This window comes from Acinonyx jubatus, chromosome B3 (assembly GCF_027475565.1).
Source record: "Acinonyx jubatus isolate Ajub_Pintada_27869175 chromosome B3, VMU_Ajub_asm_v1.0, whole genome shotgun sequence".
In the NCBI taxonomy this organism is placed as follows: domain Eukaryota; kingdom Metazoa; phylum Chordata; class Mammalia; order Carnivora; family Felidae; genus Acinonyx; species Acinonyx jubatus.
This window is the reverse complement of record NC_069386.1, coordinates 4,844,413-5,328,085: the sequence shown is the minus strand read 5'-3', so window position 1 is coordinate 5,328,085 and position 483,673 is coordinate 4,844,413. Positions and strand designations below refer to the sequence as shown.

The 483,673-nt window shown below is 47.1% G+C and overlaps 6 protein-coding genes, 2 long non-coding RNA genes and 2 pseudogenes across 18 annotated transcripts; 3 read left to right on the top strand and 7 right to left on the bottom strand.

Annotated features, from left to right (window-relative positions):
• Nucleotides 1-7,968: 7,968 nt before the first annotated feature.
• Nucleotides 7,969-18,707, bottom strand: FES (FES proto-oncogene, tyrosine kinase). 2 transcript variants are annotated; one of them, XM_027068134.2, is made up of 19 exons: nt 18,405-18,705; nt 17,717-17,932; nt 17,350-17,523; nt 15,854-15,950; nt 15,542-15,725; nt 14,003-14,140; nt 13,809-13,928; nt 13,533-13,655; nt 13,233-13,419; nt 13,028-13,111; nt 12,024-12,233; nt 11,634-11,756; nt 11,212-11,265; nt 10,414-10,532; nt 9,999-10,093; nt 9,795-9,918; nt 9,393-9,550; nt 9,171-9,293; nt 7,969-8,327 (listed from the first exon to the last, which is right to left on the bottom strand). In XM_027068134.2, exons 2-19 carry the CDS (start codon nt 17,921-17,923, stop codon nt 8,185-8,187), a joined length of 2,463 nt encoding a protein of 820 aa, XP_026923935.2. In that variant the 5' UTR covers nt 17,924-17,932; nt 18,405-18,705; the 3' UTR covers nt 7,969-8,184. The 2 variants fall into 2 exon arrangements, with proteins under 2 accessions (XP_026923935.2, XP_026923936.2); XM_027068135.2 differs by lacking the exon at nt 11,634-11,756 and having other exon boundaries at nt 18,405-18,707.
• Nucleotides 18,708-19,417: 710 nt separating this feature from the next.
• FURIN (furin, paired basic amino acid cleaving enzyme) lies at nt 19,418-31,982 on the bottom strand. Of its 3 annotated transcripts, none has more exons than XM_053223520.1 (16): nt 31,892-31,982; nt 27,095-27,434; nt 26,607-26,705; nt 26,396-26,491; nt 25,917-26,045; nt 25,731-25,807; nt 25,371-25,459; nt 24,682-24,854; nt 23,781-23,993; nt 23,280-23,380; nt 23,056-23,159; nt 22,850-22,967; nt 22,582-22,761; nt 22,025-22,149; nt 21,794-21,904; nt 19,418-21,580 (listed from the first exon to the last, which is right to left on the bottom strand). In XM_053223520.1, the coding sequence occupies exons 1-16, from the start codon at nt 31,978-31,980 to the stop codon at nt 20,991-20,993; spliced, it is 2,634 nt and encodes an 877-aa protein (XP_053079495.1). In that variant the 5' UTR covers nt 31,981-31,982; the 3' UTR covers nt 19,418-20,990. The 3 variants fall into 3 exon arrangements, with proteins under 3 accessions (XP_053079495.1, XP_026923937.1, XP_053079496.1); XM_027068136.2 differs by lacking the exon at nt 31,892-31,982 and adding an exon at nt 31,044-31,311; XM_053223521.1 differs by lacking the exon at nt 31,892-31,982 and adding an exon at nt 30,470-30,866.
• Nucleotides 31,983-73,836: 41,854 nt separating this feature from the next.
• BLM (BLM RecQ like helicase) lies at nt 73,837-161,595 on the bottom strand. 5 transcript variants are annotated; one of them, XM_027068137.2, is made up of 22 exons: nt 161,441-161,594; nt 133,117-133,218; nt 131,253-131,953; nt 130,027-130,183; nt 127,043-127,164; nt 122,639-122,771; nt 121,611-122,314; nt 119,686-119,877; nt 117,480-117,598; nt 116,486-116,599; nt 114,880-114,978; nt 114,531-114,679; nt 105,148-105,254; nt 103,609-103,769; nt 96,346-96,541; nt 93,911-94,101; nt 89,763-89,910; nt 83,169-83,368; nt 82,533-82,725; nt 79,730-79,852; nt 77,229-77,430; nt 73,837-74,199 (listed from the first exon to the last, which is right to left on the bottom strand). In XM_027068137.2, exons 2-22 carry the CDS (start codon nt 133,212-133,214, stop codon nt 74,022-74,024), a joined length of 4,287 nt encoding a protein of 1,428 aa, XP_026923938.1. In that variant the 5' UTR covers nt 133,215-133,218; nt 161,441-161,594; the 3' UTR covers nt 73,837-74,021. The 5 variants fall into 5 exon arrangements, with proteins under 5 accessions (XP_026923938.1, XP_026923939.1, XP_053079493.1 ...); XM_027068138.2 differs by lacking the exon at nt 161,441-161,594 and adding an exon at nt 143,990-144,092; XM_053223517.1 differs by lacking the exon at nt 73,837-74,199 and having other exon boundaries at nt 77,360-77,494.
• LOC106965888 (thioredoxin-like protein 4B) lies at nt 96,747-98,257 on the bottom strand (annotated as a pseudogene).
• A 1,957-nt stretch (nt 161,596-163,552) lies between the features above and the next one.
• CRTC3 (CREB regulated transcription coactivator 3) lies at nt 163,553-316,191 on the bottom strand. Of its 3 annotated transcripts, XR_008298944.1 has the most exons (25): nt 315,881-316,191; nt 305,235-305,333; nt 262,034-262,153; nt 254,480-254,541; nt 252,795-252,857; nt 250,618-250,718; nt 244,844-244,879; nt 242,858-242,943; nt 240,734-240,783; nt 235,072-235,289; nt 231,617-231,915; nt 224,899-225,099; nt 224,735-224,815; nt 222,443-222,542; nt 221,128-222,009; nt 216,085-216,222; nt 215,289-215,422; nt 212,693-214,159; nt 205,831-205,999; nt 202,622-202,807; nt 196,114-196,239; nt 170,780-170,926; nt 169,653-170,022; nt 166,629-166,762; nt 163,553-164,327 (listed from the first exon to the last, which is right to left on the bottom strand). XR_008298944.1 is itself a non-coding variant. In XM_053223519.1 (15 exons), the coding sequence occupies exons 1-15, from the start codon at nt 316,010-316,012 to the stop codon at nt 221,801-221,803; spliced, it is 1,857 nt and encodes a 618-aa protein (XP_053079494.1). In that variant the 5' UTR covers nt 316,013-316,191; the 3' UTR covers nt 218,604-221,800. The 3 variants fall into 3 exon arrangements, 1 of the variants encoding a protein (XP_053079494.1); XR_008298945.1 differs by lacking the exons at nt 163,553-164,327; nt 166,629-166,762; nt 169,653-170,022; ... (2 more) ...; nt 202,622-202,807; nt 205,831-205,999 and having other exon boundaries at nt 210,730-212,815; nt 213,840-214,159; XM_053223519.1 differs by lacking the exons at nt 163,553-164,327; nt 166,629-166,762; nt 169,653-170,022; ... (5 more) ...; nt 215,289-215,422; nt 216,085-216,222 and having other exon boundaries at nt 218,604-222,009.
• Nucleotides 164,057-165,850, top strand: LOC106965889 (60S ribosomal protein L31-like; annotated as a pseudogene).
• Nucleotides 172,454-179,537, top strand: LOC113601959 (uncharacterized). Its single transcript, XR_003423323.2, has 3 exons — nt 172,454-172,755; nt 177,528-177,651; nt 179,409-179,537. It is a non-coding gene; the product is annotated as an uncharacterized LOC113601959 (long non-coding RNA).
• On the top strand, nt 182,106-196,255 carry LOC128315852 (uncharacterized). The gene is made up of 3 exons (XR_008298947.1): nt 182,106-182,517; nt 184,415-184,483; nt 196,030-196,255. It is a non-coding gene; the product is annotated as an uncharacterized LOC128315852 (long non-coding RNA).
• Nucleotides 316,192-336,285: 20,094 nt separating the features above from the next.
• On the bottom strand, nt 336,286-436,417 carry IQGAP1 (IQ motif containing GTPase activating protein 1). The gene is made up of 38 exons (XM_027068142.2): nt 436,255-436,417; nt 434,420-434,519; nt 406,857-407,013; nt 405,298-405,375; nt 400,923-400,999; nt 394,758-394,825; nt 393,523-393,636; nt 392,599-392,777; nt 391,785-391,869; nt 387,410-387,573; nt 385,666-385,750; nt 384,737-384,900; nt 384,361-384,521; nt 382,546-382,670; nt 380,775-380,938; nt 368,703-368,793; nt 368,346-368,513; nt 367,476-367,618; nt 362,606-362,776; nt 361,828-361,911; nt 361,662-361,733; nt 361,498-361,567; nt 360,932-361,140; nt 359,282-359,437; nt 358,894-359,057; nt 357,710-357,934; nt 354,293-354,433; nt 354,118-354,202; nt 352,790-353,022; nt 352,052-352,184; nt 350,934-351,036; nt 350,062-350,197; nt 349,585-349,672; nt 346,932-347,144; nt 345,808-345,974; nt 344,169-344,291; nt 340,516-340,624; nt 336,286-338,592 (listed from the first exon to the last, which is right to left on the bottom strand). Exons 1-38 carry the CDS (start codon nt 436,307-436,309, stop codon nt 338,479-338,481), a joined length of 4,974 nt encoding a protein of 1,657 aa, XP_026923943.2. The 5' UTR covers nt 436,310-436,417; the 3' UTR covers nt 336,286-338,478.
• A 23,706-nt stretch (nt 436,418-460,123) lies between these two features.
• On the bottom strand, nt 460,124-469,328 carry ZNF774 (zinc finger protein 774). Of its 2 annotated transcripts, XM_027068145.2 has the most exons (5): nt 468,412-469,328; nt 467,835-467,896; nt 466,744-466,866; nt 464,109-464,215; nt 460,124-462,493 (listed from the first exon to the last, which is right to left on the bottom strand). In XM_027068145.2, exons 3-5 carry the CDS (start codon nt 466,848-466,850, stop codon nt 461,253-461,255), a joined length of 1,455 nt encoding a protein of 484 aa, XP_026923946.1. In that variant the 5' UTR covers nt 466,851-466,866; nt 467,835-467,896; nt 468,412-469,328; the 3' UTR covers nt 460,124-461,252. The 2 variants fall into 2 exon arrangements, with proteins under 2 accessions (XP_026923946.1, XP_026923945.1); XM_027068144.2 differs by lacking the exon at nt 467,835-467,896 and having other exon boundaries at nt 468,412-469,322.
• Nucleotides 469,329-483,673: the final 14,345 nt, after the last annotated feature.

The following is a 483,673-nucleotide window of genomic DNA, read 5'->3' as shown; positions in this document are numbered from 1 at the left end:
ACCCATCTAGTCTATCTGTCATGACCAGGCAGGTTTGGTGCCCCAGGATACATGCCCCAGAGTTCTGTCACTCTCCTGGGTAGCTTGCAGTCCAGGCACATAAGCCAGGCCGTGGGTCACAGATGGCCTGCCATGTCCTGTGTGATAATGGATCCAGTTGACTATAGTTCTTACCTGGGTGGTACAGTTCTAAACAGCTTGTGGGTTCCACTGCTGTCCATGATCAAAGGGTCCTTTCCCATAGATAGCCTGAGTTAGTCAAGATTCTCCAAAGAAGAACCAACAGGATGTATGGATGTGTGTGTATTTGTTTGTTTGTTTGTTTATTTAAAGAAATAAACTCACGTGATAATGGAAGCTGGCAGGTCCAAAAAAAAAAAAAAAAAAAAAAAATCTCAAAGGTAGACCAGCAGGCTGGAGACCCAGGGAAGAGCCAAAGTTGTGGGTCAAGTCCAAAGGCCATCTGCTACAGAATTCTCTCTTGCGTGGGGGAGGTCAGTCTTTTGTTCTCTTCCGGCTGATTGGAGGACGTCTACCCACATTATGGAGGGAAATTTGCTTTTACTCAGAGTCCATCCATTTCAGTGTTAACCGCAAACAAAAAAGCCTTCATAGAAACATCCAGAATAATGTTTGACCATGTATTTGGGCACCATGGCTGGGCCAAGTTGACACATAAGATAACCATTATGATTTCCACGTGTTGTGAACAGGGGACACACGTTCCACGCAACCTGTGGCCATAACGCTCTCCCGACAGGAGTTGGGACTGGTGGTGAACCACAGGGGCACTCAGGTAGTCCTGTGGCATCGCTGTTAGGGCGTACTGTAACCCCAGCCAATGAAGGCAAGATGATTTTCATCCTCCGGATGTAATGGGATGCTAAAAAGGCATTAGCAAGCAATGTCCACCACCCCCATGACAGGGGTCTTCAATCTGTGCAGTGAGCTCCGTGACAGGTAATAATCTGTGAGTCACCACAGCAAGTGGCCCTTTTTAGTGGCCACGTAGGGCTGTTAGAAGGAGATATCATTTCCTTGAGCATCCTTAAATCTACTAGTGCCCCTCCTCATCCCCCTATTCTGCTCTGCTTCAAGGTAACCACTTGGCCACATTAGAAGAGGTGACCACTTGTCCCTGCCCTATTACCACCATCCTAAGTGTGACATTTCCCACCTGGACCATATCTTACGATCAAGAGAAGTAACACACATACCCGAAACCTCTACCCCCACGATACATTCAACAGTGTTAGTTACAACCACTTGGGTGTGTGTTGGCTCAAAAGGGCCGACTCCAAAACGATGTCAACCCACCGTCCAACTGGAGAGCTGTTTCCAAACCTAGTAAAGGTAAGCTTTTCAGCCATGCCTGCAGGAATGTCCTGATATCACAATGGCCGGGCCACAGTGTCCAGGAGGGCCGGGCAGGTTTGGGGATTTCAGTTGCTGTCAGTTCTCTAATTCACCTTGACCTGCATAGGGCCTCTGGTCTCCCCTGCGGATGAAAGGACCTTGGCCCCCAACCTAGTCCAGTTTGTCTGTGATGGGGGTCAGGGATAGTGCTGAAAGTGTTGGGTCAAACTAGTCCAAATAGCCAAAAACTCAGTGGGGAGGTCGAGGCTTTCTTGGTATTCCTCCTGTCTGCCTACAGGAAACACCAAAGCTGGCTCAGTGAAAAAAGCTGGCCCAAATCTTTAAGTCCCATGGCCATCCCAGAGCCTAATCATGAGAGAGAATTTTTTGTCACAGGAAGATTATCACCTTCCTCTTCAGGGACCTCCTGGCACAATAACCAGGTCCAAATGGCCTGGTCTTTCCTTCTCCTACCTTGGCCTAAGGTGCATCCTCTTGGCTTTTGCCAAGGCTTCCATTCTAGAAAAATGGTTGCACAGTAGCCGACTAGTTTCCTGGAGACATCTCCAGAGAGAGAAGACCCCATTTCTCCTGTAGCCTGGTGGGAGTCACGCAAATGTTCAGTCTGACTCTGGGTGACTTTTTTGTTATCTGACCATTCACAATCTCCATTATGAATCCAGGCCAAGGGTACAGTGGACTAAAAGGAAGGGACAGCCTCTCCCGACACTGTCTGAGGGTGCTTATCCGATGACAGGAATTCATTTTGGATAGGCCACCATTTTGTCGTAGCTGTAAAGGCCCATTGCAGCAAGCCCTGACTTATCTTTATATTTTCCTTCTCCACATCCATAGCTTTGGCCTCAACGGTTGTGGCCAGGGTGGCTTGGAGCATGGGGTCAGTTGTTAAGCACCCAAATGACTTCCGTTCCTTATAAGCCTGTGGAACTTATAGCACCCTCATTTGCTAGTCAGATGAGTCATGCTTCTATGGTTTCCCTGGACTTCGCCCAAATCTCTGATTTCCCTCCTTTCTCACTCATTGTAAGAGTGGATCTCGGCGCATTTCTGAGTGACTGCCCTTGATTCCCGGTAGTGTTCCATCTGTAGTCACAGTAAGAGGGGGAGCAAGAACCACCGTGTGCTTTCTTCAGCTCTGCAAAGAACTTTCCCTTTGGTTTCAAACTCTAAACACCAATGGAGCTTATCCGGGATCGGGGATGATGGTCAAAGACCACTTGTCTCTGGTGTCACCAAACACCTCAGCACGAAGTGGACCCTAGGTCCACCATAATTCTTCTCCCATACTTGACCTGACAGTCCACGGAGGCCTGTCTCTTCTCTAAAGAGAGACTGTGACCTTATCAGCCCCACATTAAGTGCCAAATTGGCCAAGTGGTCACGCAGTCCGTAAGTGCAGGGCCACAAGGGCCACGACTGCAGCCACGTGGCTCAAAGACCACCACACTTCCATAGACTCACACAGTAAGGAAATGACAAGCTCCAAGGGATCCAGACAGCTTTTTACTCACACGATAAAAGAAAGACCAGCGTGGTGCCAGCTTCTCACATCCCTAGTTCCACAGAACGGCACCGGGACACGCAGTATGGTGGTAGGTCACTCTGGGCTAAGGAGCCAACTCTAAACTACAGCCAAACAGTTGTTTTTAAATACTTTTTTTAAATGTTTATTTATTTTTGAGAAAGCGAGAGAGAGAAAGACAGGGCGTGAGTGGGGGAGGGATGGGGGGGCGGTGGGAGACACAGAATCCAAAGCAGGCCCCAGCCTCCGAGCTGTCAGCACAGAGCCCGACATGGGGCTCGAACTCACGAGCTGTGAGATCACGACCTGAGCCTAAGCCGGACGCTTAACTGCTTAACCGACCGAGCCACCCAGGTGCTTCTCCGGCCAAGCAGTTGTGCGGCCTACACTCTACGGGAGGAGGGGGCCCGGTGGCAAGCCCTGTACTCGACTGAAACTAGAAAGATGGGAAGGGGAATAGCCTCATGGTAGCCCCCCACACGGGAGCTGGGGAGGTTCCTCGCCCGGCTGCTTCTGTCCCCTTGCTCCAGGAGGAATCGGGCTCAAGTTTGACTCAAGTCAAACTCCTCAAGTTTCACCTACAAAACTTACGTGGAGATGTGTAAAGTCGTAAAGGCTACCAGGGCGGGGCTGTTCCCCTCCACTCCCGCCCCTTTTTGTCAGTACCCCTCAGACATGAGCTTGAGTCTGACTGCCCTCTAGCTTAGTTTTGCCTCTTCTTGGACTTGATAAAGTGGAATCCTAAGAATGCCCCCTTTCACATCTGCCTTCTTTACCCAACAGGTCTTTGAGATTTATCGATGTTGGTACATGCATCAGTGGTCTGCTTTTATTGCTAGAGACACATTTGGGTCATTTCCAGTTTATTCTGGTCCTAACCGCTCTCTCCTTCTGTAACTTCCATCACTCATATACTGGAATCTCATGTTTCTTAGCCTGTTTTCTCCATTCTTTTTTCCTCTATATATCTCAGTTTAGACACCTTCTATTAATCTATCTTTGAGTTCATGAATTCTGTCTTCTGGTGTGTCCAATCCCTATGGTTGTGATTTTATCCTGCAGTCCTAGGAGTCTCTGTGAAACCCATCCAAGGAGCATGTAATCTCAGAGATGACAGTATTTGGTTCTACCTGCTCCTTGGGTTCTTTTTTTTTTAATTAAAAAAAATTTTTTTAGAGTTTATTTATTTTGAAAGAAACAGAAAGAGAGAGAGAGAGAGAGGCACAGAGCGAGCAGGGGAGGGGCAGAGAGGGAGAGAGAGAATCCCAAGCAGAGAGAATCTGAACTGTGACATCATGACCTGAGCCAAAACCGAGAGTCAGATGCTTGACTGACTGAGCCACCCAGGCACCCCAATTCTTTTTTTTTTTTTTTAAAGTAGGCTCCACACCGCCACACCAAGCATGGAGGCCAATGCTGGGGCTTGAAATCATGACCCTGAGATCAAGACCTGAACTGAGATCAAGAGTCACATGCGTAACTGACTGAGCCACCAAGGCATCCGTCCTTCAATTCTTTTTTTTTTTTTTTTTAAGTTTATGTTGAGAGAGAGAGAGACAGAGACAGAGACAGAGAGACAGAGCACGAGTGGGGCAGGGGCAGAGAAAGGGAAACACAGACTCTGAAGCAGGCTCCAGGCCCTGAGCTGTCAGTACAGAGTCTGATGTGGGGCTCAAACTCACAAACTGTGAGATCATGACCTAAGCCGAATTCAGACACTTAACCGACTGAGCCAGCCGGGCGCCCCTCTTAAATAGATTCAACCCTGCTAAAATTCTTTATATTTGTGGCTATTTGCCTCTTTATCCAATTAACATATTAATCATAGTTGTTTTTAAATTCTCGTCTGCCAAATCCAGTATCTGTATCATCTGTGGGTCTGCTTCTACTGTTTACTTTTTCTCCTGTTTCTTGGTCCCATTTTCTACCCCCTTTTTTGCATGTTTCAAACTTTTTGATTGTACGTTACATGTTGGGTATAGAAGAAGGGTAGACTGATGAACACTGAGTAATATATAGAATTGTTGAATCACTATATTGTACACCTGAAACTACTTTAATGCTGCATGTTAACTATACTGGAATTAATTTTTTTTTAATGTTTATTCATTTTTGAGAGACAGAGAGAGAGAGAGCACAAGCAGGGGTGGGGGCAGAGAAAGAGGGAGACATAGAATCCGAAGCAGGTTCCAGGCTCCAGGCTGTCAGCACAGAGCCCGACGCGGGGCTCAAACTCACGAACCATGAGATCATGACCTGAGCCGAAATCAGATACCCAAGCAACTGAGCCACCCAGGTGCCCCTATACTGGAATTAAAATAAAAAATACAGGGGCGCCTGGGTGGCTCGGTCGGTTAAGCGTCCGACTTCGGCTCAGGTCATGATCTCATGGTTTGTGAGTTCGAGCCCCGCGTCGGGCTCTGTGCTGACAGCTCAGAGCCTGGAGCCTGTTTCAGATTCTGTGTCTCCCTCTCTCTCTGACCCTCCCCCGTTCATGCTCTGTCTCTCTCTGTCTCAAAAATAAATAAACATAAAAAAAAATAAAATAAAATAAAAAAATAAATAAATGTTAAAAAAATTTTAAAAAAATAAAATAAAAAATACATACCCTTAAAAAAATAAAAAAAGGGTAGGGACTTCAGACTATGTTATTTCTTTCCCCCACCCCAGGGGAGTCAGTCCCCTTGATGGAATCAAGCATTGAGCAGAGTTAGGGCACAGCTACAGTTCTGGTAAAACTCAATCCTCCTCTGGGCTGTCCCTGTCCCTTAGGAGTTGTCCTCTTGGATCTGGCGTTGAAAGCCTGGCCAGCCTGTATCTCTCTAGTCCCTTGAATTCTCTTCAGAGATTTTGAGGTTAGCTCTTCAGTCTTCCAAACCACCCAGGCTCACAATCTGGCCAGTCTTGAGCGGGGAGGCGGTTAATATTTCAGCCCCCCCTCCCTCTAAGCACCGCGAGACTGTGGGGCCTGCCTTTCCAGCCCCCCAGGCCCCTCTCAGCTGCCCGAAGTGCTCCAGACCTCAGCAAACGTTCCGTGGGGGAAAACTGACTTTGCATTCCAGGCTCTTCCAGCGCCCAACCCAGGGCACAGTCCTTACAAGTACCAGAAACGGTTCATTCCTCTTTCCCCAGTAGAGTCTCCCTGTTCAGGGCAATGCTGATCCTCAGAGAGGCCCCACATCAACGAGGCCCTCGGAGAAGAAAGCGACCGCCATCATCAGTTCCCCTTGGAGGGGCTCTTTCGTCCTTGATATTTTGCTCATGTGGTTCTGACTCCTTCCACCACGCCTCAGTCTCCCACAAGTGATGATTCTCATCTCACTTCCTCCTAGCTGTTGCAACGGGAACAGCGGCCTGCGGAGACCTACCACATCCTACCCAGGAGCAGAAATGCCTCGGTTCTGCTTTCTATCGCTTCCCATGGATAGAGTTTGACTTCTTAGTATTTTTCGTAATCACATCCTCCCCTGATTTCCTCTGGTTTACACAAGTTACCGTGCTTTCCTCACCTTTGAAAACCGAGGTCAACGCCTTTCTCACTTTCTGGAGGGTTGGCCGTTTTACCTCCAAGTTCTTGTTGCTTTGTTCTTTGGTGCTAGAGACCTTTCCTGGTTACTGTTTTTCAGTTTGTACTTTTTTGTCTTTTTTTTTTTTAATTACTATTAAAAAAAATTCTTTTAATGTTTATTTTTGAGAGAGACAGAGACCAAGTGTGAGCAGGAGAGGGGCAGAGAGAGAGGGAGACACAGAATGTGAAGCAGGCTCCAGGCTCCGAGCTGTCAGCACAGAGCCCGACGCGGGGCTCACGAAGTTTCAGATGATTTTATAGATTTCCCGGGGGACTTTCTAGCATTAGAGGAGGAGGTGAGGGCTCCCGCTCTGCTACCTCGTCGCTCAGTAGAGTCGTCTTAGTAGATGAACTCCCTGGGAAGCATTTTCTTTCTCTTCAGTCACCCCAGTCTCCTTTCAGGGAAATTCACTTTGCCTGACTCCCCTGCACGCATCACAGTGTCAGCTCCTTCCTAACATCAACTGATGACTTTCAAACGTCAGTTGCCAGCCTCTGCTGCCATCTGGGCTTCTAGACTTCTATGTCACACCCACATCCCTGAGGAGGGAGCATGAGGCAAGCTGAGGGCAAAATACGGGCTGGCACTCGTCCCCCGCCAGGTGGAGGGTGGAGTAGGTGATATTCCTCAAACACTCCCAGCTACCGAAGACCAAAGGAAAGGGGCTTAAGTGCTTGCCATGGTGATGTGGGAAACTAAGGAAAATGAGAAACGAAATTCCCTTACTGCCTACAGCCCATTGACAAGTCCTTGAAACCGGCAGAGTGACCTCCCTCTAGGAGCTCAGCTGTCTCCATGATGACACTTTGCTGGGGGCAAAAGAGAATGTGAGTTTAACATTCAACCTCAGTCAGGGATCCTGTTAAGTCTACTTCCTTTATCTCAACCGCCCCAGGATATATGTTGGCAATCCTACTCCAAGCTTAAGGCCCCCAATATACATCTGAAGGGTCTCAGGACTCAGGTTTTATTAAATGATAATAAATGGCGTTTCCCTAGCAACAGCTAGCCCCTCAAGGCCCTGGAAACCTTGCTTCCAAAATTCCTTAGACTTACTCTATCCCTGACCCCCTCCCAGCCAGTGCAGCTCTTCCTGCTCACGGGTCCTGTCCCTGTGCTTTAATAAAATCACCTATTTGCACCAAAGACATCTTCAGGAGTTCCTTGTTGGCCGTCGGCTCCGGACCCCATGAACCCCAATCACCCCAAAACTTCATCATCCCCACAGGCCCCGCAAATGCAACGTCTCCAAACTACCCATTCTTTCCGCAGCTCTGCTCCTCTGTCTGTGACTCTGTTTCAGGCAAGACGCTGCCCTGTGCCAGAAGCCCGTGCATCACCTGATCTCTCTCCCCGTTCCCCGTGTCTCACATCCAGTGGCGACCAGACCACGTCAGTTCTGCCTCGAAACCCTGCCGGTGCTCCGCCTTCCCCACGGCCACAGCAGAGGCCAGCTACTCCTAAGACCTGCCCTCCAGAGGAGCGCACATGCCGCGAGCATTCAATGGGCACAGGTGGTTTTATTATTTCCATCTGGAGAGGGAGCCCCGGGCAGGAGCGAGACTGCACAGCCCAGCGAACTACATGCATTCCCGCAGCATGGACGCCAGTGGCTCGGTCCAGGGCTGCGAGGAGCCATCCGGCAGTGTGGGCTGGACTGGGGAGGAGGTACGATCCTGCCTGTCGAGGCCGCCGGCTTGAGAAGCAGGGCCGGTCTCACCGATGCCGCTTTCGGATGCTCTGCAGCTCCTGGCAGATGGCGCTGAAGCTGGGCCGCTGCCCGGGCTCGTAGGCCCAGCACTGCTCCATGAGCCTGAACACAGCGTCAGGGCACAGCTCGGGGCAGGGCAGGCGGCCACCTGTGGGGACAGGCACAGCACACGGGGTGCGAGGAACAGGCGTGAGGACACCAGCAGCCCCCGGGGACACACCTTGAGCAATGGGAGTGGCCTAAGACGCATGGTTCTCGAGGCACCTGGGAGGCTCAGTTGGCTCGGATCATGATCTCACGATTCGTGAGTTCGAGCCCCGCATGGGGCTCACTGCTGTGAGCGCAGAACCCAGTTCTGATCCTCTGTCCCCCTCTCTCGCTGTCCCTCCCCCACTCATGCTCTCTCTCTCAAAAATAAATTAAAAAACATAAAAAAAAAAATGCACTGTTCTTGAGTTTCCACTCTTCAAAGGCTCCAAGGACAGAGGGTCTAACCTCAGTCCCACTGTGTGCCAGTTGTGTGACCTCTGCAAGCCAGTTTTCTTTTTTTTTCTTTTTACTTATTTATTTATTTTTTAAGTTTTATTCATTTATTTTGAGAGACAGACCGTGCGAGTGGGGAAGGGGGAGAGAGAGAGGGAGACGGTATCCCCAGCAGGCTCAGCACTGTCAGTGCAGAGCCAACGCAGGGCTGGAACCCAAGAAACCATGACATCATGACCTGGGCCGAAACTGAGAGGTGCTTAACTGACTGAGCCACCCAGGCGCCCCCGCAAGCCTGTGTTTTTGTCTGTAAGAGGGACACATTAAGCCCTCCCGCCCATGTTATGAAGAGTAAATTAGACAGTGCTGGTCCCGCACACACGTGGCAGCCACAGGGTGATTCTCGCTCTGCCCCAGTGGGTGGCCCGGGGACCTGGAGGAACCCAGCCGCGGCCCGGAGAAGAAGAGGGCGTGGCTCTGGAGCTGCCATCCCGCAGGGACGTCTTACCTTTTTCCACAAACTCGCGGGTCTGCTGATTGCTGAGGTTGGGGTAGGGGGAGGCGCCCAGGCTGAAGGTCTCCCACAGCAAGATGCCGAAGCTCCACACGTCGCTCTCAGAGGAGTAGCGGCCTGTGGGGAGGCGAGGCGTGGGTGGGCCGGCCACGTCTGCTCGCCAGAATGAGGCCCCCTCCAGTCTAGGCCCCTGCCCCCGGCCGGAGGCCCAGATACCGTAGTTAAGAGCCTCGGGTGCCGTCCACTTCACCGGAACTTGTCTGAGGCCCCCTGAGGCCGCGTAGATCCCATCGGCTTCCTCCCGCGACATCCCGAAGTCACTGATCTTCAGGACGTTCTTCTCCGTCACCAGGCAGTTCCGAGCAGCTAGGTCCCTGGGCGAGGCAGGGCAGGGCCACTGAGCCGGGGCCCCGGCGGCACCTGCCCCCGTGCCCGGCCCCGCTCTAGGCACAGCCGTGAACCAAGCTGCTCCTCGCCCCGCGGCTCCTGCTCCACGAGGACGAGCCGACTCCACGCCTGGGACAGGGGCCTGCCGTGAGGGGAGCTGCAGGGTGACAGCACGGCCTGCGCCAGGCGGGGGGGGGGGGGGGAGGGCGGCGGGGGGCGCCCCTCACCCACCGGTGGATGCAGCACTTGCTCTCCAGGTACTCCATGCCCGCGGCCGCGTCGCCCACCATCTGCAGCAGCGTCTTCATCCGCAGGCGGGCTCCCTCCGTCCTCAGGAAGGTCAGGAAGTCGCCCCCTGGCGGTGGGCAGGGGAAGCGTGGGTGAGCCTCCGGCAGCCCCCCTCCTTGCGCGTCCACCCCAGCTTCCTCGGCTCACCCTGCACGAGCTCCATGACGATGTAGATGGGCTGCTTCTGGGTGCAGACGCCGATGAGACGCACGATGTTGGGGTGGCTGTACTGCTTCAGGATCCTGGGGGGCACTGCCGCTTAGGAGCCCGCCTCGGGGCCTGGCACGTTCACTTCCCCGACCGCGGGAGCCCCCGAGCCCCAGGGAGACTGAGGGAGGGCGGGAGAGGGCAGCGGAATTGGAGAGCTTGGCCGCTGAGGCCAGCAGGCCTGGAGGTGTGACCTCGGGTGGTCACGGACACTGTGTGTGTGTGTGGGGGGGGGGTCCCATCTGCATGGGGGCGTGAGGATTAAACACTCCCATCGAAGTCCAAGTTTACCCCGTGCCATGCCCAGACGAACCCACTGCGTGCGGAGTTATGGGATCGTTCTTTTACCACCTACTTTGCTTCCTGAAGAAACTTGGCCTTGATGTCAGGTGGGAGTGTCTCGCGACAAGATTTCACGGCCACCAGAGTGTTGTCGGCCCTCAGGCGTCCACTGAACACTTCGCCAAAGTTCCCCTGAAACGGTCTCGAGTTCCTATCAGTCTTCCCTGGACCATCAGTCTTCCTCTTCCTCACTCCCGGGGACCTGTCCTCACCTAGTCCCCACCCACCCTGCACTCGCTGTCCCCATGCTCAAGACCGCTCAGTCGTGCTCTCTAGGAGTTCTCCGCCTGGGTGGGGAACCCAGATGGCACACAGGGGACAGGCAGAGAAGGTTACCTCTGACTCGCCACATTCACCTAGCAGTGACCCAGAAAACCCAAAAATCACTTCCCGCTTGGGTTGAAAAAACATTCTGAGTTTTAAGAAAGTGACTTTTTTCCTTAGCGTGTATTTTACAGCCCCATGAACAAAGTATGTCTCCCCATGCACATAAGAGCGAGCTGAAGAGACAAGGGCCTGGGGGTGATGGGAGGAGTTGAGGGTTGGAGGGTTCTGGTGGAAGGAACCCCCCCCCAACCCCCCAGGGAAGTTTCCAGGGTAGGTACTTTTCCCTCTGTTTCCTGTGGGATGGTGTGTGGCGATGGCCAGGTGGAGAATCAGGGGTCCAAGCTGGCACTCAGACTGAGGCAGGAAGACAGAAAGGTTCTCTGAGGCCAGGGTTTAGGGCTGACCTGGCCCGAGGTCCAGGAGAAAGCGATGCTAGAGGAGGGAGACACCAGACAACAGGAAGCTGGTAGAACACTCAACTCACCTGCCCGATCTGCTCACCCAACACCAGGTCCTCGTGGTTTAGCACCCACTTGTCCTGGGGGAGGGAGGAGTTGGGGGGGGGGGCGAAGTCAGTGAGGGGAATGCGTGCTGGGCCCTGCAAGGGACCGGACATCATCCCCCACCAACACAATGTCTTTCGTTTCTTGGCACCTCAGTTTGTTGGTCTGAAAAATGGGGGCTGGGTGGTATTAGGATCACACTCAGATGACTCGGGAGATGAGGTGGGTGCCCTGACTAGGGGAACGTCAGCTGTGTGTGTCCCCCATGGAACGGAAGGGGCCTTGAGATTCCAAGCCTAGAGGGCGGCTGGCCCCCTGGCGAGTGCGGAATCACTTGGCACCGTGTCTGCAGATAGGACCCCGGGGAGCCCTTCGTGCTCTGACGCTGGTGGCACGGGCTCACCTTGGGCACAGCCCTGTTGAGGACAATACCGCTCTTCTTGGTGAGGGGCTGCTGGGAGCGCAGCAGGTGGTCGACGAGCAAGGGGATGCTCGCAAAGCCGTCTCCTTCCAGTCGGTAGAGGTTCTGTGGGGCGGGGGGGGGTGGGGCGGCAGGGTCAACAGCCCCCACTGCTGAGGGGGCCTGAGCCCTGGGAGAGGAGGGAGGGATGGGAGGCAGGGCCGCCAGAAAAGGTGCTCTCTGATGCTGCGCCACAGGCCCGCAGCCCCTCCTTAGAGGATTTATGTGTCTGGCTTCTCGCAGGGACTGGGCGCGGTCGGTGGGGGGGGGGGGAGGGGGGGCGGCGGAGAGGGGTAGCGAGGCAGGGAAGGCTGGAGTCCAGGCCCCACTCACGTCAGCGGACTGGATGATGAAGTGGCGGGGCTGGCCGTCCCACAGCACCGACAACACATATTCCTGCTTGCCCTGGCTCTCGCGCACCAGAAAGTCCCCAGAGTGTGTCAACAGCTCAGCCACCTCTGCCCGTGGGAGGGCCCCGTGGTACCACAGCTGCTCGTGCAGGGGCTTCTGCACCTCTGGTACGAGCTGCAGGGGTGGAGGGAGCTGGCAGGGGCAGGGGAGGAACGAGGAAGGGTCACTCAGCCAGATTGTCAGGGGAGGCCGCCAGGACAGACAGGGGTCAGCCGGGGGTTGGGGGGGTCTCTCTCTCGTATATGCCCCTCATCCTCATGAACCACCTGTTGGCATTAGAGCCCCCGAAGCAAGCAAATGACTTTGGAGGCAGAGCCGGGAGGGGACGCCCACGCTGGCTGATCTCACAGCAGGCTTCTGCCTTTTCCTCCAGGCCCCAGCTGTTCAACTTGTCCCAGTGCAGGGAGAGCCGGAGGGGGGGTGGGGGGGGGGGGAGACAAGGCTGAAGCACACAGGGGGGTGGAGGAGAAGGAGGTGCAGGCCGGCAAGATCTGGGGACGTATGCAGCCCAGATTCTCGGGGAAGACAGGGACTCCCCGATAAAAGCAGCCTCCTCTTGGGGCGCCTGGGTGGCTCAGTCGGTTGAGCATCCGACTTTAGTTCAGGTCATGATCTCGCCATTTGTGGGTTCAAGCCCCGCGGCCGGCTCTGTGCTGACGGCTCCGAGCCTGGAGCTGCTTCCGATTCTGTGTCTCCCTCTCTCTCTGTCCCTCTCCCCCTCACGCTCTCTTTCTCTCAAAAACAAATAACGTTAAAAAAAAAAAAAAAAAAAAAAAAAAGCAGCCTCCTCTGGGCAGAGCCTCCTGTCTAGGGCAACCCAGCGACTAACCCCAAACACCCTGGTGGAAGAGGCTTAGGAAGTACATGCCTGAGACCCCTGGCCCGGCCCGGCCCACCCCGTGGAGAGGGGCAGAGGCTCCACTCACCGAGAACTTGGGGCGGAAGATTCCTGAGATGTGGCTCTTAAGGATCTCCAAGGTGGGTGTCCTTCCCCCTTCTCGCTCCTGCTCCTGGGGCCAGGGACAGACGTCAGCGGGTGGCCGGGCTTGGGGAGGGGGAGGGCAAACATGAGGAGCGCGCCCCGGGCGGGCAGGCGTGGCTGGCGGCGGCGGATGGCGGCGGGCGGCTCACCGAGGACGACGTGGAGTGGCGGTCATCCTGCAGGAGCAGGACGGGCGGGGGCTCGCCAGGGCCCAGCTGCTCCAGCTTGGCCTGCAGCAGCTCCCGCTGGGCCTGCAGCTTGGCCTGGCTGCACAATGCCACCTGCAGCGCCTGCAGCGCCTCTTGCAACACCTGCCTCTTGGCCAGCAGCTGCACCCTGTGGGCGGGGCCAGGTGGGAGGCGGGAGAGAGGGGGCGGGGCTCAGCCTCTAGCCCAAGGACAGGGGGGTGGAGGCGGGGGTGGGGAGGCTGCGTGGGCGAACCCACTCACCGCTCCCGGGGGTGGGTGTTCTGCTCCTCGTTCTGGAGCTCGCGCTGCAGCTGAGCGACCGCTTCCTGCCGGCTGAGCACCGTCTGGGTGGCCACGGTCAGCTCATCCGTCACCGAGGTCAGCCTGTGCCCGGAGGAAGGGCCGTGTGAGAGCCGTGCCCCGTGCCCCACGGAGGCATCCCCGCAGAGCCAAGCAAGGCTGGCTGCGGCTCCGCGGAGACGGCGTCCGCCCCTGGCCACCCCGGCCAGCCCAGCCCGGTGCCGGGCCACCACCCACGTGTGCTGCACGCTCTCCACGGTCAGCTCGTTCAGCTGCAGCTCCCCGGGCTCCAGAGGTTCTCCCTCCTCGAGAAGTGACTCATCAAAGGTGACGCAGGGTGGGACGTCAGGTGTGGACCTTCAGGGGGACAGCGCCCCGTCAGTGAACGGGCCAGCGGCCCTGGTGCCCGGCGGAAGGAAGGAGGGGCTTACCCATACTGTCGCAGGAAGCCTTGGTACTCGGCCTCGGGCTGGATGCGGGCGACAGCTGCAGCCATCTCCAGGTGAATGGCCACCACCTCGTCCTGCACCAGGCTGCTGATCTCCAGGTACTCCTGCAGGATTTCCTTCCTGTCCCCAAACAGGAGCGCTGGTCAGTGCGGCCTCAGGCTGGGTGAGGCCGGAAAGCTCACCTGCCACACTGGGTTTAGAGTAGTCAGCCCTGGGGTTGACCCCTCCCTCCATCATTTACCAGCCAAATGACCACACACAAATTACTCAACGTCTCTCTTATCTTCGCCTCCCGATGTGGACACTGGGGACGCTGGGCGTTGTGACCCAACGAGAGCGCATGTGCACAGAGGGCGGTATACCGAAGCGCTCAGTGAATGCGAGCACAATCATGTCTGTCCTGGGCAGCCAGCCCAACAGCTGCGGCTCTGGGGCTCCGGTACATGCACAGGCCGTTGACGTGCCGCTGACCCGACATCTCCGTGTCTAGTTCCGGGACCTCCCCAGGGCTCTAGCCGCACGCAGCCATCCACCTGCCCGAACGTCTCGTTTGACATCTCTTAGACACCCAAACTCCGTGAGTTGAAACACGAACTCCTATTCTTATCTCCTCTTCTCCCCTCCCTGTCCACGTAAGGTGGCGGAAACTCCATCTTCCAAGAGTCATCCTGCAGTCACCCTCGACTCACACCTCACTTCCAGTCCACCTTCAGGGTGCACCCGGGAACTCAGGGCTTCTCCCTTCCATCACTACTGCCCTGGCCCAGCGGCCACAGTCCGTGGTCTGCATGACCACAGCAGCCTCCGTCTCATCGCCCTGGCCCTGTTCAGGCGCCCCAAAGCCTATCCTTAAGACAGCAGAGCCAAAGTGCTCAAAACGGCCTGCTGGACCCCGTGTCACCCAGTAGCCTCCCAACCCCTGGACCCATCTGGGCTGGCGTCCGGCTCTGCCCTCCCCTCACTCTGCCTAGGATGCGCTGGCTTCCTTGCTGTTCCTGGATTCCAGGAACTCTCCCACCTCGGGGCCTATGCACCTGCTCTTCCCTCTTTCTGGAATGGTCTTTCTCCAAACATCCCCCTGGTTCACTCCAGTACCGGAGGCTTTTCCAAAGCACTCTATTGAAAGCTGTCCGTCTTCCCAGCCCCCCAAATTCCTCTCCTTGTTTTATTTTTCTCCATAGCACTTATTGCCTCCACACACTATCCATTGTAGTGACTTTCTTTTCTCTCTCCAGTAACATGAATGATCCCAGAGGACAGACGTTTTTGGTCTCCGTTGGTCTCTGCTGTACCCCAGAGCCCAGAGCAGGGCTCCATAAATTTAACCAAACCTTGCAATAAGGGATCCTGGAATAACGGCATCCGGATACGAGCTGACGGGCTCCAAACCTCAGCCCAGGGCCCACTCTCCTGTGGTGACGCGGCCACTGTCACCGGACGCGTTTCTGGACCCTGCCTCCGGGCCTGGCGGCAGGGCTTTCGGGCTGTGAAGGGGGCGGGCGGGCTGGGGTGTGGGCTTACAGGATGCATGCCATCTCCTGGTGCAGGTCCTGTAGCGACTGCAGCAGGCCGGGGAGCATGAGCTGGTGGTGGTGGTGGTGGTGTAGCTGCGCGGCCCGCACGCCCAGCACGTAGCGGTTGTGGTGAGCAAAGAGCTTCCACAGGCTGCGCACATACTTGTCCTTGGCCTTGTCGCGGTCTTTGTCTGCCGGGTGAGGAGAGGGGTTGTGGGTGATGGCCCAGAGGCCTGGGGACGCCCCACTCCCTGGGCACCTGTGGATAGGTCAGGGCTGGCTCGGGGATCCCTCTCTTCCGCGAAGGGAAGCCGCGCACCTTTGCTGGCCTCCTGGTACTTGCGCCGGGCCTGGGCGCTGTCCCGTGCCAGGGCTCGGTACTGGCTCTTCAGCTTCTCGATGTCCTGGTTGTGGGTCTGGGGAGAGAGGAGAGGCCAGTGTGGGGTGGCAGGTCCCCAGGGCACAGGAGATTCCTGCTGGAGGTGAAGCCCCGCACGGGCCCTGCAGTCTAGGCAGGAAGCACATCCAAGTCCTTCCTCTGGGAGGGGCCGGGAAGCTTCTGGAGCCCAGCCTCTGCCGCTGACATTAGGATGAGAGCACCTGGGTTAAGGACAGGCCCCTGGGGGAGGCAGAGACGTGGGCCTGGCAGATTCCACCTGTCCCTCCTTGACCTAGAGGGGTGTCTGGGGGCAGGCAGGACCCGGCTGTGGGCACGTGTGGCCTGAGGAGTCACGGCACAGAACTCCACCCTCAGAAGGGCCCTGTGCTGGGTCTGATGCTCTGTTGATGCTATCTCGAAATTCTTACTAATTTTTCCACAAGAAGCCCCGCGTTTCATTTTCATTTTGCACCGAGTCCAATAAATCACGTTCCTGGTGGCAGGAACAACGGATGGCCAAGACCAAAGTTCTTATCCCCAGCTCCCCTGTGTACGCACTGGGATCCTCTGGGTAAGTTCTATCCCTTTCCTCTAAACCTTAGTTTCCCCGCCTGTAACAGCTTAAGGTCAAGACCAGATGAACCTTTTTCTTTAAGCAGTCTCTGTTGAAATCACTCAGCTCTGCCACTGGAGCCCTGTAACAGCCATAGGTAATGTGAAAACAAACAATCGGGCACGGCTGTGTTCCAGTAAAAGTACCTACACAAATGTGCAGACTGCTGAATTCAGTGTGCTTCTGGGGAGACGGTAGGTGGACACTGGCCACCAGGGGCCGCTGTGGGTCCACGGTAAGGCTGGGTTTGGCGCAGGTGGAAGGGGTGTGGCACCGCAGTGCTGACCAGCACACTGAATCAGGAGGCTGAAGCACCCACACAAAGAGCTGCAATCACACAGCCTCCAGACCAGGAGCCTCCAGACCAGGGTTCAAATGCTGACAGGCCGACTCTGCGGCCCTGGTCTTTAACCGCTGTGTCAGGGGGCCACCCTGCTCCCTGTGGTGTCTCTGGTGCCTTGGGAGGAGCCCACCTAGGCCAAGGGCAGACAGATTAGCCCCGATTCCCCTTGCTGTCTCTCAGACCCCAGAGCCAGCCGGCGCAGGGCAAGAGGTGGGTCACAGATCCCGTGTGCCTGGGAGGTGGTGGCTGGACGGCCCACCCTTACTCCCGGCCCTTTGCTCGGGCATGTGGTCAGGTAACAGAAAATGCAGAGAGGCCTTGCTGCAGGCCAGCCCAAATGCAGGGAGGAGGGACGGAAGCTGGGGTAGGCCTGTGGTCAGGGACTTCCACTTCCCCAGTGAATCCAGGGCGTCCTGTGTGCAAAACCGGCCCTTGTGGCCTCAAACTCTGGGCGGTGCACACTCAGGGCCACGCACGCACCTTGGTGAGCTCCTGCTGGAGCTGCTGCCACTGCTCGCTGTAGGTCTTGCGCAGCTGCTGCCGCTCCCGGATCAGCAGGCCCAGCTTACTCAGGGGCCCCGAGTTCAGATCCTCCGCGTGCTGCCTCAGCAACCGGCTCAGGCCCTCCGTCTGGCTGGTGATCTCGGCCCAGGACTAGAACACGGGATGGGCGAGACAGGGAGCAAGGGGACAATGGCTCCCAAGCCTGGGCCTGCCCGATTCTCCAACCCTCCCCAGTGGGCTCGGGGAAAGGAAGGGGGCGGGCAGACATAAGGGACACCCGTGGGGATTTCTCCGTCGAAGGCAGGAAGGGGGTGAGGAGAACTAGGGTCCCACGGAACCCCACCTGGCTGATGGGGCTATAGGGGCCCGTGCCCCGGCCTCCGCCGTCCTGCAGCGACATGTGGTGCAGTAGCCCTGCATATTCCCTGTCACTCTTGACCCGCTGGGCCATCCACTTTCTCATGCCCTCCAGCAACCGCAGCTCAGCCTCCTGCATCTGCTGTACTGCCCCATGGCCTTGGGGGCTGCACAGCTCGGAAGAGAAGCCCATAGTGCCGTCCTGGGGACAGAGAGAGGAGAGGGCCCACCACGGGGTAAGGCAGCCGCTGGAGATGGAGGGGTGGGGCGGAGGGGCTGGGGGCTGCTGGGGGAAGAGGAGCTGCAGACACACAGGAGGTGGGGTGCTCTCCAGCTGAAATGCAGCCATAGGTACAAAATGGCAACTTGGCCTGAGACCGGCCCTCATTGCTTCCTGTGTCTCGGGCCAAGGCCTGGCGCCAGGGGTCCCCTCCCTCCCCAGGCCCTTCTACCCAGCGCCCTTCCCAGGGGCTCGGTGAGCTGGGGGAGGGGGGCATCAGGGGTGGGGGTGGAGGAGCTTCAGGCAGCCACGGTCTGAGCCCTGCCGGTACCCCTGCCCCTCTGCCAGGTCCCACCCGGTCCGGCGTCCCCCGTCCCCGAACCCCTGGCTGGGCCCTGCCCCACCACCCCAACACCCACCCCCCCCCCACCCCGAGCCTCAGGGCAGGAGTTACCGCGCGGGCAGCTGCTCCGGGGCTGCCGAGGACGCCTCAGGGGGACGACTCCGGGCCCGGGCGACCCTGGCCAGTTCCTGATTCGGCTTCCTCCTGCCGCGGTTTCAGTCGGCCGGCCGGGGCGGGCCCGCGAGGGGAAGGGGCGGGCGGGAGGGCCGGCGCCCCCGACGCCTGCCGGCCCCCCTGCCCAGCGCGCCACTGCGGCCGCGGAAACGGAAGGGAGGAGGGGGCCGGGGAAGAATGGCCGCGGAGAGCCTCCTGCCGGCGCCCTCGGGGCCTGGGCAGCGCCCGGGAGCCCGGGGAAGCGGCCGGTGCGCGGTGGGGGCCTGGCGCGCGGCCAGGGCGGCCCAGAGGGGAAGGGGGAGGCCTGGGCCGCGCCTCCCCACCCCATCGGATTCCCCAAGGAGAGTTCAGGCGCCAGCCTCCATTTGAATAAAATTTCCAAGTAAATATCCCCGAGGAGAGGCCTCCTTTTCGGTGCACAGGTCCTGGTGAAACCACTCCCCTAGCCCAGAGAGGGGGGCAGGGGTCTTGTCCCCAGGGGAGCGTGGCGGGGGTCGGGGGGTGGGGGGGTAGGTGGGGGGGGGGTGGGGAGGTTGCCAGGGGTTGCTCCACTGGAGCTGGAGAGTGGACAGGTATGGAGCTTCCTGAGCCCGACAGGGGCCAGCAGAAGCAATCTATCTGGGTTCAGTCAGGCCCCACCGGAGACCTCCGCCCTACAGCTAAGTGGGAACCTGAGCAAGGGGGCCACACGGGAATTAACTCTCCTCCCTGCTGGAGACCAGGCCCCCAGGGGCTGGAAGGGCTGGCTTGTCTTCCTCTTAGGGCTCACTCCCCCCATGCCCTGGGGCTGGTCTCCAGCTGCTGCCTCCTTTCACAGCCCACTGCTGCCCAAAAGGGGCCCTAGAGCTAGGAGGCCCGTGGGACATCTAACTGGCCCCACTCTCCATCCCCATCCCAGATGCAGTCTCAGGATCCTAGGAAGAACAACATCACCACGCTGGAGACCGGGCCTGGTTTGCATAGTCTGCACGTTTAATCACTTTAAAACCTCTAACATTATCTCGTGTCCATTAAATAGAACCAACAACGCTGGGCCTGTTTAAATTACAAGAAAAAAAAATCACTGGGCACCAACCCAGTATCTTACAAAATTAGCCAGGCTGGCCACAAGGGTGGGGGGATGAGAGACGAGGGGACACCCCTGGGCAGGTGGGTAGGTGCCAGGAAAGGCTGGGGGAGAGAAAGAAAAGGGGGCTCCCAGATGGGAGGGGACTGATTGTCCTAATGGGAGGGGTGCAAAAGGCACGTCAGAAGAGGGGGACTTAAGGGGGCAGAACAGGTCAGTGCTTTCTCCACAAGGGCACAGTGTTGGAGGGGGCTCAGTGCCACCGCCTGCCCACCCCTGGCACTTGGAGAACCAGTGACCCATGAGCCCTTGGCACAATGAGCCCCACCTGAAACACGGATGACAGCCTGCTCCTCCCACCATGACCCCCTTTCCTAGGGCCCACCTGGCTTGTCCACCTGCCTCTTCAGAACTTGGGGGCTTGACTACTCCTCACTCCTCAGCAACATGCTGCAGCCCCCCACACCTTGGGGCCAGGGTAGCCGGGGGAACAGCAGAGTGGACAGTGGGTGTGGGAAGGTGGGTGGTCCAGCTGCTACCCCCGTTAAAAATACAAAAAAAAAAAAAAATCAGCATCTAAAGTGAAATAATCACAAAGTGAAAATATATCCTCAAACAGCCCCTGAGATCCCCACAGGGGAAAGCAGCATTGGGTGGGAGGCGGGAGAGGCCGGCTGGGCCACCGTCCCCCCACCACCACCCACCCAGGGGCTCCGGGACTGTGAGTGCCAACAGCCCAGGCAGCCCCCCGGGCTCAGAAAACAGGGACTTGGGCCCTGGCGGGAGGGGAGGGGGCCCCGAGAAGGTAGGGTGGTCAGGATGCTGGCTCGGGGGCCTGGTCGGGCCAGCCACGCTCGGTGGGCAGCCAGCTGTGGTGGAGGTGGGCACAGGGACACAACCTCTCGTGCACGCATGCTCGCCCTGGAAGCACCTGCCTTCCTTGGTCCCTTCCTTTGATCACCGCTTCCTCAAGAGGCTCACCAGACGTGGGGGACAGGGTCGGGGATACAAAAGCCCTTGGAGAGGTGGCCTCCTCCTTCAAATACCCCCTAGGCCAGCCTCCCTGCTGCCTGGATGGGGACCATTATTGCTTTAGAGGAACAGGGAAGGGATGAGAGCTGCAGCCCAGGTCAGGAAGCCCGAACGGGCTGACCCGCTTCGCTCCGCAGGGACTCCGACTGGGGCCTGGACCTTGGAAAGCTGCCCTAAACGTTCCACTCCTTCCTCCACACGGAAGAGGTGCTGGAGGTGGGGTGAGGCCCTCCCCTGACTCCCAGCTGGTCCTGGGGCCCCACCTCAGGCAGCCAGGTGGCCCGAAGGTAGGGCGGGAAGCAGTCTCTGCCCCTCCTGCCTCCCAGCTGGGGTCCAAACCCAGTCCCATGATAAAAAAATACTTTGGTGAATTAAAAAGTGCCCAAGGAGGGGATGGGCTTGAAGGGGCAGGCAGTGGGCGCTCGTCAAAGGGCGCTCTGGTCTTTGATAAAGGCGGTCCTCTCGCCCCGACCCTCGTCCTCTTCCGAGTCCGACGGGCCCTCTTCCTGCCAGGCTTCGGGGGGCAGCCCCTTGTAGGAGATGAGGCCACGGTCCATGGTGTACACCTTCACCCCCCGGAAGCTGAAGCCCGAGCGCAGCTGCAGGACCAGGAAGACGGTGACGAAGACCAGCACGATGAAGGCGCAGCTGAGGCCGGCCACCACCTCGGGCAGGTGTGAGGGCAGCAGCTCTGCCCTGGCTCGGGGCTCGGCCTCCACCTCCGGGGGTGGCCGGGGCGGCTGCTGCTCCGGTGACTCGCGGCTGCTCTGGCTCTGCCGGGAGCAGGTCTGCTCCACGGGGTCCAGGGAGGCATGGCTGGGGCAGCTGAGGCAGTCCGTGGGGGCCAGCCCCTGGCAGGTGGCACACGAGGCGTGGCAGGGGGCGCAGACGCTGGCCCGGATGATCTCCACGTCGTTCTCGGTGCTATAGTGTGTATCGAGGACTTGGGGGGTGAAGCCTGGCGGGCAGTGCTGGACACAGCTCTTCTGGTGCAGGGAGAAGCCTTCCTCACACACTGCCGGCAGGGGGCGGAAGGGGGGCGTCAGCTAAGCAGACACGGCTGCCCCGAGCAGTCACTGTGGGCCCCCGGGAGCTTCCAGCCCTGGAACCATACTCATGCCCGGGTATCTCCAAACCCCCTTTCCTCCTAGCGCTGGGCTTCAGGACAGGTACCCTCTGCCCCCCCCAAGCCCCAGGCCCCCAAACCCCAACGGCATCCACTACTGACCCACACAGGCCTGGCTGGACGTGAGGGTCTTGCAGCCGCTGCTTTCGGGAGGCGCGTGCAGCCCCTCAGGGGCCGTGCCGTATAGCACGAGGGTGAACTTGGTCAGTGTCCCTAGTCCAGGGTTGGCGGGGAGGCAAGAGTTAGGGGGCACCAGCACGGCACCTGGAATCCCAGAGCCCACCAGCTCTCCTCCCCGTCCCCCTCCCCTGAGCCCTCCAATATCCCCAATACCGTAGTTGTTGGCTTCACTAGTGTTTTCAATCTCCAGGACCCACTCGCCGGAGGGGTCCTCATCCCAGGAGTGGGTTGTCATGAAGGCCCAGTCATTAAACCCATCTGCGGAGTAGTCGTGTGGCCTGGGGGAGAAGGGTGCCCACGGCTGTCTCAGAGGCCCCGGGGAGACCCAGCCAGGGGGCGCCAAACTCACAACACATGGCCCGTACACGACACGCGGACCCCACGGGGCTGGAAATGCCTGTAGGGGCCGTAGGGGCTGTTTCTCAGTGGGCCAGATGCCCTCCACCAGAAGATTCTGGAAACGTGCAAGGGTGCTTGCTACACGTGGGAAGGCACACTCCCGGCATGGAATGGGTAGAAGCCAGGGATTCCTGCAATGTGGGGACAGCCCCACAGGACAAAACCGGGCCTCCTAAAATGCCAACAGCGCCCCCACTGAGAACGTGGTGGCCACTAAGACTGTGTGACAAGTCAGGAAGGGTGTAAACGCGTGAAGGAACGCATGTGAGTGTGAGAGAAAGGACAAGCTGGGCAGGGGAGGGAGCAAGCACCTGGCAGCCAGCAGGGTGGAGCGGGTGCCCATGGGGCTGACCAGGTGGATGGCCAGGTCACCGCGGCGATTGTAGGACAGGGTGAGGCGGGCCTGTGCGTGCTCCAGCCGCGTGATATGGCTAGGCTCCCCCAGGCAGGCAGTCACCATCTTCCGCACCTCCAGCCGCTTCCCGATGTCCCTGTGCAGAGAGCAGGGAGGGTCTGCACCCCCTGTGACCCCTGGGCCCCACCCCCACCCACCCCTCCCAGCCAGGATCCAACCCTCACTTGGGTTCAGTGAGGATGTCGATGATGCACTTCCTCTGGGGGGCCACGGTCGTCCAGTTCTGGGCCAGGGTCACCATGGCACCTGCGTCCAGCAGCCCGTAGCCGTACGAATGGCTCACTGCGGGGCAGGGAAGGTGGGGTCAGCTGGGAGGCGGCGCTCCCCCGACCTTCCCCCAGTCTGGAGCACTGGGCCACCCTGTCCTCACCTTTCCGGCCCACGCCGTTGGTGGCCCAATCGTTAGCATTGAGGTGGGCTGGCTTTGAGGTCTGTACCACCAGGTGCTGCATGTCCCGCCAGGTGAGGTTCTTACTGCAAAGGCGGGAGGGACAGGCCAGGGCTCAGCCTCTTCAGAGAGAAGTTGCAGACCAAGGGCTGCCCTGCAGGGGGCGCTGGTGGGGACAGGGTTGCTCCTCGGCCCGACCCACTTACTTGGCTTCCAGGGTGAGGGCGATGATGCCGGCTGCCAAGGGGGCAGAGGCCGAGGTGCCCGTGTGAGACTCCGTGCACTTTTGCCGCAAGTCCGTGGTCACCTACCAGGAGGACAATGTAATGGGTGGAGGGACTAAGAGGGGCCATCTGCCTGCCCTCCCTCTGCCCACAGGCTCTGGGAACTAACACCCGGTCCCAGCTGCTGCCTTGCTAACTTGCTGTGAACAGGCCAATGCCCGGCCCTTTCTGGGCCTCGTTTTCCCAAGGAACAAGGGGTGGAGCTGGAGGTTGGGGACCAGTAAGAGCAATGCATACCTTTGGGGAGAGGCTACACTTCTCAGGGGCTTCAGACAGACCCATGGCCCAGTCTCAGAGAGCCCGCCAGCTCCCGTTCCATGATACCCCCGCCACAATCACCCGGCCGCACAAGTTCTGGAAAGCGGGCCCCGGGGCAGAGCAGGCAAGCATTTTCCCAGGGTCCCCACCCAGGGCGAGACTCACGATCTGCTTCTCGTTCTGGTTGCCGCTGCTGTAGGTGGTGGCCAGCGTGGACGAGCAGGCCTCGCTGTACCAGGGCACGTTGCCGAGCTGCGTGGCGCTGCTGATGGACAGCGTGTAGATGCTGTTGGTGTAGCCGTCACAGTTGCAGCTGTCATGCTCCCGGCCCCCGTTCCCTGAGGCCCAGACAAAGATGGAGCCCAGACCCCCGCGGCCCTGTGAACAGAGCGGGCCAGGGTCACTCGGAGACAGGCCCTGGGGGGGGAGGCCTGGTGGGAAGGTGCTGCCAGAGACTGGGGAGGCTGGGGCTTCATTCTCAAGGGCCTGTCTCTGCACACGCCCAACACCGTCCCGCAGCCTGGGAGATCCCTGGCGGATCAGATACATATACAAGTATGTCGCCTGTGTGCAGAAAAACAGACCCAGGTTACGACTCAAAGTGCCCGGAGCGGTGATTCCAGAGGCTGGAGCGATGGGTCATCTTTACTCATTTTCCCCTTTTCTGCCCTTCTAGTCCTTCACCGTTGTAATAAATATGCTTTGTATAAGATTAAAATTGGGGGTGCCTGGGTGGCTCAGTCAGTTAACCGTCCATCTTCAGCTCAGGTCACGATCTCATGTTTCGTGGGTTTGAGCCCCACATCGGGCTCTGTGCTGACTGCTCAGAGCCTGGATCCTGCTTCGGATTCTGTGTCTTCCCGCCCCCTCTCTCTGCCCCTCCCCTGCTCATGCGTTTTCTCCCTCTCTTTCTCAAAAATAAATGAACGTTAAAAAACACTTTTTAAAAAATGACAATTTGACACAAGAATAAGCAAACAGGAACCAAAAAACACAGGAAGAAAGCTATGGAAAAGACAGCGCCCGGCTTGCCCCCGAGAGGCTGGGCCTGGCCTCCCCACCTCACCTGGCTGACCCCCCGGAAGAAGGCCTCCTCAGCCAGGCGGGCAGGCCCATCCACGGTTTTGCCATCGTCCTCGGGGCCCCAGCTGGCACTGTAGATGTGGATGTGGTTGGGGTTCAGGCCCAGCGAACGCGCCTCCACCGCGTCCGTCACCTCGCCATCCAGCATGCGCACCCCTGGCCGCAGAGGGGGGTGGGGAGAGGGATGCTGCGTGGGTCTAGCTGCCAGGGGCACCCCCTGGAGCACCCCCAGCCCTGTACCCACAGGACAGGCAGGGGGAGGGCAGAGGCTGGTGCTGGGAAACCCCAAGCCCCTAACCCCCTGAACTGCCTCTCTGCCTCTCCTAGACGAGACCCGGAAGGGAAAAAAACAAAAAGAGTGCACCCTGCCCTCGACCACACACCCTGGCTTAAAACGAGCCTCTGGGTTCCCGGAGAAGTGTGGTGACCAAGGCCTGCCATGTAAGGATTCAGAGGGGGTGGAAAGGATTTAGGGAGGCCCCGGCCGAGAAACATTCATCCTGTCCCACGGCTCGGCTCTCTGAGCTGTCGAGAACCCTCTAAGGAACAGCCACGTGGCCGAAAGGATCCACAGGCGGAAGGCGACGGGCACTGGTCAGATGGGAAGTGGGTGGAGAAAGTCCCACCCGAAGGGCCCTCCCAAAGGACAGGGTGGCCAAGGCCCACACCCACCTCCAATGCGGGCGTTGTAGGCCACGCCTACGCCACAGACGCCGTTGTTGGCTACCGCGGCTACCTCGCCCGCACACCGTGTGCCGTGCCTGTCAGGGGCCAAGAGCAGGATGTTAGCAGTCGACGGAGCAGGTGAGGCCTCAGGAACGGGACGGGTCGGCCCACCCCTCTGGCCAAGAGCGCCGTCCTGCCTGTGTGCACGGTCCCCTCCCACATTCTCCACTCTGTGGCCACCTCGGCTTTGAGCAAAACAGAAACTTCAGCCTCTTCGGAGGGGGTGTCTTAACCCAGGCCCGGCCCTGCCTCCTCAGTGCCAGAGAGGAGAACAGAGGCGGAGGCCAGGGACCTGCTGTTTCTTACCGGTTGTCATTCATCTGTGTGTACCGAGGCTGGGGGTCAGGGTCCTGGTCATTGACATCGAAGCTGGCCCCGGGATCCTGGAGATGACATGGCCGTCATCAGGAACGGTCTGACCGCACTGGCACAGCGGGACAGCCCCGAGACACCCCTCAACAGGGGTCACTTCCTCCCCCCCCACCTCCTCACATAATTGCCTGCCAAATCTGGGTGGTTCTTCTCGATGCCATCGTCCAGGATGGAGACCACAATGCCGTGCCCCGTGTAGCCCTGAGCCCAGGCCTCCTTCACGTTCAGGTCCCGCTGGGTGACGCCAGACTGCAGGGACACCCACCCCCGTCACCCCGGCACTTAGAAGACGCGGCTGGCCGTGTGAGCTTAGGGGTACCCCGAAGAATCCCTTCACCACCCCCAAAAACTCTTTCTCCACCCGCCCCCTGCTCCTGAAACACTGCCACTGGCTGTCTGGGCTCCATGGGAGCATAAAAAACTCTGGAAGGGCAACCTCCAGGCTCAGCAGGAAGCGCTAGGGAGACAGTGCTCCGTAGAGAGGAGGAGGAAGAATGAGGGGAGGCTTCAAAGTCAGCCTTGCCCTCCCAGGAGACCCTTCGGGGGCTGGATGGATGCAGTGGGGAGAGGAGGACCCAGGCCCCGAGGAGGCAATGTACCAGGTACCACTGCTGGGGAAACTTGGGGTCCGTGGGCTCCTGGTACACATCCCGTTTGGTCCTTCGCTTTGCCACCTGCTGCTCCAGCCACTGTACCTGTGAGGGAGGGAGGGAGGGAGGGAGGGAGGGATGGTGTGGGCGGAGGACTGGAGCGGCTCCAGAGAGCAGGAAGGGAAGGGTGGCAGGCAAGCAGGGCTGGGGCCGCACTCACTTGAGGCTCCCTCTGCAGCCGGCTGTGCCGCGGGCGGTGAGGCGACAGGGACCGCTTTGTCACCGCTCGATGCCAGAAGTGGTAATAGTCGCCGAAGATCTGCAACAGAGCAGGGAGACTGAGCTGGGCTTTCCATCTGTCAGTCCCCCGGGGAGGGAGCGGATGGGGGTGGACGACCGGCTGCTCACGGGAGGCTCACGGCGGCAGGGGCTGGTAGGGCATCTGCTGCCTGCCCAGGACCCGGCAAGGAGGTGCAAGGAACAGAGAAGGACTCTATCTCCCTGGGATACCCCGGCTCTCCAAACAACCTATGTCGGAAGCCCAAGGGCAGGATGAGCCACCGCTCCCATCCCCCTCGCCACCCAGAACACGCCTGCTACCCAGGTAAGCCCCACAGTTCCTGGTCCCGGTGCCTGAACCCCTGCCCTCACTGACCCCACCCCCGGCAGTGTCATATGCCCAGGCCAGCGGGCAGTGAGGGCGCCTACCTGGCCCAAGTTGAGGAAGCCATGCTTTCGTGCCAGGCTGTCAGCCACGGCTGGGCCTCCGGGAATGTGCACAGCCCAGGTGTTGGTGTAGACCTTCTGGCCGCAGGCATCGGCCGCCAGCAGGACCAAGGCTCCCGCTGCTGCTACCACCCATAGCAACCAGGGCCTCAGCTCCATGGGGGGGACAGGTGGCCGGGACCCCGGAGCCCCCGTCTCCTTGGCCTGGTCACAGGGCCTCGGCTCCCGCGTGCCTGCTTGCTGCCTGTGGCCCGGGGCTGACTGGCGGGGGCATGGGGCCGAGCAGGGCAGGGCTGTGGGCAGGGGAGGAGGGCTGCCGGCCCTGAGGGGGGACAAGGGAGGAAGAGGGGAAGACCGTCAGTGCCTCCCCAGCCATGTGCTAAAGCTGCCTTCCCACCCCATGGCACAATCTAGGCTTGAAAAGGGGCCCAGGGGAGAGGGGTGAAAATCCAGTCCCCCAAGGTCGGTGAGCCAGCCAGCCAGACGGGCCCCCCATACACACACACACACACACACACACACACACACACACGCACACACACACACACACACGCACACCTCCTCAGCCTCTCTCCACACAAGAATATGGAAGTGGGATGAAGTGTATCAAGCTTGAGTCACTCAGAATCAGAAACAACAACTGAATGTTCACCACAATCAAAGCGAAAAGGATGGGTTATGAAGCAGTACGCACACATGACCCCATTTTGTTTTTAAATAACTATTTATACGCGTATATTTATATAGAACCACAAAACAAAATCTGGAAGGGCTGCATGCAAAAACGTTAACAATGATTCTCTCAAGATGGTGACGGTTACAAGTAATTGTTATTTTCTTCTTTGTATCATTGTAGATTTTCCAAATTACCTAGGTACATTGTACAAAGAAATAAAATGTTGGCTTTTCAAACTTTTTGAATGGGGGGGGGGGGTGTCTACCCGGCTCACCAGGGTTTCTTGGTTCAGCAAAGCAGACCCAGCGACAAAGAATTACCTGCAAAGCCCCACAGCCCCTGGGAAGAAACAGTGGGCGACCATAGGAGGGATGTGGCTTTGGGGGCTGAGCACAGGGGATCCCAGTGGCTTCACCTCCCTCCACCGACAGACTCCAGACTGGTGGCCATCAGCAAACCCGGGGACCCAGACTCCTTTCAGGCTGTTTCCTGGGGAACGCTGGGGCCGCCCAGGCCTGGGCGGGGCAGAGGCCCCCCAGCAGCCCCCTCGAACTCCACGCCCACCAGCCTTGCGTAATCCGAGCCCAGGCAGCCAGGGCAAACACTGGCTGCTGAGCCAGGAGCGCCAAGGTGAGGCTGAATCAATAGTCTGCGTGTTGTTTTTCCTCCTTCAGCAAACAGACAGCGGGACCTCTCTGCCCGGGGCCACATAACTGTCCCCACATAGGGCCCCTGACTAGCCAGAAGCCAAGCCCCCGGGGTGGGGAGAAGCTGGGGGAGGCCCCAGCAGGGCTGCTGGGGGTATCCTGTCTCAGCGCCAAGCTCAGAGAGCAGAGAGCCTGCCCACAGGGTCCCGGATGCCCCCACCACTCCCAGCCCCAAAGGAGGCCACTCTTGCCAGGCGGCAAAAGGGAAGCTCCCACAGCTCCCCCAGGCCGTGGGAGGCGGGGCAGGCTCGCTCACCACCCTCACCACCGGGAAGCCTCAGTTCTCCAGGGGCTGGCTACCCTCAGCCACAACTGGCCTCCCTGGCTGGTCCCCCTGCAGTCCCACCCTGAAGGCTGGGAGGGACTCAACACACAATTCCCAGGGTATTTTCAGTTTACACAAAAATAACCTGACAGCTGATGGCAGGGGGCACTCACAACGCAGCCCCTCCTCAACCCGGGCAGAGTCCATGGGGCTCCAGGACAGGCCTGGAAGCCACAGACCCACGATGCCTTGGAGTTCCAAGTTCCACAAAGCCAGTCTTAGCAATGGTGGGGTGGCCTAACATAGGCCCCAGCATGTGAAGGGATCCCAAGCCCCTCGTTTAACAGAGGAGGGGGGGGGGGGCGGGGGGCAGAGCCAGATAGAAACAAGGCCTCTTTTCCCCCTTCTTGCCGTTGCAAGAGCTGCCTCTTGGGTCCAGATGGCAAGTGGAGCTGCCCCCGACCACAGTGCCGTGAGCCCTGCTGAAGCCCCCAAACCAAGACCCAGCTTCCAGCACACGGTGAATGGGGCTGCAGCTGGCTGACGTTAGAGGTGATTAACCAACTATTTAATTACCCTGCAGCACCCAAAAAGAAAGCAGGCTTCAGGCACAACCAAACAATCTCCCAGGAAAGGGCCTGCCTCCCTCTGCACAGCATCCCTCGCCACGGGGTGGATGGATATAGCTCCCCGTGGAGCCCCCAAGCCCCTAGACAGCCCTAGCTCAGCATCCTGGATGAGGGGAAGATCCCCCCTCCCCAAACAGCAGGCGCTGAGAACAATGAATGAATGGGCTTCTCCCCACCCCCATCCCAGACTCTGACTCACCCTATGAGTCCCAGTTCAACTTCAACCCAGAGGCTTGCAGTATTTCTAGCCTCCCGTGATGCCCTCTCACATGGGACTCGGCTCTGGGCTGTGGCCACAGACAGAGATGGGAGTGCTCTTTCTGGCTGTGGTCTCAGGCAAAGCCCTTTCTCTGGTCCCAGGAACCTCTGACACAGACAGCCAGTCTGAAGCATCAAACTGAGCCTACCCCCCAGGCAGGGTTGCTGGTGCTCAGGCACTGAGGCTCTGGTGTGGACAGGGGCTGTCTGGGAAACCCGAACCAGTCTCTCTTTTCCAGCAGAGACCCCAAGCCAGGGCCTGTTACAGGCAACTTGAAAGGCTCTCTTGAAATTCTGGTTTCCAGTCCCTGCTCAACGACTCATTTGCTGTGTGATCTCAAGCAAGTCACTTTCTCTCTCCGTTTCCTTGGTGGGCCTCAGTTTCCTTGGTGGTAAAAACTGCTAGATCCGAGGTTTACAAACTTTTTTTTTTTTAAAGCCATATAATCCATTTTAGAAAATCGAATTTTATGTGGAAACCCAATATAGGAAACAGTCCAATATGGGCTGCTCTGCTCTGCTCTGAGCCGCGGCCAGCTTTGGCTACCTTCCTATGCTGTTGTCCACACCTGGCCCGCAGCTGCCCAGCCCTCACTAGGCCACAGCACCTGGGTTCTCCTCACACTTCCCAAATCAAACACAGAATCCCAACACCCTCCCGCGGACGAGGATCTGCACCCCCAGGGGCTCGGGGACAGCAGGTACTGACCAGTGACCGCTGTCGGACCTGTCTGGCAAGCGGGCGGCCCCGCAGTCCAGCCACCCCACGGGGGCAGCAGGGGCCTGGGCCAGGCCTCGGCGGGAGGGAGCCCCGGAACCTACCTGAGCCGGCCTCCCGGAGCCCGCGGAACCCGCACCTGAGTCTCCATCGCCCAGGTGCGCGGGCGGCGGCGGGGCCGGGCCGGGAACGGTCCCCGCGGCCCCGGCTGTTCGTTCCTCCCCTCCCGGGCCGCGGAGTGGGCGAGCCGGCGGCGGCCCCCGGCGGCCGGCGGGGAGGCGGGAGCACCCGGCGCCTCTGGAATTCTCTCCCCATCCCGCCCCCAGCGGGGGCCCCCGCAGACGCTTCCTGAGGTCAGAGGGCTCGCCCCGGCCCCAAGCGGAAAAGTACCGGCACGGGCAGGGGGCCGGGGGCCGAGCCGGGCCCGGCGCGCTCAGGTGGGCTGCGCGGCGCCCTTCCTGCTCCCCGCGGCTCCACCCTCGGGCCGGCCCCCGAGCCAGTTCCGAAAGCCGGGCGGGCGGCCGGGGCCTGGGGGCCCGGGTCAGGGCGGCCCCGACCCTCCCCGGCCGGGGCCGCGGAGCCCGCTCCGCGCGCACAGCGGCCCAGGCCGGCCAGCTCCCTCCGGGCCCCGGCCGCCCCGGCGCGCCGCCTCCCCGGGCCCCGCGCCCTCCTGCTTACCCGAGGGAGCCCGGGCGGGTAACTTTTCCAGGCGAGCGCCGCGGCGGCTCGGGCGCCCCTCGGCCGAGCGGAGAGCCCGGCGGCGGGGGCCTGGGCTCGGCGCCGTCCCCGCGCCCAGCAGCAGCGTCACCGCGCGGAGGCGGGGAGGCGCGGCGGGCGGCCTCGGCCCGGCCGGCGACCAGGGCAGGGCTCGGCCTGGGCTCGGGCTCCGGCTCGGGCGGGGGCAGCGGCCGGGCCGCGGCGGCGCGGCTTGTTTACTCCGGCGGCTGTCAGCGGCTGCGGCGGCCCGGGCTCCTCCTCCTCCGCCGCCGCGCCCCTCCCCCTCGCGGCGCCACCTCCGCGCTCCCGGGCCGCCGCCGCCGCCGCCGGCGGCCCGCCGCGCCGCCCATGCCGCCCGCGCCCCGGCCCGCGTGCGGAGCGCCGGCGCCGCGCGCCCAGGGCGCCGGGCCCCGGGCCCCGAGCCCAGGCCCTGCGGCCTTCTGGGGCGGCCGCTGCCTCCTGCGCCCGGTAGGGGCAGGTAGGAAGTGGAGCCGGCGATCCCAAAGCCCTGGCGGCCGCCGGGCGCGTCCCCCGCCACCCCCAACCCCGGCCCCGCCGCCCGCGCTCCCGCCGCCGGGCTCGGCTCTGCGCGCCACGAGCTCCCGGGGCAGGCGCAGGCGGCCGCGGAGACCCGAACTCGGAACCCTGGGCGCGGGCTGCCGCGGGCTTGAGGAGGCACGCGGAGCTCGGTCTCGGCTGGATTGTGGGGGAGCTGGCCCTCTCCCCACCCCCCACGCCACGACTGCCTCATTCCTGAGCCACGAATTGAATTTGGGCATGACCCGGTTAAGTGTCCTGCGGTGACCCACCTGGGGTAGCTCCCCCTAAGGTCAGACTTCACCGAGATGGGGCACACCTTCCCAAGGCCTACTGTGAGAAGAGTCACGACTGTTTGCATCTATATAGACAGGTGGATAAGCTGAACCAGTCAGCCCACGCCTTTTAATTTTTTTTAACTTTTTTTTTTTTTCAAACACCAACCGCCTGCCAGACACCAGGACAGTCACTTTACATTATTATCTCCTTCCGTACAGCATTTAATCTACATAATGCTTCCAGGCCGACATTGGTAATCCCATTTTACAGATAAGGAAACTGAGGAGCACAGAGTTTAAATAATTTGCCCCCAACTGGCAGGCCCCAGAGCCTGGAGGAGATCTGGGGCTTTGGCGGAGCCTGAAACTGAGCTACTTTGCAATATACCAACCGGCTTCTCTCCCTCCCTGGGTCCCTGCCCTAGAAAACGTCTGTGCTACTTGGCTGAGGCCGCCACTGCTTGAGCTGAGAAAGAAAAGAGGGGAAATGTGGCCAAGAGCTCCCCAGGCTGGGTTATTTCAAGGTCGAAGAGCAGCCTCTGCCCATCCATTCCTGCTGAGATTACCTGGCAGCTCAGTGTCACCCCATGGCCTCCTGAACACGGTGGGGGGTGCGTGGGGGGGAGGGGGCGGGTAATGACGAAAAGATACACCACCAAGCGCTTACTGTGAGCCCGGTGCTATTCTCGGCTCTTTCCATGTGTTAACTTACTTCTTCCTCACCACCAACCCCACCAGGTGGGCACAATACATCTTCCTTTGGCACCTTTTATGTAGCGCTGTCTACGTTTTACAGAAGAGGAAACTGAGGCCCAGAGAGGTCAAGTAATATCCCTAAGGTAACTACGTGGCATGTCAGCCTGGGTCCAGATCCCTGAGGCACTATTTTTTTTTTTTAAGTTTTTGTTTATTTATTTTGAGAGACAGAGAAAGTGCAGGTGGGGGAGGGGCAGAGAGCGAGGGGACAGAGAATCCAAAGCACGCTCCTCGCTCAGAGCACAGAGCCCGATGTGGGGCTCGAACCCATAAACGTGAGATCATGACCGGAGCCGAAGTCAGAAGCTGGGCCAACTGCGCCACCCAGGCGCCCCACCACCGCCCCCCCCCCCCCAAGCAGTCATTTTATGCCACGCCACCTTAGACGAGTTCCTTAATTCTCAGAGCCTCCATTTACTGGGATGGATGTACTGTGCTACCGGGTAATCTCACAGGGAGCAGGGAAGGATGGGCAGAACACTGCTCCTCGACCTCCGTAGGATGGAGATGATATTCAGTTCACGCGCGAAGGCGCCACTCGGCTACCCTAGCAAACGCTGCCAAAACCGGACACTCGGGTTAGAACGTGAGGTCCCAGAAGTCGGGCCGGGAGCTGTCTGGCTGGCTCCCTCTCGGAGTGGGAACTTCCCTCCCCAAAAGCTGAGATTGATCCGGGCCACCCTGGGGTAGCCCCACCAGCACCAGCCACGTTTGGGAGAACAATACTTGTGCAGTCAGACTGAGGCAGGAAGTGAGTCATGATTCTTCCTCAGTCTGTGAGCAAGAGAACCCTGTTGAGGGGAAACAGGGACAGGGCTGGCCCCGGGTAGCCTGGAGCCTCTGAGGTCCCCCAGTGTGGTGCCCTTTTTTTTCCTACTTGTCCTCCTGCCTAGAAGAAAGGTCAAGCCAGAAACCAAGCAACGCCAGCCGCCTCTGGGTGCCCCACCCATCCTGGAGGCTGGCCCCAGGGGAGCAGCAGGGGGGTGGGGGGGAGGAGGGGCTGGCCCCGGACCCAGACGGCTGCAGAGCCCGCCTCTCCTACCCTGCCTGGGCCTTGAGGTATTGCTCAGAGGTGCATCACTTGGGGGCGGAGGGAGGACTGAGCCAGTGAGCACCTGTTCTTACTTCGCCCCCAGCATCTTTACCTTAGTCCCTCTCGCATTTGGGAGTTTCACGTACAACTGTCCTCTCGCTAAAAAGAAGCCACTCTCCTTGAGTGAGAGCCCTCTGGGAGAGAATCCCACCTTGTCTCAGCTGGTGACTGTTAGCCCACTTCTCCCTTTATCTCCCCGAAACAAGTTTCTGGGGGCAAGTATTGTTCTCTTTATCACACCCAACCATTTCTCTGAGGCCTCGAGGCCTGAGGGAGGTAAACTGCGCCTTGAAGCCCAAGTCCCCCTTAGGGCCTTAAGAGCCCAAGGGCCTCTGGGTCACAGTTTATCAGTTTATACACCTGGTAGCACCATGTGACCGGCAGTCCGGAGCAGGAAGGCCTGGGAGGGGTGGGGGAGGGGGCGGGAGGGGGAACAGGGCCTGACGGGTAAGGCCTGAGCGAGGAAGGGGCTTGTGAAGGGGTTCGCACCTTCCGGGGTGGGGGGGGGGGGCAGGCAGCCGGGCCTCTCTTCATCTTTCAACTGGGGCTAATCTGCCAGGCTCCTGGAGGGCAACCTCAGTCCTGTGGCTGCACCCACCCAGGCTCGCCCATGTCCCCTTGGAGTGCTCTGGGGGTCCCCCCCTCTCAAAACCCCCTCCCCACTCTCAGGCACCTCAAAGCCTTCGACAGCAGCACCCACACCTGGTTTTAATCAAGATGTCCACACCGCATTCTTAGAATGCACGGAAGGGCACACGACAAAATTTAATTGGTATTTTCTCTGAAAGGGCGGGATTTGAGAGCTTTCTGTTTTCTTCCTTTCTGCTTACCTGCGTTTTTCAGAAATGTCTACAGTAACTTCTTATAATGAAATAATTAAACCTTTAAGTCATGCAAAATTGAATAAAGCATGCCCATACTTCACCATCTAGCGCCAGAACACCTGGGGTCCATCTCGAATGCTGCCAGGGCAACGGCCAGGCTCCTCCTATCTGGTCACAGGGCAGGGCCTATCCGGTTCTGGCTAAACCACTTTGGGAAAACCTCCTTTATATGACGGGTGGCAAACAGGGTGTCTGTGGGTGGGGGGAGGAGCTGGAAATGATTTGTTGGTGACATATCTGGTCACGCTGGGACAGGATCACAGCATGGCCGGCCCTTCTCATTTTCCCAGTTATTGGGGTGGGTCTGCGCTTACCTTTGCCGGTGTGGCTCTGCCATGTCCCGAAGTCACTTACCGGTTTAATAGCTTCCCTTTGCCTACTTTGTGTCTTCTTCCTTGTCTTCAGTGCCCAGCCGATGCTACCCACAATTGGGCACCCAATATGTGCTTTGGATGCAGTCTAGTCTGGCAGACATTCATTGAGCACCTGCTGAATGCAGGGCCCTGGTGCCTTGCACCTGAGTCCCTTAGAGCTTGTCCTCAGGAAGCCAGTGACATCTGCGAGGGTTAGAAGGAGGTGCCTGAGGGCACCAGCATCTTCAAGAATCTACATCCTGCCCCCCAACCGTGGCTTTGCAGTCGCCACCAATCCCTGCCCTTCCTTCTCCCTCTTGGTCCAGAAAAATAAAACAATTAACTAACTAGAAATTAAATAAATGTTTGAGGGAGCCTAGGTGGCTCAGTTGGTTGGGCATCCGACTTTTTGATTTTGGCTCGGGTCATGATCCCAGGATCATGGGATCAAACCCCCCCGAGTCAGGCTCGGTGCTGAGCCTGCTTGTGATTCTCTCTCTCTCTCTCTCTCTCTCTCTCTCTCTGCCCCTCTCCCCCATGCACTCTCTTGAAAAAACAAAAAAGTTTGTTTTTGTTGGGGTGGCTCCGTTAATTGTCCAACTTTGGTTCAGGGTGTAATCTCGCAGTTCATGAGTTCGAGCCCCAAGGTGGGCTCGGTGCTGACAGCTCAGAGCCTGGAGCCTGCTTCAGATTCTGTGTTTCCCTCTCTCTCTGCCCCTCCGCACCTCTCTCAAAAATGAATAAACATTTTCTTAAAAAGTTAAAAAAATTTTTTTAAATAAAAATTTGAAAAAAAAAAAAACCAACAAACAATTTTCATGACTTGTTGAATTTTCCAATTAGTTTGTCATCCAGAATCGGGTTTGTCAACCTCAGCACTATTTCCACCTGGGGCCACCGGATCGTTCCTTTTTTTGCGGGGACTGTCCTGTGTATTGTAGGATGTTTGGCAATATCCCTGGTCTCTAAACACTAGGTGCCAGGAGCACCACCACCCCATCATGACAACCCAAAAAGCATCCCCAGACCTGGCCCAAGGTCACCTGAGGGGCAGAGTCACCCCCCAGCAGAGAGCCACCGATCCAGAGCTAGGAACGAGCTGGCACGGGAGCCGGCTGGTGTTCCAGGGGCAAGGCAGCGGGACTTGTCCGCGGGTATTACACCCCGAGACAGCAGGCAGCAAGGGAGAAAACTGCCAAACCCTGAACCGTCCGGCGTGGAATGCATCAATGGGGTGATTTCGTGCTCAGGAGCAGTCCCAGGTATTTCTGCACCGTCGCTTTCAGGAACGTTAGTGATAACGCCGGGCAGGGAAAGCAACAATGTCGATCGCACTGTTTACTAAGGTGGGGAACTGGGGTGGGGGAGACAGCTTTGCGTTCAATGTGTGTTTAGAAAGCAGATCGGTAGCTGCTTGGGGAAGAGGGGCAGGGAGGGGAGAGAGGAAGTTTGGGAGTGATGGACAGATCTGTTCACTACCTTGATCGCGTTGATGGTTTCATGGGTGTACCCAGACGTCAAAACGGATCAAGTTGTACACTTTAAATACGTGCAGTTTATCGTGTGCCAATCATATGTCAATTAATCTGCTTCTAAAATGTATTTCATTGTTTAAAGTTTCAGGGCTTGAAAGGCATTATTTTGGAAAACTGAGTAATGTGCAGTAGCCCGTTCCTTGACTGTGCCAGATAAACTGGGGGGTACTTAAAAGAGCAATGCAGCTCTTGAGAAGAAAACAGAGAAAAAGGAGAAAACAATCGCGGGCCTCAAGGTTGGCCTAAGGAAGGAGGGAGAGCCGGCGTGAAGTCAGCTAGAGCTTGTCCCCTGGCTCAGAGGAGGCACTGGTTTTTCCGTTGACGATGCTCTCAAACCAACATGTCTGGAACCGTATTATCAGGGGCTTGGGAAATAAAATAACAAACTTAGCGCTGGCTGCCAGGAAGGCAGCAGATGAGGCTCCTCCACTAACTTTAATCCCTAAAGCAAACACTGGCTCCAGAAAAAGTCAGTTAATACCTGCAGGAGGGTGGGTGCTATCCCTCCCTGGGGCACACGGTACACCCAGGGAGCCGAGAGCTGTTATGGGGGGCGGCTGCACATGAAAGGCACCAGGGCTCATGCCCGAGGGGATGCATTTGGCCGGGTAAGGTGCTGGAGATGCCCAGGAGGGAGAGCCGTGGGGAGCAAACAATGAGGGGCCTCTGGCTGACAGTTTGAGAGACTTTTTAGCTGACGGAGACCTCCAAGCAAGGTTCTCAAGAGCCTGTGAGAGAGGCCAGGGAGCGAGGAGAGGGCTTGGGGTGGGGATAAGTTCTTGGGACTGTAAAGACCTGTGTCTGGAGGGTTGATTGTGCACCAGGCGTTTCATTCAGTTATCCTTCAGATGGTGACTGTGGACGTGCTGGGTGCAGGACCTCCTCCAGGGCTCCAGTTGTGGTGAGGGAGGCAGACAGCAGGTAAGTAAGCACTTACAAGAGAAGTTCAGAGCAGCATAAACTCTGGAACACAAGTAATGAAAAGGGTAATGCGGTAGTGCCTGGGGGAGGGGGTGGTCTGCTGTCCCTGGGGTAGTCAGGGAAGGCTTCTTGGAGGAGGTGATATTTGAGTCGAGGCTCAAGAAAGACACAGTGATGTAGAGATCTGGAGAGAGGGCATCCCAGGCCAAGGAAACCAGGAGGTGACAGGCCTGGACATGAGCTCGTGCGCTTGGAAAGCAGACACTTCTTGGTGCAGTGGGAGCAGTCAGAGTAGAAGAGATGAGAAGGGAGGGGAGGCCAGGCTGGGTCGTGGAGCCCGGTGGTGGGCTAGTCAGGGTATTGAATTGAATTCTCAGAGCACGGGACAGATTTTGGAGAATTTTGCTAATTTACCCTTTTGAAAGGTTCTCTATGGTGGGGAGAGAAGCCACATAGGGGTTCAGAGGGGGAGCCCCACAACAGCCCAGCCCAGGAGGCACTGTCCGTGACCCTCCCACGTTACCTGTGAGGTCGGGGACTGCCTTGGGGAATTTGAGCGACTTTCGTAACTCAGTAAGCGGGTTTGTGGGCTCCGGTGCAAGCCTGGGAAAGACGGGGTGTCTGTCACTCATCACCTTGAGAAACCAGCACTTAGGCAAGTTGGCCAGGGTTGTTAGGCCTGGGGTCCCACTGCCCACCTACTTGGGTGGGTTCAGGTACCGCTTCCTAAACCATACCTACGTGGGCATCCTAGCAGGTGACTTGGCAACAAGAGTTTCTTTGGGAAAGGGCGCCTGGGTGGCTCAGTTGGTTACGGGTCTGACATCGGCTCAGGTCATGATCTCGCAGTTCCTGTGTTTGAACCCCGCGTCGGGCTCTGTGCTGACAGCTCGGAGCCTGGAGCCTGCTTCGGATTCTGTGTCTCCCTCTCTCTCTGCCCCTCCCCTGCTCATGCTTTGTCTCTGTCTCAAAAATAAACATTTTTTTTTTTAAAAAGATATTTTTAAAAAATTATGAAAAAAAAGAAAAGTTTCTTTGGGTTAACACTGGAAAGTTACAGAGCACTCATTTGCTGATTCTCTAAGTGCTTTATGCTAATTGCTTCATTTACTGCTCAGAACGACCCTGAGGCAGGCTATTATTATCCCCATTTTACAGGTTAGGAAACAGGCCTAGACAGCTTGCTGGCAGTCACAGTGAAAAAGAGGGAGACCCAGGATTTGAAGCTGGGGACCCGTAACGGAAAGCCCCCACACTTAAACCACTCAGCTATCTGTCTCTAGAAGAGGGTGAACCATGGCTGAATCAGACGCTGGTTCCCTCGAGCGTGGTGGTGCGGGCTGCTCAGCTGTGATTCACATTTGACTCTTTCTTGGATGAGGCCCGTTTGCCTGTATCCTGCCCGTAGTACCTGTGGCTCTTTCTGGAATGTGTGTACCGCTACTGAGCTGCCCTCCCCCCTACACACAAACATTGCAGGAGACCTTCCAAGTGTGCTGATTACCCGTCCAAATCCTGCTCTGAACGCCCCCCGGGCAAATTACGCAACCTTCTGGGTCCCCAGTGTCCTCATCTGTGAAATGGGACAAAAATCTACCCAGCTCATCAGGTGACGCCTGCAGAGTGCTCTGCACAGCATCTGGCCAGATGCACTGGCTGCTGGGATTAAGCGGCCTCCTTTTTCCTTCCGAGGCAGGAATGCTTTTCCAACGTTTATTTATTTTTGAGACAGAGAGGGACAGAGCGCGAGTGGGGGAGGGGCAGAGAGAGAGGGAGACCCAGAATCCGAAACAGGCTCCAGGCTCTGAGCCGTCAGCCCAGAGCCCGACGCGGGGCTCGAACTCACGGACCGTGGGATCGTGACCCCAGCCGAAGTCAGACGCTTAACCGCCTGAGCCACCAGGTGCCCCAGGAATGCTTTCCTGATGCTTCCACATGGGCCTCAAACCAGGCTTTTGGGGATGAAATCTCTGCCCTCACCCCAGCTCTTCTTTGGGAGCTCACAGATGACCTTTTCCTCCCCTAGCCAGGAGAGCTGCTAGCCTCCTCACACTGCTGTCTGTGCTCAAAGCAGCCTTTGGTGTGGTCTGGTCCCCGGCTGGCTCACAAGGTGCCTTGTACCCATTTTACAAGCCACCTACTCCTTTGACCTCTTGCCTCCAAGGCCAGAGATCAGCGGATAGTGAGGCAGTGCTTCTGGACCGCAGAATATGTGGGCAGCCCACTGGGGCGAATGGACCAGCTGAGGGAGGCCGGCGGGCCTTGCTGGCAGGTGCCACTCCACCCCCTGATGCCTGCTGGGGGGCTGGGGGCTGTAGAGGCCGTTTCAGGCACACTAGCGGGCACTGCTCTCCAGGGGGCACCTGGCAATCTGGCCACACGGGGGCCAGACCACTAGCTGCCCCTCAGAGACCATGTGCCCGCACCGGCCGCAGCATCGTGCTTTCTAGGCTTTCTCATCAGAGTCCTGCCGGGGCTGATCTTCCTGACCTGCGAGTTGTTGAGAGAGAAGAAATACTTCCAGATAGGATTCTAGGAAGATCGTTCTCTTGGGAAGCAACGGGGATCTTTATCACTGACATCGCGCCTCCCATCTGAACCCTTGCACATTGCCTTCCTGGGACAGACACTCCTGCAGCCTCCCCAGTGGTGATTGAGATAAATTATTTTTGTTATATTAGGTACACATTCCTTTTTCCAGTTCTTTTTTTGGGGTGGGGGAAGTGGGGAGAGAGAGAGAGAGAGAGAGAATAAGTGAGGGGGGGCAGAGGGAGAGTGAGACACAGAATCCCAGGCAGGCTCCAGGTTCCGAGTCATCCGCACAGAGCCTGACATGGGGCTCGAACCCACGAGCTGTGAGGTCCTGATGTGAGCCAAAGTCCAGTGCTTAACCGACTGAGCTACCCAGGCACCCCCCCCCCCTTTTCCCAGTTCTTATGCAACCATCAATCCAAAATGATTCAAAGGTCAAGACTGTACAGAAAAATACACATAAAGCAACCCTACCTCTGCCCCTACTGTGTAGTCCCCCTCCACACCCGAGTACCAATTTTGACTAGATCCGATTTATCCTTCCAGTGTTTTCTTCCTGAAAAAAAAAAAAAAAATACATACACATTTATCACTCTCTCCATATGTATGCTTGTACTCTTTTTTTTTTTTTTAATCAAAAGGTAGCATCTAACAATTTGTTTTCTATCTAGCGATATACGCTCTGGAGAAATTCACATGATAAACATAAACAAGTCTACAAACCCAATACAATTCAGAATGAACATCAGTCTAAAGGGAAGGATGATGTCGTTGTTCCAAAACCAATGGCCGCTTGCAGGGACGTGGGACGGACCAATGAGAGCGGGCCTCCTCGCGGCTGTGACACGCCTACGGGACGCCGCCTTGTGCTGGGCGTGACTCAGTGCTCCCACTACTTTTCTCTATTTGAATTGCTGCAGTGGTTCTGTTTACACAGCGGGCTGTTACATCATTTGGCCCTCACTTGGCTTCAACGCATCATTGACGCATTAAATCCGCCTCTGTTCTTTTCTTGTTAGCCAGCAGCAATTAAAAAGGACTGCTGGATGCCAATACAATCATAACACAAATACAAACTCGGGCAGTGAAATCCCGTGTCAAAAGGAGATTGTAAGGTGGTCAGGCCGACAGTAATGATGATGAAAATAATCATAATGGCCAACGTGTACTGAGTACTTGCTATGTGCTGGCCCTGTGCTACATGCTGGACAAAGTCTTGCGTAACCCTCCAAAAACCCCATCAAGAAGGCGCTACCCATTTTACAGATGAGAACATTCGGCCTTGGAGGGATTAAATCACTTGCTCCAGGTCACGTGTACAGGAAGTGTGGAGTCAGAAGTTTGAACCCGTGTCAGGCTGACCCCAGTGACCACTCTAAGGGCTGGTGGCTGGCGCAGGGGGCTTCCTAAGCTCTTTGCCATCAGATCCTGGGCATAATTGCTCACCTTGGCCAGGTCCTGCTGGGCTGGGTGAAGCAGGATATACGGGGGTCTGGAGCAGAGGGCAAAAGGGGAATGTGGGGGTCACAGTCCCTGACGGGACCTAGACTCCCAAGGGACCGTCTCCCTGAAGTTCTGCGCACCGAGCCTGTTACGTGACCCTGCCTCCCCTCTCTCGGTATCAGAGCGAATGAACACACACACAGATGCCAAAAATACCATTTGGAAGAAAACGATCTATGTCCGTGACTGTAACAATGACACTTTGTCAGGTCCTGGCGAAGGAACGGATTGAGAGTTCTAAATGTGCCTTAGAGTCCCCGGCCGGCTCTGCTGGGCTGGGGCCGGGCAGGGCCCAGGCAGTGCCCAAGATAAGACGCAGACTCTGTGGCCGTCACCTCCCGGTGGCCTTCCATTTCCCCCTCCTCTTGCCCCGACTTGCCTCCCCTCCCAACCCCCGCCCCTCCTGCCGCTGCGTGTTTGTTCTCTCCCTGTCCCGGCCCGACCTTGTTCCCCGCAGCTCCCAGTCCAGGAGAGAGGGCGCTCAGGTAGGCCCAGAGGGAGCCTCCCCCCCCCCCCCCCCCACGCTTGGGTACCAGGTCACGGAGCAGGTCTGAGCTTCACGGCTTGCTGGCGACAGGCACGGACAGCTTGCTGATGAAGACGACGAGCCACTGGAGTCCCCCTCAACGGCTGTCCCAGGCTGGGGATTCGGTTCCCAAGGATCAGGACAGTCAGGCTGCTGGGGCTGACTCACTCTGAGGTTCACATAACGAATGCCTGGGTCCTCTCCGTGTCTGGACACTCCCACCCTCTGCCAAAAACTCTTCCTTGAGAGGCACTCACAGGCCCGAGGCAGCTGGCTTGGGGGTGGGTGGGGGTGGGTGGGGGGTAGCATTCCATGCCCGCCTGTGCACCCTTCCTCAGACCCAGGCCTGAGAACACTGATACCTTCTCCCTCCCCCCAGCTAGGCCCATCGAAGCCCAGCCCTTTCTGTGAAGCCTCTTACCAAATCACACAGTCATTTGCTTTCCATTTGCCCTACATCAATACACTTGCTCGTAAAACCAAGTTGCCCCATCTCTTCGGCTCCAGGTGATGATGGGCCAGGCACCATGTGACTTCCAGAAATGCTGGCCCCATCGTGCGGCTCCCAGTGCGGTCTTCACTTGGCTCGCCAGGATTGGATCAAGGCATTCTTTTCATCTGGGTTTGAGCTTCTATTAGAACCCCACCAACCCTTTCCTATTTAAAAAAGTTGGCTTCTTGCGTCACCAAAGACATCCCTGTGCCTTCCCGAGGTCCCAACTCCCAGTTCTCCACCTGGCTCATTTGGCTTCAGCGCACTGGCCTCCCTGCTACTTCTCGGTCCCTCCAACATCACTCCCACCCCAGGGCCTTTGCACTGGCCATTCCAGCTAGACTTCTCCTGCACAATGCTCATCTCTCTCAGGACTTTGCTCGATCATTGCCTTCACTGCCTACAGTATGTTAACATGCAAATGCGTGCTCCCATCCCCCTCTCCTTGCTTCATTTTTCTCCAATGCACTTTTCACCACTGGACATACTCTATATTCTCCTTACGGGTTGATGTATTGCCTTTCTTCCCTCACTAGATTGTCAGCTCTATGTGGGCGGGGGCTTTGTCTGTTTTGTTCACTGCTTATCCCCAGGGGCTACAACAGTGCCTGGCACACAGTAGGCCCTCCATAAATATTTGGTGAATGAGGGGCGCCTGGGTGGCTCAGTCGGTTGAGCGTCTGACTTCGGCTCAGGTCATGATCTCACCGCTAGTGGGTTCGAGCCCCGCATCGGGCTCTGTGCTGACAGCTCAAGAGCCTGGAGCCTGCTTCGGATTCTGTGTCTCCCTCTCTCTCTCTCTCTGCCCCTCCCCCACTGGCGCGCGCGCGCGCGCTCTCTCTCTCTCTCTCTCTCTCAAAAATAAATAAAATATTAATATTTGGTGAATGAATGGTTTCATTCATCGTGGTAGAAAACCTGAATCTACATAAAGGCACAAAGAAGAAAGAGAAGATGCTTTAGAATTTCCAATCCTTTCCAATGAGCTCCCCATCTCTGGAGGCGTCTCAGTGCAAACTAAGCACCAGTTCCCGGACGAGTTGCGGGACGGTGCGCGCTGCGTGGAGGTGAGATTCCTACGCTCTGCAAAATGCTCTCTGCCACTCAGAGGCGTCCTCTGCAATTTAGAGCCACTGACCAGCACAGGACTTTCCCTTTGGTGCCCAGCACCGGGTGGGGAGCCCTCTGACCCAGAAGGCTTGGGAAACAGGGTGGAGCGGAGCCACCTATCGGAGCCAAACAAGACTGCCCCAGGAGGAAATACAAGAGACCTGCAAACGGTGACAAAGGTGGACGGAAGCCGGTCCAGACGCTCACCGGCTGGACTGATTTGAGATAGGTCAGGCCATCGTCCTGTCACCAGCCACGTCCCAGCCACCAGCCATGATGTCTGGAGCGCCGGCACTGGAGAGACCACGTGAGCCACAGAAACCAAGCCCAAGTTTGCGTGTCGGCCCTGAACGGGTCATGGGGGGACGGCGAGATTTGGTAATGGGGGCATTTATTTATTTATTTTTTTTAACGTTTATTTATTTTTGAGACAGACAGAGACAGAGCGTGAACGGGGGAGGGTCAGAGAGAGAGGGAGACACGGAATCTGAAACAGGCTCCAGGCTCTGAGCCGTCAGCCCAGAGCCCGACGCGGGGCTCGAACTCACGGACCGTGAGATCGTGACCTGAGCTGAAGTGGTAATGGGGGCATTTAGAAGCAGGGGCACTGCCAGGAAAGGAGGCGGCCCAAAAGCCCTGTTCTCCATGACAGGAGTCCCCAGCGTCGAAGAGATCAAAGGGAGCGTGACTTCACGGATACACCCCGGCGCAGGTACTGGAGAGCCAGTTATCTGGGACAGGAAGTGGCTACGAGAAACATGCACCAAGGCAAAATCCCCTCTCAAGAGCTGCGTAATCTCTCCAAGGAGTCCATCTGCACAGAAACGGGGTTACTGGGGCACGTCACCCGTGGGGCGCGTTCGGGGAACTCCTTGAGGGTTCACTTGGGACACTTGGGGGATCACAGGTACGGCAAACACACAGCACACGCACCCCCTGCGTCTGTGTCCTCGCTCGTGGCAGACCCAGCTAATCCATCGCCCCAAGGCCGTGGGATCCTTCTCTCTACCATGTTCCGGTCACCGCTAACCCACCGGAGCCCGCACGCGGAATGAAAACGTAGCGGCTCTCCGCTGGCGGAAGGGTCGTCCCTGAGGGAGGAACCGAAGAACGGTCTTCACCTCGCCTGCCCTGCGACAATCACGGGGTTAGGATGCCTCAGATGAGGAAACCGAGGCTCAGAGAGGGAGTGAGACCCGGCCAAGGTCACGCTGGACGCTGGTGGGGAGAAGTGGGTCCGGAGCGCTGGTCTTCTCCCTGCTCACCCAGAAGCTGTCACCTGTGACGGGACAGTTGGTGCGGGAGACACGGCACACGTGTATGTCCCCGTGTCCCCGTGCCCGGTGGAAGAAAGCATTCCGGGTCTATCTGCCACCAAGTGCAGAATGTGAAGTCCCAGGGTGCTTGGGTTGGCCTTATAAAATTTGGACTTTCTGGGCTCCCTGGGTCAGCAGGGCTGCGGTGGGCAGGTGTTGGGGAGGTTCAGTGCCCAGAACATGGCTGCTGGCTGGACGTGTCCTTTTCAACCTTAGTCCCTGGCCTGTGTCCAGGGCCAACTGCCCAGGACCCTCAGACAGAGGCAGCCTGGCCCAGTCCAGGGGACAGGGCTTGCTTTAGGGTGGTGCCCATCCTGGGCAGGCCGTCTCTGCTCTCTTGGCCTCACATGCCTGATCCGTCGATGAGGAAGCTGACCTATGACTTAACTTTGCTGAGCCTCAGTTTCTTCATCCATTAAATGGGGATAATGATACCTCCCTGCCGAGATGTCACAAGAACGGGATGGACTAATTCTATAAAATGCTTGGCACAATGCCCCGCACATGGCAGGTGCTGAAAGAAGGCAGCTGGAATTACCTGAGGACTTGTCCAGCTGTGAGAGCCCAGCCTGTGACCCACACCGTCCTGTGGGAAACAGGCCACCTGACAACTGGCTCTCTAGTCACTGGAACTGATATACCTTGGCCAAGCTTGGAGGGTGAGAAAATGGATTTCTCTTGGATTTGCAGAGCGGCCCAGAAGTCCCCAGACGGCTGCCCCTGGTGCCCACGGTCTGTGGCGAGAGCTGCAGACAAAGGGCCCCTTACATTCGTGGAGGGAACTCCCCCTGTGGCCGGCTGGCTGGGGACCGGGCAGGTAGGTCAGAGAATCTCCTGCTTGGAAGCAGGTTCTGGCAAGGAGAGGCCTGTGACTCTCCTTACCTCTGGCTTCCCAAGGGCCCTTCCTCAGTGACCTCAGCTCCTTTGTACCCACCCACGTCACACGGGCAATGCTGGGATGGGAACTCTGGTGGCACTGAGTGGGAGAAGGATGAGCAGGCTGTGCCTTTTGTCTGTATCGTGTTTTCAAAACAACAATATGGCTCATGCTGTAATTTTATTTTCTTAAAAAATTTTGTTTAATGTTTATTTTTTGAGAGAGAGAGACAGAGAGAGACAGAGTGCAAAAGGGGACAGGCAGGGAGAGAGGGAGACACAGAATTGGAAGCAGGCTCCAGGCTCTGAGCTGTCAGCACAGAGCCCAATGCGGGGGCTCAAACCCATGAACCGCGTGATCATGACCTGAGCTGAACTCAAACACTTAACCGACGGGAGCCACCCGGGCGCCCCTGGCCCATACTGTATTTTTAAAAGAAAAAAAAAAAAAGGAACTGGTTATAAAATAGTACATATAAATGAAGTTCATATACATGCACCGAAAAAGAACTAGAAGGAAATACACCGACAGGCTGAGGGCAATTGTCCTGGGTGACGGGCTTGAGGCTGGATTTTTATTTTCTTCCCCGCGCCTTTCAACCTTTTCAACTGTGAACATGATTTGCTTTTACCATCAGGGTAGCAACAACAAAACCTGCTACCTTTAAACAGTGTCCACGGAGGGGCGCCTGGGTGGCTCAGTCGGTTGAGCGTCCGACTTCGGCTCAGGTCACGATCTCGCGGCCCGTGAGTTCGAGCCCTGCGTCGGGCTCTGGGCTGACGGCTTGGAGCCTGGAGCCTGCTTCAGATTCTGTGTCTCCCTCTCTCTCTGCCCCTCCCCTGCTCATGCTCTGTCTCTCTCTGTCTCAAAAATAAATAAATGTTAAAAAAAAATAAAATAAAAAAATAAACAGTGTCCACGGGGCCCGGCTGTTTAGGCCCCAGCTCTGAGCAGGGGGCAGACTTTGTCAACGCACCCGCCCTCCGCCCAGGGCTGGGGACCCTCAGGCAGGAGTGGGGCCGGGTCCACTCCTCCAAAGGGTGAGATCTGGTTCTCCGTCCCTCAGGCTGGGGAGACACCTCCTCCGTCTGGCTCAGGGATCAGAGCCAGCCCTCTGATCCCGAAGGTGACAGAGGTCCTGGCAGCCACCAAGCCGGCCCGCTGGCGGAGCCATAGTTTGGGCTCCCCCGCCACCCCGGGGAGGGGGGTGGCGACTCCCTGCCTGCCGGGAACTGGGCCAGGCGGAAGGACATGGTAACGGTGACGTTTCCCCCACTTCCTTTTACCTGCCCCACTGTGTCTGCTGCTGAGTCAGGGTCCCTTTGGGGACTGACCGGAGGATGTGGCATGACACAGCAGGATGTGGTGACGCTTTGGGCGGCCCCCTGAGGGCCATGCAAGAAGTTCCAAGGAAAACGAGAGCATGAGCGGAGACATCGTGTGTCCCCGCACACATCACCTCTTGGTCCTACAGCTGGTTCTCTCTCTGCCTTGGCCGCGGGCCCGCTCTCCAGATGCTAACATCTGCGTGTGCGTCGGTCTGAGCACTTACCCGTGCCCCTAGCAGCAGCCTGTGAGGGGAGGGTGGCCGCAGACACCCCTGGGCTGGCCGACTGGCCCACATTTCCAGCCCTTTCTGTTCCATTGCTTCCACTCTGGACACCACAAGAGCTTCGGAGTTGAAAATGCTCGTGGCCTTTCCGGGGGAACGTTCTTCAGCTATAATTGTTCCATGTGCTGCGGTGTCCCACCCCGACTCCACTAAAGGACCGACCACTGTGACAACCTGAAACGTCCCTCCCACATTTCCAAACACCCTGTTGAGCTGCAGTTCTGGCCCTTGGTTGAGAACCTGTGAGCTAACCCTCCGGTCTTCATCCTCACTGACGGTGGACTGCTCACGTGACCCCACTAGGGGCAATGAGATCAAGGGGAGGTCTTCAGCTGAAGAGATTTTCTTTTCTTTTTTAGATGTTTATTTACTTATTTTGTGAGAGAGAGAGAGTGTGCCGGCACTAACAGGGGAGGGGCAGAGAGAGGGGAAGAGAGAGAGAATCCCAAGCAGGCTCCACGCTAACAGCACAGAGTGTGACGCGGGCCTTGAACCCCCAAACCGTGAGATCACGACCTGAGCTGAAACCAAGAGTCAGATGCTCAACCGACTGAGACACTCAGGTGCATCTGAAGCCGGATGCTTCAACGGCGGAGCTGGCTCTTTATGCCTGTGCCCGGGTGCACTTTTTGTCCCCCGAGGGGAGCATTCCATTCCTTCCACCAGATTCTCAAAGGGTCCGCAACAGAACAGGAGCCCTCCTGCCTTCATGTTTTCATCTCATTCACGTTGTAGGTAATACAGGTAAGCCCCAAGGAGGACAGTGACTTGCGGCACTGCTGACCGAGCTGAAGTGATCAGCGGCCTCACCTGCAGTTCTGTCCCCTCCTCTTAACCGGCAGCCCCTCCTCACAAAGGCCTGGCCTCGTGCGGCAGCCTCCTCGCAGCCTCCCTGCCTCTGGTTCCCCTGAGAGGCCTTCAGGGTGCTGTGATTCTGCCCCAACTCAGTCCCGGCTCTAAATACTAGGGTTTTCCTAGGTCTACCATCTAAAAGTGGCCACAGGAATCTCTTCAGTCCCACGTGGCCTGAAACCTCGCCCACGGGAAGTGGAGTCAGTCCCTCTTCTCCTTGAAACTGAGCAGGCCTTTGCGGCTGCCTTGATGAATAAACTGTGGCGGGAGCGATGGTGTGTGGCCTCCACAGCGAGGTCGTAAAGATAATAAGGATTCAGCCTCTCTCTCCCCAAGTCTCTCCTGACCTTTGAACCCGTTGCCACGGTGCCAGGGAGGCCCTGGCAGGGCCTCTTGGAGGCTCTGGCCAATGCCAGGCCAAGGTCTCTGCTGATCAATCACCTCATAGGAGTGAAGGGCTTTCAGGATTCCAGCCTCTGCTTTCAAGTCTTCCAGCTGAGGTCCCAGGTGTGGCAGACAGACACAGTTATCCCCTCTGGGCCCTGTCCCAATTCTTGGCCCACAGACTCTATGAGGCCAGTTAACAGTTGTTCCCTTGAACGGGAGACCCCTACGAGCTTGGGCTCAGAGGTCAGGAGCCACGGGGGCTGCCGGATGCTTTGTAGCAAAGGAGCGTAGTGACCACGGGGCTAAGAGAGGAGGGGGCCTTCCCGATCTCCTCCTCCTGAGGCTGGGGTCCACATTTGGTAGCAGCAGTTTTTTGCTTGTTCCTTTTGCTTTTTTTAAAGTTTATTTATTTATTTATTTATTTTAATGTTTATTTTTTGAGAGAGAGAGAGAGAGAGAGAGAATGTGTGTGTTCAAGCAGGGGAGGGGCAGAGAGAGAGAGAGAGAGAGAGAGAGAGAGAGGGAGACACAGAATCGGAAGCAGGTTCCAGGCTCTGAGCTGTCAGCACAGAGCCCGACGCGGGGCTCGAACTCACAGACCGCGAGATCATGACCTGAGCTGCGGTGGGATGCTTAACCCACTGAGCCACCCAGGAGCCCCTTATTTATTTATTTTGAGAGACAGCATCGCATGGGGAGGGAAAGGGCAGAGAGAGGGGGAGAGAGAGAACCCCAAGCAGGGAGTCGATGTATGGGGCTCGACCTCACAAAACGTGAGATCACGACCTGAGCCGACATCAAGTCTGACGCTTAACCGACTGAGCCACCCAGGCGCCCCTTGTTTGTTTTCTTTTAAGTTTTGCCAATCTGATGGGGGAGACAGAATGTCTTGCTATTGTTGTAATCTGCATTTCTCTGATATCAGTAAGGAACAGAATCCCTTCTCCTGTGGTTGGCCTTAGGGACTTTTTTTTTTCTGTGAGGTGTTTGCTCACAACTTTTGCTGACTCTTCGGCTGGGTTGGTTGTCTGTGTTTTCTGATTTGCAGAAGTCATTTACATGTCCTGGAAACTAATCTCCTGTCGGCTGTATGTATTATAAACATCTCCTCCCAGATTGTGGGCCTATCTTATCGTGTTGGTTGTGGTATGTTTTTGTGTCGAACTGAAGATTTGAATGTAAATGTTATCAGACTCATTTAATATTTTCCTTTATGGCTGATACTTTTTGTACCCAGGATAGTCTTCCTTATCGAGAGGCATGAGGGGACTTTCCAGGTTGCTGGCTGTGTCCTATTTTCACGGCCTGAGTGCTGGGTACAAAGCTGGGTTCATTTTGTGAAATTTTATCACGCCGCACACTTATGACATGCACTTTTCTTTATGCATGTTGTTAATTAACAAAAAATTTATTTAAAAAAGAAATCGGGGGTTCCCGGGTGGCTCAGTCAGTTAAGTGTGTGACTCCTGATTTTGACTCAGGTCATGATCTCTGGATTGTGAGTTCCAGCCCCGTCTTGGGCTCTGCTCTGACAGAGCGGAGCCTGCTTGGGAGTCTCTCTCTCCCTCTCTCTCTGCCCCTCCCCTCTCTCAAAATAAGTAAACATTTAGAAAGTAAAAATAAATAAAAAAGAAATAGTTACTTCCCCTGACGTCATAAAAGGATTCTCCTAAAGCAATACCTATCAAAACAACACCAGCATTCTTCACAGAGCTAGAACAAACAGTCCTAAAATTTGTATGGAACAAGAAAAGACCCCGAATAGCCGAAGTAATCTTGACAAAGAAAACTAAAGCAGGAGGCATCACAATCCCAGACTTCAAGCTGTATTATAAAGCTGTAATCATCAAGACAGTATGGTACTGACACAAGAACAGACACTCAGATCAACGGAACAGAATAGAGAATCCAGAAATGGACCCACAAACGAACGGCCAACTAATCTTTAACAAAGCAGGAAAGACTATCCAATGGAGGGGTGCCTGGGTGGCTCAGTGGGTTAAGTGTCTGACTTCGGCTCAGGTCATGATCTCACGGTTCGTGGGTTCAAGCCCTGTTTCAGGCTCTGTGCTGACAGCTCAGAGCCTGGATCCTGCTTCAGATTCTGTGTCTCCCTCTCTCTCTGCCCTTCCCCTGCTCGTTCTCTGTGTCTCTCTGCCTCTCAAAAGTAAAAATAAAGATTAAAAAAAATTAAAAAAAAAAAAAAAGAATATCCAATGGAATAAAGACAGTCTCCAGCAAATGGTGCTGGGAAAACTGGACAGCGACATGCAGAAGAATGAACCTGGACCACTTTGTTACATCAGACACAAAAATAAACTCAAAATGGATGAAAGACCTAAACGTAAGACAGAAGCCATCAAAATCCTCGAGGAGAAAGCAGGCAAAAGCCTCTTTGACCTTGGCCGCAGAAACTTCTTACTCCACACATCCCCAGAGGCAAAGGAAACAAAAGCAAAAATGAACTATTGGGATCTCATCAAGATAAAAAAACTTCTTTTTTCTTTTTTTTATTAAGTTTATTTATTTATTTTGAGAGAGAGAGCGCACAAGCAGGGGAGGGACAGAGAGAGGGAGAGACAGAATCCCAAGCAGGCTCTGCACCGTCAGCACAGAGCCTGATGCGGGGCTTAAACTCACCAACTGTGAGATCATGACCTGGGCCAAGATCAAGAGTCGGATGGTTAACCAGCTGCACCACCCAGGCACCCCAAGATAAAAAAAACTTCTTCATGGTGAAGGAAACAATCAGCGAAACTAAAAGGCAACCAACAGAATGGGAGAAGTTATTTGCAAACAACATATCAGATAAAGGGTTAGTATCCAAAATCTATGAAGAACCACCCAAAAAGCAAATAATCCAGTGAAGAAATGGGCAAAAGACATGAACAGACACTTCTCCAAGGAAGACATCCAGATGGCCAACCGACACATGAAAAAATGCCCCACATCACTCATCATCAGGGAAATAGAAATCAAAACCACAATGAGATACCACCTCACACCTGTCAGAATGGCTCACATTAACAACTCAGGCAACAACAGACGTTGGCGAGGATGCGGAGAAAGAGGTTCTCTTTTGTACTGCTGGTGGGAATGCAAGCTGGTGTAGCCACTCTGGAAAACCGTATGGAGGTTCCGCAAAAAATTAAAACTAGAACTATCCTACGACCCAGCAATTGCACTACTAGGCATTTATCCATGGTATACAAGTGTGCTGTTTTGAAGGGACACACGCACCCCCATGTTTATAGCAGCACTATCCACAATAGCCAAAGTACAGAAAGAGCCCATGTCCATTGAGGGATGAATGGATAAAGAAGATGTGGTATATATACAATGGAGTATTACTCGGCAGTCAAAAAGAAGGAAATCTTGCCATTTGCAACTACGTGGATGGAACTGGAGGGTATTGTGCTAAGTGAAATTAGTCAGTCAGAGAAAGACAAATATCATAGGACTTCACTCATATGAGGAACTTAAGAGACAAAACAGATGAACATAAGGGAAGGGAAGCAAAAATAATATAAAAACAGGGAGGGGGACAAAACAGAAGAGACTCATAAATATGGAGAACAAACAGAGGGTTACTGGAAGGGGTGTGGGAGGGGGGATGGGCTAAATGGGTCAGGGGCACTAAGGAATCCACTCCTGAAGTCATTGTTGCACTAGATGCTAACTTGGATGTACATTTTAAAAAGAAAATGAATGAATTAATTTAAAAAATATTCTCCTGGAGTTTCTTCTAAACGTATTAAACTTTTGTTACTCACAGGTAAGCCTTGAGTCCACCTGGAGTGTGTGTGTGGCTTGAGGTGGGGATCTAATTTTACTTTTTTTCCATATGGATCACAACTGTCTCAACACCATGTATGAGTCTTTTCCCCACCCGTTGGTGGTGTCTCTCCATCACAAGCACATGTTCTCCTTCATGCATGGTTGTGCCTCTGAGCTCTCCTCCTGTTCAGTTCATCTCTTCATAGCCTGATGCCAAAGCTGCTGTGCTCAGTTTCTTTAAAAAGCTTGAATAGCTGACAGGATCTGGTGGAGGCCAAAGAAGGCCGGTGGGGTGTGGGTGGGGCCTCAGAAAGATGGTTGGCACCGTCGTGCCGATGAGTGGAGAACGGATTTTAGAGGCCAAGGCTGAGGGGTCAGGAGGTGACCCCAGCGAGGCAGGGTGGCTGTCCAAGTCGTGAGAGGCGAGCAGCTTGGGCGTGGGTGGCGGCGGCCAAGTGGCTGGAGGTAAGGTGGACGGGACTTGCCGTGGGTTGGAAAAGTTAGGATCGAAGAGGACTGCTTGGCTTTCGGGCAGAGGATGGTATGGGTAAGCCCGGGGTATGGCTGACAGGTAGGCCTCCCAAAGTGCCCTGAGGGACGGAAGGAAGAGCGGGGGTAGGGGCAGGGTGAATGAGCAGGCCGTGCTGTCTCACCTCTGGCAGCTCTAGAATCCTCCGGGAGGATTGAGCACCGCCCTCTTTGTTTCACACCGTTTGCCGTTCTAGGGCACCTGTGTCACACCCCCCCAGCGGCACTGTCCTTGTGGGAGGCGAGGTACACTTTCCCTGCCCTGCGAACTCCAGCTCAGGGCTGGGCCTCCCAGAGTTCTGGTCCCAGGACCCTGGCTCATGGACGGCTTCCGGTCCCACAGGAGGCCCCGGGGCATCCGGGAAGGACAGAAGCAGGCGTCTAGGCCACGGGTCTGGCTCTGTCACTCGCTTCCCTCCTGGGTTACAGATGCGGCTGGGCGCGTCTCCACGTTATTTTGGGAGTCTGTGCTGCTTGCCAGGACGAGCCCAGGGGCCCGTGGCCCCACCTGGGCGTGAAGGAAGCACCGCTGTGGGGAAGCTGACAACCTCGGAGGCCCTGCTTGTGGGCGGGGGCTCGGACCTGGGCGTTTCAACCAGATCATTGCTCTGTTTACAGCCTGCTGCTGGCTCATCACCCCCAGTTGTTATGAAAACACCTTTAGTTCATAAAACGTGGACAGGGCATCTGAGCACTCGGGCTGAGTCATTTCTCTGAGCAAGCCGTCAGCTGGGGCGACAGTTTTGGCCGGGCCTGGCGTGGGGCCCTGTGTGGGTCTGTGTGGCGCCCGTGGACGGCCCCAGGTGGCCTGGCAGGGCCACTCAAGCCCAGGCCACGGGCTTCATGCACTGAATCAAGGCCGATTTTGAGCTCCTCCTTTGTTTTATCACCAGGGTGGCTGAGGAGAACAGAGGGACTCCCGGGGTCCTCGAGTCACCAGATAACTGAGCGGGCACACAGAGGCGGGGGGCGTGGCGAGGAGGAGGAGAAGAAGAAATGGAAGGGGGCACCTCAGCTGGTGGGGGAGAAGGCCAGGCGCGGCCTGGGGCTCTGTCTGTCCTATCACAGCCCTGGCCAGAGGTGACCTCCTGACTGGGGGCCCAGATGGCTGTTGGAAGGGAAGGAGGAAGGAATAGAAGAAACCAGTCTTTACTAAGCACCTACTTCGTGCCAAGCCCTTGGCTGGCTCGTTCTTCGGGCTTCATGCCTGGTCGGAGAACCTTGGCCCCCTGCCAGCTGCAGGGCCTTGTGGGCCTGTGAGTTCACCTCCCGAGCGTGCTGTCCTCGTTGGCCTTATCTTCCTCATCTGGTCTCAGCTGAAGTGAGGGTCAAGCAAGATGATACAAAGACAAGTCAATAAATGGCACCTCGTGTTTTTATAAGTAATAGTGACACAGTTACCACTGACTGAGGACAGACTGTGCCAGGCTCTATGTTGCAAGTCTTCCTCCCAGAAATTCATTTAACCTCCTCCCCGCCCCCCGCCAGCCACTTTGAGGCGATTTCTCTTTCTGGTCCTGTTTTGGTTTGTTTTTTTAATGTTTATTTATTTTTGAGAGAGAGACAGAGCACAAGCGGGGGAGGGGCAGAGAGAAGGGGGAGACAGCACCCAAAGCAGCTCCAGGCTCTGAGCTGTCCGCACAGACAGCCTGACACGGGGCTCCAACTCACAAGCCGGGAGATCATGACCTGAGCCGAAGTCGGAGGCTTAACCGACTGAGACACCCAGGTGCCCCTTTAGTCCCGTTTTATGGATGGAGCCATTGAGGTGTGGAGACGTTAAGGAACTTGTCGAAAGCCACACAGGAGCTCTAACGCTGGGGCTGGCACTCTGACACAGGCAGTAATGACGTCTGCACCACTCCATAAATCAGGAGGGTTGGATTAAATTGGTCTTTCTCATTGTGAATTTTCCAGAACCCTCATCTTTCCTTCATTTTTAAAGAGCTGCTTCGCCATCAGATAAGCACGGAAGACGCCGGGATGTTGCCTGCTCCTTCTGAGACATTCACGGGGGACTTCGATACGGCCAAGGCTGTCGGAAGTGCTGTGGTGAAAGGGGAGAAGCAAACAACCCGTTCGTGTTTAACCTAGTACTTCTGAGCTTGTTTGCTCTCGGGGCTGTATTATCCGAGGGGCCCTTAGTAAGATCAATCTCGAAACCAACACACTTCCGCAACCTGCAGGTCTTTGCCTGTCTTACAACGGTGCTCCACGACCCCCTGGTTTTAGGCCGTTACCCCTTTGTTCTCTCATTAATTCATCTATTCAACCATCTACTCAACCTCGAGTGCTCCCTCACAATCAGAGGTAGACACAAGTGGTAATTTTAAGCATCTTACAAGACCGATGGGGGAGACAGAACAGTGTGATAAGGAGTTCAAGGGACTGGGGCACCCAGGTAGCTTAGTCAGTTGAGCATGTGACTCTTGATTTCGGGTCAGGTCACGATCCTAGGATCGTAGGGTGGAGCCTGATGTCAGACTCCGAGCTCAGCAAGGAGTCTGCTTAGGATTCTCTCCCTTTCTGCCTCTCCCCTTCCCAAAAAAAAAAAAGAAAGAAAGAAAGAAGGAAGGAAAGAAAGAGAAAAAAAAGAAAGAAAGAAAAAGAAAGAAGGAGGGAAAGAAAGAAAGAAAGAAAAAAGAAAGAAAGAAAGAAAAAGAAAGAGGTGTTTGGGTGGCTTAGTCTGTTGAGTATCTGACTCTTGATTTCAGCTCAAGTCATGGTCACACGGTTCAGGAGATCAAACCCCAAGTTAGGCTCTGTGCTGAGCATGGAGTCTGCTTAGGATTCTCTCTCTCCCTCTGTCCCTCTCCCCTGAGTGTGTGTGTGTGTGTGTGTGTGTACTCTCTCTCTCTCTCAAAGTAAACAAACATTAAAAAAAAAAAGTTCAAGGGACTGAACATTAAAAAAAAAAAAAGTTCAAGGAGTCCAGTGGATGGCACCATCCACGCTGGGAGCCAGGGGGGCCTCCTGGACAAGATGGGGTTCAGTGGCCAGGTGGTCGGGATTGCAGGGAAGTATTTGTACACCTGTGGAAAAGCGATGCATTATCTTGACTCTTGGGGAACACCTCTTGGATTATCTGATTCCATTCTATGAGGACTATTTTACAACTCTGCAAATTATAGATAAGTAATGCAAAATTATTCTTGTTACAGACCTGTGGACTCTGGCCCGTCTCATAGAACACCAACTGACTTCCCTCCCCAGTGTTGCCTTCATTTGCGTGTTCATTTCAATATTCCTGATCGATAATTGTGCCTGTTCTTCAGATTCTCTTGTGAACTGGTAATAACATGTGCCTGGTTCCCCCATTGATTTAGGAGTTTAATAAACTTTAACACATGTTCAGTTTTATATGACAGTCATGAGTCTGTGTCTTTTTTTAAGGGCTGATAATAAGAGGTTCCCTGGGCAGAGAGACACATGTGCAAAGACCTGGAGGCTTGTTCTCAGCACCAGGCAGTGAGTAACAGGTAGCCTGACCCGGATCCTTATCAGCCCAGACCATCAGGAGCTGCTGAAATGGGCGAATTTTTCAGCCCCGACTCATGAGAGGTGGGGGCAGCTGGAGTCAAATGAAAACATGCTGGTGATCAATTGTCAGGTGTTGATGTGCATATAACCGGGGACGGCATGGCTCGGTGTCACCTTGATTGGTGTGTGTGCAGGGGAACTAAATGCACTTCTGTGGTGGAATCCATCACATCCGACACTGCCGTTGAGGCAGGCATCCTTCACTCGTCGGGGAGCACAGGCCACTTTGTGTAATGAGCTCATTCTGTGCACAAATGCAGGCAAGACTCACCAAGAACAGAGGCGAGCAGGGACACAACAGCCTTGTGTCTGAAACCTGGGGGAATTCCACAAATGCTTATCAGAATTGCCAATCCTAGGTGCAAGAGGCCTTAAATCAATTTGCTAAAAGAGGCCTGAAATGTTCAAAAGAAGGCAAAAGAGGGGCGCCTGGGTGGCTCAGCCGGTTAAGCATCCGACTCTTGATTTTGGCTCAGGTCATGATCTCAGGGTTCGTGGGTTTGAGCCCTCCGTGGGGCTCTGTGCTGACCGTGTGGAGCCTGCTTGGGATTCTCTCCCACTTCCTGTCCCCTACTCATGTGCTCCCTCACACACATGCTCTCTCTTTCAAAAAAAATAAATAAACGTAAAAAAAAAAAAAAGCAAAGAAACTGGCATCTCCAATTTGGAACCCTATGAGATGGATGCAGCATCTGAAGGAGACTGGCTTGGGCTCCTCCGGCCTCACCTGGACTAGCCTGCAGGCCCTGGTTAGCTTGAGGCTCTGGGGTGGGCGCCCTCTCGTTGATTTTTGCCGGCAGCTCTGGCTAGGAACCCTGTTTCTCGTCATTCCCACGGACAGGCCCTGCCGGGGGTGGGGGTGGGGGGCCCTCAGCCAGCCAGGCACCAGCAGCTCCCGGCCAGTGTGACTTGGTCAGGATGTTCAGTGACAGGCAGCACTGGGCAGCTGCCACCTGCTGGGCCCCTGTGACCCACTCTGCTGTCCCGGAACTCACAGTTAAGGAGACAGTGTCACGCTGAGGGATCGGGGCTGGGATGGGCGCCCCGGGAGCTGTAGGCACCAAGAAGGCCCCACTGGACGTTCCTACATCACTGGTGGGCACTGTGGTGCGCAACCGGGATGCCAGCCTGGGCCCAGGGGAAGGAAACGGCCGTCCTATTATAGTATCGGTCCATACTGGACTCTGAGCTCAACACAGACACCCTGTAGGGACCTCTAGGAACACAGGGGATAGAACGGAGGGGCCAGGGCCATGGCAGGACCCATTCCCCTGGGAGTGGGTGGTCCGTGGGCCCTTTCCTGAACCCCTCAGGCCTCCTGCAGGGAGAGGGGATGCGCCTAGTTCAGCTTCTTCCCTGGCAGGGAGCCCAGAGCCAACCCTTCTGCTCCCCTGAGCCCTACTTCCTTGTTTGATTTGCATAACCACCTGCCCAGACCAGCTCTGTACCTTCTGCAGTTAGGGCTGGAGCCCAGCACTGCCCCCCACCCCCGCCCCCGGCCAAAACAACGACAAGGACAACCACAACAACGGATCCACCTGTAAAAGGAACACCTGTTGGGGTTCCTGAGCAGTCTCTCTCTGGAGGGAGTATCTCGGTCGGTCCCTGGTGAGGGGCCCTCCTCGAAAATCTGCATCCTCCGGCATCTCACCTGTGGGACCTTGCAGAGCCCATGGAGGATTTATTCTCCACACACCGCCGTGCAAAGGGATGTCCTCACAGCACTGCTCGGCTTTGCAGAAGGCTGGAAATAACCTGCATGTGCCACAGCAGGGGGTTGGTGATCCTGAGTGTCTGTTCAGCAGAGTCCTCAAGAGCCCTTAAAAAGATCAAGGTTGGGACATCTGGTGGCTCAGTCAGTTAGGCCTCTGACTCGACTCCATCTAGGCTCAGGTCATGACGTCACCGTTTGTGAGACCGAGCCCTGTGTTGGGCTCTGCGCTGACAGAGTGGAGTCTGCTTGGGATGCTCTCTCCCTGCCCCCCCCCACCCATGCTCTCTCTCTCTCAAAATAAATAAACTTAAAAAAAATGGTGAATATGGGGCGCCTGGGTGGCTCAGTCAATTAAGCGTCCAACTTCAACTCGGGTCCTGATCTCTCGATTCCTGAGTTGGAGCCCCACATTGGGCTGTCTGCCTTCAGCAAGGAGCCTGCTTTGGATCCTGACTCCTTGTCTCTCTGCCCCTCCCCCGCTCATTCTCTCTCTCTCTCTCTCTCTCTCTAATAAATAAGCATTTAACAAAGTTAAATTTTGCCTAGTGGGAAAGACAGGGGTGCAGACAGGGGCAGGGCCGGGCTCAGGGAGGCGCCACGAGTCGTCTGCTGGCAGGAGATGTGCCCTGCCTGTCACGTGCTCTGTGTGAGTGTTTCGGGTGTTGGGCTGGGCTCCCCAGGTCGCCCCCACAGCAGACGACACGCCCCTGAGAGGAAGAGTTCACGCCACTACTTCTGAGGGCGGAGGAGGCACGTCAGGCCACACGGTGGTGACAGCCACAGCCCTCATCCTTGCCTGCCCTGAGGTCCCCCCCAGCACTGCTAGCGGTGGGGTGACCTCAGTTCACCACTGGTGCTGGGACTTGCCCTGGAGACGTGCTCACTTGCCCTGCGAGCACAGCGTGATCTGGGGGGCTCTGTGGGAACGGTGGACACTGGGTGGCGGTGCCTCCCGAGGCCCTGGGGGGTGTGGGGGGCCGAGAGGGCAGCTCCCGCTGGGACTCAGCCCTGTCTGACCCTGCAGCCCCCACAGACCTTCAGCTGGCTCCAGGAAAGTGAGACCTTTCTCCCCATTTCCTATTACTTCCCTTCCCTTACTGACTTGATGATTCCCCCTTTCACTTCCCCCTCCTCCTTCACACTCGTCATTCTTTTAACAAACCTTAAAATAGAAATGTGCACTTTTTACTCCTTTCAACGACCTCAAGAGGACGACTTGACCGTGACCCTATGTGGTCACTAGGCCACAGGAACGAGTAGAGCCATGCTTGCTGGCCTGTGGGGAGCTCATAGCCGGTGGCGGGTGCCTGCCCTCTGGGCTTGGGAGTATGTCAGGAAGGCTTCCAGGGGAGAGACCTGGGATCTGGGGCAAGGGAAGGCAGGTGGGAAAGGGATTCTGATGGAGGAGAAAGCATGTGCAAAGGCCCGGGGGTGTGGGGAAGGGGAGCTTAGGCCAGTGGGGCTAAAGTAAGGGTGCAAATGGAAAAGGGCAGGAGTCAGGGCTCCACCCAAGAAGTGAGAGCAGATGAGGGTACTGGAGTCAGATGGGGCTCCCAAGTCGGGAAGGAGGAGAGCCTTGGCTGTCAGGCTTGTCCCAGACACTCGTCAAGGCTGGGCTGGGCCCCCAGCTGCCTGGGTCCAGTGTCAGCTAGAACACGCATCTGTTTCACTGGCTTAGGATCCTAGGACAGGGACAGGAACCCCTGGCAAGGGGGGCTTGGGAGACCAGCTCAATGGTTCTTCCAGGCCAGAGAGGCTGAATTCCTCGGGGAGCAGCTCACCTCTTCAGCTTTTCCCAGGATTTAGCTGCTTGGGTTGGGACCTGCAGAGCCTCTTGGTCCTCACACTGTCTTCCTGAAAACGTAATTCACACTAGAGTGTCAATGGCTCAAATGAAATGTAGCAGTCCTCAACTCTGGCTGTCTGGAAGAATCATCTGAAGTGTGTGTGTGTGAAGGTAATGGCCGCTGCTTTTATAAAAATAATACATGCTCGTTCTCAAACAAAACAAGCAATACAGAAAAGCACAAAGAAGGAAGCAACGCCCCCCAGCCCCACTAGAAGGCCAGCTTCCTGATGGCAGGGTCTTTACCTGTTCTGTTCTCTGCTGTATTCCCATCACCTAGAACTTCCCCCCCACACAAAGCAGATGATTAATATGGCTCATCATCCAGTGTTGACATCTGGGGAAATGTCATCTACAGAGAACTTTGGAGACATAAAGAAGTTAGGTAGACAGGTAAATAGGTCCAAATAATTAAACAGAAATTAATGTTTACTTATTTTGAGAGATAGAGAAAGAGAGAGGGAGGGAGGGAGGGAGAGGGAGGGAGAGAGAGAGAGAGAGAGAGAGAAAACGTGAGTGGGGGAGGGGCAGAGAGAGAGGGAGACACAGAATCTGAAGCAGGCTCCAGGCTCTGAGCTGTCAGCACAGAGCCCGATGTGGCACTTGAACCCACGAACCGTGAGATCATGACCTGAGCCCAAGTCAGACCCTCAACCCACTGAGCCACCCAGGAGCTCCTGGTCTAAATAATTTTAAAAGATGGGATTGTACCATACATGTTAGATTTAAACTAAAAGCAATTTTACTTGAGTTGAGCAGAAAAAAAAAAAAAGCTAAAAAATTGCTGAATCTTAGATAAGTTTTTACTTTCCACAGAGATATTGGTTCATAATGAACTTCTCTCCTGTTAAGAGAAAAGATTATGAAATTCATCAAGAGATTGGAGTCTTGGGGAAAAAATAATAAATGCTTCACTTGGGCAGGCTCAATCATTCCTTGGGATGCAAAAGGCGATCACTTCCCTTACGCATCTTGCCTGGGTTCCTGACTTTGATCCTAATATTTTCCTTTTGTCAAGGTTTCTAACACTTAAATTCTGTTCTGCAACCATAATTCTCCTAGTATTTCATCTCAGTCCTGTATTTCAATAGATTCCTTTCCTTTTTTTTTTTTTTTTAAAGCATATTATGTCCCTGGATTTTGCACCTGGAGTCATCTCTTAGTTGTACCAAGAGAAATTGAGAGAGACTTTGAAAGCCACTCACCCCCGGGGGTCCTGTATTTCGTCACCTCTGAGCAAATCTAGGTGGTAGAAAATGCAAATCATTCTGGTTCCTAGAAACGCAAATGCATTTTGTCTGGAGGAATGCAATTGATTGATGCCCTGTGGCTACTGATCAGTTTTGCACCCGTCTGTAAATTCATTTCGGGGGTGTTCTAATTTTCCTTTAAACCAGTTGGAACATATTGCTTGTTCCCTAATTATTTAATGAGTTAAATACAATTTTTGACAGGTGCTCATTTTATACTGTATCAGAGGCATGATTTTGCCTTCAAAAACATTGACCCTTTTAACTCTCAGCTAGATTTCATTGCTGAGTAATTTTTTTTTTTTCCAAAGGCAGCCCGAGGGTGCTGTTTTCCCCTGATCCTTTCCGTGTTGCCTATAAATCTGAACAACCTCACTCGGCGTAATATTCTCGGCACCCCCTCGCCCCACACACACACCTTTGAAGACTAAGTTCCCCTGTCTTCTCGTATTGAATGTTGCTGTGGAAAAATGTGAGGCCAGCTTGACTTTTTTCTCCCCTTGTTCGTGACCTGGTTTTTCCTTCTGGGCACCTGAACAGTCGTTTCCTTTATCCTTAGAGTCCATTAACTCGGCCCGAGTCAGCACGTTCCTGATGCTGATCATACCGCATCCCTCTTGTGTCCCCTCAATGTCTAAACATTCTTCTGCATTGCTGTTGGATAATCCACTTCAAGGACCCCGATCCCTCTATGCTGGAAGGTCTGGGCTCCAATCTCTAATTGTTGGGGTTCGTCCTTTTTCTCTGACTTCACTGTGATGATCTTGACTTTTTCTCCATGCTGTTAGTTTGCTTTTCAGATGTGCGTGCTACGTCATGACTTGGTTTCTAGATGTGCAGGGGTCCTGTTCAGGCTCTCCATGTCGGTCGGTCTTCTGGTCTTGAGCTTGCTTTGCAAGCCCTGATGTTGTTCCTTGACTGTCTGTTCTTCCATCTGATTCATATGCTCATGCACTTTCCTCCATCCTGGGGCTATTGGCTTCGTGGCAGCTGCCTTTGATCCTGGGCCCCTGCTCCCTCTCGGCTTTTGCACCCTCATGTGATTTCCTTCCCTTTCCTGGCAGTTGGCAGGGTGGCCTTGCAAGTTCTTTTCATCTGCATGGTTAACTAGAGCAAGTCCCAAGTCCTGTGTCCTACGGGAACCAGCCTGCGTCCCCACTGGGACGGCCGCGAGGGCTTCGTGGCCTTCGTGGTGTTCAGCCACCTTCTGGGTAGCCCGAGTGTGCAGGCAGGGGCTGGTCTTTCCTGCCGCCCTCCCAACACTCTGCACCCAGCCGGGGGGGGGGGGGGGGGGCCCTTCTCCCGCCGTGGAAGGTCCTGGAGGCGGCGGCCGGAGACTCTTCTTGGTTTGTGGGTCATTGTTTTCATAAACTGTCATTGTTAGTTGTCCGTATGGGGGAGGGGAGCCCAAGCTCTCCCCTCAGCCTGCCCTCCTGGGCCGCCTCCTAAACATGCCAGGCTCCAGGTCCTGCTGCCGAGGCTTAGAGAAGCTGATTCCGTGGGTCTGGGTGGGACCTCTCCCTCCCCAGGCAGAGGGATGAAGGTGTCTAGGCCTGGGGGTAAGACCTGCTGAGTCATCTACCAGAGCCATTTGCATTTTGGTCAAATTAAAGGAAGACGGCTCTGATTATGTGAAATCACGTGGGTCTGAATGTTTCCCGGTTTTAGAATGTCGAAGTGGGTGGGCAAATTGGATCACTTGTTCTATTGCTGAGGCCTCTGAGGCCCAGAGAGGGGAAGTGACTTGCCCAAGGTCATACAGCAAGTTAGCAACAGGCAGGTTTGAAGAAGTAGAAATGCCAACCCCAGACCTGGAGCCTGGGGATCAGGTAGCCCACCTCTGAGGGCAGGAAGGCCTTTGTCCGTGGCAGGAGGAACCCCCTTCTCATCTCCTGGCCTCAAAGAGAGGAAATGATCGTGGCCCTGCTCTGGGAAACTTTGGCCATGAGTTTCCCTGGAGGTGGGTGGTCGCCCCAGGAGGCACACTATCAAATCCCAACCCTCCCAGAAGGAGTGGCCCCACTTCCTCTCATGCCTGCCCCCGCCATCCACCCACTGCTCTGGCAGCTGAGCTGAGGGCCCGGTGATGACCTAGGGCCAGGCAGCAGGTGCAGCGGGCCTGGTGAAGAAGCAGCAACAGAAAAGGCGGGGAATCTGGGACTAGTGCTGGAGAGGGCTCGGGTCAGGCCTTTCTGAGAGGGTTCCTCCATCTGCCAGGGGAAGGGGCTGCCAGAGCAGCTAGGGCCATGACTGGGCAGTGTGGCTTCACCCTCCGGCCAGAGGGCCAGGGCAGCTGGGGTGAGCCACTCGGCAAATACTGGGTATGGTTGGCCCCCGGCTCTGTTCTCATCAGGCCCCACCAGCCTGGTGACATCAGGCAGCCTGAGGAGAATCCCGGGGCCACCCCCTTACTCCTTCCACGGCCCTTCACGACTCAGCTGGCTTGGGAAAAGAACAGGACGCTCTCCATGGGCTTGTGGCAAGGATTAATTCCTGCAAAGGCACACCGGAAGCAAGGCGCTCGGGTAACGGAGCCACTGAGCCCAAAATAGATCTATTCCACAAGGTAACAAGAAATACTTCATTGGAGTTCTTCGGTGAGGTGATGAGGAAAAGGAATCTCACCGTTCACCACAGGGCTGCAATTTCGTTTCTCTCTGGGGGCGCTTCTGATCTTTTCCTGCTCAATTCCCCTCCCCCTCTCCCACCCCCCACCGTTGCCACCGTCCCTTCTACTGCTCAGTCCCAGCCCCCTCACCAGAAGGGGGCCGACAGCGGCCCCCAGGTGCGTCCCGGGCAGTGTGTGAATCAGCGCTGAGGGTGTACACGGCAGGGGACACAGGGGAACCCTGGGAGGGAGGGCCGGCTCTGGATTCAAACTCAGGGGCCCCGGGCCGAACACATCACCCCCATTCGTGGGCTTCCTGACTCTTCACAGCAACCCCAAGAGGAAGATGGGCCAGGCAGCTACCACTGGGATTCTGGCCCCCAGGAAACGAGAAGTTAAGGGCTCGTGTGGCTGACGACTGCAGGGCCCGGACCCAGCCCATTCAGAAACTCCTCCAACCACTTTTGTCTGAGCTTCGGCCCAGACTCCCATCATCCCTCCACGTCCGGCTGGCTCCGAGGCTGCCCGGCCATCCCACTGTGCTATTCATCTGCCGGGTCTGTGACGGGGCCCCGCCTCCTGGACAAGGCCGCACATGCCTCTTGTGACCCCCAGCCATCGTCCCCCAGTTTTGCCTGGGATTTTACACTCCGAATTTCCTCTCACCATCTTACTGTGGTGAGTGAGCCCTCCTCCCCCTTTGGAGAAAGCCTGACTCTCTAGGAAGGAGAGGCTGGGCCGAGCTGCTCCCATCTCTGCCCCGGGGCCTTGATCCCTGTGTGTCCCGAGGAGTGGCTATCCTGTCCAGGCAAGGAGGGTGGGAGGTGGGGTGCTGGCAAGGACTTCAGCCTCTCTGAAGCGGGTCTCTTAACCAATCAGGGGTGCTGGCCCCTTTGACAACCTGATGAAAGTTGTGGCCTCTTTCCCAGAAATCTGCACCGACTTACAAACGTAAACCTGACCATTTGGGAGGGGCGCCTGGGTGGCTCAGTTGGTTAAATGACCAACTCTTGGTTTTGGCTCAGGTCATGATCTCACAGTTCGTGAGTTCAAGTCCCAAGTCGGGCTCTGCGCTGATAGTGCGGAGCCTGTTGGGATTCTCTCTCCCTCGCTCTCTGCCCCTGCCCCACTTGCATGTGCCTGCACACTCTCTCTTTCTCTAAATAAATAAATAAATAAATAAATACATACATACATACATAAATGAATATTTAAAAAAACAAAACAAAGCCCTCTTATAATTTAGGAGATTATACACCCTCTGACCTCTCCTTGGGTTCTCCAGGGGTTCCTGGTCTGGATTAAGGCCTCCTATGTTACGGGGTGCTGTCTGCCAATCTCCAGGACCCCAGAATCTGGATGCTTCTGATGGCTGGATAGCTGGGTGAGGCCATACTTCAAGGAGGCAGCTTGGTTTGAAAGAACGATTTTATGAAAGGATCAGGTTGAAAATGGCCGAGCCCACTGAGTGAGAATGATGTCTGGATTATTCTGCAGTCAACTTTGGCACAAATATACACCACAGACGACAAATACGCAGAGCGGGTCTACACCAGGGTGACGACGCCCATGTTCAGTGGGTGCCAGGCACCGTGCTGCGGGTGGCTCATGCATTATCTTGTGAAGTCCTTCTCACGCTCAGTCCCACAGGGTTATGCTATTAGGAGCTCTCTGAGGCGAAGGAAAGCTAAGTAAATGACTCAAGGTCACACAATAAGTTGACCTGACTGGCCTCTCTGACCTCAAGTACTCTGACCCAGCAGCCATTTGACAGTCTTCCTTCCCACGGGCTGATGAGACTCACCACCAGGGGAGGCCGGGCCCCATTCTGTTCTGAGCCTATTTTGTTTCCAGCTCGGCTGGATCCTGTTGGGTTTGGGCAGAGAGCAGGCTTCAAGTCAACACCGAAATGGTGTTTTTCTGGAAGGCCTCTGTAACACACTGGTGCCCCAGCTCCCTTGTCTGAGTCCCCAGTGGACCGTATCATGAAGTGGCATTTGCCTGGCCTGGCCGGGAGACAGAACTCCACTCTCAGGCAATTTTGGGTGGTAACGTGATTCCATTTGACCCCACAGGCTGGCAAGGCCTGGGAAATGTCAGCTCACACTTGTTTCCACAATTTCTAAGGGGGTTTCCTTTGCCCTCAGTATACCCTGCAAAGTGCCTACAGGGAATGGCCGTCCTGCTTCCTTGCTGCCGAGTCACTCTTTAGGGTGTCCCTCGTGCCAGAAGGGGCGGTAGAGCCTTGGCTCCTGTGACACCAGACCCCTGTCTACAAAGGGCTCCCACCAAACAAGGCTGTTCCACTGTCACCTTTTTAAAAAATTTTTTTTAATGTTTATTTATTTTTGAGAGAGAGAGACAGAGCATGAGTGGGGGAGGAACAGAGAGAGAGGAAGACACAGAACCTGAAGCAGGCTATAGGCTCCGAGCTCAGCACAGAGCCTGACACGGGGCTCGAACTCATGGACTGTGAGATCATGACTTGAGCCAAAGTTGGACACTCTACTGACGGAGCCACCCAGGCACCCCTCCACTGCCACCTTCTTAAACACCCTCCAGACGGTTCTGACCCACCCAACAAGCACGTCCAACAACATGGATGGAGGTAGCCTAGCCATCACGGGAAACCAAGAGAGAAAGAGAGGAGAATGCCTTGCCCAAGGCCCAGAGCTAAAATTCCCAGCAGCTGAGGTCTGTATCCACCCTGAGGGCTGACCTCAGGGCCCTGTCTCCTCTACCTGAGGCCAGTGGTTCTCAAAATGTGGGCTGGGGGGTGACTGGCAACATTGGCCTTACGGTGGGGAGCTTGAAAGGACTGCAGACCCTCGGACCCCAGATCTTCTGAATGAGAAACAGATTTAACTGGCCCTCCAATGATGCTGGAGCTGTTGAGAACCACTGGCCTAAGCCTCTGCCTTCTCAGCTGGAAGGTGGAGCCTGACACCAGTAGGAATGACTGAAATTTGAATTCCAACCCCTCTATGCATCTTGGTCGTTCCCTGAAGCCTGCCCCACACGTGAGTGACACCAGATACACAGGGGGCTAGAAACAGACACTGGTGATCGTACAAATCTTAGCACATGGTGAATGATGCATCGCCAAATCAATAAATGGGGAAATCGGCTAGCTCTTTGAGAATAACACACTAACAACCAAAAACGTCAGTAAACACACACAAAAGGGAACCTAAGTGAAAACCAAAGCCAGCTTCCACTTGTCTTGGTGAATCCAGAAGTGGTGAGGGAAGAAGCCTTTAGGGACTGGTCTGCCACTGTGCTCCACACGCCCGGAACTGCCAACTGGACTGTGGGAGTCTAAGGTTCAGCAAGCCCTAGGCCCCTGTCCCCACTCTCCTACCCTATCCTCCCATGAAGAGGGCCGTCTAGGCAGGTGACTTTACAGTGGCCCTCTTCATCCATCCTTCTATCTACCCATAACCCATCCATCCGTCTACTCATCATCTAACCATCCATCCATCCACCCACCTATCTACCCATCACCCATCCATCTATCCATCTACCTATTACCCATTCATTCATCCACCCATGACCCATCCATCCATCCATCCATCCACCTCCTGTCCAACAAATGTTATTAGGCAACTGCTGTCTGCCAGGTCCTCTGGCCAAAACCCCTGTCTGGGGCCAAGCACAAAGCTAAGCTAAGGACTATGTTGGAAGTGATGGGGACTTGTGTGGCGGGGGTCCTTGCAGGCTGACAAGGGCCCCCTCCCCCATCCCCTGTGCAGCACCTGCTCCTTGAGTGGGAGTTCCTGCTGTGGTCCTTGAGGTCACCTAAGCAGGTGACCCAGCCCTGGGCACTTGTCCCCTTGAAGTCAGGTGGCAAAGTGTCACTTTCTGCTTAGGAGTGGGTTCCTGGGGGGGGGGGGGGGCTCTTTGGCCCTGTCACCCTTCCCAGAAGGTGAGGAAGAGAGCAGAGGAGGGGGTACAGGGAACCCGCGTGGGGCTGCAAGAGCCTGGGACCCGTGACCTGGAGGCTAGGTGGCCACTCCAGCCTCCACCCCATGCAAGTCCCACACCACTGGCGCGAGCAGGCCTGGCTTGGCCCTGGGAGGGGGTGGCTGCTCATGGCCCCAGAGCCTGTTCTTAATCCATGGGGGGTCCTCCCCCATAGCCCTTCTGGAGCAAAGCTGAACCCCACGGTGGCTGAGCGGCTGTCTCCTTGTTTTATGTGATTATAAAAATGATACAGAGCTTGTTGTAAAAGTCAATCAAGTCAGAAAAGTAAAAATCACCTCAATCTGGCCACTCTTACTATTTGATGAGCAACTTTTTACACACACGCACCCCTCTTTAGCCTGTGCTGCTCTGTAGCCTACTTTCAAGGAAAAAAGAGCTATTGTTTCCAAGGCGAGGACTTCTGAGCCCCCTGCGCTGGTGTGGCCCTGTGGCCCCAGGCCGGGCAGTGTGACGGGAGGGACTCCCCGTGAGGCGGTGGCCCCATCTGTTCCCCAACAACCACTGTGGGTGACTCTCCAGGCCAATGCCCAGGGCATTCACCACATGCTCTTCGATAAAACATAAATTAGCACAGAGCTGGATTTCTTCCTGTGGGGGGGTGTGGCCTTTGAAGGATTACTTGCCAAGCTTGGGGGAGGCAGCGTGGGAGAGAGAACGTGCACATGCACACCCCACACATGGTGGGAGATCTGGAGCCCAGGGGGCTGAGGTGGGGCCTGCTCCAGGGGCCTCCAGTTGGCCCTTCGGGCAACAGAGTGACCTCTAGCCTGGAGGCGGTAGGTACTGTTGATGTCACCGTACAGACGCACCATCTCGCCGGGATGTCATCAGAGCACGTCGGCAACCCCTCTCCCTGCCCATTTCCCCTGCTTGGCCAGTGGGATCGCTCCTGTGACCTGTGACCCTGGAAGCTGCCATAGTCTCTCCCTGGAGCCAGAGCCTTACTGTGCGTCTGCTGGCGTCCAGCGCACCTGCTCCGGGCTCTCCCGACCCTGTGGTCAGCTCAGATCCTAGCCCTCCCCTTGTGCCTTCCCTGGGCACAAGGCCATGCCCCTCGGTGGCAACCATCCGGGCTGGCTTCTCCGCTTCCCTCAGCCTGTCCTGAGCCTGGGCAGGTCCCCTGTCAGGTTACACTCTGTCACACCTCCAAGCTCTTTCGCCAGGGGCCTCCTTCTCCTGTTCTGAATTCCTACTCTTTTTCAGGGCTTGAGCCTCACTTCTTGTGTCCCCTGGACTGGACTAGGCCTCACCTGGGGGGGCTCCCCCAGCTGCCCCAATACTGCTTCTGTTCTCCTCCTCCTGGGCTGTGAGAGCATCTGTCCCTCACTGACTGAACCCTGCTGAGGGCCGGGGCCACGCTTGAGTCTCTGTGTTCCCGCCAGCAGGTGTTTGTGGAGTATCTGACCACAGGGGTGCCCACCACCACCTTAGGACGCAGGGACCAGGTAGGCGGTCCCTTTCTTTCTTGTGTAGGTGAGAAACTGAGGCTCAGAGAAGCCACGGGGCTTGCAAAGGTCACTCACCTAGCGTGGAAGGAGCAGGGCTGCTCAGCCGGGCGCGGAGGAGCCGGCGGTGACAGATGGACCACAGTCCCCGTTCTTGCCTTGCACACGTGCAGACAGTGAGGCTCGCGTGGGCGACTTCTCTCTGGCACTAACTGTCAAACCACAGCTGCCGCAGACACTCACGCTTCTGACTTGAGGTTAGCTGGGTTACAGCCTCCCGAGGGTCACGAGAGGCTCTGGGTCCCTCGCTGGGGAGGCCCCAAGGTGCTGGGACCGGGCAGGGCTCCAGCCAGAGGCCTCGGCTCCTCAGACACACTTCCTTCCCGGCTGGGATTCAGTCTGAGGCAGGCTCTTTGGACCCTTCGTAAATCAGCGAAGGTCTGCTGGGTCAGGGTTCGCAGCTACCCCCCTACCTTCTACTTTGGGGTTCGCTGCTCTGGGTTCTGCCCAATGGAGGGAGTTTTCCCGTGGGAGGCAGGGACCTGCGTGCACCACTCTGACCCAGAGCTGGGCAAAGGCCAGGGCCTGACCTTTGTGGGGCCTCAAGGCTCCTGGCAGTGACTGAGGACACGGGGCCAGGACAGGCTGACGCTTGCAGCCTGTGCGTGTGCCAGGCTCTGTGTGGGACCCAAAGGGGCAGAGGCCCACTGGGGTGAACTCCAGCATCCTGAGTAGGTCTGGGTCTTCTGAGTCACCGATGGTCACTGACAGCCACCGAACCCTCTGTGGGATGGTGGAACCACGCAGTCAGGCTGTGAGGACACCAAAGGCCCAGCCTCAGGCTCTCATCCCTGCCTGGGGGATGCTTCCCCTTCCCAGCATTCTGTGGATTCAAGTTTGGACTTCTGTCTACCCCCTTATCCCGTCCTCTGTCCTCCCCCAACAACCAGGAGGACAGGGGCCCAGAAGCCACCCCAACCACTGTGGGGTTTGGTTTCCTCGCCTTTCTTTCCAGCCAGCAGGAAGCACGGGCCTGGCTGAGGAAGGCCAGTGGGGGGGGGGGGGGGGGCGGGGGGCAGGCGGAAAGAACAGGACAATGAGTGCGCAGCTGCAGACGTCGAGGCCTTGCCTCACCGTGAGAGGGCTGAGCCCGCGGACTGAAGCGCCGAGCGGGGTCTGGTCAGGGCTGGGTTCCCCTGAGCGCGTCCCAACAGCTGGCTTGTTCCGACCGTCTGGGAGGCCATGTGGGGGCCGTGGCAGCTGCACTGAGGGAGAAGTGGCTGCCGGAGCCTCTTGGGGACTCCACCCTATGCTCACAAGGGGCCCAGAGGCCACTGTCTCTCGCCCAGATGCCTCTGCCAGGATGGGAGCCCAAGGTTGGATGAGACCCGTCCGTGGCTGCTGCCCGCTTTGGCAGCTGCTCAGAGGAGAGACACGGGGTAGGTGGGCCTTGGGGGCTCGGAGCAGCTCCAAGTCGCAGGAAACGCAGGAGACACCGTTTCTTCGGAAGAGCCAGGGGGCCTGGAGCACGGCCTCTGCTTCCTCTTCTCGCTTCTGGAGAAAAACCGCAGGTCAGCTGTGCTGGCTGATAATTCTGCAGCTCCATGCCCGCAGGCTCCCCCAGGGGCCTGGTGTCCTAGCAGGTGGTGGCAGGTGGCCCTCGGGGCTTTGGGTGGAAAATCGGGGTTGGGAGAGGAGGCTGGATTGTCCAGGGAAAAGGGCACAGACCTGGATTCCTTACGGTTTATGGTCTAAACTGGAGCACTTTCCAGAATGAAAGTGAGCGGTCTTTACACCAGGACAGCAAATGTAAACTGGGACTCTTCAGGGCAAACCAGGGTGCATGTTACCCTACTTATCGGCCACTTCCTAGCTGTGTGGATTCGGGCAATTATATAACCTCTCTGAATTCTGGTTTCTGCATACAAAAAGCTCTAATATCATGTGCTTGCCTCTCAGGGCTGTCGGAGGGATTAAAGGAAAGAATTAAATTACGTGAAGATTCCTGGAACAGCCTTTGGCATAGAGTGGGCTTTGCTGGTCTGTTCTCCTCCTGTGAAGAAGTGGGGTTCCCGTCCTTAAAAGTAAGCAAGGACCTGTCAGCTCTTCGGGGTCCTCATGGCGGGAGAGCCTAGCGAGGGTGTGTATACAGCTGGAGTCGGATTCCAATCCTTGTGTCCTCCAGAGGGCTGACGGCGGCAGGTGGTAGAGCCCAGACTCCGGCCCTGCCCTCACAACTTCCTGTATCTGAGCAGGGTGGGACTCTGGCGGACTTGTCCCCTACCTTCCTTCCAGGCCGTGGTGGCTTCTGTGCACGTGGAGCCCCACCAGGGCCCAGGAGCTTTGCGGACAGCGGCTCTTTGGCCGCCAGGAGCACAAAAAAGCCTGTGTGCTCCTGTCGTCCTGAGATTGCCCCCGTGTGGAAGCAGCCGCCTTCCCCGCAGGGGATCCGGGAAGGCTGGAGGCAGAAAAGGAGGACGCTGCTTGCATTTTCTGTGCCCGTTCCTGGGGCCGGAGTTAGCGAAGGAGCCTGTTCCAACCCAGAATTTTTAAAGGGCTGGGTGCAGGGTGCCGCTCTGCCATAGGACCCTGGGCTGGTCACACGTCTCCAGGCCTCAGGTTCCTGCTGGGAGGTGGGGGTCAGGGTCGGCTCTGTCCGCCTCAGCTCCCCGCTCCTGCGGCTGTGTCCATCGCTCTGGGAACCTCCGGAGATAGGGGCGCTCCCTCAGACACCTCGGTCTCCTGTGTCTGTCTGGGCAGAAGCAGCCTCAGCGAAGGAACGAATGCGTGAGGTCGGAACCAGGAAGTGAGCCGCCGTTTGTGGCGTTGGCGCTGTGCAGAGGCGGCCCCCCACTCCCCAAAGCCGAAGCTGCTACAGGTGGAAGGGTGTGATCCGCCAGACGCCCTCGTGCGTCGCCCACACTCCAAGGTGGCCTTATGCGGGGAACACTGTCCCAGCAGCCTCGGCCACTGGCTCCTTTGTCCTCGGTTTCCTTTCTTCACCCCGAGAAGGTTCTGCTGGCTACTGGAGTCAGTGCTTGCTGGAAAGACGGTTTCTCTGAAAATGTCAGCTCCGGGGAGGTCTTGAGAATAGGGTACGGCCCTCAGCAGACTCCTGCCTGGCCAGTCTCCTCCATGAAACGTGCAGCCAGAGCCCCAGGTGGAGGACAAGGAAACAGGAAGTAGGTGTGCAGCCCAGGGTTGCCTCTCAGGGTGGGTGCAGAGTCCACCTCAGTGCTGAGCCAGCAGGTGGAGGCCACATGGCTACCAGCCAACTCCAACTTCAAAACCTTCGTCCCAGGCAAGAAGGCCTCCTCACCCCCAACCCTCCGGAGATCAAGGAGAGAAACTGGGACACCAAACAGGTCACCAAGGTTACTTACAGCTAAGAAACAAGAGGTTTCCAAAAATGAGGTACTAAAGCTCCAAAGAGGAGCTAAAATCCCACTTTAAGACTTGCTGACCAGGAGCACCTGGGTGGCTCAGTTGGTTTAAGCGTCCCGACTTCTGTTCAGGTCATGATCTCGCCGTCTGTGGGTTTGAGCCCCACGTTGGGCTCTGTGCTGACAGCTCAGAGCTTGGAGCCTGCTTCAGATTCTGGGTCTCAAAATAAAACAAAAATAAACATTAAAAAAACCCCAAAAAACCCAACTGTCAGCCTATCAATGGAAGGTCTTGAAAAGTCAAGTCTCCCTACTATTGAACATAAACAGCTCCTATATTCTTACCAAGAGAATGTTTGACCATTCTCAACAATCCCAAAAAACCACTTTTTGTGCCAGGGGAAAAAAAAAAGGTGATTCTCTTTGTTTTTTGGTACAAAGAGGTGATTTTACTAAAGCACAGGGACAGGACCTATAGGCAGAAAACAGCTGCCAAAAAATGTCCATTCTCTTGTTGACCCCAGATTTGGGGATCTTCTCCACTGTTGGCAATGTAACTTATATGTTTTGAAATTTTATTTATTTACTTTCATTTGAAGGGGTGGGCAGAGGGAGAGAATCTCAAGCAGGCTCCACGTTCAGTGCAGACGCCGATGTGGGGCTCGATCCCAAGACCTGGGATCATGACTTGAGCCGAAATCAAGAGCTGGGGCGCTCAACCGAGCCACACAGGTGCCCCAGTTTTAATTTGTATTTTTAACTGGGGAGATTAGGTGTTTTCCCCATATTTGTGGGCTACTGTATTTCCTCTGGGAACAGCCTACTCACATCCTTTGTTCATTTTTTTCTACCGACTCTTTTTTTCTTCTTAATGATTTATAGGCACTCTGTATTATTGACATTGTCATATATTTTTTTCCTATTTTCTCTGTCATTTGTCTTTTAATTTTGTTTATGTCTCCTTCTGCAGTTTCACACTTTCACAGTGTCCCACGCGTGTCTCTTCCTGCGGCCTCAGTTTTTCATGTCGTGCTCAGAATCTCTCTGAGATGATTCAGCTGCTGCTTCAGACGTTCTGAGAAACAACGGCCACAAGGCTTGCCGTGGCGGCAAATCATGCTTATTCAAAAGAAAACGTTTATTTTAAAAATAAGAACTGTCACCCCAAGCATTTATTTAAATATTAATAGCTACGGGTAAAAATTACAAATGGTACAACAAAACTAACAGCTTTACGTTCACAGATGGTAAGACGCTGACAAACGAGAAAGGAGATCTATGTACATGGAGATTTGGTTGTTATGAAAATGCATACGAAGGCTTAAGAAACGGTCTATTTATAGGCTTTGGTGGAGCCATAATCCCCAATTTTCTACTGGCTCCTGGTGCTGCTTGGGGACCAGGCAAAGGCGAACGGGGTCCAAATATGTTGGAGGATTTACTTTTAGCAGATATCCTTCTGCACGTGGTGGACCCCCTAAAATGTGACAAAGAAAAGAAAACGAAAATGTTAAATAAAACCAAAAGCGAACAGTCTTCTTGCTCTTAACCTGTGCGGACCTATATAATCAGTCCATGATTTTCCTTGGTCTTCCGTGTCTGTGCATTTGCTGCCCGCAGGGGCCCCTGTAAGGAAGTTTCTGTTACAGTTCGAGGAATGAAGGATTACTGCCCTTCACACACTTTTGCCTTGAATTTGTCTTAGACGTTTCTTAATTCTGTGACTTGAGATGGACAGACCTCCTGTGCCTGCCCCCACCCACCCCTTTCACCGCTGATCGTCAAACCTTCCCTCTGGACGACACGGCCCAGATCCATATTCCTTAATCTATTCTGACCAAGTGAAGGAAGCGAGAATACTTCGGCTTAAGGTCCCAAATGCCCGGACAACAGACACTCTGGAATGACTGTGACTGCCCAGAAAGGTAGCTGCGTGGGCGAGTGCCTGCCCGCAGGGCTGTGACCAGAGCACAGAGGGGCCTCCTCCTGGCCGGACCCGCAAGGGGGAGGCTGCAGATGTGGCTCCCCGGGGAGGCGCTTGGGTCTGCGTGCGTGTCAGGGCCACGTCACCGGCAGCCGGCTCTCAAGCCCACTCTCACCTCCTGCTTGCTGCCTTTCGAACCAGGCAGGAGCCCTGCCCCAGCCGATTATAGAGTCCTTCCCGCACCTCACTTCCCTCACTGACCCGAAGATATCAGCTTTTCTTTTTCTCCCCACAAAGAAACCAAAGGAAAGGGTCAGGGAGCCAGCATTCTACTAGGATAACAGCAGAAGCCTCTCCCTGTGCGGGCATTTTCCATGGCTTGTAACCACGCTGAATCCATGCCCAGAGGTAATTCCATGGCATGGGGTATCCAAGTGGCCTCCTATCTCTGAATTTGGGGGCCAGGGTCTAAGGACATTCTGGTAGGGCTGGGTGAAGAGTGGTTTTTCCACATTTTTAAACTCTTGCTGGAGGGAGGTTTTACTGCAGAACTGGCAAAGATCTGCTCCACCGGCAGAGAAGCAGCCTTAAATTTCCCTACGCTGATTTCCTGCTGAGAAATTAAGCCCTGAGCGAAAACCTGCTGTTTATGTTGATTTACAGAATGAATCTGCCAACAGCAGTTTCCATTTCACCCGGGCCATCCATTTTACTCCCACTCAGAGGGCCCGGAACACAACCGGTTCATTGTGTGTTATTCTGGAGATGTAAAACTCTGAGGGCGGGGTGGGGACTTAAGGTCTCTGGCAAAGAGCCACTTGTATTCTGTTGCTGCACAGACTCCCAGCCAGGTGAGCAGACTAGAGACTGGGGAACCATCACAGCAGTTTAGTGCAAACGAAGAAGAGAATGAAGCACACGTTCGAGGCTGCTACAAGGGCGGAAAAAAAAAAAAGTTACAAAACTCCGTGGTTTTGGCCAGTAGGGATTAGAAAAGACTCCCATTGTAAACACGCAGGCTAATTAACAACCAGCATCAAAATTGGTACTGGCTTTTGGGTAAGTGTGTTTTACGGCTTCTTCTTAGATTAGCTCTAACCCACAGGGCAAAGTGCTTCACTCTTATAAACAGAAGTCAGGAAAACTGGAAAGGGAGCCAAGGGCAACGAACACTGAAATATGGGGTGTTCTGTCCGAACAAGTAAGAATGGTCAGATCATAATCATGTGTGAGGGATCTCCGTGGGCGACGTGCAGAAATGAGGGTGCTCGGGGCAGGCGTGGGCCAGCCAGAGTGCAGTCCTACCTGGGACCTGGAGCCCCGGGGCTGGGGAGAGGCTCACGCAAGCCTCCCCCCTGTCATAAACCCCAGGGGTCTAGACCAGATGCCTTTTACATTCTCCTTCTACTCCATGAGCTCCTGAGGAAATGGCTATTTCCCCAAATGGAGGAGTAAATGAGGAAAGTACGAAAACGTCCCCACCAAAGAACATCTGCTGGTCACTTGCGCACTAAAAGCCACAAAATTAAAGTAATATTTACTAATGCCTTTAACTTCTGTACCCTGGCAGAAGGATTAGCATGTACAAGATGCTTGTTTATGGACTTAACAGGAAAATGACAATTTGTTAACATTTGCCTTCCTTCCTCTTCCCCTAGCCCAGTTTTGTTTTTTATTACCCAGAAGGAAAGGAGGTAGAAAAACTGCAAAGAAAAACACAACAGCTTGTAAAAGTTTACTGAGGACTTGTTCCCTCTTTTCTGTAAGCCCTTTGTGTTAGAATGTGCAGGTAGCTGGGGGCCGGGTTCTCCAGACTGATGGGAAGGTCACGGTCCTGCCAGACCTTACTTACCCACAAGGCAAAGGCAGAGGCTGTCAGAAGAAGGCGCTGTCAGGACCAGTGCAATTACCAAGAATAAGGACACTGCACAGATCGTCACCCAGGACCCGACTCCCTGCTGGCGTGCAGACAGCGCCCCAAAGTCACCGCATCCCAGCCCAGGGGCCAGGCAAGTGTGGGGGAGGGGAGACACAGCCCTTAGAGGCCTGGCTTACATGACCTTTGGGTTCACCAGCTGTGGCCTCTTCTCTGCTACCCTGCAAAGGTGGGGAGACTGGCTCTCCCCAGGTATAACCAAACTGGGAGCGTGGAGGACTGCCAGGTGGAGGCCCGCACGTTCTGTAGCAGTAAAAGTGGCATAGCAGGTACTGATGGTCATAAAAAACAAAACCCTTTGTTTACTCAGCCAGTATATGATTTATAATATTTTAGGTGGAAAAGTCCCTTAAGAAGAGCACTGATAAAAAAAAATCCCCCCCGCCAGGGTAACGTCAAAACGGGAGATGTTCATGCAGACTAGAAAACCGAGGCGATAATCAATTTAGGAGTAGAGATTAAAAAAAATCTGAAACAAATGTTTCTGTGTTGGCTCAAACCTTAATCATCACCCCATTAACTGGAGAGGCGACGTTTAACGACAGTCTGTTTTAATAAGAGCTTCAAAGCGAACCGGGGCCGCTCCGCTTCTGGCCACTCCTCCCTGACCTGCCACCCCACAGACCGCAACGCAGGACGGACGTACCCTTTTGTGTTGGAGCCACCGAAACCAGTCTTCCTCCTCTTAGACCTCTGGGAGGCTGGCATCCTTTTCCTCTTTCTTTCATTTCTGGTTTTATTTGCAAAGTAGTGAGAAGATACGGGCATTTCCTCATCGGACTCCACAGGGGCATTTCTTCTGGTGCCTCTGCTGCTGCCCAGACTCACCCGGGGGGACCCGTCATCGGCTGCAAGCAGACAAGGCAGACGTTTACACGCGACGCTGTGCTGGCCCGGGTGCGCTGATGGTCCCTGTGGACACAACACAGGGGTGCGGTCTGGCGGACACCCAGCTGCTTCCCGGGTGTCCTCCTGCCACACACGGGTTCAACAATTCTGCAAGAACTGAACATTTCTCTTTCATGTCACAGAGCCCCAAAGTCCTCAGTGGAAGTTTACTTTTAAAGCAAAAAGATCAGAATTCATTAAAAAAGCTTGAGATACCTTTTTTTTTTTTTAAAGTAAACTCTACGCCCAATGTGGGACTTGAACTCACAACCCTGAGATCAAGGGTCACTTGCTCTCCTGACTGAGCCAGCCGGGAGCCCCAGAAGTTTGTGACGCTCCTGAACTTAACTAGAGACGTCAGGTGTAGCTCATACTCTGTTGTGTATGGCCTTCGTCCCTGTGATCCTTCGGGCAGCTAATCCCGTTAAGCTCTTCGAAAAGTGGGGAGTGCCACATAAGACCAATTTACCATTTTACACGTGCTGGAAAAAGCGCCCAATGGAAGAGAAACATAACCAACTATGTTCTGCACCTCATCTTTGAACGGTTACTCAGTGAACGAGTGTCAGAAAACCCTGGGCCCCATTTATATTCTTTAAAGTCACAAACCACTTCTTTACGTGATAGTTGTAAACATTTCATATACTATGCGGGAAATGGGTCTGCATGAAAGTGCCAGTTTGCAAAAAAGGTGGCTATTTCCACAAGCACTGGCATCCTAAGGCACCTAAAAAGCATAAAACCTCTCTGTAGGTCAACAGGGATCCCAGCTACATTTCCTTTCCTTTCCTTCCCCTTCCTTCCTCTTCCTCCCTCCCTTTCCCTTTCTCCTTTCCTCCCTCCCTTTCTTCCTCTTTCTTTCAGTTTTAACTAGGCCCCATGCCCAACGTGAGGCTTGACTGAATTCACAACCCTGAGGTTAAGAGTGTGAGGTTAAGAGTCACAGCCTCTACCGACTGAGCCCACCAGGTGCCCCCCAGCTCCATTTTCTGAAGGAAGGTATTTCCTGGCCACTCCAGCCACCCTCCTGCCTGGCAGGAAGGGCCCTAATCCCCGGACCTCCTCATCCGTCCAACACTGGTTCACACGGGGAGGCAGCGAGGCTCTGGCAAAGCTGTCGTCCCGTCATCCTAGCTGTGGGACTTGGACATAAAAAGGCTGTGAAATGGGCGTAGTTCTGAGGATCGAATGATACAAAACAGGCAAAGCTCTTGGCACAGCGCCTGTCCCTCAGTAAGTGGGAGCGATCGTCACCACACTGTGGGCTGTTTCCACAGAGCAGCCCGTCTTATGTGGGCAAGAATCCCCTTCCAGACAAGTTACTACACTAAACAAATGTTAAGTTCCTACCAATATTCAAAGCAAGGCTCTTAATGGAATAATTACCATGCAGAGGAATTTTTTAAAAATCCTACTTTTCAGCATTTTGTTAATGGATAAAAACGAATGAGGAGAGACAGAACTTGAAACACAGGCTCACTCATTTCTCATCCTGCTAATCTTTTCCATTAGCCTTGAGAAGAACCCCCAGCCATTTGTTACAGAAACAGGAAAAACACTGAACTTGGCTTGTCTTTTGTGTCTCACTGCATGGCAATATGCTGGAGGAGGGCAGAGGAACCGGCATCTCCTATAACAAAACCTTCCTCGTGCCGATCTTCTCCTAGTTAATCCTGTCTGGTAGCTCAGTGATGAGGTTCACAAGGAGAGGGGCGACGTGACAGGCCACATCCTCGGGATCGTCTGCTAACAACAAGCTCACTTGGGCAGATTCTTTCCAGTAATGATGAGATTATCTAGCATTCCAATTACACGTTCATTTTCCCCAAACATTTAAACTCCTGAATTTTATCTTTCCACGTGTTTGTCAGATAACGTGTGCCTTCCGCAGATAAGGAAACCAAGCACAACGAGGTTATTGTGGCCTGCCAGGGATAGCAGAGTGCGATGGTGGCAGATTTGGATTTCCTTGGGCACTTGCCTTTAATAGAACAGGAACTCCTGGGCCCAAAGGTCCTCCTCTGGGCCCTATTCCCAGGCCCAAGGACTGGCACTCCCCGGGGGGCTCACCAGTGTCCCCTAAGAGGTGCCTGGCACATCATAAACACCGGGGGCTGCTCTGGGCACTTGAGCGTCAGTGTGACAGGGTGTAGGAGGCACTGACACAACCCAGAAACCACAAAATTCTAATTCAGTGACATGCGGTGCTTCACGTTAAAACAGGCTTTTAGAAAACACGTATTTAGCTATATACTGCACCTGGCAATGTCCACTCCGAGTATTTCTGCAATATTGGAATCACTTCTGCGCCGTATTTTTCCAGTTTGTCTTCAGTAACGCCATCAATTTGAAGCAAAACCTCAGGATCGGAAGATAAAGATTCTGTGCATGGGCATAAAATTAGGAATTTAAATGACCACCCGTGGAAAAGCCACTGAATTTGTGCTCATTCGCTCATTCAGCGCATGTCTGTCAAGTGCCAGCTAACTGCAGGGCACCAGGCACCCGGGCCAATTTTCTGAGAGGCAGTTAGTGCCAACAGAGGCGGCAGACAGGCCCAGAGGACAGGAGCCCATCATGCAATTCCAGCAGCAAAGGTGCATGAATCTGGGCAGACGGTGGAGGACAGCACAGGACACGGGGCGGGGGAAACGGGAGGTGGGCACCTGTGCAGCGGGTCTCAGAGCTGAAGCACACTTTGCTGTCGTCCACTGTTCTCACAACAAAGACTTGTCTAGCTGCAACACTGATGCTCCCTGTTTCGGAGGACGCCCACATTTCCATTTCCGGCTCTGACTTCTCCCCTGCACTTTAGACACGCATATCCAACCTGAGGCCGTCACTGAATTCTTACTCCATCCCCAACCCAAACCCGTTCTTCCTCCAGTCCGTCCGCAGGTGGGGTGAAGCAAGTATTTGGACTGGAACAAGCAGGCCATTAAGAGTCCTCTGCAGACAGATGGCACATCAGCCTTGTAGCTGGACAAGCCCGTCATTTTAAAGATCGCTCTGGCTGCTGCATGGAAAATGAATTGTGGGGGAAAGAGTGGAACCTGGGAGCCTGGAGGAAGCCACCGCAGGGTCAGGCAAGGGCGCAGGGAGCCACAGTGTGGCGGTGCACTCGGACGGAAGAGGGGGATCCAGGGACACTGCAGAGGCTAGGTCTGCAGGATTTATAGATGCACGGGGCTAGGGAAGGGAGGAGGAGATCATTCCTACTATTCAACTTGAGCAAAGGAAAGAAAGGGCAGATCTCAAATCTGTGATTTTCACATCATTCCTATGTCGAGAGGAGAAGGGGCAGACCAGCAGGATCACGGAGGGTTAACAGAAGACGAGGTTGGACCGGCAAGCAGAAATGCAGACCCTTGAAAGAATCTGTACCTTTTCTAGAAAGATGGAGTTATCGGCCGACTTTGTGGAAGATTAAAATGTGCAGAATGTTCACCTCTGGAGTTAAGGGGGCCAGGGAGGAAGCTACGCTAAGAGCCTACCAACAAAATGCTGTATTCCATCAACTCTGAGGCACACACTTTTCCACGCTGTGGCGTTCCTGAGGTCAAGGTGCAGCTTACAAGTGCTGACGGCCAGATGCCTACTGCCGCCTGCACACATGCGGCCTGGTCATGGCTGTCCGGGCTGTCAGCATGTGCGCAGTTCACCTGCCCCACGAGATGTCCACCAGACAGCACAGGACAAGTGACTGTGGATGCAGAGAAGCTCCGGGTAACGGGGAACAGATTTGCCACTAATAAAACAAGTATCTGTCTTTGAGGAAATGGCCACGATTCTGTACCTTCTTGCAAGCAACAGCCAAGCGCTTCGCATGCCCTACAGAAGGGCCCCCAGAGCAGACAGAGCAGGGTCACATCCGTGCTTCTGAGATGTGCCTCCGCCCGCTGATGCTCTCTGGCATCATCAGGGAAACGCCACCATCAAATCAGTGTGGGTGACACGGGTTTTGATTAAAATACTGGTGAAAAGAGTGGACCATGCTAAAAAAGACCGCGTCACTAACATTCTCAATGACACGAGGGCAAACAAAAGACATGGACGACTGAGTCAGAAACTGATTCCGAAGAGTCAGGCTTTGAATATGAACTTTTACAAGTACCTAAATCAACTTGCTTTGATTCTATGCATTTTTCATATATGTAGAGAATTGTATAATGATAAAAATGTATATTTAAATAAGTAAAAAACAATTCTTTCAATAAAAGCACCATGTCACCACTTAGTTAGCACATTTTTTTCTTCCTTAATTGTCTATAAAATAGCAGTGTCTTAACATAGACGGTGGCTCAGAGTTGATGAAATGCTGTCATGACCTACAGTGGCAGGAACAGGAATGGAAACGAGAGAAGGTGTTGATCATGGGATTTTATGAAGGAAGCGTCCAGAAGGTAATGTACACTCATCAGTCAACTATGTGGACGCCTAATTTTACAGGAGCAATCCTATTAGGATCTGAAGCTATGGAAATAACTCAGGTCAGCACGTTTTTTTCAACTAAAGACCAGCAGTGTGCTAGGGCCAGGTTCGAAGAAGCATAAAACATAATGCCTTTTCATAAGGAACTTAGCTCCTCATGGCAAAGGCATTTGTACATAACACGGCCAAACATCATAAAGTGGGCAGATAATGGACACACAATCAACGAGTGACAGCTGGTGGTAGAGATTATAAATATCCACATCCTAACGTCTGGCATTAGAGGAAAAAGTATAAAATTAAAATTATACTGTATGTCTGAATAACAAAGTATTATATGTACCTTAAAGGCTGTATTTCATCCTACATTTGTTTTTCTGAGCTACTTATCTATCTATCTATCTATCTATCTATCCATCCTTAGTCTGATCTCTATTATTTAGAGTCTCTCTCTTTTTTTTTCAATATATGAAATTTATTATCAAATTGGTTTCCATACCTGCGCTTTCGATTTAGAGATTAAATAATGAAAATAAACGGAGCTATATCGGTGCACTTAAAAAGTTCCATAGCAGGATTAACTTCTGGCCTATTAATTTACGCACATAGGAGAAGACTCACACATACCCACCTGCAAGCTTCTTGAGAGTGACAGTGTTAAAGATATTAAAGTAATGGACGCCAAAAGCTTTTCCCAGGGATTTGCAGACTTCCGTCAGTTCTCCAAGACATTTCTTAACTGTCTCTTCCCTCTGGGACGTCTTTGCCACCAAAGCTTTCTGCTTCTTCACGCTGCTGGAGTTTTCCGTTTCCATAAAGTCTACCTTTGTGAGAAAGAAAGTGATCATAGGAGTGGGCACACGTGCGCTTGCATCCGAATATAGGCTTCGTTCAATCCTTAACTGCATGTTTTGGCCTCGGTTTTTTGTACTTTGGTTATGCCAAGGAGCCACTGGAGGCCCCTTCTCCTGGGTCCATCTCCAGTACCTAGCACAGAACGGCTTCTTAGTGAGTGCTTACCTAACGAATACAGGATGATGCAGAGATCGGACAGCCCATCGAATTCACTTTGACAGGTACTACATTACTGGGGTTCAATTTTAAGATCTCTTTCCAAGTTAAGAGGAACAGAATACGTTCACATAGGACAACACATAGAAATCTAGTATCCATAAGCTTTGGAAAAGATGTTTTAATTTGCGGGAATATATTTTCTGCCCACTCACTGTAAGGTAATAAAGTAAAATAAACATTTAAAATACCATACCTTTAAATGCCCATTTAGTACAGTTTCGGCTCTACTTCCTGGCACCATATAGGCAATTGGTTGGTCATTGGCATTGATATATAAGTCTTCATCCAAAATCTTGTCAAGTATCAACTTTTTAAAAAGTCTTTCGGCATTGTGTCGTGAATAAGCAGATCCCTTTCCAAATATCCCCGACTGAATCTTTGCACTCTTACTCCCTGGTAAGGAAGGCCCGAGAAGTTAGATTAGTAAATATAGGTACGTCAGAAGCCTCCAGTAGGAGAGGCTGAGAAAGTCATTTATGTGACAGTCTGGATAAATGAGGTAGGTCATCTCTTCCACAGGAAAACCCACGGCACAAATAGACACCCGTTTCCATAAAATGGGAATATTTGAGTAGAACTCTAAAATTTCAATGGTTGTATGTACTTTTCCTCATCTTTTTATGATCTGCATTGGCCAAAACCAGCAGCAAAATAAAGCTTATCGTTTTAGGCTGTGGCATTTATAGCTTATAACATTACATTAGAGCAAAGAAATCAGAGAGAGTTTATATAAACTTTAAGCACTTTGTATCACTGTGCTACATCAGGATAACTGTGCATTACTGATCCAGTTACAAAAAAATGTGGACAATCGTTTTTATAAATACTATCTCTGGTCTTGTCCTGAAAGCACTTCTCACTTACAATCCCAGTATTTAAGTCTCTATTTTTTGTGACCCTCACAGAGGAAGCCTTCCCAAACTGTAAAACAAAAGCACAGCAGGGCACGAGACTACACCCTTCCCTCCTCCTCCTTCTGGCTGAGAGCACTGCACTGGGCTGGGTCCTGGGTTTCGAATCCAATCTGCTGTAATTATTAATGTCTTCATTGTAAACACAACTTTATTACAACAATCTACTTAAGAAGTCTTGTGACACTGATTATAATCAGAATTAACAGTTACTTTGTAAAGCTTTAGCTCTACTTTAAGAGTTTCAAATAATTACATTGTAAATGTCAGATGGCTTCTGGTCATATATACTCAATGATTCAAGTTTTTCTTTCTTCAGGTGATTTTGTATCCCTGAAATGTCGCACTGCAGATCAGACCACCGCTCTGGTATCGGTGGGCTGGGTGACACGGGCAAGCCCTAGTGCTGGGGATAGCTAAGAAGCAGGAAAAATAAGTAAGCTTTGAAAGGGGGGAAGGGAGGAAAGCACCTGGCTGGCTCAGTTGGAAAAGCATGTGACTCTTGATCTCAGGGTTGTGAGTTTGAGCCCTACACCAGGTGTAGAGGTTATTAAAAAAATAAATAAATTTAAAGAAAAAAAAAAAAAGAAAGCAAAGTGAAACACAACTTTCTTAATAACATGTAAGAGCTAATGAGAAATTGAGTATGTCAGAAAAATGTTTGATTTAGTAATCTAGGAATTTACATGGAAAGTGCAGAGATATAGCTGAAGCTGTATTTAAAACACCATTTATTGCATCCTTAAGTACAACAGAAAAAGATGTCCTTAAATAAGACTACTTAAAAAAATACATTTTATCAATATGACAACATATATATTACTAAAAACTATTTTAAAAGAAAAATTAAGAAATGCTTATATATCTGATACAGAAGTGATATAAATTATATGTACAGTATGATAAGTAAGTGGTTGTACACAAACATGTTAAAATATTAGCAGTTAGGGGGCACCTGGGTGGCTCAGTCGTTTAAGCATCTGACTTTGGCTCAGGACATGATCTTGTGGGTCTGTCAGTTTGAGCCCCGAGACAGGTTCTGTGCTGACAGCTCGGAGCCCTGAGCCTGCTTCAGGTTCTGTCTCCCTCTCTCTGCCCCTCCCGGCTTGCACTCTGTTTCTGTCTCTCTCAAAAATAAATAAACATTAAAAAAATCAGTTATTTTATCTTCAACTCCTTGTTCTTCCTGACCCACCGAAAGAGGCCCAAACTAGAAGGCAAGAATCCACAAAGGGAAGATCAGCCTGAAAAGCAGCTTTGGTCCTGAGGAACAAGCACGTTCAGAAGGAACAAATGAGGAAATGAGAAAACCACCTTCCTATAGGCTAGTAATGTCTTCCTGTCTTCCTTCCTCCCTTCCTTCCTCTCTTCCTTCCTCCCTCTCTCCCTCCCTTCCTTCCTTCCTTCCTTCCTTCCTTCCTCCCTCCCTCCCTCCCTCCCTCTCTCCCTCCCTCCCTCCCTCCCTTCCTTTCCTTCCTCCCTCCCTTTCTGGCATGTGTGCACACTCGTGAGTCAGTGAGGGGCAGAGGGAGAGGGAGGGAGAGAATCCCAAGCAGGCTCCCTGCTGTCAGCAGCACAGAGCCCGAGGTGGGGCCCGATTCCACAAACCGCAAGATCGTGACCTGAGCCGAGATGGAGCTGGACGCTAAACTCGCTGAGCCACCCAGGCGCCCCTCAGCTATTAATGCTTTAAAAAATAAATACACCTATTAATTGCTTTATCCGGTTTTTGAATTAAAGTAAGGCACACATGTGGGAAAAATAAAATATAGTACAGAAAGGTTTAGAATGAAGACCAGCATTCCTCTGTCCCACCCTCTTCTCTTCTGGAAGGCAATCATGTTTTGTGTTGTTCTTTTTTTTCTTTCCTTTCCCTTTCCTCTTTCTTTTCTTCTCCTCTCCTCTCCTCTCCTCTCCTCTCCTCTCCTCTCCTCTCCTCTCCTCTCCTCTCCTCTCCTCTCCTCTCCTCTCCTCTCCTCTCCCCTCCCCTCCCTCTCCCTCTCCCTCTCCCTCTCCCTCTCTCTTTCTTTTTAGTAATCTCTACCCCCAGTGTGGGGCTTCAACTCACAACCCCGATTTGGAGCTCTTTGGACTGAGCCACCCAGGCGCCCCAGGCAGTCATGTTTTAAGTAGCTTTTGCTTTTAGCTCTTCTGGTGGCAACCTCCACAGGCAACCCTCACTCTTGCTGTCATCCCACCAGCCAGAGCCACTGCCTGACAATTTAGCTGCTGACCCCCACTGTGAAAGATAAAGCTTTATCTCATTTTTACCTCTCACTTTCCCTTGCCCCAGATTTGGCTAGTTATACATTAATATTGGTTCATGTATTGATTATTTTCTAACTTTATTAAAAAACATTTTTTTAATTTTTTTTATTTTTGAGACAGAGAGAGGCAGAGCATGAGCGGAGGAGGGGTAGAGGGAGAGGGAGACCCAGAATCCGAAGCAGGTTCCAAGTTCTGAGCTGTTGGCACAGAGCCCAACGCAGGGCTCCAACTCACAGACTGTGAGATCATGACCTGAGTTGAAGTCGGACTCTGCTCAACCGAATGAGCCAGCTAGGCGCCCCTATTTTCTAACTTTAGATAGAACTTCTGGCTACTCCCTCTACCTTCTACCTCGGAGGTTATTAATACCTCGAGTATTCCAAGTACTTTCTTTTATTTACTGTACTTATATTTTTATATCATCAAGATTAACACATCCTGTCCTGCGCCCCACACGTTGAAGTCTGTACATTGCCTCTAACCGTTGTAGGTTGTCAGCAAAGTTTCTGTCCCTACTAAGAAAGTCCTGACTCCTGCGTAACCCTCCGGAGAATGTTTACTGCATCCAGACAAATGGATCATTTTTTTGGTACATTTTATCAATGACTCAAAATCGTGTGACAATTTCCTTTGTTTTATATTTGACCTTGGCTCTCTTTCCATAATCTTTCCCATGGAATTTCTAAGTGCCTTTCTCTTTCTGTTGAGAAATAATATGCGTCCTTCACTGTTCTCAAAAATTTTCATTTCTTATTCCTTCTCTACACTGCTTGGGACCTGTTTTTCTTGACTTTCTGTTACAATCTGCACCGACTGTTCACTGGACCTGCTTCACAGCTGTGGATCTGGGCCTTCTTCTCCCCGGACCCATGGGTCAGCTTCCCTGTTTACGGTATCACTTCTTTGCCTTCTAGTCTCTAGGGTTGCTGATATTAATCTGATGCCAGTTTGGCTTTGGTTTCTTTCTTTCCAGTATATGCCACTGTGGCATATGCCAGAAGGGGTTCCAGAATATGCCACTGCGGCATAAAAATTACCTTGAGCAGAAGGCATCTGAGTTCCTGAAATCTCTTATCTGTAAAAAGCAGAGACCTCCCCCCAAAACTCCAATGTCATAAATTCTCTCCCTGGGAGTAACCAGAGAAGACCAGTTTTTATCACTGGAGATGAGAAGCCTCCATACCACTCCTAAACATCGTCACAAAACTATCTTATCTCCCTCTCTTCTATTCTAAGGGCCCATTCATCTTTCCAAAAACACCCCCAACATTTGTTTTCCTTTAAGTGTCCTTTCCCCTCTTCCCCTTCCCCTATTAAGATGGTATATAAGCTCCAATTTTTAAAAAATGATTATATATTTCTGAGAGAGAGAGAGTGTGAAAGCAGGGGAGGGGCAGAGAGAGGGGGACAGAGGATCTGAAGTGGGATCCAGGCTGACTGCTGACAGCAGTGAGCCTGATGTGGGGCTCGAACTCACAAACCCTGAGATGGTGACCTGAGCCAAAGTCAGATGCTCAACCAACTGAGCCACCCAGGCACCCCTAAGCCCCAATGTTAATAGGCCCTTTGAGCCACATTTTGATTAAATCTGTCTTTTGTCAGTTTAATTCACAGGCCCCCAAACATTAAATCTAACAGGGTGGAGGAAAAGTTTTTCTTCCCCAACATCACTTTATTCTTGGTATTTTTTATCTTTTTTTTTTTTTTTTTTAAATAAGATTTGTTTTATTTTTAGAGGGTGAGTAAGCTGGGGAGAGAGGGGCAGAGGGAGGGAAAGAGAGAGAAAGAGAGGGAGAGGGAGAGGAGGAGACGGAAGAGAGGGAGAGACAGAGAATCCCAAGCAGGCCCCATACACAGCGTAGAGTCCAATGCTGGACTCGATCCCATGACCCTAGGATCCTAATCTGAGCTGAAATCAAGAGTCAGATGCTCAACCAATTAAGCCACTCAGGTGCCCCATACTCTTGGTATCCTTAAATCTCATAAAGCATCTCCTTTGGCATTCAGTGGACATTTTAATCTGAAAGCTTTTTATTTTTTACTCTTTCATTCAGGGAAATTTGATAATTCCTTCTAATTCTATTTCAAAAATTTTGTCAGACTTCACATCTCCTAAGAAGTGATCTATATTTTTTCTCATATTTTCCATGTATCTTTTTGCTCAAGTCTTAAAAGATTTTCTTGACTTTACCTTCCAACATTTCCACTAAATTTACTATGTCAATCACTTAGAATTTTTAACAGCTCTTTCTCATTCTTTGTTTCTTTCCCATAACATTCTATTATTACTTAAGTCTTTGTGAAGAAACTAAATTATGAGTTTGCCCTCCCTTCTCCCTAAAGCTACTACTTATTTTGTAAATTGTCTCTATACTCAGGGTCAAACACTTACTTGGTTTCTCCTTTGACTGTCCAGTTGTAGTTAACCTTCAGGGATCAGGTTAAACTTCTGAAGTGGTTTGCCCCCCGTTATTTTGTATCTGTTTCCCCCTAAATCCCTCCAGTGAACAGAGATATCCAGTTTGCAGGTTTGCTTTAGGCTGGGTGGTCCCCAAATGCCGCTTGGGGGCTCTGGCCCCTAACTCAGCTGCCTTTCTATTCCTCGGGCACTTGATTTTTGTTTTGGAATCAATTCCAGGCTGGCATTTGATGGAGTTCTTTCGTGGGCCGACTTTAACTGCCCCCTCCTGTTTGTGGCTCCTCTGCTTACACTCCCACCCCCAGGACCTGGAGACTCAGTCTGAGGCCTCCTGATAATGGGAGTTCTGCCTGGTTGAGAGCCCTCCTCGTCTAAGACTCTCTCCTTCATTAATTTTGCACGGTGGCTTACTGTATTTCATTCCGCTCGTCAACATGCTTCCATTCGTTCCCTAAAAGATTTGAAAAATCTTGAATGTGATGATGGGCTCTCTCTGGTTACCGATGCCCTTGTGAATCAAATCCCCATTTTATTTCCACACTATTATTTTGACAGGGCCTCAAAACAAACAAAAAAAAGAAGACAGCTACTTCTGCCCAGGCTGCCGTCCGGAAATGGAAGTCACTCAACAGGTGACTCTCCAAGCAAGTTATAGTCCATTCATTCAGATGAGGTTGTATATGCGTTAATATTTTCTTTGTATCTGTTTTTATTATTCCTATTGTTTTTATTAGTGTATCGTTGACATACAACGTTATATCAGTTTTGGGGGTACAACATGGTGATTCAACAACTATACACATTATGCTCCGCCCGCCATGACACCGACTGACACCACACGACGTTCTTACAACAGTATCGCCTACATTTCCTGTGCTGTGCTTCTCGTTCCCGTGACATCTGCATTTTCTAACTGTAAGTTTGTACCTCTTAATCCCCTATACCCACTTTGCCCTATTACTTGCTTCTCTGAATGTGAAAACCTCACCTTAGTAACATATAAATTCTACACAAATAATTGTTATCATTCATAAAAGCTGATTTTCTTTTGTTACTCAAGAAGTTTTATTCTGAAATCCTTAAGTTCTACAAGACAGACAAAAGAGATTTTTTTCCACGTACTTGAGATGATTTCTGTAGATGTTCAATTTCAACTGCTGTAACTGCAACTATAAAACAGAGAACTTACCCAAGAAAATGTCGACCAGCATATTCATAGTAAATCTCCCAGAAGGACCTGCAGGGGGTTTGTTTCGTGTTCCTTGTGCTGAACTATGTTCTTGAACAAATCTTACAATATCTTTTACATCATCAGTCACATCTCTTGTCTTACAATCCTATGAATAAAAAGAGATTACTTACGGTGTAATTAAGATGATAACCTAGACTGCTAGGGTTTAATAGTAACAACGGTAGTCTCACAACAAACCGTTTCCACACCAAAACCAAGACCAAAACCCAAGTTCCAAGTGTTCTTTCTTTTCTAAGTTCTTACACTGACCCTGTGTCTAGAACAATTAGCACTCCACTATGTATGTTTTATTGCTGTGTCACAGACATACCTCTCATCTTTCAATTACCCGATAGCATGCTGTGGGTGGGACTGTTGTCTCCTTCTTTTCAAACCCCTCATACCTTCTAGAACAGTGCTCTGGCATTTACTTGGATGGTGACCTCTGATCACTTTTGGGGCTTTGATGGCACAGTCAACTCTTTTAATGGTCTCGTCAGTTTGCTCTCTCCTTCTCCTCACTGGTCTCCCAATGTGGCCTACTTTTTTAAGCCCCCATTACCACAGGACCTGTCTGCTTTCATTTATCCTGGCTCTGTAAACTCACAGTACTAACCACCTGCTGTTCTCAAAAGTGGCATCATGCTCCTGGCCTCTGTCTATGCAGCCCCCTTACCTTCTAACCCTTGTTCATCTGCTGCAGTCTAACAACCTCAAGACAAACAGGTTTCTTGTCTTATTCTAAAAATTGGTGGTGATTCTGAGGCTCTGTCTGGGACCGTCATGAAAGAGGGCCCTGTCCTCCCCTCCCACACCATGCCTGCCTTGATTCTTGGTGACTCAGCAGACAGATGATCCCCCACACCTTGGCCTCTGGCATCCTGATCTCCTCTGCCCTAGTGACCCTGTCCTCTGTGAATGCCAGCTGCTCACGTCCATGGTCATGCCCACCACCTTGGCCTCACTAATAACGGCAACCCCTTCCTTCTACGACTGCCACCTCACGCCATCTAGTACATTCTGAGCCTAACAATCCACCGGGCCTGCCCATCCACGGGTTCCCATCAGATGATCTCTTGACTCAGCCTAAATTCCACAGCGGTCATTACAATACTACCTGTCCACATAACTTCAACTCCCTGGCCCTTCCGCCACCTCATCACATTCACTGCTTGACACACAGTAGATCCAATTCTTCACCACTCCGTGCCTGTACCTCAGTAGCTGAACTTGGCTGGAGAAACACATGCAACCACGCTGAATGTCTGCGCTTTCAGCAAATGGCCACAGACCTCAGGGGGACCCTGACCGCGGCCAGGTGATCATCATACATCCCCAGTCTATCACTCCTCCGCTCTCTTAGAGCAGGAGTCGGCATACTGTGGCCTACGAGCTGGATGCCGGTTTCTATAAATCAAATTTTACCGGAACATAGCCATGGAAAATCGATGTATTTATTGTTTATGTCTGCTTTGGGGCTAAGAGAGCAGAGCTGGGCACCTGTGACAGAGACCCTGATACCGAGGCGCACAAAGCCTGACGGATTTCCTCTGGCCCTTTTAAGATAAAGTTTGCCGAACTGTCCTAGCCGGCCACTTCCCATTCTGCTTGCTCTTCAATCACTCTCTTATCCTGGCCGCTGCCGACCTTGCCTGCTTCTTCACTGAGAAAACTGAAGCAGCCGGAAGAGAGCTTTTGCAGATTCCTTCACAACATCGATCACCGGCGCCAGTCCTGCACGGCCTTCTCTTTCCTCCTGCTATTCCAGATGAACTCTCTAGGTTCCTGCCTAAAGCCAATCTCTCGACTTGCACATTAGACACGCCGCCCCCCCCCCCCCCCCGTCTATTCAAGGACACTGCTCCAGCGGCTCTCTCCTCTCTCCTCACGTGTCAACGTTTCATCCTGGACAAGTGCATTCCTATCAGTGCAGCCACGGGCTGCTTCCCCTGCCAGCTGCTGCTTCGTTTCTCTGCTCATCCTTGAAGCACAACTGGTAAGAGTTCTCTATATTCACCGTCTCCAGTTTTGCCCCCATCTACCGAAACTGGTCAAACAAATGCAAGCCGCCTCGATTCCCGTGGAGCTAAATCCAGTGGCGTCTTCCTGGTCCCTTCCCCGCTTAGCTTAGCGGCAGGGTTTGAGTGGCTCGCACACCCTCCTTTCTGAACCACTTTCTGGGCATATTTTTGGTTTTCCTATGACCTTGCTACCTCTCTTTCTTGGTCGCCTTTCCTTGCTCCTCCTCTTCTCCTTAACCTCTTAATGTCCCAGGGCTCAGAGGTTTGGTTTTCTTCTCTTCGGTCTAAACTTAAATCCTGGAAGACTTCATCTGCGCACGTGGCTTCGAATACCACCTATATGCCCAAATCCCTATGTATCACAAGCCTCTTTGCAGAATTTCTCAATTAACAGACACACCTAACTCAATACACCATAAACCTAACTGATCCATCCTGCCAAACGTCCTCCCCCAAACATCCTGGTTGGGGTGGGGGGGAGGGTCACACCACGCCTCGAGTTACTCAGCCCTCCATTCGCTGCTCTGGCCTGCCTTTTCCTTTCCCCTTGACTCTTGGCCCTGCTCAGCTACACAGGCTCCCCCACTATCCCCCCAATGCACAGGTATGCCCCCCCGCCCCACCTTGGGGCCAAGAATGCCCACATCCAGGGAACTGCATCTTTGCAATAAGACTTCCCTGGGCCACCTTACCCAATACCGCATTGTGCCCCCCACCCGCCACTCCTGACTCCTTATACTGCTGTGCTTGACACGCACTTATGCTTTTGTATTCAGCTTCCCTCTGCTAGAACGTAAGCCCCACAAGGGCAAGGATGCTTATATCCTGTTCAGTGATGCATCCCAAACTCCTAGAACAGCGCCTGACACAGAGCAGGCACTCAACAAATATTTGCTAAACGAGAAGTGATTGGCAGCATCTACAGGGGAGGGCTGGGGGCAGGCTGAGGCAGGGGCGGTGGGGGGTGGGGGGCGTGGGGGGGTGGGGGATGGCTGCCGATCCACGATTCCACCCTAAGGGAGGGTATATCACCCTCTGCTCTGGCCAGCACTGCAGATCTTTGTAACTACTTTATTCTTCACATGGTATCACGATTATGTGAATCTACGTCTGTCTGTCCCCCTCCAGTCTATGAACTGGCCCACACCATGTTCATCTGGGAATCCCTAGCACCTTGCAGACGTTTCTTTTTTTTTTTTTTTAATTTTTTTAACGTTTATTCATTTTTGAGAGACAGAGACAGAGCATAAGTGAGGGGAGGGGCAGAGAGAGAGGGAGACACAGAATCCCAAGCAGGCTCCAGCCTCCGAGCTGTCAGCACAGAGCCCGATGCGGGGCTGGCTCTCGTGAACCACGAGATCATGACCTGAACCGAAGTTGGACGCTCAACCGACTGAGCCACCCGGGAGCCCACCAACATTTCAAATAATGTGAAAATGCTCTGTTAAGTACAGAGACATTAAAACACAGAATCACCATGATAGGTAAAATAAAGTACCTGATGAATGAATTTAACAACTTCTCACAGTTATTTTTAGGACAGACAATAGCAAACTCATCTAGAAGCTACTGCTATTCATTCTTTATAGGTTTTAAATAACCAATTTATAGAATAACGTAATTGACCTGATTCAAATGCACGGTCCACTAGTTAGTATAACTCTTTTGAAAAAGAGTTCTTCCAATATAAATTGGAATTTGATATAAATATTCTACCTGTACATGTCAGATCTTTTTGGGTTATCTACAGATTAACGGTATTTCTAAAATATTCTGTAACCTTTGGTACACATCTATAACCTTAGCATTTTGGACAGGTCCAGTAAACTTTTCATAGGCTTCTAATTTGAAAACTATTCCACAGAATTACTACTAAATGTTTCTATTCCAAATTACTATGGGGAAGAAGCCACCTTCCCCAGTTCAGTCCCCAAGGGCCCACGTATGGTAACCTAACTTGGCTAAATTAAGAAAGAAAAAACAAAACAAAACAAAACAAAACAAAAAAAAAAAAAAAAAAGAAAGAAAAAACAAAGTCCTAGCAATTTCCTGAATTACAAAGAATTTAAAACTTTCTCATTTTACCTTGGTTTTACAGCAATTATCACAAGAAACATCTGGGTATTTCTTACAAAAATCAGGATTAAATCCATTTTCACCAAAGTAAGCTAAAAGCTGTATTCTCCTGCATTCTGTTATATTTTCACAGTAGTGCACCATACTATACAAATTGTTGAAGTGAGTCTCTCTTGTATGACGGTTTCCATCCTTCTCCACTGAAAGAGGTGAAGCACATAGTAAAGACACTTCTTAAAGTAGAAAAATAGAAGAAAACACTACCAAAATGTTTAGAATAGATTAATATAATTTTAAATCTTAAATGAAATAAATTACTAGTAGCCATTATATATCAACATAACATCATTCTATATTATAATCAACTGAATATGTTTATCCCTCAAATTTTTAGTTTTATAGGAATAAATGAAGATTGTCATCAAGCGTGGCTGAACAATTTTTTTTAAATCTTCGTTGTTCCCAACAATGAAAATCTGACTGAACTTTACTGTACTTATCAGACACTCATGTACTTGACTGCACGTCCAAAGTCAGCAGAGCATGGATGGAACTATGGTAGCGGGCCGCACGCCTCCCTGGGCATCTGGGATGGAAGCAGTTAAGCCAGTGGCTCCAGAACCGTGCTGAGGAGCCCCAGGATGCTGCGGTGAATACTGCGGGGTATTTTAAATGTCAGGGAAACACAGAAGTACCTAACATCTCCTGGCACCCCACAAAATGCTAGTCTGCAGGGCCGCTCCATGTTCATCTCTGTGAAACTGAAGTGTTGGAGGCTGTTGGGATAAAAACAAGTACCTCCAGAAAACCCGTGTGAAACAGGAAGTAAGGGTAGCAACATCTAATCTAATTTCAAGGTTTGAGAATGACGCACACATACTTACCATTGGCAAGCAACTGCGGTTAGTTAAGAAAGAAAATAAAATTTGTTTTTCCAGTTTACGAGTACTATTTTTTTCCAAAATGTTGCTAAGTGTTTAAGACTTTAAATGCTTATTAAACTGTTTGGACCTAACTTAATACAGGTTCTGTTTAAAAACACACATGGACACACTGAGTTTAAAAGTTTCATTTTTTCACTGAGAATCGTCTTGTTACATAGAGTGCAAGGGGCGTGGGCTTTGGGGGTCAGGCAGACCTGGGCCCCGACAGGGCGCTGCCGCTTACCGGCTCGCATCTCACGTCCTCGTCCGTGAAATGAGGGGAGAAATGGCAGCACCTGTCAGGCTTGTCGTGCAGCCTGAGTGAAGGGATATAATCAAGCAGTGAAGGTGGCAGTGAAGGGGTGCCAAGCGATGCCCTCTGTCAGTATCGCTACCACTGTCCTTCCACTTGCCCCCCATCCTACTGCTGCTGCTGCTCATGGGGGCTGCCGGGGGCAAGTTACAAAACCTTAATGAAGCTCCCTTTTTTGATCGGACAAACTCTGCCTCAAAAGCCAGGGACTATGAGCAAAAAAGGTGATACAATATTTGGCACGGTGCCTGGTAAGTGTCACATCCCATATGTAGTATCTCTGGCGGGGTCCGTTCAAAAGCAGTCTCAAAATGAAAACTTACTTAGGAAATACATTTAACTAGCACAACGTAATAGAAAAATGGGCAAAGGGCATAACAAAACTCTAAAATACGTATCCGCTTTGACCTGGCAAGTCTAAGTCTGGAAACGTATCCTATGTACACAAGCGCACAAACGCCCAAAGATACCCGTACAAAAATGCTCGATGTTGCACTGCTGATAACGTGAAAACCAAGAAATAATCTAGGTCTCTATTCAAAGAGGACTGGTTAAGTAGACCTGGAATAAACCGTACTAGGGAATTCTAGGTAGTCAAACCACACGTGGCTACATCTTAGCGTAGAATGAAAACAGTAAGGTCACTGTACGTCTACGTAGGACAGGCACATCCCACTCACATTGCAAAATACATGCATTTGGCAGGGGTAAACAGCAAATACAAAATACTGCTTATCTCTGATGGGGGGTGGGTGGGGGGTTGAGATAGGAGAGGGACATACGGGGGGTTTTATTTCTTAACCTGGTGGTACATGAGCGTTCGTTACTCCTTCCATTCTACCATTCTGCGTGTTTGAAATATGTGTTACATGCAAGGACGCATGCAGAGATTGAATCTGGAAGGACAAAGGAAACCAACAGCTGGGGTTCTTTCCTAGAGTAGAACTGTATACAAGCATGCTTTGGAAATTTTCTGCCTCATGCACGTCCATATACACACGCCTGCATCATTTGAGTTTTACATGACAAGCGTGTAATACTTGTGCAATAAAAGTGAACTGAAGTAAAATTTCCGTATCTACATAAACACTTCTAGTTTTCTACGACTATTTGAAGGAAACTGGACCAGAAGTACCACAATAGCAGGAGGAGATTACTATCACGAGGCTGAAAAGGACAGGATGTCTCTACAACGGGGCTTGACTTACTCAAGATGAGTCTCTTCAGTCTGGTCACATCATGATAGGTATAGAACAGCAGGCAGTGAGATATTTCCCCATCTCTCCCCGCTCTGCCCGATTCCTGGTAGTAACCCTCCACGGATTTAGGGAGAGACGCGTGGATCACAAATCGCACGTCGGGTTTGTCAATCCCCATTCCGAATGCTATTGTTGCACAGATAACCTGATGGGAGAGCAAAAGCTTGTTAGACTCATAACAGACTTAAAGACACATTTTAATCACAGATGCCTCTAAAAGCTCTATCCTCTATTTTACTTTAAAATGCACTCTATACAACTATCTAGTTTCTTTTTCTTTCTTTTTCTCTTTCTCTTTCCTTTTCTTTCTTTCTTTCTTTCTTTTTCTTTCTTTCTTTATCTTTCCTTCCTTCCTTCCTTCCTTCCTTCCTTCCTTCCTTCCTTCCTTCCTTCCTTCCTTCCTTCCTTTCTTCTCCTATCAGTAGAGAATCATTTATTTCAAGAGAAACTGAGATAATAAGGACTGGAGACAGGAGAGCATGAGACAAATACATGAGTGGAGAAACAGGTGAGGGCAAGAGTATGTGTGTGGGTACCTTTAGGGTAAAAAATAAGTACTTCTGTTCTTACGGGAAGTGATTTCCTATCTTACTTGTGTATCAAAATCAACATAAATATACTAGCCAATGTTCAGAAGGATTCTGTATCATCTTAAGGACTAAAGAGAAGCACAATATAAATTTTCAAAAATCCCGCTGGGTAAAGTGACCCCAGTCATCTTGACTGCTCTGGGGTTTGCAAGGAACAGACATTTAAGCATCCCTGCTCATTGCGGTCGTCAGCGTTGTCTTCTACTTGGGGGTGGGGTATTTTCTACCCAAGTCAGCACTCTTCTCCGCTGGGATGCTAAACACACGTCCGAAGGACTCCAGGAAAATGGCACAGCTGGGTTCAGGTACTGTTTCACGATGTGCTTTTTTCTTCAACTTTGACAGTAGTGAATGCGCTAAATGTCTTGATAGAGAAGGTCACATTTGGGAATATTCTTGGGATCAGTAAGACTTTGGACAATAAGCTTTCCCCTCACTGCTCCTCGATAAATTACTTCAACCACATCTATGAAGTCTTGCTTGGTTTTGAAACTTCCCACAAACTTAGTGTGATCAGGAGACCCCTAATTCACTTTCATGTGCTGCCCATCGAAGAAGAACACAGTAGATGGAATATAACTGATGTCAAAATAGTGCGTGTAAACGGGAGTTCGGTCCACATCTACCAGATACATGGCAGCCATTCTACTCAGGTCAGAAGACGTCTTAGAAGGAATATCATCCAGCTGCAGACAGACAGGATGCTCATCTCTCCCAAACCTGAACCAACGCCTTCTCTGCAGTACTTTTTATTGCTTGGTCTACTTCTTTTTTGCTAGTTAGCTTGGGCAACAGGAAGCTCACCTCGATATGATCCAAATATTCATCCTCACTGTCACTCTTTATTTGTGCAAGGCACCTCCTTCTCTTCCACTCGAGGACTGTCCTCAACCCCGACCACTTCTCCAAAAGGTTGGTACACTGGCAGTTCCCTTCTTCTACATCAAAAGCAGCGACCCTAACTCAAAGTAACCCAGGGGTTACTGCCTCCCAACTCTGGCAGACCACTTAAAAAAAATGTATAACAACAATCTAGTTTCTTAAGTTGGTCCCATTATTTTGCATGACTAATGTGAGATCTTCATATTGATAATTTGCAATTACTACTGAGACCCAAAAAGGTAAAGAGAGGCTCGTGTGGTGGGGTGGCAGGCACTTTCTCATGGATTTGGTATTGTCACATAAGGGGCCAGACTCAAGAGCAGTCAGTAACCTCCGAACGTGCTGCCACATCTAGTTCTCTTATGTGTTTTTTTTTTTTAATTTTAATTTTTTTTAATGTTTATTTTTGAGAGCAACAAAAAACAAGTGGGGGAGGGGCAGAGATGGAGGGAGACACAGAATCCGAAGCAGGCTCCAGGCTCTAAGCTGACAGCACAGAGCCCAATGCGGGGCTCCAACCCACGAGCCATGAGATCCTGACCTGAGCTGAAGTCAGATGCTTACCCGATTGAACCACCCAGGTGCCCCTCTCTTATATGTTTTTGATATGGAGGTATGAGGGGCACTGCCCACACAGCCATAGCACCGAGGTCATGGTCATGATCGGGTCGCTCAGGAGCTCCAGGGTGATGACCACTGCTAGTGCCTCTGATGCTTCAGGAACCGTGGCAATGTCACCTGTGCCCGTGTTTACCATCTGTTTTTCCCTAGTGGGAGCAGCTGATCAATCACACACCAGCTTCTTTTCCTCAACAGCTGATTTCAAAGTAAAAACTTGTGAAATTTTTATTGGAACTCACATGGGTAAAAGTCTGACAGTTGCTTACATTAGGGGGGAAAAAAAAGACTGGAGACCATGCATCGTGGCTGATGCAAGTTACTTAGGAAAACCAAGGTGACAGTTGAACTTCAGGAGCTTCAAAAATTGATTTTTAGTAAAAAAACCATTTTCAAGAATAACCATGGCAGTTGCAAATTTAGGGCTTATTAACCCAAAAACATTACATCTCCAGGCAAAATTATATTATACAAATAAAGCTGCGAGACCAGCATTTCAAAAGCAACCAAACTACCTGGTAGCCAGACTGAGGCCGATGCCATGATTTCGGTCACTGGGCACCAGGGAGAGGAACGGCACGCGGTAGAGTAGGCTGATAGCAAACGGGCGTGTTTGTCCACACTGGTGACGGCTGCGGCCTGAACTACAGGCTAGTCGTCCCCCCAGATTTATGGCACTTTTATCGAAGGAAATGTCCTTGGAGAGAGAAAGTCTGCCGGAGCCTCTAGTGGCTGAGAGCAGGTGGGGAAGCTGTGCAGAGTGGGGTGGCAGCCCACAGGCCCACAGGGCATGGCCTGCAGTGGTCCCACAAGTAGGGGGGCTCCCAAGGGCAAGTCTCCCAAGGTCAAGGTCTCCTGAGGTCGAGGGGTGGGCCAGGGGCAGTCTGCAGGCTCCCAGGGAGGTGACCCTGAAGCCAACTTCCCCTGAAAGCCTTTAGCCTTGTCACTGGGAAAACTGGCTTAGTCGAGCTGTTACTTCCTTCTTTATTTCTGTGTTGCTCTTAAAACGCCAGACTATAATAATTTCTTTGTGAAGAAAAACAATGAAGTTTTTATTCTATCTCACAAATCTAACAAGATCAAGGTTGTCCAGTGACTGTATTATTATACCTGGATGGTAAGGATTAGCTAGTCTGAAAACAAACAAAAACTCACCAATTTTTTAAAACCATATTTTTGATCAAAGTGTTTTATGTACATATCTACAAATATGTTACTGTGAATATTTATCCTATATGTAGAGATTTAAAGAACTTGAAAATATTTGGCTTTTTTCTCATCTATTTTTCTATTCAATTTTCTTTTCTTTTTTTTTTTAATTAAAAAAAATGTTTATTTACTTTTGAGAGAGACAGTGAGTGTGAGTGAGCGAGGGAGGGGCAGAGAGAGGGAGACAGAGAATCCCAAGCAGGCTCCAGGCTCTGAGCTGTCAGCACACAGCCTGATGTGGGGCTCAAACCCACAAACTGTGAGATCATGACCTGAGCTGGAGTCAGATGCTTAACTGACTGAGCCACCCAGGTGTCCTTCAATTTTCTTTTTTATGGTTGAGATCTCACACTTCTGGATTCTATTTGTCCCTACATTTTTCCATCGTTGACATTTGAACATTTTCAAATCATTATGAGATTCTTCACAAACCATTTTCAATGTCAGGAATGCTCTATAATGTACCCAGTCACTCTCTCAGGACATTTAGGCTGTTTATATAACACTATCATACAGTTAACAACATTGCAATAATCTTGTATGGTGAGAAGTGGTAAGTACAATTGTCAAATCACTCTGCTGAACTGAAAGTAATATAATATTGTCTGTCAGCTATCCTTCAATTAAAAAACAACAAAAAAAAATGTAAAAAAACAGCCATGTAAATTCCATGCCCATATTTCAGATCTGAGGCTCTTGTACAGTCTACAGTATTTTTTTCCAGAAAGGCTCTCAGGAGCACTGTAGGAAATTGCCTCTTACAGCATCGACCCCAACAGTTAATAGAAGTCTGCTAATACTAGAGGTGAAAATGGTCGCTCACTGTTTTTAAATTTGGATTTAATGATTGGCAAAGTTGCACTTTGGAATACATTTGTGCTTAGACTTTGCTGGCTCCTTTTTTCATTTTTTATTAAAAAAAAATTAAGTTTATTTATTTATTGAGAGAGTGCGTGTGTGAGTGAGGGAGGGGCAGAGAGAGAGGAAGGAGAGAGAGAATCCCAAGCAGGCTCCTCACTGTCAGTACAGAGCCGGATGCAGGGCTCGAGCCTGGGAATCATGAGACAGTGATTTGAGCCGAAGTCAAGAGTCGGAGGCTTACCTGACTGAGCCACCAAAGCCCCCTCAGCTCCTGTTTGATGTCTCTTGATAGCGTGGGGGTAATTTACTATTTGAGATTCATGTCTTTATCAAAGTTTTACACGCTCTATGGGATGTTTTATTTGCTGAAGACATTATTTCCCCAGTTTGCTGTTGCCTTTAATTTTGCTCACCAACACACACGTGTTTAGGTATTTGGGTTTTTAATCATTTCTGTCAATTGCTTCCTTTTGAGCTCTTTTTAAGCTCAGGTTCTCTTCCAGCCAGGGCTCCTACATTTAAAAATACCAATAGCTTTACTTACCTGTGATTCTGATAGGAGGATCCAAAACAATCCCTCCCAGCAGGTAAGTGGTACCTCTGGTTGGATCACCCTCCTTTTTTAATTTTTCAGTGCCTTCCTTGCCACACGCTATTTTCACACATTCTCCAGGTGAATTCTGGATTTCTGTGTCACTGATGTGTCTGTGATGTACTGCAAAGCCAGTGTTCATGTGTTTTCCTTTTCTTGCCAAGTTCCTTCGGTTATTTAAACTGGGATATTCTTCCAGGCAAACTTCAGAAAAAGTTTATCAAACGAATAAAAAAAAAAAACAAAAAAAAAAACCACACTGGAATTTTGCTGAAATATACAAGTTAGGGAGGACTGGCATCTGTGATTACTTCACTGACGATAAGGCAGTGATCCACTTTCTGGACTTCACAATCTGAAAGTGCCCTTCCGTTGTGTTCAACACACATGACAATGAGCAGGCTGTGAAATTCTTCAGTCCCAGGCTTCCCTTCTCTGATTCTGAAGACCGCGTGTCCTGCTTCTGTTATTTAGTGAAACAGTCTCAGGTCTGTCTGGTTTCTGTAGAGTATCTTATTTCTTTATCTTGGTGAATGTAATTTCTTTTAGCTCTTCGTTAATCGGTGAACTATGTCTACATTTACCCTTTCCCCCAGTGACACGGAAATACAGCTTTTAAATTTGTTAAATATTTCTTATGTACTCATTTAGAACACATCTGCCTGTTGTATCTGTATCCCAACTATCCTGATTTCCTTCTTGGACACACTGATTATTCTTAGGCGGATGCCCTGACACCAACAAATACCATTTTCCTTTTTTCCCCTAATTTTAATCTGTTTTCTTTCCTTCACATTTTCAAGTTATTCGCTACCTCATTGATGCAAATGTCTGCACTGATCTGAACCATTTGTGTCCTGATACATAATTCTATTTGTTTTGCCTTTCGTGCATTTTCTTATCTGGATAAATTTCATTTTTATTTGTGCCTTCATCTCAGCCTGTAATCTTCCTATGGTAGAGTGCTTCTGGTTCATATAAGTCAAGTCTTCTGACATCTTTCCAAGGACACTAGGCTAATACACTCTAAGATTTCTTCTGTTTTCCATTAGAAAATACTTTTGAGAGATGTTTTTCCTCTAAATCTTCAGGGTAATTTCCCTTTTTGTGACCTGAAAACTTCACAGGCTAAAAAAGTTATTTAGTTGTTTTCCTCAAAGTCATCCATGTTACTGAGAAAGATCTATCCAAGGCCGGCACCTGCTGCTATAGGAGATGCCTAGAGTGTTCTTAGTTGTCTTCCTCTTGATCCACTTGGGTGATAAATCGGTTATCTCAGAAATCTCAACACCATTAGTTATTATGGAAATGCAAATTAAAATCACAATGAGATGCCACTTCACATCCCCTAGGATGGCTACAGTAAAAAAGACAATAATGGGTAATAATAAGAAGGCAGAGACACTGGAACCTCACACGTTGCTGCTCAAACTGTAAAATTCTGTAGCTGCTTTGGAAACAGTTTGGTAGTTCCTCAAAAAGCTAAACGTAGAGTTACCGTACAACTAAGCAATTCCATTCCTAGGTACCCACCCGAGAGAACTGAAAACGTGTTCACACAAAAACACGTACACAGATGTTCACAGAAGCATTACATTATGCGCCAATAGCCAAAAAGTGGGTGCAACCAAATGTCTACCAACTGATGGATGGATGACAAACTGGGCTATATCCCTACCATGGAAGCTACCTGGCCACAAAAGAAATAAAGTATGGATACATGCTGCAATGTGGATAAATCTTAAAAACATTATGCTAAATAAATCAGTCACAAAAGAACACATACTGTATGATTTCACTCGCGTGAAATGTCCAGAACAGGAAAACCTATAGAGACAGACTAGCAGTGGTTAGGTTAGTGGTTGCCAGGGGCTGGGGGGTTGGTGGAATGGGGAGTGGCTGCTAATGGGTATGGAGTTTATTTTGGGGATGATGAAATACTCTGGAATTAGACAGTGGTGGTGGTTGCACAACCTTGTGAATATACTAAAAACCACTGATTTGTAAACTCTGAAAAGGCGAATTATAGCTGAATAAAAAAAAAAAATTTTTATTTAAGAAAAAGCAACTTTGGAAGTCTCAAAAAGATGTTTTTAAATTTCAGTCTTCTTTTGATGTTTATGGTATTTATTTATTTTTTATTTAGTTATGTTTATTTATTTTGAAAGAGAGAGGGAAAGAGAGCATGAGCAGGGGGAGGGGCAGAGAGAGAGACAGGCAGAAAATCCCAAACAGGCTCCACACTGTCAGCAAGGAGCCCGATGTGGGGCTCGACCTCACGAACCAGGAGATCATGACCCGAGCTGAGATCAAGAGCTGGATGCTTAACCGACTGAGCTGCCCGGGCGCCCCGATGTTTACTGTCTTTAAAGTAAAAACAATTTTCATCCTGTGTGTGCACGTTTGCTTGTGTCCTATAAAAGATCATTTCCTTGATTTGTTTATTATAGAAAACGTTACCTGGCAACCATCCTGATTAATCCACTTGTGCTGTACTTCATCCCTGGCAGAATCGCTGAGGCCGGCGTGATAAGCAAGAGCAGCAAGACCATCCTTCTGTAAAGTGTCAGCCATTGTGTCGCATTCTCGCCTGGAGAGGCAGTAGATGATCCCAGAGTCGTCTGCCGAGAAACCAAAACAGAGCTTTTATCGTAAATAACAACACAATTTTCATTGTGTTCGTAGAAATATGTGCACCATGAGCAGACCTCCAGGGTATTGCTAGAGTAGAGGGTGGTCACAGACGTAGAGTGATTCAAGCGACGAATTCACACGCACTGGAGAAGACAGGATGGGACCTTCCGTTCTGCCCCCAGATGACTCCTTAGGTGGGCCTGGAGGAAGCCCGGGCTCTGTTTCACACTGGCCATGCAGCGGGAAGGCACCCTTCCACGAACATTGTGGAAAGCGTGAGGCAATGTGCATCAGCCTTAGAAATGCTTCTGCCTTTTGACCCCGTTCCTTCTATGAAACTCATCTGGGAAATAAAGGGGTACCACGGCTTCTGCCAAGTTTTGTTTCTACTTTTGAAAATTAGAAAAACCTCAATGGCCACCATTAGGGGATTAATTAAGAAAGTATATCATGAAAAAAACTATACCGTAATTATTAAGTGGTTTCTAAGTTTTCTGAAGAACCCTGACGATGTTCAAGGTACAGGTACAGAGCGGGTTAAGGGTAGAAAAAGTGCACACACAGTACGCTAATGGAAAGAAACACACACAAACAACTGCTGGAGGGAAGTAAACCCCAGATGGTCCCGGCGACTTGTCTTGAGGTGACTCTTGTCTTTTGCTTCTTTCTTTTTGTTGCTTTCTTGGTTTCTTCAAGGAGCACGTATTCTATGTGTCGTTTTGAAAACCACAAAATGAGAGGCGTTAAAGAAAAAGCCCTCTCTCCGTGGCAGAGCCAAAGGTGCAGACAAAAACGTGCTATCTATATTCGCCACCCGGGACAAGGGGGTCTGGAAGGGAAATCACAGACGACTTCTTGGTCCACCTCTCTGCACAGTCTGATTTGCTCAAACGAACACGTACACTAATTTTAAAAACACGAACTAGAGGTGGTCACCAAGAACAATTCTCTCTGGGAAAGGAGCAGGGGGGTACGTGGAAAACTACCACGAGTTTTGCAATCTCTCATCTTAGGTAACAGAACTCCGAGGCAGACCCTCGGGAGAAGCCCCTAACACAGAGACTGCTAGAATCCGTACCGACAGGGGCCAGAGGAGAGACGCCGAAAACACGAACTATAGCACAGGTGTGTGTGTGGGGGGGGTCATCTCATATACTTCTTCTTAGGGCTTATTGTTATCAAACCAAATGGGATTTTACAATTTCCAGCAGTGAGGCAGTTGTGATTTGCTGTTCTATAAATAGCTAGTTAGTGCTACTGTCATGGGAAAAGCGATGTTTAACATGCACACACACATTCTATCGTGGTACCAATACCACAATATTTACTTATTACTTCTAGACATAATTCGTCACATGTACTCACGTGGGTGATGCTTTCTGATCCACTCTAAGCAATCAAATGCCACCTTTTTGGGTTTTTTCGGTAACACGTGGTATTTCAGATTATGTCTGTTAAAGCTCATGCTAAACCTAGAAGCCCCAAAGAGAAAATTTTGTTATTAAGAGAAAATATAGTTTTACTCACTTTTATACATCAAACACTGATTTTCCACAATGCGAACCTAATGATCAAGCCACCTGAAGCGGATGATGGTCCCTGGCAGCTTGCATTTACACGACGCTCGAGGGGAAGTCAGGTTAAGTGTTTGCGGAGGGGAACGGTGATAGGGAACAAATGTCTGTGGGACGAGATGACAAGGAATCAGGAGGGCTGTGGAAGATAACACGTAGAGAGGGCAGGTGAGTCAGGAGCCCGGTCCCTAAGACGAGGTCAATTATAAGCAGAGGTGGATAAAACTGAAAAATCACAGAGAAAACACACACTTTAGGCCGCCAATGTTCCCAAAATTTGATGGCGGACATAAAGAGCTGATTGCAGGGCAGCAGTGGGAGCCAAAGCCCTCCGGATCACGGATCGCTGCCCTGTGCTCGGCGTCCCAAAGGGCATGGGCTGATTCTGACACACATGTGCCCCCTTTCTCTGCTGGCTCACCTGCCTCCTCCCTCCTGCTTCCTCAGGGGGCTTTTCTCCATTCTCTCTGCTCTTGTATCTCAGGCCCTTCTGCCAATTCTTCCCCTTTGTCTGTGAATATGTTCTAGGGCCACCAATACCCCCAACAGCAGAAGCTTCTCTTGTCCCTGCGCTCCCCTGCGGGTGGCACCTCACCTCTGCCTTGCCCGCCAGTGGCAAATTTCTCAGAAGACACTCACGCCCCCAACCAACTGACCACACATCCAATTTCAATTCTCGTCACCTCCATTCTGGCTTTTGCCATTACCATGCTACTAAGATTGTTTTATCTAAGCTTTTAAATTTTATTTTTTTATTTTTGAGAGACAGAGTGACACAAAGTGAGAGTGGGGGAGGGGCAGAAAGAGGGAGACACAGAATCCGAAGCAGCTCCAGGCTCTGAGCTGTCAGCACAGAGCCCGATGCGGGGCTTGAACCCACAAACCGTGAGATCATGACCTGAGCTGAAGTCGGACGCTTAACCGACTGAGCCACCCAGGCACCCCCCGTATCTAAGCTTTTATTTTTTATTTATTTATTTTTTTAACTTTTATTTATTTTTGAGACAGAGAGAGACAGAGCATGAACTGGGGAGGAGCAGAGAGAGAGGGAGACACAGAATCCGAAACAGGCTCCAGGCTCCGAGCTGTCAGCACAGAGCCCGACGCGGGGCTCGAACTCACGGACCGTGAGATCATGACCTGAGCTGAAGTCGGACGCCCAACCGACCAAGCCACCCAGGGGCCCCTAAACTTTTAAAACTAAAGAAAGGTGAGGGGATTGTTACGGGGTCCCGGGCCCTGCAGGGACTCCCCCACTAACCCAGGCTCCAAAGGATCAACTTCTTTGGTTTTAGGACGAACGAATGACTTCCATGTGGGGGGGCAGCCGCATTCCTGACGGGACCGCCCTGCAGGTAAGACGGCCAGGGAGCAGTGGGGCTGCCTGCAGGGGGTGCGCTGGTCTCCGTTCAGACCTCATTCTCCGGCCCCTCTGTCACTCCGTGTCGTCGGCATCGTCCCTGAAAGCCTCCACTGGCACCGACCGTTTCAGGTCCACGGGCTTGCTCCCTCCCTGCTGAACCCTCGAGTTTCTCTGTCTCCTTCTCTGCTTCCTACGCTTGCTCCTGCAGTGGGGGCCTCTTCCCTCCTCCCCGCATCGCCTTCTTTAAGCAGCACTGAGTGTCGGCCCTACCGGCCCCGACTCAGGCTTCTCCTCACACTTCTAAACCGCCGTCCAACTTCTTTCTCAATCAGTGGTCTGAAACAGGGGTACGCGTACCCCAATTTCACAAAGATCTTCTAAAGGTACATCAGCAAAGACAACAACCGCAAACGAGTCAGTTTGCGGGTCCTCCATTTGCACATGGACTATCTCCCGAGAAGACTGATCTGAGGACACTCCTGTGGCCGAGACACCCTGCGCGTTACCCCGGCCCCACCTGCCCCCTTTACGCGGCCGTCCTCTCACTTTGTAAAAACCGACCAACCAACCAACCCTGCTCTTCACCTGTCCTGAACTTCACGGCCGCGCACTGGTCTGGCGGTAAAAACCTCCAGGACACCACACGGAGCAAACTGAATGTAGTGAGGGTGTGCAGGTGAACTTTTCTTTAACCAAAGTACTAGAAACCCTTGGTAGGGCTTCATGTCTTGTGAGGGCTTTCCATATTTGTGTTGGGAGTAAAGCGTAGTGCCCTTGGCTGCTGTCACAGGATGCAGCACTCTGGGAGCCTTGCAAGACTGCTGCTAACCGGCACTTTGAACCTGCCTCTTAGGCTGTTCACGTGCACAGAGCACGGAGTCCTCCCTTCTAGTGCTTGAAATGGCCAAAGAACGGGTGGGTAGTGGATCACAGCGGGGGCGGGGTGGAGGCAGGAGGCAAAAGACTGCCTCATCCATGGACTGTTTTGATCGTTCTCAATTATTTATAATCACTGCCACAGCAAAGGAAACCACAGTCCTAATAAAATGATGGCATAAAAAGAACGGCCCGGAAGTACCAATGATGTAGATAATGTTAAAACTTATTTGAGTTACTCTGGGCGCAGACTGGGAATGGTGCAGGAGCCCCGCCCCCCCCCCACCAGCATGACGCTGACATCATGACTACCGTCAGGAAGTGTCTTGTTACCTACACTGTAACCTGTAACTGCACAACAATGGTTATGTATTTAAAAAAAAAAAAAGGAGCTCGGGGTCAAAAAAGAGACAAGAACAAGTAGAGGTGGAATCAGAACCCACTTATGCTGCCGGTGGGGATGTTTGGAAAAGTCTGGCAGTTCTTCAAAAGGTGAAAATCAGGGATACCGTACAACTGGGCAATCCCACTCCTGGGTACAGACCCAAGAGAAATGAAAACAGGGCCACACAAAAACCTGTATGTGAACAGAGCGATCTGTAATAGCCCCAAATGGAAACAACACCAGTATTCACTAACAGATGAAGAAAATGTGCCGTACCCAGACAAAAAACAAAATTACTCAACAATAAACTCTGAAAACATTGTGCTAAGTAAAAGAAACCACTCGCAAAAGACCACAGATCACATGATTCCATTTATATGAGATATCCCCAAATAGACAAGTCTATAAACAGAAGGTGGGTTAGTGGTTGCCACGGGCTGAGGGGGCTGTGAGGGGGAGACGGGTGAGTACTAATGGACGTGGGTTTTTGTGCAGGGTGATGAAAACGTTCTAAAATTGATTGTGGTCATGGCTGCACAACTCTGAGTATACTAAAAACCACTCAATTGTGCACTTTAAATGGGAGAGTTGTATGATACATGGACTCCCTCTCAATAAAGCAGTGATCAGAAACTGGCACATAATCTGAAAAAGTTTTAAGACCTGTGACGTAATTGAAAAAAACTTAGAAATGTTTAACTAATTAACTTAGTCAAATTACTAAAAGTAATAAAGTGACATGAGATTAGGAAATAAAGTTGCAGACCTCAAACTCAAAACCAAAACAAGAATCTCTACTGCAAAAGGACTGCCCAAGTCCAGCACATGGGCCACTGACTAAATGCAGCAGGTGCACCATGTGCTCTGATGAAAATGTTAACAGTCTCCTCGAGTTTGTCTTATTGGCCTGTTGGAAAATGGGATGTTTGGAATTTCCAAATATTCAGTTAGAGACCATTCCCATCAACTAAAGAATACGTAAGTGAATGTGGAATGCCCACACAACAGATCATTCAGCCATGAAAAGGAACGAAGTCCTGATATATGTGGCAACACGGATGAGCCTTGAAAACACCGCTCGGGGGGAGATGATGGACACGCGAGATGGGAAGAATGGGAAGTGACTGCTGATGAGTGCTAGCTTCCTTTTTTGGGGTGACAGAAATGTTCTACACTTAGATATGGGGGGTGGTTGCACACCTCTGTGAAAATACCAAAACCCTACTAAATTCTAACCTTTAAATGGGTGAATTTTATGATGTGTCAAGTATCTATTTTTATTTTCTAAGTAGGCTCTGCTCAATGTGGGGCTCAAACGCATGACCTGGAGGACACAGGGTCACATACTCCACCAACTGAGCCAGCCAGGCACCCTGACTGTATCTCAATAAAGATTTTACTTTTTTTAAAAAAAGCTTGAGATTCCATTGTATCTTCACTGAGGGAGTACTGATATCAACTGACATTAACATGGTAACTATGATTAGGTCCAGGGTATCAAACTCCTGTCATTTTAAGTGATGTGTCGGGAAATGGCATCAATTTGTGCTCAACCTCTAGTTGCTTTTGAAGCTGAGATAGTTGTCATGGGAATGTGCACTAAATAGTTCATGTGAACTGAGAAACAAAGACAGACTCTTCCCTTTAAATAAATGGAAATAACTTTAATGCAGGTGATTGGTTTGGCAATGAACACTGGCTTGGCCAATTACGTTCCAGAGTCATGTCCCGGTATCTGAAAGAGCTAACTGGCAGCCACAAAGTTCTGGCAAGGCTGTTATTTAAAAGTGTATCATACAATAAAAACACACGTCAAAATGTATTAGAAAAGGCCTACTGAAACTAACAGCGTTTTGATTTCCCCAACTCTTCCGAATATATTGGATACAAGACTCGTTTAAGTGAAGGAGGAACAACAACATGCAATGGTCATTAGATAAATCTTGGTAAAACTTTTTTATAGTATGTTTCCCAGAAAAAGTAAAGTGAGTAATGATCTGACTTATTTCGCCAGTCAGAGAGTTTACAGGTCTTTGCTTCTCACAAAATTTAAAGGACCTAGTTGAGTTGTCAGCTGACAGATCATAAAAGATAATTTTTGATGACAGATCATTATGTAATTTTGGCATATACGTCAGAAAAAACTCAAATAATTGAGTGTCGCTGCTAAAATAAAATGCTTTCCATTCCCATCCACAAGTTTACGTGAATAACAGTTCTCACTGCTTACATCTACGAAAACAAGAAATATGGACGGAGTCAATTCATCCACAGATGTATCAGCTAATTGAAAAAATGTCTATTCTGATCAGTTATATATAACTAATCATTATAAGAATTCAATCTGGAAGAAAATTTTAGTATGGGAAATTTAAAAGCAACTTTTCATTTATATACATATATTTGTATACATATTTTTCTTATAGGTATGATAAACAAGATTTCATGCAGAAAAATATATCACCTTAGGATAAAAATCTGTGAGGAAAACTGAAGAGAAATATGAATTCAAAGAGGAAGAGGAAAGATGTAAAATATCTGTTAAAGATATTTTTAAAGACGTGTAAAATTAAACATTTTAATGTGTTTTGTGAGTGAAAGTAGGTATAAAATTGCTATTATATTTATATTCTACTGGATACATTTAAAAGGGCTAGGTGACAATTTTATTGAAAAATGTTATTTACAATAGACCTCATTCTCTTTATTTAAAACTCGTGTTGAAACATTTTTGGTGTCTGGTTAGAAATATACGAGGGGTACAGTTTTCCAATTCTTTCAGGAAGCCCATTATGACCAGAGAAAGTATGAAGACTGAGGACGTGGCCATCTCTACTACCCCTTGAACACCCCCCACACCACAGATCTAAAAATCACATTCACCACCCATCCCATCCCTCCACCCCCTCTCCTGCATGTCCGTGGTCAATGGTACCAGAAACTAACATAAACTTCCACCGTTCACCTTTCTTACGCCACTGGTTGCCAGTCTTACGGATGCAACTGTGCTTTCCCTTGACCCTGTCCCCTCCGTGCTCTTCCCCTGTTTCCACCACTGTCCCCTCTCTCCTAGAACGCTACGGTGGGGTTCCTACGGGCCGTCCTGCCTCTGATCTCTTGTTCCTCTGTTCCATCTTCTGTTCCACTGCCAGGGTCATCGTTCTACCATCAGATTCAGGTCACCACTTCCCAGGTCGAGCTGTCCACAGGATAAAGTCCACACGCTTCAGCATCACAAAACGCCAAGGCCCCCCCACGATATGGGATCAAGCCTCCTTCCCGGGGTTGGCCCTTCTCTGGGTTGCTCCACTTATCCTACAGATTATTCACCGCTCCTTGGATCTGATCTGGACTCTGATGCCAGGAACTTCAGCCCTGAATTCTCACTCTCTACCTGTTAAAATGTCACCACTTCACACCCAGTAGGATGGGTATCATTGAAAAGACACATGGTGACATGGATGGGGAAGGGGAGGGTGGGGGGAAACTGCACCCCCCCCCCCCACACACACTGAAGTTAATGTAACGTGGTGCAGCCGCTTTGGAAAACGATCTGGCAGCTCTTCAAAAAGTAAAACAAAGAGTTACCATGTGACCCAACGATTCCCTGCTTGATATACGTCCAAGAGAAGTGGAAGCGCGTGTCCGCGCAACAGCTCAGACACAGACGCTCGTAACAGTTTTCCTAAGAGCCAAGACGTGGAAACAGCCCAAATATCCACCACGTGATAAATGAATACGTATGATGTAGAGTACCCATACGCTGGAACATTTTTTTGTCAATAAAAAAGAATGAAGTACTGATATACGCTACAACACGGATGGACCTTGAAAACATTACACTTAAGTGAAAGAGGCCAGTCACAAGAGGTCATGTTTTGTAAAACTCTATGTATATGAAATGTCCAGCAGAGGCAAAAACCTATAAATACACAAAGCAGATTAGTGGTTGTCTAGGGCTGGGGAGATGGGAGAAAGTGGGAACTGACTGCTGATGGGTATGGAGTTTCTTTCAAGGGAGACAAAAATGTTCTAAAATTAGACAGTGGTCGGGATGCACAACCCTGTGTGTAAACTAAAAAAAATCATAGAATTGCTTGCTTTAAATAGGTGAATTTCAAGGTATGTAAACTATATCTCACTACAGCTGCTTACAAAAAAGACTACTCATCCTACAAAGCCCTCCTCCTTTATATGAAACCCTATCTGACCCCCGCCTCATTAACAAGGAGTTGTTATTCTGGGTTATCATCAATCTTGCCTTCCTGAGTTCCTGCGGTCATAATTTACATCTCTAATTACCACTTACTTCACTCTGCAATTTATTAGAAAGTATTTCAAGGGCTCTAAAACCAGATTGTTTGGGTTGAAGTCTCTTCACTCCCACAGTTGTGAGGCATATGACCTTGTTTAAATTATTTAATTTCCATGTGCCTCAGTTTCCTCATCCACAAAGTGAGGAAAACAGAACTTACCTCAAAGGCCTTTTGTGTGGGTAAATGAGTCAATACACATAAAATGTCAAGAACAGTAACTGGCACGTTGTATAGGCTACATATGTGACTATTAGCTGTTATTATTGTTGTATTCTAATATTATTGTTGTATCTACTGTCCATACATGGCTGTCTCTCTTCTCTTTCTCAGTTTATATTTTAAGGTCCTAAGGAAAAGGAATAAAGTCTATTTTATTATCCACCCTTGTATTTCCCAAAGAGGAAGAAGATTACCACAGACTAGCAGTAGGAGAAGAGCATGGGGGCCATGACCCCACCTCTGGGGACACCTGCCTTCAGCAGGGCCGTGACGCAGCAGCAGTTGGGTAAATTTAATCCAAACGAGGGGCCTACTGGCAAAAAAGATCAGGAAAAAATGTACCAGAAAGTGTTTGTTAAAAATCTTTTACTTCCACTAAGAGATTTAAACCCTCCCAAATATAGAAGTACCAAATATATTAAGGAATCAACAGACTTGCCCAAATTTTCATATTTTACCCACATTTACCAAAATTCCTCCATATGTTCCCTTTATTCATTCTTACTGAGTGCCAATTATGCACAGGGCACCACATGCTAGACTCAGGAAATGTACAATCTATTGCTTTTCTAGGCTGATCTCCCCACAAAACTAGGAAAAGATATTAAAGGTGTCTGTCTCTAAATACATATGTGCAATGTTTATTCAAACAAAAATGACAAATTCTATACCTACAAAAAGTTACTCAAAAAGTGAATTGAATTTACACAATGTTAGTTACATGGATTTAGCAATTAATATTACTAGCCTAGAAGAACGGTAGGCTGTATCTGATATAAATTGATGGAAAAAAAGCTAAAAACATTTGCCTATTAAAAAAAAAAAAGCTTTCACAGATAAATGTAGTACTTAAAGAAGCAAATCTCTAGCATGTAAGTTATTCACTGGAACCTGAAGTATGACACCTAAAATAATGTAATGCATATCAATTACGGAAGCAAAATCTCCCCGTCCCGCAAATTCTACACAAACATCCTTCCCGCAAGGGAGATTAAACGAAAACCTTCCATTCCAAATTTGTGACTTCACACACAAAATTTGGAGGACTCTAAGATCTGTGTGCTCAAGAATGCCAGTTTATCTGCAACGGTCCTTACAGCTCTCTTCCTCTCCTGACCCCTCACACCCTCCACATGGCCTTTCAGTTCTTCTCATAACCTGCTGAGAAATGCTGCTTTTACTGATGACAGTGTTGACAGAGCCAGCTTACTGTCTTTATTTCCAAAGGAACAAAAGAGGTGCTTTTAAATATTCACCCCAATATACTAGTCATTCCTTCATGCATTCTTCAAACTCAAAGGACCCACCAGTAAATTAGAAGGGAAAAATATTTTAACCTTGGCACACAACAGCTGTTAAGTAAATACTTGCTGAGTGAATGAGCCTATCAGAGAATGCACCTGTCCACAAACTCACACAGAGGTACGAGACGATCCAGTACAACCTATATATGTGGAGATAATGTTTACAGTGGTTTCCATTACCAGTGATTATGGATTTGGTGGCCAAAAGAAGCACTTTGCTGTTGAGATGAAAACAAAGTATAAACGTTGTCATATACACAGTTTCTGGACTGTTTTCAACATCCTGGGACTTCAGGAAAATGACAAAGCAGGGTCATCCGATTATTTCCTGATGTATACTCTAGAATACGTAGGAGCCGAAATTAGATAAATCAAAGATAATTCGCTACCAGGACGATAACAGATCCCATAAATTATTAACAGGTACAGTACATACTTTGTCCCTATTTCCAAAATAGGTATTTAGGATAGTTTTAATTTCAGTAAGTAAAGAAAAGCCCGAGGGCCTTGGTTCCCAAATTGTGCTGAGCACTGGAATCACTTGGGGATTTTTAAAAACATAAAGGCTCCCAGCCCCCCAAATTCTGATCTAATTGACATCGAGTGCAATCTGTGCACCAGGATTTTAAAGCTCGGTACGTGATTCTCATGTGCAGCACTGTGGGAACCAATGCCCCAGGGTTTTTAAATTCATGACTTCCAGCAACTTACACCTGAGGCTGGAGAATCTTCAGCTGAGTGAGGATGTCCTTCTGTACCCTGGGGTTAGCTGTGGCAGTAAGGGCCATCACTGGAACAGAGGGAAACTTCTGGCGAAGCATATTCATTCTTTTATAATCTTGGCGAAAATCATGCCCCCACTAGTTGGAAAGAAAATACTGCTTTTCAGACTATTTGCATCTTTCTTACATAAACAGCAAACGCTGCTCACTGTATTAAGAACCACCTTATTCTTCAGCGAGATAGAATAATTCACTGTTCCCTTCTGTATTCTGCAAATATATGGACCATTGGCAGTACGTATTTACTGATATTTCAAGATATAAAAGCCGGTGTTTACCTGACTGACACAGTGTGCTTCATCAATCACGAAACGTGCCAAGAGCTTCCTCTCATACAGGTTCTCCAGAGTGGAAATCAGTCTATTACTCGCACACACCTAGACCAGAAGTATATGCATTAGAGATGTGAAAATATTACACACCACATCACCTTAAAGACTTTGCTGTCTTCAAGCTCCACTACAACTGAAGCTGTATTACAACAACCTCCACATAAATGAGCACTTAACTTCAATGTACCAAGAGACTTAGCAGGAGTAATGGAAACTTGCAAATGAGACCTTCTAGCATATTCACTACATTTAGCAAGCACTGAGGTTCACCACACGTTTACACTGGTAACAGGGTTACAGATGTATATTGCAGGCATACACGTTGTCTGGGGACACATGCACACATGCACATATGGACCTGTGACAGGGCCTAGAAGCAGTGACCTCCCAGTAGCCATGACCACATCTGGCATCCATGTCTTGACAAGCATCCGACTTGTCTTTTGTCTTAAGTTCCTGGGTGGTTCAGTTGGTTACGTGTCTGACTTTTTTTTTTTTTAAAGTTCATTTACTTGAGAGAGCAAGAAAGCGGGGGAGGGGCAGAGAGAGAGGGAAAGACAGAATCCCAAGCAGGCTTCGAGATGTCAAGGCAGAGCCCGACTGGGGCTCGATCCCATGAACCCAACCATGAGATCGTGACCCGAGCCAAAATCAAGAGTAGATCCTCAACCGACTGAGCCACCCAGGAGCCACTCCCTTCTAAATTCTCAAGTGACAAGAGCACTAGGAGTGTTTTTTGTTTTCTGGAGGCAACCCTGGGTGGGCTCCTAGATGGCTTCTGCGTAGGAGCTGGTCATCAGAAAGACCAGGCCATGATCAGAAACTTGGAATTTTCAGTAGCACCCCCATCCTCTAGAGAGGAGAGAGGGGCTGGAAATGGAGTTAATAACTGGTCATGCCTACATGAGGAGGCTGCCATGAAGTCCCAATAGCGCAGGGTTCAACCAGCCTCCAGGTTGGTGAACATGTCCGCCAACGTGGGAGGGTCACACATTCCCAACTCCCTGGAGACAGAAGCTCCTGTGCTGAGGACCTTCTCAGTCCCCCCCCCGTGGACCTTTCATCGGACTGTTCATCTGCAGCCTTTAGCATATGCTTTAACAAACTGGTAAACGTGTTTCCCTGAGTTTTGTGGGCCACTCTAGCACATTAATCCAACCTGAGGAGGGAGTCACGGGAACCTCCGATTTGTTAGCCAAACTGGACAGAAACTGTGGGTAACCTGGTGACCTTCTACTTGCAATTGGCATCTGAAGAAGGGTGGGAACCATCTTGTGGAGCCGATCCCTTAACTTGTAGTATCTGACACTGTCCGTGTAGACCACGTCAGAATTGAGTTAAACTGCAGGACAACCTGCTGGGGTCACAGAGAGCTCGGTGTGAGGAAAAACCTCTACACATTTGGTCACCAGGAATGACATACTCTATGTGATGGTAAAGGAGGAAGACACAGGAGGGAAACTGGGTGTTTCCCTACTCAGGGCGGAGAACCAGATTGTTTTCCTAACACAGCTCTAGTATCATATTTTAAAATAATGACATCAATACAAACCTTCTCAGGAGTAACATACAGGAGTTTTATGATTGGATCTTTTTTTGATAATTGCAGGTAAATACTTGTAGCTTCCGAGTCGGTCTTATCACCTGTCAGATAAGTAGCTGGAATCTAAGTATAAAAGTAGTAAACAATTTATATTTTATACATTAATCTGACTTAAGCATATATTTATCCTTCAGTTTCATAAATATTTCACAAGTCACATAGCAAACCTGTCAAAAGGAGAGACAGTCTGAATATAATTAAATAATTGGCACATATTTAAAAAGAAAACTTTTCTTAGCATAAGTCAAAATATTCCCATTGTTTACTTCCTTCTCTTTTTTTTTTCTATTTTCTTTACTGCTGTTACTTTTCCTATCTGTAAATATGAACTCAGTACCCCGGAGATTCCCATCCCAATGTACGGCTCTTGTTGGCGTAGGTAAAGGCATCTCCAGCATTTTCCCACACAAGGACACTGGAAGGGCCACAGGAAGCATCACGGATGGCTGCACAGTGGTGACTGGCACGGCACAAAGACATTCTTGGGAAGAAAAATCAAACCAGTGGTCTCGAGGGGTGGCGGCTCATAACCTCGAAAATACGTGGGATTCAGGAGGATGCATTCATATACTTCCTCAACCACAGCCAAGAGGAGGAGGGTCACGCGGGCGGGGCGCTCACGTGATGCATTTTAAAGTATTAAGGGACCAGCCAGTATGCTTATCTCGCAGGAATAAAAGAAAGCCTCACATTTAGTACAAGAAATTCACATCAGCAAAACACAGGTTAAACGTTCTTGCTAAAGTACATTTTTCTAGACTCAACTACAGAAGGTTTTCTCCTTAGAATTTTCAAAGACTCGCTCACATGCGTAACTGCTGATTGATTCTTATAATCCAGGAACTACTTAATAAAAAAGGTGTTACCCAGAGTACTGACATATAACTATTTTCATGTTTTTATGGGTATTTTTTTAGTTATAATTGGTAGTGTTTTAACTTACATCCAAGGAAGTCAGCTTTTGGACCTGATCAACGATAAGTGATCTCAGGGGAGAAATGACAATGGTGACCCCAGGAGAAACACAGGCAGGGAGCTGGTAACACAAACTTTTACCACCTCCTGAAAGGACAAAACAAACAAACAAAACCTATCAGGTTCTATCTTGAGAGCATGAAGGCAAAAGTTAAAAAGTAAATCACAGAGTAATATTTTAAAGTAATTAACAGGACACCAAGTGATAGTCCCCATGGTGCCAACAGTTTGCCATATTAGAATGAGCCAAAATATTTGGACAATTTAAGTGTGTGAAAATTATCAGGACACCTCATGTAGGTACACGTGAAGCCAAAAGCAGGGATCAGGGCAGGAAACTGAAATGCAAGACAATTGCTTTAAAAGTCTACTTGAGAAATCCAAATGCAGTACAAGGGGTACTCTATCACAGTATTAGGGTGAAAATAATTACTTTAGATAACATTCAATTTTTAAGGAGTTAAAATGTGATAAGATACAACACTAAAGACCATGGTGAGCATGGTTTAATATTTCTCTGATGATCCAGAAAGCGCTTTCAGGATCTCAGTTTTTTAAATCACTACTAAGAACCTTTCAATGCTTAAAATCTGAGCTTTTATTCGCTGTACTCTTTTATCGGTAAGGAAATATTCCCAATCTTCCTTTGAGATCAAAGAAGGGTAGAACTACGCTTGTGTGTGCTAGCAGAAGATGAAGAGAAAGAAATTCTGAGATGCGTCCCCATCTCTCCGTGTAGCTCCAATTCAAAATGGTGAGACAATCAGTACACATTTAAGGATAACTAAAATGATTAGTCTCTGATTTTCAACCTCTCCCATTCGCTAATGGTAGAAGCCCATGCCAGGCAGTTTCTAGGCCTTCGACTGTTTTTGTTTGTTTGGTTGTTTAGAACTATCCACCACATTCCCCTCTTTTGCACGTGGAGTAATAAGTACATTTCATTCTGGTGTATATGTGTAAATGTCAAGGAAAGATCCGGAAGCTGAGTTCTCGTTTCTATTCTGCCACTTTACAGGCTGTCTGACTTAGACGTATATCCAACCTCTCTGCGCCTCAACGTCATCACCTGCGAAATGTACTACATTGGCGGTTTTTTGGCTTTTGTTTTTGTCTGTTTTGTCTAAGAGAAACCTTATCTGGAATCTTTATCTGCATAAATCAAGAGGTTGAAATTGGGATGGGAAGACCCTTAAAAAGGCCCCCCAAACCCTAAAGAGGATCATGAAAAGCCCTGAAACCATGGGACTGGATCACTGTCAGGGTCCTTTCCAGCTTCAGTTCTGAAATACCAAACAAGTCAAAGCATGAGACAGAGTGAACAAGTTAATGAGATAAGAAATGCTGATTATTAAATCAGTGTCGTCTAAATTTTAAAATCAGTTTGAAAAAAACTCCAAAGCTCGGTCAACATAATTTTTATAACGATGGCTGTAACTAACTACTAAAAGTCACAGACGAGCTGAGTAAAAGGCAGAGGGAAGTCTCGCAACTCCGATTCCTGTGCTTCTTGCCCAGACTGCATCTTTAATATTCTTACTTGGACACGACGGAAAGTCCTAGATCTCTTCAACACTGAGGCCAAGGAAGAACCACGCTAAATGCTTTTCATTTAATCCCCAGGACATTCTGTGAAGTAGGTAGTTTACTATCACCCCTGCCACACACTCGAGGAAACTGGGGCTGGGGGTGAAGTGCCTCGCCCAAGGTCACATGGCGAATAAGTGGCAGAGCTGAGCGTTAAGGCCAGGCCATCACTCCACAGCTGACGGTCTCGACCACCCTTCAACACCAGACTGTACTGGATAAAGTGCCAGAGATGGTCGAGGTCTCTGGTGGTAATTTTTTTAATTCATGTTCCCGACTAATTTAGACCAGAGAGAGGGGGGGGGGGGGGGGGCCCGAGAGGGCAAGAGGGCGAGAGAGAGAAATTCCCCAAGAAAAATTCTAGATCAATTCAACACAAGCAGCCTTGACGTGAACATCTTGAAAGGTCTAAATGTTATCGCGTCAACAGAGGACGGAAGTAATACTCTTTATCACGACGGCATGGGAGGTACAGAGGTCCCTTAATGACAGAAATATCGTGTGGGTGTTCATTTTACTTCTATTAAAGGGTTTTCATTTAACATCTGCCAATGGACTCCTGCCAATTTACATCTAAAAATACCTACCAGTGGGCATTAAGATAAAACAGTCTTCACCCAGCAGCGCAGCATTGATCGCCTCTAGCTGATTAGTTCTAAAATTATGCAGGCCAAATTTTTTATGAAAAATCTTCATCATTTCTTTTGTATGAGGAAAACTAAGACTTTGGAAACGCTCATGCTTCAGATTTCTGGATGCTAAATTTTGCGCCGACTTGTCTGAGAAAATAATCGATGTTAAGAAAAATCAGTGCATTATTGTTAACAAGTCAGTTTTAGCATTTACCCTTTGCCGTGTAATCCAAGGCATACACTTCCCTGCAGCACGTCGTTCTTTAACCATTTGTCAGGGTTTCATCCCCACCAAATGTTAAAGCCACCAGAGACGTCCTGAGGGTCAAATTCAGCCTTTTTCTTGGTTTTTCGGTAGCACCTACCACTAACCATTGCATTTATTCCCTGCTTGCTGCTCTTTTGACCTTCAAGACAACCATGGGTTTTCTATTTTAATTCTCTTCCCTGGCTCCACTTCCTCCACCTGCCCCTTAAGTGTGGGAGTCTTTGCAGACCCTTGGGACTGGGCTCTTCAGCCATCCTTTCCTAGAATTTTCCAAGCCCTCTGATCTTCAACATCACCTGTGTGCACAGAATGCCCAGATCTCTTCCGTAAGGCCCCGCTGACGCCCTCCTAAGCTCCAGCCCTGCGCGCATCTCCAAAAGTCTGCAAGACATTTCTACCCGAACGACTTACCAACACTTGAAGCTCAACAAGTCTTAAAATAGCCCCCCTCGGCTTTCCTCCCAATCTGCTCTGCCTCCTGACTCCCCTGCTCTGCTAATGGTGTCACAGATTCCCCAGTTGCCGGGTCTGAAACCTCGGAGTCATCTCAGCCTCTCCTGGTTCTTCTGCTACCGTGTGTCTCACATCCGCCCCCCTGCTTGGCACAGAGGACAAGAGGTGTTCACGCCAGCTGGGGCAGCCTCTCTAATCCCAACACTCGACTGTCTCAATGATAATTGCGAGCATCAAGTATGACACATTCTAACATGATATAAAAATAAATCCATTAATGGTTATTTTAAAGGTCAACGGCATAACTATGAGAATGACCTCCATGGTGTTAAGTCAGCGATGGCAAAAACAGGGAAGGCTGTACTTTATCAAACCTTACACATATAAACTTGTTCCGGTTAAAACACACTTCGTGGCAACTTTATACGGTTGACGTAAGGTTTTAAAATTAATTTTGGCTTCTCTCTGCAGCCTTTACAGTGGCTAACTGCACTCCTCCCAAAACTTCTCCTGCTAAACTGGGAGCTCCAAGAGGACAGGAATGACCTGTTCTTCACCTCTTACCAGAACCTGACACCGAACATGGCACGGAATGGCTCTCAATACATATTTGTTGAATGAATTAAAAGGATTTTAGGCCCAAAGAAAGAATTTGACTTAAGGAATTTCTCACTTCGTGTCTTTCTTAGATTGCCCTGCATTCTAATATTTTAAGACAGAAGACATGTTTCTCTACTTTATAAATTGATCAGTTCTCATCATCAGAGTTCTAAAAATACACAATTACATTTTTAACATATAAATTTAGCTTTGCTTTTTACTCATCCCTTAAATCATTAAAAACTTGGCCCTTATGAGCTTTATTGTTTTAGGGACCAAAAGATGTTAATTTAAAGGCAAAGCACATTTGTAATGACTTTAGAGCTTTACTACAATAGGTTATAATTACGTGTTGTATTAAGACTACAGCTGCCGCAGAGACAAAGGAGCAACCTGCTTCTGAAACAGTGATTTGTAATTCATATTATCAGCAGAAATGTGCATAGAGACAATGTACTTTTCAGGCAAGGACGATGTGCTATCATTTTCTTACACAATTCCGATTTTGGACAGTTATGTTTTCATATAAAATATAAGCATCAATTTATTTTAAACTTACCAGTGTAATTCTGAATTGACTCTGAGTTTTTAATTTGAGCAGCAGATGCCAATGGAAGACAGTTTGTCTTGGCTGAAGAAATTCTTTCTGATACTGGTTTAACAGGCCGACCTTCCTTAATAGGTTGATAGGCAGCTGTGGAAGATTTGCTGGCTGCTAAATTATGCATTATATTTTCCCAGTCATCATCATCATCAAAGTCATCTATGTCAAAATTATCAACATCACAGGAAGCCTGGATTTCTCTTTCTAAGTCATTTAGTGAAGCAGTGTGTTTATTCTGATCTTTCACAGCCGTGCTTGTGAGAACATTTCCTGGGAAATAAGAGCTTTCATTTCTTTTTTCTATCCTTGGTGTTTCAGCCCAGTTGCTACTTACAAAGGACTTCTGTAAATGGGGACTGAATGACGGTCTTTCAAAGGGATTCTTCGTGGGGGCCGAGAATCCTGTCTTTCCTGGGGTAGTGGCCAGGACACATTCCCTAGCAGCGTTGGAATTTGAGGGAAGGTGTGGAAAATGTAACTCCTTAACAAAAACACAACTTCCTGTAGGACAGGAATCACTGTTTGAAAATGCCTCCGAAGAGGAAAGAGACGCCATGTCCTCCGGGGGGCCACCAAGTGCCTCGGGCCAGCACCTCCACACTGAACCAAGAACACGGGCACCGCTTGTGTTTGAGTCGGCGTCGGCCAGGAGCTTCCTTCTGAAGAGAAAACACAACACCACATTCGATGGGAATAGTCTACCACGGTAGGCCGCACAAGTATATCCATCCCAAATTGTGGCAAATCGTTAGTTTCCATCCCAAATTGTGGCAAAACCAGAGTCTCTTTTTCTCAATCTCCAAAGGGGCAGTTTGAAAACAACAAATAAATTTATAAATAAGTAAGTTTAAAGCACAAAACAGAGTGACAAGTATCCTATTCAATTTCCCAGCCAGAATGCCTGGAAATTCTGCCCCGTGTGTTTCTGACTTACGTTGGTGGGAGGCAATCAGATATATATCCCAGAAGAAAACGTAAGATACCTTATGTCCCGATGCTGACGCAGTTCCTGTCCACAATCCAGAGCTGTCAGTTCATCGTCAGGAATACTATCAACTAATTTACAGATGTGGTCCATCACGCAAATAAGCTGCTGTCGTAAACTGGTCTGTCTAGCTATAAAATTTTATTTTGTCAATATTTTTCCTTGAAAAAGACTTAAAATTTTATAAGTCATGCATGTACAATTTGAAGTAGTTTAAAAACAAGATTGTAAACTACCACGTATTGCCCTATTATCTGCCTGTGAAATAATCTGAAATCACGTCATCTCCATTCTGTATCATGAGAGCCCGTAACTGTGTGACCATCGTTTCATTTCAGGTTAGTTCTTACTATTTCGCTTAGGGTAAGCTGCGTCACTGTAAGCTACAGAAGTTGATCGATTTAGGAAAGTTTTTAACTAACCTCAGGGTTAAATCTTACCAGGCCCATAGAAGGTATATCATACAGGGCTGGACAGGCAAGAGCCCCGCCTGCTGTTCTGATCCGCCTGGCATCCACACTTCCTTTCAGTGGTAACAGACTTAGACTTTCTTTGGGGAGACCCCCGCCCCTCTCCCTCGGTGGGCATCTGGTGTAAGGCAGCTCAAGAGAGAAACAGGTCCGGGAATTCTGGGACTGGAAAAGGAGACTTCTCTTTTCAAGAAGCTGCACAGGCTGCTGGTGGCCGCGTCCTCCGCCACCACACAGGGAAACACAGCCTGAGAGGAAGACCAACACGAGGGCAGCAGAAAACAGAGATGGAGAGGAGTGGGGGACTGAGATGGAGACATGGGGTAGAAGAGAGGCAAGCAGGTGTGAGAGAGAGATTCCTGATCAATTTTCCCATTTTCAAAATTTACGTTACATAACTAAGAAAAAGGATGTCAAAGGAGGTGAGGCTTTAGATGAAGGAAGAAACGACTGGGTCGGGGTAGAAATGGGAAGCAAGGAAGATGCCTTCTCCACCCCTAAGGCCTCAGGTTAGCTGGAGAAATAAACAGGAAATCAACGGTTTAGGTGGGCTGCAGAGGAAGCTATTCTCAGGAGACAATGTGACAAGTAAGAGGAAGAGAATGTGCAGAGAAGAGAACGCGACTGCCGGCAAATCACTGACGGAGGACAGCCAGTCACGGGCTCTGAGGGGCAGGAGGGAGGGGAAGAGCAGACAGGCAGAGGCTCAGGGGACAAGCATTTTTGCGACACTGACTTGGGAAAAGTGGACTTTTACTAGAGACTGGCACGAATAAGGACGTGAGGTAGGAGACGGTCAAGTGGAATTGCTGAGTCCCCATTTTGCGTGTTTGGTGTTTTCTCTGCATGGCGAACCGGGTATCAGATTGGAAAGAGGAGAATAAACACTGGTCTGAAGGAAATGAAAGCCAAGATAGGCTCAGAGGCAGATACAGCCAGTGAAAAGGAGCTCGAGTCTTCTTGTCTAGACAGGTTACACCTCAGAATACAAAGCAAACCCGCAAAGAAGATCCCGCTGATATGTGAGGAATCCAGTGAATAGGACAGTTAGTTGATGGAAGAGTGAAGACAAGCAAACATTGTTCTGATTAAAAAAAGAATTCTAAACAGATTGCCAAAAGCTACAGGCTGGTGATGTGGATGTTAATTCAAGGCAAAATTCTAGAACATGTTATCAAATGGCTGCTTTGTGAGCTTCAAGAGGAGAGGAAACAATTATAGAGTTAGCAAGAGTTCATGTAAATAAACCAGTAATCTTAATGTATTTCCTTCTTTGAAGGGATTACTAGACTGGCAGATGATAACAGCTACCACTTACTGAAGGCCTACAGTACTCTGGCACTTAACCTTGAATCCTGACAAATACCTAGCAAGATACCGGTCTCATGTTATAGAAGAAACTGAGGTTCAGAGAAGCTTAACTAATTTGCCATAATCACACAGCCAGGAGTAGGAAAAGACAGGGTTTTGTACCCGAGGACCGCGTCACTCTAGAGCTGACGTCCCAGGCTCTTTCTCTTGCTGCCTTAGACCCTGGACTCGCGGAGCCACATGACCGAGTCTTCTGCAGCAGCCCCCCCCCCCCCCCCCCCCCCCCCCCCCCGCACCGTGGACAAGGGAGAGAAACACAGTCTGGAGGCAGATGTGAAACAAGTTGAGCAAGAAGGGATGAATGGACTGATGTCACCTGAGAGACCGCTAACGACATTTCATATGGCTCTGTCCTTGTCCCCGTCCTAGTCAACCATTTTATCAGTGAAACAATGCCACAGAACAGCACAGTGTGGCGGCTACCAGTGTCAACTCAAGAGCCTCAGGACTGCTGGATTTCGATCCTTGCTCTGCTGTTGTTTCATTCCACGACCACGTGTAGTTCTATTTAATTCTCCTGGGCCTCGTGTCCTTATTTGTAAAATGGGGATAACAGAAACTGCCTTCAAGGCCACTGTGAGGATTAAACTAGTTGATATTGTCAAACACCCAGAAGAGCGTCCTAGTAGGACATCAGGTATTTCAGGGACTTCCCTAACAATAAGTTCAGAGACCAAAATAAAGAAAAAGAAATTTGGAGGAAACAGAAATAACGCACACCACCACACACATACATGTACATGTGCACGCTACACACATGCACGTATACACACAATAGACACGCACACACACACCACCACACACGTGCGTGTGACACACACATGCCTGCACACACACCACTATGCTCATGTGTGCACACACACTACACACGTGGCTGTGCAAACACACACACCACAAGTACAGGACCCATTAGAAAAGACCAGAACAGGGGCACCTGGGTGGCTCAGTCAGTTGAGCATCCGACTCTTGATTTTGGCTCAGGTCACGAACTTATGGTTTGTGGGATCGAGCCCCGCGTCTGTCTCTGTGCTGACAGCATGGAGCCTGCCTGGGATTCTCTGTCTCCCTCTCTTTCTGTCCCTTCCCCAATCATGTGCATGCGCTCGCTCTCTCTCTCAAAAAAAAAAAAAAAAAAAAAAAAGACCAGAACAACATGTTACAGAATATTCAGAGAATAAAACAAGTGCTCTTGGAAGACGGCTTGATTAAATGGAAAAATCCCATAGACGAGTTAAAGATAAAATTGAGTAAACCTCCCAGAAAGCAGAGAAGCAAGAAGTGGAAAATAGGAATACCTCATGGAGGCCTAAAATCCAAATTACAGAAGTTCCAGGAAGAGTGAAAGAGAAAAGAGAAAACAAATAGGAAAAGAAAAAGAAAAATTCCAAAAAACTCCAGGACAGAAGGACACAGATCTCCAGACTGACAGAGCCCCTGGGAAACAGAAATCAGGAGCAGGAAAGGAGGCTGCTGCTTTTCAAAATCTTGTAGTGCATCTAGATTATTTGTATTGGTTAATAGAAAATTTAAAAATGAATTAGAAACATCAAATAAACAGAAGTATTAAACTTTGCATGGACATCAAGCTGCAAACCCCAGAGTACATACAAGGGAGAATCAGGAGGATGTAAGGTCTAGGAAAAAGAGTTAAAAGACCTGACAATATTTAGCCCTAAAAAAAGCAGGGGGTGGGGTAGGGAGAGAGGCTTCTAAGAACTTTAGACTTATTTCACGAGGATTAAAGTTACAGGAAGACAAATTCTGGCTCAGTATGAGAAATGATTTTCTAACCAATAGTGTTTTCAAAACACAGTATGAATTATCTTGTGAGAACACAAGTTTCTGAGTCGTCGAAGTCGATGCTGGCTACACAGCACCCGGGGGCGGGCGGTTCTATGTGGGGGGCCCGGTCCTGTAGGGGGCCCAGTTCTGGGTGACAGCCTGGTGTTCTGTGTGGATGTCCAGTTCTGTGAGGAGGACTGGCTGGATCTGTGAGGGGCGTGGTTCTGTGGGGGGGGCCCAGTTCTGTGTGGGGGGCCCGTTCTGTGTGGGGGCCCGGTTCTGTGTGGGGGGCCTGTTCTGTGGGGGGGGCCCGGTTCTGTGTGGATGTCCAGTTCTGTGAGGAGGACTGGCTGGATCTGTGAGGGGCCTGGTTCTTTGGGGGGGCCCGATTCTATGTGAGGGGCCTGGTTCTGTGTGGAGGACTGGCTGGTTCTGTGTGTGGCCCTGGTTCCGTGTGAGGGGCCCGTTCTGTGTGGGGGGCCTGTTCTGGGGGGGGGGGGCCCAGTTCTGTGTGGGGGGCCCATTCTGTGTGGGGGTCCGGTTCTGTGGGGGGGGTCTGTTCTGTGGGGGGGGGGGCCCGGTTCTGTGTGAGGGGCCTGTTCTGGGGGGGGGGGGGGCCTGTTCTGGGGGGGGGCCCGGTTCTGTGAGGGGGCCTGGCTCTGTGTGAGAGCCATCTCATGTACCTCATGCTAGACAGCCACAGGTTAAAAATATAATCATGCTTTGTTTTCAAACGTAAGCAGTTAAAATACGCGCTATGTCTAAAATAATTTTTGTACCCTCATAGTCTGTGCTGGTTTCTTGATCAGGCTGCCACATTGTCGTCTCCTTGGGTTTTGCCAAGTCCTCTGATGTGCTAGGACCATCCTTTGTGTCAGAGGCGTCAAGGTCCTTCAATATACTGCAAATTAAAAAATATAAAACCAACCATAATACAGACTTAGACCAAATGCATAATTCTTTCTGTGATGTTTTTCCACCACTGGCCGGACAATATGGAACAGAACAGAGAAACATGTTTTTTGTCTCTTCCATTCTAGAACTTCTTTGGCTGGCTTTCAAAGTCTCCCATCTTCTGGCCCCAAGAGACCTTTCACCTCTACCTCCAAAGGTGTCCTTTCAGTAACCCCAGGTGGCATCACATGGCATCGCTCCCACTCCTCACAGAAGCCCGGTGTGGTCTGCCTGAAGGATTCTGCCTCGCTCTCCTCTCAATTTGGGAAACCCACCATCTAATCTCTTCCGACCCAAATCACACTTTTTCTTCTAGGCCCGGTCCAAGTCTTACTCTTCTGCTTCCTCTAGCACGTAGTTATTAACATTCCTCTCTTCTGAGGTTCCAAAGCATTCTTCCAGATTCTCTTGCTAGGCCAGCATGGCTAATACATTTATCTGTACGTAAGATTAACTCATGTAGATTATACGAAAATTATCAACACATACAAACGTGGTCAGTCTGACTAGATACAAGAAATACCTGAAACAAAATAAATGCACACTAAATGGTGTTAGAGAGGGTACCATGGAAATACAGTGCCTTCTGGAACGTGAGAAGGCTTTGCCAAGGAGGGAGACTTGAGGAAACCTTGAATGGTGGGTAAGGGAAAGGTGACGGACCATGAGGGGAGACAATAAAGACAATTCTCTTTACTTGATATTCAGGAATCACTATACGTACCTAAAGCAGGATTTTAGAATGCAATCTTCTAAATAAATCAAACAATGAGGAATAACTATGCTTTACATAGTCTTAAAAAATGATAATATAGGGGGCGCCTGGGTGGCTCAGTCGGTTGAGCGTCTGACTTCGGCTCAGGTCATGATCTCACGGTTCGTGAGTTCGAGCCCCGTGTCGGGCTCTGTGCTGACAGCTCAGAGCCTGGAGCCTGCTTCGGATTCTGTGTCTCCTTCTCTCTCTGCCCCTCCCCAACTTGTGCTCTGTCTATGTCTCTCAATCAATCAATCAATCAATCAACCAATAAATGTCAAAAAAAAAGATAATATAATCAGAGGAAAGACATTCTATTTTTAGCAATGTTTTCCGGATTTTCAGTTCGTCTCATTTAGCTCTTTGGAACTTAGAGCTGTTGTACGGGCATAACTGGAGACAGAGCTCAAGAGGTGACGTGGGACCTGAAGGCAGAAGTCGGGGGGCCAGCTAAGGAGGTTTAGGCACACAGGAGATACAAAACATGTTTCTCGTTTGGTTATTCACTATCCGACCGTTCCACCTTGGAAGTTAATTCAGAAGTCACAAGCAGTGTTTTAAAACAAGATAAAATACAAAAGAAAATTTATGTGTGTACTGCCCACGGTGAGAGTACTGTCTGTGAACATTCTGTTTTGGTTTTAAAATATATACAAATATATGTTTGAGGTTGCAATGGAAAATACAGAGAGAGAATCTACGCTGGGAATTACCTTGGAAATAAACATTTTCTAACTGCGAACAACCTATAACCATGGTATGACAACTCAAAAGATCATGTGGCCATTAAAAAGAATAAAGATAAAGACTACGTAGAAACATGGAAAATGTTTTTAAAATAACGTTAAGAGCAAAGCAGCAGAATAAAACATTATAGTTACATGTTGATTACAGCAATGCAAAAATCACACACACATGCAGAGAAGGATCAGAACTCAACACGGGTAAAGAGAATGTCTGGTCTGAGGGAACCGCAGCACTGCAAGTGTCCCGTTAAACAGGCTGCAGTGTCATCTGGGCCACACACACTTTTTTAATGAACAGAGGAAAGAAAGGCAGGCGTTCAACGGGAAGCGGTCTGGCCCAGGGAACAGCCTTACACTGGATCTCTGTCCATCTGCCATTAAATGTACCATCCCAGGCAACGCCTGCTCCTCCCCGGGCCTTGGCTGCTTCACTGTTCTAGGAGAATCTGGTTTAGAATCTACGCTCCATATGAACTTTCGCTCAGTTCCTCCACTTCCTATAGCTCTGTCTGAATTTCTATGGGAAGGGCGAAGGGGACAGGGCAGCTCTTACAGTTTTTTAGTTTCGTCATCAAACAGTAATGACACTGTGACCTTTCCCATCTCTTCAAACATCCCAACCCACCTGTGAAAACACAAGCCCAGAGAAAGAGGTTATGCAGGCAAACACCCCCTTGTTGATGAAGGTGGGATCCTAGATGGACCTGCTCTCATTAAAATATTGATTAACAGCACAGTAAATCCTCTATCACTCAACTGGACTGTGGTCCGGATTGGGTGGGAGACAGAGGTAATGTGGACTATTAGTTTTTTAAGCTATTGATGGGCTATATGTACCATCTTTTTCCCATACTACCAATTAACCACAACCATGTCACCGATTTACTAGAATTCAGAGAATGACAAATACAATGGCCAATTCTATACTGCAAGACCAAAAAAAAAAAAAAAGGAAAAGAAAAAGAAAAAAAGGGCATATTATTTACTAAGTCACTTTCCAAATGAGTTCATTTTATGTCATTTCAGGTCTAAGAGTTTGGAAATATAGTATTTTTAGGAATATATTCCACCTGTAAAAATCAACTCAATAAAACTGTTCGGAGGTCCCATGTAATGAAGAGTAATGGAAGTTTACAGCTTTAGAATGCCATCAATTAAATAAAATGTATAAAGAGGGATTTTCTGACGCTTTCATTGAGATATAAACTGTGCAGAAGCAGGATATAAATCTATACAGATGCTACCAAGCTAAAGAGAATTGTTTCAGACGTCCCAGAAATAAACGATGTTTATGAACTAGCTGTTTTACCTGAGACATTTTAAAGCGGAAGAAGAGGCAGAGGTGACTTCTTCTGGAGAAGGTGGAACGAAATCTGCATCGTAATCCTCTTTGTTGAGCTCAACACACGGAGACTTCTCAACTGGATGTAATTCCATTTCTTCCGAGATCTTCTCTTTGCTACTCTCTAAAGTAAAACCGGGGACACGGGTTACTTTCATCACTCCGGGGACGTCACTCGAGTGAGCGCTCCGGGCGAGTCACACCAGACGAGGGCACCCTCCTTTCACACCTGGGCGCGGGGGGTTCTTCCTGAAGAATTACTGAGTCAACCGGGTTAAGTCCAACGAATGTGGGAATGAGGCTAAAGATCTGCTTAAGTATTTCCGCGTCTGTCTCCAGGTAAATTACGGATCCCAACTGAGCGTCGGCACTTCCATTTTGCTCTTTCGCTCTTATTTAAGAGGGAAGTAGAACAAGTCAGTATGATAAGTGCACAAACGCGGTTGACCGTACTGCCAAGGCATCCTAGTCACTTGCGTCCTGCCAGATTCAGTGTTTCTCCCTCTCTCTCTTGACTGTGTGGGATAACGATGCCACATGGTTGCTTTCTAATTCACCTTTTACCCAATTTTCTCTCCATGAACAGCAACGCATTTGATTAGACTTTAGTTTTGCTTGCTGTCGATCATTTCTCCGTCCCCTCTCGGCCGCTAGTAACCTTGATGGGATTCAGGTATCTAAAAGTGTTGGTCTCGTATTTATACCTATTTCGTATGTCGGGTACTTCCACATATGGCTAATCTTAGCTGGTAGGTTCTGGACACCTAATAATTATGACAGCTACACAGAAAATGATTTGAATGTGTAAAACTTTAATAGCATAATTAGATCATATTCTACATTAATTTTAGATGGGAGCAAGCCATAAAGGAATTATAACAGAAAGGCTTAGTTCCACATCCCAATTCTACCAACTAGCCAGGAGACCATTAAGAAACCATTTAACCTCTATGGACTTTATTTTCTTCACAAGTAAAATTATAGAGCTATTTTTCGTGTTTATATAATAATATTATCAGAATAAAATCTTTTCTGTAGGTCCTGCCTCAAGACGTGGCCAACACATTGTTCAGTAAGTTCCTCCAAAGGGCCTAAGGAAAACAACTGTATCTCCTTGCTGTAGTTCCCAACGCATGGCTTTGAATAAATTAATACAATCAACATACTAAAATGAGATAAAATGTAATTTTTACCTCTTTCTTTTCCCAAGTGAGTTTTTCCAGGGTGACCATCCTGAGCATCTCCACCTAGAAGCTCTTCGGGAATAGGGTCATCGTCAATGCAAATCACGTCGTTACTTAACCATTCCGCGTAGTCGTTCTGTTCCTTAGTCACACATGCTTGCTCGCTTGCAGAGGAGGACGGAGTCACATCAGCTTTTATTGTATTTGCTTGAGATCGCTGTGCTTGAAAAAAGTTTCTCTTGCTCTTTTTCGATTTCTGAGCAGTGCTTACTCTTACAACGTGACTTTTGCATGGTGTAACAAATGCTTCTGAATTTCCAGAAATATCAAAGTCATCCATATCATCCCAATCGTCGACAGTAACAAAAGAATCTGATGAAGAACTAAATTCTAATTTCTTGAAAGTAGCGTTACTGGATTTCTTTACAACCGATGTGTTCCGGGTATTACAAAAAACTCCCCGTGGAACCTGCAGCAAATCTGGCAATGATGGTTTTGAAACAGCTCTCCTGGTTTGCTGTCCTGCTGGAGCATTTTTAAAGTCATTGACCCTTGTCTGCTGACTTGTGATATGAGGTGAAGGTTCACTAAAGGAAAAGGTCTCAGTAACATTAACGCTTTTATCACTTAACACAGGTGCTTTTGCTACTGATACACTAGTGACAGATACATCGTTGGCTGAAGATATTTTCTTTTTAAAAGTGAAACCTCTGAAAAATAATTGGAAAACCGAATTAGACTGAGTTTTAACAAAGACACCAACTATACAAAACTCTAAAATCTGTTCCTGATTTATACAGCAACTCACCTTAACTATATCACAAGTGATCAAAGAACCTGTTCCCTCTCTGGTTTTTAAATGTGTAAGGTAACTTAAATTTTATTTTGTATGAGCTGATCTTTCTTTTTTTTTTAAAGTTTATATTATTTATTTTGAGAGAGAGAGTGAGCGAGCGAGCACGGAAGGGGCAGAGACAGGGAGAGAGAGCCAGAATCGCAAGCAGGTTCCACACTGTCAGTGCAGAGCCTAATGCCAGGCTTGAACTCCTGAATTGTGACTTCATGACCTGAGCTGAAATCAAGAGTCAGACGCTTAACCGACTGAGACACCCAGGCGCCGCAGTATGCTCTTATCTTTCTAATGCAGAAGCTAATTATTCAGTTTTGAGAGTGTCGGGGCCATTCCCACTACTTTATTTCTCAGGCTGGCCATCCTCAGCCAGCAGCACCTCCAGTGGGAGGGGACAGCATCAAAGAAACAGAGAAGAAACTCATATGTGGCAACTTGTTGCCATTCTGATACAAGTTTTATGGGGAAAAGAGGCAAAACCCAAAGAGGCTCCACTGAAATCTGAAAAACAAGTAAAAGAGACAGGTATCCTGGGTGTCTGTGAGGTTTAGTGACATGAAGGTCAATGGTAACTTTAAAGCCAGCGCCCAGAACAGTGTCTAGTCTTGGTACAGGCACAGTTAAGAAGAGAAATTAAGTATCACCACAAGCAGTTTGGAGTCTAGCTTAGAGGAGAGAACAGAACTGGAGAGCTGTCATTTCCATATAAACTGTTCTTGGAATGGATATAAAATTATATTAAAATATTAAAAATACCTGTTTGCCCAAATTTATAGGATTCACTATTCATTCATCCCACAAATATTCACTGAGCAAGCATTATGCACCAGGAACAATGCAAAGTCACTGAACAATTTAGCACCTGGTGCTGCTAAAACATGTTCTACCATTAATCTGCAAAGTAGGAGAGTCACTGGCCCTCTCAGCTTCATTTCCTGATGTGCAGTGAAAGGGTCGAAAGGGAAGAGATCTCATCTGTATGATACTGTGGGTCAGTGTCTGTATGACAGCCAAAATACTTACGAAGATTTCGGTTTTGCAAGACTTAATCCGTTATTAAGTTTTCTGGCTGAGTGGCGTTCCAGTTGCTCCTGTAGATTATTCTGGGGAATAGCAGCCATGATCCTAAACAGTGAGGAAAAGAACTATCAGCAGAGTTATGTACATCACATTAATCACAGTATTCCTTGGGGGTGGGGGTGGAGCACTGTCTCAACTGTTCCCAGATTAATTAGGGTTTTTTGGGTCAATAAATTGTTTTGACATTTTTTACGAATGGTGAAATTTTAAATATATAATCTTTAGAGAACTCAGTGACTCATTAAAAAGGAATAACATCAGAATCGTAGGGGTCTCAGATGATGAAGAGAGAGAAAAAGGGGTAGAAAATTTATGCGAGCAAATCACAGCGGAAAACTTTCCTAACCTGAGGAAAGATACAGACATCAAAATCCAGGAAGCACAGAGAACTCCCATTAGATTCGACAAAAACTGACCATCAACAGGCATATCATATAGTCAAATTCACAGACACTCAGGCAAGGAAAGAATCATGAAAGCAGCAAGGGAAAAAAAGTCCTTAACCTACAAGGTAAGACAGACCAGGTTCGCAGCAGACCTATCCACAGAAACTTGGCAGGCCAGAAAGGAGGGGCAGGATATATTCAATGTGCTGAATCACAAAAATATGCAGCCAAGAATTCTTTATCCAGCAAGGCTGTCATTCAAAATAGAAGGAGAGATAAAAAAGCTACCCAAACAAAAATGAAAGGAGTTCATGACCACTAAACCAGCCCTGCAAGAAATTTTAAGGGGGGACTTTCTGAGGGGAGAAAAGACAAAACAAACAAACAAACAAACAAAACAACAACAAAAACCCCAAAGACCAAAAGCAACAAAGACTTGAAAGGACCAGAGAACACCACCAGAAACTCCAACTCTACAGGCAACATCATGGCAATACATTCATATCTTTCAGTACTCTAAACATCAATGGTCTAAATGCTCCAATCAAAAGACACAATGTAATAGAATGGATAAGAAAACAAGATCCATCTATATGCTGTTTACAAGAGACCCATTTTAGACTTAAAGACACCTTCAGATTGAAAGTAAGGGGATGGAGAACCATCTATCATGCTAATGGTCACCAAAAGAAAGCCAGAGTAGCGATACTTATATCAGACAATCTAGACTTCAAAATAAAGACTGTAACATGAGATGAAGGAGGGCATTATATCATAATTAAGGGGTCTATCCACCAAGGAGACCTAACAATTGTAAACATTTATGCTCCAAATATATAAGTCAATTAATCACAAACATAAAAAAAAAACTCATTGATAATAATACCATAATGGGGATTTCAACACCTGACTTACAGCAATGGACAGATGATCTAAACAGAAAATTAACAAGGAAACAATGGCTTTGAATGACACACTGGGCTGGATGGACTTAACAGATATATTCAGAACATTTCATCCTAAAGCAGTAGAATACACATTCTTCTTGAGTGCACATGGAACATTCTCCAGAATAGATCACATACTGGGACCCAAATCAGCTCTCAACAAGTACAAAAAGATCGAGATCATACCGTGCATATTTTCAGACCATAATGTTATGAAACTTGAAATCAACCACAAGAAAAAATTTGGAAAGATAACAAATACCTGGAGACTAAAGACCATCCTACAAAAGAATGAATGGACTAATCAAGAAGTTAAAGAGGAAATTAAAAAGTACATGGAAGCCAATGAAAATGATAACACCACAGACCCAAACCTCTGGGACGCAGCAAAGGCGGTCAGAAGAGGGAAGTATATAGCAATCCAGGCCTTCCTAAACAAGGAAGAAAGGTCTCAGATACACAACCTAACCTTACACCTTAAAGAGCTGGAAAAAAAACAGCAAATAAAACCCAAACCAGCAGAAGACAGTAAAAAATAAAGATTACAGCAGAAATCAATACTATTGAAACCAAAAAACCAATAGAACATATCAACGAAACCAGGAGCTGGTTCCTTGAAAGAATTAACAAAATTGATAAACCCCTAGCCAGTTTGATCAAAAAGAAAAAGGAAAGGGCCCAAATAAATAAAATGAAGAATGAAAGAGGAGAGATCACAACCTACACTGCAGAAATACAAACAATAATAATAGAATATTGTGAGCAATTATATGCCAATAAAATGGGTAATCTGGAAGAAATGGACAAATTCCTAGAAGCATATAAACTACCAAAACTGAAACAAGAAGAAATAGGAAATTTGAACAGAACCATAACCATCAAAGAAATCGAACTAGTAACCAAAAACCTCCCCAAAAACAAGAGTCCAGGGCTGGACGGCTTTCCAGGGGAATTGTACCAAATGTTTAAATAAGAGTTAACACCTATTCTCTTGAAGCTGTTCCAAAAAATAGAAATGGAAGGAAAACTTCCAAACTCATTCTATGAAGCCAGCATTACCCTTGATACCAAAACCAGACAGAGACCCTAATAAAAACGAGAACCGTGGACCAATTTCCCTGATGAACATGGATGCAAAAATCCTCAACAAGATATTAGCCAACCGTCTCCAACAATACATTAAAAAAAGTATTCACCACAACCAAGTGGGATTTATACCTGGGATTCAGGGCTGGTTCAATTTCCGCAAAACAATCAATGTGATTCAACACATCAATAAAAGAAAGGATAAGAACCACATGATTCTCTTAATAGATGCAGAGAAAGCATTTGACAAAATACAGCATCCTTTCTTGATGAAAACCCTCAAGAAAGCAGGGAGAGAAGGATCATACCTCAAGATCATAAAAGCCATATATGAAAGACCCAGTGCTAATATCATCCTCAACGGGTAAAAACAGAGAGCTTTCCCCCTAAGGTCAGGAACAACACAGGGATGCCCACTCTCACCACTGTTATTCAACACAATATTGGAAGTCTGAGCCTCAGCAATCAGACAACACAGAGGAATAAAAGGCATCCAAACTGGCCAGGAAGAAGTCAAACTTTCACTCTTCGCAGATGACATGATACTGTACATGGAAAACCCAAGAGATTCCAACAAAAAACTTCTAGAGTTGATCCATGAATTCAGCAAAGTCGCAGGATATAAAATCAGCACACAGAAATTGGTTGCATTTCTGTATACCAATAATGAAGTAGCAGAAAGAGAAATCAAGGACTTGATCCCATTGACAATTGAACCAAAAACCATAAAATACCTAGGAATAAACCTAACCAAAGAGGTGAAAAATCCATACAATGAAAACTATAGAAAGCTTATGAAAGAAATTGAAGACACACAAAAAAATGGAAAAATATTCCATGCTTATGGATTGGAAAAACGAACACTGTTAAAATGTCCATACTACCCAATCTACATATTCAATGCAATCCCTATCAAATAACACCAGCATTCTTCACAGAGCTAGAACAAACAATCATAAAATTTGTATGGAACCAGAAAAGACCCCAAATAGCCAAAGCAATCTTGAAAAGGAAAACCAAAGCTGGAGGCATCACAATCCCGGACTTCAAGCTATATTACAAAGCTGTAATCATCAAGATAGTATGGTACTGGCACAAAAACAGACACTCAGATCAATGGACCAGAACAGAGAACCCAGAAATGGACCCACAAACATATGGCCAACTAATCTTTGACAAAGCAGGAAAGAATAGCCAATGTAATAAAGACAGCCTCTTCAGCAAGTGGTGCTGGGAAAACTGGACAGCGACATGCAGAAGAATGAACCTGGACCACTTTCTTACACCATACACAAAATAAACTCAAAATGGATGAAAGACCTAAACATAAGACAGGAGGCCATCAAAATCCTAGAGGAGAAAGCAGGCAAAAACCTCTTTGATCTTGGCCACAGCAACTTCTTACTCAACATGTCTCCGGAGGCAAGGGAAACAAAAGCAAAAATGAACTACTGGGACCTCATCAAAATAAAAAGCTTCTGCACAGCGAAGGAAACAATCAGCAAAACTAAAAGGCAACCTACAGAATGGGAGAAGATATTTGCAAATGACATATCAGATAAAGGATAGTATACAAAATCTATAAAGAACTTACCAGGGGCGCCTGGGTGGCTCAGTCAGTTAAGCGTCCAATTTTGGCTCAGGTCATGATCTCCCTGTTTGTGAGTTTAATCCCCATGTCAGGCTCTGTGCAGACAGCTCAGAGCCTGGAGCCTGCTTCAATTCTGTGTCTCTCCCTCTCTTTCTCTGTTTCTCCTCCCCCCTCTCAAAAATAAACGTTAAAAAAATTTTTCAAAGAACTTATCAAACTCAACACCCAAAAAACAAATAATCCAGTGAAGAAATGGGCAAAAGACATGAATAGACACTTCTCCAAAGAAGACATGCAGATGGGCAACCGACACATGAAAAAATGCTCCACATGACTCATCATCAGGGAAATACAATCAAAACCACAATGAGATACCACCTCACACCTGTCAGAATGGCTAACATGAACAACTCAGGCAACAATAGACGTTGGCGAGGATGTGGAGAAAGAGGATCCCTTTTGTACTGCTGGTGGGAATGCAAACTGGTGCAGCCACTCTGCAAAACTGTATGGAGATTCCTCAAAAAATTAAATGTCCCTGACAGATGAATGGATAAAGATGTGGTGTGTATATATATATATATATATATATATATATATATATATATATACACACATACATACACGTATATATATATATACATACACAATGGAGTATTACTCGGCAATCAAAAAGAATGAAATCTTGCCATTTGCAACTATATGGATGGAACTGGAGGGTATTATGGTAAGCAAAATTAGTCAGGGAAAGACAAATATCATATGACTTCGCTCATATGAGGACTTTAAGATACAAAACAGATGAACATAAGGGAAGGGAAACAAAAAGAATATAAAAACAGGGAGGGGGACAAAACATAAGAGACTCAAATATAGAGAACAAACTGAGGGGGTGCTTGAGGGGTTGTGGGAGAGGGGATGGGCTAAATGGGTAAGGGGCATTAGGGAATCTACTCCTGAAATCATTGTTGCACTATATGCTAACTAACTTGGATATAAATTAAAAAATCAATTAATTAATGTAAAAAAACCAGGATCAATGAAATAGAAAAAAGAATATAATAGAAAGTCATTAAACCAAAATATCCTACTTTGAGAGGAGTGATAAAACGTCCTCAGAGACTTAATGAAAGATATTGGAAATATGAAGTTGGATATTCAGTTATAAAGAAAAGAACTAATTGTTTTAAAAAATAAAGTAGTTGCTACAAAGCCGTCAGTGGATGAGCTGAGTAGCATGTTAATTAGCTGGATCAGGCCTAGGAAATCTGTAGTCCTGTTACATAATGGTCAGAAGACACAGCAAAGAGGAGGAAGTGGATAGGAGAGATTATGCAAGGATGTCACAATGTAAATTTGGTCTCATAAGAATGACATGAGGAATTAAACAGATGGAATGTACTTGAAGACAAAATAAATAAATAAAATGTATAATCTTTAACTCACTGAAGGCTTAGTTAAATAGCAAAATGACCTGGATTCCCCCAATGCTAAAATAAGCACAAAAGACATCAGAGAAGAGATTATTTGGAAACGATCTGGAGGAAAACCGGACCTGGCTTGGGCCTGCGGAGCAAGCAGAAGCTGCCCGGGGAGGGCGGTGTGAGAAACTGAAGAAGGCACCCTGAAAACCCAAAGAACAGATGAACGCAGTTCTCGGCCCGAGGGGAAAATCGGGAAAAGAAGAAAGGGATCACCAACGAGAACGACGGTTTGCCAGCAAGAGGCCAGACTTCATCATTATCAAGTCTCAGCCTGAAAGAGTACTTTACCAAGCAGATTTACATCCCTCGTGTGACAAGCGTGAAATCGCTGAACTACAGCACAGGGTAACGCACGGCCTCAGCGACCCGAAAATTCCTGGGGCTGAAGGAAGACGGGAGAGCTGAAATCTAGCCTTAAAAATTCTCATTCCAGGGCACCTGGGTGGCTCAGCCAGTTAAGCATCCAACTCTTGATTTTGGTTCAGGTCATGATCTAACGGTTCACGAGTTCAAGCCCTGCATCCGGCTCTGAGCTGACAGTCCGAAGACTGCTTGGGATTCTTTCTCTCTCTGCCTCTTCCCCCAAATAAATAAACATTAAAAGAAAAGTCTCACTCGAGCTGATAGTTACAATCCCTCTCCCATTCCATCTTTATCAGAAACCTACTTTTATTTAATGCCATGTAACTGAGGAGGAAGGGTTAACAACACTAGATGATACTCATGGAAATATGATGCTCTGCATAAATCACAATCCACTCACTGATCATTAAAATAAACTATGTTTGACAACTGTTTCACTTGATTTTTTTTTAAGTTTACTTATTTATTTTAGTAATCTCTACATCCAATGTGGGGCTCAAAACTCGTGACCTCAATAGCAACATGACTCCTCTGACTGAACCAGCCACCCCTGTTTTACCTTATTTTCATTTTTTCAAAAAATGTCTATTGATCTTTGAGACAGACAGAGAGGAGAGCACACATGCACGCAAGTGAGCATACACGCAAGTGAGCGGGGGAGGAACAGAGGGAGGGAGAATCACAAGCAGGCTCCATGCTCAGCGTGGAGCCTGACTCAGGGCTTGATGTCACGAACCTGAGATCATGACCTGAACCAAAATCAAGAGTCGGATGCTTAACTGACTGAGACACAGGTGCCCCTAAAATGATGTATTTTAATCCTGTCATCCCTCCTTTTTCATTATCTTGAATATTTCTATCAAGAGAAGCCTTCTCGAATCTACCATTTTGTTACCTAGTATACTACAGTTCACGTGGGAAAGACAGGATGTTAGATTCTTTCCTTTATTAATTTTCAAAATAATGACTTGATTTCTAACAACCTTCAATTATGCTCAATTATCTTTCATTATTATTATGAACTCATAGGTTAAACATATTTAGTGTATTTTATTTTTTTTTAAGTTTATCTTTTGAGATAGAGAGGGCACACATACTCACACACAAATGGGGGAGGGGCAGAGAGAGAGGGTGAGACAGAATCCCAAGCAGGCTCTACACGGCCAGCACAGAGCCTGACTCGAACTCACAAACCAGGAGATCATGACCTGAACCAAAACCAAGAATCAGATGTTTAACTGACTGTGCCACCCAGGTGCTCCCACTTTAGGCATATTTTAGTCCAATACAGTTATCGTCCTTATTGATTCTCCAATTGTTTCATGTTTGGCCAGCGGGAGCCTCTTTAGTCTTTTTGACGTAACCTTGATAGTCCTTGCTAAAGTAGTCCTAAAATAGTCTTTGCGAGCTCCCTCACTATCTGGAATGAAAAGATATCCCAGGCTAATCTTCTGCGTTTTTTGCTCCAGACTTAGAATCAGCCATTTCCCCAAAGGGCCCTGATTTCTTTTTTCGTGGTGTATATATATATATTTTTTTAGTTTGAGAGACAGAGATAGCGCCAGACAGAATCCGAAGCAGGCTCCGCACTGTCAGGGCGAGCCCAATGCGGGGCTCGAACTTGTGTAACTGTGAAATCATGAGCTGAAACAAAGAGTCAGACGCTTAACTGGCTGGGTCACCCAGGCAACCCTCGTAGAGAATATGTTAAGACCACAGTCTCTGTGTGTCCAAAGGCACCTTCCCGTTTCATTACCTTCTTCTTTTTTTTAAATGTAAGTTCTATGCCCAATGTGGGGCTCAAACTCATGACCCCGAGATCAAGAGTCACATGCTCCTCTGACTGAGCCAGCCAGGCATCCTGGCACCTCCCCATTTTGCATCTAGTTTAAAAGGCTTAGTATTTTGTTTAAATATGCTCTCTCCAAGGTCCGTCCAACGTGGAAGTCTTTCACAGTCTAAATGAGAAAGACTGAAGTCACACTACTGCCTCTCAGAATTTCAACCTCAGCAGCTGATGTGGGGGGCAGAGGCACACAGACCTCCAGCCTTAAGACACTAAGAACAAAATGGTCCATAGTATCATTTACTTAACCTTGTCCTATATTCCTTCTAAGTTTTCATAGTTTCTATCGCATCCTTCTATGAATTTTCCATGTCTTACTTATTTTTGGATCAAAACCAGCCATGGTATTCTTTTTTTTTTTTTTAATTTTTTTAATGTTTTTATTTATTTTTGAGACAGAGAGAGGCAGAGCATGAGCAGGGAGGGGCAGAGAGAGTCGGAGACACAGAATCTGAAGCAGGCTCCAGGCCCTGAGCTGTCAGCACAGAGCCCAATGTGGGACTCGAACTCACGGACCGTGAGATCATGACCCAAGCTGAAGTCGGACGCTCAACCGACTGAGCCCCCCAGGTGCCCCAAAACCAGCCATGGTATTCTAATAGAGATTTCTAACATTACTCCGCAGCATGATGATATGTGTATATAGCCATCTCAATAGTACAAATTTTGATGAAATATTTCATAACTGTAGTGATAACATTATGGATTTATAGTTGGCATGCAGGCAGCCTTAACCCTGGGCTATTCTCTACTTCTAGTTTTTTTAATGTTTTATTATTTATTTCTTTTGAGAGAGAGCACGCACGTGTGCGCATGCAAGTACAAGCCGAGGAGGGGCAGAGAGAGAATCCCGAGCAGTAAGAGAGAATCCCGTGATGTAAGCACAGAGCTGGATGCGGGGCTCAATCCCACGAACCTAAGCCACAATCAAGAGTCGGACACTCAACTGACTAAGCCACCCAGGGGCCCCTACTTTTAAGCTACATGACTCTGGTTATTGCTACAGGGTAGCAACCTTTAGCGAAAGACATACTCCAAAGCATGGTAGCAAGTACACAATTTTCTACTCCAAATCCTTCAGTGAGAACACTTTGAAGACATTGGTGAACGCCGAGAAGCAAAAAGGGGTCTCCTTTGTATACTCCATTAAAACATCGTTAAGTTGTCCGACACACACAAAATTATTTACCAAACAACAGCAAGTATCGGTGGTATGAAATTAAAGGAGGAGAATAAACTGAAACCAGAGACCAGTGAAAGGCTCTACAATACTGAAGGAGAGGAACAAAGCAATGAGCCCAGAAAACTTTAAAGTAAATCTCTGAATTAGACCCACCACAGGAATCACAAGTATAATTTGGAAAATGATCACAATTTTCTCTTACTTAAGGGGGGAAGTTATCCTTAAGCCATTGCAATAAACAAAATACTAATTCAACAGTGCAAAAAAATTTACCGAATGAAATATAATAAACCAGAAGACCATATCCATGCACAGACAGAATAAATAAATCAGTGAATAGAAGGAAGAGGATGATAACAATCCAGTGCTGGAATACAAAACATACACCCAGCAAATGAGACTTAAAGTCTTTTGAATTAAAAGAAACCAATGGCAAAGAATAAAGGATTAAAAGAGTCCCATCTGAACAGTGTCTTGAATAAACAAAAATAGTTTAGGCCAGAAACTGAAAGGGCCTTTATTTAACAAACAGGTCATGATACTAAGAAGTAGTCTAAGGACATTAAACTGCAAGGAAAATTTTTATTTAAAAGATTTTATTATTATCGTTTTTTAAGTACACTTTACCTCCAATGTGGAGCTCAAACTCATGACCCCGAGATCAAGAGCTGCACATTCTACTGACTGAGCCAGCCAGGCGCCTCCACAAGGAAAATTTTTTTAAAAAATTCTACAAGTAGCTTAGAAAAAAAGTATCACATTTGTAGTAATAAACAGAATTACTTCTGACTATTTGAGGGACACAGCATTTATAAGATCCTCAGCATACAAGACCCAAGCAAATTTCATTCACATGTGACAGGAGAAATACCTTTTTGGAGTTTGAACATTGTAAAATTGAAGCCTTACCTTCAACACTGGCTGTTAAGAAACGTACAAATAGCAACACTGATTTTAAAAACAAAAGCTTAGGTAGACGGAAGCGGGCAGCAGATTCTGCGCCCCGGCCTCACCAGGAAGCTAGTAACGTCTCTGTGGATTTGAAGCAGAATTTCCAAGAACACGTAAGGGATGGAGAAGAGGAAACTGACGATGGCCTTTAAGGCCCTGACATCACGTGCCAAGCTGTTATCTTTGGATGGTCGTGGACTTACGCTAACATCTGGAACAACAAAAGCCTCTTTGCGCGGCCCTGGACAGTCTGCTGCGCGGGAGGCTAATGAAGTCGATTTCGGAGGGATCCCTCCACCTGCGCTATCAAAAGTGCATGCGGATCTCACCTACACGGTTCGCTACACTCACAGCTCCAACAGAGACGCCTGAACTGTCCCCACCCCTGAAATTGCACTGGAACTGCTGGTGGCCACGAACTTCCTCGGTTGTTAAATAAAAGAAATTATAATAAACTGTTAACTTTTTCCAGCATTTAAAAACCAACAAAAACAAAAATGTAAGAAGTTAGTGGAAGGAGCACATGATCTGAGTTAACCAGGTCCACCAGACAACGTCCTAGTAACACTAGCAGGAAAAGCATTGTTATTGCGACACGCAGTTATTACAACAAAAGGTTAAAAAGAGACTGCAGGAAAAAAGCAAGACATAGGACAAAGGAAGCGAAGTTCTCTTTCTTTCTTTTTTTAAAGGTAGAATTCCTCTTCTTTCAAATAAATGAGACTATTGCTCATTTTGGGATCAAAATAGACTATTGCTATTTTGGGATCTATCAAAATCCGTACTACCTTTTCTCTAGGTCAAGTCTTTCTTTTATTCTTTTTGTTGTCTTGAGATGGCTATTTCAGGACCGGGGGACAGACTGCCAAAAAGACCGCTCTTAAGAAATTCAGCGCCAACTAACATTCAGCTATGTCTTGCACTGCTTCCTGTCTTCCGCTAGAAGTGGAGGTTTCGGGGGTGAGCTCCATGTGGTTACTGTTCAAAGGCTAAGCTACCTTCTAGGGCAAGAGCGGGAGCCAATCATAACCTTATGAACCTCAAGGTCACCTCAATGGGGCACCAGTGGAAAGTTAACACCTCTCTCCTGTAATCAAATCAAACATCAAGCAAACACAATTTCTAGACAGAGAGAGACTTTTGACTAGGATCTTATTGCCATACAATTGCCATTATAGTTTCTTCTGGGAAGAGGCATAGCTCTGTATGACTTACCTAAGAAAAGCAGAGGTGTCAAAACTTGTAATCCCACAAGAAGGAAAATTTATTAATTACTGGGTATCAGGTGGTTGCTGGGTCCATTTGCCCAAAGATCTTCTGTATCACTGTTTTTATTACACGGGTTTTTAATGGTCTCTCTTTTTAAAATCAATAGTAAAAATGTATTTAAAGTAACGATACATCATTTTAACAGTTTAATCAATAAAAATCAGTGTGATCAGGGGCGCCTGGGTGGCTCAGTCAGGTAAGCACCTGACTTTGGCTCAGATCATCATCTCGCGGTTTTGAGTTTGAGCCCCACATTGGGCTCCCTGCTGTCAGCACACAGCCTGCTTCAGGTCCCCTATCTCCCTTTCTCTCTGCCCCTCTCCTGTGTGCGAGCACACATGCCCACTCTCTCTCTCAAAAATAAACAGAAAAAAAAAATGTTTTTCAATCAGTATGATCAGATCAACAGATTTTAAAAATACATTTCTATTGGGGTAAAACATACATGCAGTAAAGTGCACTGATCTTAAACATCTCAATATGGTTTTACTTATATATTTGCCTATAAAAGCAACACTCAAGTCACAGTACAGAACATTTCTAGCACAATACGCTTTCTTGTCCCTTCTCCCAGTTAATATATGCCAGATGTAACCACTATCTGACTGTATCACCAATGATTAGTTTTGCCTAATTCATATAGAGAGAATCATACAGTATGTACTATTAGTACATTTTTGAAAAGCCATCTGATAAAACTCAAACCACTTCTGAGACATTAAAACACAGAATTAAAGTTAAAATCAAAGGGGACCTGGGTGGCTCAGTCAGTTAAGCGTCCAACTCGATCTCAGCTCAGGTCTTGATCTCAGGGTTGTGAGTTCAAGCTGCACATTGGGCTCTGTGCTGGGCATGAAGCCCACTTAAAAAAAAAAAAAAAAAGACAAAAGACAAAAGACAAAAGACAAAAAAAAAAAAAAGAAGTTAAAATTGAGACCCACTGTACTATCTTATATTTTACAATAGGGGTGAATCCATGAAAAAATAGGGGCAAAAAACAAGGCTGTTCTCCTATTTTCACTCTCATAGTGGACATTTTTGCCAATGCAAAATTATTCAAAAAGGAAATACTAGAAAAGAATAGATGAAAATATTAGATGCAGACAAGATGATTATATACCAACACAATCCAAAGAAAATCAGTCATAACAATAGATAATTAAAACTTAAGCAAAATGGTTAAATAAAAGATAAATATAAATCCACAGAAGTCAGATGCATTTTCATGTAGTGGTAATAACTAACCCGAAAATACAATTTTTAAAAAAGCATTCAGTTAACAATAGCAATGAGAAGTATTAAACTACCAATTAACCTAGCAAAAGACATATATCTTCATGATATAAAGAAAATGACCAAATATTACTGGGAGAAAAAAAGAAAAATTTAGAAAAATAGAGAAATATTTCATGTTCTTCAATGAAAAGGTTTAAACATCATTAAGATAACAATTTTTCATAAATTAATTTGTGAGTTTAACAAAATTCCAATTAAAACACCACAGAATACTTCACAAAACTCAACAAAGATGCTTCTAAAGTTCATTTGACAAAAGCACAAGACAAGAATATTAAGTAACACTGGGGTTGTAACTAGCATTAGAAATACAATCATATTAAATGTAACAGTCATTTAAATGTCGCGGTACTCATCTTTAAAAAAGAAAAATAAGGGTGCCTGGGTGGCTTAGTTGGTTAAGTGTCCAACTCTTCGTTTTGGCTCAGGTGATCTCAGGGTTCATGGGATCAAGCCCCAGGTTGGGCTCTGCGCTGAGGGTGTGGAGCCTGCTTGAGATTCTCTCTCCCCCTCTCTCTGTCCCTCCCCCACATGCTCTCCTTCACTCCCCCCTCTTCTCAAAATAAACTTAAAAAAAAAAAAATAAATACAGGAAAATCTAGTCTCTAAAACATGTTTAATGTGTGATGAAAGAAACACAACAAAATAGGGAAAGTACTCAGTATTTAACAAGTGTTACTGGGATGTTCAGTAAGCAACAGACTCCAGATGTGGAGCTGGCAAACTATGACTCACGGGCCAAATCTGGCCTGCAGCCGGTTTTTGTAAAAAACATTTTAGTGAAACACAACCATGCTTATTTGTTCCCATACTACCTATGGCTGCTTTAGCACCACAGCTGGGTAGTTATCACAAAAGACTATCTAGTCTGCAGAGCCTAAAATATTTGCTACCTGGCCCTTCATAAAAAAAGTTTGAGAGTTGCTCTAGATTATTGTTGAGTAAAAAAAGACTTATTAAATACATCAAATCTCTGATAAGAAGTTAAAAAAATTATCAGGCCAAAATGTAAACGAAAGCGAGCAATCAGAGAGTTACGGAAAGCCCTGAAATTGCTTTTATCCTAAGACGGATATCTAATTCCGAGAATCGAGATATCAGTTTTGACAGCCTTGGAGTGAAAAGATGGACAAAGTCCGAGTTAAGGCCTAACCAGGGTGGGAAATGTTCTGCTATAAAACCAGCACCCCAAAGGGGTAAAGTAAAATTAAATTCCATTTCTATCGCTGGTATCTGTAAGTGAAGGAAAGTCACCAGTTGTTGAAGGACTGAGAGGGAGAGACCCTGAACCCACAAGCCCGAGAATATTTTCAAATCAATTTTTACACCTGAATAATTTTTTAAAACTTTGAGTCATGAATTTACAGTAAAGCAGTCCTAATGCCAAAGCATCCTAAAGCAAAGCAGAAACAAATGCAAAAATGTCTCCGGAAGAATGTACCTTTACCTTAGGCCTTAAGTAATTCCCACAAATAATTTTTCAAGACAATATGTAGCAAACACAGACAAAAAACAGCCAAGCACACAAGGAAACGAGGCACCAGGAAGAAGAATTAGTTGTACTAAGAAAGCCAAACAGTATTGGGCATAAAAGTATATAAAGCAATTAAACTTACTGTGTTTAGAAAAATCAAAGACAAGCTTGGAATTATCTGCAGTAACCAGAAAACTATAAAAATGACCTTGCCAAGAGAGCTTCTAAAAATGAAAAGTGCAATAACCAAAAAGAAGAATTCAGTGAATGGATTTACCAGCATGTTACACACAACTGAAGAGGTACTTAGAAAACGGGAGGGAAAATCAGAAGAACGTGTCCAGGATCTGTCTCCAGGGATTTCTCACATTCCTACATGGTCCAAGTCTTTTGAGCAAAGGACATGTTAAGTCTTTGGCAGCTAGAGACGGCATATCCCTCCAGAGAGATCTAGAGTCATATCTCCCCAGCGACATCCCACAGTAACAAAGACAAAGCCCTCTCCTTCCTCTCCCTGGAGACATTTCCTTACATTTCAGGGTAATAAACCTTGAGGCACCTTCCCCATCTCATCCGGGAGAGATGCGCCCACATCCTAGGGTAAGGAGCAATCTCTCTGGAGGGAGGATGTGCAGGTGTGCCAGCAACCCTTAAATGCTCAGAGTCTCTAAGTTTTGGTGTTCCTTTTGCTGGGATGCGCTGGACTGTATGCACCAGTATCATCTAGCCCCTATCACCTCACCTTGTGGGATTTAGGGCACGGGGAACTGATGCAAGATATTGCGGGCTGTTGTTGCTGTAATAAACCATCTGTGTCTCCGGTCTTGTGTTCTGTCAGTACATACATAAATGCGAACGTATGTGTGTATAAAAAAAACTGTAGCAGGCTAGCTTGCTAGTTTAAAAGTAGGGCAAAATCTAAGATCCCTCATAGTAAGTTGTAGACTTAACAAATGCATACACACAGAGAGAGAAAGAAAACAGGTGGATGCGGGCCTGGGTGGCTCAGTCGGTTGAGCATCCGACTCTTGATTTCGGCTCAGGTGATGACCTCACACTTTGTCGGACTCTGTGCCGACAGGGCAAGGCCTGCTTGGGATTCTCTCTCTCCTCTCTCTGCCCCTCCGTCACTCACTTTCTCTCTCAAAAATAAACAAACTTAAAGAAAAGAAAAAAGAGGTGGAAAATACGAGAAGTAAGAAGACATGGAGGGTACGGTAAGAAAGTATTACAGAAATCTAAACAGAAATCTAGTTCCAGGAAGAGAGGAGAAACCGGGTCAGAATTAATACCTGAAAAGATACAGGTGGGGTGTTTCCATAATGAAAGACGAATCTTCAGATTCAAGAAAGCAAACAAATTCTGAGCAGGATAGATAAAAAGAAATCCACACCGAAATACATCATTGTGCAACATTTGGTTAGCAAATTGATTTCTCTTCAAAAATGAAAATCAGAAGACGGCAGAATGTTATTTTCAACGTGCTGATAGAAAATAACCTAGAACTCTTTTCCCAGCAAAAACGTCCTTCAAAAATTGAGACTGAATTGTATACTTTAAAAGGATGAATCTTGTGATATATGAATTACATCTCAATAAAGCTGTTACTTTTAAAACTGCCTGTAACAAAAGCAACAGATAGTAAGTGTTGGTGAGCATGCAGAGAAACTGGAATCTTCATACGCTGTTGTTGAGAATATAAAATGGTGCAGCTGTGTTGGAAAAGTCTGGCAGTACTTTAAAAGATTAAACACAGAGTAACCAGCCATTTCACTCCTCGACATATACTCAAAAGAACTGAAAATACATATTCAATACTGATAAATGCTACAATAATGACGAACCTTGAAATACTAGCCGAGTGAAAGAAGCCAGACACAAAGAACCACACATGGTACGATTCCATGTACATGAAATGTCCGAAGTAAGCAAATCTGTATAAAGAAAGTGGATTAGTAACTACCTGGGGGGAGGAGGGAGAGGGTGGTGGTGAGCAGATTGGGGGGTGACAGCAAGGGGTGTGGAGGTCCTCTTTGGGCTGATGGCAATGTTCTAAAATCAACCGTGACAATGGCTGCACAAATCTAGGAACATAATAAGAGCCACTGAGTTGTACTCTTTAAATGGGTGAATTTCGGACTATGTGAATTACAAGTCAAACTTGTTATTAAAAAAAATCAAGATGAAATAAAAACATTTTCAAATAATCAAAACCAAGCCTGCCACCAGGGAGTCTCATTAAATGAGATTCTGAAGGATGTATTTAATATTTAAGGTAGTTGAAAAGTGAGCCTAGATGTAAGTTCTCAGATGATGGCTGGACTGAAAGAATCAAGGAGGTGGTGAAATATGTGGCTAAATCTAAACAAACTTTGACTGCACAAAGCAACAGGGCTAAAAAACCAAACAGTTACAATACCCGAAGGTAATGACACATAAGTGAGGTAAAGAGATTTAATATGCTCCAAGGCCTCTGTGTTATGAGGGGTGGGAGGTGCTGATTAATTGCCGACTTGAGAGGACAGACACGCACACTGTGCTTTCTAGGAAACCACTGAAGTATAAAAACAGAGCATGCACCTTAAAATCTAGAAGGGAAAAGTGAAATGATTTAAAAAAAACTCACTTAAAAGGAAGCTATTAAAAAGGAAAGAAAGGGAAAAAAATAATACAAAGTACAAAAGAAGGTAGTAGTAGACTTAAGTCAAAATATCTGTTGATTACAATAAATATAAACTGAACAATTACTTTGGCTAAAAAGTTTATCAATCTGAACTTAAAAAATGAGATCTAACTACTGTATTTGCTGTTTGTTAGAAACATGTCCAAAACACTGGGTTGTATAGAGAGGTTAAAAGTAAAAAGATAAGGAGCATCTGGGTGGCTCAATCGATTGAGGGTCCAACTTCGGATCAGGTCATGATCTCACAGTTTGTGGATTCGAGCCCCACGTCAGGCTCTGTGCTGACAGCTCAGAGCCTGGAGCCTGCTTCGGATCCTGTGTCTCCCTCTCTCTCTCTGCCCCTCCTCCACTCATGCTCTGTCTCTCAAAAGTGAGTAAGAAGATTAAAAAAAACGTGAAAACTCACCAGAAGACAGCTAAGGTTTTTATATTAGTAGCAGACAAAACAGATTTTAAGACAGAAAGCCTTACCAGAGATAAACAGGCCACTGTTATAATGACAAAGAATTCAATTCACCAGAAACAACTTTAAATTTGTATGGCCCATAAAGTAACTGCAAGACACGTGAAGCAAAACTGATAGAATGACAGGAAAAAGACTATAATTCTAGATTTATAATTAGCTCTCAGTAATTGATAAAACAAGCAACTACAAAAATCAGGAACCACCCAGGAGACTTGAATAATGCCACCTTTGCAACTACAAGATGTACATTCTTTTCGAGAACAGACACTTACACAAGCTGACCACGAACTAGGCCATAAGGCAAGTCCCAACTATTTCAATGGATTAAAGTCACATGTTCTCCAACCCAATGTAGTTATGCCAGAAATCAATAATAAAAAGATAATTGGAAAAAAGTAACTGGTTTAGTATCCACTAATGACTCATGACTGAAGAAATAACAGTATGACTGTAAACAGTACGGCCGTATAATGATGGTTTTCGTAACCCCATCCATCACTCTTGTAGCTGGCATGCTACTGGAAAGAACTTTCCCTTTTCCCCGACTCGCTTTTTATCAGTAAGGATTGATTCCTCATGTATTTGGTGGGTTGTAATCTATTGCTGTCATTATTTTCATGCTCAAATGGTTTTGTGTTTGATTAGTAGTGAGCTCCTTCAAGCTGGCTTGTGCACTCTTTTTCATTTTTATTTTTTAATTTATTTTTTAATTGTTTTAATGTTTATTTATTTTTGAGAGAGAGAGAGAGAGACAGAGTGGAAGGGAGGGAGGGGCAGAGAGAGAGGGGGACACAGAATCCGAAGCAGGCTCCAGGCTCCGAGCTGTCAGCACAGACCGGACACGGGGCTTGAACCCACCAACCGTGAGATCATGACCTGAGCCGAAGTCGGATGCTTAACTGACTGAGCCACCCAGGCGGCCCTCTTCTTTATTTTCAAAAGCGCTAAAATAGACATAATGTAAAATTTACCATCTTAATCATCTTCAAGCATGCAGTTCAGTGGTATAAAGTGCGTTCACGTTGTCGTGCAACCAACCGCCAGAACTTTTTCATCTTGCAAAACTGAGCTTCTATCCCTGTTAAATAATAATTCTCTCCCTCCCCCTCCCCCAGTCCCTGATCATCACCATTCTTTCTGTTTCCATTTGACTACGTTAGTGGAACCATACAGTGTTTATCTTTTTGTGACTGGTTTGTTTCTCAGCATATGGTCTTCAAGGATTATTCATGCTGTAGCATGTGACAGAATTTCCTTCCTTTTTTAAAGCTCAATGATATTGCATTGTATGGATCTCACACATTTTGCCCATCCACTCTTCTGAACAGACATCTGGGTTGCTTCCACTTTTTGGCTATTGTGAATAATGATGCTGTGAACATGTGTGTACGAGTATCTCTGAAACCCTGCTTTCAATTCTTTTGGGTATACACCCAGAAGTGGAATTTGTAGATCACACAGTAATTCTATTATTTTTCGTTTTTTGAGGAATAGCCATACTACATTCCACAGAGTCTGTTCCATTCTACATCCCCACCAACAGTGCACAATTTCTCCATATCCTCATTTCTCCACATCCTCACCAACACTTGTTATTTTCTGTTTGTTGTCTTTGTTTTGCTTTTACAGTAACCATCCTAATGAGTGTGAGATGATACCTAGTGTTTTCGACATGCATTTCTCTAATAAATTAGTGGTGGTGAGCATCTTTCCATGTGCTTTTTGGCCATCTGTGTATCTTCTCTGACAAAATGCCCATTCAGATCCTCTGCCCACTTTTAATTGGGTTGTTGTTTGTTTAAGGAGCTATAGGAGTTCTTCATTCTTACAAAGGGGCACGAGGAAGCTTCTGGGAGACATGAGTATGTTCATGAACCTGACTGCAGTCATGGTACCTCATAGCAAAACTGATCAAAGTGTATGCTTTACATATTTGCAGTTTATTGTAGATCAATAAAGTTGTTTTTAAAAAAACAAAACCCAAAGACATCTTAGAAGACTGAAAAGTTTTGGGCAAATTTTATTTCACTTTAGCCCTTCAACAACTAAAGATGACTAAACTGACGATTGTAATAATACAAAGTAACTAATAAAAAAAAGAATTTGGAAGTTTTCCTTCATTTCCTATGCTCTGAAACAATGTATTTAGCACTGGGATTATCTGGACTCTTAAACTTTTCAACAGAATTTCTCTGTGAAACCATTTACATCTAGTGTGCTTTTCTGCTTCCAGTGAGACAGTTTTTTCATAACCACATGCTATGAAAATTGAGTTATTTGGGGCGCCTGGGTGGTACAGTCGGTTAAGCGTCCGACTTCAGCCAGGTCACGATCTCGCGGTCCGTGAGTTCGACCCCCACGTCAGGCTCTGGGCTGATGGCTCGGAGCCTGGAGCCTGTTTCTGATTCTGTGTCTCCTTCTCTCTCTGCCCCTCCCCCGTTCATGCTCTGTCTCTCTCTGTCCCCAAAATAAATAAAAACGTTGAAGAAAAGAAAAAAAAAAAGAAAATTGAGTTATTTAACTTCTAATCTTTGCTGGCATCAATTTTAATAAATTGCATTTTTCTAAATAATTATCCATTTCATTTGAATTTTCAAATTCATTTAACACAGAAGTATGCAAATTAATATCATTAAAAATTTTTTTCCCACTTGTCATTTGTTATTTTGTATTTGTGATTTTTCCCAATTTTCTTAAATTAGCATTAGTTTACCTGGTTTGTTAAACTGTCTAAGATCTAAGATTGTGATTTCTCAAACGTTTTTCTGTTCTCCATCTCATTGACCTCTGCTTCGATCTTTATTTCTATTCTCTTGTGCTTTCTCTTGTTTTACTTTGTTGTTTTTATTCTAACTTTCTAAGTCTGGAATTTACTTCAGGTGTTTTCTTCCCTAAGTTTATAATGTGTTTAGGCCAATAAATTTCCCCCCAACCACTACTTTATACATATCTTACAGAATCCTATTTGTTAGGTTTTCATTTCATTAGTTTTCAGGAATCCTTTATTTCAATTTGTATTTCCTTTCCATCCAATAGTTCTTTATTCATTCTTTATTTATTTTAATGTTTATTTTTGAGAGAGAGAGAGGAAGAGAGGGTGCCAGCAGGTGAGGGACAGAGAGAGAAGGGGGCAGAGGATCTGAAGTGGGCTCTGCACTGGCAGCACAGAGCCAAACTTGGGGCTCGGACCCATGAACCATTTAGATCATGACCTGAAGTCAGTTTACTGACTGAATCACCCAAGTGCCCCAACATCTAATAGTTCTTCAATTGAAGGGTTTTAATTTTCCATATGGGTTTTAAAATTTCTTTTTAAATTTCTAGTTTTGTAGCATAGCGGTAAGGATTGTTTGTAATATTTCTACTTTATGGAAATTACTAACCTTTTTCTTGCGACCTAACATATGAACTATTTTTATGAATGTAAATGTACACTTAAGCAGATATTTCATTCCTGTACTGATCTTGCTTTTCCATAGATTTTTTTAAAAATAAAAAATGTAAGGGGCACCTGGGTGGTGCAGTCGGTTAAGCATCTGACTTTGGCTCAGGTCATGATCTCACGGCTGTGAGTTCAAGCCCCACATTGGGCTCTGTGCTGACAGCTTCGAGCCTGGGGCCTACTTTGGATTCTGTGTCTGCCTCTCTCTGCCCCTCCCCTGCTTGTGCTCTGTCTCTCAAAAATGAATAAATGTTAAAAATATTTTAAAAAAATAAAAATTTAAAAAATTAAAAAAAAAAGAAATCTCATGTTTGAAAGTAAATATACTTGCAAATAAACCATGGATCAAGTAAGATATCACAATAGGTACTGGAATATATTTGGAACAGAATAATAATGAAAGTCCACATATAAAAATGTGATACGCAACATAAGAGGTAGTGACAGGGAAATGTACAGCCTTCATTGTTAGAAAAGAAGGCTAAATATGAGCAGAAAGCATCTATTCAATGAAGTTAGAAGATAAAAACAAACTAAGCCTGATGAGAAAAGAGAAAAGTGTTTCTGTGAAAACACTTAGCAAGAACAAGAGAAAAGACACAAATCAGTATCAGGAGTGAAAGAAGAGACTTAAAATTAACTACATTCCCCACAGACATTGAAACATCGTTTTCAGGGGCATCTGGGTGGCTCAGTAGGTTAAGCAGCCGGCTCTTGTTTTTGGTTCAGGTCATGATCTCACCATTTGTGAGTCTGACCCAGCATTGGGTTCCACACGGACAGTGCAGAGCCTGCTTGGGATTCTCTCTCTCCCCCTCTCTCTCTGCCCCGCACCTCGTGCTTCCTCTCTCTTTCTCAAAATAAATAATAAACTTAAAAAATGTCATAACAGATTCTGAATAATGTGCCAATAAAATTAAATTTAGATGAAATGGACAAATTTCTTTAAAAATTAACTTGCACTCACAAAGAAACAGAACTGTCTGTGGTCAAGGCTTGCCCTGCCAGACATATAAAGATTTAACAACACAAACAAAAAAAGTCTTTAAAAACATAGGGGTGATGGTGTAAGGACAGGAAGACCAGTGGAAGAGAATAAAGCACCCAGAAACAAGCCCGTGCACAATTTATGACAATTTATGACATTTATCACCACAGAACACTAGCAAATGAGTCTTTTCGGTAGTTGGTGCTGGTACCCTGGATATCTACATGGGGAAGAAAGGAAAATTACACCCTACTTCACTCCAGACACACAAGTCACTTTCAAGTGAATAGAACTTGTCATTTTAAGGGATTTCTCATATAAGATACAAAAAGCACTAACAAAAAAGAAAAAAATAAAATTGAATTATTTAAGAATCTTTTATGTGTCATTTACCTTAGAACAGCACCAAGACTTTTGAAACAGCTGAGTACAGAGAAAAGCAAGGTACCGATTACACAAAAGTCAGGATAACGATTATCTTTGGGATAGAGGATGAACAGGGCACACACAGGGCTTCTGAAGGTGTTAGCTATGCTCTATTTCTTACCCGAGACATATGTACAGGGGTATGTGCTTTGATAAATACAACGTTAAGCTATTTCAGGAGTCCCCAGAGACCTCGCCCTAACATTCGCTGATTTGCTGGAATAACTTACAGGACTCAGCATACAGTCCTACCAACAGCTAAGGACACACAGCCAGATCAGCAAGGGGAAAAGACACACCAGGCAGAGTCTGGGGGAATCCAGGTGCCACCTTCCTGTGCTCTCTCCTCTCACGAGGGCACATTCTCTCAATGAAGACGCAGCTACGTGCAACATTTCTGCCCCAGGAAACGTGTCAGAGACTCAAAGTCTAGGGTTTTTATCGGGGGCTGGTCCCAGAAGCACCCTCTGCCCACCAAAAACGTGGACTCTCAGAATGAAAGCAGGCGTTAGGGTTCCAGGTGGGCAAAACAACCATGTTGGCATAGGAGAGGTTTCAAAAGCCCAGTTCCCACTCACCAGCCAAGAACCAATCTTGCAAGCAGGACTTTAGTCTCAGGCCTGCGATGTTAACTCATACACCGGTGTTCTTTGCACTTTTCTCTATGAAATAGAACATATTTCACAATAAAAGATATTTTAAAAACGGGTGACCAACATATTATTAAATCTGTGTTTAAAAGCCACAGATAAGACATTTGCAATATATACAACTGACAAATAGTGTATGGAACGTATAAACAATTCCTGTAGGACAGTTGCAAAGAAAGACAAAAAACCTGAACAGGCTCTTTTAAAATGCAGAAACAGGGGCGCCTGGGTGGCGCAGTCGGTTAAGCGTCCGACTTCAGCCAGGTCACGATCTCGCGGTCCGTGAGTTCGAGCCCCGCGTCGGGCTCCGGGCTGATGGCTCAGAGCCTGGAGCCTGTTTCCGATTCTGTGTCTCCCTCTCTCTCTGCCCCTTGCCCGTTCATGCTCTGTCTCTCTCTGTCTCAAAAATAAATAAACGTTAAAAAAAAAAAATAAATTAAAAAAAAAATGCAGAAAGAGTCCATAAACACAATTAAGGTCCTCAACTTCACAATAGTCTAGGGGATTGAAACCACAAGAAAATACTACTATACATATACCTACTAAAGAGGCAAAAATAAAACACAGTATCAAATGGGGGGCACCTGGGCGGCTCAGTTGGTTGAGCTTCTGACTTTGGCTCAGGTCATGATCTCGTGGTTCATGAGTTTGAGCCCCACGTCAGGCTCTGTGCTGACAGCTCAGAGCCTGGAGCCTGTTTCAGAGTCTGTCTCCCTCTCTCTCTGCCTCTCCCCCACTCACGCTCTCTCTCAAAAATAAAATAAAAACATAAAAAAACATTTTTTTAAACACAGTATCATATATTAGCAAAGATGTGGGACAATGGTTAAGTCTCACACACTGGTGGAAGGGAGGTGCAACCACTTTTGAAAACAATTTGGCCTTTAGGAAGGTAAAAGGTACACATATTCTTTGACCCAGTAGTTTTCTGAGTTACGTGTACAAATTCATGAACACGCACCCGAGGACATATGCACAAGAACATTTACAACAACATCAATAGCCAAAATCTGAAACCAATCCAAATGCCACCAAAGCAGGAAGGATAAAAATAAACAAACAAAAAAACTCCAGAATGGATAAACTGTAGCAACAATCACATAAAGGAATATTCTATAGTGATCATATAAATTTTTACTAAAAATAATTTTAAAAATTAAAAAAACCTGTATCTACAATATGAAAGAATCTCACAAACATAATGTTGAAGCAAACAAGACAAAGTAGAATACATAAATTCTCACCCTATTTGTAGATCTCAAAACCAGGCAAGACTGAACTATATTACTTATGGATGCATACACAGGATATACCATGAAGACAAGAAAATTACCACAAAATCAGAATAGTTCTCTCTAGTGTGGGGAGGAAGTTACGATGAGGGGAGCCACACTTCTGGGGTACCAGTAATACCTATTTTTTGATCTGTTTGATGGTTATGTGCAATTGAAACTTTATAATTATCTTTATGTTTACATAATTTTAATGTGTAATTAAACTTCACAGTTTTTTAATAATTATTCTTTAAATTATATATACTACGTACTTTCTAAGGTATTACGTATCTTTCTCAAAAAATTTGAGAAGAAAAATTAGCAAAAATAACCAATAAAGGATTAACATTACAAACATACAAAGAAGGGTGCATGGGTGGCTCAGTGGGTGTCTGACCCTTGTTCTCAGCTCAGGTCTTGATCTCAGGGTCATGAGGCTCCCATGTTGGAGCCTACTCAAACAAACAAACAAACAAACAAACAAAACCGTACAAAGAACATCCAAGTTGCCATGAACAAATGATCCAGGGGTATAAACACACAGTTCACCAGAATATATAGACATTAAATAAACTTAGGAAGAAACATTCAACTTTTCTAGTAATTAATAGTATGAAGCAACATTTCATACCTATTAAATCAAGGGGAGTGGAATACTGTGATAATTTATAAGGTAAATGGCAACCATGAAGACTGAGTAGCTGCATGGAATAATTTAATATTGGGAAAACAAAAGACTAAATCATGAGTGCATTATGCTTACAGCTAAGAAAGCTGCATAGCTAAAATTTGTAAAGGACTCATGAAAAAGGAAAATAGTTGGTATGATTTAAAGACACGATTATGACTGTAATATTTTCCTGGATATTGCAAATATGTTTCATTAAGATACAGGAATTTTTAAACAAAGAACACTCAATAGTTCCTTGTGATTCTAGAGAACAAAGTCCATGTCATAACTCCAAGACCTTTCACAAACTGACTTCAACTTGTATTTTTCACTCAATGCCAGGCACTAGAGTACAGAGATGGGCAAGACGTAATTACTCCCCTCAGTGAGCTCCTCGGCTGGCAGGAAACAGACATGCCAACAACTAATTACAACTTAGTGAAGTAAGTCCCACGAGAAAAGGTTTCTTCTTAAAAGTCTAGGACTTCCTGGAGCACCTGGCTGGCTCAGTAGGAAGTGCACCCAACTCTTGATCCCGGGGTTGTGCGTGCGAGCCCCACGTTGGGTGTTGAGATTCCTTAAATAAATAAGACTTAAAAAAAAAAAAAAACAAACACAAAATGTGACTTCCCACAGAAACAGACACACAAATACGGAGAATAAACTCATGGCTGTCAGAGAGAAGGGAGGGACATGGGCAAAATGGGCAACATAGATGAAGAGGAGTGGGAGGTACAGGCTTCCAGTAATGAAATGACTAAGCCTAGGGGTTGAAAGGTACAGCCTAGGCAATAGTCAATGGTACTGTAACAGCCTTGTGTGGTGACAGATGGTAGCTATGCTTGTGGTGAGCTAGCATATAGTGTCGTCAGCTCACTATGATGTACACCTGAAACTAATGTAACATTGTGCTTCAACTATACCTCAATTTAAAAAGGAGGGGGGGGTGAGTCTATGGCTTCCCAGATGAAGGAAAAACTCAAGAAAATCGTAGAGAAGCTTTCCAAAGAACATTGAATTGGAGCCCAGGTGAAACCTTCCAGACAGGGTGCAGATGTGAAGGGTAGTCTATGCACTATTTGTACCAAGTCTGAGGCACATAGCACGTGGCTGGAGACTGTTTAAAAACCTCGGGGATCCCACTACGGGCAATGGAGACCCACTGGGGCTTTCAGCATTTAGCTCCCGAGAGTATTTTGCAATTACTTTGGACCTCTTTGTTCTATCCTTTTTTCCATTAAAAGAAATATATATTGGGGTGCCTGGGTGGCTCAGTTAAGCATCCAACTTCGGCTCAGGTCATGGTCTCACAGTTCACAAGGTCAAGCCCGACACTGGGCTCTCCGCTGTCAGTGCAGAGCCTGCTTCGAATCCTCTGTCCCCTTCTCTCTGCCCTCCCCAGCTCTTGCTCACTCTCTCTGAAAAATAAATTAACATTAAAAAAGGAAAAAAATATATAAAAATATAAAAAATATATATTGATGTTAAAATATCTATTTAGTTAAAATTAGTACTTTTTAAAATATTTACTTATTCATTTTGAGAGAGAGAGAGAGAGCAAGCAGGGGAGGGGCAGAGAGAGGGAGAGACAGAATCCTAAGTAGGCTTCATACTGTCAACACAGAGCCTAACTTGGGGCTCGATCCCACGAATGATGGGATCATGACCTGGGCCGATATTAAGAGTCAATGCTTAACTGACTGAGCCATCCAGGCACCCCTTGGTTAAAATTAGTATTAATATATTTATGTTTAACTTTTATACATATTTCCTTTTAATTTTAAATTTCAAACATACAATAAAAAGTTGACACCCATGTATTCACCAACCAAATTTAAGAAGTTAAATTCTGTCCTATTTCTCTTTCAAAGACATAAAACATTTTGGATGTATTTAAAATCACACACATCCATCATTCACTCCACTCATCTCCTTCTCTTCCCTCCCTCCTCACAGATAATACTGACTACCCCAAAGTGGATGCATATGACTTATCTGAATGTTGTTCTTTTACTACACATCTAACACTATGGGCTTTGCCCAGTTTTTTAACTCTGGGTTTATCAGTAAAATGAAGGCAAGAGCTACCTTTCCCAGTCAGTGGATTAGAAATAGAACGCTGAAATGCCTGGGTGGCTCAGTTGGTTGAGCATCTGACTCTAGATTTCGGTTCAGGTCATGATCAACCCACGGTTGGTGGGTCTGAACCCCACATTGGGCTCTGCGCTGACAGTGCAGAGTCTGCTTAGGATTCTCTCTCTCTCTCTCTCTCTCTCTCTCACTCCCTCTCTCTGCCCCTCCATCATTCTCTCATAAAAAAAAAAAAAAAAAGAAGAAAAAAAAAGATACAGAACGTATGTGGTAGCTATCATCATCACGACTGCCACTGAAAGGAACTCAACACCCAGAAATTTTCACTTCTTCCAAGGAGACCATAAGCTGCTTTCTGATGTTTATTTATTTTGGGGGGAGAGAGACAGAGACAGAGACACAGAGCATGAGCGGAGGGGCAGAGAGACAGAGACACAGAATCGAAGCAGGCTCCAGGCTCCGAGCTGTCAGCACAGAGCCCAAGGAGGGGCTTGAATCTACTAATCATTTGATCGCGACCTGAGCCGAATTTGGACGCTTAACTGACTGAGCCACCCAGGCGCCCCTATAAGCTACTTTCTGACAGCAGCCTAGCTAACAAAATGTTTACTCAATTTAGGTCTATTTTCATTTCCCATATGGAATACTTCTGCCTTCTTTCCCAATTTCTGACCTCTAACCCAGGCTCTGCCATTACTGTCCCTTAACCTTGACAGGGGCACAGGAATGCTACTTATCTACATTGGTGGCACCAGGAGCTGTCAGGTGCCTGCTCCATCTCAGGCCAATAGGTGCCCAAAGTTCTGAGTAACCTGAGGGCAGGTGAGGACTGTGAGAGGAAGCCTGGTGTTGTGGCAGATGCCTGGAAGTCAGGCAGCTCTTTCCACACAGGGACAAGCTCTTTGTGCTTTAGATTCTCCTTGTCAAAAATGAGCACAATTTTACCTACTTCTCTGGGTGATGGTGATAACAGAACCCTTACCATGTAGCAAGTCCCCTTTGGAGCATTTATTGCATATATTAAGCCACTTAATCCTAACAAAACCTCCAGGGTGCAGAAGAGATGATTTCCCCTACACGACAGAAGGAAACCGAGGCACTTAGTTTAAATGACGAGGGGACAATCACAGAGCTAGTAGGTGGAAGAGCCCGGATTCGAAGCCAGGAAAAGTGATGCGGTCTGTGTCCTTAACCACCTCCCTCTGCGGAGGTATTGGGGGGCTACAACTGTAAGCAAATGGGTCCCAGGCACGTGGCACACAGTACGCCCAAAATACAGCAGCCCGGCTCGTGACCGTGGAAAGCTCGAGAAAAAGTACAGTTTCGGTCTTCACCGGGGAGATGGGGGAAGTGCCAGAGGTCTGGGCTGGGATCATCCACAGACTGCAGTGTGCCTGGCCCTGTGGTAGGTACCGGAGTACACCAACAAGAACACAATGGGTGCCAGGCCGGCTCTTCCACCGACACCGGGGGCGATCCCGGCCCCACCCCCGGGCCTGTTTCCCCGTCTGGGAACACGCGTGCTTTTTCTCGCGTTCTCTCGGGCTACGGGCCGCGACAGAGGGCTCCGCGGGCCTCACCCAACTGGGACGGGCAACGGAGAACCTTCCTCTCGGGCCCCGGGCCGGGTCGCCGGGAGCGGGGCTGGGCTGGGCGGTGCCGGGCCCGCAGTCCTGTCAAGTTCAAGCGCGCCGCACTCACCTCTCCCGCAGGCTCGCAGCGGGCGGAACCCCGGTCCAAACTCCCCGCGCCGCCGCCGCAGCCCCCGCGCCGCGCGCCAGCTCACTTCGCGCCGGAAGCCGGCCGATTCCGATTGGTTGCTTCCTGAGGAGACCGACCAGTGCCCTTGCCCCGTGGTACTTGTCCCCGCCCCCGTGGGCTGCTGGGGCGGGGTGTTCCCAACGCCCAATCAGAGTCTGAGATCCGAGGTCAGGTGACCGTGGTTCAACGTGGGCTTCCGGCACTCTCGGGATCTTTGTTGTCCTTGTGTTTCTTAGCGTCGGGGGAGGCTTTAAAGAAGGCAGGCGCCTAGAAGCGAGCTGGGGTGAAAAACCCCGGAACTGAGAGGAGCCTGAGACTTGGCAGTTCCCACAGGCCAGGTCAAAGCTCTGCACCCCTGCCTCTTTGGCTCTTATCCGCTGTCTCTGTGAGACTTGGGGGGATTCTGCTCTGCACCCCCTTGTAGAGCTGGCCTCTGCCCCAATACGTGAGCGACTGTAAATTGTCATTGACGGGGAAAGGGATCTCAAACTCAGATGCCTCGGTGGACAGGTGAGGTACCTGAGTGAGAAGCCATGCTGCTGTTCCAGTTGATTGTTGACACGCGCGACTGTGGGCTCTGTGATGCCAGATCTTTTTTTTTTTTTTTTAATTTCCTTCCCTTCCTTCTTTTCCTCCCACCCTTCCGCTTCCCTCTCTACTTTCCTCCCTTCCTTACTTCCCTTCTCTTCTACGAAAAATTGAAAACGTGTTTATGTGTGAAATCCGCCGATTTTAAAATGCTACAAAAATAACACCGCAGTCAAACAAAACACATTATTGTTAAATTACTGTCTATAGGAAAAAGCAAAAGCAGGTTTTTAATAGCCAAATGGCCAAATAGGAAGCAAGATGGAGACAAGGTACAAGGTATGCAAAATCTACCAAAAGAGAAAGCTGAGTACACTTAGACTCAAAAGGAGGGTACTACCCAGAATGATAGGGTCGTCTCAGAACTCAATGAGGTGTGAAACCCAGCTGAAATTGCCTGGGCCACACACTGCCTGAATTCTCCTTTAGCTTTTTTCTTCATTGTCCTTCACATCTCTGCCTTCGCTAGTGCCAGTCATTGTGCTAAGCTCTTGAGAACTTTCTCATGGAGCGCACAGGATGTGAGACGTAGACGTCGGTGGAGGAGGCGGACACTTGAACATTGATGACAAAAGCGATAGGAATAGTGATCATATTATGGGAGTACCTAGGAACGACACATCCACAGAGTGACAGCTTTAGGTGGGATTCTGAGAGATGAGTAAGAGGTACGATTTGGAAGCAAAGGCCAGGAAACTGGAAAGACGACAATAAGGTACCTTTGAGGAAATGGCAGGGAAGTGAGCAATATGGAGAGATGATACGTGAGAGGAAAGGGACCAGATCTGTTTGGACTTCACCCTAAAGGTAAGTGGCAATTGTTGGATGTGGCCACAAGTGGGATAGGGGAGAGCCTGGTGCCATAATATTAAGTGAAATCAATGATTTTACATATACGTGTATATGTATGGATCTCCACCACCCAGATCAAGGTATGTACCATTTCCAGCACCTGGTAAGATTCCCTTGTGGAGCTTCCCAGCTCGCTCTCCCCCCAGCAGCAACCTGGTATTACACAGCGTATATTCTTCTATAACTGCTTTTTTTTTTTTCTCAACATAGTATCTGTGAGCTTTATTTATATTGTATGTACCAGAGACTCATTCTCTTTTATTACTAATTTTGTGAAAACTGTGAAATGGCCCCCAAAATCCTTTTTGTCCAGTGAAAAATAAGGTGTTGTCTAGCACACCCTCAGGGGTATCTGCTCCCATGTAGGCTCTATGCCTTTCATTGTCTTCGAGATAAAGAACATCTCTAAATTGTTTTAAAGACAGGTTCTTGTCTATAGAAATGCAAATTGTGTCCAGCGGAACGCATTTAATTATTGTCAATTTGATCAGTTCTGCCAGTTTTGCATCTATTTGTAAAGTATTTCATTATTTCTCTATAGCATATATGTGTGGTACTTTGAATTTTCCTTTGTACTATCTTTCTGGATCTCATTAATTAATGAGTTAAATAAAACCTTTGACATGTGTTTATGTCTTTAGAAGAGTCATGATTATACTTGATTTTAAAAACCATTCTTTTATCAACAGTATGCAGTTGTATGAGCACGCTACAATTTATTTATCCATTCATCTAATGATGGACATTTGAGTTTTTTCCCTTTGGCGATCATAAATAAAACTGCTGTGGATGTTTTTACATAAGTCTTTTGTGATCGTATGCATCACTTCTTGGGGGGTAAACAGTATCTAGGAATAGGGTTTCTGGGCCATAAGGGTAAGCGTATATTTAACTTTGGTAGAAACATGTTTCCAAAGCGGGTGTATCATTTTATACTACCACTAACACCGTGTAAGTGTCCCATTATCTGTATCTTCATCAACATTGAAATGGCCAATCCTTTTCATTTTAGCCATTCTGCAGGGTGTTTAATGGTATCTCCTTGTTGTTTAACTTACTATAGAAGGTTTTCAGGAGAAGAGTAACTTGGATAGTTCCTTTCCAACCCTGGGCCCAGCAGAATGGCTCCTGCATAGCAGGGTGGTGAGAAGGAGACGGGCCATTCTGCCATCACCGAGGTACTGACCAGAGAACACATCATCAACATTCACGAGCACATCCATGGAGTGGAGTTCAAGAAGCGTGCCCCTCGGGTACTCAAAGAGATCCAGAAATTTTCCAGGAGGGAGATGGAAACTCCAGATGTGCACATGGACACCAGGCTCAACAAAGCTGTCTGGGCCAAAAGGTGTAAGGAATGTTCCACACCGTATCCGTGTGCGGTAGGCTAGAAAACATAACGAGGATGAAGATTCACCAATACAGCTCTATACGTTAGTTGCCTATGTACCTGTCACCACTTTCAAAAATCTACAGACCAGTAATGTGGATGGGAGCTAATCGCTGATTGTCAAATAAAGGTATAAAACTACAAAAAAACAAAACAAAACACAAGTAACTTGAACAGATTTTAGAAAGCTCTTTTTGGTTGTTATGTGGAGAATGACATTTGTACACCAATGCTCATAGCAGTGTTATTGACAATAGCCAAAAAACCACATCTATTGGCAGATGAGTGGATAAACAAATATGATATCTATAGGCAATGGAATATTATTCAGTCTTAAAAAGGGATAAAATTCTGACACATGTAACAATATGAACCTTGAAGAAATTACACTAAATAAAATAAGCCAGGCACAGAAGGACAATTACTGTGTGATTCCACTAACATCAGGTACCCAGAATTCGGAGGCAGAAAGTAAAGTAGTGGTTACCAGCATTTGGAGCGGAGGGTATAATAAGGAGTTACTGTTAAACAGGTAAAATTTGTTTGGGATGATAAAAAAGGTCTGGAGATGGATGCTGGTGATGGTTGCACAACACTGTGAATGTAACTGACGTCACTCAACTGTACACGTAAGATGTTTAATGTTAAATTTTATGTCCTATACACTTTGACACACACAGGGACACACAGGTATGCACACGAGCCTGGTATTCTGGGTCTGAGAACTAAGCAGTGGCTCCTGTCTCCATTGAACCTGTAAAATTTTAATTTATAGAAGTGACTGAGGACACAGATTTTATTACTCTGTGTTTCCTGAGAGGAGGAAGCACGCCACACGGGGTCACGTGGGGAAGCAACAGGTGTGGTCAGGACGCAGAGAGGAGCAAGGAGAAACCTAAGCCAGACACTTAATCGGGGTTCGTACAGGGAAGGCAAGCCAGGGCAGGGAAAGTGGCTTGGGATTGGCTAGTGTGAATAATCCTGTGAAGTGTGAAGGCCCCAGGCTTGGGGACTGTTCCCAGATGTCTAGTACCTGGCCCTGAAATGATTTCGTCCAGGGCAAACATTGGCATAGTGTAGGAGAGTCAGACAAGGAGGTGGCTGTGTTAGGGACTTGAGATTGGCTGCAGGGTTTCTGATATGACTTTCTTGAAAAAGTAGGATCACCCAATCACGCCTTGGCTCTTCATTTGGCAGTGTGTTTAGTAGATGTCAAAAGGACAAATACAGAATGTAAAAAACAAAACACAGAACAGTTGGCCCTGTGGCTGTCTAGTACCAAGGAAACTTTCAGGTGACGGTAGCGGAGACTTTCAGGAAGTAGGGCCTAAGTTGCTCGAAACAACACAGGAAACATTTTCAGAACATTTTACTATGAGCGTGAAAAAGAGGAACAGGTGGGAAGTATAAGGAGTCCTTCCAGGCCAGCCCATAACTCAGGTTTCCGTTTATATGGCATTAGCCAAAAAAAAAAAAAAAACAGACTTGAAATTTTTGGCCTCTAATAATGTATTTTTAAATTTTTTAATGTTTATTTATTTTTGAGGGAGAGAGAGAGAGACAGAGCACTACCAGGGGAAGGGCAGAGAGAGGGAAACACAGAATTGGAAGCAGGCTCCAGGCTCTGAGCTGTCAACACAGAGCCTGATGCAGGGCTCAAACTCACGGACCACAAGATCATGACCTGAGTCAAAGTCAGCTGTCTAACCGACTGAGCCACCCAGGTGCCCCTCTAATAATATTTTTGTCAAATTTGCAAACTGTATTAAAAACATAATGTTGAAGGGGTGCCTGGGTGGCTCATAGGGTTAAGCGTCCGACTTCGGCTCAGGTCATGATCTCAGGTCATGAGGCAGGTGTCTTGTGGGAGTCAGTCTCCATGACCCAAAGCACAATGGGTGGCCCAGCTGGATACGGAAGGTCACAGCCTCAGGGTCTATGAGAGCCTCTATTCCCAGGACAGTCCAGTGTGTAGCCAGTTATCATTGTTTTAATAGCGTACAGCATGAGGCTTAGAGGGCTCGTTTCTTTCATCACAAGCCTTTGAGCAACTCATTGCCATCATAAGTAGTCTAGAAACTCCAGAAGGCATAAGAAGAGGTTGCCAAAGACTCTACAGTGAAGGGGTTTCTGAGGGCATTAATGGGAGTGCCTGCTGATTTTAATTTGGAAGTAAAACTTGTAAATGAGGAGTATGTCGCCACCAGCCCTCCAAAGGACTAAAAGGTACAGGAACTATATGTCCGCAGTGAGTGTGTCAGATAAGTCTCCTTGGAGAAAGATGTCATCATGGCATACCTGTGCTCCTGGTGGAGACGGTGAAGATCTTATCTGCACAGACTGCATGCGGTGGCAAATCTGTTGAGGCTCCCCATGCCTGGAAAAGATACGTTGTGTCCCCTCAGAGGTGAAGGCAGAGCATAGATGAGAGGCTGCTGAAACGGGGACAATGTATTAGCCACATTTATAAGAGCAAAATATAAACCCATTACTGACTGGATAGATTCAGTAAATTTATTTTTGAGAACGAGTGAGAGTGAGCACAAGTTGGGGAAAGAGGCGGGGGGGGGGGGAAGAGAGAAAGAGAGAGAGAGAGAGAGAGAGAGAGAGAGAGAGAGAGAGAGAGAGAATCTTAAACAGGCTCCACGTTCAGCACAGAGCCCCACTTGGGGCTCAATCCCATGACCCTGGCAACACAACTTGACCCAAAATCAAGACTTGAAATGCTCAACCGACTGAGCCACCCAGGCACCCCTAGATTCAGTAATTTTAATAATATTAGATGTTGGGTATGAGGGCCAGAGCATTAATGATGCAGTAATCCACCACCAGTCACCTGTTGTAGACTGAATATTAGTCTCCTTCCAAAACTGATACATTGAAGCCCCACCCCGACTGGGACTGTATTTGGAGATAAAGCCTTTACGGACACAACTAAGATTAAATGAGTTCATGGGAGGGGCGCCTGGGTGGTTCAGTCGGTTAAGCGTCCAACTTCAGCTCAGGTCACGATCTCGAGGTCCGTGAGTTCAAGCCCCGAGTTGGGCTCTGGGCTGATGGCTCAGAGCCTGGAGCCTGCTTCCGATTCTCTCTCTGCCCCTCCCCCGTTCATGCTCTGTCTCTCTCTGTCTCAAAAATAAATAAAAATGTTTAAAAAAAAAATGAGGTCATGAGGGTGGGCCCCTAGTCCAACAGGACTGGTGGCTTTACAAGAAGAGGAAGAGAGAGATTTCTTTTTCTCTGCACCACACACGCAAGGCCACGTGAGGACACAGTGAGAAGGCCTACAGGCCGGGAAGAGAGGCCTGACCAGAAACTGAATCAGCCAACACCTTGATCTTGGACTTCCCAGCTTTCATAACTGTGAGAAAATAAATTCCTGCTATTGAAGTCACCCATTCTGTGGTATTTGGTTATGACAACCCAAGCTGACTGATACAGCACCTTTTGTTTTTTCCAGGTTTAAGAAACAGGCGAAATTGGGCTGTCAAATGGAGAAGCAGTGGGGATAATCACCCCTTTGTTAATTAGGTTTTAATCCTTGAAGGCCCTATTGTAACTTACATTGGGCCATAATAGCTATTTTAACTAAGGGGTGTCTGGAGTCCACTGTATCGAGCCAATCTGTAACTGCTAAAGATTTAGTTTCTTGGGTTGTTAAAAATGTCTATTTATTTTGAGAGCCAGAGAGAGAGCACACACAAGTGAGCAGGGGAGGGGCAGACGGAGAGGGAGAGAGAGAGAACCCAAGCAGGCTCTGCACTGTCAGCGCGCAGGGTTAGATCTCACGAAACACGAGATCACGACCTGACCTGAAATCAAGAGTCAAACGCTTACCCAACTGAGCCACCCAGGTGCCCCAGCCAAGGATTTAGTTTTAATTTATTGTTGATTGCATTAGAGCGTGTGTGTCCAATATGGCATATTTTTAGGGCAATGGGTATTCTGACTATGGAAAATTTAGGCAAGGCTATAAAGTGAGACATTCCTAGGTTGTTTTTTTTTTTTTTTCTCTAGCTTATATTTAATTACTTTCTTAAGATTATAGCAGGCACGATGTTTAAGTTTAGTGGAATCTCTGGCTGTAACTACAATTTGAGCCCCAGTATTAAAACCATAAAGTTTTGTCAATTGGTACATTTTGCAGCTGCTAGAGTTAATTTAGAGCTTGGGCTGCAGACACACAAAAGACAATCAGCACTGTTTTTATCTTTTCGTTATACAAATTGTTTTAGTATGCAAGTTTTTTGTACATAAACTTTGGATTTCCAATTGGGTCAAATTAAAGAAATGTCTTTTAGTTAGATATCATGTATACATATGTAAAGTATCTATTATACATTTGTGTTAAAATATTATATAGATACATAATCTATTTAGTTACCTTTTATTTTCTCCCTCTGCATCTAGGGATGTTTTGTTCTTTTTTCTCTGCCTACCGTTTCTCTCCTGTTTCAGGCTTTTAGCTGCCCAAAAGACTGGTTTCTAGTTTCTGTCTCCAGCTGGTAAGAGGAAAGACGGAGAGAAGAGCCCCAATATTTCCACAACCTAACCTGTCCCTTTCTTGGAGGATTCCCAACACACATCTTTTTTTTTCCTCTTAAAATCTTTTAGGGGCGCCAGACCTTGTTTTTCAGCTCAGGTTATGACCTCACAGTTTGTGAGTTCAATCCTGCTTGGGATTCTCTCTCTCTCTCTCTCTCAAAATAAATAAATAAACTTAAAAAAAATCTTTCAGAACAGCCAGACAGCTGTATCTCTAGATGGGTAACGTTTTTCCTTTTTTTTTTTTTTTTTCCCTGTCTCCTGGCTGTCCCAGACCTTCCCCTGCCCACCCCCCACCCCCACCTCCTCTGTTTTGCTTTTGAATGTTTACCTGATAAAGTCCTAGTCTGAATAATTCCAGCAGGATTGGGGGCATAGGGGCTGTCCCTAGATGTCTGGCCCCAAACCCTGGGTTGATCTAGGGCAGGGGAAATATTGGCAAGGGATCGAGGGTTATATAAAGGAGGGGTCTGTGGGTGTGGACGTAGGACAGGCGAGAGGGTTTGAGTAGGACTTTCAGAGCTTGCAAAAGCAACATCGCACGCGAGATGTAAACAACTTTGGCTGTTCGGGCGGGCCTGTGGTTAGGAGATGTCAGGCACACAAATACAGAATCGAAAAAAACGGTTTGAGCAGCGCTGGGGCACGCTGGGACACTCTCCAAGACGCTAGTGTGTCACCGCAGCCACGTGTGTGTTGGGCATACCATAAGAGCTTCCAGGCATAAAAAAGCTCCCCCCCCCCCGCCCCAAAACCCCAAAGGCAACAAAAGAGAACCTTCCGCGGTAAACATCTGTCGTTTTCACCCGTGGAGGACTGTCTGTTCACCGCATCTTGATATCCCTTCGGAGAGCCACCCCTTCCGACTCACAGGCCACGCGGCTCTGGCCATTGTGGGAATGGCTTCTGACGCCTGGAGCCCCAGAGGCGGTCACGTGACTTCCTCCTGGCCAATCAGCACCTCCCGCTGTCTAGGCCTCCGTGATTGGTTCAGGGATGGGCCCGTGGTTCCACCCAGTCGGTTGGTAGAATGTACTGGGAGCACCGCAGGTGTCCCTTTTCTGGTGGGGTTGTCAACCTGTTAGGGTGTCATCTTGGAGCTGGGACTGCGAAGGGGGCACCAGGTGGAGGAGGAGTGGGAGCTAGCCTGGGAAAAAACCGCCACAGAGGAGAGTACAGGCAAGCTAGGGAAAGAAACTGGGTTCTGATTGGATTGTCCGACGCCCTGGATCCTGCGGTGCGATCAAGTACATGAGCTGTTAAGTTCCCTTTCATACTTAAAAAATTTGCAAGGTGCAAACTAGTAGGCATAATATACTACTGTTTATGTAATAATACGAGGGGAAAATAGTGTTTCTATGTATCGGCTTGCAAATGCATTTAATTTTTTCTGATAAGAAACTAATAATCAAAGATACCTGTTGTGGAACGGTAACTCAGTAAATGGGGGAAAGAATTGTAGAAAGACTTCTCTGTATATCCTTTTCTATCTTTCGACATTTACACAGCTGAGAGTGTTACCCATTCATAGTATTAAATACAGACTTCTAAAAATACAAAAACTAGAGGCTGCAATGGTATTTTATAAACCTTAGGAAGAACAAATCCTATTACATCAACAACATTGAATTTTCAAAGTATGTTCTAGTAAGATAAGTATATTTCCACTCCTAATCACTCAGGAGCAAAGTAAAAAACATTAACAGTTAAGAGACCAAATAGATGAAGCAAGATCTTAATTGAATTTAAGGTTAGGGGTGCCTGCTGGCTCAGTCAATCAAGATGCAACCCATGATCTAGGGTCATGAGTTTGAGGCCCACACTGGGTGTAGAAATTACTAAAAAAAATAAATAAAATTTTAAAAGTAAATAAGTAAAGTTAAGGTTATGTATACACAGCCTACCTTGTGTTATGTTTGCTGAGAAGATTCAGGAAGCTTTCTGAGATATCCAGAGTAACTGCAAAGTTCTTCCAGAATATTCGGTGTTATCCACAAGGAACTTCTGTCTCGGAGTAGGATGTAGTAGGTATCAGTACGTCATCATTCCTGCTGCAGCAATTGGGGGTAAGGATAAGCTACAAAAATCATATATATTTGTTTAAGTTCATTTATTGATTTTTGAGAGAGAGAGAGAGCGCGCGCGCGCGCCCGCGCGCGGGGTGGGGGAGGGGCAGAGGAGACAGAGACGCAGAATCCAAAGCAGGCTCAGGCTCCGTGAGCCCCATTTGGGGCCTGAACCCACGAACCTGGGAGATCATGACCTGACCGAAGTTGGATGCTCAACCAGCTGAGCCACCCAGGCACCCCTACCCGACAAATCATATTTTTAAAGACATCAAAGAGCAGTGGAAAACAGAGAAGGAAGAGCCCATTCTGGGTGAGCTGAGATTGTTGGTCATTTTTTCCCTGGGTCATTTGTGAAGTCTGGTCATAGGCTAACGACTGGGCTTGGTTTACACTGAACTGTTGAGGCCACTCAGGCTATTGTTACAGGCTAGGATCTAGATATGAGGCTCTTTTGCCCATGGGATATTTGGTAAGTGCTGGGGTAGACTGGGGGCAGGGGATAGGGGAGGGCCTGGCTGGGGCCTTGGCTGGAAAGGCAGGGTAAGATCTGCATTCTCTTACTGTTTAGAAGGCTGAGTCCCGCTAAAGGGAAGGGGCTGCAACAAACACAAGGCAAATCTCATTCTCATGGTAATTAAAAACAGGGGTGGACAGAGTCTAACTAAAGTTGCAACTCACTTCAACTCAGCTCCATTCTGATTGGGTTGAGGCATCATCCCTTTAAGCTATGTTGCCTTCCGGAGGATGGGTAAACCCTCCGGGGGAAATATAATTAACTTCAACTTCTGTGATTCTTTTATACACAATATTTGGCATATAATAGAACATTATAAGTCATCGAAAAAGCAGGTTATCGTAGACTGAACATTGGCCTCCCCAAGATATGTCTGTCCTAATTCCTGGAGCCTGTGAATGTAGAGACTTTGCAGATGTGATTAAGGATTTTAAGATGGAGGGGCGCCTGGGTGGTGCAGTCGGTTAAGCGTCCGACTTCAGCCAGGTCACGATCTTGCGGTCCGTGAGTTCGAGCCCCGTGTCAGCCTCTGGGCTGACGGCTCGGAGCCTGGAGCCTGTTTCCGATTCTGTGTCTCCCTCTCTCTCTGCCCCTCCCCCGTTCATGCTCTGTCTCTCTCTGTCCCCAAAAAAATAAATAAACGTTGAAAAAAAAAAAAAAAGATGGAGACATTATCCTGGTTTATCCAGGGGGACCCAATAAAAACTCAGGGGTCCTTATAAGGAAGCAGGAGGGTCGTAGTCAGTAGAAGGAGGCATTAAGATAGAAGCAGTAAGTTGGAGTTATGGGGAGACGGGATCACAAGTCAAGGAATGCAGGTCCCCCGAGAAGCTGGAAAAGACAAAGAACTGGATGCTTCCTTGGAGCTTCCAGAAGCAACCAGCTCTGCCAATACCTCGACTTTGGCCCCACGAGACTGATTCTGGACCTCTGACCTCCGGAACTGTAAGATAATAAATCATCATTGTCTTAGACCACTACATTTGTGGTCATTTATTATAGCAGCAATAGGAAACTGATACAGCAGGGCAATGCACCTGATCATCAAGGGGGGAAAAGTGAGCCAACGAAAGTAGACCCACATCTGATCTGGATGTCAAGGATTTAAGATAACTATTTAAATATGTTAAAGAAAATAGTGGGGGCAACGGACAAAATGGTGACCAGATGGGGAATTTCAACAGAGAACTGGAATCTGTAAAAGCCAAAGGAACATTCCAGAATGGACACATGTAACATCTGAAATAAAGAATTCCGATGGGCTGAGCGGCAGAGGTGGACACAGCAGAGGCAAGAGGTTGGTAAACTTGAAAACGGGCCAATGGGAAATATCCAAACGAAAGTACAGAAAGATAAAGTAGCAAGAACAATGTTAACTGCAAAGAATATAATATTTGGCTAAGAAGATTATTCATTCCTTTAATCTTAGAACGTTTGTTGTAGAAAATAAAACGGAATCTGTGTATTTAAACTATAAAGAAACTCACTTTATAAATCATATTGTAGATTCCCCTATTAGCCTCCTGGATCTAGTAACATAAAATAAAGCTTCTAGCAGTTTCGACTCTAAAAACTGAATTTGTCTTCACATTTGTAGAATGGAGGTGGTGGTGCACGTCTCACAGGACTAGGATGAGAATTAAGTGACACGAGGCCCTTAGCATAAGGCCTGGCACAGAGTAAATGTCCATTGGGGACATCTGCCCTGTCACGTGTCGTGAACTCCCATCACATGAAATGAGGTTAAATGAGGTAATGGATATAAAGTGCTCTGTCAAGTCCTTACAAATGGTGGTTTTTCCTATCATAGCATGAATCTCAGTTTACCAACTCAGGTGTGTGATAAATGGTATTTTCTTTATTTAAAAAAAGTTTTTTTAAATATTCATTTTTGAGAGACAGAGCAGAGACAGAGCATGAGCGGGGGAGGGGCAGAGAGAGAGGGAGACAGAATCCGAAGCAGGCTCCAGGCTCTGAGCTGTCAGCACTGAGCCCGATGTGGGGCTCGAACTCACGGACCGCGAGATCGTGACCGGAGCCGAAGTCAGACGCTTAACCGACTGAGCCACCCAGGCGCCCCAATATTGTCTTTATTTTGAGATAATTCTATGTTTTGGGCTCCCAACTGGCTAGAGTGACAGCAAATTAATCTCAGGAATCGGGGCTCTTCTTTCCTTTCTGCTGAATGGTACCTGTGTTCTAGAGGCTCATGTTGTGCCAACGTGGGGAGGGTGGGTGGTCCTTATGTTTCCCCGGAGTCAGCCAGAAGTATCTTGTTCCTGTACATGTGCCTTCTTCAGGACTCTCTCCTCAACTTCCCTTCCCACTTTGGGGGCCATGGGGATCTTTCTGCCGCTACGGTGCCAGACGAGGGCCTGGGGGTCTTAGAGGGGCTGCCTGGGGCACAGCTTGCCCTGACACCCTAGACAGTAGTGTCTTCTCTGCCATCGTGTTCCCTGGGGTGCTGCCCGGGAAGCAGGGCCCCTGGCCTTTCTTTCTGGAACCCATCTCATCACCGTTCTCACAAATTAACTCCTCATTTATTTTTCCTCTGCGTGAGGGGCTTTTTATCTGGTCTCCATAGAGAATTCTGTCTTCTTCTTCTTTTTTTTTTTTTAACGTTTATTTTTTTTTTGAGAGACAGAGAGAGACAGAGCATGAGCAGGGGAAGGGCAGAGAGAGGGAGACACAGAATCTGAAGCAAGCTCCAAGCTCTGAGCTGTCAGCACAGAGCCCGTCACAGGGCTCGAATTCATGAGCAGTGAGATCATGACCTGAGCGGAAGTCGGACGCTTAACCGACCGAGCCACCCATTTGCCCCTAGAATTCTGTCTTCTTAATAGGTGTAGGCCCCTGGAAACTATTGTTTGGGACTATAGGATCCCCCCACCCTTTATCTCTGGGGAGTATGTTCCAAAACCGCTCCCACCAAGGGATGCCTGAAACCACAGATAATTCGGAACCCATACACTATTTTTTCCTGTACATACATACATACACACTTAGGGTACAGTTTCATTTATAAATTCAGTAAGAGATTAACAACAACAATAATAAAGTAGAACCATCTAACAATGCACTGTAATAAAAGTTATGTGAATGTGGTCTCTCTCTCTCAAAATACCTTATTGTACTGTTCTCGCCCTTCCTCCTGTGAGGATGTGCCATAAAACACCTACATGTTGAGGTGAAGGAGGTGAGTGACGTAAGCACCCTGACGTGGCATTCGCCTACGCCCTCTGCTTCTGAACTGCGCTGCCCGTGGATAACTTAAACCGTGGAAAACGAAACCGCGGATAAGGGGGGCCTACTGTATCGTTTTCTCCTCTCATTACCGCTTCATCTCTCATCTGAGCCAATAAACAGAGAACTGGCTCAAATGGATGAAGAAGGGCAGGAGGGAGGATATAACAAGAAAATAAAAATACATCCTGGAAGGGTTCCAGTGATGGTGTCTATCCGGGTACCAGATTAGTCTTCCTGCCATAAAGCAACCGTAAAACTGGACAAAAGATACGAGCAACCATTCTCGGGCTCTGAACAACAGGTAGTGCATGACAGTGATCTCAGAGGGGGAACAGGAGATAGACCCCAAATCGTCTTGGCTGTCTGCTGGGGAACAGGTTTCCAACCCCACTGTGGCACACGGTGGTGCCCTGCTGTGTTGAGGAAGCAGAGATCACAGTCCAGGGCTGCCGAAGCAGCTTCAAGCTACAGGTCATGGCACTGGAAGGGACGCTGCTTCATGTGTGGGGGGCAGAAATCTCTGTGGGAGGTCCCCTGTGAGCCGCTGGCTGACAGCTGGGACGCACGTGTGTAGGGAAAGACTACGTGGGGCTTCCGGCGAGAGGCTGCTACAGGGCTGAGAATTAAACAGATCCTGGAGGTCTGGCAGATAACTGAACCTAAAGCACCTCCAGGGTATCATCCGCAGGGGCCACTAAGCAATCTAAAATCCCTACACAGGCAAGAAAACAGGACAATGTGACCCAGATGAAAAACAACAAACAGTCGGTAGAAACTGACCTCAAGATGGGCCAGATGTTGGATTTAGCAAAGACTCTAAGTAGTATAAGTATGTCCAAAGATGTAAGAGAAAGTTACGTTCCAAAGAACTAAAAGAAAATATGGTCAGAATGAGCATGCCGATGGGAAACTGAGACCAGCAGGTAAGGAGATCCAGGGATCTAAGCGCTCTCAAATTGATCTACCAAATCCTCATTATTTTAGACCCTCCTTCGCTCCTAATTCCTGGGATTCCTGGTTCTTTTGGTGGTTGTTCCTTTTTAGGATTCTGTGGTATAATATAAACTGCGTTGGTTTTTACTGAATCCCACTTCTGGCTCGGGAATGGTCGCTTGGATCTTCTAAGACAATCACCATCCCTCTTCTGTTGTCTGGCCTCCAAAATTGTGTTACCATTGTCTCCTCTGTTCTCCTTGTCCTTGTAGATTTATTGTAGTTTGTTAAAAAATCAGTTTACTATGGTTTTAATAAGGGTTTTAGAGGGAATGAATGTAGATGTACGTGTTTCATCCACAGTTACAGCCCGGAACTCCTGCATTAAGTCTTAAAAGTGATTTAAATAGCATAACACTTCCTGGAAACCGTTCTCATCCAATATGTGAACAGCCGTCTGTTGGCCTCCCCCTCACTAAAAGGCCTCAAATGAGATTTCTTAATCTGTCTGTCTTCTTGTGCTCTCAAGGGCCACCAGACCTCTGAAATAAATTAGAGTTATGCTGGTCCCCAGCCCATTACTTGGACATGATAAATCAGGAAGAGGGAGACACTCACTTTCTTCTAAGGAAGCAGCCATCCTCGGGGGGACCTGCGCTCACCACAATTTTACAAATGCATACCTTCTTAGACACGCCTGGCTTTTGATGACAGCAAATATTAAATTATGCTTCAACTATAAAACCTCTATTGCATCGAACTCAAGCTAACAACATTAAGTGATTTCCTAGGTTTAAAAATCTAAAAGGCTTTTTCTTCCCTTAAACAAGTCCTGCCAGCCCCAGCATTAATTATTCTTGATTCTTACTAGAATCATTCTTTTGCCATGAGAGGCGGGGGGGGGGGGGGGGAGAAGTACCTTTGTTGTACGGAGACTGACGGGGACAACTCCCCTCCTGCCTATTATAGTTCTCTATGCGGTTGGTAGCTCCCGACGTGCCTCCAGCCTGTGTTCTGTGACCGGGACACCTATGTGGTTGGAACCTTCTTCCATTTTTTGTCTTGGCTCCTCTCTCAGTGGCGAGGGGGCTGCTCCACTTCAGGTACAGAACACCTTCTCAAAACCAAACTATAATCCCTACCTGCTGTCTAAGTATGTCAGTATTCATTTTATGTATCTCAGCTGGCCACATTACCCTTCTACATTGCGCCCAAGCAAAGCCCACACCTTTATCTCCAATTCCAACATACTAAAAAAACCTTATAATTGTGCTCCTGCTTTTTGTACACCCCTCTGTTTGCCTTCACACAACGTTTCTCCCCTCTTTTTTGTTAACAGAATCTTGATTTCATGCAAACATCTATGTACCTCCCGCCTCCCCTAAAAACTGGCTCGGGGGCAAATTTTGATTAGTTGGGTATCATTTCCCTAGACGAGATTGTTCAGTATGGATAAAGTTCTGACTTCTTTTTTTGTTCGTGGTAGGTTATTTTTTTAGGTTTATTTATGTATTTTGAGAGGGAGAGAGAGAGAGAATGAATGAGTGGGGAAGGGACAGAGAGGGAGAGAGAGAATCTCCTGGGGAGACTTCTGAGAAAGCTTTCCTCATTCCCAAAAATAGACCCTCAGGAAGAGTCATCCTCTTTTGCTGATCATTGTTGGGTCTGAGTGTGGCACCTCGAGCAACAGCAGCCTTCTTGTGACTGAGACAGAATCTAGCCTGGGGAGAGGAGAGGAGACAGATGAAAGACTGGGTCCTCCATGACGTCCCCAATTATACTAACCACGGAGCCTTTCCCCCTCAGGGAATCTTGTTCAATAAAATACTCTTAATTTTTAAAGCCAAAGCGAAGTTGAGTCCACTAGATTTTTTCTCTTTGGCCCTTCAGGTCCACTGTCCACTCCTCTCTGAGTCAGGAAGTTGGATTTGCCGATGGCCTGCATCGGCGGCAGATCAACGTGGAGGGCTAGAGAGCAGTTTCCATAACCACCTCTTTCCCTTTGCCCTTCCAGGTATGAGGGTAGCTTCCCTCTGTTGCTAGCTCCCCTCCCCGTTGGCTTCTGGAACCCTGCTCAAACTTTTGTAATCCCTCCATTAGCCTCTCTGAAATGTCCCCTTTCCAGTGTGCCGCCTCTTTTCTGTTGGGATCCTGACTGATACATAGGGTTTTCAACTGATGTAGGCACCGTTCACCTGACAGAGCCTGTAATGGCCTCAAAGACATTTTACTGTCATCTTTTACACGGATGGATCTGTTCATTGGTTTCAGTTCGTGAGGCAGGGTAATGTCCCCTTTGATGTCTGCCGTCTGCACAGGCGATGGGCTGACTGCTTTCATCAACACACTAGTCTTCTAATAAATTTGCCAATATTTTTATTGATACCAGATGACTTTGGGGTTGTTCATATTTATGGCCAATTGGGAAAACAACGAAGAGCAATAAATCTCCAAGTGTCTTTAGATTAAGGATGTGTTATGCCTTACAACTGTCTTCTGAAGAAACCTTGTGAGATGCTCCCGCTGGAAATGCTTTGGCTGCTGCAACCATTTCTCTCCTCTCAGGCCATCGTGTTGTTTTCCTCACCCACCAACCAGGCTCCTCCAACATCTCTCCTGGAAATTGCTCTGCTCCAAACCAGGCCCCCATGGTCTTCACCCAGCTCACCCTGGGTATTCCCCAGATGGCCACTTGATGGCGTCCAAGAATCTTCTCCCTCATTTCCCTCACATGATCCAGGAATGGCTCACATGCATAAAGGGGGTGTGACAAAGAAGTCTGATAAAGTTATTGATGTGTTTTGACATGTTCCATTGTGGATCATAGTGCTATCATACCTGCCATTAACAAAAAAAATTTTTTTAAGGTTTATTCATTTTCGAGAGAGACAGACAGACAGAATGTGAGCAGGGGAGGGGCAGAGAGAGGGAGACACAGAATCTGAAGCAGGTCCCAGGCTCTGAGCCATTAGCACAGAGCCCAACGCAAGGCTCGAATGCACGAACCGCGAGATCATGACCTGAGCCAAAGTTGGATGCTTGACCGATTGAGCCACCCAGGCGCCCCTTGTGCCTGCCATTTTAAAAGCATACAATGGAAGGCACAACCCACAACACTATTATTCTGTTTCATTTCAGCCAGATGAAGAAGTCTTGATCACATAAATAGGAATGTATGTTTACAGGATATATAGAAATATCACCATATGCAAAATATAATATACTATTGTCATCAAAGAGCTGTGGAAGGTTTCACATTCAGATGTAAATACCCCTGTCCTTTAATATAATGGGACACACACTTTAGAGGTCGTACTGAAAAGGAAGTCTGTGAAGCCTCTCAGAAACAGCAAGAAAGTCACTGTAGACTTTCAGCATGGGGGGGTAAAGTGACAAAGTAGGATTTTGAAAACTAAATTGTCCAAGGTATGTGCAGATACCTGAATCAAACAGCCTAGATCCTGCCCTTAGTTCTGGCGAGTATAAGACGCATAGCTTTCAAAGAGACAAGACTTTCTCGTCTTGAAATATTAACGGGTTGAGCCATAAAACTTCCCGCTATACTTCCAGGGGCACCCGCTTTAAAAACATCATATATTAAATGCCATTCTACTAAAGTAGGTGCAAAGCATTTTTTTTTAAAAGGTTGTCAAGGTCTTACATTCGTAAGTGACCTAAGATAGCAAATGCTGTTGCGACTCTGCCTGTATCTACTGGATCCCTCTGATTCTGATTCCAATTCCAACCTGTGTTGTTTTTGCCCACACCAAGTGATTCTCTGCATCACCAGCTGTCCTACAAGTCAACTCAATTCTGACACTCTCTGCCTGGAGATGACATCGGATCCCACAGGTTAAGGTGAAGTCCTACAAGACTGTCCCACTCTTCAGATGCCAATCATAAGTTGGCACCTGGGGCGTCTGACCAAGCATTATAGACTGGAGGTTCCCATGGCCCCCTCCTTGGGTTCGGTTAATTTGCTAGGGCAGCTCACAGAACTCAAAGAAACATTCTAGATTACCATTTGATTTTTTTTTAATGTTTATTTTTGAGAGAGAGAGAGAGACAGAGTGTGAGCAGGGGAGGGGCAGAGAGAGAAGAAGACACAGAAACTGAGGCAGGCTCCAGGCTCTGAGCTGTCAGCACAGACCCTGACCCGGGGCTTGAACCCACAAACTGTGAGATCATGACCTGAGCCAAAGTCAGACGCTTAACCGACTGAGCCACCCAGGCACCCCAATTACCAATTTATTATAAAAGGATGTACAGTAACTCAGAAAGAGCTGTGTGGGACCCAAGGAATTTAACAAAAATCCCCCACCCCTGGACAAGCAGAGCAAGACTAATTCCATTTTGTGCTACACCCACCGTCTCATGTATAACCCCCATATGACCTACTTATTGCTTAAGACACTCCCCCACCCTAGTCAAGCCGCTGAGCACACCCTTACTGGAAACCGGCTCAAATAGGAATGCAGAACCCCTAACCGCCAGAGAATGTAAACCCCGCCTTTTGCCCGCCAAACTTGCGCGCCAATTCTGACCAGAGTGATAGGCTAGTTCAAACAGTTACTGTAGGGTAAATTGTAATTCAATTGGCCACCGGCGTGTGGACTGACATGACTATGCAACTTTCTGTGTGTGTTACAATCTCATTGGCCACTGGCCCCTATAAAACTGCTACGCCTTTTAACCTAGGGGTCCAAGTCCCTGCTCTGCTGTGTCAGGTATAGTTGGGCCCAAGCTCAAGCTTGCAAATAAACCCTCGTGCGTTTGCATCGGTATCGGCTCCTTGGTGGTCTCTCGGATTCGAAATCGGGGGCATTACAAGCTGCACAGGGCACGGTGTGGGGAAAGGTGCAAAGCTTCCATGGCTTCTCTGAGCACCTCTCTCCCCAAATCTACACATGTTCACCAACCTGGAAGCTCTCCGAACCCCATACTTTTGGGTTTATATGAAGGCTTCATTACACAGGCATGATGGATAAAATTATTAGCCATTGGCAGTTGATTCAACCTCCAACCCTTGCATGGAGGTCGGCGGGGAGGGGTGGGACTGAACCCTGTCATCACAAAGTTGGTTCCCCTGGCCACAGCCCACCCTTAGGAAGACCCAGGGGCTTCCCAAGTCGCTTCATTCACATAGCTTTAAAAGACGCCTTTATCACTCTCATCACTTAGAAAATCCCCAGGATTTTAGGAGCTCTGTGCCAGGAACAGGGACAAAGACCAAATATGTGTATTTCTTATTATAAATCACAACAGCACAATCCCTTTCACCATTTCTGTTCCGTGACCCTCCGGCTTCTGTGCCCTTCATTTCCAGTGGTTTCTATCTGTGACAGTTAGAGGCTCTCCCTTGGGCTGCTTTGCACACCAGCACACAAAGATTGCCAGGACTGCCTGGGAGTTTAAGCACGCCTCCTCCAAGTTGCGTCTGGGGCTACTGACCGGCACAGGGGCATGAGGAGGGACAGACTCCAGGGCATACTTTACTCTTCAGAACTCCCGTCTCTATCTATTGGTGCTTGGCCAACATCATACTGTCGATGGCTTCTTACCTTTCCTACGTCTTTCCCCCAGTCCTTCCCTTGTTTCTCCCCGGAGCACTTCCTTAATACCGTGTGCGCACGACTTCCGTCTCAATATTTGCTTTTGGGAACCCAACCTGAGAAACCAACATCTCTATAAACCATGCTGCCGTGTATATGGCCTTACGTAGGGATGCACATCAAAGTCCACCAGAAAAAACTGTCCTGAAACATTGCAGAAAGTCTTTGGCTTTGAATCCATTACTGCAGAAAGAAATCTGCTGCAGTGTAGGGAGGGAGGGGAGTGTAGAGGGGCAGAGTAATAACGCCTCTGGCTTTGTCCCTGATCCAAACAGGAGCAGCCAGGGAAAGGCCCACTGCTGTCCTCTGAGCTTTATGAGGAGCGGTCCCAGCGGCTGTCGGGACTCTGTTCTTCCTGACTGCTATGGAGTGATCCTGGGTTTCTGTTTCAATTTCCTATTCAGTTGAAGATTTGCAACTCCCAAAACAAAGATATATGCCAAACAAGTTTTTTGTTTGTTTGTTTCTTTTAAACTCAGTGTCTCCAGAACTATTGGCCACTCACTGGCTATAATGTGCTCACTCATCATCTCTGTCCACGTCTGTGTCCACAACACTCTGCCCAGTAACTGCAGAATATGCTGGTTTTGTTTAAGGACACATGGAGCCTTCCCCAAGATAAACCATACGCTAGAGCATTAAATAAATAAATAAATAAATAAATAGTATTAAAAGATTGACATCTTAAAGAGCATGTTCTCTGATAACAATGGAATTATATTATAAAGATTAGACAAAATTAACCAAGTAAATTTGAAGATCTAGTGGCCTTCATTAAATGATTCATGCTTCGGGTAGCGTTCTTTCTAGCAAGTAGAGGGGAGCTCCAGAGGGGTACAGAAAAAGGGAGGGTTTTTAAAGGTAGAGTGGGAGTGGAAAAAAGGAAATTAGTAGCAAAGAATCCACTCTTCCAGGCAAGGTTACCCTCCTAAGGCGAAGGGAAGGAATCTGTCGGTGAGTTTCCCAGTGCTGATCAGGAACTCTCCATGCTGACTTGTTAAAGGTTACATTTCTGGGGGGCAGAAATTGCAGATGGGTTAGGGCTTAAGTCTCAATTTACTGCCTTAGGACCTTAACCTAAGTGATACTATTTTGGGCCTGTGGTTTTCTTTTGAACAGAAATAATAACAAAAAGAAATCTAGAAGAGCTTTGGGTATTTGGAAACAAAGCAACGTGCTACTAAAAAATTCACAAATCAAAGAAAAATCCACAAGGAAAAATTTTAAATATTTTAAACTAAGAGAATGAAAATACAACATACTTGCAGGTAAAGCTGTGTTTAGAGGAATATTTATGGTTTTATTTATGCTTTAGTACAGAAGAAGAAAAGTTTTGAGTCAATGATCTAACTTCCCACCTTAAGTAGCTAGAGAAAGAACAAATTAAACCCAAAGTAACAAGGAGAAAGGAGATAATAAAAACAAGAGTAGAAATCAGTGAAATAGAAAACCAACAAGAAATAGAGAAAACCAAAAGTTGGTTCTTGGAAAAGATGAATACAATTGATAAACCCTGTAAAGACTTAGAAAAAGAGAGAGAGAGAGAGAGAGAGAAGAAAAGTGAGGTCAGGGTGGATTTAGACACATAGATCAATGGAAGAGAACAGAGAGCCCAGAAATAAACTCACAACTACATGGTCAACGAATCTACAACCGCAGAGGCAAGAATATACAAGGGGGAAAAGACAGTCTCAATAAACGGTGCTGGGAAAACTGAACAGCTCCGTGCAAAAGAATGAAATCGGACCGCTTTCTTACATCACACACAAAAATAAACTCAAAATGGATTAAAGACCTAATGTGCTACATAAAACCATAAAACTCCTAGAAGAAAACACAGGCAGTAATTTCTTGGACATCAGCCATCGCACCCTGTCTCTAGATATGTCTCCCCAGGCAAGAAAAACAAAAGAGAAAAAAAAAAAACAACCAATCAGAACTACACCAACATAAAAAGCATTTGCACAGTGAAGGAAATCCTCGACAAAATGAAAAGGCCAGGCACTGAATGGGAGAAGGTATTTGCAAACAATCCATCTGATAAGGGGTCACTATTCAAAATATATAAAGAACGCTACAACTCAACACTAAAAAGCCCCACAAATAATCTGATTACAAATGGGCAGAGGACCTGGATAGACGGGTTTCCTTTTCCAAAGAAGACACACACATGCCCAAAAGGCACATGAGAACATGCTCAAAATGACTCATCATCAGGGAAATGCAGACAAAAACCACAATGAGATATCATTTCACACCTGTCAGAATGGCTAAAATCAAAAACACAAGCAACCGTACGTGTTGAGAAGGATGTGGAGGAAAAGGAAGCAACCCTTGGGCACAGTGGGCGGGAACGCAAACTGTTGCAGCCACTGCGGAAAACAGTATGGGGGCTCCTCAAAAAGTTAAAGAATTACTGTACGATTCAGTAAGTGCACTAATGGGTATATACCCAAGGAAAGCGAAAACACTAATTCAAAAAGATACACGCACCCCTGGTTTATTGCAGCATTATTTACAACAGCCAAGATATAGAATCAACCCAAGTGTCCACCGACAGGTGAATGAATCCAGAAGATGTGGTGTCCCCCCCGCCACACACAGGAATATCACTCAGCCATTTTTTAGAAAGAACGAGATTGTGCCATTTGTGATAACGTAGTTGAACCTAGAGGGTACAATGCTAATTGAAATAAGTCAGAAAAAGAAATGCCGTATGATTTCACTTCTGCGTGGAATCTAAAAAACAAAACAAACAAACAAAAGGCAGAAACAGACTCGTAAATGCAGAGAACAGAAGGATGATTGCCAGAGGGAAGGGGCTTGGGGGATGATCAAAATGGGTCAAGGAGAGAAGGTGGCCCAGCCTTCCAGTTACGGGATGAGTAAGTCACGGGGATAAAAGGGAGGAAAGTCAATCGTGCTGTAATAGCACTGTGTGGCGACGGGTGGTAACTACACTTGGGGTGAGCACAGCATAAGGCAAGGAGATGCTGAATCACTATGTTGTCACACTTGAGACTAATGTAACATTGTGTCAACTGTACTTCAGTTAAAAAAAAAGTGAGGCCGGGCTGAAGGCTCTGTAGTGGTTCCTTACACTCTTCTTACAGGTGTTCCATGTTTGAAGTTACAATTGTCCCCCCCCCCCCACCTTTTCTACAGTTTTCCTTTCCACGGTTTCAGCTACTCGTGGTCAACCATGGTCCGCAAGCGGATGATCCCCATCAGAAGGTCAGTAGCAGCCTAACGCTATGTCACAATGTCAATGTCGTTCACCCCCCTTCATCTCCTCACATAAGCGTTTTCTCATCTCACACCATCACAGGCAGAAGCGGGAGGACGGCACAAGATATTAGAGATAGAGAGAGACCACATTCACCTAAGTTTTATCACAGTGTATGGTTATAATTGTTCTATTTTTTAAATTTGTTAATGTTTATTTATTTTTGAGACACACACACACACACACACACACGCACACACACACAGAGTAGGCACTGGGGAGGGGCAGAGAGAGTAGGAGACACAGAATGTGAAGCAGGCTCCAGGCTCTGAGATGTCAGCACCGAGCCCGACGCGGGGCTCGAACCCACCAACCGTGAGATCATGACCTGAGCCCAAGTCGGATAATGATAATTTTTATCATTAGCTGTTGCTGTGAATCTCTTACTGTGCCTAACTTATAAACTTTACCAGAGTTATGGACGTATAGAAAACAAAAGATCGGACCTGTAGGGTTTGGTACGATCTGTGCTGTCAGCACCCCCTGGGGGGGGGCGGTCGGTCTTGGAATGTATCTGATCGCGGATAAGGGGCGACCACTGTGTATCGGAAGGAAACTTTAAACAAAGTAGGTGAAAGGTACAAACTGGTAATGTGGAGCGGCTCAAGTTTTTGCCAAGAGAGATTGTCTTTTTCTGCTGAATGGAAGACAACGGGAGGGGGAGAAAACTGGGAGGGAATAACAGTGACGGTTGGACCAGCGGAGGGCTGAGCCCTTAGATGCCCCCCAGCGATGCCCTTAGCTGCTGGGTCCGGGGCGCTGCCTTTCCGACCTGCGTTTTCTGAGGTTTCTTCTCCAGTCTGCGTACTCTTCTGGACCTTTATTGCCCCCAACACTTAAACTTCTCTTGCAGTTCTAACCTAAACACCACGGGAAGCCAAGTTTTTTTCTATGGTGTTACAGGAAAGGGGACTGAGTTTTCTGGGAGGGAGAAGACAGGCGTTTAAATTTAGACACGGTGGATGAGAGCAAGTCTCATGAGGCATCTGAATCAGAAATGAGGCAGAGACCCTTCTTTATTCTAAAAGCCAACAGCTGCTCGGAGACAAGCAGATTGAACTACTTCCTCCCTGCTCAGAAACTCTCAAAGTACACACACACACACACACACACACACGCACGTGCACGAGCTCCTGCACACACACATGCACGCGCATTTATAGACACATATGGTTGGAAGAACGCAGAAAAGGAACACAAAGAAAAATAATTCATTGATGATGTCATTTGCAACTTTGGTGCACAGTGACATGATTCGCATCACATGATGTCCTGCGAAAGCATGTTCATGGGTCCAGGCGATTCTCTCAAACCCGGTTTGAGAGAGAGGTTAAGGATTACACCGCAGATAATCACCAAGCAACCAATTAAGACAGACTTGTTACTTTTGTGAAACACACAGAGAGATGTTACTTCTTTTTTTAGATTCTTAGGAAAAATTTCAAACACACAGAAGAACAGTGTAATGAACCCCTCCTCTACCCATCACCCAGACGGAACATTCCAATTACACTGAGTTGGAAGAAATCACAACACAGGAAGTCTGCAGTTTGGGATACAGAACAGGGCATAGTTAAATTTAGCTTTGCTGGGAGCTAGCTCCAACTTGATTAATCAGCTAATCAAAGCTCTTTGTCTGATTTCAGTTTCCTTATTGGCGTAAAGAAAGGCTATTCACAACTCATCACCTGTGCTAGGTGTCTCTAGGTCCTGGCCGAATGCTCGTGCTCTGTCCAATATCCTCTGTGTGAGCCGATCCCTTTCTAATTCAGGTTGGGGAAAAAAGACAAACTTAGGTTATTTTCTATATTTCTTAAATTCAACAAAAATGAGACACATTTTTATTTTTTTAATGTTTATTTTTGAGACAGAGAGAGAGAGAGGGAGAGAGAGAGAGAGCAGGAGCAGGGGAGGGACAGAGAGAGAGGGAGACACAGAATCTGAAACAGGCTCCAGGCCCTGAGCTGTCAGCACAGAGCCCGACGCAGGGCTCGAACTCACGGACGGTGAGATCATGACCTGAGCCGAAGTCAGACGCTTAACTGACTGAGCCTCCCAAGCCCCCCAAGAAACTTCCATTTTATTTTATTTCTGTTTATTTATTTTTTAAAACGTTTATTTTTTTGATAGAGACAGAGCATGAGCAGGAGAGGGGCAGAGAGAGGGAGACACAGAATCCGAAGCAGGCTCCAGGCTCTGAGCTGTCAGCACAGAACCCGATGCGGGGCTCAAACCCACCGACTGTGAGATCATGACCTGAGCCCGAGTCGGATGTTTAACCAAGCCACCCAGGAGCCCCAAGGACACATTTTTAAATTGCAATCCGAGGTGTCTGAGATGCCGGCAGGCACCCACATGGAGACCGTCATGGGGCCAATGGAGCCCAGCACCTCCTGGACCTCGGGAGAGAGCCTGGGGGCGGCACTCTGTTACAAGTGACAGTCCGTAGACAGTAGACCCGGGGGAGGGAGAACAAAGGAATGAATCAATGAGGGCAAGGAGGTGTTGGCACATTCCCAGGACTTCAGGCCACATATTCTTTCTGGAACTGCTCAGAAGTTCCAGTCTATCGTCTGCGGTTCTGTTCACAACCCTCAGGAAGGCCATCTGTCACCATTGCCAGCTGCTGAGCCCAACTGCCAGAGTCCTGGCTGCGGTCAGGCCGGCCTCCTGCTTTCGGCCTCGGCTCAGCCGTGCAGGGATTTTGGCCGTTCTGGTGGGACCTGTTTGGGGGGCCTGCTGAGGGCGGAAGTGAGGGGGAGGTGAGGACAGGGAGACAGTGGATTAGACAGCTTTTTCACAGGTTCGGCTTTGAAGGGGAGGAGAGAATCAGGGTGGTAGCTGCAAAGGAGCCTCGGGGTCAAAGCAGGTTTTTCGGTTTTTGATTTTGTGTGTTTGTTTTAATTTGGGGAGAGATTTGAACACGTTTAAAGGTTCCGGTTAGGAGGAGGGGGCTGAATAAACAGGAGGGAGAAAGAATCCAGAGCAGAGCAGCCAAGGCCCCTCTAATGGGCCCACGGATGCTAATAGCTCTTTCTGCCTCACGCTGGCTGAGGCCCCTGACAAGTGGGGCGGCCGCTCCCCCACTTCCACGTGGGATGCCGGCGCTCCTGAGCAGGGCGGGGACGGGAAATGTCAGAGCACTAGTTCTGAGTCACGTACTGCCCGCCCACCTCCAGATTACACCGAGGTTGGATAGGCCCAGGCGGAGGAACCAGGAAACCTGCAGGAGAGGCTTGCACGGAAGAGCCCACCCAAGCCGCCCCTGTGGGAGAAGGGGGTGTGCTTTTTCTTTTCTCAGATCAGTGGAGGGGGGTCATCTGCGGGCCTTGAAGGGTGGACCCTGGAGCCGGGGAGACACAGGGGTGCCCGAGGCACACCTGGAAGGCCACAGGGGAGGCCGTGGCCGTGGCCATGGCCATGGCTGTCTGTCAGTAGCTGGGCCCTCACGAAGGGCTCTATTCGAGACGTAGGTGAAGGTTGGTCAAGTGTGTGTGCTTCCTGTGGATCAGATGTGGGCCACAAGCATGAGACAGAGTGACCGGTGATTGGTCCAGAGCGAAGGGCCTCCCCTGCCGTGACTTTATACACCAGGAGATATCTGGCAATGTCTAGAGACATTTTTTTAAAGTTTTAAAAATATTTATTTTTGAGAGAGAGAGAGAGAGAGAGCGGGCACATGCGTGCACATAAGTGGGGGAGGGGCAGAGAGAGAGGGAGACACAGAATCGGAAGCAGGCTCCGGGCTGTGAGCTCAGCACAGAGCCCAGTGCGGGGTTCGAACCCACGAACCACGAGATCATGACCTGAGCCGAAGTAGGACGCTTAACGGATTGAGCCACCCAGGCGTCCCTGGAGACATTTTGATTGTCATAACTCATGGTAGGGGGAGGTGACTTAGCAGACAGAGGCCAGGGACGCTGAGACCGATCCTACAACGCGCAGGCCGGGCAGCACGGAGGGGAAGGGGGTGCAGGTGTTGTGTTGGGAAGTTGAAGGAGTCCCTGTATGATGGTCGAAACTCTTTCTGTGGAATAAGAAACTCGTCTTCTGCTGGCAGCGAGGGGGACGGGAAGGCCATGGGGACCGCAACGAATGGACAATTGAAACAGTCACCTTAGGACTGGGGGAGCGAGGGGACGCGGAGTAAGGCTGCCAAACAACACGGAAGAGAAGACGACAGATGACTGGTGAGGGAATGGAGGGCCCAAGGGGGAAGCAGGACAGATTCCACCCAGGGCAGGAGCCTTTCAAGGGGCTCGATGGCGGCGCCCATGTGCCCCGGCCCCCAGCACAGTGCTGGCAAGACCTGGAGCGGCCCGGGCTCCTCCCTGTCAATAGGCTTGTTCTCTCTTGTGGCCGGAGGCGTCCCTCACTGGCCCCCATCCGTGCGCGGGTCCTCCTTTAGGGCTGAGCCAGTAACCGCAGGGCAGCCTCCGCCTCAGTTCCTCCTGCGTTGCCTCATCGAGGGGACACCTGTCTCCACACCTCGTAAATGCCACGGAGCACTGGCTCGGGGGCCTTCACAGAAGGGCCTGCCTTGGTGCTGTGGGGGGAAAGCAACAGACGCCGGCTGTGACCGCAAAGGGGGCTCACCAGAAGGACGTGGCCCTCACAGAATGACAGGGAAAGTTGAAGAAGTGACTCTGAAAAGGACAGAAACCAGGAAGGCCGTGGGGACCCAGAAGCAGAAACCATGGATAGTCTCATCCAGCCATTACAAGGACATGTCTTTCTCTTCCTCCTCCTTCCATTCAAGGCTCAGAGGCCCTGTAGAAAGTGCCCAGGGGGGCCCAGTGCCTCCCCCGCCTGTGGTTCTGACCCGCATAGGCCATCAGAGTGCCGTCCCTAGAAGCCAGGGAGGTAGAGGCAGGCGGAGAAAACGGGGCTTGATTCTCAGGAGCTTGTCAGGAGGAGGGGTCCGCGCGCTCACATCCTGGAAGGCCTTTCATGGTGGCCAAGAGCCCCGTCCTCCCGGATGGAGATTCCTATGCTCTGAGTCTCGGATGGAAACAGAATGCTGCAAAACAGTCTCGGGGGGTCGCCGGCCCCCCCCCCCCCACCTCCCCGTAGAATCGCTCTAGAAATCTCTCATCTCCTGTAGCCAGCGCCTGCCTGGAGCAGCTGCAGGCCTCACACGGGGTCTCCCTGGGGACGTGTGTTTAACCATTTCACACCCACTGACACGCGGGTTATGCAAGCAGGGCCCTGAGCCAGTTCTTAACTTCCTAATTTTTTCTTTTTTCCAAAGGGGAAAAACACTAATTTAGTCACTGTTTTGCAGAGAGAGAGAGAGAGAGAGAGAGAGAGAGAGAGAGTCCTGTTTGTCCTTATGACTCATTTTGCTGGTTTTTGGATGATGTTGCATTGATTCATGACGACTCACTGAGCATCTGGTATGAATTAAGTGGGACTTTCTCTCGGTGACAGTAAAGTGAGAGATCTTAAACAGGGGGAATGTTGAAAGGAGCTGGTGGGAACGAGAGTTTGAGCAATCTTCCGGACTTGAGTCAGTTCAATGAGATGCTTCGGACTCTCAGCAAAGTTTGCAAGAAGTGACATGTGGCTTCCGGGTGGTGCTGCCCGTGACGTGACGTCTGGTCCTCACTTTCGTGCCGATGACTCCTTGCGGGTCGGACTGCTTCCCATAATGTGTTGTTTTATCCTGAGGCCATGATCCCGCTTAGCCCCGTGGGGGAGACAGAGGCAGGAGGCATACGTACCACATCGGGGGCCATGTGTTTTCTAGTTTGTTCCAAGACTCTTTCCGTAGAATTCCCAGGCCTCTCCTCAAGCTGGTTTTGCCACCACAAGGGGTATTTGGCAACATCTGGAGACACTTTTGGTTGTCACAGCCTGCAGAGGGCAGGGATCCTGCTGAACCTTCTACAATGCACAGGACAGTATCCACGATGCCCCAGATGTCAATGCTGTTGAGGTTGAGAAACTGCCCTAATCCAAATCAGCCCTTAAGCCCAAGCGACTTGATGGTTTCAGGTCATTGACTGACTTAATGAAAAGACCTCTAGTTATGGTAAAACGAACAAAGAAGGGGCACCTGGGTAGCTCAGGCGGTTGAGCCTCCGACTCTTGATTTCGGTCTCACAGTTTGTGGGTTCAAGCCCCACATTGGACTCCATGCGGGCAGTGTGGAGCCTGCTTGGGATTCTCTCTCTTTCCCTCTCTTTCTGTCTCTCCTGTGCTCTCTCTCCCTCGAAATAAATAAAATAAACTTAAAAAACAAACAGATCTTTTGAAAAATCATGTGATTTCTGTGTTTAAAAAGTGTAGAGTTGACCCTTTAACAGCAAAGATTTAAACTGTGTGGGTCCTCTCATACACAGACTTTTTTCAACAAACACAGGCCAGTACTATAAACGTATTTTCTCTTCCTAATGATTTTCTTTTCTAAAATTTTTTTTTAATGTTTATTTATTTTTGAGACAGAGAGAGAAAGAAAGAAAGACAGAGCATGAGCAGGGGAGGAGCAGAGAGAGAGGGAGACATAGAATCCGAAGCAGGCTCCAGGCTCTGAGCTGTCAGCACAGGGCCCGACGCAGGGCTCGACCCATGAGATCATGACCCGAGCCAAAGTCGGATGCTTAATCCACTGAGCCACCCGGGCGCCCCTTCCTTATGACTTAAAAAAAAATTTTTTTTTAACATTTTATTTATTTTTGAGAGAGAGACAGAGCATGAGAGGGGTTGGGGCAGAGAGAGAGGGAGACACAGAGTCTGAAGCAGGCTCCAGGCTCTTAACTGTCAGCACAAAGCCCGACACGGGGCTTGAACTCATGAACCATGAGATCATAACCTGAGCTGAAGTCAGACGCTCAACCGACTGAGCCACCCAAGTGCCTCCTTATGATTTTCTTAATAACATTTTCTTTTCTCTAGCATACTGGAAGAAAACAATATACAATACATATAACATACGAAATATGTGTTAATTGAGTATTTATGTTATGGGCAAGGCTTTTAGTCAACAGTAGACTATTAGCAGTTAAGTTTTGGGGACTCAAAAGTTATACATGGAATTTTGACTGTGCAAGGGTCAATGTGCCCTAACCCTACATTATTTCATGGGTCAACAATATATATATAATGTCTTGCCTACATCTTAGTCTTTAAATACCATTCTCCACTGAAAGGAGCCAGGGATTCTGAGAAATGGTTATTCCAAGGCTGGCATAGTCAAGCAAGGAAGGTACCAAAGACAATAGGATGGGTTGAAAGGAAACAGGAGCCAACCTGAAGGAGCTCTCTGCTCAAATATGGGATGATCTGAGGGTCAGAAAAATAACGCCAATATGCTGAAATCCATATCCACAATCCTGTGCCTTCCAGAGGTTTCCTTTAGAAAATATAGGGCGCCTGGGTGGCTCAGTCGGTGAAGCGCCCGACTTCGGCTCAGGTCGTGATCTCATGGTGTGTGAGTTCGAGCCCCGCGTCTGGCTCTGTGCTGACGGCTCAGGAGCCTGTGCCCTGGTGCGTGTGTGGGCTCTCTCTCTCTCTCAAAATTAAATAAACATTAAAAAGCTTTTTTAAAAGAACAAAAACTTTTTTTAAATAAAAGATAAAAAGAAACAGTGCTTCTATTACCTCTCAAACTTGGGTGTCCTCAGTTTTGTTTAGCGTTATCAACAATGGCGGAAAGGGTGGGGGGTGCCTGGCTGGCTGAGTCAGAAGAACCTGTGACTCTTGATCTCGGGGTCAAGAATTCAAGCCCCACGTTGGGTGTAGAGATTACTTAAATAAGTAAATAATAAAAAGAAGAAAAGAATAAGAAATAATAAGAATAAAAAGAAAAGAATAAGAATAAAAATAATAAAAAGAATAAAAGAGAAAAGAAAGTTCGTATCCTCTTGGCTGAGCTCCAGAAAGTGAGCCACAGTGAGGTTACATAGTAATCACACAGTCATCATCAAGCAAGCCAAGACCGTATACATACTCTGGGATGGTTGCAGCTCTTGTGTGGGAAAGAGAGAATAATGTGTGAACAAAATAGATGGATACATCTGTGGTAGGGTACTTCAGCTGGAATCTTCCTCTTCTTTTTAAAAAAATTTTTTTTAAAAATATTTATTCATTTTTGAGAGACAGACACAGAGTTGCGGCAAGCGCGGGAGGGGCAGAGAGAGAGGGAGACACAGAATCTGAAGCAGGCTCCGGGTGCTGAGCTGTCGGCACAGAGCCCGATGCGGGGCTTGAACCCATGAGCGGTGAGATCGTGACCAGAGCCGAAGTTGGGACATGTAACCGACTGAGACATCCAGGCGCTTCTGGAACCTTCCTCTTCTAACCAAAAACCCAACTCAAGTTTAAACAATCAAAAGAAGTTATTGGCTCATACAATCAAGAAATCTCGACAGTGCCACTCAAAGCATGGTCCATGGACCAGAATGGTCCACAAACTGTCCGTTGTTGTTTCACAGTGAGATACAACTATACTGTTGAACTGACTTTGGGCATAATCGTGTTTCAACAAACTTCCTTTCCTCTGTTGTTGATAATAATTAAAGATAATGAGAACACCTGGATTTAAGAGGCAACAGAAGTCCCACTTTTCGTGAGGGAAACTTCTAGAAGCCATATGGTTCATTTTTATTGTATGTTGCCCAGAACCAGTCAGCAAGATAATAGGAATATAAAACTGGAATCAAAAAACAAAACTGCCTTTGTTACAGACAGTTTGGGAAGCGCTAGCCTGGTATGGTGGTGATTCACCATCCTGACTTCCCGTTAGACCCACCTGGTGAGTTTTGACAAGTATTCATTCTGGAGCTCATTCCCAAAGATTTTGACTTAATTGGCCTGGGGTGGCGCCCAGGCATGGGTAGCTTTTGACGCTTACCAGGTGGCTCTAATGTGTAGCCAAAGTTGAGAACCAGTGGTCTGGATTTAGGCTGGCCTCAGATGAGACTTGATCCAGTGCTCAAGTCACAGACTGTCATCGAGGACCTGTGTTCTCACAGCACTAAATGCTTATGTTAGAAAAGAAGAGGGGTGCCTGGGTGGCTCAGCTGGCTAAGCACCTGTCTATTGATCTCAGCTCAGGTCATGATCTCACAGTTCGTGAGATCGAGCCCCACATAGGGCTTGGTGCTAACAGCTCGGAGCCTGCTTGGGATTCTCTCTCCCCGTCTCTTTGCCCCTCCCCTATTCTTTCCCTCTCTCTCAAAATAAATGTAAAATAAATGTAAAAACTTTAAAAAAAATGAAAAGATCTCACATCAATGATTCCAGCTTCTACCTTAAGGAACTAGAAAAAGACGAATAAATTAAATCCAAAAGAAGCAAATGAAAGGAAATAATAAAGATCAAAGAAGAAATCAGTGAGATAGAAAAAAAGAATAATAGGGGAAATCAACAAAACCAAAAGCTGGTTCTCTGAGAAAAATCAATGAAATTGATGAACCTCTAGCCAAAAATGGAGAAAATGCAATTTACCAATATCAAGAATGTGAGAGGTGTACCACTCCAGATTGTACACATATTAAAAGGCTAATAAGAGGATATTAGGAACAATTTTATGTCAATCAATTCCATAACTTCGATGATATGAGCAATTTTCTTGAACAACTCAAACTCCCAAAGTCAACTCAGGAAGAAAGAGATCACTCAAATAGCTCTATATTGATGAAAGAAATTGAATTTATAGCTTAAAGAAATCTTCTCACAAAGAGAACTCCAGGCCCAGATGGCTTTACTGGTGAATTCTACCAAACATTTAAGGAAGAAAGAATGCCACCTTTACACAAACTCTTCCAGAAAATTCCAGAGGTGAGCGCACTTCCCATCTCATTATTTCAGACCAGCTTTCCCTTGATGCCCAAACCAAAGACAGTACAAGAAAATAGAGAAATTCTTAAAACCCCAGCACTTAACATTCTTGAGATAGGTATCTCTTGTTGCCCACCTCTCCAAGTTATTCTAACCCAGGACCTGGGCCTTACATAACTTCAAACTGTGCCACATGGCCTCCTTCTTCCTGTTGCAGATGATTGGACCCAACGGCAGTCTTCTAACTTACATGTGGACACTGGCTCAAAAACATGTGCTAGGGCCGGGGCCCCTGGGTGGCTCAGTCGGTTAAGTGTCCGAGTTCGACTCAGGTCATGATCTCACAGTTCGTGAGGTCGAGCCCTGTGTTGGGCTCTGTGCTGACAGCTCAGAGCCTGGAGCCTGCTTTGGATTCTGTGTCTGCCTCTCCCCTGCTCATGTTTTCTCTCTCTAAGAATAAATAAACATAAAAAAAAATTTTTTTTTAATGTGTGCTAGAGCCCTTCTCAGGAGGTTGACCTAAGAGGCAAAAAGGAAAGAACAGGTAATGGTAGGAACTGAGGAGGGAGACTTGTACTGACCAAACAGCTGTGGCAGCCATATTGGAACCATGAAGAGAAAGGAGAGGAAACAGATCCAATGAGGGGTGTGGGGTAGATAGACAGGCATAGGCAGAAAGTGCACGAGAGAGAGACTGAGTTAGCAATGAGGGAATAACCCAGTTTCTATCCCTTGTAAGCCCTGGCCCTTCAGATTCTTTTGTATTCATGTAAGACTCTTCATACTTGAGGGGCACCTGGGTGGTTCAGTTGGTTGAGCGTCTGACTCTTGATCTCAGCTCAGGTCATGATCTCATGGTTCGTGAGTTTGAGCCCCGTGTTGGGTTCTGCACTGACGGTGCTGAGCATGCTTGGCATTCTCTCTCTCTCTCTCTCTCTCTCTCTCTCTCTCTCTCTCCCTCTCTCTCTACCTATCCCCCGCCTGCACATGCACACACACTCTCTCTATAAATAAATAAAACTAAAAAAAAAAAAAAGAAAGAAAAAAACCTAAGACTCTTTATACTTGACACAGTGTGTGGACTTCCCTTTCCTATAGCCAAAACTACCCTGACAAAACAAAATGCTCAATAAAGGCTAAGTTCCTTCCATTCCTGCACGGTAACTCCTTGGTGTCACTTTCAAGCCTAAGGACACGCTGGGCACGTTCTTCATTCCCAAAGGCCTCGCGGATTTAATTGGATTCTCTTCTCTTCTGTGTGCGTTCATTAAAAATTTTTTTTTGTTGAGGTGTAACATACATACAGTTAAGCATATAAATCTTAAGTATATATCTCAAATAATTTATGCGCACTCACACACACACACACATACACACACACACACACTCTTATGTAACTACCACACAAATACAGAACATTTCTAACACTTACAGAAAGTTGACTCTTTCTATTCTCTGTGAAGTGGCAGACCAGATTCTGAGCATTTGTTGGGTGTCCATGTGCTGTGGACTCAGTTGTGTCCTCCCATAATTCCTGCGTTAAAACCTTAACCCCCACGTGACTGTATTTGGAGATAGAGTCTTTAGAGTGTAATTTAGGTTAAATGCAGTCGTAAAGGGGAGGCTCTAATCTGACAGAACTGATGTCCTTGTAAGAAGAAGAGACACAACACCTCTCTCTTTCTCCCTCCTCCCCCTCCCCTGCACGCAGCACAAAGACGGGGTCAGGCAAGCACACCGAGAGGATGGCCCCCTACCTCCACGCCAAGAGAAGAGGCCTTATAATGAAACCTACCTTGCTGGCACCTTGATCTTGAACTTCCAGCCTCCGGAGCTGGAAGAAATAAATTTCTGTTGTTTACAGCACGGAGTCTATGGTATTTTGTCATGGTAGCTCAAGCCGATTACCGTACCATGGGACCTATACAAAGAACAAAGAGGAGAAAGATGCCTTGAATAGAAAACTACCCTTGGCAGGATCTCAGGCAACTGATTTCGCAATACAGGCAGGTGGCCTGTGCCCAGCATGGGGTGGGCAGAGGGGCTGGGAGCACAGCCTGAAGGCCGGGCGGCCCCTCTGGCCACCAAGTCCAGTCCAGTTCTAGGCTGGCTTGGACATATTGCAAGGAGACATTTGATAAAGTTGGAACTGTAGTTAAATGTCAACCACCAGCCTCTCATTCATCTGTCCCTTAGGAAGTGCTCCAAGATGTCCCAAGAATCCAATAGGGCTTTCATTTTATTTTCCTGAGCCAAATGGGAGGCTGGTGGGGAGCCCCATCTGAGCACTGACTCGGAGGAGAAACTAACCTGTCACCATGGAATGGGCTTAGCGTGATCGACCAGCCAGCCTGTACTGAGCCGGCTCTGGAACCGGTGCACCACGCTGCCTCATGGAACTCCTCTTCAGCTGGACATCCGTGAGACCTTGGCCACGGGTAGCTGGGACGGCTCGGTCCCGGTCCAGGCCCCGTTTCTTTGTCAGTGTCCTGTGCGTTGTCCACTCCCAGGCTTCTGTGTCCCAAGATGGCCACTCACTAGACTTGTCTCTCCTGTGTCAGAGCCCATGTATCAGTAACAGAGAGTTTCTGGTCTCTCTCTCTCTCTGCAATTGCTGTCTTCCTTCCTTCCTTCCTTCCTTCCTTCCTTTTCTTTCTCTCTCTCTCTAAGATTTTATTTTTTTTTAAGTTTTTTTTTTTTTAACGTTTATTTATTTTTGGGACAGAGAGAGACAGAGCATGAACGGGGGAGGGGCAGAGAGAGAGGGAGACACAGAATCGGAAGCAGGCTCCAGGCTCTGAGCCATCAGCCCAGAGCCTGACGCGGGGCTCGAACTCACGGACCGTGAGATCGTGACCTGGGCTGAAGTCGGACGCTTAACCGACTGAGCCACCCAGGCGCCCCTAAGATTTTATTTTTAAGGAATCTCTACATCCAACGCAGGGCTCGAACTCACAACTCCAAGATCAAGAGTCACCTGCTCTACCGATGGAGCCAGCCAGGCGCCCCAGGCAATTGTATTTCCGTCACTAGAGTTTTCATGTCTTTTTTGTTGCCGCCATGATTTCTCTTCCTGTTTGTTACTTCCATGCTGAGAGGCAAACCCTTCGCCCCCATGCAGCAAGACCGGCCACGTGGGGCCATCCCATCTGGGTTGCCATGGTGGGGGGTGTAGGAAGGATACACCCCAAACTCGAGGTAGCAGGTGCCTCGAGGCAGGGGGAGGGGATGCAGTCACGGGGGGACACTCTGGGGACTTGGACTCTCTTAGTAATATTTGTTTTATTTTCCTTACACTTGGGGAGAGGGACGTGAGCTTTCTGTATTATTCTATATGCCTTTTTGTAGGTTATATTTCACAAATGCTTTGCGAAAAGATTAATACAGAAAAAAGTCGACGTATGAATATTACAAATGCAAAACCGCCATGCTGTGTGCAGAGACCGCCATCTCCCTAATAGCGCCGAGCATCCTACAGCCCCTCACCCAGCGGAGCCCTGAGGCCAACAGAGGCACCTCCTAGACTGGGCCCATCGATGGGGCTGGAATGTACCTGACCAAGTGGGTCCAGAGTCCCAGGCAACGTGGCCCTGGGTGCAGAGAAAGAAGCTCGGCATTTTGAGTGCACTGCTCAGGCTGCGGGCAGCACGGGCCCCTCCAGGCAGGGTTTGGGGCTCCTCGTTCATCTGAAAGGAGGTGCACCGTGGACTTGGCCAGGCTGGGCATACAAATCCTGACCCTTGTTTCTGGTCCTTGGGTGACCGTTCAGTGTTCTACCACTACGGAAGAAGGGGAGTGTGGACGTGCCGCCCCCCACTCCCTGTGCTGCCCCCTCAATATATTCCCCCTGGGAATCTCCTCTCCCTCTTCGTTCCTTTTGCCCACAGCTGTTTTTCAAAACTTCCTCTCATCTAGACCTTCTGGGGACTTGGCACAACGCCCACCACTGAACAGCCTGTTTCAGGGGGAGGGGGTTTTTTGGGACCTTATTTTACTTTATTTTATTTTATTTTATTTTATTTTATTTTATTTTTATTTTTATTTTATTATTTTTTATCTTGTCTTGTCTTATGTTGTCTTGTCTTATCTTATCTTATCTCATCTCAGGTAGGCTCCACACCGAGCACAGAGCTTGAACCCAACGCAGGGCTTGAACTCAAGACCCTGAGATCAAGACCTGAGCTGAGATCAAGAGCCGAATGTTTAACCGACTGAGCCACTCAGGTGCCCCCTTCAGGAACTTTTCATAGTCTCTTTTGGAAGCAGAGATAATCAGCAAAACCCCCTTCCAATCAAAGCCCCATTTCCCCATTGAAGCAGGCCCCTCTCCGTCCAGTAATCGGCACCATTTGGGGACGGGAGTTTTTCTAGGAACTTATGAAGACACTCCATGTTCCTTCTGTACCAAAGATGTAAAATGTGCCTTTGTGTGAAAGGGGAACACAGATTTCAGTGGGACTTTGAATCATAAACAGATAAATATATATGCAGATACAGATATAGATCATTTTTTCCTGGAAAGAGAAGGAAACAATAAAGCTACATAGTGGTATTACAGGGTTTTTAGGCCTTTGGAAGAGAATCGAACCACGGGGCTCCTGGACCATCTTTAAAGCCACGTTTGTAGAAAGCATTGTCTCTACTCTGTGCCTTACTCTCTTACCTCCCGTTGCCTCCCCATTCTGCATTCTGACACCTGTCAGAATGTTTCTATCCACCCACTGAGGCCACTCTCCCCTGGGACCTCCCCAACTCCCTGGCCCCGCTACCAGCAGACTCTGTTTGGTCCTCATCATTCCTGGCTTTTCAGTGCCACCGGACATTTTGGCCTCTTCTTCTTTGAAACACCTCCATTCCTCAGCGTTTGGGACCTACCTCCCCAGGGAGGGACCAAAGGGTTTGGCTCAGCTAGGTCCTCCTTTTCTTTTGCTTTTCTCTTTCTTTTCTTTTTCTCTTCCTTTCATCCTTTCTTTCTTTTCCTTCCTTCCTTCCTTCCTTCTTTTTTAATTTTTTAATTTTATTTACTTTTGAGAGAGAGAGAGAGAGAGAGAGAGAGAGAGAGAGAATGGGTAAGGGGCAGAGTGATAGAGGGAGACAGAATCCGAAACAGGCTCCAGGCTACAAGCCGTCAGCACAGAGCCCAACACGGGGCTCAAACCCACGAACCCCGAGATCGTGACCTGAGCCGAAGTCAGACCTTAACCTTCACTGCCTAAGCCACCCAGGCGTGCAGTTCCTCTTCCTGTGTCCACCCCAACCTGGGGGCCTCAGCCGCTCCGTGACAGTCTGAGATATTTAGTGAGGGGCTCCCTATCTACCTGCAAATCTAGGTGAACCACCTACATCACGATTGGTAGAACTCAGAGGCCTCCCCCGGTTCCTTCTGATCTCCAGGGATCCTTGGGACTCTTGGGATGTGGGTTTCTCACACGTTGTCTCTCTGTCTGCGCTAGGTGGACACTAATAAAAAAATGCACCCTCTTCTCTGGTTTCTCACGTGTGATCACACCTCACTATGGGGTTATTAGACTCTGCCAAAAGCTTTGGAAGGTGTTCCAAGTCAGGGGTCACGGTAGGCCTTGCACTGCCTCCCGCCATCTTGCTTTCCTTCCTGTCGTCAGCTCCCCACCCGCCTTTTCCTTTCGTTTTGCCACGGCCGACACCTCACACTCAGCGTGTCCACACCGGAGCTCATGATCTTCCTTGGAAGCCAGCTTCTCCTCCTGTCTAGTCCCATGATTGGCACCCCCACCCCCACCCCCCTGCCCAGGTCAGGTGCCTGGGTTTTCGCAGACTGCTTGCTCTGGGCCTGCACCTTCTCTTGCCCAGTGGAACAGCTTCTGGGGCCCCTTCCATCCATCCGTCCACACAGGGCGGCCCTGTCGCCACATGCAATCTGATCATGACACTGCTCGGGGCCAAACTCCCCAGTGGCTCCTGTGTCTGCTGACATTCCCTCTCATTCCCCCAATGCTCCCCACCCCTCAGTCCCTGCTCCAGCACCCCCTCTCCATCTCTGGGCCTCTGCACTTCCTGCCCGTGCTGTCCTGTCCCCTTGCTGTCTCAGCCTTGTTCTTCAACTCCCACTTTGGTCTCTAACTTCATCCAGAAATCTTTCCCTGATCCCCCCAGTAGTCAGGTGCCCTTCCCATGATGGGTGGGGTATTAACAGCGTCTTCTGCAGTCAGAATAATATAAACACAAATGATTTCATTAGCATTGTGCACAAACTCTCTTGGGAAGGCAAGGGAGGGGAAAGGTGTGCTTCTGTGTGGGTGTTGGGGTGTGGAGGGGGAGGGGGGTGTGATAAGACAGTGTGATAAGACCTCTTCCGTGCCGGGAGGTCAGGAATCAGGACACGATGGTTCAAATGGAAACATCCATGAGTGATCAAGTAAGCCTATTACTGAGAATGATGGAGGTAAACACAAAAAGAACTAACTCAAGAGTTTGAACTTTGAAGGGCTGGACTAGGGGACTGTTGCTGTGTAACCGATATTTACCGTAAAAAAATTAAATCAGGAAACAAAGTGAAACGGATCAAATCAGAACCGCCGCGCTGGGGCCGGGAGGGCAGACCCCGGCCTCACCCGTCTCCGGGCCCTCACGGCACAGCTGGAAACTAGACAAAGCTTCAAGAAATGCCCAGGAAACAGGAGGAGAACCACCAGATGCCTTGGACGAGAAACAGCCACTTGAACAACAATCAGGCCGCCTGTGATTCAGGACGGGAGAATCTTGATGAGCGTAGTTTCTATAAAGAAATGAATGTAGACCCCTCTCTTCGTGGCTTACTGGGCATTCAGGATTTGGGAGCGGCTGCAGTCTGTCCCCAAGGCTGTAGTGCCCGAAACCTACAAACTGTCACTGCCCCCACATTTAAGAAGCTGTGTTTCTCTGAGTGTTTCTTCCTGGCTGACGACGCCCCTTCCTGGTCCTCCACAGAGAGGTGACAGGGAGGTCTTGATAAAGCACATAGGAAACAGCGCCGTTCCCGGGTCTGTCTCCGCCAATATGTGGGATTTTTCCAGGCATAAGGGTGGCCATTTTAAACCAAGGAAACGGCATGTTTTGGTTAGGTCCTTCCCGGGCCACATTTCTACACAGATTTTCAGCAATGTCAATGCATGATATATAATTATAGGATCTTTAAATTAGGAAGAGGCTCCACGAAGATGCTAATGCAGCAGGCTGCATTTAGAAAAGCTCTCAGCCCGGATCATGTAGAACAGGGACCTATTTTACCATTTTATTTCACAGCCACACGTGAAATACGTCTCTTTTAAGCCTTAGAAATTTGTCTATATTTATAAACTCTGCAAAAGGGAGCAGCACACGTGGGGTCTGCCACAGGGATTTCCAAGAACACCTCTTTTGGGGGGTTTGCAACATAGGAGACTTTCTGGAGGTGTCTCCCCAGGGTGTGCCCCTGTATCTGAGAACTCCACACCCACCACCATCCACAAGACCGGGCCCTGCCATCCCCTGCCCTGCGCGTGAGCACGTGGGCTCACGGAGCCATGGGACGGTGGGGAGGGTGGCCCCGGAGGAAATGCCAAGCGCCCCCTCTCTGTCCTGCAGATTTGGAACCTGGAGACGGGGTGAGTTAGGAGCGGCACCTGACATGTCAGGGTCATGAAGAGAACAGCCATGGTTCAGCAGAGAGAGGGAGAGAGGAAAGGCAGATGTGAGATCCCGGGTCCGAGGGGCCAGCAGGCAGACCAGGAGACCGAGAGGCAGGAAGGTGGCAGGGCAAACACACAGGGACACGGTAAGAGAAGGGGCGACAGAAGAGACAGAGCCATAGACAGAGCCAAAGACAGAGGAACAGAAGACTGGCCTGGGCTCCCCACACATCCCCTGCCCCCCAAGTCCTGGCTACTCTCGGGCCAGGCCCCCGGGGCCGGCCCTTCCATCGGCAGGTGCATCACCGTTTTCTCTGAACCTGGTGAAGGGGTCGCCATCCCTCTGGGTACAATCCCTGGGTGAGTCAGTCTCCAGACAGTGCTTGGGACTGAAGGGAGCTGGGGCTGCTGTTTTGTGTCTGTTCTGGTCATTTATTTTTATCCTTTTTTTAAGGGGGGGTGAGGGTGGGGGGAACACTCAGTGCCTCCTTTCCTCCGGAGGGATGGGAATTAAGCATGTCAGTCAGTATAATAAAACTCTCCAAATATGTCTCTTTGTTCAGACAATGGTATTTTTTTTCTTAGTCATTAAGTCAATGCTGCTGTAGGAGTGACACTTAAGTGACTGGGTTTTTATTTTTGTCCCCAAGGTACAAAAAGTACTGCTTACTTTCTTACCGTGTACAGGTTGGGTGGTACGTCCGTGATGATTGTTCCGGAGCTTCGGGGAGCTGGGAATAGGTGACCGGTGTAGAGATCTGCCTTGGTCACCATCTCGGTGGCGTCAAAACCCCCACAACAGCAGGATTTGAGGCTGTCCTGTCTACCGGCTGGTAGCACATGGTGGGAACGCAATAAATACATCTGAAAGGATGGACAGGGGACGTACACATGAGTGTTGTGGCTATAACGTGGCCACAGCAGCAGCGGGGAAGGAAGGAGAGCGGCCGGGGGGGGGTGCGGGGGTGAGGCGAGGACCTGGGCTTCAGGGATTGTTTTCCATTCCCTTTCCTGCCACCTGGCTGGTGATGTCGCCCCCGGACAGGGTTGGGGGGGTGCCCTGGCCCTGGCACGCTGGGGCTCAGGGGGAAAGGGGAGAGCAAGCTACTGCTCGCCTCTGGTCTGGCTTCCCTAGAAGGACAAAAGGCAGCTCCAGGCTCCTAAGGGCCGAGCCCTGGAGGCTGGGGATCTAGGAGAAGGACCCGTCTGCCCGTCCCACAGCCCAGTGAACACAAACACCCTGGCTGGGCTCTGTTGATGTCATCGCCGTCAAGCCCTCCGCCGCTTAGTGTCCCCGCCTCAACTCTGCCAGGGTTAAGGGGTCCCTGAGCTGAGCCCGCCCCGGGGGGGCGGGGCACAGAGTGATCACAGGTTCTTGGAAGACTGTCTTGTGGGTCACCACCCAGGGCCAAGGGACCTTCAATGTCACAGCGGTGCAGCTGCCCATGGTGGGTGGGGCTACATCACAGCAGCAAGGCCGTGTTCCTTCACTTGTCACTGACCCGCCGCCTCCTCTCCCTGCAACTCCAGGCCTGGGAGAACAGGGCAGGCAGGTGCACGGAAGCTCTCGGCAAACATCGCTGGAGTTCTCGGCAAACATCACAGCTCACTGGGTTCCCCCAAGGCCCCAGGAGGCCAACTTTCCTGCGTTCCCATCGGGAGACTTCCTTCCATTGTCCTCCTGGCTTCAGGAGTCCTGAGAGCCACTCACCCCCTCCAGGACTCTGTGGGTTTTCTTCCATCGTCTCAGGCGGTGACTGGTGCTCTGTGAAGTTCAAAGCTCGTCTTGGTTATCAAGAGTTTTGAAAACTTTTTTTTTTTTTTTCTGTTTGAAATTTGGGAGAGTCTTTGTTGTTTTCCATCAAGTTTAGGGATTTCACCAAGAGGAATAGGTGGGCTTTTCGTTACTGTGAGATGACCCATCTCAGTTCATTATAAAGTCTTCTGTTCATTTATATAATAAATATTAAAGGCTTACTATGAGCTAGGCACTGGTTTTTTGTCTTGTTCTCTTTTGTTTTTTAACATTTATTTACTCTTAAGAGAGAAAGAGGCAGAGTGTGAGTAGGGGAGGGGCAGAGAGAGAGGGAGACACAGAATCGGAAGCAGGCTCCAGGCTCTGAGCTGTCAGCACAGAGCTTGACACGGAGCTCGAACCCACAAACTGTGAGATCATGACCTGAGCTAAATCGGATACTTAACTGACTGAGCCACCCAGGCGCCCCTGTCTTTGTTGTTTTAAAGTAAGCTCTAGGCCCAACATGGGGCTTGAACTCACGACCCTGAGATAAAGAGTGAGATGTTCCACACTCTGAGCCAGCCAGGTGCCCCTGGGCTAGCCACTGTTTTCAGTTCCGGGAAGACAGCAGTGAAGAAAACAGACAAAACTCTGCCCGTGTGTGTGTGTGTGTGTGTGTGTGTGTGTGTGTAAGAGAGAGACAGACAGACAGACAAAGGGAAAGAGAGAGGAGTGAAGGGAGGAAGGGAGGAAGAGGAAGAGAAATAAAGAGGAAGAGCGACAGAAAAAATAAAACAAGTTTTGATCACTGATTCTGTTCCACTTGATTTATTCAGAAATTTCAGGGATTTTCTGGTCCCCCTATATGTTCACACTTCCTCCTAGAAGTCTGGCACTTTCCTTAGCTTCCTTCCTTCTCTCCATTAGTTTCCCCCACACATCACAGAGGTTTCTCTGTCTCTCTTCTGTGTAATAATCCAGCCTCCTGTAACCCTATTAACTGTGCCTTCCAGGGACAAGGCTGAGGCACCAGAGCCCCCAGGCCCCCGGCGCTGTCTTTGTCCCCCTGACGGTAGGTAATTGCTGTTTTCTAAAATCTTCTTCCATTTCATGTGAGAGATCTATTTCAGAGAATGGGATTATCAACAAGATTTCGCTGCTTCCTCCTTTTACTTCTGCACTCGGGGCTTTCTCACCAGGACCAGATTAATTTTCTTCCTCTTCTATTCATGTGTCAATCCAAGAGGAGCAAATGGATTCTGTTTTTTAAACCACAAACCTTGTCGTGTATATGTGTTCAAAAGGGAAGAGGAAGGAGAAAACAGAAAGAGGGGAGGAGGGGGGGAGGGGAGGGGAGGGGAGAACAGTGTAGCACCGAGATCCCGCCTCCTGTGACCCACGGTGCACATGGCCCACAAGATGGTGTGATGGCAACCCGTGGTTTTCTCAGTGGGTCGGGGCCCCTGTGGCTCTCACACTGTGAGCACCTCACGTGTGCTTTTCACATCACACGACCCATAAGGCAATCCAATGTCTTCGTCTGGTGCTCACCCAGAGAAACAGCCATCGGTCCCCACTTCGAAGCGTAACCGGCTGAGGTGCATGTTTGATAGGTGACGCGGTGCAGGAGGGAGGTTTGCGGTAACGGAAGGGACGTTCATGTGTGACTCTGACTACATGGGAGAAAGTCTTACACGGAGAGTTTGGAATCCAATCCTCCAGCATGACGTGACCCCGTTGTACAAGACACGGCGTCATATCGCACACATTCGGGATCTCGCAGCTGTTGAGACTCCCCTCCCCGGAGGCAGGGGGTGGTAGGCAGACACCCCTCCCCGAAGCCTCCAGTTGATAGCCACCCCCACCCCCCGGACAATCTACAGCTTGGCACAAGTAGACAAGATGACCAATCGGACTTCTCCTCCCTGGAAGCTGAAGTTGGGAACAGCCAGAGAACAGGGCGGTTGGCCACGGGAGCCGAGGCTTGAAAGTGACACCCTGCCATTTCTGCCTTATTCAGCGTGGGAGGGGACTTCACGCATACAGTTCATGAACTTGACATCTACGGGCGCCATGATGTGCCAGGCACCGTTCTAGGTCCCGAGGATACAGAGGTAAGAAACAAAGGCCCTGCTCTCACGGCACTTACCCAGAGGGGGGCTCCCGGCAGGCAATAAAGACATGAGCGAGATGGTCAGAGGCTGGCAGCAAGCCCTAAAGTTTTGGAGCAGAGCCATGCAGTCTTTGCACAAGTAACTATTTTCTTTTTGAGAAGCAGCTCTCAGCCTGCCGTTGGGTTGTGTGGTCGTTTGTGAAGTCTGAGGATGAGAGAGGGGTTGGTGATGAGAAGTAGCCGAAAGAGTAGACGGGACACGATATATGTCATCAATATACTGGCATCCCCGAACCATGGCATATACTCTTCCTCGGTTTGAGGCTTCCCCGCCCCCCCCCCCCCCCCGCCTTATGAACTGACATCTCCCTCTGTGGAAGCCACGTAGGTTCCCAGCCTCGCTTGCAGATGGAGCAGAGAAGGTGACACAAGACGCCAGCCATCAGATGCGCCCGCATCCAAGTGACACTGAGAGGCAGGTGCCGAGGAATGTTCTCTGGAGAGAGTACAGCAGATCCATCCGGATCCCAGAGTCGGCAGCTGCAGGCATCCCCTTGGTGGTCTCCAGCTTCAAGTGCCCACCAGGGCAACAGTGGTGTGTGTGTGTGCACGCGCGCGCAGTGGGGCTGATACAAGGACTGATCCACACAGATGACCTCCAAGCCTAGTTCTCTGCTCTCCTGGTGACTTCTGAGGTGCTGCCTACCTGCTAATAAATTCCTCTTCAGCTTCAGCTAGCTAGGAAAGAGTCTGTTGCTTAAAAGCAAGGGCTCTCACTGGCACGTGAAGGGAGAAGGGCAATAATCCGACGCACAGGATCATTTCAGAGAGGGGTCAGTGCTGTGCCGGGAAGAAGCCAACACGGGGTGATGTGAACGGGCGTCTCGGAAGGAAATGAAGGAAACGTAGCAAGACATCGGAACCGACCGCACGTGGAAATACATAGAATCGGTGCCACAAAATGTAAATTATGGATCATCGCTCATGTCGTAGCTACGCATTTGCAACCGTGGAGGGCGACACCACGCGAGGTGATGTGAGAGAGAGGCAGGCAGGGGTGGGGGCTATTTTTGGTAAGGTGGTCAGGGGAACCTGTCTGAGGAGGTGGCATTGGAGCCGAGACCTAAAAGGTGAGGAGGAACCATGCAAAGTCTGGTAGGGAGGCTTCCAGGCGGATGTAGTGGAGACCGTGAAGGATGAGCGTGGGACCCTGAGGGACAGGTTGGTGCATCTGGCAGTTAGCGCAAGTGGCCAAGGGCGTGATGAGCCTGGAAAGCAGGCAGGGCCCCAGTCCCGCCAGCCCTTGCAGGCCACGGGCAGGCATTTGTGTTTTGTTCTAAGGGGTGGCAATCCGTTAGAGGATTTCGAAGAGGGAGCAGCCTCCAGAATGTCACTCACCGATCCTCGCCTCCTGGTATTTACCCCTTGTGCCCGTCCCTTTCCACACAGAGTATGGCTGACCTGTGCAAATGCTAGGGTACTGCAGAAATGGCAGTGTGTGACTTTGGAGGCTAGGTCATAAAAGACATTGTGACTCAGCCTTGCTCTCTTGGGTCAGTCCCTCTGCAGAAGCCAGCCGCCATATTGTGAGGATGCCCAAGTGGCCCTCTGGAGGGGTCCGCTGGGGGGGGGGGGGGTGGGGCACGGAGGCCTCCTGCCCACAGCCTTGGACGCAGATGCCCCAGCCCAGGCCGAGCCTTCGAATGACTGTAACTCCACCTGAACCTCTTGACTACAACTTCCTGAGAGACCCTGAGCCGGAACCATCCAACTAAGCGGCTTCAAATTCCTGACCCATAAGTGGGTGAGATCATAAACGTTTGTTGTTCTAAGCCAGCGAGTTTAGGGGGTAATTTGCTATCTCTTTCCATTGTTCACAGCTGGTGTCTGTTTTGCCTGGCGGGGGCCCATGCTCTGGTAGCTGTTAGGTATTTGGATCATCAGCCCTGAGTAGGACTCACATGGAGGGGGGGTCACGAGTGAGATGAGACCAAATGGCGGAAGCAGAAAGAACGTGGCACCCTCGGGAGGGCTGAGTCACTCATGCTGTTTGGAGGAGGACAGTGCAAAGACCCACTGCCCTGCTTTACCGTTGTCTTGGCTCTTCCTGTACCCGGGTTGTTCTCCTGGGCTCCCGAGTCTACGTGACCTCACTGTAAATGTCCCCGGGGTTGGGGTGACATGGGTGAGTTCTCTTCCTTGCTCTCCTCGAAGCTATTCTGAACCTGATGCCGGAGGATTAGGCTGTTGTCCTGGGTCCCTCTCCTGGGCTGGGCAGAGTGCTAAGCCCAGATATCTCCTGCCTCCTCCATGCAGATGTGGCCACATCCTCACCTGACATCAGCCTCCCCAGCCAGGTGGGGTAAGGGGTGGTGCAAAGGGAATCTACCTCTGCCTCTCTTCCCTTTAGGAGGTGCTGGGTTACAAGGATCCCGGAGTCTAAGCTATGCTCCTCCTCTTTTGTTCTGGGCTGTGCCTGAGACCTTGTTTGGATTGATTTCGGGGACATGTGAATGGGGTTTGGGGAAAGCAGGTGCCGGAATTTCACTGTAATAATTTCCAGAAAATCAGACACAGAGCATTTCCCCCCTCTGGGGCATTAACTTAAAACAATATTAAATAGAAAAAGCTTACACACAAACATACAAAAAGTGAAGTCGCCTTTCTCTTCTCGCTCTCTGATTCTTTAGATCCTCTCCATTGTTTTTCTAATACGAACAGTTCTGTGATGAGCATACAGTGAAACCTTGGATTGCGAGTAACTTGTTCTGCGGGTGTTCCGCAAGACGAGCAAACATTTCTAATAAATTTTAATTTGATAAACGAGCGGTGTCTTGCAATACGAGTAGGACGTGACGCAGGATATCACATGATCACAACTGAGCCCAATGGTTTTCTCTCTCTCTCTCTCTCTCTTTCTCTCTCTCTCTCGCTGTAGGATTGTGGGTGATCGTCTCCCATGCTTGGATGCTCCGTCTCAGGTTGCGGTGTTTGGCAGAGATCAGTGATTTTTCAGAACATTGGAAGGTGCCCACAACTGGCATTAGTGTATTTTTTGTCACTTCAAAGCACCTCAGGACAGTCCTTTGCTTTTCCAGACAAGAGCGAGCTTAAGAATGCTTTGCTAGGGGGCGCCTGGGTGGCTCAGTGGGTTGAGAATGCTTTGCTCATTCTAGGTCATTGGATAGGCTCCTTGTTAAAGTTGCACGAAAAGAAAAAGATTCCATTGGCCAATAGCCGTGATTCCGTCAGTGATCGTGAAAGTCGTCCTACACAATCACTCTCCTCTCGCTTGTCTCTCTCACACCAGCCACAAAGGTTTTCAAAGGTAAGTGCAGGTTAATTTATTTTTCTTTATATTTTGTATTTTCTTATCATTTTGTATTATATTACGGTACCGTAATCATTTTTATAGGAATATTTTTGGGTTGTGGAACGAATCATCTGAGTTTCCATTATTTCTTATGCAGAAATTCGCTTTGATATACAAGGGCTTTGGATGACCAGCATGTTTCTGGAACGAATGATGCTCGCAGACCAAGGGTTTACTGTACTTTCTGACACATCCACGTACAGTTGAGCGGGTATTTCCACAGAAGCGGGTATTCCCAAAGAAAAGATTCCTGGAAGTTTATCTGCACATTTTACATGTTGACAGGTTCTCCCGATGGCCCGTCTAAAGACTCTATCAGCACACAATGACCACAGCATACAAAACCACTCTTTTCCTTTTGCCAGCACTAAATATTTTCAATTTTTAAATTTGCATTTCTCTGACCCCTAGCGAGCACAAGTGTCCCTTCTCAACTAGAAGCCACTTGAATTCTCCTGTGACTTGCCTGTTCGTGTCCTTTGACCGTTTATATTTTGGAATATAAAGCTTTAGATTCTCTACGGAGGGACTCTGTGTATTTTAAGTTGTTATGCATGTTGCTATTTTAGGTTATGTGTGTTGCACCTGTTCTCTACACTTGCTCTTTTTTTTTTTTTTTTTTTTTTTTTTTATGTTTGTTTCCTGAGAGAGAGAGTGAGCAGCGGAGGGGCAGAGAGAAAGGGAGACACAGAATCCGAAGCAGCCTCCAGGCTCTGAGCTGTCAGCACAGAGCCTGGTGCAGGGCTCAAACTCACGAACGGCGTGGTCATGACCTGAGCCGAAATCGGACGCTTAACCGACTGAGCCACCCAGGCGCCCCTATACTTGATCTTTCATCTCTGATATGGTCTCTAGTGCTACAGAAGTTAAGAATTTTTGAGGCCAAGTCTGTTCATTTTTTTCCTTTAAGGTTTCTAGATTTTGTGTCTTCCCTAGGAAGGTTTTCCCTACTCCAAGAATATAAAAAATATATTTTATCCTATTGTCTTCCAGTACATTAAATTCCGTTCAATAGCTGATGTCAAATTGTCCTCCAGAAAGGGTGCACCAATTTACATCCCATCAGCCTGTTCCCCACACCCTCACTAGCCCCGAGCACTCTTTTGAAATCTTTGCTAATGGTGAGCCCCACATCAGGCTCTGTGCTGACAGCTTGGAGCCTGGAGCCTGGAGCCTGCTTCGGATTCTGTGTCTCCCTCTCTCTCTGCCCCTACCCTGCTCACGTTCTGTCTTTCTCTCTCAATCTGTCTCAAAAATAAAGATTAAAATTAAAAAAAAAAATAATGAGCCACATGTATCTCCTTGTCTTAATTAGCATTTCTTTAATGACGAGTGAGGTCCAGAATCTTTTCATATGGATATTTGTTATTTGTATGTTTCATTTTCCATGAACTGCCTGATTCTATCTTGATCCCAGTTTTTCAGTTGGGTGTTGGCCTTTATCTTATTGATAGAGGGCTCATTGTTTACAAAGGAAATGAGCCCTGTGTCCCATCCTGGTCCCCCAGTTTGTCCTTATCTCTCTGCCGTCTGCCAGAGGCATGGGTCGCCAGCTGCTGGGGGAGGAGCAAGCCCTCAACCGCACCCGCCTGTCACCTTGTCAGCTCCCTGGACCCCACTCCCCACACCTGGCACATCCTTGCAGCCAGCCTCTCTCTTACAGGCATCTTTACCTAAACATTGGAGGTTAGATTTTTTTCCTTCAACTCGGTCTCATCTATTTGCCTTTCACTTTCCAGCATCCTTTATTCCCCATAATTTCTGATACTAAGGATATCGTTCTGCAGTTTCTAGCCCCACGACAGGGACTTTAAATACGTATCTCTGGTCGCGTTTAGAGGGTTGGGTTGGGATTGGGCAGCTTTGCAAAGCTGCCATCTTGATTCAATCTCTCGGTCGTTAATCCTTACGTAATTGTACAACTTATTTCTCTTACGGTTTCTTGTGGTTTTAGATTTGATTTTCTCTTGTGTGTCAACTATACTAAAAAAAAACCAAAACAATATTTTTAAAATTTTCTCCAAGTTTTCAGGTCTAGAATCATGTCACCTGGAAGTGATAATGATCATTTTACCAAAAAAAGAAAAAAATCTACTGAGTCACACTCACATTCACACAAACGAGACGACCAGGCAGACTATTTTGAATTGGAGAAAGAAAGAAAAAAAAAATCAGCTGTGGACCAGAGGCTGCCGGCCAGCAAGTCCCACGACAGGTGCCCGTAAAGATTTGTAGAGGCAGCGAGAGAACACCAGGGGGCGCTCTTCATGGGCAGCAGCCCATGTCCATTTCCCATTCAAGTTTCAGGTGCGGCTTCTGGGGTGGTCGCTTGCTTTTATTAACATTGATAACCAGTAGATGTAATAATAATATTCACGGACTGGTCAGAGGCCTCTCTCAGGCTTCTTGGAGCCTGGGCCCACGGGCATGTCGGAAATGCTGGATGCCTTCTCCTCCTCTTGAGCTCTTTCTCCCTGTTGGATGCATCCTTTCCCCTCTCTTCGTCTGGTCCTTTCAAAGTCTCTAATTCCCCCCTGTATCCTGCCCTCACCCATCCCTACCTGTTTCCACGCCTTTCCCAGCAGGTTCCATAGAACTTCCGGCTCACAAGGTGGGCCCAGAACACAGGATTCAGGGTTAAATAAGCTTGAGAAATGCTGCCCTACCACATCAACCTCCTGGAGGTGGGTTGGCACGTTAAAGCTTCTGGAAAGTCCTTCGGTAAGACATCTGATCGCTGCCGCTGCACCCAAGCAGCCAGCCCACCTCAGGCCTGTGGGACGCTCATCTGTGCACCCGTCATTAGCATCCTGTGAGCCCCAGATTGCCAGGCCTTGGCAGGGAGGGGGGCACTGGACAGCACTGTCTGTGATGGCTAGAGGTGTGTGACAATGTGACACTGGGAATTCCCCGGAGCAAGGCCAGGGACAGCTACCTGCAGCAGGAAGTGAAACGTCTCGCCAGCTCCCACCACCACCACCTGATCCAGAAGGCAGGGCCAGCAACACGAGCCGGGGGGGGGGGGGGGGGGGAGGGCAGGACGGCCACCCCGGCTGGGGACCAGAGCTGCAGTGATTCTCACGCTATGCCTCAAGAGTTCGGTCTTTGCGAGCTGGCCGCTGAAGTCCTCACTCCCGGGGACCCCCCGGGGACTTTTGAGGTTAGTGGGGCTGCACAGGCTTGGTGGAACAGGCGAAGAAGCAGGCACAATGCTAGCTGCTCGGGGGCCTTGGTGGAAACCTCCCCTCTGGGGCACTGCTGTGAATGTGGCTCAATTGCAATGACACCCGGACTCTGTGTCTCTCCCACTCAAGCTTCGGGTTCCCGGGAGAGAACGTCCGATCGGCCAGATGGATCAAGCAAGAGCGGCCAGGGGACTGGGGCTGGGTTGGTCTGGCTTCCGGGAAGGGAGGTCCCGGCTTGCGAGGCTCCCCCATCAGTAACCCCGGCCCTGGCAAGGTACAGGGCTTGCTGAGGGGAAACGCAGACCCTGTGGAAACTGGTTAAGGAAGAGTCGGTACTCACGAGGCCTGGGTTTGAGCAGGTGGAGACTAAGCATCCTCTGAGGTGAGTCCTGAGGCTCCGGAACCGGGAAAGAGCTGAGGATGACCCCTGCACCCTGGCCAGACTGGCCGGTCCCCCCGGTTCCTTAGGGAGAGAAGATGGGGGCTCAGACAGGACCCCTCTGCGTGCCGAGAAAATTCTATTCAGTGCTCCTTCCAGAGTGTGAGCTTGGTGGTCTCAGCAAATCCTTTTACTGTGTTTCTGAAGTCCGGTAATAAAGGGCCGACTTATTAAAAAGAATTACGGCAAACATGACAAGCTAACATTTAGGGAGCACTTACTAGGGGCAGGCACAAGCCCACGAGGTGGGCATCGTCGTCCCCATTTTATAGATGAGGAGACTGAAGCACACAGAGGCCACTGACTTGCCCTGGCTTCACAGCCAGGACGGGCAGAGACATGTTTGAACCCAGGTCTCTAATTCCAGAGCCCATGCGCTCAGCCCCTAAGCAATATTGCCTCTAGGTCTGGTTCCTTGCAACGCAGGCTGACCACACGTCTCTCTTTGGTTGGCCGTCCCTGATTATGTCTGTTGTCCTGGCACGATTATTGTTTTTATTAAAAAAATTGTTTAATGTTTATTTGTTTTTGAGAGAGAGACAGACAGACAGAGAGGAAGAGGAGGAGAGGCAGAGAGAGGGAGACGCACCGTCTGAAGCAGGCTCCAGGCTCCGAGCTGTCAGCACAGACCCCGATGCGGGGCTCGAACTCATGAACTGTAAGATCATGACCTGAGCCGAAGTCGGACACTTAACCGACTGAGCCACCCAGGCACCCCCGTCCTGGCATAATTATGAATAGTGTCTGCTTTGCCTCTCAGAAAGTGTCCAGGTTTGGATGATGAATTTTAAGGAAACTAGGCTAGCTGGAACCTAGGTTGTCACGGCAAGATGCTGGTGGGCAGAGTTTGGAAACCCCAGTTTGCAGCTACCTCTCCCAACCCCAGAACCCTGGCTCTGGTGTTCATCCCCCTGGGACAGACCTCCATTGTGCCATCACTGCCTCCCGGTTACTTGGACACCTTGCAAACTGGCCTTCCAAGGTTTCTGTGGCTCCAGGGTTCTTTGTTTATATTCTCCCCGTCCCCACCCCTCTCATATGAACTTACCAGGTCGTCTCCCTGTTTCCATTCCTTAGCCTATCAAAGAGGCCGTTGTCCCAATGTTCCCAGGTGAGGGCAGCTGTGCTCTGAGTGTTTTCCCTGGCAGTGGATACCAAAGTGTGGGGCTTTTGAACCTTCTTGTCCAAATTTGCAGATGTGTCCTGGAAGCAGAGGCCTTGGGCTCTCCACTGAGACCGGCTGTCCTGGAGAGGTTGCAGATGGAAAGGATGACTTTGGGTGCCATTCAACTGGGCACCGGGTTGTCAGAATTGAGTCAGACACCGTCCTCGCCTCAAGCTGCTCATAGACCAGAGGGAAGCCAGACTCTACAACAAAATCAGTTCTAGGGTTAATAAAGTAAAGCTGTGGGACAAAGTACAGCTCAAGCCACCAAAGAGAAAATGGACAGAGAAAGTGCATTGGTCAGCCATCACCGCAGCAATGCTGCGTAACAAATGGCCCCTTCATTCAATGGCTTACATTATAAGCATGTACTTCTGACTCCACTGCCAGTTTTGCTGGGCCTAGCTAGATTGGCTCCTGGCAGGGGTTTGGTTGAGGTCTGTTTTGGAACGAGCGAGCTATGCAGGGGGGAACTGTGCTCCTAGCAATGACGGAAGCCCAAGTAGGCATGCTCTGCCACCAAGCCCATGTCGTGGTTGGCTCCACGTCTGGTCTCTAAACATCTCATCAGCCATCTCATCACTCTTCCCACAGTGGGAGAGGAGGGAAGTAAATATTTGCCAAATAATGATCCAAACGTCACAGAAGGGCTTCACAGGGGAGGTGGCATTTGACCTAGGCACTGAAGAAGTTGGATTTCTCCAAGTGCAGACAGGAGAGGGCACTGCTGTTAACGGGATGAAATGTACGGGGGTGAGGGTAGCAATGGGAAACATGGTCATGGAGGTTCCCTGGGCCAGAAGCCTGGCCTGTCCTTTCTTTCAACACAATATTCCATACCCCTCTCTGCACCCCCACCCCCTAGTCGTTTCCCTTCTTTCCAAAATCTAAAACTTCAACTGTGTATCACCACATACAAGTTCAAGACTCGGTTTTCAGCAAGGAATCATCTTGGTGAGTGCAGTGCCTGACCCAACACTGGGGATTTGTGCCGGTTTCACCGGGCATCCGTCAGCCCTTTCGACCATCCACCTACCCCCGGGCCGTGCTTCAGGTCTCCAGACCTGCAGCCTGGCAGCCGCAACCCAGAGGCTGGGACCGACAGGACCCTCTCGGGGAACAGAGTCCTTGAAGGCCAAGTCAAGGTGTCCGGAGGAGCTCCCAGCTGAAGGACTCGGGAACAGAGGACCAGGAAGCTCATTTGGAAAGGACTGGCCGTGAGCAGAACACCCATATGCTTGCACGGAACTGAGCCAAACAATGGTGGGAAGGATGGTTACAGGACAGGATGCAAGGAGCACAGAACTCGACAATGTAAAAATAAGAACTCACAGCTTCTGGGAGGGGAAGGGGATAGGAAGCGGCTGAGCTCATTTCCTCGTCCCAAATCACCGGCTGTCAAGAGATGCCATCTACAGTGGAAACATGTTTAAAGAATGAATCCAGCCTCTTGGTATTTTTCTTTCCTTTTAGGGAAATAATTGAGAAACATAAGAAGCACAATCATTTGCAGTTGGGCAATGTCTTCAGTTACATCCAGGCTTCCTTTTGTTCTGTTGAATTTAAGTACTTTTCCCCCCGAAGAGCGTGTATCATTGCAGGAGCCCTTTTCTGGGAAAGATTTCCATCCGTCCATCTGTCCTTCTCTCTGAAAATGGACGGAGAAAGAGGTCGCTGCCGAGAATTCTGGGGGCGCTGGTGTCCACTGGAGCATTTTCTGTTTGTACTTTTGAGTGTGACACGAGTGTCTCATAACGAGCGGGGCGCTATTCTAAAAACAAAACCTTAAAAAAAAAAATACATTTCTGGAAAAGAGAAATGGGGCGGGGGTGGCTCCGGAGCTCCCGCCCAGCCTCCCCCCCCTCCCCTCCCCCCCCTCCGCGGGGTGAGGACGCTCGTCGTCCCCGTTGGTGGCCGGGGCGGGGCGGGGCCGGGCCCCCAGCTGCGAGGTCACCGCGGGAGGGCGAGGCCACGCGGTTTCCGGAGCTCCGCTTGCACAACTGAGCCTCCGGAGCCCGTGCTGCGGCCGGTGGGAGGCGCCCGGCCTGGGGCGCAGAGCGTGTGCCCCGCCTTGAGCCGGGTGACTGCGTCTCTTATAAACCCAGGAAGTCACCCTGCCCTGCCTTACGTTCAGGTGGCCGTGAGGGACGTGTGGTGGGCAGTGTCTGGCGTCCGCGGCTGAGTGGTCACTGGACAGACCTCTCGGTGCACTCGGCGGTCAGAGGATCCAGTTGGAACCAGCACGGCCTCCACCCCGGTCCAGAGGCTAAATTTAAGAGGGTCAGGTGGCTCAATCCAGCTGTTTCTGGGTCGGGACAGCCACTCTTATGGTCTCAGCTCCATCTAGTGTCCACATTGGGACATAGTCGCATGTAAGGGGCTTCTTGATTTCCATACTTGCTCGCATGTAAGGGGCTTCTTGATTTCCATACTTGCCAAGGGTACAGCATTCATTAGGCCAATAGGACGAAAATAAGGTCAACACATTCCTCTCTGTACTAGGATTTCGTATTTGAAAGCGAGCATTGTACAAGTTCAGTGCTACGAAAGGCTTGTGCCTCCTGCCTTTGGGAGGGCAGCATATTCACACAACAGACAATACCTGTAACGATTGACATTTATTGAATGTTTGTCAGGTGCTGGGCACAATTGTAGGTCCTTTGTGTGAGTTCATTTTACCCTCCACGGCGCTATTAGATGGGGGGAGGGCGCTTATTGTCCCGTTTTATAGATAGGGACCCTGAGGCACACGGTGAAATTCGTTACTCTGTTGATTTCTGAAGGCACGTTGAGGCTGTCTTACGGGGCTGGAGGTGAGGAGGTAGCCAGGCCATGAGGCTGAGGAGAGAATGGAGGCTGAGATGGCCCTGGGACTCGGGCTGGGTCTGACAAGTGAAGGGGAGGGGTGTGCAGGACGGCTTGCATCCAGCTTTACTGTCAGGGTGGAGACCCTGGTCTCAGAGGGAGCATACAGGAGTTTGAGAGTATTTCCTGAGCACCTGCTACATGCCAGGCCCGGAGAAGGGGACTTTAGTGCGCAAGTGTGGCCCCTGTCCTGGCAGTCTAGACTCCCGCGGAGAAGGTGGATGTCCAAGGGTGATTATGGGTGCTCGCTGGTGCACACAGATCCACGAAGGACGAAGGCAGCTGGCGGCATGGGGTGGGGTGCAGGTGAACCTGAGCGAACAGGGGGGTGGGGTAGGGGGCTGCGTGTGGGGGTCTACTTGGAGCACTGGACAGGTGGCCTGGGGACCGCTGATCTGAAGTGGAAAAGATGGCCAGGGAGGAGGGTACACGGAGGAAATGGACATGTGACCTGAGTGAACAAGAACCAAAGAGAGGGTTTGGGGGGGAAGCGAGTGGCCACAGGGCTTCAAGGTCAGGAGAGGGACTGGACAGGCGAGAGGGGCTGGGACCGGGTGTTGGGCAGAGGGGTTTGCAGCCGGGTCAAGAGAAGGGTATGAGTAGAGCATGATCAACTCTTCCAGGAGGGAGAGCAGACAAGGTGATGGTCCACGGAGAAGCCAGGTTGGGGAAGGGTTGTTTCCTTCTGTTTGCTGTTAGTGAGGAGGAGACAAGGCATACATGTACAGGAAGAAGAGTCTGGAGAGGGAGAGGTCTGGGGCAGCGGGACGTTACCGCAGGAAGAGCAGATCAGCCACCGTGTGGCAAGCGAGAACTAGGTAAGGTGGCAGGGGAAGGTACTGGGGAGGGACAGAGATTTGGGGTAATTTGGGAAAGGCGGAGGGACGGACGGCAGGTGGGGCGCTGAGGGAGCTGCCCCCAGGGGCCTGAATGTCTGGGCGTCTGGAGAGGGGAGTTCCGGAACACTCCTGAGAGGCAGGAGAGGATCAGCTTAGGGGACAGAGTGGGGTTGCTGGTCTTCTCCTGTGGGGATCCCAGCAGGGAAAGGCCGAGGATCAGAGCCGAAGGAGGGCTGCGACCCTGTCATGGAGGCCACTGCTCAGGGAAGGGAGGAAAGCCAGGAGAGGCCCGCGAGGCCGAAAGAAGGGTCAAGGGAGAGAATTCTCAGTGGGGTCCAAGGACAGGGTGTGTGTGGACCAGAGCAGACATGGTGGCCCAGAAAGTTGGGCCAAAGACGGGATTTCTGAGTAAGCCTTCGGCAGAGTCACCTTTGTGACAAGCCCTGGACGTGGCTGAGGAGATGGGTCTGAAGGAGGCATGGCTGGGGTAGAGGGCATGGGGGTGAATTGGCCTGGAAACCTGCTGGAAAGTGGAGGGGACAGGGCTGGGCAGAAAACAGAGCCCAAGCTCTTGGCGAGGAGGGGAGTGCTGGGGGTGGGGGCAGAATATGACAGCAGAACACGGGGGGAAGGAGCATCAGTGGCCTGAACCTCCAAAGGGGAGGGGTCTTAGGTGAGGGCCGGAGCAGGGGTCTGGAAGGGGCGCTGCCAGGCCACCCTCTGCCCTTGGTACCCACGGCTTCAGAGGAACCACGTGCCCAATTTCAGGCCCCACTCTCCCGGGCACAGGGGCAAGAGCGCGTGTTAGGAACACACGACAAGCGGGGCCCACGCAGGACCCGCCGAGCCAAGGACCCGGAAGCCCAGCGACAGGCCTAGCTGCGAAGGCGGCGCTTCCCCAAGTTCACGTCGTCCGAGGCTGAAGGAAAACACCAAGCGCAGGTACAACCTTATTGTGCTGCTTTTAATTACGAAAGATGTAAAACGACGTATTATAAAACTTGGAAGCTACTTTATACAAATTCCAATCTTTAAATATTGTTTAACAAGGGACCTGGGAGTTAGGACACTGGCAGAAAGTCTGATTAGTTGCTGTGAGGGCTCCTTCGCCAAGCAACGGAACCCTCTGTGCATGACAGAGCCGACGGGAGTCAGAGCTGGAAAGGTCTTCGAATGCGCACGTGGGCCGGCACACAGGAGAAGTGAGATGGGACAAAGGAGAATTTATGGTGGTTTTGACGTGATCAAAAAATGTTTCTAACACCGTGTGTCCTAAAAACCACAACTGTATGGAAATGAGGAAAAAAATGGAACACAGATAGGTTTTTAGTTCTATATTGTTTAACTGCTAATAAATGAGAATAGTACAGCCATCGGTTTCTTGTAACAAGACTAAATATTGGAAGATAGTTTATTCTGATGTATGCAGCCACTTCGGATGCCGAGGGCCTCGCCTGGTTTGTTGCAAAGGCAGCGATGAGCGTAGGCTTACGCGCTGGAGGTCGGAGGGACACCCGTCCGCGGGTGTCCTTGACACTGGCTAAGCAAAGTGGGTTGTATAATGCCCAACACCTTTTCACGGGAAAAGAATGGGCTGCTGGACCTAAGGACAAATTTAATTCAGTGCTAAACCTCATTGTCGTCATTACACTCCCCCAGACAAGTCACTTTTCCTGGGAGCCTCTGCACCAGTCCCAGGGAGAATGCCCTAGGGACGGCGGGTCTGCACCACGCGGGTCCCAGGCATCACACTATACAGGCAGGACTGCTGTGCAGACAGAGGGCTGGGCCCCCAGCCCCACGGGTAAGGCACTGTGCAAAGAGTGGGTTATGCTGGTACCTAAAAAAAAAAACAAAACCAAACTCCTAACAGGGGCAGCGATCCCTGATCCCCGTCTGAGAGGCCAGGTCAGATTTCCCGGGGCCTGTGGCACGGGCAGGCAGCACGGAGCCGGCTTCTTCCGCATGCTGGGGAATGGCGTAGCATCACAGGGAAAAGGCTTGTGCTTTAACAAAGAGTCACCCCCTCCCGAGATCCTCAGTATGAAAGTTTTAACTGGGAATGGGGCTTGGAGCTCAGGCAAGGATCTTGGGTGGATTTCCTAATTCAACGGCAGAGATTTGGGGCTAACGTGAAGCGGGGGACTCGGGCCCCACAGAGGCAGCTGTGCCATCAGGGTTATTTGTAAGACTGCAGGTGACGTGATCCCTCTGGAGACAGAAATGGAAAGAGGTCTGCAGAGGTTAACAGCCCAGGATCCCATTACGGACTCCTCTCGTCGTGGGGCACAGGGCGGTCTTGCTGCTGTGGGTGGGGGCGGTCCAGCAACCTTCAGCGACTCTGCCGGTGTCTCTGGAAAAGGCCGTGGCTGTCCCGGCATAAGTTCCAGCGTCTTCCGGCTTTCCTTCAGTGCTCCTCTCCTCCCCGGCCCCTCCTGCCATGCCCACATTCTGCCCCGTTGCCCAGGCCCATCCCCAGAGGTGCTCTTCAAACCCACCCGTCAGGCGTGTGGCCAGGGGTTAGGTCAGAAGGCCGGCAGGTGGTGGAAATCCGCTAACACTACTTTATGCTAAAGTACTAATGACAAATGATAGCTTCATGATTTAGGCCTTCCTTTTACTGCAGACTGTTTCTTCGATCTCAAAGAATGATGGTCTTTTTTGAAAGCAATTTAGAGCACAACACGGATCTGAAAGGAAAAAGATCTTTGGAGGTCGGGGCCTGGCCGGGATCCCCGGGGTCCCAGTGCCTGGGAGGCCCCAGTTTGCTCGGTGCCGTTCCGGTGGCGCTCAGAAGACAGCTTCCACCTACCTGCTGTGGTGCACACCCTCGAGGAGATCGGGGTGCCCTGTCTCATCGTGAATTTGGTCACCTAGTGTTAAAAGCATATTAAAGTGCATGCTGAACACGCACAAGTGTTCCAAAAAAAAAAGCTAAAGCCTTGAGGTTTGGCAGGGAATGGGGGTACGCAAAAGATTAGACTGCCTCGTAGTGAGGCAGATTCATTCATTCCTCCGTTCGTCCGTTCATGCATTCAATGCACAGTTATGAGCGCCTACTGAGTGCTGGCACTTGTTGGGAACTAGGGGTCTGATAACGAATAAGGCACGGTCCCTGCACTCGGGAGCTTACAGCCTATCAGCCTAGCGGGGTTACATTCACACTCCCATGGCACAGAGAAACCCCCCCACCCCCCACCTTGCTGCTCAGACCTCCCGCCACCCCCTCCCAGCCGACTGCAGAGGGGGAGGCCGGCACCTGTCTGGAGCTCATCTGGAAGACATCGTGTGTCTTGCCCTCCATGCTTTCCGCCCCAGCCGTCAAGAGGAAGCACTTTCCTCTTTTCGGGCTCATCCGTTACCAGGGGACTTTTGTTTGTTTTCAGTGACTGAATAAAATAGTCCTCCCTTTCCCCCCTCGTCCACAGGAAGAGGTGTCCCAAAGCAGCAGAAAGGAGATTACATACTTGGAGAAGACAAATGAGCATTCAGTTTGCGAAACTCGGGTCTGTGCGTGAAATCGTGGGAAGAATTCTTCATATTGGAATTAAGGCATCTCCGAGATCACGGCCGTCTGCCGTGCCCCGGGACCGCCCGCCACCAGCTGGCGGGTGCCCGGCCGGAAGCGCGAGGGCGGAGGCGGCCTCGCGGTGCTGTGGTACCGTTGCTCGTGGCTGAGCCAGCTCCCGGAGGCCCGTGGCCCCCAACCGCCTCCGCTCCGGGCCCGATCTTCAGTGTTGACTGACATCAGTGGTTCTGGGCACAGCACCAGGTGACTGCCGCCCCCATCACAGGGTTCTTTTCTGCTTGTACACATGGACCGACTAGAGGGCCGAGAAAAAGACGCACCGGGCACGGTGATGACCGAGTCGTTGGGAGGCTCCCGGTCAGGTCAGCCGGCCTGCAGAGCATAACCCTCGCCGCAGGCCGGTGAGGCCGTGCATGGCTCTCTGGTCTAGAATAAGCCACGGCGTAGGAGACGGGACCTCGTCGCAAAGCCAGGAGTCATGGCGTTGGCTCCTGCCGTGTCAGAGGCCCGAGATGACTCCAGCCCGGTGGGCAGGGGGGGTAGCTGGCTCCATTCCGTGCCGTCCTATTTCGGCGCCTTCAGAAAAGAATTCTGGTCCTGGTCTGTTCTGTTCACAGTCGGTCAGCCCGAAACGTCTCTTCAACAGAGGGGTCGAGCAGGCCCATGCTGGAGTCACTTAGCATGTTGAGTCCGTCCAGGCTCAGGGGTTCGATCTGGAGCTCTTCTTCCAGAGGAAATGGAGTGTCCGTGTGCAGGCTGGCCTCGGGCATGCCCGCCAGCGCGCTGCTGAGGTCTTTGAACAGGCTGGTACTCGAGTCTTCTGGAGGGAGCAGCAAGGGGGAAAACAGGGCGGGTTAAGAGGCACACACAACGGAGGATATCCCCTCAGAGGCCGTCCCTGTCGTCCTCCCCACCGTGACAGTGACTGCCTGTGTCCCACCCACTCCCAGGCGTCCAGGCGGCTCTAGAATCTACGCGCTTTTCTGTCAGTTCCACGACCCTCCCATTTTTGCAGGCTTTTCTCCCTTTGAACTTCAAACTAACTAGTTCGGAAAAGGCTTGGAGCACCAGGCCCTTTCCCCACTGGCTCGCCGTCTCTGGGGCCGGGCACCTGCATTTCAAAAAGGCAACGCTGTGCCGGAGACCTTAATTTTTGGCCTCATCTGATGTCGTGTATCCTATCTTACGACGGTGTGTGTGAAGGCACAACGAAACGAACACGGTAAGGAGGCTGAGGGCTGGCCCACGCTCACCTGTCAGGATGGTGTTTGGGAAATTCCCGCAGTTGGAATACAGGTTTGGTCTCAAGTGAAACGCGTCCTGTTCTCGCGGACCTCGTTCCACCAGGGGCACCTGGAAGCATCCAAGGTTACACTGTAAGGAATGACCTCTGCTTCCAAGGAGAGAATAATGCAAAGTGCTCCCAGAGCAAGACCGTTTTAGGGTCCCTTCTCTCTAGGATCCCACACAGAATATTCCTCTCAGGCAAGCAGGTGCTTGGGTGGAGGAGCGGGTCCCTGAGGCCCACAGTGTGGATGGCTCGTCCCCGTTCACACACGGCCGGGCCCACTAAGCCATTAGGAGACATCAACAGTCATGGCCTCTGCCGCAGCTCTGGTCTCACACCTTCTCCCCCCAGCCACAGCAAGGCCTTTGGACACACCGTCCGTGGGAGCCCTTCAAAGGTTCCAGGTGTCACCAAGGAAGTGATGTGACCAATGGACTCTTTCCCCCTTTGGTTTCTAGAAAAATGAGGAGGTGATATCCTTTCCTTCTCAGGTGAAGGAACCCTGGGCAGGGCCCTCTCCATGAGAAAGCCTCGGTGACGACTGGTCAGAACTGGACACTGTCTCTGGTGCCTTTCCAGAAGTGCATATTCCAAACTATTTTTTAAAAATCTTTCAAAAGTATGCATTCCTATCATTTTTCAGGGAGACTCTCTGACTCATAAACTAAACCGGCTTCTTCAGAAAATGAGAAGGTAGGGACTACTGGTTTATGCCATGAGTCTTTACCATGGCCCACTCGGGAAACATCTGTTATTTATTTATTTTACTGTTGTCATTGTTATTAAGACCCGTAGGGGCGCCTGGATGGCTCTGCCAGTGAAGCATCCGACTCCAGGTTTGCGCTCAGATCATGATCTCACGGTTTGTTGGGATGGAGCCCATGTCTTTGTCTTTGCCGGGCTCTGCGCTGACAGCAGGGAGCCTGCTTGGGATTCTCTCTCTTCCTCTTTCTGCCGCCCCCCTACTCGCACGTGCTCACGCTCTCTCTCTCAAATAAAAAACATTGTAAAAATCTTAAAAAAAAAAAAAAAGATCTGTAAAATGCTCAAACCCTTCTCTTCTTAACCCATCCTAAGCCCAATCCACACTTAACACTATAAAATCTAGATATATTTTAAGTGACCGTTAGGGAGAACCTAAAAAGCAAAAGGAAGTGGTTGAATGAAAATATCTTAGGGGGGGCTCCTGGGTGGCTCAGTCGGTTGAGCGTCTGACTCTTGATTTTGGCTCAGGTCACGATCTTATGGTTCATGGGATCAAACTCCACATCGGGCTCTGTGCTGACAGCATGGAGCCTGCTTGGGATTCTCTCTCTCCCTCTTTCTCTGCACCTTCCCCCACTTGCATACGCATGTATGTACCTTCCCCCCTCTCTCAAAAATAAACAGATATTTAAAAAAAAAAAAAAAAGAAGGGGTGCCTGGGTGGCTCAGTCAGTTAAGCATCCGACTTCAGCTCAGGTCACAATCTTGCAGTTTGTGAGTTCGAGCCCTGCGCCGGGCTCCGTGCTAACAGCTCAGAGCCTGGAGCCCGCTTCGGATTCTGTGTCTCCCCCTCTCTCTGCCCCTCCCATGCTGATGCTTTGTCTCTCTCTCAGTAATAAATAAACATTTAAAAAAAGTCCTTACAGAAAAAAAAGAAGAGGGGAACCTGGGTGGCTCAGTCAGTTAAGCCTCCAACTCTTGGTTTCATATCAGGTCATGATTTCACAACTCGTGGGTTCGAGCCCCTCAGTGGACTCTGCCCTGAGAGCATGGAGCCTGCTGGGGATCCTCTGTCTCCCTCTCTTTCTCTCTGCCCCTCCCCCACTCATGCTCTCTCTCAAAAATATGTAAATAAACTTTCTTTTAAATTTAAAAAAGAAAAAAAAAAAGAAAAGAAAAGATCTTTTTGGTCCCACCTGAGACCCTCCTGTGTCTCAGTCTCCTCAGCAGGATAGATCAGTGGACTGTGGTGGTCCCTTCTGCCATAAGCCATGCTACAAGTCTGTGCCTAGACCGTCACCAGACGTCTCCTACCCGCTTCTGCAGAGGCCGGCCACTAAACAAGGCAGCCGGCACCAGCACCTGAGGGCTAGGGGAGATTCCAGGTCCCCTCGGCCACTGAACACACCCGAACCCAGGGCAGTGGAGCACCTAATCCAGGATGCCAGAGACTCCCCAGGGAAATGGCCGAGCTAGCTCAGTCTACACCCTGAACAGGCTCAACAGTGCGGTTCCTGGTCGAAGGAAGAGGCACGCCTGGGTGATCACTCACCTGTTGAGGAAAGGCCGGGCCTGGCCTCACGGACTGCTGGTCAAAGCTCACATCCGGGAAGAAGTTGGTCACAGGTGAACCCTTATTGGAATAAGGAAGGGAACGTTTAGCTTGGAACTCGGGGTAAACTAAGTGTTCCCTCCCGACCGGTGTTCAGGACCCACCTGGGCAGAGAGGAGCTGGAAGCCAGAAGGAGGCAGGGATGAGGCCACCTGCGGCTGCTGAGCGGGGAGCTCCTGGGCATGGGGCTGCTGCAGGAGGGGCTGGGGGAGATCCTGGGGGGTAGGGTAAGGGGGCGGCGGGGACACCTGGGTTTGAGCGTCTGTGGGCAGGAAGGAGAGCGGGCTTCGATCCGAGGACACCATCTGTAAAACAAAGCCACTAATTAGCTTTGGTTGGCAGTTCTAGTGGTAAATCCTTTCAGATTAGGAGCCGTCAAAGCGAGAGAAAAGCCCAACTTCTTCCCCTGGGCCCTCTGTGCTAGGCTCCCACTTCTGCTCCTTCAAAGTGACCTTAAGTCTCACTTCCCCACAAAACAGTTCCCATTCAATGACAATTTCTCGTGTCTTAAAAAAAAAAAAAAAAAGACAAAACAGAACCAAACACCTGCTAATTTAACCAGCATCCTCAGTGAAAATCATGTTTGTTTTTTTAAAGCCATAACTTCTGGTTTAAGTTGGGGAAAAAAAAATAACTTATCTCTGCTGCCTCCTCAAACTCGACTAAAAACACTAGAACAACACTGAACAACAGGAAACAGTAATGAATTAACACTTTAAAAAGAAATAACACCAGAATAATAAACAACACAGGGACGAAGAAAACGGGAGGGAAGAAAGTGGCAGCAAAATTTGGAGAACGAAAAGCGGATGGACGCACAGGCACTGGCTTAGCAGAGCTGAGAAAGACCAGAGGCAGTGGGGACCAACCAAGAGGCAGCCGGATTTCCATCACAGGGTCCCTGTGGCAGGCTGGGGGACAACAGGAAGCAGGGGTGAAGATCCAGAAGGATCCCCTCAGTTTGTGCAAGGCAAGGGTGGGCTTAGCCCTGGCCTGTGGGGAGACTGGGGGGGGGGGGGGGGAGGGCGGTGGACAGCGCTCTGGAGAGAACCCGGCTGAGGGACCACAAGGCACAGCAGAGCCCAGGAGGTGAGGCGCTCTACTGAAAACACAGGGTTCAAGAGAGCTCACTACTGCATCTTGAGGCTTCCCCCTTTCTTCCCCAGCTTGGGTCTCGGAAGACGGGATGCTGGGCGTATGCCAGCGTCCTCTGGGGATCTGGCCAGCCCGAGAGAACATCGTGACACTTACACGACACCAGGGATCCCCCACGTAAATGGCCAAGCTAGATCAGTCTACAGTGAAGACCATACTCACCAAGCCCACCCATCTACACAGGGCTTCCAATCAGTATTTCCGTGTCCTGTTCTTAAAGAGGAGCAGAGGGGCGCCTGGCTGGCTCAGTCGGTTAAGTGTCCGACTTCAGCCCAGGTCACGATCTCATAGTCTGTGAGTTCCAGCCCCACGTCAGACCCTATGCTGACAGCGCAGGGCCTGTTTTGGATTCTCTCTCTCCCTTTCTCTCTCTGCCCCTCCTCTGCCCTCTCTCTCTCAAAAATAAATATTAAAAAAAAAAAAAAAAAAGATGAGCAGAGGGCCAAGGACCACAAGACTGTGAGGAAACCATCTGAATGGAAATCAGAGACTAAGGCAGACATACAAAGGAAAGAAACTTGGAGGAATGTGTGCCGCAAGAAGTAGTCATGAAAAACAAAATTACCATTATACCGTTTAGGCTATAAAAAAAAACCCTCATCTATTAAACACGCGTGACAAAATGTTTGTGATAGGTATCTCTGCATACATTTTTTTCAAAGTAGGGATGTGGCTGAAACAGAATTACACAAACACTGATGATTGCTGAGGCTGGATGATGAGTATAGAAAGGTTCAGGACACTATATTCTCTACTTTTAGGCAACTTGGAGGATTTCCGTCACAAAAAAAATAAAAGAAACTGGAACCAAAATTACCACTGAAAACCTCAGAGGGGTGAAAAGCTGTTATTGCGTCCACGGGAGGAGTATGATGCTGTAAAGAGGAACGTTCGGAGAACAAACAAGAATTCTTGGCAATTTCAAAGTACAAGAGCAGGGACTCCCGGGGGGCTCAGTCGGTTAAGCGTCTGGCTCCTGATTTCGGCTCAGGTCACGATCTCACAGCTCGTGAGTTGGAGCCCCATGACGGGCTCCGCACTGACAGTGCAGAGCCCTCCTTGGACTTTTTTCTCCCTCCCTCTCCCTTAAAATAAATAAATAAACTTAAAGGAAAATGAGATCATAAAAGTATGAGAGCAGAGATGAAAACTTGGCACAATAGCAGGCAGATAAAGTTGAGCAGCTCTCCCAGAGAGCAGGGTGAAAAGAGGAGGAGAGAGAAAAATAGGGGCATGAGAGGGAAAGGATGGGAGGCTCAACATTCACACAACAGGAGTTCTAGAAAGAGAGAACAGGGAAATCAAAGGGAGGAAATCATCCAAGAAATAATTAAGGAGGACTTCCCAGAAATGAAGGATGATAAGAGCTTCCAGGTTGAGGAAACCCACCAAACATCCAGATTCATGTGAAGCCACATGATCGTCAAGTTTCAGAACACTGGGGGACAAAAAGAAAATCCTACAAGCCCCTGGCGGGAAAAAAAGGAGATTTCGTTTCAAGTGGTAAGACTCAGGATAGCACTGGATTTCTCACTTGCAACTCTAGAAACCAAAAGGCAATGAATTAGTATCTTCAAAATGTTAAGAGAAAATTATTTCAGATTTCAATCCTACATCTAACCAATTATGTGTTCAATGATGGGTATTCTACCTGTCATGTTTAAGGACATATTTAAGTCATGCCATCACCACATGTGCTCCTTCTTGGGGAGCTACTGGAGGGCTTGTGTTTCAAAGTACTGACAGGAGGTCTAGCCAGGCTCCAAGAGCCGGGATGGGATAAATAACACGTACACAGAAAACCAGACTAACAAAAAAGTAAGACATTTATTAACTCCCGGGTGAAGAAAAAAATGTTCATTTTGTTCTTTCTTTTTTTTTTTTTTTTTTTAGTGTTCATTTATTTTTGAGACACAGAGAGACAGAGCATGAGCATGGGAGGGGCAGAGAAAGAGGGAGACACAGAACCCGAAGCAGACTTCAGGCTCTGAGCTGTCAGCACAGAGCCCGACTCGAGGCTCAAACTCACAGACCGTGAGATCATGACATGAGCCCAAGTCGGACGCTTAACCGACTGAGCCACCCAGGCACCCCTTGACTGCTCTATTATAACTGTGAAAGCACTAAACACCGAATATTGCTCTCACCAAAATTACAATACAGCACAGGGTGTGAGGAGGGTGGGTAGGAAATACGTGTGTGGGTGCGTGGGGTTTGGGGAGAGAGCTATATCCTAATCCTCCATGGGAGAATGTCATCAGATAGAACCTAACACGAGAAGTCCAGAACGAAACAAGCATGAAATAACATGGTTATACCAAAGACATCAGGTAAAAAGGTTGGAAGGAGGGGCGCCTGGGTGGCTCAGTTGGTTAAGCATCCGACTTGGGCTCAGGTCATGATCTCACGGTTTGTGGGTTCGTGGGTTCGAGCCCCGCGTTGGGCTCTGTGCTGACAGCTCGGAGCCTGGCGCCTGCTTGGGGTTCTGTGTCTCCTTCTCTCTCTGCCCCTCCCCTGCTCACGCTCTGTCTCTGTCTCTCAATAATAAATAAACGTGAAAAAAAAGTTACAGTGGTTGGAAGGAACCATCTCTAGGGAGTAAGAAACGTGGTCAGTCAGGGAGGAGAAGACAACTGTTATTTCCCAACTAGCCCTTTAGAACTATCTGACTTTTTAAACCATGTGCATGGATAACGCTAATTTTTAAAAAATCAAAATATTAAGCACACCACAAAGGAAAACATCCAAAACAGGAGGCTCTCTCCTCTACAGTCTCCTTAAAATGTAGTTAAGAGAGTAAGAGTGTTATTTTTTTATATCCCATAAAATGATCTTGAAAATTAAAGGCAATCCAATAACATAAACAGAACCATTAAAAAAACAATTATGAAATACCCTCTCTCCCTCTCCCCAAAGGGATGACTCATGTAAGAGTGAGTAGTAACTGGTTCTGTTAACCCCTCCTTGCTCAACATGACTCATTTATGGTGAGGTGGGCAGTAAATGATGTCACAATGTATCCAGGGAGTGAGCCATAGGTTGAAAATATAGTCATTGGTGATTATGGTAAGAACTGCCCTGAGAGCTTAGAATAAAAACAAAGTAAAATACATACATACATACATACATACATACATACATACATACAAACAAAGTCAACAAGTCAAGATATGACATTTTGGCATCTAAACTCTCGTAACAGGCTTGTGACTTCAAAATGTGCCTCTTTCTAAATTTTTTTTTAACATTTATTCATTTTTGAGAGACAGATTGTGAGTGGGGGAGGGGCAGAGAGAGGGAGACACAGAATCCGAAGCAGGCTCCAGGCTCCGAGCTGTCCACACAGAGCCCAATACGGGGCTTGAAATCACGAACAGTGAGATCGTGACCTGAGCTGGAGTCGGACACCCGACTGACTGAGCCACCCAGGCGCCCCTAGATGCGCCTCCTTCTAGACAGATTTATTTGGGGCCTTTTACAGACATCTCATCTTTACTATATACCTGTTACTTCATGAACAATAAAAGTACCAATTCTCCAATCTGTAGGTGTAATTAGGGAAGAGGTCTGATCCAGTATCAAAGCTCCAGGAAGGTATTAAATGACTTCTTTGGCTTTCCCCTGTGGCTTAAAATACCTACAGCATCAGTTACTGGTCATTTTTCATACCAATTTTAAAACCCCAACCTGGGAGAGCCTGGGTGGCTCAGTTGGTTAAGCATCCAGCTTCAGCTGTTCAGGTCATGATCTCACGGTTTGTGAGTTCGAGCCCCATGTCGGGCTCTGTGCTGACAGCTCAGAGCCTGGAGCCTGCTTCAGATTCTGTGTCTCCCTCTCTCTCTGCCCCTCCCCTGCTCGTGTTCGGTCTTTCTCAAAAAAAAAAAAAAAAAAAAAAAAAAAGAATAAATGTTAAAAAAAATTAAAAACAAAACAAAACAGAAGACACTCAGATCTGTGGAACAGAATAGAGACCCCAGAAATGGACCCACAAACGTATGGCCAACTAATCTTTGACAAAGCAGGAAAGAATATCCAACGGAATAAAGACAGTCTCTTCAGCAAGTGGTGCTGGGAAAACCGGACAGCGACATGAAGAAAACTAACCTGGACCACTTTCTTACACCAGACACAAAATAAACTCAAAATGGATGAAAAACCTAAACGTAAGACGGGAAGCCATCAAAATCCTCAAGGAGAAAGCAGGCAAAAACCTCTTTGATCTTGGCCGCAGCAACTTCTTACTCAACACGTCTCCGGAGGCCAGGGAAACAAAAGCAAAAATGAACTACTGGGACCTCATCAAAATAAAAAGCTTCTGCACAGCAAAGGAAACAATCAGCAAAACTAAAAGGCAACCGACGGAATGGGAGAAGATATTTGCAAATGACATATCAGATAAAGGGTTAGTATCCAAAATCTACAAAGAACTTATCAAACTCAACACCCAAAAAACAAATAATCCAGTGAAGAAATGGGCAAAAGACAAGAATAGACACTTCTCCAAAGAAGACATCCAGATGGCCAACCGACACATGAAAAAATGCTCCACATGACTCATCATCAGGGAAATACAAATCAAAACCACAATGAGATACCACCTCACACCTGTCAGAATGGCTCACATGAACAACTCAGGCAACAACAGATGTTGGCGAGGATGCGGAGAAAGAGGATCTCTTTTGCATTGTTGGTGGGAATGCAAGCTGGTGCAGCCACTCTGGAAAACAGTATGGAGGTTCCGCAAAAAATTAAAAATAGAACTACCCTACGACCCAGCAATTGCACTACTAGGCATTTATCCAAGGGATACAGGTGTGCTGTTTCAAAGGGGTACAGACACCCCAATGTTTATAGCAGCACTATCAACAATAGCCAAAGTATGGAAAGAGCACAAATGTCCATCAATAGATGAATGGATAAAGAAGATGTGGTGTGTGTATGTATATATATACATATATATGTATGGATGGAACTGGAGGGTATTACGCTAAGTGAAATTAGAGAAAGACAAATATCATAGGACTTCACCCATACGAGGACTTTAAGAGACAAGACAGATGAACATAAGGGAGGGGAAACAAAAATAATATAAAAACAGGGAGGGGGACAAAACAGAAGAGACTCATAAATACGGAGAACAAACAGAGCATTACTGGAGGGGTTGTGGGAGGGGGGATGGGCTAAATGGTTAAGGGGCACAAAGGAATCTACTCTTGAAATCATTGTTGCACTACATGCTAACTTGGATGTAAATTTTAAAAATAATAATAAAATAAAATAAAATAAAGAAAGAGAGAGAGAAAGAAAGGAAAAGAAAAAAAAAGAAAAAAAAAGAAAAAACGAAACAAAACAAAAAAAACCCCAACCTGGTCTCCCCTACCCATCCTAGACACATCTACATTGGGTTCTCTACGCCCAAACCCCAGCTCTCTCCCCAAACCCCAGCTTTTGTGACTTAGTGCCTGCAATCTGTGCGTTTGGAAACCGTGATCCTCACAACAAATGTGCCATTAGGGAGTGATTAGTGCCGAGCTATTCCCACTCTGCTCTCTCCCGCACGTGCAAGAGGGCCGACTGCATTTGAGACCTGGGGGTCTACACCCAGGAGGGTGGGCCGACTCCAGGCCCTGCGTGCCTCAGTGTTCGGGGCCAAGAGTCTGTTCTCACCTGGGCGGCGGGATAGGGGTTCAGTGGGCTGGTGGCCGACAGCTGTCTGCTGAAACCCTGATGCGCTTCGGGGCCGGGGGACAGCGTGAGGGGGCTGACCGGGGGCTGCCGCCGCCGAGAGGGGCCGCTCAGGGCCGTGGTGGAGAGAGACGGGTTGCTGAGGGAAAAGAGCCGGAGGGAAGGGTGAAGGGCAGAGGCGCTGGGCGCGGGTGTCTGTGGGTGGCTGTTCGGGGAGGATGAAAGTGCAGTCTTGCTGAGCGTGGCCTGGATGGAGGGGTTGCTCCGAGAGCTCTGGAGGCCTACGGGACAACAGAGTCACACGTCACTTGCCACAATCTTTCGTGTCCCTGAGGTGAAAGAAAGCTTCATTTCCTACTCTCCGTATTCGATGCCGGTTCTGCCCGTGGGAAGCTCCTGGCGGCTCCCCTAAGCACACTGGTGGCCGACGTGCCCGTGGTGGGGAAAGGATGCACTCGGACTGAGAGCTGGTGGCCGCAGGGTGACAGTGAGTCGTACTCCCGGGGAAGCGTGGAAACGGCCGCTGGGCGGGCTGGACAGAGGCCAGGGGTGTGTGTGCTCAGCCACAACCAGGCCAAAAGACCCCAGGGCTGCGCACACGTTCTGTTTAGAGCCCCCGAACGCACTGTCCCAGGCACCTGCCCGGATTCTGCGCTGCCTTCCGAGAGCATCCCTTCACTGAGAGTCATGGCTCTGGGGCGCTGCCTTGGCGGGGACCCTGTCAATACCCTGGACACCCCAGAGGATCACAGGAAGGGACCCCCTCCCGTGTCTCCTGCTTTCTCTTTGCTTTTCCGGCTCCCCGGAAATCTTTAAGGGCAGTCTATTCCAATTCAAGGAAAATGAAGTTTTCGCCGGTTCTTCGTGTCATTTGGGGGGAAGGGTAGTGAATTTTAGCACGAGCAAGAGAGTTTGGGAAAAGGCATTTCCACGGCACAGGCTTCTGGGGCATAAGTTCTATGAGGCCAGGACCGTGTCCTGCGTCCTGCCAGGCCTGGCACAGAGTTTTCTTGCTCCGTGACTTAACAATGCCACCACGCATCTCAAATGGGAATGCCGTGTTTCAAAGTTCAGTCCATCATTCTGGTATTGGCAGGTGGGGTGAGCAGAACTGTGTGTTCTTTTATGTTCATAAAAAAAAAAAATCGGTGTTAGATGAAAGTTACTATAATTTAGCAATGACAAAGCATTCTTTGCTGGAAAATGCTTTTTTTTTTTTTTTTTTTTTTTAACAGAGGCACCTGGGTGGCTTAGTTGGTTAAGTGTCTGACTCTTGGTTTCAGCTCAGGTCATGATCTCATGGCTCGTGAGTTCGAGCCCTGTATCTGGGCTCTGCACTGACAGCTTGGAGCCTGCTTGGGATTCTCTCTCTCCCCCTCTCTCTGGCCCTCCCCCATGCTCTCTCTGAAAATAAATAAACTTTAAAAAAAATAGGGAAGGGGCGCCTGGGTGGCTCAGTCGGTTGGGCGTCTGACTTTGGCTCAAGTCATGGTCTCGCAGTCTGTGAGTTCAAGCCCTACGTTGGGCTCTGTGCTGACAGCTTAGAGCCTGGAGCCTGCTTCAGATTCTGTCTCCCTCTCTCTCTGCCTCTCCCCTGCTCACACTCTGTCTCTCTCTCTCTCTCTCTCAAGAATAAAATAAAAACATAGAAAAAATTTTTTAAATAGGGAAGACGTCTCTGATAAACCCTACATAGCTGTTGCACAGTGCAAGTCTCCATGGAAAGACCAGAGATCCAGCTGGCTCAAGAACCAGGGCTAAAGATGTGAACTGAGGTTAAAAAACAAATCCACTCATTCAGAGGGAAAGCTCAAAGACGTTTAAAAAAATGCGTACAGCCTTGTATACATGCATTTTAAGGAGTACCTAGAAATTATATAAATACTTGATATCGGGTCTGACAATGTTCTGGACAAAATAATACTTTTTTGAGGAACACAGAGGATGGTGGTGAACACAGGACTTGCAGCTGAAGCAGAGTGCCAAGGGCTGCCCCGGCTGCCCCAAGACCCCACAGAGCTAAGTGCTGATGCTGCTTTGTTTAGGTGACCTTGGATGCCCTTGTACCTCCAGAATCCAGCAAGCACACGAAAGTAGACCAGCAGGATAATGAAATGATCTTAGTAAGTAAATAAAGGTAATCTCTGAAATCAACTCTAAAATTCTGTGGTACAATGGCTGCACTGCTACGAGCATTAGAGAAGCTTCCAGCTGCCCAAGCTAAAGGGGACTTCTCTCCTGTGAGTGGTGAATTCTGACCTGCGTGAACCAGCAAGCCCTTTCCCACTGGTGGACCATCACTGGGGAGCCCTTCCGGAGGGAACGGTCCACACCACAGTCACTGGGGAGCCCTTCCAGAGGGTGAACGGTCCACACCACAGTTCTTGGGAACCCTTACAGCGGGAGGGGTGGACCGCACCACTGGGAGTACGGGGTCAATACCTGCCTCAGGCATGGACAAGAGCGTCTGTGGAGGTTCAAGTAAATTCAGTTGTGTTCCAACATAGGATCTGAGCTGTGGGCCCTCAAACTTGTACAGTAACCCAAGTCTCATCATGGCAATGTTTTTTTTTATCCTTTTTTTTTTTTAACGTATTTATTTATTTTGGGAGAGACAGACAGAAAGCAGGGGAGGGGCACAGAGAGAGGGGGACAGAGGATCTGAAGCGGGCTCTGCGCTGACAGCAGACAGCCCGACGTGGGGCTTGAACTCACGAACTGTGAGATCATGACCTGAGCTGGAGTCAGAGGCTCAATCGACTGATTGAGCCTGGGTGGAGCGTCCGACTTTGGCTCAGCGTCCATCCACCTGGGTGGAGCGTCCGACTTTGGCTCAGGTCATGATCTCACGGTTCATGAGTTCAAGCCCCGTGTGGGGCTCTCTGTTGTCAGCAGAGGCCACTTGAGTTCTCTGTTCCCCACTCTCTCTGCCCCTTTCCAGCTCATGCTCTCACTCTCAAAAATAAACATTAAAATATAATAATAATAATAATAAATAAAATAAAATTCAAAGTATTCTCTTTTGAAATCCCATGGGAAATTAGAGGGCTCTAGAAAGAGAGCCGTAATTATAAACCACCAGCATACGTTGATTAAGAGCCACAGACATTGTTCAGTGAACACAGAAAGGAAAGGACTTGTTTTCCTGGACTCTCCCATCCTACTCTCCCAGTCCCAGGACACCCGGACTGGTGAGGACAATAGAGGACAAGGTTTAGTCCAGTGTGCTAGAGCCCATCCGACCCGGCAGAAACAGACCACCAAAGGGAAACGTCGGCAGGGGTCAAGAGCTACCAGAACCGATATGTAACTATCTCTAAGTCGGATGCAGTCATTCTCATTGAACGACTAATAGGCCGCCTGGCTGGGGGCCACCTGTGATTCAGCCACTTGGGCACCTACACGGGTGCGGCCCTTAGTGAGTGGACGGCACTTACCGGAAGAGCTTCTTATGCCCAGGTGAGTCATGGCGGCTGGCAGGTTGCCCACACTGTTCCCCACACTCATACTACCAAAGATGTGGTCACTGGTGTCCAGTGAGGCCGGCAGGGGCGCGGAATAGTGGAGGTTGGTTAGGTCTGGCAGCGACCCCCCGGTATTCAGGGTCCCCAGGAAAGGGGAGAGGCCTATGTTTTGGCCGTTGTGTGGAAAAGCACTGGGGAAAAAAAATAGAGAGAGGAAGAGAAACAGAGAGAGAGAGAGATTACTTTCTAAAGTGCATTTGGCTGCTGGGGAACAGAACATGCTTGTTGAATAAAGGCAGCGGGTATCAGACACCCAAGGCCCGGCGTCGTGGGCTTTCACTCTCCCTTGTTCTGAGAACTTGCATCCTTGGCTTAACCTCTCTGAAGGGCAACCGCCTTACCTGTTAACTCAGACTAAAGACATCACCTATGCCCACTTTACAGAAATATCTTCCGAGAGCAGATCGGACTGTGGGTGCAAAAGTTCTTTGAAAATTATAAAGCCCCATACAAAATGTGAGGCACTGCTTTATATTTATGGAGTTCTTTTTGCTAGATTTTAGAAGTATCTTTCCCACCAAAAAAAAAAAAAAAAGACAAGAAAACAAACAAACGAAAAGAACGTCGGCATCAAACAGGTTACCTTCTAAGATATATTTTTTTCGGTTAGAATCTTCGTAAGTTTTGAAGTGAGAAAGACATGCTGGCATTCACCTGCTGGTAACGTGCCGGGGGGGGGGGGGGGCGGGGAGGCACCGCGTGCCAGGCGCTGGGCTGAGGGCGGGCCGTATGAGGACGAGCCGAGCCAGCGGATTCGCCGTCAGGCTCACCCCTGACGTCTGCAGGCCTGGAGCCAGAGCTCAGATGGAGGCCCACAGACCGTGCGTCTAAACTTCTAAAAGTTATGAATCAAGTGAACGAACTCTTACACTGTCCCGGAAAACGACACCTTCTTGATAGTCTGGAAAGCCAGATCCAAGCTGAGAATCGCCCGGTTCCTTGAAGTTCCACACGGGGACACACGGGGGGTGTCGTCCTCCGTCCACCGCAGCCCGCTCCTCACCGCGGGCCACCCGTGGGGCTATCCCAGCCTGCAGGCCAAGCCCCGGCCACACTCCACATCCCCCCACCCTGCCCCTCAGGCAGGCGGTGTGTCCCCCAGGGGCCCCTTGGGACGCCAGACTCCAGGGGAGTGGGGCCTCTAAAGTGTGGGGCTCCGGGAGGGGCTGCCCAGCCCAGGCCTGAGGGGCACCGCGCTTGGGGTTCACAGGCAGGCGGGAGAGACAGACCGGCAGTAAAGCAAGCGACTACAGTGTGGAAGGAAGCGTGTGGGGCCTGGGCCGATAAGGGGTTGGGAGGACCGTTAGGGACGCGTGACACTGAGGACACAGAAGCGGGAGCTGTCACTGTCAGGATGGGCGGGGGAAGGAAGCCTTCACCGAACACAGGGCAGGGTGCTCACGCTTCAAGGAAGCGGCGTGGCCAGGGAGTGAGAGCAGAGGCCGGGAAGGGGTGGGTAGCAGATGAGGCAGGAGGGGAGTGAAGTGAACAAGGGGTGAGAGGATGTGCTGTTCTGAAGGGTCCGGATCAGGGACTGTGAGAAGTAGGGAGGCCAGCGTAGGCTGGAGAATGCCGCCTCAGAGATGCCACCGTGGTCACAATGTGGAGGACGGCGTGAGGGAGCAGACGCTGAGGCAGGGAGAGCCTGTTAGAAGGCTCCTGTGTGGGAGCACCTGGGGGGCTCAGTCGGTCGAGCGTCCGACTTCGGCTCCGGTCATGATCTCACGGTTCGTGCGTTCGAGCCCCGCATCGGGCTCTGTGCTGACAGTTCGGAGCCTAGAGCTTCGGATTCCGTGTCACCCTCCCTCTCTGCTCCTCCCCTGCTCATGCTCTGTCTCTCTGTGTCTCAAAAATAAATGAAAACATTAAAAATTAAAAAAAAAAGAAGAAGAAGGCTCCTGTGTGGGCCAGGTCTGACCAGGAGGAGAGCTGTGGGGCTGAAGGGGACGAGAACAGCTGGAAGAAGGCGCCGTTAGCCAGGAGCAGCGGAAGGCAATGCCAACACGTCACCTCCCAGGGGCCTGCCACGGGCATTCGGGCCTCAAGAGACTCAGACAAAGCAGCCATATAACACAATTCGGTAGTGCAGTGACAGAGTCTGGTGGCATAAGGTGTGGAGGGGATGACCAGCAGGTGGGGGGTGGGGGGACTCCCCGGGGGGCTCCTGGGCTGAGTTCGAAGGCCCAGGAATTCAGAGCATCTAGGTGGGAAAACCATTTCAGGCAGAGTTCACAGCCTGGGCAAAGCAGGGAAGCGTGAAACCACACGGTGTGCCCAAGGAATTTAGATACCGCAGGAAGTACAGCAGGAAGGTCAAGTTCAGGAGAGGCGGTGGCGATAGGAGGCGGGACTGGATAGGTAGGCAGAGAGCGCACAAGGCTCAGACAGACAAGAAGCCAGTGGAAGGCTCGGTGGGGGGCAGGGGGAGACCTAATCATTCTGAGGACAGTGTGGCTAATAGACGGGGGAGGGAGGACGCACAGGGAGCAGAGCCCGGGGGCAGCAAGGTCAGTGGTGGCCGCTGCTGAGTAGTCCCAGGTGACAAAGGGAGAGCATGTGGGAGTGGAGGGACATGGATGAAGTCTGGAGACACCTGCAGCAGTCCTGGAGAAGGACTCCGGATTTTCCAGCCGGGGATGCCGGCCTAGGGACACTGGGGTGCATGAGCACACTGGGGTAAGGGTAGGTGCTCGGGGGACGATAACAAATTCTGTCTTAGACACGGAGTCCCCACAGTGCAAGAGGATGTGTACTAGGGATGTCTCCTGAGGAACAGCGGCGGCAGAGGCCAGGCCACAGTAGGCTGAGGAATGGACAGGCCGTAAGGAAGACTCAACAGTAAATACTCTTCCAAAAGTGTGGCTAAGAATTCTGGAAATGAGAAGGAAGGAAGGAAGGAAGGAAGGAAGGAAGGAAGGAAGGGAGGGAGGGAGGGAGGGAGGGAGGGAGGGAGAGAAGGAATGGAAGGAACGGAAAGGGAACTCAGGGCTAAGGAAGGGCTTTTTCAGTGTAGCTTCCTTAGTAAGTACATTGAAATGTAGACTGAAAAACCTAGTAGAAGGGCTGGGAAGGGCCAAACACTCAGGAGAGGGAAGGGCAAGCAGGAGGGAGAGGCCTCGGAGAGCCCAGTGGGGATGAGGGCCAGGGCATGGGTAAGGTGATCACCTTGAACAGGAGGGGGCACCTACGGCTCTGATCCCACGAAAACAGAATGTGAGGGGAATCAGGCAGGAGGGGAGCTGAGCGTTCCTTCTGGGTGGCCTCCCTTTCTGGGTACAGGTAGGGGGGTTAACTGTGGAGACTTGGAAAGAAATGGGGAAGAAGGAAAGGTGTCCGATGTGACGGATGAGGAGGAAAGGTAATTTTGGTGGTAGAGAAACTGAATGGGAAACCTTGTCTTTCGGGGGGCTGGATGCAGGACACCGGTCGTAGGGTTAAAGGTCAAGGTCTAGGAAAAGGAGCTTGGGAACCCAGAGCTGATCACCCTGAGAGCAGTCGGGCTCCCGGGCTGAGAGAAGAGAGACCCATGGGGTGGGGGTGGGTGGGGAGGGACTGCAGTGGGAGGAAGGGCGGAAGGCAGGGTCCCACGGCTCGCAACAGGGATGGGGAAAATCACTGGCCAGTGTGAAGCAGGTCATTGGTGACATTCAAAACAGTTTCTCTCTGGCTGAGAGAAATACAAGCTGTAACTTTCCAAATACACTTACTCCCGGCCCGAGTTCTCTCCTGAATCTGATATGAGGCATGTGACAGTATCCCTAGTTCAAAACCCTCTGATGATTCCACTCTGACTTCAAGTCCCACGCAAGCTACGCCAGCCTCCGCATTCTCCAGGCACACACGCCTGCCTCAGGGTCTCTGACTTGCTGTCCCCTCCGCCTGGAACACGTCCCCCTTCGGCTCCTCCCAGGTAGGGGTCACACAGCATCTCAGCCAAGAAGGGGCTTGCCGATCTGCCTTTGCCTTCTTCCTCCTGGCGCCTACCAACACATGACATATTTATCTGCCTAACTGTCCCTGCCCGTCTGTCTCCTCTAGAGCATCGGCTCCTTGAGAAGCAGGGACTTGATGTGCTTTGTTCACTGCTCTACCCCAGCACCTACAATTAGGGGGCCAATAAATACTTGAATGACTAAGAGTCACTGAACAGAACCCCGCCTCTAACACAAGAGCAAGAAAACAACACTCTTTATCTGCGAAACGCCAGCTCTAAAGCTCTGGTGGGGGGGGGAGGGGAGGCGGCCAACAATTCGCAGCCTCGTTCCGGAACGCGGGCCTTTGGAGTCTTGATCCCTCAGCTGTCTGAGGGGTGAGCCAAAACTGGTTCTTGAAGAAAATCTTAGCCCTTTCCATAAAAACCACATCGCCCCCTATCTGCGGGGACGTCCTGCACCCCAGGTGTGCTGGTCTTCCATCCAGGTATGTGTCCTGCCAGGCTTTTTGACTTTTTGAAGAGAAGGTCAATCCTCAGCTCAGCTCAGTGGACTGTTAACTGCACGAGTTTAGGTTTAGCCAAAAAAGAAAAGGGGAGAAAGAAATAAAGTCCGCACTCTGGGGACTCCGTAGGGAGTTCCCTGAATGAACTGCCGTGAAAAACACATAGAAAGCTTTGTTGGGGAAATAACACGCAACGACGGCCTGAGGTCGATTAACTCCGTCCACAGACTCTGAAATGTGTGCTCGTCCTCAGGTAGATCATGCAAGGGTCCCGTTTTCACACCACATTATTTCGAGACCCGGAAAGAGTCGCTGCTTCTCAGCTGATTTTGGTTCGAAGCGGTGGGACAGCCCTGGGGGGGCCCTGTGAGGACCCTGCCCCTCGGGTCCCCAGGGCTCCGTCGGTGTGCACCCTGTACCCCATCTCGCGGGCCAGTTCGAGAGGCGCCTGTTGACGTGGGGGCTTCATTATCCCTCCCAGCTCCCTTTTCGTCCGCAGCCCCGATTTCCTCATGAACTTCCTGCATTAATGTTGGTACCATACCTATTTTTGAGAGCTGTCTCAAATCTTTTAGGGAGGAAAGCTGTACGCCCCTAAACGCACCAGCGAATCAGTGGTTTCAAAAACACTCTTTTCGTAGTTGCAAATTTCTATGTGTTCATCTTCCGCTTAGTTTTTTAAATCGTGGTAAAATGTACCTCACGTGAAACGTATCACTCGTAATCGTGTATTTCAGTGGCACGAAGGGTGCTCAGGGACACACTCTCAATCGCCTTCTGCGCAAGGAAGCCCCCAGGCTGACGGACGCTGTCGCCCTCCCTGGCCACGGTCCCCGAAGCCACGGGCCTTCGGCTTCTGCTTCTACAGCGGAGCCGGGTACTGACCAACGCTCAGCTGTTACTCTCGGGCGCATCTGGTTTTACTTGTTACTGCAATAACGCAACTTGATGACTTTAAACAAATGAAACGTGAGTGCCAAAGGGAGCTGCTGTTCCTAAAAAAAAAAATTCAGCGGACTTCCCATTTACACGTGGTAAGTGAAGTTTCCCAGGGTTTTGTCACAAAGCAACGAGGCTCTCCTTCCGGGAGAACCTACGGTACAGTCTCTGAGCTGTGAACGGGCAGGACGTCACTTACCTGCCGCTTCCAACATCACAGGACCGAGGGCGCCCTGACAGGGACTGAATCTGGGGAGAGACAACAGTAATTGGGGCTTACGCACTGCGAAGTCAGATGCCAGTTTTTTAAAAGAGTCTTTGTCAGTGTCCTGGGGCCCCAGTCAGTGCAAGGAGAGCCAGCGCTTTGGGGAGCATCCTCGCACGGCACACGTTTCTGTTCTGACTAGACATTTCCCGGCCCGGGGGCAGGCAAAACATGAGTAAACTTTCTTCCTTTTTTTTTAAAAGAACAATTTTTTTAATGTTTATTTATTTTTGAGAGACAGAGCATGAGCGAGGGAGGGGCAGAGAGAGAGGGAGACACAGACTCTGAAGCAGGCTCCAGGCTCCGAGCTGGCAGCACAGAGCCCGAGGCGGGGCTCAAACTCACGAACCAAACCACCGTGAGATCATGACCTGAGATAAAGTCGAACCAAACCACCGTGAGATCATGACCTGAGATAAAGTCGGATGCTTAACCCACTGAGCCACCCAGGCGCCCCACAGCCAAGTTTCTTGATTTTTGACTTGTTAATTTATCTTCTAGAGGAGTATTATCTCCTTCAAAAAGGCCAATGTTGGGGCACCTGAGTGGTGCAGTTGCTTAAGCGTCCGACTTCGGCTCAGGTCATGATCTCGCGGTCTGCGGGTTCGAGCCCTGCGTCGGGCTCTGTGCTGACAGCTCAGACCCTGGAGTCTGCTTCAGAGTCTGTGTCTCCCTCTGTCTCTGCCCCTCCCCCTCCCCGAGTCATGTTCTATCACTCTCAAAAATAAATAATTTTTTTTTTTTAAAACCCGATGTTTTCTAGAGAGCTTTTAAATAAACATTACTTTTCCAACTGGCCTCACAAGAAAAGAAGAAAGAAAACAAAACAGGGTGAAGAAGGAGGAAATTAATGTCAGAAAAAATACATATTTTAACTACAGTAGAAGCTTGGGGAGAGGGGGCAGGGATTTTTATTTGTTCATTGTAGCACCTATCCCGGCAGCTAGGATGCCTGGCAGTAGGGGCTTGATAAACAGATGTTGGGGGAAAAAAACCCGAATGTATCGTTGACTCACTCTTGTCCCAGAAACGATCTACAGAGTGCTGCATGGCCACAAGAACCATGGTGAGGACGGCTCTCCAGAGAGAGCAGTCCCCGGGGCTCAGGGAAGAGTGGGTATCGCCACCCCTCCGCTGGAGAAGCCACGCGTGTCCTCTGAAAAAAGGCTCCAAACCCGCCTGTGCCTCCCACAGCCACAAAGACAGTGCGGATGCTTCTCCTATGTTTAAGTATGTGAATTTTAAATTCCATCCAAAAAAAGGTGAAACATCACATACATCTTGCTTTTACCAAAAAAAAAAAAAAAAAAAAAAAAAAAGCCCTTTTTAGCCCACCCTTAATGCTAACGATGACTTTGATACATTTGGCAGAAGAAACTAAAACTGGACCAGGGGACCCTGAACAGGTGGGAGAGTTAAGTCAGCACAGGCAGTGGTAACAGAGTCTTGCTCGTGGCCCTCACAGACAAACTGGTTTCTTTCAAAGGCAACACAGCCTCCCTCTGGGAAGAAAGGCCAAGTCAAGTACCCGGGGACGCCCTGCTTCCGCCGTGAGGTTTACGGCGAGCGCCACGGCGGAGGTCAGCTAGCACAGCTGTGCATGCAAATACTCAGAGGCTCACAGAAATCACAAAACAGAGGACTTGTTCACGGACTCCCCTGAGAACTCAGGTCAAATACCCTGGATTCAAGAAAGGGGGCCGAAGCTGGTAACAGGGAAGAGGTTTGGCTATAAAACAGAAAATGTGCCCATGACTAGCAGCAACGGGGTGTCTGCGCTTTTAGGAACAGGACTGAGGTGAGAAGGACGGATAGGCTTTTCGGAATGAGTAAATCCACAGGAAAACCGTTAAGCCAGGAGATCACTGTACCAGGTCACCAACACAACTTTGAGTTTCGTTTAAACCATCATCCCCAACGGTTGTCCATCTCGGTCCCCTGACACCCTCTCTTCCTTTTCTCTCAATTCCTCCTATTTTCCCTACTGCAGGACTTCACACCGACATCGGGCGTGCAAATACCCGGGGACAACACACACGGCTGAGGACGGTCGCTTACCTCCTTGGCCTCCCACAGCTGTTTTGGCAGAGGCTTGGGAACATTTAGCAGATTCTCTTCTTTCAGCGGGCCAGGGAAAGATAGCCCTAAGGGGGGGGGGGGGGAAGCATATTCACGGTGTTTAGAAGGTGGCCATCCCACCCTCGGCCAAAGTCATCATCTTTGCAAAAAAAGTGATTTTATAGGACACGTTATGTATTGACTCGCTACTGAAGAAGGGGTTTTGCGCGTTGCTGTGGGGCAGCCCTGGGCAGACGTGGATTCAGCCCTGGAGTGTAAGGTGCAGCGAGGGGCCGCCTGTGAGAACCAGGGCGTCGGGGGGCTGCCGTGCAGACAGGGAACAGACAGTGCGGGCCTCTGCAGCCGGGCACCCGGTGGAGCCCTTTGGGGGCACAGGAAAACACATTCCCGAGAGATGAGATGAGGAAAAAAGGCCCAGAAGCAAGGAAATGGCGGGCAACTACGGAATGGAGACACGCTTCTCAATAGAGCATGGCGTAAGAAAAGAGTGGCAGGAAATAAAGTTCAGAAGGTTGAGACCAGATTGGGGGAGGGGAGGCCCTGAAAGCTGGGCAAGGAGAGCAAGGAAGCTGGCGGGGTGAGGAGAGGCCACAGTGGCCCAGGAGGGATGAAATGAGGGCAGTAAAGAGAAGAGGGACCCAGCATGGAAGGTGGCAGGGAGGCTGCTCCCTGGCGGGTGGGGGCGGCAGGTGGACGGGAACTGAGAATCCAGACGGTTTGAAGCAGAGCCACTGAACAGCCAGCTCCACACCAGGGAGGATGTTAACGTCCTGGGTCTGGCCAAGGGAGACGGGGGTTTGGGGGATCTGATGTCAGGAAGGGGATTCCACCGGAGAGACACTGGCGACAGCTCAGAGCTACACCTGCTGTTGGGTCTCCGTGGCTACAGGGGCTCTGGCGTGACTGTCGTGGCCCCACACCAGGACAGTCTGTGCACCCGAGGATAAGAGGCCCCAGAAAGAAGTCACTTGAAACAGAGACCAAACTTGCAGAATAAATCCCGAGAATGAGGACACGGCTGCCATCTCGGCTTGGATATTCCAGGGTGAACCACCGTTCCTGGTGGGGGCTGGGGGTGGGGTGGGAGGGTGTCCCTCTTAATCCTGTTATTCGAGCCAGTCTCTTTTGAAAAGCTTATTTGGTCAAATTAAGGTTCAGGTTATAAAGATTTAGAGAAAGAAAACCGCACCTGGTGCTCAGTGAATAAATGAACTGGGTCACGCCCTCCTCCGTCAGTAGGTTGCCAGCTCCAAATGGCTTTATGAGACTCAGTATCTTCTGCAAAACTGGCAATTTCACTTTGCAATCAGTTTGCCTTTCCTCCCATTGTTATTTGCATCTGTTGAAAACTTTCTTTTCTTTTTCTTTTTAGATTTTATTTTATTATTAAAAAAAGTGGGTTGTTTTTAAGGTTTATTCATTTTTCAGAGACAGGGAGAGACACAGCCTCGGGGTGAGGGGGAAGGGGGAGAGAGAGAGGGGGACACAGAATCTGAAGCAGGCTCCAGGCTCTGAGCTGTCAGCACAGAGCCTGACGCGGGGCTTGAACTCACGAACTGTGAGATCATGACCCGAGCCGAAGTGGGACAGTCAGCTGACTGAGCTACCCAGGCGCCCCTCTAGATTTTATTTTTAAGTAATCTCTACCCTGAATGTGGGCCTTAAGTTAAGGCACCAGCCGGGTGCCTTAACTTGCAAAACTTTCTAGATACGAAGAGACAGCTGAGAAACAAAGTGTTTGGATAACTAGTGGTTTCAGTGACTGATTCATTAATATTTTCATGTGGTTACAACTTCTGTGACCTAACTAGTACATGGTTCCTCTCTCCTGCCCTTGATCGTGGCTCGTGTCAGCATTTGGGGAAGTCCTGGACACAGGACTGTGAAGAGTTCAGAGTGGAAAGGAGGCTACAGATATTGCGGTTAGCATCTCGCTCGGCACCGGTAGGTGAAATCAGTTCATACCTTCCCCGTGTACGTCGTTCTCACCATCACAGAAACCTAGTGGGAGAGAAAGGGAAAAAAAAACACTTTTATGTGGTACTTCCAATTTTATTTAGCCAAGAATCAGTGACTCTTTCTGATTTGAAATAGAATTTTGAAAATAGAAATAGAAAATAGAATTTTGAAATAGAAAAAGGTGGTTTTGGTACACGGATGCTCTTCCCAAGGTGCATTAGCGTTTATACTAAAATTAAAATAGACAGGATTTATTTAAGTCTAAAGCTGGCTCCTTTCTACTTTCCTTTTCCTTTAAAATTATCTCCGTCTTAATTTTTTTTTAACTGCCTCTATCCTGAAAGAAAGACAATGTACAAAGTCTGAGAACCTCTATTCAAATCACAAAGTAAAGAAATAAAGATCAAAATGTTGCCACGTGTGGGGTGGGGTAGGGGAAGGGCAGGTAAATCCAAAATCCACATGACTGTTCCACACTTACCACGTGTATCTAGAGGGACAAACTGGAAGTTCCATGTTGTGCCTTGTCTTATATATATATTTTATATATTTTTACATAAATATATAAGTATTGCTTACAAGGGGGTCAAGTTATTTCAAAAAGAAATTTACCTGGAGTCTCAGTCAATTTAAGTAGTGTATGTGACAGCTATTCACAAAGTTTTAAAAACATTTGACTGGGAATATATTCTGGCTAATCCAGCATTTTTAACCCATAAAATACAGTGCAGATGACAAAGTACAGTATTTCCCATTGCTCTAAGTGAAAACCCACGAACTATGCCAAGACTGATATGTTACCATGCTCCTTGGAGTAATGAAACACAGTTGAGTTTTCGGTATAAAATCGGGACAAAGTTTTAAGTGCTAAGTCTTTAAAGAGGCTTACATGCGTAAAGTTTAGTTAAGTTTCTGGAGAAAGCTCAACCTATCAGTTAACCTGACGAGCCTCTGCAGCTTCAAGGAAATGTCTGACGATCATTCATTCAACCTGCATTCATCAAGTCCCTGCACTGGCGAGTGCTAGGCGTGGCCAGATGGTAGGGGCAGAGGGGAGAAGTCGGAACAAGGAGGCAAGTTCTCCAGAACAGGTAGAAGATGGGCCATCGTGGTGGGGCCCAAGGCAGGGGGCAACGCTGAGAATCCCCAGGAGCGCTAACAGGTGGATAAATTAAGCTCACTCATAAAGACAGAACCTCTCTCAGCCCACGCAAACAGAATCTAGGTTAGTGACCCAGGACTTTACTTTGGTGCACGCCAAGAGTTGGGTAAGCCTGTTAAAATGCAGGTTCCTGGGCCTGTCTCGAAGACTGATGCAGAGGGTGTGAGGATGGGCCCAGGAATCTGGTTTTAAAGATCACCTCCAAGGACCCTCCACAGACAGTCCTCGCCTGCTCTCTTAGGGACTCGGACGAGGCTAGAGCTTAATCCCCATGTGACACATCCAAGGAAAGCAAGGTGAGCAGAGAGCACTGGGAAACGAGGTGCAGAGAGACAAAGGGCGTGGCTCTCAATCAGCAGCGTCAGGAGGAGGGGAGAGAAACTTCTGATTCCTACTTTGGCTTCCTTGGGGACCCTCATCTTGAGAAAGGGCCGGGAACTTGACCATTCTGACCGGGAAACAGGGACTATCCCATTACAAATAATAAGCTAAGCTTGAATCGGCAATCTGGCGAGCTACGTTGCAACATCTCTTCGTCATCAAGACCCCAGCCACCCTGGGCTCCGTTAGGAAGGCTGACCTCCCACTCGTACACGAGGAGCTGAGGGCTACCTTGTGAGACGGAGTGGCAAGCAGACATCACCCCTCTGCTATCCCGTTGGTACCACTGAAACAGAAGGAAGCCTTCCTGGAGGAGGAGGCATCTGAGTTAGGCCCATGAAGCATAATGACAAGGATGATGATATTAAGAGCCAACATTACAGTTCATTTACTATGTGCCAGGCTCCCCAGCTCTGTGAGGCACCCTATATCGTCCTCACAGCGGCCCTATGAGGCAGTCACTATTAGCAGCCCCAAGATCACGCTGCCTGCAAATTCTGGGACTCTGTGTAGGGATTTAGACACTGGGGAGTGAGGGTGAAGGGGATGCCCCAGTGTAAAGACGGGACGAGGAGGGGAAGGAGGGGAGGGTGGGGAAGAGACGGGGAAGAAGGGAAGAGTGGGAAGGAGAGGCAAGGCCAGTGTGTACAGCAGGGGCCAGAATGGCCGGAGCACAAGGTGGGAGGAGTGGCAGATGACGCTGGACTGAAGGAGCCTGCCAGTTACGGGGCGTGACGCAGCGATGAGAAGTGACGGGATCACAGCCGAGCTTTGGAGAGAGGGTTCTAGCAGCGGGAGAGCGGGATGGCTGGGAAGGAGAAAGCCCCAAGGCAGGGAGAGTGGGCGGGAAACCAGCAGACCGGTCCAGGCAAGCAGGAAGTGGGCCCGGGCAGCGAGGACAGAAGGAGGTGGCTCTGAGGCTCACTGCAGGACGGAACGGCCAGGACTTGGCTGCTGAACGGTGCAAGGGGTGTGGGAATGGGGGAAATCACGGGCGACAGGCTCGCGGCTTCAGGTAACAGCAAGAACGGGGGTGGCGGTAATGGATGTTAGCGCCAACCCAACACAGAACCAAAATATCCAAGCCTGGATTTTTTATTACTGGATTAAAAAAATGCCCTAGGATACAACTATAAATAAAGCGCTAACGCTAAAAAAGGGAACGCGCTGTGACTGAACATCTGGAAACAGAGGACACTCACCCACATCGGTCCCACAGGGGACGGCAACGAGCACGGCTCCATCTGTGTTCCGGGAACCCTCGAGGCCTCGGAGCCACGGAGGGCTGACCTCCCAAATGCAACCCAGACCACGTTCCCTCTGCCTGCTCCCATGCCGGACAAATCTAAACTCCTGGCACCGGCTGTGTTTGCTGAGCAGGGATGTGGCAGGTGCAGCAGGAGGTGGGTCCCTTCAGCCTCCCCGTCCTGGCCCTCTTGCTGTCTGGGTGACACCTTCTGACCCTCTTAAGATCTGGGATGCTTGTGCCCTCCCCCTCTCCCTCCTCTACGTACACAAAGGGTCATTAACGGGCTCACTTCCTTCAGGGTTATTTGCATTTGAGACCTTCTCCTTAACTGAGCGGGTCACAGCATCTGCCTGCTGAAAGGCCACCAGAGGTCCAAGCCATGCCTCTTTCCCAGGGGAGGGGCTCAGGGCTGCAGTTCCCAAAGCTGGTACAACTCAGCATCTATCTATAGCTGTGGGTGCACGGAAGATGATTCCCACACACTCTTGGGTCCCGGAAAGGACAGGGACCGCTCCAGCCCCCTCCTCCACGGCAACGTGGGAGAGAGGGAGCGGAGGGCAGTTAGGGGACAGTCCTAGGCTAGGAGACCGAGCCAGGCTCACACGGAGCCCTTCTGCTTGCCGGGCTGTGTGCGTGTGAAGTGGCCAAGTGCACCTGCTGCCAGGGAAATGGTCAACGCTTCTCTTCGTAGGCTCTCGATAATTAAGTAAGAAGAGAGAAACTGTAAGAACCTTGTCTGGTTGTGTAAGTTTATTTCTGTCATTCACATCAACCACTTACTGTTGACGCCTAATTGTCACGCAACTCAATAACCATTATGAAAATTGCGAAGCCACATATCAGACTAATGGCTTCTTCCTCTGGGGACACAGACTCCTGTTCGTGGATGGATCACAGTTTACTGCTCATGTAGTTACATAAGGGCAGATGCTCCCTTATCAGCTCGCAAAGCAAACCAACAAAGAAAAACATGGACTGAGGCTACATCATTATGCTCGGGGAAGATTCCCAGGGAAAGAGCGCTTATTACTGTGTCTGCTGCAGAGCCTAAATCCTGGGCTTCAATTATAGTTTCCCATCACTTTTTAAACCTTTACTTTATTTGGTTGGTCCTATAATAAGAAATACCTTTTTGCAAAGCTAATTGATATTTTTAAAATCCAAAAGGAAAAGAGAATGAAAAAAACTTTAATGAATTACAGGGGGGGAAATACACGAAACTATTTAAAATAGCTCCCACCAACAAACAGAATTCTCCAGAAATAAGCCCCATCCTTGGAGACTTGAAGAATACTTTAAACACGCTGGCTTTCCCATGTAAACACATCCTTATTTGGATGTGTTTCTGAGCTATGCTATTCTTGCAAGGCTGCTGCAGAGAAGCAGGCACACAGCTCGGAGGTTCGAGCTGGGAGGTCAGCCCACCTTCCCTGGCTGTCAGCCACGAGGGCCCAACAATCTTTACCTGCTGATTTGCAAACGAGTGACCACCTTGATTCTCAGGTCAACCCAGAAATTCTGCTCTTTCTTGGTCTGTCTACCACGATCAACGTTTCCATTCTGTTGCCTTTCTGCCCTCCGACCGACCTGGACAATCTCTTCCCCCCCCCAGGCTACCTCACTCAGTTAATGGCCTCCTTCACTTACTTTCTTTCCTCTCTGCACGCAGGCCTGAAAGGCTCCTTCCTTAAAATTACCCACGATTTCCTTCTTGTCTCGAGGATTCTGGCCCTTTCTGCGGAAGCATAAACTTTGCAGAGAGGACGACAACACAAATGAAGGAACGGCAGGGGCAGAGATGCAGCTCGTTATTCATGGTTCCGGGGCGAAAATCCATCAATCTGGTTCCCTCTCGGTTCAGGGAGACCAGGATCCCGCTGTACTTCCTGGCACCTCCACTGATCACAGCCTCTGCCTTTCTGGGGTTCCTCTCTTTGCTCCCATCAATGCCTCTCCTGAGGCCAAGCTACCGCATCTCCCGTGCACCCCACTTCCCTCAGCAGTGAGCACCGGACTCCCGTCCAGTTCCCACGATACCGCCAGCCTGACGCTCACACTCCCATGGGTGGAGACACAGCCTCGTGGCCCAGACCACCTCTCAACCACCTGACACTTGAAACATAAATGAACGTTTGGGCAAATGCAGCCATCTCTGAACTGCACCAAGGGAGCAAATACAGCAACAATTATTACTAACTTAATCCCATCCCTACCGTGTGCAAGGAAATAAGACCTTGGACATTCTCCTTGGAAGGAACAGAGACTATCTAGGGCTTAAATGGCCTCAAAAATAAAGAAAACCAGAAAAGCTGCTATTATCTTGACCAAGATTTACTTATGCTCCTGTTTTAAGACCAAACACGCGGCCCTAACCGTTTGTGGACAAGAGCCAAACTGCACAAGGAACAGGTAATTCAACACCATTTTTCCTACTAGATTATCAACCGCAGAGGGAAAGGCAGGCTTGGAAAGTGTCTTAGTGAACCCCGCAGGTTGGATGTCAGCACCTAGAGTCCGTTCTAGCCCAGTGCTCCATGCACGCGAGCCACTGTGTAACTTCTCCACAGTTCTTCGACACCGAGGGCTCCCGTGTGCTGGGCACCCTGCTGGAGGTAAGACCATTAAAATGCCGACTTCAGGAAATCCACACTGAGCAGAGGGGGAGAGTCACACCCATGAGAAAGACAGTCAGGTGACAGGTGCCAAGACAGGCATGTGCAGGGAGGAACTTGGGGTGGAAGGACATGGGTAGCTGTGGGTCGGCGGAGGGAGGAAGATCAAGGACGGCTCCACAGAAATGGCGACAGAGCCAAGGGTGTTGGTCCAGGTAGGCCAGGGTAGGTGAGAGAGGAAGAGACGGGAACAGGAAGACACATCAGAGTGGTTCAAGTGGTGGAGGAAGGTGAATGAAGGCCAAAGCCCGGAGCTCGTGTCATTCCAAACAGTGAGAAAGCACAGAGGCTGTTAGCAGGGGCCTTTGTGTCTTACCCATGTATGGGGCAGGCCAGGCCGACTGGCCCCCTCCTCCATAGGGGTCCTGGGGCTTGGCGCTCAGGGCACTCGTGTGAAGGGCGGAATCAGAATTGGTCCTAAGGGGAGGAGGAGAGAGTCTGGCTGAAAATCCATTTGTCTTTAGTAAGAAGGCAATATTCTTTGCTGAAAATTACCCACAGGAGAGAAGGCAGGAATGAGGAATTTACAATCATCTGTTAAGATGAGGAGTTGGAACCTACCTGAAGTCCCTCACATCAAACCACAGCCTCTGAGGATCTCCCACGCCCAAAAAGATGGCAGTCTGTGCCTGCACAGTCTTGCGCTTGGAGGCTAATGGCGTAATCGTCTACTCCGACAACGCAGACCTTGGACTCACCGCCTCTCCTAAGGGGCTTCCTGTTCCCCCTTGCAACTCAGAAGACCGCTGGGACCCGTGCATTCTCTGCACCAGAGTCTCTCCATCTGAGAATAACTCCTGTGTGAAGGGCCACCTACCACAGGGCTCCTCCGGCCCTTCCAGGGAGAATGCAAGGCCAAGACGACTTTGAAAATAATACTACATGTATGTTCTTTGCCCTTCTGCCCTTGCTCTCGTCAGGAACATGGCAGCTGTGGGGTCAGGCCGAGGACCCGCTATCTCTATCTTCGGGGAGGTTTGTAAAAGGCACAGCACTGCCACTCTTCTCAGTGGACTCTTCTGTAGTTTAGAAAATGTAACTGTGCTTCCTAGAAGAAGGCATCTTTTTACATAGACACGTGATGAGTTTGTGATTGCTACTTTGTTATTTTTAAGTGCACAAGTATCTTTTATAAATCTCCCAATTTAACGTCTAGTAGCGATAGGCTGATGTCAACAGACATAGCCACTTATGCAAACAGTCTTTGAGGGCCTTAATGTCTTGGAGACTGTAAAGGAGTCCTAAGGCAGAAAGTTTGGGAACCACCGATCTGGAGTGAATTTCTGAAATGCTCCCAGACGGTTCCAGGGGCTGCATAAGCTTAACTCTTAAGAGACAATTATTTACTTATCCAACTGTCAAACTACCTGCCTTTTGCGAGAGACCTCCAATTAGCCTAAAATGTTTCCTTGTGGTCTGTTCCAGGTGACAGCCTCACATGGCCAGTAAAGCCGCGTGGCCTGACTGGGCACCGTGGCGGTGCTGTGCTCAGACGGGGGTACAGGAGATTCGGAGGCTGCATGATGCATCAGGAAGAGCGTGCCCCCCGGGGTCAGAGACCCCTCGGTTTGGATTCTGGCTCCTTTACAGAGTCAAAGAGGCTCAAGAGAACATCAGTCAAATGCAGAGAGACAACTGGGCAAATGTGAAGGTAGCCTGGGTATTACAATCACTGTTAATTTTGTCAATGACATTGTGGTTGTGTTTTCTTTAAAAGAGGTTCTTACCAACCTTTCCTCTCAGAGATATTTACCTGTGTGATACTCTGTCTAGTGGGTGGTGGGACGGGGGTGAGAGGAGGGGGTTCCGAAGAAAGGAGCCGGGCCGATGAGGGCCGAAGCTGAAGGGTGGGCACAGGGACTTCCCATCACTCTTTTCTCTTTGGTGTATGTTTTGTATTTTGCACTGGAAACTTTTTTTTTTTTTTTAATCCCAGTACCACCGCACATTAGCTAAACTGCCTTGGACAAGTCACTTAATCTCTTAAAACAGAAAATAATATTCATTCTTGAAGGATGCTGTCAGGATTGAAAAAAAAAAATGACCCCCGGAGAGCACTTACCGCTGGAGTCCAGCCCAAAGCGATCGCGATGCCAAGCCAACTCTGGCTGAATGCTAATGTCCCCCGTGTTTCTTGTACCTTATTTAATCCCCACAACCATCCCTTGATACAGGTATTATTATCTCCCTTTTCCAGGTGAGTAAGCTGAGGCACGGAGAAGTTAAATAACTTATTCAAGGTCGCACAGTAAGAGCCAATCTTGCGGCCCCGCCTTGGACCTCGGGCTCTCATACTGTCTATGTATCCTGTGCTGTCTGTGCAGACATTCGATAAATGGTGGGAGATTCAGGCCTTTGACATTTTTTTAATACTTCATATAAACACATCTGATATGAATATCCTCTGGCCACCGGATAATATATCAAGGGCAGCAGGACAATCGAATCGATTGGTCTCGGAAATTTATTTCTACTAGCAATGAACCCAGGTACCTGTTAAGTGCAGATGTCAGCCTGAACCCAGGGTGCTTTTCTTCTTTCCAAGGATGCGGCTGCCTTTAAAAACCAGAGTGACAGAAAAAGAAAAGATGTTCAATCCACAGGAGCAAAGGGGAGCCTGGGGCCTGAGTTTGAGAACTGGCTCTTCTCACCTGGCCGCACAACCTGAGGGAAAGTCACTTCAAACGCTCCATGACTTGGTCATTTTGCTCAACGGTGTTAAAATGAGGTCAGACTGAGTGACCTCTCCACCTCCTAGGATTCCTGATCTCCATGATAAGAACTACCACAGATCCATGAGAACAGGGTTAGCTGGCTGGGCACATAAGGAGGTTTGGTTTTGTTTTAAAAAGGGGATTTATAAGCACCTTTGAAATAGTTCGATTCTAGATTCTATGGCCGACTCCTCTCTGGGGGAAATGAGGTCTTGCCCAGCACACATCCCGCGTGTCTGCAGAGGGGGCGCCCTGGCCGTCCTGGATGCAAAAATGCTATTCCCGTGTAGACGGCCGTGAGGAGGAACACGTTAACTGTTGTAATTGCCCAGTTTATGAAAACGTCAATCCAACTAATCCCAGGGCTCTGGGAAGCTGAAGACATTTTTTCTTGGATCCAAGTTTGCAAAATAATCAGTTTAGACACGCCTTTTTATGATTTAAAATGCAGTATTGTATTTATCCCACGACTGACATCCCAGAATTCTTGAGGGCAGGTGACAACCCAAGGAGGCAGGGGCCCGCCATTACTCATCTTTAGCGGACTTCCCAGGTCCTGACTATGTTATTCACGGTGAAGTGCTCGGTTGGGATTTACCCGGAGAGCGGATGGAGAGTCGACCTCAACACAGAGAGCTGATTTTTTTTTTTTTTTTTTGGATATGTACACTTCAAGTGTCTCCTAAATCTGACCCGGTGACCTGAAAACGATATCACATACACAGTGGATACGCCAATCTTTTCAGTTGGTTTTATATTCTGTCGCCTGCTATACTTAAAAATACTCAATTTTGTTTTGTATATGCCCTTTGTATACGAAAATAGAGAGTCTAAATCAAATCCACTGTGTAAATTACAGTTTTAGAAGCTTCTTAAATCTTTCTTTCCTTCCAATGGCTTACGAGGACACCCCAAGCAAAGGTGTTTATTTTTCCTATTTTTCCGTGTCTTCAATAGAAGAATACCAAATCAGAGCATTCCATTGGTAGATGTGTTCCAAATGCGTTTCTCTTTGATTTTAAATATGAAGATCTAGGTTTATTTTAAATTACTTTTCATCTTCGACTTCCATATAAGCCTATGATTGTTCATGGAGGACCTAAGTTTTGTAAGAGAAAACAAAATTCCATGATTTATACTAGAAATCTCTACAACAACATTCAAGGTGGATAAAATTAAGTGGAGCCATCGACAAACACGTGCCCATCATATCTTTTTAAAATACGGCTTGCTGGGGCATCTGGGTGGCTCAGTAAGTTAAGCGTCCAACTTCGGCTCAGGTCATGATCTCATGGTTCGTGGGTTCGAGCCCCGTGTCTGGCTCCGTGCTGACGGCTCAGAGCCTGGAGCCTGTTTCGGATTCTGTGTCTCCCTCTGTCTCTGCCCCTCCCCGGCTTGCTCTCTGTCTCTCTCTCTCAAAAATAAACAAACAGTAAAGACATTTTTTAAATACGGCTTGCTTACCTTGGCCAACTCTCATCCAGAGGCTGTGAGGAGTAACTGGCTCCGAAAGTACTACCATCAAAGTGGAATTTTTAATAAAGGAAAAATAAAATTAATGGAAAGTTGAAGCAGAACGAAGACGCCAGAATCATGGAGAGTCAGACCACAGGGTTTCTGGTTCTTATCTGTTTCTCTACACCGATCGCTCTTCCTCCAGGCCTTCCCTCCACAACTGCCTCTGGAAAGTGCTGTCTCTGTATGATTCATGTGTGGGGTCTGTCTTTTTTTTTTTGGCTGGCATAGCGTCTTTTGTTTTCAAGAACTGCCTCCACCCTTCACCCCAAACCTGGTAAGGCCGCCATTCTTTGGAAGCCCCTCTGTCCCAAGGCTCAGTATTTCCAGTCAAGGTACCTTATACCCCCGGCCACAGTGATTGGTCAGGGATGGGCTCCTGACATAAACAAAGCCAGAGAGTGCCTCGGAGGAGAAAAAAAGGGTGCCCTCAGTTGGGGTGATGAGCCCAAGAGCCGCATCAGTCTGCAAGGAGACGAAGCCCATCCACCCAGGAAGTCAACACAGACTGACAGGTGTGATCCCCCTACCCACCAGGGGACACGTAGCGGATACAGTCTCAGGGCTGTTGTGCAAACCCCTGGATAATGCCCTTGGGTTTCCAGGGACATAAGTCAGTAAGTTTCCTTTTTTCAAGCTGAGGGTTCCTGTTACTTACAACCAGAAGAGAGCTGCACTAGATCTGTGGAGAAATGGTAAGTTCCTTGGGCTGTCGGGGGCTCCGTTTTCTAAATTCTGTACTCTTCCAGGGATGGTGCCCTGGGACATATTCCAGACGCAGAGAGAAACGGATGTGATGCGACAATATCCACGCCGAGGGCAGTAGAGGCGTTTAGTTAATTTAGTTCATTTACACCCATAGAACAGTCTCTTCAAAACATCTTTAATCATAATAACCTCCCGCTACAAACTGTAATGATTCTATACAGCAGCCACCACGTGCGTGGGCTCAGGAGGAAGGGGAGGGGGGCCCCCGTCACGCAGGCCTGGCCTGGGCGTCCCCGATGAACGACTGGGTGTGAAAGGCCCCTGTGGCCGGGAGGGGCGTTATGATCACGAGGTCCACTCTCTGTATTTGTTTTGTCATCTGCAGCTAGCTTATTTCTTAATCTGAACCTAAGTCCACACGGTAAGAGATGATTTTCAAAACGGAGACACTTCCTCAACGATGGGGCTTCGTGCATGTGAAGTGCAGGCTAGAATACGCCACAGGAGGCGAGCACGAAGGAGGCAGGCCCCCTGACCGATGAAAACCAGCAGAGCCTTGGTGGACCGAGCCATCGGCCAGGAGGCACCGAGTCTCCCCACCTGCGGGTATCTGTCTTTCCGCTTCCTGCAGAGTTCAATGGATCTCCGTGGGGAGAAGCGGAACGTCAGGAAGCAGAAGGTTCCCGTTTCTCTCAGTACCCTGCCGTCCTAAGTCCCCGAGGCAGTGCGGCTAACACAACTTAGCACGTGGAGCCGTAAGGGTAACAGAATGACCAAGCGCCCATTACCTCAGTGGTGAGGTTCGAGGCAGCATGTTAACCTTTCTGATGCATGTGAACAGCATGGACGTGTAGTGGTTTCCTGAAATTAACTTTCAGGAGTTCCCACTGCATCGCCCAGGCCGGGGTGCAGCGGCTGCCGACAGGTGAGATCCCCCCACCCACCAGCTCCACACCGCCCTGATGCGGAAGTCCGCGTGGACGCCCCACCGGTCGGCTGCCCTGGGCTCCGGTCGTGCCCTCCTCGGCCTCCCAAGGGGCCGGGGCCCAGGCACACCACCACCGGGCCTGGCTGGGGTTCTTGATGCGATGAGGCCGGGCCAGCAAAACTCAAACGATGTGACCGCTGAGCATTCTTAATTCTCCCTGGCACATGTCATTTATTGGCCGTTTAAAAACGCAAGAGCCACTGCCTCACGAAGCTGCAGTCAACCGAAGGCAAGCCCAGAAAAGTCTTCTTAAGATTTCAGGAGCTTTCATTCAGGTGGCTTTGACTAGTCCACAACACTGACATGTCCTACAGGACAACCTAAAGATGGGGAAATACCCTTATTCGTCAACTTGAATTTACCATTAATTCAACAAACGACCGTGGCGCCTACCGGCTGCCAACGGAGAAGCAGCCGGCAGCAGGGTTTTTAATGAGCCAGACCAGCTCCTCGGCCATCACCCCCGGTGAGCCTAGGTTAAAAGGTCCCCACATTAGTGTGCACCTTTTTATTGGCACACACGCCCCACGCACTCCTTTTCAGGTCCTTTGCTGCCTCCTCCTCCTCCTCCTCCTCCTCCTCCTCCTCCTCCTCCTCCAATCCTGATGCTCCCTGAGCCCTATGGCCTCACAGCCTCTCAGCCCATGTTGCTCACAAAGGGACAGGACAGGGACAAGGGCCTCGGAATTGCTGGGCATCACACCGTGGGGGCAGCATGGAGGCTGGAGACACTCGGGGAGGAGTGTCCGAGGACACAGAGCCGGGCCCACTCAAGCTCACCGGGGGCGGGGGGGGGGGGGGGTGTCAGTCCTGCCCCGGCCTCTGGCTCCAACCGGCATTAGGCACCTGTAGTCCAGGGACCCCCAAACCCGCCGCCGACAGTTCGTGCCAAGCCCCAGTTTCCCACCGCCTGCTCAGCTTTGCCACCAAAAGTACGTTCAAACTCCACCTGGACAGTAACTCCCGCTCCTCCCTCGCGTCTGCTCCTTTTCTTGCCCATCCACCGTGTTTAACCCACTGATGTGCTCCCCACATGCCTGTGGATCTGGAGAGGAAGCTCCTTGTATCCCTGCCTCAGTCCGCTGACCAAAGGCCTCCCCTCCCCCTCCTCCACGTGGGCAGTGTCACAGGGAAGCTTCTTACTCACTCTTCCCCAAAGGAAGGGGAGTAGCTCTTCTGCTGATAAGACAGGACATCTGGTGGCCCATCTACCCATGGGTGGGGTCACTGAGCCACAGAAGCTCCAGACGGCATCCACCCTGTCTCTGCTGTGCTGCTGGCCTCGTGGCTGGAGAGCACAGCCCGGCTTCTCCTTTCGGCTTCCTGTTCCCATGTGGTAAGCGCACCTGGGGCAGGGCTCAGGAAGAGCCTTCTAGAGGCAGCCTGGAGGCTGGCCATCTTGTCTCCAAGCCTCTGGAGCTCAGGGTTCTACCAGGGGGCGGTTTGTGGGGCAGGCCCAGGACCTCCCATGCAGCCGGCCGGGCGAGTGGACTCTGAGTCTGCTTTCCTGGAACCCGCCCGCAAGACGACTCCCAGGGTCGGACCGAACACACAGAGCCGGTCCCAGTCTGGTTCCTTCCTAATTTCTCAACCACGTCTTCACCATCATGTTACTTCCTCTTGTCCTGTTTTGCCTCCAACTACGTCCTGCTAGAAAACATCTTGGAGTCCAACGTCACGGAGAGAATCTGAGTGGGATCTTTCTGAGTCCTTGCGTGCGTGGGAACATCTTTCTGCTCTCCTTGGCACACGAGCGACAGACAGGTCGCATGTGGAATTTTGAAGTCTGAACGTTTTCTCCTGAGAGGCTCTAAACATCAGCCCGTTCCTTGTCCTTTAAGATGGAAATCGCTAGTGGGTATTAGGTAAAAGTTGGGTTTTGTGATCAGATCAAATGCATTTTGTTAGTCCCGGGTGAAGAGAAAAAGTTTTTTAGCTGCAAGCCTTCTTAGAGCCCTGGGGGCCGGCGGGGGGTGGGGAGCAGAGTAGCGTTTCCTCAAATGTAACAGGCCGAGTATGTCAAAGAAACCGTGTTCTATACACCAATGTCCTAAAACTTTCATCTTGTTGTACGAACAGACTCAAAGCAAGGCCTGTTCCAAAGAGGAAAGCCATTCCTAACTTTGGCAGGTCTTAAGGCATCCCTTCGTGACCACTCACGCTAGTTTCCCAGATGCGATGCACTCCTGCGCCTTGTTGGGAACATAAATCAGAAATTTTCCACACACTTATTTTTCTCTCTTTCTAAAAGCACCTTTAGAGGAAGGCGTTTACCATGATTCTCCAGCAGGTCCCCTGCGTTCTCGATGTGTTACCCACAGGTCTAAGATAATATCATATGTGCCGCAAATTCACGTTAATTGTTCAGAAACGTGACCAGACAGCGAGTGGGACCCATGTCCGCTGCCCTTGAGGAGGGAAGAGGGCTGCTGCAGACACCAGCGGCCGCGGACACGTAGAAGAGCCCCTAAGCTGAGTTCGCAAGCCCAGGCCCCAGCCACAGCTGCCCACTGCACGAGGAATGTCCCCAGGCCGGTGCCCTGCTTGCTACCCACTCGGGGAGGAAGCCAGAATATTCGTTAAACAATGTCCGTTTCATGTGAGATCACTGTATCATAGGACTGAACCCCTGTCTAGGCCAGTCTGCCGCGCTGAAGTAACTTCCGAGCCAATAAACAGCTGCAGGAAGAGAATTCTGGATACGTTTTTTTCCTTTTCTTTTTGTCCTAACAAAGGTTCAAACTGGTGTGAACACTTTCAAATGACAGAAGTGGGAGACAGACATTAAGGAGGTAACAGAAGACCCTGTGTGAAAGGCCACTGTTTTAAGCAAATTATTTCAAAATCAACTGAATGTGGCCACGAAAGGAAAGATGAAATCTTTCTCCCAAGTTCTTCTGATTTATGTCAGTACCTTCGACATATAATTATCCCTCTCTTATATTTCACTAGGAGCTCACGGCCCCTTGGTTCCGCAGAAGAGACACGCTGTCCATTAACGGACCAGCCTGAGCTCAAAAATTTTTTTGTATCAGCAGATGCCCAGTCCCCAGACCCCAGTTAGGTTGTGCTTAAGAAGAGAACAGAGAGAGGGGTCTCACGACCTATGGATCAGACATGTACTGTGTGATGAACTTTAATCTATCTGTGCATTAATTTAGTTTTTGCTTCCCTTCCCCTCTGAAGGTGACCTGTATTTGCTGCTGTTTTCACAAGGGGACCCACAGATGGGGTCAAGTGACACCCCGTGGTAAATCACCTGGGAGGAGACCGAGTCCCCTGAGCACATGGTGTGGTCTCCCCTTCTGTGACTCTGCACAAGATACACCGTCTTCCTGGAACATTCCCTCTCCAGCTGCCTCCCTCTTTCTGCATCACCTACCACCTTCTGCCATTATCTTCCTTAATCATTTCTTTACCTGTTTGCTGTCCACCACCTCCCCCAGACCAAAACCTCACCAGCGCGGGGACACGTCTTGTTCCACCACCCAGTCCCCTGAGCGTGGACAGTACTTGTACAGAAAAGGGACTCTGCAGATCTCTGCTGAGTACACAAACACATCTTCCCCTTACTGGTGGCTCATCCTGCAAGCCTCAGACGTACCGCAAGGATGCCTTTTCCAGCCTCCCATCACTGGTCCTGGCCGCCCCTCCTATGAGCTGCCTCGACGATAGCTCACCACACTGCACTGTGACCACTTTAAGCAACAGGAGGACAGGGACCAAATTATGTTCGCCATTATGCCTGCAGTGTCTCAGTGGGGCCTGACACTAGTAAATAATTTTTTTTTAATGTTTATTACTTTTTTGAGAGAGAGAGAGAGAGAGAGAGAGAGAGAGAGAGAGAGAGAGAGAAGGGGAGGGGCAGAGAGAGACGGAGATACAGAAACCAAAGCAGGCTCCAGGCTCCGAGCTGTCAGCACAGAGCCCGACGCGGGGCTCAAACTCACGAACTGTGAGATCATGACCTGAGCCAAAGTCGGACGCTTAACTGACTGAGCCACCCAGGAGCCCCTCATTGTTTTTAAGTGAATGAACATTGTCCTCTGTCGCTTTCCTTCAATCCCCTCCTCTTCTAAGTTATTACCTTGGTTAAAAGAGCTGTGAGCATGTGTATATACTTAGACCATACTTGCTGTAAAAAGGCTCTGAGATAGCTGCAAGTATACAGGTATTTATATATACGGCTATGAATATGTCATGTATGTATTATACTATTTACAGAGAACACCTACAGGAGAAATAGAGAATCAAGACTTTGGAAAAAGACATATTGTTAAATCAAGCAAAGAAACACTCAGAAGTCTTTTGCTTGAAAATTCTCAGCAATCTCGATGAGGGTTTGGTGTACATGCTCCTCCCACACGTGAGCACATGAGCTGAAGACTCGTCTGGATTCTCCTCTCCCTTTTGCGTTCTGCGTAAGGGTTATTACGTGTTCCAGAAGGGAACCCGCAGAATCAGCTGTCACCATCACCCTCCCTGACAGCAGTCACATAATACATAAAACTAGAAGTCAGGGTCTGTCGTGGACCCTGTGTCCGCGGTGTGTCCCTTGGGGGCGGAAGAGAGGGGAGACGGGAACGTTCCCTGGGGTCGCTATCCCTGCCTCCAAATAGGAAGCTGGAGGAAACCCGGGGGCAGGAGAAGCATGTCCCCTGTGTGTGTCCTACAACCCCCCCCACAGGGCCTCTCTTGACGGCAGGAGGGGGTCCGGGGGCCGACCCACCGAGTGCTGGAGGCAGGGGAGAGGCCCAGGCCCGGAGTCCGCTTGACACGGGCTGAATCCAACCTCGACAGAGGGAATCTGGGACAAGTGACTTCGATGCTCAGCTTCCTCCTTGGAAAATGCGGGTTAAAACGCATGAACTACTCAGTGAGTTTTGAGGACGGAATGACACAGAAATGGCCCGGCGCAGTGCCTGGCATGGGTAGGTGCTCAGCAAACACGCGTGCCCTCCCCCCACTTCCTGGTTTCTCGAGAAGCCAGCTCTACCATCACTGCCAGGAACCAGCTGTGCAGTGACACGCACCCCGCCTTCCTGTGCCTTCCTCCACCCCAGAGCGGGGAGCGTAGGGAGGGCACAGGGCCTCCCGGCATGCTGCTTCCACGTCCTCTCCCACAAAACTGTGTCCTCGAAGCCCTGAGCACAACGCCGGTGGCCCGGCGGTGACCACCCCGCCCACTGCCTAAGCCCCGGCCCCTGAAAAACAAAACTATCAGGGGACTTTGAAATCTCCTCTTCTTCATTCCTACTTAACAGCATAGGTCTTGGCGTAAGTGCTGCATAAGAATTTTCCTAACTTTATACCGTAAGGCGTCATTTACTGAGCTTGGAACTGCATAAATAGGAGATCGTATGAACTTTCTTCTGTAAGTTCTCACAGCAGGGTCCCCGGGTCAGCAGAAATAAAAATCAGCCAGATTCCCACATGTCTGTTTTAGCTAGATAGACCAGGTCTCTCTAACCTGGTTCAAAGTCAGGTTTAACTGTGCCTTGGCTGACCTCGGAAGAAAATCCTGAGGCGGCCTTGCAACAGGGCCGGGTTACAGGTTCTGCTTATGTCCAGTTACGTCACCCGACTCCGCTTTATCACCGTTTTCATCAAGTAAACACCCGCGATGATCTTTCCAATTTTCAGCTGCAGAGATGTTTCTAGTTTCCAACTCGTTTGTTTTTATTGCCTCCCTTCATCAGATAAAACGAAGGCTTGGAGGCCAAAGGGGAACTGTAGGGAAGAGAAACCTTGAAAACCTCTCAAACATTTCAGAAGTCATACTGCCCTCAGACAACGAGAAAGGATATTTGTCGTCCCGGCTTGTCCCCAGACCGTCGGTGGAGCGCGTGGAAGCGGGTCCTGGCCGGCCTCTCCACCAGCCCATGGTGGCGGGTCCCCCGTGCGCTATCAGCCTGGTGCAGGGACGGCTGCAGAAAGAAGGGAGAGGAGTTGGCCTGTGACCATGAAATTGCCACACTCACCCTCAGCAGAGGTGGCAGATGAAATGCAGATTTGGATTTTTACGAGTGTTTATGACTGTGCCTCGAGTCAAGGTAAACACAGTCACGGAGCACGTGGGGCTGTTTCTGTAGGGGTGCAGAATAACTGAAAACGGTCTTTAGTGTGTTAAGATAAAGGCCAAATTGATGACATATTAAAAGCTGTCACAGTTATGAGGCAGGACCACAGGTTCATACATCACACCCCAGACACTCAGAAGTATGCTTGAAACACAAGAGGTCTATTTCAGACAGAGGTAAGCTGGATACCTATAGTATCTAGAAATACAGATACAGTATCCAGAAATGTGTGTATATATACACACACACACACACACACACACACACACACACACAGTATCCAGAAATACAGATACAGTATCCAGAAATGTGTATACACACACACACACACACACACACACACACAGAGTATCCAGAAATACAAATACAGCATCCAGAAATATATATATAGTATCCAGAAATACAGATACACAGTATCCAGAAATAAACCGGAATACCTACACACTGTGGGTTATTTGTTTTGCACAGGGTCTTTAAATTTCCAATTGAATTGACAATGTTTAAAAATTCAGGTCTGAGGCTTCTAGGGAAAAATCTGAACACCCAGGCCACGCCAGTCCCACCTTCCCATGTGGCAGAATGGACTGAAATCGAGAGTGGCTGCTCTCTGTAGGCGGGACACCCGTTCTCATGCTTTTAATGCTTACACCAGACCACCAACTGACTTACTATGTTAGATGTTTGAGTCTGTAACCCCTCAGTTAAGGAAAGAGAAAAGAATGCTACCTCAACACAAGTTGAAAATGCGCAACTCATTATTCCCCAAAATGGCACAAATGAAAATATAAACAGATTCAAGATAAACCCGTGGTCAATAAATCTGAAATCCTTTCTTAAGGGAGGCTTGGGTACATTCTTCTTAAGTTTATTTATTTTGAGAGAGACAGACAAGCAGGAGAGGTACAGAGAGAGAGAGAGAGAGAGAGAGAGAGAGAGAGAGAGAAAGAGAGAGAATCCCAAGCAAGCTCCACACTGTTAGCACAGAGCTCGACGCAGGGCTCAAACTCATGAACCATGAGAGATCATGACCTGAGCTGAAATCAAGAGTCGGACACTTAACCAAGTGAACCACCCAGGTGCCGTGGGGGTACATTCTTAACATTTTTGAGACTGGCATCATAAAAGGCAATCTTTTTGGTTGTCAAAGGCCAAACGCTAGGCTGGACCACTGTATCACATATATGATGTGCGCGTAGTGTATATATAACGTTACACAAGGGATGGATGTGTTTGTGAAATATACGAAAGCAGGTTTTCTTTTATCTAAACTGAATCATGTATAAATAGCTTGCTCTGAAAGGAATCCTATAACAGAGGATGTTTTTATAGAGGAGCTGTTTCTTTTAGCTAAGAATTGGTGGTTACTTTTTCTTTGTTAAACATGGATTTTCTCACACTGGACTTGGGAAAGTCTCCTATTTCTCCAGAGCAGGCTGATACAATGTCTCAATTGAGTCTAAGAGTTCTAATCTCTCTCTCTGTTTATTTTTGAGAGAGGGAGAGCATGAGGTGCAGACAGAGAGAGGGAGACACAGAATCCGAAGCAGGCTCCAGGCTCTGAGCTGTCAGCACAGAGCCAAACGCGGGGCTCGAACCCACAAACCGCGAGATCATGACCTGAGCCGAAGTCAGCCGTTCAACGGACTGAGCCACCCAGATGTCCCGTCTAATCTCTTTTTCAACCCAAATCTGTCATCTCCTAAAACAAAGAGATCTTTGTGAGGAACAACTTCTGAGGGCATGAAAAACAGCCATTGTGATGGGTAAACTGGGTGCTGATCTCCGACAACACAGCATAATCTTCCAGGGACTGACAAATTGAAATACCTTGTTAATCAAGAGGACGCACACCCACATTACACAGTTTTCAAAACCTGTTTACACAGGAACACGAGGGACAGATGACTTTGTTCCAGGGTAAAAGGGAGGGTTCTCTGGTAATAGGACCAATATTCACCTGAGTGGTGTTACATGTCCTTGGAAACACACTTTCAGCTAGGAGTCTCGGAGTACGGAGACCGGCCTACAGAGGTGGGGCTGAGGACCTCTAGAAGGGGTTCCAAAAAAGCAGAGTTTTTGGAACGTCTGGCAGACTTCCTATTACACACATACTTGCTGTTCATACTCGCCTCTTTTGCAGTCACCAAATGCATGGGCCCAAATCCTGTATTGCTACCTGGACTCAGCTTGGGGGCGGGGGATGGTCTCTGCCAACATTGGATATTTTCTTCTCGTGCTCAGCGAGACACTACTGAAGCCCCCTGCCCCTATAGCAGCTGGTCTTCTTCCAAACTACACTGAGCTTTTCGGCCTTCTGGACTCACAGGCACCTGCCTTGCTCATGACATGAGCTCGAGCAGGTGTTCCGTGTGGGAAGCCAGTGGCGGGGGGGGGGGGGGGGGGGGGGCTGAGCAGACTCAAGAAGAGGAAGCCTGTGAAACACTATGGCCTTGTGCCTGCTGAGAGCTAAGAGTCTGTTATTTAACAATGTATCTCTTAGGTCGACTCTAACACAAAAAAGAACCTGAAGGCCAAGGGCTTCGTGCTTTCAGTTCCTTTTCAAGTTTTATCCATAGTTTTTTTACGTGGGTTGTACCCACACAGCACATACATTCTTGTGGTCTATTTCCTGTACTTATTTTCTGTATATGTAACCCTTATAGCTATTAATTCAGCAGGTGCACAGTATTTCACTTCCAATGTTGAGGAGGCCCACACCCCATGCTGCAATTCAAAGAACATGTGCTTTGGAGTCAAAGAAACAGTTCCAGTCCAGAATCATTTACTTAACAGCCAGTGATCCCCTCTCTCTTATCTGTAAAGTGGATGTGATGCTGCTGCTAACTTCCTCACAGGCTTGCTGAGAAAACGAAATTAGATGATGCACGTGAAAGCTGCCTTATCCCAGGGGCACTGGGGCTTACCGGCCGAACTGCTCCCCCACCTGCTTCAGTGCACAGGTTGAAGCCCTAACCCCTAGAGGGACTATATGTGGCCCCAGAAGGAAATGCAGGTTAAGTGAGGTCCTACAGGTGGGCTCTCATCTAATAGCACTGGTGTCCTGTTAAGAGGAAGAGACCACAGGAACACACACACACAGAGGAAAGGCCGTGTGAGGACAGGAAGAGAGGCCTGACCAGAAACCCGCCCTACCCACATCTCGATCTTGGACGTCCAGCCTCCAGAACTGTGGGAAAAGAGATTTCTGCTGTGTCAGTGGCCCTCCCCCCCCCCCACCCCCCAAGTCTGTGGTGTCCTGTTAGGGCAGCCCGAGCAGACTAAGAACACTGGGCATTAGAAGGAGGATGGATGTCTAGGTGGTTGGGTGTTGGGAAGCATCTTGTTAAAGGTGAGGCCACCCCACAGAGTCCTTTTATGGACAGCACGGGCAACACCATTGGTAGGGGCTTTCCCGCTACTCTGAGCCTCCCAAAGTATCCCTAAAGGACCTAGATCTTTGTTAGGCACCCATCTGCTGCCCATGCCGGGTCACCTCTCAAAGCTACAGCCTGGGATGAATGGCTGGACAGACAGAATGCTGGCAGGGCTCTGGGTGACTGGCTCTGGCCCACGGTTCGGGAGCAGACATGATATACATTTGTCCAAATAGAAACTCTCCTACTCTCTTCCTTCTGCCCTGAGAATTCCATGACCCAAAGAGGGATGCTCCCTCAGCCTCAGTTATCCAGGAGAGCCCCCAGCAACAAAGAGGAGTTAAAAAAAAAAAAAAAAAAAAAAGCTTGCCCCAATCCCAGAGTTTTGGGAGTGGTTGTTAGCACAACAAAGCTAATATGACAGTGACAGCAGAGAGAGGCTACAGTGATGTGCAGAGTCCGATTTTCCTTCAAGTCAGAAGAACCTGGGAAATTGGCACCTGTTTTGAGGATGGACCCGGGTTTGGGCTCTGATAAACACCATCCTGTTTCAGGACACGGGACCCAGACACTAAATGAAGAAGAGAAGGCTTCTGTGCCTCCGCATTCAACCGCCCCTCCCCCTGCCGCGGGGGCCCCAGGGCCACACTACCCGCAGGCAGACCGAGTGCGTGCTGAGGGCCCCAGCAAGGCCAGGGCAACACCCAAGAGGGTGTTGAGCTGATGTCCAAAAACGTTTCAAGTATTCGTGGTGGGAAAATTCAAAATTTAGCTGGGCTTCCTTGCCTTTTTGTTTGGGGACAGCTTGGTGGTTTTTATTCAGGAACATACACACACAGAAGGGGGGTCCGGTCACCTCTCCAGGGCCTGCACCAGCACACGCCTTACCACGCTCCCCCCACCCCTTTCTAGGTACTAGGAAGCAGGTGGAAAGGGCACACTGTGGGTGGCCACGTTCTTGGTGGCAGCCTGAGACAATGCAGTGGGGCCGGTGTCAATGGCCCGACGATGAGGTTCGGCACCGGGAGGGTCACACGGGAACCTGAGCAGCGATGGGGCCAGCTATCAAATTCCATTCCACGTTGGGACCTAACTGGCAGAGGCTGAGTGTGAGAGGAAAGGACCGAGCGGTAACACAAGGCAGGGGAAAGGTGGATTCTGGGCTTAAGTCGCCAAATTTGACAGAAGGCAGACTGAGGGTGGAGCACAGCCCAAGCACCAAGGTTCCACGGACCTCGACAGCGAAGGGCAACGAGGTGGGTTTGCGTTGGGGGTCGGGGGTAAAGGTGACTCCTGAGTCGGCAAGGAGACCAGCTACAGTCGACTCTTGCCTACTTTCTGTCGTTGGGCCTTTTGTGGAGGGGTGCGGGGAAGGAGGCAGACCCCAAGCAGTTCAAGGTGCTGCTGAGAACGGGACGTCCCCTTACAGAGAGTCTCGCCCTCAGGCCTCCTCCCTGTGCAGGATTGTAGGCTCCCCGATTGCTTGTGAAAGTATCTCTATGTAGATGGCAAATTAGATCAGGGACGCAGGTATTAGGATGGCTGCTGGGGGCGTCGAGGCTGGCTGAGATGAAACAGAACGTGTGAATCTTCCAGAGGAAGCAGAGTTGCGCGTTTCTGGGCAGAAATCCAGGGCCAACGGCAGAGAGTACGGCGGGCTCAGGGCACCACCCCCCCGGGAACAAGAGCTCATTTAGGTGTCTTTTCGTGGGTGTGGGCGCCCACCTGCTGCCCACATCGCCTCTGAAAGCTGCAGCCAGAGATGACTGGCTGAGCAGTTGCAGGTGAATTTCCTTACCTTTCCTAGGAGGAAAATTACTTCCTGTCAGTAGGCACCACTGACCTATCAGCGTGACCTATATTTGCATTAACTCTTTTAGCAGATGTACCGTATTGTTGGCATAGCGTGGAGCTTGTGGTTAATCACAAACCCCAGATCTTTCCACGTGACTAATAAACCACAAGCAGATTCCTACTAAGCCCTTGTTTCGTCGTGACCTGAGCTCAAGTCTGAGAGCTGGAGAGCTGTTCACTGTCCCCTCAAGGGGATGATCATTATTAAAAGTATCCTACGTTATATTCTATATACACACACGTTCTATATATGTTACAGTATATTCTTTATGTGTGAAAGACCAAGCCACGCTTTTTTTTTCTTTTTTTCTTGCAACAAAGATCAATCCTAGCTTACGGCTGTATTTCTACACAATGTTACTAAAAGCAGGAGAATTGGAATTTGCCAATTTTCTCTAGTGAAACAGGAATTTCTAAATGCTGGATGACTCTAAATGCAAGTATGTTCTTGTATGCTCTTGCATTGTCAGAAGTTTTAATACATTAAAAAAAAAAATGTATTGAAGGGGCACCTGGGTGGCTTCGGCTCAGGTCAAGATCTCACGGTCTGTGAGTTGGAGCCCTGTGTCGGGCTCTGTGCTGACAGCTCGGAGCCTGGAGCCTGCTTCGGATTCTGGGTCTCCCTCTCTCTCTGACCCTCCCCTGCTCACACTCTGTCTCTCTCTCAGAAATAAACGTTTTAAAAAAATGTATTTAAAACATGCAGAGTGCCAGGATGAAGCGTATGTGGTTCCTTCGACAAGCCTGATCCAGGATCCTGTAACTCAGCATTGTTACAAAGGGCTGCACCATCGGTACTCACACACAAACAAGGCTACGTAAGACAGCTTTCGGTTCGACAGCTCGAAGGGAAAAAAGGTAAAACTCCCACAAGAGCAGCATGGATTTTTCTAGAACACCACTGTCAACACTAGAAACACATCCGGGCCGGCAGCTCCGATGACACAGACACGGACAAGGACGAGGACAGTCCGCTTGCCTAAACCAGGGGTTACTCGGTGGCAACCTCACCCATCTCAGTGGCAGAAACAGGAACCCTCGAGGGGAGCAGCCCGAGGGGGCCCCTCGGGTCTTGCATCACACCTGAGCCTGATATGTGGGGCCACCCGCTCTCGGGAACAGGGTGGGAGGAGCCCAAGGCGGGGAGGTGGGGTGTATGGCTGACAGCTCATTAGGGTGAGCTTCACAGGTAAGAACCAAGGGGTGCTGGCCACAGCGGACCCCAACTCCACACGTTCCTTCTCCACGGGAGACACCAGCATCCAGAAGGAGGAGTGATTTTTCTCAAGGTGATGCAGCTAGTGACAAACTAGCTGGAAGCCTGAACTCAGGATCCTGATCCTCATCTCGCCATTTTGCCTCCTCTGCTAAGTAGCCTACGTGAAATCAGGTTTGCGAGTGTGGCATACTACAGAAAAGAAGTTAAAGATTTTTTTTCACATGTTTATTTTGAGAGAGAGCCAGAGAGCGAGAGAGAGAAACAGGGGAGGGGCAGAGAGAGGGAGAGAGAAAGAATCCCAAGCAGGCTCCGTGCTGACAACAGTGAAGCCTGATGTGGGGCTCGACCCCACGAACCACGAGATCATGACCTGAGCCGAAATCAAGAGTCAGACGCTTAACCGACTGCCACCCCGGTGCCCCAAAAGTAAAAACGATTTTGTTGAGAGATTTTCCAGACAAAATTATGTTCTTGTAAATCTACTGAAGAGCTAAGAATGACAACACTGCTAAGATATCTGACCATCTTGCAGCATAAAGAACACACACACCTGGCTCATGGGACCAGCACGTTTGGGGCAGGTGTTTGGGGTAGGTGTCTAACTTCCCGTGGGCTAAGAGGTTAGCTGAAAGCCCCAAGGCTCTCTACCGACCATCCCACAGCTTCCTCCGATAGGATGAAATGCTTCCTTAGTCCTTCTAAATTGCTCCGTCTGTGAGTTCACATGGCTTCGTGGTAAACGCACGTAAGACAGGTCCCTGGGCCTGAACAGACTGCTGCCCTGGGAAGAGTGGAGACTTAGGGAGTGTGGGGGTGAGGCAGGTTCCTTGGGCTGGCGGGGCTTTTCGATGCCGTTAATGGAAGACGTGACCGGCCTCTTCTTTTCAAAAGGACAACCGTGCCTCTCCTGGGAACCCAGCTGGGGACAATTGGAGCCCGCATCCCCCTTGGTTCTCAGGAGGAGGAGAGGGAGCCCTGAAGGCCTGCCCACAACAGAGAAGAGGCTATGAATTCACTGCCTTGGGGTTAAATGGACCGTTTTCATTCTACCTTATAAGCTGAAGACAATAAAAAGGATTTCATAGCTGGATTAGAGACTCTATTATATCACCATCAAAAAACCAACCAAACAAACAAACCCAAAAAACAAACAAAAAAACCCCCCAAACAACACAAAAACACAAAAAAACCCACACTCCTTAAAGAGCAAATCAAAATGGTTTACAAATCTGCAGGGTCAGACCTGCGCTCGCCCTGCCTCACGGCAGCCCCCACCCCCTTCCTTCGCCCTCCGTGGTGACGGGCAGGAGCTGACGCTTAGAAACGTGCCAGAGGCCGAGGTCCCGAGTCCACCAAGCTGTGAAGGTCCTAGCTTCTGGGATCACGGTCACTTCAGCAGTCGGCCAGCTCTGCACCGTCTTCGGGCTGGTCTTATCCAGTCTGGAAGGGTCATTTGACCCTCAGAGCCCCTGAATCACTGTTGGGGTTTTTTTGGTGTGTGTTTGTTTTGTAACATGGAGACTGTGCCTTTTTTGACCACACAAATTTGGGATCTAATCTCCAAAGGAAGAAGTGAACCCCGCGGCACAGGGGAAAGGAAGCTACGAAGGGGCAGAGCTGGACGCCTGACCTGCCGCTGTACCCGAGGCCCTCGTGTGGCCCCTTCCTCGTCCTTATTGTGAAGTGAAAGGTAAAAGGGGAGTGAAATTATTAAGATAAACTAAGCTAAAGGATTACTCTAAAAAAAACGACAGAGACAAAACCTTTTTTTAAGGCGGCAAAGGTCCAAACACACACAGAAAAGGAAACCAACCAAAGTGACCTCAGGCAAAATAATCTGTCGAAACAGCAAAGCCTAGAACACACCCGGAGTGTGGAGCCTGGGGCTCGCGCTGGGGGCTCCTGCTCAGGAAGGGACAGATGGGTCAGGGTCCTGGCCCGGCTGCGCACACACCTCATCTGGAGAGGGGGGAATGACGTCCCACAGATGCACTGAGCCCCGTCATCCTGCCGTCCCCCCCCCCCCCCCGCCCCAGCGTCTTCCCTCTCAGTTCCCAGTGTCCGTGACAGTGGGGTCCAATACATGTCTGCTCTGTTTGTCATTATGTTTCCAAATAACTGGGCTCCAGACCAGAGTGTGTGCCTCTCAGTGGGGGGTGGGGGTGGGGTATAGAGGATGTGCACAGGGGAGAGAAAAGACACTGGAAGCTGTTTCCACTCTGCTTTCTGCGAACGTGCGTATGTGTATGTAACTCACAAACAAACAAAGACACCCAGACTGGGGCTACAACACTCTTACTGCTAGGGTGCACGATCAGAAAGTTTTAGTGACACAATGTTGAAAGTTACTGAAACTGGTGACAGCTGTAAGGGAGCCTGTTATTCTGTCCTTTCTGCTTTTGTGGATGGCTACAATCTTCCAGAATAGGGTGAAGCATCCCCCCGCCCCCCTCAGACCCTCAGGGATGAGCACGGGCATGGCAAGGGCTAACCAGATGCCAAGCCTCTAAAGGCACCTTCCTATCTCTCCAGGAAATGCCCCACCAGCCCCCACAAAGGGAGAGGTCTTACACTGCCCGTTCCCACCCCACCCTCCTGCCTGGTGTGGTGTGTTTGGTGGAGATGGGGGTGGGGGGAGGGCTTCTGTTGAGTGCAGTCTGACCTTGAACTCTGCCGCTGATGTGATCACGACCCAAGAGGGAAGTTCTGGGTAAACGGGGTCTGCCCATTTATTTCCTCCAGAAAAAGCGGGTTTGCCTCTTCTGAGGACAACAACGATACGAAGAATTATTTCTGCGAGCTAAGACGTGAGCAGGGACGGGGCAAAGGAGGCCGGCCTAGAGGCAGGTTACACGGGAGACAGAGCAGCTGGCCAGCAGAGGGAGGCCACAGGGGTCCTCGGCGGCCAGACTGGTCAGGTGGGTGCTTCAGATCAAGCAGGAAAGGGGTCAAGGTGCCTGAGCCTAGCTGCAGCCCATCAGGGGCCTCTTTCTGCCTCAGGGAAGGGAGGTGACAAGTAGACCGTTACCTGCCCCTACCCACCACCCTCCTCCCCTCCCCCTTCAGTCAGCTGCGCCCTGAGCCACACCACACACCCCACTGTGACTGAACCTGGTGAGACACATCCCTGAGCCTAGAAGAAATCTGTTATTTGGAATGAAAAAAAAAAAAAAGTGTGTGTGGGGGGGGTATAAATAAAACAAAGTTGACAAAATGTTGGAAATTATTAGACGATGGGACGTGGGGGAAATGGGTAAAGGTGGTCACAAGGTACAGACTTCCAGTTTTAGGATAAGTAGGCCAGGGAAATGTTGCACATCTGAAAGTTGCTGAGAGAGATCTCTAAAGGTGTCTTCACTAGAAAAAACAATGTAACTGTGAACTGATGGATGTTTACTAAACTTACCGTGGTAACCGTTTCGCAACGTATACGGACAGCAAATTACGTTGCACACTGAAATTACTGTAATGTGACATGTCAGCTGTATCTCCGTAAAACTGGACAGAACGATCAAACTGGTGATGAGTATACACACGGGGGGGGGGGGAGGGGGGGCTTCATGACTCTATCTCCTACTTTGGGTACATTTAAAACTTCCAAATTAAAAGTTCAATTTTTTAAAAGTTGAGATTGTGGCCCTGTAATACATTAAGGGTGCCTTTTTTACCTTTACCTCCAAGAGCTTCTATACATGCAAGAGGCTAGGTTTTCGACCACGCGGCCAGCAAAAATTACTACTAAAATACTGTTTTTACATGACTTTAAAAAGACAAAATAGGTCTATAATTTCACAAAGGAACTAGAAAAGTATCATGAGAAAATGGGGGGGAATAAAACAATCTGGTATATTTAGTTAGCTCTAACAGCACATGGCAATTCTAAATAAAGCATACGGATTAAAAAAAAAAAAAAAAGACATCCTGTTTTCGATTTCAAAGAGCGCAGGGTACTTTTCCTCATCTGGGCACTTGTTCACGAAGAGGCACCCGCAGTGTCCTGTCCGTCCGTCCGTCCGTCCACACTCTCAGTCACAAGAGTTAGGGGCGCCGGGGAAGGTCAGCCGCAGCCACTACCGGCCCCTCGGAAGTCTGGCACCCCCACTTTCCCAGGCCAGCCACTCCCCGCTCAGGCCGCGGGGCTCTGGTAGGTTTCCCCGTAGGCTGAGCTGCGAACCGTCCCTGGGGGACTCTCTGCAGGGAATCGGCCCAGAGGAGAGGCTTCCAAACATTCATCATCGTAGGGCTGTTTTCTTCTCCAGGAGGAAGCAAGCCACAAAAGTGGAAGAGAACATCCGGGGTGGGGGTGGCGGGCAAGTTCTTCACTTAATGTGAGTTAGAAGCGCAAGTGAGTTGGGCGGCTTGTTGGGAGACACGGAGTTAACTTGGTTTGGCGTTCCCTTTGTCAACCGAACAGAAAGCTTGGCAGGGCTCGTAAAAGGAAGGCTTTTCCTCTGTGCAACTGCCCGCCTCTGCCTACAGACAGGGGAGGGAAACCCCCCCACTGCCGGAGAGGCGCTCTCCCCGGCTCTGGACAGGGCCCAGCGCTCCCCGCCTGCAGCAGCACCCACAGCCCACAGCTTCCAACCTTAGCGCACAGGGTCTGTCCCCTACAGGGAAGGTGGGCCTTCCTCCAGCGCTGGCCTGGGACTGAAGGCCCCAGCCAGGTTGGCCCTGCCCATGCAGGCTCAGATGGCCTCACTTCTGGGAAGAGGCGGGATGGACGTCCCATTTTGTTCCCAGAGCCCAACCCAAGGGAGCCTGGGGAGCTACTGAGTGGCCAGCCATGAAGCTAATAAAGCTAATGATTCGATCCGGTGTGGGGTCCGCTGACTCAGATTAGGCACCATTAACCCAGCCCTAACTAAACACATCCCTCGGTGGGGCGCCTGGGTGGCTCAGTCGAGTGTCCGACTTCAGCTCAGGTCATAATCTCTTGGTTCGTGGGTTCGAGCCCCGCGTCGGGCTCTGGGCTGACAGCTCAAAGCCTGGAGCCTGCTTCGGATTCTGGGTCTCCCTCTCTCTGCCCCTCCCCCACTCACGCTCTGTCTCTCTCTCTCAAAAATAAATAAACATTAAAAATAAATAAACATATCCTTTGGTATCTGGTACCCTAAAAAGTGGATAAGGAAAACTAGCAGTGAACTTGGTTATTTCTGTGGAGGTTCAACATTTTGAGGAGATTTTTTTTTTTGTATTTCATCTGATGTTTTATAGTGGGGGTGTGCAATCAGCATGGACTATAAAACTAGAGATTAAAAGTAAAATATGTTTAACCAGTGCACTAATTCAGATATTTGCTATAAAACCACAATGAAATGTACTCAGCAGTGCTACAGGTTTTTTTTTTCTTCTTCTTCTTCCATTTTCTGTGTATTTTATTTGTTTGTTCTTGGGAAGTTTTCTGAGATCTTTTGAAAATTTTTGGAGTTCCAGGTAAGACTTTCTTTTCTTTTCTACGCTTACTTTTTATTTTTTTATTGAATAAACATGATACCTAACGCTGTGTAAGTTTAAAGGCGTACAGCCGTGTTACTTTGATACATTTTATACATCGTAACATGACCGCTGCTATGGCGGTATCTGTCATATTAATAATAACTGCAGTATAATATTGTCAACCTTCATTATGCTGCAGGTATAGCTCCATGGCTTATGTACCACTTGTCACAGCTCACAGGCTTAAACACCATCACTCTTACCTCCCCACGCCCAGCCCCTGGGCACCACCATTTAATTGTTTTTCACAAGTTTAATTATTTTAGATTCCACATAGAAGTGGTATAGTATGTACTTGTTTTTTCTCTGACTTATGCCACTTAGCATAACGATATTCTATTATGCATATGGACCACATCTTTTTATCCATCTGTGAATGGGCATTAGGGCTGTTTTCACATCGTGGCTATTGTGAATAATGTTGCAATTAACATGGGGGGGTGGGGTGCAGATATCTCGTTAAAAATTCTGTTTTCATTTCTCCCGGAATAGTTTTAGAATGATCACCGAGAGATGGAGAGTCACAGGACTGTCCCTGGGATGTGCTATGGCTGGGAAGGGGAGAGCCAGCGTGAGACTTTTGCCTGTATCAGCATAATGAGGATAATGACTGACCCCCTTTCTCCTTTCCTCTCCCTACCAGCCAGGTTTATAACCGATATTGTGATTTATAATAAATATTTGGTCTTCATCCCTGTTCCTGACACAGAGCTCCCTGGAATTTCCTAACTGATGAGAGCAACAAAGGTGTCTTTTATTATGTTAATTAGGTGACTTCTGGAACACACCCGAGGGTGAGGGCTGGTTGTCCGGAGAATCAACCAGGTAGGTTACAGGGCTGGAAATTTCAGTGCTCTCCCACATCTCCCTGGGGTGGAGAGGGACTGGGGGTCGAATCAGTCACGGGCGGCCAATGATTTAATCAATCGTACCTAGTAAGGAACCTGCCGTACACACCCCAAAGGATGGGGCTCGATACACGGAGACTTGGGGAGAGTGAAGCGCTCTGAGAAGGTGCCCCTTCCCACACACCTGGCCCTGTGCCTCTCTTCCCTCTGGACGTTCACCTGTATCTTTTACCATACTCTTTTACAATAAGCCGGCAAGCGTAAGTACCATTTCCCTGAGTTCTGGGAGCCGCTCTAGCAAGTTAACTGAATCCAAAGAGGGAGGAGGTCATAAGAACCTCTGACTGGCGGCCAAGTTGGACAGAAGTTGTAGGTAACTTGGGGACCTGAACCCGTAGCTGGCGTCTGAAGGGTGTGCAGGGGAGGGGGGGAGGGGGGCGGCCCGGTGGGAGTGAGCCCCTATCTTGTGGGATCTGATGCTGTCTCCAGGTAGGCAGTGCCACAACTGACCGAGTTCTAGGAGAGCTGCTCCCTGCTGCCCACGGTGGAATCGGGCGCAAGACCTTAACAGTGCATTTGGTCAAGCTGGGGCTAAGAGGGCCAGGCGGTGAGAGGCCATAGTGCTCTTTCCTGACCCAAGAGCCGGGACTGTCCACTTCCCCAAGGGTGCTGGTTTCCTGTGGGGAAGAGTGGAGAAAGAGCAAAGATGCACACCTCACAGCACAAAGCAAGAGTTTGCTTCTTAGTGGTTTGCGGATGTGGACGAACAGCTGAATCACAGACAGTTAGAGCCATCACTCACTAAAAATTCAGGCTCTGCCAGAACCGTTGTTTTTAAAGAAACCAACCAGCTTAGATGAAATGACTTAAGTAATATGTTCACATTCTTAAATAAGAAATATGAAGATGGACAGTGAAGATGCCTTTCTATCCAGTTCCCACTGCCCAATGGGTAACTTGATTAGTTTCCTGTGACTCCTTCCAAATACGGATTACGCACGCAGAGCAAATAGGAATACATATCACTCTGCTCCTTCTTTTTTACATAAATGGTGGCATACTTGTACACTTTTCTGTACTTCGCTTTTAAACTTAATCTCCACTTACATTTTTTTTTAATGCTTATTTACTTTTGAGACACGGAGAGAAAGAGTGTGAGGAGGGGAGGGGCAGAGAGAGAGGGAGACACAGAATCCGAAGCAGGCCCCAGGCTCCGAGCTGTCAGCACAGAGCCTGATGCAGGGGCTCAAACTCACAGACCGACCTGAGCCACCCAGGTGCCCCCACCTCCAATTACATTTCTAAACCTGATTCCTATTTCTGAGCTCTTTGTCTACACTCTAAAAATGTAAGAATAGGAGCCAAACAAAAATATTAGAAAACTGCACAAAATTAAAAGTCAAAACTGTCAGAGAACATATTCCAACGCTGTACCGGGATCACTCTCTCTTAGACCATTCTTGTTGGCCGATTTCCCTCGGTCCTTACAACCATCTCAGTGTTACCTGGTCCTCAGAGAGGATGCCACCCCTCTGCCCCTCTACTGGCTCGCCCGCCCGTGTCTCCTCTCTGCAGCCAAGCTTCAAGACTTCCTCAACTCCCACTCACCCCGCAGCCCCAACTCCGCTGACATTCCTCTTCCCCACATATCTGGGGGCTTTCCTTGTTGCTAAATCCAACTAGACGTTCAGCTCCTAAGCTACTCAACCTCTCAGTGGCGTCTGAAATTAGTGACAATTTGCTCTCTTTTAAAAACATTCTTCGGGCTCCCTGTGACTCCTCCTGGCTCTCTGGCAGTTTCTCTGCAGATTCCTGACCATCGTCTAGGCGCTGGGGACTCTTCACGGCTGTCCTACAGCTCTGCCTCTCCGGCCCAGAGCACTCTGCACGGCTTCGGAAGTGTGCATTCCACAGCCCCGGGGACAGGCACTTCGAGCTCAACATGTTTAGAAGTGAATTCGTCATCTTCCTCCCAAACCAGCCCTATTTCATCTGTTTTGAATCTCTGGAAATGGCACCACCCAGCTGTCTGACCCAGGACGACGCTTGGGCTCATCCTCCCCCCACCTCCCCCAAACCTTCCCATCCCAGGCATCTCCGAGTCCGGCCACTCTGGCCTTCTCGACGCCTCCAAGCCCACCACTCTCCTCAATGCCCTGTCCCTCCACTCCGGTCAGTCGGTCGGGATTCCTGCAACAACCTTGCAGTTGGGCTTTTTGTCTCTAATCTTGGTTCCTCCAAGCCAGTTTTCCACCCGGCTGTCAGAGTAATCTTCCTACAATACAAATCTGATCAAATTATTCAGCTGCGTAAAAACCCCTTAATGACAGGATTTTTTTTTAAGAAAAAGATCCCAGCAAGCCGATTTTAAAGTTCACCCGGAAAAATAAACATGCAAGAATAGCCCGGAAAAAAAAAAATCATTGAAAAAAAGCATGAGAGTGAGTTAACCCTACCAGGTTTTTTTTTTTTTTTTTAAATGTAACATAAAGCTGCAAAAATCAGTTAAAACAGTGAGATTCTGGGGCGCCTGGGTGGCTCAGTCGGTTAATCATCCGACTTCGGCTCAGGCCATGATCTCACGGTCCGTGAGTTTGAGCCCCGCGTCAGGATCTGTGCTGACAGCTCAGAGCCTGGAGCCTGCTTCAGATTCTGTGTCTCCCTCTCTCTCTGACCCTCCCCCATTCATGCTCTTTCTCTGTCTCAAAAATAAATTAAAAAAAACATTAAAAAAAAAACAAAAACGAGTGAGATTCTGGTGTATGGAAGGCACATAAATCAATAAAAGAGAATAGGAAGTCTCAAAATATGATCAAAACATGTGGGAATTTATTACATGATAAAAGTCGCATTTTATTTATTTAAAAGAATTTTTTTTTTATGTTTATTTATTTTTGAGACAGGGACAGAGCGTGAGTAGGGGGAGGGGCAGAGAGAGAGAGAGAGACACAGAATCGGAAGCAGGCTCCAGGCTCTGAGCTGTCAGCACAGAGCCCGACACGGGGCTTGAACCCACGAACCGTGAGATCATGACCTGTGCCGAAGTCAGACGCTTAACCGACTGAGCCACCCAGGCGCCCCTAAAGTGGCATTTTAAATTAGCGGAGAAAAGATGATTACAAACAGTGTTAGGACAACTGGCAAGCAAACAAAAAAAAATTAAGTCAGGTCCACACTGCATGCCTGCCTTACATTGGCATAAGCTCCTGATGGATCAAAGATTTTAAATCTAAAAATGAAGGCATTAAGTATTACAAGAAACAAAGAGAATACTTTATAGCATGACAAAAAACCTGGAGGCCATTTAAAAACACTAAATCTTGCTCCATAAAAAAGAAGAAAAAAAAATGTATGGGGCATCTGGGTGGCCCAGTTGGTTAAGCATCCAACTTTTGACTTGGGCTCAGGTCATGATCTCACGGTTTGTGAGTTCGAGCCCTGCATTCGGTTCTATGCCGACAGTGCAGAGCCTGCTTGGAATTCTCTCTCTCTCTCTCTCTCTCTCTCTCTCTCCTCCCACCACCTCTCAAAAAATAAATATAAACAGGCCAAAAAAATGTAAATGTCTGCATGGGAAAAGCATCCATCATAAAGAATGCTAAAAGACGAATATCACAGATAAATGCCTACTTTTTCAAATACATAGAGAGCTCCTAAAAAATCAATAGGAAAAAGATCAACCACCCCCCAAAATTCAGGGCACAAGATAGAGACTGCTCACAGAAGAGATAATGCAAATGACTCATAAATATGGGAAAAAATGCACCTCAGTCATAGTAAGAGAAATGCAGTTTAACACCACACAGAAACATGATGTTTCATCTGTAAGACTGACAAGGATCAAAGAGTTTGATGAAACACTGAGCTGGGGAGGATGCAGGCAAACACACACCCCCAGACATGGCAGGTGGGACATACAATGGCACCATGTCTATGGGGGCAGAACCGACGCCACCCACCAAAACTAAAAAAGGTATCACTCATTGTCCCAGCAATTCCACTTCTAGAAATTTTTTCTGCAACTGTACCTCCATGTGTATAAAATTGTATGTGTATAAAGTTGTTCTCTGAGGGGCGCCTGGGTGGCTCAGTCGGTTGAGCGTCCGACTTCAGCTCAGGTCACGATCTCGCGGTCTGCGAGTTCGAGCCCCGCGTCGGGCTCTGGGCTGATGGCTCAGAGCCTGGAGCCTGCTTCCGATTCTGTGTCTCCCCCTCTCTCTCTGCCCCTTCCCTGCTCACAGTCTCTCTCTCTCTTTCTCTCTCTCTCTCAAGAAATATTAAAAAAAAAATTTAAGTTGTTCACTGAAACACAGTGTATATATTTGATAAAAGTATGTAAATGGGGCGCCTGGGTGGCTCAGCCGGTTGAGCGGCCGACTTCGGCTCAGGTCATGATCTCGCGGTCCGTGAGTTTGAGCCCCGCGTCGGGCTCTGTGCTGACGGCTCAGAGCCTGGAGCCTGTTTCAGATTCTGTGTCTCCCTCTCTCTGCCCCTCCCCCGTTCATGCTCTGTCTCTCTCTGTCTCAAAAATAAATAAAAAACGTTGAAAAAAAAAAAAAAAAAAGAAAGCTCACTGCAGTGTTCCTTCCTAAGAGTGAAAAGGTGGATGCAGTCTAAATGTGTCAATAAGAAACTGGTCTCGGGGGCACCTGGGGGGCTCAGTCGTTTAAGCCTCTGACTCCTGATGCCGGCTCATGGCTCAGGTCATGATCTTGCGTTGGTGAGTCTGAGGCCCGCAGCGGGCTCTGGGCTGACAACGCGGGGTCTGCTTGGGTTTCTCTCTCTCTCCCTCTTCTTCTGCCCCTCCTCTACTTGCCTGTGCACATGTTCTCTCTCTCAAAAGTAAATAAATAAACTTTATTAAAAACTAAGAAACTGGTTAGGTAAATAATGGGGGATACCTATATAAAGGCTTGTGATACACCCGTTGAAAAGAATATATATCTTTATGTACTAATCTGAAAAAATGCCCAAGATGTTCAAGTTTCGTTTTTAAGGTAGAAGTTATTTGGTATGGCATGCTTCCACTTTGTGTGAAGAGAAAGTATGTGTATGCGATATATGCTTGCATAGACACAGGAAACCTCTGGAAGGCTGCCTAAGAAATACTCAGGTATGTACCTCTGGGGGTTAGGAGTCGGGGAGGATGTAAAAGGGAGAAAGGGAAATTTGTACTTTTCATCTTATATGCTTCTTATTATTTGAGTTTTTGCAACAAATGTATTATTTTCATATAAAAATTTTGGGGGCACCTGACTGGTTCGGTTGGTGGAGCACGGGACTCCTGATCTCGGGGTTGTGGGTTTGAGCCCCATTGAGATTACCCCCGTAGAGATAAAAATAAAAATCTTTAAAAATAATTAATTTGGTAGAATAAATGAGCCCCGCAGATTACCCCCATAGAGACAAAAATAAAAACCTTAAAAAAAATTTGGTAGAAAAAATGAGCAAGCAGGAAAGCAAATAAATATTTTCCAATAGTTTTACATTGCCCTTAGGACAAAATCTAAATTCCTTAAGAACAAAATAAGGTCTTGGGGCACATAGGTGACTTGGTGGGTTAAGCGTCCGACTCTTGGTTTCAGCTCAGATCATGATCTCAAGATCAAGCTCTGAGTCGGGCTCTGGGCTGACAGCAGGGAGCCTGCTTGGGATTCTCTCTCTCTCTCCCTCTCTCTGCCCCTCCCCCACTCTAGCGTGCACTCTCTCAAAGTAAAAAAAAAAAAAAAAAGGCAAAGAAAGGTCCTTCATGATATGGTTCCTGCTCTCACAATCTCTGTTCCAGTCTCCCCACCTGCCAGTTTGCCACACAGGATACACTTTCTCTTGCCTCTCAGCTCTGCCAGAAGCTCCTGCTTTTGCTTGGAACACCGCCCACCCCGTCTATGAGTTCCAGGGCCTTCAGGTCCCAGCTCAGACCTCTCTTCCTCCAGGAAGCCTTCCCTGGTGCTCCCCCCGACCCCCAGCCTGGGTTTAGGGCACCACTCAGATGTGTCCGGCCCACTCTGTGAACTCCTCTACCCTGGGTTCATCACACAGTCTCACAATCTACCTCTCCCACTGGGCTGAAGCTTGGCCACGCAGTGACCATGCCTGTCTGGGTCACTGTCCCATCTCCAGCATCAAGTCTGACACATAGATGGTATTCGGTAAGTATTTGTCAAATTGGCCTTTTATTGCAAAGGAAATATAGCCACATCACAGACAAGTTAGCACAGAAGAGCGAAGGGGGAATTACAGTCCTGCCGTCCAAACACAACCACAGCATCCCTCTAGTAGTTACGTTCCCCGGGCGTGTTTTCTCGTAGCTGTATTCCCAAGCCAGACCTTTTGACAAGACCCCCGGGACACAGTTGTTTTGGGTAGAGAACATTTCGCTGCACCCTGTGAAAACATGAGGCTTTTATAAGCCAAAGTAAAGACTACTGTTTTGGTAATCAAGCACTGTGTACAACAGACCACAGACATCCCAGATCATCTCTTGTGACTCACCCACCTCTCCTCCCTGGGGACTTTCACTCTGCACTTACTGACTGGTTTATAGCCGACTGGGTTCCTTTCGAAAACTTACTGTTCTACTCCCTAAACTCCCATTATAAAGAAGCGTTAGAACATTAATGTAATGCATGTATGTGTTCCGGAGGAAACTGCGAAGCATTTCATTGAGGACGCCCCTTAACAGCAGTGAGGTCAAGAGTAAGAGATCACAGTGATGCCCACACACCCCTCCCCTACCTCCCCATAGAGGGTCTTCCCAGAGAAGGTTGAGTTTGAAGAGAAACCCACAGAAGACGCTAGTGAATCCTCAGAGCCCTGCCTCACGGCTCACTACCCCCGGCCCAAGATTAGAGCTTGAGGGGATGAGACCCACGCATGGGATTAGTTTCTGTTTTGCTCATTATTAGATTTAAAAAAAAAATTTTTTTTTAATGTTTATTTTTGAGAGAGAGAGAGAGAGAGAGAGAGAGAGATAGGAGCATGGGAAGGGAAAAGAGAGAGGGAGACACAGAATTGGAAGCAGGCTCCAGGCTCTGAGCTGTCAGCACAGCACGCGGGGCTCGAACTCATGAATCCTGAGATCATGACCTGAGCCAGAGTGGGACTCTTAACCGACTGAGCCTCTCAGATGCCCCCAGCCTACAGAGTTTTCATACAGCTGCTGGGACATAGCTGATTTGTCTCCAGGGTCTTTCTGACAGGTGCCATTCTGAGACTACTTTTTCTTTTCATGGGGTTAAAAAAAGGGGGCTCAGTGCTGACAGCTCGGAGCCTGAAGCCTGCTTCTGCTTCTGTGTCTCCCTCTCTCTCTGCCCCTCCCCCGCTTGCACTGTCTCTCCCTCTCCCCAAAATACATTAAAAACATTTAAGAAATGTTCTGTTAATTCCAAATATTGAAGAGGAACACTAACACATACAACTAGGAATAAAAATTGGGAAATATTTTTTTAAAAAAAGAGAGAAGAAAGAAAACTCCGTAGTCTCCTGTAACCACGGGTGTGTACAATTTTCTACCTCCTTTTACATTTTTCGCTTAACCTTCTCCTAGGTAGCTGCAGAGCCTTTCCATTAAAAATTTTAAACTGTGCTGAGCAGGTGCACGATACGTTACTCAGATCAGTGATTCACAATGAAAAGTAATCCTGCAACATTATGAGGCCTAAAGTTTTCTTTCCCTACCTTGGAATACTTCCTCAGGACGGCGTCCCATAAGCAGAATTCATCAAAGAGTGAGGCTATCTTAACACTCTGCATGCTAGATATCTTCACTCTTCCTTCCTGAACTGCTTTCAAAAAGGCATCTACCAACTGACGATGGCTGTAGGACTGCACACAAGGGCAAACTCCTTCACCAACCCTGAGTATTAACTCAAAATTTCTCCCTGACGTAAGGAGCAAAAAGGCTAAATTATTCCTTCGATAGCAATTAACTTTTATTAGCACCTACAATGTTCCAGGTAGGGTACAAGGCACTTCGTATGTGCCATCTTATTTAAACGGTACAACGACCCTGTGAAATGGTGCAAAGCTCATGGAAGGTGCAGAGGAAGGAGGCTTCGAACCCAGGCCGTCTAGCCCCTCTGTCCATCTGCTAACCACTCCTGTCTCGGGTATGTCATTCACGTTTTAAGCCACGTGTCACGGCTTATAGCGACAACAAACATACTCCCGAAGATTTCTTTGCTGGCTGAATTTCCTACCTCCTGGTTTTTCTACCCATGGCAAATAGTAACAAGTCCAAAGGGTCAGAGACAGCTTGAGAGCTGCCGTTTCCAAGCCAAAGTTCTGACAACGGACAGGACAGACTTTGTAGGAAAAGCGGATTGGGATCAAGGAAAGAACGCCCGCGGTATCTGCGGAGACCAGTCCTGGGGCCTCTGGAACCTGTCTTTACTCAGTAGCTGGGATGGTCAGCTCCACAGGCTTAAAGGCCAGATGTGGAGCAGAGAGAACCAAAGAGGATGGTCAAGAGCCTGGCCCTGCACATAGCTTCAGAAGTTCCCACAGAAGGACTCCCACTGCCTCTGGTCTGCGAAGGCAAGAGAGCCGCTAGGCCCAGCCCTAATGAGGTCATGGGGCTAACAAATGAAGAAATCAGGAAATGATTTCTTCTTTCTTCAAGAAATAACTCTAGTTGAATTTCCTCAACAGGTTTTAACTTCTGCATTCAGACAAAAGTGTTCTGTTTTACTGATTCAGCGAAAGAACGACACAACAAAAACTGCTAGTGGTTACAAGCGTGAACTCCAGAATCAAAGAGCCCAGACTTGAAATCTGGCTCTAGTCCGGCTGTGGGATCTAAGGAAGTTGCTTAATCCTTCTTAGCCTCCACTGTGTCCCCCATACACAGGGAAAGTAACAGAACCTACCTCTGGGGGAGGGGGGTGGTACCAGGAAGATTAAATAACGTGTGTAAAAGCACTTAGTCATAGTACCTGGTGCATATGGTACAAATTCAGTACATTTTGATCAACAGTGGGACTGGGAGCAGCACCAATACTAACAGTGGTAATTCCATTAGGAAGGAAGGAAGGAAGGAAGGAAGGAAGGAAGGAAGGAAGGAAGGAAGGAAGGAAGGAAAGGGAGGGGAGAGAGAGAGAGGGAGGGAGGGAAGGAGAGAGGGAGGGAAGGAAGGAGAAAGGGAGGGAGAGGAGGGAGGAAGGAGAGAAGGAGGGAGGGAGGAAGACAGGGAGGGAGGGAGGAAGGGAAGGAGGGAGGGAGGAAGGGAAGGAGGGGGGGAGAGGGTGAAAGGGACAGAAGGAGTAAGTTTCCTTTTCCATTACATTCAGAAACAAAGGGCAGGGGCACCTGGGTGGCATCTGACTTTGGCTCAGGTCATGATCTCATGGTTTGCGAGTTTCAGCCCCGCGTCAGGCTCTGTGCTGACAGCTCGGAGCCTGGAGCCTGGAGCCTGCTTCGGATTCTGTGCCTCCCTCTTTCTCTGCTCCTCCCCCACTTGCTCTCTATCTCTCAAAAATAAATTAAAAACATTAAAAAAAAAAAAAAGAAACAAACAAACAAGGGGCAAATGTGTCGGTGAAATGGTATTAAGTGGTTGAAAAACTTACCACTAAGTAAGCAGATTTTGAGTCTAGCACCAGGCACTTACTATACGAACCGAGTAACATTACACTAATTACCTAATTTTTCTCGCTTGTCGGTTTTTCTGACCTATAAAGTCCGAGTATTGCATCAAGAGAGCGACAGGGTCTATCCTGGTTCTAAGAATTCTGATTCATCTGGCAGGACAAGCAGTCCATCTCTGTTCCAAATTAGAGCCGTCCGTTACGGGCAGGAGTGGCTTCCCATAAACGTTTCCCCTTTAATATTCTCTCTGCTTTGTTCTGAGTGACGTTTTAACTTACAAGTGGCTCAAACCTTTTAAATGATGGCTCTAACTTCATTAATTCTAAATTAACGCCCCCCAAAACCACTTAGAGACCCAACAGGCACAGACTAGTTGAAAGCCTCTCTTGGGCAATTCCGCGGAGACAAGATGGTGGGCGAGAGATACTAAGAAGACGTAACACAACCTCTAGTTCAACTTCAGGTCCCTGCACTCTTGAGGCCACAGGCATCCTGGCAGGCTCAGCGGACTGCGAGTCACAACCTGTGTGGCCACATCTGCTCTACTGACCCCCCCCCCACACACACACGGACTCCAATCTTTTGGGCCCCACTTGCCTACTCTTTGTCAACCGCCGACCGCCCCCACCCTGGTTTTAATGCCCCAGTACTGGCCTTTCCTGACCAATTTCCAGGGTGAAAATCCTAGTTCAGCGGGGAGCAAGGCTAACCCGAGGAGAGGTTTCCTCGATAGTCAGGGGAGGCCTGGAAGTAGGATTAAAGTAGCAAAAAGACATGTCAGGTGGCCGAGGGAGCGAACAAAGAGGGGAGCCAAGCAAGGGTCACACTAACCTGCACATCTGATAGCCCCAGGCAACTAGAAAAAGGCATCCGTCCAGGCTGAGAAAAGGAAAGAATAGGCCACTTTGCCTAACTGAACACAGAGTGATTTTGTGTGTCTGTCTGTGTTTAATCTGCAAAAAGACCAAAAGCCTGGGAAAGATGAATCCGGGTTTGAATCCCGACTCTTGTCATTTAACTTGTGACCTTGGGCACATTACTGTCTAAGTAGAGGTAAAATGGGGACAGTAATACTTATGCCAGAGGGCCGACAGGAGGATTAAGCGAGACAGGGCACACAACACCTGGTCGGGCACTCGGTGGCCGTGGATCCTCTCCTCTTTCCCACCGCCACCCCGTCGAATCAGGCGCATCATGGCCTGCGGGAGGGTTTCCCCTGCACCCCAACAAACAGGCGTGAGAGCAAGCGGTTGCCGCGGGGAAGAGGCCGCAGGAGAAAACGGGCGGAGACAGCGCTTTCTGCGGTCGCGACACCCCCAGGAGGCTGGGGGTAAAAAGACCGAGAAGGGCTCAGGCCTTAGCTAGCTCGCTGCTGTCCAGGCAGCCGAGTCCCATTCCCGGGGAGTTCCCTGAAGCACAGACTGTTGCCTTTGAACAGGGAAACCACTTTGGTGTCTGGCATCATGGGCGGTGCAGAATCTTCCACAGATGTTATCGTGACTCCTGGAAAACGTCCAAAGTAACCATAAACAAGTAAGGCCTCATTTTTAAGTATGAAAACTGGTTGTTTCATAACAGAGGGGCTGATGCTGGCTCCCGATTGTGAAACTGCAGGGAACCGGGACAAAACTCTGGCGGGCTCCACAGCCAAAACAAAAAAATGTGAGAACTTAATTTTTTATTTTTTTATTTTATTTTATAATTTTTTTTTTTCCCAGAGAGAGAATGTGTGTATATGCACAAGAGGGGGTGCGGGGGTGGGCACAGAGAAAGAGAGAGAGAATCCCAAGCAGGTTCCACGCTCAGCACAGAGCCCGACATGGGACTTGATCTCAAGACCCTCGGGATCACGACCAGAGCCAAAACCAAGAGTCGGACGCTCAACCGACTGAGGCACCGAAGCGCCCCTCCAAAGACGGGAGAACGTGTAAGTTTGGTCAGAGACAGCGCTGCTCTACACATGGCGTTTCCCCCCCTCTGTTACGACCTGGGGTCCAAGGGCAGGCTGGAGAGGACAGGGAATCAATCCGACCTGAACTTCACGTGGAGCCAAAGCGCGAGGGAATCCAGGGACGGGGGCCGTGTCCTGGCCCCAGCTCTGCACCACCCCCCCCAGACCCCCACCCCCTCAGGCCTGCCTTCTCTCCGCGGATTCCCTCATCGACACACAGCCCGGCTGACCCCAGGACGGGCCCAGGGAAGACTTTCAGTAAATGTGTTTTCATCTAGGCGGCAGAGAATGGGTAGGATCTAACCAGTCTGTCTGGAATTTAAGAAGCTTGACAAAAATAGCTAAAGCTTAGGTCTCCGGCCCCAGGCAGGGTGCCTGCAGGGAGACAGAGGAACGTGGTACCAACAATGTGCCGGAGTGGAATGAGAAGGCCGGTAGGCCCGGCCACCAGAACTTGGCCCGGCGGGAGGATGCGCAGCGGGAACTGTGCGCCGTTTATTGAGCAATAACCACGTGCTGGGTGTGGTTCTAGGGACACGCACGCGTTAACTCACTTAATCCTCACGCCAACTTTCTAGGAGGTACCACGGAGCGGCTACGTGGCAGACGAGCGCGCTGAGGCAGGGTCAGGTCTGGGAGCTCGTCTGCGGTCCCGAGGCTAGGCCGGCGGCGCCCCCGGCAGCCAGGTCCCCACGGCCTGACTCTTGGATGCCCGTGCTGGGACACGGCGTGAACGTGAGCACCGCGGTTGCTGTGCCGCGCTGGGCGGCAGGCTGTCGAGATTCGTGGAGGAGCCTTCCCGAAGCCGCTTCTTCAGAGCAAGGGCTCGCGTGGTGTTGAAGGTCTGCGAGGGACCCGCTGTGCTGAGCCCGCAGGCGGCTGACAGGACAGGTCTCGCAGCGGGGCCGACATCCCCACAGACGGAAGCTGGAGCCGGGGCCCAGGTGACCGTCGAGGTGTTTTCGCGATTCAGACTCACAGTAGGTCTGCAGGGCGGGCAGCCAGGCCCGCGAGGATGTGCGCGGGCGGCGTGGACATCCGGCCGTTAATGTCACACGACTGCACGAGAGCCGCTGGGGTTCGGACTGTGTGAATCGTGCGTCCAGCTTCTGAGGCTGCCTTGCGGTCCGGCCCACAGGGGGGACGTCTGAGGTATTCATCAGCCGCCCGGTTCACGCCGTCTGGTGGCACGGAGGGCGGGGAGAGCCCACAGAGAAGACAACGTATGCCTGACCAGTTGGAGCCCAGCCCATAAATTCCAGAACTCTTTTGAAATTTCTGATTATGCGGCCCGAGTCTGGGAAATGTTTGGGTCTCCTCGACTCTAAGAAAACACATTCTCTTTCAAGAATCTGCTAAAACCCAAGCTGAGAGCCACCGTCGGTGACGCAGACTGAGGGCTGAAAGGATTTACAGCTGTCCCAGCTGAAAGAGCAGCCCCCAAGCTTCTAGCACTCTGTAAATATTTGTTGAATGAATAATCTGTATTCTCACTGACTGGCCCAATCACTAACACTGGACTTGTAACTATATGAATAAAAGGAGTATTCCAAAGACATTATTACAAGACTAACGCTAGTGTGAGGGAAACTCTTCGTAACACAGAGGACAACATGTATCTCTAACGTACAAACGACTGCAACCTGACAAGGAAGAGAGAGAGAGAGAGAGAGAGAGAGAGAGAGAGAGAGAGAGAGAAAGGTCGGCGAACGTGATGGGCAGAAAGCTCCAGGAAGAACGAATGGCCAATAAATACACGAAAAAAATATCAACCTCGGGCCACCAGTCGAGAAAGTGCCTATGAAGATACCAGGATCTCACTCAACCGTTCTCCCTAACAGATAGAACCACTGTCCGTATCTCATAACTGAACTCAAGCTTGAGGAGCTTTTACCTCGACCAGTAATGGACAGAGCTGGGACTCGAACACAGTTCTAACAACAAAGTCTGTGTTTGTTCCGACGTGCTGCCCCCACCCGGAGAGTTGTGTCACAGCACGGATCCTCTTAAGTCAGGCCAGTTAGCCTAAGACTCAGCTTTCCTCATTGGCAAAACGGGGATCACAAAAGGACCGTCGCCCAAGGGTACAGTGAGACGGGATGGGATAACGCATATAAAATGCAAGGCGGAGGGGAGGGGTTGGTGCTGCCGCTTGGCAAATCTTCAACTCTCTGACGCATTCATTCCACAGACAGTCAGTGAGCTCGTCCCCTGGCCGGGCACCGTTCCAGACTCTGGAAATCAGACAGTGAACCGAAGTGCCCTGCCCGCACGGAGCTTACGCTCTGCTGCAGACTGGTGAGGAGACAGGATATCTGGAAGGTAAAATATCAGAAACACACAGTATGTTGGAGAGTAAGAAGGAGAAAAGGCTGAGCGGGGGGGGGGGGGGGGGGCCGTGATTTTAGAGAGGAGGCCTCGTGGATGGGCGGATGTGGATGGGAGGATGGGAGGTGCCACAGCGAAGCGCCAAAAGACCGGAGACGAGACTGGAGGGAGGGAGCCATGCCGCTGCAGGGGGGAGAGTGTTCCTGGCAGAGAGATCCCAGAGAGGCTTCAAGGAGCCGAGGAAAAGGTGAGTGTGGCTCGAGAGGAGAGTGCGAGGAAGGAGCTACACAGATGTGCAGGGGGTAAAGGGAGAGAGGTGAGCGGACCCTTCCGGGCCCTGCTGCACTCAGCTCTTTGGCTCTACACCAAGTGAGGGGAGAAGCCGTCAGAGGGTTCTAGAAAGAAAAGTGATAGGGTCTGGCTCCAATTTTAAGAATTTTTTTAATGTTTATTTTTGAGAGACAGAGACAGAGAGAGAGAGAGAGAGCACGAGTGTGAGCAGGAGAGGGCCAGAGACAGAGGGAGACACAGAATCCGAAGCGGACTCCAGGCTCTGAGCTGTCCGCGTAGAGCCCGATGAGGGGCTCGAACCCATGAACGGTGAGATCATGACCTGAGCCGAAGTTGGAGGCTTAACTGACTGAGCCCCCCAGGCGCCCCGGCCCCTATGTTACACAGGCCACTCAGATGGCACTGTCGAGAAGTGGAAGGGGACGAGGACGGAAGCCAGGAAGGCAGGCAGGAGGCTCTTTGCAGGCACCCAGGGCAGAGATGACAGTGGCTTAGACCAAAGGTAGTCAGAGTCTGGATATGTTTTCCACGTGGAACCAAGAACTTGCCAAAGGCTCAGATGTGGGATGGGACGCGCCAGGAGGAGTTAAGGATGACTCCAAGGCTTTGGCCTAAGAAACTGGAAGAATGGAGTTGCCATTTGCTGGGGCAAGTGTCCAGAACGGAGGCTTCCTGACCACAGGCCCTGCAGAGCAATGAGAGATCCGGGGCGCTCTGGAATCCAGTCAGAGAGACACAATCAGGAAAGTGCATCGCTCACTGTGTTTCAGGGCAGGACTTCAGTCCCCGGGAGGGAAGCTGATAAAAAACAAGGCACAGGGATATGAGCAGGTTACCATGGGATTCTGGCACCCAGGAACCAGACAAGAGTCCAGTGATCCGAGCTGAGGCACGAGGCCAACATGGTGACTAGAAGCCAAATTACTGAGTGGGAGGCGGCCTCAGTCCCTCTGCCTCAGATGGGGCTGGGTCCTAGAGACGGCGGACAGGCTGGCTAGTCAGGGGGCAGGTGGCCCGGGAGCCTGGGACCGAAGCCAGAACGCAGACAGACCCGACTCCATCTGCACCCACAGCCACATCATCAGGTGACGCTGGGGTAGGACACACTGATTCGAGACCTTGAACATGGGCAGGCCACCAGGCCAATCACTCTGTGAAAGGTCCAGGGGGGGCAAAAACCCAAGTCTCTCCAAAAGGAGGTCCCACATTGCATGTGTCTGGGACCCGCATGAGGAGGGGCGAAAGGTAGGTCCCAGGAGGAGAAGGGTTAGGGGTGCCAGTTTTTCAGCAGCCTGCTAAACAAACGCCAGAAGTGTTGTGGGAGCCAGACGGGAGGGGCGGGGTGGGGGGGTGGAAGCGACCTCAGGGAGCAAGAGCCCAGACAGAGGGGTGAGGGGGAGGCCGCTCTTGGCTTGCGGCCTGGGAGGCTGGCGCTTACCAGTGCAAGGTTAAGCAGAGATTAGCGTGATTGGCCTGAGCGAGGTCTCTTTCGCTGCGCTTGTTCTCAGAGTCCTCGACGTTGATGAAATTGTTTTCCACACGCTCTCTTTCCTAGCTGGAGGATAAGATATTCCCACCCAAATACAAAGAACTTCTTCTAAAGTTAAAGCAAGGACGGGGACAATCTCCGAAGAGGCTCCTTGTCTGAGGATTTCGTCTGTGTATTTACTTTCACGTTTTCTTATAAAGATACATAGAATCACTTCGTGAGTTATTACAGAGAGCATAATTTCTTCAGCTTGCACTGAAGATGAAATCACACTTCTTTCCCGGCAGTGAGAGGTTCGTACTTACTATACCAACCAACTAGAAAGGAGTGGCCTTTGCAAAACTTCACACTTGTTAATATGGGAATATCTGTGCAAACTCCTGGGTTTTGCCTTGGGTCACATATCTCTGATACAGATAGTCTATGCACATTTGTATGCCATAAATGAACAGCCATCTCAGTTTTCACAAAAGTTCTCCATATGAAAAAATAAATAAATTTACAAAGCAATGTACGAGAGCACTTGCAAAGAACCATGAAGCCCTGATCAAACAGGAGCCAGGCAGCCTCAGTCACTCACAGCCAAGGGACTCGACTGCGCCACACCAGCCTCAAGGCCCATGCGATTAACTCTGTGCTTCAGTAAATATGCAAACTACTTTATGTCATGAACTTTGGAGTCATTGTGGAACAGTCAACACGTGGAATGCAGCATGTGCAAAGGCTTAGGATCTCTTACAGTTAAGGCAATGAATATTCAAAGCAAAATAAAAAAAACTGTCAGGTTAAATTTCTGTGCCAAAAAGCAACAAAGCCACATATATTAATAACCTTACAAATATTTCTACCCTGGCTGAATAATTCCCCCTTGGAAATCTACGATCACAAATACAGATGACTCATACACCAAGGTGTTTATTGTTATATTGCTTATAATAAAGAAAAACTGGAATCAACCCAAATGCCCAACATATAGGGGGAGTGGTCGTAAGTCATATATGATGAAATATTTTGCTATTAAAATTATAAAGTATTCTAATAACATAGGGAAATAATGATTACATAATGGCTGAAATGAAAAAAAAACCCAACAGGATATAAATATAGAGAATATTACCTATGTACAAGTTGCATGAAAGTAACTTTTTTTTTTTTTAACGTTTATTTATTTTTGAGAGACAGAGACAGAGCACAAGCGGGGAGAGGCAGAGAGAGAGGGAGACACGGAATATGCAGCAGGCTTCAGGCTCGGACATGGGGCTCAAATTCAGGAACGGCGAGACCATGACCTGAACAGAAATCGGACACTTAACCGACTGAGCCATCTAGGTGCCCCTGAAAATAACTTAAAAAACCACATTAAGGAGAGCCTGGGTGGCTCAGTCGGTTAAGTGTCCGACTTCGGCTCAGGTCATGATCTCATGGTTCGTGGGTTCGAGCCCCGCGTCGGGCTCTGTGCTGACAGCTCAGAGCCTGGAGCCTGCTTCAGATTCTGTGTCTCCCTCTCTCTCTGCCCCTAACCCACTCACATTCTGTCTCTGTCTCTCTCAAAAATAAATAAACATTAAAGAAAAGAATAATAATAAAAAATAAAAAACCACATTAAAGTGGTAATTTTTGTGGATGAAATATGTTTTCTGTTCCCTTTTAATTTTTACATATTGTCCAAATTTGTGTGCAGTGAGCATGTATTACTTTTACAATGAACAACAAAGACTAACAGGCTGTAAATGGATACAATGTATTACTTTTCCTGAATGTAACAGTTTAAAAATGGAAGCTAAAGAAGAAAAGGAAGCCCAGAATCAATGCTTTTCAGCTGTAGTCCTTGCATCTGTGATCTATCCATCAAGCTTAGTTAGTTATAAGCTTCTTAAATGGACATTTTCTCAATTATCCTCATAAACCCGATAATACCTCATTCCTAACAGGCACTCGATAAATATTAATTAATGAATAAAGTCAGGGCAAGTTACAGCAGCTGTTTACTATAATGGAAAAGTGATTTCAACAGTCAAACACGTATTTTCCTTGCACGGAGGTATGTCTGCACAGGATAAGAAGGCTTGGCTGTGGGGGTTGTAGTCTGGCAAGCAACGGGAACAGAGTTTTGCCGCGTGGAACAGCAGAAACATGAGAGTGGCAGAAGGCACAGCACCCTGTGACCAGCGGTTCTCAAACACATTTTCTGCCCCCACACGGGACACTCAGTGTTTGGATGAGGGACCCGTGTCCCAACCGGTGTCCCCGGGCCGTGCCCAACCCGGGGGGCGCAGGGCAGCCTTCTGTGGGCACTCTCCACCTCCCAAAACGGGAATGAACAGCAATAACGATACGGTGGGGATAACCCGGACATAGCTCTAATGGCTTTCTAAAAATACGTTTTCCCGACTCAAATTAAACTTGTAAGTTTTAGCTGTTAGTAAGAACAAGTTAACCTGTGACACATCTCACAGTGCGGAGAGCCGCCCGGGGCCGGGAGCCACCCGAGCAGCAGCAACAGTGACAGGGGCACATTCCAGGCTCCGCATCACCCGCTGAGGGAGGTCCTATCACACCCACCCCCACTCCCCCTGCGCAGAAACGGAGAGGAGGCTGGAACAGGACCGGCAGGTGGCAGGACTGGAAGCCACACCCACGGTACAGGAGCAGCTCCAGGGGCGAGGACAGCGGGGCGGGGGCGGGGGGGGGGGGTGGTGGTGGTGGCAGGGACAATCCTGAGAGTCAGACTCCCCCACACGGTCCCCGTGCGCTGGGCTCTGCTCTAAGACTGTTAGATACATTGACTCATTTATTCCTCACAGCAAAAGTCTGATGTCAGCATTGCTACCATCCCCCCTGCACAGATGAGGAAACTGAGGCGGGGGGGGGGGGAGGTTGGGGGGGGGGGATGTTAAATGATCCACCCGAGGCCACACAGCTGGGAAGCAGCAGAGGCCAGATTTGAAAGTCAGAGTCTGGCCTTCCGGCCATCGTACTGTGTAGCCTCTGTATTGCCCTAAAGCCTTTTTTTTTTTTTTTTTTTTTAGTTTTTTTTTAATGTTTACTTATTTACTTTGAGAAAGAGAAAGCATGGTGCACATGAGCGGGAGAGGGGCAGAGAAAGAGAGAGAGAGAGAGAGAGAGAGAGAGAGAGAGAGAGAGAGAGAATATCCCAAGTAGGCTCCAAGCAGTCAGTACAGAACCTGATGCAGGGCTCGAACCCGTGAGCCATGAGATCACGACCTGAGCAAAAATCAAGAGTCAGATGCTCAGCTGACTGAGCCACCCAGGCAGCCCTGCCCTAAAGCTTGAATTTGTAAACAAACCTCATGTTGGCACGTTTAGTCCTGAGCTTTTCATTGGTTTCATCCGACAGATGGATTCTCAGAAGTTCTCATCTCTTGCAACTTTTCTGGCATGGAAACTTTAAGTTACTGGTATACAAGTGCATTCTAAAGGGGCTATTTGGAGCCCCCGTGCTATGCTTGACCCTCCCGGCCGTGAATAACCGGGAGCATGTGAGAGGCGGAATGAACGTGGCACTGCTCCAGACTCCTTGTTCGAGTGCCTGTGGATGCAGATGTTTGTAATTCGGTGTGTGGTTCCCAGTCCTGTGCATGGTTTCAGAGACCTCCGTTCCCGACAGCTAGAGATTCATGAGTTGTCTACTTTCGTCTTTCACTTCCTAAGTCCGCTATTCAATACGTAGCATTAGATTAAAAGGAAGGGAAAAGTATTGCCCAAATTTGTATTAAAAATACAGCTACTATATTCTTGGTCACAGTTCCGATTTTGGGGCAGATGTGCATTCCGAAACTATTAAACAAGCCCCTTTCTGTGTGTCTCACTATTTCAGAAGTGAGGCGAACATGCTTTTGGGAGTCAGAAGTCAAAGGTAAACCAGTGAGCAAATCTAACACAGAGATAGTTAAAAAAACAAATAAAAAATCATGGTTGCAAAATGCATGTAGTTTGAGGTACAGACTCCTAAGCAGAATTTAGGGACCAGGTCAGAAAATTGCCATTCTCCAAAAAAGAAACTAAGACATAACATAAAACAGATATTGGTCATCAGTGAAAACCTTTCCTGGGAATAAAACACGCTAAAATAACGTGTGAATGTCTCCTAACTCTCATGCAGAAGGTCACTGCCCTATCTTGTCATATCTGCTGGTATTGGGATAAAAGGGTATTGTTTCATGGCTGGTAGAGAGCATGCTGTACCCAAGAGCAGCACTGGCTAAGGTTTATGACCTTGGGAACAAAATTCCCTCTCACTTTTAACTTTGGAGCCGATGACTGTGCCACAGAAGCCATGGGGCTGTGACGAACGAGCATACATAAGCAGAGATTGGTGAGTGGCTTGGGAAGGAATCACTTATCTCTACATCCTAGCTCCCTTAGCTCACTCCAGCTCCCAAATCCCTTGGTGTCTCCTCCGTGGCCCCCCCCCCCCCGTTATCTACAGGTAAACATGACTGTCCCTATTTTCCATGTGAACAAGCAGGCTGAGAGAGGTTGAGGACGTGTCCAGGGTCACAGCCCAGCACGCAGGCCCCTCCCGCCACCGGAGCCTTCTCCTGGGGAGCACCCAGTGGAGGCAGAGGCCGGCGGGCGGCCCATTCACGCCTCATGTCGCTGCCAAAGCTCCAGGGGGCAAAAGAACCGACAAGGGACCCTCAGGAACTACGAGGCGCTGGGGGCTGAAGGCAGACACAGACTGTCTAAAGAAGGACAGGCGGTACAAGGGGCAGCTTCGAGGCTTCTGTGGACACCCCCTCATCTGTGACTCAAGACCTCACCCTACATGGACCACTCACGGCCGAGGCCAGGCAGCCTGTCTGGGGGGAGGGGCAGTGGCCCCGTGCAGGCCACCAGCCCTCAGGACACAAAGCGGGTTTCCTGCACCTCATACAGAACGTGTTCTATTTCCGCCCCCGTAGCAGGTACTTAAGAAATACGTGCTGAACTTATTTACCATTTATCGGCCTGTCAGTTAACGAGAAGTGAAAAGGAAGAGTAGTGAACGCCTCTCTTGGAGGGGAGAGGGGACAGGAGAACACAAAGCCCTCCCGGGTGGGTCTATTTGTTTACTTTGGGGGAGAGAGGTCAAGCAGGGGAGGGGCAGTGAGAGAGGGGGAAGGAGAGAGAACCCCAAGCAGGCTCCATTGCTGTCAGCACAGAACCCGACCCGGGGATCGAACCCCCAAACCATGAGATCACAACCTGAGCCGAAATCAAGAGTGGGACGCTTACGGGACTGGACCAGCAGGCACCCCCGCAAGCATCCTCTTTTCAAACGCATGTGCCTCTGAGACTCAGAGGAGGCTGACTTTGTTTTGGTATGCAATTTAATCAGAATGCTTTTCTTACAATCCAAGTAAGCACTTTAGCCAGGACACAGAAATCTGACCGGCTGGTGAAGGGAAGGAAGGCGGGAGGATGGTTCTGAAGCGGGGCTGGGAGGGGAAGGGGAAGCCTGGGCTGGGCTGGGCTGGGCTGGGCTGAGACTGGGGCCCAGAGCTCAGGTGAGGACACTCCCACCACCCCGGCAGCCACCCGCCATAGGGCTGTGTGACCGAGAAACTGGACTCTGAATGTTATTTCATCTTCATTAATTGAAAGGTAAAGAGCCACCTCCGGCGAGTGACCACCATACCTGGAGAGCGTGGGCCCTGGGGGTGTGGGGAGAGGAAGTAAGAAGAGGTCTGAACAAAAAGAGTAGAAAGCGGTAAGTACAAACTTCCTCCTTCAAAAGTGTCCCTAAGCACTACTTGCGTCAATGACCGATGGGAGCTTTGGACACCAGTTTCCAAAGCCCTCCTGCTTTCATTCTGCATTCATCGAATCCTTGTACCAACTCTTATCAAGTGACTGTCATTACCATCACAGGGTTCAGGGAGTTGTATGATGTGCCTAGGGGGACTCGGGGACGGTGGTCTGCAGCCCCTCCAGAGCTTTCGAGGTGGCATCGAGGAACCTCAGCTCTTCCCTTCGGAGCGAAGGACTACAAGACGTTCACCTGCCCGTCCCGCCCTCTGCTAAATGCGAGGAGACTCAGGGAGCATCAATCCGTCTTGTTTCACCACCTAGCTTCTCACCTGCTTGGAGTTCAGCTCCGGAGGCTGGGAGAGTCCCTCGTGCCATGGGGTGGGCAGGCAGAGCTCAGTGCTCCACGCAAACCCACTTCTGCCCCCCTGGGTCCTCTCAGGCCCTCACAGCCTTCAGTGTGGAGGACAAGAGCCAGCAGAGCTGAGAGCTGAGTCTGGCTGTAGGAAGGGAAGGTGTTTCAGATGCTACATGCTGACGCCTATACCCTACTTATGATACTACTCTGAAATTCCAAGAAGCGGCTCTCGAGGTCTGGAATTCAAATACGTGGACAGGACTGGATTTTCTACATGAGGACACAGGAGGATTCAAAAGCTGCTACAAGACTGCTAAAGGGAGCGAAGCAAAGGTTTCAAATAACTCCCTGTCTGCCTGTCCAAACTAATACCAAGTTACTGAAACACTGTCCACAATTCCTTTGGATACATTTTACAGATTCAGAAAACCAGCCATAGGAAGTTGAGGCAACCATTTCTTTTTTATATTTAATACAAGCTTATAAATAAGTATAAATCATCTCAGGCCAACAGCTCTTCACATGGGATCAAGATACATGCAAATATGACTGTTTAATATCATTGAAATCTTCCCTAATGGAAGTGTTTTAAGAAACTGAACCTGGGGCACCTAGGTGGCTCAGTCGGTTGAGCGTCCGACTTCAGCTCAGGTCATGATCTCACGGTTTGTGGGTTTGAGCCCCGCGTCGGGCTCTGTGCTGACAGCTCAGAGCCTGGAGCGAGCCTGGAGCCTGCCTCGGATTCTGTGTCTCCCTCTCCCTCTGCCCCTCACCCGCTCACGCTCTGTCCCTCTTGCTCTCTCTCAAAAGTAAATAAACATTAAAAAACAGAAAAGCAAAAACTCCTAGAAAAATGAGATGAGCCCCCAGACAACAATAGTCCCAAAGGGTTTTGTGAAGATTAAATTATCTAGGCAGAGTTTAATGAAGTGTATGGTCCACAGCATATCCTCAATAAATGCTGGCTATTATCAACAGTATTTTTGGACTAAGATTACTACTAATGTTTTCCATTTGTTGGAATTTGATAATAGTATCCTTTGCCAGTCATTTTTTTTTTTTTAAAGAATCTTATAAAAATTAGAAAAGAAAGCCATAAAAATGGAACTAGGAGCCAAAGGGCGTTTAAGTTCTGGTCTTCTCCCACACTTACTGTACACATTCTGGGCCTCACTATACGCTCTCACATGGGCAGGGGGCCTCAAGAAAATCACCAGCGCGGACCTGGCCTTCCACATCTTTTCTGCCACGCGGCACGGCTTTCTCCCTTTGGCTACCAGATTGTCCCCTAAATGAGCTAGAACCTACAGACCCTCAGTCGTCAACAAGATGACACAATTTTGTTAACATGTAGTGATCAGGAACGTAAAAAGCGCCATGAGTTTTTAGTGATACAATTCGAAAGGACGAGGCAGGCTGCATGGAGGCTGGGAGAGGCTATAACTACGCCCGGATAGCCAGCCCTCTCTCTGCAGCTGCCTGACAATCGGGCCACACACCAGCAGGTGCCTTAGCTGTGAGGCAGGCTAGGCCGCCTCAAGGCTGAAGAATGGCTGGCTCTCCCCTAACCCAGAGACACATCCCGAACCTTCAGAGATGCCACCTCCTTCTCTCTGCCCTCAGTGCACAGACGCCAGGCCCTGCCCGGAGCTGTAACTCTAGCCAGCCCCCCACCCCCCGACTGATGGCCCACCCCTCGCTGAGGATCATCAGAAGGCAGCCTGAGAAGCTAGGTTTGCTTTACTCATCTGATAAGTTTCTGTCCTCTGCAAAAGGGCCCAATGGGTTAAAGGAAAAGAATGTGCTTTTAGATCTTCCATTAGGACAGAAAATTGGTCTGTCACCAATATTAAAATAGAACTGTGGTTACCAAACTAATGTAGTGAAGGTCAAGTAAAAAAATGGATGTGAAAACATTTGGGAAACTCCAAAGTGATCTATAAACATAAAAGGGAGAGGACTGTGTCTAAATAAATAATTATAAGCAACTTAACTTGAATCAAAATCTGTGCTTCTGTACCGCGTTTATGGATTGGGAGACTCATTATTATTGAGACGTCACTTCCCCCTTCCCCCCAACCTGATATACAGATCGCATGCAATCCCGTCTAAAATCGCAGCAGGCTTTCTTTGCAGAAATCGACACACTGACTCTGAAGTTGTGTGGATAAAAGAACTACAATAAACCACACAACACTGGGGAAAAAAAAAAAACACCCTTGTAGGAGTCTCACTACCTGATTCCAAGCCTGCCTGTAAAGGTAAGGCTTTCAATCCAGACAATGTGTGGTATGGGGGTGCCTGGGTGGCTCATTCGGTTAAGCATCCAACTTTGGCTCAGGTCATGATCTCACGGTTTGGGGGTTCAAGCCCCGCGTCGGGCTCTGTGCTGACGGCTCGGAGCCTGGAGCCTCCTCGGATTCTGTGTCTCCCCCTCTCTCTGGCCCTCCCCCACTCATGCTCTGTCTCTCTCTCTCTCTCAAAAATAAAAACATTAAAAAAAAAACCAAAAAGAGTGTGGTATGAGGATCCCACTTATATACGGAATCTTAAAAAGGGGAAGGAGGGGATAAGATGGGTAAAGGAGCTCAAGGGGTATAAATTTCTAGTTGTAAAATAAAGTCATGAAGACATAATGTACAGCATGGTGACTACAGTTAATAAAACTGTATTGCCTATTTGAAGGTTGCTAAAGAGAGTAAATCTTAATTTCTCATTATAAAAAAATTTTTTTTTTCTGTTTGGTGACAGAAATTAACTAGTCTTACTGTAGTGATCATTTTACAACACATACAAATATCAAATCACTGCATTCTACTCCTAAAACTAATATAACGTTACATGTCAATTATACCTCAATTTTTTAAGAACATGTGGTATTAGGGGCCTGGCTGGCTCAGTCAGTAGAGCATGCAACTCTTGATCGCGGGGCTGTGGGTTCGAGCCCCATACTGGGCGTAGAGATTACTTAAAAATAGAATCTTTACAATATTAATTTTTTAAAAAGTATGGCTTTAGCAAAATGAGGAATATGAAGATGAATGGAACAGAAGATAGAGTCTAGAAACAGAGACCCACGCATACATGGTCCATCGATTTTCAACAAAGATGCCAAGGCAATTCGATAGGGAAAAGAAAAGTCTTCTCACAAATGATGCCGGCGCAATTCAACATCCACAGGCAGAGAGTGGTCTTCAACCCATACTTTGTACTATGTTAAAAAAAAAAAAATTAACTTGAAATATCTAGGTGTACAACCCAAAACCATAACACTTCCAGAAGCACACACAGGGAAAACATCTTTGTGACCTTGAGTTAAGCAAATAATTCTTAGATAAGACACGAAAGGCATAAGTCATAAAACGACAGAACTGATAAACTGGACTTCATCAAAATTAAAAACTTCTGGGGCGCCTGGGGGGCTCAGTCGGTTGAGCGTCCAACTTCGGCTCAGGTCATGATCTCACAGTTCGCGGGTTCGAGCCCCGTGTCGGGCTCTGTGCTGACGGCTCGGAGCCTGGGGCCCGCTTCGGATTCTGTGTCTCCCTCTCTCTGCCCCTCCCCTGCTCGGGCTCTGCTTCTCTCTCAAAAACAAACAAACATTAAAAAAAAAACAAAAACCGAACTTCTGCTTTTCAAGACTTTGTTGGGAAAAGAAGATAAGCCACAGGCAGGGAGAAAAGGCTGCAAATGCGTATCTCCCAAGGAAACGGCATCCAAACATGAAGAACTCTCACAACTCAGTAATAGGGAAATGAGCAACTCAAGTGAAAAATTAGGCAAAAGTCTGGGGCGCCTGCACGGCTCAGTTGGTCGAGCATCTGGCTTCAGCTCAGGTCGTGATCTCATGGTTGGCGAGTTCAAGCCCAGTGGCAGGCTCTGTGCTGTCGGCCCAGGGAGCCTTCTTCAGATCCTCTGTCCCCTCCTCTGTCTGCCCCTCCCCAGCTTGCACTCTCACTGTCTCTCTCTCAAAAATAAACATTAAGAAATAAGAAGAAGAAGATAGCACAACACATGCACTAGAACGACAAAAATCTTTTAAACTGAACTTCCATCACCTCACACCCATTAGGACGACCGCTATTAAACAAACAAAAACAGAAAATGACAAGTGTTGGCGAGGATGTGGACAAACTGGACCCTCGTGTACTGCTGGGCAGAACGTAAAATGGTGCGGACACGGTGGAAAATGGTATGGCTGTTACTCAAGATATTTAAAATCCAATTACCATCTGATCCAGCACGGTCACTTCTGAGGACACACCCGGAAGAACTGAAATCAGGGTCTCTAAGAAACGTTTTCACACCAATGTTCACAGTGGCGTTATTCACAGTAGCCAAGAGGTAGAAGCAACCCGAATGTCCGTGACGGGTGAGCAGATAAACAAAATGTGTCTATACATATACGATGGAATGCTACCGTGCCTTGAATAAAACGGAAGTCTTGTCACGTGCTACCATACGGATGAGCCTTGAGGACACCTGCTAAGTGAAATAAGCCAGTCGGGAGAAGACAAGTACTGTAGGATTCCACTGACACGAAGCGCCCAGAGCACTCAAATTCAGACGCTGAAAGGAGAGTGGTGGTTACGGGGGCCCCGGGGAGGAGGGAGCGGGGAGTGGTGGTTTAATGGGGACAGAGCTTCAGTTGTGTAACATGAAAACGTTCTGGAGATTGGCTGCACAACCATGTGAATATACTTGACACTGTATAGATGACACTGTACTCGAACTGGACACTTAAAAATGGTTAAGATGGTAAATTTTATGTTGTGTTTTCCCCACAATCAAAAAACAAACCCCTGAAATATTGGAGTACGAAGTGCTGGAAAGCGGGGCAGAACCACTGGGGCTCTCTCTTGTACCTCCTGGTGGGAATGTGAAACAGCACAGGCACGTTGTAAGACGGTTTGGCAGCTTCTTACAAGCTTGAAGCTGCACGTGCCATGTCACCCAGCAGTTGCACTCCTAGGTATTTACACAAAAACTATACGTGAATACCTTTATTCACAAGTGCCAAAGTGTGGAAATAATCCAAACGCCCGTTAACTGATGAGAGGATAACGGAACCCTAGCGCCCCCATATAATGGAATAGAAAGCAATAAAAAGGAATAAACCCCAGATAAACGCAATGCAGGGAGTTAATTATGTTCCCCTGAAAAGATATGCTCAAGCCTGAATCCCCAGTACCTGTGAATGTGATCTTATTTGGAAACAGAATCTTCGCAGATAAAATCAGACTACAATGGGATCATACTGGATTAGAGTGGGCCCTTGATCCAGGGACTGGTGTCTTTAAAAGAGAAGGGGGAGGGAGCTTTGGACACAGAGACACCTACAAACAGGAAGGTCAGAGGGAAGGAGGCAGAGGCTGGAGTGAGCAGCTGCAAGCCAAGGGACACCAAGGAACCAACAGAAGCTAGGAAGAGGCAAGGCAGGATTCTCCCCTGGAGCCTTCCGAGAGCAGGGCCCAACCGACACCCTGATCTCAGACTTCCAGCCTCAGAGACTAGACTTCTGCTGTCGTAAGCCCCCCAGCTCATGGCAGCTCTAGAAAACTCATTCATGCAACAATGTAGATGCTTCCCAAATGCGATCTGCTCAGTGAAAGAAGAGCGTGTAAAATCACACACTTTTGATTCCCTTTATAGGACACGCTGGGACAGGCTAAACGACAGAGCAGTGGTTTCCAGGGGCTGGAGGTGGGGGATGGAGCCAGATTACAAAGGGACATGAAGGAACTTCTGGGGGATGATGGAACTCTTCTGTATCTTGACTACGGTGGTGATTATACAGCACAGACCTGTATGCCTGAGATAGGCCAATCGTATTGTAGGCAAATTACACCTCAAAAAAGCTTACTTAAAAAAAAATCTGGGGGCGCCTGGTTGGCACGTGACTCTTGATCTCCCGGCCATGAGTTCAAGCCCCACACTGGGTGTGGAGCCTACTTAAAACAAACCTGTTTTCTTTTGAAATCTGTATTCCTAGGATTCCTTTGTCTTCTCAATTTGTCAAGAATCCTGGGAAGAAGGCTCCTACTGGGCTAACCGGGGATGATACGGGCATCAAAGTAACTAATAGTTACAGACTAACCCACTGAATTAAAGAAGCCGCAAAACTGGATATTCAGAAATAAATAAAAAGATGTAAGGAAGCCTGATAAGGAGCAGGACATGGTATCTCCTCACAAAGCATCTGTTCATTACAAAGGGAACGAGTAACTTTAATGCAAAGAGGCGTGGGACACACTCCACCCACTCAAGGGGACACAGTAACAGCATCATTCTGTGCCACTCCTGCCAAAGACGCATAATCTGACTTGGATCACAAAGAAACATCAGACAAGCCCCAAATGAGGGACATGCTACAAAATTCCTGGCTAATGGTCTTCAAAAGTGGCCAGATCACAAAAGTAAAAAAAAAAAAAAAAAAAAATACGTACTTTTAATATCAAAGATAAAAGACTGACTGAAAAACCGTTCTAGACTGAAGGAGACTGAGGACAATAACTAAACACATGTGATTCTGAACTGGATCCTGCTAGGAAGGGCCGTAATAGGCCATGCAGTGAAACCACATGTGAACGGGGTCTATGGATCAGGCGGTAATAACATTCCACTGTTAATTTTCTGATTTTGATGGCTCTGTTTGGGTTATGAGTGACGACGTCCTTGCTTACAGGAAAATACACAGTGAAATACTCTGGGCTGATAGAGCATCAGGTTCACAACTTAGTCTCTCAAGGGGTAAAAAAAGAAAATAAAAAAGTGCAGGCGCCTGGGTGGCTCAGTGGGTTGAATCTCGGACTTCGGCTCAGGTCATGATCTCACGGTTCATGAGTTTGAGCCCCGCATCGGGCTCTGTGCGGACAGCTCAGGGCCTGGAACCTGCTTCGGATTCTGTGTCTCCCTCTCCCTCTCTACCCCTCCCCCGCTTGCGCACACACTCGCTCTCTCTCTCTATATATATATATCAAAAATAAAATAAAAACATGAAAAAAAATTTTTTTTGTTATTTGTACTGAACTTCCAATTTTTCTGTAAATTTGTGATTGTTTCAAAGCAATGAAAGTATCCAAAGAAAGAATCCTGAGAGGGTCAAGGGCTGTTAGTTCATCCCATTCATTCCCCTTTGCAACAGGGCAGGGGCAGGATGGGAAGTTCTATATTCCTCTGAAGTTGACTACAAAGTACCACCAAATCAGGATCTCAAACACAGCAAACCTCGACAAAGACGATTTCAGAAGCCAGAAATCCAGCATAAAGCAGAGATCTACTTTATCTGGACACCGAATGATCCAGTAGGCCCATGTAGAAGAGCATGTGATCTATAGAGGCAGATCCCAAAATACAGGCAACACTACAGTGAGATTCCATATCAATATGGTAAAGACAAGACTCCAGTGTAATAAGGCACAAATATGGTCATATTATACTTTTTCTAATAACCATTATATTTAAGAACTCCTATTAGCACTCCCATTTGATCAAATGGAAGTCTCCATTTTAAAGAATACTTTTGCCTTATGGGACATCATCAAACAAGTGAGCCCGGATTTTACAACAAAGAAAGACGACAGCACTTTGAAAATGGGAGTCGCTCAAATAAATCAACGTATGCTCTGTCTTAAAGTTTATATCCCAACTTGAACACCAAATCTTAAATTGTCTAATTGGAACGACAGGCTTCTTCTGGTTTCTCAGAGACTAGGGTACCTAAGTAATTCTCACTTGGATCTTAACAACAGCATCCCACACCACTGTCTGAAGTATCAATTCCACGTTGTTCTGTACAAGACTCTCCACTGGATATGAGTGATTGGAGCACCCTATGACCTTGCACTAATCTAAGTGCAAAAGACACCACGTATCTGTGCCTTAGGTCCGTACCGTCCAAGACGGCCGAAAACCACCACATGAAAGCAGTGAACTATGGCGAGTCTGAACGGAGATGGGCTGTAAGCATACAGCACCCATCAGGTTTCAAAGACTGATTTAAAAAAGAACGTGCATACCTCCTTTGTGTTTGTTGTGCTGCTTCTATGTTGACGTGGCATTTCTGATATACTGGTTAAATAACTAAGTCATTTAAACAATACTGAAATTAATGACACCTGCTTCTCTTTCTTTAACGTGGCTCCTAGAAAGGTTTGAATTACGCATGTGGCTCACAGCATGTCTCTACCGGACAGGGCAGCCTTAGACCGCTGGCCCGTGAGATAACACTATCTCATGCTGCAGGAACTAGGAAAAAGAATGGTCGACTTCCCAGAAGAACACTGAACTGCATCCTTCAAGATCTCATCTTTGTAAGGACAACCTCTATCTATCTTTTTTTTTACACTCGCTTCAGCCTGAAGAAAGGAAGTATCTGGAGGTACCTGGAACTCTGGCACGCTGCTCCGCAGCTGGCTCACGTTTGGTAAGGATCCTCCGTGGTACTGCGTAAGGCGGAGCTGCTGAAGCTTCTGAAATTGGACCTGGAAACAAAGAGATTTCAAGACGGGTGAGACAGGACAGCAAACATCTGAGAGGAGCATCGATGTGCGGTGTTTTGTAGTAAAATGGTTCAAGAGTGAAAGTCTTGGTTTCGATTCCTCTTCTACCTTTTCCTACCTGAAACCTTCAGGTTTCCAGTGCTTTCTGATTCTTTTTAAATAGTATTCCACTAAATTCCACTAAAAAAATTCTTTTTTTTTTTTAATATTTATTTTTGAGAGAGAGCAAGCCAGAGAGGGGCACACAGAGAGAGAGAGAGAGAGCGAGAGAGAGAGAGAGAGGATCTGTGCCGACAGCAGAAGAGCTCAATGCGGAGCTCGAACCCACAAACTGTGAGATCATGACCTGAGCTGAAGTTGGACGCTTAACTGACTGAACCACCCAGGTACCCCACTTTCCGATTTTTGACTAGCCTATTTTGGGGGAAGAATTTACCCACATTCCAAATGTCCCACGCACTGTGATAGTGAGGTCTCTGCAAGGCCTTTGGGTACGTGTGTAGGTGTGCAGGCACAATCTTTAACGGCAATAAAAGAATTTCTTAAAGGAAATCTAAGCCACACTCAGTGACTCTAACACATTAGCTGTTTTCCCTTCTACGTGCTCTTGTCTCCATCTACATGTAAATAGCTGCACAGCGGTAATCATAGCCACAATCTTTCATGCCTACATCTTAACTTTTTTGTGATATTTAAAAAAAAATTTTTTTAACATTTATTTATTTTTGAGAGACAGAGCATGAGCAGGGGAGGGGCAGAGAGAGAGGGAGACACAGAATCTGAAGCAGGCTCCAGGCTCTGGGGTGTTTGTTAGCACAGAGCCCGACGCGGGGCTCGAACTCACGACCCACGAGACCATGGCCTGAGCCGAAGTCGGACGCTCAACCGACTGAGCCACCCAGGTGCCCCTTTTCTGTGATGTTAATCTTTTTGAACGGCCATACAGAATTTCTTCTTCTGCATCATTTCTTTAGAACACACGCCAAAGAGTGAGTACTAAGTCTCTGGGTATGGGCCTTTAGCTGGCTCTCGATACATAATGCCACAATGATTTCCCAAGGGGTGTACCCATGTATATGTGAGGAAACAGTTTATCACAAACAAAACTCACTAACACTGAAGATGGTCATTAACTGGGGCAAAGATGAAGGCAAATTCGACAGCTATCAAATGGCACCCCACTGTTTTCACTTCCTTCTGTGAACTCTTCCTTGCTTCATATCCAAAGGCAGTGAACTGGTTACAGTTCTTGGAAACCCCAAGGTGGTCCCATTTGGTCTTTAAGGTTCTGTTTCTAAAATAATAAACGACCTTTGAGGTTGTAGAACCCTCGGCACGTAGAATTCACGTAGGGAAGAAACCGTAGGTGGGAACCCCCAAGCAGGTTTTTTACCCTTTCATTATTAGGCCCTTTGACAATAATGAAAACTGCCAGATAAGAGCCCCTGCGATGAGCCAGATGCTGTCCTCAGGTGTTCTGCTCCTTTCATCCCTAACCCTCCCCACAACCACCAAGCTCGTATTATCCTGCTCTTACAGACCTGGAGACCCAGACTTAGGAAAGTTCACCATTTGCCTGAGGGCACACAGCTAGAAGAGGCCAAGCTATAGCTATCTCAAAACCCACATTTTTCTAGGTGCTGTGGTCCCTTCCATTGTTCATTTCTCTCGATGATCATACTATTTACAAGCTGAGAGAAAAGTGAAGTTTGATGGATCAAAAGCACCACTGGGGGGTCGCCGGGATGGCTCAGTCAGGTAAGAGTCTGGTTCTTGATTTTGGCTCAGGTCATGATCTCGCAATTTCATGAGGTCGAGCCCCGCGTCAGGCTCTGAGCTGACAGTGTGGAGCCTACTTGGGATTCTCTGTCTCCCTCTGTCTCCGCCCCTCCCCTGCTCGCTCACTCTTCTCTCTCTGAAAATAAATAAGATTTAAAAAAAAAAAAAAAAAAAGCATCCCTGGCCCTATGAAGCTCTCTGATTTTGTTTGGTTTTCATATTTATTATAAAATATTTCAAATACATACAAAATAGAGATGGGTACAATGAAATCCCATCTATCCAGCTTCCACGATTATCTTATGTCCAGTCTTGATTTATCTTTGCCAGCTCCACTACCCGTGCCGCCCCTCATGGAAAGAAATCCAGACGTCGTATCGTTCCATATTTCAATATGCATCCCCAAAAGATAAAAGCCTGTATCTGGTTGGAAGTTTTAAAGGCATACAAAACCCCTTGGTGGCCTTAACTTCCTTAAACCCACAGTATCTGCTTTCTCAAACATACTGCACTGGGAAGCAGTTGTAATCTTTTCATCAAAACCCAGATCTGAGAGCCAAATATGAGGAGGAGGAAGGACATGGTGAGCCTTTTCCATCCATCAGCTGAGTTACAAGAATAAAGTCTCTGCTTTTGATCTTAACGTTCTCGAAACTCTTACCAGAAGCACGTGACTCTCTATCCTTGATATTCTCTAGACAAAACTCTTGGACCCCTTGATCTAAAGCCTTTGATTCCTTCTTCCATCAATCCATCCACTTATTCGCTTACACAAAAACTTTTCACTGTGTGGGTCACCATGCCAGGCACTGTTCTACTAAGATGAACACATGCCAAAGTTCTTGCCTCCAGAGAGTTCTCACAAAGGCTTTGACTCTTACGCGAAAGCCTTAGCACTGCAACAGGCTAAGTTCTGAATCTAGCTGGAGACCTGCCTTCCACTGAGCTGAAGGCCCTCTCACAGCCTCCCATGGGTGGGCTCCATCCCCAAGTGCCTATTCTAGGGTCTTCAGAGACTTGCGCCACAGTAAAAAGAGTACCGGGGTTGGAGTTGAAAGACCTGTGTGACCTGAAGCCCCCACTTGGCTGGGTAAATTATTCTGCTGTCTACTTCACAGAGAGAAAAGAGAGGTGACGGGGGATAGAAAATGTAAAGCCACGGACAACCTCTCGAAGTATTATCATTGTTGACGTTCTCAACCACCTCCTAAACCCTTGAGTAACTTGGCTATTTTCCTCTTTTGAAATATAGAGTCAGTGACCTAGAAAGAACCTTCGAGACGGTCTTCAACACCATAATGCTTACTAATAACGAAAGTGAGCACCAAAGAATGAGTAGCCTAAGGCAGAGGTCACAGACTGGCAGGCCAGAGGCCACGTTTAGCCTAGGGAGTTCTGGCTGACCCACAGGATACTGACCCACTCGATGCTTTAAACTTTCATTTTCCCATTGGAAGACTGTTTAAAAATCTGGATTCCCAACTTCTCTTGATTGGAAGATCAAACAACGCTGAGTGTACATTCTTGCGTGGCCACAATGCATGCAGCTGAGAAGTGGCTGCTCCCCCCGCACAGGGCTTGGGTTATCCTGTTTGCCCAAGACCTCATGGCACCCTACGATTCCTCGACTGTGGCCCGAGATCGGCTACCACTTACCTCATTCCTGGCTCCTCCACTCCTTTTCCCTACATGCCTCACCCTGTAACTTAAGTCAGCGACCCTTAGCCTACAGTCACACACTTGGGTGGACCGCCCTTCAATGTCTACATGAAATGAGATCCAAGTCTCCCAACAATCGATCCCAAACACAAGCCCAGCAGGCCTTTTTATAGAAACTGACAAAAGAATCCTAAAACTTATGGATGTGCAAATGACCAACCTACAGTAGTCAAAGCGATTTAAAAAAAATTTTGTTAATGTTTATTTGTTTCTGAGACAGAGAGAGACAGAGCATGAGCAGGGGAGGGGCGCAAAGCAGGCTCTAGGCTCTGAGCTGTCAGCACAGAGCCCAATGTGGGGCTCGAACTCATGAAATGCGAGATCATGACTTGAGGCGAAGTCGGACGCTTAACCGACGGAGCCACCCAGGCACTCCAAAGCAATCTCTCAAAAGAGCAAAGTAGGGGCGCCTGGGTGGCTCCGTCAGTTAAGCATCCTATTTCCGCTCAGGTCACGATCTCACGGTTCGTGGGTTTGAGCCCCATGTCGGGCTCTGCGCTGATGGCTCAGAGCCCCGATCCTGCTTTGGATTCTGTGTGTGTGCACGTGTCTCTCTGCCCCTCCGTCACTCACGCTCTGTCTCTCTCTCTCTCAAAAATAAATGAACATTAAAAAAAACTTTTGTAAGAGCAAAGTTGGAAGACTGAAGTTACCTCACTTCAAGACTTACTACAAAGCTGCAGTCACCCAGGGGGAGTGCTACTATCAAGAAGAGGGATGTGCGGGTCAACGACACAGAAGAGGGAGTCCGAAAACAGACCCACACGGTATCTGGCCAGTTGAATTTTTGTTTTTCCCAGTTGATTTTTGACAAAAGGATCGTGGCAGTTCAATGGGGAAAGTGTTTTCGACACAGGCTGCCAGTGCAATTAGACCTCCGGATGGGGGACGAAAGCAGTCGAGGACACACTCAGCGGAGCAGCCACATCCAAACCCCAGCCCTGCCACTAACCAGCCGTGCAACCGCACCTCTCGAGCCTGCTTGCTCATCTGTAAAATAAAGGATATTCTGGATACGCACCCCATAGGGTCTTTGTGAAAACCATCCGAGATAACGAATGTAGAGGAGTCAGCACAGTCAGTACCTGGCAAACAGACAGCGCTCAATATTTAGCCCCAATCCAGTATGTCTAGTCTTTACTCCGCCTTAGAGGCCTCACTGCTTACAGAACATGTCCGATATTTGTTTGCTTTCAACACAAAGATGATTCTCCCCCAACATTCAAACTAAACGAGCGCTCCAGGCTGACGGGCGGTGTTTACCCTGCGGTGTGTCAAAACTACAAGTTGTCCTTCAAAGTCAAACTTCTGGAACAAGTCTGCAGTCCTCTTTCCTTCCGTTTGGTCCTCAGTGCCTCCCAGCCTCCTTTCCAACCAGCACCCCGTGAATGCAGGGCCTCTCGCCAAGATTACCAGCGACCGCCCCACTTGACTGGACCAAACGACGCGTCCCTCATCATGTCAGACCGAGGCAGCAGCACCGGGCTCAGCTGGTTGACATTCTCGCTTTTCCCCCTCTGGCTGCTCTTCCGTCTTCTTTGCTGGCTCCCCTCCCCCACCTTCCCTTTAAGCTCCTTGGGCTTCTCTGGGCCTGTCCACGTCTCCCTCCGCAGCAGGCCTCACAACCCCAAACGCCTGCAGGCGCCAAGCGCGGAAGAGACGTGAAGCAGCAGGGGTCACTGTGAGGGGCACCTCAGGGAGCAGTGCGGATGGTGCAAACTGAGGAGCACGTACATCACATGCCCCTTCTGCTGGGGGAAGCCACTGCGGGGCTCCAGGCAGAAACGTAGGGGGAGTGTGATTAGATGATTTCATTTTTCAAAAGAAGCCAGCATCCTGACTTTGATGTCAAATCCCAATATTCACTGTTACTCCTGATCATTTTTTTTTAAAAAAACACACTTGGGGGCACCCGGGTGGCTTGGTTGGCTAAGCATCCGACTTTGGCTCAGGTCACGATCTCACGGTTCCTGAGTTCGAGCCCCACATTGGGCTCAGCACTGACCGTGGGGCACAGCCTGCTTGGGATTCTCTCTCTCTCCCTTGCTCTCTGCCCCTCCCCCATTTGTGCACGCACTCTCTCCCTCTCAAAATAAATAAATGAACTTAAAAAAAAAAAAAAAAAAGATGGGGCACCTGGGTGGCTCAGTCGGTTAAGCGTCCGACTTCAGCTCAGGTCATGATCGCACGGTCCGTGGGTTCGAGCCCCGCGTCGGGCTCTGTGCTGACAGCTCAGAGCCTGGAGCCCGTTTCAGATTCTGTGTCTCCCTCTCTCTCTTCCCCTCACCTGTTCATGCTCTGTCTCTCTCTGTCTCAAAAAAAAAAAAAAAAGACACATTTGGGCACACGTACACCTTTCTACCCTTGCAAGGGTCAAATTAGAGTTTAGTTCACCAATTTGCAAGACGTGTTCTTGAAATTCTTCCCAGGCGGCTGAATCTACTCCTACGACTACACACCAAAGGTCCCCATACTTCTGTCACTGGTCCAGACTTCCCTCCCCTTATTCGGAGATCCTCATGTGGCTTCAGGACCATGTAAACAACGGCCTGCGGGGCCATCTCTACTTACGTGCTTCACAGGCACCTCACGCTCACCATCTCCTGACAGTGAAGCGTCTGCTCCCACCAGTGCTGCCCCCCTTTCTAGAGGATACCCGGAAATGGCTCAAGTCTGAAAGCTGGGGATCGTCCATTTGCCAAATCTGGTCATTTCTAGCTCCTATAAAGTATCGATCTGTTCACCTCTCTGCCTTCCTCTTGCTCCCCCCTAGTGTCAAGGCCATCATCACATCTCCTGGACTATCATGACCTCCAAATGCTTTCTCTGCCACCTTCTCCGCTGTTCTAGCCATGATCCTGGAGCTAGAGGCATCGCAAATCGCCCCTACGTCAACCCCTTCCTTGACTCGCCATTGTCCTTAGGATCAAGTCTCATGTCCTGCCTCTACGATCTGATCCCTGTGAATGCCTCAGCTCAGATCACCATCTTTGTCCCCTCGCTGGGCCTCTGTTCCCTACACCTGAAACATTCTCTCTCCCTCAACACACAAGCACATACCCTCAAATGGCTACCCCAACCCCACTAATCCTTTAGGCCACTAGAAGAGGTGAGGACTCCCTACCATCCATTCCCAGAGCTATGCCTGCTTCCCTTTCTGCAATATTCATCAAAACGTGTCCTGACTTGTCACAGGAATATCTTCTCCATTAAACCCCAAAATCCATGAGGAGACTGCGTTTTGCTTGCTGGCCATGATATGCCCTCGGTCCATCCTAATCTCTGGCACACACCAGGGATACGATAAGCATCTGATGAACAAATTAATAAGACCTTTGAAGCAAGGCGCCAAGTCTTAGCCTCCACCCCCCACCCCATCAACCACGGCGGGTACTCCAGTACTGACGAATGAATGAAAAAAGGAACGGTCTCTTTCCAGGCATACCAGGATCCACGTGTGAATCCTTCCTACCATCCCAAGGGCTGCGACTAAAGCAACCCTCCCATAGCATTCTCTTCTCCAAATATTCCCATTGCTTCCTAGTAAGGCCGAGCCCCTACAGCTAGAGTGAAAAATACTCCATAATCTAGTCTATCCCGCCGACTAGGCAAATAAGACTTAACTCCAACTCTGAAGGACTGGCTCTGATTGTGCAGAGAATGCCTTGAAGAGCAGCCCAGGCTCAGAGAGGAAAGAGTACCTACATCGATTATCCATTCTGCCATGGGCTGATGGAAAAATGGGAAATGCCATGCCATGGGAAAGTCGGTACATCTGTCATCCAGTGACCGATAATGAACTAGACGGATTCTTCTCCACCTGGGCTCTTTGGACCCTTGAAGGTTTATAGACATATACTTTGGGAATCTAAGAGTTCCCTATGAGAAGTGTTCAGTTTTGTGAACTTCATTATGAAAATAATCCTTAAAATTTTTAAATAAGCAAATATCCCCCAGCAAATCCAGTGTTATCATTTGCCTTTGTGTTATAAACACATTGGACCTGGGACGGCTGGCTGGCTCAGTCTGTACAGCAGGCAACTCTTGATCTCAGGGTTGTGAGTTCAAGCCCCAGGTTGGCATAGAGATTACTCATAAATTTTTTTTTAACATATACAAAAAAAATAAACACGGTGAACCCAAGTAGTATGACTTTATGTGAACTGATAGCAGAGAAAGAACACAGGAGGAACTAACATGTACATGATGTACTGTCCCAGGTAAAGGGAAAGGTGACATCATAATTTTGTAGTGATCAGAACAGAGGAAAGTAGTGGGTGAACTGAGCTATCCCATGGAGCACACCTGACCAGCCTCGTTTAACCCAAGAAAATCTGAATTATTAGGGGTTAGCATCATATTCATACTGAGAGCTTCAACTGAGTTTGGCAAATTAGCATTTATCGTATCAAATTAATGATGTTAATTCGAATTTATTGCATTTTTAACGCTGAGTGAATTTGTTCTGTGCACATCTTTTAGTTATGACTGAACCACAACTATAATCAAAGGACTTTATGTATAAGTTTATGTTTGAATTATTTTTAAGTAACATAACCAAACTCATTTAAATGAACATGGAGGGTCTGTGAAAAAAAATTTGCCTTAAAAAGTCTATACAGGGATGCCTTGGTGGCTTGGTTGGTTGACTATCCGACTCCTGGTTTCAGCTCAGGTCATGATCTCACGGTCTGGTCTGGGATGACAGCAAGCAGCCTGCTTGGGATTCTCTCTCTCTCTCTCTCTCTCTCTCTCTCTCTCTCTGTCTGTCTCTGTCTCTGTCTCTGCCTCTCCCCTGCTCGTGCACGCACATTCTCTCTCAAAATAAATACATAAACTTGTAAATATGTAGATAAATACATAAATACGTAAATATGTAAATAAATACATTTTTAAAAAAAGAGTCTATACATTACTCATGGCTTCATCTATCAGGAACCCTTTATTTTTATTATTTTTATTTTTTTTAACGTAATCTTTACACCCAATGTGAGGCCGGAACTAACAACCTTGAGTTCAAGAGTCGCAGGCTCCAACTGAGCCAGCCAGGCACCCCATCAGGAGTGCTTTAAAGAGGATTCATGAACTGGGTGAGAGACTGGACCAACTCTAGCTCTACAGACATTCAGAGGGCATGTATTTGTGCACATACTTTATGTATCTAAACAACACATAACACACACATCCCAGCAGTAAACCTCAGCTTTCACCCAACCATTCTCCACGGGCTCTGAGTTCATCATGCTCGCTCCTGAGTCTAACCAAGGTCACACATGTATACGCCTGTGGAAACCAGGCAGATAACAAACGAGGGAAGCTGGCCAGGGCATGAGAAAAAAAATTATTGAAACCCTCGGCCTTCTTTCTCTCTTTGTATATTTTTCTTAGCATAAAAATGTAAGAAGAAATATTTCATTTCCCTTTCGCCTCACTAAAAGAAAACACCATAAAAAATATGGTAAGTGGCAAATGACACCCAGCTTTGGTGTGGGAGCTCATGACAGGGTGTGGTGTGAACCTGACCAACTCAAGAATTTGTGCCCCAGTTGAGGGGCAACCACCACCCAGCTCCAGCCGATAATTGTCATATGGGGATTCAGGATAATCCTGCTATCAGGTCTCCTAATTTTAAATTGACATAGACACAGACAGACACAGAGGGGCACCTGAGTGGCTCAGTTGGTTAAGCGTCCAATTTCAGCTCAGGTTGTGATCTCACGGTCCACGAGTTCGAGCCCCATGAGCTCGAGCCCCGTGTTGGGCTCTGTGCTGATAGCTCAGAGCCTGGAGCCTGCTTCAGATTGTGTGTCTCCCTCTCTCTCTGCCCCTCCCCTACTCAAGCTCTGTCTCTCTCACTCTCAAAAATGAATAAATGTTTAAAAAAATTTTTTTTTAAGAAATAGAAATATACACAGAAATGGAAAGAAGAAAAAGAGGGGAGAGACTGGGGAGGGAAGAAGGAAGGGAGGAAGGGAGGGAGGGAGGGAGGGAGGGAGGGAAAGAGAAAGGAAGAAAAAGAAGGAGAAAAAGAGAGAGAAAGGAAGAGAAAGAAAGGAAAAAAGAGAGGAAGGAAGAAAAAAAGAGAAAGGAAAAGAAAAAGAAAGGAAGAGATAGAAAAAAAGAGAAAGGAAGAGAAAAAAGAAAAAGAGTGAAAGAAAGAAAAAGGAAGGAAGAGAAAGAAAAAGAGAAAGGAAGAAAAAGAAAAGATTGATTTGATATGAAAATGTCCCAATTAAAAACTTCTGGCAACAGATTCAAGAAGTTTCCTCAAACACCGTACTGGCCAAAAAAACAACGTGTCTGCAGCTGAAGTGAGCGGGGGACCCGCAGCGCAGCCGCTCGGCCCCCAGCTCGGCGTCCAGCCCGCCCCGCATCTGCAGATCCTCCGCGGTGCTCGCGATGGTCCTTCAAGGTCAGCATTCGGGGGCCTCAAGGCCTCGCCGGCTCCCGCGACCCTCCTCCCCGCGGCCCTGCGCGGACACTCCTCTTGGCTCTCCATCCTCCACTGCTTCACTCCGCAGTTTCCCAACCTCCGGGTGTTTGTCCCGGCTCGCGCCTTACTCATTCCTCCTGGACCCTCCTCCGTCACCAGCGACGCCGTGCACCTTGCCAGTCCTCCTAACACATCCGGGCCGAGCGCAGTACAGCGGACCGAGAAGGCACCTCCGCGGAGCGGAGAGGGAAGCCTCCCTCGCACGCGATGCGCCCCCCCCTCCCCGAGGCCCACCCCCGCGGCTCCCCCCCCCCCCCCGGGCCCCGCGGCCCTCCCCGCCCCGCCGGCCACAGGCGCTGGCTGGCGGAGGATGTGCGGAGCCCCGCGAAGCCGCGCCGCCCGCCTCCGAGCCGTTGGTGATTTCCTCCCGAGGCTCCGTTCGCCCTCCCCCTCAGGCCGCCCTCGCGCCGCCGCCCTCCCGCCTCCGCGGGGCCGCGCCAGGGGCCGGCGGGCGGGGGAAGCGCCGAGGCCGCGGCCGCGCCGGCCCCGCTCCCCCGCGCTGCCCCGCCGCCGCCGCCCGCGCCCCCGGGGCCCTCACCCGCGACAGGGTGAGGTCGGTCATGAGCTGCTCGAAGGCCCGCGTCTCCTCGGCCTGCCGCTGCGTGTGCAGCGCGATCTTCTCACTGAACTTCCGCGGGTTGGCGCTGCCGGAGCCCGGCGAGGCGGCCATGGCGCGGGCCCGGGGCCCGGCGGGAGGGGGAGACGGCGGGCGCGGGGCCTGCGCCTCGGCCCGCGCGTCCGTCCGCAGGCCGCCCGAGCCGCCGCCCGAAGGCCCGTCCTCCGGCGCGACCCGGCAGAGGAGCCGCCGCGGCCCCACAGCCAGCGAGCGGCCGGGAGCGCGCCGAGGTCCGCCCCCGCGCGGCCGGCCCCGCCCTCGCCGCGGCCCGCCCGCCGCCCCGCCGCCCCGCCGCCCGAGGGCTGCAGCCGGCGCTCCCGGCCGGGCCCGGGCCCGCGGCCCGCGGCGCCCCGGAGCGAACCCCGTCTGCAAAGCACACCCGCGCCGACGCGTGCGAGCAGCGGCGTGACTGGCGGGCTGCAGCGCGGGGGGGAGGGGGGAGGGGAGCATCCTGGCCTCGGGGATTACGATTTGGGAACCGGCTTCCAGCACCCTTTGCCCCCCCCACCCCCACCCCGGTTCCGCCGCTTTGCCTCCCTCCTGCCCGCCGCCGCCCCCCCCCCCCCCGAGGGGGGGGTGGGGAGAGACGACTGGGCGCCCGAAGCCCGAGCGTTCCCTCCAGCGGCTCCGGCGCCGCGGGGCCTACGCCCGCCCTCGGTGGGCTCCGCTCGCGGTCCCCCCGGGCGCGCGCAGGGACAGCCACCAACTCCGCACCTCAGTTTGTAAAACCACCTGGCGACGTGCGCACCCTGGTGCCGGCGTCCCCGCCCGCGTGCAAACTCCGCGCCCCTCTTCCAGGTTCCCTCCGAGTCTCCCCGCCCCCAGCCAGGTGCCGGCCTCCCCGCTGTCCCCGCTCTTCTGCCGTCCAGCAGCTGCTCTCCCGCGACGTCGCCCTGCAGAATATGGGCAGCGCTGAGTGGGGCTGTGTTTTGTAAATTAGGCAACACTGGAGACACGCGGACGAGTACAGAAAATAGTATTGACGACACCCACGCCCCCCACTCGAGATTAAACCTAAAACACTCTGCTCCACTTGCTTGGTATTTATTAAAGAAAGATAAATTTAGACCTAACTAAAGCCCCACGCTTATTCTTTCTCTTTCCTCCCTAGTCGCTGTTGTGCGTATCGTTCTACTCATGTTTTTATAGTTTTATTACGTATGATACATGAATCTGCCAACTGCACTGAGTACCAACTTCTGTTTTTTAGTTTTACAAAAATGACATCATGCTGAATAGTCTTTTGCAACCTTTGCGGTTTCCTATTATGTTTTTGAGATTCGTTTATGATTTAACTGCTGTGTAGTAGTATTTCATTGTTTTTCACGTGTCTCAGAGCATATAGCTGGATTGCTTAGAATTTTTAGTATGAGACTATATCTCTGCTAGCTAGAGTTTAGCTTGTTTTGTTATGATTGGATTAATTTTAATTATAACTGAATTCTTCTGTTTTATTTTGTGGTATTTACCATACTTTTTCTTCTTACTTTCTGCTTTCCTGTTAATGTTGTCTGGGTTCAGTTTCAGAGAACAGAATTCATTCTGGAAACTTTAAGTACAAAAGGATTTACTCTAGGGTATAAAATGGCTTAAGGATTTCTCTGGAGGGTGAAGATTCTAGGTTGGCCATTCAGGAGTGACTTTGGGAGCCACTTTGAGACTCTGAGAGCAGAACCAGGCCACCAGAAGAGCCACTGCCCCTTCTGAAATCTGGAAGCTACTTACTGAATTGGAAAGCTGTCCCTACAGCTGCCAGCTTCTGAACCTGTACAGCTATTGTGATAAGACTCCACTGAAGAGAAATCAGACACCTCCCCGGCTGTCCTCACAAACAGAAACAGCACACACCCAGACCCTGCTTCACTTTCGCCTTACAAACCAAATCAGAGGGAAAATCTGATTGGAAGAGCCAAAATGGCATCCAGAATCCCAGCTTTCGAAATACAGCAAGGCACAGTTGGACGTCGGAATGGGTATTGAACTAATTCCACAATGTTCATCCACCGATTCACCAAGGCAGTTGTCCACCATAGCTCCCTTTTATTGCCCTGAATGACTGGTTTTTATTTCCATATTTCTCCTATCTGATTTGGAAGATATCCTATTCCATTTCTATCCTTATTATGGTTAGCCTGATCATTTTTAATCCCTTAATCAAATAAATACACGTGAGTTGTTTAGCAATAGTTTAACAAGGCCCATAATTTTAAAAAGAAGCAATTCCCAATTCCCACTGGAAATAAATTTGTCCTGCTGTTTTGTGATTTTTGTTTTCAGTTTTAGATATTAAGTATTTATTTTGTTATGGAAAAGGATGCCCTGGCTATTTTGTATCCTCAACAAAAATATGATCTTCCCTGCTCCCATTCTTTCAATGTGGTTATATGATCATTTTTGGTAAGTCACTAAGTGCTTACATAGTGTGCTATAGTTCCATTTTTATACTGTTGGGGGGGGTAATCATGGCCTCTGCTTTTTATTTGCTTACATTTTTATCAACCCATTGCAAACTCTTTCCCAAACTCTCCAACAGAGCAGTGGAAGACATCACTGTGGGTGTGAATGGTCAGCTGGGGGGGAACTTCTCTCCCGGAGTACACTGATCTCTTGTTCCGCCCGGACTGCTTGCGCTACGGGCCTACTGAGTGCTGTCGTGCTGGCCCTGTCCTCACCTCCATCCCGTCATCCCCCGTCCTCTGACCTGCTTCCTACACCCCGGGTTGTGGTCTGCTTCACATCCTCCTTCATTTTAGTGGAGAACATTCTCCCATAGTTTCCTGACGGGGGGGAGAAAAAGAGTACAGAAAAGATAAAATCCTTGCAACCGAGTGTGTGTTCATTTTACTCTCCTATTTGATTGACTGTCTGGCTAAGAATAGTCTGGTTCGCGGGAAGTCTTGTTCACTTAGATCTCTGAATGTATTGCTTCACTGTTTTCTCGCTTCTCAGGTTGCTTTTGAGAAGGCCACTCACATTCTGTTTTCTTTGTGGCTGACCTGGTTTTCGAGGGCCGGTATTGTTTGTTTATTTTTGTTTTGTCTCCCTCCCCATTCTCTGCAGGCTTAGTGTGCTGATGTTTTATGACGATGTGCCTTGGTGTGGAGCTTTCGTTGTCCGCTGTGCAGGGCGGCGATACGTGTGCAGAAACCGGACACCTCACCCTTCAGTTCTGAAAACCTGTCTTATTGTTTGGTAATTTTCACTTACTTTGCTCTCTCTTTCTGGAATATCTATCAGTCAGCTAATAGGTCTTCTACAATGCTCTTCCAATTTTCTTCTATTTTCTATTTCTTTTCATCTCGTTGTTGTTGTTCTGTCTCCTGATACGGTTTCTCAACTTTATCCTCTGACCCTTCTATTCAACTTTTATTTCTGTGATTATCTTTTTAATTTCTAAGAGCTTTTTCCTGGTTTCTGAATATTTCTTTTCTAACAGCATCCTGTACTCATTTCATAGACGTGCTATTAATTACAGGTTGTTTGTTTCTGCTTTTACATTTTCTTCTACTCCTTACATTTTCTGCCTCTGTCTTGTCGGAGGTCAGTTTTTTAGTTTGTTCACTTTGATCTCCATCGAGAGGCTTTCCCCAAATCTCTGGTGATCCTTTACTCTAAATTCATAATTTAGACAGAGATGCTAAATATGTATAATTCCTTGTTTCTGGAAATAAAAATGTTTTAAAATATGTATTTTTAAGTATTCTGTAGCAGAGATTGCTAGTTATCTCCCAATACTCAGTCTCCCCTGCTTCCTTTATTAAAAGAAACACTGACCTTTAGCTGGGCACAGCTTCACCCAACTAAAGCCAGTTAAAGACTACATTTCCCACTCTCCCCTGCAAATAGGTGTGGTCATGTGATTATGTTTCACCCAATAGGGTGGCCCTAGCAAATAGGTGTGGTCATGTGATTATGTTTCACCCAATAGAGGGTGAGCAGAAGTAATACAGGCAACTTTCTCTAGCAGTTACTTGACAAAAGGAGAGTGGACTCTTTCCACTTCTCACTGGCTGGAATATGGTTGCAGTAACTACATTGGGAGGAGCTATCTTAGACCATTAGATAAAAACTATGTGTTGAGAATGACAGAACAATGGTAGCAAAGGGACCTGGGACCCCAGCACTGTGGAACCACAATTATTAGCTCTGGACTCCTTCTAGAGCATTATGTGACTGAAAGATAACAATCAATTTTGTTTAAAGCCTTGTTATTTTGGCCTTTGTCACAGGAATCAAACCAGGACCAGTTATATTTAAATGAAAAAAAATTCGTCTAAACATATCAACATATGGTTAACAATGGTTGCCTTTGGGGATGTAGAGACTACTGGGAAAATTATCTTCTGATTTACACATTCTCTCTCTTTTTTTTTTTTTTTGTTTAGTTTTGAGAGAGAGAGAAAGCAGGGAGGGGCAGAGAGAGGAGCGAGAGAATCCCAAGGAGGCCCCGTGCTGTCAGCACACAACCCGATTTGGGGCTTGAACTCATGAACCATGAGATCATGACCTGAGTCAAAATCAAGACTCAGATGCTTAACTGACTGAGCCACCCAGACACCCCTGTTCTACACATTTCTAAATGATATGCATTTTTAAATATTTTTTAATGGTTATTTTTATTTTTGAGAGACACAGAGCATGAATGGGGGAGGGACAGAAAGAGAGGGAGACACAGAATCCAAAGCAGTCTCCAGGCTCTGAGCTGTCAACACAGAGCCTGCCGCAGGGCTCGAACTCACAAACCATGAGATCATGACCTGAGCCGAAGTCGGACGCTCAACCGACTGAGCCACCCAGGTGGCCCTAAATGATATGCATTTTTAAAAAGAAGTATGTATTTCTATTAACATCAGGAAAAAATAAAAAAGAATGAATGCCATTTAGTTTTAAACAACTGACTGTAAGCTCTGTGTGCATGTGCCGGGCTTCTTGACTTGTGAATTCGCTGTAGGGTATTGAGAGAAACCCAGAGTTTTCATTGCTTGTCCCCCAGATAACAGTATCCCTAGGATCGGTTTTGTCTTGTTCTGTTTTGTCTTACACACTCAGTTCCTCCCACCTGAGGAATCTTCCAGTCTACCCTCGAGGACAATAAGCCTGGCTGCTGCATTCTGAGCGCCAAGTGGGAAAAAAGACCTAAGTGTCTCACCATTTGATGTGGCTTGCTCTTTACCCATTTTCAGATGGCACCTCACTCCCAGCTTTTTCTTTGCCTTACCCAAAGTTCAGAATCTCTTTGGCTCAGTTTCCCTAGAAGTATAACCTCCTGTCCACGGTCACGGAGGAAAGGAGTCATCACTTAGCTTTGAGCAATCAGGGAGGGGATCTGGGCATCTAATTACTCCTTGCACACGCTTTCGAGCAATATTTGTGTTTTCAGCCCTGTCCCTCCCTTCCTCTAGTGCCTCTGGTCCACTCTCTGAGATTCTTTGATGTAAATCATGACTCTCAGGCATTTGGTTTCAGCTTTCTTTGTTCCCCTTTGTCACTCACAACTGATGTATGTGTGATGGGCCATGGCCAGGTCTTCCAGCAGAAAGCCCCTACCTGGACAAAAGTGCAAAGCTAAGGCACAGGCAAGGAAAGGGGGCATAAGTTGGACACCCCAAGAATTTCAAGACCTGGGGGTGCCTGGCTGGCTCAGTCAGTTAGGCATCTGACTTCAGCTCAGGTCATGATCTTGCGGTTCATGAGTTCGAGCCCCCTCATTGGGCTCTGTGCTGACAGCTCAGAGCCTGGGGCCTACTTCAGATCCTGTGTCTTTCTCTCTGTCCCTCCTCTGCTCATGCTCTCTGTCTCTGTCTCAAAATAAATAAATAAACCTAAAAAAAAAGTAATTTCAAGACCCGAACCTGGACCCAGAATCAGGACCTAGACGGCGTGTGCTGCCGTAAGCCAAGTTGTTTCCGGATGCTCACGTGGCTGCTCCAGCAGAAGTGGAATTACAAACCTGGGAGCTTTATTTTGAAGCTCCTCAGGCCTGCTGACCACAGCCACCACCCCCCTGGGCATCTCCCTATGAAGAACAGAAGGAAAACACTGGGAATTCACAGTCATTAAGATGTCTCCTTTGTCTAAGTCAGGCATCAGCAAACTTCTCGTTGCAGAGGGCCAGACAGTAAGTATTGTAAGTTTTGCAGACCATAGGGTCTTATCTCCTTGGAACTATTCACCTTTGCCATTGAAGCAGGAAAGCAGCCATAAACAACACATAAATAAATTCACAGGGCAGGATTCCAATGAAACTTCATTTATAAAAACAGAGAGTGGATCAGATTTGGCCCAGTGACTGTAGATTGCTGAACCTGGTCTAAGTTATTCTCATACCTTTTCATGTTTGATAAAGTTTGTAAGAGAATTGCTCAGGATTTATGGTATCAGTTATTTGAAGGTTCAGAACTTTGAAGACTTAAAAAAAAGTCTTCTGGCTTCTTTTGGTGCCAGGGCTGGTGCTGTTAGCTTCATTTCTGTTCCTTTGTAGATAATCTTTCTCTTTGTCTTGGTTACTTTATAGTTTTGTTACAAGATGCTGAGTTGTGGATTTTGTTTTATTTATCTTATTTAGAACTCAATATATTTCGGTCTGAAGACCTGTGTAAGGATTAGATTTTGCTCTAACAGAAAATCTCCCAAAAAGTGACTTTAAACAGAATGAAAGATTATTTCTCTCCCATGTAGAACTCAAGGTATTATTAGGGCACTGGCCTGACCCAGTCAGTAGAGCATGTGACCCTTGATCTTGAGGTTGCAAGTTCAAGCCCCACATTGGGCATGGAGCTCACTTGAAAAGAAAAGAAAAAAAAGAAATGAAAAGGAAGGAAAGAAAGAAAGAAAATGAAAGGAAGGAAGGAAGTCAAGGTATTTATCTTATTGCTTTGCCAACTTCATGGTGCAAGATGGTGGCACCAACATTCTAAGAACAAGATAGAGGAACGTGAGAATGGGGAAAAGGGCATATGCACTGTGTCTCTTGAGGCAGGTTCTCAGAGGCTGCTACATTAACTTCTTTTTATATCCATCTCATTGAACAGAACTTACATGGCCACACCTAAATACAAGAAAGCCATTTGCCCAGCTAAAAATCAGGAATCTATTATAATGGAACAGTGGATCTCAAACTAGCATTCATCAGAATCACTGAAGAGCTTATTAAAACACAGATTCCTGAGCCCCACTTTTCAATGTATGATTCAGTAGATCTTGGATAGGGCTGAGAATGTGCATTTCTAACAAGCTATCAGGTGATCCTGATGCTGCCTGCTCTGGGACCTCACTCCAAGGACCATAGCATTACATGAGGGGAGAACATATACTGAAGAACAACTGGAAGACTCTGCTACACACCTTTCAAATGTTCTAGAAATTTTTCTAAAAATCTCTTCAAACACTGCTTCTTCTCTATATTCTCTATTCTTTCCCTCTCGAAGTTCAGTTAGATGTATATCAAACTTTCTCATTCTATTTTTCATATCTTTTTACCTCCCTTTCATATTTTCCCACTCTATTTCTGTGCTACATTCTGGGTAATTTCCTTAGATCTATCTTCCACTTTATTAACTCCTCTCTTCAGCTCTGTCTAACCTGCTGCTTAACCTGTCTATTGAGTTTTATCTTAAGAACTATGTTTTCCCATCTAATCTTTTCAAATCTGGCTGATCTTTATTTAGAGTCTGTTCTTTTCTTATTTTTCATTCCTTCTTTCATGCCTTTATACTAGTTTGATATTCTCTTTCAGCATGTAGTTCTATTAGCACAAGTGTGGGGACCTCTGATTCTATTTGTTGTATCCACTCGCTCTTGCTTATGATGAATTGTTTCCTAAAGTTTTTAGCTATGCTTTCATCTTTAGGGGGCTTTATTTTTTTCCTGTGGGAATCCTGGGGAGTGGGGATATGACTGAAATGTAGTTTTGCTTTGTTCCATGAGCTATAGGAGAATCAGTTACTAGACATGGGGATTTCATTACATGGATACTATAAATGCAGACCCTAAGCCCATATAGATCCAAGTTTTTGGTTTCTTAAGGGGATTGTTTTCCCCTGGAGCCCAGCCAGAAATAGCCAAACTTCTTTGTTAACTTTGCCAGTGGATAGATTTCACTCTTTTGGGCTGAAATTTTACCCTGCTTACAAGCTAATGCAGTAATCTGTTACTGTTTCATGGATTCTGGCAGCAGGCATGAGATTCCTGGGTGAGAGACACCATACAGCAAGCAGCATGAGCATCATTTTTGTGTCGATTCTCCTTACCCATCAAGTCCCACTGGGGTGATGCACATACAGTGGGTTCTGTTACAATAGAACGAGCCTGTTCTTTGTGCCGGAAGAAGGAATTACTTGATCTCTCAGAGTTGCTTGCTGCAAACACATCCCTGAGAAATGCCCAGTAAAGAAGGATCAGAGGTTTGCATTTGTGGCATGACCAACCAGAATGTCCGAGAATGCTCAGGAAGACTGCTTCTCCCAACATACCTGAGGACCTGAGGGTCCTGGCTTGGGACTCTCTGGGCATTAAAAACCGAAACTCCCATTTTCACAGCCAAGAAGATCCTAAGGTGATGTGATAACTAAATGTCATGTGAAGTCCTGGATCAGAAAAAGGATAATAGGAAAAAACTGGGGAAATCTGAATAAAGTGTGGATTTCTTTTAAAACTCGAAACTCCTAGATTGCTGGAAGAGATAACCACATGCTTACTATTTTAGTCACTTGAGAATTTTCTTTTCTTGTGAGTTCAAGTATGCATTACAGATTTTGTTATGTTTTACCCAGTATTTCTAGGTATGTTACTATTTTTCGTTTGCCTTTGTCTATGACTTTGTTGGAACCCAGGTGTCTGTTTAAAATTTATATTCCTACATCCCATCCCCAGAGATTATAACTTTTACAGACTGGACTGTAGCCCAGGATTCTGCCTTTGTAACAAATGATTCTGTTACAGGTGGTTTGGGGGTCAAACCTTAAGAAATGCTGCCGTTAAGAATGGAATCATAGGATGGGTCCAAGAATTAATATGGCCTGTAGTTTTCAAATTGAAAGCATTCAGCTTCTTAGTTTGGCAGACATTCCCTCCAATCTTCTATTGCAGAGACCAGAGCGGCAGATCCCCCTTCCCAGCCTCCCTCATCTGGGGGGTCAGCAACATGTCCAGTTTGGTTATTGAGACATAGGGGCAAACCTCGTGGAAAGCTTATAGGTAAACTTTGGGTTTTCAGATACTAGGAACACATTTAGCCACCGCTAACCCCTTTTTCTATATACTTTGAACGCAGAGGTGATGCCTGGAGCTCTGGAGCCATCTTGCAACCAGGGAAGGAGAAAGCATAGGAACAAATGCAGCATTCAGAAAGACAAAAAACAACTTTGCCATTGTTGGATAGCTTAACCAGCACCTAGTTTTCCTCTGGATTTATGTGAAATAAATTTGTTGAAATCACTAGACGTCAGCTTTCCTTTCTTGCAGCCAAAATCATTCCTGATGCACGTAAAGATCCTCATTTCTTTAAAACTTTTTATATTTTACATAATTTCAGATTTATAAAAAAGTTGCAGGGGCGCCTGAGTGGCTCACTCGGTGAGGCATCCGCCTCTTGGTTTCAGCTCAGGTGGTGATCTCATGGTTAATGGGTTTGAGCCCCACATCAGGCTCTGCACTGTCAGCGCAGAGCCTGCTTGGGATTCTCTCTCTCCCTCTCTTTGCCCCCTCCCCTGCTCATGCGTGATCTCTCTCTCAAAATAAATGAATAAACTTTTTTTTTTTTTTAAGTTGCAATAGGGGCATCTGGGTGGCTCAGTCAATTGAGCGTCCGACTTTGGCTCAGGTCATGATCTCGTGGTCCGTGAGTTCGAGCCCCACATCAGGCTCTGTGTGGACAGCTCAGAGCCTGGAGCCTGCTTTGGATTCTGCGACTCCCTCTCTCTCTGCCCCTCTCCTGCTCATGCCTCTATCTCTCCCTCTCTCAAAAATGAACAAACATTATAAAAAAAGAAAGAAAGAAAGAAAAAAATTGCAATAAAATAAAGAATTCTTAGGGCGCCCGCTGGCTCAGTCAGTAGAGCATGCGACTCTTGGTCTTGGGGTTGTGAGCTTGAGCCCCATCTTGGCTGCAGAAATTACTTAATAAAATTAAAAAAAAACCTCATATATTCTTTACCCAGATCCTCTAAGTATTTTTCTGCACTTACTTTATCATTTCTTTCTCTATATATAGTTTTTTCTAAACCATTTGAGAGTAAGTTGGTATGTGCCCCTTTATCCCTAAATACTTCACGGTTTATTTCACAAAAACAAGGATATTCTCTTACATAATCACAGTGTCATTATCAACATCAGGAAATTGACATCGATATAGTACTGTTATCTGATCTACAGATTTATTGGAATGCTTACCAACTACCCACTAATATTCCTTTTTATAAGTTTATTTATTTTTTAAAGTTTATTTATTTATGTGGTGGGGGGGAGAGAGAATCCCAATCAGACCCCACATTGTCAGCACCGAGCCAGATATGGGGCTCGAAGCTGAAACCAAGAGTCAGATGCTTAATTGACTGAGCCACCCAGGTTCCCCTCCCAGTAATATTCTTTACGGCAAATGGAAATCTAAGATCATTCCCTATATTCAGTTATGTTTCTTGGCATCTTTCATCTGGAACAGTTGTTCAATTTTTATGTCTTTCATGACTTTGGAAATTTTTGAAGTGACGAGTCCATTATTGTGTAGAATGTCCGTTAATTAGGGCTCATCTTGTATGTTCTCATGGTTTCAGATTATGCATTTTTGGCAGGAATACCACAGGGACAATGTTGTGTTCTTCTCAATTTGTCCATCAGGAGGCAGATGATGTGTAGATTGTGTAGAATGTCCGTTAATTAGGGTTCATCTTGTATGTTCTCATTTGTTTCAGATTATGCATTTTTGGCAGGAATACCACAGGGACAATGTTGTGTTCTTCTCAGTTTGTCCATCAGGAGGCAGATGATGTCAAGTTGTCCCATTACTGATGTTAAGCTTGGATCATTTGATGAAGGTGGGGTCTGCCAGTTTCCTCCACTGTCAAGTTTAATTTTTCCCTCTGTAATCAATAAGACTCTTGAAGGGAGAGACTTTGAGAATAGATAAATACCTCACTATCCAACTTGCACCCACTAGTTTTAGCCTCCATTGATGATTCTTGCCCTTTCCCTATTTGTTTATCTTAGAATGGGCTCATGAATTCTCACTTTATCCAATAGGATATGATCCATTACTGTTACTATTTTTGTACTTAAATTATCCCAGATTTGACCTTCAAGCTGGCTTCTGTGTCCTTTTAACATGTCCCCATCCATTTTTTAGTTGTCGTTTTTGTTTTTCTTCTGGACACAGCCAGATGACCTAGGCTTATCTAGCACTTCTCTGCTCAGCCCCAGAATCAGCCTTTTTTCCAAGGAATATCAGTTTCTTTTCATGGAAACAGGTGTTTGAGCACCAGCTCTGTTTTCCAAAGCTCATTCTTTCTTAGCTGGCTTTTTTATAAGAAGAGCGACCCTTCAACTCCTATCGTGTCATCCTTTCTATTATGTGTCTGTTCAACACCTTCCTCCAGATTTTTCCTTCACCCTCCAGATCTCTGCGTCTGGAACTGGGAATGTGTTTCTCCAGAGGCAAAGGCCAGTGGCTATGAATAAGTACAATCTTTCTCAAGTACACATGCTTACATACTCATATCAGAGTTATTTCCTAGACAATTTGGGGCAAAATAGAGAATCAATATGTACAATTTAAGGTCAACGATGTTTAAGCAATAATTTTACCAAACTTGAGATGTAGAATGGAATCTAAAACTCCTTAGCAGACGTGAGATACAAATGCACGTCTTTGCTTTTTTGTTTCCTAAGTAATATTTTCTAGTTCTTAAAAGCTTAGCGTTTCAGAGCGTGGCCCAAGGAACACGAGTTTCACAGAAGTTTCCTGCAACGTAAGCGGTCGGATTGCGATGTCAAATACATTGCGGGGAGCTCGGTAACAAGAAGTTAAGCAGGTTTCCCGTGGTTTTGATATGCCGACGTCCGTTGTGACTTGCCCGCCCGGTGGGATGATGGAACACAGTGCTTCCCCATTCCCCAACACTCCTGATGGTGAATAACTCAGGCGGAGGGCTGCCTGGCCCCGTCCCACAGGGTTCATGTGCCCGACAGCCAGTAAGTCACCTCTACTTCCTAACTATCCCCAGAATTCACTCACATCTGTCCATACTAACGCTCATTATCCAATTCAGGCCACCCAATCTCTCGCTGATTGAGGCCTTAATTGGTCCACTTGTGTATCAGGGTCCCAGCAGGAAACAGATGGCACACACAAACTGGTAATTTGGAGAAAAGTTAATAAAGACAGCGGGCAGGGTTTAGGGATCAGGCTCCCCTGCTGCTATTTAGAGCAGGAACCATTAGCACTCTGTGCCCTAAGGGCCCTGGGGAGGGATTGCTTACTGCCGAGGGCAGAGGGTGGGTGTTTGGCCTTTGCTAGGGAAAGGCAGGCCCTGGTGGTAACCCAGAAGAAGTCCTAACTAACCCTGCCTTCCCCCAGACCTCCAGTCTCCTTGGGATACCCGCTGTGGGCCAAACACAAGCAGAAGCTGGAGGGAAACAGTGCCCCAGACCATGGGGCCAGCTTCCCAGGGCACAGAGGAAAGTGAAGGCAGAGAGTGGGTCTGCAGGGCCACACGAAACATACCTCGCCCACGCTGTCTTGAGTCTTACCTCCTTAGCCCCATTCCTCCTCCGTGGGTCTCAAGTCCACATCTGAATATTTCTCATTCTTCTTAAAATCCATAACTACTCCCAATTATTCCTGGAATAAGATTGGTGGTTTAGTCCTAGCTCATTAGAACTGAGGTCAGCCTCTCTTCCAAAGTCTGTGTTCAGTGACCAGTGTCAACAAGCTTGAAATCAGTGACGGGGAAGCACTGACCCCACGGAATTGGCAAATGCTACTAATCAGGGCATTAATTTTTCCCTTTCAGAAGGCTGTATATATATATATAAAGCGTTTTATTCAAAAACTTGTTATGAACTCAGGAAATGTTCTCTTTTTTTAAAGTTTATTTATTTTGAGAGAGAGAGAGAGAGCGCGCGAGCGCACACGTGCCAGGGGGAGACAAACAGGGAGAGAGGGACAGAGAGAGAATCCCAGGCGAGCTGTGCACTGTCAGTACAGAGCCTGAGGCCAGGCGGAACTCACGATCAGGAGAGATCATGACCTTGAGATCTCGGACCTGAGCCGAAACCAAGAGCTGGATGCACAACCAACTGAGCCACCCAGGTGCCCCAGGAAATGTTCTCTTAAAAGTAACTACTTCAGGGGCACTTGGGTGGCTCAGTTGGTTAAGGTCCAACTTTGGCTCAGGTCACGATCTCGTGGTTCACAAGTTTGAGCCCCAAGTTGGGCTCTGTGCTGACAGCTCAGAGCCTGGAGCCTGCTTCGGGTTCTCTGTCTCCCTCTCTGCCCCTCCCCTGCTCACGCTCTCTCTCTCTCTCTCTCTTTCAAAAATAAACATTAAAATTTTTTTAAAAAATAAAAAAATTAATTACTTCATTGGAGCACCGGGCTGGCTTAGTTGGTAGAGCATGCAATTCTTGTTCTCACAATCGTGAGTTCAAGCCCCACGTTGAACAGAGAGATTATTCAAACAAAACAAACAAAAGTAACTACTTCATTGAAAAAGCTTAGAAACAACGGCAACCTAAGGGCCATAAGCCTTCCCAGCACCAAGACCATATTCCCTACTTCTGTTTCCCACTAAAAGTTGCCAGGGCTCCCTGGAGAAACGGTTGATTCCAGGTCTGTGGTGAGAAAAACAAGATGAAAGTGAAACATATCCAAGAAAGCAAGGCGCTACCAAAGGCTACTGGGGTCATGCCAAAAGTGACAACAATCGCCGTCACCGTGAAGTTACTTCCACCAGCAAAGGAGACAATTTGAGCATTTAAAAAACAAACGAACAGGGGCACCTGGGTGGCTCAGTCGGTTGAGCATCCAGCTGCGGCTCAGGTCATGATCTCACGGTCTGTGAGTTCAAGCCCCGTGTCGGGCTCTGTGCTGACAGCTCAGAGCCTGGAGCCTGCTTTGGATTCTGTCTCCCTCTCTCTCTGCCCCTCCCCCACTCATGCTCTGTCTCTCTCTGTCAAAAATAAACATTAAAACAAACAAAAAACCTACAGTGGATTGAAAGACATCAAATCTATAAAAACTCGGGGCACCTGGGAGGCTCAATTGGTTGGGCATCCGTCATGGTTTCATGGGTTCAAACCCCGCGTCGGACTCCACACTACTTTGGACTCTCTGTCTCCCTCTCTCTCTGCCCCTCCCCGATTTGCGCTGTCTCTGTCACTCTCAAAATAAATAAACATAAAAGTAATCTTATAAAAACTCCAGGAGTCATAAAGACTTTAAAAATACAAAAAAACCCCCAAAAAACCCAACAACCCAAAAAACCCTCAGCGGTCATCTTTGGAAGGTGTCAGGGGAAACCAGTAAATAACGAGTATTTATCATCTTTTCCTGTATGAATATTCCTCAAGGTAACCAAATAGTTGATGACAGGAAATTATTTTTAGAAGAATTCTGACTGATAAATGAAGAAGGAATGATAGATTTGGAATATCACCATTTTGCAACCCCCAGTAAAATAAGAAATCTAGGCCGTCATTATCAGTGGCTGCTGAATCCATGGGTATGTGATGAAAAGCTGATGGGAAAGTTATTTTAAAAAATATGTCAAATGGGCAACTTTGAACCCACTGACCAGTCTTTATTTACATCATGAAAAGGTAAGTCGGTGGTGTGATGTAATAAAAACTCTGAAATATTCTTGCCAAAAGGTTGAAACTGAGTGAGGTCCACAAAGATATAAGAAATCCAGAATGTATAAATTCTACAGGAGCAACATCAACTAAACTATAAGATTTTTAAAAAGAGAGCGAGTGGGGCGCCTGGGGGGCTCAGTCAGTTAAGCGTCCGACTTCAGCTCAGGTCAAGATCTCACGGTTCGTGGGTTCGAGCCCTGCGTTGGGCTCTGTGCTGACAGCTCAGAGCCTGGAGCCTGCTTCAGATTCTGTGTCTCCCTCTCTCTCTGCCCCTCCCCCGCTCACGGTCTGTCTCTCTCTGTCTCTCAAAAATGAAAAGAGAGAATTTATAGATGAAAGATTTAAAAGACTTGTCAAGTAAATGTAATATGTATACATTGTTAGGCACCTGATTCAAACATATGAACTATTTGAGCAAGTACAAGATGGGGAAACGGAAGCATTCCATGTCTGATTTTTTAAATTATTTAAGTATGATAATGGTTTGGGGATTTTTTTCAAAAGTCCTTACATGTAAAGATTGAGATTTCTCACCCCGGTACTATTGACATTTTGGACTGGATAATTCTTTGTTGAGGGAAGCTGTCCTGTGCATTGTTAAGATATTAGCCGGGATCCCTGGCATCTACCCAATAAATGCCAGTAGCATCCCCTTAGTTAGGACAAAAAATATCTCCAAATATTGCCAAATGTCTCCTGCAGACACAATGGCTCCCTAATTAGAAACAATATGTTAGAGATATGTTAGAGATACCTACTATGTATGTATGTGGAGATACATACTGAAGTATTTGTGGTTGAAATGATGCTGTGTCTGGGATTTAAATAACCCCAGGGGAATTTAGGGGGAGGTTAGAGAAGAAAACGGTTTGACTATGTGTGGACAATCATTGAGGCTACCTAGGGGACACATTGGAGTTCATTATACTATTCCCTCTTCGTATGTTACTTTTCCCTAATTAAAAAAAGTTTATTTTTTTTTCATCTACATCCAAGTTAGTTAGCATATAGTGCAACTATTTCAGGAGCAGATTCCTTAATGCCCCTTACCCATTTAGCCCATCCCCCCTCCCACAACCCTCCCAGTAACCCTCAGTTTGTTCTCTGCATTTAAGAGTTTCTTATGTTTGGTCCCTCTCCTTGTTTTTACATTATTTTTCCTTCTCTTCCCTTATGTTCATCTGTTTTGTATCTTAAAGTCCTCATGTGAGTGAAGCCTTACGATTTTTGTCTTTCTCTAATTTCACTTAGCATAATACCCTCCAGTTCCATCTACGTAGCTGCAAATGGCAAGATTTCATTCTTTTTGATTGCCGAGTAATACTCCATTGTATATATATATACCACATTTTCTTTATCCGTTCATCCATTGATGGACATTTGGGCTCTTTCCAACTTTGGCTATTGTCGATAGTGCTGCTATAAACATTGGGGTGCATGTGCCCCTTAGAAACAGCACACCTGTATCCCTTGGATAAATACCTAGCAGTGCAATTGCTGGGTCGTAGGGTAGTTCTATTTTTAATTTTTTGAGGAACCTCCATACGATTTTCCAGACTGGCTGCACCAGCTTGCATTCCCACCAGCAGTGCAAAAAGAGATCCTCTTTCTCCGCATCCTCGCCAACATCTGTTGTTGCCTGAGTTGTTCATGTGAGCCATTCTGACAGGTGTGAGGTGGTATCTCATTGCGGTTTGATTTGTATTTCCCTGATGATGAGTCATGTGGAGCATTTTTTCATGTGTCAGTTGGCCATCTGGATGTCTTCTTTGGAGAAGTGTCTGTTCATGTCTTTTGCCCATTTCTTCACTGGATTATTTGTATTTTGGGTGTTGTTTGATGAGTTCTTTGCAGATTTTGGATACTAACCCTTTAACTGATGTCATTTGCAAATATCTTCTCCCATTCTGTCAGTTGCCTTTCAGTTTTGCTGATTGTTTCCTTCTCTGTGCAGAAGCTTTTTATTTTGATGAGGTCCCAGTAGTTCATTTTTGCTTTTGTTTCCCTTGCTTCCAGAAACGTGTTGAGTAAGAAGTTGCTGCGGCTGAGGTCAAAGAGGTTCTTGGCTGCTTTCTCCTAGAGGATTTTGATGGCTTCCCATCTTACATTGAGTTCTTTCATCTATTTTGAGTTTATTTTTGTGTCTGGTGTAAGAAAGTGGTCCAGGTTCATTCTTCCGCATGTCGCTGTCCAGTTTCCCAGCACCACTTGCTGAAGAGACTGTCTTTATTCCTTTGGATATTCTTTCCTGCTTTGTCAAAGATTAGTTGGCCATATGTTTGTGGGTCCATTTCTGGGTTTTCTGTTCTGTTCTACTGATCTGTTTTTGTGCCCAAAAAAAGTTTAATTTTTTTAATGTTTATTTTTGAAAGAGAGAGAGAGAGAGAGAGAGAGAGAGAGAGAGAGAGAGAGAGAGAGAGAATCTGAAGCAGGCTCCCGGCTCTGAGCTGTCAGCAGAGCTGGACATGGGGCTCGAATTCATGAACCATGAGATCATGACCTGAGTGGAAGTTGGATGCTTAACCAATTGAGCCACACAGGCGCCCCTAATAAAAAGTTTAAAAAATTATAGTGTAAAGGAGAATTAAAATACTTCCATTTTCCCCAAGCATCTTTAGCATATTAGGTTAAATAAGTTGTCTCTAAGTCAAAAGGTTAAGAGTTTAATTCATAGTTATTAAAAAGTCTTAGTAAAGCTCCTTGTCTACTTCCCAAGTCTGGAGAAAGTGGATGATGTGTCTCATGACTGAATAATAAATTCTTTTCCACACCAGGTAAAATTTTTTGGCTTTTAACAAAATTGGAAGACCTAATCATGTTCTAATTATCTATTACAAATCATTGAGACTCTTAGGATAAACTAAGGAGTCCCCCCAAATAGATAACATCACTGTAACAAAACACCTTCCATTTTCATATGCTTATTATGACAGCAAAGAGTCTCAGAGCTTACATTTGTAAAAATAAAAAATAGGAAGAGAATTGGTCATGACCTCTATCTCATTCTGACAAGTAGTAACATTTATCCATAAGTTTCTTAAACTTTCATTAAAAATGTCTTCATTTAGGAGCACCTGGGTGGCTCAGTCGGTTGAGCGTCCGACTTCAGCTCAGGTCATGATCTTGCAGTTTGTGGGTTCGAGCTCCGCATCAGGCTCTGTGCTGACGGCTCGGAGCCTGGAGCCCACTTCAGATTCTGTGTGTCCCTCTCTCTCTGTCTGCCCCTTTCCTGCTCATGCTCTGTCTCGGTCTCTCAAAAATGAATAAACGTTAAAAAAAATTTTCTTTTAATTCTTCATTTATCTAAGAAGTGCATTTCAAATATCTTACTTTTACAACAGTCAAGACAATACATGACTTGGATCGAATATACACTAACAAGAACTATAATGACAAAACGTTTTCCTGGATTGCATTAACAGCCTTAGATAAAACACATTTTTATTTTTTTAGATAATTGTGACAGAATAATAAAAAGTAAGACTTATGCTTTAAATGTTAGGATAAAAATCTGAGGGAAGTGCAATGGAAACATGAGTCTAAAGGGGAAAAACATGGAAGGTCTGAATTGACAAGGAGGTCAGGTCATGATCTCATGGTTCATGAGTTCGAGCCCCTCATGAGTTCATGAATTCATGTCAGCGGGCTCTGTGCTGACAGCTCAGAGCCTGGAGCCTGATTCAGATTTTCTGTCTCCCTCTCTCTCTCCCCCTCCTCACTCGCTCTCTCTCTCTCAAAAATAAACATAAAAAAAATTAAACTTTTTTTTGTACCTTTAAAAATGGATGGGGGGGGCACCTGGGTGGCTCAGTTGGTTAAACATCTGACTTTGGCTCAGGTCATGAGTCTGAGCCCCACATTGGGCTCTCTGCTGTCAGCGCAGAGCCCGCTTCAGATCCTCTGTCCCCCTCTCTGCCCTTCCCCCATTCTCTCTCTCAAAAATAAACTTTTAAAAAAAGTTTAAAAAATGGATAGGGGGACAAAAATAGACACATAGATCAATGAAACAGAATAGAGAACCCAGAATTCATTATTCAATTATTCAGCATTATTTCAATACCCAAGCTATGGAAGCAACCCAAGTGTCCACCGAATGGATAAAGAAGATACTGTGTATATACAACGGAATATTACTCAGTCAAAAAAAGAATGACACCTTGCCATTTGAGACAAGATGGATGGACCTACAGGGTATTATGCTAAGTGAAATAAATCAGAGAAAGACCAATACCCTATGATTTTACTCATGTGAAGTCTAAAGAAAACAAATGAATAAAGAAAGAAAAAAAATCAGACTTTTACAGGGAACAGATTGGTGGCAGGAGGGTGGGTAAAATGAAGGGGATTAAGAGGTACAAACTTGCCAGAGTCAGTCATGTACAGCGTGGGGAACAGATTGTAATAAGGTATGGTGACAGATGTGACCACACTCACACACTCACTGTGGTGAGCACTGAGTGTAAAAAAAAAAAAAAAAAAAAGGATCGGGGGTTCTGTTCTATAGGTTTAAAAGCAAAATAATTTTTATCTTGAAACTCACAGTATGTTGGCAATTATATACTTCGTAATTTAAACATTAAAAAAAAAAAGGAACTGTCAAGTTTGAAATTTGCAGAGGGATGCAGCTGTGCCAAATTCTTCATGGGTTTGCAGAGGCCTCCGGGGACACGCGCCGTCTACCTGCGTCGCTTGGGGTACCCGCTTCCCTTCCTACGATTTCCCTTTGTGTGGTTTCCTTATTTAACATCTTATGTCTTGATAAGCACCTAGCTCCCTTGGTTTCTTGGCAGGAGGACAGTAGAGCCGAAGTTGTTTCAAGGACAGAGGCTGAGACAGTGGAGGCTCAGGGGCGCCCCCGGAGGCTGCTGGCTGGGGAGCCCTGCTCTGGCATCACCGTCCCCCTCACGCCATCATCTCCCATTTTTCACTGGTTTACTGGAGAATGATTCTGTTTTTCCTCTTCTTTCCTAGTCCCTAATTTCCCAATAGAGTCTGGCCACAGTTTATAAACACAACAGGATGCGTATATACATATTTGTATTTTTAAGTGATTCCCCTTTTGCTATTTACTTTGTCCGGACACGACTTCCCCCAGTCCCCTCTGGCACTCAGACGGAGCAGAGAAGGCCCCTGAGGGGTCTCCTGTGACTGCGTGCCCACACCCCGTGTGCGGGGTTCACAGGATAGTGGCAAAGGCTCCAGTGATTCTGAGCGCCAGCCAATCAGAGGCGGTATGCTGTGTGTTCTCCCCGCCCCCAGATCTCCTCAGGTCCAGGCCACTGTAAGCAGTTATTACTTAAAAAAGGCTCAACTCCCATGTTAAACACCACTTTCAGATAATTCTGAAAGATATCTGATAGATAACCTGGGTTGGCTCCCCCAGAGAGACCGTGGTGGTTTTCAATCATTACATCTTGCTCTAGTCAACGCTGTCGAACAGGAACTACCAACAATGAAACTGAGAAAAATAAACACAAACATGAACAAATGACCTTTTATTTCATACAGAGATACAAAGGCAACTGTGTGCAGCAATCTGATGGGCAGTCCAAATCGTTGGAAGTAAATTCATGATAAATGTCACGACAGCCGGTGGAAGACAAGGTGGGAGGAGGAGGGACGGGGCAGAGAGCGCCACAGCTAATAAGGAGAAATAGGAAGAGCTACAAGGTTTCAGAGCCTGACTTGAGTTCAGCCGGGGCACTCTCGATGCTGTTGTAACCGTAATTCTACACGGCCACCAGCAAAATCTGCAAGTGCATTTTGTGCCATTTTGCATTAGAAGTTGCATCAAGGGCCCTGTAATCCTTACGAATAGTTGACACATCGTATTTCATCACGGGAGTTGTAAACTTTGCTCGCGGTCTGTCATGCATGTGGCCTTTGAGGCCCAACAAGCATTTGGGATGGGCATCCTCTTAAGGTAAAAGACTTGACACTTTGGTCCCAGTTTTTGAGGTGACGTTACTTGTAATAGCATCTGCTTTTGATCTGAGGAGAAGGTCTCCTAAAAACTGATCTTCCAGAATACAGTAGAAAACAAGGTCAGGCTGGTGTGGAGTCTCCGGCCACGGCACCTCTCCCCCGCCTGCAGCGTGAGGAGACTCGGACGACTTAGATTTGCACAACGGTGGGCCTGACCGGGTAAACAGTCTCCTGTGAAAAACACATCTCCAACGCTTCCATTTGTAACAGGGACACATCACATAATTTGTTATTAACGAAACAGTTTATTGGCTTTCAATATACAGCAGTAAATTTTCTCATGTAAGTTAATTTTGTTAAACTTTATGTTTTATGATAAAAGAATACTGAACCGAAACATCGGGGTAAATGGAAGTGTAGTAGCATGATTTCTAATATATTTTCCCGGATAAACAATTTGTTGTTGTTGTTGCTTTAAGTATATGACATTTTATCTGATAACAAAAGTTTCCTAAATTCAACGTTTAGAATTGAATTATTTCTGACTAAACCCAGAAAATGGGAGCTCTTAAAATAAAGGCACAGTGTGGGCAGCAGGACAAGAGAAAGAAATGGGAAGAAGATGTTAATACCCAGTTAACATCAGTTGGTTGGTTTCGTTTTTGACTCAGTCTGTCGAAAGCAGGATTATCTCCCTGCAACCCTGTAGATAAATCCTAGTGTTTTAGCTATAAGTTTTAAGAGTTCAGATATACAGATAAGCCAATTTTTAAAAAAAACCCTTCTCTTACAGTATTCTAAAGGCTTTTAAAGCATTATATAAATCTTCAAAATTCCTATCACCCACATTTTAAGAAATAAATCTACACTTTAATAAGGCACTCAAGATAGAAAACAGTTTTGAAGACAATTACATTCTACGCTAGGGCTCGCCCATCCCTTGGCCATAGGGACAGAACGGATGCCTTCCAGAACGGAGCCCACCTCTGCACCAACAGAGTCGAGCGGGCACCACAGAGCACTGTGAATTTGCCTAGAGAGCTGGGTTTTATCAGTGGGAGTGTCCCATCCACCGATGAGAGAGCTATGCCAACAGCACTGCTCCAATTTAATGGTGAAATTTAAAAACCGTATCTCCTCTTTGCTAGAAATTTTCCTTTCAACATAGAACAGTGACTTTTGTTAGCTCTTGCATACACAGGACAACAACAGGAGGACCAGTGAGCCCGTGTCCTTCCACGTGACCGTCGGGATGGAAATAAATGTAAAGGAACTTCACCGTTAAACGACAACCTACTAATTCTAGATGACCTGACATCTTACTTGTGTGCCTTATAAGCATGTGTATCACCAGCACTGATGCTCCTGCTTCCAAATAACAAGAAATCAAATCCCACCAACCCTGTTGCTGATTCAGACAAACACCAAAGCTTACGATATAGCAATGCAGCCTCGAGGACCGTAGCGATGGAGAGAGATTTTAGCGGGGGTTCCACTCTTTCCTACGTGACAGAGGAAAATGAAGGAACAGGAGGGTCAGACTAAGCCTGAAATACAATTTCACTATGAAAAATGGGCAGCAGGCGTCCCACGAGAGCGGGAAGAGCTAAAAACGCGGTGTCGGGAGCGCATCGAGTTGAGGCTTTGTTGAGGGCTGGCCTCTGCTTCCACTGAGTAAAGAAGGACCCGAGGAAGGCGGCCGTGAGGAGCTTCTCCCTTCCTCCCTCTGGGCTGGCGGCAACGACTGGTTACTTCCCGTAGAACTTTTTGTTGAGAAGGAAGATCAGGAGGTTGACATTTACTTTAGCTCTATTAAATAATTTCATGACCGCAACGCCCTCGTACTGTAGCTGCAGCAGGTCCTGTTTGGAAAAACACTCTGACAGTTAATCAAGTCTGTGGAACAAGAAACGCCACGGCACAGGGAGGGATCCAGAAGGAATGAGGAATGACAGGTGTGAAATGGTGAGAGAAAGAAGTGCCCCACGACGGGCCTGTCCACTGCACAACCACCCCAAGAGCTCGAGGAACAGGGCACACTGGTCAACAGAACTTTCTGGTACAACTGGAGGTAAGAACTCGTGTGGTTCATATCCAAACGCACAAAACATGGAAAGAAAAAGCAGCAGGCTCATTGATCACACATACTTCTTTCAAAGTTACAATAACGTGTCTCTAGTTTGTCTAAGCGATGGGTCACCTGGAGAGGGTGAAGGCATTTCAGTCTCTGATAAAATAATCATTGAAAACAAGGTAAGGCCACCAATGTCATCTCAATGGTAGAGTCCTAATTTCTATTTCACATGAGAAAGCTTTTATATTCTGAAGGCAAGAGGGAAAAGGGCAAAATGTGCACTGTGCCTACTATGCGCTCATCATCACGTAAACACGTTAATGTCTTTTTAAGTCCTGATAAAAATCCTATAGGTGTGATTATCCCGAGTTTAAAGATGAGGCTCAGAGATGCTCAATGATTCGCCCACAGTACAGAGTTGGCCGGAGTGAGGCAGATCTGAGTGCAAAGCCCCTTCTTCCAGCACCCTCCTCTGCCCAGAGCAAATTTAGGAAACCTGAGGGGTCTTGCCCATAAACTTCAGAACAGAGGTGATGAGAAAGCAAGAGTCAAAGAGCTCGGAAGCGCCCAAAAGATCAATGTACTCATCTTTTGGAAAAATCCTAGCGGCTCCATGAGAACGAAGGCCCTGGTGCGTCACCCACCCGGCGTGACACCTCGCACCCAGCACTCACTCCACACTTTGTGAATGTGCGCGGGTGAACGCGCTCCCTGAGGCGCGCACAGGTCTGGTGAGACTGAAGGCACGACAGGATGTTCGTTTGTGTAAGCACTAGAGGGCGTGCCTCCCAGGACCCTCGCACTTCTGCCCAGCTAACATGTTCGGAGGGCCTCTCAGCATTGAGAAGGAAACAAAGACACGCTATGGGCCCTTGGGGAGCTCGCAGTTTGGGGGGTGGGAGGTAAGAGCCGACCGAGTCAACGGAGGCCTCTCTACGGGCAATGGAGGCGGAGGAGGAACCGGCTGGGGCTGCTGTGGCTCGGAGGTGGGAACACATGTGAAAGCCCCCCCACCCCACTCGTGTAAATGACGGGGAATAAAGGAGCGGACGCAGGGTCAGCGCGTGCAGAGATGGCGCCTGCCAGGCCGACGGAGCGCAGCAGCGGGCGGCGGGAGGAAGGAAGGGGCCGGAACCGACTGGGACACACACAAAGCTGCGGGACTCAGGGCGGCGCCCAGGAGGCCTCGTGGCGCCTGGTGCTTTTCTCACGCGTAAAAACTGGAGATATTTCAACATAAAAATTAGGTAAAATTATGTTATAAAATGATTCACTGCAAAGTTCTTTCCGAATTTAAAATGGGATTCAGTTTACAAAGATCTAATTTACACATGCCTTGTCAGAAATACACATGTAAGCACCTGTATCAAGTCAAAATGAGAGAAAAGATTTTAAGCTACTGAGTAGGCTTACAATTTTCTACTATCAACACTTAAGCATTTTGTTCAAGGTCAAGGTACCAGTTGGATTTAGTGGCAACACAAATAGAAGCTTGAGGTAAAAGCTTTCGGGAGACGTATGTACCCGCCAGACCTTTCTGGGGACTACAGACCAGGGGCACCAGAGCACAGGGCCCCTGGGCTCCTTCCCTCCCGTGTGGAGCCCAGCTCAGTGCTGTAGTGCACGGCCGTCCCCACACGGGTTCCCTGCCTCGACGAGAGCACAACCACCTCACCTACAGAGTTCTCGGTTCTGCCGGGCGCACACCCACCTGGTAATGTAGCATAAACGTCTCCATTTGAACGCCCATGAACTTGGCTTTCACCTCAAAGTCTCCAACTTCTTCTGTTGGACTGATTTCAAAGATAACATTTTTAAACCTGTTGAAACATAACATTGTAAGGGTATATTTTTACGTTCTCGGGAACAGTATTCCATGAAATGTAGAAAGGAGAGTGACAATCTTCAAGAGTGAAAAGGGGTATAGCATAAAGGTCCAAGTACTCCTGCAGGTGGAGGAGCGCAGGGCTGCTACTCTACGTGGCACCTGCTCAGAGACCTGGGGAGAGGCCAGCAATCTCTCCCTGCAGCCCTCGCACACCACAGAAGAGGAACCACTGAGGAATGCCACGACGGCCTCTGAAGGCATGATGTCATAGGAATTCTTGGCCTTCGCTGTGGCCACTGCTGAAATCTAACGGTAAAAGGATAATCAACAGAAAACTGGCCTGGAAGGAGAGGGATGAAAGGTGTGTGTATCAATGCAGGCATGTTTGAGGATTACAAGAAGTATGTAAGAAAAAGGGGTCAGGACACAAAGAACCATGACAGGAGGTGCTATAGATATAAATGAACCGAGTGTTGCCAAAGATACACCTGCTACTGCTGAAAATTCTTAAGGTGTCACTCACTCTCAACATGTTACATGCCCAGAAATTTTATGGCAGTGGAAGAAGGCGGGAACGTGTTGTTCCCTGGGTGATCAAAGTACATCAGCCCAGATTTCTAGAACTCAACTATGGAGCAAACCCATCTACTAGGAACAGAGCCAAGAGTCATGAATGATGCAAAACAGGCCACAGAGAAGCTGTAAGAGAGGTCATGAAATCCACACACTAGAACGTGCACATCTTACTCGACAGGAGGTCCTCTGGGGTCATTCCTTAAAGGTACTTCATGTGATAAGCAATTTTATTTTAGCCAGTTTGCTTTGTTATTTGGTTTCCAAGCCTATCATAGCAAATTGAAAAGAAGGCAGGCAAAAAAATGGCTGGCATTTGAACAGTAGAAAATAATGACAAAAAGAAGAGAAAAGACAATAAATGTGAGACAAACTTGAAAGGTGCATAAAGTGCTCACATAAAAAACCTCAAAAACACCAAGGTCCCCAACTGAAAAGCGACCAGAGAAAATACAAATAAGCCACGATTCACACACACACACACACACACACACACACACACACACACTCAACTAGACTCTAAGAAATGTCAAGTTTTAAAATGAGTACTAGGGGCGTCTGGTGACTCAGTCAATTGAGCGTCCAACTCTTGATTTCAGCTCAGGTCATGATCCCAGGGTTGTGGGATCCAGCCCCAAGTTGGGCTCTGCTAGGCATGGAGGCTGCTTGGGAGTGTGTCTGTCTGTCTGTCTCTCTCTCTGCCTCTCCCCTGCTTGCACACACGCTCGCTCTCTCTCTCTCAAAAAAAGCTCTCTTTAAAAAATTAAAATCGGGCATCTGGGTGGTTCAGTCGGTTAAACGTCCGACTTCGGCTCAGGTTATGATCTCATGGTTCGTGGGTTCGAGCCCCGCAAGGCTATGTGCTGACAGCTTAGAGCCTGGAGCCTGCTTTGGAATCTGTCCATCTGTCTGTCTCTCTGTCCCTCCCCTACTCATGCTCTCTCTCTCTCAAAAATAAATGTTTTAAAAAATTAAAAAATAAAATAAAATCAGAGACTATCTTTTAACTACTGAATTCAAAAACATTGAAAATTACTTTACTATTCAATAATGGCAAAGAAATAGGCAAGTAAGTGCTTCCATATACATTTCTGACACTACTGCAGATTCTTTGGCGATACACATATATACATACATGTATATATATATAAATTTTTTCATCTGCTATGGAAAATCGTATGGCAGTTCTTCAAAAACTTAAAACTACCATGTGATCCAGCAATCCTGCTTTGGGGTATAGATTCAAAAGAACGGAGAGCAGGATCCCAAAGAGACGTTTACACTTCTATGTTCACAGCAGCATTGTTCGCAGTAGCCAAGAGGTGGAAGCAGCCCACAAGTCCCCCGACGGACGTATAAACAGAATGCGGTGCGTACATGTACAGTGGAATTTTATTCACCCTTAAAAAGAAGTCTGTCACACGCCACAACATGAATGAACCATGAGGTCACTGAGCTAAGTGAAACAAGCCAGTTACGAAAAGACAATGGCTTATATGAGATGCCTGGAGGCGTCGAATACATGAAAACAGGGAGTAGAAGGGTGGTTGTCCAGGGCTGGGGGAGGGGGAAATGGAGAGCTGTTGTCCAGTGGGTATAGTCTCGGTCTGGTAAGATGAAAAGGTTCTGGATACCTGTTGTACAGCAACGTGAACATACTTAACACTACTGAACTACACACTTAAAAACGGTTACAATGGTAAAGTTTAGGTCTTGTACTTTTTATAATAATAACTTAATAATTTTAATACTTTGACCAGAAATTCCATTTTTAGACATCTATGATAAAAAAAATAATTAGAGGTAAAACCAAAGATTTACATATAAAGAAAGACATACCGCAAGTGTAATAACGTAAAAAGTAAAATCAACTTAAATGTCGTACAGATGAATGGTTAAATTTCAACTGCAATATGAAACATTGTGTGGCCATTAAAAAGGATGCTTTCAAAGAATGTGAAAATTTCTCAAAATATAATGAGAAAAAAGTTGGATATGTGACTATTTTCACAACATATGTTAAAAAAATAATAGGTAGATAAATAAGTGGGAAGTTAGATAATCTGCTGTGAACAGAGGCACAGAACATACACTAATTACTTCAGTGGCTATCTTTGACTTGTGAAATGATAAATGCTTTTTTTCTTTTTCTTTATGCTTTAGCAATTTCCGAAGTTCAATAATGAATACATATTACCTTAGGATCAGAAAAATTTTTCTTTTTAAACAAAGTTGTTTTGTGTTTACACAAACTGTTTTGTGTAAACAAAATCAGAAAGCTCAGCTATGTACGGTCCAGGGCTGACTGAACAGGTACTCCATAAATGCCTGCTAATGACAGCCAGGCCAGATCCAGGAACCTTGTACAAAGCGAGCTGGCCCTTCCCAGGAAGGAGAATGAGGGGAAGGCCCTGATTCCTAGCCTCAGGTGGAATAAAGTAAACTCCTCTTCTTGTTCTTATTTATTCTTGGTTTAGACACAGGAGAAATACAAAATGTTTTCCTGCTTTAAAGAGGAAAAATTGGGGTGTCTGGGGGACTGTTGGTTAAGCATCGGGTTCTTGATTTTGGCTCGGGGCGTGATCTCACAGTTCATGGGATTCAGCCCCACGTCGGGCTCTGTGCTGACGGTGCGGAGCCTGCTTGGGGATCCCCCTTCCCAAAATGAATAAGTAAACATTTAAAAGAAAAAGAAAAGAAAAAAGGTAAAGAGCAAAAAAATTAAGATGGGGCTAACATAAGTAGGTGCAAACATGGCTTGGGGCAAATATTCCACAACAAAGGAGAAGTAACACTTTCCCTTCTCTGACAGACAAATTAACTCTGAGCATTGGGAATGCTGCACCCAAATAGATATATAAGTAAATAGAAGATATGAAAACAACCATCCAGAAATAAAGGGAATCAGATGTGATCAATGTAGAGACAAAATCAAGATACAGAACAGAGTAAAAAATACTCACTGGTTCACTTGCAGGTCCTCAATTTCCAGAAGGACTCCTTTTTCATGCAGTCTGGCTGCTGTGTATTTCAGAGAAATCTTTTTACTCTTCTTTCCTTTCATTTCCCCAGGCTTCTTGGAGACCCTGCAAAAAAATCACATCACGTCACTTTCTCTCAGTAACTACAAGTCTGTTGGTAACTCATGGATTGGAGGCCAGAAAACAGACTTCCCCTACACTAGCCTAAGTAACATACGGATTCTAAAATGGCCAGTAAGTGTTAGGATTAGCCTGAGTAATATTTTTGCAAAACAGTGGAAACATCACTAAATTGCTTTGGCCTTTAATTTAACTGTATTTGAAAACCCATGTAAATTTGACAGGCCGTGTCATCTGTCTAGGTTCCTCTCAACACCTCAGTACATACAAGTGTGAAGCACTCTAACGCTAGCCTAAAGGAACTGTACTGAACCCCAAAGGAGTCCCTGTAAGGCCCTCAGCTGTGCAGGGAAAAAATAAACATATCTCAGAATAAGTAATTTTATAAAGACTTTAAACCAGTGTAGCAAATACAGAGGAGTGGCAACAAGGAGAAAGAAATAGACCTTAAGACCTTTTCTTGATCGGGACAATCAAGATAAAAGGGATTTTCAAAAGTAAGTGAGGGAAGAATAGAGATCTATATGAGAACCAGGGATTTGGGACTCCCAAAGGAAGGGTCTCAAGAAATGGGCAGGAACGCTGGTACCGGCATAAAAGGGAGTAACTGCTATGGAAGGAACTACAACACGTATAGAAATTACAACTGTACAATAGAAAGTCAGTAAGTGCTTGAAGAACGATGGGGACATGTCCAAAGGTCACAAGAGCCAGCTTTGCAAGCTGGGTCAAGTGGGTCTGATTTTCACCCCCGCACATCAGCCCTGCCTCACCTCGGTCTTCCAGGGAGGGAAAGAAAGAGACAGCCAGAGGGCAGGGAGAAGAGTAAGCAAGCCAGAGAAGGGAGGCTGGTGTGGCAAAATGTTAAAAACAGGTCAATCTGGGTGAAGGGTGTGTGTTTACTGTTCTGTTCACTCAACCTTTCTTAGGTTTGAAAATTCTTACACTGAAGAGTGAGAAGTACAAAGTAAACCAACCCTACAGATAGAGCCTGCAACTACCACCTCACACCTCTGGGTTCTCAGTTTCCCTGCCTACAAAATGGGCATGATCTGGCTGTGGCCGCGCCAGGAAGGCTGCATCAGATCCTCCCTGGCAGCTGGGAAAAAAGCTGGGGTCTGGGATCCTGTCCCCAAGAGGTGTAGAGAGAGACCAGAGGATCGAAATGTCCATCATATTCCTTGAGTGATCTGAAGGCACATGCAGGTTTGGGGAGCAGTAACTAAACTCCTTCCATGATTCTTTCATTTCTAGGGCCACGAAGATATTTTGGAACAAGGGATGCTTAGAAGTAAGCATCCTTGAAATACCCCCTACGTTATTTATTTACATCACACAACAACAAATGGATCTAGGAAATCATGCCAACAATTGGAAACAAGATAAAAGAATGAGAGCAATAAATAGACCCAGCGTGTTTTAAAGTAAAAACTTCCAAGGTCACTCGAGCTGCCTCTCCTTCCTTCCCCACTGACGTTGATTCTTTACAAAACATACTCACTTGCCCTTGCTGGCCAAGTTATCCAAGCAGGTTTTGATATAGCTTTTGTAGTAATCCACCTGCTCTCCATAGAAAGTGGCCTTCGAGTTCAGGGCAGCGTATGTTTGCTGTAATTTCACCAGCTCGGCCTTCCTCCTCTGTCGATACCTCCGCTGGTTCCGAATATCCTAAGACACAGTTGTTAAAGTTAGGACAATAATGATCAGTATCGTATTCTTCTTGAGTCATACACACTAGTGCTTAACCCCACTTTGCATGACCATGCTTTAACAGGAAGCAACTGAAGTTCAAAAATTAGTAAAGAAATTCAGATCCCGTCAATTTTTTTCTCCCGTACCTAAAAGTATGGAAATGTGTTACTTTTTTTATTTAAGTTTATTTTGAGAGAGAGAGGGAGAGAATGTCCATGTGTGTATGAGCAGGGGAGGGGCAGAGAGCGAGAGGAAAAGAGAAAATCCTAACCAGACTCCTCACTGTTAGCACAGAGCCCAATGCGAGGCTTGAACTCATGAACTGCGAGATCATGACCTGAGGTGAAATCAAGAATTGGACACTTTACCGACTGAGCCACCCAGGCGCCTGGGAGGTGTGTTACTTTTACAGACTTCCACATTCTTAGAATTTACCTGTGAAGCGGACTTAAACCTCTTAAGTATGTTGGCAGGAGAGGGAAGAAAAGATAATTTTACCGTGTCAATGATCAAGCTCCCCGATGTGCATGGTATTTCTACCAGCAGCAAACACCTACGCTCTCAGCCTACACCAGAGCCCCTTACTTGTGAAGATTCACACAAATCAAGAATTGCATGACCAACGTGATGTGAATTTATATTTCATAGTAATCATTAAAAAGATCTGGAGGAATTCTTTAAGGCCAAAGACAAATTAACACACAGGCACCTCTAGTTAGGGCCTTCTCCCTTTTGATTTAGGCCATGGAGTAAATCATCAAAGGGCAGCAAGGTCCTCATGTTGGGAAACTCAGAACCAATTCCCCAGCGGAGAGGACACTAATCTGCCTGTGCCCTGAAGGCATATTGTCATCTGAACGCCTGCTGTCTCTTCACAAGCTCCCGAGACAGCTTTGTCCACCGCCAGCCCATCACTGCCTCCACAAGCAGTACCCTGGCAATGTCGTTGATCAGCTCCTGATATCTGTTCTTCGGGTCCACCGTCCCAAGCTCCGTTAGCTTCTTCAAACCTGACTGGATCTTCTCCTTCTTCTCCTGAAGAGTGAGGTTGCTGTCTTCCTTTACAAACTGTGACTTTTTCATCTTGTCAGGAGTCTTGGCATCACGAATAGCGCGTCTCTGCATGGCCCTCTGATGTTCTGCTTCCTACAGATACAGAGAAGAAAAAGAAGTTGCTGGCATGTTTACCACACTAATCCCAAACCTGAATTTATACAGCATGTCCACACCTGAATTTACATAGCCCTGAAACTCCATTCTGGAACCGGAGGGAACACACTTGTCCTCTGACAACTGACAGAGAACCTGCACAGAGCACACCTAGAAGAGATCGCGTCGATGAAGTCACACGGTCTCGGAGCGCTTCTTCCCTGGATTCTCACATATGGTTAGGAGATTGGGCTCGAAGTGGCTATAAGATCCCTCGTTTTTTTCCTATCACATTTTGAGACATGGGAACCATTGAATTTGACTTGAAACACAGCTTCATTCATTGGTGAATGTTAAAAACACACCCATGCAACACCAGCGTTTGGTAAATTCTTGCCGACTCTTTTTGCCACCTTGTCCAGGCTGGATCATGCTGAAGGCTTCCTGTCGCTTTCAAGCATGCTACGAATGCCAGTATCTGGGGCAGTCCTTCCGATGATTCTTCTTTCCCAGTTGACATTCAGCGTTTGCCCATTACGTCCCTGCCTGACATGGCTCACACCGCTGGCCCATTCTTTTGGTGTCTTCCTCCTTCTCTAGCTCCTTGCAGTGTGGCTCTACAGCTCTGCCCTCATGGCCAATTCGCCACCCCTCCTCCAAATCCAGTGCCTTTTCTTAGCTATCACCTTGCTTGTACCCTCCACGTTCTCTCCTTGCCCCGGGCACAAGTTTGGTACCTCTAAGTGACCTCTGGTAGTTTCTCTGTGACTGTTCATTCTCAATACTTGAGTGATCGTCCCTATGCTACGGATCCCACGTCTTTGTGGCTAAGGTTCTGGTGCTGCATTTTGAACTGTTTGTGCCAGGATGCTCACATTTGGAATGGCTTGTAATTCCTCCCAAACTGGAGCGATCCCCTCTCCGGGTATGCCCTTTGTTGCTAACGTCAAGACCACCCCGCATCACACAACGTGAAGAACATAAACCCTGGCGTCAGAAAGAACCTGATCCAAACTGGTTCCGCCACCACAAGCAGACAATCTTGGACAAGTTATGTGACCTCAAGGGTCTTAGCCTCTTCTGTAAGATAAGGATGAAAAGACTGACCTCACAGGGACAGTGGGAGGAGTAAATGAAAGAACCCAGGTGAAAGCACCAAACTACCAGTAGGCTCTCATTGAAGGCTGGTTCCACCTTCCCTACTTGAAACTTCCTTCCAGGTTAAACAAGGTGCAGGTGTTGGTTAGAATTCTTTATTGCCCCTCACACACAGCTAGTCAGTAATCAATCACAGCATCAAAAAGCTGAGACTTCATTAAAAACAATGGTTTTCAAACAGTCCTATGTGCAGCTTTAAGGTATTCCCGCAGGAACCCAGAGCCCCAGCCCTATTCCTGGTGCTGAGTAGCTCCAATTTTTCCTACTTTATATTTGGGCTTCTGAGTAAACTGTCGTTTATCAAAAAGAATTCATATGCTCAAAATTTGAAACAAATGGCTTGACTTGTCGCATCTTACAAACACAAAAGAGGGGTCTTAAACACGAAGTGCCCCATCATCCCCTCCCGATGCCGAGCCATCCGCCCCCACCCCAACCCCCCCCCAACCACGTGGGCCTGGGAGTCCATCCCGGACCTAGATTACTCAAGTCCTGTTCGCTTGGCTAGCACTGCCTAAGTGATCAGTATCAAATGGTCCCAGAGTGACAAAAGCTCTCTACTCCGTGTCTCTCCAGTGACAAACACGGGCTCTACACGGTTTGTTCTCATGTCTTACTCCTCACCACTCACCCTCACCCACACCTGCATTCTAGATAAGTCGGTCTGGTCCCGTCCTGTCCATCAGGGCACGTCGTGCCTCTGTTTGTGTGGACTCCCTGGCCCAAGATGCCTCTTCTCTTACGTGCACTCCCAGATCCTATCCACGCCTCCCAAGTGTGGCTCCCACTTCCCCCTCACGGCTTGCTCCTCACTGGCCACTTTCCTCAATTTCTGCCATTTTTATAGCCAACAGCACAGTCAATTTTTACTAGTTTTCTAATTATTTCAGGTACATACACCACATGTCCCCAAGTAGATCATGAGTTCACTGAGTTTAAGAACCCCATTCTGTACTTTATCTACTAAGGCACTTAACAAAATTCTAAGGATGTAATATTCACTTGATTACTAGGCAGACTCACTGACTCAGCCTCAGTTAAATTAAAACACAAAGCCACACACAAGGCCGCACATACATGCCACGAGCCTTATGCCCTCAGAGCATCTGCGTGCCAGTTTAGGAGCCAACAACTTTCTGAGCAGGCCCACACCACCACGGCCCTCCAGTCCAGCCCCGCGTTGCCAGCCCCTGGCTCCCCGCCTCCTCAACCCTGGCACACACCCGTCACGGGAGCATCTGTGTGCCTTGTCGTCGTACGTGAAACCCCTAAGTTTTACCTGTTCACTCGTGGCTGGGGTTTCTAGGATTTCAGTCAAGGTCTCGCCTGGCTGGAACCGGATGACGTCCACAATTAGACGTTTCGTGCTGAAAGGAGACGGGGAAGGGTTGAAACATCACCAAATGTCCTACTTCCTCTCCAACGGCCCTGAGCAGCGGCAGCACACACACCACCTCAGACAGGTCCCGCTGGGCCGCCGTGAACACAAGGCACCCGAGGCCTCACGTGACAATGATGGCGTGGGTACCAGGGCCAGGATTTTGAAGGTATAAATTTCACTTCAGCGTCTTACTACTGAGGAAATGAGGCAGGTAAGTCCTGTGCCATGTATAATAGATAAAGTGACCAGAATTACGACAGGCTTAAAAGGCCAAGACGATGGTTTCCGGTATGAGCAAGCGGACATGTTCACCAGGGCAAGGTCAAGGGATCACCGCACTATATTTACCTCATTCTTCCCACTTCCAATACTCACTTCAGCAGGATAGTCCGAGCGTCCATTTCTGCATTCTCATCCCCAGGCACATCAAACTTGTTGGTCAGCGTAAGAGACACTTCTGTCTTGGCCAGCACCTCCTTATTGGGGTCATTTAAATTGCCAGCGCTCTCTCCTGTGGTTTTGGGGGGAGTAGAGAGGATCAGTATAACAAAGGAGGAGATAGTGGAGAGGAGACATGAATACAAAGAAAAGAGAATGTCGGTTTAAGAAGATACTTGAATAAGCCAACACGTACACTGTGGCAAGGATACCTTTGAAAAATAAAAGGAAATGTATGCCAAATGATAAAAGCAAAGGATCGCTAATAAAATAATTTCAAAAATATTTGACAAATCGTTTCAGTAATTATTATTTAAAAAAAATTTTTTTTTGATGTTTATTTATTTTTGAAGGAGAGAGAGACAGAGAGTGAGGGGGGAGGGGCAGAGAGAGGGAGACACAGAATCCGAAGGAGCCTCCAGGCTCTGAGCCGTCAGCACAGGGCCCGATGTGGGGCCTGAACCCGCAAACCGCGAGATCATGACCCGAGCCAAAGTCAGAGGCTTAACCGACTGAGCCACCCAGGCGCCCCTCATTTCAGTAATTATAATATGGTAATTCCCTCTCAAAATATTCTGCTCATTTCCTTTATAGGACTTATAATTATAGGATTATGTGTATAATATATACATTTAAAATTCTCTCTTCCACTAGACTTCAGTTCCTCAAAGACAGGGATCGATCATATCTGTTTTCTTCCTGAATGTACATTTGGAGCAGGAACAGTACAGAAACGGACGAGGTGGCAATTACAGCACCCCTTCGTCACCCTCCCTGTCACCTTCTGGGCAGTTAGGTCAGAGCTTTACCTATCAGGGACTCGATGGTGGGCACCTCGCCCAGGTCATCCAGCAGCTCGTGGATCGGGTCGTTGTGCTCCGGAGCAATGGCGTCCTGATGGTCTAACAGGAGCTGTGTGGAACACCCAGGAGTCAAGTCCATTTACAACATCAGCCCCTCAGCCTCACCAACAATGCCAAACAACACAGAAGGGGTCAGATAACAAAGCTCCCACATTCAAAGAACTGACAGGCCAATCCTCAGCAAACTAACCCAAGTAAACTATAACATATAAAGCATCACACGGGCCTCTGCTGAATGACTTATGGATAATGCATGGAAAGGAAATACTGGCACTCTCTTAACCTTGTGGATAGAAGGGACTTAAATGTACCCTGCACAGGAAGAGAGTAACAAACCCCATCGACTTTAATATCCAAAGGCATCAATGTACCGTACAGCCAGTGCAAGTGACTCCCATTCACACTCTTAATGTGTCCAGCAGACAGTATCTCTTAATTCAGAGAAAAGTGCATCAGATCGATGTTGTCATCATCTCACAGACACTCAAGCAAAGCCTTCAAGACGCTATCACCCTCGGGGACGCCCCAGGGATATCACCTGAAATTTCCTTTACATTTTATGTATTTTCTCATTTCCTGTTCTATATACCCTCAATGGGGAAAGGAATGAATTATAAAAATCTGGGGGGAATAAAAGGAGCACCTAAGGGACGCAGAGGAAAAAGTGGGTATTTTAGATGTTAGAAAAATAACACAGAGGGCCAGGGTAAACCAAAGGAACAGTGAACACAGTTTTTTATCAAGTCCCTAGATCGGCGCTCACAATGGACACTCTGGAGCCCACCCGTGGAGACTGCTTCAGCAGGCCTGCGGTGGGGACCAGGAACTCCATTTGTGACCATCAGCCCAGATGACTCTGATGCAGGGGGCCTGGGGCCACTTTGAGACACTCAGTAGATACAGTTAGTATGCAAAGAAAAGAGAAACAAGGAAGATGTGAAGTCAGTAAGATGAAAGGAAGGCGAGTTATCTGGCTCTCCAGAGATGGTAAGCAGCATCTAGGGAAGACAATTAAAATTAAGGACAGAGCGATGAAATTAAGTAATTAAAGAAAAAATACTTACAGTGTGGGTGTTGATGATTTCACCAATGGAAATGTAGATCACTGGTTTGGTGACGGTGACTAAATCAGAATATTCATCCACATTAAACTTATCCTGAAGCTCTGGGACATCACAAGCAGTTTGGAAAAACCGTCTGAAAATAAACGCGAGAGGCAGACCCCCGAGTGACGCATACGTGAGAAGCTGGCGAGAGGACATCCCACAAACCTTTACAACGACGAGTTCAAAGAGAAGCCAGTCAAGGCCAAGGACTGTAGAGAAGCTTGCACACGTCCACTCCGCTTCACAGCCTTGGGGCGGGTGGTTTTAACAACTTCTCCCTCCACCCAATTTAATTCCACCCACAAGAACCGCTCAACCATAATTTAAAGCAGTTTGAAAACACCCAAGCTGTGAGGCAAACCAGCTTATCTCTGAGACGATGCCCTGAACTCACAACTGGCTGTTTAACTTATAAATATTAAAGGCACTCTCCGATTCTTCTCTGAGTGCAAAGTAACCCATGCCAAATGAGGATTTACTGCTTTTATGTTAAGTGCAGTCTATGTCAGCGGAATACATTTTAACGGCTCAAAACCCTCTTCATCACCTCCAAGGGCTCCAAGCACATCAAACATGTATCCCTCGATATGGCAGAGTCCCAGGGAAGCTAAGTTCTGGTATTTAATCTTGTCCAGACACTCACAGAGAGAAACATGCCCACGGGACCTTTCAAGTACCCTGTTCCTTTCCCCCTACCTGAATTTCTGGTAGGACTGGGAGAGATACTCATTAATGATGCTTAAGTGAGCATTATCTCCCAGAAACATCTTATTGGACGCCGCGTGCTGGAGCATCTTTGCAATGGAGCCAAGGTTCCGGCGTTGGTCTGTGGTAAGCTGGCCTCCTGCCGACAGGTCAATGATGTCAAAGGCATCAGGAGCAACAATGGCTGGATTCATGTATCGATAGTAAAGCAAGTTACCAATAATCTGGGAACAGACGAAGAAGAAAGACGGCTGTTAAAAACCACTCCACCCAGTAAGGCACAAATGACTTTGCTAGCAAAGAAAACCAGAAAAGGCAGTCCTGTAAGGAAAAATAAACACCATGCACACACACACACACGCATGCACGCACACACACTTTCTTTCAAGGTCTGAACCTAAAACAACCGAACATCCCTTGGTTGGAGGCAGAGAAAAAGAAAATAAGGACAGAGCTGACAATCACTACAACGAAAGAGCAGACTCAGAAGGTAAAAACGACAGACTTAAAGTCTATTGCTAAGGGATTTAGGATATCCTTTGTTCACATATCATGGCAGCAAACAGGTTGCTGTCACCCACGTGCACTACTGCTTATTTTCACGTAGACGGGCTTTCGTTCAGAGAAACTGACAGACGTAGCTAACGACCCAGTGAGCACAGTGCAGTCTGCCCAACCCCATCAGCCTCATGCTGCAGACTTCAATGGTGGACAAGTTCATGCCTCTGAAATTAAAGTCACTCAACACACATCTCCTCCACAGAAGGATTCAAGGACAGTCACAGCACTTCCCCTGGAGTTTCATTCAAAGAAAAAAAAATTTTAATTCACCTGAATAGAAAGTCTAGAATCGAGGCCTCACTGTAGGAAAGCACAGAACTAGGAGAGAGAAGAAAAAAGCATTCAGATTAAGGTGGGGGGAGGTGGGCAAGGAGGAGCACAGCCAAGTAAGAAAGAGTTATCAGTAACAGCCTTAGCAGAAACCATGGTGCTTGCTGCCATTCACCCAGCTACCAGCAGAGGGAGCAACTCTTCAGCGAAAAGACAGGACTTGGAGAAATTGATCTGAAGACAGGAAAATCCACCTTGTCTACTTGTTTGAGGTCTATGTGCCAAACAATAAAGCAACTCTACAGGTACTGAGAGAGGTATCATTTACTATTTACAATTACTTTCAAGAGCTCACAACCGATGGCGAGCTATTGCCAGAAACTATGCTCGCGTACTTCCTGAAGGTCTAAGGTTGGGCCTCGTTTTCTAACTTTTACCTCAAAGGACTCCTGAACGGGCAAGGACGGTGCCAGCGTTCAGATTCTTACCTTCAGCAGCTCATCCTCACCGGCATCTGGGAACTTCTCATGTAACGAGTCCTTCAGCACCTTGGCAATGAAGCGCATGCCGTAACTGTGGGATGGACAAAACTTAATGAGAGCAGCTGGGGAGCAGAAGGGCAGTAACACAGGACCTATGTGGGTCAGAACTGATGGCACTCACGGGATTTTGTCCACAGAGCTAATGATGGCTGAGAGGAACTTGTCCGTCACCGCCCGCATGTTCCTGATGGAGTTGTCTAGCCGTGTCTTGACCTCTTCATGAGCCAAAGCCTGCTCAGGGGTCACATCATAGGGTAGTTTGCTAGGAAAGCAAAAATCATCCCCAAATGCGTTAGACCAACAGCCAGGAGCAGCCTGAGGCAGGACTGTGTCTTTCATAGACCCAGAGAGATCAGGTGAAGCTGCTCATGCTCATAGAGCTGATAAATAGTGGGGCCAGAATTTGAACCCAGGTCCTAGCCGTGAACTGAGTGTCTAGAACTATGTGCCATGCACTATGATATGCCCTTAGGGTAAAAAAAAAAAAAAAACAAAGGGTATGAGACACGACAGCTTCCCGAGTCTCTTAGTTTGGTGGGAGACACACACCAACAGGAAGGGACACCTGAACTCAGGAAAACGGGAGAAAAACTTGTCTTCCAGGAAAGAAGATCAAATGCAAAGCAAAGGAAGAGAAGGAGAAGTGAGCAGGTGAAGAGAGTCCAGGTTGTGGAGGGCGCTGTACATAATATACGTAACACTAAGAGGTCTGCACTTTCCTAGAAGTCACCGAGGGCCATTGAAAGACAGGCGATCTGAATTTGAGGAAGATTTCTCTGACCCACCGTGAAGAATGAATTAAAGATGGACAGCCACTGATGAAAGAGATGGGTTAGTGCCACAGCCCGATCAAGAAATCATGAGGTCATGAGCAAGGAGGCAGCAGTGCAGACCAAGGGAACAGATATGAGAGATACTAGGGAGACACAACCAGTGGCACCCGGTGACGTCCTAGGTACTGGTGAAGGAAGTGACAGTTACATATAGGAACTGGAGCCTGAGGAGCTGACAAGATCCCTCAGGGGAGGGCACCGAGTCCGAACAAAGCGGCAGGAAAATAGACGTGCTAGGCTTAACTGGGAAGGACAGGAGGGGCTGAAAGACAAAAGAATTAAATGTGGGAGTCAAGGTCCCGGTGCCGTCAGTGAGGTCAAAGGGTAGTAATGATTGTCCTGGATTATATGGGTGGTCTATATCCAATCCCAAGTGTCCTAACAAGAGAGAGGCAGGGGCAGATTTGGTACACACGGAAGAGGAGGCCACGTGACCGCAGGGGTAGACCACAGCGATCCGTCCGGCCACAAGTCAAGGATGGCAACAGCCACTGGAAACTGAAGAGACAGGAAACGGATTTCCCACCAGAGCGGCCAGGGGGAGCACACCCCTGCCGACACCCTGCTTTCAGCCCACAGATATGGATTTTGGATTTCTGGTCTCCAGAACCACTAGGGAATGAATACATTTCTGTCATTTTAAGCCACTAAGTTTGTAGGAATTTGTCACAGGAGCAATAACAAACAGATACAAGCATATAGGGATACAACACCATTTGTCAAATTGTGGCTGAATTACAAATATAAATAGACTACCAACAAAAGAATTGAGCAAAAATCAATAAAAACCATTGTGTTTGAAACAACTGGCTATGTGGAATTTATATGAGTATCGTAGGTTTTATTATTTGTAAATTATATGTTCTATACATCTTTTATATCAGTAAAATTTGTAACTTTATGTGCAGATGACATTTATAAAACGTAGTAATGAGCAAACGGAATAAAGGTGCTCGACACAATGAGTGTGGGCAGAGAAGAGAATATTAAATTTCTGAGATTTCAAAGGCGAACACTCCCAAGAGGGGCAAGGTCCCAGCCTGCTACATATTTGGCCGAAGCTCAAGGATCCATGAGACCTGCAGACAGGACGGGCTCCCACTGCACCTTTATACCCCCCAGTTAGCAGCAGCACAAAAGTATGTTGAAATCAATTTCCATTTTTGGAAAAACAAAATAAGACACCAGTTTCTCCCAGGTACTCACAAGGGAAAAACCCTCAGACATGCCTCGTGGAGCTCTGACCTGAAATGGACTGCCTCCTGCACTGTGAGAAGGGGTAGCTCAGTACCCCCAAGCCAGTGTCCACGGGGCTGTCCTCTAGGGGTGGCCTGTCCTCTAGGGGTGGCCCGAGCGGCAGGCAAAGCTTCCCAGTCCAGTCCTATGGTCGGCCAACCACATTCCAAGACTTGAGCCTCAGGTGCAAAGGGCCAAACACAAATGGACTTTTCATCACACCCAGCAATAACTTGCCTCCTGGTGACAGACTGGCACAGTACTGAGACACAGATCAGGTGCCAAATGATCCCAATAGGGGATAAGCCCTTTCTCGGAGTCAGCAAAGCGTTCAGTTCTCTATCCAGAGCGCACCTTCCTCTCTGCCTGGGGGCCAGGTCCCCGGAAAGTAGTGGCATACCGAGCAGCACCATTCAAAGTGCGAGCTGGTGCCAGTGTACAAATCAGTCCAAGAAGGGAAGGAGCCTGGGCCAGGATATAATCGACACACTGCTCCCCTCACTGAGGAAGTCTGGCTAGGAAAAACACCGGCTGAACTAAACAGTGTGCTGAGAGAGAGCCATAGGTGCTTTCCGGTTTCTGGTCCACAGACCACACTCCCGATAGCGAGGATACAGACAGCCACTCCTAAGCTCCAGAGATCTTTGCACACAATCTAACCTGACTCCACGACCACCAGGAAGAAGCACCCTGGACCAAACTGCTCACCCAAACCAGATAAAACCAGAAACATGCTACCTCTCTGAACTGTACTTTTCCAGCATTACCCACATTCTACTGGCACACCTTTCTTTGGAGGCATTGCTGTTGGTGGTCAAACTACTGCCCCAGCAGAGAAGTCCCCTGAGTTACGTTGACATAGCTAGTCCAGCCCACTCCCAGTACTCCAAGGCAGCCCCACGCCAAGCTCCCCACTTTAACCAGACCCACTGATCTCCCTCAGATAAGGCGTCCCATCTGACTGCATCTCTAGTCCCAGACCCTCAAGCTCCTTCCACCTCAGAGCGTTCAGATGTGAATACTCTGCAGCCAGCTCTCGGCAAGACTGACATGATCTTAACCTTTAGGCCTGAGCTAAGTGAAATTTCACCTTCTCAGAGAGGCTTTCCCCAACCACTCTACCCAAGTTAGCTCTGTCCTGTACCCTCCATTATAGTTGAATGTAATGTAAAACTCTCAATTTGTGATTTCACTTCTATGTACCTGTCTCTCCCACACAATAACAATGAACAGAGGGCAGAGAGCTTGCCTGTTTCATCCATTATTGTGTGTATGTCTAACACAGTGCCTGGCACATAGCAAGCACTCAGTAAATATTTGCCAAATAAGTGAATCAATTATGAGGTCAACATTTTAAGAAGTTTCTAGGGAAAAACTACTTGAATAATTATCAGTTTATAAATCAAAAGTTAGCTGCTTAAAAAAACAAAATAATGGAAAAAAAGAAAAAGGTGTTATGGTTACCATACCTTGCCTCTCCTGTCTGAGACTCCATCTGATTAACCCAAGATTTGTATATATCCACAGGGTCAGTTTTGATGTTGAGAGATTTGTCATCCATAATCTCCTTCACAACAGGGGCCAAGATCTGTCGTAGGGCGTTCTGGCCCCGGGCACCTCTGTTGAAACTCACAACCATCTTAATAACTGTAGGATTTCCTGTCACGATCTCCTGAATCTGATCTACTTTTGACCTATAAAACATCAAATACAAATTCATTTTAAAATAATCACAGACTTTATCAATGTAAAGATTGAGTTCCTACTTAGAGACCCCATCTCCTAGAAAAAGAAATAGTTGGAAGGAAAGAGGTATGTGCTCTTTCTCTAGAAACATTTACTGACACTGACCTAAACCCAGGACAGCCTGCTGCTTGCAAACTCAATCGTGGGAACATGAACGGGTACTTTTTTAGATAAAAATGTGAAATCTTCATGTTCGGATCAGCTTTTAAAAAATCACATCTTAATATAAAATCATCCGGGGTGCCCAGGTGGCTCAGTCGGTTGAGCATCCAACTTCGGCTCAGGTCATGATCTCATGGTTCATGGGATTGAGCCCCACGTTGGGCTCCATGCTGACAACTCAGAGCCTGGAGCCTACGTGGGATTCTGTGTCTCCCTCTCCATCTGCCCCTTCCCCACTTGCACTGTTTCTCTCTCTCTCTCAAAAATAAACATTAAAAAAAATTTTTTTAATATAGAATCTTCCTAAAATCACTTTAGCAAATCTCTTATTCTACCACTTCCTCAAAGCAGCAACACTTTATATTAGTGACTTAAAAAGGAGAACCTTCTCGAGGCGCCTAGGTGGCTCTGTTGGTTAAGCATCTGCCTCTTACTCTTGGTTTTGGCTCAGGTCATGATCTCATGGTTTGTGAGTTGAAACTCTACATCAGGCTCTGTGCTGACAGCGCGGAGCCTGCTTGGGATCCTCTCTCCCTCTCTCTCTCTGCCCTTCTGCTCACACTCTTTCTTTCTCAAGATAAACTTTAAAAAAAAGCGGGGGTCGGGGGAGCTTCTCTGGAGTATTTCACACAGATCATAATGTTAACTGAGTTCAAAGCAAAGGTACGGGGAGGCCTGAATCCCAAAGTATGAGTGTGGATGGCAGTGGGACAGGGTTCCATGCCCAGCAGCAGTCTGTTCATACTTGATCTCCTCCTGGAGGGCTGTCTTAAAGAGCCGTAAGAGCAGGTACTCCTCTCGCTGGTTGGACGCATAGTTGTACAGGGTGAAGATTACAGAGTCCATGAACTTGGTGGACTTATTCTGGGGCATCTGAAAGATCAGCTTCGCCAAATAGGTGGGGTTGGTCTGAAATAAAACCAAGAGATAAGTAATCTCTAGATAATATAAAGGCTGACACAAATATTCATGTTCTTTTAAACTTAAAGGTTTAGAGTGTGCATAAGGAACAAAGAAGACAGCCTTTTGCTCACCCCTCAGTAGAAATGAGAAATACTCTGAGATTTATGGCTAAGGTTTTCGTGTGGGAAAGTAAGCCAAAGCCTACAATACCAACTCCAGGAACCACTCACCTGTAATAAATAAAACAGATGTTGATAAGCTTCCAGTTTCTCTCTCTTCTCCTTGCTCAAAGCCTTGAGACCTCCTTTCTGCTTATTTAGCATCATCATATCAGATAACTGTTCTTTATTTTTTTTAGTAAGTTTTTTACTGTGGGAAACCACATCCTGTAAACAAAAACATACATGTAAATCAAAAAACTAAAGCCCCCAAAACACTTACAGGAAGGTCTGCTGCATTGGCAGATGCCATCAACTATTTTAGAATCACGACACTGTACCCTGCTTTCATCACACCAGTCAATCTACTCCTACCTCCACCTCCCTATTAACCTACACCATAGGGGCACCTGGAAGGCTCAGTCAGTAGAGCCTGCGACTCTTGTTCTTGGGATCGTGAGTTCAAGCCCCATGTTGGGTGTGGAGATTACTTAAAATCTCAAAAGAAAAGAAAAGAAAAGAAAGGAAAAGAAAAGAAAAGAAAAGAAAAGAAAAGAGAAAAGAAAAGAAGAGAAGAGAAGAGAAGAGAAGAAAAGAACCTGAGCCATAAAAATATCCACTGGCTCAGGAAACCCAACATCTGGGAATTTTTTTTTTTTATCTTTATTTTTAATTTTGAAGGAGAGAGAAACAGAGCATGAGCTGGGGCGGGGGGGGGGGGGGGAGGCAGCGAGAGAAGGGGAGACAGAATCAAAAGCAGGCTTCAGGCTCTGAGCTGTCACACAGAGCCCAACCTGGGACTCAAACCCATGAGCCATAAGATCATGACCTGAGCTGAAGTCGGATGCTTAACCGACTGAGCCACCCAGGCGCCCCTCTGGGAATCTATCTTAAAGGAAAGCATTAAATACCATAAAGCTACGTATTCACGGAGACATTAACTGTAAGGTTATTTGTACTACAAACTAGAAAAACAACCTAAATGTTAAATAGCTGTTGCCATTAAAAATATTTATGATGGGGTGCTTGGGTGGCTCAGTTAGTTGAGCATCTGACTTTGACTTAGGTCATGATCTCACAGTTTGTGAGTTTGTGCCCCACACTGGGCTTGCTGCTGTCAGCACAGAGCCCACTTTGGCTCCTCTGCCCCCTCACTCACTGCCACTCCTTCACTCGCTCTCTCCCTCTCTCTCAAAAATAAAACATTTTAAGGGCACCCAGGTGGCTCAGTTGGTTAACCGTCTAACTTTGGCTCAGGTCATGATCTCACAGTTCTGGAGTTCGAGCCCCATGTCGGGCTCTGTGCTGACAGCTCAGATCCTGGAGCCTGTTTCAGATTCTGTGTCTCTAGCTCTCTGACCCTCCCCAACTCACGCTCTTTCCCTCTCCCTGTCTCTCTCTCTCTCCCTCAAAAATAAACATTGAAAAAATTATTTTAAATAAACATTAAAAAATTATTTATGACTACTTATCACATGGGAAGCACCTTATGCTCTAATATTAAGTGAAAATGTAGGATACAAAATGATTACTGGGTGGTGGAATCATGGGATGGTTTTTATCTTCTTTTCTCTATTTAAATTCTGCTAAAGAATTATTTCATTTCTCATATTACTTTAAAGAATGTATGGCATTGGCTGAGAAGAAAGCCAGCGCCCACCCTTCTGCAGGTCAGAATGGGGGAGGCAGGGGGGGCAAGGCCATGGATGGCGCTGGGCCTACCTGCAGTGTGATTTTATTCTTCACGAGCAGCCCGATTTTGATATCCATGAGATTGAGGTCATTCTCCAGCTGCTGGTTAGAACGAATGAGGGTAATGACCTCTTCTCGCATCTTCATCAGATCGAGCTCCTCCTGGAAATCCTGGTCACTTTGGTCAAGCAGGTGCACAAATTTTCGGACCACAATCATAGGAGGATCCTCAGCATTGACTGACAGAAAGAAAATATGTGTCAGACACAGGACAGATTTACCAGCAAAAGTTCTAAATCTTGAGGAAATGTCAGCATTGTTTGGAAAAAACGACTCTATTCACACTGAAGTTATTTATTTGTGAGATGTGCAAGGACAGTGTTCTTGGTCATGCTACCGCTACGCCATGACAGAGGCTGACACAGCAAGCAACAAAACATCGAGCTACGGGGTTAGCAAAGGGGCTTACGTCACAAGCAGCACCCCACCCCCAAGCCTTGCCTGTAAGACCAGAAAAGAGATCCGCGGAGAATACCCAGAACCCGATGGCTCTCAACCACTGCCTCAACTCTTGTCTGCTGAGCACAGTTACTCACTGAGAGTCTTGTAGTCATCACGAGCTTTGTTTGCCCGAATAAAAGCCTGGATTTTGATAATGTCATTTATCTAAGGAACAAAGAAGAAGAAATTCCTTTGTTCGCTTGTCCACCAATAATACAGCAAAACTAATTCTACCGGTCCTCACACCAAGGATACTCACGTGGTCTTGGAAATACTGCAGGCGATCTCTATAGCGCTTTCTGGCCTGGTGCATCCTTGCCAGGGACTGAATCTGTGGAAAAGAGATCCTGGAAATGAGAACAGTCCTTCTTCTCAACACATATCACTCATGCCCCACACTGAGAATCCCTGTCGGGCTACCATACCTTTACAACTTCATCTTTGTGGGCACGCAGGTAAGCTAAGCGATCTTGGTACGCCTTCTTCTGCTTGTATCCCCTCCACTGCGACTGAAACCATCAAACATTACAGTTGACATATTACTTCCCAAGGATCAGAGGATGTTAAAATCTCATCTTGATAGACTACCCGTGTGCGATTCACGATGAAGCTTTAAAAAGGCCCACGCCCTCCAGTGCTGGGGAATGAGGGTGTGGGTCGTGCCTCCGCCGGGACAGCACACGAACTTCCACGCTCTTAACGTTAGTGCACCACTTCACACCTTTGAAGGGCACCCCCACAGGTCCCCATACTGGCTCTTTACAACAAATCAGGTGAGGAAGAGAAGTTTTAGTATTCCCATCTACGGACAAGGAAATAAACTCAGCAGGGTTCACCACTACCGGAAATGCTGGGGCCTTAACTCGTAATTCCGAATTCTTCCCAGGACACCAGGCTGCCCTGTCACTGTAGTAATACCACAGCTGTTTCCCTCAATGCTCAAATCTCACACAAAGGAACAGTGTTAGAAGATAATGAGGCGCCCAAGAACGGCTTTTGGACTGGACCGCTCACCCCTAAAACCACCCAGCACGTTCCGACCGTTCTGACTGTGGCAGTAACAAAGAGAAAATACTTGTCAAAAAAGGGAGAGACCAAGAAGAGGGTCAGGGGGCAAAAAACCCACTTGATCTCGAGAGCTGACCACTTATTACCCCTGCTGCAGAAGCCCACTTGCCATCTGTATAACAGACGCTGGGATACCTGAATGCAGGTGATGGCAGGGATTTGTTTCTTCAGGAAATTCATCCTGGATCGGAATTCCTGTCGAACCAAGTACCCGCGGCAACAAGCCTGCAGCTTGGTGATCAAGCCTTCGTTGGCTAGCCAAAGCTGTTCTCGGTTGTATGCAGCAGTCACCCCAGAGATGGAGCTCTGAAAAACATTTGGTCACAGGGGAAGACATACATAGGAGAAAATGGACACAAACTCTCATCCACAGCGTACACGCCAACCCTCACGGCTTTCTAAGTCTGTCCTAGATCTTTAAGTGGCAGTGGGAACGAAAGGCCAAGTTGTTCTCCCATCCAAAAAATAAAAGTCACAAACATACGATCTTGCTTCCTCCTATGGGATCTCCTTCACTCACTCACCCACCCAGCACTGACTGCCGGGAACTGTGCTTGCTAACAAGAGGACAGAGTGCAGGTGCTAACACAGGGCTGGGTACCAAGTCCCAGAGGCCCCTGGAATGCCAGAGCAGAGGAAGGACACCAGGGGAATGCCCAGATTGCAAATGGCTAGAAAGGTAGCCTGGAGGGTATGGACTGTGACCACAAGCAGAGAACCAGCAAACTTTCAAAAGAGGAATAAAGCCATCAGAGTTGTAAAAAATATTTATTTCAGTAAACTCTACACCCAATGTGGGGCTCAAACTCATGACCCCCAGATAAAGAGCCGCGTGCTCTTCCGACTGAGCCAGCCTGGCGCCCCCATCAGACTTATTTTTAGACAAGCAGCACTGTTATCAGAGGAGCTGGCAGGGCCGCGTGAGCGGGTGACTGAGGACACTGCTGCTGCGATGCAAGTGAGAGGTGGCCCGGCTCTGAGTGGGGGCAGCAGCAGCAGCAGGAACGATGAGGACACCTGGTGACCTGCCTAATCCACGTTCCCCTTCTCCTTGATCTTAGAGCCTCGGCATGTTTTCTCTGGCCAACAACATGTGCAGCTAAAAGACTACACGAGCTAGGGGTGTAGGCAGTGCATGTGGTGTTAGCAGTAGTCTGTGAAGACCTTTGGAAAAGTTCCTTAAGAGAGAGACAGAGAGGGGCACCTCGATGGCTCAGCCAGTTAAGCATCTAACTTCGGCTCAGGTCATGACCTGGCAGTCCGTGAGTTGGAGCCCCACGTTGGGCTCTGTGCTGATAGCTCGGAGCCTGGAGCCTGCTTTGAATTCTGTGTTCCCCTCTCTCTCTGCCCCTCCCCTGCTTGTGCTTGCTCGCTCTCTCAAAAATAAGCATTAAAAAAAAGAGAGAGAGACAGACAGACAGACAGCTGGCATCAGGCCTTTTTTGCTCTCTCTCCCTTCCTACTTCCTGCCTGAACTGGTAACGGGATGGCTGGAGCTCCAAGCCATCATTCCAGATGACAGGGTCCTTGAGAGTGGAAACCACGTGCTGAGAATGACAGAGGAGAAAGACAGACCTTGGGAACAGATGGCATGCTGGAGTCACCACACCTTTGCTGGACTACCTGACTCCAGAATTATTTTATGTGAGAAAAAAAACACTTTTTGGTTTTTGGGGTTTTTTTAAAGATTTTTTATTTTAGGGGCACCCGAGTGGCTCTGTCGGTTGAGCGTCTGACTTTGGCTCAGGTCATGATCTCATGGTTCGTGAGTTCAAGCCCTACAGCAGGCTGTCTGCTGTCAGCACAGAGCCCACTGGGGATCCTCTGTCCTCCTCTTCTCTGTGCCTCCCCTGCTTATTCTTTCTCTCTCTCTCAAAAAGATTTTTAAAAATGAACATTAAAGATTTTTTTATTTTTAAGTAACCTCTACACCCAACGCAGGGCTCAAACTCACAACCTGGAGATCAAGAGTCACACACTCTTCCAACTGAGCCAGCCAGGTACCCCTAAAATATACCTTTATTTACCATTTTTCTGTGAGACTATGTTAGAGGCGTCTGCTGGACTTCTGGATTGGAAATGGAAAGGTAGAGCAGGCGGTGAGGACTGCAGTCTGGAAGTACAAGACCTGAGGTTCACAAGCACAATGGAGAGAGCTGGAGCCACAGGCTCGAATGAGGCCATTGAGGAAGAACACGCAGACAAAGAGAAGGAAGCCAGTGGAATTCGGATGTGATTCAAGTGGAGGGACAGAAAAGGCAGCAGCAAGGGAGATAAAGACGGGCCCTCAGAAGTGGGAGAAGCAGAACAGAAGCGTAGTGAAGAAGCCCAGGGGGTTGTGAGTTCAAGGAAGAGAACGGAGTAAGAGGTCAAATACGAGGACAGCTCCTAACTGAACTCAGCAATGAAAAGGTTATCGATATGCTCTAAAGCTTTTACTAAAGTAAAAGCTGGACAGGAAACCGTATTGCTGTGAGCAAAGAAGTGAATGGTAATGGAGAATGAATTAGCGAGAGGCAGAATGACCTTCAGTCGGAAGGCATTCAGCAAGAAGAAACATGAAAAATTTATAGGCAAGGCCAAATCAGGAATATTCCATAGGCTTTAAAAATATTGTGGTTTTGTTTTGTTTTGTTTTACAGTGAAAAATGCCACGATTATGTATGCGGGCTCCTACTTAGGAGCATACCCCTAGACCAACGGCATCAGCATCACTGGGAGTTGGTCATAAATGCAGATTCTCAGGCCTCATCTCACACCCACAGAATCGGTATCCACTTTACCCAAGATCCCTGGGGAATTCCCGCCCGTCTCTCCCTCTCTCACTCACACACACTGAATTCAGAAAAGCACAGATCCAGGTTACATGTCAGAATAATCAGAACTGAGAGAGGAGAAGGAGTACAAGGTGTGTGAGGAACGGGGAGAATGAAATCAGGGACAGGATGAACAATAAGCTTTAGAAAAGAAACCAGATTCACTGAAAGTGCAGGAAATGGAGAGCGGGAGAATCCAATTTGATGGTCACTATGTTTTTGGGGTTTTTTTTAGGGAGGCTAGGTCATGCACTAAAGTGAAGCAACATCCCTCCTGGTTTAAAATTCTAGTTAGGTCCATCTACAAAACACTACATAGGCGTGTCTCTGTGGAGGTTAATGTTAATACAATATAATCATATGTAATATGATTATATATATATAACAACAATATATATAATAATCAAAGGCGCATGACTCAAAAAAAGTTAAGATGCAGTCTGGCCTCCTTAACACAACACGTTAGGGCTTTGAAACTTGACCTGACCTGCACCCCCACCCTGGCCACAGGCTGCTTAACGGGACGAGGACCACTCATCCTCCTGTAAAATGGCCCATGTTCCTCCGGTCCTCGATGCCTTTCCCCACACAGTCCTTTCCTCTTTTCCGCACCCGCTGAAATATTATCTGTGCCTTCTTTGTCCAGAGCACAATTAACTGCTTCTTTACGTAGCCTCTATGTTACTGTTTTTAGAGCATCCGCGTCTGTCTGCCTCCCCCTGCAGTCAGTACTCCGTTCCCAGCTGCGTGCACACACTGGGAACATCAGGAAGGGACAGTCTCTGATACAACTTTATATCCCACTCGACACAGAGTTCAAGGGATTTCATTACATTCCATCACGGTGAAATCATTAACAGAAAAGGTCAAACATCAGGGAGGTAAGAGGAGAACTTCAAACACAAGACAGAAACTCATTCTTCTGACAGGCGTTCTGAATAACAGGACCATTTCACTTTTTACACATGTAGATATACTAGTTATTCTACACAGGACCTGGGAAATACTGCCCAACAGAAACAGATGGCCTTTACCATCCTCTCTCTCCAGGAATCTTTGTGCCTGTTAATAAGTGTATCAGGGTGCCTGGCTGGCTCAGTCAGTACAGCGTCTGACTCTTGATTTTGAGATCGTGAATTCGAGCCCCATGTTGGGGGTTGAGATTAAAAAAAAAAAAAATTTTAAATCTGTAAAAGAAAATAATCAAATAAGGAGGGGGGAAAATATGTCTAACTATGACCTATAGGAGCTCAGAACATCTCCCTTCAATACCTTGTCCTCTCTAATGTTCGTTAGACAATTCCAATTTAATGAGCATGAGCTCAGAACCAAGTAATGTCACAAGTGCTCAACAGCTCATCAAGGACAAGATACGTGGCTCCTACACACAAGCACCACAAACTTAGCAGCTCACTTTAATAATTTTTAATGTTTATTTATTTTTGAGAGAGAGAGCATGAGCAGGGGAGGGGCAGAGAGAAAGGGAGGCACAGAACCCAAAGCAGGCTCCAGGCTCTGAGCTGCCAGCACAGAGCCCGATGAGGGGCTCAAACCCATGAACCGTGAGATCATGACCCGAGCCAAGGCCAGACGCTCAACCGACTGAGCCACCCAGGCGCCCCATCGGCTCACTTTAAAAACTAGAAGTAGACGGAGTGCCTGGATGGCTCAGTCGGTTAAACCTCCAACTTTGGCTCAGGTCATGATCTCACAATTCTTGAGCTCGAATCCTGCGTCAGGCTCTGTGCTGACAGCTCAGAGCCTGGAGCCTGCTTCAGATTCCACACCTCCCCCTCTCTATGCTCCTCTCCTGCTCATGCTCTTTCTCAAAAATAAACAAACATTAAAAAAAAATTTTTTTAATAATAAAAAAAATTTACTGCATTTAATGAGGAGTCAGAGCAACTATTCATTTTTTTTTCCCCCTGATCATCCAAGTTTTCTTTAGTGAGCACACAATTTATCTGACTTAATTCTACAATTCAGAGGTCTTACTAATTTAGGCCTTTAGTCATTCCCAACCACTAGAAAAAAAAAACAAAAAACAAAAAAAAAACTACTCCAAATAGTTCATTCCACAGCCTTAATTTCAGTCTAGGGCTTCTAACCACAGGCCCCATCTTCCTCACTAATATTCGCTCTAGAACACATTCTCTCAGCCTCTTCTCTTGGGAAGAAATGTGACCTACCTGGATCTCCTCCCGAGAAAGCTGCATTGAGTTCTGCACGAAGTCTGGGGGTTCCTCCCATCCTCCTTCCTGGGTCTCCAGGTTGTGGTAGTAATAGTATCCACCCTTCACCCAATGCTTCACCCATTTGCTATTGTTATCTCCTGACAGAAAATAAAGGAAAGATAAAAGAAACCCAGAGCCACACTTCCCACACTCCTATGTCTAAAACAGCAGGGTTATTCTGGCTGCATTAACAGTCTAAATAGAACCATTCCAAAACCCTGTTTCTTATATCTCTAAGAGTAAAGGGGCATCCTGAGTCCCTCCAAAATGATGGCTTTGTAATGTCTCAGCTCACTCATTTCAACGTCATAAAAAGAAAATATGAAGTCCAATTGTGGAACTAACCTTGACTAACTTTATTCCTTCTAAAGCCTGCATGTAAGAACTTGGCACATCAGAAAACTAATCTGATAAAAAGATTTGCAACCATTCAGCCTCTCCAGTTAATAAAAAAAAAAAAAAAAGGCCATGCAATGGGATGAAAAATCTTACCTTTATTCCCCCTCCCTCCTTCTGAAGATTAACTACTTTTAACTAGCATCTATTGGATTAGGTAATCAGAACTAATGACACCCTATGAAAGACAACTAGTCAAATATTTTGATCCTTCTTGCTTGCCTTTTCAGAAACTGACCTTTTTAACACAGCTGCCTTTGCAGGGGAGGGGGTGTTTTTTTGTTTTTTTAAATAGAGACATTACCTCCTCAGGGACTTTAAAACAAGCCTACCTTCCAAGCTTCTGGACTAAGACACCTTTCCCTACAGTTGCCCCCAGAGATTCCAGCTCTTCCTTTCAGGGCACAGATTTCTTTCCCAATAACTCACCTGCTGCCAGTTTTTTCTTCTTGGCCTCAGCAAGGTCACTCTGGTAAGTGTCACCACACTCAGGGATGACTCCATACAAGCCGACATCAGGGGAACGAAGGGCGCTCAGTGTTTTGCCAACATCACCACTGTCCACCGCCTCATTGATGGCATAGATTCCGAGGGCAACTATCCCAGAAGGCAAGGGTCACAAGAATAGTTCAGAAGTGTCTAAATGCGCACACTATGTCACCATGGCAGACTGTCCCCTGCCCCGCTCCGGCTCTCTATCAAGCTGGAAGACTGGGATAGGGGACACCGCACCACCCCCCACCCTCCACCCCGCCACAGAAACAGAAATAAAACACCCATACGTACACCTCTGTGCTTCCTGCGTGTCTTTGTTGGACTGCCAGATTCCACCTTGAATCTCATCCAACCATAACACCGCTGACTCATCCTGGGTTTCCTACACACCATTAAAGCAAAACAATATCAGAGTCATGACATTAGGGTACAAGAGATCAAGCGGACTTCTGAGACTCAATTAGAGGCAGAAGAAGTTCCAAACATACAAGACATATCGAACGGCCAACTGGAAGAGGCTGGGCATCGAAACCTGGTCAAAGCTTATGAGACATGCCTCAGATACAGGGGACGGATTACATGAACATGGATGCAAGGGGCTCAGGAAGTCACGAGCAGCTAGGAGCGGCAAAGGACCAAACTGGGAAGGGACCTGGGACTTCGTTAGTCCGACGAGGGCCACGGCACGAATAGGAACATGTGGTACTTTTTTAGAAGGCCCCTTTGACATCAATATTGAAAGGAAGTTAATATTCTCTATGACTGCTGTTTTTAAGATTGCCAGACTTCACCACAGGTAAAGCCAGGAGTCATTACAGGCAATCTAAACTTATCCCCAGCTTATATTCTAAACCTTGAACGTTACGTCAGTTGTTGGAAACTTAAAAACACATTTCCACACAGAAACATAATAAACAGTGATTAGTTTGCTCAGCATGGCCAACAAAAGTCTCACTGGTCCACAGTGCAGTCCAGGTTGAATACTGGGGATTGATAGGAAATAAAACCGGTGGCTTGCTTCCCTCTTTCTAAGTAAGTCTTAGACATTTTTTTTTTAATTTATTTTAACGTTTATTCATTTTTGACACAGAGAGAGACAGAGCATGAATGGGGGAAGGTCAGAGAGAGAGGGAGACACAGAATCTGAAACAGGCTCCAGGCTCTGAGCTGTCAGCACAGAGCCCGACGCGGGGCTCGAACTCACGGACCGCGAGATCATGACCTGAGCCGAAGTCGGACGCCCAACCGACTGAGCCACCCAGGCGCCCCCTTAGACATTTTTTTTAAGTAGCTTATTGGCAATCGTTTGCGCTGAAAGACATGTCAAACAGACTGGGGTTGGCAGAAATGTCCTCCACTATCTTCTAATTTCCAAGAATCTGGCTAACACTCTGTGACTTGGGCAAGTCACTAGGGATTAGCCCCAGGTACTCACTGCTGTGAGGGGACAGATTCTACCATATCTACCTGTGTCAGTGTCAGAGTCAGAACTGGAAACCTCTAATACCAACTTAGATTTCAGTGGTCATACTGAGGTTACAGAAGTTTCAACCGTCTCCCAACAGTGAGGGTCCTCTGTTTGTTAATGTCTCCAAAAGCCTTAATAGAAAGCACCAATACTGAAGATTAATACAGCAGTCTTCTCCAGAAAAGGCAAGACACTTCAGGTTTTGAAGTGGCCAGGCTGCGAGAGTCATGTTTGAGGTGATCCTGGCAGATCCAATAAAATTAACTGTTTCTCAGGCTTGAGCTAACAGCATTTGGGGTAAATAGCAGATCAAAACTCCATTCTAAATGCTCGGTGTAAATATAACCTGCAAGGCACCAATGAGACAACTGGGAGCAGGAACTACAATTACGCTGCCAGATGAAGCAGGGCAAAGCAGACCTTTTCAGTGTCCTCAGGAGGCCCAACAGTCTAGCAAAACCTCAGAGGAAGCTTCCCTTTCCTCCCACATTATTGTGGAGAGAGACACAATGTTTCAATCAGCAGAGCGGAGGCAGTGGCCAAAGCACCTTGGTGACAGGAGAAAGCCAAAGGAAGCCATGGGACGTTGAAAGCTGTGATGTATTCCTTTCAAATGCAGAGTTTTAGGAAGAAAGGTCATTTAAGCAAATTAAGGTAAATGCTGGGCTTAGAATCTTAAGAGGCGCTGTCCCAATTTTAAGAAACTGACACTGGGGAAAGGAAATGAGTACACGGACAAATAGAATGCATGAACATATCACCTAAGAGCTTCAGAAGTTAGTACGTTCCTACCACTAGTCACTTTCTGGTACTGAAAACAAAACGGCCACACATGATCCCCCTAAAATCATATCAATAAATACTGGAAATGCTAAGCAATAGTTTCAACGGGAGACTATAATACGGTGAGTCAGCTCCAGGTCTGTGACAACGTAAACTGAGAAATCACACACTAGAGGGCTGGAGGCGTAATCTCCAGAAGAGGTAGCCTGAAAGTCGTCGCACATAAAAACAAAAGTATTCCCACAGAACCAGGTCCTTTTTGGTTCACTTTTAGGTTAATCGCACATCAGATACCCCTGAGCAGAAATCTACTGTACACAGAGCTGGGAGGTTTGGCACAATGTTCCCTGCATTCAGAGAAAGGCCCAGCTTACCAAGAATTCTGACCATTCCGAGTTGTGCCTTCTCTGCCCCAGGCAGACTAAGGCAAAACAATCAAAACAAACACATGCACGCTCCCCTAAGAAGCGGGCGGGGGAGAGAAGCGGAAGGAAGCGAGAGAAGGGAACAGATGGGTGTGTCGGGTGTGGCAGGGAAAGATGGTGTAGGAATGGCCGTCACCAGACTGAAGGAGGAAAGAGACACACACCACCTCATCCCAGTGTAAGGAAAGGACAGGTTCTCTCAGCTCCAATCAGATCAAATAAGATGACAAAAAACCCAGATGCCCCACACACTCTAAAGAGACCATCCAAGATTAACACAAATCATTGAGCAGAGAGTTAAAACTCTAGGCTAGATACCGTGGAGAATACCGAGATAAAAGACTTAGTGTGAAAATGCTACATAAAATATACTGAAATTCTGCCCCTTAACAAGGCTGACACTTGCACACTGGCTGCATTCAGAAGAGGTAAAGAGACAGAAACCAGAAATAAGAACCAAAAAGAGTGGGCAATGATTGTAGGTAAATATGGGGAAAGGAAAGGGAGAAGGGGCAAAGAGTGGCCATTCTGTGTGTGTGTGCACAGCACAAACTCACACACCTCCATAGGGCACTTCTCACCCCTTGAGTCTCTCCTGTTACATGGGGCATGATTTGCATGTGTGACGACAAATAAAATATTATTAAATTATTAACGAATATTAATTTAATATTAAATAACATTGAGATATTACTTATCGTACATGCAAACCATGCCACATACACACACACACATACAAACTACGCCATACATATATATACACATCAACACACACATACATGCATCTATACAACACACGCATCAACAACGCAACACAAGCACTCAACAATCCGAAGAGCAGTCCTATGGCCCGCTGGACTGGGTATTAATCCTTTAGTTGCTGCACAGCCAAAGTCCAGGGAAAGAGCAAGAACCGGGGGTGGCACACATTGTCAGGGCAGCAGCAGCAGACCAAACAAAAGTATCTCAATATTCCAACAACTGGTACAGTCGCGCTGGTGCACACCAGCTGATTTTTAGCCACGTGCACGTATGTATGTACACACACCGTAGCGGGGGGAGCAGAACAGAGAGTTACAAGTCATTCACACCTGTAATTATAAAAGGAGCCCTGGAGACTCCCTGATGTCCATGTCTTAGCATGCAGATATTACTACCCAATGACTAGGAATCTACTTTAACAAGTATTCCAAAAACACTAAATTTAAATGGAGAGAGAAGTGGCCATCAGTGAAAATAGTACAGTAAGGACTTCTGAAAATCCTCTCCTACATAAAAGCAACAAAAACACTGGCAAAAATCATCAGAGGCAACTTTTTCAAAACTACGTAAATTGACCAAATGCTTGCAGTAATCGTTATTTAAGAATAACCGCTGAATTTCATTAACAACTGTGAGCTTTGTGGCATTTCAAATGGCCCCATTTCCATCTGTCTCCCCCCACCACACACACACACACCTCCCTCAGAGCCCCTTCTATTCCCAGAGAACTGTCACTAGCTGACCTGGTAGGTAGATCCCTAGAAGACCAAGCAAGGCTGTCTTCATCTGAACTGACTTAGAGCATCCCTGTGCAAACAGCCTTTTCTCCAGGGGCATTTATCAAAAACAGTAAGAGGCACTTGTTTAACATCACAAATGTCTAGAGCAGTGGATAAAAATTAAGGCAAACAGTAAGCTAACCAAAAAGCTTAAAAAGGAAAATTTGAGAACAAGATGTCCACAGAGAGCTTTGGAAGCCTCTGACATACTCCTGAGATGGGAATCCAGAAGGCCATAATACATCTGTGAGTTGTGCACATGCTCAGAAACGATCCGATAAGGCTGTAAGGGCTCACCTCTGGCCAACCTTGAAGTTTTGGGCAAGCATGAAGTGAAGGGTAAGACAGAATTGCAAAGTACCTGGCTGAGTGTTGAAGATGCACCCCAACATGCACACTGGCCCTCAGCAAAAGCTGGGAGCTTTATTGGTTCTAGGCATTTAAAAATACTCTGCTTATGGGCCCCTGGGTGGCTTAGTCAGTTGAGCGTCTCTGACTCTTGATTTTGGCTCAGGTCATGATCTCACAGTTCGTGAGTTTGAGCCCCGCGTAAGGCTCTGTGGTGACAGTGTGGAGCTTGCTTGGGATTCTCTCTGTCCCTCACTCTCTGTCCCTCTCTCTCTCTCAAAATAAATAAACTTAAAAAAAAAAATACTCTGCCTAACCATTAGATGACTTCTAGCTAATTAAGCAGAGACTTCAGTGGCCACACATGACGCAACAGGATTGCAAGTCACTAAACAGACAACATTAACAAAAGACAACAATAAACCTTGAGGAAGGGATAGACTCTGATTTCCAGAGTTGCCCCATTATAAAATGTCCAGTTTTCAACAAAAAAATTACAAGACATGCAAAGAAACAAGAAAGCAAGATTTGACAAAGTACAACATCCATTCATGATAAAAATCCTCAACAAAGTAGGTTGAGAGGGGGGTGCCTGGGTGGCTCAGTTGGTTAAGGATCTGACTGTGGCTCAGGTTATGATCTCATGGTTTAGGAGTTCGAGCACCATATCGGGCTCAGAGCAGAGCCCGCTTCAGATCCTCTGTCCCCCTCTCTCTCTACCCCTTCCCCATTCATGCTCTCTCTCTTTCAAAAATAAATAAAAACTTAAAAATACATACTGTTAAAAAAAAAAGTAAGTTTAGAGGGAACATGTGTCAACATAATAAAGGCCATATATGAAGAACTCACAGCTAACATCATACTCAATGGTGAAAAACTGAGAGCTTTCCCCCTAAGGTCAGGAACAAGACAAGGATGTCCACTCTCACCACTTTTATTCAACGTAGTACTGAAGTCCTAACCACAGCAATGAGAATGAAAAAGAAAGAAAAGGCATCCAAATTGATATGGAAAAAGTAAAACTTTCACTATTTGCAGATGACATGGTATCATATATTGAAAACCCTGAAGTCTCCACCAAAACACTGCTGGAACTGATAAATGAATTCAGTAACATCACAGGATACAAGATCAACATAGAGAAATCCATTGCGTTTCTATACACTAATAATGAGGTAGCAGAAAGAGAAATAAGGAAACAATCCCATTTACAATTGCACCAAAAATAATAAAATACCTGGGAATAAACTTAACCAAAGAGATAAAAGACCTGAACTCTGAAAACTCAAAAACTACCGATGAAAGAAATTGAAGATGATACAAATGGAAAGACATTCCATGCTCATGGATTGGAAGAATTAATATTGTCAAAATGTCTATACTACCCAAAGCAACCTACAGATTTAACGCAATCCTCATCAAAATACCAACAACATTTTTCACAGAATATAATCCTAAAATTTGTATGGAACCATAAAAGATGCTGAATACCCAAAGCAATCTTAAAAAAGAAAAACAAAACTGGAGGTATCACAAACCCAGGATTTCAAGTTATACTACAAAGCTGTTGCAATCAAAACTGTATGGTACTAGCACAAAAAAAGACACATGGATCAATGGAGCAGAATAGACAGTCCAGGAATAAACCCACGATTACACGGTCAATAATCTTCAATAAAGGAGGCAAGAATATGCAATGGGAAAATGTCTCTTCAACAAATGCTGATGGGAAAACTGGACAGCTACATGCAAAAGAACGAAACTGGACCACTTTCTTACACCATCCACAAAAGTAAACTCAAAATGGATTAAGAACCTAAATGTGAGACCTGAAACCACAAAAATCCTATAAGAGAGCCCAGGCAGTAATTTCTCTGACAGGGGCTGGCCATAGCCAACATTTTTCTAGATATGGCTCCTGAGGCAAGGGAAACAACAGGCAAGGGACTACATCAAAATAAAAAGCTTATGCACAGCAGAGGAAATGATCAACAAAACTAAAAGACAACCTACTGAATGGAAGAAGATATTTGCAAATGACATATCTGATAAAGGATTAGTATCCAAAATACGTAAACAACTTATACAACCCAACACCCAAAAACAATCCAATTAAAAATGGGCAGAAGACAGGAAGACACATTTCCCCAAAGACATACAGATGGCCGACACATGAAAAGATGTTCAATATCATTAATCATCAGGGAAATGCAAATCAAAACCAAAATAAGATATCACCTCACACCTGTCAGAATGGTTAAAATCAAAAGCACAAGAAACAACAAGTGTTGGCAAGGATATGGGAAAAAAAAGGAACACTTGTGCACTGTTGGTGGGAGTGCACACTGATATAGCCACTGTGGAAAAGAGTATGGGGGTTCCTCAAAAATTAAAAATAGCTCTCTCCTTTTCTCCACCATCATGGTATGTGCAGTTGACAGTTCCTCACCATGTCTTCTCAAAGACTCTCAGGATAAAGCAATTCCTGGCCAAGAGACAAATGCAGAATCGTTCCATTCCCCATTTTTCCAGGATGGATGAAAACTGGTAATAAAATCAGGTACAACTCCAAGAGGAGGCACTGGAGAAGAACCAAGCTGGGTCTGTAAGGAATTCCACATGAGATGGCATACATATTTATGCTGCTCATATCCTGTCACTCTATGAGCATCATTACTACCTGAACAATAGACATGTTTTATCCAGGAAATGATTCTTCTGTTACTTTGCTTCTGCACCAGTAGGTTGGTTCAGTAATAAAGATGTGAGATGTTTTGCTTGAAAAAAAAATTAAAAATACAACTACCATATGATCCAGTAATTCCAACTACTGGGTATTTATCCAAAGAATACAAAAAACACTAATTTGAAAAGATATATGCACCCTTATGTTTCTAGCAGCATTATTTACAATAGCCAAATAATGGAAGCAGCCTAACTTCCCATCAATAGATGAATGGATACAGAAGATGTGGTATTCTCATACAATGGACTACTACTCAGCTATAAAAAAGAATGAAATCAGTGGGGCGGGTGGTGCCTGGGTGGCTCAGTCAGTTAAGCGTCTGACTTTGGCTCAGGTCATGATCTCACGGTCTGTGAGTTCAGCCCCGTGTCGGGCTCTGTGCTGACAGCTCAGAGCCTTAGCCTGCTTCAGATTCTGTGTCTCCCTCCCTCTCTGCCCCTCCCCTGCTCATGCTCTGTCTCAAAAATAAATTTAAAAAATCACACACACACACACACAAAAGAATGAAACTGGGGCACCTGGGTGGCTCAATTGGTTGCACATCCGACTTTGGCTCAGATCATGAACTTGCAGATCATGAGTTTGAGCCCCGCATCAGGCTCTGTACTAATAGCTTAGAGCCTGGAGCCTGCTTCAGATCCTGTGTCTCCTTCTCTCTCTGTTGCTTCCCTGCTTGTTCTCTCACTCTCTTTCTCTCAAAAATAAATAAAGATTAAAAAAATTAAAAAAAAAAAAAGAATGAAATCTTGCCATATGCAATGACATCGATAGAGCTAAAGAGTATTATGCTAAGTGAAGTAAGTCACTCAGAGAAAGACAAATACCATATGATTTCACTCATATGTGGAATTTAAGAAACAAAACAAATGAATAAAAAGAAAAAAAGACTCTTAACTACACCAGATGGTTACCAGAGGGGAGATGGGTGGAGGGTATGGGTGAAATAGATGATGGGGATTAAAGAGTACACTTACCATGATGAGCACTGAGAAATATACAGAACTGTTGAATCATTGTATCATATACCTGAAACTAATGTAATGTAATGTAATGTAATGTAATGTAATGTAATGTAATGTAATGTAATTATACTGGAATTAAAATTTAAAAAGGGAATAACAAGAAAAAAAGAAAATTCTATGAAACTACCAAAGTGAAAAAAAGAAAGAAACAGGAAAGCATGGTTCAAACAGGGGAAAAAAGCAAACAGACTTAAATTATCTATTTTAAATATGTTCAAAGAATTAAAGGAAACCATGTCTAAAGAACTTAAAGTATAAGAACAGTATCTTACCAGAGAATAGCAATAAAGAAACAAATTATTTTTTTAAAAATGAAATTCTGGAGTTGAAAAGTACAATAACTGAGGCGAAAAATTTACTGGAGGGACTCAGCAGATTTGATCACGCAAAAGAAAGAGTCAGCGAACTTGAAGATGACAGGTCTGTTTGTGTATTTATTTTAAAGTTTATTTATTTTACTTATTTTGAGAGAGAGAGAGAGAGAGAGAGAGAGAGAGAGAGAGAGAGAGGAGAGAGAGAACCCCCAGCAGGCTCTGCGCTGTCAACACAGAGCCCAGCTCAGGGTTCAAACCCACGAACCATGAAATCATGACGTGAGCTAAAACCGAGAGTCAAATGCTTAACCATTTGGGCATCCACCCAGGCGCCCGAAGATAGGTCAATTTAAATTTACAGTCTGAAGAACAATATCCAGTCTAAGGAACAGTTATGAAAAAAGAATGAGAAAAAATGAATCAAGCCTCAGAAACCTGTGGACACCATTAATAACATCAATATATGCAAAACAGAATTCCCAGAAGGCAACAAGAAAGGGAAGGAGGAATAAAGAATACTGGAAAAAAATCCAAATAGGCCTATAACAAACACAGACGTGGAAACACATTCTACAAAAACAAACAAACAAAAACATACGGCCATATGGCTTCGCTGGTGAATTCTACCAAACGTTTAAAGAACAATCACAGCAGTCCTTTAGAAACTCTTCTAAAACCTAGAAGAGGAAGTTATACTTCCCAGTTAATTCTTTGAGGCCGGTATTACCCTGATACCAAAACCAGACACAAAGATATCACAAGAAAACTACAGACCAAATTTAAATTAAGATTTTTGTTCGCTAATTTTAGAACTCAGATGATTATTTTTAAAACCACTCCCAAAAATGGCTCAGAGGAACTGCTAAGCTGAGGCCTAAAAAAAGCCAATTCCACCAAATACTTGTCTACACAGCTGGGCCTGGCACTATCAAGCAAATTTTCCCCTAACTCCGCCCCCCTTCCTCCCCTTTTGATGGATCCTGAAAGTTACTCCCCTGCAAAAGGAAATGCTTCAAACTCTAGTCACATCCTCTAAAACTTTAACTCCCACGACCCAAACAAAAGGAGCAGTCAGGCTCACAGCATGTGAGAGCAGGTACAAGTTGTGTGCTCCAGTGACTTTCCTTTTTTAGACGTTTCCTTTTTTAGGGAACCAGACCTAGCTCATTCTCTCAGAGCCCAATCCTCTGTCAGTCAGATCTAAGATTCCTTCTGGACTTAAATGGTAGCAAAAACAAACGCCACCACTGGCCCTCACAAAATCAGGGCAGCCAGGCCCCGGATTAGATATTCTGAATCAGGAATAGAGTTAAAGCTTAGGAATCTGTATTTTTAAAATGACTTTTCAGGGCACCTGGGTGGCTCAGTTGGTTAAGCATCCGACTTTGGCTCAGGTCAGGATTTCATGGTTCATTCGTGTCAGGCTGTGCTGACAGCTCAGAGCCTGGAGCCTGCTTCGGATTCTGTGTCTCCCTCTCTCTCACACAAATAAACATTAAAAAAATTTTTTTTAAATAAAATAAAATGACTTTTCAAGTGTTTTCACAATCAGCCAAGTTTGGGAAGCTCTGGTCCAAATGGTCCAAAATTAATATCAAAGACAGAGAACGCCAATTACAACCGCTTCTCACCCAAGTAATTATCACATTAGATCCAATCCCTTTTTCTCAGTTTCCTGACTACAAATTAGGACTTGTGTTTCAGATCACTGACATTCTGCACCATGATGTGCCTCTTAAGTGAAATCTGGTACTTGTTGTATTTATATGATTAGGACACGATAATGCCAACTACTCTCCTGACAATGCAATCAAAGGGGGCCAATCAACATTACGTTGTTAGCCACGACCCTTCATCCCAGCCCACGCTTACAGAGCCTGCATCAGTGGGAGCATACAAAAGCCTCAATAACACAAAAGTTCTGGTCTGTTTTTCCACCTTTGGTTTCCTAGAAAGAATGTGACCCCCTATATTAAAAATTTCTTTTGGGGTGGCGGGGGGAGGCAGTGCCTGGCTGACCCTGTCAGTAGAGAGACCCTTGATCTCAGGGTTGTGAGTTCAAGACACCCATTAGGTGTAGAGATTACTTAAAAATAAAATTTAAAAAAAAAAAAAAAAGATTTTTCTTTTAGTTCTTCTGCTTGCTACCAGACCTCACTGTAGGGATCCTCTCAGTCAGAAAAGAAAGGTGTGGTCCCCCCTATGTAACTGTTATTACTTAGGAAGAACCTAAAAGGAGATCCATCACAATTAGAAAAACAGAAGTAATTATGTCTTAATCATGCAACTAACATCTGAGGGCCTACTATATACAAAGAAACTTCCTACTCAGCAACATGATAAAAAGAGGTACAAATCTTGTCCATTTCCGTCAACAACCTAGCTGAGAGGTAAGACAAACTTTTTAAAAGGTGTGTTATAATCACCCACAAAAACTTTTATGTTCATAGCAGTATTACTCCTAATAGCCATAAAGTAGAAACAATCTATGTGTCCATCAGCTCATGAACGGATAAGTAAAATGTGGTACAGCCATACAGTGGAACATAATTTGACAGTAAAAAGAAATGATGTACTCCCAACACATGCTACAACTTGGATAAACCAAGCTAAATGAAAGAAGCCAATCACAAAGGACCACATATTGTATGAGTCCATGTAGACGAAATGACCAGCAGAGGCAAATCCACCAACAGAAGCAGACTGCTGGTTGCCTCGAGCTGGAGAGACTAAGGGAAAATGAGAAGTGACTAATGAGTGCCAGGTTTCTCTCTGGGGTGACAAAAATCTTCTAAAATTGATTGAGGGGAGAGGGTCGCACAGCTCTGTGAACAGAATAAAAACCGCTGAACTGTACGCTTTGAAATGGTGAGATCTATGCTATGAGAGTTACATCTCAGTGAAGCCATTACAAAAAACATGGCATTTATCTACTACAGCTTATGTGTATTCCCTATGACCCATCCATTCTACTTCTAAATGTACACCTAATTAACAGAAATGATACATATATCTACCAAGAGTCATGTACTAAAATATTCATAGAAGCACTATTTGCAATAGCCAAAGAATGGGAAACAACCCCAAATTTACCAACGATGAATATATAACCCCGTGATGAAATCACACACAACAATGAGAATGAACAAACTCATACGTCTTGCAGCTACACAGATGAATTTCACTAACATTATGTTGGGCAAAAGAAACCAGATACAAGAGAGTATAAAATGCTACTTACAGGCAGTTCAAATACAATTCAAATACAGGCAAAAATCAACCGTGGCATTAAAAATCAAGATAGTGGTTACCAGCAGGTGGGTGAGTGGGGGGTGGACAAGGACAGAAAAGGATGGGATGGACAGTTCCGTTAAGCTTTTCATAATCTGAGTACCAATCACACAGGTATGCTCTTGAAAATTTATGGCACTTTTAATTCTCATATATACTAACGCAACTTACTAACTTACACAATTTTGGCATTATGTTTCAACACAGAATTTACTTAAAGAGACACAAGAGATGTGTCTACAACAACAGAGAACCACAAAAACACCCAAATATGCACTGTCACGTCTCGTGTCCCTCCAGTACTCTGAGTGCAAAGGTGCCAGAAAACAGTCATTGAGGAAATGAAGGGAGACATTTCCTCTGTCTCTGAAGGGATGAGGGATGAAGTGCTCTGAAGGGAAAAGAACAATTTCAGTGCCACTCACCTGGGCCTTCTCTCTCTTTGCTCTGATCAGCGTGTCTTGGTAATGCTGGGCCACTTCTGCGAGAACCCCCTCAAGTTTAGCGGCAGGAATCTGCAGGGCCTGCAGAGTCTTTTGGGCATCACCTTCATCCAGGGCTTCGTTAATTAAACCAATGGCTAAAATCCCTAAATATGAAGGGACAAAGGTTATTTTCTTTTAATTAACAAATTATTTAAACAAATCTAAGTAATCATAAATCCACCCAAGCATTATGATTCAAATCATAACTTGACACCTATAATATTAAGCAGCATTTAATTTTTTTTTAGTATTTGTTTCATTTAAAGTAAACTCCCTGGTATCCATATTGCCACTGAAACCTCAAGTCTTTCTGTTTTATTTTTAATTGCTCTACCTGAAAAGTTGAGAGAATTTTCATGAAACTGACTTTAATAATCTAGCTTTCAAGTACTTTGCAATGTGTAATCAAAACCATTTTTGAGTCACAGCACGTCAGAGTTCAAAGAATCCTAAAAAGTCACCTGATCAACATCTTTATGTAAGAAAAGACTAGGCTTAGAGATTTCTTCTTCAAGATCACACCGCAAACAGGTGGCCGATGGCAGATCCAACCCGAGGGCTCCCCACCCCAAGGCAAGGCTCTTCTCACTAACCAACGGCATTTTTCTTACAGGAAATACAAACTGAACGAATTAAAACTAAAAACATTCACTTTTTAGGTATCTCAGGCAGCTGCACTACTTCTGTAAAGGCTCGGTGGTAGAAGAAAAATTTGGCTGACCTTTGACCCGAGTTTCTGAGATGAAGCCTCTGAACCCCTTGGAATTTCCTAAATGGTAGGATTGTCTGTGTTATTCTTGCCGGGCTTCTAGGACCACACCTGAGTCTATCTATGCGAACCAGGCGGGCCGCTGGATGGTCTCAGGACGGGGGCTGGTCATGCCGGCAAGACCAAGCACGCGATCAAAATACTGAGGCTTTGAGCCGTGTGATATCGTGGTATCAGCCCAGCCTGCCTATCTCCAGGGAGGGGAGGCAGACTAGAAACCGAGTTCAGTTACATGGCCAACAACCAATCCTTCACAGGTAACGAAGCCCCTTAAGAACTCTGGACACCCCACACTCAGGTGAGCCTCCCTGGTTGTGACACACATCCTAAGGACACATAAGCTTCACATTTGGGACCCTACCAGACATCACCCTACAGGTCTCCTTTTCTGACCACTTCTGATTTGTATACTCTATAATAAAACTATCATCATAAACATAGGCTTTTCCCTGAGTTCTGCAAGGCACTCTAGCAAATTATTGAACCTGCGGGGGGGGGGGGAGATTGAGGGAACCTCTGAATTTATAGCCAGTTGTTCAGAAGCGTGGTGACCTGGGAACTCCTTAGAGTTTGTGACTAGTGTCTGAAATGAGAGGAGTCTTCAGGAGGACTGTGCCCTGCACCCGCGCAAGATGACCTAACTCCAGGTAGTTAGTTAGCGTCAAAACTACTTGTTACAAAACGTTTAAAAATAAAAGATCATGTTCAAGGGACGTCCTGAATATTTTAGTTTTTATTACACACACACCTAATTGTAGCAGTTGCCTGAGGTTTTGAAAACAACATCTAACCTTAGCTTTTTGAGATACACACACACACACACACACACACACATCCAATTTCCGAAAATCTTTCTAGGACTAGTGTTCAGAATCAGGTCGTGGAATCACACCATCTTTAATTGTGTCATTATTTGAGGGGATAATTAAATAGATTACTCACTCTCATGTTCCTCCTGCACCACCAGATTCACATGGTCCACACAAGCCTGAATGTCATTCCATGTAATAAATCCATTATTTTCTGCATGTGCCTGAGTTTTCAGTTTCATCAGCTCATCGAGATACCTGCCTCATTTCCCCAACAAAAAAGACAATGAAGGACAACATAAGAAAAGGGACCTTCAGGAGTGGCTCAGTCAGTTAAGCGTCCAACTCTTAGTTTCAATTCAGGTCGTAATCTCATGGCTTATGGGATCGAGCCCCACATTGGGCTCTGTGCTGTCAGCATGGGGACCTGCTTGGGATTCTCTTTGCCCTTCCCTTGTGTGTATGCATGTTTGCTTGCTCTCTCTCTTTTTCAAAATAGATAACATTAAAAAAAAAAAAAGAAAAGAAAAGTAAAAGGAATCTTCAGGATTGTCACAGATGACAGGAATGAGAAGACTGGGAAAAATTATCCAAGGAACAAAGACAGCTAATGTATCCCAACAGTTTGACATACTCTGGAGGAAAACTTTGGGACTGAGGAGTTACCTTCAACAAAATGTGAAAATGTAAAGGCATCACTACTTCTTCCCTTTTTTTTTTTCTAAGTTTATTTTTTTCTTTTTGTAATCTCTACACCCAATGTGGTGCTTGAATTCATAACCCCAAGATTGAGCGCACGCTCTGGCAAACGAGCCATCAAGGCGCCCCAGGATATCATTCATTCTTAACAGCCTGTTACATGTTCTAAATTCCAGGTATCACCAACTAATAACCAGAGGCAGTGTCTCAACCAATTCCTAAAGACAAAAAAACAAGGCCATACACCAGCTAACAAAATATCATTAAGGGTCTCTGGCTGGCTCAGTCAGTATGGTGTGTGTCTCTTGATCTTGGGGTCGTGAGTTCAAGCCCTGCGTTGGGTGTAGAGCTTACTTTAAAAAAAAAAAAAAAAAAAAAGGATATCACCATTAAGCAACTCTTACTGAATATTAAGTACTGATTTAAACAAGAACTATCAACCAGAGTTAAAAACACTAGGTGATGGTTAAAGGGGAACTGGATATTTTGATGGTGCAAAGGTACGAAAAGAGATCATGCTAAGGGAAAAACATAAATATACATTAGAGGGATAAGTTGTCTCCCCAGTTCAAAGATCAATCTTAGTATTTCTAACGGTGACACAAGTAGATTTCATATGCCTCTAGTTAAGAGATATGAAACACACATCACCAAAAATGTTGACTTGAATCTTGACAACCCTTTGGATGTAATTTCCAATTTACAGGAATAAGCCAAATATCAGGAAGCAACCAGAACCCGAAGACAGAACATTTTATACAAATTGGTCCCAGCTCTTTAACCAGTCGGCATCATGAAGACAGGAACCACGCTAGATTAGAAGATACCTAAGGGATACAACAGTCAGATGTAGCACATGATCCTGCACTCGATCCTGGTTTGAAGAGACCAGGTGAAAAGGACAGTTTTGGAACAAGTGAAGAAGCATGAAAATGGACTAGGCTTAGAAGATACTAAAGATGAAGCGCTGCTTTTGTCAGGGTAGAAGACAGCACTATTGTGGCTACAAAATAAGTACCTTCATTGTTCCAGATAAGCATATCTATATATTTAGGAGTCGAATGTCATGATAATAGGTAATTTATAATAAGTCGTCCAGCATAACAGTTAATAAAGTAAATCAAAACAGGAAAAAAAAAGAAAAGAAAAGATCACACTAAGGTCACAATGCCTGAAAACGGGAGTGTTGCTGACCAGCAACAGAGTAAGAGCCATCTGATGGACTCAAGCTGCCACTCTGGGCACCCACCTCTGACAGTTTTCTTCTTCAATATTGGTAAGGCCTGTCACGGAACTGCTCAACTGTTTCCACACAGTGTTCATGTCCCCCGACTCCAGCGCCCTGTTGATTAGCGCCACTGACGACAACATCTCCACTGCGACAGAGAGCTCAGGATGGGTGAGGTTATGCTGTACAGAGAGGGGGAGGGGGAGAAGGGGAGGACAGACATTCTTGGACACCAAGCAAGGTTACAAGTTTAATAAAGGCATAAGAAGTTTAAGCTTCTGGTTTATTTAATTAAAAAAAAAAAAAAAAAAGGCTCTGCCAACGACTCCAAGGGGCAGGTATCAAGTTCATGGCCACTCCATTTTGCTCACAAGCAGGACAGGTTCAGCTGACTTACCTCAGGACTCTGTTGCTGCAGGGTAGCCAGCTCTTTCTGATAAAGACCAGCAGCAAATGGAAACACCTGGGGCAGCTGGGCCTCGGGATTCATGAGCTCCAGAACCGTCTTCTCAGCAACACCCTTCTGGATGGCGGCGTTGATCGCTGCCACGGCTGTCAATCCTGGTAGAAAACAGGTGAGAAATGCAGCTGGCGTGGGAAGCCCCGAGGGGAAGGAGAGTCGTCTTCACAGAAGAAAGTTACATTCTGTGGATAAACTATCAGCCCTAATGTTTGAAGTGGAAATTTCATCTTTACGGAACAGGCTCCCCCTTTGTATGAAGGTGAACCGGAGGCCAGGCCGACTGTATCTCCACTGTATCTCCACGAAGCTGTTTCAAAGGGTGGCCTCCCTTCTCCCTCACCCATATCTTCCCTCCGCTCCAATTTATAAAACATCTTTCTAAAACGTCTCTTCCATCCCCTGCAGCCCGGCAAGTAGAGGACCAGCTCCTTAAGCTGGCACGCAAAGGTTACGGTCTTTCCAAGCCTTTATCTTACACAGCTCAGCTCCAAACACGTACAAAAATGTTACTCGAACCACCGTTGTTTCCAGACCTCTTTCACCTTCTATACCTCTACTCGTGCGTCCTTCCTTCCTCTCTCCCACGTTAGGAGCGTCCTTCTCCTTCTCCTCCCTCCTCCACCGTCCAGATCTTACCGATCAAGCCCCTAAGTCTCATCTCCCCCAACCGTCAGGTGCCTCCCGGCCCGAGTGAGCCTCCACGGGCTCAGCCCTACTTTGAAAACCAGGGGAGCCGCCGCCGCCAGAGGCACCCGGTGGTGGCTGGCGAGCAGGCCTGGGGAGGGGGCGAGGAGTGACGGAATCTGACCTCAGACGCCCCTTGTGACATCAGCCCCACTCGGCCTCTCAGGGGGGACTCTTACTTCTCTGATACTGCTGGGCAGCGCTGTTGGCAGCATCCACTCCAGACTGCAGTTCCTCCTTCTGCAGGGGATCCGCCTGGCCACCCTAAGAAAAGCAAACAACTTGGTTTTTCTTTTAAGTTTATTTACTTATTTTGAGAGAGAGAGGGAGAGAGAGAGAGGGAGGGGGAGTGCACAAACACACGGGGGAGGTGCAAAGAGAGGGATGGAGGGAGAGAGAATCCCAAGCGGGCTCCAAGCCGTCAGGGTAGAGCCTGATATGGCTCGATCTCAATCTCAAAACTGCGAGATCATGACCCGAGCCGAAATCAAGAGTCACCGACTCTCAGTGACTGAGCCACCCAGGCACCCCAAGCAAAGAACATTTATATAAGGATTCTCATGCCTACACCTCCAGGTCTTATAGTTGTCGTATCTCAACAGCAGTCACAGGGACAAAGAACCAGAGGCCTAAGTGACAGCTTCACGCTACGTGCAAAGTAGCAGCCCTGGGTAGAGCCAAAGCCCTTGCCAAATCTGGGGTAGAGTGACTTTCCAGACACCAATACATGTAAAAAAAACTAGTTTGTGAGAAGCATCAAAATATTGAGATGAGATGTTTATAGACTCTTTAGCACATTAATGCTATGGACTTTGGCGGATATATGCTGGGAATCTGTATAATGTACACTGTCCTCATTCAGACAAAAAGAAAGCCTCTCATATTTGTTCTAAAAACCCACTAAGTACAATTCCACAGTGTACTTTTACTGCACGTTAAGTACTTTTCCAGTGTTGGCCAGAGGAAACTAGTGACGTGTGTTTTCTTTTAAGTAGAAATTCCTGAAGTAAGAATGTAAAAAAGATTCAAGTTTTCCCCAATGGCATTTAGCTGGGGGATTAAGAAGGATGCTTCAGTGAAAGGGTGGTCAGGTTCGGAGGGTGGGTGTGTTTAAGAAGATTTACAACTCTAAAAGCAAAAGACAGCTAAAAACAGTGTGTATTTTACCTGAGGACTTTTTTTTTTTTTTGAGAGACGGAGCACAAGTTGGGGAAGGGAAGAGAGAGAGAGGGAGACACAGAATCCGAAGCAGGCTCCAGGCTCTGAGCTGTCAGCCCAGAGTCCAATGCGGGGCTTGAACTCACAAACTGTGAGATCATGACCTGAGTGGAAGTTGGACGCCCAACCGACCTAGCCACCCAGGCGCCCCCGAGGACTTTTTTTTTTTTTTTAAGTAAGCTTTATGCCCACCACGGGGCTTGAACTCAGGACCTTGAGATCAAGAGTCGAGCTGAGATCAAGAGCCGGACTCTCAACCAACTGAACCACCCAGGCACCCCACTTGAGGATATTTTCAAAACCTACATTTAGGGGCACCTGAGTGGCTCAGTTGGTTAAGCATCTAACTTTGGCTCAGGGCATGATCTCCCGGGTCGTGAGTTCGAGCCCCACATCAGGCTCTGTGCTGACAGCTCGGAGCCTGGAGCCTGAAGCCTGCTTTGGATTTTCTCTCTCTCTCTGCCCCTTCCCTGCTCACACACTCTTTCTCTCTCAAAAATAAATACACATTAAAAAAAAATTTTTTTTCAATAAATAAAATCCTGCATTTATATGTGGGAGAAAAACTTATACTAAAAACTATGGGTGATACTATAACTACAGGGGAAAAAGCCTCCATAAATATCTTTAAATGATACAGGATCGAATACAGGATTCGAATGGCTACATGTGAAAGCTTGCGGGTTCGACCCAGGACACTTTTACCTGTCTCTTCTGCTGTCTATCACCCAGGAGCTGCTTGAGGTACCAGTCACCGTTCTGCTGCTGCAGCCCTCGAAGGCCCAGCGCGGGGGACTGCAGAGCCTTGAACAAGGCCAGTGCAGCACCCTGCTCCAAGGCCAGATCCACATTTGCTAATGCAGAAGAAGCTGAGGAAGAAAAAAGACCAAAGCTTAAGAAAACACTTTGTAAACATCGGTCTAGAGTATTTTTCCCTCCCCCAAACCAATCTCAATTTCAGATGAGAGAAATATAGTTCAGATGGCCTTTATTCTGGAATATCACAGAAGCACAGGATCTTGGCATTGGAAGAGAACCTTAAAGGCATCAAGTCCAGGGGCCCCAGCCGGGCTGTTCATCAGAGTTAACAGATTCCTGGACCACGCCTCAGGCCTACTTAAAAGCTTCCAGATGTAGACACCCTGGCACCACTATGGGTAGCACTAAAAGAGGCATCAGTACAAACCAATTCGTGTCTAAATTCCCTCTAAATGCCAAATTGTTGCCTAAACTACCACATAGGAGAAAGTTTCTCCCATGGCAACTTACTACATCTTTGGGCAATTTTGTTTTAAAAAACAAAACTAAACAAAAACTATTAAAGTTTTCACCCTAGTGTTGACACTTGAATACATCCAGTCCCTCTTTCCCCATGACAGTCTACCCCAGGAGAAACAGCCTTAGTTCCTCTTTATAGCATCAGTCCGAATCCCTTCATTATCCCCCATCTCCTAAACACACTCCACCCAGGAGTCAGAGCCCAGATAGCAAAGGTGGTCTGACCATGTGGAATGGAAGGGGCTGTCTACACCCTCTCCATATTCTCTACTTCTAGTCATAGAACCTGAGGTCACATAAGGTCTTTTACATCTGGCAGTGAAAACCTAGATGTTCCTTTACCTGAAAATAATAAAGACACCTTCCCCATAGTGTTATTGTTCAGATTAAATAAAATCAATGTACACAAAAGCACTCTGTATATTGTAAAATAAATAAGGTATTAGGTTGGAAGTCAGAATACAGTACTTTCTGATTTCAGAAATAATAACCACTGGAAAATGATAATTACTGTATGATTTTCAGTTTCCTTATTTTTAAAAAAGAAAAGAATTCTCCCTCCATGCAGTTGAACTGATTTTATCACCGAAGTAGCAAAACAAATCAATAACATACTAAAAAAATCAAAATATTTGGGACATAGCAGCACTTATAAATTTTTAGTGTTTTCACTATAAAAAATATAAGGTGTCAAAAAGAAAAAGATTTTAAATTTCAATGGATTTGTGGTCTCACTGTAGACTCCTAAGAGACTATCCACTTCTTCCCAATGAATACACCTGCAATTCAGTAATTCATTACCACACCAAGGTGATGGCTCTTTCAGTCATGGCTACAGGTCTATGTGACCATTAGCCAATTAACCATCCATTCCTTCAACCCTTACTGAGCACCTGCTCTATGCTGCAAATACAGTTTTGAACAAAACAAGTTATCTCTATCTTTGTGGAACTTTTACAGGAATGGGGACAGAAAATAAACAAAATCAGGTAACTACCAGGCTTTCTCTAGGTCTGCAAAGTAGAATCTCAGATTACCTATCTACAAACGCATCTAAGTCACTTATGCTTTTACTGGAAGCATAAACTTACTACATAAATACGTAAATATTTAAATAAACATTTACTAACATTTATACTATAAAGATGATAAAGTTTAGAACATTATTTAAATATTTTCTTCCACTAAGCTTTAATCACTTTTCCTTATTCAAAAACTTTTTCTCATTTTTAAGTATTTGGCCTGCAGCTTTCTCCTGGGGCATTGACTTCACTGCTGGTTCTCACAGCCTTAGGGGAAGAATCTTATCTATAAATTATGTTAAGGTAATTCTGGACCTAAAGTTCCTGTATCTTCCTAGCATACAACTTTCTCTTGCTTCAGACTGGTTCTACGATTAGAAAAGATTGTGCCTCTATGAGGAATCCTGCCTTATTTATCCAGAGAAGTTTCCCATACAAACCTCCAACGAGAAGTCATCATTCCCTTCTTTATTTTATGATGCACCTCATACAAGCTTTGATATTTTGTTCTAAGCAAGTTGCCCTGAAATTACTCATTTGCACATTTATCATCTGTACCACGCTGAAAGCTATTTGAAGGAATTTGTATTATTTTGCTCCTCTGACCACATGAGAATATGAATGGAACACTTTAAAAACATATACTATGGCTCTTCCCTCACAGGTTTATAACAGACTCTCATACACTTTGCCAAGTCAACCTACCACAGTTATAAAATCCTAAACAATACAGAAAAAAAAATCTTAGTGAAACAAAGACTGTTATATGCACTGTGTGCAGCAGGAAACATGCTGGGCTTTCTTCTCACACAAGTAAGTATACAAGGACACTCTAGTTTAATTTGCTGGCCTAAATATTCATATAGATACAGGACAACACATCACTCATACGTGCGTGGAACTATTACTCTGTTCAGAAAACCATTATCTCAAATGAACTAGAATGCAACAGAATACAAATACTCCTGGTCAGGATTTAAGAGTTTCTGATCATATGGAATTGCTAAAAACTTCTAAAGGCTCTCTAGAAGCGCCTGGGTGGCTCAGTCAGTTAAGCAACCAACTCCTGATTATGGCTCAGGTCACGATCTCACAGTCCGTGAGTTCAAGCCCTGCATAGGGCTCTGCACTGACAGCACAGAGCCTGCTTGGGATTCTCTCTCTCTGTCTCTCTCTCTTCCCCTCCCCAGCTCATGCTCTCTCTCTCTCAAATTATTAATAAATAAATAAATTCTCTCTAGTTATTCAGAGTATTGGTTCAAGAGAGAAATTAGGGCCTCCCAATGAACAAAGAGGACATGAATTACTATTACTATTATTATTATCTTTAGCAAAACAAGGTCAAATCTGGTTGAAATCAAATGTAACCATTATGCTAGGAATTACAGGGATCTCAAAAGAAGCATAACTTATAAGTAATCTGTACTTTAAGGAATTTACGGAGATGTCAGAAACAAAGGCAAGCAATATAAGACAATATGTAATTGAGTATAAAATCATGTGGTCTATAAATGCTGTGGGAGAGATGGAATGGGTGCAGGTGAGAATCGAGCTGGACCCTGAATGATGGGTATAATTTGAATCAGATTAAGAGATAAGGTATGAGGCCATTATAGTGAGGAGACTACCCCATTAGCAAAAGCTATAATAATGTTAATGTTTACTGAGGACTTACTAAATGCCATGTAATTTACACGCATTATCTCATCATCTGCATAACGACTTATGCCACAGGTGCTATTAATGAGGCCAGGAGGGGCACCTGGGTGGCTCAGTCGGTTAAGTGTCCAACTTTGGCTCCGATCACGATCTCAGTTTTTGAGTTCGAGCCCCTCATCAGGCTCTGTGCTGACAGCTCAGAGCCTGGAGTCTGCTTCAGATTGTGTGTGTGTGTGTGTGTGTGTGCGCGCGCATGTCTCTCTCTCTCTCTCTCCTGGAGTCTGCTTCAGATTGTGTGTGTGTGTGTGTGTGTGTGTGTGTGTCTGTCTCTCAAAAATAAATAAACGTTAAAAAAATTTAAGTAAGAGGCCAAGAGACCAAGTCCCAGGTCTGAGCCACTCCAGAACAGGACTCCTTCATGAGTCATAAAATGGACGGAGTGAATATGGGAGACAATTAGGCAGATGAGTTTGTACAGAGTAGTATGCATAAAATACAAAATACAGAATTCCACTAGACTTGGGGGTCTACATTTTGTCCAGCAAATAATAATGCAGGTTCTTTAGCAGAAGAGTGATAAAGTGAAAGTGACACTTTCAAGAAATTAGGTTCTCAAAATAATGTAACACATATATACAAAAATCATTTTTTAATCTCATTTTTGTTTAAAAATGTTTTGAAAAGGATATTCATAAAAAATGCTAATAGTGGTTATTTGTAGGGGATGAGGGGTTAATTTTCTGTGTATTTTTTGTTTACTTCTGGATAGCTTGTATTACTCTCTGAAAAAAAAATAAAAATATTACTTTAAAAATAGGAAAAGTCACTATTTCGATTTTTTTAAAAGTGTATTAACACAGGGTGAGAGAGTGAAATTAGCCAACAAGGCAAGTCCAGAAGCTACAGCAGACAGATGAGCAAACAGAATAGCGAGGGCCCACCTGAGGACAACAGTAGCTAAAACAGAAGACATACAAACACAAAAAAATAGTAATAAGCAATAGTTCCTAAACAAATCCACTGATAAATAAACTCAAACCATGTCATCAGTACAAGAACAGATCAACATTCCTATTGTTCTGTAACGTCTCTCCAGGTACCTGAGTCAGGGACATACTTACTATTGACTTTGTTGATATTGCCTTGAATTTCAGCTTGAGTGAGCAGCTCCTCATAAACATCCCTTTCTCTCTCAGAGTTTTCTGTCTGAAGATGAGTAAAAAAGTCACAGATCAGTTCAGGTCTCTAAGAAGACCCACAGCAACATACTTGTACTTCTCCCCCACCAAAAGACAACAAAGAGTAAGGGTGTGGCTTGCAATCCTTAATGAAGCACAACTTCATTAAGTTGTGGGACGCTACAGAAATATCAACTAAAAACGTAAAAAGCAGATCTGCTTGTTAATGACAAGCCCGAAGGTTCTCCCAGAGTTGGAGAACACGAGCCTGAGCAGGAAGCACGGGTGAAACCCGTCCTGCCCACTTGTGAGCCTGCATCCTTGCCTCAGACCCGAGCAAAACGGGCACACCCTAAGACCAGATGTCAGAACTTCTCGTCAGTTTGTACAAAATTCAAGATTAAAAGTCAAAATGGAACCGAATACCAAAAGACTGCATACTGTGTGAATCCATTATCATTTATATGTAATTCTAAAAAGGCAAATACAGTGATCTGTTCAGATTGGAGGTTGCTTGGGGTCAAGGGCAAGGGGTAAGGAGTAGTGGAGGCGGACTATGAAGAGGGACCTGGGGACTTTGGGGATGATGGTTTTGTAACCATATACATTTGTCAAAACTCGTCAAACCATACATGTAAAATGAGCGAATCTTATTGTATGTAAATCATACTTTAAGAAAACTGATTTTAAAAATGGAGTTATAGCGAACAATGAAAGAATATCGATCAACTAGAAAGAACAGACGTTCCATTTTTACCCTGTTTTTAGCATTTGTCATTTTCTCCTGTTTGGCCTGATAAAGCACATCCTGGTAAGTGGAAGCCAAGGGATCTTCAAGATTTACAAGCATGGCGTTGGGGTTTCTCAGAGCTGCAAACGTGTCAGCTGGAATTCTATGGTCAATAGCTTCATTAATAGCAATAACAGCAGCATGCACTAAAAACAAAAAAAAATTTTTTTCAAAACATAGAACACAGAAGTTATATACAGCAAGGGACGTACACGACACATACAAAACAACATTACAACCCCCTACTGCAGAGAAAGGCTGGTCACGATAGAGAAACAATGACTGGGGCTGAAGGAATGGCGCCCTGAATCCTGTAAGCCTCGTCTCTTCCTTCGGATGCACAAAGTCACAGCTCTGCCTGTGATCCATGTCTGGGAGGGTGAGTTTGGAAACCCACAGGGAAATATTCATAAAAGAGCCTTGCAAGGAGTGTACGTTATGGAAATGTTCACCCTTAATCATCATGTAAGTACCATTAAAAAAAATAAGACACTCAAAGAGGGGCTGAAATGTAGAACTCAATTTCTAAATGCTTTCATTTTCATCAGAACCAAGCACTTACTCCCAAATAACAGCACAGAAGATGGCAGCAGTGTTAAAACTACATCTACTGGGGCGCCTGAGTGGCCCAGTCGATTAAGCATCCGACATCGGCTCAGGTCATGATCTCATGGTTCATGGGTTTAAGACCCACAGACAGTGGGATTCTCTCTTCCTTTCTGGCTTGCTGCCCCTCCCCCACTCGTGCTCTCTCTCTCAAACTTAAAAAAAAAAAAGCTACATCTACTGACTTGCTAGCAAAATTCCTAATTCCAAGACCATCACTATAGTATTCATTACTGAAAGTGGTAGCAACAATCCCATTTGAACCCACAAAATTTCTCTCCTTACATGCAGCTTCATCCACTGAGAGTTCGTTAGCCAGGATGCCCCCAATCTTGCTGAAGGCGGGCATCTGGATCCCGTACTTCTCCAGTTCAATCTTCATGTTGTTGATTTCCTCTTCTGCAGGAAGGGATAAAGACCCAGGTGAGCAAGTTAAGCACCTTTCCATAACTCAGAGAAGGAAGCCGCATCCCCAACTACAAAATGGGATAAAGTGGTAGCTACCTCGTAGGGTTGATACGATGACTTAATGAGATAATTATGGAAAGCACTTAACAGAGCATCCGGCACATAACGTACATTGAGTAGATACTAACTGTTATTACTATTATCAAGAACATCAAAAATAACTAGAACGTGAGAATAACTAGCCCTACAGAAAATAGTTTTTCAAAACTGCTACTTGTGGCATTTCTACAATGAACTTATGAATGGAGCAGCTTTAAAAGGAGCTCAACAACAAGTGACCCACAGGCCAGCCAGCCTTCTCGGTCTTCACACACCAAGTCACTACTGCTATTAAACAATTTTCCTTCCAAGGCAGGAAGCCAAATGATAAAGGAAACAACATGTGAGGTTTGGCCCTTTGCCCTAGGTCTGGTGAACAACTTCCCTAGAAGGAAAAATATCATAGATAAAAGTTTTATTCAATTTAAAATTCCCAAGCCTACAAAATAATGACCAGTTCAAAAGATTTGAATCTATATTGCCCCTAACCAATATGACCAATGTTCTTTTTCTCCCCAGGCCCCCATCTCTTCAAGCAAGCATCTACTAGAGCAAATACACAAAGAATAAGGTAAATAAGGTAAATTTTTTAATTACTTAATTGTCACCTCTGCATTATCTCAGTCCCCATAGCATACCCCTTGCTTTGCCCACAGTAGGGACTTGCGAGAAGCAAAGGAAAAGACTAAGTGTTTTCACCATGCATGGATATTTCATGTTAGATGCTAATACGGTATTATGTATTTTCTGTGTTGTATATTAATACTATTCCCACTTTACATATAGGAAAATGGACACTCACTAATCATACTCACGTCAGAAACGAGAGAACAGAGTTTAAAATTCCAACTTTAGCATTCTCAGCACACCAGGAGAAATAAGTTACTTATCCTTCTTTGATCTCTGTTGCCAGAGTGTTTTTAAAGCCCTATGTCTTTAAGATTGGTACTATTGACTCTCCAGGCTATTTCTACATAAATCAAGCATTTCCTGCCAAGTTTGCAACTCCTTACCTGTGAAGTCAACCTTTCCATATAGGTCTTGAATCTGAGGAGCCAGGCCTAGTTTGAACAGGTACAAACTAGAAGACACGATATGCAGAAAAGAGTTAGGCCTCCCACTGCATCTAGCTACTGCTCTTAGACTGAAGGGGAAAGGTAGCAAACATAAAGAACAGAAATATTCTGAACACTGACTCCTTGCATGCTACCATAGTCCCCTTTGCAGTTACCATGCTTTACCTCAGAACCTTTTTTCAGTTTTACATAACATTGTCCTAGAAAGTCACATAATGCAATGCAAAAAGCACCAGACTGGGAGTCAGAAGACACAGGTTCAAGTCCCAGTCCTGGTACAAATCTAGTGTATAATCAGATGTTGACATACATGTGGATGTAATTAATCTAAGTGGAGAATCTTCACTTTTGTTTACCTTCCTGTGATCAATAAGCTTTAAGTAAAATAAAATATTTGAGAAAAGTCCCATGAAAATGATTCAAATAGAAAGTCTTGGTCAAACTGAATTCAGGGGCGCCTGGGTGGCTCAGTCGATTAACCGTCCGACTTCAGCTCAGGTCATGATCTCACGGTTCATGGGTTCGAGCCCCGTATTGGGCTCTGTGCTGACAGTCCAGAGCTTGGAGCCTGCTTCAGATTCTGTGTCTCCCTCTCTCTCTACCCCTCTCCTGCTCACACTGTCTCTCTCTCTCTCAAAAACAAACATCAAAAAAAATTTTTTTAATAAATTAAATTAACTGAATTTATATCACTGATGGAAAAGTTTCATTCAGGTAATTTATGAGTCTTACAGTAAATATTGTATATATTTACTGTTTAAATTTAAAAAATCTAGTAGACTTCAAATTTCATGAAGGCAGGAACAGTAAGTTGTTCACCAATGTCTACCCAGAACCTCTTAATAAATATTTATATTTCATAGATGGATAGCTGCGTAAGTAAATGTCTATAAGCCTGAGTTAGCCTCAGTGGATTCTAAGGACCCAGCAGATCAGAATCAGTAAATCAGAAGGGTGCTTGACAGGGATGGACATGGGCAAGACACTGACAGCCTAGCAATAAGGGAATAAATATAACACCCTGAGAAACAAATCATAAACACAATAGAACAATCTCCAGTTTTTGCAAAAAATCTATAAAGCTCAGTATTATCTGAACACAAATATGGATCATACACATTGCATTCACAGAACTGACCAGAATTTAAATTATATATAATAAACTCACATGTATAATCTAAAAAAAAAAAGTCAAGCATTCTGAAAACACATTCAAATTTATGCAGAGTAGCTAATTATTTTCTAAGATAAATACAAGTATGAACCATACGTATATGATTAAGTCCTTTTTTTAGAGTAAAATGCTCAAAATAGAACTATACAAAGTTCCTCTCTCAGAAGATTTTAACTCTATTTAACAAATTTTCCAAAGCAAATTAGCCAATAACATTCTACACCTGTAATATGTCCCCATTATATGTATTGTTTCTCCCACATATGTCCCACCTGCATTCCAAATTAGTAAGAATACGTTTCTTGAGGAATTTCTTCCTCTTTTATTTCTACTTTGAAAGAGGAAAGAGGCTGCCATACTTTAAGAAATTGCAAACGTCTGGGGCGCCTGGGTGGCTCAGTCGGTTAAGAATCCGACCTCGGCTCAGGTCACTGTCTCGTAGTTGTGAGTTTGAGCCCCACATCGGGCCCTGTGCTGACAGCTCAGAGCCTGGAGCCTGCTTCGGATTCTGTGTCTCCCTCTCTTTGCCCCTCCCCTGCTCACTCACGCGCGTGCTCTCTCTCTCAAAAATAAATTAAATTAAAAAAAAAGAAATTGCAGGAGTGTCATTTTAACAGCCTCAAGGAGTGAATTCGTTTTTAAGGTCTTCCAACAGTAAATTAAAGTTACGATGTCGCTAGCTGCTACAAATAAAGTAGAGGAGAAGCTAAGACATAGGCATCATCTTTCTTTTATCTCATTTCAATGATTAGGAATATTTTAAGGAGAAGGTGGAGCTATGAATATAATCACAAGGACCACTCAGGTCCTCTTGCACAGAACAGAGAATATTCAACCTAAAAGCTGAACCTTTAAAGTCCTACCAGTAAACACCCCTTTTCCAATCTTTGCTCCTATTCTCCCATGCCTACTTTTACAAATAACTGTTAGGCACCTACAATGTTTAGTTTGTACTGAGCTCAGGTTTATTTTTCTTTTCTTTTTTCCTATTTAAGCTCTACTTTACAGCAATAGGGGGAAGGAGGTTATGTTAGCCTACTGGGATTCCTATTATCTTTGCTGACTGCAGAGTAACCTGGAGGAAGTCACTAGGCTGATCGCAGAGATCTGAAATACAAACACAGCAGTTGACAGGAAACAGAATCTAGTGCAGCACGATCCCTGATCTCTGATTAGAATTTCTCTGATACTAGAAATGTTTTATAGTATATATAGTATCATGTAATGTTTGCTTATGTAAGTATATACAGTATTAGAAGACATCCCCAGCAAGCCTTGAGGCAGCACCCCTAAACAAAAACACTACTATTCTGAAGAGAAACATACACATAATCACAGTAAGTAGATACATATTCTAAATAACCTCAACTAATTCTGATCAGATTTCACCAACAAATCTGTTTGAACCAAACTTAAATGTAACTTTCAGCTTTTACATCTCTTTTGAATTTAGGATATATGACTATGGGCCCATTTAACCTCCAAATCAGTTCTTAGAAAGATAAAACACCAGAGGAAATGGAAATGAAGTATACAAACCTATGCAAAATAATAATGAATTAGGGTCTTATCTGAGGGTGGAATGTAATCCAGAAAAGTAATTTAGCAGGACTAAATACAGGGACTATCTCCGGAATAACGCTAGTCAAGAAACAAGGAGATAATGCTTCTTTGTTGCTACTGATACAAAAGGGAGATGGTGCCTCACCCCTCACGGTGAGGCAAGGAATCTGCCTCGATACTGTTGTCCTATATGGTAAAGAAGAGGCTCACGGCAGGTGTTAAGTGCCATATGGTAAAGAAGAGGCTCCCGGCAGGTGTTAAGTGCCTATATAGCAAGGGCTGACGGCACTTCAGGAAAAACACTCTAGGGAGGAAAGAAATCGTAAATCACCAACCAGAACACATTGCTCTGTGTATACTTCCCAAGCATGGGCTGCAAACTGAAGAGAAATGAAAAACAAGAGCAGACTTCCTTCCTTCCCGATTCTGACTCCATCATGAGAAAGGCAGAGTTACTTCTTCATCTCTAGTTCAGAGAATTTGAGGGCTGAGGACCCAGGTTACGCTGCAGAAGGCCATGGCTGCAGAACTCGCAGAGAGTTCCGCCAGCTCAGCCTCTTGCCTGCCAAGTTCAGATACCCATTGTAGGTACAACCTTCACAAGGTTATCAACACAGACCTCACGTAACTCACAGCCAGTCACAATACTCAGAGTTAATCTGATTTTGGCTCAGACCTGTACATTTGAAATCACTGCAATCTGAACATTCCCCTAGATCCCACCCATTCCTAAACATTTTTAAAAAATTCTCATGTTGTTCTTGTTTGTCCAATATTATGCTATGTACCTTGGGGGGGGGGGGTGGGGAAGAAATGTAAAGCATGACCTCTGTCTCTAAGATGCTAATACCTAAGAGAGAAAAAGACAGTAAACACATGAAAGAAACAATATATAACTTAGAAACCAAGAAACACAGGAGTTTAGACAAAGGAATGAGCTGGAGTCACTGGAAGTCCAAAACATCACCAAGAAGGTGGGAATTCAATGAAAATGTGACTGGATACACTGAGATAAACATGAAGAGTCATCTGATAAAAAGAAAGAACCATTTCCTTTTTTCATTTATGGGTATAAAATATCCCCTTGAGCCAGAACAGGGGGAAGGAAGATTTTTTATAATGTAGGATTGTGACCACAAGCATTTATTGGCTACCTACTATATGCTAGGCATCTAAGTACTAGAGACACAAAGATAAAGAATAACAGAAATAGTCCTTGTCCCCAAGGAGTCCTCTGAAAGTCAGCTACAAGAACAAATAACCAGAGTACAGTGTAAAAGCCCTATACTTGAAGGAGGAGGTATGTGCAGATGCTAGAAGAGCACAAAGATGGGAAGGAGCTAATTCCATCTGAGGGAGAAAAAGGAAAAGAAGGTATCAACGAACAGTGGCATTCCACAGTGGCAGCTGGAGAGGAGCATGGGTTATACCAGGGAGTAAAGGGCAGTCAGGCAACGGAAACAGAATAACCTAAGGCACAAGAGCGTGTGGCACGTCGACCAGTCCTCAGCTATAGTCTTTCTTTTGTAGTTTTCAGACTATTTCAGAGATACCAAGGGTCTGGCCCATGTTCAATCAAACTGCAGGCAATAGGCTTCCCATGGGTCAATATTATACATGTATTTATATACATCATTAGTATTTATTAAGCACACATACAGGATGCTTTATAAAATGGGCAGCCCACTGGAGCGCCTGGGTGGCTCAGTCAGTTAAGCACACGACTCTTGATTTCATTTCAGGTCACGATCTCGTGGTTCGTGAGTTCAAGCCCCATGTCGGGCTCTGCACTGGCAGTGCAAAGCCTACTTGGGATTCTCTCTCTCTGTTTCTCTCTGCCCCTTCCCTGCTCACTTGCTCTCTCTTCTCAAAATACATAAACTGTATTTTAAAAATAATAAAATAGGGGCGCCTGGGTGGCGCAGTCGGTTGAGCGTCCGACTTCCGCCAGGTCACGATCTCGCGGTCCGGGAGTTCGAGCCCCGCGTCAGGCTCTGGGCTGATGGCTCAGAGCCTGGAGCCTGTTTCTGATTCTATGTCTCCCTCTCTCTCTGCCCCTCCCCCGTTCATGCTCTGTCTCTCTCTGTCCCAAAAATAAATAAACGTTGAAAAAAAATAATAATAATAAAATAAAATAAAATAAAATAAAATAAAATAAAATAAAATAAAATGGGCAGCCCAAGCAAAGAAACCCCATACTCATGGCCCACTTACTTCTTCCACCTTCTACTTTAGCCCTATAGCCATCACGTAAATTTGTAGCACTCTGACTCACCACACTACTGCCTCCAATTCCCACCCGACCGCACCCCTCTCTCCACACAAACCACCTCTTCCTTCCAATACAGTACTCTGTTGATTCCAAGAGCCAAGGACCTGAAATTAAATCATCTTCCAAATTTATTATGAAATTATGAAAAAAATATACTTAGTATCAGTTCCTATTTATCATATTTGTTTGACATAAAAATTACTGAATAAATGGCTTGGTGAGGACCTAGAAAACTAAATTAAAAATCAGCCATTTGATATTTGCTGGCATTATTTGAAAATGTTGACAAAATTTAGTTATACTACTAAAGTATTAACACAGGGCATTTTTTAATTCAGCTATTGGCCTGCAACGAAATAGTAAACAATGAAAGTTTTGAAATGTATATACTTTTTGCAATTTTCAAGAAATTTTTTAAAGAAATTTTAATGAGAAGGAAAGGAACTGCATCTCAACTAAAATGCACAGCTCACAGAAACAGTAGATGAATAATGAAACACTATCCTATGTTTTCAGAGCCAAATAATATGCTATTATGGGAATAAATCCCTTCTCTCTACTTCCTAGAAAAACACAGCTGTTTCTCACCATTTTGTTAAGACAACTGTATCCTATGCTATTTGATAATTCTGAAGCTGATGCAAAACTTTTTCATCACACCATGGACAAAAAGCTGTATCTTCTATTCAGATGTTGTTCCTAAACTGCTTTCTTTTACTGAGAGAACTGACATATAATACTAGTTTCAGGTTATACAACACAATGCTTCAATAGATGCATATACCGTGAAATGTTCACCACAATAAGTTCCACTAACAGCCACCACCACAGTTACTGACGTTTTTTCCTTGTACTGAGAACTTTTAAGATCTACTCTCTTAGCAACTTTCAGATATACAATACACTATTATTAACTATAATCTCTGTGTGGTACATCACATCCTCAGGACTTACTTATTTTATAACTGGAAGTTTGTAATTTTTGACCCCCTTCGTCCATTTCGCCTACCCCCTAATCCCCACCTCCAGCAATTCAGCAATCCGTTCTCTGTATCTACATACACTGTTCATTTTACCAAGAAAATCTGATTACCTGAGTGCATGAATACAGTAGATACATCTTGGCATATTTTTTCGATCGTAGATATCTGTAGTTTCTGGGTAAAAAATCTAAGGAGAAATAAAAGAAGCAGAGTAAGGTATCCATCTACTGGATCATTCACCAATCATCAACAATACAAATAAAACAGTTAGCAAACATTATTGCCATTCAGCAAGTAATTTCGTTAGGGAGAACAGACAATTAATTCATCACAAGTCATATAAGGAACAAAATCCTATAAAACAGAAAAAGCACTAGTTGGAAAAGCCTCATCTGGTCAACCCAATGAATTTCATCAGGTATGTGAAAGTGATTTGTTTACTGCCGACTCAGCTACAAGCAGATGACACCAAGCTCTCATCCAGTTGAAATCACTGGCAAATGTAGGAAGCTCTGAAGGACTACAATCTTCCCAGTTACTATATACCATGCCTAGACTGAGTAGTAGCTAACCAATGAACATTTCCTTAGGTGCTTTCAATTATGCAAACTACTACATTTAGACATTGAAAAATACTACAAAAAATTAAAATGCGCTGTATGTGGGGCACCTGGCTGGCTCAGTTGGCGGAACGTGCGACTGATTGATCTCGGGGTTGTGAGTTCAAGCACCATGTTGGGCATAGAAATTACTTAAAAATAAAATCTTTTTAAAAATGTGTTATATGCTTGGGAGAAGTGAAAAGATACACAGACGAAGTATCTGGAACAGAGGATATGTATGGGAATGTGGAAGATAGGTGGTTCTCCTTGGTAGCACTTACCACAAATAATCAGTTACTTGTGTTATTATCTGTTTGACTCCTCCAACAGACTACAAGCTACATGAAAGGCAAGGGTCAGGTCTATGTTGTTCAATGCCAAGCCCAGAGCCAAGGTCATGGGAGTGGCTCTATATTTAATGAATTAATGAATGAGGTTGAATAGGAACATAGCAAGTTTAGATTGGGAGTAATCTTCAATTTCAAGACCTATCTTCATGGTGATGTGGCACCATATAATTCATTCTATAACTTAGGGGGAGAAGGAGTAATAGTGGTTTCGAGAAGTGAAAGACTGAATTATGAGGCTGAATTATGAGAAGAATCTGGATAAGAGTAAAAGGGCTTAACTAAGGCAATAGGAAGAGTACTGCAGCACCTTGTATCTATTAGAGTCCTTAACACATGGTGTTTGTTTTCATGCTTTTCTCACAATACCTATGGCTCTCAACTAAAAAGAACCACCCTCCCTTGAGACATGGGATGTAGCAGAATCCTCTTTTTTGATAATTTTTCAAGTTCTACATGCTCACCTCCCAAGACTGAGATGTCTTCTCCTGAAAGGTGAACATTATGGTCACGGTGAGACACCCTTCCCAAAAAAAGTACAGACTATATTTTAGAAAGTAACAGAACAATACAGTTGGGTAGGGTAGGATATATCAGATTAAGAAGACCTTGAACGTCAGACAAGTTTGAACTTGATATGCAGGCCACAGAGAAGTCCTAGCTCTGGAGCCAAGGATAAAAACAGAGTCTCTGTAAGATCTGACTGGAGACAGGATACAGGATATATTGAATAGTGGAGAAACTGAAGCTAAGGAGGCAGGCTGATAAGCAGTTTGAACGGATAAAAGAAACATTTCAAATACACGAGGAAGGTTTGGGGAATAACTGCATTTAGGAGTCCAAGGTAACCTTAAGATTTTGAGACGGGATGACTGGGGAAATGAAGACAGGCTACCATTTAGTATAGAGGAGGGAGGTTCACTTGGGGAAAAAGCAAGGTTTACTTTTAGATAGGAGGAATTCTAGCTAGTAAAAAGCTATCCAAGGAGAACTGTCCAGCAGCCATTTGAAGACAGTGTGTTTATCTTATAGCAAAGTCCTCAAAATAACTGAAACCATGAGAATGAGAGAATGTAGCTAAAATAAGGATTGCATCTCAAGGGACGCCCACCATTAGGATAGAACACATAAGGAAGACAGCACTAGTTGAACAGATTTAAAACAATTTAAAAATCAAAGTCAAAACCACAAAATACTTCCTGGAGGAGGTAGCCAAGAGGACCAATTATAATAAAGAGACAAAAGGGATAAGAACCAAAAGCTTTATCACCTTAAGTTTCTATATTTAGCCTACTTATACCATATGAAGTGATTAGGAAAGAACATCCCCCAAATCACTATATGTATGTATTCTCAACTATATATCATACATTTTATTATGGACAACAATTTTTAGGCTAAGTATCATTAGTCCACATTACTCAAGTCTTCTGGACCTAAATCATGTAGGGTGGACATTTCAAGGCTGATAGCCATGGTTAACCCTGTTGTCCTTGAAAGCCTTTGGGGAATTCTATGTTTGGTGCAATTGTGGTCCAGGATAACATACTACCATTAGTAAACAAAAAAAAGTAGTAAAATTAAATCATTAAAAAAAGCATTTTGTAGTAACAATACTACTCATAATAGCACATATTAACAAAGCTTTTAATAGTGTTTATAAAGGTTAAATCATCATTGCCAATGGGGCATACCACATAAAAAACAGACACAAGAAGATACAAGTGCACAGAAAGGCAAAGTAGGTGTAAGAACTTGACATACTGCCTTTCCTGACATTTGTGGGGCCTAATTCTCAAACCCACCAGTGTGAGGAACAGAAGTTCAGTATCTGGCTCTGAAAAAAAGAGGACAAAAGCTAGTCTTCTACAAAGATTTGGCTCTGGATTGAGCTCAATTCAAGACACAGATGTGCAAAACAACGCTAAATATCAAATGTTCATTTCTGAGTGGTTCTAGTCACTCTCTGGTACTCCCCATCTCCCGTTTTTTCTTCATCTTTCTCTGGTTACAACAATTTAGACTCTATAGGAAATTATAAAGAAAATAAAAACCACCCCTTAGTCCCATTCACAGAAATGAAAACTACTATCTCCTTATAGACTTTTCCCAAGAATATTAACTTTTCCATAAAAATAGCAATCTCACTTTAGCCAAAACACAAACTCTTACCTTAGCCTGTTTTGTTTTCCCCCCAACTTAACACATCACAGACAACTTCCTTTGCCAATACAGATTGATATCATGCTTTCTAATGGCTGTATTAGTGTATGATTGGCTGCAATACAATTAATACCTCTAGTGAAGGAATATGTGGATGCTATCAATTTTTCCTATCCTAAGCAATGCTGAAAAAAAATCTTACATATCCATCTCTTTGGGCTTGTCTGATTTACTAGAAGGATAAATTCCTAGAAGTAGAATTCTTAGGTCAAAAGATACGGAAGAGAAAAAGGGAAAAAAAAAAAAAAGATGTCCACACCTCTAAGAGTTGACAATACAGCATGGCTTTATGGATTCAACACAGAACGGGGCGGGGGGGGGGGGGGGGGGGGGAGGGGAGGGACCTAGAGACGGCAATCTAACAGCAATGCTAAATAAACTCCTGAGCAGAACACTCAAGGATGTACACTTACTCCAAACTCATCCACTATACACATTAAATATGTGCAGTTTCTGTCTAGCAATTATACCTCAAGAAAAATGTTTAAAAAAAAATCACCAAAACAAGATATAAGAAGTACATGTTATTATATTGCCTCTACAATTTGAAACATAAAATAATAACCCATTATGTTCTCTTGCAGATATGATTATTCTGCATCTGGAAAATGACATTTCTAAAATATTTCCTAAAGTCAAATTTTAATTTAACAACTTTGTGGAAAAAAAAAAAAAACACCACTGAATTATATACTTTAAAAAGGTAGATAGGTAGATTTTGGGGCTCCTGGGTGGCTCAGTCGGTTAAGCATCTGCCTTTGGCTCAGGTCATGATCTCACAGTTCATGAATTCAAGCCCTGCGTCAGGCTCTGTGCTGACACCTTGGAGCCTAGAGCCTGCTTTAGATTCTGTGTCCCCCTCTCTCTGCCCCTCCCCGACTTGTGCTCTGTCTCTCAAAAATAAATAAACATTAAAAAAAAATTTTTTAAGGTAGATTTCATGGTACATGAATTTTAATCTAAGTCTACAATTTGATATAGTAAAAGTAAATGACATCATAGGGAATTTCTCTAGGGTAAGGTAAAGCAGGAATGAGTAATAATAAAGAAAAAGAACGAAAGAAAAAAAAACAAAACTATTTCCTAAAACAAACAGAAGAAAGAGATCCTTTAGTACTTAAAAAAACAAGAGAGAGAGAGAGAGAGAGAGAGAGAGAGAGAGAGAGAAAGAAAGAAAGAAAGAAAGAAAGAAAGAAAGAAAGAAAGAAAGAAAATCACCAAAGATCCGATTGAGAATAATTTTACAGGTAGAATGACAACTACATGCCAAAACAACCTTATCTAAGCCCGAACTTGAATATCACATAAATTACCTTTGGCAATCCAATGTCATCCATGGCATTCAACCACTGAATCACATTATCAGTGTGTCTAAAGTGCAGGCCAGTTGCCTAGAACAAACAAGAGACAATTAGGCACTGTTGGCAATGTTGAAGCAAATACTAAATAAAGACTCTTTGCAAGGTTCCCCTTACATTTAAGGTCTGTCTAAAGCACTGTGTTAAGATTCTGCTCCCCAAAACCCGAATCTCAGCTCCCCTCACTTAAGAACTACCTGGAGCCAAGCCAGGCTGACTCAGTTGGTAGAGCATACATATGACTCTTGATCTCGGGGTTGTGAGTTTGACCCCCACGTGGGGTGTACAGATTTATTTAAAAAAAATAAAATCTTAAAAAAAAAAAATAGAACCATCTAGGGAATCTTCCTGTAGAGTTGAGCCTTACAGAACATGATCTTTGGAGTCCAATTATATTGGATTCGCCTCCCGGCTTGGCCATCTACTGCTGACACTAGGCAAGTCACTTCACCCTGTTGAGTTTCCCCATCTGTAACACCCACTGTATGTGTTTGGTGTAAACACACAAGGGGAAAATGTACATAAGGGACTCAGTGTGGTGGCTGGCAGAGAGAAAATACTTACAGACTGACATATTAAACATATTAATCAGGGTTTGGATACCACACATACAAATATCCCCCTCTAAACCTCTATGTCTGCTATTTTTCAGCAAGATTCACTCTCCAGACGGGAGGAGGGGCAGGACTATTATTTTTATTGCTATACAGTCTCTACTCTTCAAGTGTCTTCTTGCTCTGTCCCACACGGTACGCCACTCAACAGAGTTGCCTTCAGAAAAGGAAAGTTTCTCTTTGGGATGTCAATTTTGGTCTGCCTACACCCCTGTCGTCCTTCGAATTTAAACATGAAACGTAAAAATCTCTTTTGATTCTGTCTTCATCCTTGGTTCATTCCAGGTTCTGGCCCAATTCCTATCATTGCCCCGCTTCCATCTGCTCTTGGTTTTTCAATCCTCCACCTTTTATGCTCATCCTTTTCCAAAGAGGCGCTCATGGGAAAGCTCCCCCACAACAGATTTTGGTCCTTGTCAACACTCCAACTTAACCAAGCAGTCTTCTTTTTCAGAGCCCTGGGCCACAGGAATCAAACCCTTTCACGTACCTCAATTTCCTGAAATTGGATTGCTTTCCCAATTTACCTTGAACTCCAGGGGGACCTTTTTTCCTAAAGTTGCTATTGCTTTCAGTTTGCCAACAAATCTCAGTGCTTGGTGAAGATTAAAGTAGTAATCCCCCCCTAGTTACTTCCTCTACTTTTTAAGAAATGAAAAATCCATCAAGGACCATGAAGATTTCTAGGTACACACCATCATAAGAATTATATCAGAAATACAGATAGCCATCTTTTACTACTCCAACTTTGCACCCTTTTCTCCACTCTGCCAGATGCCTTATTTTGTCGGAATAAACACACCTACACATATTTCTCAATAACTCTTACACAGGATAAAGTCCACTAACCTTCTCTCCTAAGTTTATGGAAATTAAAGCACCGAGCGAAGAAGGACTCACCCTGTATCTGGTCTGCTCTCGATCGTAGATTTTCTTCAGGGACACCACTTTGGGAGAGAAGAAGTTTCCTAGTTTGGCAAGGTAGACCCCATTCCTAAGGCCCTCCTCCAGCTCTGTGGTGGGAGGCAGGTCTTCCCCGAGGCATGCTTCCATCCACCTGCACAAAAGGGGAGAGGACATGAGAAGAGAGGGAAGGTCTGAGCTCTTCCTTAAGAGACTTTGAGCCTCATTTCCCTTCTTGTTGGAGGAGTTTAAGTTCAACATAAGCAATACTCCTTTAAGATCCAATCGCACCCGCATCTTTGTCCTGACCCAGTCAGATCTCAGAGGCGAGGAAATTGCGAAAAACCCCAAGCATCACGGCCACCTTCTTCTCCACACGGCTCCCCTCTCCCATCACAGCACACACCTGGCTCCTCAGACCCCAACTGCCCAGGAACCTCGGGCTCTAACCCTCAGTCCCTAAGTTATTCCTGCAGAACTCCTAAGAAAAATCATTTATAACTGAAGCCATGATGTCAACTGTTCAGAAATTTAAATTTATTGATGTTCTTTTCCAGTTTCAGAATCCACAGTGAATTTCTAGGTTCAGATTTTGAGGTTGTTTTGGGGTTACATGAATAGCCAATTATCTCAGCTAAAATAGGGAAGGAAATGCCAATGGAAGCAGTAAAAATTAATTCGTGTTTTTCAGAGGATGGGGGGAGGAGGCTGTCAAGGGGAAAGGAAAAGAAAGTTACATTTCCCCTAGAAGACCTCTCCAGAGATGTCAGGCAGGCCCAAGATAAAATAAAGCACATCTGCATATATTTTCTGCCAACAGAAATGTAGGTAACTAAAAATCATTTAAGGCAATGGTTTTTTTAAACCATTTTTAAGTCACAGAATCCTTTGAATATCTAAGGAAATCCCTCCCCAGAAAAAAATGGAGTCTACCTTGCCATGTACTTAAATTTAATATGTCATTTCAGAGATTTCACAGACTCCAGATTAAAAACCCCTAATTTAAAATTACTCTACTTGGGGCACCTGGGTCCTGAGTTCAAGCCCCGCAATGGTCATAGAGCTTACTTTTATTTATTTGTGTGCGTGTGTGTGTGTGTGTGTGTGTGTAAAATTATTCTACTCAAATTTTACACAGCCAATGTTATCCCCACATTCTTCACCATACTGGTAAAAAACTCCCCAGACACGGGCTGTTGCCTGGTCTATTTTACTAGTGTTAAATTGTGAAAAAAAATATTGAAAGACATAGCCAACTGAAGTAAAAACTACATTTACTGCCAAGCAGGACAACATAAAAATGAAGCATTTATAATGTTCACTGACATACAGAAGTTTAAATTAAAAGCCAAGTAAAATTGGAAGAAACATTTAACTATCCCATATCTTATAGACACACACATACCCGTGAAAATTTACATGAAAACACTAATGTACCAATAGAAAAACAGGCCACATAATATGTACATGTATCTATGTATTTTTATATAATTCTTTGTATTAATAAAATTGTTTCAAGGATATACCACACTTAGAGTTATCGTACTTCTGTAAATTGTTGCTTTTTAAATAAACTGTTCCTTTTATAATTCAGAATAAGCTTTCTTGTATTAATTCTATCTTTCCAAACTGAGATTACTGCTCAGAATTTTTACAAAATGACAAGGAAAAGCAACAATTTCCTTGTTTTTCTCAGGTTCTATAAATAGTCATATGTGCTTAAGTAAATAAATACTGGCTGGGTATAGGCATGGCCGGGGAATTTTGTGATTATTCCCCCTACTCGATGATAATAAATTTTCACCTCTGGCTTTTCTTTCAGGTAGTAGAACTTAAAGGTCACGGGGTCAGGGGCAGGGGGAACAAATGAGTTTTCCAGAAGAGTTGTCACAGTAACTAAAACTAGATACCAACTGGTAACCGTTGCAAAACCCAAACCACACCTCCGCAAGAGCCCGAAGACCAGAAGGGCAACGTGGAAAAAGAATGCAGGTCGCCGGGGTGGAAAGGAGCTGTAGCCCAAGGACACACATCTCATAGCATCGGCCCTCCGATATTTTACTGCTAAACAGCTCGTGGCAAACGCCTCCTGGCAGCCCCCGCTCTCAGGGGACAGTCTAACTTGCGTTCTCATTAACAGAAACAAACCTAGAACAACGGTAGTCTAAGCCAAAACCAGCCCTTCACCATGTAATGGCCCGAGGAAAAAAGTACTTAATTTTCTCCTCCAAACACAGTAAACACATACAAGACTACGGAGGAAGAGCACAGTGTGTGCTTTTGCCTCGAATCGGAGCCAGTTTCCAAAGGTGTTCTGGTTGTCCTCTGAGACGACCACACCAAAATCAGAGTGAAAGGAGGACCACCGCAAGGTCCCCCCCAAGCCTTCACCCTGGACCCTCCCTGGGGGACAGTCCTGAGTCACAGGAAGGCTCAGAAGTTCTGTGCGGTCAAGGACACGGTGCGCATCACACGATGCCAGGCCGGAAGAGCCGACGGTGAGCTGGTGAAAAGGGGTAAAGGAGGGCAAAACACAGTGCATCTCTCCACCGGCCCCAAACCAACACTGCCCTCCAAGTCACCACACGTGGGGTGGACTCTGCTTCGCGACAGAGTACCACGTGGTTCGTGGCTGAGAATAAAGTAAGTTGAATCAGGCCCAAACCGCTTTGAAAAGTTAAGAGCCCAAAAAGCAGGGTGCTGCGTTACTCTGTCATTTTCAATGTCAGCAGAAGTCTAGATTCTACCACGGTCCCAAGAATATACCACAAACTCTCCTGTCTGCCCTCCACAGCCATCTGAGACATTTCCCCCTCTGCCACTAAACCACAGAATCATCACAAGACGAGAGCCAGGAACTTAAAGCACTTCTAGGGCAAATCCCTTTGGGTTTTTTTTTTTAATATAATAATACATATCTATTAGAAAAAATTATTAGACATTTCTTAATATTTTATGAATATTTTCCATGTTATTATATAATTTCCTTAGACTAAGTTACATAAAAATTCTACCAAGTGCTTAATTGGTCACCTATGTTGAACACTTAGTCACTTCCAAATATTTTCAACTATTAAATAATCCTCCAAGGAACATGTTTGTACACAAGTTCTCCTGTATTTACAATTAATTCCTAAGGAAAGGACTTTAGAAGTATAACTCCAAAATAAAAAATTATAAACATTAAAGAAACATTTTTTTATTGTCCAAAAGCTTACCCAAAGGCTATACATATTTGCACAAGCCCCTCATTTTACAAGTTAGAGTAAGGCCTACCCAAGGTCACCTGCTAGCTAGCAGCAAAGGCAGAATAACCAGACCCTGATTCCTAGCTAAGAATCCTCCCTCAGTAAATGACTGCTTTTACCACGTCACTCCAAGAGCCTAACAGGGCTGAGCTCCATAGGACAGTCTAAACACGGCAAAGTCAGATAACCCTCCCAGGAAAAAGGCTGGTATCTTTCCACCTTCTGTCCACTAAATAGGGTTTTAAGTATTTCAGTTTAACTCTAAACCCACCACTGATTCTCAACTCAGATAGAGTTTTCTTATAAAACATAAGCATTTAATTTGGCTTTATAAGTACATTTTATTTTTTTTGTAAGATTTTATTTTTAAGTAATCTCTACACCCAATGTGGGGCTCAAACTTAAAACCCTGAGATCAAGTCACATGTTCTACCGACTGAGCCAGCCCAGTGCCCTTTGTTTTAAAATTTTTTTTTAAATAAATCTACATATAGATCCCTTACACTGCACACAAAAATCAACTCAAAATGGGTCAAAGATTGAAACCTAAGACCTGAAACCATAAACTCCTAGAAGAAAATATTGGATCTAAGCTCCTTGACATCAGTCTTGGCAATGATTTTTTTGGATTTGACACCAAAAGCAAAGGCATCAAAAGCAAAAATAAACAAAAGTGGGACTACACCAAACTAAAAGCTTCTGCAGAGGCAAAGGAAACCATCAACAAAATGAAAAGACAACCTATGAAACTGAAGAAAGTAACTGATAGAAGGTTAATATCCGGGGGCGCCTGGGTGGCTCAGTTTGTTAAGTGACCGACTCTTGGTTTTGGCTCAGGTCATGATCTCACAGTTTTGTGAGTTCAAGCCCAGCATCAGGCTCTGCAGTGGCGACGTGGAGCCTGCTTGGGAGTCTCTCTCTCCTCTCTCTCTGCCCCTCCCTGCTGCTTGCATGCTCTCTCTTTCTCTCTCAAAATAAACAAACATTTTTTTAAAGGTCAATATCCAAAACATATAAAGAATTCAAGGGTGCCTGGGTGGCTTGGTCGGTTAGGCATCCAACTTCAGCTCAGGTCACGATCTCACGGTTTTTGAGTTCAAGCCCTGTGTCAGGCTCTGTGCTGACAGCTCGGAGCCTGGAGCCTGCTTCAGATTCTGTGTCTCCCTCTCTCTGCCCCTCCCCTGCTCTGTCTCTCTGTCTGTCAAAAATAAATAAACATTAAAAAAAAATTTTTTTAATTAAAAAAAAAAGACGGTTAAACGTCTATAAGGCAATAAAGTATTTTCTTAAAGAAAAGATAAACTGGAGGAAAAATCTGCAACACATAACAAGGAATTAATAACCTCCTATAATCTTTACAAGGAATTAATAATCTATAATCTTTACATGCATATGTACATTTTTTTTGCATATGTACATTTTAAATGCTTGAAATAAATAACAAATATTTCCCCCAGAGAAATGGACTGGAAACACAAACAGGCAACTCATAAGAGAATGTAAATGTGGGAAGGCCAGCTGGTGCAGCCACTCTGGAAAACAGTATGGAAGTTCCTCAAAAAGCTAAAAATGGAACTACCCTACGACCCAGCAATTGCACTACTAGGCATTTACCCATGGGATACAGGTGTGCTGTTTTGAAGGGACACATGCACCCCCATGTTTATAGCAGTGCTACTGACAATAGCCAAAGTATGGAAAGAGCCCAAATGTTCATCGGTGGATGAAAGGATAAAGAAAATGTGGTGTGTGTGTGTGTATATATATATATACATATATATGTATATATATATATACACACACATGTATACACACACACACACACACACACACACACACACACAATGGAGTATTACTCGGTGATCAAAAAGAATGAAATCTTGCCATTTGCAACTACATGGATGGAACTGGAGGGTATTATGCTAAGTGAAATTAGTCAGAGAAAGACAAAAATCATATGACTTCACTCATATGAGGACTTTACGAGACAAAACAGATGAACGTAAGGGAAGGGAAACAAAAATAATATAAAAACAGAAAAACAGGGAGGGGGACAAAACAGAAGAGATTCATAAATATGGAGAACAAACTGAGGGTTACTGGAGGGGTTGTGGGAGGGGGGATGGGCTAAATGGGTCAGGGGCACTAAGGAATTTATTCCTGAAATCATTGTTGCACTATATGCTAACTAATTTGGATGTAAATTTTAAAAAATTAAAAATAAAATTTAAAAAAAAGAATGCAAATGGCCAGTAATTATAGGAAAAATTCTTAATCTCACTACTAATCAAAGTAAAGTAACAATAATGCCGTATTCGGCTATCAGACTGGCAAAGATAAAAAGGGACAATAGCAACTTATCATCCAATACATGGGGAAACCCCACATTCTTGCACTGCTCCAGAAGGAAATCTGGCAACGTGTACCATCATTAGTAAACTTTGAGAAACTTCCATAAAAGGCAAAGGGTTGCTTCACTTTAAGATATGACTTGGTGACCTGTGGCGCGGATGGCTAAGTGAAAGAGGCTGCCAGCCGACGAGGCTGGGACACAAGACCAGAATGATAAATTCATGCCGGAAACATGTTCAGCTTGAAACAAGAACGGGACATCAGGTGGTGACATCCTACAGGCAGTGGAAAGTCTGAAAGACTCAGGACAGAGGCCCAGCTGGAGACCCCAGTGTGAAGAGGGGCACCACGGGAATGGAAGAGCTCACCAGAGAATCAGACGTTGAGCAAAATAAAATATGGTCAAGGGACGCCTGCCTGGATGGCTCAGTCAGAGGAGCATGTGATTCTTAATCTCAAGGTCATGAGTTCGAGTTTCGTGTTGGGAGTAGAGATTACTTAACTAAGTAAATAACTTAAAAAATAAATAAATGATCAAGACTGTGCCTCAAAGAACACCAACACTATTACAAAGAGAGAACAGTCACTATGGTAAAATGAGAACCGTGGCAGAATCACATGATGGCAAGCAAGGAAGGACAACTTGTCAGGAAGCTGCAGAGAGGTGAACGGCAGAGAAAAGGACGCGGCAGACAAGGAAGCAGGTCCCATCCTCACGGGGGACCTCAGTGGAGTGGTGGAGCATGAAGAGTGAGATTACACTAGGAAAGTAAGTGGAAGTGGGGAACTAGAAACAGCCAAAGTAGACTTCTTTTTCGGGAAGTTAAGAAGTAAGAGAAATCGGAGGAATGGAGAAAGGGTAGATCTGAGGTGGTGGCACCTCTCTCTGTTGATGACTCACGAAGAGGCAGTTATTTGCAGGCCGCAAGAAAGGAACAAGTGCACAGGGGACTAAAGATACAAGAAATAAAGAAGGCAAGGCTCTGAACAGTACAGGGGGCAGCTCGTTATAGACAGGAACATACCCACTTCTTCCGTGAGAAATGAAGGAAGGAAATAAGAATGAGCAAGAATGACTAGTAATCTAACTAACGTCTCTGAGCTTCAGGTTCCTGTCTGCAAAAACACCTAGTCTCATAAGACTGTTCTGAAGATCAAATGAGAGAATGCATACAAGCAACAGACTCTAAGTAACGGTAGCCGTGTATCTGTGTTACAAGTACATGCACGAATTAGCTAGATTGCAGAAATAAACCTGCTTCTAGAGTCTGACACCTAGTAACCTGCCTAATACCTGCCTACCTTGTCCTATGATAGCACTGTCACAGGAACCTCATACCTGGCCCTACCCATTCCACCCCTGCAGCAAGACAAAGAAATCACTATTCAGAGAATTCTTAGTGTGGTAAGCCCTAAAACAAGCCCAGACCTAGAGCATATGGAGGCAAGAATCAGGGTGGGACTCAGAATTAGGGGTCTGTGAGGAGGAAACGGGTTGAACAAGTTCTGCAGAGCACGTGACTTCAGCGGTTTCCCAGCTCTGTGCAATACAGAAGGGGAACAGACCAATGCCGGAACTGACGCTCCACACCATTGAGATTCAGTTCCTCCAGGAGCCGCTCCTCCGCTCCTCCGGTTACCACACCCGGCGTGCAGAGCAGATGCTCCCTCATGCCAGGGTTACTCGCGGCTGAAAACCTCCCAAACTGGGCAGTCTTTCCTTGCAATTAGGATTCTACTAAGACCCTAACTTATCTAAGCACCATCCAAGCACTGGAAATACCTAGTAATTATAATACAGTGTGGCAGGAACAAGTCTTGAGAGAAACTAATGTATTCGATAAAGAACTCACCACCTGAAGAGGAAGGGAATTAGGGCTAGTTTCCCAGAGAAAATGACATTTAGGTCTTGAAGGACTGGGGGGTGGGGGGGGGGGTAGTGTTTAGGTGGGGAGAACAAGTCATAGGCCAAGGGAAGAGAATACACAAACCTTCTGAAGGATCTGAAACAGGAATAAAATGATCAGATATAACTTGACAGATCACTCTAAGCAGTAGGGTGAGGAGGAGGAATGGGTAAGGATACACAGTCCTAAGAAGTACTGGCAGTAATCCAGGCAAGAAAGATTTATAAAGGCTTGTTTCCCAAGCATGCAAGCACGTGAGAAACCTTGATAGTATCTGCTTTAAAAGAAACTTCTGAGTATAAATTAAGCCAATCTGAATAGCTATAGGAATGAGTGAGAAACAGAAAAGAAACTTTCTTCTTCTTCTCCCCCTCCTTCTCTTATTCATTTATTTAGAGAGTGAATGAGTGCACAAGCAGGGGAAGGGGGGGGAGGGGATGGGAGAATTCCAAGCAGACTTTGCACTCAGAGCACAGAGCCAGACTCAGGGCTCAAACCCATGAACTGTGAGATCATGACCTGAGCTGGTATCAAGAGTCAGATGCTTAACCAAGTGAGCTACCCAGGAGGCCATTCTTCTTCAGTAATAACTTATTTAACCTAAACATCTGTGAGCAAATAATTTTAGTCTTTGCTAAACTGGATAAGTTATGTAAAGTCTACTTGCCAAAATTAAACGTCTAACTGTTATATTTCAAGAGTCCCCATTCTTACTGGGGTGATGGAAACTACACTATGGTAACAGTTGCACCATTCGATAAAGTTACTAAAACTCATTAAGTTGTACATTAAAAAATGGGAGACCTTTATGGCATGTAAATTATTACTTCAAAGAAGGTTTTCTAAAAAGTCCCTGCACTAACAGGATTAACTGCTGACTCCCAGACCACATCGTCAGATGCAGAGCCTGGCGAAATATTACCATGTTTGATTTACCCATCCATCTCTATCTACCACGTATCACAAAGCGTGAAAGACCTTTTAACCTTAAATGAAAACAAAATCTTCAAACTGAGTTAGATGATACTAAGTCTCACCAGCTGCAGCCTAGTCATTGCCGGCCGTGAGCAGAACTTGGGGAAAGACACAGGTGAGAGTCCTCTAGGAGGCGGAAGACAGGTACCCATTTCCTTGCAAGTGCGAGGCTCTGAGCCAGCCATCTCAGCCTACTGCGGCAGCTGCTAGAGCCCCCTAGAGCCCCGGAGACCAAGGAGAGCCTGTAGAGCAAGTACTAGGTCTGAAAACTAAGAGCAAGTACTAGGTCTGAAACTTAATTTTCAGACCTAGTACTTAGTGAGAACATGTCAGGAGGACGGGTTAACTGTCTTAATCATTAAGGACATAATCCTTGCCCTCTGAGGCTCACAGTATGTTAGGGAAGAGAAAAGTATAAGGCATTTATAACATATTATAAAGACAGGGGTGGGGAGGGACAGGTAGAAACACAAGAGAGGAGTACCTGACTCAGACCTAGGGTAAGGGTGGTGGGTGCTTCCTGGAGGAGGTGGATGCTACCTGAATTTACTTTCTTTTCTTTTCTTTTTTTTTATTTTTCATTTTAGAGAGAAAGATCGACTGTGGGGGTTGGGGGAGGGCGAGAAGGTGTGGGGAAGAGGGAAGGAGAGAGAGCAGGAGAGAGAGGGGATGAATATATCCCAAGCAGGCTCCACACACAGTGGAACCCAAGACAGGGTTCCATCCCACAACTGTGAGATCATCATGACTTGAGCCAAAATCAAGAGTTGGGCACTCAACCGACTGAGCCACCCAGGGGCCCCTGAATTTACTCATAGATAGGCAATATATATACATAGGTCAAAATTCAAAAAGTATAAAAAGATACCCATTTAAAAGGAAGAAAATTTCATGAAATGGACAAGAGTGTCATATGCCACTAAGAGACTAAGAGAAGTACTGAAAATTTTCTAATGGACATAACAATTAGGTCATCAGTCATTCCAGCAAGAGAAATCCGGTAGGGGAAAGAAGGGTACACAAACCACACCCACACAAGTTAGGATAAAGAAGTGGGTACAGGGAGTAAAGACAAGTTCTTCCTGAAGGAACAAAAGAAGGGATAATACAATAATCAGAGGAGGGTCTAGTATTAAGGGAATAGATCTGGAATGGGTGAGGATGTTTATGTGCTACAGAGAAAAGAATCAACAGGAAAAAGTTTAAGTTATAGTTAAGAAAACAATCCTGGAAAGGGTGCCCGGGTGGCTCAGTCGGTTAGGCGAATGACTTCAGCTCAGGTCATGATCCCACGCTTGTGAGTTTGAGCCCCGCGTCGGGCTCTGTGCTGACAGCTCAGAGTCTGGAGCCTGCTTCAGATTCTGTGTCTTCCTCTCTCTCTGCCCCTCCCCCCCCTCAAAAATAAATAAACATGAAAAGAAAAGTAAAGAAAAGGAAAGAAAAGAAAAGAAAAGAAAAGAAAACAATCCTGGAATATGAACCCTAGAAGACAAAAAGGAATATGATCCAGACCACACACAGAAGATGGAGTCTTAGGAAGAAAGATATTTCTCCCATTGCTACAGGGAAGGTCAAGCTGCCATGTTAAATAAGATGGGATAAATTTGTTAGGGCCAGAGAAATTGAGAGAGTTCGTAAAGAGAGGTCATCAAGCTGTAATATGGGAAGCTAAGGATGGAGACGACTACTAAGAATAAAGATTTGGTAAGAGCTTTTTGATTGGCCTTCCCCATCTGACAATTCAAATGTTACTTTCAAAAGTCACCTCCTCCATGCACTCTTCCATGATCTACCCTTGGAAATAATCTCTCCTTCCTCCAAACTTCCTCTAAACTTTCCACTGGCACTTTGTACCTCTTTACCTCTTAATATAGTTATTTAAGTACATAAGGGTGGAATCCTTTTCTGATTTACCTTTCAAGTACAGTGCTCAAAAAATAACTGCTGAATAACAAACTGTTCTTTCCCTCTTGCTTAAGGACCACTGGTCTCAATTATAACCAAGTAATAATAAAAAAATCATCCTAAGCTCTCATCTCACAATGCTGAAATTCTCTTAACCACCCCAACCCCACACTCCACACAGCTTTGCACCAATTTAACTGAATATTACTGAGCAGCTACTTTGTGGAAAAGCACTGTGTAAGGAGTGCTCCTGGGTACCAAAAAGTAGAAAAAGGCAGTCTCATCTCTAAAGGAACAAAAAAAATGTGTATATTTCTGCATTCCCTTCTTGCCTATCTGATTTCAGCTTATCTTGCAAAGCTCAGCCATAAAATAATCTTTCCCTCATCTAAACTCTCACACATTTAACTGCATCGTTTCATTGGCAATCTTATATTGTCTTGCGACATTAGTTAGACCTTCCAACCTTTGATGTTAGGTAACTTTTTTTTTTTTTTCAAATGGTGATGCCCTATCTGTCCAATTAATCTGTAACGCCCCTATGGACAGGACTGGGTTAATAAGCATTTGCCATTTGCCATCTTCTCCAGTTCTATATTAGAGAGTCCTGCACAATGAGGAACCACAAATGCTTTCTACCTGTTTTATTTTATTGGAAGTGCTTTTCCCAACTGGTTTAGCCATGCCAAGGGAAAAAAAAAAATTGAGCAATAGAATGTTATCACTTAAAATAAAAATACCTTTGGGGCACCCGGGTGGCTCAGTAGGTTAAGCATCTGGTCCACTTCGGCTCAGGTCAATGTCTCACAGTCTGTGAGTTCGAGCCCCACATCAGGCTCTGTGCTGACAGCTCGGAGCCTGGAGACTGCTTCAGATTCTGTGTCTCCCTCTCTGCCCCTCCCCTGCTCAAACACACTCTCTCTCTTTCTCTCTCAAAAATAAACATTAAAAAAAAAAACAAAAACCTTTGAATAACACAGGAGATGAAAATAAAAATTGTTTGAAGTAACTCGAGAAAGTACTTACGTTAGAACATAATCTTCCATCAACTGTTACACAGTCTATGCTTGAAAATCTTCTGCAACATGGATTTTTCCAAAGCAGATCTTTTATTTTTTTGAAATGTCTTATTGCTATAAAGTTCTTCCTCAAATTAAGCAGATTTCCATTGCCTGGTTCTGTTCCTCTGGTACCACACATGATAAATTGAACCCCTCTTCCATATTTCAGATCTTTTAATAATAATAGGCAAAGTGTTAACAGTTGAATTAATTCCTATACTGGGTGAAAGATTGCACTTCTGAGATTCTATGTTTCTATAGTCCCCCTGAGTCTTGTCTCCATATTAAATACTCTCAGTCCTTTCAAGGATTTCTCATACATCATAATTTATAGACCTTTTACCATCCTGGTCAAGCTGATTCAACATGCACGAGTCCTTGAACAATAACCATGTCTCAACCAATGCACCAACACCCACTGATGGGGTTCCTCACTCTCTAAGAATTCTGATCTATCAGCAATGCCTGCTGTGGGTGTGAAAGAATCCCATCACACAACGATCACCCTTGCTCTAGACTATCAAGGTCCCTTTTAAGGTATGGCCTCCAGACCTGAAGATGAACTTGTTAGCCTCTGATGAGTACAGAGGACAAAGGGACATATACCACATTTCTATTAATGAACTGGTAAACAACACAGATTTGTTTCATTGTGTTCTTTTTTCCTACTAATGCTATTGCCATAAATGCTGCTACTCTATCCTGTACCTAAACACTCCATTTTTGAACCCCAATGTAGGATGTCACATTTATTACTATTAAATCTCATTAGATTCAGGGTATTTTGAACGCAGAACTTGTCATGAAGTGTATTAACCATCCCTCCAGCAACAAGTCAAACTCAAATTTAATCAATACACATCACTGATAAGCCCCAAGAAAAATGTTTTATCTGTAACATGCCCTAGAGAGCTTTCTTTGAACTTAAAACCTAGCAGCTCCTTTTATCACTGAGATAAAATTCATATAACATAAATTCACCACTTTCAACCATTTTAGAGAATGCAATTCAGTGTTTTTTAGTATACTCAAAATGTTGTGCAACCACCATGACTATTTAATTCCAGAAGATTTTCACCACCCAAAGAGAAAGCTCGCGCCCATTAAGCAATTACTCCTCATCTAACAGCTCTTTTTGAATATGGTTTATTCAACTGGCTACAAATCTTAATTACCTTACAATCTAGTCCACATTTGTCAAACCTGTCACTAATGTATCACAAGACACACTTGCAAATGCCTTACTGAAATCTAGACATTACTGTGTTTCTCTGATTCACCAATCTGGTGACGCTGTTGTCAAAGAGGAAATGATCTTAATGTGACAGAGCTTGTCTCAGAAAGCCCTGGTTGACTCCTAAGCATCACTTGTTTCCTAAGTGCTCATCTACTTGACAATATGCTAGGAATTCTGCCCCAGACTAATTCGTTAGACTAGAATTTATGATTATCTTCTTTTCCTTTTTAATAATTAGTACATTTGCCCTCCTCTACTTTTTTAAGTTTATTTATTTTGAGAGAGAGAGAAAGCTCAAATGCACATGCACACATGCACTCACGAGGGCAGGGCAGAGAGAGAATCCCAAGCAGGCCCTGTAATGTTTGCACAGGACCCAACATGGGGCTTGAACCCACGAACCATGAGATCACGACCTGAACCAAAACCAATAATCAGATGCTCCATCAACTGAGCCATCCCAGGTGCCCCACCCTCCTCCACTTTTAAAAACCACACTCCAGTTCTGCACAATGCCTTAAAGATCACTGATGACAGTTTAGCAATACCTACCCAGTTAGTACAGTAATGGCTTCAATTTAAGCTCTCTAAGCTGAGAACATTAGAACTCAAAGAACAGAAAGAAACTACAGATAAAACCTATAACAGTTGAGAACTAACCAGGAACATGTTCCAAATTGTCACTTGAAATAGTCCCTCAAATCCATTATTCTGACACAAAAACAGTGCTTCCCAAACCAGTGTACTCTGGAACACTAGTTCTAAGCAAGAAAGTCTGTGAGAAGAGTCTGAGAGGAAACGAGGGGTGAGAAATCCTGCTTACACTCTCTTCTCCCTTTGAGATTCGGAACTTACAACCCACGATAAAAAGCCTATAGAACCCACCAGTCAAATCTAGTCAGCCACAGTTTCCAAATCCCAAACTGTATTCTCCTTTAACACAAAGAATAAACTGCGTTACTTTGGCAAGCTGATTCATCTCATCACAGTCTGTATGCCAAAGCTGTTAATCCAAAACCTGTTTTCTCAATGCCAACTTCATTACACACTGATTAGTCGTTTATGGCATAATACAACCTGCTTCAAAGTACTCTGGAAAATTCTAGCCAGTTTCTCTAAAATGGTATTTTTATGTTTCAAAAATCTCAACAGTTGGAAGAGCCTGGGTGGTTCCTTCGGTTAAGCATCCGACTTCGGCTCAGGTCATGGTCTCCCAGTTCATGAGTTCGAGCCCCACATCGGGCTCTCTACTGTCAGCACAGAGCCTACACTGGATCCTCTGTCTCCTCTCTCTGCTCCTCACCCACCTGCGCTGTCTCTCAAAAAATAAACATTTTTAAATCTCAAAAAATTTTAAAGTAAATAAATAAGTCTCAACAGCTGAACCTGCCTTGTTCTGAAAAAAAAATTAAGATCTCAATTCAAAGACTAGACAGCAAGGCAAACTACACAGAACATCTCATCAGAGAGTCATTGTTGATGCTCAATATGTATTATCCAAACATCTAGAGAAAATAAGTAAATAAAGCAGGATCTCTACTTTAGTCCTCATACCAAAAAAATTCAAAATGGATCAAGGGGTTACATGTTAAAACTCTTTACATCCTAAAAATACTAGAAGAAAACACAGAGGAATGTTTTTGTATGGCACTGGTATAAATGACTCTAAAAAGGACATAAAGCCAAAAATCTAAAAATAAAAAAAAATTAATAAAATCAAACATGTTTTAAAATTCTAAATTGTTAAAAATAATAATAAAATGAAATTCTAAATTATTTTAAAAACCTTAAAGTCAAACTTAAAGGACAAACTGGATTCTTTTCAGCACATGTGGCATCCAAAGCATCAATCCCCTCAATATATAAACAGCTCTTACAAATCAGTAAGAAAAAACTCAACAGAAAAATGAGCAAAGGGTTCTACCAAAACAGTTGGCAGAAAAGGAAATACAAATGGCTCTTAAACAAAGATCCTCAGGAAACCTGGCTGCCTCTGTCAGCAGAGCATGCAACTCTTGATCTCAGGGTAGTAAGTTCAAGTCCTATACTGGGTGTGGAGCTCACTTAAAAAAATAAATTTTAAAAAAAGTTAAGTTAACAAAAAAGTTGTTCAGCTTCACTCAGAATTAGATAATCTGAAAATGAAACTACAATGAAATACCATTTTCACCTATGAAATTCTCAAATATTAAAAAAACTATAATACTGCAGGTTGATGAAAGTATGGGTAAAGCAGCCCTCTTATACATTACGGATGGTACAACTTCCAGACCAAATTGACAATATTTATCAAAACTGGGGCACCTGGGTGGCTCAGTCGGTTAAGCATCCAACTTCAACTTAGGTCAAGATCTCACGGTCTGTGAGTTCGAGCCCTCCGTCATACTCTGTGCTGTCAGCTCAGAGCCTGGAACCTGCTTCAGATTCTGTGTCTCCCTCTCTCTCTACCCCTCACTGGCTCACATTCTGTCTCTCAAAAATAAAAATTTTTTTTAATTAAAAAAAAAAAACAAACGTACACATTCCCTTTGACTTAGAAATCCCACTTTAAGAAATTTATCCTACAATACCCCCAAGTGTGAGATGACATACATACAAAGTTGCTAACTACAACACTATAATAGCAAAAGCTGGGGTAAAATATGCACTGGTAGTTTCAATCTATACACTGAAAAAGTATGCAACTGTGAAGACAAAAATGAGGTACTCTGATGTATTCATGTGGAGTAAGTTATGAGATGGAAAGCAGAATATGACAAGGAAATAAGTGACTAGGATTTATATGCATTGAATAATGAAAGACACATATTCATAACTGTGGTTCCAACTGGGGAAAAACGGAATGGCTGGGACACAGACTTTTTTTTTTCACTATATATCCTAGCATAGCCTCTAAGTATCATGTTCGTGTATTATCTATTTTTTTTAATGATTAAGAATAAAATTGTAATTAAAAAACCTAAAATCTGCCTAAGAATATTTTTGTGGGACTTCTCAAGTTTTTAAAGGAAATCCCCAAAGTCAAACCACTGCTGGGCACCACCTTTTCAATCAATGATTAAGAAGCATTGTCCAAACTAATGACATAACAGTATGCCTTCAGAGCAGAGAAACATTTTGTTACAACAGTCCTAGTAGTAAGTAGTAAGTGGCAAGTAGTAAGTAACTTTTGTTTCCTTTTAGCTTATCTAGAGGTCATCCGATATGTATGTGTTATTTGTAAGGAAATGATCTGCTCTACTGTAAGGCTCTTTGTATTTAAATTTTATTTTTATATCATTTTTCTATCTTCAATAATCACAGGTTTTTTCCTCCTTCTTTTCAATTTTTCCTCTTCTAATTTTGTCTCATTCCCTCCTTTGTACTTTAGTTCCTTCTGCTTCAGTTTGTAGGAACACTAACCCTATTCAAGAAAATATCTTGGGGCTCCTAGGTGGCTCAGTCGGTTGAGTGTCGACTTTTGGTTTCAGCTCGGGTCATGATCTTACAGTTCGTGGATTTGAGCTCCACATTGGGCTCTGTGCTGACGGCATGGAGCCTGCTTGGGATTCTCTATCTCCTTCTCTCTCTGCCCCTCCCCAACCAAGCCTCCCTCCCCCTGTCAAAAATAAATAATTTTTAAAATATATACCTTGTTTTTTATGTTGCAGATTAATAATCCCTAGAAGCAGGTGGATAATTTCTACCTTATGGATAATACCTATCACAATAATAGTTACTTCCCTTCTACTATAAAAGTCTCACAATTTTTCCTAAAGCCAGAGTCCTCTTAGTTCCCAAACATCTGCCCCAACAGAAGCCAAGCCCTGGGCTGGCAGCTGCCTCTCCAATGCTCCTTCTGCTTTTCGTTATGATTTCCAATGAGTCAACAGGAAGGTATTCTGAGTAAAGAAGAAATAGAGGCCTTTAGACAGGACTTTCCTCCACCCACAACACCAAAAAATACAGTTCTTGCCAAACGATCCGAGGCAATTTCCAATCCAATTTGCCACTCCTGTCTGCATGAGGTCATTATGTAAAAAACAAGCAACTGGGAAGAAGACATGCCTTTCTAGGCGGAATCACAAGCAAATCCCAGGTTATGAACATGAAAGCCAAACCAGAACTCTCTGGCCTCCCCAGAGTCACCGTATTCAACTGCATCACCTCTGCTGCAACCGCTCCCCCTTCCAAGGAAATCATCTTACCGAGCGGGAGTTAGGTCAAAAAAGTTAAACATACACATTTATCACAGATACCTATAAAAATCACTTAGCTAAGATTTTACGTTTGCTATATTTAAGATTTTACTTTAAGTAATCTCTGCACCCACCGTGGGGCTCCAACCCACGACCCCAAATTCAAGAGTTGCACACTCCACCGACTGAGCCAGCCAGGCACCCCTATGTTTACTACATTTCTTATTAGCATGAATAAATCTTTCACCAATCAACAAACATTTAACAGCCACTTATGTACGTCCATCACTATCTTTAGCTCTTCAGTAAATAAAACAAGTATAAAACAAAGTAAAAAAAATAAAAGAGTCCAACACTAGTTAGACACAAAGCTACGGGACAAATCAGAGAACGGTCCTCACACAGTCAGAGTGGCAGGCAAAAGACTCGGCAGTAAGTGGGCAGGCTTGCCCATCAGACAGGTAGGCAATTAACAGCTGTGGGAACCAGCTGACTTAATGGTGGACTCCAGTGTCGCCCCTTCTGTGCCTATAGAGGTCAACAGCACTAGTGTCGAGTTGGGCTTGAACCCCACAGATAGTTACGAGGCCAGCAGACAAGCGATACTAATTCATTTTTTCCCCTCTTCAAAATAAAAATAATGCCCATCTCGCAGTAATGTTGTGTGTCAAGTACTTAATTACAGGCAGTTACTGCCGCTGTCATTATTTTTAGAAGCAGTGGTACTGCAGCAGCAAACTTGCCAGGTCTGGGCACTTGCCAGAACTGAAATCCGGCTCTGCCACTCACTAGACGGGCAAGTCAGCCTCTCCAAGCTTTGCTTTCTTTTCTGTTAAATGCAGATAAGAATAAGCACCTCTTTAAGAGCTAATCACACGAATCAGCTAATCAGCTAATGCATACCAAGTGCTTAGCACAGCGCCTCGCATATAAGTTCTCAATACATGGTATTGATAATGACGGTGAAGAGGCAGAGGAACACGATGATCTCGGGGCAGACAGAACGATGTTCTTCATCTTTTTTTTTTTTTAATGTCTATTTACTTATTTTGAGAGAAGAGAGACAGAGCTCGAACAGGGGAGGGGCAGAGAGAGGCAGAGAATCCCAAGCAGGCACTGCACTGTCAGTGCAGAGTCCGACGTGGGGCTCGACCAAAGGAGCCACAAAATTGTGACCTGAGCGGAGATCAAGAGTTGGAGGTCTAACCGAATAAGCCCCTCAGATGCCCCAGACAAAATATTTTATATCATGATGTCCTGGCAAATTGCAGGCTTGAGTTTTGGGTGGGTTTTGCTTTTTGGGTTTTTTTTTTGGGGGGGGAGGGGGGTGTTTGTTTCCCTTTAACTGTTGTAAAAGTATTTGAAGTATTGAGATTTCCATAATAAAATGCCTTGTTGGAAAATAACAATTCTTCCCAACATAGAATTTTAAGAAAAAAATTTCAAAACAACATTCAAGCTTAAGCAAGCAAACTTTCTCTTCAAAATAAAACATTAACCAGATCTTTCATTTATATGTTTAAGATTTTTGATTCATGTTCTGTCAAAGCACAGGGATCAATCGGAATAGCAGGAGCTCATCTCGAAGAAAAACCAAGCGGCACAGTCCTGACTGGATCAGGTGGGACACAGAACTTGTGCACTCGAGAGGCACTTTACTCAGTTTGCTCAAAGATATGGTCTCTAAGCAACCAGGTCCCAAATTTTAAACAAACAGTCCCAGTCATATGAATCACTTCCGAATGGTCTCACTTTGCCTACCAGCACTTTCTTACACAAATACTTCCTGCGAGGGGTTTATTTAGCAGTCTCAATTGGAAATAACCAGAAGCCATCAAATACCACAAGGCTTAAAAATGTTCAGAATAGGTCCTGCTACCAACAGATATCCCCAAATCGCTAAACTGTGAAGCAGAAGAAATTCTGCAGAAATCAGAGATGGGTCATCATGCAAAGCCAGAAAATTAAATTCCTAGAACATGCCAACTTAGGCCCCCAAATACATTTTTCCTATTCTTTCATTGGGAACATTAAAATATACAAACACGATTGTTACTCTGACTCTAAGACTAGAAGAAATAAATGCCAAATTCAGTCAAATAAATAGCCCACTTAGCCCAATTAGACTTTCCCAATCTTGATGGGGGAGCAATCTATACAGTTAGCTGGCCTCTTAACACTGGTTTCCTGTGCTCACACCCACTCTGAGACTTACTGAAAATAAGGGGAACTGGTAAAGTATTCAACCCAACTCTTGGCTCCAGCCTCCTTTTTTCCACCTGAAAAGAATGCTATATGTGTCACACTATTCTCCATGAACTAGAGACCATTAAATCTATTAACAAGAATAGAGAGGGAAAAGGAGTGAACAATCCAAAATGAAAACTGCAATAAGACAAAGAAACTACCATTAACAGAACCAAAGGGGAAAAAACCAAGACAGTAGAAAAATCCAGTAAATCAAAAGATAGATGTGGGACACATATCTAGTCCTGATTTAACATAAACAGACAAAATGGAGAATAGCCATAAAACAAACTACAGAGATCTAACCTGCCAACAGGTACCCCAAGACAGAACTAATGAGTCAGAACTAATTATTAAAGGTACAACTCCTTAGAGCTAAAACAAACAAAACACAAAACAAAAACAAACAAACCAGAAAGATAATATAAAGCAAGAGTCTCCACATTACAGGCAAAATTACTAAGCCAACATCAACTCTAATATATAACTCGAGGAAACTTTAAGAAAGAAGAACTCCACAAGTTTCAAATCATGGAAAATTGTGAGGCAAAAACAAAACAGAAAAAAGTCATTTGTCATGGAGCTGAAATCAAGCCAGCTTTAGATGTTTCTAAGTTCTACACATTTTCTCAAGAAAAAGGAAATACAGTTTACCATAAAAGAATGAAGAGTGTAGAAATAGAACTGTACTTAATTTTCGACAAAGTAGACATCGATTGCTAACAGGTTGTAAAAAGATTATTTTTAGGTGACAGAATAACTTAGGGGCTCCTGGGTGACTCAGTTGGTTGCACCCAGCTTCAGCTCCGGTCATGATCTCGAGGTTTGTGGGTTCCAGCCCCACGTGGGGCTCTGTGCTAACAGCTGGGAGCCTGAAGCCTGCTTCAGATTCTGTTATCTCCCCTCTCTCTCTGCTCCTCCCTCACCTGTGTGAGCTCGTGTTCTCCTTCTCAAAAATAAGTATTTTTGGGGGCGCCTGGGTGGCTCAGTCGGCTAAGCGTCCGACTTAGGCTCAGGTCACAACCTCATTTGTGGGTTGGAGCCCCACGTCGGGCTCTGTGCTGACAGCTAGGAGCCTGGAGCCTGCTTCAGATTCTGTGTCTCCCTCTCTCTCTGACCTTCCCCATTCATGCTCTGTCTCAAAAATAAATGAACATTAAAAAAAAATTTTTTTAATAAAAAAAAAGATAAGTATTTTTTAAAAAGGCAACAAGAGGGATTTTTTTTTAAATGACAGAATAATTTGCATAAAATTTATTTATTTTGAGTGTGAGGGTGCGAGCAGGGGAAGGGCAGAGAGAGAGGGGCAGAGAGAGGGGGGACAGAGAGGGGGAGAGAGGGAGGGGAGGAAGAGAGAGAGAAAGAGAGAGAAAGATAGAGAGAGAGAGAAAGAGAGAAAGAGAGAGAGAGAGAGAGAGAGAGAGAGAGAGAGAGAGAGAGAGAGAGAATCCCAAGCAGACTCGTGCTTTCGGCACAGAGCCCAATGAGGGGCCCGATTTCACGAGCCCATGACCCATCAGATCATGAGCCCAAATCAAGAGTCAGATGCTTAACTGACTGAGCCATCCAGGCACCCCTAAAATGACAGAATAATTTACAAACACCATGAGATTTAAAGACTTAGATTCCTAACAAAAATTAAGCATTAAATTGAAAAAAGCTAACAATATAAGACGTCACATTTTAGCAAGGCTTTGGAGAATTTGAACTATGGCTTTGAATTGATCAAAGAAATTGCAAAGAGAAAGATTAACATTTGAATTGCATAAAATTGAAAACTGCTGTACAGGGGCACCTGGCTCAGTCGGTATTGTGTGTGACTCTTGATCTCATGGTTGTAGATTTGAGCCCCATGTTGAATGTGGAGATTACTTAAAAATAAAATCTTAAAGAAATTTAACAAAATTAAAAAATAAAACTTCTGTACAGTGACAAACCAAAATGGCAAATCAAGAGAAAATATTGGTAGCAAATGCAACAGGAGGTTGACCATATTATAAGAGAGCTTATGAAAGTTAACATCATGACTCTATTAGACAACCTCATCCACAATGTGAATAAAATTGATAAACAAGTACATGGGAAAAATGTTTAAACTTTCCAGCAATCAAAGCAATATCATTTTAAACTGGAATAAGCCTAAATAAATTATGGATGTTATGTAACCACTGAAAATAGTAATTAAGACAACGATACAGCAATTAAAAGATCTAAATTTGTGAATACAACTATCTAAAAATTATCTACAACTTTTCCTTTTACTCAGGCCCTTTCTTTTTTCTTTATTATAAAATTCATGATCATTGTAAAAAGCATTTTAAATCTACCGAAGAGCACTAAAATAAAAAGGAAACGTCTTGGGGTGCCTGGGTGGCTTAGTCAGTTAAGTGTCTCTTGGTCTTGGCTCAGGTCATGATCTCACCATTGGTGGGTTCGAGCCCCGAGTTCAAGCCTGCTTGAGATTCTCTCTCTTCCTCCCTCTCTCTCAAATAAATAAACATTTAATGGAAAAAAAAAAAAAAAAAGGAAAAGTCTTCTCACACCCTCCACCCTGACTCCCTAGAGGTATCTTCTTATTTCTGGAGTTTCCTGTGAAACACAAGCTTAAATCTGAAGTGAAAAAACTAAGGCTACAAACCTTTAGGACTTTGAAAGTGCCCAGAAAATTCTCCAGAAAAGTTTACTAATGCCTCATCACCTTTATGTTAAATCTGCTTTTGCCCCAAGGGCCAGGATAAAGAATACATTTACCCAGTGCCCACTGCATTTCAGCCACTATGCCAGGCACTTAGCCCTCACAGCACCTCCAGAAGATGCGTAGTATCTCCATTCTGCAAAGCACAAATTTAGGCTCACTCCCTCAAGTTAAACAACTTGCTAAACCAGAATCAGAAATCACACCTGCCCAAACTGAAAATCCTCACTCTTTTCACTTCGCATATCCCAACAGCCAAGTTTTTTAAAACATTTCAGGTTTGTTTGTTTTTTTTATTTTTTTTAATGTTTATTTTTGAGAGAGAAAGAGACAGAGAGAAAGACAGAGCATGAGCAGGGGAGGGGCAGTGAGAGAGGGAGACATACAGAATCTGAAGCAGGCTCCAGGCTCTGAGCTGTCAGCACAGAGCCCGTCGCGGGGCTTGAACTCACAAACCATGAGATCATGACCTGAGCTGAAGTTTGGACGCTTAACAGACTGAGCCACCCAGGTGCCCCAAATGTTTCAGGTTTTTTAAATGTCTGTTTTAATTAATTATAAGTATTATGAGATTACAGTAGTATGACTTTTCTTAGTACCAAAGATAGCTGACTGCCTAATACATACCAGATTACTCTCCGTATTTCTTCATTGTAAATTTTGCTGAGTGTCTCAGCTACACCACAGGGTAAAAAGCAGTAAAATGCTTTTCTGACCACAGTAGGAACTAATCCTTCCGTTTGTGCAAAAAGCACTCTTAGTTTGAACAACTTTAACAAAGGCACTTTTAAATGCAACCAACTTCTTACCTCTGAGTCTATCCAAGGCAGGTGCACCAAGGTAAGTTTCAGAAAATAGAAGTGAGGTTTTCCATCTGTATCATCATTTTCAGAGTCAAGACTAAATCCCACCCCATACTTCACCTTGCTAATTATGAATACATGAATGTACCCAGCTTGTAGTCCCAATGTGCCATTAAGTAGCTATATCTATGTGACCCTCTGACTCACACAGGGTCTCATGAGGCAATTAAATTAGGTTTCCCATCTGTAAAAGGAAAACATAGGCCAACCTCCTAAAAAATGAAGGGATATTCCTCCATTTGAGAATTGTAGAGGCTGATGGGCAAGGTGTTGTTCTTCTGAATCCCCTCACTTACCTTTTTTTTTTCTTGCCTAATCTTAAATATCTTTAACTTGCTTTCATGATCATGGTGTGCCAGCCTGGATATATCCAGATGTTACTGAATTCTGCTCCCATGTAGAAATCTAAAGAGCCCATCCTAGAAAATGTTCAATGCCAACAACAAAGTCATATGCACAAAAGAGAATTTGTTCTCAAGAACTGATTTTTTTCCAAGACACTGTTTCAATTCCCCTAAATTATAGAAGGAAGAGTGCCTGTTTAGTGCCATGCTCTTGTTAACAATGCGAAGTCTCTGCCAGTCTCCAACCAGCCAGAGCCCTGCTTTCCCTTCTACACGGGGCTGGGGGTATGTTGGGGCGGGGGGGGGGGGGGGGTAGGCCCTGCCCCTTCAGATAGGGTATGGACACAGCAAGAGAAAGGTGGCCCATGACAGGTCTTGAAAGGGCATTACAGCAAGCCTCTGAAAGAAGGGACCCTTAACCTTCAACCCCAGAGGGTGCTGGGATTAACTTTCTTCCTGTGACCTTTAAACTAACTGAATTTTCTCCTGTTTCCATTTATACATTCTCCTCACTGCAGACTACGCGTCCTGCCCGGCCTGATATGTTCTCTTCCTGGGTCTGTTCACGTGAACATTCTGATCCTTCTCTGTATCACTTTCTCCTCTCCAAGACCTGAGCACCTAGTGTAGCTCACATATTTACACTTCGCCTCTCTCAACTAAGTGAAAATGCTAGTCGTCTCTACCATACAGCTATTCCACAGACCAAACAAATGTGAAGACAATCAGAACAGGCAAAAGATCAAAATAAACCCACATTTTGGGGCGCCTGGGTGGCTCAGTCGGTTAAGCGTCCGACTTCAGGTGGGGTCATGATCTCACAGTCTGTGAGTTCGAGCCCCGCGTCGGGCTCTGTGCTGACAGCTCAGAGCCTGGAGCCTGCTTCCCATTCTGTGTCTCCCTCTCTCTCTGCCCGTTCCCTGCTCATGCTCTGTCTCTGTCTCAAAAATAAATAAAAACATCAAAAATTTTTTTAAAAATAAAAATTAAAAAATAAACCTACATTTCAAGTCCTTGGTCTGTTCTGCAGCTCGTAACAAAAAGCCCTGAATCCTCAGATATTTCATTAAAATAGTAACTTAATTTCCATATTAAAGCTACTCTCCAAAAAATAGGGAAAAGCAGAATCTATTTTCTTATTCCCAATCACTCTAGGTGCACACTTTTACGGAATCACTCCTAAATTTTCCCACTTAACCTTTCAGGGAAACATAAACCCACGGCACACCCTCATTTCTCTACAAACACCCTTACACTCACTGTCTCCACACATTCATCTTCACCCTCTCTACACAATCTCTTCTCTTCCCAGGGAAGAGCTCTGTTACAGGTACGGGAGAAAATGGAGTGCCCTGGGATACACAATGGAGCCACTGTACTTGAAGGTGGAGCTTCCAGGGGGAGGAGTATCAGTACTAGCAATAGAACCGAAGAGGGAAACCTTTTCTCTCCTGGATCTCTCTGATCTTTCTTCCTGGACTTGGAAGGGGTGTAAATTCCAGACCCTGGGGCTCCTCCAACTCAGGAGGGCTGGAGGTTATGAAGGAAACAGGATGGGGGCCGATCCAAAAAGGAAAACTGGGCTTGCGCTAGAGGGGAAAGTGGGGCGCCAACAGCACACGGGGACAGCCCAGCTCACCAGGGTAGAAAACACGAGAGCTTAAAGCCCCAGCTACGACAGGAGAGCATGTGATTTGTCCGTGGTTTACCTCAAACACTTTTTAAGGGTGGCAGCAGCCGCTTCATACGGCCAGTAGGGATCCCAGTCTTCTATTCTCTGCAGAGCACCCCAGGCTTCTTCCTAGCCCCCTCTGGTAGTAAAATCTAAATACATGCTCCCAACTTGATTTTCTAATCAAAGCTTTCAACAACAACCACCACCGCATCCTGGGATTGCCTCCCTAAAATAAATCAGGCACATTTCCATGATGCCAGGCCAATAGGACAATACGCCACGATTATACCCTCCCTTATAACCCAAAGCATAAAAAATAGAGTATCACCAATGTCTCACTTCCTCGGTCACTTCCTAAGTATGCAAAAGTAGCCAACTAAAAAACACTGCAGGTGATCATGGATGTTAAAGGAAATGGGCTACTTTTCTATTCTGGAAAAAACACCTCAGAGTGTTTCAGTCGGTGGCTCAGTCGGTTAAACGTCCGACTCTGGATCTCAGGGTTGAGGGAAAACTCCCGACAGAAAAGAACGGCCCTAGAGCAGATGGAAATGAGCAGACAGAATACGCAAAGAAGGAAATGTGATAGCACCATTCTCGTCAGGCTATCATAACACAGAGCTCTAAAACTATTTTAAATCTTGCTTCTCAACTAAGGGGGAGCCTATCAGAACCACCAGAACCATTTAAAATATATAGGTGTAGAGGCACCTGGTGGCTCGGTCGGTTGAGTGTCCGACTCTTGATTTTGGCTCAGGTCATGATCTCACAGTTCATGGGTTCGAGCCCTGCATCAGGCTCTGTGCTATCAGTGCAGAGCCTGCTTGGGATTCTTTCTCTCCCTCTCTCTCTGCCCCCGCCCCATGCTCACTGCTCGCTCTCTCTCTCAAAAAATAAATAAACTTAAATAAGATATACAGGTATCTGGACCTTCCAGACCCACAGAATCAGAGTCTCTATGGTAAGGCCGAGATATCTGTATTTTTAAGTTCCCCGGGTGACCTAATGCACACACTTGGTTGAGAACCACTGCACGAATGACTTTCAAAAAACTCATCTTCAGTCAAGAAAACTACAAGTAGACCATGCAGACTCAGGCTTCCGCTTCCTCACTGACATGAAATGGTTAAAGTGGAAGAGGCGTTGAACTAGAGTAGCGGTGGCAAGGGGGTGGTAGCCAAGACGCTCTGTAAAAAGGGAATTTTACTGTGGAAACCCAAGTTTAAAACAAAAGCAGAACTGCTTCGGATGGAGGAAGGGAGGGAGCTGGGGTTCTTCCCTCTCATCCCCAGGTCACCGCAACAGAGACACAGGATGGTCTCTCATTCCAGCTGCGGCTTTCAAATTCTTTGACTTTCCAAAACTAGATCTAGTGCGCAGTTTAAGTAACAGGGACCTAATCTTTTTTTTCCGTGGGGCCCTTACACACTTCATATGAGAAACATCCCCTTTTCTTTTTTTTTTAAGTTTATTTATTTTGAGAGAGAGAGAGCAAGCGAGCGAGCAGGGCAGGGGCAGAGAGGATCTCAAGGAGCCTCCATGCTCAGCTTAGAGCTGACGTGGGGCTCTATCTCGGGACCTGAGCCAAAATCAAGAGTGGGTCCTTTAACCGACTGAGCCACCAGGCGCCCCTCCTCTTTTCTAATCACATATTCACTTCCTGCTGTCTAACCTTCTATTTAGAAAAACAAGTGTTATTATCATTCTCCCCACCTAAATCACCACTAACTGCCCCCCTGTACCCAGTCTAAAGGAAGAGGTTTAAGCTCAGCAAAGAAGCCTGGATTCGAGACCTCAGAATGCTGTTAGAGAGTCCCAGGGACGGAAGAAGGACAACGGAACCAGGGAGAGGCACAAAAGGGACCATGTCTTTCGAGAGGAAAAGGAAAAGAGCTGAAAGGCTAACGCTTGTAACTTCAGGAACACATGGATGTTTGTTGTATTGTTCTCTGGACTTTCCTAAAAGTGTTTTAAGAGCCTCAGAATTAACAAAACAAAAATACTCTTGTTTATTAACACTACTGAAACATCCTTGATTTCCAATGGACTTTGATCACAAATACCTTTCATTACCCCATGCTGGCCTTTTCCACCAAAGCTCACATGTAGGAAACAAGATCTGTAATTATATCTATCTGCCCCGGGGCCTTGCAAAGGAATACCCGCACCAAAACAAAACTGAACCACTGATAGCAAATAGACACTCTAAGAGTAAGACCACCAGGTGTCCCAGCATCTGAAAAGGGAAAACCACCCTTATACGTTCACTTCCCAAAACATGCAGAGGATGGTGACTCCGGTAAACTTTGAATACTGCCAAACCGGTGGACCTTTCCGCAGAGTCCTACCAAGAGGAAAACGAATCCAATTCATATATAAATCAAAACCAGTGAAACACCAGGCTAAGAACTTTAAACTTCAAAAAATGCCATTTCAAAAAAAAACCAAAATGCTATTTCTGGGCCGCCTGGCTGGCTCAATCATAAAGCCTGTGATTCTTGATCTCAGGGTCCTGAGTTCAAGCCCCGTGTTGGGTATGGAGCCTACCTAAAAAGACACACACAAAAGAAAAGTTTGGGGAAAAAACCCCCACAAACTGCTATTCTCCCCTACAGCTCGTAGTGCCCCAAAACATGCACGATACGCATAAAACCAAACACAGATCTGGGAATTTTTCAGAATACATAAGCGCCCATCAGAGTTTCACGATAAGCTGCTATCAAGGCCACTTGTTCCCGTGAATAAATACCCTACCTATACTTATTCCTTCAAACTACCAGCCTCCGACAGTCACACCTAGGACATATTCAAAGAGATCTTTATCTGTGTTCACATCACAACAGCTCCCTTCTCTGCAGCCGGCCAATCGTTACCTCTTTGCTTCTTCCAAATGACAAAGGTACTCATAAGCCACATTCTGACGTCTCCTTTCGTCCATCTCCTCTGCAGTGAGTCTCTCATTATCCAGGACAGCTAAAACATGAAAGGAAGAATGTAAACACAAGAATCTGTACCCTTTCTGACAGATAAAAGAAAGCCACGGCATCAAATTCCTGTTAGTCACCTGGCAGGTCAGGGTAACCTGTGGACGTGTGGATGGCCAGATGTACTACGAGGACTTTCCTAAAACAGGAACTAGGGAGTTTCAACTACATTCGTCTTACCCTTTTGTTAAAAGTGTCGTCATATAGACTTGTACGAAATTTTAGTACAAGTTTGTTGTCACTTGACAAATACTGAGTTGAGATTTTGGCCCAACTCTGTTCTGGTCTATCTACCAGACTCTCTCCCAATACAGAGCTGAGAGTGTTGTTTTTCCCTTGTTTATTAATAACCCAAGGCAGCAGTCATTGAGAACTAAGTGGCGGTAATTATGTTCAACGCCTTACATGCATTCTCTCACGGAAGTCCCACAACAATCCTCTGATTATCACTCCCATTTTACACATGAGGAAACTGAGGCTGGGTGCTCTTAGCTCTACCGCTAATAAGCGGTTGCCGGGCCTGGATTCCAACCCAGGCAGTCTGTCTCAAATCTGCCAACTTCATGGGCACCCGGGGTATGGCATCGACTCCTGACTCCTTGGGATGGCATTCAAGGCCTTTTCCAAATTGGCCCCAACTACTTCTAGAAACTCTTCTCCCTCTCCCCGACCCTCCTCCCCCCACCACTGTGTACTGTCTCTGACCCCACGCTGCCCAACCTCGCGCAGCATCCGCCAGAGCTCCGCTCACGTGTCACTACCTGTGTTCTTACTGCCTTCCCCCCACCCCTCCTCCACATCCACCTTCCTGCTTTTGCCCGGCTGGCTCAGCATCTTTTATCTTTATTACACCTCACTATCATTAGCTTGTACACCTGTCCTTCTCTGATTGAGACGCTCTTGGCAGGCAGGGCCTGCTCTTACTCACTAATTTCACAAACGTGACACAATCCCTCACACATAACTGTTGAGTGAACTTATCCTAAAAACGGACCATTACTCTCACAAGAGAAAATAAAAACGAAATCTCGGGATTCCAAAGGACCCTCCTGCGGCCAGCGGTAGCTGTGCCGCCTACAAGTTCAGTGCCGTCCCCTGGACGGCTACAGACAACGAGGTTCGGAAAAATGAGGAAGTCACAGGGGTTCTTTTTTTCTTTTCTTTTTTTTTTCTTCTTTTTTTTTTTTCTCTCTCTCTGTTTTAATTTTTGAAAGCCTGACCAGGGAACGAAACCCGAGCAAGGTGAAGTGGCCCGCTCCGGGCCGCACGTCTCCGCTGGCCCGGGGCCCCCCGCAGGTCCCGACCCCCGGTCCACGTCGCAGGCGGCACCGGGGGCAGCGCCTTCCCGCGAAGCGCGAGCGGAGCCCAGCGCTCCGGGACACGCCCTGCCCCGGCCTCCTGCCACCTCACCCTAGGCCGTCTCCCCCAAATCTCGGCGGCGCTGCGAGGCGGGAGGCTCTGGGTGGGGCCCCTCGCGTCGCGGCGCCCGGGCTCAGGCGAAGAGGGCCGCCTGCGTCCCCGCCGCCGCCGCCGCCTCCGAGCCCAGGTCGCGCGCCTCGCCGCCCCTCCCGCCCGCCGCCCGGCCCGGCCGGCTCTTCCGGGTCCGCGCGGCCCGCAGCCGCTCTGCCGCGCCCGCCCGCCCGCCCGAGCCCCCCGGGAAAACGGCGCCTCGGAGGCAGCGAGCCCGGCCCCGAAGCCCCCGCGCCGCAGAGCCCCGCACTCACAGCCATAGTGCGGCCGGACCACGCCCAGTCCGTCAACATCGTCCGTGGCGGACATGGCGGCCGAGCCCGGGTCTCTGCTGAGGAAGCGGTGAGACCTTGAAGGCGCGGCCGACGGCAGCTGCGGCTCCTGCAGAGTGCGCGGGCTGCCTTGCTCCCTGAGGCCCCGCCCCGCCCCGTCGGCCCCGCCCCATCCGACCCCGCCCCTCCGGCCCCGCCCTGCCGCGCCTCGCCCTGCCTCGCCGAAGGGAGCCGGGGTGGGGGCGGAGCCCGAGCCGCTCAGCCCCGCCCAATCCCCGCCCCTGGCGGTAACACCCTCTGGAGGCGGAAGGAAGGGGGCGGAGCCCACCCGTCCCCGGCACTCGCGGTCCTCCTTGCTCCGCGGGAAAGGCGGCCCCCGCCCTGGAGCCCTGCCCTGCCGGCCGCCGCCCCGACCGCACCTCGGGGACAGAAAACGCCGCCTAACTGAAACAGAGCATATTGTTCCTAAACTAGAAGAGGAGGTTGCGCAGAAGAAAAAGATATTCCAGAAGAAACAAAAGCTTATGGACCGGGATTAAATTCAGCGTTAAATAAAAGCACATAAGAGTTAAAAAAAAAAAAAAAAGGCTTGAAATAAAAACCATGGCCCCTCCTCTTTTCCCCTGCCGGTGGAGCTAAACTCCTTTGCACCAAAGCGCTCCAGGAAGGCGTCCTTTGCAGTGACCCAAAGTGTTCTTGAGGAACAGAAGCAGGACCCAAACTGCCATAAGGGAGGCACAGCCCTGCAGCCTGGCCTCAGTCTTCTCTCCAGATTCGCCCCTCGTCACCAGATTAGAACTGCTTAACACCACCCCCCCCCACACACACACACGGCGTACTTGAGAAGTGGATGCTAAAACAGGAGACTGTCCAAGCCTCCTTCTCTTAGTTTCCCCTGCCTCTGTTCTTCCTAAGTTCCTCTTTTCTCAGGGGATTCTTTGCCCTTTTTTAGGATGCCTCTTCCCCTTGCAGCTTGTGGCCTGCCCTTAAAATATTGGTATTCATTGGAATTCTGTTCTTAGCCTCTTCTGTTTTTTGCCCACTCCTTCTGGGTGTTTTTTTTTTTTTTTTTTTTTCCCCATTTTACGCACTCTTCCTGGGTATTTTTATTCTTACTCACCTTCAACTGCTGAAGAGCTTTAAATGTACATTTCCAGACCAGGCTCTGTAAAAGACCCGACTCAGTATTTTCAGCTGTGTAAATGTACATGTTCCCCTGTGAATCCTGCAGACACTTCAAATTTAACGTGTTGAACACTGACTCTGTTCCTACGATAGTCTTTGTTAATAGAAGTGCTCTGTTGGCCATCAGGACACCCCAGCCTCCCTGCCTCACACCGCACATCCAGCCAGTGTTCTGAAGTGTCTTGCTTTTGTCTCTATCCCCATTGTGATTATACTGTTTAGATTGTCACCATCTCTGTTTTCTCTTTGGCCGACTCACTCCTCACTGTCACCAGCGTGTTCTTCCTAAAGTGCAAATGCCTTTGCATTCCTCCTTTTTACATTTTTCTCATTATTCCCTTCAGGATATGGTCCAAGTTCCTTAGCATGCCGAATAAGCCCCTTCATAACCTGACTCCAGGCTTTTTGGTCTAGCCTTTTTTTCATCTATTTGCTCTTCCTTCAAAATATTAAAGCGAGGACCTTGAAAACCTAGAACAAAACACTTTCCATTAAAAAAACAAGCAAAGGGTGGTGCCTGGGTGGCTCAGTTGGTTGAGCACTGGACTCTTGATTTTGGCTAGCGTCATGATCTCATGGGTTCGGGAGATGAGCCCAGCATCAGGCTCTGCTCTGACAACGAGAAGCCTGCTTGGGATTCCCTCTCTCTCCCTCTCTCTCTCTCCTCCCCCCACCCCCACTCATGCTCTCTCTCTCTTTCAAAATAAACTTAAGAGAATAAATAAAAAATTAAAAAAACAGGCAAAGGTTTAATTATTACAAATTCAGAAGTTAGTTCTTTCTAAAATTGTCAAGTTCAGCTTACAAATTTTATTATTCTAAGCCTAGCATATTTTACCAATCACTTTTCAGAAACTTTGAATACTTTTTGGTCCCATTTACAAACTTAGTTAATTCAACATCTCCAATCATTTAAAATTATGTCTATAAACTTAATTTATTTGGTTTCCCATTTAATTTATTCAGTTTTCTAACCTAGAAAATTTTCAAGGCTTAGCAATTATAAATTAAATAAACTTACAAAAAATGAATCTAAATTTCTCTTACATAGCCCAGTTCCATGTGCAAACTTAGTAAGATATCAACTCACAATCTTAAGTCTAAAACTAATCCAGTAGACATATAAGACTGTCACTCTAATAAGCCAAATTTTCTTAAACATTGCAAGTGCATAAAATGTGAACTATGCACATATTTCTTCTTTAATGTTTACTTTTTTTGAGAGAGAGAGAGAGAAAGAGCGTGAGATGGAGAGAGACAGAGAGAAAGGGAGACAGTGTCTGAAGCAGGCTCCAGGCTCTGAGCTGTCAGCACAGAACCTGATGCAGGGCTTGAACTCACGAACTGTGAGATCATGATTTGAGCTGAAGTCAGACACTCAACCGACCAAGACACCCAGGTGCCCCTGCACATATTTCTTCTTAACCCCAACATATTAGTCCCATAGTTTTTACCCCATTAAGCTTTTCTGTACTAATTTTAAAGCTTCTCTGAGTTGAAAGGTACATAGCTGCTAAGAAAGTTTCCAACCTAGTTAATTAAGATTACTTTTTAAATTTATTTTATTTTATTTTATTTTTGAGAGAGAGAGAGAGAGAGAAAGAGAGAGAGAGAGAATGAGCAGAGGAGGGGTAGAGAAAGATAATCCCAAGCAGACTCCACTGTGAGCACAGAGCCTGACACGGGGCTTGAACTCACAAACCTTAGATCATGACCTGAGCCAAAATCAAGTGTTGGACACTTAACCTGCTGAGTCACCCAGGCACCCCTATTTTATTTTATTTTAGTGAAAGAGTGCACCACCCAGGCCTGCGAGCAAGGGAGGGGCAGAGAGAGAGCAAGAGCGAGAGCGAGAGAGAGAGAGAGAGAGAGAGAGAGGGAGGGAGAATCCCAAGCAGGCTCCCCACCCAGCTCAGAGCCCCTCGAGGGGCTGGATCCCACAACCGAAGGATCACGACCTGAGCCAAAATCAAGAGTTGGTCGCTCAACCGACTGAGTCACCCTAGGAGCCCCAAGATTACTTTTGATCAGAGATTTCCATTAGATATAACTCCTGGAGCTTCAGACTTTCAGAACCATTTTTCTCATTGGGCCAACTGTCACTTTGAGCTGTTTTCTATATTATGTCATAGATTTGAAAACTTGTTATCTATTCCTCTGACTACCCTTAGAAACCAGCAAGTCCTATCCAGTTTACCTTTGGATTTTATTTTCTATGTCTTGGCTTTTAAAACACTTACCTATGTTTTCATTTTAATTCTAAAGATCTTTGGAATGGATGGAATCCAAATACATAAATGTGTTTTATCTCCAATGATAAAGGTTATGAACCTAATACGCTCAGGCATTTTTTTTAAGTAAACTCTAGGTCCAGGTGGGGCTCGAATTCATGACCCCAAAAACCAAGAATTGCATGCTCTGCCCACTGAGCCAACAAGACACCCCCTGTGAGTCCTTTCTTATTCCTAGAAACATGCAATTCTAACAGGTATTTAAATCAATCTCCCATTGAATTTCAGATATCTCACATAGCTTTATCTGATGTTCACAAATTAAGCCATTCTTCATAATTATACTAACTGAAAGCTACTGAGGCTTTAGGAGACTAAGTGTTTTGTATTTATTTTCTTTTCTGAACTTCCTGATAATTCTACAAAGTAAGAACTCCTAGGGGTGCCAGCTGGCTCAGTCAGTAGAGTAGAACTTACTTTAAAAAAAAAAAAAAAAAAGGAAAAAAGAAAGAAAGAAAAGGAAAGGAAAGAACTATTATTATCCCTAATTTACAGATGAGCAGTGGAGAACTAAGTAATTCAACTGAAGCCACGTAGTAAGAGGCAGAGCTGGAACTCAAACCCCAGGTCTAATGACAAAGCCCCCATGCCTGGTCAATAAACCTGAGATTCAGGGAAATGCACATGAAGACCATCCTTGGCCACTTAGTACTTCTCACCTATCAGGGTAGCAATATTTTGTTTGTTTTCATTGATACTGTTGGCAAAAAGTGACAAAGCAACCACTCTCCTACACAGCTGCTTGGGCTGTAAATTGATACAATCTTTCTGAAGTCCAAATTGGCATTAGGCAGCTACCCTTCAACCAAGGAATTCCGCTCTTGAAATTTATCAAAATGAAACTATTTTCTTTCTTTCCTGCTCTTTTTAAGTAAGCTCTGCCCCAATATGGGGCTGGTACTCACAACCCCAAGATCAAGAGTCACGTGCTCTACTGACTCAGCCAGCCAGATGCCCCATAGTGAAAATACTTTTAAGGTGCAAAAATTAGCAATAAATACGCTTATGGAAATGTCTTAAATGCCCATCATTAGGCTTTGAAATCAGCAATGGCACCTCCACACAATGAAATGCTAGACACCCCTAACAGCGATAACCTGTGGTTCTGGTCACGTTTGACTGGCTACCAGGAATATATATATGGACTAGAACTGTGGCAAGAGAAAAACAGGACTCGTGGAAGGCTGAAGGCATGGCTCTGTTCCTCTGAGCATCTCTGCTTCTCTACAGGTCTGCTCTTACCCCCCCTCCTCTTTTTGACAACCAGCCTCCTCCATTCTAGTTTTTTCTGCTCCTTCACAACTATGACTTCTATTTGTTTGGCTTCCCATGGCCTTAATTCAAAGCCATGACATCCTTACGGCATCAGCTCCTTTGAGGATAGTCTCAGTTGCCCAATTCCATAACCCAGTGGCATGACTGGCCCAGCTCATCTTTCCACCTCCCAGGTATGCCTCTGATTGCCCACAGGTAGGCTGCCCTTCAATCAGATGCCAATCCTTTGGTTCATTTAGCTGCGGTGGGGAGATACAGCCAAGTAAGGATAGAAAACTAAGAGCTGGGCAATGTTTCCTTCAATGGGAGGCTGGCTAGGCAATGCTGTCAATCTTTTGGTGACTCGTATTTTTTTTAATTCTTCTTCTTTTTTTTTTAATGTTTGTGTATTGTGGAGACAGAGAGTGTGCGTGCCCACATGCTTTGGAGGGTCGGAGACAGAGGACAGGACTACCCCAAGCAGGTTCAGCACTGTCAGCACAGAGCCTGATAACAGAGCTTGATCTCACGAACAGTGAGATCATGATCTGAAACAACATGGAGTCTGATGTTTGACTGACTGAGCCACCCAGGTGCCCCTGATGGTGGGTATTTCTAATATTTCTAATATGATGCCTAAATGAAAATAACAAATTGCAAACCAATAAATATATTATGATACCATTTTTGCTTTAGAAGCATAGAAATAAGAGCACCTGGGTGGCTCGGTTAAGTGTCTGACTTCAGCTCAGGTCATGATCTCACCATCGGTGAGTTCAAGCCCCACACTGGGCTCTGTGCTGACAGCTCAGAGCCTGGAACCTACTCCGAATTCTGTCTCCCTCTCTCTCTGCCCCTCCCTGCTCACACTGTCTCTCTCTCTCAAAGATAAATAAAACATTAAAATATGTTTTTAAAAAGTATAGAAATAAATACATATAGATGTGCATATGAATAGAAAAAAAGAGCCTTGAAGCATACACATCAATATATTAACAGTAGTTTCTCCAGGTAGTGGAGTTACAATGGATTTTGTGGAATTGTTTATTTGCTTTTTTTCTATTAACCAAGTTTTCTACGACGAGGTACTCAAAATACTCTTTTGTCAGTAAGAATAAATATGAATAAAGTTAGTAACTATGAAATAAATGAATTAAAATTAAATTACCACAGATGTTGGCGAGGATGCAGAGAAAGGGAAGCCTTGTGCACTTCTGGTGGGAATGCAAACTGGTGCAGCCACTCTGGAAACAGGATGGAGGTTCCTCAAAAAATTAAAAATAGAACGACCCTACGACCCAGGAAATGCACTATTAGGTATTTATCCAAAGGATACAAAAATGCTGATTTGAAGGGACCCATGCACCCCCATTTTATAGCAGCATTATCGACAATAGCCAATTTATGGAAAGAGCCCAAACGTCCATCGACTGACAAGTGGATAAAGAAGATGTGGTATATATGCAAATGGAATACTACTCGGCGATCAAAAAGAATGAAATCTTGCCATCTACAAGAACGCGGATGGAACCAGAGTGTATTATGCTGAGTGAAATAAGTCATGCAGAGAAAGACAAATCGATTTCACTCCTGTGTGGAATTTAAGAAACACAACAGATGAACGTAGGGGAAGGGGTGGAAAACTAAGATAAGAACAGAGAGGGAGGCAAACCATAAGAGACTCAAATACAGAGAACAAATTGAGGGTTGCTGCAGTGGAGGCAGGTAGGAGGACGGGCTAGGTGGGGGATGGGCACTGAGGACAGGTGGCTGATGGGCATGAAGGAGGGCACCTGTTGGGATGAGCACTGCGTGTTGTATGTAAGTGATGAATCACCAGGTTCTATTCCTGAAACCAATACTACGTGGTATGTTAACTAACTTGAATTCAAATTTAAAAAAATAATAAATTACAAAATAATTAGCCAAATGGCCATTTTGGGAGATAAAATTGGTTCATAAGCTCAAGGAATTTATAGACTCCTGGGAATGGAGTAATATTAACAGGACGATTCAGATAAGCACCATAATAGAAGTTTCTCTTGACCTGGAATACCTTTAACCCCCTTATCTGCCTGGGAAACTGCTACTCAACTTCCCAGACCTAACTTACATGTCACCTCCTCCCCCCAGGCAAAATTAATCACTTCCTCATTCATTTCCCAGAAGGACTCTAGAAACCACACGTCTTCACAAAGAACTCCCAAGTTTTTCACATTTTAATACTTCTGAAATCAGGATAGGACTTACAATCAGTCATTTAAAAAACCAAAACACAGGGACACCTGGGTGGTTCCGTCGGTTAAGTGACTGACTTCGGCTCAGGCCATGATCCCGCAGTTCATGAGTTTGAGCCCCACACTGGGCTTTGCAGTGACAGTACACAGCCCGCTTTGGATTCTCAGTCTCTCTCTCTCTCTCTCTCTCTCTCTCTCTCTCTCCCAGCCCATGCTGTCTCTCTCAAAAATAACTAAACATTTAAAAAAATAATAAAAAACAAAACAAAACAACAACAAAAAACTAGCCAGCTACCAGTATAAGAAGTAGATGAGAAAGTAACATAATTATCATTGCTTGCAGATGTGCAATCTTAATTAATTTCTCAGAAAAGATCAAAGAACTGTCAGCACCAGAATTAATGACAGATCCACTCTTTCGGAATAGTTAAATGGATCCAAATAAAGTTAGACTCTTCACAAAAAGCTTGGCTCCAACTTTGGTTTAGAGAAGAGGCTAAGTAAGTAATTCCAGGGATAAATGTATGCTGTTGTGGATCAAGTTTTTTAAAACATACATGATATAAACTCTACCCCCAAGGTGGGGCTCAAAAATCATGACCCCCAGATCAAGAGTCACATGCTCTACCAACGCCCCTAAGCGCCCCTAGGTTATTCTAAATGTCCCAAAAGGCTGTTGGAATTTGATGATGCAATCCCACAAGCAAAGGTGTCTTTGATTCCAGGAAGTCTGCAACCTTATATGAGTCCATTATAGCACTTAGCTCATGGAATTACAATTAGTTATTTACTTATCCGTCTTCCCAAACAGACCATTAACTCCTCAAAGACAGACATTTGGGTAACTAAACTCAGCATGAATAGTTAACAAACGTGACATCTTTACTGTTGGAATTTTAAGATTTGCTTTTTATTCATTTATTGATGGATTCCCAGGGACAGACAGGAACACTTTTAACTGCTTTGGTCCCTTATGTTGTATGAGAGCTCACAGGGTTTTAGATACCAGCATCTTCTGAAAGAGGCTGGAAATCTGAGGCTATAGCTCCTCAACACTTTTAAAGGTCACGTGTCACAGGATGCTTGGGTGGCTCAGGCAGTTAAGTGTCTGACTTTGGCTCTCAAGTCATGATCTTGCAGTTCATGAGTTCAAGCCCCACATTGGACTCTCTGCTGTCAGCACAGAGCTCACTTCGGATCCTCTGTCCCCCTCTCTCTCTGTCTCCCCTTCTCTCTGCCCCTCACATGCTTGCACTCTCTTAAGAATAAATAAACATTATAGGGCATCTGGGTGGCTTAGTCAAACATCTGACTTCTGCTCAGGTCATGATCTCACTGTTCACAAGTTCAAGCTCTGTGTCAGGCTCTGTGTTGACTGCTCAGAGCCTGGAGCCTGCTTTGGATTCTGTGTCTCCCTTTCTCTCTGTCCCTCCCCTGCTCGCTCTCTCTCTCTCTCTCATAAATAAATAAGCATTAAAAAAAAAAGAATAAAGATTAAAGAAAAAAACAAATAGAAAACTAACGCATATGCCCAAAGACATTGGGTGTATGTGGAGGGGAATGAGGTGGTCTTACTAAATATGCTGATGACAAAATCTTGCATAAAATGGACCGTGAGCTAGCTGGGCACCCTATTCCTCTCCAACAGGACTGACTCCATATATTCAATGAGTCTTTTGCGCAGATGTATCCAATAATAAATGGGTATTCAATCTGATCTCTGACCTGATTTCTTTGTCTTCTTATAGCCCAAACAACTTGGGTAAACTAAGGGTAGAAATGCAAAAGGAATCATATGCAGCAAATTGCAGTATAGCATCAAGCGGGTCTTTGTGTTTTTTTTAATTTTTTTAAGTTTATTTATTTTGAGAGAGATAAAAAAGCACAAGTTGGGGAGGGGCAGAGAGAGAGGGAGACACAGAATCCAAAGCAGGCACCAGACTCTGAGCTGTCAGCACAGAGCATGACACGGGACTTGAACCCACATACTGTGAGATCATGACCTGAGCAGAAGTTGGATGCTTAACCGACTGAGCCACCCAGGTGCCCCAGGAGCAAAATGTTTTAAGTACCTGTTTATAATTGCGGCCATTTACCAACTTACTATGTTCCAGAATGTTCTAGGCCGTGTGTGTGTGTGTGTATGTGTGCGTGTGTGTGTGTGTGTGTGCGTATATATATATATATATATATACGCACACACATATATATTCTTATATAATCTTCATAATAACTCTATGAGGAAGATATTATTATCTTCATATTATAAATGAGGAAGCAGCTACAAATAGGTTAGCTATTTTGCTCAACGTTGTAAGATTCAGAGTTAGGAATCCAGTGGTCTAGGTCTTTCTGATTCTAAAATCTCTGGCAAATTACCATTCACTCCACCTCCCAGTTACAAACAGCATCTCACTGAGAAGTTGTTCGCTTTTTGCATGTGCCTCATTCCCTCTGGAAACCCTTTGAGAAACATTCGTGAACATCTGTGTCCTGGCCGAGGGACAACTGACGAGAGAGACCCGGACGTTGTGGGAGGAAGACAGGAAGTCAGCCCAGAATGGAGTTGGGGCATTGGTTTCCGGGTTGGGGTTAGAATAGGCCGCAAGACATTACTGTTGCTGTCTCAAGGCTAAAGACAAAGGATCTATAAGGACCTACCAAGAGACATAGTTAGGAACCATGAGCTCAGAAGGTACCCAGATCAAAGTATGGAGAAAAGAGGTCATTGAAACAGGAGCCCCCCCCCCTCACAGGCTTGGATCCTGAGACAAGCCTGCACGGGCAGGGTTCTCTCATGGCCTGCCTTTTAAACATCGACACGATGGGGCACCTGGGTGGCTCAGTCGGTTAAGCGTCTGACTTTGGCTCAGGTCACGATCCTGCGGTCCGTGAGTTCGAGCCCCGTGTCGGGCTCTGTGCTGATGGCTCAGAGCCTGGAACCTGTTTCAGATTCTGTGTCTCCCTCTCTCTCTGACCCTCCCCCGTTCATGCTCTGTCTCAAAAATAAATAAACATTAAAAAAAAAAAAAACATTGACACGATGACAGTAGGTCACTAGGTACAACAGTGAACTTGTAATAGTGCCATCCAGGTCCAATTCTAAATGTTTGACATGAATCATCTTTTTGGATCGTCGCAACAGGCCTACGAGACAGTTTAAGGATACGGAAACAGACTCAGAAAGGTTAACTAATTTGGGGCACCTGGATGACTCAGTCAGTTAAGCGTTCGGCTCTTGACTTCTGCTCAGGTCATGATCTCACAGTTCGGGGGTTTGAACCCCACATCGGGTTCCATGCTGGCAGTGCGGAACCTGCTTAGGATTCCCTTTCCCTCTCTCTCTCTGTCTCCTCTCATGTGCTCTGTCTCTCTCTCTCTCTCAAAATAAATAAATAAACTAAAAAAAAAAAAAAAAGAGTTTACCTTATTTTCCAAAGATTACACTTGTAATTAGTGACATACCCAGAATTCAAACTGCACTTGACCCGAAGCCCATGTATGTGAACACTCGTCTGCTGATGTGCCAACCCCTGTCTGTGGCAGTAGCTACCTAGAGAACTGAGTTGAAAGATTTGTGAGGCCACATCCACCAAGAACATCATGAGCACTGCCATGACAGAGTACTCTCGTGGAGCTTTTGGACATCAAGAAATCATTTGAGGGTGCCTGGGTGGCTCAGTTGGTTAAGCATCTGACTCATGATTTCAGCTCAGGTCTTGATCTCAGGGTGGTGAGGTCAAGCCCCATGCTGGGGATGGAGCCTACTTTAAAAAGAGGGAGGGAGGGAGGAAGGAGGGAAAAAATTGTCATTTGAGGAGTGCTAAGCACAGAATAGTTGCCTTTTTTTTTTTTTTTACAGTAAGCTCTACACCCAATGTGGGGCTTGAACTCAGAACCCCGAGGTCAAAAGTCACATGCTTTATCAACTGAGCCAGCCAGGAGCCCTGAGAGCAGTTGATTTTTACTAGATGTTGGAAGGTTTCCTAGAAGACGTGTTATTTAAGCAAGTCTTCCAAGGAATAACCAGTGGAAAGTTAAAGCACAAGTTGGAAAAACTGTAAACAAAACCAGGGAATTATAAAAATGTATTGTGTATGGGCATGTGTTTGTGCATATGTGCCCCACTTACCTCCTAGATGCCTCACTCTTCCCCAAGAGCAGAAGCCAACATGATGCTTCAAGAAGTCCAAGTGGAACCTCTTTGGAAATATGCCCAATCTTTGTAGAGGCTGTGACCTCCTCTTTCCTCAGAGACCATGGGTTGTTGGTTGGGTAATGAGTGGATATTTTGGGTGAGAAGGGCTATACATCACCTCTCCCTTTTTCACTCCCCATTCAAGTTTGGTATTCAGGTGGCAGAATGCTCACATTCTTGGAGGAATGCTGATTTGCTATGGGCCCCTCCAGAAGCAGAGTACAGAAAATCTTACAAGGCCTTTTCGTGAGATTATGGGCAAACTGGCAACATTTCTACCACCACTTATATTGCTAGAATAGAGCAATGTAAAGTACCGTGAGACTTGAAACATAGATAAAGACTGTCACGGAAAAAAATGAGACACAGACACATGTAGCCATGTTCCTCCCTCAGACACTAATTAACTGACCCACATCCAGCCTGGTGAGAAAATGGCCAAGTTCTAGCTTATTCCTCACAGTATAGAACTGGGTTCTCTGAACCATAAGTACCAATCGTGTTGTTCAGTTCAGTGGACTCATTGGCAACACCCTCATGTATCAGAGTGTCTTATGTAGCAGAATTCGCATGTGAAGCTCAAACAAAGCTTAAATTTCAAGATCAGGCCTTGTATTCACCTACTCGTTTATATACCAACTGCCCTAAGTGACACTTACTTCTTTCATGGAGCCTTCCTTGATGCTCAGGAGTATAGCCCATCTCTGGTTTCAGATTCTTCTTCTTCTTCTTCTTCCTCTCCTCCTCCTTCCTCCTCCTTCTCCTCCTTCTTTAGAGAAAGAGAGAGAGCACACACAGGGGAGAGGGGCAGAGGAAGAGAGAGAGAACCTTAAGCAGGCTCCAGGCTCAGCTCAGAGCCCACAACACTGGGATCATGACCTGACCTGAAATCAAAAGTCGGATGCTCAACCAGCTGAGCCACCCAGGTGCCACTCATATTCTTTGCATTGAAAACGATATGTCTGTAGGTCTGTTTCCCCCAACTATACTATGTTTCTTTTTTTTTTAAACTTTTTAAAAGATCTTATTTATTTTAATTAAACTTTATACACAATGCGGGGCTCACACTCACGACCCCAAGATCAAGAGTCTCAGGCTCTACCAACTCAGCCATCCAGGCATTCTTCCACATGCTTCTTGAGAGAATTGTCATGTTTATGCCGTATCCCCAGCACCTTGGGCTGGGTCTGGATATAACAGGTGTGCAATGAGTGTTTAGTGAATTAAAGTGAATAAGGTGGAGAGATACAATGTGGGGATGGGCATGTATTCATATATTCTATTTGTGATACACCTCCGACTCTGAAGAGGTAGGACAGGCTGTGCTGGGGCTAATTCAAGGCTTAGATGCTGAAGTTAAGTGTTTTGGGTTTCCATCAGTTGAATCCAAGTCACCTAGATAAAGAGATGTATGTACTCAGTACACAAATGATAGATTCAGAGCAAGAGCCATGCTCAGGAGTAAAAGCAAGATTCTGGCTTCAGACTTCCCAGATTGTGTTTTAGATAATCTGATGGGTGGCTAAAACAGGTGGGATCCATATGTCATCCTGGCTGCAGGGAGAGAAGCTGAACATCTGTAGACAGGGGCCTCATTGTGGATGAAGACTCCAGTATCTGGGGCAAAAGGCAGGGTCATACCAGAAGAGACAAGAAAGGAGAGTCAATGCCAGAGCTCACGTAAGGGTCTTCAGTTCTACAATAAGGAGATCCAATGCTCTCCTGTAGACAATAGGGAATTATTTAAGACTTTATAAGCAGGGGAGGAGTATGATTTGGTTCAACAAAGATTCATGAAATGTTTACTTTGCACTAGGTACTAACAAGGACATAAAGTTGAGTTAAAGGTAGTCTCTGTCCTTTAGACAAGTACACACGATGAAATAAAGTAAGTGAAACCCAAGATACACAAAGGGTTAGAGAGATCGAAAGGAGATCCTGTCCACCAAATGGAGAAGATCTGGAAATATTTCACAGAAAGGGAGTGCTTCAAAGGGGCCCTACATTTATGAACATAGAATTTATGAACATAGAATTCACTAAAGAGGAAACATGAACAATCAATAAACTTTTTTTATGGGTTTTTTTTTTCTTTTCAATTCTTAAGTAAGCTCTATGCCCGATGTGGGGCTTGTACTCATAAACCCAAGATCAAGACTCACATGCTCTACTGACTGAGCCACCCAGGCACCCCAATACTCAAAAAACTTGTAAAAGCTGTTCAACTTCCCTACTAATTAGGGAGATGCATGTTAAAACCACAATGAGATGTCAAGGTGCCTGGGTGGCTCAGTCGGTTGAGCATCTGACTCTTTATTTTGGCTCAGGTCATGATCCCAAGGTCATAGAATCAAACCCTGCATTGGGCTCTGTGCTGAGCATGAAGCCTACTTGAGATTCTCTCTCTCTCTCTCTCTCTCTCTCTCTCTCTTTCTCTCTCTGCCCCTCTCCGCCACTCCTGCACTCTCTCTGTCTCACACACACACAGACACACACAATGAGATGTTTTTTCATACCCATCAGATCAGAAAAATTTTAATGTCTGACAAAACTAAGGGTTGACAAGGAAGAATGGTGAAAGAAATGTTTATACATTATTGGTGAGAATGGAAATTAGTACAACCACTTTGGAGAATATGGTAATTTGGCAATATCTATTTAAAGATGTGATGGAATCACATCTGGAATTCTTATATTTGCACACAAGGAGACATACCAAAATGCTCATCAGGGAAATGAATGAAGTACATGTACCAACGTGGATGAATCTCACAAATACAATATTGAAGAGGGAGAAAGTACAGAATACTTACCTGGGGGGATAGCCATTCATATACAACTTAAGCAAATTTATGCAAACTGAGTTTACACGTTGGTTTATACAAACCAATTTAAACAAGTTTATATATTGCTTAGGGATCTATATCAGTATCTGTATGTAGAGGTGCCTGGCTGGCTCAGTCGGGAGAACATGTGACTCTCGATCTCAGGGTCATGAGTTTGAGTCTCATGTTGGGTGTAGAGTTTACTTAATAAAAAAAAATTTTTTTTAAACCAATGTAAATATGATTTTACCCCTGGGTGGCTCAATCAGTTGAGTGTCTGACTTTGGCTCAGGTCATGATCTCATGGTTCGTGAGTTCGAGCCCTGCATTAGGCTCTGCACTGACAGTGTGGAGCCTACCTGGGATTCTGTCTCTCTGTCTCTACCCCTACCCCACTTGCATGATTTCTATCTCTCAAGAATAAATAAATAAGCAAAAAAAAAAAAAGCTAAAAAAATCTATGTAAATATATATATGCATATATATATATATATATATACATATATATATATATATACACGCATATGGCATTCTTACACCATCAAACAATTCTCTGGACTCCAGCAGGATGCCTGAGAACTCAACTCAATTCTGACACTATCTACCTGGAGACAGCATCAGATCCCACAAGGTCAAGGACCCAGATCTACAAGACTGCCCCACCCCATCCCCACTTTAGACCAGTAAGCCTAGGTTGTTTACCTGTGCCTCTCTGAACGACTAGCTATAAATCAGCTAGGACCTCCTGGGATCTCCTCTAGCAAATTCAGTCAATTTGCTAGAGTGGCTTGCTCAAACATTTTGCTTGGTAGATTAATGGTTTATTATAAAAAGGTATAACTTAGGAACAGCCAGACGGAACAGATGCAAGAGGGAAAGGCTTGGGGAGGGGGCGTGGAGCTTCCGTGCCCTCTTCCTGCCCTCTCCCTGCATTTACCAACCCAGAAGTTCTCCAAACCCCACTTTTTTTTTTTTAATTTTTTATGGAGGCTTCATTATGTGGGCACGGTTGATTAAATTGTTGGTAGTCACCTATGGCTTCAACTCAAGCACCTCTCCCTCCCCAGAGCTCAGGGGGGTGGGACTGAAAATTCCAACTCTCTGACCACGTGGCTGGCTCCATTGGCAACCAGCCCCCAAAGGGACTTGCTTTCCAAAGGTCATTCATTAACATTAGAAAAGACACATTTATCACTCTTCAAGCTTGCTTAGGAAATTCAAGAGTTTTGGAAGCTCTGTGCTTGAAATGGGGATGAAGACTAAATATTTATTTCTTATTATAAATCACAATATCGCAGAATAAGAAATACCAAATTCAGAAGAGTGGAATGAGGTTCAGGGAAGGAAAGACTGTAATTGAGGAGATGTTCACAGAAACCGTTATGTGTATGTGTATGGGTAAAATTTTCTTTCTTCTTTCTTTCTTTCTTCCTTCCTTCCTTCCTTCCTTTCTTCCTTTCTTTTCTTTTAATTTTTAACGTTTTTATTTCAGCACAAGCGGGGGAGGGGCAGATAGAGAGGAAGACACATAATCCGAAGCAGGCTCCAGGCTCCGAGCTGTCAGCACAGAGCCTGACTTGGGGCTCAAACCCACCAACCTTGAGATCATGACCTGAACCGAAGTCGGATGCTTAACCAACTGAGCCACCCAGGCACCCCTAAAATTTTATTTATTAATCTGTGTGGTAAGTACATTGTTGTTCTTTGCACCACTCTTTATATTTTTTCTAGATCTTACATATTGAACTTTTTGAAAAATAGAGTGAATACTTGCATCAGGAAGTTATTCTAGGGAGAGAAAAAAAACTGCGCTGGCCGGGCGGGCTGCGTTCAGGGAACGAAGTGTCTTTCTTCTGCTTAGCAAAGAGTATTTATGTCCTAATAGCAGCAACTTGAATTTATATAACATCCTGAACTTTATCAATCATTTTCACGTACACCAGCTCATGTAATCATCAACTTGAGAGGCAAGTATTCATTCCTTTTTTACGGAAGAGGAAACAGGCTCAGAAAGGTTCGGTGATACATTTGTGACTACTTTTGTTACAGCAAGGTTTAAAAAGATATGTATTAAATGGTATTGATCTCTAGAAGGCGGAATAATGGGTGATTTTACCTGTTTTGTTTGCTTAATTGTATTTTCTGATATTTCTAAAATGAACATGTATAACATATCAAGCGGAAAAAAAATAGTATAGTAGAGAGAGAGAGGGAAGAAGACAGGAAAAAAAAATCAGTGACTTGTGGGATCGAGCCCACTGTCCCCCTCTCTCTGCCCCTCGTCTACTCACAGGCTCTGTGTCTCTCCCGCTCTCTCAAAATAAATAAATGAACTTAAAAAAAAAAAGTGACTTTCCCAAATTCACATAGTCAAGTTTTTGTTTTGTTTTGTTTTGTTTTTAAGAAAACCCTGCCTTCGACATGAGGCTCAAACTCACCACCCAAGATTAAGAGGCTCATACTTTACCAACTGAGCCAGCCTGGTACCCCTTCAGTAGTCGAGTTTTTGATCCTGATCCCATACCCCAAGTATACAAATGACAGACAACAGAAGAAATACAAGAAAGAAGTTAACATGTGAAACACAGGCATAACTTCACTAGCAATCAAAGACATGCATGCAAATGAAAACAATATGTGAGAATCATGTCTATTAAATTAGCAAAATCTTTCTCAACGATAAGGGTGTACTAAAACTGTTAGTCATTTATTGCTGATAGCATTGTAAATTGGTACAATTTGCTCAGAAAATTATTTGGCAGCAATTAATCAGAGCTGTAAAAATATTCACACCCTGTGGAAATAATCTGAAAGGTGGGAACATTTTTTTCTGGGGGAAAAAAATTGTTCGGAAGAGCACTACCAATGTAGCAGGGTATCTTCATTTAGACAGGGGTACACATTTGGCTGTTTATAGAAGGTGGGCCTAGAAACTTCTGGACATTTATTTTCACTAATTTATACATATAGGGATTTTTTTTTTTTTTTTTTAGCTGAAAGAAAAATGGGAAATTATGAGGGTGTGATTGGGAAAGAATGGTGGGGATTGGCCTAGTGTCTATTTAGCCTTTGGTGCTTGGAATGCCCTTTTTTTATTTTTATTTTTTTTCCCTCACACTGTAACTTAACTTTATGAGATTTAAGTGGAAAAGGTCAGTCTCTGGAAAACTGTTCTGTTTTCCTGTTTCTTTTTTTCCCCCCTTGTGAAATATAAATAAAAAGTATGTAAGTGATTCATATTAATTTGAGGAATTATGATAAAAAGAAAATCTGTGTGCTCGGTACCCAGCTTAAGAAATAGAAACATAGGGGCACCTAGGTGGCTGTCTGTTAAGTGTCCGACTTCGGCTCAGGTCATGATCTCTCAGTTCGTGAGTTCCACCCCGCATCAAATTCTGTGCTGCCAGCTCTGAGCCTGGAGCCTGCTTCAGATTCTGTGTCTCCTCTCCCTGCCCCTCCCCCCACTCATGCTCTGTCTCTCTCTCTCTCTCTCAAAAATAAATAAACATTGAAAAAACTTAAAAAAAAAAGAAATAGAAATATAACATTCTTTTTCCCCTTCCAGTTAACCTCTACCCTGGATTTTGTATTCATAAACCTTTTGCTGTTCATTATAACTTATGTTCATCCCTACTGCTCAAGTAATATATTGTTTAATATTTCCTGTGTTCATCTTTATGGCTTTTCGACTCTTCTATGTGTATTTTTGTCCTATTTTTGTGTTCACTAGTGAATTTTTGAGGCTCATTGTGTTGATGCATGTAACTGTAGTTTGTTCATTTCCCTGATGTACAGTATTCCATAGTGTGAATTTACCAAGTTGGTCAGAGGTGGGGCCACTAAATCTGTATTTTGAACAAGCACCCCCAATGTTACTAATGCAAGTGAGCCTTGGCTCATGCTTTTTGTTTTACTTAAACAAATTCTTTTTAATGTTTATTTTTGAGAGAGACAGAGTGCAAGTGGCAGAGGAGCAGAGAGAGAGGGAGACACAGAATCTGAAGCAGGCTCCAGGCTCTGAGCTGTCAGCACAGAGCCCGATGTGGGGCTTGAACTCACAGACCATGAGATTATGACCTGAGCCGAAGTCAGACCCTTAACCGACTGAGCCACCCAGGTGCCCTTGGCTCATGCTTTGAAATGTATTCTTAGAGGATGAGTCCAAGCTCCTATACTTCAGTCGCTCAGCTCTCTACTCCTACCTTTTAATTTCCTTTTTCTTTTTTCATAAGTAATTGCTACACCCAACATGGGGCTTAAACTCACAACCCCAAGATCAAGAGTTGCACGTTCCTCCCACTGAGCCAGCCAGGTGCCCCTAGAAAATTCTTATTCTTCAAGTCGCCCCATTAAATGATAAACTCCTCCAAGGCAAAGATTATCATCCTTATCGTTGTTGTCATTGACATTTATGGGGCAGACGAAAGCAGATACTGTATAGACAGTTTTTTGTGTGTCATCCCATTGATCAGCACTCAACCCCATGAAGAAGGCACTGGGATTATCCTCATTCTGCAGATAAGGAGATAAGGGTCAGAAAGAGTCAGTAACTTCCTGAAGTTCAAGAGCTCTTCAACATGGACCTCTTTCACTGTCTTGTCTTTATACCTCCAGGGTCTAGTGTAGGCTTTGGTGTGTGGTAAGCCCTCAGTAAATGTTTGCTGAGCCGAAGTGAAGGGAAAAGTTAAAGAGACCAGATGGAAAACCATCCTGTTAGTTCAGATGATGGCAGTAGGGTTGGAGAAGAGGAGCTAGAAACAGGATGTGGCATGTGGGGCTATTACAGAGTTGAAATCTGGGTGGTGAAATTGGGGGAGGGAATGAGGAAGAGACAAGGGATTTCCTTTTTTTTTTTTTTAATGCTCAGGGACCAGTAATTTTATTTTTTTAGGTTTATTTATTTTTAATAACCTCTACACCAAACGTGGGGCTCACACCCATGAGAACAAGAGTTGCACGCTCTTCCGACTGAGCCAGCCAGGCACCCCTCCTGTTTTATTTATTTATTTACTTATTTACTTATTATTTTGGGTAGTTCTGTATTTCTGGAAAATTTTAAAGAAAGCTCATGGTGCTTTTACAAATTTAAACAGAGAAAAAGCAGGGTAGAGGCAGTGGCTATGTAACTTGGCACCAACAAAATAGAGCAAATAAGGGAGAAAGAGGAATCTAAGCCAAAAGCATTCTGGGGCTGGGAAGCCCTATTAAAAGAGCCTGAGAATAACTACATGTGAGTAGAAGTTTGATTAAAAAAAAAAAAAAAAAAGAAGGGGAAGAAGATGATGAAGAAGAAAGAAATATAATAAGGTCTAGGAGAGTTCATTTTGAGGTAGGAAGAAGATTTAATGATCTTGCTTTATTGTTTTGGTGTCTCCCAGCGCCTGCCATGGTGCTCAGTCATGATGATAACCACCTACCATGACTTGGTGTGGGCTGGGCATTGTGCTATAAACACTTTATATCATAGATTCTGGCAATGCCTTTAGTTTCTCTCTCGGTAATGTAAATTACAGATAGCTGTCAAAGCAAACTTCCTCAGCTGCTGATCTTGCTTGGCCTCTACCGGACCATTAGCAGCACTCCCTTCTCCAGAGAATAACATCTGAAATCTTCAATTTGGCAACTAAGAGCTTTCTCGGTGTGACCCGCACTTACCTTCTCTGTCCACCTCCGTCTCGTGCTGTTACTTTTCCAACACAGTGAGATCCCTACCTGTGAGTGTGCGTCCATCCATCCAACCAGTGAGCATTTATTGACTGCCTACCACATGTCAGGCACTCTTTTAGGTGCGGGCAATAGATGGGGAAACAAGAGAAGTGGCTCCCTCCTAATATGGAGTTTTACCAGAACAATAAATGAGAAGATATCAGACAGGTGTAAGGACTTTGATGAAAATGAGAGAGGGCAATGGGATAGTGGGCACTGGGAGAGGAAGACTGACTAGACAGGGACAGTCAGGGAAAGTCTCTGCAAGAAGGTGAGTTTCAGGCTGAAAGCTGGTTGGCAAATAGGAATCTAAGCAAAGATTTGGGTGAGGAACATTCTAGGCAGAGGGATCAGTTAGGACCAAGGCTCTAAGACATACACAACCTTGTTGCGATCAAGGAATGGAGGGAACGTGGGCAGGCGAAAGCACAGTGGGTGAGAAGGAAGGTGATATCAGAAGAGGCTGGGGGTGTCAGACCAAGGGGGGGCTTGTAGGTCTGGTTAAAGATTTGGGTCTTTATACTAAAAGCAATGGGAAGCTGTGGGCTTTATTTAAGCAGATAGGTGATGTGATTAGATTTAGGATTTTGTTTTTTAAGTTTTTTTTTTTTTTTTTGAGAGAGAGAGAGCAAGCAGGAGAGGGGCAGAGAGAGGGAGAGAGAGAATCCCAAGGAGGCTCTGCGCTGTCAGCACAGAGCCCGACGTGGGGCTCAAACCCACGAACTGGGGGATCGTGACCTGAGCCAAAATCAAGTCAGATGCTTTAACCAACTGAACCACCCAGGCACCCCTGATTTAGGATTTTAAACAATCACTTTGGTTTCTGTGAGAAGGAATTAGAGCAAAAACAAAATCAGGGAGATCCGTAGGAGCCTAGGGCAGGAATTCAGAAAAGAGAGTGGTGGTCGTTTGGAGCTGAGAGGTGGAGGAGAGATGGAGGTTCTGACGTAGGGTTGAAAGGAATCGGGAGAAGTAAAATTGGTACAGGTTGGTAACGATGTGCATTTTGAAGTGATGGAGGGAGGAGGTATGGAGTGTGTGCAAGAAGCTAATGGCCCAGTAATAATAGGGTAGAAACAAAGGGAAAATACGGAACGTCACTTACCTCAACTCTCACCAATAGTATTTGAGTCTTCCTGCTCATGGCTCTGTGGGGGGGGGGGGGGGGGGGGCAGAGCCACAAAGCAAGTCACACGTTGCCCCTCAAGAGCTCACAGCTTACTGGACAGACACATTTGTAGATACACATCATCAAAAACAAGGTACTAGAAAAAGACTTAATATGTGACAAGCCAGTGGCGTCCACCAAACACCGTTGGAAGGAAGTAGAGATAGGAGAGGCTGGAGCCTGCAGAGATCTTTGGTTTGGAGGTAATGTGCTAACTACTGGCGGCAATGGGTGGGGGGGCGTTGCTTGTTGTTTTTCTGGATGCGCTCTGCCCAGCCCCACGTGGGGCTGCAACTCACCAGTAAGAGTTGCAAGTTCCACCGACTGAGCCAGCCAGCCCAGGGAGGGCTGAGGCGTGGGAGATGGAGAAAGACCCAGGCCATGGGCCCCTCGCTCTCCTCTTCCCAGAGCACGAAGGAGCACTCGCAGAAGAGCCCGTGCACCGCAGCGGACGGTGCTGGGCACTCCGAGAGCCCCGGGTGTGTGAAGTGCAGCAGCCGGAAGGATCTTTCTCTGCTTGAACTGATGGACTGAAGCCGACGGTGATCAGCTGACCTGTCCAAGGACCGTCGGCTGGTAACTAACTGCACCCAAACCAGAAACTGGGTCTTGTGCCCCCTGGTTCTGTGCCGCCTCTACATCCTGCCCCCTACGTGTCATTTGCAGACAATGTGTGCGCATCGCAGTTCTGGCAGGGTTCAGGGTTATGCTGCTTGTGTTTAATAATGTAGCTTTTGTGTCCCTCTGAGTCCCTAATTGGCTCCTTCTTGTGGGATTACCCTTCCAAGACACCTTCCATAAACTCAGTGCAAAATTCTCAGGATGTCACTTCTGAGGGGTATGATGCTCACCTCTGTATACCTCATTCTACAGCCTACCCTGGACAAAGCACTCTCCCCCTGGAGGTATGTACCCCTGGACCTCACATAAATTACCCCTTACCTCCGCCAGCCAGGCTTTCCCTTGCCTTCCCATCTCAATTTTACAAATTATTACTGTTGTTTAACAACGGATCGTATTGGATTCAGGATAATACTTGGGTAGATAGATACAATGAGTGATAAAATGGCAGATAAAATGAGCGAAGATGCTATACTCTCATAGTACCATAAAAGGGATGTAAAATCATTCCCTGCTAATGGGGACGTGGCTGCCTCTCCTGCTTCAGGCCAGGATACTGATGGGAAGTATGAATTGGCAAGTTACAGTCCGTCCCTAAGGAATCATTCAAGTATTTACTGAACTCTTTAGCGCACTGTTTCACGGGGAACCAGACAAACTGGCGGGGAAGAAGGCTGGAAAAAAACCAAAGGAGTCCACTGGAAAAGCGAGATTTATGCGTGTATAAATGTCCTGTCAGAAACAGCCTCTCACGGAAGGAGCTTCGAAATCTAGGGCACGGAGGCTGATATGCAAGTAGCGATATTTAAAGAGTGAAGGAATTCTAATAAAACAGTGGGTGTGCTGTTCCTATACAAACTGTACCTCAGGGAAACCAGAGAGTTGAGAGGAGGGAGTGCTGTTGATAGAAGCATTCCCGCTAATAAACGAAGAAGGAATAAGTGATAGAAATAAATAAAGCCTCACCATTTGGCAAACCCAAATGAATCAAGGGCGTGTTGAGGGCTGCTAATATCTGAGACAAAACAGCACTACGTACCTCCTGGTAGAAGACACTAGATCACTCTGGAGTATTCCTGCCTGCCCCCGCACCCCCCGCAAATGTGAATCTGATCATGTTTACGGATCTGAATGCCAATATCAGGAGGCTGGAGGAGCGCGTTAAAGGGCCCAGAGGATGGAGTCAGCAAAAACGCAGAGCTGTGGGAGGCACCACGGGACAACCAGGTTTGTTCAACAAGGAAGTTACAAGAACAGAGAGAGGGAGGAAGAAAGGGGAGAACTTCGGATCAAGGCTTGTAAGGAAAATACCACCTCAATCGCGATGGAGACCTTATGTGGATTTTGATTCAAACAAACAACAGCAGCAACAACAACAAAACAAAAACACAAAACAACAGAAGATAGTTAGGGACATGTGAACGTTGACTGAAACATTTGATGATACTGTGAATCACTGTTGATTTTTTTTTCCAGTATCGTGGCTGTGTTTAATAGAAGAGACACCTTTGAAAGGAGGTTCTCAAACCCGAGCATGCATCACCATCGCCTGGAGGGCTTATGAAAACAGTATTGCTGAGCCCCAGCCCTAGAGTTTCTGATTCAGCAGGTCTGGGGTGGGAGCTTAGAATGTGCATTTCTAGCAAGTTCCCAGGTGACAGTAACACGACGGGTCTGGGCTCACATTTTGAGAACCGCGCACTGGATTCACCGGAGTTTTTATTTCTGGTCGATTAATGACTCTTTCAAAGAAAGAGCTTCTGTTATCAGCTGTCCTAGCCCCAAGTGACGGCACTCAGGCAGCATTCCATATAACGGAAGGGAATGAACTCGTGTCCCAAGGCTCATGTAATAGTTTAGTCCGTATCGCCATAGGGAGCCTCAGAAGACTACCTTTGGCTCACCGCTCTTCCCTTAGAGTGTGAACCACCACCACCACCCGCCCCCCTCCCCCCCCCCCGCCCCAAGCCACGTGTGCCTGTCCTTGCCTTTCCACTCTCACTCCATGACGATCAAGGACCTCCAGCACAGGGTCCTGTAAAGCTCCCTGGAACTTAGGCTACATCCTTCCATCGTTTCCAAATTCAAAACGGTTTGATGCAGATAACACGGGGCGGCCAGTCCTACACGTAATGTCTCAGAGACACTCTAACAAATGTCAGAGCTGGTCTGTTCTATGTTGTTAAAGAAGAGACTCGCAGCCAGATCCTGGCTCTGTGTCGCCTAGGTGACCCATGAGGAGTTGCTTAGCATTTTCGGGCCTTAGGTTTTCAACAGGTAGAGAAAGAAGTCTGTTATTATGAGAGAAAATGGGACACCTGGGAAATATTAGCCAGAGTTCCTTGGAGGGAAGACATTTGCAACACTGAACTTTAGAGATATTATTACTTTATAATTTAACAACAAAGTGCTTGTGTGTGTGTGTGCATGTGTGCGCATTAGAGCCTCACAACAATCTTGTGAGGTAGGTAAGGTAGAGGCTGAGAGAAGGTAAAGTCCGGCCAAATTAAATGTCAGGGCCAGGTCTCAAACACCTCACCTTCTCAAGGAAGTCAGTGTTCTTTCCAACACACTGCCTTCCCTCAATTTATTTCAGTTAAATACAGAAATGTACTGGTGCATCGAATGAATGACTCTTAAAAAAAAATTAGGGAGTCACAGTAACTTAAAACTCATGGGCCAATGACCCAGGCGATTCAAAGACAGGAGTTGTTTCCTTCAGCTAAATGCCAGGAAGGATCCCTGTAATATTTAACAGCAATGTTGCTTCCATAGTTTTATAGTCCCCTTCCAGGTCCCTTGGGCTTGTTCATCATGGGATATTTGTGCCTCAGATGACAGCAAACCTCCAGTGGGAGTACCTCATACACGGCTGTACAAAGAGCTTCTGAAATTCTTTCAGCCTCTAAATCACAGGACCACAAACATCCTCTTCGAGAATTCTGCCTCGTCATGGCAATGAGACATCTGGTGACTAATGTCTGCACAGCCCTGGATTGGGAGAGTGTTTTCTGTTTTCTGTGTTCACACCCCAAATCTTCTAGTGGCAATCTCATTTCTGGCAAGTTCTGGGCTTGCAGGGCTGCACTAACGGATTCCTTATCAAGTTATAAGACTAGTTAAACGCAACCAACTTCGTACCGAGCGCCTTTTAACGGCCAGCCATTATATGGTATTAAGGGCTTATGATAAGATCTCAAATATTATTCACTAATGGTGATAATGTGGCCACATTTATCTCACTTCTCTTTTACTTACCAAGCATCAACCGTCAAACTCACCCCTAAGGTCGGTCAAAAACACTGAAGGAATGCCTTTTGTGTTCAGGATATTATTTGGTGCCTATGAGTTTATCTCCGCCATTAAAGCGGGGAAGAAGACAGAGGACAGACCGGGGCCCAACCTCAGCCTCTGATGCCCAGGTTCAGGCTTTCTCTACATGGAGCACTTGGAGACAAGAGAAATGAAAATCTGGAAGGGGCAGCGGACCATTTCCTAGATCAAATGGGTGTTTTGATGGCATAAGAGATGTGCTTTTTGGCGGAAGCTCTTGTCACACCTACTGCAGTGGAAAGGTTTTTCCCCTGTGTGGGTTCTCTGGTGTGTGAGGAAATGGGAACGCTGACTGAAGGTTTTGCCGCACTCGGGACAGCGATAGGGCCTGTCTCCTGCGTGGATTCGTTGATGGGTAATGAAGTGGGAGCTCTGGTTGAAGCTCTTCCCACACTCGCCACATTTATAGGGTCTTTCCCCCGTGTGGATCCTTTGGTGCTTTATGAGGGCAGAGCCGTCGGCGAATCCCTTCCCGCAGTTGTCACACTGGAATGGCCTCTCACCTGTGTGTGTCCTCTGGTGCGTGACCAGGTGTGAGCTCTGACTGAAGCTTTTGCGGCAGTGAGGACAGCTGAAAGGCCTTTCCCCCGAGTGGGTACTCATGTGCGCTACAAAGTGAGAACTATCTCGGAAGTCCTTTCCGCACTCTGCGCATTTGAAGGGCCGCTCTCCCGTGTGGGTTCGCTGGTGCTTCACCAGGTCTGAGCTCTGGCTAAAACTCTCCCCACAGTCGCTGCACCTGTAAGGCTTCACGCCCGTGTGGGTCCTCTGATGGGTGATGAAGTTTGAGCTTCGGCTAAAGCTTTTATGGCATTTGAGACACGTGTAGGGCTTCTCTCCCGTGTGGGTTCTTTGGTGCATGACGAGGTGTGGCTTCCGCCCAAAGGTCTTCCCACACTCGGGGCACTCGTAGGGTCTCTCGCCTGTGTGGGTTCTCTGATGTTTGATGAGCGTAGAGCTGTCGCTGAATTTTTTCTCACAGCTGCTGCATTGGTAGGGTTTCTCTCCCGTGTGCGTTCTGCGATGGGTGACAAGGTCTGAACTCTGCTTGAAGCCTTTCCCACATTCGATGCACTTATAAGGCCTCTCGCCAGTGTGGGTTCGTAGGTGTCTTATGAGATAGGAGCTCTGGTTAAAGCTTTTCCCGCACTCTGCACACACGGGCTTCTTTCCTGCGTATCCATCCAGGAGCTCGTTTAAATCCTTCTCTTGCGGAAAGGGCTCCGGCTGGCCCTCTCCCGGGCGGGTCCCGTGTTCCCCTTCTAACTCAAGGTCCCTCTCCCAGTTTCCTCCCCAACTAGGAGGAGGAGAAATATCCTTATTGGCCCTTTCTGAGGATGTTCCACACCGTTCTGCTGCTTCTGAAATGTCCCGACTGAGTTTGGTCACCTGATTCTCAAAGTCTGAAAAATTAACACAAGTTAACCAATTATCGGGAAAAACATCAGAAAGCAGTGAGGAAGACTGAGATTAGTGGTTTTGCAACAGACTACACTTAATTTGACTACTCTGATTTTAAACCTTGTGAAAAGTTTTATTTACTTTTTTAAAGATTTTATTTTATTTTTATACTACAGGCTGGCGTATCCCATCTATTTTATCATATCTATATTATACGGCCGCTTTTGCTGGTGCAAAGATTTTATTTTTAAGTAGTCTCTATACCCAATGTGGGGCTTGAACCCACAACCCCAAGATCAAGACTCATGGGCTATACTGACTGAACCAGCCAGATGAACTCGGTGAAGTTTATCAAGCTTACAAAACCTAAATTCCTAAACCCTTTTTAAGATGAATCCTTTTTTTTAAATGTTTATTTTTGAAGGAGAGAGAGAGAGACAGAGTGTGAGCGGAAGAAGTGCAGAGAGAGAGAGACACACACAGAATTCCAAGTAGGCTCCAGGCTCTGAGCTGTCAGCACAGAGCCCGATGTGGGACTCGAACTCACAGACCACGCCAAAGTCAGACACGTAACCGACTGAGCCACCCAGGTGCCCCTTAAGGTGACTCTTGAAGTAACCTTGATATCCTTCAAGAGCATATGCCACATATTGTCCAAATCCGGCAACTCTTTTCAAAGATGTTACAGTATAGACAAAAGTGAAATGCTTATTTAAAATGAAGACTTCAGGGGCGTCTGCGTGGCTCAGTCAGTAGAGCCTGCGATTCTTGATCTTGGAGTTGTGAATTCAAATTCCATGTTGAGCAAAGAGTTTACTTAAAAAAAATAAAATGAAGGGACTTCAGCTCAGGTCACGATCTTGTGCTTCGTGAGTTCAAGCCCAACGTCCGGCTCGCTGCTGTCAGCGCCTAGCCTGTTTCGGATCCTCTGTCCCCCTCTCTCTGCCCCTCCCCCACTCACGCTCTCTCAAAAATAAACTTTTTTTAATTAGAAAAAAAGGGGGGGCGCCTGGGCGGCTCAGTTGGCTAAGCGTCTGACTTCGGCTCAGGTCATGATCTCACGGTTCAGGAGTTCGAGCCCCATGTCGGGCTCTGTGCTGACAGCTCGGAGCCTGGAGCCTGCTTCGGACTCTGTCTCCTTCTCTCTCTGCCCCTCCCCCACTTGTGCTCTGTCTCTCTGTGTCTCTCAAAAATAAATAAATGTAAAACAATTTTTTTTAATTTTTTTTTTTAACATTTATTTATTTTTGAGACAGAGAGAGACAGAGCATGAACGGGGGAGGGTCAGAGAGAGAGGGAGACACAGAATCTGAAACAGGCTCCAGGCTCTGAGCAGTCAGCACAGAGCCCGACGCGGGGCTCGAACCCACGGACCGTGAGATCGGTACCTGAACCGAAGTCGGCCGCTTAACTGACGGAGCCACCCAGGCGCCCCTAAAACAATCTTTTTTTTTAAATAAATGAACCAAATGAAGACTTTATTTGGTCCGTTACTGACTGCCCAAGAAGTCAAACTTAAACCTGTAAAAGTGAGAACAGAAGTCTACAGCAGCGTTCCAAATTCTTCACCTAAGCAAGGGCTAGATTTTTTCCCACCTCGTAATAGTCACATCTCACCTGTGTGACTTTCCCGTAGGATCTTTCTTGCCTCGAAATTTTGGAGCGGTAGCGTCCACGGTTCTTCTTTCTGCTCCAGCTGGGAAATCACACTTGGTCTGGAAATCCTATACAGGAAGGTGAACATAGCATATTAATCAGAACCAGCCATACAAAGCCTGACCAAAAGGCAAGCCCTCCTTCTTCCCTAAGCAGAGGACAACACCCAGGGAGATGCTAATGTATGTTTGGTCTCAGTGAAACAATGAGATGGAATAATAAAACAGATTACCTCCCCAAGGGGCTGAGAAAAAAGCCCCTTTCCTCTCATCTCACACACACACACACACACACACACACACACACACACACACAACAGACTTGGGTGACAGAAACTCTAGAGTTAGCACAATTCACCTCTGAAGGCACAAGGCTAAATTCAGATAGAGAATTTTCTCAGAAACAATGCTGCCAAGACCTCACCCTTAGAAAGAATCAAGGAAGTTAACTCTAATGTCGGGCTTTAAACTTTTCCCAGAAAGGCAGCAGTAGATACAACCATGAGAAAAAGACAAACACTTGTAAGAAAAAAAAAAAATGGGCAAAGGTCATAAATAGGCAATTCACACACACACACACACACACACACACACACACGAATACACGCAATCTATAAATATATGAAAAATCTTTAAACTTACCATTAACCGGAAAAATTCAAATTAAAACAATGATACAGTTAGGCAATACAATGTAGAGGAAAAGAGTGCAAATTTCAGTTATATTGCCTACGAGTCAATCTTAACCCTTCCTCTTACTGGCTGTGTGACCTCAGGAAAGTTACTTAAATTCTCTGTCTCAGGGTCATCATCTATAAAATAGGGATAATGATAAGACCTACCTTCTAGTATTGGTAAGGATTAAGTGGGAACTCTTCAATGTTAGCTATCACTAGTATTTAACCCAGACTCTTAAATTATCCTACCATGATAGGTAGCATGTATAGAAATGGACGCTTTCATATAATGCTTGTAGGAATAAAGAATTCAATCTTTTTGGAAGGCATTTGGCAAAAATATCAAATACTATAGAAAGATATCTATTCTTTGGCCCAGCAATTCTAGTTCTGGGAATTCTAAGGAAATGAAAAAAAAAAGTTAAAAAATAAAGTTGTGCAAGAGATCTATTATTACCTAATTATTAACTAATTATACTTTAAGAAACCATATTCCCTGCCCCCCCCCCCAAAAAAAAAGACAGCTAAAAGATGTTCATCACAATACTGGTAAAGATCTGGAAAGGACCTAAATGTCCTATGACAAAGGAATAATTATATTTGATTAAGCCATATGAAATTGCCAGTGTAGGGGCGCCTGGGTGACTCAGTCGGTTAAGCGTCCAACTCTTAATCTCGGCTCAGGTCACGATCTTACAGTGAATTCGTGCCCTGAGTCGGGCTCTGTGCTGACAGCGCGCAGCCTGCTTGAAATTCTGTCTCTCCCTCTCTCTGCCCCTCCCCTGAGTGTGCTCTCTCTCTGTCTCAAAATAAATAAATTTCAAAAAAAAATTTTTTTTAATTGCCATTGTATAAGTTAAAAAGCGGCTTAAAAATGGTCAAATATATGGTTCAATCTAATGTAAATTATTGTATTCCATACAATAAAATACTAAGCGATTATTTTGAAGCAATGTATAGAAAAAGTTATTGTTGTCGGAATGTATTACAATACAATGTATTGTATAAAAAAGTAAGATGCACAACGGAATTTACAGTATGATCCCAATTTTTTCTCTTTTGTTTTTGTTAATTATATCTGTGCTTAGGACAATGGCTGGAAGGACAGTAACTCTTCCGAAGTGGGATGGAGTGGGACTTTTGGTTTCATTTTGTTTGTCTTTTTCTTCAATGAGTATATATTAGTATACTTTTATTTTTTTAAATGTTTTTTAACATTTATTTATTTTTGAGAGACAGAGAAAGACAGAGCTCAAGCAGGGAAAGGGCAGAGAGAGAGAGAGAGAGAGAGAGAGAGAGAGAGGGAAGACACAGAATCTGAAACAGGCTCCAGGCTCTGAGCTGTCAGCACAGAGCCTGACGCGGGGCTCGAACTCACAAACTGTGAGATCCTGACCTGAGCTGAAGTCGGACGCCCAACCGACTGAGCCACTCAGGTGCCCCTATGGTGAGATACTAATTAAACAATAAATATCAAAGATATCTGCAAACCATAAAGTGCCATAAAAATGTAAGTCATTAAAAAAAAGGAAGTTATTTTTTTTTCTGCTAGGGAGGCAACAATTATTAAAGATCTCACAGAGATCTTTAGCTCTAAGAGATCAACGTCCCTAGAGACCACTCAGACCTGGGCCCTCTCACATGATCTAAGTCTTTAAAAAATTTTTTTTTGATGTTTATTTATTTTTGAGATAATGCGAGAGACAGAATGCAGGCAAGTGGAGGGGCATACAGAGGGAGACACAGAATCCAAAGCGGGCTCCAGGCTCCGAGCTGTCAGCCCAGAGCCTGACGTGGGGCTCAAACTCACAAACCGTGAGAACATGACCTGAGCCGAAGTCAGACGCTTGTCCAACTGAGCCACTCAGGTGCCCCTCACGTGATCTAAGTCTTAAACCTAAAGGAGAGTAGCATCCTTACCCTGGGAGAGCCCATTCTTGTAACTGTGCTGGGTGGTATCCCTGAAGAGCATTCTCTAAGCAGGGTCCAGGTAACCCATTCTTCCCTGAAGTCCCCAGCCACATCATTGAGAGTCATCAGTTCCTAAAGCAGGAGAACTCAGTATGCATCAAAAGCTCTCTGGATAGTCTAACCATTGTCTCAAAATCAAAAGACCGCCCCGGTGCCACCAGTGTACCCAAAGACCCCAGCCCCCCCTCCCCCCGGAATAGAATAGTTCTGAGATAAATTCTGTCAACCATAGAAGGGTTGTTTTTCTTACTGTTTTTACATAATCCTTCCCTTGGCCAACATTCACATCACTAAGTGAGGCCTGGAGCTCCCAAACACAGCTACAAGAAACATTAACCTTTTGAGGAACAAATTGTTCACGATGGACAAGATAAACAAAGGATAGAGTACGCAGGTGTTGGGGGGAGGGACTTGATTTTGCGAAAAGCTCTCCAGCTACATCTTCCTCGGCAAGCTAGGAAATTGTGGATTTAATTATACTCGTATTAGCTATGAGAACAGCTGACTTTTCCTGGCTTGCAGATTTGGTGTCAACCTCAAGGAACAGATCAGACAGAACATGAAAAGTTCTGGGTACCATTTTTACAGTAATGTGCTGTAAAAGGCAGTAGGAGTCACAAAGAAATAGAATTTTGTTTTGTTTTGATGTGTGTGTGTGTGTGTGTGTTTGCGGGGGGGGGGGGGGGGGGAGGGGTGGCTTAAAGAGTTTCCAATAGAAAAAAACACAAGTCAGCCAGCTGAATCTACTACAAAAACTTCTGCGTTTCAGTGGAGGATGGACCAGACTGGAACGAGGAAGCTTTCCTCTTTCTCGTCTTTTGTCACACCAATCGAAGCACCTGGCTACTACTAGAATTCTCTTGCACTTTTCGTGGAAATACTCATGCATTTACACACATTGCTCTCGGTCCTTTATAAAGTACTGAGTTTTTAAAGACCTAAAATCCGTAAGGAAACATTTCATCTCTCTGCTTTAAAACCCCAACAAACGAAAGGAATGCCATTAGGAGGTAAAAACTGAAAATAAGTTTTGAGCATACATTTTATTTCGGCATCCATTAGGAGACACAACTGCAGGGTCCACTTGCAGGAGACAGCGGGACTGAGGGGAGGAGAGTTCACAGCCACGGTCACGGAAACATTGTTTCCCACCCGGTCTCCCGTCCCCCCACCCCCACCCCCCGCAGGTGACCCCGCAGGCTCCCGGAGCGCCGAGGTGCTGTGACTAAGTGCCATCGTGAGCGGCACCGGCTTGTTCGCTGGGTTTATTAATAGGGACATGACGGCACGGGTGGGACCGGCACTCGTCCCCCACCCCCACCCCCCTCGCGGTGCTGCAGGCCCTAATCAGGGCGCCGCGGTCACAGGGTCACAAGGCACGCCGAAGCCCGGGGACCACGACCGAGGAGCGGGAAGACTGATCAAGAGGATGGGCTATCCCGACCACGGCACAGAAAGCCGCAGCCACCTCTCCTCACTCTTCAGCGAAACCCGCGGGCTCCGAAAGGCGAGCGCGGCGACCTGGCAGGGGCCACAGCGCGGCGGCGGGCGAGTCCCCTCCACACCCCTCTGCAGCTCCCGGGCGACCGCCGCAGTCTCCTTCCCCGCATCACTCACCGGCCCGGCTCCGGGATGGAGCAGAAAGTGAGAGTCCTCCACCGCCGAGCCGCTCCCGGCCCACAAAGCCGAGGCGGTCCCTTCTCGAACCCGACCGGGATTCGTGACAGGGCTGTGGGGACACAGGTGGGACTCTGCGCTCGACCGCTCGCAGCCGGAAGACACCGCCCCTGTTTCATTGCCATTGGCTGCTCAGTTTCGGCGACCAGAAGCCTTGTCCGTCTATAGGCTGGTGCAGCTTTCAATCTCCGCGCGGCCTTCTGGGAAATGTAGTCTCGAACAAGACCGCTTCAAAGGACTCGGAGTCCGGGGATGCCCAGGTCCCAGCGGTGCCAAGTGCAAAACCCAGTTCTCCCTACCGCGGGAACTGCTTCTCCCGAGGTGAGAGGGTGGGGTCCGGAGACTGTACACCCGGAGAGGGTTCTGCAGATGCGAACCACCCGGCCTCACCCGACTGCCGCCGAGCAGCCTTGTACCAACGGCGGCGCCTCCCGCGCTCTGGCACCTCGCCCTTGCCAAGCGCGGGGCAGCTCATCGCCGCGGCCTTGTGGATCCTCCTGTGCCGGGTTCCCCATCCTGGGGGGCAGAGCCTGCCTGGTGTCTGCCACCAATAGATCCCTGGGCAAATGAGGCTGTGCATTAAGAAACCCCAAGCAGAAGCCTTTAGCGGAAAACAGACGTTTTGCCCCCTTCCATTAGCATCGCAATTTCCTCTCCATTGGTTACCACGCCTGTTAATAGCCAGAGGAGGCTGGCCTGGGTGTCTTATCGCCTAGGAAAGGTGTACTGGGTTCCAAACTGTGGAGCCTCCCGGGTCTTATGTAAGAACCAGTGTTCACTTTGGGCGAGCCCCTACCTAAAAAATAATAGAAGCCTTTCTTTACAATGAAGAAAACGCACCTGTCTACCCGATTTGTTGATTCATTCAGTGCAGTTAAAAACAAACAAACAAACAAACAAACAAAAAACCGAAACATTTTGGGGCACTTGGGTGGCTCGGTTGGTTAAGCGTCCAACTTTGGCTCAGGTCATGGTCTCATGGTTCTTTGAGCCCTGAGTGGGGCTCCGTGCTGACAGCTCAGAGCCTGGAGCCTGCTTTGGATTCGGTTTCCCTCTCTCTGCCCCTCACCCGCTCGTGCTCTGTCTCTCTCTCTCTCTCTCTCAAAAATAAATAAAGAATAATAAAAGAATAATAATAATAAAGAAGAAATTAAAAATAATATTATTAAAAATAATAATAAGAAGAAGAAGAAGAACATTTTGTGGTGGACTGTAAAATTCTTAGAATTACCAGCTCAAGGGGTAATGTGAAAGACTCCTTAAGCGCTAGTTCAACCATTCCTTCAATGTGTACGGTGTATCTTCCAACAAATATTTACTGGGAACGTTCTACATTCCAGACTGTTCTGCGCATTGTGGTTACCCACAGGAATCACATGTGACCATTGCCTTCCTGAAGCTCACAGGCCAACAGAGGCGAGAAACCATAGAAGATACACTGCAATACCAAATAATGTTTTCTTTTTTTTTTTTCTTCCATATAGCTAGTGCATCTCAATTGTTTTGCTATATAACTGTAGTCAGCTGCAAAATGACCACAATAGCATTTTGGGGAATTCTGCCCACCATAAACAAACATCTGGTTTTGCTCAGCAGATATATTTTAGTTAGATGGAAATGGGATAAACTGAAATCTCATGGGAACCCAGAAACAGCAAGGAACACCCTGGAAACCTAGGGAGTGCCAGGCTCCCATAAACGGAACACAGTTCAGGACCTGGATAATCAGAGGCATCTCCAGGCCCCTCAGGGGTCTTTCTGGTATTCTGCCATCAGGAAGATTCTATGGCTCTTCAAGCGATCATCAGGGAGTGTGGAGGGCAGATACATGAGTCACTGAATGTGGCTGATGGCTATCCCTTGCCTCTCCCTCTGGCCTCGTTCCTTCTGCCCCAGCCTCGCTCTCTTAGCATTTTATTCATCGTTATCAGATGTGTGGGGAGAAGAAGGGGAGGAGAAGCTCGGTCTCATGAGAAAATCAGCCTGTAGAGAAATGAGGCCATGTACCCCAGGTGGCTACTTGGAGTAGGCCCGTGACCTATTAGGAGTTGGGTGCTTACAGGTGTGGCAGCATGGAAATGGAGGAGGGGAGGGAAGCTGAAAAGACTTCATGGAGGATGAAAAGAGATTTTTAGCAGGTGCTTTAACTCCCTCTAAGGGAGGGAGTATATCGTCTATTGGTGCATAATAAATTACCCCTCAAACGTCGTGGGTTACAACAACATTTATTATGGTTTCTGTGGCTCGCGAATCCGAGCAGCTTAGCTGGCTGTCTCTAACTGAGGGTCTGTCATGAGGCTGCATCCAGGTGCTGACTGGGGCTGCAGATGATCTGAAGGCCTGACTGGGGCTGGAGGATCTGCTTCCAAGCTCACACATACACAGGCTGTCTCCTCACACGTAGGCCTCTCCTCACAACATGGTGGCCAGTTTCCCCAGAATGAGCGATCTGACAGAAGCAGAGGCTCACCTAATCTTGGAAGTGATATACCGTCCCTTCTGCCAAATGCCCTTGGTCATGCAGACCACCCCTGGTACGGTGTGGGACAAGGACATGAATACTAGGAAGCATGGATCAGTGGGCCACCTTGGAGACCGGCTACCACAGGACTAAAGTGGCCTTTAGGACATTTTCCTTGTGACACTCTGTCAAACTCCTGTGGCACCTCTTTAGGGAAACTTGTAATAGAGATCTACACATATGGGGAAGCGGGGAGGGACAGTCACAATGTACATGGCACGACCCAGAGGTACAAATTAAAAAAGAATTTTTTTTTTAATTTTAGAGAGAGAGAGAGAGAGAGAGTATGAGCAGGGGAGAGAGAGGGAGAGAGAGACAGAGAGAGGGAGAGAGAGAGAGAGAGAGAGGGAGAGAATCTCAAGCAGGCCCCACACTCAGCATGGGGCCCAACGTGGGGCTCGATCCCACAACCCCGAAATCATGACCTGAGCCGAAATCAAGAGTAGGATGCTCAACTGACTGAGCCACCCAGGCGCCCTAGTACACATTTTTTTTTTTTAAGTCTTCATGACTGCACTAAGATTCCTCAGAAGATTCTCATTACTGGGCAGCTCTTCAGCTTACTGGTTAAAACATTCTCTTTCGGGTTTGAAATAGTTAAATTTGGGCAAATCGTAGTCCATTTAAAGTTCAAACTCCCTCTGAAAGCTGTCTGTCTCCCCCAACGGCGTCCTCTCCACTTACTCATTCCCAAGATGTTATTGGGGAGCAGGGGGCGCACGGGGGGAAGGGACCCCAGTACTCCAGCTGACCTTCTCCACTGACTCCTGCTCACCCCACGCACAGCTCACTCACCAGATCTCTCCTGGCCTCTCTACTCATTTCATCGCCACTGACCCGTCCAATTCCGGGGGCCTGTTCTCTCCGGTGCCTGCTTAGGCCACTGCCCTGAAGTCTTGGTCATGGGTCTTCAGCCACAGGGTGACACCTCGGGAGGCTTCCTGGCTCTCAGTTTCAGCCTGTCCCATCACCCTTACTGGGAGCACTTGGAGATTTTTGAAACCCTCCATGGTACACAGCATAAGCCTCAGGGTGCTACTTCTGACCCTCTTTCTGCCCGATTCATCCATGGCTGCCATTTCCACACTACTGTAACTACGTCGCGTTGACTCAGGGATGCTCTATGGGTCAGTCTCCTTTAACAGTTCAAAAAAGAAACAGGCTGCAATTTCTTTCTTTCTTTTTTTAATAGGTTTCCTTCATTAAAAAAATTTTTTTAATGTTTATTTTTCAGAGAGTGGGGGAGGAGCGGGGGGGGGGGGTGGGGGGACAAAGGGTCCAAAGCAGGCTCCAGGCTGACAGCACAGAGCCTGATGCTGGGCTTGAACTCACCAATCGTGAGATCATGACCTGAGCTGAAGTCGGAGTCTCCCCCCCCTTCCCCGGCTGAGCCATCCAGATGCCCCAGCTGCAATTTCTTTTATTTCAGTTTCCCTTTCAGTCTCTTTGGGGTTCTTAGCACTGTCCTGCGTCTGTTCCCATTGGTGATAAACTTCCTGGCCTCCTTTTAATGGCTCCAGCCTGCCTGGAGCCCCTCTCTAAGGGACTGCGCCTGGCTGTGTGTAAGGGACTACTGTCGTTCAGCCTGTAGGGGCTATTTTTCTCAGGTATCAAGAAGCGTGGAAATAGCACTGGTCCAGCCACTCTGGGAGGGCCAGCAAGGACTCAGATGACCTCTGTCTCTCTGCTCTGCCTACCTTAGTGGGAGGCCCTTGTCTTGGTCGCTTCCAGTCATCACGTCTGGGTTCCAGAATAGAATATCGTTCCACCATTAAATGCTATCAGCATTGAACTAATGCAGCACGTGGAAAAATGAAAGATGTGTAAAAAAAAAAAAATGTGGCAAAACAGGTGCATCAAATATGATCCCACTTGTATGTGGTGAACATTTGTCATTTGTCTACTAGCTCACTGGTCCCGGGTACTACAAGAAATAGCACCCGATCTTTCTTGAGGAAACAGCACCCGTGGTCAGACGTGAGCTGGCCTCTCCTTGCATGACCCTCCCCTCCGTCACAGGGTTTGGTTTAGAAGCGGGTACTTGAGGGGCGGCTGGGCGGCTCAGTCGGTTAAGTGTCCCACTCTGGATTTCGGCTCAGGTCATGATCTCGCGGTCCGTGGGATCGAGCCCCACGTCGGGCTCTGCGCTGATATCGCAGAACCTGTTTGGGACTCTCTCTCTCCCTCTTTCTCTGCCCCTCCCCTGCTTGTACTCTCTCTCTCTCTCTCTCTCTCTCTCTCTCAAAATAAATAAATAAACATTACACTCTATACTAAAAACCAGAAGTGGGCACTTGATCCAGACTGAGCCAGTCACAGCCCCGTGCCACCTTGCGATGACAGTTTGTCAGAGAGTGTGCTGGTGTATCAAGCAGAGCCTGTCAGGAACCTTCCCTGGCACTTCTTAATCTGGAACCAAAGAAAAAAGGCCTTTTCCCACAGGGGAAGATGGGAGGCCGGGAGGCCGGGAGGCCGGGAGGCTGGGGGCAGGGGCCGCCATGTTTCCTGCCGGGTGAACTGCAGTCTGAGTGCATGAGTGGACCACAGAGAGCTGGAAGCAGAGAGCAAAAGCTGGGGGGCAGTCCTGAGAGCCTTCGAGTCTTTGGTCACTGAGGCCAGAAATAACCCTGACTTTGCCTTAAGTTTGTTTTATGAGTCAATGCACATTCCTTTCTTGCCTAAGCTAGTTTGAGTGGCAAAGGTCAGACACTCGAAATTTAAAAATTCCCCAATAACGCACCATTTCTGTTAAAAAAAAAATCCATGGACGTGTACACAAACATAAGAAGAGCTTTTGCTCATCTGAATTTCAAATCTCTCTCAATGACCCTATTCAGTTTTTAATGCCGTGTTTTAGAATTATCCAGTTAAATGTACTTTCTGTAAAGCGTTCAGATAATTCACCTAAAAGAGAATACAATTAGGAACAAAATGTGCAGCTTTCATCCTTGACGATATTGACGATAATAACAAACGAGCAAAATTACTTGAAACCCTTTTAAACTGAACCACTTCCAGGAGAATTAACCAATTCAACTCCTTCTTGGTAGAGATTCAAAACAAAGTATCTATACCTAAGGTGATAAAAAGGATCAGGCGGGGATTATGACCAACTGGTATGATAATGAGGTAATTCTCCTAAACTCTCTCTTTACAGAGGAGACAGTATATCTTCTGTAAAGATGTGTTATCATTTGGAGGAGGGCCTGAAATTTCCAGAAGGCTTCCGCACAACCTCCTTCCAGGATCTGGGAACCAACTTTGTTTCCTGTCTCTGGTAACCCGACATCACTCATAAAAGACTTTTTTGTGTACTGTGAATCGTATGAGGAAGACTTTGTGACCTTAAAGTTAATTTTTGCAAGACAGAAATTCTCTATTTGAAAATGCATGTTGAAATCACATATTCCATCACCATGGGAGTTTCTTACTTCCTCTAACAAAAAATCTTTTATTTTTATGATTATGTAAGTAAGATGCATTCATTTTTTTAAAAAATTAGAAATACAGGGGCGCCTGGGTGGCTTGATCGGTGAAGCGTCCGACTTCGGCTCGGGTCATGATCTCACAGTTCCTGAGTTCGAGCCCTGCATCGGGCTCTGTGCTGACAGCTTAGAGCCTGGAGCCTGCTTTGAATTCTATGTCTCCCTCTCTCTCTGCCCCTCCCCTGCTCATGCTCTGTCTCTTTCTCCTTCACAAAGAAATAAAAACATTTAAAAAAATTTAAAAAGTTAGAAATACAGAGAAATAGATAAATCCTACCACCCACTAAAAAAAATCACTGTTAATATTTTGCTACATATCTTTCCTCTCTGTGTGTGTGTGTGTGTGTGTGTGTGTGTGTGTGTGTGTCTGTGTCTGTGCATGTGTGCTAGAAAATTTTGCCCAAGCAGAAGCTACAGTTGAGATATCTCTGGGGAGAAGGGGGAATCCTTCCCTTCTTTCCTCATTCCATTTGATGTTCTTATATGTGTCGGTATCCGAGGTCCTTTACTTTTTTGTTTCAAGAAGGAGAGTGGAGATTTGGGGGCAGAGGTACCTGGTGAGAAGAAGCGATGAGGACAAGGTGGGGAACAGTTTGGTGCCTGGTGTGTTTTTCAGCCACTTATGAAGGCAGACCGAGAAACTCAGAGAGCTGTGCTCAGCAGAGGCCGGCTGGGGTCCCGGGCACGGGGCCAGCTGGGGCCCCGTGCTCTCCGGGGAGCAGGGATGCCTCGCAACCCAGGACTGGAGAGGGGCCCCCTCCTAACCCGGGGGGTGGCACTACCTGGCCAACAGCCTCTACCGCACAGGCAGCCGGAGAAGGGTGTGGGCTGGCCAAGCTAACAACTGTAGTAGTGTCACATCTGGGGATGCCTCTAAGGAAAGGGAAGAGTTTTCTGAGCGAGGGTGAGGAAGGACATGGGGGTCTTGCAGTCAAGGGCATATGTAGAGCAGCACTTCCCAAATCTTAATAGCTATGCGAATCACCTGGGGTGGGGGGAAGGCTTGTGTTTGTTTTGTTTTTGTTTGTTTGTTTGTTTCTATTTTTAAATGCCTTTAAAATTTTTGGCTTTTTTCCTCCCCCCACTTTTAATGATGTTAACATAGCACTTTATTTACTGGGAACCTTTTACTTTACATTACTTCCATAGATGATCCAAAATAAAGCCATAAGATTTTCATGTTGTATTACTTGGGGAACATTTCTTTCTACAGGAATAATTAAAAAAATTTTTTTTTGATGATTACTTATTTTTGAGAGAACGGCAGAGCATGAGCAAGGGAGGGGCAGAGAGAGAGAGGGAGACACAGAACCCGAAGCAGGCTCCAGGCTCTGAGCTGCTAGTACAGAGCCCGACGCGGGGCTCGAACTCACAAACCTTGAGATCATGACCTGAGCTAAAGTTGGACACTTAACTGACTGAGCCACCCAGGTGCTCCTCTACTAAAGTGATTTAAGCAGCATTTTCTCTTCCTGTCCTGTGGGAACAAAAGAAATCTAAGATTTGTTAAAGGTTGCAGGCAATATGTTAGGTTGGCTTCATTTAAAAAATATTTTTGAAATAAAATTCATATAGCATAAATTCAAAAATTCAGTGGTGGTTAGTATATTCACAATGTTGGGCAAACATCACCACTATCTAATTCCAGAACATTTCCATCATTCCCCAAAAGAAATCCCTCACCCATCATCAGTGACTCCGATGCCCCCTTTCGCCCATACCCTAGGCAGACAATAATCTTCTTTTTGTCTCTATAGATCTGCTTTATCCAGGACATTTCAAATGAATGGAATCATACGATATGTGCTCTTCTGTGTCTGACTTCTTTCATTTAACATAATGTTTTCAGGGCTTATCTATGCCATACCACATATCAGTATTTCATGCCTTTTTATGGCTCAGTAATATTCCATTGTGTGGACAGACCTTATTTGCTTATCCACTCATCAGCTGATGTGGGAGCCTGTATATTAAATATGTATTCTGATTTAGCAGGCGGGGCTAGGACGGGGTCTGAGATTCTGCATTTCTAGCAAGTTCCCAGGTTGTTGTCCCACACTGCTAGTTCAAATACCACGCTTGGAATATAAAGGATTTAGGGGCACCTGGGTGGCAGAGTCGGTTAAGTGTCCAGCTTCGGCTCAGGTCCTGATCTCACGGTTCGTGAGTTCAAGCCCTGCATCAGGCTTGCTGCTGTCGGTGTGGAAGCCGCTTAGGATCCTCTGTCCCCCTGCCCTCCTCCCACTTGCGCTCTCTGTCTTTCAAAACATAAAAAATGAATGTAAAAAAAAAAAGGAATATAAAGGATTTAGACTCTAAACACGCATTTTAGAGCATCGCAATTTAGGATACTAATATGAGTACAAACCTGAAGCATACTGGGTAAATACACTCATACACAATTTTTAAAAGAAGGATGGACTCCTGCTGTTAGTGTACTTTTGTTAAGGTGAATGAGGCGTCAATCTTCAGCATGGAGCTCTGCCTTCATTAAAGCATTTACTCACCATGAACGCAGGGAAGAACTTTCCTTTCACAGCCCGGACTTGACCTTGACAAACGTTATCAAGCACTGATACCTGTAAGCCACAAATGGTCATATTACTTAGAGTGAATGTTTATTACCAACGACGGAGATCCGAGGTCCCTGATTTATGAATTTGTTCATCGCTCTTCCTTTTATGGGTCGTTCCCACAGGAGATGGGAGTGCCTCTTTTGTGAGAACATTTCTGCGCCCAGGATATCAAGAGACACGCTGATACGCAGCAGCCCAAATGAATTACCGTCTTTCATCTAAAATGCCACTACGTGCCGCTAAGAGAGGGAACAAAACTGCCTGTTAAACTCTGACATGCTGTCAGTTGTAAGGTGCATCCTGACTTCAATGATGCCACCATAAGGTAATCAGGGACAGCGAAATATGGCAACGCCCCCGTGGGCCCCAAACTCACTTTATGTGTCACTGAAATCCTGTACTGGCCTTGCTTTCCGGCCGGGATGCGAGCAGCGACCTGGTCTGTGGCTGCCGCAGGCTCCGAGTCACAGGAGGGCACGAACCCACCGAAGCCACCGTGCCCGGCTTCGCACCAGCATCCGTGCTTCCGCCCTCTGCCTCGCGGGTTCTAGCATTTGGTTCTGCCTCGCGGGTTCTAGCCTCCACGGAGGCTGCCTTGGGTTCTAGCATTTGCTGTAACTGCTGGAGGAGGAAGGTTGCTCAACTCCTAAGAGAGAAGAGGTTAATACCCTGCAGGGGCAAACGTTGACTAATGAGGGACTTTAGCAGCCTGGAGATGGCTTGATCCTCCCTTCCGTGCCCCTCCCCCACACCGGCCCCCCACCCCCCACCCCGCCCCAGGCTCAGAGATGATACAGCTTTTTTTTTCCGGCTTCTCAAAGACATCCTGTGAGACACAGGAAGCAATCGTGTTTGCAAAAGCTGTGGCCAGTACAGCATGCTCTCACATTTGCTCCTCTCCTTCCCTTGCTGTGCTCCCTTTTCCTCATCACTCCTGCGGCCCTGGGAACAGATGCTCCCACACAGTCTGGTATAAAAACCTCGCCTCAGATTCTGTTCTCTAAGGAACCCAGGCTCAGACATCATCTCCACCGACGCACGTCGCGGGAATGAAGTCACATGCCGATGTGGATGGGGAAAGAAGGGGCGGTGTTGAAAGGAGAGGAGAAGTAGCAGAGGTGTTCTAGAATTTTCCAAGTTGTCAGTACCAGGGCTTAACTGATTTCTTACACACAAAACACACTGGACATAGATCTCTATGATCAGGTGAATAGCTAGTATCTGCCTGCAGAAGGGAGCGTGGAGGGGCGCCTGGGGGGCTCAGTCGGTTAAGCGTCCGACTCGGGCTCAGGTCATGATCTCACGGCGCGTGAGTTTGAGCCCCGCGTCGGGCTCTGTGCTGACAGCTCAGAACCTGGAGCCTGCTTCAGGTTCTGTGTCTCCCTCTCTCTCTGCCCCTTCCCTACTTGTACTTTGTCTCTCTCTCTCAAAAAATAAATAAAGATAGATGGGAAGAGTGGATTCAGTATGTGACTTCTTAGAGACTGACACTAAGGGTAACAGCAGCTCCTTCGACCCAGCATCACTTCTAGGAATTAATCCTACAGACACACTTCTGTGCGTGCACCGTATATAAAGATAGTATCATATTGTTGCTTATAAGTGGAAGCATCTCAAACGTCAGTCAGTACGAGACAGGCTAAATGAATTAGGACATCCCTAGGCCACGAAACACTATGCGGCCATTCAACAGTGAGGAAAATCTAAACGTTCTGGTGTGGACTGCCTTCCAAGATATAGTACAGCATGAAAAAAAAAAAAAAAGCCAACACCAAAGCAGTACGTGCCGCCGACCATCATTGGAGTGAAAAAGATCCATATACCAGGGAGCCTGGGTGGTTCAGTCAGTTGAGCACCCAACTCCTGGTTTCGGCTCAGGTCATGATCTCAGGATTCGTGGGATCGAGCCCCACGTCGGGCTCTGCGCTGAAAGTGTGGACCCTGTTTGGGATTCTCTCTCTCCCTCTCTCTGCTCCTCCCCCCCTCAAAATGAATGAATGAATGAATAAATAAATAAATAAGCATTAAAAAATATATATCTGTAAACATGTTTCTATCATTCATAGACTTTCTCTGTAAAAGTAGAGACCACTAAGACTGGTTACTTCTGAAGAGGGCAACTGGGGTCGTGTGGCCTGAGGGACAGAGGTGGGAGTGAGACCTGTTCGTTTTACTTCCATTTTTTAACGGTGTGTATTCTTCAATCACCTAAACGTGTTTTTGAGCACTGGCTGGGTGTTTCTCTTCTTCTGTGAGGTGGCAACTCTTAGTGTCCTCATTCCACAAGGAGGACACCAAGGTAGAAGAGGTGAAATGACTTGCCCAGGGTCACACGCGGCTATGGCAGCTGAGCCGGGATTCAAAACTGGATCTAACTCCAAAATCCAGGGGGATCAACTCATCCTGATTTGCTGGGATTCTCCTGGTTTAGCAGTGACCGTCCCTCACCCCGAGAAATGCTTAAAAACTGTCCTGGTTTTCTTTTTTAATGTTTATTTTTGAGAAAGAGAGTGAGACACAGCGTGAGCACGGGAGGGTCATAGAGACGGAGACCCAGAATCCAAAACAGGCTCCAGGCCCTGAGCCGTCAGCTGTCAGCACAGAGCCCGACGCGGGGCTCGAACCATGAACCGTGAGAACAAGACCTGAGCCAAAGTCAGACGCCCAAGCGACTGAGCCACCCAGGCACCCTTGCCCTGGTTTTCAGACGGAAAGCCCACATCCTGGACACTTCCTTGGGCCTGGACAAAGCAGGATGGCTGGTCACCCTACCGAAATCCCAGATCTCGGCCGCTTTGCTCTGCTACCTTCCTGACGAACTCACGTGTCCTATCCGATCCAGCGTTGACAAATACCTATAAACCGGGAATTTGGAGCTGCACCTGTGGACACCTTCTGAGGTCCCTCCCCGGGCCACACCGTCATCTGGGAGAAATGCCCTCCCTGCTGGTGCGGGTCCCTGGGGTCAGTACGCACCACAGGACTCTACTTTTTCCTGCACAAACGGTTGCAGCGTGAGGGCACTTTTGATCCAGGTCAAAAACCCAGCGGTCACAGATTCTCTCTCCCAGGAGTGCGGCCCTGGCACTCTGGAGACTCCCTACTTGAGACTGCAAGCCCCGTGAGGGCCTGGTAACCCTGGCCTGAGGCGCCACTGGGGCCGTGCGCTGGAGGCAGACTCGCCAAGCAGAAGAATGAATCCCATGTCAGACAGCAGCGGACGCGGGAGGTCACGGGGCCGCCTCTGGGCCCCGGGGCCACGTGGCTTCTCGAACTGGGTCAGAGTACCCTGCGGGCTTGGTCTCATTGCTTCTCCTGGACACTACCATGTCACCCTGTACCTTCCCACCCGATCTCCCTTTTGGTCTGGAGCTATTCTCCATCGGTTTCCATCCCTTGAAGACAAACATTCCCTAAACAACGAAAACAATGCTAATTAAAAATGTAATCTCTGCTGGGGCACCCGACATGCAACTTTTCACCTTGGGGTGATAGGTTTGAGCCCCACATTGGGAGTAGAGATCACTTAAGAATAAAATCTTAAAGGGGCCCCTGGGTGGCTCAGTCGATTGAGCGTCTGACTTCAGCTCAGGTCACAATCTCGCGGTCCACGAGTTTGAGCCCCACGTGGGGCTCTGTGCCGACAGCTCAAAGCCTGGAGCCTGCTTCAGATTTTGGGTCTCTTTCTCTCTGCCCCTCCCCTGCTCAGGCCTCTGTCTTTTTCTTTCTTTCAAAAGCAAATAAACATTAAAAAAAAATTAAAAATAAAATCTAGAGAAAAGAATACACGCACACACGTGTGTGTGTGTGTGTGTGTGTGTGTGTGTGCATGCGCGCGCGCGTATGTATGTATACTGTGTGTATATATATAATCTTTGCTTCCTGAGGGCTGGCAATCCAAGGCAGAGAACACTGACATTGCCCAATGTAGGGGGCCAGAGGACAATTTCTTTGGTCCTTCAATTCACAGGGTTCTTTTCTTCGTTTTAAAGTAGGTAAGTAATAATACATACTTATATTTTCACGGTCAAGGTCTCAAATAATACAGAAAAGATGAAGACCTACCTCCGTCTTCAACAATCCCATTCTTTTCCTCTGCCCCGAGGAAACCACTGTTAAAGGTCTGGTGGATGTGTATCCTTCCAGACCTTTCCCCTACATTTCTATTCACATGTGTACTTTTCTCCTAAACGCCACTGCACGCTGGGGGCCACAATCTGGCAGCCTGTAGGCTTATAGCAGGTTTGGCTTGACCCACAGAGCATTTTTGAAAATCTCTAAGTTAGTTGGCAACATTTTAAATTGGGATATTTCGTGAAAGTCTTGGAAACTTGGAAGATAAGGCGACAGGGGCTCTCACTTCTGCCTGGAAACCGCGGAGTAGCACCCAGCAGCGGACTGCCCCCTGCAGGCGGGAGGAGCCCTTCTCTTCTCTGGCACCCACTCTTCCCAGAGGTCTCCCACCGGCCCGCCTCAGCCTCATCGGTTTACGTCGCCTCTCTGGCCCTCTGAAGGATGTGCTTTTTCAACCTCTGTACGTAGTGTTCCGTGGCTCTCTTTTTTCACTTACAAACCTATCGTGGGCGTCCTTCTGCAAGTACAAACTGACCTACCTTAGTCCTTTTCACAGGTACAGTCCGTACTCATTATTTGCGGATTCTCTATTTGCAAACTTGCGGCTACTCTCTAAAATTTATTTGTAGTCTCCAAGTTAATGGTCCCAGCGCTTCCGGGGTTACACGGAGACATGGGCAGAGCACTGGACAATTTCGGTCGCTTGATGTGCATGTCTCCCGCTGAGGCTGAACGAGGTGAGGCCCTCCTTCCTTGTTTCAGCTTTCATACCGCAAACAAGTGCCCCCAAATTTTGGCAGTCTTTTCAATGCCATGATTTTTGTATTTTTGTGCCCTTTTTTTCTTTTTTTAGAGACAGAGAGAGCACGCATGCAAGCGGGGGAGGCACAGGGCGAGAGGGAGAGGGAGAGTCTTAAGCAGGCTCATGACCGAAGCTGAAATCAGGAGTCAGACGCTTAACCGACCAAGTCACCCAGGCGCCCCTGTCTTTTTGTGCCTCTGCTGTTGATTTCACTTCTTCCATGAAAACCAGTAGGGCTGGAGTGGTGTTCAGCATTCCCAGGATCAAGAAGGCTGTACGGGGGCTGAACCTATTGCAATAATCATTTGACAACACATGTCAATCAATGCATCCTGTGTGCCCCTTAAACTCACGCGGTGACGTGTGACAATTATTTCTCAGTAAAACTGAAAAAAAGAAGAAGGCTGTGATGTGCCTTATGGAGAAAATACATGTGTCAGATACGCTTCATTCAGGCTCCAGTCAGTGCCCACTGGCTGTGTGTTCTGTGTTAATAAATCAGTGACACCGTCCACCTAGTTAATTTTGCAGGCAAGACAGGTCGGCTGAAGAAGGGTTTTAAAAGACTACCTGCTAAATGTCATACAGGAAAAGGGTTACGTGGACGAGAAGGTTTGCAACACTGGTTAGACTGGCTTGTTTTACAAGGATGTTGGCAAATGAACCTACTTAAGGCAACTAGCCTCCAAAGCCCTTGGCTTTCAATCATTGAAAGACCTTGCTATTAATTATTTTTACGCAATGTGTAATAAGTCAAGTGTCTTTAAACAGAAACACACATGGGGCGCCTGGCTGGTTCAGTCGGTGGAGCGTGCAACTCCTGATCTTGGGGTTGTGAGTTCAAGCCCCAGGTTGGGTGTGGAGCTTACTTAAAAAAAAAATCTTTTTAAAAATCTGAAAATAAGAAAAAGAAAGAAAATGTGAGCAGAGGCTCCCAGGAACCTAACCTGTATTTCCTTTAAGAGCACTGGTTCTGTATGCTAATTCAGCATTCACAGTACTTTACAGAACGTGACTACTGTGAATACTGTGAATAATGAGAATCAACTGTACTTCTATTTAGCCACTCTGTTATTTATCAATATTTAGGTTGATGCCATTTTTTTCATGTTTATTTATTTTTGAGAGAGAGAAAGAGAGAGAGAGAGAGAGCATGTGCGAGAGGGGAGGGCCAGAGAAAGAGGGAGACACAGAATCTGAAGCAGGCTCCAGGTTCCAAGCTGTCAGCACAAAGCCCGACGCAGGGCTTGAACCCACAAACCACGAGATCATGCGGGGCGCCCAGGGGGCTCAGTCGGTTGAGTGTCCGACTTCGGCCCAGGTCATGATCTCACAGTTTGTGAGTTCGAGCCCCACATCGGGCTCTGTGCTGAGAGCTCAGAGTCTGGACCCTGCTTCAGATTCGGTGTCTCCCTCTCTCTCTGCCCCATCCCCACTCATGCTCTGTCTCTCTCTATCTTAAAAATAAATAAAACGTTAAAAAAAAACAAAACAAAAAAACACGAGATCACGATCTGAGCCAGACCTGAGTCAGATGCTTAACCGACTGTGCCACCAAGGTGCCCCCGGTTGATTCCATTTTTTAAATATTACATCCAGTGGGTACGTGTCTCTATATGCATATGCATGAATTTTCTCTAGGATAGGTATCCAGAAGTACAAAGCTGATTCAAAGGGTGTGCCCACTTAAAACACTGATAAATTCTGGGGCGCCTGGGTGGCTCAGTCGGTTAAGTGTCTGACT

What these genes read in the sequence shown, in the direction of transcription:
- FURIN (XM_053223520.1), bottom strand. Translation starts at nt 31,980, where the DNA reads ATGCAAACAGTCGTGACTCTTCTCACAGTAGGCCTTGGGAAGGTGTGC. An exon ending in ACACAGATGAATGACAACCG is followed by an intron (nt 25,460 to 25,730) that starts GTAAGAAACAGC and finishes GGCCCCTGACAG; the next exon opens with GCACGGCACACGGTGTGCGG. An exon ending in CAACGGCGTGGGCCGGAAAG is followed by an intron (nt 22,968 to 23,055) that starts GTGAGGACAGGG and finishes CCTGCCCCGCAG; the next exon opens with TGAGCCATTCGTACGGCTAC.
- FES (XM_027068134.2), bottom strand. Translation starts at nt 17,923, where the DNA reads ATGGGCTTCTCTTCCGAGCTGTGCAGCCCCCAAGGCCATGGGGCAGTA. An exon ending in CCTATAGCCCCATCAGCCAG is followed by an intron (nt 17,524 to 17,716) that starts GTGGGGTTCCGT and finishes CCCGTGTTCTAG; the next exon opens with TCCTGGGCCGAGATCACCAG. An exon ending in GTGGAGAGCGTGCAGCACAC is followed by an intron (nt 13,656 to 13,808) that starts GTGGGTGGTGGC and finishes CTCCGGGCACAG; the next exon opens with GCTGACCTCGGTGACGGATG.
- IQGAP1 (XM_027068142.2), bottom strand. Translation starts at nt 436,309, where the DNA reads ATGTCCGCCACGGACGATGTTGACGGACTGGGCGTGGTCCGGCCGCAC. An exon ending in CTGCCATCACCTGCATTCAG is followed by an intron (nt 361,912 to 362,605) that starts GTATCCCAGCGT and finishes TGATGGTTTCAG; the next exon opens with TCGCAGTGGAGGGGATACAA. An exon ending in CAGTCCTACCAGAAATTCAG is followed by an intron (nt 352,185 to 352,789) that starts GTAGGGGGAAAG and finishes GTTTATTTTCAG; the next exon opens with ACGGTTTTTCCAAACTGCTT.
- CRTC3 (XM_053223519.1), bottom strand. Translation starts at nt 316,012, where the DNA reads ATGGCCGCCTCGCCGGGCTCCGGCAGCGCCAACCCGCGGAAGTTCAGT. An exon ending in GGGCATAAGAAGCTCTTCCG is followed by an intron (nt 231,916 to 235,071) that starts GTAAGTGCCGTC and finishes GTTGTCCCGTAG; the next exon opens with GCCTCCAGAGCTCTCGGAGC. An exon ending in TCCAGCTCCTCTCTGCCCAG is followed by an intron (nt 224,816 to 224,898) that starts GTGGGTCCTGAA and finishes TATTCCAATAAG; the next exon opens with GGTTCACCTGTGACCAACTT.
- BLM (XM_027068137.2), bottom strand. Translation starts at nt 133,214, where the DNA reads ATGGCTGCTATTCCCCAGAATAATCTACAGGAGCAACTGGAACGCCAC. An exon ending in ACTGAAGAGACTCATCTTGA is followed by an intron (nt 94,102 to 96,345) that starts GTAAGTCAAGCC and finishes CACCTCTTTCAG; the next exon opens with TGGAGAAGGATGGAAACCGT. An exon ending in CTCGGAGTGGACATTGCCAG is followed by an intron (nt 77,431 to 79,729) that starts GTGCAGTATATA and finishes GTCTGCTTGCAG; the next exon opens with CCGATGACGGGTCCCCCCGG.
- ZNF774 (XM_027068145.2), bottom strand. Translation starts at nt 466,850, where the DNA reads ATGATGTGGCTGGGGACTTCAGGGAAGAATGGGTTACCTGGACCCTGC. An exon ending in CAAGAATGGGCTCTCCCAGG is followed by an intron (nt 464,216 to 466,743) that starts GTAAGGATGCTA and finishes CTTCCTGTATAG; the next exon opens with GATTTCCAGACCAAGTGTGA. An exon ending in CCTACGGGAAAGTCACACAG is followed by an intron (nt 462,494 to 464,108) that starts GTGAGATGTGAC and finishes TTAATTTTTCAG; the next exon opens with ACTTTGAGAATCAGGTGACC.